The sequence below is a fragment of the Dreissena polymorpha genome, unplaced genomic scaffold (genome assembly GCF_020536995.1).
Source record: "Dreissena polymorpha isolate Duluth1 unplaced genomic scaffold, UMN_Dpol_1.0 chrUn005, whole genome shotgun sequence".
Classification (NCBI taxonomy): Eukaryota; Metazoa; Mollusca; class Bivalvia; order Myida; family Dreissenidae; genus Dreissena; species Dreissena polymorpha.
In genome coordinates this window covers 2,971-579,686 of record NW_026273319.1, presented here as the reverse complement: position 1 = coordinate 579,686, position 576,716 = coordinate 2,971, and the positions used below count along the sequence as shown (strand labels likewise).

The 576,716-nt window shown below is 35.0% G+C and overlaps 13 protein-coding genes, 1 long non-coding RNA gene and 1 pseudogene across 24 annotated transcripts; 4 read left to right on the top strand and 11 right to left on the bottom strand.

Annotated features, from left to right (window-relative positions):
• Nucleotides 1-17,353: 17,353 nt before the first annotated feature.
• LOC127863327 (probable G-protein coupled receptor CG31760) lies at nt 17,354-70,204 on the bottom strand (annotated as a pseudogene).
• A 1,824-nt stretch (nt 70,205-72,028) lies between these two features.
• On the bottom strand, nt 72,029-194,282 carry LOC127863326 (probable G-protein coupled receptor 158). Its single transcript, XM_052402745.1, has 13 exons — nt 193,697-194,282; nt 89,490-89,673; nt 88,411-88,531; nt 87,260-87,403; nt 85,563-85,757; nt 83,985-84,053; nt 78,867-78,976; nt 78,089-78,234; nt 76,448-76,516; nt 74,888-75,026; nt 74,293-74,404; nt 73,643-73,852; nt 72,029-73,079 (listed from the first exon to the last, which is right to left on the bottom strand). The coding sequence occupies exons 1-13, from the start codon at nt 194,280-194,282 to the stop codon at nt 72,867-72,869; spliced, it is 2,298 nt and encodes a 765-aa protein (XP_052258705.1). The 3' UTR covers nt 72,029-72,866.
• A 30,126-nt stretch (nt 194,283-224,408) lies between these two features.
• Nucleotides 224,409-226,978, bottom strand: LOC127863331 (uncharacterized). Its single transcript, XR_008041024.1, has 3 exons — nt 226,952-226,978; nt 226,744-226,795; nt 224,409-226,691 (listed from the first exon to the last, which is right to left on the bottom strand). It is a non-coding gene; the product is annotated as an uncharacterized LOC127863331 (long non-coding RNA).
• A 614-nt stretch (nt 226,979-227,592) lies between these two features.
• LOC127863329 (uncharacterized) lies at nt 227,593-244,020 on the bottom strand. 4 transcript variants are annotated; one of them, XM_052402750.1, is made up of 6 exons: nt 243,999-244,020; nt 235,853-236,154; nt 233,001-233,217; nt 230,647-230,766; nt 229,881-230,030; nt 227,593-228,623 (listed from the first exon to the last, which is right to left on the bottom strand). In XM_052402750.1, exons 2-6 carry the CDS (start codon nt 236,102-236,104, stop codon nt 228,316-228,318), a joined length of 1,047 nt encoding a protein of 348 aa, XP_052258710.1. In that variant the 5' UTR covers nt 236,105-236,154; nt 243,999-244,020; the 3' UTR covers nt 227,593-228,315. The 4 variants fall into 4 exon arrangements, with proteins under 4 accessions (XP_052258710.1, XP_052258707.1, XP_052258708.1 ...); XM_052402747.1 differs by lacking the exon at nt 243,999-244,020 and adding an exon at nt 236,297-236,451; XM_052402748.1 differs by lacking the exon at nt 243,999-244,020 and adding an exon at nt 236,297-236,436 and having other exon boundaries at nt 235,853-236,151.
• Nucleotides 244,021-244,874: 854 nt separating this feature from the next.
• On the bottom strand, nt 244,875-259,871 carry LOC127863342 (V-type proton ATPase subunit d-like). The gene is made up of 8 exons (XM_052402768.1): nt 259,634-259,871; nt 252,063-252,234; nt 251,631-251,809; nt 250,180-250,259; nt 248,941-249,018; nt 247,604-247,780; nt 247,150-247,227; nt 244,875-246,563 (listed from the first exon to the last, which is right to left on the bottom strand). Exons 1-8 carry the CDS (start codon nt 259,761-259,763, stop codon nt 246,402-246,404), a joined length of 1,056 nt encoding a protein of 351 aa, XP_052258728.1. The 5' UTR covers nt 259,764-259,871; the 3' UTR covers nt 244,875-246,401.
• Nucleotides 259,872-269,047: 9,176 nt separating this feature from the next.
• On the top strand, nt 269,048-289,393 carry LOC127863338 (adenosylhomocysteinase-like). The gene is made up of 10 exons (XM_052402764.1): nt 269,048-269,215; nt 269,526-269,716; nt 271,950-272,078; nt 274,602-274,701; nt 280,829-280,941; nt 282,075-282,282; nt 282,958-283,163; nt 286,812-286,934; nt 287,165-287,236; nt 288,551-289,393. The coding sequence occupies exons 1-10, from the start codon at nt 269,188-269,190 to the stop codon at nt 288,680-288,682; spliced, it is 1,302 nt and encodes a 433-aa protein (XP_052258724.1). The 5' UTR covers nt 269,048-269,187; the 3' UTR covers nt 288,683-289,393.
• A 2,664-nt stretch (nt 289,394-292,057) lies between these two features.
• LOC127863336 (uncharacterized) lies at nt 292,058-346,597 on the bottom strand. 4 transcript variants are annotated; one of them, XM_052402759.1, is made up of 10 exons: nt 346,525-346,597; nt 333,838-334,126; nt 313,573-313,667; nt 312,258-312,774; nt 306,202-306,489; nt 303,319-303,514; nt 301,886-302,005; nt 299,977-300,067; nt 298,813-298,975; nt 292,058-293,796 (listed from the first exon to the last, which is right to left on the bottom strand). In XM_052402759.1, exons 2-10 carry the CDS (start codon nt 334,040-334,042, stop codon nt 293,768-293,770), a joined length of 1,704 nt encoding a protein of 567 aa, XP_052258719.1. In that variant the 5' UTR covers nt 334,043-334,126; nt 346,525-346,597; the 3' UTR covers nt 292,058-293,767. The 4 variants fall into 4 exon arrangements, with proteins under 4 accessions (XP_052258719.1, XP_052258720.1, XP_052258717.1 ...); XM_052402760.1 differs by lacking the exon at nt 346,525-346,597 and adding an exon at nt 336,340-336,553 and having other exon boundaries at nt 333,838-334,046; XM_052402757.1 differs by lacking the exon at nt 346,525-346,597 and adding an exon at nt 336,335-336,552.
• An 8,147-nt stretch (nt 346,598-354,744) lies between these two features.
• LOC127863341 (uncharacterized) lies at nt 354,745-358,708 on the top strand. Its single transcript, XM_052402767.1, has 2 exons — nt 354,745-354,923; nt 355,114-358,708. The coding sequence occupies exon 2, from the start codon at nt 355,727-355,729 to the stop codon at nt 356,834-356,836; it is 1,110 nt and encodes a 369-aa protein (XP_052258727.1). The 5' UTR covers nt 354,745-354,923; nt 355,114-355,726; the 3' UTR covers nt 356,837-358,708.
• A 20-nt stretch (nt 358,709-358,728) lies between these two features.
• On the bottom strand, nt 358,729-376,418 carry LOC127863343 (twisted gastrulation protein homolog 1-B-like). Its single transcript, XM_052402770.1, has 5 exons — nt 376,260-376,418; nt 375,263-375,496; nt 373,682-373,879; nt 361,865-362,038; nt 358,729-361,241 (listed from the first exon to the last, which is right to left on the bottom strand). Exons 1-5 carry the CDS (start codon nt 376,267-376,269, stop codon nt 361,123-361,125), a joined length of 735 nt encoding a protein of 244 aa, XP_052258730.1. The 5' UTR covers nt 376,270-376,418; the 3' UTR covers nt 358,729-361,122.
• A 2,536-nt stretch (nt 376,419-378,954) lies between these two features.
• Nucleotides 378,955-381,604, top strand: LOC127863340 (testis-specific serine/threonine-protein kinase 4-like). Its single transcript, XM_052402766.1, has 2 exons — nt 378,955-379,750; nt 381,044-381,604. The coding sequence occupies exons 1-2, from the start codon at nt 379,067-379,069 to the stop codon at nt 381,509-381,511; spliced, it is 1,152 nt and encodes a 383-aa protein (XP_052258726.1). The 5' UTR covers nt 378,955-379,066; the 3' UTR covers nt 381,512-381,604.
• Nucleotides 381,599-396,778, bottom strand: LOC127863339 (homocysteine-responsive endoplasmic reticulum-resident ubiquitin-like domain member 2 protein). Its single transcript, XM_052402765.1, has 8 exons — nt 396,644-396,778; nt 396,118-396,253; nt 394,635-394,802; nt 391,971-392,116; nt 390,998-391,171; nt 389,864-390,130; nt 389,376-389,541; nt 381,599-384,796 (listed from the first exon to the last, which is right to left on the bottom strand). The coding sequence occupies exons 2-8, from the start codon at nt 396,247-396,249 to the stop codon at nt 384,671-384,673; spliced, it is 1,179 nt and encodes a 392-aa protein (XP_052258725.1). The 5' UTR covers nt 396,250-396,253; nt 396,644-396,778; the 3' UTR covers nt 381,599-384,670.
• A 3,915-nt stretch (nt 396,779-400,693) lies between these two features.
• On the top strand, nt 400,694-450,150 carry LOC127863333 (conserved oligomeric Golgi complex subunit 7-like). The gene is made up of 21 exons (XM_052402755.1): nt 400,694-400,816; nt 410,166-410,258; nt 410,955-410,999; nt 411,986-412,041; nt 412,644-412,728; nt 413,629-413,718; nt 422,814-422,882; nt 424,483-424,518; nt 425,423-425,543; nt 428,936-429,018; nt 429,667-429,777; nt 432,326-432,484; nt 433,763-433,817; nt 434,428-434,558; nt 438,352-438,492; nt 439,457-439,811; nt 443,024-443,154; nt 443,889-443,972; nt 445,461-445,575; nt 446,345-446,476; nt 448,230-450,150. The coding sequence occupies exons 1-21, from the start codon at nt 400,814-400,816 to the stop codon at nt 448,394-448,396; spliced, it is 2,262 nt and encodes a 753-aa protein (XP_052258715.1). The 5' UTR covers nt 400,694-400,813; the 3' UTR covers nt 448,397-450,150.
• A 3,426-nt stretch (nt 450,151-453,576) lies between these two features.
• On the bottom strand, nt 453,577-503,327 carry LOC127863334 (sodium- and chloride-dependent transporter XTRP3-like). The gene is made up of 10 exons (XM_052402756.1): nt 502,771-503,327; nt 494,799-495,031; nt 493,953-494,198; nt 481,246-481,356; nt 480,703-480,944; nt 478,216-478,354; nt 472,186-472,396; nt 457,976-458,135; nt 457,142-457,304; nt 453,577-455,761 (listed from the first exon to the last, which is right to left on the bottom strand). The coding sequence occupies exons 1-10, from the start codon at nt 502,979-502,981 to the stop codon at nt 455,438-455,440; spliced, it is 2,040 nt and encodes a 679-aa protein (XP_052258716.1). The 5' UTR covers nt 502,982-503,327; the 3' UTR covers nt 453,577-455,437.
• A 13,197-nt stretch (nt 503,328-516,524) lies between these two features.
• Nucleotides 516,525-534,918, bottom strand: LOC127863337 (coiled-coil domain-containing protein 113-like). 2 transcript variants are annotated; one of them, XM_052402762.1, is made up of 9 exons: nt 534,761-534,918; nt 525,913-526,213; nt 524,903-525,058; nt 524,589-524,669; nt 523,391-523,546; nt 522,643-522,750; nt 521,075-521,230; nt 517,487-517,586; nt 516,525-517,120 (listed from the first exon to the last, which is right to left on the bottom strand). In XM_052402762.1, exons 1-9 carry the CDS (start codon nt 534,868-534,870, stop codon nt 516,984-516,986), a joined length of 1,305 nt encoding a protein of 434 aa, XP_052258722.1. In that variant the 5' UTR covers nt 534,871-534,918; the 3' UTR covers nt 516,525-516,983. The 2 variants fall into 2 exon arrangements, with proteins under 2 accessions (XP_052258722.1, XP_052258723.1); XM_052402763.1 differs by lacking the exon at nt 517,487-517,586.
• A 1,364-nt stretch (nt 534,919-536,282) lies between these two features.
• Nucleotides 536,283-576,428, bottom strand: LOC127863332 (septin-7-like). Of its 4 annotated transcripts, none has more exons than XM_052402754.1 (13): nt 576,304-576,428; nt 561,802-562,090; nt 555,068-555,174; nt 551,614-551,714; nt 550,391-550,525; nt 549,136-549,253; nt 548,501-548,593; nt 547,540-547,688; nt 545,979-546,095; nt 544,220-544,355; nt 543,024-543,166; nt 541,067-541,084; nt 536,283-539,204 (listed from the first exon to the last, which is right to left on the bottom strand). In XM_052402754.1, the coding sequence occupies exons 2-13, from the start codon at nt 561,950-561,952 to the stop codon at nt 539,171-539,173; spliced, it is 1,302 nt and encodes a 433-aa protein (XP_052258714.1). In that variant the 5' UTR covers nt 561,953-562,090; nt 576,304-576,428; the 3' UTR covers nt 536,283-539,170. The 4 variants fall into 4 exon arrangements, with proteins under 4 accessions (XP_052258714.1, XP_052258711.1, XP_052258713.1 ...); XM_052402751.1 differs by lacking the exon at nt 576,304-576,428 and adding an exon at nt 569,642-569,806; XM_052402753.1 differs by lacking the exon at nt 576,304-576,428 and adding an exon at nt 565,253-565,412.
• Nucleotides 576,429-576,716: the final 288 nt, after the last annotated feature.

Genomic DNA, 576,716 nt, shown 5'->3' with positions numbered 1-576,716 from the left:
ACAACATATTTATGCGTGAAATGATTACAAATGAAAGGTCGATAATATATGTTATGTGTTATTTCAACCAAATTGATCGTCTGAGCTTCAATTTTAAAGAATTGACGGTCAAATGAAGCAATCGACAATATTAAATTTGCCTGGTTTGTTCAACTTAATTTCTATACAATCAGTGTCTTATGGATTTATAAACAGACTCAATGGCTAACAAATACAGATACGACCATTCTTATTTTGCGACATCCATGTCAGTGTGTACTTTGAGTATTATAATGTTAACCGCTGAGTCTCATTCTCATTATTATAAAGACGTTTTGAATATGTGGTAAAATTACTCTTTTGTCATCCTGCCAAATTTCGAATGCCTTCTTTTTAAATCCTTACATACATCAACTGTTCTCAAGGAATGTGTCTAAAATTAATATATATATATATATATATATATATATATATATATATATATATATATATATATATATATATATATATATATATATATATATATATATATATTTATTTAACTCAGTGGCTTTACTTTTTGATTTGTGTTAAAAGCAGTTCGACAATTTAACGCGATAGGTAAGTGTGAATCATTAACGATTTATGGACTTTTCCTTAGGATTATACAATAACGTGTAATGAGTGCCTCTGTTTTTACTTTGGTCGCGAATTTGAAAAAAAAAATAGGTTTGCAGCAATTAAACAAATGATAAATCATACACATTTAATTGCAATAGGAGAGAAACTGTTTGTTCACCATTAGCAGGTCACTCATTTTGACACCTGTTATGAAAGTCTATATCACGTTTACAATTGATTTTAAAAATAACGTTATTGTTTGAGACCATAATTACGCAATAATTAATCTGTAAGAAACAGAAGTGACCTGAAACGAGTGCGGTGTTATTTGCATTCCATGGCGGATTTAACTTCTCAAAATGCGATGGATGTCACACAAAAATTAAATATCAAGTTCGGTGTATGTGACATTTACATATATAGTATTTGTATAATAATACGTGAAGTAATGAGCATTTCTGCATCGATGTATTTAGAAATTAGCTGTCAAGTGGTGTCATTCCCCTAGAATATCATTGTTTGCAATTAAGTTATTTGAAAACGTAATTCTTCTTGATGTTGCACATTTAAAACTTAAAACGTTCCCTCAATATATGAAAGAAACATAACCTTGCCAAAGCATGCGACACAATCCACGAATATGAAATACAAATAAAAATTAGGTAAACTAACTTATACATGCCCATAAGTAAACAAAGTGTAAAAGGCACCTTAAACACAAAAAATGATCATAAATATGGGAAGAGTTTTAAGACGTTTGCTGTGTCCTCATTACACAATCAACTGACGTTTTGTAGCGGATCAAATTTTTATAGAAAGGCTATCTTTTTCTATGTTTGTTTATTTGTAAAATATTTAATGTAAGACAAGTCCGATTACCTTTACAAATTATGTTTTTAGCAAGTCCTTTAACAGACGATATACCATCAGAAGCAATTGCAATAATCAAAACGTGGAACCGTCATAGTTCATAAAAGGTAGTAAGCTGGTATCTGTCTACGGAACGAATGTCGTCTTTCTTTGAAACAAGAGTTATAGCACTCCTAGGAAAATTCTAGACAGGTAATTAAAATAGATAATTATGTAGTTCAATATATTTCGTAAGCAAATGGCGATAAAATCGAACTATAATTCTCTTGTATTGCTTTTAAATGTAAATAACGATGGCAAGATTATAATATGTATTTATTTTTGTTTGTTTTATGATCACTAAGGGCTACGTGTGGGGTTTGGGGTCTATTAAATCTGCTCAGCATTGGCCGTTGCTATATGGTGACCCCGTTTTAATCATGATTTAATGTCAAACGATGTTTTGTATATACTGCCTTGTTTTGTATAAGAAATCAGTCATGAGCCTAAAATTAAAGAGGAGCTTATAATAATAATCTTTTTATAATGTTTCAGACGTTTCCCTATTTATGTATATATGTTCTGTGACCTCATGTTCGCCTGACCAATAAATAATAAAATAACATAGTTCAAATGGATACATATGAATGGAAAGTGTGAGCTTATTTAATACTAGTCTTTCTATGTTGGCTTTGTTAGTTGGCGTCGGTTTTATGTTTTTCAATGAGGCGTTGTCAAGAACGTGTAGTATCGAAATAAAACATAGATAAATATATGTTAATACATAAGCATATAGAGAAATGAACATGATTACCGTAATTACTCTAAGTTTTCGTACACCCTCTTTTATGCCAAAATAATTATTTTTCGAGACTCTTTATTTTCGGACATGCGTGCTTTTGTCTATCATTAATGGCTCTAATTTTGTTTGGCCAGTATACTTTACATCCCTATTTGAACAGTTTTAGGCACTGTTTTCGCGTATCTTGTAACAGTTCGATCATGGATATTTACACACGGATTATTGTCATAAAACCTGGGAGACGCATGCCTGAGGGCAATGAACCATAACATTTTCGTTATTAGGTAAATAACAATGTAAACCGGTAGAAAACAATCGCCTCGCCCAACATTAAGGAAGTGGTATGTTTTATGTTTGTACGTGTTTGTTCTGTATCTTTTCATGCAAGAGTTATCAAATCTTCAGAGTTGTATTTATTTCAAAGTTCAAATAAGAAACACTATTGTTGGTGTCTTGCAAAACAAAATGAATACCGACGATAAATAACCAGCTATGGTATAACTATGTTCGTATTATATTCGTTTTATATTAATGATAATTAAATTTAAATAAATGGATGATTATTATTATCGGTATGTGCTGGACAAGATTAAAACACAAACACAATCATTACTTTCATTGTACTGATAAAGGAACACATAATTGATCATGTCTGCCGTACCGGCAAAATGCATGATTATACGTGAAGATTTAAAGTGAAAAAGATTGCGTTTTGAAAATACTTTGGAAAAAAAATGGGTCTATCAATCACATGGGCCGTGCGCTGTGGAAAGGGGGTTTAATACATGTGCGTAAAGTGTCATCCCAGGTTAGCCTGTGCATCCCGAACAGGCTGATCAGGGACGAACTTTCTTTAATCTAAAATATCATATATATATATATATATATATATATATATATATATATATATATATATATATATATATATATTCACACATATGGCCAGTTACGGGGTCTCTGATTTAGAAATAGGTTATGGGGTTCCCACTTTAAATACATGTATCTCCATACCCTTTTTTATCCGATATAAACACGAATTAAGGTATATAGGGGTACCTACTATTATTATTGTATATAAATACGTCATTTATTTAACGTCTTATACAAGGAAATGTATAGCGAACTTATTTGCGAGGTATATACAATTTCAATTTCAGACCTGATTGTGGTTTTCGATTTAAGACCTTATTGTGAGATTTGATTGCATTACCTCCCCTACACCCCCCTCATAGTAATTAAAGGAGCCTAGAATGCGGGGTTGTATATAGACCCCGTTTTTTATATTGACCTCGTAAGTACAGTCTGAAAACTACCGAGACCGCGTAACTGGCACTATATATTGGTATATATATATATATATATATATATATATATATATATATATATATATTTATATATATATATATATATATATATATATATATATATATAAACATATTGTTACAAATCCTTACGCCGCCAAGCAATAAGCTTTGACAAGAGAAATAATACAGCGATGGATATGATTGAGATTATAATCGCTATAATTCTTGTTATAGTCGGTTTAATCATTTTGCATCACCAATATAATGAATCATCATGGCAGCTCTGACCAGCTCTGATCATAGTTCAACACAACCTTTACGGAGGTCCTTGACTCAGCAGAAGTCAATATTTAATATAAATAGGTTTATAACATTCACAAGTCAGACCTGCCATGTCTATCTAACGCTACTTCCCTGTTCATGTTCACAAGAACTGTTTCTGTTAATGTCATCCACACACGCAATCGAAGTTGTGCCTTTAAATTCTACCTAGCATAAACAGTTTCTTGCGTGCAAGTTGGCGATTGTACCAATTCCATCGTCAGCTTCCGTGTTATTAAATTGTGATGGGGACACCACTGATCGCATGGACATTACAAAGTCCTTAGCGAATTGAAAGAGCTATGTGTAAACAATCGCCTTCTACGACTTGCTTGCCGTTTTACATTTATACGCACATTAAGTGTATACATGTTTTGAAATTTATCTTACGTTGCGTTTTAAATTACAAGTGTGCCTGCGCACTATTTTGTTCAAAATAAGTGTTATCAATTTATCTTCCCTATTAGAATATTTTCTTTTAAGTTGTAATTTGAACAGTTTCTCAAAATGATGAAATCTAAAGTTCATCTTTATTGGTTTATACTTATATAAGTGTGAGTTGTGTGTTCGAAAACACTTGTGCTAATATTTTTTAGTTAATGGTGATTATTTCGCCTTAAAATATCCTGACTCAAATATTTATCTCCGCGAACGAAATTACACTTGATTTGTGTAGAAAACAGCTGAAATTGTTCACGTTCTAATTGAGATCTTTCGTGAGACTCACGCGCCCGCATAATATTGAAAAAAACACTCATTTGAACTATTGAAAGAATACAGTTTTGGAAGAAACATCAGGGTTTTTTAAGATAAATGTTAATATGGTGAGCTTGTATATAAGGTTGCAAGAATAAATCATGCATAAACATAGACACACTAGCACCGGCACGTGCAGTCAAGTAGGTTTGCATTGTCGGGAATAACGCATATTCATCTATATCTCGCAGCTTTGTATTATATTGTCAAACGAATAATAAGGTTGAGTTATTTACTCGAATCCCAGATACGGCAAACATTTACATTCAATTTCTTTTCTAGCAGTTCACCTTATTTTATTTTATTAAGTATATGCAGCTTTCTTAGTTAATATATTGTACAACATTTATAAACAAATACGAACATCTATAAACAGCTCCTTTAAAAGGTATTGTCCCAGCGAGGCAATCAAATACATACTTAATACAAGATTTCATATGTACATATGCATATACAAAATACTAATATTTTATATAATTACAGTAAACAGTAATTTCTTAGTTTTAAAGTATAATGTGTACGTTTACATGACTACGTAAAAGTATCAAGACCTTAAATTAAAACAATGACAAAATGGACTAAACGTGTTGTTGTCTGTGTGCCGTATATACTGTTAGTTTACACAAATCAATAGCTTTTTGTGCTTAATTAACTTATAATAACGTTTAAAACGATAAGCATCCAATAACATTTGCATTCCCTTCATTATATGTCACAGATTAAATGTCGGACTCAGAGCAAATATACAACGATGACGCATAGTCTTAACCTCACCGACAATTCTACAGTGACCTGTACTGATTAAGAGTGCATCAACATATACGACAGCGTGTTTACCGTAAACTGGTTTAACAGTATATTGAATATCAACATGAACACTTTACATGAATAATTTAGCTCGTGTTTAGTATGTACCGTAAGTTAATTTTTTAATCAGCTTACCATATACAAGAGCCATGTATGCTATTTCAGAAAAGACAAACAATAGCGGATACTTTTAAATACAAATTCATAACAAGTATATTGTCTTTTTCATCAAAACCTCAAATAAATATAACAAGGCGGTTGTGAAATAATCTTATGTTTGAAAGTCAGTTCTACGAATATATACAGTCAAGTTACCATTACCGGATCAGTAGCGTAATAAAGTTGTTCTGGTGAAAAGCAATAACTGTTTTGAGACTTTTTTTACACCAGTTTGATTAAATATTACATTTGCTTACTGATTCAGCACAAAGTGTTATTTTTAAACGCAGGCAAAATGTATTTGTGATACTTTTTTATGCCGCAGAATTCATGCATTAACGGATCAGTTGTAGCCATAACGGATCACGTGATCGAAACCACTCAGGGGGGGCCTCTAACACGCTATTTAAACTGTCGAAACACGAACTGTGTTGTTTACAATGACCAAGTTACATTTTAAGTTATAAATTATATTAATTTTATGTTATTTATTGTTTCCTATATGTGATATTGTATGTACACTTTACGCATAGTGTTCTTGTGTAAATTATCTGTTGAAAATCCTAAAAAGATCGAAAAGATATGAGCATCTTATAAACCATGTAAATTGTTTGAATCGTATCTGATCATCGATATTGAACATGGAACATAAATAAAACATTAAAATTGAGATCATTTATTATAAGAATCAACAAGATTTGCATATATTTTAATAATATCTATTATCAATACGCATATTATCACGCTTGATCCGGTATTGCCCTAACCTTTCTTTTCATTTAAGGTGTTGCACAATCTTAAACACGAATCAAAACTGAAATGGACTTTTGCGGTCAAAAAGACTACTAAATGGCCTTTAAAGTAATGCGTAAACTTCTTACTTTCCAACAGCGTTATAGCATGTGGCTGCGAAAAATGTTCAACCTCGATTTGGAAACGAGACGGAAGTAAACGCAGTTGTATATACATGTCAGCAAAACATACCCAAATGTTTGAAAAAGAGTAGCTTCGATTACGACTCAATCAATGCGTTTTAAAGAACAGGCATTGAAGATGCTGTGTGCACAATATCATCTAAAAATGTCAACTATTTATAGCGATACGCAGTCTGAAACATCAAAGTGATCCGCTATGGGTAATGATCCGGTAATGGTAACTTGACTGTATCTGTTTCCTCGCTGTCCGTCTTGATAAGAATCAATGATTCTATTACCTTTATTACCGACTTGTTTACGCAATTTGTATTTTTTCGGTCCCTTAGCCGCAATTGCATAAGTCTTACAGACAGAAGTCACATTATAGATTCGTTCTTATCTTTGTTAGTATTCATTTTCAGTGAGTTACCCTAAATCCGGTTTAGCAATGTATTGCATTTAAAACATGTCAAAGTATAGAACAACATCACTACAATTGGTTTCCATGTACTTTTCACAAAACGTCTGCACTATAAACATACATTTAAGCTTGTATAAAGTTTTACCGGTCATTGAAGTACATTGACACAAATAGATGAGGATTATCATTAATTTACGTCTGAAACTCATTCGATTTTGTATGTATAACGTTCTGTTTAAACGCTTATAATGTAAGGACGAAGTATTTCAACACAAATAGAAAGGCGATTTGTATCATCAGTAACATTTGTTTATCTTGTTTTAAAAAGAACGACTCGAGATTATATACGTGCGTTTCTATATTTTAAACACTTCGTCACTCGTCTGAGTATATGTTCCTTTATGTCACCCTTGTTTGTTTCTTTGAACTAAGCGAAGGACAACAGCTTCAACTCCCAGGCTGATGGATTGAAGTGTTACTTGGTTATTCTTAATCCCTAGGTTCGTAAACGTGAGTGAGGAAGATGCATATAATTTGTTTCAGACGTTTTAGCTTCCACACGTCATATAATAACCGAAATAACAATTCGGTTAAGTTTTTATAAGACGATGACCCGTAATTTGAGCATGCATAACAATTGCCCTATATCAATGGCGTAGTCGCAATTTGAGATGCACGAAAGTTAATTGAAAGTGATGTTTTTAAAGCAATCGCAGTTATTTTGAAGGGATTTCATATTGTGTGACATGCGAGCAAATAATCGAATCATCTTATATAGATGAGGAATGATGGTCAATGGCAATAGTTATTAATATAAAGGCTACATGTTCTTACAGGTGATTAGATTGTGACTATAATATTAATTAGTTAAAACATCATTTGAATAAAAAAATGATCACATTTTAACGAAAATTCAACTTTTCTGAAACATAAATTCACTATCAAATATATAACATGTGCAGCGATTTCCATGCATATGGTCTTATTCCACACAGAAATTAATTTCCTTTTTGATAATGTATATATATTGTAATATTTCTACACTTACTGGATCAAATTTTAAGACAAAACACGATACATAACTCGCGTAACCTACTCGTCAACGATCAGACCCGATGCATGAATGAAATCTTCAGGTGTAAAGACATTCCTTCGCATTTGACCGCAGAAATTACTCGTGTGTTTACAATGTCGGCCAGTTGAAATGTATGCAAACAAAGGTTTCAAACGGCGCTGGACTGTTAGTTTTGATGCATAATGTAACGGTAAGAATGTATTTTCATACGCTTTATTGAATTATGGTACCGTTGTCCGTGCAGGAAACATTCCCTTTACTCCATGAAGATTTCAGTCTTAGATCGGGTCAGATCGGTGACGAGTAGGGCATTTTGAGTTGAATACCTTGTTATATATATATATATATATTCACACATATCGCCAGTTACGGGGTCTCTGATTTAGAAATAGGTCATGGGGTTTCGACTTTAAATACATGTATCTTTATACCATTTTTTATCGATATTAACACGAATTAATGTATATAGAGGTACCTAATATAGTATTATATATAAATGCGTCATTTATGTAACGTCTCATACAAGGAAATATATAGCAACATTAATTGTGAGGTATACAAAATTTCACTTTTCAGACGCGTTGTTGTTTTCGATATAAGACCTTATTATGCCATTTGATTGCATTACCTCCCCTACACCCCCCTCATAGTAATAAAAGTTGCCTAGAACGCTGGGTTGTATACAGACCCCGTTTTTAATATTGACCCCTTAAGTATAGTCTGAAAACTACCGAGACCGCGTAACAGGCACTATGTATAAGTAACTATATACATATATATATTTGACAGTAAAGTGCTGTTGTTGTTTTTTTGTCAGAAAAGTTGAGTTTTCGTAAACTATTGCAAACTACCATAATTCACCTTATAAATACTTATTGCGGTTAGGAATCCTGCGTTAAATTAGACAATTGCCATGTTAATTTAATTCCATGAAGGCTTTCAAAGCTTCTGAAAACACGATGTCCTGCTTGAACAATATCAATATCGGTTACAGTGTCCTCAAATGTCCGTAGTTGCCCCATCAGCTAGCTATTGTTGTGTATGTGTATTTAATGTATTTTTTTTACACAATAATATTTTGAAATCAGCAATGTGTGCGTGACAATCATCGCGTAATGTTGTTTTATTGAATAACACGACGACGAAAAAGATACGTTTTCTCTTGCATGATATACTTAAACATCTGAAGAAGAATTTTTTCAGTGTCAGATAACATTCGATTACATTACTGAACATAAAAATGATACAAATTAACACAGAATTAGTAATATAGAAGACATAATACAAGAACTGTAAACTTTACTTATAGCGCAAATAAATGTATATTAGGACTTAGTAAGTTTGCAGAAATCGCTATGATAAAATAAAAACTTAAAAAAGACGTTTTGAAATGTTTATAATTTATTCTATTTAATTCGCAGAGTATCAGGGAAATGTAAGGGAAACAGTATCCCATCGTGTATATATGCGTGTGTAATAAAATTTTCGTTAAAAAACTGCGATTATAGTGCACTTAAGAAATTACATGAGTTCTATGTTATTATTTTAAATCAAGTTAATAGACAATACTTTATTTGAAGCGATTACAGTCGACTACACACGAAATAGCCATAATTCAATCGCAGGAATCTGTAGGCTGACTATTGTGCAGACGACATTCAAATTGATATTGATATCCGGTGCACTCGTTATCAGCGTATACTAATTTTATCAATGTCATTTTGGCCTTATAGGGCGACTGGCTATTCGCCAAATCAATGATGAACTCAAAGAACTTATGCAATGAGCAAACGTTGAAATATACTGCAAACGTCAAAGCCTATTTACAAAAAATAGCTAAGTTAGTGCAAGTTTGGAGGCATGTCTTTGTCAGATAATGTTTACATAGCCAGAGTAGGGATTATAAATGTGGCGAGCTCTCAAATGGTTATTCCTCATGACGTAACGCTAGTGTGGTGACTTGTATAGCGGATATTGCTTAGGATCTCGCTCAAAAGTGGCGATCTGTATATTAACAATTGCTCACGACGATACAAGTGTTTACGCGGACTTGCACGACATAGTGGTAAACAATTATATACAACTGGATGTGGTAAAACCTTTTTCGTTACATGAGTATGTGAAACGCAATTGCCTATCTAATACAATCAGATAATAATTGATCAGTATTATTGGATTAAAACATGTTAGATTAAAAACATACCATTTCAGTGTTGCACTTTACAAACGATATTCTTCCCACGGCTCACACAATTAATTGATGTTTGGATATATTCATGTACCAAGAAATGCGTACAAATTTTGAACGTTAACGTTATGATAAGACTTAAGTAAACGTACTGGTCTATCTATCTAATTTACTCACAGTCTATATGGTAAATGTATGTATATCTGATTAACAATTAATAATAGTATACATGATAAAGTACATACATATGTTTAATTCGTTGCAGAATCGCATAAGTGTTGTTTGTAAAAAGAACGTTTTTATTTTGTCCGCTTACCATTGCTATAGTGCACACGTTTGACATGACCTATATTTTATGTATGTTTATACCGAAGTATGGCTTGTTTCAATGCTTGTATTGGCTTAAATCCGATTGACGAGTAGAGGACTATATTAGGGTGTCAGATATACTCGGTGCAATTCTTTTTACTGTCTGATTGAATGGTGGTAAGCTTGGACAAACGTTTTTTTTTTTTCATGAAACTGTAAAAAGCGTGTTCGGTTTCATAATTATGTTCACATAGCAATTATGATTTTATGATTTTGTCAATTATAACATTCTTTAAAACAAATGGTTACAGGTTTAATTCGTTTAAACGTACCGTCACTTGTCTGAGACGTTTCAATCTTTAAATCCTTGCCCCGGTAACATGAACGAAAGTCATACGCTTCCAGACAGAATTATTTAAAAGATATTTGGTAACTGTTAAACAAATATAGCTCTAAATAATCTGAACAATCCTTATTTAAATATGTAAAAAGTAAGTTACTGAAACAAATTCACGGGTACATGTGAATTTGAGGACACAAACTAATTCCATAAATAACTTCAAGTTATGAATACCAATACCATGTTGTTTATTGCCTGTAAGCTCAGTTCCAGGATTGTTTGAAAATAACAAATATTCTATATCATACCCTTGGTACGTAAATATTGATTATAAAACTATTCGACGTTCAACGCGACATGTCGTGACCACATTAATAATTTACATTACTTTTTACTAATGTGTACAACTAAGGTGACATGATAAAATGAAACAAGACAAATACTACGGACACATGTAGCACTAACATTGACGCAAACTGTTCAATTAACTAACCACATTCAATATTGTTACTCGAACTAAACAAGACAGAAGTACTAAAATTAATAATGATAATATACATCATCTCCGTCACTATTGTAAACATGTTATTATTGGAATCATATTCACCAGAAACAACAACATATTTTAGTACCGTAATCACTCTTCAAGCAACACGTGTTTTTGATCTCTATGCTTGGTCGATAAATACTCACTCAATAATTGAAGCACATCTGTATATTTCAACGAAGTGCTTTTCCTCTTGTATAAGCGATTGCATTCCGTTCCTTTTTCTAAACGGATTTATTTAAATGTTACGTTAGATATCGTTGCACCACGAACTCTTTTTTATATAAACAAACCGTCCTGCAACGTTTAAATACGTTGTTAGTTTTACTTACATTGTAGATGCCATATACAATAAACGTCACATACGTGAAAATGCAACGAAATCGAGAATGTATACAAAACAGTTATAAAAAGTTTAGCGCAGTATGAACTATATTTGAATACAGACAATATGCTGAATTAATCCACAGTTACATAATTATTATTTGGAAAGTAAGAAAACCAATATAAATTGTAACGCTAGATCTCATAATTGAAAATAATATTTAAGTACTTTTTATACAAAATGTCGCAAATAATCTTGAGCTATATAAAGATTGTATTATTAATGTACGTACAAATATTCAAGCCTCCAATGTACACAGTTAAGCCAGAGAATAGTAACTTGTTTAAAATCATTCCATTAAGCGCTTCTCAATCCAATACGTTATACCAACAGCCACTCTAGCTCAAAATACAGCATGAATATTTTTACACATCATAATATTGATAGTATTATGGTTACATATATAAAATCCACTTGTGTGTTGTTCTTATTTAACTTTTTATCAATAATAATAGCTTTGGAGTCAATTGTTTTATATTTTCTTTATCATTAATATTGATTACGATTGAACTTAGTGCAGAAATCATTTCAAGATAACTTTGTCATTTTTTAACTCATGATTGTATCCGTTGTTATTTTGTTATTTCGTTATAAGTTCCTAAACAAAAGTTTAAAAAATGCATTTGTCAACGCCACGGTTCTAATTTTCTGATCCACGCAAGTGAATTATACGAGATTTGTTTTAAGCTAAAGTTATTTTTCCGATAATTATTGCAGTATTGCGTGACAGCAACACGCATTAGAACATCAAGCACACACAATCTCAAACAAAATTTAAATGAATACAAATGAATGCACACAATAATCATTATAGAAGTTTACTCTGTCGAAGTAGCAAAATTGCATTTTCTAAACGTTTAGTGTATATGAGATGGCAACTCAAACAGATGAATTACACATGCCAAAAACTGAACCATTGTTAATTTCGACATTTGCACCTAATCAATGTACCGTTTTTAAAAGACAAAATGCCAACTGAAATTAAGTCTATTCAACTCTGATTAACGACTCTAAATACTTTACAAATTCACATCCAATAAATCATAATAATGCACGTTGCAAACATAATAGGCCAGATCATTTGTTATGCAGATTAACAATATCGTATCATCATGTATTGGTATTATATACGTTGTTTTTTTAATAAAAGTATTGTAAGTTTTCTTTTAGTCTGCATACAAGTTTGCGTAAGCATCAGTCTGGCCCACATCCGTTACATGTATGCATTGTCGTTAGGTGAACATCTATCTTGGTAGCTTTATTAACTAACATTTTAACCGGGAATACCAATACTAGTGTTGGTCATCATCGGTAATATCATTATAATAACAATAATCATCATCATAATCATCAATATAATCATAAATAGGGAAACATAATCACCTGCTACCGAAAATATCATTGTCTTTCCCATTATTGATAGCTTATTGTCTCGACAGGAACTGAAGCTATTTATGTCTTGTAAAAGCGACTTATAAGTGCTGAGTGTTGTCTTTCGGATTTGCAATTTTGATCACTTTCTTTCGTGCAGGACTGTCACTGTTATGATGCAATCAGCGGCGTCTCTGTTGTTACATTTTCATAAAGACGCCACCAATCATTTGGTCAAATTACATTGACGCCAGCGAGTTACCATCTTAATGTTATTAGAATCGCGTTCTATGCAATCCTGCTATCAAGTTATACATTTTCAATAGTATTGAATTCGGTGTAAATGAAATAAGTTTCTTTATATTTAAAGCCTTTGTATTATGCCGTCACTGTGCATGATCAGAAGAAGACATGATAAATGTTAATAGTATTCAATCCGTATTAATAGATCATTGTGGATAAAGTGTGATCCTCGCAAACACACGCTAATTTTAAACCTTGTCAAACACACGATATTTAGCACTTCATCACACAAAGACCCAGTGTTATAATAGGCTGTATGTTTAGTTCTCTTAGTAGGTGTAATTTCTTTACGTCATGTTCTTAATTTTAAGATCAATGAACGCGAATTACATGCGATTTCTTCTAAAATCAACCGTATTTATGAATAAGATCTGCTTAACTAACAACATGCGTTTTCCTAAATGTACAATAAATACTGAACTAATGCAGTAATGTAAAGTTAACTGAGTGCAATTTTGCAAAAAAGGTAAAAAAAACATAATATAAAGGAGCTGCACGATCGAACTATTATTTACGACATATATCAGTGATGGAATTATTTGAGGACTGCCGTTATGCAAAATAAGTCCCAAAGGCAAGTGCGTATTGATTGTTGGACAAAGAAATCAGTAACATACATATAACATTTATTACGACATATCATGACCGGAATAATAATTTAGGTAACTTTGTAAAAAAATGAAATTCTTCTTTTAAAGCTTTATGAATGCGTACAATAATGGTAAAGGTGTCAGTCAATTTTGTGCACATAAATAGTCAGTACGCCACCAGTACTTCACCTACCCTACAGGGTTAATCTAACAATAAAAGCTACGATATAAAAGATCTTATCGATACTAATCGTCATTGTCGGAAATATAAGAAATCATGGCCACAATTGGCATCATTGTCATTGTCATCATTTTAATTAACGACATCGTATAAGTTACATTTTTGTTCACTGAAATGTCTTTCTCAGTTGAAGCAGCAGAAGTCAACACTTAATATAAACATGTTTGTTTCATTTAGCCATCGGGAAGGTGTTGTGGCCCATTTCCGTTTGACAAAAAAATTAATATATGTAATCCTCAACTAATGCAAAAAGTGATATTATTTTAGTGCTGGTTTGTCATTTGAATGCTGAAATTATCCTACATATGTCGCTGATCGCTTCGGCAGTACAACGTCGCCAGAGTTGTGTCAGAGGAATTGCGTTCCATGTTTCGCTCGTATTTTGATAAGTTAGATGCGCCTTGTGTGTAAATAAGGGTTTGAGGCTGTAATCAAGAATTTATAACATGTATGCGAGGGTTTGATATATTATTATTTATAGAATGTAATATGTTATTAATCATGTAAATGTTGTGTTCGTAATTGTCCCGTCACATTGCTTTCAGTGATACATTTCTAGTTGAGAATAAATTGAATGTAAATATAGTAGGTAAAATAAGTAGAGACATGTGTTTCATTAGGTTGTTATAGAATCATGCTCTGACTTGAAATTATAAATCAAGGACATAAACATGACTGCATCACGATTGTAATGGTCAAGGTGTTAAAATTCCGTTACAAAGATGATGATGTTATAACAAAAATATCGTAAATATTTATTTGTTTTATTTTAATACAATCATTTACAGAAAAAATATCTACATCAATCGGAAAATCGTCAATTCAATAATTAATATGGGGTCACTTCAAAAAATATATGGTAAAACAATGATATTCAAATATACAATACAATTATACACAACACAACTTAATAATTGTTGAATGTGTACAATTTATACAAATATGTTAATCAATATTTTGCAAAGAAATATGCATTTATATTGCTTTATTTTGTGCTTCAATTGTGTGTTTGTGCCATCGGAGTGAATAGCATTAGGGCTGTGTCTGACATTTTTCGCCAATACACCTGTTTAAACAATCGATGATATATTGACACGACTTATATAAGTTGGTGTTTATGTTTTTGAGTGTTTGTTCACATTGTCCATTGTATATTAATGATTGTCTTCTTTTCAATTAATTGCATCGTAGGGTAAAATAATGATATTCAGTTTCCAATATCGTTCCACTGTGTTTATGTCTGAACATTTATTTTCAAAACTAAATAGGCATTCCCATTTAATTACTTACGCATGTTATAAAAAATATTTGTGTAAGTGAAACACTACATTGGCAATGACAACCAGTGTCGAGTTTTGCTCTATTTACGAGAACGTCCGTGTTTAGTGAGGAGTGTTTAGAACAGAGAATTAAAGGAAAATACATACTTCAGTCGACCTATGAGGATTGCAAACCTAAACCCTGATAGCAAGAAGTGTAAAAGCAGTGCTAATTTTTATGCGAATAGTGGTTAAGTATGTATTGTCAATAATCGAAAAATACTAGATAATTCACCGATCGTCGCCTTTATATATTGTTATAATCCATCAAAAGTAAACTTTTGTTATAATCCATCAAAAGTAAACTTCCGCATTCAAGAGCGAAACTGAAGCCTTAAGGCAAAGGTCTTACAGAGACATTCGCAAGTTGATTAGTAGCATGAAGGCATATAACATTCGTATTCAAATGTCAGACAGCAGTACCTAACCACTCAACAGTCATTAAATGTAATAACTTTAACAAAATACTAGAAAACTTTGTTATATCTTACAACCTTTAACACGCTAACATTCATTCCAAGATTACAATACCACACCATAGCCATCTCTCGAAAATAAAGCTATTTAAGGTGTTATATGTTGGTGTTAATAAGACAAGAAAGATTGTATTGCAAAAACATATGGCGATATCAACGTTAATGCGTTAACGTTATTAGTATATTGCACACATATGTGTATCTAGCAAGCAATTGAATTCAATATTGACCAATTTATGGTTTGTTTTTATATGTGGTATGCATAACGCATTCATAAAGACGTTTTCAAACAAAAAATACAATTCATATACATACGATTAGTTTTTAAAATGCTATTGGTTTGAATCTCAAAAGTTAAAAACTATAGGTGAAAAGCACGTTTTGGTATTACAACGCTTGTTGTTTTTTTTGTTCAATCCGGTGTCCATGGCATCCTTATTTAGTAAATAGCTGTATTCTTCTAACAAAGGTATTTATTGCAAAACGAAAACTTTGCAGTCAATATATTTGGTTAAAACAAACTAGTACAATCTTTCAAAGTTTAACTTAAAACGTGTTTATAAAGACAAGTTGAACATTGCAAACACTGTTTTTAATACATTGTTTTTCTTTAACCACCATTCTTTCTTCAACTGAATGACATTTTACCCACGGATGATCATTCTTGCAATATAAATATGTTTGAAATAAATATCTAGACTATTATAATGAACTTATTAAAATTTGTTGTAAATATTGTTATATGTATATAATTGTACAGTTAATCGTACGTTTATCGTCAAATGTGCAAGCCATTTTGTCACATCAAAACCAATGGTGTCACACTTATAAATTGCAATCGATACACTCATATAAATATTAGTAACATGGACACACTTATATTACTTTTAGTAACATCACACAGTTGCCTTGTAAATTTCTTTAGGTTACTAATTGCGTGAAATGAGTCGAGTCTACAGGTTTGCAGTGGGCAATGTCGACGTGCTTGTTTTGATTTCAATTTTGCTGCATTTTCTTCTTTCTTTCTAGGATTTTAAACATGTTCGGACCGCTTACCTAATCTCTTCTTTTTGTAATGTGTTGTTTCCAGTTAAACACGCCATATGTGAATTGAGAACAAACCCAAGTGCTCATTTATATAACAAAAACACTTGGTTCTTTCACATTACTTCATTGCACCAACAATCCTTCAGAAAACATCTAGTATCGGCATATGGATCATCGGCTCCGTTTAATTGTTTAGAACTTCCATCGCACTTTTAAATTTGCATATCACTGTCAATTGATTGTCGTCCAATTAAGCGTCACGACCCTTCCATCGGGTGGATTCCTTATAATCTTCCAGATTGATTATAACACGCTTTTCGTTCATGCTCGGAGTAAAATGTTTTGTTTTATCTGGACTGTCATCTTTCTGAGCAGCTTCCGCCATTGCCGACAATTTATGCTGCAAATGGCGGTTACCAAGTTTCATGTTTCTATGTTTAAGTGTCTCTAATTGCGTATATAGGCGACGGAATTCTTCCTGAAATTACAACAATGCAAAATTGGATAAAATGAAATCACATGAAGCCACTTGTAATTTAATTGATCTGAAAGCATACGTGATGAATGTTGATTGTGTCTGAGATCCGCACTCACAAAAGACACGTTATGATAATAATTAGTCATTATATTGAACAAAATTAGGTTTTAGTTTTTATTCATATCGTTCTAAAAACAGTATTACAACATAGTTCATCTGACCGACGAAATGCAATTTGCGCATGCATTTGTATATACTACAATTTGCACTCTCTGCTACCGGCGATAACCGGTGTATGTTGAGACAAAAATACAATTGATTTGAACCGTTTATTGCAAATAAACAAAAGATTACTCTTGCGTATATAAACGTCTAATGTCAATTATTTCTTGAAGTGTATATAGACACCAAAAAGGTAGCTTAATATCAATTACGTTATTAAACAAATTATGCCAATTCAAACACGTATAAATAGAGTTCAATGTGTGGCCTAAATTAGTCGATATATATTTAAATTATAAATTTATACAATCGAAACACACGTCGTACTCGTTTTGTTTGTTTACCTGAATATCTTTTTCCAAAGGGCTTTCTGACTCTCCATCTTTGATAGATTTATCGGAATATTTGTAAAAAATGGAGTTAGCATTGGAACAGTCTCAAAGCGCTTTGGTTCGATGCAGACGTATTATCAAATTAGTATGGTTATTTAACCAACGAGCTACGTTCACTAATATATTAATAAAGTTAACTTGCACATGAAAAGTCATATTATGAGGCACTTTCCATATGGTACAAAAATGAAGCTTTTCACATTTACATGTTTTTGAAGATTCATCCGTCTTAACGACTGTTGATAACGGACTTCGGATGAGCTTTAGTCCTTTGCTCAAAACATCAGCAGTGGTTGGTAGGCTTTAATTATTTAATATGAAACAAAAAGGACCTTGAGTGTTAGTCAAATTTGCTGTTAATTCTCAAATATAAATCGTCAGAACAAAGCACTTGTTCAACATAACTTAATCCTAAAAAGGAACGCTAAAGTGACTGTAGTGGTCAATTTAGAATGTATACAGATGACTAGATACAATAAATCTGGATTCGCTGGAAACGAATCCTGTAGAAATATCCTGTAAAAAAACGAAAAAAGTATGAAGCATACACATAAGGTAAAAACTTACAATAACATAATTCAGATTAATCAAACACAGAGAAAAGCCCTTTAAAACAGTCTAATTAAAAAATTGAAAGTCCCAGGTCGCAATTCTGCAACAATTAGTGTAATATACACAACTTCAACGAACTGTACTTGTACATAGTATAAAATAACAACAGCAGAGAAAATGGGATACTAGTTTGTGACTTATATGACACATGTACAATTATGATCAGTGTCCAAACTTTTCCTAAGTTCATGAGTGCATATATCTCCAAAGAATGTTGCGACTTGCTGGAAAATATTGTCACAATACAGGACCAATTATGAGATACTAAGCTATATGGAACTAGGAATATATTAAATTCTGGATAAGGATAAGTTTTCATTAAGAAAACTTTGAATTGTCATGAACTATCTAAATGACGTTCATTATACTTACATTGAAACATTTAGGAACAGGGAAAGAAGCGTTTCATTGTAAATTGCCCAACTGATAAAGCGACTCTCATTAAATTCAGATGACGCTTTCCGCACTACAATGCAGAGTCGTATACCCCACAGTAGAAACAATAAATCCGCTTAAACAAACAATACCGACAATGTAATGTAATTGACTTTAGGTTGTAATTAACGTAATACATTTACTTGTTTTTTCCGAAAACTAAGCAGTTAAATAATGCTCTTTTGAAGTCAGTGATTCCAGTGTGCTATAGTTTGACTTAACACAATGAGCTGACAAGCATGCTTTACATATAAGCATATTATCGGCTTGTGAATACATAATCAAAGTTTACATACATGTTATCATAATTGTAGATCTAATATCTCTATACAGACACATGTAAACTGGAGTTTATCTGAGAACCCCATGAAGTATCAAATTTATTTGATATAAGAAAGTTTCTACAACTGGCTATATAAAGCGCATTATTTCAAAAATGAAAAGTATCGTCCATTCAAATTTTCGAATATTTTGTGTAAACAAAAGTATTTTGCCTCCCGCATATGTATGAGACACGATGTTCTTCAAGTTTACCGTAACAATTGTGTAATCAATGAATATCCATTTTACTTAAAACAAGCATAGCAGCCATGCTCATCTAAAACACTTAGAAAAAATTCACAATAAAATATCATTGTGCATGTTCACAAGTAATTAATAGACTAGATGTGACAATTAGCTTTTTGTTTTTGATATTTGTGTGGTATTTTTTAATGCGACTCAAAGAACTCATCTAAACCCTCCTAATGGTCAACCAGTGAGGCACAAATTACTCACTTATAGCTGTAGAATGGTCCCATCATTCAGACTCAAAGTACTCAACTATAGTCGCAGAATGGTCCCACCAGTCAGACTCAAAGCACTCACCTATAGCCGTAGAATGATTCCACCAGTCAGACACAAATTACTCTCCTATAGTCGCAAAATGATCCCACCAGTCAGACAAAAAGTACTCACCTATAGTCGCAGAATGGTCCCACCAGTCACACTTAAAGCGCTCACCTATAGCCGCAGAAAATTGTCCCACCAGTAATATTCAAAGCACTCACATATAGCCGCAAAATGATCCCACCAGTCATATTCAAAGCGCTACCCTATAGCCGCAGAATGGTCACACCAGCCAAATTCAAAGCACTATCCAATAGCCGCAGAATGGTCCCACCAGCCAGACTCAAAGCACTCACCTATAGCCGCAAAATGGTCCCACCAGCAAGACATAAAGCACTTAACTCAATCGGCGGAATGGTACCATCAGTCAGATTTAAAGAACTTACATGTAGCTGTAGAATGGTCCCACCAGTCAGACTCAAAGCTGTCACCGATAGCCGCAGAATGGTCGCACCAGTTAGACTCATATCACTCACTTATAGCCGCAAAATGGTCTCACTAGTCAGACTCAAAGCACTCACATATAGCCGCAAATTGGTCCCACCAGTCAAACTCACAGCACTCACCAATAGCCACAGATTGGTCACACCAGTTAGACTCACAGCATTCACATGTAGCCGCAGAATGGTCCCACCAGTCAGACTCAATGCACGCACCTATAGCCGCAGAATGGTCGCACCAGTCAGACTCAAAGCACTAATCTATAGCCAAAGAATTGTTCCACCAGTCAGACTCAAAGCACTCACCTATAGCTGCAGATTGGTCCCATCAGTCAGACGCAAAGCACGATTATGAATTGTTGACTCCAGTTAGGACTTTTAAAACTTATACTAACTACTAATAATATGAAAATGTGCAAATACATTTGCTTAAAATGTATCATTTAATGACGGTTTTATATAGAGTTTCAATCTGGCATACTGTCCCTTTTTAATTCAATGTTCTGTTGTTTGTTCTCTCAAATGGAAATTATTTGAAATCAGTTTGTTAATCATTGTGTAGCGTTTCCAAACAGATAACTTGACTTTTTCTATTCATTTGAAGAAATCGTCGAACTAAAATAACTCATATATGCATTGGGCTGTATAATGAACCATAACACAAGTAAGTGATGTGTGTATATTCCATATTCTGAAACTCACATGGCAGATTTTAAGACACGTGCTCCTGAAATTTCATTTGATTATATTTAACAATATTCCACTTTCATCAACAGATAAATATTTGTAACCTCCGAAAAATCTTGACAACACTTGGTGAAAATATATATTATCGCGTATGAAATCGTATGTAACAAAATTAAACAATCTTTGAAAGAACTTTGCAATTGACAATAACAATTATTTATTAAAAAAAACACGATATCGTTTATAATGAAAACAACTTCTATATGGATGCATAGCATTATTCTTCCAAGACAATAAATTTTCCTTTTTACCTATCAAACTTTATGAATCCGGAGGGGAATTCAGCGCAGATATAAAAATGTTCATATGCTGATAAATGAATTGGCTATTTTTATTCAATATTAAAGATATAAACCAGTTTTTGCTCTACGATACTATGTATCTCTAAATAAATCTATATATTATTTATTTATTTATTTATGTATGTATGTATTTATTTATATAACACTACAATTATCTTAAAATGACATAAGTTAATTTGCAAACGAAAATGTGAATAGCTTGTGTAAGCTGTTAAATGCTCAACATTTACTTCCACACTATTTTTCTTCACGAAACTTAACACGACGAGTGAGATTAATCGAGAACAAAATCGTAAGACGGAACAAATTATCTGCCGGTGTTTAAGTTGCATATTATTATCCCCACGCATCATTCCTATTGGCGAATTAACAATATGTTTGCTTGAAATTATCAATTTATTTATATTTTCATGCCCAATCAGTCGTTGTTTAAAAGGGGCCTTTTCACAGATTTTTGAGGTTATCATAAACTGCTTTATAATGATAAATTTAAACATTTGACCAATCTCCAGTAAAGAAAAACACAAGAATACGATTTAAAAAAAAGAAAAAAAGTAATCCTCAACTGGGCTCGTACCACTGACCCCTGGAGTCCTAGAGTAAACGTCTTCCGCTTAGACCACTCGGCCATCCGCGCTCATGCTATACGAGGATGTATTTATCTTGTATTAGTAATCCTCGTAGTTTCACAAAAAATAACGACAACAACAGAACTTTCCAAAGTATTCAATCGTTTCTCAGGTTTTCAAATCGTCAAAAGATGCATATAATAGATTTTCAAGAGCATGGGCAATGTTTAGTATTACTGTTTGCTCACATATATCATTGCTAAAAGGAAGAAATGAGAATCTGAAACAACTGTTGTTAATTTTGTCAATTTACAAAAACGTAAAAAGGCCCTTTTCAGACAAGCGGGTAAATATTAATAACGGGCGAGCCATGACGACGCTTATATACATTTTTTGCTTACCTTTGTCTAAAATAGCTAAGTCAAATACAAGACATAAGCGCCTTGCACAACCCTGGGAAGACCTGCCACTGTTCTCGCCGTGGAATAGGCGCCAAACAGGAAGACGATGATGCATAATCTTTTCATCAGGTCTGTATCAGAGATCTTGATGCTTTGGGCAGACCTCACACGGAATACCACTGATATCCTGAAAGAAATAACATTCCGCCTTCGCACATTTTTACACGTGCGTTAGGTTTCATTTGAAGTCAGATCGCGTAGTCCGTAGCAATCATTGTACGTTCTGTATACAGAAGAATTTCTTTAATAAATCACTGCATAGAAATAGATAACAGAATTTAAGTGCGATGTCTGTCTGGATTAACATGTTCACTACAAAAGCATACCCGGAAACATAATTTATATAACTTTCGATCCGTTTTCCAACGAAACGCATTGCACGAATATCTAGTTTGCTAAATAGTGTATTTTAAATAACAAACATGTGTGTATTGTTTCTTCCATAAACACTTTCCAATATAGGCCTAAGGAGCTTTCACCGACCCACTGCAGTTAAATCTTGACTGATACGAATAAGATTGATGTAAATTCAAAACATGTTTTTCCAAAGGGCAAGCGTTTTATAACACAAAAGACCCAATCACTCGATTATTTAAGAACATGTTTGACAAAGTACGTTTCAAGAATCCATTATTCGGAGAAGTAGCAAAATACAAATGTCGAGAATGGATCTTTCTCCCGTGATAACGTATTGATGTATAGAAAGTATGTCCAAAAGACTTCCCGATTCATTATACCAGACGCATGTGTCATAATTATTTGATATAACAAGACCTATTGTCTGGTTTGTCTGCTAGAAGAAACTATTTCCTCCACGTTTTAAGTAAACGTGCTCCGTATTAAATCGAGAATCCAATAGCTCTGAACCAAAACCGTAAGCAGCATGTCACCACGCTTGCCTCAAAATAGCTGACAACAAGCTAAAATGCATAGATAATACATAAATGGTGAAATAATTATATAATCAGTATAAAGTTTCAACTGTATATAAACCGTATTTCAACTGTATTGTCCATTCGTAACATTATTATAACAAGCTGTCCGGTGGGGTAAGACGATAGAACCAGTCGTGTTCTGGCCCTACAGAAGTGGATTGGTGTTCACATATGCGTTTACTTTTCATCCTGACATTGCAAGTTTATCATTATTTCAATATACATGTACAATGTCGATCAACTAATTATTGCGCAAAAACAATTATTTTAAGTAAATTTTGCGATTCAGATTTTTTTCAATCAGGCAATGGTTTTTCAAAGTATACGTTGTAAATTTCCAATTGCATTAATGACTTTTATTTAAATAAAATTTGTTTACAAATACCAAACGGCCCATAAGAAATTGAAGCAGCGACATGCACATGTTTATGAGTAGGCATGTGCAAGTTCATAAAAAAGCAGTAGGTTATTACTTGAAACCTAAGACATGTCTACAGACTCATTAGGTTAGACCAGATAACAAGGGACATAATTCTAACATTTAGTGCATAAGAAAATACAGACTAAATGTGTCATTCCAGAGAAGCCAAGACAATTTATGATGATACTTAACGCACTTTTATCAAGCCCCATTCACCTAAATAACGTCTATTACTTTAAATGTTTGGGTGTTCATGTGCTAAATAATAGTTTTGATCCTACAAAAAGTCTTCATTAGATCTTATATTCTGAGCAATATCATTAATTAAAACTGAGTGGAAAGAGTAACATACTTTCAACACATGCACGAAAACTAAATGTTAATGCTTACATGACGGAGTTTTTATTTTGAAGAGTTTACGGGTCACAACGTCTTACATCATGTCAAGAACTCTTGTTCTTTTAGTTTATTGATTTAAGAGAAGCTCACAGTCGTGAGATTGCTAACGAGTTTGAAAACATAAATTAACTGTTTGATATAAAAGATTGCATTTTTGTTTCTAGTTATCCTATAGTATTGCTAATGCGTATAAAAGCAAACAAGTTGATTCTAATATAACACGCCGAGAACTACTTCTATGAAATGGAAACTTTTCAATGTCTTCTTCTACTTGAATATTGATATAGAGCTCATTAAACTTACAACAGTCTTTAATTGCGAACTGCAACTATGGTATGTTAAGAATGCAAACATGTTTTCCTTCCAATTGTGTTAACTTAATTCTCTTTTTTTCGATTGAATACTTTGAGCTAGATTTTTTACCGGTGTCATTTGTGCGAAATGAACATTTGTCTAAAGCAAGTATACGAGAACATAATTCCTCTGCAATAATGTTAGTTAGATGAATTGTATTGTTAAGGTGTATGCATTTACTTGAACCAGCCGTATATATACTTGTCATGGATGGAAACAGTTTTTGCGTATTTCCTTACTTAACTGGTTGATCCTTTTACACTGAGCATTTCTTTACTTATATGTGAGATATCAGTTACTTACTTAAAGGTTCAAAACGCATTCTGTCAATCTGAAAATATTTGAGAGAATAAACACGTCTAATAATTCCCCAGATTATGTGAAACACGTTTTATGCACAATATACCTCATTAATTATTTGGTCAGCAAAAAATGTGCGTTTTAAGAATCACAATTGTTCAGACAATAGTATGTATCTTTTCTTAAGAAACACCTGCTAACCATAAATAAACATTTATTATAAACGATAGAAAACGTGCTCTCGTGAGTCGATTACGCTGATAATCGTCGTTATTTATTTTAAGAAACACAAAATAGTGAGACATTATACAGTCAATTTATATGCATTTGCGTAGATAAGAACTAAATAATTGTGTTCTTAAACCTTAGTGTATTCTTATTGTGGTGCTACCAAACATACCAGGATATCGAGGTCTCTCCCCGATCATGAACAAAACGTAATTGAGTCATGTTCTGATAAAAATGGGCATAATGCATGTGCGTAAATTGTCGTCCCATATTATCCTGTGCAGTTCGCACAGGCTAATGATGGACGATACTTTCCGCTTTAAAATTTATGACATTTTTCGTTTAAATGAAGTATCTTCTTTGCAATAATCAAATTTAGGCGGAAAGTGTCGTCCCTGATCAGCCTGTGAGAACTGCACAGGCTAATCTGGGACGACACTTTATGCACATGCATTATGTCCAGTTTTCTCATTACAAGATTCACTTGATCAAAGTGTCGATTTTCTCCATTCAATTACATTCGATGGTGTGTGAACTCATATTTACAACACGTACATTTATTGTTTGTTGAAACTCCGGTCCTCCAAATCACGATGTGTTTGATATAACTATAAACACATCATCAATAACGCCTCTTGTGCTGCATATAAACAATCTTAGCTAACGCATTCACATTGTTTACATCGACCGGTAACATGATCTGTAAGAGCTTTTCGCATTTTTTGTGAACGGCAGCGGAAATTAAATTTAGGGAAACAAAGGTCAAACGTGTTTATGACAAAACTCGAAGCGTAGAGATTGCGGAAATTTCGTATAATAAGACCAAGACGTGGAGCACACATCTTTTAGACTTATTGATAATCAAATTTCATCTACGTATTGATCTTATACCGAATAACATGTCATTAAGCAATTCTTTTCAAGAACACCAATAGTTGAATGTCATACGCTGATTCAAGTGCATTAAAGTTTTTCTTTGGTGATGATGATCATGCATCATTTTGGCAAATAGTTAATATCAGTATTGATTGAGATGAACTGATATAATTTTTTATTTTGTCTTCAACACAAATAAAAAAAAATCAATTATGCGCATTATTGATATTTAAAGAAGTTGGTTATTTTTTTCGGGGATGCCAATTCGATGAATATTAAATTGTTAAGTCTGTTTGTTTAAATTCACATACATCCTTTATGTGTATAAACTACAAATTGCATGGATCATTGGTGAGTCGGCCTTGCTTATTTACATAGTAATATTTCTAAAAGCAAATAACATGTCTAGAAGACCAAACCTGGAAAACTATATTGTTAAATATTTGTTTGAAGTAAACATACAACTCCGAGAACAGCCAGAATTACCTAATAGTGTGCTAAATGAAAACTTATAATTAAGACACTTGAGTATTGTCATTTAAGCACTAGAAGGGCATGACGGCTTTCTTGGTACAAATTATGTTGGCATATGTTGGTTTCAACAAAAATAATTATTTGATATCAAATTTAAAAAAACATAAAACTACGTTTTGTTTCCTTCTGGAAACTATCTGAACTGCATTATCTTTGAAATAAACAGATTGATTTGCAGACATAAACACGCTCTGCTTTTAAGGAGTGCGTCACTTCATCTTGCTTATCTGTATTATTTTCTCTCTCGTATACTTACCGGACATAAGATAAGAAATGCACCAAGAAGAAGTATCCTAAAGAGGACAGGCGAGGCTGCTTTCAAAACCTAGAACAGACAAGCATCACATTTGATAGTGTGTCCCTTGTGTTTTAAATATACTTGTTTACTCATAACGCATATAGTTTGGGACCGATTCATCAAATCTTTAAACAGATGTAAGCATGCTTGAGATACCTTAACATTGATTCCACTAAAATATGGACATACGCAGTTTCCTTTAATCAAATAAGACATATACATGGAGAATGCCGATCTTGCAATACTTTCGGTGGACTGATATGTTCGTGGTAACGTTGCACTCCGTAGTTTTTCAAAGATAAATGTGTAAGCACATATATATCGACATGAACTAATAACACAATCGATACGCTGACATCACACTGAAAGTTCGATATGTAAGTCATGGTGTGTTCAATCTTTAAAATCATGCTTTATTGACCTTTATACATATCGTCTTTCTCTCATAATGTTTCTCTTATTCATTTATGAGATAGCGAAACGACGTAAATGTTTAACTCGCTAGAGGAATCACGATAGATTTAATTTCTCTGGACGATAATAAGTGCTGGGTTTTTTAGGCGCGAGCATAGATAAGACAAAGTTAAGTGCAGTGTCGAAATCATGGAGACCAAATAGTAATTGAACTCCCTAACACTATAATAGTACAAACCACCCTTTTTGGTTGTTTAATCTATTGTATTACATGCCATTACTTATTGTAAATACTTAACGTGTATGAAAAAAGAACATATTTGTATGATAAATAGGAAGTGGTGTCAAATTTGGTAAAAATACAACTTTTGCAAAGTCATCTGAAAGCACCATATTGCACGTATTAGATAGCTCTATAGGCACATAGCACGCAAGGTCATGACTATAATTAGACCATGGATTTACATCAAGGAGTATTTACAGATTTACAGTCACCCTCTTCGAAAAACTGTACATAGTAAAGAGGTCTTAACTTATTGGGGATAGGAACATGTATTCTCAGTTTCTAGGTAATTATAAAAGGATAAACACAGAAATGTGATTTTCGAATTTCAATGGTCGATTATTTACTAGGTTTTAATCAGAAATGGACGATGATAATTCATCTCGTGCTAAGTGTTTGATTTATGTTATTTTTTTTAAGAACGATCAAAAAACGCTACCATTAATAACATAAAAACCGTTTTCATAAATATTTTTTTTAATAAAACATTTATTTTACACATATATTGGCAAAGGGCTTTGATAAATTGTTTCATACTTTAAATCTTAAGTCATGAAGAGTGATTTGTTGTTTGGCTATTTGACATCTAGGCTATTGCAATTAGTTTCAAATCCGTTTGTGGCTACAATTGTTGAACAAGCTTTTTGGAACGTTTTGATCAACGATAGAATATAGTCTTTTTATGATAAATGCAAATCAAAATTGAGTTTTCAGAAACAAGTTGGCTAAGACGTGTTTTGAATGTCCAGAACGTATGGCAAAATTGTAGTGTCAAGTCTTGTATTGGAAACGGTGAAAAGCGGTGCAGTTGCATATAACCTCCTTTTGTCGATTCAATGAAATGAAGTTTGAAGGCAAAAAGTTGTAGACCTTCGGATAAAGGTTTGTACAGATAATATTTCTGGTCAAATATCGTTAATATCTACTCCTATACTCTACAGAATGCCTAGTTATTAAAAATTATAATTTTCAAAAATGGAAGACCGCATTGGGACGGTCAAATCAAAGCATTTTGGGTTTAAACCGGTTTGCTAGGTATCAATACATCACAACATTAATGGCAAACAAAATGCGTTTGCAATACACTAAACATTGACACGCGAATCCAATTTTACACATTTCATTATAGTATTGTAATATTGTAGCTTTCAAAAATCTCTTTAAAGTTTTAAGGGAAAGGTTTTACTAGTGCAAAGAAAAAGGGTCCATTTATAAAAGATATCAAACTTTCTTATAAGCAACGTAATAAACATAAATTAGCCAAACAAACTCGGTGAAAGAAAGATCGTAAATATGTTTCATGATGACTGAACTATGACGACATTGCAGATATTAACGAGGATAAGCTGTTCTGCATCCACACATCACAAATCAACCTGCTATCGTGTGTAACAACAATGAAACCCCAGATACTATATCGGAAGATAAGTTATTGTTTTGACAACTTTTTAAGATGTATAAAATGCATTGTATAAAAGTTACAAGATGACCATTGTTTGCAGTTTCTACCTACAGGAAACTGCTCATAAGTTTGAGAATACATTTCGTCAGTCTCTGATCCTACAAATAAGCTCGTCAAAAGATACCTAACTACCTAAGTAAACTGAAAAATTGAAAAATTGAAAATGTATCCGGGTCAACAATTTATTACCATATATTCCCTTTATAATTGCGTATCTTCGTGTACAAGCCCGCTGTCATCTATTCGGAAAATTATTTAATTATTTTAATTCCATATCTAAGCTAAAATATACACTGACTAAAAGACACATCAGATAAAACAACAACGTTAGGAATAACCTTTACAAACAATGAAAATGAAACAATTCTAAAAAACATATTGCCTAAATTACAAAAATTTAAAAATTGTTTAAAATAATGGCAGCATCGTAAACTTACACTTATCGGAAAAAACACAGTGTTGAAAACGTTTGCACTTCCTAAATTAATTTATACACGAACAGTTCTCCCAAACCCACCAAATGATATTATTGAAGATATAAGATCAGAAATATTTAATTTCATATGGGACGGTAAACCTGATAAAATTAAGCGAACTCAATAAGTTCAATCAGTAGAATATGGAGGTATCAGACTAACAGATATAGATTCATTTCTGAATGCAATCAAATGCAGTTGGGTAAAAAGATATTAAGATAACACCAATACGAGTAAATGGAAATTATTCTACCAGAAAATCCTTAAAACATATGGTGACTCCTTACTTTTTGAATCTAACAACGACATCAATATCTTAGACGAAATTTCAACCAAAAACATATTTCTATCGAATGTTCTATCGGCATGGTGTAAAGTTACTAAACATTTAGAAACGAAAATAAACAGTAAAATCATTTTATGGAACAATAAAGACATAACTACTAATAATTAAACGTTTTTCTATAAAAATTGGTTCGAACGAAACATAAAATATACAAATACATGTCACTTATATAGGGCAAAGATTATTATAAAAAATATTCTATTGCGCTTCACAAACACTGCACATTGGTTATCCGTGAAAAAGATTGAACAAATGAGTCTAAAGTCTTGATCTAAAATAGCCCTCATTGTCAATGATTTTTAAGTGGCTTGGTGGATTGTTCTACCACTTCGAGCCAACAACAGCTAAAGATCTATCCGCCATCTTAGTTCGCCTCCTGGGAATAACAAGATAACAGTCACTTTGTGATCGAAGTCTATACCGACTGATTGCTGGGACAAACATTTCTTGCAAGTAACCTGGAGCATAACTATGGACAACACGAAAGACCATAACCAGGACTTTGTACATGATTTTAGCTTGATATGTAGATCAATTACTAGTATACGACTACAGAATAAACGACTTCTATTCCTTTGATAACTTATGCTACATATTTGGAATACTCACAAGTAATTTCCTGATGTATTACACATTGATCAAAAGTATACCCAAACATATTAAAGCTGTTACTAATACAAATAACACACCATGAACTAAAAAACTTTCGTAGAAAACATAATTGCAAAACAAAACAAAACAAACAAAATATTTAACACACTTCAAACACTTAAAAACCCTGCCAAAATCTCTAAAACTCAAACTAAATGGCAAAACCTTCTTGGAAAAAATGAATTTAATTGGAAACAAATATTCGTCATGCCATATAAATCAACTACTGATAGCACACTAATAAATTTTCAATATAAATACATCTAGATAATTCATAGCTACAAATAAATATCTTTTTAAATGCAACCTAGCCAATACAAATCTAGGTGATATGTATAGTGAACATATTGAAACAATAGAACACCTTTTATGGGAGTGTAAACATATTCAATCTCTATGGAATCAATTGACAAGCTTTCTAGAGAAACAACAATTGAACGTTAAACTATCTTTCTTAAACATCATTTTAGGTGTAAATACCCTTAAAAATACAAGATGTTAATGATGCTGTGAATTACATAATTATATTAATGAAATATTTCATATTCAGTATGAAATACAGAAAAGTAACACCTACAATGAACTGTTTTATCAATTATTTAAAACTGAAAATTAAATTGAAAAAGAAATAGCCCTAAACAATGATACACTTCATATATTTGAACAAAAATGGAAACGAATTAAATTTTCATAACAAGTCCAGTATGCTTTCTACCCACGTCATACAACTCATCCTCCTTCATAATTATTCTGTTGTATTTCTATTTCTTTTCTTTTCTTTCTTTTCTTGTCACTCTTTTCATTTTTTAAAGTATATACTAGCATATCTTGTATTATTGTTGCTACATGGTATCAATTTGTTTTATGATCAAATACATGTATGCATTGTATGTCGTATATTGAATAAAACAACACAAATAACAAGCTTTCGTACATTACAAACAACGCCACCTACATCATAGTTACATTTAAGTTCATATTAATAGTTTTGCATTATGTCAGGAACAAAACATTTGTAGACGTGTATACCATATGTAATTTGATTTTAGTAATATATGTAATTGTAAATGTGAGACAAACAAATCGTTCTGATATAAACCTGATAACCATTAAATCATCTGCACTGCTCGTTCAAGCAATGTATTGCCAGGAAATTAATTTAATTAAAAACCAATTGTGTGTAAAGCTTACGTCGACTTTCTCCCTATATTTAATTTCTATGGTCGATCCATTGAAGTATTTATTCTAAGCTTTGGTGTCTGGGAAATAGAATCCATCTTTGCAAACGCATTTGACAAAGAGCCTCGTCTAAAGGGATCTTTTCACGCTTTGGTAAATTGACAAAATTGAAAAAAGTTGTTTCGGATTCGCGAATTTTCGTTTTAGTTATGATATTTGTGAGGAAACAGTAATACTGAACATTTACAATGCTCTAATATAGCCAGTATACGCATCTTTTGACGATTTTAAAACCTAAAAATTATAAAGCGTTGCAACGCGAAACGATTGAATAATTTGGAGAGTTCTGTTTTTGTCGTTAAATTTTGTGAAACTACGAAGATTGCTTATATAAGGTATAAAATACGTCAAGTATGTGTACTCGGCGGAATAGCTCAGTAGGCTAAAGCGTTTTTACTTCAGGACACTCGCAGGACTCCAGGGGTCACTGGTTCGAAACCTGCTCCGGGCAATGTTCTTTTCCTTTTTTAAATTTTATTCTTGATTTTTTACTAGAGCTTTTACGATCCAATGTTTACATTTATCAATATAAAGCATTTAATGAGTAAGTTTTAAAATGCCAAAATCTGTGAAAAGGCCCCTTAAAGCCCAGACTGCAAATTGGTACTCAATGAAACAAATTGTCAAAAAACATTAAAGTCAAAGCTTATTAACACGGTCTGTATTTTGCAAAGAAACACATATTTAGAAGAAAGTGCTTAGTCTGTTTAGTGAAAGACAGCTCACATAATAGGTGAAGCTGATTCTTTTTATTCACGATTTTATTTTATATTAAATAAGTACAAAACAAGCAGTGTGCTCACGTATTATGTTATATTACGGTACGGATTGTTTCAATTGATGCATTTCGTGTTTTTAATCATATAAAATTACCTATTTCCGTGTTATTCTCTGCTTCATAATATGTAGCTTTAAAACAAGAAAATACGTGTATGTTCTTTATTGATAACAATTTTAGCTCCAAATGATCTTAACTTTTGTTTAAGTCCATATAATAAAGTAAAGTACTTTTCAAAAGGTAAATGTATTATTTCTATGAAATCATACAGTTCATAATCAGAACATGACAGTATGGTACACAGATTACCATTCAAATGAAAAATGCAGCCCGACATTAGTAACGTAAAATGAATATGAATAGTCAAGCAAGACAAATATTGCATAGTGTAAAAGCTTTCCTATGAGCCTATGTGTTTGTCTACCATTGCTTATTATTAATTTTTAAAGAAGTTATGCACGCTGGCGCACGAAACGTTCACCGGATGCCGGAAGTTGCAAATGGACACATTATTAGTTTTAAGTCGTGAAATGAATCACCGTCTGTGTCCAGGGTGTTTAATAGGTTGTTAATTTTCCGGAGATACGGACAGTTTTAGCATTACGCAAAACGTGGGAGCAGTGGTCTAATGGTAGGACGATGGCGTAGGGATCGAGAGGTCCCGGGTTCGAATCCCGCCCCGACCACTGGAATTTCCTTGAGCAAGAAATTTATCCCACATCTGCTCCTCTCCACCAAGGTGTATAAATGGGTGCCTGTGAGGAAATAAGCCAATGTGCCGTGGCTGCATACTGCGCAAAGATGTTAACGGACCCAATGATCAGGAAAAAAACTGTAACGCCCCTTGAACGCACATCTCCAGTAGGAAAAGGGCGCTATATAAATGTGGTATAAAAAAATATATTTTTTTTTTTAGTACTTATATTCAACATATGAATACTCTGTTTCATTGTTTATAATGAATACTTTGTTCTACCTACCTGTGTTGTAGTGTTTTTACAGCGGGCCGAATGTGCAAACACGTTCAGCTCTTCACCAGGTTCGTTTGGACACGGGTCAATGTCCACCTTCTGAACATCAATATCAATTCCACTGGTGCCTCTGGAAATGTCACGGGTATTAAAACTCTGTTATTATATTGTCCTAATCATCATTATATATATGCTACATGGTAGCTTTCATTTTAATAAAAAATGCACAAATAAACTATGTGTCTGCTGTAACGTGATGATATAAAGGATTTAACGATTAAGAAAAAGTCAACTTTAAATATCAAATATCATGTCCTTAATCCCTCTTTGCATTTTAGATTCTGTTTGTTGTAGTATAAATCTCAAACTAAATACGTTACCCATGTTCAATGACGATCATTTATATACAAATGCATATGCGTGAATGTTAGTCTAAGCTCACTCAGATACTTATTTCAAACTAGCCCCTATCCAAATTATGTATAACAATTATAATTATTTAATGTGATAACGAGGCACGGTCTGAAAAATATTTATTGTCCCGAGGACAGAGCAGCCGCAGTTAATGTTTGAACAGAGTCTGTATGACTTTAATTGTTATGTGTTTCTTATTAGTATGCCGGCTAACACATAAGGTATACTATTGTTACATGTCATCACAAATGAGACTGTTATGTAATTGTCTTTAGGTCTCTTGGGAACAATATTTACTATATAAGTCCTTAAAATGTTCTAAGCCTTTGATGTAATGCTTTATATAATTGCAGTATTTGGAGTGTTCATCAATTAATATAAACTGTGTCGTCTAATATTGTACACAATACAAAATTTCATTCTAAATGGATGTATCGTATAATGCTGAAAATAACAATGGAAGAAGCAGTACTTGAAATGAAACATCAATCGTGCAAACGATTTTATTATAACTGACTCAACGGTCCGTACGGTGTAGTTCATTAATTACATTGTTGAACTATTTATATATATATATATATAATTAAACGTATAAAATATACAACATATATTGACTTCTGACTAGTGCTAGACCTGTAAGTAAGGAATAGTTACTTCAAGTGGATCACGCTATTCCGAAATGAGGCGTAAACCTACTTAAAATGAAACGTTCCGTTATCGTAACCAAAGAAGGGAACTGTGTACGTCATCATCCAGATAAAACCTCCGCCGCAATCAAAATACGGAAGCGTCCGATGGCCATCGTCGTAAGTTACAGTCAGAGAGAAATCAACTTCCGTGGCTTCGTGAAAAGTTTGATTATATCGCCACTGTGTCGTACCTAAAATTGATTATGACTTAAAATTAAAGCGCTCTTTAAGACACAAAAAAAAACGGGAACACAAACATGGCGGATAATATATGTAGGTCCACGCCTGAAATGAAAGTAGTTAATGTTCAAATTTACATAACTTTTTAACATAATAGTGATTATAGTATGGAGATAAAATGATGCACATCACAATTTAAATCAAATCAATGGAGGGTTGAACATTTCTTCTGTGAAGTTTCATGTCGTTTAAATGGACGAATGGGTTGCTTAATGCGCCTTTAATGTTTTATGCCGTTACAGATTTGCATAAAAGTTGAATATTTATAAGAAGACGAGAGTATAAGTACCATATAGCTATCTATATAAGTCCGTCCTGGTTTCATAACTAATCAGATATTCGTCGTATTGTGCAAGAAAATATAGCAATATTTAACAAGTAACATTGCTTAAAAAAGAGGACGTCCTAAATAACAGTGGTTATAAACAGGATGAATATTGAATAATTTGAAATAACCAAATAAAGAACCAAACAATTGTAAGGTGAAATACTTCCAATTGTTATTTAAGAACGTATTGAATGATGTAAAAGGAAATATGAAACAATAACAATAGTGCGTTCTCAATATCGATCAACGTCGTCCAAACATGAGTATTATATTTGATGACAATTTTGATGACAAAAAGATAAATATGTCAGCAACGTCGATTGAAAGATAAACGTGGCAGTTTTGATTTAAAAGCCATGCGGGCGATTGGAAACAATAGCAATACTATCAACATAATTGTAATTTTCCGTTATTTTCTGATTTTTTTTGTCTTTTTGTTTTATAGTCTTCAATATTATTTACTGTTAGGAGTTCGTCTAAGTAAATTGTAAATCATGCTGAGTGATGTTTTCATATGAATTTTTTCTGGATATTTTTTTATTTTCGAAACAAATACGTATTCCAATCGATTAGTTCGACCACCATGTAAGGTTTTATTTGCAAACGTATGATAAGATATAACTACTTACTAAACAGTTCAAACTACTGCCTCGGCAAAGCGTTGAATTTGGTTTTCGTTGCAGTAAACGTTGCACACAATGACTGTCAATTGTGATCATTCTTGTCACAACTAGATAGTAACTTTTTCCTATTTAGGTGCTCTCTTGGTCTTTTGATAATGTTAAGAAACACAAACGTACCTAATAGAATATATAAGTATTACTGTTGTTATTTTACTTAACTGCAATCAATATGTCAATAAGCAAAATTAAGACAAATACTAAACACACACGTGCATATTTTAATGAAGAAAAAAATACTTTAGGGACTCTTGAAACAACCACAACATATTTTCTATAAAGGAGTTCTACATTTAACAGTACCTTTGAACTTAAAGCACTAAATATTATATGCAAGTCTATAAACTGTGAGTGGAATATGCACCTGACCATCCCAACATAAAATCTTATCACGCGACAATCTCATTTTCATAGGATTGTTTACAGTATGTTCCGGTAACAACGAGCATTTCATAACGGCTTTAACGCGGAAGATTTGTAATCAGGAAGTCCTCGTGAAAAACATCTGATTTTCAAATGATGATTTAGACATGAAAGGACCAACTAATTGTTTTTAATAAAAATTCAATACTGCTCCAGCAGCTGGAGTTTCACTTCTTTATAATGAATCAGTTCGCTGGTTATATCTTGTCATTATAAACAAAATCAAATCTGATTCAAAAGATGTTCGCAAGAGTGGCGTGTATTGCACAAAAAAACCTAACTTCATTAAGCAAAGTACTTAAGCAAATTAACAAGGCATTAACCATTCATGATAATTGACGTACACTGCCGGGTTGTGCAAGGCAAGGCTTGTCTATGATTCGTTCAGGCAAGATGGGCTAAACTTTGTTTCGCAATGTCTTGAAAATATGTTTCTATTGTTGCTTCTTGGAAAAAAAATTAAAGGTTTCTTTTCACAGATTGTCGAATGTATTGAAGTTTGTCATGAAATGCTTTAGATTGATGAATGTAAAAATTTGATCTTAAAAAAAAACAGTTAAAAACAAGAAAACATGTTAAGAAAGAAGATCAGTAACCCTCTACTGGGCTCGAACCACTGACCCCTGGAGCAAACGTCTATCGCTAAAACCACTCGACCATTCGTGCTCATACAATGAATGATGTTTTTCTTACTATATATAAGCAATCCTCGTAGCATAACAAAATATAACGAGAACAACAGAACTCTCCAAATTATTCAATCGTTTCGCGTTGCAACGCTTTATAATTTTCAGGTTTTTAAATCGTCAAACGATGCAGATAACGGATATTTTAGAGCATGGAAAATGTTCATTATCACTGTTTCCTCATAGATAACATAACTACAACGAAATATTGCGAATCTGAAATATTTTTTTATTTTGTCAATTTACCAAAACGTGAAAAGGCCCATTTAAGCGAAATAAGAGGACGGATAGTTTTTAGATACCAGATAACGTATTCGTGCTTGCATTATTTTACCATATATCTCGAATTTCCTTGACAAATTAAGAAAAGTACATGATTTTTAACTTGTGAATCGTGAGAGTGATTTGCTTTATGTGAGGATTGTCAAACCATTAAACAGGTTAAAGCCACTAATGTATTTGTACCAAACGTTCCGACGTGGCGAATTATTCCTTGTATTAAGTTATTCTGTCGGGCTAAGTGTCAATTTTAAACTTGGTTGAAATAACCTTTACCATTCGAATACGTTTTTTTGAACTTTTCGTATTTTAATGTTCAATACTTTGTGTATGCCAAATTATAATGCATAATACCGACTATGGTTAACTTGTCTCAAACAACAGACTAGCTGGTTGTTACAAGATAACTACCGAAAATGATCCTGTCGTTAAATGCTTCTGTATTGACATTGTCAAAATAATGTTTCTTATGGTAAATACTTTCTAGATATCAAGCCATATAAAGGCGTTGACGAGGTTACTCAATACAACGAGTAATATGAAGGGTACATTATTAGTGGCATTACTTGATTTAATATACGACGGAGTCTTACACGCATAACGTGTTAAATTTGATAACCACAACAAAAAATATGTATAAATTTAACGTGTTAGCAGTGAAAGTAATTTATATAAAACTGTGGCATTTTCGAACAAAACATTTTATGGTATTTAGTTGTTACATTTTCTGAATTTCTCAAATATTCCTGTTTGCTCTGGCTTTCGGGTCCAAGTTCGTAATCGACTTAATAATATTTTTCATTTATAATATATTTGTTTAAATACAACCAAGATTCAAAATGTTTGCTATGACACTTTGAACAACACGCAATATTTGAATGTTTTAACATTTTAAAATGCCCACTTGTGTTGATGAATATTTGGCATTTAGACATGCATGGCAAATAATCAAGCAAATCCTAAGAACTGAATAACGGAGGAAATTTACTCAATCAATAAGACAAAATGCAAAATTAGAATCAATACTGCTTTGGTATATGCAGTTACATTAATTTCATTGTAATGTTAACAATAATAAGTGTACTAGTAACCTGAACGTAAGCAATTATTACTTTAGTTGTGTAATAAACAATACTGAAATAGTTGTTAGCAGTAATCATGTGTCGAAAACGTATGTGTCTTATTTAGTTTATTAAGCGAGGCTGGATATTTTTGTCAGAATACTCATTCTTTTTGTGTGCGTTGTACATTATTTAAAAAAAGGTTTTAAACTTCACGACCTACATTAAAAGTTCATGACATGACAAGACAGCAAAAGGTTAACATCGATTTATGTATTTCTGAAGTTCTCTATTTTGGCTTTCTACACGTATTGTTTCCATAAAATCATTGGGGAATTCTCATTCATTATGCGACGTAAATGTTTCAAAACTGTTTTGTAAATGTAAAATTGCCAGAGTCGGTTTTGAATTTTTGGAAATAGACTGTTACGAAAGTTTATAAAATAAATATAAAGAATAGTATAAATGTATTTAAAGTCTTATTTTAGGTAGTTTTTGATTGAGAGGTTCATCAGCAAAAGGTGTATTTATTCTTGCTAGATTAAAAAGTTATAATACGTATTCTTTTTGAAAAGTCAAATTGTTAAACCATAACGTTGAAGCAAGGATCACACAACAAACTGAATTTATTGAGGTCTTTCTTAGATAATTAACAAATCGTATTATTTGTAAATGAAGTGTGCGTCAATTTTCAAGAATCAGTAAGACCTTATTGTTTTCCTGGATCATGAGTTTGATAACGTTCATTCGTTTAGTGTTTCCGTCTTTTTTTATAGGATAATTTCTAAATACCGAATGTTCTTCCTCTTAGTTTATGCTAGAATTTGTCCATAATGACCCGGTTTTAGTTTCGAGCTGTGCATTGCCGTAATCCTCAATCGAGAAATCGTATTTGTCACACGAAGGTTTCGTAAATTGCTCTTGATAGCATACTCCCACTTTAAAAGACATGCTCCTTATTTCCGGGAAATTTACAGAGCAAAAATGCAATACTATAAGAGAGAAATCGGCGTTAGAATCTGTTCACAAGTTGTGCGGGACATGGTTTAAGTTAATGCATATCATGGAAAATAAAGCTGTAGCCAAGCTTTGTTGTAATATTATTTTAAGAGACGCATTAGGCATATAAGACATATAAGGCTATATAATGCGGTATTATTGGAATAATACATATAATACACTATCCAGGTGATTATAGTTATACATTAAAGACGAAAATCAAAAAATGCAGCAAAGACAAATTAGCGCCCGAGGCGATTGTGACGAACATATTGTGCACATTTTTTCTACAATAACCAAAGTTTTCGTCTTTTAATAGGATCGGAGTTAGTGTTCGTAAGTCGTATAGATAACGTTGCAGGAAATTAAAATGATCCGTAAAACACAAATGTGTATTTGTGTCGTATGCACAAATCTGCACTAATCTGCACTAAAACTAAATTTAGATTTACATCGTACATACATGATATACATGCTGGCGAATTCGTCTGTACAGACATTATCGATCTCAGAATTAAATATCTGTGTTAGTTTGTATTTTTTGACACATGTTCTTCTTAATTTTATTTTGATTAATATTGCAGTATATGTAGAATAAATGTTTTACACATTTTATATAAATTCATAAATATTTAACAAAACCGTATAATCTCGCTTTAAGGCTTGACAATCATCCCATTATTTTAGAATTTTAATTGTACCGTAAACGGTAGTATCCCATATACTATACATACAGGAATACGTTAAAAGCAACACCAACGTCTTGTTCAGTCTTTAACACATTAATACATATGTATATGTGTCGACCCAGTATTCCTATGACTTGACAGTGATATCTCTTCATTGATTTTCCATTAAAAGGTATTACGGTTTGTGAAGTCGTGCTTGTGATCCAGTGTCAATTGTATGTATACTGTAAAAAACAACTATAGTATCGAACTATTTTGAATAAAAACAAAGTTTTACTATTGAAATTTAGCCGATGTAAATACTTATTAAACAGTCAATACTATAGTTTTTTTTAAGATTTTACTGTTTAGATATTGGTCACAATATTACTCATTTGGTCGATTGTTTCCAATCACGACCGACGTGAAAACCATTCCACAAAAAAGATTCCCGCCGTGTGGGCTTTAGGTCTACCATTCTCAATTATATTATTTAAAATTATAACGCAAAATACGTAAATATTAATAGTACTACAATTGAAACCATGCCGTTCATAGCTGCATAATTAAGTTCGTTAAATATCGTTATGTTTAACCTTTAAGGTGTAACTGACTTATATATATTATTTCATTATAAGAATGTCATATATTTTAATGCAAAACTAAAGGTAATACTTACGACAACCCACTACAAATACGGTCTAAGATTAATATGACAAAGCAAATGATTAAACAAATCACGAAGGCAAAGGAATGTAAAGTTTAAGATATCGTACATCAGTTAAACTTATCATAGTAATGAAACGAACAGACATCAAATAACAACTAATTGACATAAGATCAAAAGAAACGTCTATGGATATCTGATCCATTTCCACAAATAGTTCGCGTGTCAACGACGTGCTCAGAAGCTAATTTTACATCCTCCAAAATAATAACTTTCAAAGGTGAAGGTGAACGATTTTTAGTTCTCAATTCAGTTGTGTATATATTTAATAATTATACAAGTCATTGTATATGGGCAACGAAATATTAAAATAAGCAAATTATGATGTTATATGTAGTCTTAATTGATTAATGCCATAAGGGAGTTTACAATATGATTTATTACAAATAAAAACATATTTAAACCTATCGAGCGATATTTACTATGTCATTTCAGTGAAAATTATTTCATAGTTCAAATGTATGGACGCAATGAACTGCCTTACAATAACCTCCTACGTTCTGATTTTAACGGTGTATGCACAACATCATACGTATGAAGTTGAAATGGACAAAGTACTTCTTGTATAATACCAAAAGCTTCTGTGTGTATCCTCATGTTCTGCATCAAAAAAACAAATCTATAAAAATGCGTATAACAATAAAAACATCAAACACATCCGTATCATTGCATAATAAAAAGGTTATTTATATTTGATAAATAACGTTTTCCTTACGAGTTTTATTTGAAAACAGCACAAAAATATATGGTGAAAAGAAGGCTGTGATAAATAAAACACCGGCGGTCTCCGGGACATGCAGTTAGTAGTTAAACTTCGAACGCGTTCTATATTAAAGTAAGCCATATAAATAAAGCTTATTGAATCAAATGCCTCCAGAATATCTGAACGTTCTAAACTTGCTCTGGTATTGCTCGGCATCACGCATTCGGGCTCGTATATCAATTGTATAATATTCATGAATTCTCAGAGATATTGTATAATACACTAAATATTTCAATACAACCGGAAATTAATAGGCTTATACCAGTATTTGACCAACGGAACGAATAAACAGCTCGGGTATTAAATCAGAATAAATATCCTCTCACATTTCCGCATGAAGTGATTTTTGACTCAACAATGATTACATTAAATAAGCATACCAATACCACCACTGAGTAATCTGAATGTTTTCGAACAGAAATGCTTTAACATATGAAACACAATTGACAATGAAATAAAATTCCGCTTTTGTAAAATAAATGTAAAATTAACTTAAATTATTTCATAGTAAAATAAACACCGTAAAATATATACATATATGAGAACTCATGAATATGGGTCGTTTCAAGAACATTTAAAAAGTAACTACGATTATTGTACACCCTCTTTGAAGCACGCATGATGAGTCAAGATGTCACGAATTGTTTGTATATTTTTTCCGTTCAATACATTTTATTTTCCTCGTAAATAGGTTTGTAGCAGTCGAGGGCATCTCACTCCATGACTTATTAAGTTCACAAGTTGCATTTTCATTTAAAAATAATTAGTATACAATCAATTATTAAAAGCCTTTACATTACAATAAACAATACCTTTTAAGAAACAGTTAACAATACAATACTCTTATGCCCCACATCACAACATATAACTACTGGAAAACAGGGAACACTAGTTCCCATTCTTTTCTTTTGCACGAGGCATTTCATTTAAAATATGACGGTGCAATGACAGGTGCACTTTTGCAGCTCTAAGAGTTTTATCTAGTTTTGTTCATTTTACAACTTAAATTAACATTTTTATCATAACAGATATTACATTTAACGACCCATTCCTGTTTCTATGCCTCAGTATATTTGAAGGAATATTTAGAAGTTTGAAAGATGAATACATCTAGAAAACATTGTTTAAGGATTTATTATTTCATTGCCAACATATCTGTTGAATAGTTGCACATTCGGTTTCAAAAAAGTACTTTGACATGTCCTTTATTCAATTAAAACATAGTTTGTACCTATAATTGAATGTTCATTTATAATTTGAAACCATTGAAATGTGTATCCCGTGTAATACGAAAGGGCAAATCTAAAATATATTGCTATCTTTGTTCCAATATAAGTAAAACGGTCAAACATTTATCTATAAACACAGGCGAACACGTATGGTTTGTACCTTTGAACCTGTCGGGCCTTTTGTGTTTACCAAGATGAGCAGTATGCTAATGGGGATAAACGGTTTCCTGAAGTTTCTGAGAAATTCTGAGCTTCTCCGACATTTTCACTGCGTTAATAGTTCATAGAAAACATAAGTAGTTTGGATGGAAGTTATATACTTTTAAAAACTACCAATTGTTATCTCTTGGTTATGAAATAGTGGATTTTGAAGCAAAAGTTGATGTGGAAATGGTTCTTTTTTACAAAGTTCAACAACTGATTTTAGTGTATCTTTCCAAAATTCTTGTATCTTGTTAATGAAGTTTGTTTAGGACAATGGCTGCCGAATGCCAGAATAAGAAAAAGTTCACATTTGTCTTCATCACCGTCAACTACAAGCCTGAAAATTGTGTTATTATGATTGTTTCACGGGTATCATAAAGCTTTTCACAAAAAGGAATCAACCAAAGACTACTGTTGGGATATCATAATTGACATAATATATATCCAACTTTACAATTGTCATCTTTGTTATATTCAGAATAATCGAAAAAATGGTATCAATAAATATAAGCAAACAAATATTATAAGAGTTTTTGAATCCCTGTCTCAATTGGCAATTAACACGCTTGTTGGTCGGTCAATGAACTGTGCAATGTAGTCTAGATTAGTTCACTGGGAAATGTATATGCGATATGGTTTGCTTTTCTATTATCCACCGAAAGACAGTTAACCTTTCCAAGTAGGTATTATGATCTTCCGGATATTTTTTTGTTGTTTTGAATGACTGATGACATGCTTTTGTTATCAAATACCGTTTTCTGAAGAATTCTGATTTATTTAGTCAAGAAGTCACATGATTATCCGTTATTTAGATATTTAACGAAATAACGATAACTATTTAATAAACATGGCTTTATGCGTATTCCAGTTACAACATTTGATTTATTGCCATAATTATCACAATTATGAAAATAAGACGTTTGAATTCCAATTTACCACCACTAAAGCAAGAGCGTTTGCTACCTTTTTCTCCTTTAAACTTAGATATGCAGAAATCGCTCGTACACCTTATAGAAACTTCAATACTAGATTGAATTGACTCAGAAATGTTTAGCACGTTTGCTTTTTTATTCAGGAAACAAATAGTTGTATTGATATTAATACAGTATAAAATATCGTGAAAAGTCTCTGTATCTCAATACAAGAAATGATTTACAGTCGTCAATAAGGAATACAAATGTTGGAACACGTCGCATTTTAACGACATTGATCTTTTTTTTGCAAAATAAACCAAAATGATTTAGAGAATGTAAGCTTGCCAAAACGCGTTTTTATACGGCGTGTCACTGGACGTTTATGGCTGCCATGTGCTTAAACGAGTAATATAAAGTCCATGTTCCAATAGCGCTTTGGTCGGGGAATCCTGATTATCTTACGATCTTGATGGACACTTCATTACGGCAAATATCACCTTTGTGCGGTATGGATTTTTTGTCTCACTAATGCCGATCAGTGGTCCAACAGATTCGCAAATATAAGCACCACACTAAAGACATTTAAAGCGGAGGTTCATTAATTGTATATCATCATCGAACTGAACACATTTATCGATTCAGTTATAGAAATTGTGTTTTGAACTTAGGATACAAAGCCGCACGTACACAGAAGAAACATATTTTTAAAAACTCAGAACAATGTCCAATAAAAAAGTAGGAAAATGTGTTGCATTTTCTTAAACTTGACTTTAAAATGGCAGTCATGTTCCCAGCTTGGGTCAAATCCATACGGACGTGTTCCAACGTATGTTTAAAGTAAGTTCTTCACAGTTTCTACTTATTTGAACTTTACAAATCACAAAGATTATTACATAAATAAAACAAAATCAAACATTGATCTTTACAAGAATAAAAACTTAACGCGTTTAAAATCGTCGCTTTCTACTAAGGGAAGGCGTTAAAGACACTGAATAGTGTTACCATATGATCGAAAAATTACTCATTATTTTCAGTACATTATAGCTTAGGACAGTAGATTGGCTGGCAAATGTCTGTTTACTCAAAAATTCTTAGACAGAGTCGATTAAAAAGGAAATGAATAACAATATAACTACCTAAGCGTTCAACACTCATTTAAGCTCCAATTGTTGTAATCTTATAGTGTGAAATGAAACTAGCGGTGGATGCATAAACTGCCTTGGCTTATTATTATCTTGCGTTACATTTACATGTATCGCAAAGTTTTGTGTGTGTGTAGATTTTTCAATTCAACATGTTGCTAGCTATGTTGTGAACTTTTTTGAAAATAGACACGTGACTTTTGGGTGCGTTTACACCCTCCTCGACCTCAGACAAGGTAAAATTTTACATTTTAAGGATAAAGTAAATAATATTCGGTAGTACTAATATATAGTTATTTTTCGTTTAGTACAAGCAGCTCATTAGTTGTTTTCATCATGTTGATTGTTTTATGGAATAAGATATTTGTACGTGCAGCATTATTTCTGAAACATTTCTGAATCTACACGTTTCACAGAAGTGATTCAATCGTCAAAACAATACACTTATTAACAGAAACGTTGCTATACATGTGCATACGTATGTGCATCAGAATAATTAATATAAAAAAGCAGCAGCAGAATATATGTTTCATTTGAGGATCATCGGTGAACTATAATTATCATAATACATTCATCATTCGAATATGCTATCATAGTAGGAAAATCGGTTGAATATAAAATCATAATAGAATTACAGTTATATGCATAATCATAACAAATCATTAGATGAGAATGTTTTGATAATAACTGGATCTGTGAAATTATAATTGTAAAAGACTCGTCAGAATATAATCGTACGAGGAGTATCAGCAGAATACATTAGAGTAATAAGAGCATCAGTGTCGTAATTGTGCATAGAATGAGCAACCGTGAATCGTAATACGACATCAGCGGAATTAATTGCAGTTATTGACCAATATTAAAATATATTATCGTAAAAGGCGCATAGGTGGACTGTGTTATCATAATTGAAGCATCAAAGGAATATTTTTTCATAATTTTATCAAACATTGAAAAAAGTATCACAAGAGGAGCATCTGTAAAATTTATCATCATAAAAGAGCATTAGTCGAATACATTTTCATAAAAGGACCATCCGTGGACTATATAATCATAACAGTAGTTAAGGTGAAATATATTATATTTTAGGAACATCCATATAATCTCTTCTCATTGTATAGAGAATATTGGAATATAATATAAATTATTGGAAAATCAATGTAGTATAATCTCATTTATGAGCATAAACGGAGTCTTATCGCGATGTACAAACATCAATTTCATATCATCATTATAGCTGTATTCATGGATTTCATTCGCATTGTATAAGACTCATTTGGATAAATTTTCTTTATGTTAAAACTCTGAACCACAGTCAGGTTTTCGCATACCTTGATGAACGATCCGCTGTCTTAAATTTGCCTTACGTACTAAACCTAACCATTACAATATACTAACATGAATTTAAATAAAATCATCTTTAACACAGATGTTTTATAAGGTTTGTGTTGCTTTTTGTCGTTGTTTTGTTTTTGTTTCTGCTTTTGGTTGTTGTATGTTCAACTATTCCATGTATCTGTCGAAGTGTTTACGTTCTGATATTTGTTCTGCAAGTGAAATCGATAGGTATAAAGATTGAAATAAAACTTTACTAATTCATATATATCGCATGAGACAAGCATGGTTGTTTCGTTCTAATAAAAGCATCATCACTGTCAGCGGATCTATTATAACAACATATATCTTCATAGCAACATTAAGAATTATTATTGATCACATTTAATTAGATGAAATGATTTAAACAGTGTTTTTCTGTTTAATGCTCATCATGTTCTAACCCGTAAAACCTCACGATGTGATAAGAAAGTTTGATTAAAGATCAAAAAAGTTTGTAGCGAACATTGTTGCAACGTTTGTTTTCTACTTCCATAAATACGATGATCTTAAATGATGGCTGCTCTGAATGTATACTTCCAAATACATAAAATTATGTTCTGTAACTGAACGTTAAAGCGTTTTAGTGTTGCTTCTACCAGAGAGCTTCCCATCAATTTTAGAATGACTTGAATGGTATGACGTGAAAGGCTTAGCCACAAATATGAACGAACGAATGACATCAATTTTCACAATCACGATTTTGGAAATTTTTGTTGGAACATTGTTTACACGAATTCACTGACAAATGCTTTAAGATTGTTTTCTTACTATTAAACTGACTCAATGAAAAGGAATTAAATTAAGTGCCAGATTCAATAAATTAATCGACTATTGATAATTAGATATTAACGGATAAAGTGGTATCATTCATTTAAATCACTGTCAAAATCTGCAAAAGGTTAACTTTTAAACTTTGAATAAATACATATAAATTGATTGCACAAGTAAGGTATGTGCTTAAATAACCACGTGAATTTGACCAGTTGAACAAATGTGGACAACTCACGAATATAAACTGCAATAGTCATTTCATTTAATCCATCATCACATGTATTTTTGAACAAAGGTTTTGGATCATTGAAAATTATCATTTACAACAAAATATGCATTAAAAATGTCTTATCACTTCTTCCAATTACAGGTTAATTGTTGGAATTGGCAAAGCATAAATAAAAACCTTTACTTCACTTATAAGAATTGCTTAAAAAAATCAAGTATCGGTGAAGTTTTCGGAAATCGTGCATATAGCCAGCATAAGTAAAATAACAAAGATCCCCCTGCAAAGGTCGCACCATGTGTTTCAAACATCGATAAATCACTGCACACTGTTTATGTGTGCTCTTATTTGCATTGCTTAGTTTGTGTCTCTACATTTTACCCCCGTTGTGCCCTAGGCCAAGTCGTGTGACAAGATCTTTTGTTATTTTATGCTTTTGACTATAATATCAAAGATGACGGATTCATATGAACATATTTTTGCAAGAACTGACCCATAATCGACTGTTTTATATGGAAAACAGGTTATCATACTGGCTTCACTAGAAGCCGATATTTATCAGTAATCATAATTGTAAGTGGGCCAATGAAAGCGATTTATCAAACAGTGAATAACAAAATATATGTGTGATTAATCAATAAGTCGATGTTTGAATAATTCTTGTCGGCAAAGACATAAAATGACGATGGTATTGTGTTTATGATTATTATCACGAATGTCGAACATTGAACTTTATAATTAAACAGTAAACAAAAGCATAAACAAAAATTAATAAACAAGTGGAAATTTAGGGAACATTTTATGTATAAATTTGTTTTAAAGTCAACATAAGCCAGCTGAAGATCTCGCCTTTTTGCAAAATAACAATCAATTAAAACTTAATAAATAAATTGCGCATATGGTTTATATTTCGGTTTTCTAGTGCTAAAAATACCACACGATTGCATGAATATTAGTGAGAGTTTAAGGCCTTCATTCGCAGCAATCATTGATTGAGATCGATTGAGCGAGTCTTACCTGGGTCACATGGTTACCCATAAGGTTACTCTGGCCTCTAACACTCTATGTCAGTGTCATACTGTAGCGCGATTAAAGATCATTAAACATGAAGAGGCCATGATTTCATGATAAGTATGTCCTGACAACATTTACCAAATACGTGTACAGTCTGTAAGAATAAACTATGAGCTTCGTTTAATTCCTTCATTTGTGCTCGGTTTCTTTCGTGCATTCGTTCCATAAGTTGAATGATGCTACAACATAATTAAGTTTATGAACAGAAGATATTCTTCCATACATGCTAGTATAAGAATAATAAACGGGAGCTATAAATACGTAAAATCGTATTCCGTTGTGTGTATAATATTTAAGCACGTTTTTTGACCCGATTTATTCGTTTATAGCTAATTTTACTTTCCCCAACCCGACAAACTCTGTATTTATAGCAATATAGGATAAACATTTATTAAAGTTATATTATAATCATATCTATATAACCTGTTTTTAAACGGGTATGATATTGTTGTCAATTCGCAACTATGATCATTGTTAAATAAAACCACTAATTAAAAATTAGTCCTTGTTAATCATGACCTTAACGTTGGACAATGATAACTTAATCATACGTACATCAAAAGTGTTTTTTCGACGAATGACGGTTACTCACCAGTTATGAAATATTCTTCTTGTATGTAAGCCATTTCAGTTATGAAATATTATTCCGCAACATAATGCCATTGTATTGCGACAACTGACAACCTAAATATTTTGTTAAAACGTACAATATCTTTTAAATTACATGTTTTGAATCATAGTTACCTTACATATGCAAAGTATAGACACACTATGAATGTTGTGACAGTGACCCAGAAATATGTGACAGTCGTATCATTATCGAATTGCATATCACGCTTTTAACTCGCTTATTTACATATTACAATAAAATATATTACGACGCCATAAGTCTGTATTGTATCAAGAGTCGTTACAGTTCACAAGATACTGGTCAGACATCAAAAGTAAATAAATTCAGACGGACGTTGTTCGTAAAATCGAAATTGTTAACACTTAAACCACAATTGAAACAACCCTGTAATAATATAGTTCATGTTGAATCTTGAAAGACAAATAATGTCTAGTACGTGGATGATTTAATTATAGGCACCTGATGTATTGTCATCCTAAATGTTGACTGACTGATGATGCTCCAACGCACTTGTCACATAAGTGATTATGTTGTGCCGATGCATGGGTAACATAAGAGCTGAATTAGTTTTTCGTTGGAAGTACACTCAGATTATATGCAAATGCACTTGATGTCAAATGCAGCACTCGCTAAAGGCCTCGATGCTTGATTAATCTCTTTAAACATTTCATCACTCGCAAAAGGCTTTTGAAATGTGATATGTATTTGCTAAATATAAGAGAATGGTTTATGCGTCTCTTTCTCGATTGATTGAACACATCTCAGTTACCTTTGCACAATTAAAGGTGAACCATCATGAGCTTGAACATTACGAGTTTTAAGTCAAATTAAAATTTAATTTCATGTTATATTTAGGTTTTCGTCAAATTTTATTTTAAGCGTGTGTTGCAATAAGTTGTTTGCATGACCAACGTTATTCAACATGGTTCAGTTAGTTTCTTTTAGGTACATAGAACGTCCGGACAAAACTTTAAAATACACACACTAGATTTCATAGCTAACATGTTTTTTTTATATTGTCTGAAATTGCGCGATAATATTCTAAATAAACACGGAAATGCATATTGTTATGCATTATTATAGATAACATATACAGATGATTCAACATGTCAAATGTTTATTAGCAAGTACGCCTCAAAGGTTTGGTAACACAACATGTTATTTCCACTCTTCGCTTAATATTAAGAATTAATGTATAAATTAGTAGAAAACCTTAAAAAGGACTTATACATTTCAACTTATAAATAACTCAAGTTATGGTCTGGGTAACCAAAAAATCGAATGTTAATAAAATAGTATGTGTGCTTATCAATTATATGAGTTATGACCTCACCATATAACAATAATGAGATTATCAAAAATAACTATGTAAACTTACTTATACTGATACTTTACCCAAATAATTTACTGTTTATTAAACAGAATAGTAGGATACAATTTGTATAATATGTATATGTATTGTATTATTTAAAGTAACGAAGAGAACGATTTATATGAATCTTAACTTTCGCAAATATCCAGCTAAAGAAGATTTCAAATTGGCACATGGTACCAGTGCAGTGTATTATTGCTTACCGATGGTCGCATGTAGTTAATTATTGTTGAAATGTGTCTTATCAGCGGTCAGCGGATATATCTCAAGATCATTATGGCATAAAGAGTGTAGTATAAGCTAATATATTATACCTCCCCAAATTAAATCAACTTTGTATCACATACATTGATCGCTACCAGACTATCGCAGCATCCAGTCGCACCAAATTTCCACCCTTTCCATTTTGACCTACACAAGCCCTTGTTTTGAATTCATCACATTTTTATAACGAAAATTGTATTTGAAGTTTCAATACATCCATTCATATTTCTTGCTAATATCCGTTCCATGACGATTATTATGAACCGTACAACATAGTCATATTCAACGTGATCGTAATGTAGAATTACTATCAACGATATCGAAATTAAAAGTGTGCTTCGTTTCCGGCATGTGCAGTAATAAAATTAATTTCTTTAAAAATTAATATATTCCTTGTCTGATGGTTTGATGATAATAATTCAAAACCAATGATCTTGCGAAAACAGTTTAATTTTATTTCTGTAAAGCGAGACAGAAAATACGGTTTGCGTGAAGCTTAAATACTGATAATAGGGGTGTGATTTCGATCGTGATAGGTCCGGACTTTCCGTAAGACAGTTTTCCACAAAAGTGCTAAATGGTATTAATCGGTTTTTCATTTTTTGGTAAGTTCATAGGTATATTTTTGTGTTGAATAAAGTGTCCAATTAACTGGTAATAATAGGTTTTTATAGTTGCACGGTACGGCGTATCGAGAAGTGACCTGCGATCAGTTTCGTACTGTTTTTCCACCCGAATGTATATCCTTGGAACTCGGGATATGTGTTTTGATGAACCGAATTCTCTTATAATTATTTTGTGTCTTTAACCTCAACCGAAATGTATGTTTTGTTTCGTTTCTTGTTAATAAGAATCTGCTTGCGAAGTTTTTTTTGCTGTAGGTAAAGACAGGTGTTAAAACATGTACTTATTTCTTTTGTTTTTGGTAACCATTAGCTAATCTAATATGATTATTATATATGATAATTATATCTAATATAAAATGAAAATTATATTTCATAAAAATAAAATTAACAATTAATGTAAATATATTAATTCATGAAGTCAGTGTTTTGTTTTTAAAGAGATAACACCATACTGATTTTCGCAAAAATTTTGCCAAAAATGCCAAAAGCATTAAAAAAATATGAAACCTAATCATGTACATAACGGAATCCTCCAGACTATTATTAACCGGTGACGTTTGCACGCTTTGGGTAACGTGAGCGCCGGTTTCACATGTTGTCCGGTTCCGCGCTTTTCAAACAAAGAATAACTACTAAATAGCACAATCAGTGCGTTTGTGTTTGGATCTGGATACATTAACGTTAATACTTTGTACGTTTAAAAACATATTTTAAGTTTTCTCCTGTACACTAGCAAGGTATCTACATTTCTAATATATACAATATCGGCACGAAATAAACGTGGCTACGTGTGTGAATAATGCATTACAACTGAAAATACACGACACACTATACACGTGCAAGTAAATTACATGTACAAATAACGATGGCTGCGCATATGAATTAAACCTTAACGGGCATTTTATATTGACAGGGAAAATATATCATAGCAGACGATAAAACGTGTATCGGTAGAGATTTAAAGCTGTAATCTAAACTATGTGAAAACAAACGGTCCATAGTAAATTTAACATGGGGCGGATTATACGAGTATTGAAAATGTTGTCATAAAGCAAACGGAATGTTTTTACGATTTAAATCGGCAATATGGGAAAACATAATGTGAACATGATTTAAACGAAATGTGCATGTGTAAGACAGCGTGTGTTTAGGCTTGTAATGACATTATTATTCATCATTCCTGCAAATGGCGTTTTAAACAATGATGCAATGGTCGCGTGGTTAGAGCGTTTTCGGAGAATGGACCCGTTTGAGAAACGGCAGCAACCCCAATGCCAGCTTATCTATTGAATGTATTTAATAAAGAGCTAACTAATTGGTACTCGCAGTAATTTCTATAAACACGCAATTAGCACATATTACGGCGATATGTTAATTTAATAAATTCAGGGAGTTGTATAGGTTAGCTGTAGTATGACCATCTCTTTATAGCCATGTTATTTGGTTGGCTACGAATTGTTTTGAGAAGCAAAATACTTCAGGGCGGTCACAGGAAAAATCCTGTCGTGGATAAAAAGGCCCCATATATTGATTTTTATGTTATGTTCGATTCTGCCTATGGTCGCTCATGAGAAGCTTGAATCTGTATTGGTCAAGAATATCTCTACGCTGGAATTTATTATCGTTTATTCAGAAAAAGCGAATAAGAATTTATTACATATGTTAAAAGCATTTGCGGCGAGCATAATAATATGAAAAAAACAGTTTTTTCAGAAATTAGGGCGTTCACATATTAGACGTCAAACTCGAAATATATTTAGATTCGTTGCGCAAGTGTTTATTAAAATCAGTTTTACACATGTCATTGAATTTGGGGGGAAATAAATATATTTATTTTTGTGGCGGAAACTCTATGTCTTGGAGGTGATCGGAATCATTAAAAGTATAAATAGGTTACTATATAATGATGTGCATACGTCCGGGGGAGGTAAACATAGCATTTTGTTGTCACCTATCACGTAGTGCTCGTATGTTTGAGGATGGCAGGAATGCTTTCAAAATTATTTTCGGAATAGCATGAGTGTTCTAGTACTCGCTCGATTGCACGGCGTGCTTAGGCGTACCTGGAGTAGCTCTTTTTGGCTTGAAAACCTACGGTACGGCGTACCGAGGATTTATTTGGCCGGTTGCGGTTGCCTTAGCGATTGCGCATGTATGTTATGATGCACTTGGCCGGTTGCGGTGGCCTTAGCGATTGCGGATGTATAAAATGTTGCACGGTACGGCGTACCGAGAATTTATTTGGCCGGTTGCGGTGGCCTTAGCGTTTGCGCTTGTATAATATCTATTTCCGAACCAGCAACGTGTTCGTTGAAATAGGAATTGCAGACATTTGATCTAGCATTGAATGGTGTGGATTGTCTGTTGGCGATTATTGCATACACGAGAAGCAAAATCAATAGTGCAACTGGGGTTGGGGCTATCTTAAGGGCAGTACTTCCGGTCGCCTCCTCAACATGGCTCAGTTATAGTGATAGTCTATAGCTGAGGTTTATTTACTCTAGTGCTATTCTTATGTAAATTATATTCCGCCATTTGGCCATTTAATTCCATTTATATTTGTGTATTGTTCTTCTCATATGTTTTTCTATTGTTCAAGTATAGAATATAAAATGTGTTTACGTGAGGTATCGCATTAAAACATTATAGTAAAAATGTAACTAACAAAGCTGGCGTCTCTTGTAATTATTCATCAGCCCTTGCTCTTGTTAATAGATTCGCGTAGAAAAGTGGATGTCGCCAAAAGATCGGGTATCAATTTGAAAAGTAGTCTACGGTAACCGAACGTGCATGACATAGACAAAAGGTAAAGGACGGTTACGCTTTGTAATCCGAATAACTCGAACCCTATGAATGAATCAAATCTTGGTTAACGAATGGGGTACTGAGCTGCTTTCTGAAATAATAAAAATTAATTTCTTAAAAAATTAATTTCTTTTATTTGAAGTCGCGAATACATGTCTCCGATAGATAGAGGTTTAAATCTCGTAAAAGTCATGAGTAACAAGCAGGCGACAATAAACCATGCGTGATATCGATTTCAGTAGTGACTGTTTTACGTCACTAATTCGGTATATAAGCTCGAGTTTCACGTATCTCGTGCCTTTTGCGAAATAGCTTTGACTGAGAAACCCCCTCCACCCGCCCAAAGAGATTGTTAGTACTTATGTTCAAACTTTTTGTATGTTCAAATGTACTGCTGAGATATTTATTACAGAATGGCTGTTGATCTGTAGCGGGAGACCACGAAAAACGTTCGGGTTACATTCACAAACTGTACACGACTCGTTGGTTAAATTGTCGGGCCTCAAACCGTGGATAGCGGCGGCGACATGACCTGGATACATCGCAATCGTCAAGAACTAGGTCCATATCCAGTATATTGCTGAGACGCAACATCAGTGAATGGAGATTACCGGAAACAAAGTGTCAACTAATGTGTTTGAGTGGTTCTGCTGCTTAACGAACCGTGTAAAAGTGCTGTGACGTGTGCCTTCTTGCAACGAAATGAATGTGTATTTTTAAAAGGGCTGCTAATCTGTTGCGGGCGACCACGGAAAATGTTCAGGTTACATTCACCAATTGTACGCGACTCGTCGGTAAGACGTCGGTTTAATCGTCGGGCCTCAAACCGTAGATAGCGGCTATTGCATGGATACATCGCTTTCGTCCAGAACTAGATCAATATCCAGGTTGTCGCTGAGACGCAACATCAGTGAATGAAATTTTTAGTTCTTGGCGTTACGGAGTTTTGCACAGAACGCAGGTCTAAAAATAACACACTACAGAAAACAGGTATATGTGCGGTTCGTTCATGCGTATGGTTGTCACGTGAGTTATGGTCACTCAGGCGGACATAGGCGGTAATGTGCACGGGGTTTTCATTATTTGGTCAGCTTTACGCTATACTTCGATAAAAAAAAAAACTTTTACTTTTTTTAATTGAACCGCATTAATAAGTTGGTTAAAATGACCCGTTATGTATGAGTTACACAATGTCCACAGTAACATGTTAATATTGGTTGTTTTCTGGTACAGTTTTCCAGAGTTATTTGACATTGAGCATCTGATGATTTCTGATGAAGTTTTATCTCTGGGTTTTAATCTGGCCGTGAGAACAACATTTAAGAGAAAATAATAGAATCGATGTATACAAATCATAGTTGTATTGTGTTACAAATTTTTAGATCAAATTTGTATTGTTATGTTATTATACGATTATACTTGCTTGTGATATATTACGAAAATGTAATATTCGTAGATGTATGAATCCAAATTAACTGACCGCAAGTCTTGCCCAATGCAAAACGAGTTATGGTTTGAGCTTAGTTGTGTGAAGCCATTATGGGAAACACAGTGTCACCCAGTGTGTTGGAGTGTTTCGGCTACAAAACGCGCCATGTAAAAGTTCTGTGACATGTGTCTTCTTGAAATTAAATGAAAGCGTATTATTAGGTAATTTTGTTGCTGCGAAATTGTGTGAGATATTGTTTTATTACGGCAGTTAATTGTTAAGATCTATGACTATCTGACACAACAGCTTATATGTCATTATCAACTCATTTTATTTGTTTCATACTTCATACTTCATTCAAATATGTCATTTAGGCGTAAATTATATGTCTTTGATGTAATCGGAATCATTAAAAGTATAAATAGGTTACTATATAATGATGTGCATACGTCCGGAGGAGGTAAACATAGCATTTTATTGTCACCTAGCACGTAGTGCTCGTATGTTTAAGGATGGCAGGAATGCTTTCAAAATTATTTTTGGGATAGTACGGGTGTTCTTTTACTCGCTCGATTGCACGGCGTGCTTAGGCGTACCTGGCATAGCTCTTTTTGGCTTAAAAACCTACGGTACGGCGTACCGAGGATTTATTTGGCCGGTTGCGGTGGCCTTAGCGATTGCGCATGTATGTTATGTTGCACTTGGCCGGTTGCGGTGGCCTTAGCGATTGCGGATGCATAAAATATTGCACGGTACGGCGTACCGAGAATATATTTGCCCGGTTGCGGTGGCCTTAGCGTTTGCGCGTGTATAATATCTATTTACGAACCAGCAACGTGTTCGTTGAAATGGGAATTGCATACATTTGCGAAAAAGCATAAAATGGTGTGGATTTTCTATTGGCGATTATTGCATACACGAGAAGCTAAATCAATAGTGCAACTGGGGTTGCTATCTTTAGGGCAGTACTTCCGGTCGCCTCCTCGACATGGCTCAGTTAAAGTGATAGTCTATAGCTGAGGTTTATTTACTCTAGTGCTAGTCTGGTGTGAATTATATTCCGCCTTTTGGTCATTTAATTCCATTTATATTTTTGTATTGTTCTTCTCATATGTTTTATTTTGTTCAAATATAGAATATAAAATGTGTTAACGTAAGGTATCACATTAAACATTATAGTAAAAATGTAACTAACAAAGCTGGCGTTTCTTGTAATTATTCATCAGCCCTTGCTCTTGTTAATAAATTTGCGTAGAAAAGTGGATGTCGCCAAAAGATCGGGTATCAATTTGAAAAGTAGTCTACGGTAACCGAACGTGCATGACATAGACCAAAGGTTAAGGACGATTACACTTTGTAATCCGAATAACTTGAACCCTATGAATGAATCAAATTTTGGTTAACGAATTGGGTACTGAGCTGCTTTCTGAAATAAAGGAAATAAGACATTTTAATTTTTACCAAGCCGTATTACCAACACGTTGGTCACCTTGAGCATCGGCGAAAGATTCCTCGCCGTCCGAATCAGATTAAAAAAAATAAGACTGACAATCTCTAAATGTTGACTCATACATGTACGGTATGCAATTAAATTTGCAATTGTCATCCTGCCAAATTGTGAACGCGTTCTTTTATAATCATTACGTACATCTAGCTGTCCTCAAGGAAAAATGAGTCGAAAATTAAATAAATATATATATATATATAACTCAGTGGCTTTACTTATTGATTTGTGTGTAACGCAGTTCAACAATTTAACACGATACATAAGTGTGGCTCATTAAAATTGCATTTTCAAACATTTACAATTTGTGGACTATGCCTTAGGATTATATATTAACGTTAAACTTTAATGAGTGCATCTGTTTTTATTTTCGTCGCGAATTTGAAAAAAGAAGTTTGAAGGAATAAAACAAATAATAAATCATACATATTTTATTGCACTTGTGATAAACTTTGTGTTCACCATTAGCAGGGTACTCGTTTTGACACCTGTTATGAAAGCTTTCAATACGTTTACAATTGATTTTAAAAATAACGTTATTGTTCGAGACCATAATTACGCAATAATTAATCTGTACGAATCAGAAGTGACCTGAAACGATTGTGGGGTTATTTGCATTCCACGGCGGATTAAACTTCTTAAAATACGATGGATGTCGCACACAAATAAAATATTAATATCTGTGTCGGCGACATTTACATATATAGTATATGTATTATTGTATGTGAAGTAATGGGTATTTCTGCATCGATGTATTTAGAAATTAACTATCAACTGGTGTCATTACCCTACAATTTCCACGTTTGCAATTAAGTCATTTGAAAACGTAATACTTCTTGATGTTACACATTTAAAACTAAAAATGTTCCCTCAATATATGAAAGAAACATAACCTTGCCTTAGTGCGACAAAATACACGAATATGATATACAAATGAACATTAAGTAAATGAAATTAAAAATACCCATAAGTAAACAAACTGTAAAAGGTGCCTTTAACACAAATATTCATCATAAACATGGGAAGATTTTAAAGACTTGTGCTGCGTTCTCGTTTCAAAATAACTAACGTTTTACAATTTTACTTTTTTATTTATAAAATATATAGTGTAAGACAAGAACAATTACCTTACAAATAATGTGTTTAGCAAGTCCTTTAACGGACACGTTTGCATCAAGAAGCAATGACAATAGTCAACACGGCACTCGTCATAGTTCGAATAAGGCAGTTATCTGGTATCCGTCTACGGAACGAAGGTCGTCTTTATTTGAAACGAGATGTATGGCACTCAAAAAATTCTAGTAGCCAGATAATTGAAATAAATTATTATGCAGGTCTGATATTTCGTCAGCTAATGGTGCATAAATCGAATTATAATTATATTGTATTGTTTTTAAATGTTAATAACGATGATGTGAGTTTAATATTCATTTACACGTGTATGATTTATGATCACTTAGGGCTAAGTGTGAGGTTTGGGGTCTATTAAATCTGCTCATCATAGACCGTTGCTATATGATGACCCCCGCTTTAATCATTATTTTATGTGAAACGATGTATTGTATATATTGTTTTGTTTTGTATAAGAAATCAGTCATGAACTTCAAATAAAAGAGTAGGGTATAATAAAATTCGCTTAAGAATGTTTAAGAAGTTTCACTATTTCTGTTTATTTGTTTCCGAGACCTTCTGTTCAACGGACCGATGATAAATACATTGACATAGTTCACAGACAAACGTATGTATAGAAAATGTGAGCTTATTTAATACTAGCCTTTCAATAAGTGCTATTTTAGTTGACGTCGATTATATGTTTTGCAATGAAACGTTGCCTAGCAAGTGCAGTATGGCAAAAATCGCAAATATATGTATATATATATATATATATATATATATATATATATATATATATAACACATATGCATCAGACATAGACAAATGGACAAAATTATCAGGTGGTGCTAGACGTCAAGCAATTTACAGAACTTCAGAAGTAAGCGACAAAGAAAGTCCTTTTGTATAGCAAATATACACAAAACAACCGCCAGCTAACTCTGCAAGACGAAAACGATGTGCTGTTAAGCAAGTAACGAAGTTATATGTTCAAACAGTCTACAGCACTTATCAGCACGCTATCTTGCAAAACAAAATGAAAAGCGATGATAGATAGCCAGATATGGCATAACTTGGTTCTTTATATGATTCGTTATATATATATGATACTTAAAATAAATTTATTATTATTATCGGTATGTGCAAGATAACCAAAAACATAATTTCCAATGTACTTAAAACTGCACAAATTACTAATCATGTCTGCTATACCGGCAAAATGCATCAAATCCAGGTGTGATTTTAAAGCGAAGAAGATTGTGTTATAAGACTTTGTATAAAAAAGTGGGGTTTAATAATCATAATAATATGAATTAATGACGCTCTGATCAATCGTATCAATTTAATATGCAAAACTCAAGAAAAGATTCTACTATATATCATGAAACATGATGGAAAATCTTTCGTTTACTGAGGCATTCAAAGGAAGAACGATTATTGTTAAACAACAAGACCATATATTAACGTTTGTCATATCTAAACGTGGGAATTTACATCTGCATAACGGTTTAAGTTTTAAATGATTTATTACATCCTGAACAAGAAGGACTGCACTTTTGCATCAATTCTGAAAATAACCAATTTCCACGGACAACATGATTAAAATTTAATGGAGTCGGATTTATTTGAAGACATACACTATGCAAATTCCGCCCAAAGGGAGGAACATAAGAGCTGATGGACAAAGGCATTTCTACATCGATATTTACTCAAATAGGACACCTCATAACGGAAATAATTGTATGATTATTTTCACACTAAACTGAATACTAATTATATGGTTAGATACACGCGTACATCTAAGGAGAAATAATACAAATTGTCTCACTGATTTTTTTCTGCACGTTAAAGTAGGTCGCAGGACAACGGATGACTACACATCCTTACATTGCCGCCTAGCAAAAAGCTTTGACCCAATCGAAGTTGTGTCTTTCAATTATACGTAGCATTAATAGAGTCTTGCGTGCAAGTTGGTCATTGTAACATCCATCGTTAGCGTCCTTGTTATGAAATTGGGATGGGGATACCACTGATCGCATGGACATTACAGAGTCCTTAGTGAATCGAAAGAACTATGTGTAAACAATCGTTTTCTACGACTCGCTTACCGGATTTCGGTTATGCGTGCATTAAGTGTGTATACAGGTTGTGAAATTCATTTTATGTTGTTCTTTGAATTACAAGGGTGCCTGCGTTTTTTTTTGTTCAAAATATCTATTTATTATTTTATATTATACAAAATTAAATACTGTTTTTTAACAATGTATCTTCCCTAGCGTGTTTTCTTTTAAGTTGTTATTTAAATAGTTTCACAAAATGTTGAGATTATTGTTTATCTATATTGATTTATACTGATATATCTATAAGTTTTTGTTTGAATCAAAAGAATGCACATGCATTGGTTTAGTTAATGGTTATTATTCCTCCTGACAATATCGTGACTCAACTCCGCACACGGGATTACACGGGATTTGTATAGAAAACAGCTGTAGTTGTTTACGTTCTGATTGAAATTTTCCGTGAGAATCATGTGCATGCATAAATAATAACAAATGACTCATTTGAAATATTGAAATATACAGTTGTTAAAAATGCATCAGTTGTTAAGATAAAGGTTAATATGGTGAGCGTGTCTATTAGGTTGCAAGAACGAATCAAACATCACCAAAGAAACACTAGCATCGACACTTGCAATCATTTAGGTATTACTTGTGGGGAAATAACGTATATCCATCTATTACTCGCAGTTTTGTATTAAATATAGACACACACACAATCAGTTTGAGTGATTTACTCGAATCCAGGAATGGGCAAACATTTACATTCAACTTGTTTTCTAGAAGTGCACCTTATTTTATCCGAATTAAAATATACAATTTTCTTAGTTAATATATTATATTTTTACATTTACTTTTAAAAAATGCAAACATCGGTAAAAAAAAGTCCTAAAAAGTAATAGCCTAAGCGAGACAATCAAATACATACGAAGTAAATGATAACATATATGCATATGTATATGCACAATGTTTAGTTTACATAAAATTGCGAGAAACGCTAATTTCTTATTTTATAAATATCACAAGTACGTTTGCCTTACCACGTAAACGTTTCAAGACCTTACATTTCAACAATTGCCAAGATGTCTAAACGTGTCAATGTCCAGGTGCCGTATTTACAGTAAGTTTACACAAATCAAAAGTTTCTTGTGCACTTTAGACTCACGTTAAAATCGTTTAGTATCCGATTACATGTGTATTCCATTTGTTATGTCACTGAGAAAATGTCCGGACAAAGATCAATTATAAAACGATGACATTATAGATTCGTTCCCATATTTGTTAGCGTTTATTTTCAGTGCGTTACCACAAATCCGGTGAAACACTGTACAGCATTTGAAAACATGTTAATGTAAAGAATTTCATTATTTCAATTTCTGTCTATGTCTATTCAAAAAACGTCTACTCAAGAAACATACATTTAAACTTGTTTAGAGTTTAACCGGATACTGAAGTGCATTAACAAAAAAAATGTTGATTATCAACAACTTACGTCCGAGTCGAATTAGATTGTTTCATTGTTAAGATCTGGTTAAACGCTGATAGTGTTAGGAAAAAAAGAGTTGATAACAAATATTTATGCGAAATGTATAATCAGTCACATTTGTTAATCTTGTTATCAAAAGCACGACTCAAGATATTTGCATGAGTTTCTATATTGTGAACACTTCGTCACTGATCTAAGTTTATGTTTCTTTATGTCACCCTTATTTGTTACTTTGAACTAAGCGAAGGACAACAGTTTCTACTCACAGGCTGATGGCTTGACGTGTTACTTGGTTATTCTTACTATTAAGTTCGTAGACGTGCGTGCGGAAGATACATACAATGTGTGGTCTAGCATACTTTTTAGCTTCCACGCGTCATATTATGACCGAAATAACAACTCGGTTAAGTTTTCATAAGACGATTACCCATAATTTGCGCATGCAGTAATGTTGGTTATTGAAGTTTTTATCATAACAGTACAGTTGCCCTTTATTAATGGCATAGTCGCAATTTAACATGCACGTACGTAAATTGAAAGGGATGTTTTTAAAGCCATCGCAATTTATTTTAAAGGGATTTCATATTGTGTGACATGCGAGGAAATAAAATCACTATCAAATATATATATATATAGCAAGGTTCCCAACTCAAAGTCACCCGAAAACAGGGTGCATCGCTCTGAACAACCATAACTTCATAACGTGTGCAGCGATTTCTATGCGCATGGTCTTATTCAACGCAGCAATGAATTTCCTTTTTAAAAATGTATATATCTTGTTATATTTCTACAAATGCTGGGTTACATTTTAAAAAACAACACGATACATAGCTTGCGTGACCTACTCGTCAACGATCAGACCCGATTCATGAATGAAATCTTCAGGTGTAAAGACACAGCTTCGATTACGACCAAAGAAATAACTCGTGTGTTTAAAATGTCAGCCAGTTGAAATGGATGTAAACATAGGTTACAAACGGCGCTGGACTGTAAGTTGTGATGCATAATGTAACGGCAAGAACGGTAAGAATGTTTTTTCATACGCTTTATTGAATTATGGTACCGAGGCCCGTGAACTTTGCAGGGAAAATGCCCTTTCCTCCATGAAGATTTCAGTCTTAGATTGGGTCAAATCGGTGACGATTAGGGCACGCGTCGGGTCATTTTTGGTTGAATACCTTGTTATATATATATATTTGATAGTAAAGTATTATTTCCTTTTCTCAAAGTTGAGGTTTCGTAAACTATTACAAACTACCATATTTTTTTCCTTATAAATACTTATTGCGGTTAGGAATCAGTCGTAAAATGAGACAATCGTCATTTTAATTTAGATCCCTGAAGTTTATTTAGTGGATAAAGCTTCTGAAAACATATGTCCTGATAGAACCATATCAATATCGGTTACAGTTTTCTCAAATTCCCGTGGTTACCCTATCAGCTAGTTAATTGTGTGTGTGTGTGCGTGCGTGCGTTCGTGCGTGCGTGCGTGCGTGTGTGTGTGTGTGTGTGTATTTTGTGCATTTTTTTCATAACAATTATATTTTGAAATAAGCCATGTTTTCGTTGCAATCATCACGTTATGTTGTTTTATTGAATACACGACGAAGAAAAGAAAACGATACGTGTTTACTTCCATGATATACAATATCTGAATATTGTCTTGTTTAAGAGTTGTTTTCAGTGTCAGATAACATTCGATTACATAAGTTGAATGAACATAAAAATGATACAAATGAACACAGAATTATTTATATAGAAGACGTAATACAATAACTGTAAATGTTACTAATAACGCAGAGGAATTTATATTAGGACTTAGTAAGTTTGCAGAAGTCGCTATAATAAAATAAAATCCAAACAGTCTGTATAATTTTCATATTGGGCAGTTGAGAACAAGTGCACTAAGCAATTGTTTTATAACGATAGAAGCCGTTACCGAAAATAGTAGCCGAATGTATAATAATCGCTAAACACAGGCGCTTGTCTCGAAAATAGCATAGATGCACTTAAATCAGTTTAAAATCAAAATCGAATTCAAAATCAACCAAAGAGCTTAAGAAAGGGATATATTATAAAAAGCTTATTAGACGTTTAAACTGTACAATACGTGATATATTTGGACTCATGGAAGTCATACTCGCCTAACTGCTCGTCCAAGATAACTTTAAACTGTGTGCTCGTCCAAATATATATCTGTATTTTATAGTAAAACGTCTAATAAATAACCTTTTAATAAGTTTTTAATTTGAAGAGTATTAGGGACACCAGTATCATGTCGTGTATATATTCGTTTGTACTATAATTTCTATATTCCCTAACCAAATATAATGTTTATTTATTCATTTTTTTGATTTACATTAAAACAAATACTGCGATGGTATTGCACTTATAGAAAATAATCAGAAAGTGTTGATTATAGATCAGGTGTATTATGCGAGGCTTAGAAAACAAAACGCACGAGCCATGGCGAGTGCTTTTTCAGTTTCGTGCCGATCATGATAAACCTGATTTACAATCAATACTTATCTATTATTGTGTTTATCCCACTTTTTATTCAGTTAATCTTTATATTTATACAAAATTAGTTTAGTTGGATAATTTTGCTGGATTTATGACGTCCTTTTGTCGAAAAAAATGACGTCAGTTTGTATCGTGGTTTGTAGCAGATATTTAATGAACGGGGCCGAATTTGATGTAAGTGGGATAAAATAAATTACAGTAAAATGTTATTTTATCAAATCACGTTAATAGACAATATGTCATTTAAAAGCGATTACAGTGGACTGCACACGAAATAGCCATAATTCAAAGACATTAATCTAGTGGCTGACTACTGTACAAACGACATTCAAATTGATAGTGAGATCCGGTGCACTCGTTATCAGCGCATAATAATATCTATGTCATTATGGTCTTGTTGGACGACTGGCTATTCGCAAAATCAATGATGAACTCAAAGAACTTATACAATGAGCAAACGTTGAAATGTATTTTTAAACATCAAAGTATATTTACCTAAAATAGCATTGTTAGTGCAAGTTTTGAGGCGGATATCGCTATGATGTCGCTTTAATGTAGTGACCTGTATATTACAAATTGCTCACGACGATCCACGTGTTTACGCGGATTTGCATGTCATAGTGGTAAACAATTGTATACAACTGGATGTGGTAGAACCTTGTTCGTTACATGAGTATTAAGAAAGCAATTGCCTATATAATAAAATCAAATAATAATTGATGTGCAGTATTGGATAAAACAAGGTTAGATTAAAAACAAACCATTTCAGGATTGCACTTTACCCACGATTTTCTGCCCACGACTCACACAATTAATTGATGTTTGGATATATTGATGCACAAAGAAATGCGTACACATTTCAAACGTTATGATAAGACTTTAGTAAACGTACTGGTCTATCTATCTTATTTACTCACAGTCTATATGGTAAATTTATGTATATCTGATTAACAATTAATAACTGTATTCATGATAAAGTAGACACATATGTTTAATTCATTGCAGGTCGCATATGTGTTGTTTGAAAAAAAATGAACGTTTTTATTTTTTTCCGCTTACCATTGCTAAAGTGCACACGCGACCTATATTGTATGTATGTTTATACCGAAGTATGGCTTGTTTCATTGCTTGTATTGGCTTAAATCCGATTGACGAGGAGAGGACTATATTCGGGTGTCAGATATACACGGTGCAATTCTTTTAATTGTCTGCTTAAATGGTAGTAAGGTTGGACAAACGGTTTTTTTATGAAACTGTAAAAGCATGTTCTGTGTCATGATTATATTTACATGACACTTATGATTTTATTATTTTGTCAATATAACATTCTTTAAAACAAATGGTGACAGGTCGATTTGTTTAAACGTACCGTCACTTGTCTGAGCGTGTTTCAATTTGTGCATCCTTTCCCCGGTAACATTAACGAAAGTCATACGCTTCCAGACAGAATTATTGAAAAGATATTTGGTAACTGTTAAACAAATATACTTCGAAATAATATGAACAAACCTTATTTAAATATGTAAAAAGTAAGTTATTTCAAAAACTTCACGAGTACATGTGAATTTGTGGACAGAAAGTAATTGCATAAATAACTTGAAGTTATGAATACCAATACCATGTTGTTTATTGACTTTAAGCTCAGTTCCAGGATTGTTTAAAAATAACAAATATTCTAAATCATACCTTTGGTACGTAAATATGGATTATAAAACTTTTCGACGTTCAACGCGACATGTCGTGACCAAATTTATAATTTACATTACTTTCTACTAATATGTACAACTAAGGTGACATGATACAATGAAACAAGACAAATACTACGGACACATGTAGCACTATCATTGACGCCAACTGTTCAATTAAATTACCCCAGCCAACATTGTAACTCGAACTAAACAAGACAACAATACTTAAATTCATCATGATAATATACATCATCTCTGTCACTATTGTTAATTTGTGATCATTGGAATAATTTTCATCAGAAACAACATTATAATCATCATTTTAGTACCTTAATCACTCTTCCTGCAACACGTGCTTTAAATCTCTATGCTTGGTCGATTAATACTCGCTCAATAGTTGAAGCACATCTGGATATGTCAACCAAGTGCTTTTCCTGTTGTATAAGCGATTGCATTCCGTTCCTCTTTCTAAATTGATTTATTTAAATGTTACGTTAGATATCGTTGCACTACGAACTCATTATTTTATATAAACGAACCGTCTTGAATCTATTCTTTGGAAAGTAAGTAAAACAATAAAAATTGTAACGCTAGATTTAATAATTGAAAACAATATTTAAGTACTTTTTATTCAAAATGTGGCAAATACTCTTGAGCTATATAAAGATTGTATTATTAAAGTACGTACAAATATTCAAGCCTCCATTGCACAGAATAGTAACTTGTTTAAAATCATTTCATTGAGCGCTTCTCAATCCAATACGTTATACCAACAGCCCATCTAGCTAAAAATAAAGCATGAATATTGTGACAAATCATTAAATATATAGTATTATGATTACATATTTAAAATCCACTCCTATTTTGTTCTTATTGAAGTATTTATCAATAATTACAGATTTCGAATTAATTGTTTTATATTTACTTAAACATTAATATTGGTTACGATTGAACTAAGTGTTGCAGTAATCGATTCAAGATAACTTTGTCAGTTTTTAACGCATGATTTTTTTCGTTGTTATTTTGTTATTTCATTACTAGTTCCTAAACAAAAGTAAGACAAAAATACATTTGTCAACGCCACGGTTCTTATTTTCTGATACACACAAGTGAATTATACGAGATTTGTTTTAAGCTAACGTTATTATTCCGATAATAATTGCAGTATTGCGTGACAGCCACACGCATGAGAACATGAAGCACACACAATCTCAAACACAATCTAAATGAATACAAATGAATGCACACAATAATCAATATAGAAGATTAACTTTGTCGAAGGGGCAAAATTGTATTTTCTGAACGTTCAATGTATATGAGATGGCAACTCAAACAGATGAATTACACATGCAAAAAGCTGAACCTTTGTTAATTTCGACATTTGCACCTAATCAGTGTACCGTTTTTAAAAGAAAAATTTCCAACTGAAATAAAACTATTCAACTCTGATTAACGACGCTTTATACTTATCAAATTCACATTCAATTAATCATACTAATCCACGTAAACCTTTCTGGACCAGATCAAGTTTTAACAGTAACATTTTTATGCAAATTAACAACATCGTGTTATCCTGTATAAGTATTGTACACGCAGTTTTTTTATACAATTATTGTAAGTTTCCCTTCAGTGTGCATATTAGTTTGCATAAGCATCAGTCTGACCCACATCCGACACATGTGTGCATTGACGTTAGGCGAAAAAGTGTCTTGGCAGCTTTGGCAATGATATAAACTAACATTTTACCCAGACCGAAAAGTATACTGTGAAAGTCGTTGGGACCCATCACAAACTTGAGAACCGGTGGCCTAGTGGTCTCTTGCTAATGTATATCCATGCTTTATTGCTTAGGCCCGGTTCAGTGTCATAAAAGGATGATTATCAAGTAATTTCAAATACATAATCGATGTGATAATAAGTTCGGCAGTACACACCATTAATTTAGAAACTATAAAACACGTATATTTCAGTCATATTACCATATGTTGAATTATTATCTTTTCCGATGTCAAACGATGGTTACCTTGAATCCATATCGATCTCGTTAAACTCTTTATCACTCGACTAAGCTCCATGAGGTGTGTAAAGTGCGTCTTTTATGTAGAATTTTCGAAGCCTGTGTCTTTTTCCAGGCTTATTAAGTGAACCTTTACCAAATATAACCAAATAAGCTCGTAAATATTTTTGTAAATATCCTCCATACGACATTGTATTACAATTTATTTATTACAAACACTTATTAAAACCTTAGAGAAAAAAATGTTTTGAAACAAAAGAACACATTTCGAAAAAATTACATAATATAAAATTCAATGCATCAATTTCACATCATCATCATCATCATCATCATCATCATCATCATCATCATCATCATCATCATCATCATCATCATCATCATCATCATCATCATCATCATCATCGTCATCGTCATCGTCATCATCACCATCATCATCATCATCATCATCATCATCAGCAGCAGCAGCAGCAGCAGCATCAGCATCAGCATCAGCATCATCATCATCATCATCATCATCATCATCATCATCATTATCATCATCATCATCATCATCATCATCATCAACAACACTAACATCACCATCATCATCATCATCGTTAATATAATCATAAATACCATAATCATCATCATAATCATCAACATAATCATAAATAGGAACACATAATCACCTGCCTCAGAAAATATCATTGTCTTACCCATAATCGATAGCTTATTGTCTGTACAGGAACTGAACTTATTTATATTCTGTAAAAGAGACTTTTAACTGCTGAGTGTTTTCTTTCGGCTTTGCCAATTTTAGATCACTTTTTTGCAAGCAGGTTTGTCACTGGTATGATGCAATCAGCAGCGTCCCTGTTATTACATTTTCATATAGACGCCGCCAATCATTTGGTCAAATTACAGTGTCGCCAGCGAGTTACCATCTTAATGTTAATAGATTCGCGTTCTATGCAATCCTGTTATCAAGTTTTACATTTTCAATCGTTTTGATTTCGATATAAGTGCATTATGTTGCTGTATATTTATAAAGCCTTTGTATAATGTCGTCACTGTGCATGATCAGAAGAAGACATGATTAATTTTATTAGTACTCAATCCGTATTAATAGATCATTGTGAATTAAGTGTGAGTCTCGCAAACACACACTAATTTTAAACCTTGTCAAACACACACGATATTCAGCACTTCATTACACAAAGACCTAGTGTTTAATTGGCTGTATGTTTAGTTCTCTTAGTAGGTGTTATTTCTGTACGCCATGCTTTAATTTTAAAATCAATGAACGCGAATTACATGCGATTTCTTCTAAAATCAACCGTTTTAATTTATAAGATCTGCTTAACGACAACATGTGTTTTCCTAAATGTCCACTAATTACTGAACTAATGCAGTGATGTATCGTGTACTGAGTGCACTTTTGCAAAAAAGGTAAAAAAGCATGATATAAAGGAGCACGATCGAACTATTATTTACGACATAGATCAGTGTTGGAATTATTTGAGGACTGACGTTATGCAAAATAAGTCCCAAAGGCAAGTGCGTATTGATTGTTAGACACAGACATCAATAAATTACATATTACATTTATTACGACATATCATGACCGGAATAATAATTTAGGCAACTCTGTACAAAAAAAAATGAAATTCTTCTTTTAACGCTTTATGAATGCGTACAATAATGGTAAAGGTGTCAGTCAATTGTGTGCAAATAAATAGTCAATACGCCACCAGTAATTCACCTCCCCTACAGGGTTAATCTAACAATAAAAGCTACGATATAAAAGATCTAATCGATACTGATCGTCATTGTCGCGGAAATATTAGAAATCATGGCCATAATTGGCATCATTGTCATTGTCATCATTTTAATTAACGACATCGCATAAGTTACATTTGGGTTCACTGAGATGTCTTTCTCAGTGGAAGCAGCAGAAGTCATCACTTAATAGAAACACGTCTTTTTTTTCATTTAACTATCGGGAATGTGTTGTGGTCCATTCACGTTTGACAAGAAATAAATATATGTAATCCTCAACAAATGCAAAAAGTGATATTATTTCAGTGCTGGTTTGTCATTTGAATACTGCAATTACATTTGCCTACAGACGTCGCTGATCACTTCGGCATTACAACGTCGCCAGCAAATCGCCAGAGTTGTGTCAGAGGAATTGCGTTCCATGTTTCGCTCGTAATTTGAAAAGTTAGATGCGTATTGTGTGTAAATAAGGGTTTGAGGCTGTAATCAATAATTTATAACATGTATGTTGTGTGCGAGGGTTTGATATATTATTATTTATAGAATGTAATATGTTATTATTCATGTAAATGTTGTGTTCGTAATTGTCCCGTCATATTTCTTTCAGTGATACATTTCTAGTTGAGAATAAATTGAATGTAAATATAGTAGGTAAAATAAGTAGAGACATCTGTTTAATTAGGTTGTTATAGAATCATGCTCTGACTTGAAATTATAAATCAAGGACATAAACATGACTGCATCACGATTGTAATGGTCAAGGTGTCAAAATTCCGTTACCAAGATGATGACGTTATAACAAAAAATATCGTAAATAGTTATTTGTTTTATTTTAATACAATTATTTACAGATAAACATATTTACATCAATGCACAAAATCGTCAGTTCAATAATTAATATGGGGTCACTTAAAAATATATGGTAAAACAATGATATTCAAATAAACAATACAATTATTAACAATTACTCGTATACATAATACAACTTAATAATTGTTGAATATGTACAATTTATACAAATCATCATTTCTTTGCAAAGACATATGCATTTATAATGCTTTATTTTGTGCTTCAATTGTGTGTTTGTGCCATCTGAGTGAATAGCAATAGGGCTGTGTCTGACATTTTTCGCCATAACACCTGTTTAAACAATCGATGATATATCGACCCGACTTATATAAATTGGTGTTTATGTTTTTTGAGTGTTTGTGCACATTGTCCAATTGTATATTAATGATTTTCTGCTTTTCAATGAATAGAATCGTAGGGTAAAATAGTGATATCGTTTCACTGTGTTAATATCTAAACATTTATTTTCAAATCTAAATAAGCATTCTCATTTAATTTCTTACACATGTTATTAAAAATTTTGTATAAGTGAAAAACTACATTAGCAGTGACTCCCAGTGTCGTGTTGCTCTATTTACGAGAACGTCCGTGTTTAGTGAGGAGTGTTTAGAACAGAGAATTAAAGGAAATACATACTACAATCGACCTATGAGGACTGCAAACCTTAACCCTGATAACAATAAGTGTAAAAGCAGTGCTAATTTGTATGCGAATAGTGGTTTAGTATGTATTGTCAATAATCGAATAAAACTACATAATTCCCCGATCGTCGCATTTATATATTGTTATAATCCATCAAAAGTAAACTTCCGCATTCAAGAGCGAAAATGAAGCCTAAAGGCACAGGTTATGCAGAGACATTCGTAAGTTGATTAGTAGCCTAAAGGCATATAACATTCTTATCCAAATGTCAGACAGCAGTACCTTACCAGTCAAAAGTCATTAAATGTATCACTTTAACAAAATACTAGAAAACTGTGTTATATCTTACAACCTTTAACACGCTAACATTCATTCAAAGATTAAAATACCACACCATAGCTATCTCTCGGAAATAAAGCTATTTTAGGTGTTATATGTTTAGCAGTAAGGAAAGTAAGATTGAACAAAAATATGGCGATATCAACGTTACTGCAGGTATATTGCACATATATTTGTATCTAGCAAGCAATTGAGTTTAATATTGACCAGTTTCTTGTTTGTTTGTATATGTGATATGCATAACGCATACATAGACACGGTATAAAACAAAGAATACAATGCACATATATATTCGTTTTAAAATTGATATTGGTTTGAATCTCAAAAGTTAAAAAATATGGTCAAAAGCACTATTGTCTTTTGTTTTCAATCCGGTATCCGTGGAATCCGTATTAAGTAAACAGCTATATTCTTCTTAGAAATGTATTTATTGCAAAACGAAAAACTTTGCAGTAGATATATTTTGTTAAAACAAACTAGTACAATGTTTCAAAATTTAACTTTAAACGTGTTTATAAAGACGAGTTGCACATTGCACACACTTTTTTCAATACGTTGTTTTTCTCTGACCACCATTCTTTCTTCAACTTAATGACATTTGACCCACTGATGATCATTCTTGCAATATCAATATTTATGAAATAAATTATCTAGACCAGAACTTATTAAAATTTGTTAAAAATATTGTTATATATATAATTGTACAGTTTATCGTACGTTTATCGTCAAAAATTCAAACACATTTTGTCACATCAAAACCAATGGTATCACACTTAAGAATTGCACTCGATACACTGATATAAATATTAGTAACATGGGCACGCTGATATAAATAGTAGTAACATCACACAGTTGCTAAGCAAACTACTTTAGGTTACTAATTGCGTAAAAAGACTCTACATGTTTGCAGTGGGCAATGTCGACGTGCTTGTTTTGATTTCAATTTAGCTGCATTTCCTTCTTTCCTTCTTGGATGTTACAAATGTTCGGACCGCTAACCTAATCTCTTCTTTTTGTAATGTGTTGTTTCCAGTTAAACACACCATATGTGACTTGAGAGCAAACCCAAGTGCTCATTTATATAACAAAAACACTTGGTTCTTTCACATTACTTCATTGCACCAACAATCCTTCAGAAAACATCAAGTATCGGCATATGGATCATCGGCTCCGTTTAATTGTTGAGAACTTCCATCGCACTTTTAAATTTGCATATCACTGTCAATTGATTGTCGTCCAATTAAGCGCAACGACCCTACAATCGGGTGGATTCCTTAAAATCATCCAGATTGATTATAACACGCTTTCCGTTCATGCTCGGAGTAAAATATTTTGTTTCATCTGGACTGTCATCTTTCTGAGCAGCTTCCGTCATTGCAGACAATTTATGCTGCAAATGGCGGTTACCAATTTTCATGTTTCTATGTTTAAGAGTCTCTAATTGCGTATATAGGCGACGGAATTCTTCCTGAAATAACAAAAAAACGCAAATTTGGATAAAAGAAAATCACATGAAGTCACATGTAATTTAATTGATCTATAAGGGTGCGTTCTTAATGTTGATTGCGTCTGAGATCCGCACTCACAAAAGACACGTTAGGATAGTAAGCATGATATTGAACATAATTGGTTTGGGTTTGTTATTCATATCTTTCTAAAAATGGTATTACAATATATTTCATCTGACCGACGAAATGCGCTTTGAGCATGAATTTGTATATACTATAATTTGTACTCTCTGCTACCGGCGATAACCGATGTATGTTGAGACAAAGATAAAGTTGAATTGAACCGTTTATTGAAAAAAGACAAAACATTACTCTTGCGTTTATATACGTCTAATGTCCGTTATTTCTTGGAGTGTATATTGAAACCAAACAATAACATAATATCAATTACATTATTTAAAAAGTAAAGCAAATACAAACACGTATAAATATAGTTCAATGTGTGACCTAAAATAGTCGATATATATTAACAATATGCATTTATACAATCGAAGCACACGCTGTTCTCGTTTTGTTTGTTTACCTGAATATCTTTTTCCAAAAGACTTTCTGACTCTCCATCATTGATAGATTTATCGGCATATCTGTCAAAAGTGGAGTTAGCATTGGAACAGTTCGTGTCCGTGTTAACGGGAGGCTTGCTGTATGCATTTCGCGAACCTCCGCCTTTGGACATCATTGTGGTATGTTGCACTTCGCTGCTCTTCCCGCTGTACTTGTACACCAAGTAGGCCTTGAAGAAATAATACATGGACACTCATCAAAACACTTACAAGCATTATACACATAAAGACAATTTTGAAGATATATGTGTCTAAAAGCGATTTGGTTCGATACAGGTGTATTATAAAATTAGTATGTTTATTTAGCCAACGAGCTACGTTCACTATTATATTAATAGAGTAAACATGCACATGAAAAGTCTTTTTATGAGGCATTTTCCATATGGTTCAAAAACGAAATTTATCACATTTACATGTTTTGGAGATATATCCAGATTTCTGACCTTTGATAACGGACACTTAGAGATGAACTTTAGTCCTTTGCTCAAAACATAAGCAGTGGTGGGTTGGATTTTAGTGTTAAATTTGAAACAAAAAGGACAATGAGTTTTAGTCAAGTTTCTTTATCCTCAAATATAAATCGTCAGAACAAAGCACGTGTTGAACATACCTTACTCCCAAAAAGGAACGCTAAAGTGACTGTAGTGGTCAGATTAGAATGTATAAAGATGACTAGATACAATAAATCTGGATTCGCTGGAAACGGATCCTGTAGAAATATCCTGAAAAAAGGAAAAAGTATGAAGCATACACATAAGGTAAAAACTTACAATAACATAATTCAGATTAATCAAACACAAAGAAAACCCTCATGCTAGTTTAATTAATCATTTGAAAGTTCAAGGTCGCAATTCTGCACCATATAGTGTAATATACACAAATTTAACAAACTGTACTTGTACATAGTATAAAATTACAGCTATAAAGATTTATTTTGATCCGCAGAGAAAATGGGATACTTGTTTGCTACTTATATTACACATGTACAATAGTGATCAGTGTCCAATCTTTTCCTAAGTTCTTGGGTGCATATATCTCCAAAGATTATTGCGACTTGCAGGGACATATTTTCACAATATAATACCAATTATGCGATACTGAGATATATGAAAAAGGAATATATTAAATTCTGGATAAGGGTAAGTTTTTCATTAGGAAGACTTTAAATTTTGCCTGAATTATCAAAATGACGTTATTATACTTACATAGAAACATTTAGGAACAGGGAAAGAAGCGTTTCATTGTAAATTGCCCAACTGATAAAGCGACTCTCATTAAATTCAGATGGCGCTTTCCGGACTACAATGCAGAGTCGGATACCCCACAGTAAAAACAATAACTCCGCTGAAACAAAAAATACCGAATATGTAACGTAATTGACTTTATAATTGTCATTAGCATAATAGATTGCCTTGTTTTGTCCGAAAACTAAGCAGTTAAATAATGCTTTTTTTAGCTCAGTGATTCCAGTGTCCTATAGTTTGACTTAATACAATGAGCTGACATGCATGCTTTACATATTAACATATTATCGGCATGTGAATACATGAATAAAAGTTTACATACAGTTTTTCATTATGTTAAACCCCCATAGTGTATCAAATATATTTTATATAAGTAGGTTTCTACAATTGGCTATATAAAGCGCATCAATTCAAAAATGAGAATTTTCTTCCATTCAAATTTTCGAATGTTTTGTGTAAAAAGAAATTTTCCTGCCGCATATGTATCTGACACGATTTTTTTCATGTTCAACCGTAACAGTTGTGTAATCATCAAATATTCACTTTACTTAAACAAGCATAGCAGCCATGCTCATCTGTAACACTTAGAAAAAATACACACTTAAATATTAGTGTGCATGTTCACAAGTAATTTATACACTAGTTTAGACAATTAGCTTTTTTGATTAGTAATATTTGTGTTGTTGTTTTTTTAATGCGACTCAAAGAACTAATCTTAAGCCGTCTAATGGTCCCTCCAGTCAGACTGAAAGGACTCACTTATAGCCGCCGAATGGTCCCACCAGTCAAACTCAAAGTACTCACCTATAGTCGCATAAATCCGATCAGTCAGACTCAAAGCACTCACCTATAGCCACATAATGGTCCCATCAGTCAGACTCAAAGCACTCATCTATAGTCGCAGAATGGTCCCACCAGTCAGACTTAAAGCACTCACCTATAGCCACAAAATGGTCCCACTAGTCAGACTCAAAGTACTCACCTATAGTCGCAAAATGGTCAAAGCAGTCATACTCAAAGTAAGTACGTTTAGTCGCAGAATGGTGCCCCCTGTAAGACCCAAAGTACTAACCTATAGCCGCAGGATGGTCCAACCTGTCAGACTCAAAGCACTCACCTATAGCTGCAGAATGGTTCCACCTGTCAGACTCAAAGTACTCACCTATAGTCGAAGAATGGTTTCACCAGTTAGACCCAAAGCACTCACTTATAGCTGCAGAATGGTCCCATCTGACAAACTCAAAGCACTCACCTATCGCAGCAGATTGGTCCTACCAGTCAGACTCACAGTTCTGTCGTATAGCCGACGAATGGTCCAACCAATCAGACTCAAAGCACTCACCTTTAGCTGCAGAATGTTTCCACCTGTTAGACTCAAAGTACTCACCTTTAGCCGCAGAATGGTCGCACCAATCAGACCCAAAGCACTTACTTATAGCCACAGAATGGTCCTACCAGTCAGACGCAAAGTACTGATCCATTTCCGCAGAATGTTCTCACTGGTCAGACTTAAACACTCACCTATAGCCGCAGAATGGTCCCACCAGTCAGACGAACACTGGAATGCCTTTAAACCACTCGCATGTTTGCCTGTCAAAGATAATAAAGAATTATAAATTTTTGACTCCAGTTAGGACTGTTAAAACAAACTGTTACGAACTACGAATAATATGAGAAGGAGCAAATACATTTGTTTTAAATTAATCATATCACGAAGGTATTATATAGCGTTTCAATCTGGCATACTTTCTTTTTTTAATTTCAATTTTATGTTGTTTGTTCTTTCAAAGGGGCATTGCTTGAAATCATTGTTTTTAATGAATGTGTAGCGTTTTCGAACATATTACTTGATTAATTTCTATTCATTTGAAGAAATCGTCGAACTACAATAATTCGTTTATGTATTGGTCTGTATAATGAACCTTAACACAAGTAAGTCTATGTATATATTCCATATTCTGAAACTCACACGGTAGATTTTAAGACGGAAAGAAGACAATTACAACGAGCGAGGCATGGTATAGGGCAGATAACCCTGGGTTATGGTAAGGTTAGGGTTAGTGTTATTCTTCCAGAACAATACACTTTCCTTCAAAGTCCTTTTACCGATCAAACTTTCTGATTCCCGAGGGGAATTCAGCGTAGATAAATAACTGTTCATAGGCTGATAGATGTATTGGCTATTTGTATTCAACCATAAAAGATATAAAGCAGTTTTTGCTTTCCGATACTATGCATTTGTAAATAAATCTATATAATTATTCATTTATGTATTTATTTATTTAAATAATACCACAATAACCTTAAAATGACATATATCAAACACACTTGTGAATAAATGTATACACTTAACACTAAATGTAGCTTGTAAAATGCTCGACATTTACTTCCATACTATTTTTCTTCACGAAACTTAACAAGACGAGTGAAATTAATCGAGGACGAAATCGTAAGACGGAACAAATTATCTGCCGGTGTTTAAGTTGCATGGTATTATCCTCACGCAACATTCCTATTGGCGCTTTAAAAACATGTTTGCTTGAAATTATCAATTTATTTATAGTTTCATATCGAAACAGTCGTTGTTGTAATGGGGACATTTCACAGATTTTGGCATGTATTAAACGTTTGAACAAAAATTATCCAGTAAAAATAATCAGTAATACGATTTTTTTTTATAAAAAGAAAAAAGTAACCCTCAACTGGGCTCGAACCACTGACCCCTGGAGTCCTAGAGTAAAAGTCTTCCGCTTACACCACTCGGCCATACGCGCTCATGCTATTAGAGGAGTATTGTTTATTTTATATAAGTGATCCTCGAGGTTTCACAAAATATAACGACAATAACAAAACTGTCCAAAGTATTCAATGGTTTCTCTTTATAATTTTCAGGTTTTCAAATCTTAAAAAAATGAATATAATGGATATTCAAGAGCATAGGAAAGGTTCAGTATTACTGTTTCCTCACAAATATCATTGCTTAAACGAAACTTTGCGAATCCTGAAACGACTTTTTTAATTTTGTCAATTTACAAAAACGTGAAAAGGCCCCTTTCAGACAAGCAGGTAAATATTTATAAGGGGCGAACCATGACGACGCTTATATACATTTGTGGCTGACCTTTGGCTAAAATAGCTCAGTCAAATACATGAAATAAGCACCTTGCACAACCCTGGGTAGGCCTGCCACTGTCCTCGCCGTGGAATAGGCGCCAAAGAGGAGGACGATGATGCATAACCTTTTCATCAGGTCTGTATCAGAGATCTTGATGCGTTGGGCTGACCTCACACGGAATACCACTGATATCCTGAAAGAAATACATTCCGGCTTAGCAGATATAACCTAACTCATTGCACGTGTTTCGTTGGGAGTCAGATCGCGTTGTCTGTAGTAAACATGGTACGTTCTGTTTACAGAAGAATTTCTTTAATGTTCACTGCATGGAAATAGATACCTGAATTAACGTTTTCAAACCAAATGCATTGCACGAATATCTATTTTGCTAAATAGTGTATTTTTAATTACAAACATGTTTCTTCCTTAAACGCTTCCAATATAAGGAGCTTTCACCGACCGACTGCAGTTAAATCTTGACTTAAACTAATAAGATTCATGAAAATTAAAAAAATGTTCTTCGAAAGGGCAAGCGTTTTATAACACAAAAGACCTTATCACTCGATTATTTGTATGGTCCTACTTGTAAATGTGGTAAAAAATCGACCAGAGAACATGTTTGACAACGTAGATTTCAAGAATCTATTATTCGGAGAAGTAGCAAAATACAAATGTCGAGAATGGATCGTTTTTCGGTGATAACGTTTTGATATATAGAAATTATGTCTAAAAGACTTCCCGATCCATTATAGCAGACGCATGTGTCATAATTATTTGATATAACAAGACCCATTGCCTGGTTTGTCTGCTAGAAGAAAATATTACCTCCACGTTTTAAGTAGAAGTGCTCCGTATGAAATCGAGAATCCAATAGCTCTGAACCAGAACCGTAAGCAGCATGTCACCACGCTAGCCTCAAAATAGCTGACAACGAGCTAAAATACATAGATAATACATAAATAGTGAAATAATTATATCATGAGTATTAAGTTTCAACTGTATATCAACATTATCGGAAATAACTGTTTTTAATATAAAAGTGTAACTTTCACATTTACTGTTTCACTAATATATTTTTAATGAAATTCGGGTATTCTTGACTTAATACATTACCATAGAAATATTAGTGATTTTTTTTCGTGTTATTGTCGTGGTTTCCATTTAATAAATCCATTACGAATATTGTTTTGGTACGACTTCAAACTGCATTAAGGATACATTTCAATAGTAAGCATATTATAAATTAATAATGTCAATCAAAATGCTTTGAAATTATATAACTTGCATCAGCGCACATTACTAAAATAGTCCGACGATGAGATTTTACTGTTTGACTGTAATCCAATGAGCATTCAAGTAAAATGTCGACGACTAAATTATAAATGTTTAAGAAGCAACGTTATTTGTGAAAAATGTAATTTAACACGAATACCTGTATAGTATGCCTAGAGTTTAAACCATATTTTTTTCATTGTCAGAGAAAAAACAGAATCCCTTCAAAGTACGGACTCGTAAACAGTATGAAGCACGCTTTTGAAATTTACAAAAATACAATTAAATCAGAAAAAGAAGAATTAAGAATCTGGTCTCTTGTTAAAATATTTACTGACATCTCATATAACGACATTACCAATAGTTAAATAACTGATATTATAAAAATATTTATCCTGCAAGTTTTGTACTAAATTCTGCATAATCAATATTCTTATATAATACAATTCAGCACTTACAAATAAATTTTCTAATGTGCAATACTTTTTATTATAAATAATATACATACATATAATCAACATTAAGTAATGTTGTATGTTACAAGCTTGTTTGTGTTGTGTGTGGTTTTTGCTGTTGTAAACTACTTCTAGTATAACACAACTAGATTTGTATATGAATGTATGTTGAATGTACGCCAGTAATATGTATGTACCCATCAAGTAGCTGTACAATACTATCTGAAAAGCTGTGTATGTATGTACTGTATTGCCTACATATGTATATAATATTCTACGGAAAAAAATAAAATTGTGCACACAAAAAAAACACAAAAACACGAATACCTGTACACTGTAAAATGTACCGTACAATTTGTCCGTTTAACAGGTGAAACATATTAGTAATATATTTGCATTGCACATTAGGTTAATTGTGTATCCTTATGAAAAAAAAGCAAAGGTATTCATACTGTGTCATAAAATAATCGTTCGTTTAGGTTTTTCTCAAAAAGGTACGTTTGTTGGTTTTTGCTTAACAACTTGATTATCAAAACCATCAGTGCCATGTGTTGCACCACCTCACAATCATATGGTATAATTAATTAAATTCCATTTAAAGTAATATTCCTATACCATGCAACTAACGTTCTTTAGGATACTATTCATGTTATTCATATTCATTCATTCTTATTATTTAAGTCACACAACTTGAAATGAAATACATGCTAATCAAAACATATAGATGCAATTTGAAAGTGTGCACAATTGTTATTAAATCTATAGCCTAGTAAGTAAGTAATTTATTATTCTTTAATTATTTTAAAACCGAAAGTAGGATTTCTAAACGTATATGTATATTTCGACAAACGCGATTATTTTTAAGTTTTAAAGCGCAAAATAGACGGTCTTCTGCCTTGTAACCACCAGATATATTCTAATTGGCATGGATATAATTAAATCTATAGCCAAGGTAGCAAGTAATTTATTATTTTTCAAACGGTACCGCTTTTAAAACCAAACGTAAGATTCCTAGACGTATACGTCCATTTCGGACAAACGCAATAATTTTAAGTTTTAAAGCGCAAAATACACGGATTTCTACATTGTAACCACCAGATATATTCTAATTGGCATATATAAAATATGTTTCTTATTTATTCATAAATTTACTATGCCATGTAGTTCATTTTAAGGTGTGTGGCTTTAAGCATGTGCAAGTTCATATAACCGCAGAAGGTTATTACTTGAAACCTAAGACATGTCTACAGGGTCATTCGATTAGACCAGATAACAAGGGACATAATTTTAACAATTAGTCAATAAGAAAATACAGTAATTCCAGAAAAGCCACGACAATGTATGACGATACTTACGCACTTTTATCAAGCCCCATGTTCCTAGACAACATCTATTACTTTTGACTGTACGGATGTTAATGTGCTAATTAATAGTTTTGTTCGTACAAGAAGTCTTCATTAGATCTTATATTCTGAGCATATATTATCATTTATTAAAACTGAGTGGAAAGAGGAACATACTTTCTTCACATGCATGAAAACTAATTACAACATTCTATGTCTGTGTCCATCCTACAACATAGCTGCATAATATAACCTTATCCAACTGAATAGTTAATGCTTACACGACGGAGATTTTAATTTGAGGAGTAACGGGTAACACCGTCTTACATCATGTAAAGAATTCGTGTTCTTTTAGCTTGATTTAAATGAAGCTAACAGTCGTGAGTTTGCTAACAAGTTTGAAAGCATTAATAAACTGTGTGAAACGAAAGATTGCATTTTTGTTTCCAGTTATCCCATAGTATTACTTATGTGTATAAAATGACACAACTTGATGCTAAGATAACACGCCGAAAACTATTTCTATGAAATTGAAAATTCTAAATGTCTTCTTCTACTTAAATATTGATATAGAACTGATTGCAATTGCAACATTATTTCAATTGCGAACTGCAATTATGATCTGCTAAGAATGCAAACATGTTTTCCTTCCAATTGTGTTACATTCATTTTATTCTTATCGATTGGCTACTTTGATTAGCTTGATTTTTTTACCTGTGTCGTTTGTGCGAAATGAACATTTGTCTACAGCAAGTATACGAGAACATATTTCTTCTGCAATAATGTTAGTCAGATGAATTTGTATTCTTAAGGTGTATGCATTACTTGAACCAACCGTATATATACTTGCCATGGATGGGAATAGTTCTTGCGTATTGCCTAACTGAACGGGTGATCCTTTTACACTAAGCATTTATTTTCTTATTTGTGAGATATCAGTTACCAACTTAAAGGTTCACAGAGCATTCTGTCTATCTAAAAATATTTAAGACAATAAACATGTCTTATAATTCCCCAGATGGTGTGAAACACTTTTTGTGCACAATATACCTCATTATTTGGTCAGTAAAAAAGTATACGTTTTAAGAATCACCATTATTCAGACAGGAATATGTATCTTTTCTAAAGAACACCTAACCTTAAGTAAAAATTTATTAGAAACGATTGAAACGCGCTCTCGTGAGTCGATTACGCTTATATATTGTCGGCTTTTATTTTAAAAAACACATAATAGTGAGATATTATATTGTCAATGTATATGCATTCGCGTAGATCAGAACTTTAGTATTGTATCCTTTAACGCTTACCGACTTGTGTTGCTACCAGGATATCGAGGTCTCTCCCCTATCATGAACAAAACATACTTGAGTCGTGTTTTGAGGGAACTGGGCATAATGCTTATCATGACTTATCAGGGACGATACTTTTCGCTTTTATGACATTTTTCGTTGAAATGAAGTATTTTCTTAGCTAAAATCCAATTTAGGCGAAACGTGTCGTCCCTGATTAGCCTGTGCGAACTACACAGGCTAATCTAGAAAGACACTTGACGCACATACATTATGCACAGTTTTCACAAAACAAGGCTCAATTGATCTAAGTGTTTATTTTCTCCGTTCAATAACATTCGTGGGTTTGTGAACTCATATTAACATTACGTACATATATTGTTGATTAAAACTCCGGTCCTCCAAATCACGATGTGTTTGATATAACTATAAACCCATCATCAATAACGCCTCTTGTGCTGCTTATAAATAATCTTAGCTAACGCATTCACATTGTTTACATCGACCGGTAACATGAAATGAACAGCATTTTGTTTTATTTTAGAACGGCAGCGGAAATTAAATTTAGGAAAACAGAGGTCGAACGTGTTTATGACAAAGAAGAAGCGTATAGATTGCGGAACTTTCGTATAGGAAGACCAAGACGTAGCGCAAACATCTTAAAGACTTATTGATAATCTAATTTCATCAACGTATTGATCTTATACCGAAATACATGTCATTAAGCAATTCTTTTCAAGAATACCAATAGTTGAAACTCATACGCTGATTCAAGTGCATTAAAGTTTTTCATTGGTGATGATGATCATGCATCATGTTGGAAAATAGTAATTATCAGCATTGATTGAAATGAACTCACATCATTATTGAATTTGTCTTCAACACAAATCATAATAAATCAAGTATGCGCATTATTAATTTTTTTAAGTTGGTTTTTTTTCGGGGATGCCAATTCAATGAATATTAAATTGTTAAGTCTGCTTGTTTAAATACACATACATCCTCTATGTGTACAAACTTGTGAACAAATAACATTATTGTCATGGTCTCCAACTCTTTTTGTTTTATTATTTGTGTACACAGCATACATATGTTTTCTCAGAAATTCCTATGGCCCACTAGAAATTACATGAGTCATTGGTGGGCTCGGACTTGCTTATTTTAATAGTGAATAACATGTCTAGAAGACCAAACTTGGAAAACTATATTGTGAAATATGTGTTTGAAGTAAACACATTACTCCGAGAACAGCTAGAAATTCTTACATAAATGATTTACCTAATAGTGTTCTAAATGAAAACCTATGATTAAGAAACTTGAGTATTGTTATTTAAGCACTTGAAGGGCATGGCGGCTTTCTTGGTGCAAATTATGTTGGTATATTTGTGTTTCAACAAAAAGGATTATTTGATATCAAATATAAAACAACATTATACTATGTTTTTTGTTCTTTCTGGAAACTATCTGAATTGCATTATCTTTGAAATAAAAATATTCATTTGCAGACATTAAAACGCTCTGCTTTTTAGGAGTGCGTCACTTGCAGCTTGCTTATCTGTTTTATGTTCTCTCTCGTATACTTACCGGACAATAGAGAAGAAATGCACCAAGAAGAACTATCCTAAGAAGGACAGGCGAGGCTGCTTTCAAAACCTAGAATAGACAAGCATCACATATTGATAGTATGTCCCTTGTGTTTTAAATATACTTGTTTTACTCATAACACATATATTGAGGGACCAATTCATAAAATATTTTAACAGATGTTAGCATGCTTGAGATGCATGATTTATTTCGTTTAATCCAAACAGAGACCTTAACATCGATTCCATTAAAATATGGACATACGCAGTTTCCTTTAATCAAATGAGATATATATACAAGGAGAATGCCGATTTTGCAAAGCTGTCGGTGGACTGATATGTTCATGGTAACGTTGCACTCCATCGTTTTTCAAAGATACATGTGTAAGCACATAAATAACGACATGAACCAATAACACAATCGATACGCTGACAACACACTGAGAGTTCGATATGTAAGGTGTGTTCAATCTATGAACTCTTGTTCATTGACCTTTATACATATCGTATTGCTATGTTAATGTTTCTCCTATTCATTTATGAGATAACGAGACGACGCAAATGTTTAACTCGCCAGAGGAATCACGATGGATTTAATTTCTCTGGACGACAATAAGTGCTGTGCTTTTTGGCGCGCGCATAGGGATTAAGACAAAGTTAAGTGCAGTGTCGAAATCATGGAGACCAAATAGTAATTGAACTCCCTAACACTATAATATTACAAACCACGCGTTTTGGGTTGTTTTATCAATTGTATTACTTGTCGTTACTTATTATAATACTAAACGTGAATGAAAAAAAAAACATGTTTGCATGATAAATAGAAAGTGGTGTCAAATTTGGTACAAATACAACTTTGGCAAAGTAATCTGAAAGCACCATATTGCACGTATGAGATAGCTCTATTGGCAAATAGCACACAAGGTCATTAGGATAATTAGACCGTGGATTTACATCAAGGAGTATTTACAGTCACCCTCTTCGTAAAACTGTACACAGTAAAGAGGTCTTAACGTATTGGGAATAGGAACATGTATTCTCAGTTTCTATGTAATGTTTAAAACGATCAACACAGAAAGGTGATTATCTAATTTGAATGGTCGATTATTTACTTGGTTTTAATCAGAAATTCACGTTTATAATTCATGTTGTGCTACGTGTTTGATTTCTGTGTGTTTGTGTTTGAAGAACAAACAAATAAAAAACGCAACAATAACATAAAAACCGTTTTCCATAAATATATTTTTTCTAAACATTTATTTTACACATATATTGGCACAGGGCTGTGAAAAATCGTTTCATACATGTAATCTAATGTCATGAAGAGTGATTTGTGGTTTGGCTATATGGCATCTAGGCTATTGCAATTAGTTTCAAATCCTTTTGTGGTTCAAATTTAAATATGTTAAACCGTTTTGTTGAAACGTAGATTATGTTTCGCTTAAGGCAGCAATTAGGTATGAACATCATTTAGCGAATTGTTCGATGAACGAAAGACTTACATCACTAACGACATTATCTTTTTACTATTATGGTACCTTAAAAAACATACAGAGGCCTTAAAATTAAATCATCCTACCTTAACATCCCTGTATCTGACTGTAAACCAAATAAGGGCTGGTATACAGCACATTATGACACAGGAAACTGCCAGAATAACGCCTCGCTGTATCCAATTCAACGTTAACACACATGGGCTTGAATCTTCGCACGTTTCACAACCCTCGGCGCATTGGAGGCAATCAAAGCTGTTGTCGTATTCGTAGTTAATACCCTACAATGGTTGAACAAGCATTGTGGAACGTTTTGATCAACGATAGTATATATTTTTTTCATGACAAAAGCAAATCAAAATTTGAGTTTTGAGAAACAAGATGGCTTAGACGTGTTTTTAATATCCAGAACGTATTGCAAAATTGTAGTGTCAAATCCATAGGTCTGTATTGGAAACGGTGAAAAGCGGTGCAGTTGCATATAACCTCCTTTTGCCGATTCAATGAAATAAAGTCTGAAGGCAAAACATTAACTCATTCGGATGAAGGTTTGTACATTGTAGAGATTATATTTCTGAGCAAATATTAATAATATCTACTCCTATTTTCTACAGAATACCAACTTAACAAAAAATATAATTTTCAAAACTGGAAGACCGCATTGGGACGGTCAAATCAAAGCATTTTTGGGTTAAACCGGATTGATAGGTATCCGTACATCACAACTTTAATGACAAACCAAATGCGTTTTCAATACTCTAAACATTGATGCTCGAATCCAATTTAAGACATATTATTATAGTATTGTAATATTGTACCTTTCATAAATCTTTTAAATTTTTTAGGGACAAGTTTAAAGCTACTATAGCATCTATACAAAGAAAAAATGGTGCGTGTATAAAAGATATTAAACTTTCGAATAAACTACATAGTAAACAGAAATTCGCCAAAAAAAACTCGGTGGAAGAAAGATCGATAATATGTGTCTTTCACATAAAAGAAATTCGATCTACTGGTTACAGCATCTGGAGACTGAACTATGACGACATTGCAGATATTAACGAGTTTAAGCTGTTCTGCATCCACACATCACAAATCAACCTGTTATCGTGTGTTACAACAATGAAACCCCAGACACTATATCAGAAGAGAAGTCATTGTTTTGCCAACTATTTAAGATTTATAATATGCATTGTATACTAGTTACAAAATGACAATTGTTTGCAGTTTCTACCTTCCAAAATACAGAAAACTGCTCATAAGTTTGATAATACATTTTAATAACATTTCGTCAGTCTGTGATCCTACACATAAGCTCGTCACAAGATAACAATACCTACGTAAATTAAAGAATTGGCCAATTGAAAATGTATCCGGAATCATCAATTTATTACCATATATTCCCTTTGTAATTGCGTATCTTCGTCTACAAGTCCGCTGTGATCGATTCGGATTTTAATTTTATATCTAAGATAGAATATACACTCACTTAAAGACGAATAACAAGCTTTCATACATTACCAACAACGCCACCTACATCATATTTACATTGAAGTTCATATTAAAAGTACTAGTAATTCATTATGTCACAAACAAAACATGTGTAGACTTGTATACCATATGTAATTTGAATTCAGTAGTGTATGTAATTGTTAATGTGAGACGAACAAATCGTGCTTATATAAACCTGTTAACCCTTACATCATCTGCACTGCTCATTCAAGCAATGTATTGCCCGGAAATTAACTAATTTAATTAAAAACCAATTGTGTGTAAAGCTTACGTCGACTTTCTCCCTGTATTTAATTTCTATGGTCGATCCATTGAAGTATTTATTCTGAGCTTTGGTATCTGGGAAATAGAATCCATCTTTGCAGACGCATTTGTAAGAGCCTCGTCTGAAGCCCAGACCGCTAATTGGCACACACTGAAACCAAATTGTCAACAAAGATTAATGTCAAAGCTTATTAACACGGACTGTATTTTGCAAAAAAACACACATTTAGAAGAAAGTGTTAGGTCTTTTATTTAACTAAGTGAAAGACTGTTCACATAATAGTTGAAGCCGATTCTTTTAATTAACGATTTATTGTATTTTAAATAAGTACAAAACAAGCAGTGTGCTCATTTATATTGTAATATTACGGTACTGATTGTTTCAATTGATGCATTTCGTGTTTTAATGAAATTGTCTTTATTTTGGGTTATTCTCTGCTGCATATTATGTAGCTTTAAAACAAGAAAATACGTGTATGTTCTTTATTGATAACAATTTTAGCTCCAAACAATTGGTATGATTATTTTAGTACATTCATTTGTCATACCAATTTACCGAGACAGAAAAAAATCAAATTAAGTTGTTTTTTAAATAATAGTGTGATTTAACAACAGTTGGTAATTCGAATTATGTTAAGCATGTATCTTTACTCAGCTTATAAATAGTGTCTTAACTTTTGTTTAAGTCCATATAATCATGTAAATTATTTTACAAAAGGTAAATATATGATTTCTAAGAAATCATACAGTTCATAACCAGAACGTGATAGTATGGTACACATATGATTACCATTTAAATGTAAAATGCAGTACGACCTTTATAACTTAAAATGAATTTAGTCAAGCAAGACAAATATTGCATACTGTATAAGCTTTCCTATGAGCCTATGTGTTTGTCTACCATTGCTTATTATAAACTTTTTAAAGAAGCTATGCACGCTGGCGCACGAAACGTTCACCGGATGCCGGAAATGGCAAATGGACACATTATTAGTTTTCAGTCGTGTAATGAACCACCGTCTGTGTCCATGACTATTAATAGGTTGTTTATTTTCCGGAGATACGGACATTTGCAAAATAACGCCCAAATGCCTATTTATACTCATATTCAACGTATACATACTTTTTTTAATTGTTCATAATGAATACTCAACCTACCTTTGTTGTAGCGGTTTTACAACGGGCCGAATTTGCAAACACGTTCAGCTCCCCACCAGGTTCGTTTGGACACTGGTCAATGTCCACCTTCTGAAGATCAATATCAATGCCACTGGTGCCTCTGAAAATTTCACGGGCATTGAAACTTTTAATACCAAATGTACAAATAAACTATGTATTCTGCTCTCGCGTGATGATATAAAGGAACTTAAGATTGAGAAAAAAGACAACTTTAAATATCAAACATCATGTCCTTAATCCCTCTTTTGATTTTTTTTGATTATGTTTGTTTCAGTATGAATCTCAAAATTAATACGTTCACCTTGTTCAATGACGATCATTTCTATATAAATGCATCTATGTAAACGTTAGCCTAAGCTTACTCAGATAATTATTCAAACTAGCCCCTATCCAAATAATGTATAACAACTTTAATTTAATGTGATAACGTGGCATTGACTGAAAAATATTTTTTGTTAAGAAAATTAAATCGAATCACAAATATATATCCCGAGGACAGAGCAGCCGCAGTTTTGATGACTTTTATTGCTATGTGTTTCTTAATAGTATGTCGACTAACACATAAGGTATAATATTGTTACATGTCATCACACATTAAACTGTTATGTAATTGTCCTTAAGGATCTTGGGAACAATACTAACTATAGGAGTGCTAACATATTATAAGCCCTTAGTTCGATGCTTTGTATAATTGCTTTGTTCGGTTTGTACATCAATTCATATCAACTGTGTCGTCTTATAAGTTGTTCACAAAATAAACTTTCATTTTAAATGGATTTATCTTATAATGCTGTAAATTACAACATGGAAGAAGCAGTACTTGAAATGAAACATCAATCGTGCAAACGATTTTATTTAAACTGATTCAACGGTTCGTACGGTGTAGTTTATTGTTTATATATATATATATATATATATATATATATATATATATTATTATTATATATATATATATATAATATTCAACATATATTGAATTCTGAATGATGCTTGACCTGTAAATAAGGAATAGTTACTTCAAGTGAATCACGCTATTCCGAAATGAGGCGTAAACCTACTTAAAATGGAACGTTCCGTTATCGTAACCAAAGAACGGAACTGTGTACGTCATCATCCAGATAAAGCCTCCGCCGCAATCAAAATACGGAAGCGTCCAATGGCCATCGTCGTAAGTTACAGTCAGAGAGAAATCAACTTCTGTGGCTTCATGAATAGTTTGATTATATCGCCACTGTGTCGTTCCTGAAATTGAAAATGAACAAACATAACACGATATTCTAGAAAACAAAAATGGGTAAACAAACTGGGTGGATGATAAATGTATGGTCACACCAGAAATGAAAGTAGTTACTATTTAAATTTACATAAATATTTAACATAATAGTGCATGAAATGATTACGACAAATACAAATATTGCAAAATTTGACTTCAGTCACTTCTTCGATCACAAATTAAACGGCATTCAGTTTAATAATTATAGTTTTTAGCAACAGGGACTAAATTAAATCAACACTAGTAAAAAAACACTAGTGATATTGCTCATTTAGCTTCTGTCTGAAATAATAAGTGCTAAAACAAGTACAAGTTTAAGTACAAGTTGAAACAAAGTGATGTTGGCTTTTTTTAATGTATTAACTAAATTGAAGAATTGAATCAAATTAACCTGCGGTTGATTCACAGCTCATTCCATATACCCAAAATGGAGTAAAAACATTTTGGCGAACAAAGTGTACCTTCTATTAATGTTTCTTTTTTGTATCTATATGAATAGTACATATCTGTGAAATACGTTAAAGGCAATCAAGGTAATACCGACCGTTTGTTATTGTTTTATATGGGCGCTCGTGCTAAATATCCAACAATGACCTAACCGTCATGGGTTTTACACGGCTTAGTTGCGCAGTGCGGTAGCACATAATTGATATTTGCTGCTCACGATTGTGGAAAAAACTAGTTCTTATTATTTGTATTTTATTTTTAAATGAAAGATAAAAAAGACGTCCAATATAATCTAGATTACCATCTTTCTTTGAGAGCTTTAAAATGTTTATCAATATGTGTGCTGTTAAAATCGTTGTTTATACAATGGTTATAAACATGATGAGAATGTTTGGTACAATATTAAATAAACCCGCCTCCGAACGTATAACATAATAGTGAACAACGAGGCAGCCCAAATCCCAAACGGTACATTGACATCTGATTTCGTTGCCGGTCCCTCATCTATTGGATACTGCGTGGTGTGTCACTTGTCAAAGTCAAAGAGCCCACATTTGGGGCTTGTTTACTTAAACACCGCGCTTTGCCGTTGAAGGATCGGACATATCGCGAAATTGAGATTGACGCATTTTCATGTTTTTGCAAGACAATTTGCACGTTAGCAAATCTTAAGTTCCATAGTGTCAAATGTAACGCTCTATCTGTCTTAAGCGACATTTAGAAGAGGTAATGTTCAAAAGATCACACTGTTAACGAGATAAAATGACGAACATCAAAATTTAAATCAAGTCAAGGGAGGGTTAAACATTTCTTCTGTGAAGTTTCATGTTGCTTACACGGACAAATGAGTTGACTTTATACACCTTTAATGTTTTGTGTCGTAACAGATTTGCTGAAAAATTGAATATTTTTAAGAAGACGAGAGTTCAAGGACGTTATAGCTATCTATATAAGTCCGTTTTGGCTTCATTACCAATAAGTTATTCGTCTTATTCTGGAAGAAAATAAAGCAATATTTGATAAGTAACGTTGCTCATGAGAAAGATGAATTCCTAAATAACAATGCTTATAAAAAGGATGAATAATGAATAATTTGAAATAACCCAAGAAACAACCAAACAGGTGGACGGAGAAATACTTCCAATTTCTATTTAAGCACTTTTTGAATGAAGTAAAAAATGAAATATGAAACAATGATAATAGTGCGTTCCCACTATCGATCGACTTCGTCCAAACACGAATATTATATTTGATGACAATTATGATGACAAAACGACAAATATGTCTGAAACTTCGATTGAAAGATAAACGTGGCAGTTTTGATCTAATAGTTATGCGGACGATTGTACATTTGTATTGTAATCTTCTATATTATTTACTGTTATGAGTTCGTCTAATTAAATTGTAAATCATACTGAATGATTTCCTCATATTATTTTTTTCTTGATTTTTTTTTATTTTCGAAAAGAAAGTATACTAATCGATAAGTTCGACCATCATGTAAGGTTTTATTTGAAAACGTATGATCAGATATAACTACTGACTAAACAGTTCAAACCTCGACAAAGCGTTTAATTAGGTATTCGTTGCAGTAAACGTTGTACATAATGACCGTAATTCGTGATCAATACATCATACTTGTCACAACTTGATAGCAACTTTTACTTATAGTTTAGGTGCTCTCTTGTTCTTTCGATAATGTTTAGAATACAAACGTACCTTATAGAATATATAAGTATAACTGTTGTACTTTTACTGCACCGCATTTAATATGTCAATAATCAAAATTAAGATAAAATCTAAACACACATATGCACATTTTAATGAAGAAAAATATACTGTAGGGACTTCTTAAACAACCACAACACATTTTTCTATAAAGGAGTTCTACATTTAACAGTACGTTTGAACTTAAAGCACTCAAGGTAATATGCACGCCTATAAACTGTGAGTGGATTATGCACCTGACTATCCCAACATTATATTTACTTCTCAATATATTCAAATGATAACATCATTAAGCAACAGTCAGGTGTGGGCTTTGTGTTTAAAGGCAAACACCGCTCGACAGATACTCATTGCAGTTCCTGACTAAATTTGAACCCATGTGTTGACATTTTAATAGCACAGTTTTTAAAGTAAAGTTTAAAATACGTCATGCATGTTTGGTCGTAGCTAACAGCAGTATACGTTTCATTACTTTTAATTTTCAAAGCGCGCGGAAGCAAACATTAGTGAGGAAAAACAATTAAAAAAAAGTAAATATAGGATCTGACACGAGTTGTCATATCATACCATATTTTATCAAACGAGTTCGGGAATTATGTTAGTAAGCGAGCCTTTGGCAAGCTTACTAACGAATTTCCTGGACGAGTTTAATAAAATATGGTATGATATGACAACGAGTGTAAGATCTTTTTTATCACATGCTTTTAAATGAGCAAATTAAATAAATATTTACGCACACATAATGATCAATCTCGCATATTGTTTACATTCCCTGCTGTCATTTGGAATGCCTCGGCTTTTACAAAGCAAAATAACAAAATGCGATTGGTCAATAAACGAAAACTAAGCCAATGAAAACGCTTAAACATGTTGTATTACACATGTGTAATATAACAAATATGTAACGGTTGTATTACAGTGGAAACAGGGTATAGCATGTGATAATATCGATTAGTACTTGAAAGTCATGTGTTGCGTTTTTTAGAAGTCATAGTTTAATGTATACATAAAGATGCATTATTGTCTTTATGAAAAGTATTAATGCTGCTATCGTCTTAACAACAATATTCATACGTCTGCGTTAATTACTGTGCATAGTGCACCTGGTTAAGAATTATTGATAAAATATCATAACATAACATAACATATGGTTTATTGTAATGCAAGGCCTCCGGCCCCTAAATACAATTGTTCAATATTCATCAAATGGTGGTGACAGAGATATGTTAATTAATTATTATATTATAAACGAGCAGAACATGTAAAACAAAGACATTAGCATGTCATATATATAACATTTCATATCTTTGACAAGTACGTAATTCAAGTGATATGTTTCATAATAAAAGTAATTATCTCGTCAAGAAACACTTTTATATTCAATTAAGTAACAAGCAAAAACGTCTTCCGAGTAGTAAACGCATCGTGCATATATTTTGCCATAGCAAGTACACCCTTTCTGTTATATTCCGACATCATTGTATACAACAGATTTAAAAATATATACTGGTTCCCAATAATGTCCATTAAATCTTTATGTCTTAACTCATCATATAATGGGCACACTAAAACGAAATGGAATTCGTCTTCGATTACATAAACATTGCGTTGTAAACAAAAGTAACAATATATTCTCTATCTATATTCATATGTCGGCCCTTTTCAATTTGTAGTTCGTGGCTTGAACAACGAACATTTGATAACGTCCTTTTTAAAATATACGGTAAATTCATGTTTAGTTATCGCTCTGTATTCAGGAGAAGTTTGAAGTATTTATTATGTAGTGCTTTTGGAGATGTATTTATAAAATCCTGCATCCTTTGAAGCGCGCAATCTTTAAGTCTTCTTTTATAGAGTTTCATAAAAGCACTGACATTTCCAATTTACCGGCTATCCAAGCAAACCCGAAGCCATTTTCAAACAGAAGTTGTTTAACTCCGGTGGCCCACGTTGCCTTGCCGTCGGTGTCTAATTTACGTAGCATCAGGTAACAGTTTTTCGGATACCTTTGGTCTTCCATTCGAGTCAGCTTTGTCCAATACTTCACACAACGCGACATATAAGTAACCTTTAATGGATGCCGTCCACATTCACTCAGAGCAAGGAAGTTTGATTTAAACACGCCACGTATTTGCAAATCTGGGAGTGTACACGCTCAATAGTTTCATTGTATCGAAATCCCCATATCTCGGAGGAGTAGCATAAAATTGGGGTCACCATTGCATCGAAAAGTTTAAAAGCATCCTTAGGTTGGAAGTATCCAAATCGTATTTTAAATCTGTATATGTTATCCACCGCCTTCGAAGCTTGTAGACTTAAAATTTCCTGGGTTTTGGTCCATGACAGGGTTGGCGTAAAAAAGGCTCCCAGGTATTTATAAATCTGCACAACTTCAATTTGTTCACCATTACAAAACCACTTTTCATAAGATCTTAGCGCGCCTCCGTTGCGAAATACCTTTTTTTCAAAATTTTTTTCATCCCGGTTAGGGAGCAGAATTGTTCAATACAGTTTATTTGTCTTTGTAGGTTTGGTTTTGTATCGGCCGTGCTGGCTATATCGTCAACGAAAAGGAAGGCATATATGTCATCAGTATTATCGTTAATAAAGACTCCATTTTTGCATTTCAGCTTCAAATAGTCTGCTAGATCATTGATAAACAGTGAAACAATCAAATGTGAGCTGACAAGGCCCTGTTTCGTTCCGATCCAGCAATTACAGAATCTCGTAAAGCCATCTTATCAGTCCATAATATTACCTTTAAAACACAGATATGAGATCAGCAAATGTTTTTGCCCGTAAATCCTCATATACAAAATCTTATCACGCGAAAATCTCATTTTCATAGGATTGTTTACGTTCCGGTCACAACGAGCATTAAATAACGGCTTTAACGGGGAAGAATTGTAATCATGAAGTCCTCGTGAAAACAATCTGATTTTCAAATGATGATTTAGACATGAATCAGTGTGCTGGTAATATCTTTGCCATTATTCAAAAAATCAAATCTGATTCAAAATATGTTCGCAAGAGTGGCACGTATTGCAACATTTATAAAAACCCTTACTTCATCAAGCAAAGTAGATCAGCAAATCAACAAGACATTACCATTTATGATAATTGACGTACAATTATGGGTCGTTCAAGGCAACCGTTGAAGAAGTTAATCGTATTCCAATAAAGAATTGCCTTTGATTTTTTCAGGCAAGACGGGCTAAACTTTGTTTCGCGATGTCTGGGCAATATGTTTTTATTGTTGCTTCTTGGGAACAGATTTAGAGGGTCCTTTTTACAGATTTTGGCATGTATTTAAGTTTATCATAAAACTTTGTATTGATAAATGTAAAAAAAAGCTCCTGTAAAAGAGAATACGATTTAAGAAAGAAAAAAGTAATCCTCGAATGGGCTCGAACCACTGACCCCTGGAGTAAAAGTCTATCGCTAAGACCACTAGGCCATACGTGCTCATACAATGCATGATGTATTTCATACTTTATATAAGCAATCCTCGTAGTATCACAAAATATAACAACAACAAAACTCTCAAAATTATTAAATCATTTCGCGTTGCAACGCTTTATAATTTTCAGGTTTTTAAATCGTCAAAATATGCATATAATGGATACTTAAGGGCATGGTCAATGTTTAGTATTACTGTTTCCTCACAAATATCATAACTACAACAAAATTTTGCGAATCTGAAACAATTTTGATTATTTTGTCAATTTACCACCACGTGAAAAGGCCCCTTTAAGCGATAAAAGAGAAAGGGTAGATTGTTTTAATATTATATACTGTACATGTATTTGTGCTTTCATTATTTTACCATATATCTCGAATTTCCTTTCATAAATAAGGAAAGTGCAAAATGATTTTTAATTTGTGTAACTTGAGAGTGATTTGCTTTGTGAGGTTCGTCAAACCATTAATCCTGTTAAAGCCGCGAATGTATTTGTACTTAACATTCCCACGTGGCGACGGTCTTTTTTTTTTGGTTGTGTTGTTCAATTTATGTGGTGTTAATTATGTATTAATACATTTTACTATGTGATTTTGTTGGGCTAAGTGTCAATGTTAAACTTGATTAAAATAACTTTGAATATTCGAATACTTCGTTGACTTAAACTTTTCTTATTAATACTCAAGACTTTGTGTCTGTCAAATTATGATGCATGATACCGAGTATGGGTAACTTGTCTCAAACAACAGACTAGCTCGTTGTTACAAGATAACTCTCCCGAAAATGATCTTGTCGTTAAATGCTTCCTGTATTTATAATTGTCAGAATAATGTTACTTATGGTAAATACTTACTAGATATTAAGCCATATAAAAAGCGTTGACGAGGTCAAGCAAGCTTTTGATAACTCAATACAACGAGTAATATGAAGGGTACATTATTAGTAGTATTACTTTATGTGTCATATTTGATAACCACAACACAAATTGGCAATTTGTTAGCAGTGCAAGTTAATCAGTTATATAATGGTTTCAGTCACGAACAAAACACATTGATGGTATTTTGTTGTAAAATTGCCTGAATTTCTCAAATATTCATGTTTGGTCTTGCTTTCGAGATCAAGTGCGTAATCGTCTTAATACTAGTTTTGATTTGTATTATATTTGTTATAATAGCACCAAGAAGGGAAATGTTTTCTCTGAAATTTTGAACAACACGCAACATTTAAATATCGATTAATGACCAATAACTTAGGCCACAAATTATAATCACTGTACATGACAAATATGCAGAAATCATAGCATTGCAGCATTAACCACGCACAGGGGCGTACCTAGGCATAGGGCAGAATGCCCGTGCGTTTAATTCAGTTTCAAACTTAAAAAAATGAAAACTCTTAAAATTAAAAAATGCAAAAAAGTGAGGGCTAAGGGGGTTAGGGGCATAATTATGTAACAAGCAAACAAGGCGTCCAGTTTAAGAAAATAACAGTGGGTTCAAAACACAACACATTCTTAACTCCAAACATACAAAGCATAGTCTTTTTTCACTGATGAGGGGTAGTAGTCGTGTAGACTTGACTCGTTTTACGACTGTTTTGTCGCCCTTCAATATGTTGGGAACCAATATTCGGACAAGGGTACCAGATTATGTTTACAAAGCGCAAATTCTCAAAATGTCGGCGAACGCTCCGTTTTATCCAGATGTTTTTAGAGATAGCGTCAACTAAACGTGTTCATTAGATGATACTCAGAAGCTAGCTCTAATGACAAGATAAGTGGAAAAATGTTCACAGCATTACATTTCCTTTAAGATAAGTCGATCTATAGATCTACGAGTTAAATAAAAGTTTAGTTTGCTCACTCAAGACGTAGCGTGCATGCTGTTGTTGTTGTTGTTTTTCAAAGAGTGTTTTTTTACAGTTTAATTTAAAACGAATTTAATTTTATGTTTACAAATACCCCAAAATAAATCAGATTCAGCAGAAAATGATGACAGGTTTAGTTTTTGGGGCCACGTCGCACCAGGTTTGACGACTCGTCTAAACAAATACACACGCCGTGGGCGTGGCACTACATTTTTACAGAGTCGCAACATATACACGGACAAAACGATCCTTCTGCAATGAAATCCAAAATTTTCTGGGGAGGAAGTAAGAGTCAAACATGTCCTAACATTTACATACCCAATGCCTTGCACTCAAATGCTTCTTGATTTAAAGCCTTGACACTAAAACTTAATAGATTATGGTCAATAGTTGGCAATGTTTGTTGAAAATATTTATTTTTCTAAAATATTTCAAGGTAAAATTCGAGGATAAAAACATTGCCGAAATGTGCCTGAAATGCAACACCAAATTTCACCTTTTGCAAAGAAGGATCCCATACTCCCGCCAGTAATAGAGTTGAACACTCTCGCACACCTATGCAACAACGAATCCATTCTCCCTTGCAATATGGCTTGTTGTTTTTTAACTTAGTATTGACACTTAAACTTAGCAAATAAATTATAGTCGAATATGTATCTGCTGTTGACAATGTTTAATAAAATATTTCCTTTAATCGGTCTTTTTCGAGCAAGAAATTGATGATTTAAATTGCCAAAACGTGGCTGAAAAATAACACCAAAACGCCCCATCTGCAATGAATTTTCCAACATTTTCTTGAAGGAGACCCCCAAAACCTCCCCAGAAGGGACCTCCTCCCGCACCTACCCCCCACTCGCAGCTTCGATGCTCGATCGTGCGTATAGCTGAAATAGCCTTAGGAACGCCCTTCACGCATAATTCCATTCATAATGCCATTAAGTCAATCACGACATGTTTAACATAAAACACTGGCATATTTAGATGGCCCCAAAGTATTACTCGACACGTGTGTATTACTCCGTGATTAAACTAATGACTTAAAACGAAATGGACTAGTCAAGTAGCAAGAGAAGTAAACTCTGATGGCGCGGGTAATCAACACTTTTGAAGAACTCATTCTAAAAGGCTCAGAATGACGAGCGATATTTATCGAAAAGTTAATACTGCTTGTCAGTTTTGATGACCTGATGAAAAAAACTCGGATCACTTAATAAAAACAATTAATACATAACAAGTAAGTACTTTATTTCATTTATACGAGGAGACTTTAAATATCTACTTAGAATTATGTATTTACAACTTTTAGAACTCAAGATGGTTATTACCTAAAATAAGTCGCTAAGGCACTTTCACAGAACTTTGAACAAGATTAAAAATGTAACACTTTAATGTGGGATAATAAACGTCTGAAAACGTAATTCTGAAGCCTATAAATCTGCAGGAAAAGCTGTAAGATAATCGAAAAAAATAATTAATAAATAAACAAACATAATAATATATGATTAATACCAAAACGTTAACAATAACTCTTAAGTGTCAGTCCTAATAGTATTTAACATGTGTTATTATAGAGACGAAGATATTTGCCATTACCTATTTTGTTTCGGTCAACTTATTAGGTATAAAGACAAGAATTATTACGATTAAAGTATGCCATTGGGCTCTGGGCTTATGGGTTTTGATTAATCAGGAAACAGGAAAACGCTGTCACGTGTATTTAATATTTAATACAACATAAAAAAGACCATACGTCTATAGTTCGGTTGGAATCAGATTTACAAATGTATATAAATATGTGCTGTTTAAATTAGAAATGTGTATCCTTTATTACTAATAAAATCATTTAATGAACAATTGATGATAGCTTATTAACCTATTTATGCCTAGCGTCTAGAAAAAAGGCATTGGCAAATAGCGTAGATCCAGATGAGACGCCGCATTATGCGGCGTCTTATCAGGGTCTGCGCAGTTTGCTTAAAGAAATAATCTAAATAAAGAAATAAATATACTAGACATCCCTAACTTTGGAAATAAATGATCCAGTGTAGAAAGATGGGAGAGACCACTAGGCATAAATGGTTTAAAGCACGATTTGTATGAATAACCACGCTGTTAAGAAAAATACTACCAACTCCACTGTAATGTTTTGCGTTTGGGAGGCATAGTATTTCATTACTGAGCTTTACCAATCGTAGACCATTTAAGTATTTAAAATCGCATCTTTTCATTTTACCAACGGTGTTATAAAAAGCAGACCAGTGGTGTTCTAGTTTGTTTTTTTTTTCTAATTAACTCATTTTACATCAGCTCGTTACATTGAAGCTATCAAGTTGGGAGAACAAATCAATTATGTACAACTTAAACAAGAATGACACGTTGTCTTGCTGCTGTATTGATATACATCTTAATTTGCGAGTAAGATGTTCACATTCATATATGTGTCTCAGGACAAAGTTGTTCTAAACGCGGTTATATTTATCCTTAAGGAAAGACGAACCACATGTTAAAATTATCCAATTTGGATAACCAACCAGAAAGGATCAAGCATGTGTTGATAAAATATATCCCAGGCTAGATTGCTGTATGGACAGATTTTATCAAAGAATTTGATTGAGTTGAATTTATCCATCTATATATTGTCCACCTTTTAAACCCATGGTAAAATTAAATCAACGTTTAAACAGGGGTTCAAACTCTCCCAGGCCTTTTATGTATGTATGTATTTCCTTTGACCTTGCAGTCAAGAATAACCCATGAAAGTGCAAGCACTTATTTCCAATGGGGTCTTTTGGTTTTGCTGAAGAAACAGCAAGCAGAATAGACAGTATTGGGATACATGGAATCCGGGTGCGATACCCTAGCTCTTTGCGAATAGGTACCTTGGTTCTTTTACGTACTAAGTGTATAGCACCGATACACGCGAGAATTTCCTGAGTTTCATATATCTAGTTGGGTGGGAAACACTTGAAGAATTTCTGAAATGTCCAGTGCCCCGGTGGGAACCGGAGTGTTACCACTCGACCATCGCACAACCCATAATAACAACCATGCAAAGCACAATAACCCAGAATCGAAATTAGAAAGGGTAAGCTGTTTTTCTGTTTATATTACAATAACATTGACCATTGCCAAAATGGTCTGAAATAGGATCAACAACTTAGTATGCATTCAACTACCTTCAAACTATATATCGGTATATATCGGTACAGACCTTCATCCACATTCAAATAATTTTGAAAAAAAAAAGTTTTGTTTTGTTAGTTACAGTGGCATTGATCTTTAGCTAACTTGCATTGTTTTACATTACCTTCATTGAAACTCAAATTCCAAATCATAAACTTGAGTTTCAAGAAATAGCCCGAAACATAATCCAAAGTAAGGTGTCTATGCAAGCCGGCTGTATACAACGTTTCATTAAAACAATGTCAAGGTAAACTTGCATGACAGATACATACCGATAAATTTGCATAGATATATCTGCACCAAACTGAAGTCATTAACTAGAAGCCATTTTGAAATTGGAAATAAACATAAATATATTAAGCAAGTGGCAAAACAAAAACAAGTTGCAGTTTTTATTTCCCTGTTGGAAAGCAGATAATAACATTGATGCTAACGAGAACCCAATAAAAAGGCAATACTTATTCACTTTGAGTGCACGAGTTCAGCAGTCATAATACGTTTTAATGGCAAATCAATGACGACATATCACTGTCAAGTCATACGACTACTGAGTCGAAAAACATATTTATAATAAAACGTATAAATATTTTAACGACTGAGATACACATTGGTGTTGCTTTGAAAGTATTCCTGTAACTACAGCTTATGGGATACTGTCGTTTATGGTACAATTAAAACGTTTCTAAATAATGGGATACTTGCCAAGCTTTAAGGGCTAACGTCTTACGCGCGTAAAGGGACTTGTGCAGCTTTAAAGCCTTTTTACGTGGTTTAAAACTGTATGTTGTAAAAGTATTTTCTTAAAGTCGCTACAAACGCCGTGTAGAAGTATATCAAATTAAAGAGTATCATCATCCGAAACGATATTTAAAATATTGTCGTACATTGTGTAATCTTTCTTGTTTGAGAGTAATGAACGCATTCTTTTTTAAATATTTCACAGTTTATTAGATGTCATCATAACAATCTATCTGGAAGCGTTCCCTTAAAACTTAACTCTAATATGCGTGAGAATTTATTGAATATTTCCAACTCATTCCCCATTATGTAGCCTTATAATGCTCATATGTCTAATGCGTCTTATATAATAATGTTACAACAAAGCTTGGCTACAGCTTTTTTTCCGTGATTTGCATTAACTTAAACAATGTCCCGCACAACTTGTGAATTGTTTCCAACGACGATTTCTCTATTATAGTATTGATATTTTGCTCTGTTCATTTTCCGGAAATAATGAGCATGTCTTTTAAAGTGGAAGAATGCTATCAAGAGCCATTCACGAAACCTTCGTGTGACAAATCCGATTTCTCGATTGAGGATTTCGGCAAGGCACAATTCGCAACTAAAACCGAGTGATTATGGACAAATTGTAGCATAAACTAAGAGAAAGAACATTCACTATTTCGACAATACCTATAACAAATAGACGGAAACACTATGCGAATGAACTTCGTCAAACTAACGATCCAGGATATCAATACGGTCTTAATGATTCTTAATAATAATATACGATTTGTTAAAAGGACCGTATTTTTTACAATTATTAGTTTATATTGATTAAAATATCACGACTGGTTTATTACATTACTTGAAAAAAAGTTGTTAAGTTTTCATATTTTCAGTATATTCGGTAATGCATTTTACTGGGTATGTCTACCAGGTAACTACCAGTTAACTATAAATAGCGCCAGTAGATTCATCATCATCGTCACGTGGTAAACCCAGGAATGCAAATTGTGCATGCGTAGTGAAATGTATATATTTTATATATAAAATGATCAATCTACTTGCGTTACTTATAGTGTGTATATCGTTATGTCACCTATTTTCGCGATGTGCTTTCGATTTCACATCGCAAAATTATATTACCGAATATACTGAAAATATGAACTTTTTTCAAGCAATGTAGTATACCAATCGTGATATTTTTATCAATATCAACAAATAATTGTAAAAAATACGGTATTTTATAACATTTCTTTTTTCGTGATTCGTGGTTGACAGTCCCTTTAATTATCTACGAAAACCCTCAATAAATTAAGATTTTATGTTTTACCTTGCTTTGCCTTTATGGTTTCAAAGTTTATACTTTACAAAGAATCGGTATTTTTACTTTTTTTATCTAGCAAGAATAAATACACGTTTTGTTGATGAACGAAACTCTCAATACAGAACTATTTAATATATAACTGAAGTTCTCTATTTTCGCTTTCTCCGCGTATTGTTTCCATAAATCGTTGGCTAATAAAAAGTATCATTCAATATGCAATTTAAATGTTAAAAAAAAACAAAAAAAAAAAACTGTTTTGTGAATGTAAAATTTAAAACCATTTAAATCGCATAATGAATGAGAATTCATTATCCAACGATTTATAGAAACAATCAATGAGAAAGCCAAAATAGAGAACTTCAGAAAAGCAAAGAACGATGTTCATTTTTTGCTGTCATGTCAAGTCATGGAGTTTTTATGTAGGTCGTGAAGTTTAAAACTGTGTTTTAATAATGTATTTTGCACAAAAAGGTTGAGTATGCTGAAAAAATATCAAGCTTCACGTAATGAACTAAATGAGACACATACGTATACGAAACATGATAACTGCTAACAAATAAATCAAGGGTTGTTAATTACACAACTACAGCAATTATTGCTTACGTTCTGGTAACTAGTACACTAATGATTGTTTAAATGTTAATGGAATTAATTCAACTGCATCTACCAAAGTAAAACCAAGAAAAAAATCCAGTATTTGTTCTAATATTGCATATTGCTGTATTGATGGAGTAAATGCTCTTACGTTATTCAATTGCATTCATTTCTTCCTTGATTATTTGCCATGCATGTCTAATTGCCAAATCTTCCTAAACATAAGTGGACCTTTTAAAGTGGCACCACAAACGGGAAATGTTCAATCCAAATGTTCAGACAAGTAATAATATTAATTAGTTATTACCAGGAATGATATTCAATGTATGTCATGAATGATATACAATAAACTAACAGTATATAAATCGAAGAGGGAGGTTTTATAATGACCTACATTAGTTAATACTACTATCATTTAATTCGAGATATGTCCACATATCTAGTTTATTCGGAATATCTGATGAACTCGCACGGAAATGACTAGTTTAGAAGAGAGAACTATTTATTTTTATGATAGAGGTGGCGTGTAGAATAAGCACGTTTAAGTTACCGTGTAAATATGCGTCTGTTTCTAAATATTCATACTGTAAATCAGTAAGATTAACCAAAAACTAGAACGACGGAGTATCATAAATAACTCACTTTTTTGTTTACTGCAGTTTAAATATTTTTGTTTCATTGTGGCCACAGTTAAAGAAACATATTTTTATCTTATCAACGTGTCAATTGTGTGTACAATCTTAAAACAACTATAGCGTATCGTACTGTTGGAATAATAAACCCAGGTTTACTATTAAATGTTAACCGATGTAACTGCTAATTAAACAACCAATAATAAAGTCTTTTAAAGCTTGTTCTGTTTAGATATGGGTCGCAATATAACTCATTTTCTCGATTGGTTCTAATCAAGACCAACGTGAAAACCATATCACAAAAGTTTCCCGCCTTGCGGGCTTTTGGTCTGCCATTCTGAATTACAATGTGAGTCAATATTTTAAAACAGTATAAGTAAATACTAATTGTACGACAATTTAAACCGAGCTGTACATAGCTGCATAATTAAGTTCTTTAAAATCGTTATGTTAAACTTTTAAGGCGTAGCTGACTTTATTTTAATTGTTTCATCATATGCGTTTTATTGTTACTAGATTTCTATGCACACCAACGACAACCCGCTACAAATACCGTCGAAGATTAATATGACAAAACAAATCATTCCAAAACTCACGAAGGCGAATGAATTTAAAGTAAAATATATTGTACTGCAATAACACTTATCAGGGTAATGAAACGAACAGACATCAAATTACAACTTATTGACAAAAGATCAAAGAAAACTCGATGAATATCTGATCTATTTCCACAAATAGTTCGAATTTCAACGATGTGCTTACATGCTTATTTTGCAACCTTCAAAACAATAACTTTCAAAGGTGAAGGTGATCGATATTTTAGTTTTTTATTTAGCTGTGAATATTTTGAATGATTATTACAAGCCCTTGTATATGGGAAACGAAATAAAACTGAAAAAAATAAGCAAATTATGAGGTTATATGTAGTCCAATTGATGAATGCCATTAGGGAGTTTTAAATATGGTTTATAACAAATAAAAACATATTTAAAGTTATCAAGCGATATTTACTAGGTTATGTCAGTAAAACTTGTTTAAGAATTCAAGTTTATGGGCGCAAAGAACTGCCTTACAATAACCACTTACGTTCTGATTTTAACGTTGTATGCATAACATCATACGTATGAAGTTGTAATGAAAAACATATAACTTTTATAATACCAAAAGCTTATGTGTGTACCTTAATGTTATCCATCTAAAACACAAATCTATAAAAATGCGCATGTACTCCCGTACAACAATTAAAACATCAAACACCATTTGCATAATCATCCGTAAAATTTCATAATTTAAAGGTTATTCATATTTGATATTTAACGTTTTCTTACGAGTTTTATTTGAGATCGGCACAATATTAATTCTGAAAAGAAAGCTATGATAAAACAAAACGACCGGCGGTCTCCGACATATGACGTTAGTAGTTAAACTTCGAACGCGTTCTACACTTAAAGTATGTCATATAAATAAAGTTTATTGAATCGAATACCTCCAGAAAATCTGAACGTTCAAAATTTGCTCTGGTATGTCTTGGCTCCACGCATTCGGGCTCGTAAGTCAAGTGTGAAATATTCATGAATTCTCAGAGATATTGTATAATCCACTAAATCTTTCAATACAACCGGAAATTAATAGGCTTATACCAGTATTTGACCAACGGAACGAATAAACAGCTGAGCATTCGTAATGTTTTCGAAATGAAATGCTTTAACATATAAAACACAATTGACAATGAAATAAAACTCCACTTTCGTAAAACAAATGTAAAATTAATTTGAATTATTTTATAGTTAAATAAACAACGTAAAGCATATACATATCTGAGGACTCAATAATATGCGTCGTTTCAAGAACATTTAGAAACTACGAGTATGGCACGCCATGTTTGAAGCACGCATGATGAGTCAAGATGTCACGAATTATTTTATAGTTTTTCAGTTCAATAATAGATGTCATTTTCGTCGTAAATAGGTTTGTTGCAGTTGAGGGCATCTCACTCCATAACTTTTATAGTTTACAAGTTACATTTTCATGAAAAAAAACTTAGTATACAATCAATTATACAAAGCCTTTACATTACAATATAAACAATACATTTTAAAAGAAACAGTTAGCAATACAATACTTCTTATGCCCCATATCAAAACAAATAACTACTAGAAAACAGGAAACAATAGTTCCCATTCTTTACTTTTGCACGAAACATTTCATTTAAAATATTAAGGTGCAATGACAGGTGCAATTATGCAGCTCTAAGAGTTTGTCTAGTTTTATTCATTTTACAATTGTAAATTAACATCTTCATCAAAACAAATATTACGTTTAACGACCCATTATTGTTTCTATGCCCCATCATAGTTGAAGGAATAATTAAAAGTTTGAAAGATGAATACATCTAGAAAACATGTTTTAATGATTTATTCTTACATTCCCAACATATCTGTTGAACAGTTTCACATTCGGTTTAACAAAAAAGGTACTGTGGCATGTCCTATATTCAATAAAACAATAGCTTGTACCTATAATGGTATGTACATTTCTAATTTGAAACCATGAAATGTGTATCCCGTGTAATACGAAAGGGCAAATCTAAAAAAAATCGCGACCTTTGTTCCAATATAATTTAAAACGGTCAAAAATGTATCTATAAACACAGGCGAACACATATATTTTGTACCTTTGAACCTGTCGGGCTTTTTGCGAGGATAATCGGTTTCATAAAGTTTTTGAGATATTCTGAGCTTCACATACATTTTAACTGCGTTAATGATTCTTAGAAAACATAAGTAGTTCGGATGGAAGTTATATACTTTGCAAAAATCATCATAACTGAAGAAGTTAATGGTTCAGTGCTTTTCATCAAATCCCCAACAAAATAAACGCTTTTGTCGAACAATGATAAAGATAAAAATTTGTTGGCTACAAATTGTTATCTCTTGGTTATGAAATAGTGGATTTTGAAGCAAAGGCTGGTGTGTAAATGGTTCTTTTCTATAAAGTTCAACAAATGATTTCAGTGTATCTTTCCAAAATTCATTTTGTATCTTGTTAATTAAGTTGTTTTGAGGACAATGGCTGCCGCAGTTGTATTTTTTAAAACAATGATGGTATTTTTCAATTTCCTTTACTATCGACTACTCTACGGATCTATTATAACTTCAAAGACGTTAAAAAGCAAGCGGATCAACAATCTTTAAACCACCTTCTGCATACTATTTTATTATAATATTTTTGCTTATGTTAGTCTTACCATTACAAATATCATTAATCTCTGTGAAAAAATATTTTGTGGATTTGGCAATTAAACAATGAGATGATGTATTTTGTGAATCTTCATATTATTTTGCGTACCATGAAACTATGAGAAACACCATCACTTTGCGTTATCACGAGAGATAAAATGCCAGAATGTGAAATGTTCATATTTGTCTTCATTGCCATCAACTAGAAGCATGATAATTGTGTTATTAGGATTGCTTCACGGGTATCATACAGCGTTTCACAAAAGGAATCAACCAAACACTACTGATGGGATATCAAAATTGACATAATCTATATCCAACTTTACAATTTTCATCTTTGTCATATTCAGAACCATCGAAAAAAAAGGTATCAATAAATATAACCAAGCAAATATAATTATAGTTTTTTTTATCCCTGTCTCAATTGGCAATTTACACGCTTGTTGGTTGGTCAATGAACTGTGCAATGTAGTCCAGTGATCACTGGGAAATGTATATGCGATTTGGTTTGCTTTTCCATTATCCACCAACAGACAGTTAACATTTCCAAGAAGGTATTATGATCTTCCGGATACTTTTTTGTTGTTTTGAATGACTGATGACATGCCTTTGTAATCAAATACCGTTTTCTGAATGATTTTGATTAATATTGTCCAGAAGTCACTTGTTTATCCGTTATTTAGATATTTCGCGAAATAAAAATAACTAGTAAATATGGTTGGCTTTATACGTACTTCAGTTACAACATTTAATGTATTACCATAATTATCACAATTATGAAAATAGGCCGTTTGAATTCCAATTTACCAACACAAAAACAAGCGCGTTTGCTACTTTTTTTTCTCCGTGAAACTTAGATATGCATAAATCGCTAGTACACCTAACCGAAACTTCAATACTCGATTAAATTGACTTAGAAATTGTTAGCACGTTTGCTTTTTTATTCAAGAAACAAATCGTTGTAGTGATCTTAATTGAGTACAAAATATCATAAAACGTCTCTGTATCTCAATACAAGCAATCATTTACAGTCGTCAATAAGTAATTCAAAGGTTGGAACACGTCGCATTTTAACGACATTGATCTTTTATTACAAAATAAACCAAAAGGATTAACATTATGTAAGTTTGCAAAAAACGCGTTTTTATGTGGCGTGTCACTGGGCGTTTATGGTTTTCTTGTGCTTAAAAGAGTAATATAAAGCCCATGTTCCAATAGCTCTTTGGTCGTGGAATCCTGATTATCTACAATCTTGATGGACACTTCATTACGCAAATATCACCTTTGTGTGGTATGGATTTTCTGTCTCTCTTATGGCGATCACTGGTCCAACAGAATCGCAAATATAAGCACCACACTAAAGACATTTAAAGCGGAGGTTCATCAATTGTTTATCATCAGCGAATTGTACACATTTATTGATTTTCAGTTATAGAAATTGTGTCTTTCATTTAGGATACAATGACGCACGAACACAGAAGAAACATATTTTAAAAAGTCAGCGAAATGTCCAATAAGAAAGTTGGAAAATGCGTTGCATTTTCTTAAACTTGACTTTAAAATGGCAATCATGTTCACAGCTTGGGTCAAATTCATACGGTCGTGTTCGACCGTATGTTTAAAGTAAGTTCTTCACAATTTCTGCTTATTTAAACTTTACACATCACACAGATTATTACATAAAGAAAACAAAATCAAACATTGATCTTTATAAGAATAAAAACTAAACGCTTTAAAAAATGGTCGCTTTCTACTAAGTGATCGCGTTAAAGACACTGAATAGTTTTACCATATGTACACTTAATGTGTGATCGAAAAATTACTCATTATTGTTAGTACATTATAGCTTAGGACAGTAGATTGGCTGGTAAATGTATGTTCACTCGAATATTTTTAAACAGAGTCGATTAAACAAGGAAATAATTAAAAATATAAATACCTAAGCGTGCAACACTCATTTAAGCTCCACTTTTTTAATCTTATAGTGTGTAATGAATCTAGCGGCGGATGCATAAACTGCCTTGGCTAATTATTATATTGTGTTACATTTACATGTATCGCAAAGTTGTGTGTGTGTGTTTATTTATTGTTCAATTCAACATGTCGCTAGCTATGTTGTGGACTATTTTTATAAAATTGACACGTGACTTTTGGGTGCGTATACACCCTCCTCGACCTCAAACAAGGTGATATACATTTTAAGGAGAGAGTAAAATAATATTTCGGTAGTAACAATATACAGTTATTTTTCGTTTAGTACAAACAAATCATTAATTGCTTTCATTATATTAATTGTTTAATGGAATAAGAATATTGTACGTGCAGCATTATTTCTGGAACATTTCTGAATCTACCAAACGTTTCACAAAAGTGATTCCAAACGTTTCACTGAAGTGATTCAATCGTCAAAACAATACACTTATAAACAGAAACGTTGCTATACATGTGCATACGTATGTGCATCAGTATAACAAGCATAAAAAAGCAGCAGCAGAATATATGTTTTATTAGCGGATCATCGGCAAAATATAATATCATACTACATCTATGATTCGAATATGCTATCATGGTAGAAGAATCGATTGGTAATAAAATCATAATAGAATAACAGTTGAATGCATAATCATAATAAATCATAAGTTGAATATGTTTTTATAAAAATTGGATCTGTATAATTATAATTATTGTAAGATACTCAGCAGAATATAATCGAGGAGTATCAGCGGAATACATTAACGTAATAAGAGCATCAGTGACATAAGTGTGTATAGAAGGATCATCCGTGAATCGTAATCCAAACATCAGCGGAATGAATTGCAGTAATTAACCAACATTAAAATATATTATCGTAAAAGGCGCATAGGTGGACTATGTTATCATAATTGAAGCATCAAAGGAATATTTTTCATAATTTTATCATACATGGAATAAAGTATCACAGTAGGAGCATCTGTAGAAAATAATCGAAATTATTGGAAAATTAATGTAGTATAATCTCATTTATGAGAATAAACGAAGTTTAATCGCTTTGTACAAACATCAATTTCATATCATCGGTATAGCTGTATTACAGGTTTGTATTGGCATTGTATAAGACTTATTTGAATACATGTTCTTCATGTTAAAACTCAAAATCATAGTCATGTTTTCGCATACGATCATGGACAATTCACTGTCTTAAATTTGCTTTACGTACTGAACCTAACCATTAAATAATACATGGATTTTTTAAAAATCTTCTTTAACACAGATGTGTTATAAAGATGCTGTTGTTTTTTTCGTTGTTTTGTTTTTGTTGCTGCTTTTGGTTGTTGTATTTTCAACTATTCCCTGTATCTGTCGAAGTGTTTACGTATTGATATTTTTTCTGCAAGTGAAATCGATAGGTATAAAGATTGATATAAAAATTTTCTAATTTATATATTTCGCATGATGCAAGCATGGTTGTTTCGTTCAAACAAAAGCATCATTACTGTAAGGCGATTTACTATAACAACATATATCTTCATAGCCATATTAAGATTTATTATTAATCACATTTAATTAGATGAAATTATTTAAACAGTGCTTTTCTGTTTAATGTTCATCATGTTTAAACCCGTAAAACATCACGATGTGATGAGAAAGTTTGATTAAAGATCAAGTTTGTAGCGAACATTGTTGCAACGTTTGTTTTCTACTACCATAAATACGATGATCTTAAATTATGGCTGCTCTGAATGTAGACTACCAAAAACATAAAATTATGTTCTGTAACTGAACGTTAAAACGTTTTAGTGTTGCTTCTTACAGAGAGCTTCTCATCAATTTAGCCATGCTTGAATGGTTTGACGTAAAAGGCTTAGCACAAACATGAATAAACGAATTAAATGAATTTTCACAATCACATTTTCGGAAATTTTTGTTGGAACATTGTTTACACGAATTCACTTACAAAGATTTTACAATTGTTTTTACTATTAAACTGACTCAATGAAAAGGAATTTTTAAAAATTCCAGAATCAATAAACTAATCGACTATGAATACTTAAAGCAACACAACTTATTTGGCATAGTAACTTTAAGTATAAATAAGAAACATATGTTATATATGCCAATTAAAATATATCTGGTGGTTACAAGGTAGAAATCCGTCTTTTTGCGCTCTAAAACTTAAAAATAATCGCGTTTATCGAAATGCACGTATACGTCTAGAAACCCTACGTTCAGTTTTAAAAGCGGTACCGTTTGAAAAATAATCAATTACTAGCTAACTAGGCTATATATTTATTTTTATCTATGCCAATTAGAATAAATTTGGTGGTTACAAGGTAGAAATCCGTCTTTTTGCGTTTTAAAACTTAAAAATAATCGCGTTTGTCGAAATAGTCGATATACGTATAGAAATCCAACTTTCGGTTTTAAAAGCGGTACCGTTTGACAATTAATAAATTACTTGCTAACTAGGCTATAGATTTAATTAAAATTGTGTGCACTTTCAAATTGCATCTATATGTATTGATCAACATGTATTTCATTTCAAGATCAGAGGCAAAGTGTGTGGCTTTAAATATTAACGGATAAAGTTGTATCATTCATTTAAATTACTGCCAAAATCGGCAAAATGTTAACTTTTAAACTTTGAATACATAAATATAAAGTGATTGCACAAGTTAGGTATGTGTTTAAATCACCACGTGAATTTGACCAGTTGAACAAATGTTAAAAACTCACGAATATAAACTGCCATAGTCATTTTATTTGATACATCGTAACATATATTTTGGAACAGAGGTTTTTGATGATTTAATATTATCATTTCAAACAAAATATGCATTAAAAATGTCGTATTACTTCTTCCAATTACAGAAGAATTGTTGGAATTGGCAAAGCATAAATAAAAAATAATAACTTCACTTATAAGACATGCTCAAAAGTTTCAAGCATCGGTGCAGTTTTGGAAATCGTGCATATATTCAGCATGAGTAAAATAACAAAACAAACCTCCTGCAAAGGTCGCACCATGTGTTTCAAACATCGATAAATCACTGCACGCTGTTTACGTGTGATCTTATTTGCATTGCTTGTTTGTGTCTCTACAATTAACACCCGTTGTTCCCTATGCCAAGTCGTGTGACAAGATCTTTTGTTGTTTTATGCTTTTGACTATGTCAAAGATGCCGGATTCATATGAACATATTTTCGCAAAAAATGACCCATAATCGGCTGTTTTACATGGAAAACACGGCTTCACTAGATGCCGATATTCATCAGTAATCATAATTGTAAGTGGGTCAATGAAAGCGATTTATCAAGACGTGAATAACAAAATATATGTGTGATTAAATCAATAAGTCGATGTTTGAATAATTTTTGTCGGCAAAGACATAAAAAAAACGATGATATTGTGTTTATGATTATTATCACGAATGTAGAACATGGAACTTTATTATACAAAAGTGAACAAAAAACATATACAAACATTAATAAACAAGTGGATAGTTAGAGAACATTATGTTCAACTTTGTTTTCAAGTAAAAATACGCAAGCTGAAGATCTCGGCTATTTGCAAAGTAACAATCAGTTAAAACTTAATAAATACATTGCTCATATGGTTGATATTACGGTGTTCTTGTGCTAAAAAACACACTATTGCATGACTATTAGTGAAAGTTTAAGGCCTTCATTCGCAGCAATCATTAATTGAGATCGATCGAGCGAGTCTAACCTGGGTCACATGGTTACCCACAAGGTTACTCTGGCCTCCACCACTCTATGTCTGTGTCATACTGTAGCGCTGTTACAGATCATCAAACATGAAGCGGCCTTGATTTATTGATTAGTATGTCCTAAAAACATTTACCAAATACGTGTACAGTCTGTTAGAATAAATTATGAGCTTCGTTTAATTCCTGCATTTGTGTTCGGTTTCGTTCGTGCATTCGTTCCATAAGTTGAATGATGCTACAACATCATTAAGTTTATGAATAAAAGGTATTCTTCCATACAGGCTAGTATACGAATAATAAACGACGAATGACGGTTACTCACCAGTTATTAAATATTCTTCTTTTATGTAAGCCATTTCAGTGATGAATATTATTCCGCAACAGAATGTCATTTTATTAAGACAAATGACAACCTAAACATTTTCTTTAAAAGTACAATATCTTTTAAATTACAAGTTCTGAACCATATCTACCTTGCATATGCAAAGTATAGATACATACTATAAGTTGTGTGACTGTGACCCAGAAATATGTGACAGACGTATCTAATCATTACTGAATTGCATATCACGCTTTACCCGCTTATTTACATATCACAATAAAATATATTACGACGCCATAAGTCCGTATTGTATCAAGAGTCACAAATACGTTATTGATCTAACGAAAAAACACCACCGCTAATTGAAAATCGATCATAGTTCAAACTGGACAGTAATCTGTTATCTGTCTACGGTACAAAAGTCGCAGTAATGGAATCTGTCTCTCTTGCTGCCGTTAAGGTTGCAGATCATGATGTGTTTGTTACGGTGAGTTGTACTATGTATAGGGTTAACTTAAATATTAACATATAAGAGAGTCTATAGTTGAAAATTATGAACATCCTCAATTAATACATATAACCACAATAAAACACATCTTCGCTAGAAGTAGAATTTTATTTATGACAACGACCAAATTCAAATTCAACACGAACTTATCCGCAAATGGCAAAGGTCCATTACTCAAGCACATACTAGAAACCAGATAGTTTTGTGTATAAGTCCCTATGTAACAAGTGATTTATCAGTGAAACGTTATATTATTTTGTCGAATTAGGAAATGATAAAATTAAAAACGTGTAAAATTAGAGAGTCGTATACGTTAACATATTTTTCCTTCACCACGGCTATGGTCGGTAAAGACATTGTGACAATTGACATTGTCGTAAAAGTTCACAAGATACTGGTCAAACGTAAAAAGTAAGTTAATTCAAACGGACGTTGTTCTTAAAATCAAAATCGTCAACACTTTAATCACAATTGAAACAACGCTGTATCCACCTTGTTAATGTTGAATATTGAAAAGCAAATAATGTCTAGTACGTGGATGATTTAATTATAGGCACCTGATGTATTGTCATCCTAAATGTTCCCTGACTGATGATGCTCCAACGCACTTGTCACATAAGTGATTATGTTGTGCCGATGCATGGGTAACATAAGAGCTGAATTAGTTTTCCGTTGGAAGTGAACTCAGATTATATGCAGATGCACTTGATGTCAAATGCAACACTTGATAAAGGCCTCGATGCTTGATCGATCTATTTAGACATTACATCACTCGCAAAAAGGCTTTTGATATGTGAAATGTATTTGCTAAAGAATGGTTTATGCGTCTCTTTCTCAAATTATTGATTGAACTGTTCTCAGTTAATTTTGAACAATTAAAGGTGAACCATCATGAGCTTGAACTTTTCGCGCTTTAAGTCAAATTCAAAATTCAATATCATGTTATTTGTTAGTTTTTCGTTTAATTTTATTTTAAGCGTGTGTTGCAATAAGTTGTTTGCATGACCAACGTTATTCGACATGGTTCAGTTAGTATCTTTTTGGTACATAGAACGTCTGGACAAAACTTAAGAATACACACACCTAATTTCATAGCTAACATGCTTTTTATATTTTCTGAAATTGCGCGACAATAAACTAAATAAACACGAAAACGCATTATTGTAATGCATTATTATAAATAACAGATACAGATGATTCAACATGTCAATTTTTTATTAGCAAGTACGCCTCAATGATTTGGTAACACAACATGTTATTTCAACCCTTCGCTTATTATTAAGAACTAATATATTAATAAGCAGAACAGCTAAAAAAGGAAAAATACATTTCAACTTATAAATAACTCAAGTTTTGGTCTAGGTCACCAAAAAATGTGTGCTTATCAATTATCACCTCAACATATAAACATAATGAGACAATCAAAAATAACTATGTAAAATTACTTATACTGATACTGGACCCAAATAATTAACAGTTTTCAACACAGAATAGTAGGAGACAATTTTTATAATATGTATCTGTATTAAATTTAAGGTCACAAAGATAACGATTGCTTAATATTAATCTTAACTTTCGCATATATCCAGCAAAAGAAGATCTCAAATTCACACAAGTTACCAAAGCAGTGTATTATTACTTACATATGGTCGCATGTAGTTTTTTATATATGGAATGTGTCTTATCAGCGGTCTGCGGATATATCTCAAGTTCATTATGGCATAAAGAGTGTGGTGTCAGCTAAGATATTAGACCTCCCCAAATTAAATCAACTTTGTATCACATACATTGATTGCTACCAGACTATTGCCACATTATGTCGCATCAAAGTTCCACCCTGTCCCCTTTCACCTACACAAGCCCTTGTTTTTAATTCATCACATTATTATAACGTAAGTCGTAATTGAAGTTTCAATAAAACCATTCAGATTTCCAGCAAGTATCCGTTCTATATCGATAATTATGAACCGTACAACGTAGTCATATTCAACGCGATCGTATTGTAGAAATACTATCAACGATATCGAAATTAGAAGTGTGTTTCGTTTGCGGCATGTGCATTAAAAAAAATAACACATTAATGTTTTTACCAATCCGCATTCCCAGCACGACGGTCACCTTGAGCATCGGCAAAAGATTCCTCGCTGTCCGAATCAGATTCAGAAAAATAAGACTGACAATCTCTAAATGTTGACTCATACACGTACGGTTCAACAGTAAATTCTTAATAAGCACTACCATAGTCCACATTCATCCATTTTTCTTACAAGTTGCGATAATTATAAAGTCCAAAGCCCTATCATGCCGGTTCGTTAACGCGAGTGAACACGGGCCAAAGAAACGTCACAACCAGTTTGAATAAAAGTGACGAGAAGATCGGATTGTGTGAAAATTCGCGACTTTGTCATACTCGTTCTATCTAATAACACCGTCGTTGAATTAAAGTGATGTGCGAAAACGTTATTATATGCACTATATTAAATACATAATGGGATTTTTAGGGTTTAAAAAAGTTTGGCATTTCTCCTTAAACTTATATACGTTGACACTTCTTTTATCACAATTTGAAAGCGTGGTATATTATATTGACATAACATTTGAATACCAGAAAAGGTTATATTAACGTAACGGTTCTCTTTCAGAAATATTTTAATAGATACAAAATCAGTCCCAATATAAACACGGGCTGATTTAATGAACAACGAGATTCGTAAAACAAAATTGAATTAGCTGTAAAAAAAATACCGCAATCATTGTTCAGTCTTCGTTTTGCACACAATACGATAATTAGTTTATTATTAATTGCTGTCCATTTTAAGGCGATTTAATAAAATTCTCTTCTCCCTATATTTGACACTCATATTAACCGATAAATCATCTTGTTCATTTTCAGGAGCAGCAATGTCATTATTAGCGACCCAAACATTGTGATCATAACAATAAACATGATAAGACTATTTAATAAAACAAGTGTAACCTTTGGAATAAATTATTCTAACAATAATAATAATAATAAAAGCTTTATTTTCAGAAGGTGACACATAAAGAAAATGACACATTATACATATTATGCAGATGAATCAATACTTTTTTACAATGTGGCCTTCTTAAAATAACATACACATATAGGTCTATAACAAGTAACACATTCAAACAATATTTTTACACCCATACATAACATACATTTTGCCTTTTAGACAGACACACATGAAATATCATTGATTAGAAAAAAATATGACATATCATTGATTAGAAAATAAGTGTGTTTTATATTGCCTTTAAAAAGCAGAGATAGAGCATGCCATTCTTATTCCAATTGGTATATTGTTCCAATTATCCATGCTATGGTAAGAAAAAGCTCGTTTCTTATAACCTGTATTCGCTTTGGTATTACCAATATCGTTAGGGTGGCAGATCTTGAATATATTCTTTGTGATTTCAAAAAAAAATAATATCATTTAAATATTCGGGAGTCTGATTGTTGACACATTTATATATCAAGATTGCCGTGTGGTAATTACATCTAATATTATACGAGAGACAATTCAGATGTAAAAACAATTCTTTGTATGGTGTTTTTTATTTGTCTTTTGTAGAATGACTTTCGCTACGCGTTTTTGTAAAACATTCATTCTTGTTAAATTGGTTTTATTAGCGTTGCCCCAGATCGTACAACAGTAGTCGAAAGTGGTTAGAATATATGAATTATAAAAAAATGTCATCATATCAAAAGTGAGATAATTTGATATCCTTTTTAGCAGAGTTATTTTACTGCTTATTTTAGAGCATGTTTTATCAATGTGTACTTTCCATTGCAGATGTCTGTCGATATAAAGTCCTAAGATATTATGGCTAGTGACAGGTGCAATAGCATTATTATCTTTTTTAAGATCAAGGTTGATATTTTTATTTTTTTGTTTTGAGCAAATAAGCATGCGTTTTGATTTATTAGGGTTTATAATTATCACTATGTTATTGAGGATGCACCATTTTTTATGGAATAAATATCATTTTGTAAGTTAGTCTGATTTTCTGAAGGATTGGCCCCTGCAGCATAAAGTGTTGAGTCATCAGCATACAAGTCTATGTCTGATTGGTTTAGTAAAAACCCAATATAATTTATATAAATTAGAAACAAGAGAGGGCCCAAAATAGAACCTTGAGGGACACCACTCTTAATAGGGGTAGAAAAACTATTTCCTTGTTAAACGTATTGTTGTCTTTGACTAAGATAAGAATGAACAAGATATGTTTTTGTCAGAAACACTATGTCCCCTTCTGCGCCGCTTTGAAGCTATATATTTGACATTTGACCTTGAAGATTGACCTTGACCTTTCACCACTCAAAATGTGCGGCTCCATGAGATACGCATGCATGCCAAATATCAAGTTGCTATCTTCAATATTGAAAAAGTTATGGCAAATGTTAAAGTTTGACACAAACAAACACACAAATTCACAAACCAACAGTCAGGGCAAAAACAATATGTCCCCCATTATAGTGGTGGGGGGGCATAAAAAGGGACAATGTACCATCCGAAAAGTGATGACGTTTTAGTTTGTATAACAGAATTTCATGATCTACTAAATCAAAAGCTTTTTTCATGTCAATAAAAACAGAACCAATACAATTATCGTTATATACATCTTTGAGCCAATCATCAATGAGTCGAATCAGTGCTGTTTGGCAAGAATGATTTTCTCTAAACCCTGACTGATGTTTATTCAAAACTTTTGTTTTACGAAAGAATTCTTTAATTCATTCGATAGATGTCTTTCGAATATTTTGGATATTGTTAGCAAAACTGAAATCGGACGATAGTTATTACAGTCATATCTGCCTGAGCCTTTATATATTGGTAGAACATATGCTTTTCTTACAAAATCGGGGAAAATTCCTGCACGAATACTATTATTTATGATCGATGTAATTGGTACAACAATAGGCTCTCCACAGTATTTTATAATATTTGCACCGACCCCGTCGATTCCCATAGCCTTTTTAACATTTAAATTGCCAATCATTTTACTTACTTCGAGAGGGGTCATGTAATTTATAGAAAATTCATGCTGTTTTAAGGATTTGTTAGGATATAACTTCAAATAAGCAAAGTTTTCTTCTTGAAATTTCAGCTTATCAACAATATTTGATGTTTCTAAAATGCTCATTTAGGATCCTACTTTTGTCTTTAACATGCACACCGTTCACTAAAAATGTATTTGGCAATTTCAATCCGCAGTTTTGATCATTGTCATTATTATATATCATTTTTTCCAGATATGTGCCGTACTAGTACAATTTTTAACAGCACTGTTGTAATATTCTTTCTAGCTTTTGCGAATTAATGCAGTAGTTTTATTTCGTAACAGTTTATAATTGTACCAGTCTTTAATTTTGCGGAAGTTATCACTATCGTGCATAATTTTAATAACTTCTATGTTTATCCATTTTGGCATATGTGTGCTTTTTAATCTCTTTTGTTTGTAAGGGGCGTGCTTTTCTTAAACGCTATTCAAAATTCTATATAATGCTTGAATGGACATTTTTGGATCGTGAACAGTTTCAATTAAATTTAGTTGCGAAACCGATAGATGAAATTGAAAGTCAGATATCACAAACTTTTTAAAGCATCTATATCTAATATTTGAGTGAGTGCCTTGTTTTGATATTTTATAGTTAATTTTTCTTGTCATGCATACAGGATAGTGGTCGCTTAAAGATATTTGTGGGACATAAGTAGTACTTACGCTGTCTGTTCGATTAGTATATATATGATCAATTACTGAAGACGATTTATCTGTAACTTTGGTTGGTGCATTTATAAGTTGCACGAGTCCATGCCTTAATACAGTTTTGACCACATTTTGCATTCATAGGACTTGCTGTTAGCAATGTATTTATAATTGAAATCAACTAATATGTGATACTCAATGTTTAAAACCTCAAAATTATCAAGTAATGCATCAATGTTTTATATCCATTTTTGCGTCTCATTAGGTGGACGATAAATACAATTTAACAGAAAAGGTTTTGTGTTTTTAAAGCATATCTCAATACAAACAGATTCAATCCCATCAGGCTCTAAGTCTGGCCTATGTCCTATGTTTAAATGGTACATGGTTACCTATATGTAGCAAGATTCCGCCACCCTTTTTCTTACTTCTGTCTTTACGAATGTATGTAAAATTCGGAATATTTAAATTTACATCAAACAAATTTTCGTTTAAAAATGTTTCACAAAAACCAATAACATCCACATTACATTTTTCGGACAACAAAACGTACTTAATTTCATCAAGTTTTGGCAAAAAGTGTTGAATATTTAAACTAACGATAAGAAGTCCCTTTTTGAAAATTCTAAGGTTAATAGGGTTAGTTAAAACAACATACAGTTTTCAAATTCCCCAAACCATCATACGTTTTTGAAAAGAGGGCTGTATTTCAAATTACTGTTTAAATTTCGATAGTCATTATTACAAGATAGAGAAAATGAGTATAATTTTACTTGGTTAAAGTGAACATGATTTTACTGTTTTGATATTTATAATAAATCTCAATAATGTTCATATTGAATTTAAGACATTTTACATGACGTTTCAAAATAACTTCAAATTTTTGTGAGGACCAGGATACAGAAAAATATGCATAATGGATTATAAGAGATGCTTATTGACCACACACAATTAGCCAAATTTCAAAGAGGACATCCTTCGTTTTGCTTGATACGGTTCTGAGCTTATTCTTATTGGAAATGAGGAACATTGCAAACGTCTCCTGCATGTATTCAGATCGGAACTGCTTTGTTAAGAAGAGCTACTGTACGTCTGACCTATTCTGAAATCAAAGGCCAAGTTCAACGTGAACAATTTAAAGAAAATTTTAATACTCAATTCTATTGTCTAAACTGGTTTTGGTTTTGCGGGGTTTTATAGGTCGTCAAAATAAGCTTTTATATAACAGTTTTAATATTCAAGAGTTACATAATCAGAGCAAAGTCAGCTGCAGTGACAGGCGTGATATATTTTAAAATGTGGCAATTTATAAAGTGTGAAAATTTCCGATGGAACAATAACCATCTAAGATGCTTAAGACCCGTTAATCAAAGCGAATTCTTGGTAACATAAAATGTCATGTATGTATCTGCACGTTAGAAAATTTAGTTATCGATCAGTATTACGTGATGGTATTTGGTCGCAGCTGATAAAGCTTCGAAATGTTCGTTGTGGAGACGTTTCGATTATCTTCTGGATTTAAAGTTCTGCTTTGTGTAGAAAAGTGGTTCCTTAGCACTGCAGTGACCATAAATCTGATATCCCTTATAACGCAAATCAGAAAACGTTACTTGTTATAAAAGCTGTTAGGATTATTAAAAGAAGAGAAAAGAAAACGCTGTCACAAGACTATTCTCCATTATTCTCGTATAATTTTAAAGGGTATACATTTCAAGTTTTTGTTATATTTATAAAAATAATGTTTTAAATAATTTCTTTACAAAAACGTCTTCTGTATTACACATGAGGGGATGTGACAATTATTTCAAACATTAGCGGTTATATTTTCCTACCTCACCTGCAGTTAATGAAACCCCATATAAAGACAGGGAACCTTTAAAAAATTATTTGAAACAAATGACAAAACGAGCATTATCATGTTACGACTAAGGCATTACATATTATAGGCAATATATGTGAAAACTCAGTCCAATAGCTCTTAAATGTTAAATGATGGAAATAGATATTAATAAAAAGCTATTCATTTCCACACGACGTCATATGAACGAAGTAGACATAATGATTAATTTCTTCGCAAAAGGTGATAATTATTTAAAGCTGGAGATACGCGTTAATAAAATTTCACAAATGTGTCACCAATTACACGTTACCAATTTTCCAATTATAACGTTTTTATAAATTTTAATCAAATCTTAATCGCCGAAATAACATGATATCTTTGCCTAATGAATGTGCCGTATCTTTGAATTGATTCGCAAAGGTGTCTTTTTGTAGTTGAAACATATTATCTTCATAAAAGACGTTAACAATCTGAATTAAGTACATCACAGAGAGTAAATAAGATGCTCGACTCAAGAATGTTTTCAAATGTTTTTGCAAAGATTTGACTTTGTGACCTATTGTTTGACATTCGACCTAAAGTGACCCAGATTAGAATTTGTCTGATTTTTGTCATTCTTAAGTTGCTGGCAAAGTGTCAGGAATATTAAGTCAAAACTGTGAAATCTTGAGTGGTCGCAACCACGATTGTAGTATTGCATAGGTCTGTTTTAATTAACATTTCGTCACAGTTTCTTATGGATTTTGCCAAAAATATGCCATTTGAGCGATTTTAACGTGTTTAAAATACGATAATCGTGTGTGTTGTTTATTTGAACCGTTGACTAAGTCAAAATCAAAAATCATGGGCATTATGGTGTCGCCAAATAGTTACAGAAATAATTATTTCTAAGGAAGCGCCTTCCGTGGCTTTCTTAAAGTTTTCTATATAGACGTGACTTACGTGTGTAGAAAGGTTTTGACATTTTCTTAACTTTTCAGCCTCATATTATAACGTTGAGTTATGCGTGTGTTTGTGGGGTACGTTCTCCCCAAATAAATTGTAAGAACATTTCAAAACAAGTATATACTAATTGTGTAATCAAACGAGTAGTAATTGAACCTGTGAAGGTATATTTTTAAGTATTATATTTTGTATCACAAGGCGATCATATTTAATCAAATGCATATGTTTATAAAACATAAGTTTATTTAGAAATTAGTGTGAATTTTTGGCGTTGGAAAGTAAAAGTATTCAAACTTGCTAAATGATCTCTCCAAAGAATGTGTTTGTCTTCCAGATTATGTTTGCTATATTAATGTTTAGTACTTCTCTGCAAAACGTCAATATCCTGCTTGTGTCTCTTGAAATCGCATGGCCCAATCTTCAACCGATTCTAAAAAAACGACACAACGCATAGTGCATGGAATTACATGCAGTTATGCATAAAGGCTTTCGTAATTATTCACATTATGATTGGGATATTGCGTGATGCATGCACGGCTTAAGCGAATAAACTAAAGTTTTATGATTTCAACTTATGGAAGATATTCATAAATATTTAAGATGCTTTTTTTTCAAGGAGAAAACTCATGGAGTTGCAAGTTTATATTACACATTAATATATAAGAACCACCCCCGGAAACCCGATATGCTGTGAGACGTCGGATGTGCTAGGAGAAATTGCCGATAGATTTCGATGAATTTCGGTAGGGTAAGTAAATCTAGTTCTATAAATGTTTTAAAGGCATTTTTGAATTAAAATATATTTTGGTGTATGCAAAGGAGGTATTACCATGTTTGTTAGAAAAATCATGGTTATTAATATTCAGGCTTTATTGAAATATGTCTATTTGAAGTCGATGATGGAGGGATTTGTCCCATATTTAGCACTTAATTTACAAATTTCTTTAAAGGTATGCCAGTGAAAAAGTTTTTGCTTTTCGGGTTTCCGGGGGTGAGGACTTGCTTGGATACATTACCTAGTTATTTGAAGAATAGATAATAAATCTCTAGATACCACTAAGAGAGAAACCCGCATAACCCTGCGACCGTAACTTTCTAAATGCAAGGCATGGTAATAAACACGGCACAAAACATAAAAATTAAAACAAATGTGGCATAATGTGGGCATCGCCGTTAAAAAAAACGCTCAACGATATGCACTCACTTTACCGAACTGCACACTTACCAGATTAAAAACAAAATACCACGGGAACTTCAAATTAAATTCAGAGCACTGAAATAAAGCAGTTATACCATTTTTTTACTTATTCGTTTGATTTTTTTCCAATAATTCGATTAGTTTTAATAAAGCAACATAATTGCAACTGTATCAGACAGTTGGAATAAAATGAATGTGAATGAATAAAGCATCATAAAGCATCGATTCGTAATCATCGTAATCTACATCAGCAAGATAAAGTAAAATAAAAGATAACTAAGCGTGCATTAAAATATCAAATGATATATTTCCCATAATTAACAGCAGTAGTTTTTTTGTGTGTCTATATCAAGATTACGTGTTCATGACAAAGAATACGTAGCGAACAAACGTATTGCACCATTTACATAATTAGTTAGTTTAAACGTCAATCAAATGCATATACACTAAATGAAAGAACATAATTGAACGAATCGCTTAGGTAATTGTAGTCCCCCTTCAGTAGTTAATGATCTATTCAAATGCCTGCGCTTATGTAATTCATGCTCTGTGAAAAGTTTAATGTATCTGCGTAAAGTATCGCCTCAGATTAGCCTGTGACGTCTGCACAGGCTAATTAGACTGCACATGCTAATCTTGAACGACACTTTCTTTCTTAACTTGATTTTAAAAAAGAAGAGACTTTATTCGAACGAAAAATAGCATAAATGCGTAAAGTATCGTCCCAGATTAGCCTGTGCGGACTGCACAGGCTAATCTAGGACGACACTTTATGCCAATGGATTAAACCCCTTTTTCACAGAGCACGTCCCATATATAATCGGAGTTCAGATTACCACAGTGCTAAGACACCGAAATTAACGCAACTTAGACGGATCATTAGAAAAAGAAATTGAAAGTGGTCCGGAATTACACTTTGATGACACAAATCAAAGTTTGAACTTTTATCATTCAGTGATTCCAAATGAAAAACCTGAGAAAAGATTTGATGCGTTATTTTAACCACTTCTATTCTAGAGGTGCGGTGTAGCACCCTTAAAAGTTGAAACTGTTCGTTACCAAGGAATTGTCTTAGAACAACGAACTTGTTTTTGTTGTAAAACTATGGTGGAAGACGAAACTCATGTTTACTCCAATGTCCATTGTACAAAACATTGAGAAATGAAATTGTATTAAAAGCGAATTCCATCAATAACGATTTCAATTCATTGTCAGTGCCTGATAAGATTTCATTTCTACTCTCCGATGAAAATATGGTAAAATATAGTGCCAAAACTTGTGATGAAATACTAAGATTAAGACGCAACTACATTTATAAATAATGAATATTGAATTTGTATTATAATGTTACTGTAAATGTTTTATATTTACATGTATATATAAGTGTGTATATGTTGCACATACAAAAGTAGATAAATATTCTATATAATAGTTTACCTATGCTTTTCTTGTTTAGTTATATCGTTTTACATGATGTAGGTTCATACATTTTACAGTCTCTCATAACTCTATTAGAGTGGTTTTATACACTGTCTGTCTGTCTGTCTGTCTGTCTGTCTGTCTGTCTGTCTGTCTGTCAGCCTGTCTGTCTGTCTGTCTGTCTGTCTGTTTGTCTGTCTGTCTGTCTGTCTGTCTGTCTGTCTGTCTGTCTGTCTGTCTGTCTGTCTGTCTGTCTGTCTGTCTGTCTGTCTGTCTGTCTGTCTGTCTGTCTGTCTGTCTGTCTGTCTGTCTGTCTGTCTGTCTGTCTGTCTGTCTGTCTGTCTGTCTGTCTGTCTGTCTGTCTGTCTGTCTGTCTGTCTGTCTGTCTGTCTGTTCTGTCTGTCTGTCTGTCTGTCTGTCTGTCTGTCTGTCTGTCTGTCTGTCTGTCTGTCTGTCTGTCTGTCTGTCTGTCTGTCTGTCTGTCTGTCTGTCTGTCTGTCTGTCTGTCTGTCTGTCTGTCTGTCTGTCTGTCTGTCTGTCTGTCTGTCTGTCTGTCTGTCTGTCTGTCTGTCTGTCTGTCTGTCTGTCTGTCTGTCTGTCTGTCTGTCTGTCTGTCTGTCTGTCTGTCTGTCTGTCTGTCTGTCTGTCTGTCTGTCTGTCTGTCTGTCGGTCGGTCGGTCTGTCTGTCGGTCTGTCGGTCTGTCGGTCTTCAAAATGTATTAACCAATTCAATGTCTACACAATACAGATTCGACATACCATTTTAATAACATGCATGCAACTTTGTGATATAAGTAACATTTGTTCACTTCAACGTGTTTCATTATATTTATTATTCTGAAGAAGTTTTGAATATGTGATAAAAAAACAACATTTAAATTGTTACCATGAACAACTATTCACACGTTCTGAAAACGTACAAATGACTATTGTCATAAGATTTGTCGCAAATAAAAAAATGAATATATAACTCAATGGCTTTACTTCTGGACTTTTGTGTAACGATGTTCAACCATTTAACACGATATTAAAGTGTGACTCATGTTAACTAACCTGCACATTTCCAAACATTTATGATTTGTGGACTTGTCCATGCCTTATGATTATACTTAAATGTGTGCTCTTGTTTCGACGTGTTCAACAATTTTGAAAAATAACTTGCGCGTGTATTACGGAGGTATTACAGAACATTTTATAAACCATACATATCGTATTGCCATACAGAGGAACCCGTCGTAAACCGTTATAATGTCAGTCGTGTTGATACCGGTTATATTAGCTGATATAATATTAACAATTTATTTGCTTAATATTACTTAAGCGTTCGACACCATAGTTACTCAAAAAGAACCAGAAATGTTAAGTAGTAGCATGAAACGATGGCGGTGAAAATTGCATTCCATGATGGCAAGCCAACGGATCGAACTTCGAAATATACGATATCGCACTGGAAAAAAAATAATATCAATTTCGGTGTCAGTGGCTTTCACATATATATTGTATGTATTGATGCATTTGTAGTCAAGGGAATTTCTGCCTCGATGTCTTGAGAAATTAACAGGTGCCATCGTCCGCAACTGCCCGGGGTTGCAATTAAGCTATTTATTTATACACATGTATAGACATAATGAAAATCACATTATATTCAACACTACCATACACGTATGTTTGTTGTATGGGAAAACGGACCACTTCTGGATGTTAAACATTTAAAACTGATGTGTTCCCCTACATGTATTAAAGAGTAATTACCGTGTCATAACATGCGATAAATAAATAAAAATATGATATACAAATAAATATTAAGTATATAAATGTATACGAGAGTTGCACAATTTCATAATGAACAAAACAAAAACATGAATAATTTATAATCTTAATACATTTTATTGCAACAAATGCTCAATATGAGATCCATGACAATTGTGAATTATCCTGCAACGCTTTGGCCACGATTGCAAAGTCTTGATGGTAGTTTGTTCTACTTTGCACCATTCGTCCTTCAGAGCTCTTTTGAGACCAGAAAGTGAGTTGACTTCTCGTTTCTGTAAGAGTCGTTTTAGTATTCCCTATATACCAAAATCCATGTGGGTCGCAGCTGGAGACTTTTGCATCCATTCTTCGGGCGTTATGAACTTAATGTTTTTATCTTTTAGAAAAGTCACTGTGTGTTTCGAAGTGTGGCTAGATGCACTGTCCTGGTGGGACGTCATGGTGAGTTTACACTCCGGAAAGAGTATCGGGACATTCTTTCGTATAAATGGTTTCAGAACTTTATTGATATAGAATTTTGAGTTTACCTTGGTTCATTTGGGAATTATTCTCATGTCTGATTTACTTTTGGGCGATACAGCAGCCCACGCCATGAAGCCACGGACAAACGCATCCCGTTTTACAAATTTATCGCCAACGTATTCTCCCATTCTGACTACACATAATATTTTTCTTCCATAACTTCCACTAAGATAAAACATAGTCTCGTCAGATGTAACAAAATCTCTTCACATTTAAGCTTTAGATATATCTTCCAAAACCTGGCCCTGCGCTTCTGAATCTGTGCCATGTTGAGCTGATGAACCTTGCTATTCTGCCTTAGTTTTGCTTTCAAAAAATTCATTATGGTGTTGTATACTGTAACCTTTGACATACTTTTGTCCAATGCCATTTTTCTCTGGGTCGGCGGATTGATTTTAGAGATCCAGCGACGAATTTTACATACGACGTCATGTGTGACCATATATGGACGTCTACTCGAAGTTGAATTTGTAGCACCACACGGCGTCGTACTGAGCTGTAAAGTAGCGTCATGAATACTTCCCAAATAAATAACATGGTCCATCTTTTTCAATTTATTAATAATGCTTCTGTTACTGCATTTGCATCTCAAAATACCTTAAAACAATGCCCTTCACTAATTTGTTTTTTCTAAGGCATGTTGAATATTATTGACAAATTGCATGTACATTGAAGTATAGTATAATACACAACTGCTTAAACAACAATGGTTCGATAAAAGCGTGCATTTAACACGAATTCCTTTTGTTAATTTTGAAATTGGGGAACTCTCGTGCACGCGCTTAGAAAGAAAGAGCTGTAAAAGGTTCCTTAAACACACAATTTAGCACAAATATTGTAATAGTTTACAGCTGAGAAAAAAGTTTTACATAATGTTTTTTCTATCTTTTATTTATTGCATACATAATATTGTTTGCGACAGGTTCGATACCTTCCCAAAAACGTGTTTAGTAAGTCCGCTAATAGACACTATTGATTCGGAAGCAATGACAATAGTCCACATGCAAAATCGTCATAGTTTACAACAGACAGTCAGTTTGATGGTTGTCTACGGAACGATGGTCAGCTTAATTGGAAACGAGATTCATTGCATTTTTCTCAGAAAATACCTTTGTGAACGCTAAGGACTACGTGTTAGATTTGGGGTCCATTCAATCTGCATAGCATTGACCCTTTCTATACGGTCTCTGGCTTTAGTCATGATTTAATTTTTAACGATGAGCAATTTTTCAAATAAAGACTATCGTATAACAATATTCTCTTTATACTATTTAAGGAGTTTCACTATTTCTGTACACCTTATACTGTAACCTCTTCTTTGCCTCGCAACAATTATAAACGCACAGACATAATGCAAATGGATTGTTTGAATATCATGTACTACTAGTTTTTCGAGTGTCGCTTTGTTTTGTATGTGTGTATTTCGTTTTACTAAATGTTTTGCGCTGAAATGTTGTATAGCAACTGTAAACGGTATCGCAAAACGGTGTGTCAGTTTGCCATGAAGCGCTGTGAAGACCTTTAAAACACACAAACAAATAGCAATATGTTTAATATAAGAATACACGCACAACAAATGCATTATGTCCTATGTACCACGGTACCGACATATTGGCTGAAATACTCTAATCGTTTTTAAAACGAAGAAGATTGTGTTTTGATAAGATTTTGGTAAGAGAGTGGGTCTATAAATAATATGTACTTATTTCACTCTGATCAATCTGGATGTCATATATGCAAAACAGAAGAAAAGACTCAATGCTATATCGATAAACCCAACATAATTATACATTTTATCACTTGTATGACCACTTACAGAGATTTCTATCCAGTTTATTCCTGCAGCATAATGGTAAGGCTTACGCTTCTTTTCCAGATTGGTACATAAACCTGTTATTTGGTTATTGTTGCACAATATGACCTTATGTTTACGGAACCTTGTGTCGTTTAACATGTTTGAAGGTGGTTATTTAAACGTGCAAAACAATTTTAAATTTAAAGGATAATTAAATAAAAGAACGACTGTACTTTGAAACGATTTCGAATATAATCAAAGCCAACGGACAACAAGAACATAATATAGAGTCGCATTAAAAAATACGCAACATCAACACAAATTGAGGAACATATTAGATTTTGGACAAAGGCATTCGTAAATCAATATTTACTCAACCACGACATTTTATAACCAAAAATATAATAAAACTACTGTTCACACTAAATTGACTACAAATTGTATTGTTATATACATGCGTACATTATAAGAGTAATAATACAAAGTGTGTCACTGAATTTTCTTCAGCATGGTAGAGATAACCATGACGACAAATCCTAATTTACTTTGGGATTTTTCGTGAAGTCCTATTTTCCTATTCTATTTTTTTTAATAATTGAGGACTAAGAAAATTGATGGGATAAATCGAATACTAGGTCGGTGCCAAATAAAGCGTAGTTTATTTTGCTCAGTCCGAAAATCTGAACCACTCGCCAAGGCTCGTGGTTAAGATTTTCTAAGCCTCTCAAACAAACTTCGCATTATTCGGCACCGACCTAGTATTCTCTATATATCAAATTATATTTAATCATAACATGAACAATTTTCAAAAATACTTGATCACATGTTAAAGTATATAACCATAATTAAAAGTTCTATAAGCTTACCATTTACAACAATGTATGCATGCTATTTCAGAAATAACAAAAGTAAATACTTCGAAATTCAAAAAACATAAACATAATATTGTCTTTTTCAGATTACGGAAAATAAGTACACACGACATGGACGACACTATATTACATGGTAAAGCAAGTTCTATGAATATACTCTTGTGCTATCTGTTTCATCGCTGTCAGTTTTTATATGAATCAACGATACCAGTTGGACTCAGATGAGCAACGCATAATGTTGTAGTATTATCCAATAACTTAATGGAGCTCCTGGCTTGATACGTGTGATTATCATTTCGGTCACTTAGACACGTTTATGCGCGGAAATATAAAGAGACAGTAATGGCATTATATAGCCCTATATTATTATCTTTATCTGCATTGAGGTCCAGTACGTCACTTAAAACCTGTTTAAGAAATCTCCAACATTCAAATCACATTTATGTCCAGAAAAAGTACTTCTATTGGTATCCTTGTTATTTTCACAATTCGTCTGCAGAAGAATCATACATGAAAAATGTAAACCTGTATCGAGTAGTTTCTATGTACCGGTTACTGAAATTCATCGACAAGGATGGATGTGGATAATTATCAACTCAGAACAGAAACATAATCCATAGGTGTAACTGTATGTTTTTACTCTGATATTTTAGGAAACAAATTTTGATTACAGATATAAATGCGTCTCGTTGTATTATTTAAACTCATTGAACTATCTTCACGAGTGTCACTCTTCTTTTCAAAAGCAATACTCGAGCATGAATAGATGCAGTGTATTTATCAACCTAGTTTGTTTCTTCGACATCAATAAAGGTGTTCTCCTTCTACCCCAGGCTGACGGATTGAAGTGTAAATTGGTTATTACTCATTAACTTAATTAACGTTTTACATGACGATAATTAAATAGGGTCGTTTGTTCCAACTTCTTCACTAAAATATACAAATTAGAAGGCAAATCCGTATACAAACGAAAACAAACAAAGAATGAAGGAACATGACATTCTTTAAGGCTTGTTTCTGTTTTGGAAATACTCGAATAATGTGCAAAATAAATCCCAGTGTTCGTAAATATTGATTGTCGGCAAACCAAGCGTTATACAAAATTAGACTCAACACGGCACGTTATGACAGAGCAGAAATTCGGTTAATTGGCCATAAGAGAATAATCCGTTTTTGTCATGTATGAAAGTTAGTTATTTGTTTAGACTCTTATCATACAAGAAGAATTGCCCTATATAAATGCCACGGCCCACAATTTCATGCGCATATACGTTAATTAAACGTGATTTGTGTCGAAAGCTGTCGTCATTATTCACAAAATGATAGTAACATTGCCTGACGCAAAAGCATTTACATACAAATAAGCAATTCATTTGAAATGTAAAACGGATAATTGTCAGTTTAAATAATAATCAATATGAAAGCTAAAGGCTGACCGTTTTCTCTCACTTGCATTTCTGCGCACTTATGTTTTTGGATGTCAAAATGGAAGCAAATACCAGCAAAAGCGCCGATACAATCACTCTAGTGGTGATAATTGGATTAGGTGTGTGATATTAAAATAATACAAGACATATATACCTCTCCTTTCCATTTCGCAAGACAGCTTCTTTATAAAAATTTTTAATTTATGTATACTACTAAATGATGAACAGATGCAATTTAAATACAGCGAAATGCTATTTTAGAAAAACAAGAGGGCCATGATGGTCCTGTATCGCTCCACTGTTTTTAATGCGAAAAAACGCGCAATGCGCATGGGTTGAAATGTACTCGAGCATGTGACTTTCTCTGTCTATCCCTCGTCCCATTGGGCGCTTAAAGTTGGAAGGGTGAGCATTTTTATATATGGAAAAAGTTACTACCGTGTTTACTAAACAGACTAAAAAGCCCGGGAATTGTTCCTTTGAAGCACAGTCCCATTGCTTATAACGTAAGTACATTCATCTCTCCAAAAGATATTGTCGTTCTTTCTATTTCACATATTTTTAGATGCTGAAGATCAAATATACGCATTTGATTTGAAACAGATTCACAAGACCCGTAGGAATCAAAATGCCTTAACCCTTTACCAAACGACACATTTTGGACTTTCCCAATTTGAAAAAGGTTGCAGACGACAATTAAATTGTAATGGAATATTAAGGAAATAATCAGGTAGGGTAGAAATAATTGTGAGAAAAGGAGAAATTGCTCATCTTGAGCAATTTCTCATTTTATCATAATATTTGATAAAGTCGTCAGCTATAAACCCGTAAAATACTGTTGGTGTTTGGTAAAGGGTTAATAATCTCTGGTTCCTTCTCAGAGCCTTTCACACATTTATAACAAATACAATAGTAGCATCTTTCTTTGTAAAGAATCATCTCAAACAAGGGCTGTTTGTAAAACATGCATGCCCCCCATATGGGCTGTCAGTTGTAGTGGCAGCCATTGAGTGAATACATATTTTGGCACTGTGACCTTGACCTTTGACCTAGTGACCTGAAAATCAATAGGGGTCATCTGCGAGTCATGATAAATGTACCTATCAAGTTTCATGATCCTAGGCGTAAGTGTTCTTGATTTATAATCCGGAAACCATTTTCTAAGTTGAGTCACCGTGACCTTTGACCTAGTGACCTGAAATTCAATTGGGGTAATCTGCGAGTCATGATCCATGTACCTATGAAGTTCCATGATCATAGGAATAAGCGTTCTTGAGTTATCATCCAGAAAACATTTTACTATTTCGGGTCACAGTGACCTTGACCTTTCACCTGAGAATCAATAGGGGTCATCTGCGAATCATGATCAATGCAACTATGAAGTTTCATGATCCTAGGCATAAAACGTTCTTGAGTTATCATCCGGAAACCATTTTACTATTTCCGGTCACCGTGACCTTGACCTTTGACCTAGTGACCTGAAAATCAATAGGGTTCATCTGCGAGTCATGATGAATGTACCTATCAAGTTTCATGATCATAAGCGTTTTTGAGTTATCATCCGGAAAACATTTTACTATTTCGGGTCACCGTGACCTTGACCTTTGACCTAGTGACTTCAAAATCAGCAGGGGTCATCTGCGAGTCATGATCAATGTACCTTTGAAGTCTCATGATCCTAGGCCTAAGCGTTCTTGAGTTATTATCCAGAAACCATCTGGTGGACGGACATACGGATGACGGACGGACCGACATGTGCAAAACAATAAACACCCTCTTCTTCAAAGAGGGGCATACATATAATTAACAACCCACACATCCCTTAGACCAACAGGCCTGAGAATATTATGATAATCTAAAGATTATTTCTTATATTTATAAATGTATTTAATTAAGTAATACATATGACTTCTAAGATAAATTCATAACTTATATTAAGAAAATTATAAAAATGATCAGAAATGTATATAGATCGTTGAGCAATTGACAATCATATCTCCACAATTCATGAGTCAAACTTCACAAATGGAACAATGAATCATTAGTTATTAAAAAGCAGCATATAGACAGTTAAGAACATTGCACTTCATTAATTCCAACACCTTCTCTTGGATACAAAGTTTGAGTTAACAATGCAGATTCATATATTGACTTTTATGGAAATAATTATGTTAATGGAAGTTGTGTTTTAAAATCAATAAGATATTATTAAACTGGTTTAAACACTACAAAAAAGACATTAAATAAACATGTCATCCGAATTGTTTTTATCCGGATATATGGTCACTTTCGACATATTTAAATAAATCCCGACTTTTTTCAGTTTATGAGAAAAACATTCAGAACACATGTTCTTACTTCAATTCCTTTGTAAGCAGTCACCATCTAATCTAAAATGGCACTAAATGGGTTTTATCTCATGTTTACAAGATGTTGTTGTTGTTGTTGGTCACAGCCACACGGCCGCAGTAATCTCCCCTGGTAAACGTCATGTGTTCAGTTTTGTGACCTCCCGGGACAGGGTCAAATTTGAGCCCTGGGGAATAATTTGAACAAATTTGGTAGAAAACTATTAGATATCACAACATACCAAATTTATTAGCCCTAGGCTCTATAATTAAGAACAAGAAGATGTTTGAAGTTATTTAAGCCTTATTTAAGCATATGTTCATTTTTTTGACCCCTGGGGCAAGGTCAAATTTGTTCCCAGGGGGCATAATTTGAAAAAAACTAAGTAGAGAACTATTAGATGTCACTACCTACCAAATTTGATAGAAATAGGCCCAATGGTTATGGACAAGAAGATTTTTATAGTTTGCACAAAATGGGCCCAATATAAGCATATGTTCAATTTTGTGACCCCTGGGGAACGGTCAAATTTGATCCCAGTGGCTTAATTTTAACAAACTTGGTGAGGACTATAAAATGTCATTACATACCAAATTTGGTAGCCCTATGCCATACGGTTATGGACTAGAAGATTTTTAAAGTTTGCACAAAATAGGACTTATATAAGCAAATTTTCGATTTTTTGACCCCCCAGGGCGGGGTCAAATTTGACCCCAGGGGCATAATTTGAACAAACTTGGTAGAGGACTATTAGGTGTAACTACATACAAAATTTGGTAGCCCTAGGCCCAATGGTTATGGACAAGAAGATTTTTAAAGTTTTCACAAAATAGGCCTTATATAAGCAAATTATCAATTTTTTGACCCCCCGGGGTAGGGTCGAATTTGATCCTAGGGGCTTAATTTGAATAAACTTGCTAGAGGACAATAAGATGTCACTACATACCAAATTTGGTAGCCCTTGGCCCAATGGTTATGGACAAGAATTTTTTTACAGTTTTCACAAAATAGGCAAATAAGCAAATGTTCAATTTTTTGACCCCCGGGGCAGGGTCAAATGTGACCCCAGGGGCATAATTTGAACAAACTTGGTAGAGGACTATAAGATGTCACTACATACCAAATTTGGTAGCCCTACGCCATACGGTTATGGACAAGAAGATTTATAAAGTTTGCACAAAATAGGCCTTATATAAGCAAATTTTCAATTTTTTGACCCCCAGGGGCAGGGTCAAATTTGACCCCAGGGGCATAATTTGAACAAACTTGGTAGAGGACTATAAAATATCACTACATACCAAGTTTGGTAGCCCAAGGGCCAATGTTTCTTGACGAGAAGATTTATAAAGTTTGCACAAAATAGGCCTTATATAAGCAAATTTTCAATTTTTTGACCCCCAGGGGCAAAGTCAAATTTGACCCCAGGGGCATCATTTGAACAAATTTGAAAGAGGTTCACCACAGGAACATTCCTGAGAAATTTCATCAGAATTGGACCAGTAGTTTAGGAGAAGAAGATGTTTTAAGAAAAAGTTAACGCACGCACGCACGGACGCACGCACGCACACACGACGGACACAGGACCATGACAAAAGCCCCGCTGGCCTTTGGCCAGTGGAGCTAAAAACTGGTATTTGCGCAATTGCTTATAATTCCTAAAAACATCCACTTGCTTAAATCGTTTTCGAGTTGTCGAGTATTAAAACAATATTACGGGCTTCACACGGATATATTTGTGTAAGTAGTTAAACCATTTAACGCGTGATACCTAAGTGTTACACCCATACAAGAATTGAAGTTTATCTTAATACATATTATGATTGACATTTGTGAAACTATCAGTTCATTAGATTAAGACACATGTTTTATGTTTACCTTTATATCTACCTCAGTCATAACTTTGAAGAGTTACTTGATTAGTTACTTTTATATCGACATGAAATACGTGATATTTTGTTGCACTACAGGGGAAACCACAATAATTTGTTCACCATTATTAAGTAAGTCATACATACATTATGCTGTCCTTTGCTTTTGCTAAAACATATCGATATTGGCAAACTACCATAATTCTTCCCTATAAATACTTATGATGGTTAGGAATCAGTCGTAAAATGAGACAATCGCTTTGTTAATTAAATTCCCTTAGGCTATCCAGTGAATAAAGCTTATGAGAATACAATGCCTTGCTGGAAGAACATTAATAACGGTGACAGTGTCCTCAAATGCTACTTCAGCTTGCTATTTTTTGTATTTGTATTTTATGTAATTGCGATTATTTTTGTATAAATATTCTGACAAAAATACGCATTACAATCAACACTGAATGTTTGTTGAATTGAAAACACCATAAAGAATACGATATATTTGCACTTGAAAGACATGCTTTAAAAAAAACTGTAGGTTTACGTTTATTCCTTAAGAAACACGACTTATCACATCGCATGAATTGTAAATAAGGAATACAAATATGATATAGATGAAAATAATATTAGTATATATAGATTAAAATAGATACAGGAACTGCATAAATCCTTGTAACACTAATAAATCTTGATTTTGATGTAAGTAAGTTAGTTTGGAGAACTGGTTATCATAAAATCACGTGTTTATGCTTATAAATTATCGCATTTGATTTAATATGGATACACAGTAGTGGATACATAGTATCGTGAACTGTGTAGCATTTGTTAATATGCAATTGTTTTTTTAAATAACTTCACTACAAAGCGGATAAACCTTTTGCATGAATGGTGATTTAATTTAAATAAAAAGCAATAGACACGTCGATGATGTTAAACTTAAAATATCCATGTATACAATCGCATTGTATCAAGTCCCGTACATAAAAAATATTGCTTCTAAAGCAATGCTAATGAACATGCACGAAACGTGCAATAGCCAGAAGAGGACATGAATCTTAAAACTGATGACTGAACAAATATCATCTTAATTGATATTGAGAGACAATGTACTCCTTGTCATGACATACTAGTATTATAGTGTCCAGATAATTATGCACTTTGTCTCAACACTGATTATTCCAAAGATCTAATGAATGGAGCCAACACTGAAGGAAAGTTCCAACCTCACCGACTATGTACCTAAAATCGATTTGTTTGTTGTTATCAAATTGTGCTATATGTATTTGCAGTAAATATTTGCCTAACGAGTGTAAGGAATTTAAACGTGGTAAAATGTATACTGTATATTGCTCATGAAGCAATACAAGTGTGGCTATCTGTACACTGGATATTGCTCATGACTTAACACATTTGTTCGCGGACTCGCATGACAATGTAGTTAAAATGATAGATATACTAAATGTGATATAACCTAGTTCGTTACATGATTATTTAAAAATCAATCAAAGATAATAAGATAAACATTGCTGATTATGATTGTCATGAACAAGGTTAGATTAAAAATACCAGTTTTCAGTCTTGCACTTTTCACAAAATAAACTGCTAAAGGCCCACCATATTAACTTATATCTTGGGAATATCAAAGTACAAAAATAATTCTTACTAATACTTCTTAAATTTTAAGACGAGTTTCGCTAAAATCTAAGAAAACGTTAAAGGCTTTCAATCGTATTTAATTGTTAAACTCAAACTTTAGAAGTTATATGGGTGAACGTATATAGTAAACAATCTACAGTCTTATAAATGGCATAGCATACCTATTACCTTATAATCAATGTACAATCTGCATTTGTTTTGGTTTTCTTATTTCTACTTGTGTCAGGATTTATGGTCTACTTATGTCTACTAACCATATGTTATCATGCATGCATCATATCATTTTAAATGTAACATTCTTGTAAAGTGTTAGTGCCAACTAATTTCTCAAAGCACTTCGTCTCTTGCCTAAGCTTGTTTCAAAAAATCAACCTGGTCCCGATAATATACGAAATATTGAAAAATGGTATAATAAAGTAAATAAAGCTCTTAATATTCGTAACTAACCTTAGTTTACAATTTTATGAGTTGGTAGTGGCATCTACTTTACCATCTTAAATTATATGTGCACTTTTTTGAAAAAACTATTCAAGAAAAACACGTGATTAACGGCTCTATGATCGGTCGAAAAGGACGCAATCAAGTTGAGACACTTACGTCAACATAGTTTGTTCCTGTTGGATAATCGATTTTATTCAGTTTCTCTCTCAAGAATTTTGGATTAAAATGTTACCTGGTTATTGCAACACTCCAAACTCGTTATTTCGTACTAAATTAACCTTCTTGCAATTTTAAAACACGTTTGAATTGCAACGTCAACCATAAATAAGAACATTTCCTCACGTTAAAGAAAAAAAAACATTCTAAAGGAAACGTTAAAACAGCTTAGCGAAGTTTGAAAAATATTTGAAAACAAACAACGCGTAAAATTAATCCCCAGGTTCATAACTATGTCTTGAGTACAAAGACATTCGTAAATATCCCCTCTAGAAATCATTTCCGAAAACATTATTTAAGTACTTAATACACACACAATATCTGAAAATGATATACAACTAAATAAATATACATTTTTAAAAGTACGCACAATCATATGAGTCACAGCATAAATAGCGTGTCCTCATATAGCAGTATATTGTATATGAGTCACAGCATAAACAGCGTGTCCTCATATAGCAGTATATTGTATATGAGTCACAGTATAAACAGTGTGTTCTCATATAGCAGTAAATTGTATATGAGTCACAGCATAAACAGCGTGTACTCATATAGCAGTATATTGTATATGAGTTACAGCATAAACCTAGTGTTCTCATATAGCAGTAAATTGTATATGAGTCACAGCATAATCAGCGTGTCCTCATATAGCAGTAAATTGTATATGAGTCACAGCATAATCAGCGTTACTCATATAGTAGTAAATTGTATATGAGTCACAGCATAATCAGCGTGTCCTCATATAGCAGTAAATTGTATATGAGTCACAGCATAAACTGCGTGTCCTCATATAGCAGTAAATTGTATATGAGTCACATCATAAACAGTATGTTCTCATTTAGCAGTAAATTGTATATGTGTCACAGCATAATCAGCGTGTCCTCATTTAGCAGTAAATTGTATATGAGTCACAGCATAAACAGTGTGTTCCTATTTAGCAGTAAATTGTATATGAGTCGCAGCATAATCGGCGTGTACTCATATAGCAGTAAATTGTATATGAGTCACAGCATAAACAGCGTGTCCTCATATAGCAGTAAATTGTATATGAGTCACAGCATAATCAGCGTGTCCTCATTTACCAGTAAATTGTATATGAGTCACAGCATAAACAGCGTGTCCTCATTTACCAGTAAATTGTATATGAGTCACAGCATAAACAGCGTGTACTCATATAGCAGTAAATTGTATATGAGTCACAGCATAAACAGTGTGTTCTTATATAGCAGTAAATTGTATATAAGATCAGCGTGTCCTTATATAGCAGTAAATTGTATAAAAGTCACAGCATAATCAGCGTGTCGTCATATAACAGTAAAGTGTATATAAGTCACAGCATAAACTGCGTGTCCTCATATAGCAGTAAATTGTATATGAGTCACAGCATAAACTGCGTGTCCTCATATAGCAGTAAATTGTATATGAGTCACAGCATAAACAGTATGTTCTCATTTAGCAGTAAATTGTATATGTGTCACAGCATAATCAGCGTGTTCTCATTTAGCAGTAAATTGTATATGAGTCACAGCATAAACAGTGTGTTCCTATTTAGCAGTAAATTGTATATGAGTCGCAGCATAATCGGCGTGTACTCATATAGCAGTAAATTGTATATGAGTCACAGCATAAACAGCGTGTCCTTATTTAGCAGTAAATTGTATATGAGTCACAGCATAATCAGCGTGTCCTCATATAGCAGTATATTGTAAATGACCCACAGCATAATCAGCGTGTCCTCATATAGCAGTAAATTGTATATGAGTCACAGCATAAACAGCGTGGCCTCATAAAGCAGTAAATTCTATATGAGTCACAGTATAAACAGTGTGTCCTCATATAGTATCAAATTGTATATGAGTCGCAGCATGAACAGCGTGTCCTCATTCAGCATTAAATTGTATATGAGTCACAGCATAAACAGTATGTTCTCATATAGCAGTAAATTGTATATGAGTCACAGAATAATCAGCCTGTTCTCATATAGCAGTATATTGTATATGAGGCACAGCATAAACAGCGTGTCCTCATATAGTATTAAATTGTATATGAGTCACAGCATAAACAGTATGTTCTCATTTAGCAGTAAATTGTATATGAGTCACAGCATAATCAGCGTGTCCTCATATAGCAGTAAATTGTATATGAGTCACAGCATAATGAGCATGTCTTCATTTAGAAGTAATGTGTATTTGAGTCACAGCATAAACAGAGTGTCCTCATTTACCAGTAAATTGTATATGAGTCACAGCATAAACAGCGTGTCCTCATATAGCAGTAAATTGTATATAAGTCACAGCATAAACAGTGTGTTCTTATATAGCAGTAAATTGTATATAAGATCAGCGTGTCCTTATATAGCAGTAAATTGTATAAAAGTCACAGCATAATCAGCGTGTCGTCATATAACAGTAAAGTGTATATAAGTCACAGCATAATCAGCGTGTCCTCATATAGAAGTAAATTGTATATGAGTCGCAGCATAATCAGCGTGTCCTCATATAACAGTAAAGTGTATATAAGTCACAGCATAATCAGCGTGTCCTCATATAGAAGTAAATTGTATATGAGTCACAGCATAAACAGTGTGTTCTTATATAGCAGTAAATTGTATATGAGTCACAGCATAATCAGCGTGTCCTTATATAGAAGTAAATTGTATATGAGTCACAGTATAAACAGTGTTTCCTCATACAGTAGTAAATTGTATATGAGTCACCGTATAAACATTGTGTACTCATATAGCAGTAAATTGTATATGACTCACAGCATAAACAGTGTGTCCTCATATAGCAGTAAATTGTATATGAGTCACAGTATAAACAGCGTGTCCTCATATAGCAGTATATTGTATATGAGTCACAGTATAAACAGCGTGTCTCATTTAGCAGAAAATTGTATATGAGTCACAGCATAAACAGCGTGTCCTCATATAGCAGTAAATTGTATATGAGTCACAGTATAAATAGCGTGTCCTCATTTAGCAGTTAATTGTATATGAGTCACAGCATAAACAGTGTGTCCTCATATAGCAGTAAATTGTATATGAGTCACAGCATAAACAGTGTGTTCTCATATAGTAGTAAATTGTATATGAGTCACAGTATAAACAGCGTGTCCTCATATAGCAGTAAATTGTATATGAGTCACAGCATAAACAGTGTGTTCTCATATAGCAGTAAATTGTATATGAGTCACAGCATAAACAGTGTGTTCTCATATAGCAGTAAATTGTATATGAGTCACAGTATAAACAGCGTGTCCTCATATAGCAGTAAATTGTATATGAGTCACAGCATAAACAGTGTGTTCTCATATAGCAGTAAATTGTATATGAGTCACATCATAATCAGCGCGTCCTCATGAGGCAGAAAATTGTATATGAGTCACAGTATAAACAGTGTGTCCTCATATAGTAGTAAATTGTATATGAGTCGCAGCATAAACAGTGTGTCATCATATAGTAGTAAATTGTATATGAGTCACAGCATAAACAGCGTGTTTTCATATAGTATTAAATTGTATATAAGTCACAGCATAAACAGCGTGTCCACATATAGTATTAAATTGTATATGAGTCACAGCATAAACAGCGTTACCTCTTAAATAATTATTATTATTATAACGTGCATAATATAATGTTAATCATAATTTCAAGACATTCGTATTTCGTTCTTATTTAACATTATAACAGTATAATATTTATGTTAATAGTTTTTTACTTACGTTTACATTTATATTGGTAATATTTGAGCTAAATTTTGAAATGAACGATTCATGACCACTTCAGCAGGTTTTTAAGGGGTTCATTTTTTTCTTTGTTTTTCTAGTTCTAATGATTCCAGTTTTTTATTTCTTATTAAAAAAAACTAGTGCAGTTTTTCAATGTCACGCTTCCAATTTCCTCATTCACGCACGTGAATTATACAAGATTTGCTTTGAACTCTACCGTGATTATTCCGATAATTAGTGTAGTCTTGCGTGACACCCACAAGCAGGAGAACAACTAGCATAAAAATATCTCAGATTACATAAAATAAAATCAATGTGAATGCAAATAATCATCACTATTACAGATGTATGGAACGCCATAACTGCCTTAACATGACAAAGTGTATAACAGTATATAAGTATATGATGTTGATTTTACATTATATGATGTTACTTTGGCATTATACGTCAATAATTAATTATATTATGATGATGATTTACTATGATATGATGCTGACGGTCCATTATATAATTCTCATTGTTCATTATATGATGCTCACTGTACATTAAATAATGATTAGTGTCCATTATATAATGCTCATTGTACATTATATGATGCTCATTCTCCATTATATGATGCTCACTCTCTATCATATGATGCTCACTCTACATTATATGATGCTCACTCTCAATTATATGATGCTCATTGTAAAGTATATGACGTTAACTCTCAATTATATGATGCTCACCCTCCATCATATGATGCTCACTCGCCATTATATGATGCTCACTCTCAATTATATGATGCTCACTCTCAATTATACGATGCTCACTTTCAATTATATGATTCTCATTGTACAGTATATGATGCTCATTGTTCAGTATATGATGCTCACTCCCCATTATCTGATCCTTGTTGTTCATTATATGATGTGCAAATTTCATTATATGATGGTCGAACGTAGAGCAAGTGTATTTCTCGGCAAAATGAAGCATTAACTGTACTAGTAGTGCGAGCAAGCACATGCTTTTTAAAGCGGGAATGTACGATTTTTTATATGTGTTTAATTGTAATATATTGATAAAATATGTTACAATAACACAAAATAGGCAAGAAAAATTGTACATTAAAGCCGAATTTCATAAAATGCAGCAAAGACAAATTAGCGCCCCGAGCCGATTGTGACGTACATATTTTCCTACAATAACCGAAGCATTCGCTTTTGTATTAGGATCGGAGTTAGTGTTCGTGTGTCGTATGAATAGATATCGTTGCAGGAATTCAAATGAACCGTTAAACTAAGTTTAGATTCACATCGTACATGTATGGTATACATGCTGGCGAATTCGGTTGTACAGCCGTTTTGAATTTCAGAATTAAATATCTGGCTTATTTCGCATTTTTCGACACATGTCCTTCTTAACTTTTATTTAAATTTATATTAAAATATATATATATAATAAGTTTTTACACATTTTATATACATTCGTTAATATTTGACAAAATCGTATACACCCGCTTTAACAAGCGTCTCAGTTCTCCAACATATATATAAGGGGAGGATTCTATGTAGAAAAGATGGTCAAAACGTATTTTTAAATATTTCTAAACACCAATATAATTGATGCATTGATCTAAGATTTAAATTCGCGGCATCATGTTTATATTAGCCGTCTAATGAACATGTGCATATCTGCACGGTTGCCTCCCTTTTTTGTTAGCTAACTTAAATGCATGGCCGTCCACAAAAAGGTCGAGAAAGTGTTGCATGAAATTGGCCTCAATGCAGTGTTAGCATTTTTTTGTTGGCCTGGGAATCGAGTTTGAATCGTTGACACATGCACTTGTCAGACAATGAACTCGGTCAGCCACATGTATCTATCCTATAGAACTTTCACATCACCATGAACAATTAAACCTTAACAATAACAATTCATCAACATGGATATTTAAATAGCCTCCAGTCCCCCAATCATTTTTTAATATTGGTCATCCTAAAATAGAATCTGAGCATTGCATAATTATAAATAATAAGCATAAAATAAAGAGATAGCACGAGAATATAGCAAACGGACCAGACATCATAATCAATCATACATTGAACAATGAGCATCATATTATGGACAGAGAGCAACATAAAATAGGCAGTGATATTCATATAATGGACAATGGGCATAATATAATGGACTGTGACCATCGTATAATAAACTGAATGAGCATCATATAATGGAGAGTGAGCATCATATAATGGACGATGAGCATCGTATAATTGAGAGTGAGCATCGTAAAATTGAGAGTGAGCATCATATAATTGAGAGTGAGCATCATATAATTGAAAGTGAGCATCATGTAATTGAGAGTGAGCATCATATAATTGAGAGCGAGCATCATATAATTGAGAGTGAGCAGCATATAATGGTAAGAGAGCATCATATAATGGTAAGAGAGCATCATATAATTGAGAGTGAGCAGAATATAATGGAGAGTGAGCATCATATAACGGAGAGTGAGCATCGTATCATGGCCAATGAGCATCATATTATGGAGAGTGAGCATCATATAATGGACTATTAGCATCATGTAATGAACAATGAGCCGCATACAATAGACAGTAAGAATCATATCATGGACCGTGAGCATCATATAATGGTAAAATATCCTCATAATACCGTTAATTAACAACGTTTAATGCCAAATAACCATCATATAATATATATTCAACATCATATAATTATATATATAGTCATGAAATATTCGTTTTCATGTTAAGGCATCTATGGCGTTCCATACAGATGAATGATATCGTGTGAGACAAATTGTATTTTCTGAACGCTCACAGTATTTCAGATGGCAATTTTAACATATGAATTATGTGTTACACCCATACAAATATTGCAGTTTATCTTAATACATATTATGATTAACAATTGTGAAACTATCAGTTCATTAGATTAAGACAAATGTTTTATGTTTACCTTTAAATCGACTTCAATCATAACTTTACAGAGTTACTTGCGAAGTTACTTTTAAAACGACATAAAATAAGATATATTTTGTTGCACTACAAGGTAAACCACCAATATTTGTTCACCATTATTAGGTAAGTACATTATGTTTTCCTTTGCTTTTGCTAAAACATATCGATATTGGCAAACTACCATAATTCATCCCTATAACTCCTTGCGATGGTAAGGAATCAGTCGTAAAATGAGACAATCGCTTTGTTAATTAAAGTCCCTTAGGCTATCCAGTGAATAAAGCTTCTCAAAATACAATTCCTTACCGGAACAAAATTAATATCGGTGACAGTGTCCTCAAATGCTACTTCAGCTTGCTATTTTTTGTATTTGTATTTTGTGTATTTGCGATAATTTTTGTATAAATATTCTGGGAAAATATGAACGCATTACAATCAAGACTAAATGTTTGTTAAATTGAAAACACGATTAAGAATACGCTATATTTGCACTTGCATGATATGCTTTAAAAACTGTAGATTTACTTTTATTTCTTAAAGAAACACAACCGTATCACATCGGATGAATTGTTTAACATGAATACAAATATTATATATATGAAAATATTTTTAGTGTATATATAGAGATAAAAAAAAAGTACTGGAACTGCAGAAATTACTTATAACACTAATAAATCTTGATTTGGCTGTAAGTTTATAGAACTAGTTAGCACAATATCAACACATGTTTATGCTTATAAACTATTGCATTTAATTTAAAATGGATACAAAGGAGTGGAAACAATATTTTGCACTGTGTAACATTTGTTTATATGCATTTTTATGTATCAAAAGGTTAACAAGATAAGAACTGCGGATTATCATTGTAACGAACCAGGTTAGATTAAAAATACCCTTTTTTCAGTTTCGCACTTTTCCCAGGACTTACTGCTCGAGGCTCACCTAATTAACTTATGTCTTGGATATATCAAGTACCAAAACATTTCGTTCTTATACGTGTTACAGTTTAAAACGAGATAGATCACGTTTTGATAAAACTTAAGTAAACGTATGAGGCTATCAATCCACTTGAATTGAGAAACTCGTTTCTGTGTAGAGGTTATATTTGTAAACGTCCAGAATCTTCTAGGAAAAATATATACAATCTTAACAATGAAAGAGCATATCTATTTCCGTATAATCATTGTAAAATTTGCATTTTGTTTGGTTTCCTTTAAATATTTGTGTCAAGATGTATGGTTTACTAATTTCTACTAACGATATGCCATCATACATGCATCAGTTTGACATAAGCTACATAGCATGTCAATTGTAACATTCTTGTGTTGGTGCCAACTGATTTCTTAAAGAACTTCGTCTAGTGTTTGAGATAGATTCAAATTATCAATCTGGTCGCTATAACTTAAGAAACATTGAACAATGGTATTATTATTAAACAAATAAAGCTCTTTATATTCGTAACTATTCTTAATTTTCAACTTTATGAGTTGATTATGGCAACTTCTTTACCATCTAAGAATACGTGTGCACTTTTGGGAAGAAACTGTTCAGGAAAAACGCAACAAGTCATTTAAAGCTCTATACTCGGTCGATAAGGACTCAATCTATTTGAGACACTTATGTCAACCTAGTTTGTTCCGATTTTATTCAGATTTTCTCTCAAGAATTATGGATTAAAATGTTACCTGGTTATTGTATTTATTTATTTAACTCGTTATTTTGTAATAAATGAACATTCTCACAACTTGCAAACACATTTGTATTACAACTTAAACCATATATATAAGAACATTTCCTCACGTTAAAGAAAATAAAGCATTGTCAAACAAGAGATGTGTTTGTCAGAAACACAATGCCCCCTACTGCGCCGCTTTGATTTTTTTATAATTGTTCGCCCTTTGACCTTGAAAGATGTCATTGACCTTGACATTTCACCACTCAAAATGTGCAGCTTTATGAGATACACATGCATATCAAATATCAAGTTGCTATCTTCAATATTGCAAAAGTTATTGCAAAAGTTTAACCAAGGTTAAAGTTTGTGACAGACAGACACATACAATGACAGACAGGCAGGCCAAAAACAATATACCCTCGATCATTCGATCCGGGGGCATAAAAAAGAGGTTAAAACAGCTTCGCGCAAATTGAAAAATATTTTAATATAAACAACGCCAAAAATTAATCCCCAGGTACATAAATATGTCAAATACATTCGTAAAACAACATAAATTTCACCACTACATCTAATAACGAAAAATATTTAAGTACTTTATGAACAAAAAATCGGAAATTAATATGCGACTGTGCACTTTTAAAAGTACGTCAAATCAAACGAGCCACAATATAACCAGCGTTTCCTCAAGTAGTAGTTAATTGTGTACAAACATTACATTAAGCACTGCTACATCCATCCACTTAATGCCAACAGCCGCACTAGAAAACAATTATATCATAACAAAAGTTATGTACATAATATAATGCTAACTATAATGTTAAGCCATTCGTATTTCGTTTTTATTTAATATTAAAACAATATTATATTGATGTGTATAGTTTTATATTTACGTTTACAGTTACGTTTGTTATATTTATTTGCAATGAACGATTCATGACAACTTATCAAGGTTTTTTAAAGCTCAATTTTGTTCTATGTATTTCTAGTCATTATCTTTTCAGTATTTTATTTTTTAGAGAAAGTCGAATTGCAGTTGTTCACTGTCACGCTTTCAATTTTCTAATGCACGCACGTGAATTATACGTGATATGCTTTGAACGCTACCGCGAGTATTCCGATAATTATTGTAGTATTGCGTGACAGCCGCATGCACTAGAATAGAAAGCATAAAATATCTAAAATGAAATATTGATAAAAAAGGAATGCAAATAATCAACTCTATTACTGATTAATGTTATCGTGGGAGACGAATTGTATTTTCTAAACGTTCACTGTCGATGAGATGGCATATCAAACAGATGAATTACACATGCACACAGCTGCACTTATGCATATTTCACCCCATATTTCAGTAAAGCGTACATGATAGTTATATTACCTCCATAGTATTCAAACTCATTTCGCATTTTACCTATTCAACGAAACTGAACGCTATTTTAATGCAAATTCTAAAAATGCGCATGTTACAACAAAATAGACCAGATCTCGTTTTGACATAACAGTTGCAATAATTCATCGTAATACGCAATATCCATGAGCAAATACTAAATACAATTACTTATTTACATATATGCATTCATTACATTGTTCGGAAATCGTTGCTACATGAATGCTCTATATTAAGTTTTGACAAAAACCATACGGTATACCCATGTAAAAAGTAGGATTCAGTTACGGTTTTACATACATGCATTCTTCACGTGTTTTGCTATCGTTGGTTTAAAAATATCTTTTCTATTAATATCTACCATCGTTTCGTCGACAATTTGTTTGCTAAGCAGTCACAGCGTTTTACTATATTTTCATTTGAGAAATTTAACTATTTTATTGCACTACAGAGAAATCATAACACTAGTATTATCGGGGCCGTCGTATCAAAATTAATTATGTTAGCACATAAAAAAGTCGTAAATGCTTTTTTAACTCATAACAATATCAGAACACGACAATAATGTGTCAGTAAAATCATCTTTTGCAAGTTGAATCAGTAGTAAAATGAAACAATGATGATATTTATGATATTCTCCACAGACTACCCAATGGAATCGCGAACAAAAAGACTTGCTATCCCCAAGCAGTTGTATCGTGAAAAACTATTTGAAAAAGTGTTTTCCAACACCCCTCGGGACCCTACCAAAATCAAGGTACGACAATAACTAATTATCTATACCTATTCTGAATAAAAGAGGAACACTTAAGACAATCTGAGCATTTATTTTGTCACCAACCATCTTTCAAAAGAACAATAAAAACATGCAATATTTGACTATATGCCTCTTCAAGCAAAAACCACTGGCGTATTTTTGTTATTTAGTATAATCCAAGGTGGTTTTTTTTCGATAAAATGCGTGTAAGCTTTCTATATTGTTTTCATGTACACTAATCAGTGCGGTCCAAGTTTCTGTCATTATGCATTCATTTAAACTCACACTTTGACTGGGATTTATTATACCAGTATTTGTATCCATTTTTAATAGACTCGTGATTCAAGACACAAGAAAGTCGAAAACATATTCGATATCATTATCAAAATCACATCAACATCATCATTATAGTATCATCATCACCATCATCATCTTCTTCTTCTTCTTCTTCCTCTTCCTCTTCTTCTTCATCATCATTATCATCATCATCATCATCATCATCGTCGTCGTCATCATCACCACCACTATATTATCATTTCTTCTTCTGCATTACCATCATTATCATCATGACCATGATCATCATCATCATCATATCATCATCATCATCATCATCATCATCATCATCATCTTTTCTATTGTTATCATCATCATCATCTTTTTCTTCTTCTCTTTCTTCTTTGTCTTCTTGTTCTTCTTCTTATTATTATTAGTAGTAGTAGTAGTTGCAGTAGTTGTAGTAGAAGTAGTAGCAGTAGTAGAAGCAGTAGTATTCCTCCTCAATATAATTATCATCATCATCATGAACACCGTCATCATCATCATAATCATCATAAGTATCAACATTAACAACATCAACAATCAGAAACATAAAGTCCACTTTATATTCCATAGCTAATTTACTCTACAGGAACTGAATCTATTTATGTCTTCCTCAGGCTCAATTAGAGTGTTGAGTGCTGTCGGTTTTGCGTGCAGGTTTGTCACTGGAACGATGCAATCAGCATAGTCCCTGTTATTACATTTTCATATGAACGCCACTGATCATATCGACATATTACAGTCATCAGTGAGTGACGCGCAATGTCAAAAGGATCGCCTTCTTTAAGATACTGTTATAGTCATTTATAGTTTTAATCTTATTGAGTTCAGTGCAAGTGTACTAAGTATATGTCAATATTCAAAGCCGTTGTATTGTGTCACCGTGTGATGTGTTGCGCTTTTGAAGTGATTAGTTTTAATCATTCAACCGAGTAACCGCCAATGGTATTATAAAATATATGATCAACTGAAGCAGACATGATGCATTTTAATAGCTCTGAATCCGATTTACTAATTAATTATTAATTAAGCGAACGCTTCGACAACTATCGATATTATTAAACCTTGGCACGCTCACGATATGCTGCATCTGATCACACGAGGAGAGTGACCCTGCCCAATAAACACTCACAATCAACGAATATTTCGTAGAATATTTCGTCAAAAAAAGTTAACCAATAAAGAATTATTCTTTCTTATTGCAATCACCAAAATTCTAAAGTTAGATGTGGTATGGTAACATAGATTTAACGAGATACAAAATGATTTTTATCCCATTTTCACCGCGACATTGACGGTATAACACGTTGTGGAATATACTTGCTTGTATTCAACACTGTGGAATATACCTGTCGCGTGCACGGACTACTTTTTAAATGACGTCATGCGATATGCGCTAAAATTAGGTCGATATTGTTTGGTTCATTGATCGAATTTTAAGGTCACCCATTAGAAGAAAATGTGCATATTTTGTAGAAAAATATTTATGACATATTCACCAAAAGAACTGTTGAAATAAAATATAAAATTACACGATTTTTGTTTTGTTATTTTTTTATTTATATTTACTTTACCACTGAATGATTTTTCATAAGAAACAAAGTCGACAAAACTTGAGCTTCAAAATTATACGACCTTCAACCTTTAAATCTAGTCAAATGACATCATTTTTCGCCATCCGTATAATAAATCAGCTGATTGATGGCGTCATAAAATGACATACTTATTGTGTCATTTTCCCCATTTTTTTGACGATTTATTATAAACGCGACTTATTTCACATGTTTTCTACATGTACTGTCTGTCGACATATCTGAATTGACAATTGATCGCATTTTCTTTATTTCGTGTAATGTGCATTGTTTATAACCAAAGCATATACTTTTGACATTTAACTTAAATATTAAGAATGTACAACAAGCCATACACATATCGCACAGTTCATGAATAATCTGCTATGTTTGCTTTCCTATTTAATTCACGTTAGGCATAGAGCTGTGTAAAGTATAAGATGGTAAAAATAGCACCACACTGGAATTGGGAACGTCCCTTTTTGTACACGGGTATTTTCTACTCATTTATATGTTGTGTACTGGAATGTTTTCCATTCTTTGTGTATTTATATATTAAATTATTTTCTCATACAATAAGGGCATTTACCATAGATAAATAAAACATTGTGCAAGTTTAAACATAATTATGTTTGTATGCAGAAATCTGCAAATGAAACCGAGTTTACCAACGGCTATTATTAGATAAACTGCTCCGGTTCATTTAAACAGCGGTAATGTAGAGTACAAGACTTAGTGTGTGACGAAGAAGAAAGTTTATCGCGTTCATAAACTCATTTGAATTAATTGATAGAATGGCATAAGGGTCTTTATTTAACTATGCTAAAATAATTAAGACCCTAGATGCAAAATCGTCAGTTATTGAGTAAAATGGATTATTAGATGGATTTTTAATTAAAGGTAAGATACTAGTTCTTACGTGTTTTGATTTTTGTTTGTACTTTTGAAGTTTTGTCGTTCCCTGTTCTCGGGGAAATTATTTTAACATGGGCGTCATTGATGCATCGGATCACACACGGCATACCCATAATATTATATAAAAAAAACACGTTCTGCGCGTCCTTAAATTCGTCGTCCGATGTCGGAAAACGTATTGCCCTGTATATTTTGTCAAATAAAGTGTCATTCGCTGCAAGTGTCTGTTTACTCGTCAAAATTGGCAAGGTCTTCGATAGCTAAAGAAACTTCAGCGTACAGTTTATTTAGTATTGACAGACCTGTACAAAGTCGCGCCAGTCAAAAATCATAAAAAGCGACATTTAAAGTTATGGTAGCCAGAACTAGGTCGTCGATGGTGTACATGTATGTTGACATCGACAGCATTTTGTCAGGAGCAATCGCCGCCATATTGGATTTTGATCATTTTCTTTCGAAAATAAAATGAATTATAGTAAAGTAAAATCTTCTTTTCGCGGTCGTAATGTGTTAAAATTCGCATACTGCGTAAAATTGAATGTAGGCATATGGTGATATTTTTTACTTGTTTTACAGTTTGTGTGTGAATTTTTTAAAGACTATTTTGCGTACCAGAACAAATACATGTATATCACTTCGCATAGTTACATTTGTTAGATTTTAAGCGCTTTTATGACTGAATTAAAATTATTGTTAAGGTTATTAGATCTATTTATGTTAAATGTCACGTTGAAAAAATAAAATGGGATAAATAGAATACTAGGATTAGCGTTAAATACAGAGAAGTTTATGTTGCTCGGCTCGAACACCGAAAGCGCTCGCCAAGGCTCGCGCTTCCGGCGTTCTAAGCCTCGCAACATAAACTGTTCTGTATTCAACACTAACCTAGTATTCTCTTTATTGACAATATATACCTTGTGTATTCCATGCTTTAAAATGTGCTTTAAAGCGATGCACGTTTTTTAAATGGTTAGCATTTCTAGGAAGAGGCAGTTCATTGCATTCTGTCTATGTCATGACCACAACTGTATTTACATGGGAATTGCACATCATTTGTTTGGAACTCCACCGTAATTATAAATAATGATTTGCGTAAGGACCATATTTACGCAAATAACAATACATCGGACGTATGTTTAATTAATGTCGATCCAGGAAAACGATCATCAGCATTAAAAACCTTTGTTAAACAGGTTGAAAATATGCCCAACAACCACCGTCACTATGGAGCAAACACAGATATTTTGTATTGACCCCAAATTGGATCAATTTATTTCCAAAATTAGGGATGCCTAGTATATTTATTTCTATATTTAGAATATTTCTTTTTCTTTTTTTTTCTTTTTTTTTATTCATATCATACATACAATGTTAACATGTATATGATCATACAACATAGTGATTGTACAAAGCAATATAGTTCAGACATGTTATACAAGATATGCTAATATATATTTATTTATTTTTTGAGAGAAAAGAAAAGAACAACAGAGGAATAGTTATGAAATATGATGAATTGTATAAAGTTGAAAGAAAAGATACTGGACTTGTGTGTTTTGTTGTATATTCACAATGATCTTGTCTGACTGAAAAAATAAGAATTAAAAAAAATAAACAAACTATTTTAGAGAGATAGACTAACATTAGAGTGAAATGTATATACGTGGACAAAAACATTATGAGAATTTAATCCGATTCCATTTTTGTTCATAGATGTGTAATGTGTCATACTGAGGGCTATTTCTTTCTCAATTTGTATTTTTAGTTTAAGACTGTGGACAAAACAATTACAATTTGGTACTTGTTTTTTTTGTACTTCATGTTTAAGATAAAATATTTCATTAATATAACCATAAAATTCACAATATTATTACAGTCTATTGATTTCAATGAGTTAATTCCGAAACTAACATTTAAGAGAGATAGTTTAACGTTTAGTTGATGTTGTTCAAGAAAAGATATTAATTGATTCCAAATAGGCTGGATGTGTTTGCACTCCCAAAAAAGATGTTCTATAGTTTCAATGTTTTCACTGCAGAAGTCACACAGATTTGAGTTAGATAATTTACATTTAAAGAGATATTTATTTGTAGCTAAAATTCTATGGAATGGATGTATTTATATTGAAAATTTCTCAGTGTGCTTTCAATAGTTGCTTTATATGGCATGGTAAATATGTGTTTCCAATTAATTTCATTTTCTCCAAAAAGAACTTGCCATTTATTTTGGATTTTGGAGTTTTCTGTAGGGTTTTTAGTTTGTAGTGTGTTAAATATTTTATTTGTTTTGTTTTTTCTTCCAAGTATGTTTTCTACAAATGTTGTTTGAGTACATGGTGTATTATTTTCTTACAGAAATTCCTTTAGGTCTACGCTGTTTGCCAAGGCCTTTTTTCTAGACGCTTAGCATAAATGGGTTAAAAATATATTCAGCTGCAATCGTGCTTGTTCCGACACATGTATGTTGTCAGAGTTTGAACATCGATTGAATAAATGCACGTATTATTTTAATACATACGTATATTAGCATTACTATGCTTTAAATATATTGTAAACTGTGTGTCGGAATGGTTTAAATAGGACGCAATTTGACTTTAAAGAACACGAGAATATTTGTGCATATAACTAATTATGTTTTTACAATTATGCATAAGTACCTATTCTACATCACGATTGACGTAAATGAATTGCCCATGCTTATTGATCTATTGATTGTATATTTCGACCATTCTACTACGTGCATATCATTATTTTCACGGTTTTTAATACTCAATACACGATGTACGTCATCAAGAAATTACTATATGTTGTCGAATAACAAAACACGCATTAAACCATCATGAAACAAGTCATGCTTTGATGGTTAAACAAAAGATTTAAACAAATATTAAAAAGAAAAAAACATTTTAAAAACATTATGTTTTATTCGCAATATCTTAACTGGTCATGGTAAATAACAATACTAAGTTTATTGCAATTCGAGAAATCAATGGTTATCAACAAATAGACTGGTCAGAAGACATACAGGGGTATAATAATCGTGTTCCATACACAATGATTTATAATGTGTTTGATACTTAATTATAGCTGACACGGCGACACATCGTATTAACAGCATAATGCCCTAACTATATAGCAAGATATTTGCCCAAAAGAAATCGCCAAAAAACAGATATTTATAATAACCACAATACACAGGAATGTGTTTAAACCGGGTAACTGCAGCCCAAATTGCCCAATATGTCCGTATGACTTGTAATAAAATATTGCATTACTTTATTATGATTCCTTCAAGATAAATAGCGTCGGTATTGATAAGCGTGAATAAAGTTTTTTTGTCGTTACTCCTAAGTGATACACAGTTGCATGGCAGTCAGACAGTGTGAAAATCGACACAAACTTGAACATCGAAAATAAGCTAATGCTCTGTGTGTACCGACCAGTTTACTATGCTGTAACGGCTAAAGTCGAGTTTTTTTTTAATAGGAAATGTGCATTAAACCGACCTGAACTATTATTTGGTTTCATTTAAGCAAAATACTGTTTGTTCTTCAAATTATTTTCATATTGTTTCGTTTACCTTATTTTTTGGCCTTGTTGTTTTTTAATTATTCCTTATAATTTAAATTATAAATTAACTCCCTGATAATGGAAGTGGTCTGTTTAACCTCATAATAATGAACACATCGATATAGTTTCTTACAAACGTACGAATCTCTCCTAGTATTCAATATAATTTTCACAAGGCATGCAGCGTAACCTTAACGATGCTTTCGCAATTACGCACGCTTCGTGGAAAGCAATAAGTGCTCTCGTCTCCGTATTACGTTTCCCGCAAAGAGTATGTATTACTCAAACAGAACATTTGTCCATAGCACAGATGCCTCCATTCTGCACTTTTCTCTCAAACCCTAAATAAACATTTTACGGGCTTTCACTTCTAAGTTTTACCTTCGAGGCAGGAAGACGGAAGTAACACGCCACACGTCATCTGATGATGGTCTACTTTTGTGCAAAGGTATTAAACAGTACATCCATATGTGGCACAGTTATCGTTGAAACAGAAATGGCAATGCTATTTACGCCAAAATTTGATCTTTTAACTTTAACTGTTACCTTGACTTTTTAGGTAGGCGACGAGCGTTTCACTCGACATACCTTTTTATGACAATGTTATATTGTATATCACAATCCATCAATATATGGGGAATTTATGGTCTAATCAGGAATATTAAAGCTTTGTATTTCAAGATTTTACCTTTACCTGTAAGTGTTAACATGGCCTTTGAGGTAAGAAAAAAGGTATTTCACGCATTTACTTGTCTAATGGTGGTATTCCAAGTTGTTACAAAGTCAATAAATATATGCCAAAGTTATAGCTGGGATAAAAAAATCAATCTTTGTTAACCCATTTATGCCTAGCGTCTAAAAAAAAAGGCATTGGCAAACAGCGTAGACCCAGATGAGACGCCGCTTGATGGTCTGCGCTGTTTGCTGAAAAGAATTTCTGTAAGAAATATTCTAGATATAGAAATAAATATACTAGACATCCCTATTTTGGAAATAAATTGATCCAATTTAGAAGGATGGGAGAGTCCACTAGGTATTAATGGGTTAATCTCTACGTGTTGCAGTGACCTTTGAGGAAGGATTTGATGCTACACGCGATTCGTCGTCATATGGTGGTTTAAATTTATGGCGAGTTATCCATCCATTTAGTTGTCGGTGTGACAGTAAGCTTCGCATAGACTTACAGACGGACAAACGTACAGACGGACAGTACACAGTGGGAACACAAATACAGGTTCTTCCAACTGAAGTAACGTAAGATATAAACTGCGTTTTTCTTTGTTGAAAGTATCAATCAAATATTTTGAACGCAAAATGGAATGAATTAATGAACAATACTACTCTTGTTAAGGTTTTTTTGGGAAACTTGTTTTTTTTGTGACGATGTAGTTGTTATTGATGTTGTTGTTATATGTTTGCATTTTACGAAATAATTTCATATTGGCCTATCATTCTTGTTAGTGTTCTTTTTTGTTAACTTGTAGTTGTTGTTGTTGCTGTTATTGTTGTTATATGTTTGCATTTTACCAAATGAGTCATGTTCTGACAAAACTGGGCATAATGCATGTGCGTAAAGTGTCATCCCAGATTAGCCTGTGCAGTCAGCACAGGCTAATCAGGGACGACACGTTCCGCCTAAACTTGATTTTCAGCAAGGAGGGACTACCTTGAAACTAAAAATACCATAAAAGCGGAAAGTGTTGTCCTTGATTAGCCTGTGCGGACTGCACAGGCTAATCTGGGACGAAACTTAACGCACATGCATTAAGCCCAATTTTCTCAGAACAAGACACAAATAATTAAATATTGGCATATCACTCTTTCCCAATGCCTTTTGGACCTGAAATACTTTTATTTAAGTTGGCTCTAATAGCATTACATTGCTAGAGTAGATGTACACCATGATATGTGCCTTGTTCTGTGAAAGCTGGTCATAATGCATGTGCGTAAAGAGTCGTCCCAGATTAGCCTATGCAGTCCGCACAGGCTAATTAGGGACGATACTTTCCGCTTAAATGGTACTTTCCGTTTAAAGGAAGTCCCTTTGTACCGAAAATCTAGTTTAGGCGGAAAGTGTCGTCCCTGATTAGCCTGTGCGGACTGCACAGGATAATCTGGAACGACACTTTACGCACATGCATAATGACCAGTTTTCTCAGAACAAGACACATATGCTCTGTGGAAAACATGTATTGCTTTTGTATATACAATTTTGGCGGATTTGTATTAATAAAAACTCCTTTAATTGATAGCTACATGTTCAGCGATACCGGTCTATGTCTGGTACGGGTCAGCTCTTTATTAAAGAAGACGAATAGCGTCTATGGCACATAAATCTGTGTTATTTGTTAATTTTTTTCAAGAAAAGGGATATCCACATCAAATATTAATAACACGTCCGTCCTAAAGTCCTAGACAGAAGACAATTGTTTTTCATTATAGTTTTTTTGGTAAGAAAAGAAGAACATAAACCAAATAAGATAGCTTTTCATAATAATAATGGTTGGTTGGTTGGTAAAAAATAGCAGAACATAAACTGAATTTCTGAGTATATTGTGTTTATATTTTTCTTCACAGATTTTCGTATGTTTTAAAAAATGGCATTAAATGAATTAACTAACAAAGTAGTATTATTTGTAATAGTTTTTAATGATTATAATATTACATGGAAAATGAGCTTTCCCTGGCGCTCAAACTCTAGACGCTACCACTACAACACACTGGCTTTTGAGCCTTGCTATGCGAAAAAAGGGTTTAATGCAAGTGCCTAAAGCGTCGTCCCTGACAGGCATGTGCAGTCCGCACAGGCTAATCAGGGACGACACTTTCCGCTTTAATGATATGTTTCGTTTCAAGAAAGTCTTTTCTAAGCAAAAATCAAGTTCAAGTGGCGTCCCTATTTAGTCAATGCGGACTGCACAGGCTAATCTGGGGCGATACTTTACGCACATGCATTAAACGCCCCTTTTCACAGAGCACGGCTTATTTGATTGTAGATATTAGTTTAAACGCTAATTGGGTTATACACGTTTTTGGTACATTATCGCAGAAAAGCGTTACACGCGCTTTATCATTTTCCGCTTACTATTAATAATAAGCAATCCACGAGCGTTTATTCTAAACATTTCTCTTCTTCAGGAGCGGAACTATACTTGTGTGCGTATAATATATACATTTTTTATCATTGTCATGTCGCTAAACTTTAAACAAGTACCTTTTAGTCTGCGATCATCGACCGCGTTTAACACTTTGAATGTAACTTTTAATAACATAACGTCTTGTTTTAAAAAATGTAAAAAATGTGTATTTATAGCATGTTATATAAATTAAATGATCGCTGACAGCCCATATCATACCATAGTAAGTCGTACGTGTGATTTTAAACAGGTTTATACTTTTTTTAAAGATAGCTTGCAAATATAGCTAATGATGTTGTTTTAATGACTGCATCTTCCCATTACAAGCTATAATAGCAAAAGTCATTAATAGTGGACATAAATCATATAGTGCCTTTATCGATTATAAAAAATGCTACGATAAAATCAATCTTCCATTCTTATGGCAAAAACTCACTTCACAAAATATAAGCACGAAAATTGTTAATGCTATTAAAGCGATGTATTCCACGGTCAGATCTGTAGTGAAAAACAATAATGAGCTATCGGATATCTTATACTCACACAAGGGGGTAAAACAAGGCGACTGCGGCTCATCGCTACTGTTTATGATGTTCGTGAACGATATTTTAAACAATATCAATTAGAATATCGACAATGTATTTTCCATCAATGAAATAAAGTTATTTCTAATACTCTATGCAGACGATCAAGTTTTATTTGCGACTTCACCCGCCGCGTTACAATCTATGCTAAAGGACATTGAGATATACTGCAATACATGGAAATTAAAGATAAACACCTTAAAAACAAAAGTCATGATATTTGAAAGAAGCACCAGATATACGAATATAGATTGTTTCTTAAACAACGAAAAGCTCGAAGTTGTCAATTCCTTTAAATACTTAGGGGTTAATTTCTTTAAAAACGGAAACTGGAACAGAACTCAAAAGAACATCTCATAACACGCATCCAAATCTATGCATACATTATTTTCCGTGTTCAATCAATATGAATTTAAATTAAAAGAGAAACTCAAATTATTTGATGTATTAATATCCCCAATTCTCAATTATTCTGCTGAAGTTTGGGGTAATCATATGGCAAAAGACATAGAACTAATACATTCAAAGTGTTTACGCAAATTATTGTGTGTAAAAACATCAACCAATCTTGTAGGATTATACGGAGAACTAGGTAGAATCCCAATGCATGAACACAGAAAAATTATGTTCCGATAATGGATAAAAATCTTAAATTTAAATGAAAACAGTATTCTAAAACAAATTTATCTCCTATTGAAAAACGACGCCGACAACGGAATCAATTATAAAAAAACAATCGGGCGTCACAAATAAAAGAAATGTTAGAAAAATTAGGGATTAATCAAGAACGTATTACTATATCATTATAGAGCATAAAAATTAGAACATAAGATCAATTTTAACAAAATTGGTTAAGTAACATAATCAATCTGGCAGACTTAGCACATATTGTATGTTTAAAACCAAATTTGAATTTGACCCGTATTTGCACATAATCAAACAAAATAAATATAGAATAGCACTAAGAATATTCAGGCTATCATCGCATAATCTAGAAATTGAACAGGGACGTTACTATAATATAGAGAGAGCAGAACGAAACTGCAGAATATGTTGTACAAATTTAATAGAAAACGAATATCATTTCATGTTAACATGCCCACTATACTCACATCTAAGAAGAAAATACTTCAAATCATATTACTGCAGATGACCAACATTAACCAAATTTAAAGCGCTCATGTCAACTTCAAATAAATATGAACTACTTCAAATTGCGAAATATATTTACGATGCAAGTAGACTAAGAGAAGAACTCGTAAGCATTTAACTTTCGGACAAAAATAATTATCATTGCTTCAAACGTCAAGGAAAATCGAATTGCTAATTGAATTAACTAATTGTCTGTATATATGTACATTATTCAACTTTTCTCATCGATAACATACATCATTTTATTTGTTGAGTGTGTATGTGAAATACTAGTTTTACTATGTTGATTGATATATATATATATATATATATATATATATATATATATATATATATATATATATATATATATATATATATATATATATTATTCAACCTCTTTCATCGATAACATGTACTATTTTATGCTATATTGGTTTTACTATGTTGATAGTAAAAATAGTTTTCTCATTATGCCAAAAGCATGCACTATTGTAATATTGTAATATTTATATATTCTAAATAGTTTTCTCATTATACCAAAAAGTGATTTCGGTATGTTAATATGTTTATGTAAACAAATAAATATTCAATGACCATCAAGCACTAACACTACATTCACGATCTTTGACCTGTAATACTAATATCTTTCTTCCTCTGTATTCAACTAACAATCACAGCAATCTTTACCTGAAGAATTACCATTTGCTTTATCAAATTGTAGTCTAGAAGCTTATTTGTAGCTTAATTACCGAAATAAATGTTGTTGTTGTTGTTGTTGTTTAATTTTATGTATATATTTTTTTCTAGACGATGTACACTGAACATTTCTTGATACAGATGTATCTTTTTTAGTCTTGTTTTAGTCTACATATAGCAACCAAGTATTATCAAATATTGAAAAACAATAGTTTCGCTTGATAAAAACAGCATTGTAAAACGCGTATAATAAATAAAAAATAGTTTTTCAGACGTCTGCAATACCCTCCCAAAAAATGGATATATACGTTTGAAATAAAGAAACGTATCATCAAAGTGGGTACTCGTACATTAATAACTCTGCGAGATTAAAAGCCCACTTACTATTTAAACACACATTAAGTCGAGAGAAATATCTTGATGTCATACGGGAACCAAAATTCCATTCATCTCTCGCCCAACTCCAAACAACTTCACATCAATTAGATATATGAACCGGAAGATTAAGAAAAACGTTAACAAATAAAATATGCATTACCTGCAAGAAATATTATAGACACTGAAGAGATTTTTATTAGTGTGTTGTGGTTACTGAAGACTGAGAAGAAATCTAAAACCATTCTTTTGTAAACGACTTTTGAATGTTAAATTCACAAATCGTTGAAAAACTACATCAAAAAGAGAAATGAGTATTCTGGCAAAATAAATTTATTTTCTAAACCAGCTTAGCAATTTGTATACATGATACATTTGTCCAATCACGAATATTAATTTTATTAATTATAATACTTTCCAACCGGAGGAAAACATATGACGTATTTGAATGTAATCAAATAGTGCTAAACAAATTACATAAATTCTCTTTTTGAAATAAATATAAATAAACTACCCTTATTACATAAACTAAATTCTGTCGAGTTATATGGGATATTATAATTGAATAAATGGTGAAAATTCTAAAGTTAGTTAATAGAAATGAAGTTATTCCAATATAAATTACAATAATTTAATTAAGTTACACAATATTACACATAATTACGTACACGTGCGAAGAAATGTTTTTTTATTACTATACGGAGAACATTGAAGTAACTTCAATAAAATACATTCAAGTCAAGTAATTGAGCAATCTAATATAAAGCACAACACGTTTCACATGTTGAGTAACGTAAACGTCAGTAGACCGACAAATGTAAGTCGAGTAAATAACAATTATCATGGCAATAATATATACTAATAATTGCATACGTCAAGCAACCAAATCTAACGAGTATTAACTACACATAATCAAACAAAATATAAATAGATACAGTTACTTAAAGGTATGTATTGAAGTAAATCTAGAAGCGTTCATAAGTTTAAAATAGTTAGGTAATTTGTACAACTAGTTGCATTAATCAAGTAACGTTTAACAAATTACAAAACATCAAACAAGCATAAGTACATTACTTTGACTAAGTATATATTATTTAATGTCAAAAGACAGTGAAATAAACATAAGTCATTTGCCATTAATACAGTAAATCGATTGAATTAAATCTAAAACTACTAACATATAATATATAGTTCAAGTATCCCGAAACCATGAACATCGAATGCATATAAGCATATAATTGATAGATTAATACAATGCATTCTTGGGATATTATCTTTACAATATCTATGTATCCACATATCTGAAAATATTAACACATATTTGTGCTACTAATCTGTTTTTATCACATGCTATACCCTGTTTCCCATGTTATACAACCATTACATTTTTTTTATTACACATGTGAAATACAACATTTTTAAGCGTTTTCATTGGCTTAGTTTGCGTTTATTGACCAATCGCATTTTGTTATTTTGCTGGAATGACGTTTCAACGTCAAATGACGTCACAATGTGTAAACATTGTTCGGGATTTGTCATTTTGTTTGATGAAATATGTATTTCGTTTGCTCATTTAAGCATGTGATAAATAAAGATATGACACTCGTTGTCATATCATACCATATTTTATTAAACTCGTCCAGGTAATTCGTTAGTAAGCTCGCACAAGGCTCGCTTACTAACAAAATTCCTGAACTCGTTTAATAAAATATGGTATGATTTGACAATTTGTGCCAAATCCGATATTAACGGTATGGAACAAGATGGCCTCGACCTTCACATACCTAAGGGCGAGGTAGGTAAAACAACAACATACTAAAAAAGAACATCTAATGAGGAATAGAGCAAAGTCGAGTACTAGTAACCTTATAGTACAATGTAACCTGCATGTATTTTGATTGAATTGTGTCAATCACGTATCGAAAAATGTGTTCTACTATAAACATGAAATAACGCACACGAAGTTGGAAAATTTTAGCTTTAGTTTTGTCCTGATGCAGGTTCAGCTGGCTTATTATGTGAATTGCATATTGCAAACTTGCTTTAACGTTAATCTGTGAGTAGTTCCCGTGAACAACAGCGAAGGGGCTGTTAGACAAAACGAATGAGCATTCGATGCATTGTTTGTTCAAGGCGTCCAACGTTAATTAAGAAACGAACATGGCTCTAGAAGATCTAATTTACACATTTCAATAGGCACGTGACCCGTGGAGCGGAAAATTAGAAGTAATCACACGCTTGATGACGGTGATAAACGTTGATGATCTGCAATTCCCCAAACATAAACACCATAATAGAATATCCATAAACTGCTAATGTCTTCACTGTTTGCAAAACAAATGACAGGGCGTCATGTAAATTTGAAGCGTATTTGGCATCTGTAAATGCTTCAACATTCCCATTTTGCCTAAAAATGCCAATGTCTGAAAAATGGACCAAAAAATGGAAGTGCGCAGGTTCGCAAGCTGGTTAATATGTAAGTAAAGCTTCAGCCATCTTCCAGCAATACTTTGTTGAGTCACGCATAACAGAAGTAAAAAGAAATCGCTCAAAAAGTGGCATTACACTCCGGATACTTCTTAATCACAAAACGGAGGAGTGCACCTTGTGGCCAATATTCTTGAACAATGTCAGCTCTCCAACATCAATACATTTAAGTTATAGGCGACATAATATTGAAAATGTTTTTTATATCTTATTTTGTTAAGTGTTAGTCCTCGAGCAGCAATATTTGAGTAACGCGCTATATTTGAGTAACGCGCGAAAGGAGCTAAAAGTTGTCTCCGAGTATGTCGAAACTATCAAAATGGCAATATGCTGGTGCGCAAGTTTACATGCTTTTTGATACGTTATCAAATACCCATCCCTATTGCACTAATCCCTGCTTGCGTGTGACACAAAACAAAAGGGGTGGACGGACTAGACCGCAGACGGAGATGGTTTGGCCACGTATCCATCAAACAATGCTTAGCCTTAAGTCTAAGAATAAACAATATTTTTTAAATTGATACATTCAAGAAATGCATGAATTTTGAGTCAAACGTGGCATTTAACTCCTCTATCTATGTCATTCTTCATGTAGAACATTTTGTAAATGACATAATCACCAGTGGATGCCTGTATATTCAAACACGGAACGCATTGTTCTTGGTTCCAAGTCTATTCTTTACTCTTAAGTCTAAGAATGGGTTGATGAATACGGGTCCTGATCTATACCTAGCACCTCTCACAAAGTTTATACATAATAAATGTGTGTTATTGTTTTCTTATCATGGTCATTCTGGCACATGCTTTGGATATTGACTCCAGATAGCCCCAACATCAATCCGCAACAAATGCGGTGACTCGGTATTCATTTCCAGATAAAAGCGTCAGAGACAATCCAATTTTAAATTGCTCAAGAGAAAATATGTAGCAATTGTTTCCAGTTAATTGTTCAAGCCTAGTAGCATCCAATATATCGCTATTGATTTCAATTCTGTTTTCTTCTAGTGTAATTTTACGCCTCGTAACTTGACAATCCATAAATACCAATTATCACTCTAGCCTAGTGTACAAGCAAAGGTATTCATGAGGACAACCAAATACCGATTCGTTGTTTGTCCACGTTTTGCTTATATCAATAACTTTACGTTAATTGGTAGAAAATCTATTGTTTCTATAAACCGAAAAATGGTCAATCCGGCCAGGTTATTCAATTATTTCCCACTACGTCTAACTTAGACTTTCACTGAATTGTGCTTAAAATGACAAAAGAAAGGGACGGAGCAATATTTACTTTAAAAGGAATTTTCAACTCCAAAGCACATTTTACGGAAATTTGTATTTATACCAACGATAGTACCTTTGCAGACAGTTTGAGGATCGTGATATGAAATAATACCATTATCCAGCAGTTATCGATGATTGTGATCATTTCAAGTTTTATATGAATTGTTCGTGGCCAGACATTGTATATCTTCGAAGTCTTTCGCACATTGTTTTCTTAAAACATACTGAATGCATTAGGGAGACCATAAATATTAAATATAGCGTTGAAGCTTGACAACCCGGGCACAATATTTGATGTATGAATATTGCTTAATTGTGAAGAATGTAATTTTTGGTCTTTGTTAAATGTATATGACGTGTCGAAAGGTGCATAAATTGTGGCCCGTTGTAACATAATTGCATTTATAACTAACATTACCGTTCCGTGCGGATACAAATTTAGATAACACAATTAATGGAGATGAGATTTTGTTTTGGAAAGAAACAAATTCACGTTGTCATTCCAGCCAAATGAACTGTCATAAACAACTGAGTATTATCGATATCAAATTCATTTATTACTATTGAGCGTCTTGTAGTCGTATTTATGTCAAACCAGAATACGCAATAAATATCTTTAAGACTTTTAAATGTCAACAGAGTCGAGTGTTTTTCGTGTATACGAGTTAAGTAACCAAATATAATTATAGACAAGTCCCTGAAAATAAATAAAAGTATAGATACGTCACTGGAAATAACAACAAAATCCAACCTGCAAAGAGCATCCATTTGCTAATTGATGATATACCATATTAACGTTCAGGAATCTGATATGTCGACGAAACATTTTTTAAAGGTTGTGAATGTGTCTACTGGTTAAATGTCAATTCAGTACCAGGAAGAGAGGTTTTCCAGATAATTTATTGCCGACGGCCTAAAATCTTGTCCTTATCAAAAAGCCACGAGTTGACGATTAACGACTCTGCTTAAAAGCTTTTGATACTTAAATTGTGGCCCATTCTTTTGGTCGATGCATTTATCTGGAAAGTTCGTGAAATCTTCCAAATAGATAATTGCTCTCATCCCGTTTGAGAATTGTATTTTAAACAGTATATAAAAATAGTTTGCAACCAATCAAAACATGTTACACTTCTTTACAAAACTGTGTAGGCATATTCCCACACCCAATTCCAAAGTAAAAGACGTCCACATGTTATTAAATGCTGTGCGAAAATGCGCATAAGACACCATTCATAAAGAGTTTTAAATACTTCAGTAGCCACTATATCAAATGGTTGCGGCGGTAAAACAGTTGTAATTTCACAAACCAGCTGTTGCTAAACTGCTGCTTCAACCATAAAAGTACGTAAACTTTCCTCTTCAAAGAAATCTTTTACCCGGACGACCCAAAGGCAAAAGAAAGTTGCAAAAACAAATTAATACTCTGAAAAGGCTTTGATTGAATAATCCTCGCCTGAAACATTTAAACCTGCATTACTTTGCAGCTGATTCGCAGAAATTGTATGGCGTCCGATGTGTGATTATTATTAGCCCACAGTAATCGTTAGGTAAAAGACTACCTTAAACGTTTAATATGCTGCACATATGTATGCTATGTGTGTTACGGGATTCATTTGTCATCCTCTTATTGCAGAGTTAAGCAATAAACGTGAACAGCAATCGCCTCTAGGGGACATTTAACCGAGTTTACCGATTTATTTATTGATAATAACATTTTGTAAACCTGTTACTTTGCTAACTTATATTCGTCAATTTTCTTAGTGCGATAGCCTTGTTTGCGAAGATCGAATGTATTCAATGCATTCCGTTAATTTAATCAATTTACAGATACATAACATGTTACGAGGTCAGCGAAGATGACTCCTACGGCGATAGCGTAATTATCCAGAAAACACAAGATTCAAAAGCTGCATTTGTTCTGACTTTCGATTTATCGTGCATGTCTATTAAATGCATCAGTATCGAAAACAAATACTAAAACCACAAATTCAATCTATTAATCACTTAACTGAAGTGAAATCCATACATTTTACTATTATATTTTACATCAATCATTAAAAAATATATCTAAATTGCAACTTGTGTAATATATCATAGATGCAGTAGTAACATAGCCAGATGTACGAAGGAATACAAATTATTTTGTCCGAACGTTTGTTTTAACAGTTACTTTGGTGTCTCGTAAGACACAACTTCTGAAAAGAGGCCACCCGTTTGGAATACATGTTTGTTTAACGGGATAGTTCTTCGTCGTTGAATATGAAATAGGTCGTAGGATAAAGTATTATACCGTTTAGGTGCGTATAAACAGGTATGCTACAGGCAGGCCCATGGTTTTCAAATGTCACATTTTCATTATATAAATAAAATGTAATATGCCTTAAATGCAAAATATAACGAGATAATTAGAATTTTGTTGGTTTAATATGATGTCAATAAATGCATTATTTCTCAGTTTGGGATAGTAGATCTATAGCTTGTTAATGTGTAAACCTTAGAACACATACACCGTATAGTGTTCTCATATTTTCCGACCTTTCGAATTAGTATATACGCAAAGCAATTTCAAGATTTTGTGTAAGCTAATGAAATCATACGCTCATAAATGACATTATCATTTAAATGTTTTCTGGTCAACAAAAATGCGGAACGGCAAGAACATTTGCAGGAATTAATCAAAGCTAATATTGCTCTTATTTTCACCTTGGAGACAACACTCTGGCATGCGTAAAAATGGCAAGTTATTTTGAAAAAAAGACGTATAATATTGTGTTTGTTTTGTTTGTGATTCGTGACGTATTTTTCCTTTTTTAGTAATTAAATATTTTACATTTGTATTGATTAAGTAATTCAAACCAAACCATTGAGCTTGTAGATGCCTTTTGCAAGCTAAACACACAGATTAAAATATAATAGTTGCATGTTTTTCAAAACTCATAGACTGTGACATATAAAAGCAAAGCACTTTTGAATTTAACATGCAACGAAAACTTGTTAATTATTATTACATCTTTCCTTTCTTTCACACGTTGTAGGCTATAACTGTCTTCACTTTCTGTACATAGTAATAGCGTTTGCACATTTTCGTCTAATGTTGTACCCACCAGTGACCATTTTGTATCAAATGAAACTGTTATTGCCCCTGTGGAATTGTCAAATTTCGTCAAAACAACGCCTTGAAAACTTTTACACTAAATTCCTTAAAGGCCACCAATAAATCAGTGTTTTGTGGCTTGAAAAATATTAGAGTCCCCAAATTATTTGCAATTGTATATTATTAATGAAAATACATATTAAATAAATATGAAAGACTTTCTTTACCTAAGAGTCGCCAACTTTATATTCTGAAGTTTGTACCAAATTAATTTAAAAAAAGTCAGAGCCAATTCGTTCCTTTTGTATCTCCCTTTCATTCAATATAGTTGTGAGAAATGCATAAACGCTAGTTGTTAAGAAACGGTGTTTGCTACTTGAACAGCTGTTGTAAAGCTGGGGTTTCAAAACATTAAGAGGTGTAAAATATGCACTGTAAAATACTCTTCTAACGATAAGAAAGAACAGAAATTCGATTGATGCTTATGTTTGTAATGGAATATGCCGCTACTGCATACATTAACCTGTTTAATTTGGCTGCTGTTTAAAACCATATAGTGCGGCTTCAGACATTTGATTACTTTGATAAAAGATATAAAGGTTACAAATTACTTCAAAGTTAAATACATTAATCCAAACAAACATATCCTTTGTGATTATTTGCAACACATAATATTATTATATATGATAAGAAGAAGAATGGTATAAGAGGCCTTTCCTCGATGTAACAAAATCGTTATTGTCTATTATCAAAGGGGTATAACTCTATTCTGATACCTCTAGAGTACACCCGCAAATACATTATTTAAAAATTTAGTTTTTAATAATCATCAGAGCATGTTTAATGAAAAGGTTATGATTGTATTGTAATTTTCATTCACAACATATTCATGTAATATGCGTAGCAACCAATGGTGTTGATTTAATAATACCTCCAATTGATAATATACCTAAGCTAGTGTAAATGACTAAGATAGATTAAACAGAACATGAACATAAAAGGTTGTGATTTTATGTTCAATTGAAAGATTAAACAAAACATAAACATGAAAGGTTGTGGTTTTGTGTTCAATTGAACGAGCACATTAATTCAATCCGAATTATAAATATACTTGAAATTTCAGCTGCCAGATTTTATAATGAACATTTGTGTTATTATTTTGTAATAATAAACAAAAATACGAATAACTGGCCATTTATTTGTCGGCAAGATAGTGTCTTTAAACAAACAATACAGTTAACATATCGGGTTTCAGTGTCTTCTTAAAGTGTTCCTTTCGTACAACAAAATCAAAACTCGGACATGTTTAATAAATATTTAAACGAGACGCCCTAAACAACATTTTCAACATCACGTCTCTCTCTCTTCTGCATCCTGCTCGCAATTATTTGTATGGAAATAAGTTATTTGTTCGACACACTTTTCAAATGACTTCTATCCATCAGATAGTGGATGGTTTATCATATGTGATCTTCCTTACAAGATATAACAAGATATTTGATACACTTTTAGATCATGATGAACATTTATTATAATTCTTTGATTTAATTAATTAAAGTCGGTACATCTATAACATAGCATTCACAATAAGATGTTTAGATGTGGTCAACATAAGCCAAATGACTGCATGTATTTCTATATGTATCGCTTCGCGAGCATTTGTGAATCGCGAATTTTGAATGACAGAGATAATTATTATTTACATGCTCAATGGGGCGTCAGCCTTTCTGTATTTTGGTGAGAGACACCACGACAGAATTCATTCAAGGAACCAGACACATTTCGTTTCATTTTCAATTGACCTGCAGCATAATAATTTTGTGAAAATATTTCATATTTATCATGACATGTTTTAAAGTTTTATTACTACGTCTAAGAAAAACATATTCCTCGACCTTTGTTTTTAGTTAGTGGGATGACCAATCTCTACAATTCGGACCGATCCAGATTTAAAAAGAAAGAAACATTGATAAGTTGACCCGGGGTATTTAGGAGGCATATCTTTCCAATAGAGAACACTCTGAATATTGTATTAATTGTGTGTACATATGCACTTATGCATCATAGAATATTTTACCGAGGAAAAGTCTGAACAAAAATTTAAACGAGATTGATAAATGTTTACTTGATTTTTATAAAATTTTATAAAGTGTGTTAAATGGTAGAGTAGGGATTGATAGTCAAATAGGAAATTGTATATATGTAACGAGTCGAGGATCGATTGTTATTGATATGGTTATGTGTGCGCCAGTGTTAGTTTCAGGTATTTATAGGTTTGAAGTACTTGAACCAATTTTACTATCTGACTGCTGTGTAATACAATGTCATTTGACTTCTGATCAGAATGATGGGACAACATGAATCTTTATATACAATCTTTAAATAACGCAGGAAATATTCAAACTTTAAATAAATTATATATGTAATGGCATCGATCTTACAAAGGGTTCGGCGTCATTAGATAATTGTTTACAAAATTTATGTTATGTAATTAATGATGTTTGTTCACCATTATGCAAGAGACCATTAACACTCAAGTTTGAGGTAAAAATTGCGGACATAAAATTATCGATTGTTTAATGACGAGTGTCAATGGGCAAAATCTGAAGTCTATAATAGCTTAAATATACATGTATATGTTTATTGAACGGAAAGGTCGGGTGAAACTAGAATTTCGATTGTTCAATCCCGGAGCAGCATTAAATGTTTATATGAAAAAAAAATATTTTGATTTAGAGCGGACAAACATTTAATAACATACTCAACTATTAGATGAACAAAAAATATTGAAATTTGTTTCAGGCATCGATAAAGCCATGCAAGACAGATAAATTAGAGAAAGATGATTTTAATTAAATTCTTTTTGTCCATTAATGATCCAGATAATATCCGCCAGAGGTCAACAGTCTGTATTTTAATTGTGTATTTTAATCAAATATATGTTTATGAGGAATTGCAGGAAATGTTTAATGATTTTAATAATGAAATATCAATATGTTACAAATGAAATCTATCTCAGGGTATTATATTCACTTTTTTAATGTTTGATAAAAGTTATTTTCCAGAGACTTGGAGAGAAGGATTTATTGTTCCGCTGCAAAAGAAGGGAATTCAGACGACCCGGGCAATTATAGAGAAATAGCACTGTAGGACTACTATAGGAAAATTATTAAGTAAAATAGTTAATACTCAATCGAATATATGGGGAAAATATAATGTGTACATAAAATCTCTAGCCGGATACCGAAAAGGTATGGGGTATGTTGATAATATTTTTATACTGCAGAGTATTAAAAGCTCGGCTGTTTTCGAAGAAAACCCGAGGTATTGTCATAGCCAGCTCGTCGTGTCCGTCGTCGTGTCCGCCGTCCGCGTCGTGCTAAAAACTTAACATTTTGTCAAGGTTTTTAACATTGGCTCTAAAATCAAAGTGCTTCGACCTACAACTTTGAAACTTCATATGTAGCTGCACCTTGGTGAGTTCTACATGCCACACCCAATTTTGGGTCACTAGGTCAAAGGTCAAGGTCACTGTAACTTTAAAAAACAAATCTGTCAAGTTTTCATTTATTCAAAACTGCACCCGCAGCCGAGTGTGGCAGCCGTTATGCGGTGCTCTTGTTTTGCATGTTGGTGTTGTTTTTTTTATCAAAATAAAAACATTTGTCGACATAAGGTAATCATTTGACTTTATATTTAGAGATGTCATACGGTATAATTTAATAAAATTAGGGGGAAAGCTTTATAATATGGTCTATCAATCTATCAAAAAAATATATGTATATTTCATCCGTCTTAGCCATAATAACAACTTCATTTGTGGTGTAAAGTTGTTCCGTTTTATTTGAAAATTATTGAAGGCCAATCAGTTCGTCAAGTGTCCTGGTAATATATCAATACATAATACTTAACAAGAAACACCGATAACTGTTTTATAAGGAGTCCTTAATAAATTTACTAGATTATCAATCATATATATACAACAATATATTATAATCCAAACGGTTACGCCCACAAACGGTAAAAGAATACTTTCGTTTCGCCCAGCAATATTTGATGGGAAAACATGATCTTTCAGAAATGGAACGCTGAAGAAAATGTCAATCTTTTTTTTTTTGGGGGGGGGGGTCAAATCTAGTTGATAAATGGATTGTTTGTGTCTGAGATGTGTATTAGGCCACCGATAAATAATGCACTGAACGCATAATTCCTGTCTAATGTAAGTTTATACTCGTAACAATAACGACATAAGTGCACTTCAAGAAAATTCGCTAAAAGCTAAAGATATTCAGTTTCAGTATTGATATTGCAGTGCTAATCGATGTGTATTACACATGAAAAAGCAAGAAGAAAATGGATTACTGTATACCCAAAAGTACACTACTAATGATTTGAAGATCGCCGTTAGTTATCATGTATAATAATATAATGTATATGTCAATAAACAATGCTTGTTGGCAAGAAAAAAAAATGTTGTAATAGCATTGTTTTGTAATTTATAAAACGTTATTTTTGGTAAATGTTGTCTTTTAGATTGTACACGTATCGTAAATAACTATAAATCAATAATGTTATCATTTTATTATTATGCATTCTCTATCATTACGAATATTCCAATAAGAGAAAGTGTACGCTTTCCACAAATGTTCTTGGACATTGTTCTTGTAGCCCTCTTTTCTTCTATTTGTTTATATTTGCCCAGTGCTGTCATAAAAATGTAATTTCTAATCGTTTCTTTTTTATCTCTCTGCGCATCCTGATACATTATATGAATATATGCCTGTAAGCAGAGGGTGTCCTTCACTGTATGTTATGAGAACAATATTTTTTCAGAAAAATAAACTAAATGCGCAAGAAAGATAATCGGCAAAGTCATGCTTAAATAATGATTGTTATTTCAAAAGCACACTCAATGTAATGTGTTCATCCTTTGATTACCCACCTGGCGCATTAATCTGCACATTAAGAGATTCTCGATGAAACCTTTCATACACTCCGTTAATACATTAAGGCTAGTACACCGTTACAGCAGTAATTATGTGACTCTAATTTATTGAAGGTATCTTACATTTGATGAGGAACAGATTAGAAAATAAATCGGCGATCTTGAAACTTAAATTAACAACCAATTCTTTTTAATTGCTTATACACTGTCAGTATTCATAATTATTAAATTTATAATATAAGAACTATATTACACCTTCATCTAAATGAATGGTCAACGTTTTTAAAAATGTGCAAGCCCTAAAATGCTATCCAGAGAACGCAGTTTTTAAGAAAGCAAGACTAATTATTCTACAAAATACTCATTTATGTATGAGCAATTGATTTTAAAACTATACTTATTCCACAAAACACTAACTATGTGCTAACATTATGGCATTTAGACAAACACACTATTATTTTACATTTAATAATCCAAATTAAATTGGGTCAAGTATAAGGTTTGATGTGAACATGCCAAACAAATACAAATTGTCACTTCTGCTTTTTGAGTTATTGATTAAAAAACTATTTATAATACTGTTTATAACAGTAACTGGCATATCGTACTTATACCTTAACTATGGTTATGTTATGAGTTTATGAAACCTTAGCAAAACTGTTTTAGTAATCTCCTGATAAAACATTTGTACTTCAATTATATATATTAATCCTTAATAGAAGTTGTCACTAATTTGTCAAGGCTCTGATCCATGGGTATGAAACTTGTGTGAATTTTTTCCATGTTTAATCTGAAAATACATGGAAAAAACTTTTTTGTTACCGTTTTAGATTGACAGCTCTTGTTGCCTACTTACTTGTACATAAATTAAACCAACAGTTGCACAACCACTGTTATTGATTTTTGGGTTATGCTACTATTACATGTATAAATTTGTAAATAGTCTATGGCAATTATACGTTATTGTTTTGTACTTGTATGTATTTTTCCATGTTTATTTTGAAAATACCTGGATACAAAACTTATTTGTTACCGCTTAAGATTGACAGCTCTTGTTGCCTGCCTTCTTGTACATAACTTAAACAAACAGTCGCATAACCACTGTTATTGATTTTTGCGTTATGCTACTATTACATGTATAAATTTGTAAATAGTCTATAGCAATTATACGTTATTGTTATGAAATTATGATCACATATAAATAACAATAATCGTTCATAAGAACTGTAAAAGTGGTACATTAAGTGTGCTTATTATATATGAATAAAACATAGTTATTCATTCCTTAATAACTTTATACTGGTATAGTTCAGCATTTAAAAATGCTTCGAATGAGAATATAATACATATTGTTTACTTTATAAATAAATAAACTTATTTAATTTTGATAACATTACATTGATTGATATCTGCTCTTAACTACGAAAAGTACTTTATCAAAACAAAACTTTTCAAAAGATAATTAAAAAATTAACTATATACTGATTGCATATGTTCTTTCATATTTGTAATGTTTAGCCAAGCTGCCATTACACTTATTGTCTTTTTCACATTTCATTTTTTTCTTTGCTTATTATGTTGTTTTTTTTTTGTGAGGACCAATCGTTTATTGAATTTTTTTCTAACTTTTGTGATTTTTTCCTTTCACCTCTTCAGTTCTATGGAATATTTATCTTTTTGTATCCCTAATTTATGTTTTTTACTTTTGTTTGTATGTATTGACATCTTATGTCTCACAATAGAAACAACTGGACTTGCTTTAAAATAGAAACTAACTGGAAGCACACACAAATTATCATTTACATCACCTTTCACCACTTTAAATGATTAAGATATGTACTTTAAATGTAAAAGGGTTACACAATAAAGACAAACGAATAAAAATCTTCAGATGGTTAGACGAAAAAAATAATAGTATATGCCTTTTACAAGAATGTCATTTGACACCTACTTTAGAACAAACCTTAAAAGATGAATGGGACGGAGAAATCTATCTCAGTGGAGAACATACTAATAAACAAGGCATTGCCTTTCTGATAAAAAATAATATAGGGGTCACAGTCGATAACTTTAAGGAAATAATAATTGGCAGACAAGCAAGTATAGATATCAAAATACACGAAACACAAATAAAATTAATCAACGTCTACGGACCTAACATAGACGATTCCACAAACACCTTATGGGAAGTAATTAAAGGAAATATACGTAACACAACAATTAGATACACATCATTTAAACAAAAAGAAACACACAAACTTGAAACTGAAACCATCAAAACCATTGAAACACTTGAAAAACAAATGCATCAAACAAACACAAATGATACCACCGACATTGAAAATGAAATAACATTAACAAAACAAATATTAGATGGAATCTATCATACACATCACAATGGAATAATACTAAGAGCGCGTGACAGCATGTTGAACACAATGAAAAAAATACAAAATATTTCGCAAACATTGAAAAACGTAGAAGTGAACAAAAAACTGTACACAAATTAGTAGTCAATGGCAAAGATATAACAAACAGAACTCAAATACTAGAAGAACAACGTTTATTTTTCGAAACCCTCTATAAACGAAAAAATGTTGAAAATAACACCCTTTTTAAAAATACACATCACGCTTTAAACCAGGAGGAAAAACAACTGTGCGACGGATTGCTTAATGAATATGAATGTGGATTAGCCCTTAAAGAAATGCAAAATAACAAAAGCCCAGGATCTGATGGCATCACAATCGAATTTTATAAAATATTCTGGAATGATATAAAAACACATCTAATTAATTCACTTAACTATTCATTTAACAACGAAAACTTAACTACGCTACAAAAACAAGGTATTATATCACTTATTCCAAAACCTGGAAAAAACTTAGACTCCTCAAACTGGCGCCCGATTAGTTTACTAAACAATGATTATAAAATTGCAACTAAAAGTATAGCAAACAGAATAAAAAAAATATAACAATCAATCATTTCAAAATCTCAATCTGGTTTCATAGAAGGACGTTACATTGGTGAAAACGTTCGTCTTATCCAAGAATGCATAAACTATTTCAACAATTAAATAGTCATGGTCTAATATTCTTTGCAAACTTTGAAAAGGCATTCGATTCGCTTGATCATTCATTTATGTTTTCTTGCTTAGAAAATATGAACTTTGGTGAAAGTCTCATCCAATGGGTCAAACTATTCTATACCGATATTAACAGTATAATCATTGACAATGGCTTCTTTTCAAACAGTTTTAACATCGAACGAGGGGTTCGACAAGGATGTCCACTCTCATCATCGCTATTTATTATTTGCATCGAGTATCTATCACATCACATCCAATCAAATAAACACATAAAAGGCATATCACTAGAACCTGACGAAGAAATCAAACAATCCCTATTTGCTGACGATGCAACTTATTTTTTAAATGACAATTACGATTCTTTCCATAACCTAATAGAGTCGCTAACCCTTTACGGAATGACATCGGGTCTTAAACTAAACAAAAGTAAATGTACTGTGCTACGAGTAGGTAAATTAAAACAAAGTAATGTTCAATATAAAAAAGAAATGAAATTTAATTGGACATCCGATGAAGCCACAACGTTAGGAATTACATTCACAAATCATGAAAAGGATACAGTTTTTAAAAACATACTACCTAAATAACAGAATTTTAAAAACTTCTTAAAATCATGGCATCATCGTAAACTTACACTTATCGGAAAAAACACAGTATTGAAAACGTTTGCACTTCCTAAATTAATATATGTATTAACAGCCCTCCCAAATCCACTAAATGATGTGATTAACGATATAAAATCATCAATATTTAATTTCATATGGGACGGTAAGCCTGATAAAATAAAAAGAACTCAGTTAATTCAATCTGTAGAAAATGGAGGTATCCAATTAACGAACATTGACTCATTCTTGAATGCAACCAACTGCAGCTGGGTTAAACGATACCTAGATAATACCAATACGAGTAAATGGAAATTATTCTACCAGAAAATCCTTAAAAAAATATGGTGACTCCTTACTCTTTGAATGTAACATCAGCAATACTATCTTACAGGAAATTGCAAACGAAAACATATTTCTGTCTGATGTTGTATCAGCGGGGAGTGATGTCACTCATAACTTAGAAACCCAAACCAGCAGTAAAACAATTTTATGGAACAATAAAGACATAACTTCAAACAATAAGACGTTTTTCTATAAAGACTGGTTTGAACGAAGCATTAAATATGTCGACCAATTATATGACTACAGAATTAAGGATTTCTACTCTTTTGATAATATATGCTACATATACGGAATACCTTCAAATAATTTTCTGAAGTACTACACACTAATCAAAAGCATACCCATACATATTAAATCTGAAATCAATACAAATAATACGCCATGTACTCAAAAAACATTTGTAGAAAACATACTTGGAAGAAAAAACAAAACAAATAAAATATTTTACACACTACAAATTAAAAACCCTACAGAAAACTCCAAAATCCAAAATAAATGGCAAGTCATTTTTGGAGAAAATGAACTTAATTGGAAACACATATTTACCATGCCATATAAAGCAACTATTGAAAGCACACTGAGAAATTTTCAATATAAATACATCCATAGAATTATAGCTACAAATAAATATCTCTTTAAATGCAAATTATCTAACTCAAATCTGTGTGACTTCTGCAGTGAAAACATTGAAACTATAGAACATCTTTTTCGGGAGTGCAAACACATCCAACTTATTTGGAATCAAATAATATCTTTTCTTGAACAACATCAACTAAACGTTAAACTATCTTTCTTAAATGTAAGTTTCGGAATTAATTCATTGAAATCAAAAGACTGTAATAATATTGTGAATTTTATGGTTATATTGATGAAATATTTTATCTTAAACATGAAGTACAAAAAACAAGTACCAAATTTTAATTGTTTTGTCCATAGTCTTAAACTAAAAATCCAGATTGAGAGAGAAATAGCCCTCAGTAATGACACATTACAAATCTTTGAACAAAAATGGAATCGGATTAAATTCTCATAATGTTTTGTCCACCTATATACATTTCACTCTAATGTAAGTTTATCTCTCTAAAATAGTTTTGTTTATATTTTTATTTGTATTTTATTTTTCAATCTGACCAGATCATTATGAATATACAACAAAACACACAAGTCCAGTATGCTTTCTTCCGACTTTATACAACTGATCATTTTTCATAACTATTCCTCTGTTGTTCTTTTCTTTTCTCTCTTAAAAAAAATAAATATATATATATAACATAGTGATTGTACAAAGCAATTAAGTTCAGACATGTTATACAAGATATGCTAATATATATATTAGCATATCTTGTATAACATGTCTGAACTTAATTGCTTTGTACAATCACTATGTTGTATGATCATATACATGTTTACATTGTATGTATGATATTGAATATAAAAAAAAGACTAATTCATGTTCGAAATGCGGCAGCATATTGTAATTTTACTTTTTAGGGGACCTGTTAACGTTGGAAAAGAAATATTTAAAAAATGTTCAGATGTGCAAACGTTCGTTGAAGTTATATTTTTGGCAAGAAAACAGTAAAACTGAACATTTACCGAGCTCTAAAATATCTATTATATGCATCTTGAACCGATTTAAAAACCTGAAAATTATAAAAATGTTACAAACGAGAAACGATTGTATAATTTAGAAAGCTATGTTGTTAACGTTATATTTTGTGACATTATGAGGATTGCTTATATATAGTATACAATACCCATTGACATATGTCAGTACGGATGGCCGAGTGGTTTAAGCACTGGTCTTTTACTCCAAGGGCCAGTGGTTCAAGCCCAGTTGTTGATTACTATTGTTCTTTATCTAATGTTATATTAGTTCTATACTAAAACTCTTTAGTTCCGATATTTACATTTATCAATTTTAAGCATCTAATGACCAACTTCAAAACAGGAAAAAAATATGTGAAAAGGTCCCTGATTTTAAAAGTAACCTTACTACTGGAACAGTAGCCTTTTTAACAAACTGCTACATATTTTGACCCGAGGAATACAGAACACATACCTTGTAAGCAAAGCAATAAAAGACTATTATTTTGATGCTGTCGGTATTTGAACAAATTTATCAAAGAAAGTCTGATTTTTGCTTACGGCAGCATTTGGAGAGAAAATAAGAGATCCATTTTTCTCCAGATCTTTCATATTTCAATTATCAAATGCGCGTTAAAGAGACAGAAAGTATATTTTGTAGATATTTCACACTTCGTCTCCCTACGCAAATATAAAAAGTTCATTCTGGTTGTCTAGTTTTTCCGGTTTGTATGAATATTATTGAAGCAAAGTAGACCTTTCTCGTCCAAAGGAGCTCTGATAATTTCTCAAAACGTCATTATTGACAAGAAACGTCAATATCGTTCATATAGGGTCATACAAACGTTTACTTGGTGATTTATCATATATAAAACACACTGCTTAACTGCAAAATGATATGTCGAAACACGTCTTATTAATATTTTCATTTCGCTGAGCAATCTTTGATGAGGCAAAATTAGTTTTCAGAAATACAGCGCTGCATGAATGATCGAGCCTTTTGGGTGATCACAGCAGTTACTTGATAAATGAGTTGATTAATATTGACCCACCGATAAATAATTCATTGAACGTGTAACCTTTTGCTTTCTTATGTTCGCTTATACTCGTAAAATGTACGATCAATGTTCACTTGAAGAAACTTCCCTGAAAGCGAATAATATTTCGTTTCAGATTTGCCTGTGTCTACATTAAAGCATTATGTATTTCACATACATGCATGCAGATGACCAAAACAAGAGAAGTGTATACCAGCCTTACCTTTTTAAGATCTTAAGATTACCATAAAATTACAATTTTATGCTGGGTCAATTAACGATTCTAATGGACTAGAAATTCATGTTTTATTGTGTCCGTTTTATTATCTCTAAAATGATATTTATGTAGATTTTTTCTTTGTTAACGTTTTGAATGCAACTATAAATTCATGAAGCCTATGTTTGTTCTATACGTTGCATCTTATTTATGTTCGATGACAAGTGCAGACTTGCAACAGGACCACTTGCAAATAGCAATTGTCAATTATGGTATTCAGTTTATTGATAAATATAATGGCGTTTTCGACTTTCAGCAAGCTTTCCCCCAAGCGGGTAAATTACGTTCTCTAATACAGCTATAATGAAAGCGTGTACGTTTTTTTTCACAAAAGGACGTCGGCTGTTGCCCTTTTATCCGTTTGTTTGTTATTGACCACGGTCTGTCAGTCAAAACCTGATCTTTCAGTCATTTCATCTTGTCAATATAAAGCGATCATTTCATATGCCGTAAGCGCTCGAGAGAATGAATGTATTCATCGCGTTAGAAATAGAGCACAATAGCCTTTGCTTCAAATTACTTTATGAAATGAAACAGGAAATGATAATATTATTAACTATACATTAACTCAATTAACAATTAGTTTTTACTGCATGATTTGTGTTTGAAAATGTGTGATTTTGAAATGCATTTCTTCCTTTTTGCGACGATAACTGCGTTATAAATTAGTTGTTTCAACAACCTAAATAAAATTATCAAATGAGTTATTACAAATAAACACGTGGCAACGTGCAAGATATGTACGTTTATACACCGTTTATAATACACGTGTGTTAACACTAAATTACTTCAATAGCCATTTTATATGTTTATCAAACAGTAAAGATATAGTTCATTTCAAAGTATATGTTTATCAAACAGAAATGATATAGCAAAATTCAAACTAGTGTACACAATATACTGAAGCGAAGTGTGCTTTATATACGATAAAGTAAAAAAAAGGAAGGAGATTGTTATATCATAGTAAACTCCAAATGAAAAGACAATAACGTTCCTTCTGTTCTATGGTTAACCCACAAATTTTCTTATATTGATATCTTTCGACGCCGAAACCTCCTTCTCCCTCCGTTATATATAAGAATGATGTTTGATTATGGCCACGTGTCAATGTACGATTAGGTTCTTCTTCATTGCAAGTGAAGAGATTTGCCAACACGTTTTAGAAAAACATAATTTCAAATCATTTCTTAATTAATTGATTTGGTCGCCAAAAGAGCAACGCTGATTTACATATGTTTATTCTTTGATTGCGCAACTTGTGCATTAAAGGGGCCTTTTCACGTTTTGGTGAAATTACAAAATTGAAAAACAAAATTGTTTCATATTAGCAAATTTTCGCTTTAGTTATGATATGTGTGAGGAAACCGTAATACTGAACATTTACCATGCTCTTAAATTACCTTTATATGCATCTTTTGACGATATAAAAACCTGAAAATTATAGAGCGTTGCAACGCGTAACGATTGAATAATTTGGACAGTTCTGTTGTTGTCGTTTTATTTTGTAAAACTACGACGATCGCTTATATGAAGTCTAAAATACATCTTTCATTCCATAAGGAAGGATGGCCGAGTGGTCTAATGCGCAGACATTTTACTCCAGGACTCCAGGGGTCAGTGGTTCGAGTCCTGATGAGGGTTACCTTTTTTTCTTTTTTAAATTGTATTCTTGATTTGTGACTGGACTTTTTTAGATCCAATGTTTACATTTATCAATATAAAGCATTTAATGACAAACTTCAAAACATGCCAAAAACTTTGAACAGGCCCCTTTAATCTCTTATTTAGTTGCTATGGACGAGAGTTTTCTTACAATCCATTGCGAAAGGCAATGTACAAGATTTAAAGGCCATTACAGAAGTCTGTTAAAAATGTCTTTTTTATTCATTGTATTTCTATTCCTAGAGAAGGGATTTATACTTATTTCGAATGATATTTGATAACAAAAAATATAACCTTTTTTGGTAAATTGTGATCTACATACATGAGTATAATAAAAGCAGTGAGTAATATTTACTTACGAGTTCCGTTGTCTGGTTTTATTAATGATATTTGTCTATGTGAACTTTTAATTTATATAGCTAAACATACTAAAAAGAACAGAACATATGCAGTAACATAAAAAATAAAGAAAACAATAGTTGTTCATTTAAATTTCCGCATACAATGGTGATCACTGTTAAAAAAATTGCATGTTAAGCTTAATACGGGCAAAAGCCCGGGAAGCGGGCGTTGACCGTTCATACATATGGAAATTAAGGCATAAAATGACATAAGAATACCACATAGGGATGCGTCTCAAAAAATTTGCCACTCGACATATATTTTCGCGATGCTATTTATGAACTTGAACAAATCAAAAACACTTTGACATATGCTTAATCACATTTAAATACATACCTAGGGAAAATTATTATCAATGACATCATAATTGTGAAGCGAATTGCACTAAATATTCTCGCATTATTTGTTTTTCTTCGCAACCGTTCCAGAATGAAGTCATTACTCAATTATCTCCCCTGAATACTCATCTTCAGTGGGTATAGGCCGAAGACTGGTTCACTACATATAGTGACAGTCTTTACCAAACACAATTTACGTGAATATAACCCGTTTTAAATATATTGCCGAATCTCAGATTTCTTTCGAATTTATTTGCTTTGATCTTTTCGATATCTTATTGTTATTATTATCCTGACAAATCACAAATGCTTGTTAAAAAAACTGTTTGTTTTAAACATTAAAGTTGGCATCTCTATTCTTCCAGTATTCTCGCGGTATTTCAATAACGACACCCTATTGTTAATTTGTCAGAATTCGTGACGCATTTCCCATTCGCTCTCAGAAAGAAGTTTTACGTGTGATCATGAGCAGTATTCTGGTAAGTTATCGTTGTTATCCACCAGAAACACATTTATTCACAAAATTTAAAGATATTCCGTTCTAACTTTTTAGTCTTTTAGCTTTAATTTTTAAAGTATTTACGCCTCGTCTGCTCGCACTTTACCGATATCCCGAAAGTTTAAATATCACTATAATAAGTTTAGGCCTAAAACCACAAAATCCAATACCGTTGGATTTTCGTACCACAATCTTTCGTAAAAAATCTTCCAGATTCGAAATCAACAAAAACAAGACATTTATAAATTGTCTGCATTATTGACCAAATTTTAAGATATTTGTTGGTTTTCCGTTTTTAGAAGCTGTTCTGCCGATGCAAGAGCTGGGCATCACACAAGCCATTCTATCCAGCAAAACTGACAGTTTTGGTTTACAGAAATCAACAAAGGAGGGATTACTGAACTATCAAAATTTCCAAGCTGTACACACAGTTATTATCTGTAGTGATCTTTATTTGTTCTGTTGGTTTACTTGGATGGAACATGTGTAAACTTTTATAGAACCTTGAAAAGTCTATATCTGTCTATCTATAAACAAAAATCAGCTATGGCATAATAAGATCAGATGTGTAAACAATGTCAAAGGGTTGTTAAATTAACAATTTGAAGGCAATTATGCTGAAAAAATATGAAAGTTCCCATGCAAATTTAGTCTTTATATAGACAAGTGTCTGCCAATAAATGTCAAACTAGTAATACAAAACTTACCACAAGTATGTAAAAGCACTAAGTATATGTTGTGATCATTTTTAGTAAGATAGTGTAATTCTAAACAGTAGCAAATAGATTGATAAGTAAATGCATAATGCAATTAATATGATTTCCTTTCTATTGTGTAATTAATCAATTGGTTGTTACTTGTTAATCCATGATAAATGTTTTATGGCTAGTACAAAACCAGCTGTGTTAATTTTGTAAATGGCAATAAAATAACATCACTTTGTAATTTCATATGCGTAAATATTCTTGTCCTGTAGGTTGATGACAGTGTTTTAGTATTACTAATTTTGTAACTATAATTTTATGTGCAATTAAATGATGTGAAGTGTTTTGTATTTCCAAACAATACCACATACCTTTTTATATATGTACTGTGTTATGTGTTATTTGAATGTTTAAATAAAAAAATATGGATGATATAACATGATGCATTCTAGTATTTGCATTCGAATTGTAACTATAGAGCTAAGTGTATGCAGTTTAGACTGTGATTTAAGAATTGCTACAACATGATGCATTCTAGTATTTGCATTCGAATTGTAACTATAGAGCTAAGTGTATGCAGTTTAGACTGTGATTTAAAAATTGCTACAAAATTGCTAGCTTTTTAGTGGCGACAAAATTTTAACTATTCAACAATAGTTTGCGAAAGAAAATTAGAAACCTGCAAAATACCTGTATTTATTAAATATTTTAATTGCAAAACAAGTATGTTGTTATGCTGTTACACATAATTATACATTGATAATAAATAAGAAGACAATTAGCGGTGTTAACGTTTCCCAACAGTAGAAATCATTCTGCTGATGAAGTCAGTGGTATACAGACGAAAGCTCCAGGTATGGCTTTCAATACGTAGTGTGTGTAATTTGACAGTCTAAAACTTATTGGATTAAAAAAAATCCTGTCAAATTTGTCAATCAAAATTGATTTGACACATCACATGATTTTGATTATGTTAAATCAGTGTACTGTATGCTAAATACAACTGCTTTAGCAAGCTGTTAAGTTGAATTAAGACATTTGATGAATAAACGGTTTCCTGGATAGAACCAGTATTTAGTGTCTATATGACGTACCATGACGTCGAAAGTCTACACGACCTTCTAGGTAGAACGAGAAATGTACTTCGACGTACAATTTTCACCGACCCTTGAGTGTTTGCCAATCAAGAGACACCTTACATCTGTTGCTATTAGGGATATTTGACATTGAACATTATTATTATTATTATTTAAACCAAATTATGCGACTATCGACCGCTTACTCATAAATATTGTGCGTATTTATTAAACATTATTATTATTATAATTTATACCAAAGTATGCGACTATCGACCGCTAACTCATAGATAGTGTGCGTATTTATTGACCTGGCGTGTCGGAATTAACCTCTGACTTATGCAAATTATGGTTATCACAAAATACGACCAACGGGGAGGTTATAATACAATATTTATCCCGTTATCGTTTGGTAACTGTTTGGTTACCGTTGGGAATTTCCTACACAGTAATGCGCTGGACGATCGTGATTCTCTGCCCCGCATGAACAATAAATACTCACAATATGCTTAATAATTTTAATTTCAAAAAAGGTAACAATTGAATCTTCTTCAAATTTGTATATAATCTATTTCAATGCATTAAATACTTGAAACTTCTATGTGTTTTGTTTTCCATTCTGATATTTTAATTCATTTTGTCCTCAATTAAAAAAGAGATTTTTAACATTTATTATGAATAAATCTGAAGAAAAAGCGGCTCAAGAGACAAGTGTTTTGATTGGCTGTTCAGAAAAGTTGTACGTCGAAGTACAAACATGTATGTCGAAGTACAAATTGTACTTCGACGTACACATATATACTTCGAAGTGAATTTTATATTTGTATGTCGACGTTCAATTATTGTACTTCGACGTACATTTATCTTTTTACCTTGTAGGTCTTCTTGACTTTCAACCCAAATAGTACGCCATAGTATGTATTTAGGGTTATCTTAAGGGATCAATACAGATACCTCCCTGTGACAAGGCCAGTTAGCAGACATCCCATCCACTATACCACAGCCACCGAACCAGCTTTAAATTCCAGCGGCTAGAAAACAAAAACTATAAGATGCTAGATCTTTAAGCTAGGAACATGTAATTCGTTTTATGATTTATTTATTTTTTTGATGCATTACATAATTATTGCAACAATCATAATATTTTGAACACAATCATGCCCATATATTTTTTTAAAAATACATGGTTATCAAAACAACTTGAAAAGCTTTTGCCCGTAAATCAGGTAGCACCTATAAATCATATTATATATAGGATCTTGCATGAGTGGTCGTTTTGTATTTAATTTATTTAACAAGTCATCTAAATAAAGATCAAAACGAGGTCTTTCGAGTTTTTATCTTTAATTAGATTACGAGTTTAATAAATTCAATACAAAATTACCACGAATCTTAGATTCTATTTATAACTTGACAAACAAATTTTCTTTTTATTTTATGCTCTTTTCACCATTTATTCGCATTGTAAAAGAGTTTAACTGAAGAAATTCACTGGAATAATGACGTCATTTCGGCAAAAAATGATGTCATTTCACAGTTATATAACTAGTACAATAACACCCGTGTAATAAACAAAATTGAGCATTACGTTATTTCACTCCTGGAGCGTAGGTCATGTTATAAAATAATTTATAGTAAAACAAAAACAAGCAACGTTCAATAGTTCCACAACAAAACAGATTATGTTAAAAGTTTATAATAAGGACTGCTTAATTAAGTTGATACATAAAAAACACTTGACCTAACAATTTTGACTTTTATAACGTATGTATTATATCAATACCTAAGGTCTTAATCTTTATTTTTGATAAAACGGTCAAAATAATTATGGAATGGTGTGTAGATGGTCCAGACAATTGTTTCAAAACCATGTTTAATGGCAGAAATATTGATAATATCACTAAAGCATTCATTCGTTAATATCGTTAGGTAAATTTGAATTAACTTCTGCAAATGTAAGCGCAAATATATGGCATTTCGCATGTGCACGTATGACATGATAGCAATACTAAACTATGTACGCGCGTTCACGTGTTATTCTAAATTCATACTGCATGTACATGCGATTTGAAACTGGTTCGATGTGTTACAGCGATAGCGTTGTAAAACGACTGAGTGGGTATGTAATGAAATAACGACGAACAGATTACACGGATGATGTTATAATAGTTAAGCTAACATCGTTCGGATAAATTGTAACACTTCTGAATGATTTTTTATTAACAAATAAACACGGTAATTTTAACATTTTATATTAAAGCATATCTTTCACGATTGTTGCTTACGAGGAGGTTGTGTAAATATTTATTAGGTCTGTTTTTACAAAAAAACGACGAAAAACTAAGAATTTCATTCCATCTAACTAGTATTATTGTTTCACCACTTATCGGAGAAATAACCTATAACTATATAGCAAAGGCTTTAGTCCCAAACTGGTGAAAATATGTGTGTTTTCTACTATCTGAAATGAATTGTCTCCCTTTGTTTAACAACAGTACGAGCACCAAGAGAACAACGGTGTCTGCATAATTAATGACAAGCATCATTAACGGAGGATAATTCTTAATAACTCAGCTCATAAAAAGTATAATCATTCCACGCAACGCTGATCCAAGTATGTTCAGGGTGTTAAACAAATGACCCCGCGGTTTCGTTTGAGAAATCACAGGTGTTTCAACTTGCAGTCAGTACAAAATGAATAAATAATCACAACACACGTACCTTATAAAACAGATATGTATTCGTAAATCTAAGTTTATGAATTTATACTGATTGAAGTTGCTTTATGAAACCAAATCGCTAATGGTTGGTGTATATGATCATGTTTACGTTATTTTTATTGAGCACATAACGCGTCATTTGAAATATTAAATTTGTAGATCGATGCATAACTTATAACTAGACTGAACACACTAACTTGACTTAAGCTGCATTAACAAAAATATCAGCCAAAGTAAAGGAATATCAAACAACCTCCATCGCTATTATCAATAAAGTTGAGTATTACGTAATGAACATTTTCAATTAGTGTTATGTTTTAAATATATGTTAAATACCATGTACCCGTTTATGTAGGTTTGTCTAGTGAATATGATTATGTTAAAACACTGACTTGTGACAAAAAGAAAAATGACAAAAGCAACTCTAGGCGCTAATAGCAGTGCTTGTCAGTTATCTGTTTATTATACAGTAAGATCTCTAACGCTACTCGTATTCCAATATTGTGTTTGCTATTGACCACGACATGGCAGTAAAACGTCATTTGCTTTTTGCGAGATTGAATACTAGTGCATTTTTATGTGTCCAAATTATGCAAATTAATAGGATGCTACATCCTGCATGTATTGGTTTGGTCATTTGTAAGGAATTTAATTCCCAATATATATATATATATATATATATATATATATATATATATATATATATATATATATATATATATATATATATCAAGTATATTACGCAGTAAGTATTCAATAAGACATTCATGGGAAATTAAAACTTGAAGTATAATAGAAACTTGCGATTGTTTGAGGGTTACTTTATTGTTCAGCATTGTTTAGCGTGTTAGCATGCTGATTCATCTAGGGACCTTTGTCTTGTTTTAGGATTCCCATTCTTTCTCAATAATGAATAAAACAAGTTTTGCAAATATTGTTCAACCTAATGCAAGAGATATAATGCGTATAATCATTTTCCTAATTCACAACGATAGCATGCATTTCATTACATTAAATATTCACGTGTTTTTGTATTTCAATCTAATTTGGCAATATGAAAACCGAATAAAACTGAATGCTAATGAATAATAAAAAGTAATCAATAGAAAGGCATGCGCAAGGGTAATAGTGTTCAATTTTGCTAATTAGAAAATTGTGTTTTGGAAACTCTAGTGTTATTAATTGTCTTCCTTACAAATGCGTTTCCAAAGCGCCTGCGATATGAATTGTGCTAACTAGACAATGGTGCTTACATAGAACCTGGTGGGTCAGGTTTTCTATCGAGGTTAAAACAATTGCATTTACTTTCCGGTTAAACCAGTACATCATTTGAAAATGTTAATACGTCGCTTTACCTCTTTTGCTTTGTTAGACAATATGTATTGACGGGTGAAATCAACACGGTATCGAAACATTTTCTGAAACAAAATACGTATGTGAGTCCACTGAAGGTAAACGAAACAAGAGATCAGATAAACGCTGAAGTTCGTATTTCTGTAGTAATTTATTCTGGTTCATTAATTCATTTTAAAACTATTGACACAATAAATAAGAAAAGATTGGGTTGTAAACAGTTACACCATAGTTAAAAATGATATTGGTTTATCCTTTAGTAAGGTAGCTGTTGATTCTTGTCAACGCCATGAAAAAAAACATATTAAATGAAATTGTATGTGCACGCCTGAATAATTATATACTTTAAATGTTTACAAATACATCTAATATAATTGAAAACCTATGCCATATGTTTGCTACTGAGGAGAGATTCCCCTTTAGGAGTGAGAAAAGCGACAAGATAGCCAGAGTCAAGAACAAGCTAAATAGCTCCTTTCTTTACGAACGTGCATACATTAAAACACCCAAACGCAGGGAGCGACTTCAGTTTATTAAACAACCACAAAATATTGACATATAACATTTCCTCCCAGTCAGTCACGGGTCATGTCATCTTTAAGACAACGTGAAGCTTTTAATCAATCATGGCATTGGCATCTTATTTGCTTTATCAAATATTACTTTCCATTGTGACTGATGTGATGTGCTCAGCTATGACTGGAATATTGAAATGTTTGCTGATTTGATTTAATAAATACAAAAAAATCGGAAATCTGACAATATCTCATATTCTCTACTGTCGTTTGATGTACGAAATAAGCAAACGTCTATTAAAATATACATTGAAATGGTAAAGGGGCATCGGGGATAAGAGTTGATTGTTTTGCTAGATGGCGTTTGCATTACTCCGTGAATTTGTTTAATATACATGTATGTATTCGTTTATCCTGTGTTCTAATGCATTATTTTTTGAATCAAGTAATGGGGACTTCGTTTTAATAACTTAGCATAGGTATTTCTGTATGTTTAGTAATAAGTTTTGCCATTCAAATGCTCTTTTTGTTTTGCTCATGTCTCTTGTAAATTTTAAACGAATATTTAAGCTGAATCTAAAAGAAAAAAAATTATATGATGTTCTTTATATATAGCTAGTGGTATACTGCCAAACATTATAACATCACAAAACACAAAGCAAGCACAAGCAAAAAGAGTTAATCTGGCGTCATCGCCTAGGAACGATGAATTCAAAGTATGGGTTGTAAACTTGTTTTGTGAAGCATACACATTCATCTTATTAAAAGGGCTATACAAACGATAACACGATGGTTTGAAAAATGCTTAAATTATTAATATTTAAGATGCACATACCAATCTGAGGCATTTCTTAAATTAACCCATTTATGCCTAGCGTCTAGAAAAAAAGCCTTGGCAAACAGCGTAGACCCAGATGAGACGCCGCATGATGCGGCGTCTCATCAAGGTATGCGCTGTTTGCTTAAAGAAATTTCTGTACGAAATATTCTAAATAAAGAAATAAATATACCAGATATCCCTAATTTTGGAAATAAATTGATCCAATTTAGAAGAATGGGAGAGTCCACTAGGCATAAATGGGCTAAATCACTAGGTATAAATGGGTTAAAGGGACCTAATGAACAGTACACATTATTATACACTATTCAGAGAACATAATAATGTGTGATTGCTTTGGCGGATATCATTTGCATTAACCCATTTATGCCTAGTGGACTCTCCCATCCTTCTAAGTTTGATCAATTTATTTCCAAAATTAGGGATGTCTGGTATATTTATTTCTATATTTAAAATATTTCTTACAGAAATTCCTTTTTTTTTAAACAGCGCAGACCCTGATGAGACGACGCATGATGCGGCGTCTCATCTGGGTCTACGCTGTTTGCCAAGGCCTTTTTCTAGACACTAGGCATAAAAGGGTTAAGTCTTATTCCATACAAATTTACCAAATCAACATCATTACCAAGTTTAAATAACAATACATAACTTCATATGCATTACAAGATGACATTATCACGTCTACAAAACTGTTTATGACATGGAAGACATTTTTCAATGTCTGTTTTTATTGGAAAATATTCCGTACAAATAAGTCGTGCGAAACGGTATGAGAAATTGCATATTGACTGTATTTCCTAAAAGGGTTGAAAGTATGTGTTTTTTTGTTTGCTTGAGATATATGCAAGTCGAAAAACAAATAATCAGTTGAAACAGTTCTACATTTTTATGTAAGATATAACTTGTATAGTATCTATCCTTCCGTGTTTGCTCTCCATTCGGCCCGTTTAAACATGATTTATTGGTGGTGGTATTGTGTAGTTGTCTGTTTTGTTGTTGTTGTAAATTGTTGTTGTTGTTGATGTCTTAAATATAATGCATATAAACTATTGTAAACAACATGTCAAATGATAAGGGTTGAGAACTCGCATCTATGTTTGTTTAAACGCATTGATTTGCAAAAAAAAGATTGATTCAAAAGAAACGCATACAAATCAAATATACCATTTCAGATAAATGTTTTCATGTTTCTCATCATTCCAATATTTTACATATTATGATAAAAGGCTGTGTCGAAAATGAATGACGTCTCGAAGAACAGCAATTCTCAGACAGCTTAGAAATAAACACAAAGTGTTAATGAATCAATAGACATTTGTCCTTAGAGTTTTAGCGCTGTCAAACTTCATTACACTTGTCCGTTATTTCGTTCATTTCATCCTATTTTCATGGTAGTTTGCATTAAAGATCAAAGTTTAAGATATACTGACCAAATAATTACGGATTATCAAACGTTCAAAGTTTCCTACCCTCGTACGTTTATTTACAAAATTTTACTCAAAAAAAATATTGAAAAAAAAACAGTATATGCTATGCATTATATATACATAATATGATGAATAAGATGTAACAAGTGGACTAAAGAAATTATATGCAAATTTGTGTTGATATATCCCGCAGGCAAATCAGAAAAAAAAAAACAATCTCTAGGCATTAGTCTGTTATTTAATAAAATTGACATACGCAAAGACAGCACTTTCAAAATAGAAACGTTCGATGATATATCCTTGGTTGAAAATTACAAATATAGTTAAGTGTCATCGTACACACGTAAAGCTCCAGCTTCATTTGCAAGTGTATGCACATTAGCAACAAAGAGATATGCCATAACCACGCTGCCGTGAAGAATGCTCGTTGATGCATGAACTTATACATATCTCTTATAAAACCATTTACCAGTATGAATAAAATGTTTTACATTTGTACAGGAAAGCATTTGGGCACGAAATCGTCTATATTTATTGGTTCATATTTCTTACATTATCATTGGCATTCAGAATACGGCAGTTTTCATAGAGAATAGTTAAATAACGCAAACATATGTTTAAATAGGTGAAACAAATAGATAGTTCATAATCAACTCATTGAGTTGCAAACAATATGTTTACATTGCGCTGATACATATCAAGAAGGAATTACTCGCATTAGCCTTGACATTCAAAATTCGTTTTCCATAATGCATATATGACATCGAAAATGTTGACAGGGTAAACAATTGACTTTTTCACACTATTTCGTTTTTTTTTTGTATAAATGTCATTTCATATATTTATGAATAAAATTGTATCATTTGGAATATTGTAAAATTTTAATAGTAACAAGGAAGAAGGTCAATTAAAAAACTCTTTCTTGCTGCGAACACCCTGTCATTACAATACTAAGGCTTAATATATCGCGGCTTTACTAAAGCCAATTCACCATTTATCACATGTTATAATATGTGCGTCCAATATCAAATGAAGCTTTAAAATCTTGTTATATACAGCCATGCGAGGAAATATCCTCCCATGTTGTTAAATGTAGGGAATATATTTAATCAACACAGTATACAACTCATTGCCGTTTAGTGCAAAAAAATCATATTTTGTAAAAGAGAATCATTAATTTGTAATAAATATCAAGATGGAACTACTCGCATTAGCCTTAACATTCAAAATTCGTTTTCCATAATGCATATGACATCGAAAATGTTGACAGCAAAAATTAATTATGTATACATGTATACATAATAGTACCGTAATTTTAACCGACTTGCATTTCGCGTTACAATTGGGTCTCGTAATTTACAAATATATGTTTAAAATACACGAACTTATGTTACAATGTATTTTTCGCTAAAACAGCGATCGTTTCAGTCTCTTTGGGATTGATTTAAAAGCCTCTAACTATTGTTTTCACAGCCCTGACAAATATATAAATGAATTACGGAACTAGAGGAATCTCATTTTTCTGCGTGAATGATAAAGGAACCGTACTTAATCAAAATTCATTAGAGAGGGTTGCACAGAGAGAAATCAAGAGGCACGATGAAAAACTACCGCTTTGAATATCGATACATTTTGCATTACACTTATTGCACGAAAGAAAAGCTGTCAAAAGTAATTGAAATAGACAAAGATTCTCCAGCAATTGCAACACTAGTGGGTGCGTGGGTATTTAAACACCAGGGATGCGGGTCAATCGTGCAGTATGAGGTCTGTGTTCGTTCATTTATTTGGTAAAAGGTTCGGGATGCACCTAATTGCAGGATTCCGATCCCAAGGACCGTTTTAACAAGGAACGCATAGAAATATTCTGACCACGGACATAAATAGATTTCCCGGCTATAAAAACACACTATTTTGGACAATAAAGGATATTTTCAATGGAAGAATATAAATGCTAGGGCCATTTAAGCTAATGGATGTCTCACAATGAATGCGAAAATGGTCTATAAATGAAAGCACAATGGATCTTTGACAATAAACGAGCTTTTATTAAAGCTGATATATTGTATGACAACCACGAAGAAATCATATTTTCTTACATGTCGACTACATCGTGAAATACTGTTCATATTTGCTGGTATAATACTGTATCACTGATATCAACCCAATAATGAAACAAATTCCCTAAAGAAACATAGCAGTATGTGTCCGGAAAAAACATGGATCGACGTTCTGTTTTATCTTGATTAATACGCCAGACACATTTTCACGACAAGAATAGTTTTCACAGATCGGAAAACGTTGCAAATCGGTTATCATCACCTCATGCGATTTGTTGTGATCTATTGTTTGTAAGAGTTGTAAAACATACTCGTACTAGAAACAATGTTGCTTTAAAACATGCCACTAATGTGTTATGTAACAATACACGTAACAACGGAGGAAGCAGGATTCCATACCACTGGGTAACTTTCCCAAAACTTCTATAGTTTACTGCTAAATAATATTATTGAATAGGTTAATACATTAAAAAACTACAGCTTGTTATTGGCGCATACGACTATCAGACACAATGTTGTTATTGTCACAATAACCGAGCTAATCTAATCGCATGGCTTGACAATGAAGTGTGGCTGGTGAAAGTATTTCTTCGGCCACGGATACACATATCTTGAAGGCAACGACATCGTAACATTTTCTCATAAAAAGACGACACATTGGTTTGATGGTAAACATTGATTTTGCATACCAGAATTGAAAAGTATTTTATATCAAATGTATTCTGAACACATACATTCTTACTTTAGTTTCAAAAAGTACATTAATTTTAAAGTTTATTAAATAACTAAACAACTCAAGGATACGTCAATGGCAGTTGTTTCATATAATAAACCAATTGTAGCGTCAATTAAACAATTCACAATAGAAGTCTATTCTTGGTATGTTCTTTGAAAATATATGTCATCGCCAAAAATCCAAATAATTGCAATATACTCTATCATTTCAATGCTTCAAATATCATTCCTTTGTGTGTTAATTTTAATCGCATTTATACATGGATTTACAAGTTCATTTTCAAAGTTTAAATAACTGTATTACACTACATAAACTTACCGTAGGTGTACGCGAATTTTGCTACATCCTTAGCATTCTGGCGAGCTTCGAAAAACCAGTCGGACCCGTTTCCAAGGTAATCATACTCGACGGACAGGTCTTTCACGTTTATGGAACCGTTTTCAGTTCTGTAGGCAAAGGGGCAAAACAGATACCTGCCCTTGTACTCTTTGTAGTCGTAACAATTTCCGGCCGCGAACACGTCCGGATCGCCTTCGACCATGTTTCGAACCTGTGAGTACAAAAAGTACTCGGAATCCAGCAAAGACCGAGACGCATTTTTCCATACTCTTGTCATTAGGTTGGCGCGATTCACAGCAAGCATGGCTTGTCGTTTGAATTTATTAATTCCATACTGTTGAATAACACCCTTGCCAAGATTGAACTCTGTTCCGGGTTTGCACGTGGATTTACCGCTGGCGTACCGCTCAATTGTTTCCAGAAAGTAGGCAATCGTGTCGTTTGCTTGAAATCTTTCCAAATCTGGTTCCGAGGTCGTCGTTAAATTCACCACAAATCCCCCTTCGGTTTGCGCCGGCGTAACCACTGTATAGTTGAAAATGCTACAAGCAGCATACGCCACCATCACGAAAACTAAAATATTCCCAAACAATTTGGAGACGATTTGTGTCATTATTACTTTTAATAATATAATAATTTCTATACTGCATAAATATACAGTTTTAACAGCACATTATCCGTGTTGTAGAAAAATATTCAATATAAAGCACGATTTCTATCTTGCATATTTAATGATCTCGTACAAAAAGGCTCGTATGCTTTTTATTTTAAAAAATGCACTTGTCCTATGTCCGGTTTTTAATGAAGTCGTTTACAGTATATTATGCGTGCCGTTTTAAATTATTTAATCAAAAGCGTTATTTCTATTTTGAATGTTTAATTTTCTGGAGTAACGTTCACTTTTTTTTCTAAAAAATGAATTTGTCCTGTTTTAACTTCTTAAGTCTATGAAAACAATGCTCGACAATTATAATATAAATATTCCATTCCGATTCAATCTGAGTTTTACGAGCTCCATTTAAATGCTGCCAAGATAGAGTAAAACTAATTAAATTTGGAAAACGAATATAGTGCTGCAAATTATATGACGTCGATCAATAGCGATTTTCAGTATTTTCATTTGTCACTGTAAACGATAAAATACTCATTAACATTCTCTTACACCAAGAACAAAATCCAATGATCATTGTTTCGAGTGTTGCTTTTTCTCCTTTGCCTCATTCCACGCGCTCTTACGGCATCCCATGTATTTCTGCCGTAATAGCAATCACTTCGAGTGAAGGAATCTGGCCGCAAAGATCATGCAGTCAAAGACCCATAATCAATACTATATCTCCGCCAGCCACATTGCGAACCCTCGTGGACCATTGGACAGCTCAGTCATCGCAATTAGTGAAATTCTTTGTCAATTATGAGTGCCATCGACAAACGTGTAAATGTATCATCACCATGACACAACGATCAAAGCTTGTGGAGACTTCCTCCGATTCAGAAAATGAAAAATGGAGAATTTATTCGGTATCGAATAATAATTGTAACCCATTTATGCATAGTGGACTCTCCCATCCTTCTAAATTGGATCAATTTATTTCCAAAATTAGGGATTTTTATTATATTTATTTCTTTATTTAGAATATTTCTTACAGAAATTCCTTTAAGCAAACAGCGCATCATGCGGCGTCTCATCTGGGTCTACGCTGTTTGCAAAGGCCTTTTTTCTAGACGCTAGGCATAAATGGGTTAACGTAAGGGAAGTTGTGAAATAATATATAACAATTTCAAAGTCATACATGCCTATACCCAAATGCGTCCATTAGTTTTTTACTTTTAATTCCACACTAGAGATATATTCCATCGACGATCATTTTGCTAAGAACCTTAAAGAAAAACGACTTTATTTAATGAATTTATACATGCATTTAGGCTTGACACCGACTGATCCGCGCCGTATGTCGAGAGCTAACAAGAAAACAACAAAGAACAATAAGTATTCTTTTGCACATTTTCAAGCGTAGCCTGAAAGCACGTTTTACTGATTGGAAAACAAAGGTACACCGTTTTATTGGGATTCTGGGCCGGTTTATTGGCAAAACGCTGCATGAATCAGTTTGAAGTCTTGTCTAATTTTGCCAAATGACACTGCGCTGGACTTATAATTGATTTTCTTGGTTGTATATTCAAACTGAAATTCTAATACAAAGTCGATTCCAAACGCGTTTTCGTGCTGAACGCGCGTTTCTAGTGCACGCAATAAGAAAATGAAATATGATTTCCTAGAGCAGAGAATTGTCAATTAAACACCGCGGTGTAAAGTAGTTGATTAACGTGTCAATGTGTTTAGTGTGTGTTATGCCTGCGTCGCTGTTTCAGTGCCACAAATCATGCTATAAGACAATAAAGAATTGTCAATTTCCGTTGTTAATGGGAATACTATTTTCATTGTGTAGCTTATTGAAGACCGCGTTCATTTTTAAGAAAGTTATGAAACGATTCGGAATCATACATCACTCCGAACATTTTCAGGAAATGTTCGTTTGAATGTAATGCAGGCAGACGCGTGATTCCAATTATGATTGCCGTTTATTGTACGTGCAGGAGGCAAGTTCCTTACTGAATACAACAACGTTTTCATGTATTTACAAAATAAAGCTCGGAAAAATACAGACCAAGTGGTAGATAAAAATGACAACAACAGCGGTGATTTGTGCGTGTGGTGTACGGACTTGTTTGCCAATCCCAACGGGATGGTAAACCGGTGACAGAATTTATAAAGTATATCCAGAATGTATGTTACAAATTACCAAAACAAGTCACACAATAATACAGGATATGCTTCTCAATATGTTTGCTTTCTTCAAAGATTTGATTTTTCGAGACGCTATTTGTTGTTGCCGGTTTAATCATTTTATCGTGTGCTTTTTTTACATTTCGTGTCGGATTTTCACCAATAAATACATGGAATCGACTATTCACATAATAATGCTTAATTATCCCTGTCAACATGTTTATTCACATTTCAATTTGTGAATAGATGTGTAAAAAAAACTTAAACATGCAATTTTACTTTCCGAAATGTCGATAATTAATTACTATTATTTCTATGGTCACAAAGGGAGACAAATCTATCTCAGGCTATGTGTTACGATGTTCCTCAAGACCCGATCTAAGTTATCTTTCCATGTCAATGCATACAAGCACTGCTTGACTGCTTCCCATTGAGTATATTTGCGACACAGCAGAATCGAAAAATGATGAATTTTGCGTGGAATGGCTTTGTATATCGAAAGAGGACCCTGAGTCCATAAGTACAATGTACTGATAGTATTCTTGCTAACTCTAGAAATAAGGCACACAACGATACAGTTGACTACTTTATATTTTCGATGTTTATCGCGACGGATTAATACACACACTTATAGGCAGGGACGTTTAAGCAATAGGCTAATAAGGTTGCAGCCCTGGGCTCCAAATGTTTAAGGGCCCCCAACAGCAGGCCAGTTTTCCAATGTATGATCTTTCATTGTTATGCCATTTAACGACTCTATCGGAAGTGCAGAAGACATTTTCTGGGTGATTTTACCAGTTGCCCCATGTATATCCAATTGAAACCGTTTAGTTCTCTTTAATCAACTATGCTATCAATTTTATGTTGATTATCCATTCAGAACCATTAGTTTCTCTGTTTATTTTAAGACTTGCCCGTATGGTCAAGACTTCGCTCTGATTTACTATGCTATCTGGATGCACCAGTGTGTGTGTGTGTGTGGGGGGGGGGGGGGGGGGGGGCTCTTAACATATTTGGCATAACATTGCTTCTGTGTATTATCGGGCCTCTGATGTATATCCAATTGTTGCGGAGCCAATCACTGGCTTACGTATGTTGTTAACACCGTGTCACAGTTTTCATGCTCAATTTACCTTAGGTTTATAACATGCACAATTTTGTTTACGCATCATTTATCGAATAAGTCTACGGACAGATAACCACATTAACCTATATACCCCGGGGAGGGCTGTATTTGAATTGTCATTGATATACGGTACGACGGGGACAGTTGTATTTGAATTGTCACTAATAACCGGTAGAGACGGGGACGGCTGTATTTGAATTGTCACCGATATACGGTACAGAAGGGGACGTCTGTATTTGAATTGTAACTGATATATTGTGCAGACGGGGACTGCATATTTTAAGTGTCACTGATCAACGGTACAAACGGGGATGGATGCATTTTAAATTGCCCCTGATATACAGTACAGACGATAACGGCTGTATTTGAATTGTCACTGATATACGGTACAGACGAGTATGTCTGTATTGGATTGTCACTTATAAACGGTACGGACGGGGACGGCTGTATTTGAATTGTCACTGATATACGGTACAGATGGGGACAGCTATATTTGATTTGTCACTGATAAACGATACAGACGGGGAGGGCTGTATTCGAATTGCCACTGATATACGATACAGACGGGAAGGGCTGTATTTGAATTTCCACTGATATACGGTACAGACGGAGAAAGCTGTATCTGAATTTTCACTGATAAACGGCACAGGCGGGAAGGGGTGTATTTGAATTGCCACTGATATACGGTACAGACGGTGAATTCTATATTTGAATTGCCACTGGTATACGGGACAGACGGGGACGGCTGTATTTGAATTGCCACTGCTATACGGTACCGACGAGGACCGCTGTATTTGAATTGCCACTGATATACGGTGCAGACGGGTACGGCTGAATTTATATTTCTACTGATATGCGGGACCGACGGTGACGGCTGTATTTGAATTGCCACTGATATACGGAACAGACGGGGAGGGCTGTATTTGAATTGTCACTGATATACGGTACAGACCGGGCAGCAGAATTTGAATTGTCACTGATATACGGTACAGATGGAGGGCTGTATTTGAAATGTCACTGATATACGGTACAGACGGGGACAGCTGTATTAGAATTGTATCTGATATACGGTACAGACGGGGACGGCTGTATTTGAAATGTCACTGATATTCGGTACAGACCTGGCCAGCTCTATAGGAATTTTCTCTGATATACGGTACAGACGGTGAGGGCTGTATTGAAATTGCCTCTGATGTACGGTACAGACGGGGACAGCTGTATTTGACTTTTCAATGAAATACGATACAGACGGGGACAGCTGTATTGGAAAATTGTCTCTGATATACGGTACAGACGGGAACATCTATATTTGAATTGCCACTTATAAACGGTACAGACGGGGACAGCTGTATTGGAATTGTCACTGATATACGGTACAGACGGGAACATCTATATTTGAATTGCCCCTTATAAACGGTACAGACGGGGACAGCTGTATTGGAATTGTCTCTGATATACGGAACAGACGGGGGGATGTATTTGAATTGTCACTGATATACGGTACAGACGGGGACAGCTGTATTCGAATTGTCACTGATATACGAAACAGACGGGGACGGCTGTATATGAATTGTCACCGATGCACGGTACAGATGGGGACGACTGTATTTGATTTATCATTGATATACGGAACAGACGGGGACTTCTGTATTTTAAGTGTCACTGATACACTGTACAAACGGGGACGGCTGTATTTTAATTGTCACTGATATCCAGTACAGACGAGTACGTATGTAATGGATTGTCACTTATGAACGGTACAGAAGGGGACGGCTGTATTTGAATTGTCACTGATTAACGGTACAGACGGGGAGGGCAGTATTTGAGTTGTCACTGATAAACGGGACAAACGAGTACGTTTGTTTTGGAATTGTCACTTTTAAACGCTACAGACGGGAACGGCTGTATTTTAAGTGTCACTGATGTACGGTACAGACGGGGACAGCTGTATGTGAATTGTCACTGATATACGGTACAGATGGGGAGGGCTGTACTTTAATTGTCACTGATATACAAAACAGACGGGGAGGGCAGTATTTTTATTGTCACTGATTAACTTTACAGACCGGGTCGGCTGGATTGGAATCGTCTTTAAAATACGGTACAGACTGGGGTTGACTGTATTTGAATTATCACTGATATACGGTACAGACGTGGAGGGCTGTAATTGCATTGTCACTGAGTCATGGTACAGACGAGTACGGCTGTATTGGAATTGTCTCTGATATAGGGTACAGACGGGGAGGTCTGTATTTGAATTGCCACTGATAAACTGTACAGACCGGGTCAGCTGTATTGGAATTGGCTCTGATAAACGGTACAGACAGGGTTGGTTGTATTTGAATTGTCACTGATATACGGTACAGACGTGGATGTCTGTATTTGAATTGTCACTTAAGTTCGGGACGGACGGGGACGGTTGTATTTGAATTGTCACAGATATGCGGGACAGACGGGGACGGTTGTATTTGAAGTGTCACTGAAATGCGTGACGGACGGGACGGTTGTATTTGAATTGTCACTGATATGCGGTGCATGCGAGGAAGGCTGTATTGGAATTGTCATTGATATACGGTTCATACGGGGGCGGCTGGAGTTTTAAGTTGGCGTTAAGGGACCATCGGAAAACTTCCCAGCAATACTGAGAGCGAACTTATTTCATTATTTAAATACATGTATAATTCAAACAGCTTACGCACATGTTACGTGTAAATAAAAACAAGGTGTAAGCTATTGTTTTTTATCCTGGTGATATGTTTGAAAGTTCATTTATTTTCATATGGTCGTGCGTTATTTATTCGCAGGAAATTAACGTGATGAATTGCAGGAAAAATCCCAAACCGAAGTCATTTTAAATTGCGTGTGTTTACTTTATGTAAGCGATCAGCGTTATTTGAACAAATAAAGCGGAAAAACTCATAAACATTACATCTATCAATCAATCGCTCGGAGTCTTTGCATTTATTTTTCATGTTGTGACAATATGTGACAAAACATCGGACGTGTGTAAATTAGTCAAAATGTTATCAGTCCCCTTATATCTGTTTTACACAAAATAATGTAACTGAGCTTAAAAGATTTTCATGAGAAATTGAATAACATCTTACTTCACGTGGCTAGTACAAACTGAATGTCCGCTATTCAAAAGGTGCCATCAGCAACGGTTCGTATTCGGTCTTTTCGTAACTAAGAATTTGTCTCCCATTCGGGTAGGTATCACGAGTATCCCCAATCTCCACGCAGAGTTGTCGTTCCTTGCTCTCACATACAACTCTGCGAAAGGCTCAGCCCTCCATTTTGTCTATAAAATAGATAAAACCGAACAAACGCATTCAACGTATATTTGATTGGATATTTAAGATCGCATGCATTAAATTAAGAAATATGAATTTTAAATGTACGATAAATCGTGCAAAAACTTGCGAGTTTTAATGCAACTCTTTGGAACTAATTTATTGCCCATTTACGCACATGGAATCATTCCACGCACTTCACAAATGTAAACAATTGATCATATTTTTTTTTGAGTGACGTTATGAATTGCTTCGACGTGTGTATGTATGTTGGTTTCTGAACATAAAAAAAAACATATCAATTTTATAATAATGAATAAAGACTGATATAAGATATCATGGTATGAGATGGTTTTCTTTAATGCAGTGAATGCAATTAAACCGTCGTGCACGAGATTGTTTAGTATTCTGTAACCTCAATGATGAACGCTTGGAATGATCATGACGTAAATGAGACGCTTTCATAACAATAGTCCGTTATGAGCCCAACACAGCAATCGTGATAAATCGGCTATCTCGGATTCCTCCGTAAGATAGGCCTCGTGGCTAACGGTCGCCATATTGCCTTGTATTACTACTTTACTACCCAAAAGGTTGTCAGTCTATTGTTATGAGGCTGTATACTATACGATGCGCGTTGAATTAGCGCCAAACTTTTTACCGAAACTTTGATATTAAGAGCAATATTAACGTTCATTTGTGTTGCATTTTGACCTATTATCCAAGTGATTTACTTTTCCATTATTATTTAATAACCCTATCATCCAATTTTTAAGATGAAATAACGGTGTATACAAAACCAAACAAACCGAAATTGAAACTGGATGCATTACGTTTCGCGATGTAAACATTAAATATTTGTTCAGTTTGAGGAAGCGAATCGATAATAGACGTTGGAATATGTATGCAATACAGACTATCATTGCCGATTGTAGTACTGGCTAAAAAATACCTTTTATGACAGGTCATGTATAGAACGTTAATCAAATAGTGACCATAAATCACTACAAATGTCTGCGTTGTTCATTAATATATAATTAATACACGTTTCTGATCTAATTGCCTGTATCTAGTTGTAATTACCATGATATTGATAAAAATAAACTTTTTTTTCATAAATTAACATTACATGTTTTATTTTTATCATTTAGGGAATAAATAATTGTATCATTATCATCATTAAATATTCTGAAAATAATCTAAATTATGATGATTACTTTAAAGTAGAATTTTTAAATTTTACTCATTATTTTTAATGAATTTCCACAGTTGCTTGATTCAAAATAAAATGTATTAATAAGGGTTTCAGTTGTTAGTTTTAACCCATTTTTAGTTTGATTAAATTTAAATTACTAAATACGTACATGTATGTGAAATGCTCTTGAGTTCGTTTCCTGGGCCTAGAACCAGTTCTTGGGTGTCTCTTGGAGATTTCTTAAAGGGGCCTTTTCACAGATTTTGGCATTTTTTAACGTATTCATTACATGCTTTATATCGATAAATGTAAACATTGGATCGTAAAAGCTCCAGTAAAAAATCAAGAATAAAATTAAAAAAAAGGAAAAGAACATTGCCCGGACCAGGTCTCGAACCAGTGACCCCTGGAGTCCTGCCAGAGTCCTGAAGTAAAAACGCTTTAGCCTACTGAGCTATTCCGCCGGATACACATACTTCATGTATTTTATACCTTATATAAGCAATCTTCGTAGTTTTTCAAAATTTAACGACAAAAACAGAACTCTCCAAATTATTCAATCGTTTCGCGTTGCAACGCTTTATAATTTTTAGGTTTTAAAATCGTCAAAAGATGCATATAATGGCTATATTAGACCATGGTAAATGTTCAGTATTACTGTTTCCTCACAAATATCATAACTAAAACGAAAATTTGCGAATCTGAAACAACTTTTTTCAATTTTGTCAATTTACCAAAGCGTGAAAAGATCCCTTTAAGAATGCTCCCACACTGGGGATCAAACCAGTGACCTCCAGATCATTAGGTGGACACCACATCCATTACACATCAGCGACCTTTAATAATTAATTTACTTTAGTATTGCAACATTATATAATATTATGTTGCTACATATTTTTGGAAAATGATTAATGTGCAGAACAAAATAAATCTAAATGCATACAATTTTAATTGTGTATATTGTGTGATTATTAGTTACAAATTCCCTTTTTACAGGTATACTGGATTATGAAAGACTGATAAACATAAAATTGACAACTCATCTCCCCAACGATACTAAGTGTGGCTTATTCTCAGAACAAACCCATAGTCAGTGAGAAAACTACAGTGTAAAAAGACCACTTGATTGTGACAATTATGGCTGACCAAGCAAATGTTATCATTTAAAATAAAGAAAACTTCCAGTTCAATATACATTTTATACCAATTATGACGTTGACCAACACAGAAAATAATTATAAGGTTGATTTTCCCAAAATTGACTGTTACAATTGGATACTGTTTTAAGCTTCACTCTACTCTGTCTGAAAATAAAAGTCCTAAATGATGTAATAGAAACATACATATTTAATTTTTAGTTTTAAAAGGATATATATATATATATATATATATATATATATATATATATATATATATATATATATATATATATATACATATATTATAATATCTTTTTATCGATGATTATTCAATTTAAGTTAAACTTATATATACATACACATTATATACATGTGTATGCTTTGATTTTTTTCTATTGAAGCCAAATTAATATCCCATTAGATAGATAGATAATATCACAGCAGTATTCCTAGTTTGTCTGCAAGTACTGCAGAAATCATGGATTATTATTTTACTGAGTCAGCCTTAATCTTTATATTATAATTGTTGAAACAGATTAAGATGTGCATAATACAATTGAGGATGCATCAAGATTTAACAAGAGCACCGCCTTGCGGGTGCAGACCGCTCATCTATTTTCTTTTTAAAGGTGAAGGGACTCTCATTTTCAATCACAAAGGAGGGAGGGGTGGAGTAAAGAGAGGTGTATAGTGTGGGGGTGTGGACATTTATTACATTATTTTCCAAAAATGCGAAAAAAATGCAAAAAAAACAAAAATTCTTGGGTGCGATGGTTGGGGGGGGAGGGGGAAGGTGGGTTGGGAATCTTGGGTGCGATGGTTGGTTTCAAACATAAAATAATAAAAATAAATATTTGTGTGTTTTAACCGTTTCAAAAAAAAATAATTGGGGGGTGAGGGGGGGGGGGGGTATAGTATGAGGGTGTGGTGGTCATTTGTGAGATGATCTTAAAAAAATAAAAATAAAAAATAGAGGGGGGGATTCGGGGGTGGGAGGAGAGGGGGTGGGTTGGGATTCTTGGGTGCGATGGTTGGACGGTATTTCAAACATAAAATAATAAAAATAAATATTTGTGATTTTTAACCGTTTAAAAAAAATAATTTGGGGGGGGGATGGGGTGGGGGGGGGGTATAGTGTGAGGGTGGGGTGGTCATTTGTGAGATGATGTTAAAAAAAATATATAGGGGGGGGGGATTCGGGGGGGGAGGGCACGGGGGATGGTTTGGGTGGAGTCTATTGTGGTATGTCAGGTAAGAGTAGTTTTGTCAAAGTATCAATCAAATCTAATCATAAATAAAGAAGTTATGGCAATTTTAGCAAAATTTAATAATTTGCCCTTGAGAGTCAAGGTCATTCAAAGGTCAAGGTAAAATTCAACTTGCCAGGTACAGTAACCTCATGATAGCATGAAAGTATTTGAAGTTTGAAAGCAATAGCCTTGATAGTTAAGAAGTAAAGTGGATCGAAACACAAAATTTAACCATATATTCAAAGTTATTAAGTCAAAAAAGGGCCATAATTCGGTAAAAATGACAACCAGAGTTATGCAAGTTGTCCTTTTACTGTACCCTTATGATAGTTTGCGAGTGTTCCAAGTATGAAAGCAATATCTATGATACTTTAGGGGTAAAGTGGACCAAAACACAAAACTTAACCAAATTTTCTAAGTATAAAGGGCCCATAATTCCGTCCAAATGCCAGTCAGAGTTACATCACTTTGCCTGCACAGTCCCCTTATGATAGTTAATAAGTGTTGCAAGTATGAAAGCAATAGCTTTGATACTGTAGGAATAAAGTGGACCTAAACACAAAACTTAACCAAATTTTCAATTTTCTAAGTATAAAAAGGGCCCATAATTCTGTCAAAATGCCAGTCAGAGTTACATTACTTTGCCTGCACAGTCCCCTTATGATAGTTAGTAAGTGTTGCAAGTATGAAAGCAATAGCTTTGATACTTACGGAATAAAATGGACCTAAACACAAAACTTAACCAAAATTTTCAATTTTCTAAGTATAAAAAGGGCAATTAATTCTGTAAAAATGCACGCCAGAGTTATCTAACTTTGCCTGCCCAGTCCCCTTATGATAGTTAGTAAGTGTACCAAGTTTGAATGCAATAGCATTGATACTTTCTGAGAAAAGTGGACCAAACGCAAAACTTAACCAAAATTTTCAATTTTCTAAGTATAAAAAGGGCACATAACTCTGTTAAATTGCACGCCAGAGTTATCTTACTTTGCCTGCCCAGTCCTCTCATGATAGTAAGTAAGTGTACCAAGTTTGAATGCAATAGCATTGATACTTTCTGAGAAAAGTGGACCTAAACGCAAAACTTAACCGGACGCCGACGCCGACGCAGACGCCGACGCCAAGGTGATGACAATAGCTCATAATTTTTTTTCAAAAAATAGATGAGCTAAAAATGGTACATGTATAAATTAATAAAGAATCAATAACAATCAGAAACTGTACATTTTTTTCAGTATTGTGTGAAAGGATTTGAAGTAATTATGTGTTTTTGAAATATGATTTATGTGAATTTGAATAAATTTATAAATTTAGTGATTTTCTCAGACAAAACTGTTAATTACATACTAAAGTATTCAGAATGTATTATTGTAATATTCATTCGAATTTTTTAGTACAAAAAGCACTTTCCCTGGCATTTGTATTTATAGTAATTGCATATTTTATAATTCTGACAGCATTTATAAACTGTGTTCATGCAAGCCATGATGGCCCTGTATCGCTCCACTGCTGAAAAAAAAAGGCTGAAACAAATTTCTCTGCATGTGCAAATACTTAAATATAGGCCCTATTTAAGAACATGTACACTTTTGTGACCTTCTGGGCTGGGTCAAATTTCACCCCAGGGGCATAATTTGAGCAAACTTTGTCGAGGACTACATGTACTATATCTCACTACATACAAAATGTGGTAGCCCTAGGTCCTAGAGTTAAGGACAATGATATTTTTAAAGTTTTCACAAAATAAGCAAGATATAAGCGTATATAATGTTCAATTTTGTGACCTGCGGGAAAGGATCAAATTTGACCCAAAGGGCATAATTTGAACAAACTTGGTAGAGGACTATGAGATGTTACTGCATACCAAATTTGGTAGCCATAGTCCAAATGGTTTTCGACCAGAAGATTTTTAAAGTTTGCACAAAATAGGCGCTTTATAAGCGTTTATTCAATTTTGTGACCCCCTGGGGCAGGGTCAAAGTTGACCCCAGAGGCATTATTTGAACAAATTTGGTAGAGGTTTATTAGATGTCAATACATACCAAATTTGGTAGCCCTAGGCCCAATGGTTATGGACAACAAGATTTTTAAAGTTTTCACAAAATAGGCCCAATATAAGCGTATGTTCAGTTTTGTGACCCCGGGCAGGGTCAAATTTGACCCAAGGGGCATAATTTGAACAAACTTGGTAGAGAACTATTACATGCCACTACATACCAAATTTGGTAGCCCTAGGCCCAATGGTTATGGACGAGAAGATTTGTAAAGTTTTCACAAAATATACCCAATAAAAGCATATGTTCAATTTTGTGACCCCCAGGGCAGGGTCAAATTTGACCCCAGGGGCATAATTTGAACAAATTTGGTAGGGGACTATTAGATGTCTCTACATACCAAATTTGATAGCCCTAGGCCCAATGGTTATGGACGGGAGATTTTGAAAGTTTTCACAAAATATGCCTTATATAAGCAAATTTTCAATTTTGTGACCCCCAGGACAGAGTCAAATTTTACCCCAGGGGCATATTTTGAACAAATTTGAAAGAGGTTCACCCCAGGAACATTCCTAAGAAATTTCATCAGAATTGGACCAGTAGTTTAGGAGAAGAAGATGTTTAAAGGAAAAGTTAATGCACGGACGCACGATGGACACAGGACCTATGGCCAGTGGAGCTAAAAATCAAATTAAACATTTAGTTTTTATGTTAAATCAGTTTTTATATGCAAGTGTCTATTTCACTTATAAATTAAAACAGCATATTATTCATTATTGAAAAGATTATTCCAAGCTTGATGTCATATTTCAACTTTGCATAGTGTAGTTAATTGAACCTTGTATTGAACTGTATGGGCAGCTATATTTTTTAATTTATGTATGTTGTATTATACAAAATGCATTATTTCTACCACAAGTAGACCATATAAGGCCTACTGCTACTAAATAGGCACTGGTATGAATTTGACACTGTTTTTGATGCTGAAACAAAACTTTAATTATTACTACATTTTAGTATGTTAAATATTTTCAAGCTTTTGTTCAACATTTTTTGCAAAAAAAAGAGTGTCTTAATGAATTTGAAAATATACTTAAAACAAACTAAAAATGCATTTTAACATACCTTTTTCCTGGTAAAGTGTATTTGGGATGATAAAAAATACACTTGAAGAGTATTAATGCTGGAAAAATGCAGAAAAAAAATACATTTGTTTCTGTTAGAAGTGTTTCTTGTCTGCATTTTTAAGTGTATTAAATGCACAATAAATGCAGATAAATACAATGCCAATACTGTTACATGTATTGTAATGGACATAAAATTCACTTGTTCTTGTAATTAAATGCTTTAGTGAATTGAAATAACCTTTTATAACATTTTAACAATTAATAATACCTTTTTATATAAATTTTCTTTGTGACACTTAAATGATTTTTGCACAACTAGTAAGAGATATAATTTGTGCTCATAATGCTTTATCATTACACTATATTATATCATTTGTTGTATGAAAATTACCCGTAAAATTCATGTGAAAGCTCAAGAGATCAATAGCAGCGTGCTATACCCTGCTCCTTTTTACATGACTTGATGGTATCTAGTCCCCAATTCTACATGGCTAAGGGAAAATTAATGTGAAGATTTTACAAATAAGTCTTAACTGGGATCCAATAGGCAGACTTTCATATTACTTGTATTTAATTTAAATCATGATCTGAATTGCTCTTTAGCAAATCTTCGTTGGTCACAGTATTCAACTGAATTTTGTTCACTTTGTAGTGATTATATTTTCTATACTTATCAGACAACATCTTTCTTCAAAAGTTTAACATGATTGCTTGGTTAATTTAGAAACAAGATCAATGCATCATAACAAAATGAAAAAATGTGTAATAGTAAAAATGGCAGCAAAAAAGCACCAGATTATCTGCCTTAAATCTGAGACGATATGTTGATGTATTGGAATTTCTCATAAATAATGTGTCTTATAGTTGTATAATTGTATAGTCGCATGCATGAGTGGTGTCAATGTCACAATACCAATTAAAGCCTATAATTTACTAAAACAATTTGAAGTTTGATGTGTGTGTTTTTTCAAGATCTGTTACATATATATATATATATATATATATATATATATATATATATATATATATATATATATATATATATATATATATATATATATATATATATTGTTGAAAAGTTAATATGCAATAAGTTTACTGTAATTAAGTGACAAATAATTTTACTGATTTGGTTGGATGCATATATGCAGATATATCATTGTTTGTGCAGAGGAAAGTAGCAAAAACAAGAGCTGTCTCCGTAGGATGACAAGCGCCCCCCAATAAACGATTACCGGAATAAACCCCCTTCGGAAGAAACCCCCTTCGCTAAAAACGGCAGGGCGGAAGAAACCCCCTTTCACATTTTGCATACGCGGAAGAAAACCCCTCGCTAGTTTTGCATAGGCGGAACAAACCCCCTTCGAGTTTTCAGACAGGCGGAATAAACCCCCTTCGTGTTTTCAGACAGGCGGAATAAACCCCTTCCTAAGTGTTAAGTCTTTCCCGCAGAGGTAGTAAAATCCCGACGATTCCCCAATACATCCGTTTCAACCCGAATCTATTACTGCATGCTTGCTACTTTTCAAGTTTATATTCATTTCCGGATAATCCCGTTTATAACATTTTTAAAGCACTTTCTGGTAAATATTAAGGATAAAAGCTCTCAATAATTTCTTTAACACAAACCTTGCCATTTTTTCTTTTGTATCAAATAAATTTCGGCATAAGTGACTATTTATAGACTTGATGAAATATTCCCTCCGAACATGCATCAATCCCCTGACTAGTTGTGTGCTTGTTACAGCGCTCAATACACCCACGCTTTATATGCTGCATAATTTTCGCGCCCTTTTTATTGAGAAAAAGAGTCAACACAAAATAGAACATTCGGAAGTGTGTTTTGTATTAAAAACGCGTTAACACCAACTTACGGGAGTATGTTTCGGATTTACAGTAAAGAAGTGTACCGGCCGTTTGTTCACAAGTTGTTAATGATGTTGTTAATGATACACACTAAATATTCAATCTGTGAAACTCAAACATCATTATCGTGATAACTGAATGAAGGTGCGAAAATCTGATTAAAGGAGTGTAACAGTCGTTTGTTCACAAGCTGTGAAGAATTAATCAAGATGGTAATAAAACGAATAATGTATGAATGGGGGAAAGAATTATTATTGAAAGTTAAAATAGACAAATAGAATGAAATATAATAACATTTATTTACAAAGATCAAGCAAGCATACACTAGAAAACATTAAACAAATTGTTGTTGCAAAAAAGGACACGCATTTAATGATAAAACAGGCATATATTTACATTTATTTACAAAGATCTCAAACAAGCATATATTAAAAAGCAACAAACAATTTGTTGTTGAAAAAAGACACGCATTTATTAACGATAAACAGGCATATATTTACATTTATTTACAAACTTATAATATCAAGTACTTATTCATTTGTCCGAGCCATTTTAAAAATGTTAATATGACTTATATCTCGGCCTTAAAAAGCGATACTCGGATGTGACGAATTGGAATTTTATGCAAAATGAATATTATATAAAAATAATCGCAATACATGGGTTTTGTAGAAAAAGACTCATTTATTTTTGAGTATAAGTACATGGTATAATATTACTTACCTCTAGATCAGTGGTAGCAATAGCACGGCATTTCTGTGAACCCCGTTGGTCACACTCCCAACGCTGGCTAACCGCTGACTTTGCTTTCTTCGTCTAGCAGTACCCCTGGTAACACAACTTCTGCCCACCCTTGTTGTTCTTGATGATCTCCATTATTGATATATTCGAGATACCAACGATGTGTATATATATATACATACCAATAAATCGAGCAAATGTAATTAAAAAAAAAACTGTACATAACTTCACACGAGCCGCAAAGGCGCCGATCATGACACAACTTCTCATCATTATCTACAATAGCCGGTACATTAAAGGACCTTTTATATAATTAAATGAAGGTGCGATTATCTATTTCCAAACTGTTATGTGCTGAGTAAAGAGGTGAACCGGCCGTTTGTTCACAAGTTGTTAATGATGAGGTGCTCGTGTGAATTTGTCTTGCACTCGTTTCAGTGAGATTATACCATTTTATATGCGTTAACTTGTACTAAATTGATAAAAATAACAAAAACAAAAAATTAGCGCCCAGAGCCGATAGTGACGAAGATATTTCGTACATATTTTCCTATAATAACCGAAGCATTCGTCTTAAAAAAAATTGAACTTTCTGAAAATGAAAGTGAATTTCTGTAAACAATTACCGTGCGTTTGAATGTAACTAAATCGTCTGGAAGGGGGTTTGTTCCGCTATGGAAGGGGGTTTATTCCGCCTGTCTGAAAACTCGAAGGGGGTTTGTTCCGCCTATGCAAAACTAGCGAGGGGGTTTCTTCCGCGTATGCAAACTATGAAAGGGGGTTTCTTCCGCCCTGCCGTTTTTAGCGAAGGGGTTTCTTCCGGAGGGGGTTTCTTCCGTACATCCAATAAACGCTTAAATAGAAGTTATGAGCATTTTTCAAAACCTAAACGCTGACCCTAAGTTCAAGGTCAAAGGGGTCAAAATTTGTGTGTGTATTGGAAGGCCTTGCCCATATACACATGCATATCAAATATGAATGTTACATCTGAAGCGACATAGAAGTTATGAGCATTTTTTCGAAACCTAAATGCAAAGTGTGACGGATAGACAGACGGACAGTGCGATCACTATATGCCCTCCTTTGGGGGCATAAAAATGTGTTTCACATTGTTTTGGTAAATTAGTAATGTACAAACATGCAGTTAAAAGAACAGAATCATCAATTATAAAGTTATTGATTATAAAGTGTTGCTGGCATATTTGATGCATTCATCTAGCTATAAGAAGGTCCCTGTTTTTTCCCACTGGCACCGAGTGAGGGTTCTCAAAATCTTTAAACAATATGAATAACTACATATAGGGTCGAGAGCCTTGTTGATATGGGGGCTAAACACCTGAAATCAAAGCGACCCAGGTTAAAGGCCAAGGCAAAATAAATAAACCAGAGGCCGCATGAGCCTGCTATACTCTGAACAAGTATTGTTTCTTCTCAGAAAACTGGCTTAAGTGTCTTACTAAGCTTTAGACTTTGAGTTTCAGTGCAATCTATCTAAAATAAATTGGTCAAATTAAATAAAATTTGTAAAAAATAAACATTCTGCACAAATTCAATTATTTACTTTACCTGTGTGCATGAATCATTTCAGTCTTGATGGTTAGTGAACTATGTCAAAAGCACCATAACTATGAAACACTTGTATTTTGAATATTGCAATGTTCCACAGAAATGATGCTGATGATAATTCCACACAATGATGAATTACTAGATATATTTCTAAATTCCATTTCCACCAACAATTCGGTTATTCCACTACCAGTTCAAATGCTTCGTACACAGTTGAAAATAACACTATTCCACTCAACAACCGTGACACATGTACTCAATTTTTGAACTTTTCGCAATTAAAATTGTCACTTACTGTTATTGTTGTTGTTGTACTTTTGAAAGTAGTTCGAAAGATGGCGACCATTAACCCAGAGATTGATTTATGAAATAAATCGTCTGCTGATCCAGAGTGCCCAACACAGAGGTTAATGTAATGTATTCGTCGTGCAAGAGATTGGAGTATCCCGGGTTAAAAGCGGTCCGTCTAAAATAAGTATATGACTTATATCCGCGGATATGACCGAAAAGTGTGGATATGGACGAATATAAGCAATATCGACACTTATTCTGCAATACTTAAAAGCAATAACTTTCCCGTTGTCATTTTTTACTTTTTTTAATTCAAGTAATTTAATTTTTGTTAAGAACCTGAACTTAAACACTTTTTTTTAAAATAAATAAAAAATGATACTACTTTTTATGATATAATACATAAACAAAATGTACGATCCTTTCAGATCTGGAAGGATTTTCTTCTGACGACAGAGATTGTTTGTGAGAGCTTGGAACGTCAACTCTTCGTGGAGATCGATTTGTTAAATTGAATTGATTAAAAATTGACGAAAGTCGTAAATTGTAAATCTTTCCATTATGACTGTGCAACCTAATATTAATCACATAAAAACAAAATACTTTGGAGTTTCTTCAAAGAATCAGTGAAGCTCAGACGTGTTCATACTTCCGTTTAAAAATGGCGCATTATGGGAACACCTGCGGCGGGCGACAGGAGGGACAGGAACTGGCGGGCGGGAAGCCAGCAAACTTGTTTATAATGTTTGTGGGAATACCATTTCGACTAAATTCGATAAGTATCAATTACTAATCATATACTTCAGAATGATGGTCCTTGATAATAAACTAACAAAATACACCTTTTCCGCGTTCAAACTCAAATTGCCTTAATCGTTTAGTATCCAAACTTGGTGACAATCTTTGTGCAGATAATACTTCGACGAATTTCGATAACCATCCAGATCGCCCGATGCATCTCTGAATTATGGCACTTCAACAGTTCCAAAATTGACAAAACTGGTGTCTGCTGTGTGATCAGTTATTTCCGTTCAATAACATTAATTTGCATCAACTTATCTTCAGAAGACTTTCGATAAAGTCAGTTTAACTCTTTACCACTTAGATACGTATTTTGACACATTTGTACTCCCTTACAAAGTTAATTTTTTTAAAGGCCTTTCTTACTATATTCAATTTTTAAGGCTTCATTTCACACATTTAGTTACGGTGATGAGCAGCAAACAGTATCAAACCTGAACAGACTGCGAGTTACTCTTATGCTGTTTGCACATAGCAATTTTTACTTTGCTTCTAAGTGGGAAAGGGTTAACAACGACCCAGCTTGGGATTGGATTGGATGCTTGTCAGGTCAAGATCATTGTCAATGTTACTAAAAATAGAATGTGTGATTCTGCTCAAATTTAGGCGGAGGTATTCCATGCAAATTGTGTATGTTGATAACTAAATTGAAGACCTTGCTTATAATTGAAGTTGGCGCCAGTCAGTTCATGGTCAAGGCACTGTTACTTAAACCAGAACAATAGGAATCTTTTTGTTCGATACGTTAGTTTAGTCCTATTAAGTTTACATTGACCTCATCCATTTCATATTCAACAAAAGCTTGGTCTGGACATGAAGTATTTACATATTTTCTTGCATTTGTGTTGTTGCCACAAGAAGTGAAATATAAATTGTGTTGATGATCCCCAACCGTATGATTTTTAGATTCATCATTTTGTTTTTGTCCTAGAATGCTGAATCCGTTAGGTTTACATCTCGCCACCATTAAATCAAATTCTTTTCTTAATAATCTAGTCCCTCGGGATATTTTTGTGCATTTTGTGTCCAGAGCATTTCTTGGTATCATTGTATACGGGAATGAATGAAGTTCAATTTTAGTCAGGGTGGACGGTTAATATCATGGTCGTTTCCATGGAAACTAAGATGGTAACCTTTAGAATGTCATTTTCAAGGGACAATACCTGTCCAAATCTTTAGTTTTATTAGTTTTATATGCCTTCATATTTTGAATTAAATTCCTCTGATGTTTCAAGAATTTATATTTGGGCTTCAGATTTACTGTTCATTGAGGTCAATAAAGATCATGATCAAGGTCATTGAAAGGTCAAAATGTAAAAAATGCTACAAAATTATGGTTTCTACGAAAAACCAATGTTTATTATATAAACAATTTAATCGATATATTATCAAATAGTGTATTTAAACAATGTGCAGTAAGTACTGAGAAGGACACAATTTATTTTATGGTCATAACTTTAATAGTCTTCAAATTAGAAGTCATAACGTGGTACCATTTAAATACGTAATTTTGTTCAGAAACTGATAATAAAGTTAAACTGGTTTTGCTTAATACAATGTCATATACTGCAAATGTGTGCATAATATACACATTCCTAACAGGCAAATTACCTGCAAATTATATATATATTTTAATGTAAGTACCTTTTCTTTTGATAGTATCATATAATTTAAAGGTCATTTAAGGTCAAGGTCACGTGGTTTAGAGGTCAAGGTACTGTGAGGTCCTCATGCATATAATAATTATCCTATAGACAATAAAATCAAACATCTAATCTTTAAAGCAATAGTTTTATATGCATACTAGAATTAACCCGTGTACTATAAGGCACAAAAATATATTCTTTAAACAGAAAATGACCTCGCCATTTGCAGCAAACTTGTGTCGTCTGCAACAGATGCTTTTTTCAAGCAGCAAAATGATATTTGAACCGTTCAGCGCCTTGTTGAATGTAAGTGTTATTTAAATTATTAATGTTTGATTGTATTTGTTTGTAAATTAAAATAAAAAGTAGAAGTAAGTAATAGGGAAAGTCCTGTTTATTTTTTTCTAAGTGTAATAGTCTTCGGATAAACGGATTTTCGGATATATTATTTTTATTTGCCCATTACAGCACATTTTGATTAAGTTTGAAATGTAAAGAACAAAATAAATATTCTAGGGAAAATCTTGGTTTTCACATTTTTAAAGTGTTAAATATTTCGGATAAGTATATTTCGGATAAATTAAATTTCGGTTTCTTTTATATATCTTTTCAGAAAACTTCGGGTGTATTGTAGCGGTGGAGTTTGTACACGCTATTGAGAAAACATGGCAGAAATAGTTGAAGAAAACAAAGAGTCAAGTTAGTATCATTATTATCCAAGTGAACAGTAGTAGAGTCTTCCCTTATTTAAACTCTAAGCACAATTATGTTTAAATTGAGGCAGGGCGATAATGCAAGGAATTGAAACATTTCTTTTCGTGATTTATTATTTCCTGTCATAATCATTGTCAGATTATGTTGAAATTGGTAACTATATATTAAACAAAAGAAGCTTTTTGTTGAATAACATATATTAGTTAATGCCTCTTTCTAAACATAAACTTCAAACTCATCTTAACCAATTCAAACTTACAGTATTTGCTTCCGCATATATCTGCTGCTCACGTATTTAACAACCATACATTTCATATCATTTCAGATGCCATTTATTGACACCATTGTATTCCTGTCTATTTCTGTGAAGATGTTGACTACAGGTAAATCTACAGGTACTGATGGTGTTCATGACACATTTCTAAATATTACTCATCAAATAAATGCCAAAGTATTGATACTCATTATATTAATTTAAAAACCTAAAATACCATAGTGAATTTTATAATCTAATTCATTTTGCGTAATTATATAGCTTTGGTGTTATAATTTATCATTCTTTTTCCAGATTCTGGTTTTGTATTGGCCACTTGATTGCGATGGTATTGCATACAGCACATTACTGGGAACTATTCCTTGTTGTGGTGGGATTTGTGCAGTTTAAAGATGTTGTGATTATGCTTGGAACTTTCCATTTGACCAAAATCTTCCTTGGGTGTATTGGGAAGTATCTCCGCAATAGCGGCACAGAAACCATATTTGTGGAAAATGCTGTATTCGGACCGAATGTTGTTCAGTCTGTCCTGACAGGTGGAAATTACGTCCGATCCGTCAAAGGTTTTATGCTCTTGGGAGAAGCACTAGAGAGACTACTGTGGGAAGTATTTTTCAACACCTCGGACTGTAAGAAGTACGATCAAGATTTGAAAGTTCTGCTGAAACTTCAAGATGCCGTTGCACTCAAGCAAAGGGACACAAGTAATATACCGCTTGTGGACTTCAAAACAAAGGCAACAGAGCTACTTCAAGACTTTCAAGCGTTTGTATCACAGAAAAGTAGCCAAAATGAAACATTCAAGTACTAGTATGGTTTTATCAAGCTTGTACACTTGCTAAGGAATATTATGAGAGCAGATCGAGAAGGAAATTGGCATCTGTCAACGGTTATAGATATCATGCCATATTTTGCAGCCTTTGACTGTGTGAATTATTTCCGATCGTGCTCTGTATATTTAGAAGATATGAAGCAACTACCAGATACTGCTCCGGAGATACACGATTCGTTTTTTAAAGGGAAGTTCGCTGTCAAAAGAACGCCAGGTAAATGTAAATCCGTTGCTGCAGATCTTTGTCTGGAACAAACTATAAACCGTTCCCAAAAAAGCAGTGGAGGGATAATAGGCAGTACAAGAAAGAAGAACTACGTGGCCAAATGGGAAATAATCTACCATGAAATGATGGCAGTCGACACACTTCACAGAGAGAAAAGTGGACCAAAGCCATTCTACCACGAACTGACTGTAAACCTTCAATTTAAAGCCTCTGAAACAAGTGCCAGGGAGGCAAATATCATTGATATGATAAAATACATTAAATTATACGAGAATCCGTTTGATACAGAACCCGAAGAAGTAACGCTGCACAATATCATAAATCAACAAATTATGACGGAAGAAATACGAAAAAATTTCCTTCAAGTTGAAATCAAAGGACGGGAACTATATCTAGAGTTTCGGATGGAAAGACTTATACAGAAGAACAAGAGTTTGTTTGACACGATGCACGGGCACACTATTAAAACATTCCAGTCAATCAATGACTCTCAGATAAAGCAAAGTATGCAGTCCAAACGGAAGTTGAACGATTCTGCAGCAGGCTATAGATTATAAGACATTTCTCAAGCAAGAGGGTATGACACTAAACAACTGTTTCAGTATGACCTAGTCACCACAAATTATTTATTTGATGAAAAAGGCTTGATGACAAAACCTGCCAAATATATGTTGGTGCATGAAATGGAAAAAGACGCTTGTGCCTGTTGAAAGAGAAGCATCGCCCGCATCATGGAAAGAAACACCAACTGCATACATAGTGGATGTAATGGCCAACATCAGGAAATTGAGGATTTCAGGGTTGAGAGCATTCAATGACATATGTGCCGCATTTGCCAGATAAATATCTGTTTTGAGCTGGACAGCCAAGAGACTAGACTTTGTATTTGATTCATACATTGAAGGTTCTATAAAAGACAACGAGAGATCCCGGCGGTCAAGATACAGGCCTATTGAAGTCAACATGTTCAATGAAGACACGCCATTGCCAGTAAATATTGAATCTTTCTGGGCATCTGGCTCCATAAAGTGAAACTTCAAATTCTCTTGAGCAAATGGGTTAGAAAAAATGCTAAGAATGTATGGCCTAATGTAGAACTAGTATTAAGCAGCACTGTAATAGACGGAATAGCAACTGATTGAATTGCTGTAAATAATGGCAATGAAAACTGTATCGAGTCATTGAAGCTGTTTGTAGAAGAAGCTGACATACGCATTGTGCCCCATGCAATCAATATCGCAAAACATGGCTATGAAAGAATTAAGCTGCTTTCCAATGACACAGACGTGACGGTTTTAGGACTTCATTTTTGGAGCAGATTGTCTACAAATGGCTAAGAAGGTCTGTGGATGAGGACTGGCATAGGAAATACACTTTGTTATATTCCTCTTCATCTGATGGCTGAGAAGAACAAGACTCTTTGTCAGGTACTACCCGTTGCACACATTCTAACTGGCTGTGACAATACTAGCAAAATAGTGACCAAACTTTCTGCACTAAAGGCGCATCCAGAAGAGTTTCTGCTGAACTTTGGTCAGACTTAAAACGACACTCCCGAAGATATTCTATTGAAAGCCAAGGAATACCTGGTTCAAGTAATTAAGCCAAACAGTCAATGTAAAACAATGGATAGTCTACGATATTATCTGCACCATACAGGAAAAGCAGCGGATATACAAAGTCTTCCACCAACAAGTTATTCAATTAAGGACCATATCTTAAGATGTCTGTATACTACATTCATTCAAGTACATTGTATGGACGAAACACAAACAAGTAACATTGATCCCCAAATGTACTGATATACAACTGATGACAATGGACATATTGTACCAACATGTGCGTATAAGAGTGTTCCAGACGAAATTGCAGTGACTTGCGCGTGCAAAGAATGTTCCACAGTGAGATGTCTTTGTAGAAAGTGTGGAGTTTTATGCTGCAAGTATTGTAAATGCAGTAGCAACTGCAAAGGCAATGTTTGTAAAAACCCGAATATTCAACTTTCTGTCCCTGTACAGATTGATAAATAAACAGGAAAAAAATGTTATAGAAGATTTCATAGAAATTTTTTAATGTAAGCATTAGCATAACTAAGAAGATCTGTGAGGAATAGAGAAGATAAAATTTTATGAGTCGCGTCTACTGCAGACTCAGATCAATATATTTTTGTTTCTTCAATTTAATTTTAGTGTAAATTGTCGGTAAAAAATAACAAATTTCACATTAATGATGTCATATTTGTGTTCATTATGCTACGTAATTTCTATACAGTTTAAAACATGTTAATTTCATGCATCGTAAGTTTGTGATAAATGTTAATTCTATTTTGTCTAAAGAATTTCTGTCGTTTTTAAATAAGATATGTTGCGCATGCGCAAAGCAGTTTTTGTTGCGAGCGCTTCCGAGAAGCAGGTAAAAAATTATGAGTGTAAAATTCGATCGTAGATCGAATAATACGTATTAAATACAAAAAACAATAGTGCAGACGAAATTTGCACATAATAATCTATATATTTACACCGATTACCGGATAAAACAGTGCATTTAGTGACAAATAAACTTTTAAAATCGTATCAACACGTTGTGTTGAAATTGCAAAATGGCCGACGCCAATGCAAAATCGGCTGTTGAGGCACAGCCTGGAGACAAATGTGATAAAAAGGGAAAAGGAAAGCAGCCTGCTAAAAAACCAGTGGACAAAACAAATAAGTCTAGTTCTTCCGAAGTTCAGGTTTTAGAACTTTGAATGGCGCTGCAAGGTTCTCTAGAAAAACAATCATTAAAGTTGACGGAGTTCAACTCGAGATTAAATAACATGGAACAGTACGAGGAATACTGTGATGAAATGGATTGTGATGATCCATCGTATATGATGGTAACAGAGGGTGATGGCCCTTCTGGATCGGCAAATGTAAGTACAAAAATATTAAGTTCAGACGATCCTGACCGTAACAATAACAATACCACTTCTGAGAGTTGGTTTCAGACAATGTCAAAACGATTCAAAGCGCATTAGGAATGCTCAGTCAATGTTGACGGAGTTTTTGCTCAAAACATAAATGAACTTTTCGTTGAGGGCATCGATGATTGCCGATACACAGAATTGACAACGGATGAGATAAATGCGCGTCCTGAAAATTGTGATGGTCTTGAGGTTAAGTTTAATCAAATGATATGGGATGCAATATCCCCCATGGCCAGAACACGAGACAAGAAGCTGCAAAACATTGAAACGTCCGTGATCAAATCAGCTGTGATCCTGACAAAAGTAGTCAACAAATTAGCAAGCATCGAAAAGGAAAGAAATGAAAAAATTGGCACAATAATTGATGAGTGTAATGACTCTCTGGCTTTACTTGGTCACGCTAACAGACAGATCAATTTGACTCGTAAAGATTTTTTGAGGCCGGAATTGAATGCCGAGTACAGTCACCTGTGTAAATACAGTAGACCTGTGACATCATATCTGTTTGGTGAGGATGTCTCTGAATCTGCCAGATAATTGGAAGATTCTGCAAAAATCACCAACAAAATGTTTACTTCTGGTAGATCATACAGAGATGGATTTATGCGCAGAAGAGCCAGACGTGTTCCACGTTACGGTACCGGTTTAAGAGGTGGCAGAGCACGTGCCTCCCGTGGAAGAGGTCATTATTACTTTGACACGCAGACAAGCGCAGAGTCAAAAAACTTCATTCCCAGTGGCTTTCCAGGGGGTCGTCCAGGGGAATATCCAGGCAATAATCAATGTAAGTACTTGTTGTTGCTGGTAGATTAAAAAATTATGTTTCAGAATGGCGCAAATTGACTAATGACCAACTGATTATTGATATTGTTGAAAATTACCATTTTGATATTAAAACAGATATGTTATCAGAATTGTTCCATCAGAACTATCAATACAAATTTAATGATAGAAAAAATATTGCTGTCAACAATGAAATAAATAAATTGCTCCATCTAGGGGTTTTGAAAAAAGTTGAGCCAGAAAATGGCCAAATTTTATCACCAATTTTTCTACGGCCAAAGAAAAATGACGAATATAGAATGATACTGAATTTAAAGAAATTAAATAAGCACATTCCATATAAACATATTAAAATGGATACCTTTGAAAAGGCTTTGACCTTGATAAATCCTGGTACTTTTATGACATCAGTTGATTTGCGTCATGTATGTTATTCAGTGACAATTGCTGAGGAACAGCAAAAATAAAATACTTTTGTTTTCAATGGAAGAACAATATATATCAATATACATGTCTTCCAAATGGCATATCGGAAGGCACTAGATTGTTCACAAAACTTCTTAAACCAGTTTATGCTAAATTACGAAACATGGGACATGTAAACTCAGGATACATTGACGATAGCTTACTATGTGGTGATACACAAGATGAGTGTAAGAAAAAAGTATCAGATACTGTTAATCTTATGTTAAAGGTGGGCTTCATAATAAATGAAGAAAAATCTGTGTTTGAGCCATCTACAAAGATTGTTTTCTTAGGTAATATCATTGATGCATTATCAATGACAGTTACATTGACAAAGGAAAGACACAATACTATTATAAAAGCATGTAAAGAATGGGTATGTCTTTAACAAACAACTATTAGACAATTTGCAAAGTCATTGGATTAATGGTTGCCAGTTTTTCAGCTGTTGAATATGGAAAATTGCATTATAGAAGCTTAGAAAATGCAAAATTACTATCACTGAAACAAAACCAGGGTAATTACCATGCTTTAATGTTCATATCAGACTGTATGAAACAGGATATAATGTGGTGGATACATGAATTATATAAACAAAAACGAACAATCTTTAGAGAAAATTCAGATATAAGGCTCTATACTGATGCATCTGTAGATGGCTGGGGTGCAGTTTGCGAAGGTATACATATTGGTGGTAGATGGTCAGACACAGAAATGCTGTTTCACATAAACAGCCTAGAGTAAAAAGCAATCCTGGTTGGTTTGAAGTCGTTTAAGATGAAATTTAAAGATAAAAGTGTTCACGTTTTTTCTGATAATTCCACAGCAGTAAGTTACATCACCAATATGGGTGGTATTAAATCTGAAGAATGCAATTTAATAGCTGTTTAAATTTGGAATTGGTGTATAGAAAACAACATGTGATTAGCATGTTCCCATGCTGCAGGGTCACTAAATTGTGAAGCAGACAAAGCTTCTAGACATTTTAATGATACATTGGAATGGAAATTACATTCCAAAATTTTTGCAAATATATGTAAAATATGGGGAAAACCAGACATTGACCTGTTCGCAACCAGGTTAAATGTTCAAATATCCTGTTACTGTTCCTGGAAATCTGACCCAGAAGCACAACTCATAGATGCATTTTCTTGTTATTGGAATACATGGAATTGTGTTTATTTATTCCCTCCTTTCAGTTTGTTGGGACGATGCATCCAGAAAGTCAGACGGGATCAGGCAACAGGCATTGTGATCGCACCAACGCAGACGTGGTTCCCACGGTTGATGGAAATTCTGGTGGATATACCAATTATAATCCTGAAACGGCACAAGCTACTTCAACTTCCATATCAAGACACGGAACATCCACAGTGGAAACAACTCAAGCTGATTGTATGCAAAGTGTCTGGGAAAGTTTTAGAAAACAAGGCATTTCAGAACAGTCTACCAATATACTTATGTGTTCCTGGAAAAGAGGAACAAAGAAACAGTACCAGGTATTCATATAAAGATGGTTTTGTTACTGTAGTGAATGGCAAATCAATATATTTTCTCCAAAAGTGGCACAAGTGATTGCAGTTTTAACTGATCAGTTTAACAATAGACTTGGTTATGACAGTTTAAACACAGCCAGAGGTGCATTGTTTTCTCTTGGTATTAATTATGAAGGATTCAGAATCGGATCACATCCTCTTATAATACGATACATGAAAGGAATTTTAACTTGAAGCCACCTAAACCAAAATATACAGCTATATGGGAGTTTTAACCTGTGCTTAAATATTTGAGTAAACTTTCACCAGTAAAACACTTAAAGAAGTGAAGAAACGAGTTAGTTGTTCAGTTCTCTAGTTCGTTGAAACAAAACAGGTCTAACTATAATGTTTCATTTATGACTTTAAAGGCCTAACCTCCAGATAGGAAACTATGTGTATTTACTGTTTTAAAAGAATATTTGTGTCGCACAAGTAGTGCAAGAAACGTCAATGGTTGTAAACAATTGTTTATTAGTTATGTTAAGCCTTACGAATCAGTCAGTAAGGACACCAAATCACGATGGATTCGAGTTATCATGACGGGAGCTGGAATAGATGTTCAGGAAATTCGAGCACATAGTGTAAGGAGTGCAGCAGTGTCTACAGCTCATGCAAATCATGTACCAGTATCAACAATTCTTGACAAGGCAGGGTGGTCAAATGAAAGAACTTTTGCAAAGTTCTATTGTAAGAAGATAAAAAGCACAGATACATTTCAAGATGGTGTCTTGGGATAGAGTGCTGATAAATAGGAAAAAGGTATGCCGTTGTTTATCAAATTATTGCTTTGAAATCTCATTTAAAAACGACAGAAATTCTTTAGACGAAATAGAATTTAAAAATTAAACGAGACTTACCTTGGTTAAGTTGACGTTTAATTTCAATTCTGTGAGTTATAGAAATGATTTTTAAAATCTACGTTCGTTTACACACAGCTAAAGTGAAACATATAGTTCAGATGACTGTATCAAACCACATTTTGACTAGATTAACATGTTGTAATATTCTTATGGTGTTTTTAATTGTGTCAGTATTGATGAAACTACAATGCACTCCTTTAAAGATGAACGAGTCAAAATAAAAATACTCTGTTATACGTATGATTTATCCCCAGATCTATATTGTTTTTGTTATTGGCAGGTTCTGTGATCCACTATTTCATATATACACATATTTTGTTTGTATAAACACATGCATAACATGTATGTACTTTTTTAGAGTTCTATCAATCTTCATGTTTACCTTTTAACATGTTGTACTATTGTTATGCAACGGATTATAATTTTAACAATTATATATCTAGTACTTAAATATTTTAACATATCAAATGAAATCAACATGATTATTGAAAGTTAATTTTGAAAATTGTGTGTGTTGGTATATTGGCAGAATATGTTTGAAACATAACATAATTCAATAAATAAATTGGAAATATTTTGAAAAACGTATTGTATTTTCTTCAAAGCATACACTTGTTATTGTCCCCTACCGGTTTCACCGGGGGACTTATGGTTTGCGCTCTGTGCGTCTGTCTGTCTGTGAGTCTGTGAGTCTGTCTGTCACTTTTCTGGATCCTGCGATAACTTCAAAAGTTCTTCATATTTTTTCATGAAACTTGAAACATGGATAGATGGCAATATGGAGATTATGCACGTCATTTCGTTTTTTTTTCCTACGTCAAAAATTCTGGTTGCTATGGCAACAAAAAGACTAGAAATACTGCTGCAAATGGTGGTTTTCTGGATCCTGCGATAACTTTAAGTTCTTTATATTTTTTCATGAAATTTGAAATATGGATAGATGGCAATATGGACATTATGCATGTCATTTTATTTTGTTCCTGCGTCAAAAATTCTGGTTGCTATGGCAACAAATATATGAAAAAGTTCTGACAATGGTGGAATTTCTGACAATGGTGGAGCCGTTAGGGGACATATATTGCTTGGTATTAGTCTTGTTGACCTTGACTAACTATTATCTTTGGAAAGGATCGCTGAATACACCAAAGTAGTACACTATGTATTGAACAAAAACTTTGGTGGCACTTAAAAATAAATTCCATCTGATTAAATCGTTCTGTTTCAAAATTTATTAATAAAACTGTATATTCAAAAATTTACAGTAAAATATACTTATACGGCATTAGCCTTTTAAACAAGAACATTAAACAAAGAAACTTTAAAAAGAAAATAAAGCACAAATATAATTATATCCGAATCGGTGTATCCGAAATATATAACACTTTCAAAACATTGAATGCGGTGACCTACAAATTGTTTTTTCTTTATTTTTAACTTATCATGATGAGCTATAATGAGCAAGAACAAATGATACAATTATCCGAATAGTTTTATCCGAAGACTATAACACTTCAAATAGTTATCGGTTATACATTTGAAAAATCAACTGGCAAGGCCCTATATCATAATGAACATCAGTTTTTTATTCAGTCCTTGAACTAAATAAAGGTAATTAGTTAAATAAGCATAATTACATCATTAAGTTAAACAAACAACTATTCCTACATTCAAGTTTCTAAGCAAAATTACGTAGTTGGTGGTGTCACATAATGCCTTTGTATTTAATGAGCATTTAAGTTATGGCCTTGAGATGAATTTTTTTCTCTTTAACACTGAAGGCACTATATTAAAAAACACTATTTGAGCATATATCGATTAAACAGGTAATACAATTAACATTTTTATGGGTAGAAACCATAATTTTGTAGCATTTATTTACATTATGACCTTTAAATAACATTGACCATGACCTTTATTGACCTCAATGAACAGTAAACCTGAAAGCCAAATAATAATGATTGAAACATCAGAGGAATTTAATTCCCCAGGGATTGTACTATAATTACGAACAACCAATCACCGGTCGATTGATCGAATTGGCCGGTTGCTAACGACCTGTTCGCCATTTTCCAAGAAAAGACGAATGTCTAAGAGTTTGGGGGTTTTTTCTTCGAAAAAAAGCATAAATGAAATTAGAGTTTAACAGTGTCAGTGGCGTTTATGTAACTCACGCAATGGTATCCTGATTATTGAGAGGCGTTGAATTCATACCACTTACAAAGCCAAAACATGATCTTGACAAGCGCGAGTGGCAGCTTCATGATGTAGGATAACCAAAAACTCCGTTATAGTACGTTAATTTATAACAGAAAATTACATTATTTGAAGTACTTTCCATTTTAAAGATTGATAAATAACATCAAGCAATGTGTAATATGAATGATATCATGTGTAAAACCGTGCATATGTGTAAAAACAGGGAGTATTTAAGAACCCGCTCTGCAAAAAGTATCGAAATCCTTTTTATAAATCGTTATATTGTGCCAAAAACAAAAAGCCATGTTTTGTAATATTTTCACAAATAGCATGATAAATACCATATGAGAAGTGTTATGCATTGCTTATATTACACGTGGTAACTTTGGGATGTCGGCATCCGCGCAAACGTCTGAGAGCATGTTTAACTTACCGAAATATACATTTAGATGGCTAATGTCATTTTAACCTATAAACATAGACGCCACTGTTCATGAATATTATCTAGAATGTCGCGTAACCTATAAACATAGACGCCACTGTTCATGAATATTATCTAGAATGTCGCATAACCTATAAGCATAGACGCCACTGTTCATGAATATTATCTAGAATGTCGCGTAACCTATAAGCATAGACGCCACTGTTCATGAATATTATCTAGAATGTCGCGTAACCCATAACCATAGACGCAACTGTTCATGAATATTATCCAGAATGTCGCGTAACCTATAAACATAGACGCCACTGTTCATGAATATTATCCAGAATGTCGCGTAACCTATAAGCATAGACGCCACTGTTCATGAATATTATCTAGAATGTCGCGTAACCTATAAGCATAAACGCCACTGTTCATGAATAGTATGTAGAATGTCGCGTAACCTATAAGCATAGCCGCCACTGTTCATGAATATTATCTAGAATGTCGCGTAACATATAAGCATAGCCGCCACTGTTCATGAATATTATCTAGAATCTCGCGTAACCTGTAAGCATAGACGCCACTGTTCATGAATATTATCTAGAATTTCGCGTAACCTGTAAGCATAGACGCCACTGTTCATGAATATTATCTAGAATGTCGCATAACCTATAAGCATAGACGCCACTGTTCATGAATATTATCTAGAATGTCGCGTAACCTAAAAGCATAGACGCCACTGTTCATGAATATTATCTAGAATGTCGCGTAACATATAAGCATAGACGCAACTGTTCATGAATATTATCCAGAATGTCGCGTAACCTATAAGCATAGACGCCACTGTTCATGAATATTATCTAGAATGTCGCGTAACCTATAAGCATAGACGTCACTGTTCATGAATATTATCTAGAATGTCGCGTAACCTATAAGCATAGCCGCCACTGTTCATGAATATTATCTAGAATGTCGCGTAACCTATAAGCATAGCCGCCACTGTTCATGAATATTATCTAGAATGTTGCGTAACCTATAAGCATAGACGCCACTGTTCATGATTATTATCTAGAATGTCGCGTAACCTACAAGCATAGACGCCACTGTTCGTGAATATTATCTAGAATGTCGCGTAACCTATAAGCATAGACGCCACTGTTCATGAATATTATCTAGAATGTCGCTTAACCTATAAGCATAGACGCCACTGTTCATGAATATTATCGAGAATGTCGCGTAACCTATAAGCATAGACGCCACTGTTCATGAATATTATCTAGATTGTCGCGTAACCTATAAGCATAACGCCAATGTTCATGAATATTATCGAGAATGTCGCGTAAACTATAAGCATAGACGCCACTGTTCGTGAATATTATCTAGAATTTCGCGTAACCTATAAACATAGTCGCCACTGTTCATGAATATTATCTAGAATGTCGCGTAACCTATAAGCATAGACGCTACTGTTCATGAATATTATCTAGAATGTCGCGTAACCTATAAGCATAGACGCCACTGTGGTGTTAAGGTTGTCTAAAAAGTCTGAGCGCTAAGTCACGTGATGAAGTCGGCGGATAGATAATCTTCCAGGCGAGATATTTATGACATTGGTTAGGCAATGATGAGTACGCAAATTAGAAAATGTATGGTTTTGCTTTTAGAATAGTATGAAATTTTGTCAATGATTACATCATACAATAAAAAATAAAAATCATAAGATTGATTTAAAATATGAACAATGCTATACAGATCTTTGAAGCACGACAACGCTCATGTCGAAGAATTTTTTATTAATAAAAGTGAAACAGTGTTAGTAACAGTATCATACAAAGTATACAAAATGCATTTACAAATTCAGTGATACAACTCAAATATTTTCAGAACAAGAAGGCATGATGCGCTAGCCTAAATTTACCACAAAATTTAATATTTGAATCATGTTGATATATATCTAGTAAAATAGAAGCGAATTTTAAAATACTTATAACTCCTTTCGCAGAGATTATTTAAAAATAAAAGAGACCTTTATTAGTATATTTAAACCGGTAAAATTACCCACAGATGTGCGTTCATTACAGATACAAAGTTGTGTGAAATAAACATATTTTACAACAATAAAAAAATACAAATCACAGTTTCGGATTTTTTTTCAAATAGCAAATTCAAATTTTAAAAATTGCAAATACTACATATTTTGAAGTAAAGCAATCAACAAAACACGAAAAACATATTATAAAACATGTGGAAATTGATCGTTTTTGCAATTTAACTCTTTAAGATAAGTATTACATACGTTTTTCGATCTCTAAACAAACTATACAACATTTAAAGAATTAAAACGTCCGACGTTCCTTCCCGTCATTTTTATCTCACAAAAGGATACAACATTTTAGAAAAAAATACTCCCAACGCTCGGTCCCTCTATCGTTGAAACTCCAAATAAAAAGGTTGTAACAAGAACAAAAAAAACCTGCTCGAAATTTCCCGCCATTTTCCATTTACGCAGTTACGTCCATGCCGGGTTTCGGCGGAAGTGGATCGTTCACGAAGACCAGCTTCGATTTCTTCTCCTCGTCCACAGGAAGTTCGAGCTCGTTGTTGAAGCGGTACCAGTTTCCGGGGCGCTTCTCCCGGAAGTTCTTCATTGTGCCTAGGAAGGCGACAAACGAGGCGATGACGGTGACGAACAAGCCACATCCGGCGATGATTACGGAGACGGGCGGCATGACGTAGACCGGAATCTGGGCGTTGTTCTTGTTGACGCTGTAGCGTGCGAAGCGGCTAATTGGCGCCATCGTCAGGAAAGCTGAAATAACGCAATGACATTTTGACTTTGGAAATATTGCATTCGTCTTATTAAAGTTTGAATTGTCCAAATTTGCGCTTTATATGGTTTAGTTCTGGTCCATTAATGAGTATTGACAGTATTCCGTATTTTAGATGTGATGCAATTTCGTTGAGTTATAACGGTTGGACACATTACAGTATACGGTATTGAAGATATCGTGCAATGTTTCTTCTATGATGCGTTCCTGATTGTTGTCGACCTATATTAGTATGTGTAAAATTGGCACATAAATTGGGCTTTTTGAACTTGAAACGACTCGTCATATTTGCGAGTAATTACTTCTTGAAATCTCTTACATTCCATTTTATTTTTCGTACAACTATGACAAGTAGTCAAGCATTCAATTAAATTTGGCGTTTAACTATAATAGAACCGAGTAACGTGCAGGTACTATTGACTAATATAAGGCATTTTATGTATGACGAACCGAATTAAATGCGACGTTGAAAGATGCCGAACCACCTTACCTTCGGCTTCGGAAATGATTCCATTAATTGAGGCATTTAATTACCGGTATGACGTCCAGAATTCCCTTATATATCGCGAATTACAATAAATTTGGCGTTGAACTATGACGAACCGCCTTATCTGCGGTGAATATTAGCTTTATTTAAGCTTTTAATTATTCCCTTTTAAACTCCCGTATTTACCGGGATGAAAGTCGCGCCGGATTATCAGAAGTATTCCCAAACTTAAAACTTTTTTCTAATTCAGTCCAGTTATAAGAGGCACCGGAGTTAAAGTTGCAGGGAGTTTAAGTTGCAGGCAACTTTTGTCTGGTGAAAACTTGAATCTTAAATTAAGAAAAATACGGTTCCATAAATACCCCTTCATTCGACGCTGAACTATTACGAGCCGCATTACCGGCGGGAATATTGCCTTAATTGACGATTTTATTTATGGCGATCAGAATTCCCAATTAAACTACCATAAATTCCCGTAAATTCGGCGTCCAACTCTTACTTTTGTTCACTTATTAAAACAATGGTAGAATTTAAAATGTATTTGTTTTAAATCTATTTAAAAGAAGAATGTGACGGCATGTGAAAAAAACGAAATTTCGTGACCTGTGGAAATTCATTTTAAATGGTTGGGCATTACCAAATCGCTGCCCCAACAAGATATATTGTATCTATCTTTATTTTTTTTACATTTGCAGAGGAAAGACATCAAAGCTTTGGTCTAACCCCTATGCATGGCATTGAGGAGCCTTACCTGCGAGCAGCAAGAAGAGCACGGTGGCTGTTGCCCCGCACCTGCAGCCCTTCCAGAAGCCTCCAATGGACGAGAGGAGAGCCAGCGCGTGGAACCCGAGCGCCAGGCACAGCTCCCATTGGTGTTCCTTCAGGCTGGCGTAGCCGAAATCTGGAAAGCGCGGAAAAATGAAAGGGAGGATGTCAAGATACAGTAAACTATAAAGAACAAAAAATATGCAAGACATTGTTCAACCAGAATTTATTTCTTACAAGGAAAATAAACACAATTAGATTTTATGTAGAGATGTTACCATTAAAATACCCATAACTGGTATATATTATGTAGGGAAGCAAATGTCTAAAAATGAGGGGACGGATGTCACGATACACTATAAAAACAAAGAGTTAAACAGCGTCGGCAACATAAATGTGTAATGCATGTTATATATATTTGCTTCATCAGAATGCACTTGTTTCATCAAATTCAAACAAGAAAACAATAAGATTTTATTTGTAGATGTTTTAGGCAAATTAAAAAATATTTGTAGGTCATGTATAAACTGTTATCGTTAATTTCATTTACTGATCAAATAATCTGTTTGAGGCTTTACATAGGTAACTCGTGATTTAATTACGTAAGTGACTAGATTTGTTATAGACGACATTCACCACAATTCTTCATAAGCCAGCTACGGTAGTGCAACAAAACGGCATACTCTTTTTGAAGAGCATTTCGCTACGCTTCTAGATTATGCAAAATACGGTAGGTCAACAAAATGGCTTACTCTCTTTGGAGAGGACCTCGTTACGTCTCAGGAGACCACCGTAGTTGATCGGGTCCTCGAACACGTAGGAGTTCAGCAGGGCGCACGCGGTAGAGATCTTCTTGCAGTTGCAGTGTTTCTCTGGAACACGTTGAGAACTACTGTAAAATCTTTTATATTCGTCGACATGAACTTTCGCGGGGGTGATTTTTTATTACACAAAAATTCGTTGATTTCTGATTTTGAAAAATATGAAGGATTTTCGTCGGTCAGTTTCCGTTGTGTTTGTTTTAAATTCGTAAATCGGTCAACCCATGAAACGAACATAAATTTCCCACGAAAAATAATTATGTTACTTGATGGAAATAAAACTACCTGGAAGGCTGTTCGTATGTAATAAAAAAAATCTTGTTGTCTAATAACTGTATATGATTTCCTTAGACTTCAAGAGTCAAAACATATGCGTAGGTTTTGTTGTTTTTTGTTTATTATCATGTTGACTTATATTTTGAGTACAAATGACGACTAGAGAAATCATATTACAACTTAAATCACTTAAATAGCTATATAAAGCGTAAAAGATTCCTGTCATTTCCTCGAAAAAGTGGCTGAAATGACATCATTTTAGGAACAAGATATGTGACAGGAAAACAAATGCCCCTGACCCCAAATAACTACCTCTGCCAAAAAGTGACTCTTGGCTGCGCCACTGTATCTATTTTACCAAACATTTGAGCCGAATTTCAGCTACCGGTATATCATGGTGGTCATTTAGCATATGGCACACCATCGTTTCCTGGGCAACTTGATCCGGGATCAAGGCGGTTTAATACTACTAAATTAACATAGCTAATCGAGAAACTACAAACCGGGGTATGGTCTATCTCGAATAATAGGTAGGTAGGGTCGGATGTCCGTTATAGATTATTCGAAGACAAAATACCATACACATTCAATATTATATGTGCTGAATGGTCGATTCGAAAAATGAATTTGGAACCGCTTATTGACAGTCCTGTTTCTATAACTCAAATGAGCGAGTCGGGCAAAGCCGCGGAAATTAATAAATACATGACTTCTATGCATATCATGTTCATTACACCTTCTTTCTGGCAATAATGGGGCGATTTGTGAGACATAATCAGTGAGGTTTCAGAAAAGTGCGAAAACGTGTAAATTTATATATTAAACTATTTTATTTGTTTGAAACTCTCTAAAATATTTATAAAACTAGTTTAACCTGATCATTGCCTTGTATTTTTAATAATGTGTTTAAATCTAGCCTAAACTGGTAATTCGAACGGGAAATAAACCGCTTTAATATATACAGCCGGGTTAAACGATTAAACTTGAGTACACCTTTAATCAAAACAAGATCACAATGCACTTCGTGTACATGAATAAAATGTTATTTATCTTCCCTGTAAAATGGCTATGCACAACTTTTCGGTCACAAAGGAAGGATACTCTACCGCTAAAACCAAGTGTAAGCTTTATATTTATAGACCGCACAGAAAGATTGAGGATAAATGTGGTCTCAACTGAATGCGTCATGCTTTTTTCCAATAATGTTGTGTTTCACATGTTCTGTCGCTCACATTACAGTGTGTCATATTCGTATAAAGCTTTCGATGCATTGGTAATGTTTGCTGAATGTAAATTTTGTTCTGGACCATCATTAATGTCCATTAAATCAACAAGTCGTTAAAGTAACAACATCTAGTATTTAACACTCGTCTGTTAGATTTACCCATTTCCACTTTTATATCAAACTTAGAAGATCGCTTAATTGCCATCTTATCAAACATTCAAATAAAATAATATTGTATATAGGCTATACCATATATATATATAGGACCTGGCACGAGTTGTCATATCATACCATATTTTATTAAACGCGTTCAGGAATTTCGTTAGTAAGGGAGCCTTTGGCGAGCTTACTTACGAATTTCCTGGACGAGTTTAATAAAATATGGTATGAAATGACGAGTGTCAGATCTTTTTTATCACTTGCTTTTAAATCAGCAAATTAAATAAATATTTACGCAAACATAATGATAAATCCCGAACGTTGTTTACATTTCGAGACGTCATTTGACGTTGCAACGTCATTTCAGCAAAATAACAAAATGCGATTGGTCAATCGAACGAAAATAAGCAAATGAAAACGCTTTAAAAGTATATTACACATATGTAAGATAAATATATTCTTAATGGTTATATTACATGGGAAACAGGGTATGACATGTGATAAATAGTTCTTCAGTGACAACTACCGGTAAGTGCTCCATTGAAATACTTTGCAATGGCCAATAGTAAAAATTTCAAAAAGCGTTGTTATAAGGCCAACAATCTTCAGGAACACAACGCCTTACCGTGCTTGCGGTGTTCGAACTTCTTCTCGATTTTCGGAACACTTTGGACGATCTCCTCGTCGGTTTCTTCCGTGACCTTCGGAGCGACGTTACTCTCATCCGTCTCGACATCGGTTATTTCCGTGATGCGAAGGGTCGACGTCTCTTTCTCACGGACACACATACGGGCATTCCAAAGACCAAAATGGAGCCCGAACTCAATGCGATTCAGGTCAATCTGATTTTACAAAAATGGCGGATAATTTGTTCAAATATCGAGTTTTATACTTTGGCGAGAAAAAATTATCCGAGAACCTTTTTTGTAAATACTTCTATTATAAATTATATATTTCCCATTCAATTCCATTGATAACGCATATCAAAACTGTATTCAATACGTAAAGACACGGAGAAACGGTAGTGCTCTTAATGTAGTGGGAGCCTAATGGGTACTTTTCCAGAAACACTCTTTGTTATTATGTCCACATAGTAGATTGTATATCACAACTAATTGCACAATTTAAAAAAAAAATTACCCGCCTGATTGACTTTTTATACTTTGTTGAATACACCTACCCCTTGGCTCGCTTGGGCGTTTTCTATGGATTTACCCTATATCCAAAATATATAGTTTTTTGTAATGGTATATATATATTTATTGACAATTAACTAAATAAACGCACTGGACTGGATTGTGTTAGTAGATACAGAATAAAAAAGAGTCATATAAAGCGAATTGTGCCTTTGATCTCCAATAATATATGCACTTATATGGATAAAATGGCAAAAAAACGACAACAAATGGTTCAGTGACAAGACACTTTAATTACGTTTTATGTCACTTGTAGTGTGATGAAATGCTCATATTGTACATATTTATTTAACACAACATATTTTCTACACACTGAATGAATTTCATGAAGTTTTACCGTTCCTATCTCAATAAATTACACTTTGAATATGCCTACCCCCATTCAATTTCACGCAATGAATTTAAGTAAAAATTTGTATATCAGTTCTTTTAGGGGGTTTTCTTGTTGCTTATTAAAAGTTACAGTTATAAACCACGACATATAAACAAATTAAGCTAACTTTGAATTAATATTGTTATAATAATAAATTTTATGCAAATGGGGGCCATTGGGTAAAATACGAAACAATTGCACGACAAGTTTTATTAATACGGCCATTATTTCACCTTTCGCACCATTGTGTGTATTTCGAAGTAAATAAATTCCTTTAATGCACACGGTGCATTATGTTAAGACCGGTAGCGCAGTGGTTAGTACACGCGCTTGTCACCTAGGCAACCCAGGGTAAATCCCCGCTGCCGGAGGCAGACTCGTTTGGTGTGGTATCATCATACCGCACAGCGGGGTACTTCCTCACACAACACGATACCACACAAAAATTGAAAATCTTTCATTAACAACTAGAAATAGCTGGACATGGCATCTATAATTTAAAATTCTCCCAAACTTTCGTGAGTCTAGACGAGTAGGTTAATTAGGTAGAAGTACTGGGCACACTACGGGTCAACACATAATGCAGCGTCAGGCGCGGAAGAACCTCATAAACTTCTAAACACACGTCTTCGGCTTGGTACCTAGAGTACCCAGATGCACCTCCGCATGTGGGAATTGAACCACGATATTCTGACGGCCGTACATTCAGGCGTTAGATAATTGAGCTTTTACAATCAGTAAATGTATGACAATCGTAAACAAAAAAAATGTGGTAACGGTCAAGATTTATAAGAAAAAACAAGAACATCCGTTGAATTGATATCGGCAAAAAATATCTAGTTTGTGACAGACGGAAGGACTTACAGACGGGCGGACGGACAACGCCAATTCTTTATCGATATATTCTATACCCCCTCCGCCTTTGGCGGGGAATAAAAGAAACGTTTACAAGAAAATTTGGTGGTTTGCACCATAGATCATTGGTTTGCACGTCGTAAAGCTGCGGTGCAAATTTCTGCATAATTCTGGCTTTTTTTTAATTCGCCAAGCGATGGTCACATGAGTCTGTATGTCATGTGCGAATGCTCCTCAATTTGCTGATTTACGAGTACTGTATCCAACGGCGTACATATCGTAAACTTAAATGTAAATTGTAAACACCGTGTGCTCACTCAAGCGCTGAGAAGAGTTATATATAAAGGATTAAATAAAGTAAACACCGTGTGCTCACGCAAGCGCTGAGAAGAGTTATATAAAGTAAAGGATTATATAAAGTTCAGTCATGTGAAAATTACACATCGAATTTACTTTATATACAAAATTACCAGGCGTTCGCTGCATGGCCCTTTATCCCTCTATTTGTAATGTTCTAATTTATGTCTTTGTTTACGGGTTATGTTTCCTTACAACAGTCATAAATGTGTTTTAACGAGAGTTTCAAAGGAAAAAATACCCGTTAAATTCTTAACCTTGAAGGCGAGTGCGCTTTTCTGTAAATGTATACTAAAAAAGTAAATAACGTCATCACGATGAGACATAATTATGCCAGTCACTGGGGAAAACGAAATAATTCATTGTTTCTATATATACTATGCTAATTATAACATTCGGACACATAGTTTTCAGTATCGCTTGCGTATACGGACTTCAAATACAATGATTATGATAAGAAGGAGTGTAGCTTCTCAATGTAATTACATAATGCGCCTAATCAGATAACGGAAGACATACACAACATGCGGGTGCAACAGTATCTAAAGTAAACAATTACCATTTCCTGCTTACATGTATTACGAAAGCGTCCATGTACACTGTTAAAGAAAACGGAGTTGTTTCGCGTCTGATGTCGATTAAAATAAGCATTATATAAGATACAACACATTAATTTTTTTTTCGAATAATACTTACGGTGGATTCTTTAATCCATTCATTTATATCTTTTTCCTCCTCAACAACTGAGGCATCAGGCTTAAACATGAGGTCATCTTCTTTCACTTCTAAATGCTCGGCAAATCCCCCCGTCCTGACAATTTCCGTGAGGTCTCGCTTCATCATTATCCATCCTGGATGGAACAGCGCAAATATGTGCAGCCCCAGCGCAATTGTGCACAAGCCCGCAACAGGTAAGAACCATGGACGACTCTTACAGCAAGACGCCATTTTGAGAATATGTTGTTCGATGTTTTGACTCGTTAATGGTTGTATTCCTACTGAAAAATAACAGGTAACTAATATACCTTAACACTCGACGACTAATAAGTTATATACATCAACACTCGCCAATTCACCTTTTACCTGTATCAATAAGTACATATGATTAACCAAATCATACTGCAAAATTCCCGAGCTTACCTGTTCAGCGAAAATCGATTTGTGTGTTTACCTGCCACAATCTCTCTGCTATATAACCACCAATACGTCACTTGTAACCATGTACGCGTGAATGTCACATGATGTCACGCTCTGTGTATTCGCTGCTTATTTTCCCTTAACAATGCAGACCAATTAGAATAAGCCAAATCATAAAAGTAATATTGTCGAATGATACTGTTTTTGTCGGATTTTCTATATAATTTAATAAAGCAATGACACTCACAGACATGTGTTAATGAGACACGCATAAATGATACAATTCCTACGGTTTAATTAAAATACTGGCAGTGTGCATGCGGTTTAATGATCGGAATGATAAAAATAGCTTCGTTTCACTTATTACAGGGACCTTAACAAATGTTTATATAGGTCCCTGCTTATAATATGCACGTACGTGTCCGCTTGAGAAGACCAAGCAAAGTTGTTTTATTCCGTTGACATCCTCAATCAAAGCGCTGAGGGCACTGACGTGGTTCGCTATTGCATAACCTTCGACGCAACTCGGTTTTGAAAATTATGTTATTGCTTTTTATATCGCAAGTTTGAAATGAACACAACCCATTTAAATTTATAAACAGTGTGTCTTAAAGCACATGTCGAGATATGTGTGCACTTTTTATCATCATATTTATGTTATAGAGATAACTTAGACAAAAAAACAACAATATGTCTCTTTTTTTCGCAATTGTTTGCTGCACAGGCAACCATCTTTAGAAATGTGGTTGCCTTGCTAAAGAATGACAAGTCTAGAATCATGTACATGTTGTGTTATGTGTATCTAATACTTCATCTATTTTCTTTAAATTATTGAGCAACAATTTTGCCGACATGACAGACTTTGAATGCAACATGTCTTGTTGTGAGCTAGAATTGAATCATTTCCTTGGCCTAATTGATCCACAGTCGCCAATTTGTAATATATGTTTAATTAGATTGAGTTGTTCAAGCTTTGAAAAAGCTAGTTGCCCTGTTTTAGCCAAGCTCTTACCAACTTTTGAAATTGAGTTTCCTAGGCTTAATTCAAATGGCTCCAGGCTAACAGGCAACCACTAAACCTGTAAGTTATTAATGATGTAATATCTGACAGTGTATTGAACTCATTCAATTTGCAAGTCTGAAGACATTAAAGGGACCATTTCACGTTTTGGTATATCTACAAAATTAAACGATTAAATAATTTGGAGAGTTCTGTTGTTGTCGTTATATTTGTCATACTACGATGATTGCTTATACATATAAAGTCTAAAAAACATCTCTCATAGTATGACCAATGATGGCCGAGTGGTCTAAACGCTAGTCTTTTATTCCAGGGTCAGTGGTTCGAGCCCAGTTAAGGGTAACCTTTTGTTTCTTTATTGTTATTCTTTTTTTTAATGGAGCTTTTAAAATCCAATGTTTACATTTATCAATATTAAGCATTTAATGACAAACTGTGACAATGTCCCTTTTAGATGTTTACTAAAAATGCCACAAGGTAAAAATTTAGAACTCATTGAACTCATTGGTTGTTTATCTGATTTAAAAGTGATATTGTTTAGTTGCCTTGTCAGCAAGTTACTATGTAGTTATTATCATGTTTATCTTCTTTTTTTCAAATCATTCATAAAAAAAGATTATTTAAGCCTCGTTTTGGGAAAAAAGGGCTTAATGCATATTCATTAATTGTCATCCCAGTACCAGAGATTCTTTTTAAACGAAAACCACCATAAAATCAGAAAGTGTCGTCCTTGATTAGTTAGTGCGCATTGCACAGACTAATCAGTGTGCACAGGCCAGTCTTATTTGGCATGCACTAAGCCCCGTTTTCCCGGAAAGAAGCCAATATGTACAGATTCCAATGATAAACTGGCTAATGTCGTCGCACAAGCTGTTAAACACTAGACTGGCCAATGTCGTCGCACAAGCTGTTAAACACCATTGATAACATACACACACTCGCTGTCTGCTGTCTGCAGTGTACCCGTGGTGAAGTATAAACAGGCACATGCGGTGGTTATCGTTCCTAGCGTAGTTAAGAGCAGACTGATTGCAAAACTTGCTCTCATAATCAAAGCGCTGAAGGCATTGAATTTGTTCGCTGTTGAACATTTTTAGACGCAACTAAGTTTTCAAAACTATGTTATAGCTTTTTGTATCGCAAGTTTGAAATGACCACAACCCATTCACATTTATTAAAGAGAGTGTCTTAAAGCAGAGGTCGAGATGTGTTGTGTTTTTTCCAAATAATTGATACAGCTAATCAGTGTGCACAGGCTAATCTTATTTGACATGCATAAAGTCCCGTTTTCCCTGAAAGCAGCCAATATGCACAGATTTCAATGATACACACCAGACTGGCCAATGTTGTCTTACAAGCTGTTAAATACTTTTTAATACATACACACTATGTAGTGTACCAGTGGGAACTATAAACAGGCAGATGCGGTGTTAGAGCAGACGCTTTTAGCATTCGTCGTCTGCTTAATTTTACTGCAATTATCCACACAGACAGTCACGGGTTACGGTTCCTATCGTACTTAACTGACTGACTTGCAAAATTGCCTCTGCATTATTTGTGCGTTAACGCTCATAAATAAAAATGAGTTGTCCGCTAACGCGAACAACTAAAAATAGAGCAGAAGGTCGGCAAAACTGTTTTTGATTAACAATATTATATTACATCAATTATTTCCCACGCAAATATGGATATTTAATGACAGAAAAAATCCAAATCTAAATTTGCAACATTATTAACTTAATGAGGTTAATTAAGCGAACATGATGGTGAAGTAAGCAGGTTCGAACACTAAATTTAGAATAAAACTATAGAGTCGTCACAAATTTATTATCGGCTGCGTTAGTGGAAGCAAGAAAAGGGATAATTAATACGTTTTGAATCGAAAATAACATAACGAACTACAACACTGATAGCTTACATGATGAAATTATATAAGTTGTTTTTTTTTACCTGTAACTTTTCCATCCTCGCACATGTTTTCGGTTAAAACTGATTTTAAATGAAATTGGTAAAATGTAAAGTTGTTATGTTAAACAATATTTGACCACAATATTTCTGAGCTACAAGAACAGTGTAGAAGGCGTGGTTGGAGTGCCTGGCTGTTCCCCGTGGAAATAGGGTGCAGAGGAATCCCAGCCCAATCTGTATGTCACTTGATGAAGGTGTGAGCGGTCGCAGGTTTTTGGCGGGTTAAAAAAGTGTAATTTTTCCAAAATAATAGCGTTTTAAATTACTGTTTTGATTGGAAACTAATAGGATTGTAGTTGCAAATGTGTTTTCAATCGGACTATTATGAATTAAAATGACGAAATCAAAAAGCGGTAAAAGAAAAGAGCGAAACAGCAGTGACAATGACCCGAATGCAAGCAAGGTGCATAAACAAAGAGACCCGTCCGCGGACACTGATACCGGTAACGTACCTATAAGTGAGATTATAAATAAAGTGAACTCAGTGCTATTTAATGTAGAACATTTAGAGAACAGTTTATGTTTACAAAGTCCGAGTTGTAGTGGGCGTGGAAGCCTTATAAGCGAATCCGGAAGTGTTGGAGATTATAGCATAATGGCGAACAAAAGCGACGAACCCACTATTCGTGATGTTATGGCGCTATTGACTACCGTCAGTGGTCGCTTGCAGTGTTTTGGAAGTGAAAATGAACATTATTGAGTCGATTGAAAAACGAATGGAAAACTTCGAAAAGGACATTAAAAGGCTGTGGGTGGTGCATGAAGACAGGTCCAAGAAGGTAGAAGCGCGGGTATCACGAGTGGAAGACAATGTGGAAGGGGCAGACATCCATGCGGCGGAGCTAGCGGAGAGGGTACAGGAACTGGAGAAGGAATACACTCCGGAATAACGTAAGCTACCTACAATCGCAATCTATGCGCAATAAATTGGTGTTTACGTCCGTTCCGGAGTCAAATGGAAACGGTAACGAGACGCCGGAAACAACAGAAATGAAGCTGCGCCAATATTTGGTGAGTGCATTTAAACTTACAGAAGAAGTAGCAACCTCTATCAAGTTTGAAAGAGTGCATCGATCCCCAGGAATGCCGATACATGGCAAAGTAAGAAACATTGTCGCCAAATTCACTATTTTTTATAGACCGGGAAATGGTGCGGAAAAGGTGGAAGGAGCTTGACGGTACAGCGTACCGCGTCTTTGAACAATTTCAACCTGAAGTAATGTCGAAACGGCGTCAGTTGGTGGTGAAAATGAAGGAGGCTAGGCGGCTAGGTAAACGGGCATACCTAGCGTACGATACGCTTTACGTATACGGCACTCCTGTGCGCACGTAGGATCACGGCGGTGGTGAAGTATCAATCCTGTCGTGGAACGTCAACGGTCTCACGAATATTAAAAAAATATCTTCCAATTTTGTAAATACTTTGAGTTCTTATGATGTATGTTTTTTTGTTTGAATCCTGGACGAGTAGTTCTAGTAATAACGATTTGAGTGGATATTTGTCTTTTAACTTTTTTAGAAAATTTCAACATCGAAAAGCTCGAAGAAATAATGGTGGTTTTGTTGTCTATATTAAAGAAGAATTAGCTGGTGGCATTACAATTGTAAAAAATCATTATGATACAATACTTTGGTTAAAATTTGATTGCACATTTTTTAATATCCCAGATGATTTTTATATCTGTGCTACTTATATATGGGGACATGATTCCCCAGTTTATAATACAATTAATGTAAATCTCTTTGAAATTGAAGAAAACGATATAACTTATTATTCTAAATTTGGTAAAATATTTGTTACTGGCGACCTAAATAGCAGAATTGGTAATAAGTTTGATTATATTATACATGATAGAATTAATACTGAATATGATGACGCTGATTACTGTCCAGATAACACCTCTGTGAGGACCTCAGTAGATTGTACATTAAATAGCCACGGTGTAAAATGATTGGACCTTTGCAAATCCACATGTTTACGCATTGTTAATGGTAAAGTTGGAAATAGCTGTAAACATACTTTTTATTCTAATAATGGTCCGTCTGTAATTGATTATTTGCTAGCAAACGAATACAGCTTTTCAAGTATATCTGATTTTATTGTGCATGATTTTAACGAATTTAGCGATCACGCCCGTTACATTTTTCAATATTATGTAATAATGTCCCGTCCGATTACCAGTCATTCACCGATGTCAAGTATAAATGGGACGATGCATTACGTGAGCAATTTCGCTCACAAATTATTTCGATGTAACCTGTATTTAATACCATTGTACAAAATGTAGATTATTCATGTAGAACGTCAATTAATAACGTGTTGAATGGATTTACTGAAACCATTCGCAGTATTGCTGATCCGTTATTTTCCAAAACATGCTTTTATAAAAACAAATCCGAGTTTCAATGTAGATAGTTGTACAAAGAATGCAGAATGGTTTGACAACGAGTGCACTACTGCACGAAATTTATATCACGAAGCTCTACGTACTTTTAACTCTTGTAAAACAGATCTAAATAGAGAACGCCTATGTACAAGTAAAAGGCATTATAAGGATTCAATTCGTAAGAAGAAAGCCTGTTGTTATAGAAAAAAATGTTGGAGATTGACAATTTAAAAAAACACAAGCCAAGGGAATTCTGGCGATTTTTCAAATCGAAAACTAACGTAATTAAAAATAAAATATCTTTAGAAGAATTTACAAAGTTTTTTGAAAACCTTAGTAACAATATGTCTGATTTTTGCAATACTGAAGCAGAAGATTTCTGTTAAAATAATGATTTTGGCTTAGAAAATTCTGCATTTCCAGAACTTGACCTACCTATATCTATTGAGGAAGTTAACAATGCAATTAAACATTTAAAACGTTATAAATCATCGGGAAGTGATTGTATTTTGAACGAATATTTTATTGATTGCAGTGATATTTTATCAACCCATTTGTGTGATTTGTTTAACGGTATTTTTGTATCGGGATTTTCCCCTGATAAGTGGACAGAAGGGTTAATAATCCCTTTGCATAAAAAATGTGCTGTTAATGATGTTAATAATTATAGAGGGATTACATTAGTTAGTTGCTTTTCTAAATTATTTACCACGATTTTAAACAAGCGCATTGAAACGTTTTGCAATGAAAACACTGTTATTTCGGATGCGCAGTTCGGATTTAGGAAAGGTTATTCAACTGTTGATGCTATTCATATATTGATGTCGATTGTACAAAATTATTTAAATGAAAATAAACGTGTGTATGTTATATACGTCGATATGTTAAAATGTTTTGATAGTATATACCGCAATGGATTATATTTGAAAATGTTTAAATCTGGTATAAAAGGTAAATTGCTTAGGATAGTGAAGGATATGTATGCAAATGTTAAGTCACGTGTTAATTCATGTTCATCTTATTCAGATTATTTTAGTTATGCGGTTGGACTGAGGCAAGGGGAGGTAATGTCCCCGATTGTGTTTTCTTTATCCGTTGAGGATCTTGAACTTTACCTTCAAGACAACATTAACTCTGGTTTGAATATAGATGACATTATGTTAATTTTATTACTATTTGCTGATTACATGGCTATTTTAGGCAAGTCACCTGCCGAAGTTCAAACACACTTAGACAACATATATTTATATTGCAATTATTGGGGGCTAAATGTTAACACTGCGAAAACGAAGATTATGGTATTTCGGAAGAGGGGAGGATTAAAACAAAACGAAAAACTGACATACAATGGTAATGATATTGAAGTGGTTAATAACTTTAACTATTTAGGAACGGTTTTGAATTATACGGAAAAAATTAATTAAACCTGGAACATTTGGTTGATAAGGCCCTTAAGGCAATGAATACATTATTGTTTAAATGCAATGATTTTGACATAAAGCCAAAAATATTTTGTCAGTTGTACGACTCTTTTGTTGGCTCCATATTGAGTTATGCTTCATAAGTATGGGAATTCACAAAGTTACGCATACATTAAAGATTTTGTAAACGATTGTTACAGGTTAAAATAAATTCATGTAATGTAGCTGTTTACGGATACCGGTAATTAGGTAGATATCCATTGTATGTAAACAGGTACGTTAAAATTATAAAATACTGGTTTAAAATTATTAACAATGAAAATATCATAATGAAAGTTGTTTACAATCAAGCTTTAAACGACTGCAATAGAAGTTATACAAATTGGATCTCAAATGTTAAAAACATGTTAAATAACTTTGGATTTGGTTATGTATTTGAAGGTCGAGGTACATCGGTAGATTTAATACGTCTAATTATTTGGACTACAAGCGCGCACTGTCTAAAAGCAAAAGCGAAAGCAGAAAAGCTCATTCGGTATTTCTCCGAGCTACGATGGAACGATTTGTGTTCGACATTTCAAACAGCAACTATTGAAATCAGACGATATTAAATTGTTCCATCAAGCAAATAGTTTATACATCTACAATCACGCAATTAGTTTAAATTTATTTTGGCTCGATTTCATAGAAAGCATAAGGCTTATTTGAAACGCTCTCGAGTCCGGTTTCCTGTAACTAAAACCAGTACTTGGTTTCTATAGGGGAAATTTTAAGCACGCTTTCACAGTGGCGATCGAACCCGTGACCGCTAGGCGGACACCATATCCACTAAACCAGTGCGACCTAATCAGGCCATTCCGCTAAGTATAAGAAAACAAACCCTTTTCACACGCGGGTAATGTACTCACGTGTTTCATTTGTACTAGTCTTTTTACCGGAAAATGGGCAAGTCCAACACAAATCAGACGTAAACTCGCTTGTAGGTTGCCATTTACCTCCAATGATTTAAAACTTAAGAAAATGACGTCGACACAAGGCGTGCAGCTTATTTTTCGCGCCAAACAACGTCCGTCAACTTTGGCGTTAAAACAAAAAGATGTATTGTTCTTTCACGCGACGTGCTTAAAAGTCGATTACATTTAGCTTATTTAAAATAGCATATTGCTCTAATATGGATAAAACTGTAAAACTTGTCCGTGTGATTTATGTTTAATGCAAATTAAAATGACGATACCGATATGAGAAGGGAATTGCTCGAATTTATTAAACAACATGTGTGGATTTCTTTCCAGAGTTACGTAGCGGATATTAAAATTGACACCGACATATCACCATTTGAAATGTTAACGTGTAAATGGTTCATACTTTTGTCAACGATCAAGCAACACAAAATTGAACTAAAGCCTTTTTAAATATAGGGATCAAGTGTTTAATGTTTCAATGAAACCCCTTCAGCCATTCATTCTTGGGAAATAAGTTCATCGAAAAACTTAAACCAGCCCGCATAATTTAAAAAAAAAGTTTAAGGTTTATAAAGTTCACTCATTTCAAACTTGAGTTACCAGACTTGGCCAATAGGTTCACTCTAATAACGGGAAATATGCAAATGTTTTATGAATTCCCGAATTGCATGTCCATGAAACTAGCTTACTGAAAAACTTCATATTTCAACATTAGCTTTATGTAAATTGTAAACGTTTGCTTATTTGAGAACTAATGAATACCGGTACTTATTAGAAATACATGTAACAACTGTGAAACACTATTAAAATAATAAGCACGTGTATGAATATTTCATTTTATTTATCAATGAATAATATACACATGTTCAACATAAATTTATACCATATCGTCTATATTCCAACAAATGCGTTTATGATTCAACTTTAGTCTGTATCAATACATTTTAATAATTGAATAACAGCTATTATTAGAAAACAAATAAAAAAACATCTCAACATATTTTCTAGATTAAAACAACAAATCTTGAATAAATAATATAATTTACACATTCCCTTTCAAAGCTAATGAAAAATGAGCTTTACAATCCAAACATTAATACAAGTATGACCAATCTTGTCAGCCGTCATGGTTGAAAAACATTCAATGGTGGATTACTTCCAAGAAACACACAATACATAAAGTTAAGAAAGTAACAACATAGGAACCGAACAGTTCCATTTGTAGATAAATCTTGAATGGTAATAATTCATTTTTAGGTAATATTATTTATGTAATCTTATTGCTTAAAACGCTTGCCAGTACATAAAAAATCATTTTAGTTGATGACATTAAACAATCCTCAGCTTTTGCTAATTTCTGTCACTAAATTTGAAGAATACCTTTTTATGTTCACATTGGATTGCTTTTACCTGAAGTTCATATTGTACATTCGGAAAATGTCCATATCCTCACTAAAACAATGTTGACTGGATCATGGATTTTATGAAGTTTAAAGAAATTCTGTTCAAATTCTAATTAATCGACTAGATATAGATAAACATTTAAACAAAGAGGGTCTTCTCTACAACACTCTTATCAAAGTGTCATACACACATAAAATAAACATGAGGTAAAACAGGACAGCTTTTTAATAAATTTTGTTTAAATATTTTTATTTTGTTTTTATATGATTTCTGAGGGATCAAGGACTTGACCATAATGAACAAAATAAAAATGCGTCATGTTATTAATACAATTTAATTTTGTAACAAAACAAACATGAACATCAATGACTGCCTTATATATTTTCTTTAAAGATTCACCATATAATCATAAATGTTGTGTTTTGCTCAAGACATGTGAAACAGAATTTTCACAAATGCGCAATAAAGACAACTACTGTAAAAAAAATCAAAGAAAGAATAATAATATTTATATGTTTAATATCTCACAACTTTAATTGCTAAACAAATAATGCAACACCAACATTTCACACAAGCCTGATGCTTTTACATAAACTATGATGTGTTTGATGGTTTCAAGTAGCAGTTTATTTTTTGTTGAGGTTAAACAACACCAACTGTTACACTAGAGTCTCTCTTACATGAACACTTACCCTGGGAAAACCAGGCTCAATTCATCTGCCTAAAGTTTAGTCTTAGATTAGCCTGTGCAGTCAGCACAGGATAATCAGGGACGGCACTTGCCACCTAGACTGAATTTTTATTTAGAAGAAATTATGTTTCACCAAAACATTCTATCAAAGCAGAAAGTATTTTGCCAGACAAAACTTCACGCACATGTCTTAAAATTATAGTGTATAACAACTAATATACATAGTCTCTTGCCACTTGGAAAACTGGAATGTATTAGAAGATTTCAATGTAACTGTCGATTTTCGCTCGGTGCCTCTGCGCAACGCACTCTGCGATCCAGACGATGTTGCGATTCTCTTGCTCTTTGAGCTTCACGTAGGCATAGAACACGCCGAACTGGAACTGCATCATGAACGAGTTCTTCATCAGCTTCACCTAAAAACACAGACAAAGACATATGAGTCCTGTTCTGAGATAACTGGGCATAATGCATGTGCGTAAAGTGTCGTCCCATTTTAGCCTGTGCCATCTACACAGGCTAATCAGGGACGACAATTTCCACTTTAATGGAATTTTTCGTTTAAATGAAGTCTCTTCTTAGCAAAAATCCAATTTAGGTGATGTGGTCCCTGACAGATTAGCCTGTGCGGACTGCACAGGCTAATCTGGGATGACACTTAACGCACATGCATTATGTCCAGAACATAGAGTATATGAGCAACACTCTTGGAAAACTGGGCTGAATGCATGTGTATAAAGTGTCATCCCAGATTAGCCTGTGCAGTCTGCATCTCCCTGTATGTTTTGGGGACCTAGATATTACCCTATTGTTCAAAGCTGAAAGTATACATTGTGAAATATGGTAATTCAAACAGCAATATCACTTTCAGTAAATACGTCGTGTATCTTTTTCCAGGCATACCTTTATTATCGTTATTATTATAATTATTTCCATTATTTTTATTATTATTATTTAGGTACTTTAACGTCATACATTTATTGCATAACACGATTAGACTACCTCATGCTCAAAGAACTTGTCCTCTAGTGTCTTGTCTCCTGCATTATTTCCTGCTCCATCAAACAGCGCCTTGTATTGCTAGAAAATACAGAAAATGTATGGTCAGTATCATATTTTTTTATAACTAACATTCATAAAGAAAAAGAGAAGTCTGTAATGAAGATAATTCATAAATCTGAAATCAGAATTAAGACATACAGAAACATAAAACTACAAAGGGACAATTATATCTTTTGAACTGAAAATATCCACTCATTATAGCACGCATGAGTTCACTGGAATTTTTTAACAGACAAGCAGAAATTCCTTAATCTGGGCCTTTTTACCTCAGGTTGTCATCTGAAATTAATGTAAAACAGATCTTTGCATTTTCTGATTAAATCAAATGTACATTCCATACATTTTTGCAACACATCAGATTTTTAAGGGGCCAATCAAGTATTACTGTACTTACCCCGTAACTTTCTGCCACGCCCCTGACTTGATCATAGTCATCTGCCTTTCCCAACAGAGACAAACCGTCCGGGTAAAGCTTCCCGCAGCGTGGGTACAGCTTGGCACGATCTTCCTTTGACAGTTCGGTCCCGAACGAGTTTATCGTGATGATGAACGCTCTTCTGTCGGCTTCAAACTGTGCACAAATGATTTGGGTAAACGATAGATAGTGATGGAGAAATTCTGAATATGTTATCAATACATAAGACATAACGCTTCCATAACATTTTATAAACTTCAGGAGTTAAACTGCTGAATCATGTTTGAAACAAGGGACAAAATTGTCACAAAATCAGGTTTTCATTGTGAAAAAAAAATCTGATAAAGGGAGAAAACTCAAACTGAACTTTTGAAATGAACAAACAAAATTAAGCCCCTTTGTAAGTTTTTTTTTTTTTTAAATCTATTTTTAGTCGTGGCGACCTTGACATTGGAGATATTGACGTGATTCTTTCGTGCGACACACCGTCCCATGATGGTGAACAAATGTGCCAAATGATTTTAAAATCTCACAATGAATGACATAGTTATGGCCAGGACAAGCTCATTTATGGCCATTTTTGACCTTTGAACTCAAAGTGTGACCTTGACCTTGGAGATATCAACGTAATTATTTCGCACGACACACCGTCCAATGATGGTGAACAAATGTGCCAAATGATTTTAAAATCTGACAATGAACGACATAGTTATGGCCCGGACAAGCTTGTTCCGCCCGCCCGCCCGCCAGCCAGCCAGCCAGCCAGCCAGCCCGCCCGCATTCGCTAATCTAATAACCAGTTTTTTCCTTCGGAAAACCTGGTTAAAAAAGCAAATAATTATAATAATACAGGAAGCCCCTTCTTGTCGGCTGAAACCCCCTTCAAATACTAACATGTGCATTTTGACTTACATCTGTATGATTGAAATCCCATGCATTCTCATTTAACCCTTTCCCCTATAAGAAACAAAGTGAAAATGGCTTTAGCAAACAGCATAAAACCAGAACAGCCTGCGAGTAACTCACGGTCTGTTCAAGTCATATACTGTTTGCTGCTCATCGGTATCTACAAGTTGCAACATAGAACCAAATAATCACACCCAGTTTCATGATCATATCTTATGTAGTTTTTGAGTAATTATCTTATTAAGCGTAGTTTTATCGTTACCAACCGTGACCTGACATTTGATCACTGATACAAACGGTATTGAAAAATCCAACATGGCCCTTTAAAAGCATACCAAGTTTTATTCATGAAAATTCTGTACTATCTGAGAGTTGCAGAATCAAGTTATATAAATGTAATATGTACTTACAGCAAGTGCTTCACACATGGACTCCATCGTAGACCCGCCCAAACTTGCGCAGAATTGATAGAAATCCTCCAAATAAGCCTGTAACATACAAACCAAGATAGAGCTCTCACTAGTAAGTTGTAACCAGAGTTGCATAAAGACCAAGAAAGAGCTGTCACTGGTCAATTGTAACCAGTGTTGTATACAGACCAAGTTTAAGCTGTCACTAGTCAGTTATAACCACTGTTGTATACAGACCAAGATAGAGCTGTCACTAGTCAGTTATAACCAGTGTTGTATACAGGTCAATATAGAGCTTTCACTAGTCAGTTATAACAAGTGTTGTATACAGACCAAGATAGAGCTGTCACTAGTCAGTTATAACCAGAGTTTGATACAGACCAAGATAGAGCTGTCACTAGTCAGTTATAACCAGTGTTGTATACAGGCAAAGATAGAGCTGTCACTAGTCAGTTATAACCAGTGTTGTATACAGGCAAAGATAGAGCTGTCACTAGTCAGTTATAACCAGTGTTGTATACAGGCCAATATAGAGCTTTCACTAGTCACTTATAACCAGTGTTGTATACAGGCCAAGATAGAGCTGTCACTAGTCAGTTATAACCAGTGTTGTATACAGGCCAAGATAGAGCTGTCACTAGTCAGTTATAACCAGTGTTGTATACAGGCCAAGATAGAGCTGTCACTAGTCAGTTATAACCAGTGTTGTATACAGGCCAAAATAGAGCTGTCACTAGTCAGCAGTTGTAACCAGCGTTATATACAGGCCAAGATAGAGCTGTCACTAATCAGTTATAACCAGTGCTGTATACAGGCCAAGATAAAGCTGTCACTAGTCAGTTATTACCAGTGTTGTATACATGCCAAAAAAAAGCTGTCACTAGCCAATAATTCTATAATGAAATATGTGCTGTATACAGGCCAATTTCCTTCCACATGTTAATGCACACATAAAACGAGCCCCATGGTAAATTTGGTCGAGGAAAAAGGCTGTTGACTTAATAGCAGGTCTCATGACCCTAGATGCTAGACACAAGAGATAAAATTCTGCACCTATAACAATAATTATTCGCACACAAAGATTTTAACTTACAATATACAAACATCACTTGGTCATCAGGGAATATCTGTTCAAATTTATTTGTAACTCTTTCCTGGTATATACAATAAATAAGATTTTTTTGTAAACAACCTGAATCTTACCAAAAAAACATAAAGTATCGAATGTACATTGCTTACCTTGTACAGAGTGTTTCTGATGATTTCTATGTTCATTTCATCCAGATCTTGCTCCGATATGCAGTCCATGAAGTATGGTGCTGAAATTTCCCATAATTCTTCTATGAAACTTGAAAACATTAGCTATACATTTTTAATACAATAGATTGTAATGTGTTTATTTTGTCTGCAGAAAATGATTTTTTATAAGTTCACACAGAAAAAGGGGTAAATGTAACTAAAACTATGGCATAAACAAGACCGCCAATCTTAACCCATTTATGCCTAGCGTCTAGAAAAAAGGCCTTGGCAAAGCGTAGACCCAAATGAGACGCCGCATGATGTGGCGTCTCATCTGGGTCTGTGCTGTTTGCTTTAAGGAATTTCTGTAAGAAATATTCTAAATATAGACATAAATATACTAGACACCCCTAATTTTGGAAATAAATTGATCCAATTTAGAATGATGGGAGAGTCCACTAAGCATAAATGGGTTAATGCTGAATACATGTGTAATATTTGATATCTCTGAATAAAGATGATACATAAAATCTCAAAATATCTATTGACAGATAAAACTTGATTGTGATTGTGGACATTCCTCTGGTTTGAAGAGTTCAACATTTAACCCTACGTATTTTTAAACATTCGTAGTCCCTTAGAAAGTTATATTTAATTAAAGACCATTCTTATTAAATTCAAGTTTCAAAGGCTTGATTTCCAAACCGTAGATACTAATGAGCAGCAAACAGCATAAAATCTGGACATATTGCAAGTTACTCGCAGGCTGTTCAGGTTTTATGCTGTTTGCATATAGCCATTTTCACTTTGCTTCCGAGTGGGAAATGGTTAATGATTGAGCATACTGCTTATTTTATTGAACAGCATGGGTTAGTCTAATACCAAAAATAGAATGAGTCAACATTTGTGAATTTAAAAGTTCATGAGGTTCATGTGCGTGAAGACCAGGAAAGTGTCCCTGAACTGCTAATTAAGTAACTTACTAGTTACCAGAAACTTGGGGCAAATATTCAATTATAGTTACTATTTCCAGCTATTTAGTTCTTATTGAAAATCGTTGTATCTTGGTATAGTCTTGTATTGTGGAGGAAAACCCAGGTACCCAAAATATGGTCATGTAAGATGACCACTAACCAAACAGAGAGAGGGCATGGAGACATGGTCGCCTAAGTAATCATCATGTGGAAAAACCTTTGCGCTCACTAGACAGCCATAATTCATTCAACAAATGAGTCGCGTTCTTGAAAAACTGGGCTCCATGCATGTGCTTGAAAAGTCATCCCAAATTAGCTTATGGTCTTCACACAGGCTAATCAGGGATGACACTTTCCACTTTTAGGTATTTCAAAGGAAGTTTCTTATAACCAAAAATCCTGTTTAAGTGGAAAGTGTCATCCCTGACACAATCTGCATTAAGCCCAATTTTCTCAGAAGACAGCTCAAACACTAACCTAATGGGGTGTCAACCAGAACTGCGTTGTACAACTCAGCAGGAGTGGACGCAATGTGAATCGCTTCCATCTGTTCAAAGCTTCCCAACGGATGACACTTTGGAATGAGCTCGCTGATTGGTCGCTGGCGAAGGGTGCCAGTGATGAGCAGAATTATGTTGTCAATCATGTAGCTGTACCTGTGAGAAATAAGACTAGGACTACAATAGGTACAAAGTGTTGCTAAATTGGGTAGAAAGCCTGAGTAAGATGACATTTTATAATGAGTTTCTTAACCTATCAATGAAGAGTAACTTAAAAAGATAATTTTTCTTATTTGTGTAAGCTTCTTTCGGCAAAACATGAACCAATCCTTTGAAAACGTTTAAATGTAAGACCCTGATTGTTCTTATTTAATGTTGTTCAGAGAAACAATCAATATTGAGTCCATACGTGACATAATCCAGGAATGTTGCCAACGGTTCCAGACAGTGGTTCCGCAGATGGTTGAACTCAATCACCAACTTTTCCTTCAGTTTGTCATCTATAGTGGAGACGGACAAGGGACTTGGTTCATTGGCAAGGAAGTTGCCATAGTCTGTACTTTGAAGATGCAGCTTCAGATCTGAAACAAGTATAACGCCATGTGATGACATTCTTGATATAATTTAAGGCAAAGGCACCAGGCCCGTACCCAGGCACTGGGCCCAGGGGCCCGGGCCCCCCCAGCTGGCTGTCGAGTTATGATTTTTTAATTATGGGCCTACTGCAAATTTTCTCACATGAAAGGGCCCAAAGTACACTTCCCTGCAATACAAATGTGCAGATGTGTTTTATTGCCCCTGATACACAAGGGGATTAGCGCTAATTTACTCGCCAGTGGAGATAAGCCCTTAGGCATTGTTTTCTTATCACCTTATACAAACATCCCCGATCTGTCAATTACCCATTGTGCTCAATGCTCATCTTTTGATGGTGGGTGTAACACATCTTTTGATTGGACAAGGAAAGAGAAACAGCGAATGGATGGAACTGATACAGAAGGTTGTAGGTCTGAACGATAATAGTGTTTTCTCTTTTGAATTCAAACCTCGTCTAGAGTCATAGCTTATTAAACATTTCTGTGAAAACTGTCTTGTAGATGATAAACATTCTATAATGAATTTACTTTGAAAATTTATATAGAGGAGGTTTGATTTCAAAGAGAAAATACTAGTAGGTTATATGTCAGTTTCTTCCATATAACCAGGGCTCGCGCTGTCGTTCGCCACTTGAGCCATTTGCGAAAATATTGAGAATTTGGCTCAAGAAAAATCCGATTTGCGAAAATGCTAAAATCTCGTAAAATTTCATTGAAAACAGCCGCCATTTTAACCCGAAACTGGTTTTCTATATTTTTCTCTTTGTTTCAATGAAAGTATTCGCAATTTGAACCGTGAACGAAAACCGGTCTGCACCTGTATCGAGACATCGCTTGACCTTATTGTTATTGAAGTGCACATGGTAGCTGGCCAATCAAAACTGAGCTGGCTTACACATGAAATGACGTTGTTGAATGAAACGTAAAAATGGGTGGAGCTATGAATACACAGTTAATATTGTCGTCTGCAAACAAAATAGCGGATGGTCGCAAATGTCGTATTATAAGATTAAAAATGAAAATAAGCGTGACAATAAATTAATTGTTTCCAAGCTGACTATCGATCCAAATTAAAGAGTGATAATTAAATAATTAGTTCTATGTCGTTGATGTTACAACTTTCTGCCGATTTCCGATTGAAATGAAAAGGTGTTCATTAATAATTTGATCGTTTTACTCACACACTATGATAACTAACAGCGGCGTATTTTAATCAAAGGAAAACGTGAAAAACACGCGCGGTTTAATTGCAATTAAAATTTAATTAAAGTTACGAATTTGTAACGCATAGGAAGACTAATTCATGTCGTCTACTATATAAATGGAAGATACCAATTTGTCTGTACAGTCGTTAACATGACTTCTTTAACCTTAAAGCGTCCTTTGGACGAAAATGAGTCTGAACAAACAAACAAAATAATTAAAACACAAAAACTAGAGCATTCCAAGAGTCATGGAAAGTTGATAATAATTGGCTTCGCTTTGAGAATGAATCAAAATCAATGTACTGTGACCTATGCATTAAGGTGCAGAATTCCAACACGTTCACTGTAGGTTGCAATATCCTGAAAAAAAGACTCGGTGACGAAACATGCAAAGTCTAAAGGTAAGATTTTGAAGATGAGAGGAATTTTAATTTGAAATTACTTTGAAATGCTATAGTCTAACTATATGTATATATGCAGATTGACTATGTATTTTTTTTCAGATCACACTCATGCCGTCGATGCCAGCAAGCAGTAAAGCAGCAAAACAATGTATTTTGTGAATGAAATGTATGCTTGTATTTTACATGCCATTCATCATGTTGTTAAAAATGCGCTGTATTAAAATATCTTTATTACTATGACAATTGTGATTTGATGTATATTATAATATGTGACATGTGCTTGTTGTCATTAAAAGAAATATGAAAAATCTATAGTATAAATTGTTATTTGAAACAAACGAAAACTGGTTGGCAATAGGCCCAAGACGCACCACAGACAATCTAGGATCCAAAAAATCTCCGGGGGGGGGGGGCATGCCGGACACCCCTACATCTGGGTGGCTCAAACATTTTTTGGGCCAGCGCTAGCCCTGTATAACCATAGTAGTATTTTCTCTTTGAAATCAAACCTCCTCTACAGTCATACTTTACGTTAAATTTCATAATAAAGGTTTTTTTAGTTTCAAAGGTTGCTTTAACTTCTTTATAAAGTGTAATACATTTCTGAAATCTAAAGCTTTAAACATGTGTGTGAATTTCACACCAAGGGGCCTTGATAAAGCATGTCACGCTTTTTTTACCATTTTTACCTCGGCATGTCACAAACTGTTACAAAATCTTGGACCCCCTTCCCTAAAGTACGTCACAAACTCACACTATCGAACATTTAAAAAAAAATAATACTTAATTTAAATTTAATCTAAAACTCAATTCACTATGAAACCGTATTAAATTTCACTTACCGGTAAAAGAACTTTCACATTACAGGCTTTTATAACTGTAGGGTTGTTACGATGAGCAGTATGAATATTTATCCACGTGTTAACCTCTAATAAAAACGAAATTATAATTTAGATTTTCTTTCAACCCTTTACTAACTAAAAATGGAACAGTCCAATTATTTCGTCATTGAAATCTGTGTAGAGGTTGTGACTATTGAATAAGCCGGCCCAGCCAAGTTGCCTATTGAATATTCAAACAACAGAATCAGGAGATACGCAATTTTTCTTATTTTGACATAAAACTAATTCAAATGTTTCACAATTTTTTGAAAATTATTTTTAAATTCTACTAAAGAAATAATAAATAAATTATACATTTTTTTAAAATAAATGTGTGAAATCACACATGGCCTGACTTCCCTCCCCCATGTCACAAACTGTCACTTTCTTACTCATCCTTCCCCCACCTGGAGCGTGACAAACTTCATGGACGGCCCGTAATGGTTAAAGCTTTAGACTTCAGAAAGGTGCTGATTAACTTGTTATATATCCATAAATTTATAACACAACATATGTTTCTATATGCATTAAAATTCACCTTGAACAGTGCCTAATATAAAAAATCTATTCGGGAGGGGAATCGCCTCCCGCACCCTCCCCGTTTGGGCCCCCCCAGTCAACATTTCTTGGGAACGGCCCTGAGGCACTAATATTTATTACATGTGCAACATGTTTATGGTCAATGTTGCTTTTTTGCCTTCTAAAATTGGAAGTTGTGATAATATCTTTATGTTGATCGGGTAATAAATTTCAATGCACGTCAATGTGATTAAGGTATGTAGAAATAAAGCTTATGAGACAACAAGGAATGGTGGCCCAGACGTGCATTAAAGACAAAAATCCTGCTTTTATTACATACAATTATTTTTGAGGATGTTTCTTTAGGAAGTATATTGGTTCCATGGCTCAACATTAACCTAAAAACCAACTTTCTCTGCTGGGCAAGTACTTAGAAAATCTACTTGCCCTGAACGTAAAGCCACTTGCCCAAACATGAAATATCACATTAACTGTAAACCATTAACTGTAAACCTCATACTTTTTAATAAAGATCAAAATGATACACCACAAAACCTTTTTTTATTTTTGCACATTTAACAAAATTATTACAGTAACAAGGGCTGTTTGTAAAACATGCATGCCCCCCATATGGGCTCTCCGTTGTAGTGACAGCCATTGTGTGAATGTTTTTTGTCACATTGACCTTGACTTTGACCTAGTGACCTGAAATCAATAGGGGTCATCTGCCAGTCATGATCAATGTACCTATGAAGTTTCATGATCGTAGCCATTAGCGTTCTTGAGTTATCATCCGGAAACCATTTTAATATTTCAGGTCACCGTGAGCTTGACCTTTGATATAGTGACCTGAAAATCAGTAGGGGTCAACTGCGAGTCATGATCAATCTAACTATCAAGTTTCATGATCCTAGGCAAAAGCGTTGTTGAGTTATCATCCGGAAATTATTTTACTATTTCGGGTCACCGTGACCTTGACCTTTGACCTAGTGACCTGAAAATCAATAGGGGTCATCTGCCAGTCATGATCAATGTACCAATGAAGTTTCATGATCCTAGCCATAAGCGTTCTCGAGTTATCATCCGGAAACCATTTTACTATTTCGGGTCACAGTGACCTTGACCTTTCACCTAGTGACCTGAAAATCAATAGGGTCATCTGCGAGTCATAATCTACCTATCAAGTTTCATGATCCTAGGCCTAAGTGTTCTTGAGTTATCATCTGGAAACCATTTTACTATTTCGGGTCACTGTGACCTTGACCATTGACCTAGTGACCTGAAAATCATTAGGGGTCATCTGCGAGTCATGATCAATCTACCTATCAAGTTTCATGATCCTAGGCCTAAGCGTTCTTGAGTTATCACCGGAAACCATTTTACTATTTCGGGTCACCGTGACCTTGACCTTTGACCTAGTGACCTCAACATCAATAGGGGTCATCTGCGAGTCATGATCAGTGTACCTTTGAAGTTTCATGATCCTAGGCCCAAGCGTTCTTGAGTTATCATCCGGAAACCACCTGGGGGATGGACCGACAGACCGACCGACCGACATGTGCAAAGCAATATACCCCCCTTCTTCGAAGGAGGGCATAAAAAAGATGACGCGCGTCAATGATTTTTACCACTTAAAAAGACAAAGATTTTTTTCCTGTCTGACTTTTTTCAAAACGTGGCAAACCAATCATGATACTTTGTGTATTATGAACGCATACATCTCATAAATGGAAATTGGGTCTTAGATTTAAACACAAGGGCTGTTTGTAAAACATGCATGCCCCCCCCCCCCCATATGGGCTGTCAGTTGTAGTGGCAGCCATTGTGTGAATGTTTTTTGTCACTGTGACCTTGACCTTTGACCTAATGTAAGTTATCATGACATCCGAAAACCATTGTACTATTTCGAGTCACTGTGACCTTGACCTTTGACCTAGTGACCTGAAAATCAATAGGGGTCATCTGCCAGTCATGATCAAGGGGGGAGTGAGAGGGGGGTATAATGTGGGGTGGGGTAATTTATTAGATGTTTAAAAAAATACAAAAATTTGGGGGGGGTAGGGGGGGTGGGGGTGAGAGGGGGGTATAATGTGGGGTGTGTGGTAATTTATTAGATGTTTAAAAAAAAAATGGGGGGGTGGGGGGGGTAGGTGGTGGGGGTGAGAGGGGGGTATAATGTGGGTTGTGGTAATTTATTAGATGTTTAAAAAAAAATTGGATGGGGAGTTGGGGTGAGAGGGGGTATAATGTGGGGTGTGGTAATTTATTAGATGCTTAAAAAAAAATTGGGGGGTGGGGGTAGGGGGGAGTGAGAGGGGGGTATAATGTGGTGTGTGGTAATTTATTAGATGTTTAAAAAAATATTATTTTTTTTGCAGGGGGGGGTGGGGGGTAGGGGGGGGGTATAATGTTGGGTGTGGTAATTTATAAGATGTTTAAAAAAATATTATTTTTTTTTAGGGGGTGGGGGGGTAGGGGGTGGGGGTGAGAGGGGGGTATAATGTGGGGTGTGGTTAATTATTAGATGTTTAAAAAAAAAAAAAATTTGGGGGGGGATGGGGGTGGGGGGGGGGGTAGTGGTAGTGGGGAGTGAGAGGGGGGTATAATGTGGGGTGTGGTCATTTATAAGATGTTTAAAAAAAATTGGGGGGGGGGGGTAGTGGGGAGTGAGAGGGGGTATAATGTGGGGTGTGGGAATTTATAAGATGTTTAAAAAAAATGAGAGGGGTGGGGGGGGTGGGGGTGAGAGGGGGGTATAATGTGGGGTGTGGTAATTTATTTGTAACTGAATAGTAATGAAAAAGATAAATACAATAGCATTTGAAAGCGGACAGAGATCAGGATATTTCTTTCTCTGATGGGATTACTGCCCCGTATATGAACAAAACAATGAGCACTTACAAAGTTGAATTGACACTTAGCAAAAATGAATGGGCACTTCTCAAGATTTATTTCTGGTAAAAAGTACAGACAATAGGAAAATCAGCGCCAGTAAAATTGCGACCCCATCAAATTTATTTCCGAGTCTGTGACACAACTATTTTGTTAAACATGTTAATTAAATTAGACAAACCCGATATTATAGTAGATCAAAATAGTTTTACCTTGCAATATGATAATTAGTATGAATAATCCAATAAAACACTACCATTATTTACGATATATGCGTTTATGAATTTCTAATCGGTATATCTCGGAAAATCATTGATAAATGTATTTGTCGTTTCAATGCTTAGGGACGAGTAATTTCGGCAAATTGGAACTCAACTTGCGTAAAACACTCGCTCCATTAACCGTTCGAAGGTGGATCTATGCATTGAGGAACAAACACACAATTGGTTCGGCATGTTGATAGCTAGACAAAGGAAGCCAATTTTGTCAGCGAGAAATGTGTCGCTTTATTGCTTCAGACAGGAAGCGGCTTTCCTTTGAAGACGTCAAACTGTAAACTCACACAGTGCAAATTTTCGGAAGACTTTAAATGACTCTTTGTTTACAATTCTAGTAAAAAAAAGCACTTGCTTACATAAAACTTTGGATTAAATTATCAAAATAAAGCAAAAGTGAAGTTGAAAAATATGATTTAATTAATTCGCGCCAGTTCAAATAAAAGGTTTTGCATTGTAAATTAACGAGTTTTCATGACAACAACAACTTAACAAACATTACCTCAACGATGCGATGATCGATCTACCTCGTTTTTTTCACAACAATCTCATAAGTCAAGTAAGAGCACGCAAATAATTTGTGTAAGAGTAATTTATCTTATATAAGATTTATGCAACGGGCATATCATTGCGTAATGGTGCGCATCGCATTATGGAAATGATGCGCAGTTTTTGGTTTCAATGGGAAAAGAACGAACTGCGCACCTTTATCCCAGTCCCTGGGCGGACAACAAGATTATGAAATAACTTGCCGGAACCCAACTTTTACTTGCCAGGGGCAATCAGAAAACCGTTAATGTTGAGCCATGGGTTCATTTCTGACACTGGTTTGGTGAGGAAACTACTATATTAACAATTACCAAAATAATTAATGTTTTAGTATAGTTTACCAGTTTTTTAGTCTTCTATTATTAAAAATGAAAATACAAATTTAATAGCGGAAATTTGTGTGAAAAATGGGCCCATTTTCCCCAGAAACACATTGAAAAGGGCAAGAAAAAAGGAAAATATTATGCTAATTTATTCATCAAATTAAATAGAACATATTGAAATAATTAACTTAGTTTAACAGAAACTTAAGTCTTCAATCGTTTTACAACACGGCTTGATACAATTATCGCATTATGCTGTTTTCATCATATACAAGAAAAACTTAAAGTCGTCAAAATAAAATATGAAAAAAACATTATCTAAATTCTTATATCTACCTTCCAATGTTTCACACTGTACAAGGTTCAGGTAATCGCCCTTTTTAAGAATTCCCGACTTAAATCCACGAACAAGACCTTCCAGATAACCATGGTCGATGTTAAAGAACATGTCCTGATACTGCATCATCTTGAAAAATCTAATATTTAACGGTGAAAATCCGAAACGTGAATGTTAAATCTTCGTTTCCTGTTTTCTGTCACATGACACAAACTGTACTTCTTTGTCTACTTCCGGAAGAGATTTCAAAGGGAAATAACTCTTACATATGGTGTACATATGGTGTACCACTCTGGATCCAACCGGCTTTTTATTGCATAAGGAAGCCTCAATCGGGACTCCTCGGACAATTCCGCCATAAAGGCGATCGTCTGTGTGGTGTAGCCCACTGTCCGATGCGTTCAGATTGAAGGAAGCCTCTGGTATAACGTAGGCGCCATTTTGTTTTCGGACTTCTTTCAAGCAAAATGGCCGCGCCCATCGACAGTTGTCAATTGAAGGAAAACAAAGTGCAAATCATGCCCAATACTTAGGAACGCGATACATATCGTATGCAGTGCAGTTAGGCTATAGATTGCCTCGATTTAAGACCAAAATTATGAACGCCTTGTCCTGGGAATTGGAGAAGAACAAGGAACATTTGGATATCAAAGTTCTGTAGTAGCGGCACCCTGTAATAGCTATAAGCCTATAACTTTGTTTTTTAACTTCTACCCATGGTTCGAGTTGTCGTCAGCAGTATTTCTATGAAACTAACAATAAAGATTTGTGTTTCATAGCTATAGTGCTTAAGACATAAAACACAATCATCTTCGAAGTCAAGTTTCTTGGAGCAAGTTTGTGGTAAGCATTTATCCAATATTGTTTATACTATATGTGTTTCTTTTTTTTTTAAGTATTCATTACATTTTCTTAAAGCAAAAATATCAAACACACACATTTTAAAATTGTGTAGGCAATTAATTATGTTTTGTAAGCTTCTTAAACAACCCTATGGCCGAGCTGGACGACACAAGAGCTGAAATTTAATGTCCCTGTCCAGCCAGATTGGTTTAACCTGGAAGTTAATTAGTTAAGGTACTGTAATTCAGTGCATCTCAATTATTTTTATGAAAAAAAGCAAAGAATTTAGGTTATTTTTACAGGACTGTCTTCTTTGGAACCAAATATTGCCCATTTAAAAAATCAGCTCAATATTAGTGGAGTGTCAAAAAGTTGGTTTATCCAATAATACAACCGCAACCCCTACTATGATATTGTTTAATCAAATTTAATATTAAAATAGCGTACTGTGTACATGTACATTTAGCTACAATGACATAACATTTTCATATTACTGAGTACTACTCAGAACAAAATTTGTCAAAGATTTTGTAGCAGCACAAATGAAAATAAAAAACACACTTGATTACATGTACTTTCTTTTGATACAAATGCATTCTTACTAGTACGTTAAACTGACATGTGATATTTGCACTGATACGAGAATTAAAATGTGAACACGTGTAAAATAATATGAGTTAACTTAGAAAAAATAGTTGCTATTGTTCATTTAGTTTTTCCTTTAAATCTTTGATTTAATAGATGTTGCACCGAGTTACTTATTTAGTTTTAAAGGTATTTAGAAATTATCTAAGTAAAATTATTAATGCAATATTTTGTGAACTATGCATAAACTTTTTAAGAAAGCCGCCCATGCAATGTAAAAGCAATACTATGGAAGAAAACAGCTTATTTTTAGTATAAATATATAATATTTTCTAAACTCTAAGAGAAAATTTACAAAGGGTATTTAAATTACTGATTTTGTTATGACATTTGGGTTTCTAATAACAAATTAATCAGCCCTCTGTCCACTATTGTTTATTGGAAAATCCAGACAGAACCCCAGAATGAAACTCAAAGCATGTAACAAGTCCATTTACCCGAATAGACTACATTAGTATTGTTAAACTTGGTTGTGAGAGTATTACATAAAAAATATAAGAGAATAATAGAATAAATTAACCAATAAATATTTGTAAAATAACAACAACTGCATTTTAATTAAATAAACAGTCATTTCTTAGTTCTTTACAAAATTAATATCACCCTCTTGTAAATTTTAGTTTAAATTGATTGCAATTTGAAGTAATGTAACATTAACTTTTTAAAAGTGATATACATTTTTGATTTAAAAGGTGACTTACATGTAGGTGTTTCCCTGTATCAATATAATCTTACTGTGACTCAATAAAAAAAATTTTGGCAAAAAACTAAAGTAATAAAAGCCTTTCAATATAGGTAAGTGGCAAGGTAACACAATCATGTTTGACGGTTATTATTTACTTTACTTTATTCACACTTTTTTTTAAATATATAATTATAATATATAATTATGTTGGTTGGTAAAGCAGATTCTTGATTTTCCAGCACTGAGCAGGATTTCTTAATAAATATAGGTCTCACAAGACTAGTACAAAAACAATGTGTTATTAAGGCTGAATCTGTACAAATGTAAGAAAAGAACAAAATATATAAGTAATATTTTTATTACTTTAAATAACAATAATAAGAAATAAGTGTATGCTCCATAGAAAATTTCATACATTAAACTTAAATTAAAAATATAACAAACATGTAATTTATTTCAATTATAATGCTTATCAAGCCTTAACACACTGTGTATGTACAGCTCGTTGTCCGGCTTGCTTAAACCTTAACATTGGCTCTAAAATCTCAGTGCTTCCACCTACAACATTGAAACTTCATATGAAGCTGCACCTTGATGAGTTCTACATGCCAAACCCATTTTTGGGTCACTAGGTCAAAGGTCAGGGTCACTGTGACCTCTAATATTCTTCTGAAAAGCTTTCATTTATTCAAAACTTCACCCGCAGCCCAGCATTGGCATCCGCTATGCGGTGCTCTTGTTTGCCACTGTCCTCAGCACAAAACATGATATATCTGCATGTGCATACAACCAAATCAGTTATACTGTTACTTAATTATAGTAAATTTTAGTATATTATAAGCTTTAAATTGTATTATGACACCACTCATGATGTGGCTATACAATTATACAATTATGGGACACATCTATAAGAGAAATTCCAATACATCACCATATCATCTCAGATTTAAGGCAGATAATCTTTTGTTTTTTAACTGCCATTTTTACTATTACATATTTTTATTATTTTATGTTATGATGCATTGATCTTGTTTCTGAATTCACCAAGCAATCTATTTTCATGTTAAACTTTTGAAGAGAGATGTTATCTGATATTAAAATTATAAAAATTATAACTACAAAGTGAAAAAACTTCAGTTGAATACTGTGACCAACTAAAATTTGCCAAACAGCAAAATTTTAATCAGATCTTAAATTAAATTAAATACAAATATAAGGAAAGACTCTGCCTCTGGGATCCCAGTTCAGACTTGTCTACTCTTTACGGAGAATCCGGAGATGGACGAAGTGTTACGATTGATGGTGTACAATCGTAACACTTCGTCCATCTCCGGAGTCTCCGTAAAGAGTCCACTCTTTACTGAGACTCCGGAGATCATGGAAGAAAAGTTACGATTGATGGTGTATTATCGTAGTAATGGTCCTCTTTACGAATACATCTTAATATTTGACGTGAAAAGATTTTTAAAAAAAACTTGATTTAAATATGTTAATTCAAAGTTCAATGTGTATTCTTGGACATAGTGCACAACAAAAACTGCATTTAAATCGGCCAGGTAATATGTATCATGTAAAAGTATTCTCATAATACCGGCCCTTCTGGTTGGTTGCTAAGGTTTGCGACTATGCTTGTGCTATAAATAGATTCTCAATGGGAAAAAATGAAACTCTTGCTCATGTTTTTCCTTCAATATTTATGCCCCCCTTCTAAGAAGAGGGGGTATATTGTTTTGCTCATGTCGGTCTGTCGGTCGGTCGGTCGGTCTCTCGGTCCGTCCACCAGGTGGTTGTCAGATGATAACTCAAGAACGCTTGGGCCTAGGATCATGAAACTTCATAGGTACATTGATCATGACTCGCAGATGACCCCTATTGATTTTGAGGTCACTAGATCAAGGTCAAGGTCACAGTGACCAGAAATAGTAAAATGGTTTTTGAATGATAACTCAATAACGCTTTACGCCTAGGATTATGAAACTTCATGGGTAGATTGATCATGACTTGCAGATGACCCCTATTGATTTTGAGGTCACTAGGTCAAAGGTCAAGGTCACGGTGACCCGGAATAGTAAATAGTTTCCGGATGATAACTCAAGAACGCATAGGCCTAGGATCATGAAACTTCATGGGTAGATTGATCATGACTTGCAGATGACCCCGATTGATTTTGAGATCACTAGGTCAAAGGTCAAGGTCACGGTGACCCCAAATAGCAAAATGGTTTTCGGATGATAACTCAAGAACGCATACGCCTAGGATCATGAAACGTCAAAGGATTTTCAGGTCACTAGGTCAAAGGTCAAGGTCACAGTGACAAAAATCGTATTTACACAATGGCTACCACTACAACGGACAGCCCATATGGGGGGCATGCATGTTTTACAAACAGCCCTTGTTGTAAATGTTTTTCACAAATAAGCGGTTTATAAAACATTTGATAAACCAATTAACGAATAATAAACAAACTAATACAATTATGTGTTACAAAATTTCAAAATCATAGCATCAACCTGGAATACACATGACATACTTTCCAACGAAAACAGGAAATCATGAAAATGATCTTCGTTATTTTCAAAAATAAACAGTAAATGAATTAAAACTTCTTAAAATTGAAAAACACGAACTGCTCAGAACTTCTTGCGGGTTTATCGTATAATTCACGATACAATGAGGAGGGCAGATATTCCAGAAGATCGTAAAACACGTGTTGCATTACAAAACGTGTGAAGACTACGCCCCGAAATAATATAACAAAAAGGTTCAAGTCGGGAGCAGGACCTGTCGAACATTACACGTACGCTCGATTGCTCATTGTCGGTTCGGGTACCCCGGATAATATTAAGTATACTTAAATGTATCCCGGGTACAGAAGATTTCCAGTCGTTACACCCCCTGGACGTTACACCCCTAGTCATTACACCCTCTAAGCCTGGACATTACACCCACCAAGATGTAAACATAATTATTGTATTTATCATTATTTTATTTTGTTTTCAAAGTTTTTTCTGTCGTTATTATTTATGATTTAGATGCATATTATTACATTATGGTGAAATAAAAATAAATGTATATGAATTAAGATTGTGTTTTGTTTATTCTAAATATTTATTTTATTTATCTTTATTTTTATTTCTGTCTGTATATTCTTGAAAAAAAAGTATTTATTATTTAGATGCATATTGTTACAGTCATTCTGGTGAAATAAAAATTAATGTTTTAAATGATGGCTGCTCAATTAAATAATTTGAGCAACCATTAATCTCATCAGTGTCATCTTACATGACAAATCCAATTAGTGGTTCATAAGTTGATTACACCTTTCTAATCTAATCAATATCTTGGTGGGTGTAATGTCCAGGCTTAGAGGGTGTAATGACCAGGGGTGTAACGTCCAGGGGGTGTAATGACTGGACACCGTACAGAAAATATATTAAATCGTACCCGGGAATTTTAACGCTAATTGGTTGTTGTCGGCTTATTTTCTTTCAAATTAATTATGTTCATATACGTACGTATGTCTTTATTCTGTAAATGACATCTGTATTATCGAAACTCATACTCAAAAAGCATGTTTAGCCTTTTTTTATTGTTTCGTATCCCTTAGCGCGTTGTACGACATCGGATTTTGAGCAGGAATAAAACGAATTCCAGACGTTTCGCACCCAAGTATTTTCGCCCCCTAGTTATTTCGCCCCCAAGACGTTTCGCACCTGGTCGTTTCGCCCCCAATTTTAATTTGAATAAGAAGATATTAATCAGGTCACTAATTTAACGCAGTATAAAGAAGTAACGAAAAAAAAACAAAAAAATTTTTTTTTCTATTTTATTAATTTATTTATCTGACATAAAATAACAGTGTAAAACAACATGATGGACACATACGATAATTCAGTACAAAGACCTATACTGTAGATAACATCTGTTATCTATAGGTCTTTGTTCAGTAGTAAACGACATCTTTATTGTTAGAAGCAAGCAATAATTTGCGCAAACGTTTTGTTGACAAAGAAATTTGTATATGAAAATTAACATCTTTAAATCATATATTTGTCAATACACTTAAGTTACCCTTTAACGTTTCGGGTTTTATAATACAGTTGCGCCTCGCTCTGGGAAAACGGGGTGTACTACATATCCGTAAGTTATTATTTAACGTTGAACGAGTTTGCGAATTTGACTTCTATAGTTTGTTCTTTTTCAATTTATATTTAATTTTCAGGAATTATCAGATTTGTATTGAATTATTCATTATCCACATTTCAACACAAGCCGGTCAAAAATAAGGGTGATATATCGATATGATTAAGTGATGAGTAAGGAAAGTCCCCAAGTGTAGATATAGCAATTAACACTCCATGACGATCCTTATCTATTTAACATCGGATTAGCGGCAATGTTCTAAAAGATAAGATGCCCGCATTGAGTGGCATGTTTATTACACTTGCTCAGACTGTTAATCAAATACCCATTTAGGGAGCACTTTAATTGATTGTTGTTCAAGCACCACTTGTGCGTTAGATGTCAAGTAAATCAAAGGAATTAAACGCAGTTTATGTTTAATAATGTCCAACGACTTAAATTAAATTGTATTTTTTATTTAATTTTATATTTGTTATTTAATATGAAATTGTACTACATAAATATATTGTAGTTTTTTTCATGGGTAAATAAATAAAACACAAAATTGTTGCATTTCACTGATATTGTTCTAAATCTTCTCACTTCATTAACTTTTTACAATTACCCTTTTAAACATAACAGATCACTTCGAGTATACATAATACACAATAATTAAGGATATACAGCAAATTACAATTACAAACTTAATGAGTCGTAATTATTATACATTACAATAAAGCAACACTATTGTTTGTAACTCAGGATCGCCAAATGTTTTAAATTAACGGTCAATTGCCTCAAATATATATGTTTATACCGGCTTTATGACGCGCTTTGGAATAAACTTGTATCGAATTTATTGGATTGTGATTATCAAGTCAATAAAAGAAAATCATCATCAATTTTTCATAAGTAACTAACCATTATTCATCTGACTCACCTGTTTTGCACGTTCGATGCTGCCAACGCGAACATGAATCACATTGGACCGCGTGTTGCCGAGAACGCACTTCAGTACTGCATCTTATGCATGGAAAATCCATGTTGCACACAACTCCCTTTCAAAGCTATTAAACTATCACACTATTATGTTACACTTTATAAAACAATGTTGAATGTCATAAAATAAAATCGCCGTTAAAAGTCCTGTTTTATTGATCTTACACTAGGTCTATGCACTGGTCTAACTCTCCATTAATTTTGTTTGACTGCATGCATTTTACATTAATATATATACTTATTGTGGCTCATTGTTTTTATCACCTACCCTTTGTCGGATGATGCGTGATATACTTACATTATTGATTCGGGATACTTTCTTTGATGGTTATATAATTACCACCAATTAAACTGTTCGTGTAAACAATTAATATATTTATACGTAAGCATTAAAGCGTACACAATACTATATTTATTACACGTAATTTTCAATAGTGTTACCTTTAATTACAATATTTTCAAACCACATCGAACAACAAAGGACAAACATCAATTGTAGTGCATTTGAATTTCACATTTTATTCAAACCCCAGCAATGAACAAACTACACAATAATGATATGTGACAAAACATTGTACATTTAAACATTCCGCTAATTGGGGGGCGAAACGACCAGGGGCGAAACGACCAGGGGCGAAACGACCAGGGGCGAAACGACGAGGGCGAAAACGTCTTAGGGCGAAATATCCGAGGACCAATAAAACTCGGGTTTAGTTTTACGTATATTTTCCTAACTCGAGGTACATTTAAGTAAACTTCAAAGTACTTTACTCTGTAATGAGAAAATTTGTGTTCATATTCATATCCACTACGTTATGTGTAACAGATAGCCGACTATAAACATAAAACGATTAAAACTGTGAAAATCACCTTGATTGTATAGTATTTACATGTCTCGACACTTGTAGCGACGCTTACAATGTAAAAAAAAACGAGCTTTAAAAAAGCTGACATTACTTTATTGACTCTCCCGTTACCGGTACTTAAGTTACGTTAATGTACACCTATATATAGTTTGATCCGGGTGTATATAAAACGCGGTTTGATCCTACCATTATAACTGCATCGAAATGGGGTTTCCATATTTAGTTCTACCGCCAACTGGTGTATGTAATACGTATTTGTGTCGTGCCAGATAGTATGAATGAATAAAGTTTAAAAAACGGTATTCGACAAGACTTAACTTGGTAAGTTGAAAAGCTTAAAGTATGTTTCAAACTGTAAAGAACACTTATAGTGCATGTGTTTAGAATGTACGTGTGTTTTGAACTGCAGAGAACACTAATAATGCATTCTGAATGTATACACTGCATATGTATCTTATGTAAAAAAACGATAGTGAAACAAATACACGTTTATACAACAGTCGAAAAGTAAATCTGGTATACGGTTCTCATTAAAGGGACTCAATTTGTTAAACATTTGTCAAAATAACTATTTTCACAATATCTGTCATACATTAAAAAAACGACACTATTGACAAAGATAAATTTGGAAAATAATGGTTGATCAATTCAAAATATTTTCAACAATTGTAAGTTAACGTTTTAAATGGCATTTTTTCAAAAATACAAAAATCTCTGAACAAGTCCTTTAAATATTTGTACAATGCTGCAGTTATGGTTCTGTTTCTCATATTTGCAACATAAAAAACACTTATGCATTTTCAACATTAGACAAATATCATCATTGCCGATATTGATATCTTCCTCGATTTTACAGAGCAGAATACCTCTTGGACGGGCGTGGCATTTAACAAACTATAACATTAGAGTGATACAGCATTTGCTCAACAAATATTTGTTTTGCTAAAGATATTGATGCACATCAATACATGCAATTTATATGCTAAACAATTAAATAAAGAATATATTTTAAAAGAAATGCATAATTTACATAAAATATTATTTATATCATTCATTGTCAAACAAACTATCCGAATTTATTTTAATATAAATCTTTATTTCAAACTCCTCTCAACTCTTATTTTCAACCTCCTCTCATAGTTTCCATCGTGTAAACAAACTAAATCCTATATAAGAGATATATTATTTGATTTTTTTAATTTAAGCCATACTTCGGTTTTGAAACCGGGAACCAGTCTTTTTATACCGTATAGGCTATCGAACACATTCAATGCAAACCACGTGGTATTTATGCAAATTAACCGTAGTGGATAAATACGACCGTGGTACTGGATTTCGTCCTCTCACAAGTTAGACCTCAGTGGCGAAACATCGTGCCGACTCCCAAAACAAAATGACAACCAAACCACCATACAAAGTTGGTATGTCATCTATTTTTCTTGTGGATTGTAGAGGTTAAACGCAATTTATCCAAAGCAAACGTTTATTTTCACAGAACTACTGATTTAACTGTGGAAAATAAATGGATTTAACCGGCATCCGAATGATATGTTGTCCGAAATAACAATCCTGTACATTGTTTTCCTTATTTTAATTAAGACGTATTGCTGCAAATACAGTGTCAGGTGTTGTTTTTTATAACAAAAAATATATATATTTAAATGTATGTTAAGAACTTCTTGCTGAATTTCAAGGTACGAAACACAGTAGATTTCCAAACAATTATTTCAGCCGACATCAGTCTGGCCGATTGGGGCAGAAAGTGTATCGAGATTGCAGAGAACGAGATGCCAGGACTGATGGACATGCGTCGCCGATACGGTCCATCGAAGCCACTGCAGGGAGCACGCATTACTGGCTGTCTGCACATGACCACCCAGACAGCTGTGCTCATCGAAACACTGACATGTCTTGGAGCTCAGGTTTGTCATAGGAACAGTCTCCACATTAATGAGTGTTCAACATTTTGGGCATGGGGCCGGGTCCCTTTGGATTGGGAAAAATCAGGTTGTTTTGACTAAAATTGGGAAATTCATGTTCTGTTCTTTTTTGCTAAAAATACATTAAATTATGTATAAAAGTGTTTTTACTATTATATTTATTAAGGTTCAACGTATGAAGCTGGATGGGAGATAAAAAAATGTTAAGATGTATTAAAGCAAAACAAAAATCTTAAACCTTTAATAATTACTGGAAATTTTTAGGTCAATTTGGGAAATAATAATTTCCATGGTGCAGCAAAACTACCCAAATTCGAAGGAAAAAAAAACACATTGTTAATGTTGTTTGGCAAAATTATTTGTATAGTCATTGTTGAAAAGTAAACATTCCACCAGCCTGACTGTGTACTGCTGAATTTTCATAGCCCAAAATACATTTCACCAGCCCTGGTCTGGTGAGCTAATGGTAAGCTTCAACACAGTTTTAAGCAGTAAAGTGCTAATGTTATAGTTCAAATCTGTGTCACCTTTGTCCAAAAACTATTTCACCAGGTAAAGTTTTGACAACTTGTTTACCTCAAACTATGGCGTTTCTATGCCATCAGGTACTATTGTTAACCTTTATACATGCCGTTTTTAATTAATATTAACATAATGCTTTAAAGAATTAATATTGTAAAAATATAACTTCTGACTGGTTAAGTTCACAATGCGATAACCGTAATAAAAACGCTTCTTTTCAAGAATCATGATTGAAAGTTTCAAGTAAAATGGATATTGTAACTTAAAAACTTGTTATTTCTAGACAATTTATCTTTTACTAAAAATTAAAAAATTAAACATTAATGTGGGGAATTATAGGACTGGATTTGGGGGAAAAAAGTCATTTTTGCCTTTGGGAATACACTGGAACTCCAATATAATGCGGATGATGGGGTCCAAGCCATGGAACAGCGTTATAAACGGATCCACATAATAAGTTTTGAGCTCATTTATTGCAGGGGGCTATAAAAACATGTATAGTATAGCCTATAATATAGGTTCCGTAGGCTGTGTTGTCATCCGAAAATACATGCATATAAAGCAAATAGTATCGATAACATTATACATACCGCTTTTATAATGTGCACATTCATCCGATAATCCAATATTGTTACAAAATCACTTAAACAAATAATAATCTTTAACATTTATGACGATAAATATGTTTATGAATTTCGTAAACACAACTATATGGCTGCGCCATTTTTCAGAAGTGTAAAGAGAACAGTGCATTATCGGGCAGAGCTTTCATTGGACAAGCGAATTTAAATTTAGATTGAATGCAATACGATACATCTACAAATTGCGTCATACACCGTCATGCAAAAAAAAAGATTTTCGGGGACTTTCTGATACCGGGCAAAAGTAAATCTCTGTTAACAATTACACTGCATTAGCATGTAAATAAATCGTCTGGATTATTTAATTAATTTCTCGTACACAAACTGAATTAAATTACTAAATACTAGAATGATTATGAAATGACCGAACAACTTATTTTATACTGTGTGCAGTATATTTCAAAGCAGCTCCTTTAATATAGAGTCAAACTGCAATCATATCAAAGTAAAAATGTTTTTATCGTTTTGAATAACTTTAATTTGATAATTATCCCGCTTGCACTTACCTTACTGAAATTAGCGCACCGAACCGCCCTGATACATGTAATAAACACTGACTCACAAGTTTTCACACCTTTATTAACATTACACAACAGATTAACATCAATTAGCTGTCGAGTGGCGTTTTACCTCTAATCGATTAAAATCAGTTACAGGGACGTTTAAAGCAATCAAGCTGTGATCGCCGCTGTCTTTGAATTTTCTGAACAACATGAATTGCATAGCATAAATTTGAATCAGAAATGGAAGGTTGGAGAAAAAACGGGATCCAAGCACCCCCCGCGTTATATTGGACACAGCGTTATAACGGACCGCACTATATTGGAGTTACAGTGTATATCACAATAACAGCTATAAAATAAGCTAAAGTCCTAAATAACGACTCTTCAGTGCATCACCAGTTCTTTCTTTTTATGATTATTCCCAGTCACCCAAAGCAAAATCGTCCATCTAGAACCAAATGGTATGTACACTGTTATACAAAACTATTAAGGAGTAAGCACGGATCTAAAACATGAGTAACTATCACAAATGTTTTTAAAACGTAACAGGTCCAGTGGTCGAGCTGTAACATATTTTCCACACAAGACTTCGCAGCTGCGGCCATTGCCAAGACTGGGGTGCCTGTGTATGCATGGAAGGGAGAGACGGATGAGGAATACATCTGGTGCATTGAACAGGTCTTGTCTTGGTGTTATACTCTGTAGAATTATTTTTGCCTCGCTATGTGCTAATCCAAGACTAGAAATGGCGCGGCAGAGGCCGACGCGTATCCCCACGCCGAATGTTTGACCTAGGTGTGCCCCAGGGTTGGTAATGGGGCCATGCATAGCTGAGATTGACCATATTGTCATAAGAGAAGTTCAGTATCAATTTGAAGTGAATCGGTGTAGAAAAGAAAAAATTATAGTAAAAGGCAATTTTGGGTGGGTGTGGTCTATGTGGGCGGGGCCCCAGGGTTGGTAATGGGGCCATGCATAGTTGAGATTGACCGTATTGTCATAAGAGAGGTTCAGTATCAATTTGAAGTGAATCGGTGTAGAAATGAAGAAATTATAGTAAAAGGCAATTTTGGGTGGGTGTGGTCTATGTGGGCGGGGCGCCCCAGGGTTGGTAATGGGGCCATGCATAGTTGAGATTGACTGTATTGTCATAAGAGAAGTTCAATATCAATTTGAAGTGAATCGGTGTAGAAATGAAGAAATTATAGTAAAGGCAATTTTGGGTGGGTGTGGTCTATGTGGGCGGGGCCCCAGGGTTGGTTATGGGGCCATGCATAGTTGAGATTGACCCTAATGTCATAAGAGAAGTTCAGTATCAATTTGAAGTGAATCGGTGTAGAAATGAAAAAATTATAGTAAATGGAATTTTTTGGTGGGTGTGGCCTATGTGGGCGGGCGCCCCAGGGTTGGGATTGGGGCCATGCATAGTTGAGATTGACCCTAATGTCATAACAAAAGTTCAGTATCAATTTGAAGTGAATCCGTGTAGAAATGAAAAAATTATAGTAAATGGAAATTTTTGGTGGGTGTGGCCTATGTGGGCGGGGCGCCCCAGGGTTGGGAATGGGGCCATGCATGGTTGAGATTGACCGTATTGTCATAAGAGAGGTCCAGTATCAATTTGAAGTGAATCGGTGTAGAAATAAAGAAGTAAATGTAAAATAACCTAAAAAAATGAGTGATAATTTCTGACGCGGCCCCACCCCAACCGCTATAACTTTTGACCCAGGGGTCAGATCAAAATTCCAAATAGTGCAGGGTCGCACATATGCTCATAGCTACCATGTGTGTAAGTTTCAAGGTTCTAGTGCTTTTAGTGTAGGAGGAGATAGTGGCCAGGACGGACGGACAGACAGACGGACGGACGGCGGAGATAACCACAATATCCCCACCTTTTTTTCAAAAAGCGTGGGGATAAAGATACTTTCCGCCTAGGGGAGGAACTGTTTTTTTTATAAGAAGAGACTTCCTTGAAATGGATATTACCATAAATATAGAAATCTGTATAGGACTAATCTGGGATTACACTTAACACGCATGCTTTAACCCTTTGCATGCTGAGAAATTTGTCATCTGCTAAAATGTCTTCTGCTGAATTTCTAAAATTAGCATTTTCTTTGATTTTTTTCAAAGAACACTATCAGAAAAGCAAACAGTTTGGATCCTGATGAGACGCCACCTTCTGTGGCGTCTCATCTGGATCCAAACTGTTTGCAAAGGCTTTCAAAATCCGGTTCCCGCACTGAAAGGGTTAAGCCTTTTACCCCTTAGATATGTATTTTGACGTGTTTGTAGTCTCCGAGGAAGATACATTTAATTAAAGACCTTTCTTACTAGATTCAAGTTTTAAAGGCTTCATTTCCAACCCGTTGATACCAATAAGCAGCAATCAGCATAAAACCGGAACAGACTCAGAGTTACTCGCAGGCTGTTCTCGTTTTATGCTGTTTGCACATAGCCATTTTCTCTTTGCCTCTGAGTTGGAAAGGGAAAGCCCCCTTTTGTAGAGTGGGGCTATTTTGTTTTTGCTTATTTTTAATTTAATAGACTCATTAAACTGGTATTTTTGCTTGATGTTGATTTTGTAAATTATTCTTTCAAATGTCTTATATAATACTTTTGACTTCAACCCTCCTTTGACATTTGATGTAGAGGTTTAAAAGACTCAGTCAATCAAAGGAAATTTATGTTTGACTTGTATTGGTTTCAAAGTGATTGCAAACTTTGAATCAAAATTAAACATCTGCACCAGGTTTAATTTTACCAAATGTGCATCTGTTTGTTATTCCCTTGTTCGTAGAACAGAGGGTATATTGTTTTGCTGTCTGTCGTCTGTCTGTCTGTAGACCAGTTTGTTTCAGATTGAAATTGGGGTCACCAGGTCAAAGGTCACTGTCACAATAAGTCTGAAAATTGTTTCCAATCAATAACTCGTCAACGAATTGACCATTTGGCCTGATACTTCACATGTGAATTGGCCTTGGAAAGTATTTGATCCCTATTGAAATTGGGGTCACTAGTTCAAAGCCTGGTTGGGGGGCATATGTCTCCAACCGGGGAACTCTTGTTTCAATGGGCAATGTGTTTTTCACTTGAAAAAACTTGTACAGATGCAGTGGTAAATCATCCTTTTCCAGTTTAAAGTCATTGAAAGCGTGACAAACGAGCGTGTAATAAAGGTAAGATTCTTGTCTCTTCCAGACCCTGGTGTTCCCAGACGGCCAGCCACTGAACATGATCCTGGATGATGGAGGGGATCTCACCAATCTGGTCCATGAAAAGTACCAGCAATACTTGCCTGGTAGGTTGGTTCAGTGATTTTCTCCCAAAATTACAGCCTCTTACAGGCTGTTTCCCAATGGCAAAAAGTACTTTTTTTCCCCAACATTTTTACCAAAATTTCCTCCAAAAAAGATGCCAAACTTTTCCAATAAACATAAAAATTGGTATACAGTCGAAACTGACCTAACGGCCACCTGAATTTACCGGTCACCTGCAGACAACGGTCATTCTGGAATCCCCCCGACGAAAAACACTTTATATTACACTTGAATTCAACGGCCACCTGTCCATAACGGCCAACGGCCACTACATTCCACTCCGAAATTCATGTTTGACCTGAAATCAACGGTCACGCGTCAGTCGTCTCGAGTCGCGAAAATTAAAAACCCAGCACATCATGTGTCCGTCTATTTTGCGGTCAAAGCGTCTGATAGCGGTAATTGTCTTTGATATTAAAAAAGCGGCCCGCTGCGAGTAAACAAACAATAAGGTGTTGAGAAGGTTTCTTTTCCGGGGATAATTGTGGGAATATCTTCAAAAGCAAATATGTCAGAGTTTGTAACATGTTTACAGTAATTATCGCTTATTAAATGACCGCTAATTAGTACATTGTACTTACAACATTGAGTATCGATTTAAAAATAACATTTTCGGATCATTCTTTAAAAGAGCTTTCTGCGCCGTTTGTGCATCCATGACCGGTAAGTAAAATTGTTTCACCATTATTATTGAATTTTCATTTTGATTGCATTAAAAGACCAATTATCTGCAACTCATTTTGCTACCAGTTGTTTATTAAAAATATATTTTATATTCGTTATTTTACATGACTAAACCACTCCTCTAAGCCGAAATGATCCGTAAAACAAAATTGTGTCTTTGTGTCGTATGAACGAATCTGCACTAAAACTAAATTAAGGTTCACATCGTACATGCATGATCAGTTGGTTAACGAAAAGACGGTTGATTTTCAAATGTTTTTTTTTCTCTCTCCGGGATATTGTTTTAGTATGTTGATGCTGAATTAACAAATATAAGTGTACATTGTATATGAAGTGAAAATACCAAAAATAAACAACAGTTGCGATAGCCAGCTATAAACTGTTAGATGCCCATAATATCACTTTAAACAGGTGACATTAACAATAACAATGTGTATTAATAGCAATTATCGTCTGCATGCATAACGCATTAGCGCGTGACAAAGTCAATTGATCTGTATCGCTGATTAAGTGTTAAAAACAACATTAAGCTGGCGAGTGTTTTGATAAGAAGGCAATAAGAGATTTAGTGATCAGCTTTAATGGCAAAACATGGACTGATTTGCAACATTTATAACAAGCTTAAGGCATTTATGAAAGACTATTTGTTCATGTAAAAAAAGCTGAAATTGAAAACGTTTTTTTTTAAATTTTCAGGTGAAAAGCTCACGCCACTTGTTATCGGAAAGTCCCGGAAACTGCGGTGTTTTGGGTCGATAAGCACAGATAAGCTACCTGTGCGTTACGAGGCGAACAGGATTTTGTGCATGATGTGCTATGTTTTTTTGGATGAGGAATGAATGAATGTTTGTATTTTATATGAGGTTGTTGAATAAAAATGCTTTTGTGTGATGTTTGCGTACGAATAAATTTTAACAAACTTTTTGCGTCTTTTTAGAACGGTACAATTACACCGTACTATCGGTTTATGACAGCGAATCCGCTTTTTAAACTTGTACGGACGTGACGTCAACGGCACGTGACAAGCATTATTAACTAAATGAGCGAGATGCATGAGTGAATTATTTACTCGAGGGTTGAAAACAACATTGCTTTAATTTAACAATATGAAATTAAATCAATATATAAGATATTATTCTGTAAATTCAATATACACACTTAAGTAAATTCTTTTATTATGCTTAGTTAACGGCAATGAGCCTTTGTTTAACACTGTATGCAAACGACTGGGTGGGGTAACGACGTAGCAAAACTAACAACTGACAAACCATCTTAAAATTGTGATCCGAATTCAACGGTCACCTGTTGACAACGGTCACTTTGATCATTTCCCTTGAATGACCGCTGAATTCAGGTTTGACTGTATTGAGTTTATTTTATGCAGCGATTTAATTCCGTAGCACTTTATAATATAAATTTAAGCAGTTAAACATGCACTTATAAACAATTGGTATACTGTTATTTATAATCATATAAATAATGTTTCATTTTTAGCTCGACTATTATATATAAAATATATATAGTGGAGCTATCCTACTCACGTTGGCGTTAGCATTTGCGTTAGCGTCTGCGTTTGCGTTAGCGTGCAAATGTTAGTTTTCGTACTACCCCAAATAATTTCTTTGTCCCTTGACCTATTGCTTTCATATTTTGCATACCTGTTTACCAACATGACCCCAACCTATAAACAAGAGCAGACAACTCTATCAAGCATTTTGTCATAATTATGGCCCCTTTTCCACTTAGAATATGCAGCAAATGTTAAAGTTTGCTTACTACCCCAACTATTTTCAATGTCCCTCAACATATTGCTTTCATATTTTGCATACTTGTTAACCATCATGACCTTAACCTTTAAACAAGAGCAGACCACTGTATCAAGCATTTTGACATTATTATGGCCCCTTTTACACTTAGATAATTGAACATTTTGCTTAAATTGCCATAACTTCTTTATTTATGATCACATTTTATTAGGGATGTCAACGAATATCCGAATATTCGGTCCCGGACCGAATATTCGGATACTGTTTTCCGAATCGAATATTCAGAAGAAAAAATAAAAAATCGAGTAATTTCAAAGACTTTGTATTCGTAAAATTTGCTTCAAACATTGTCAAAAAAGTTGTTCCTCGTGTCATAATGTTTATTCCGGTAGGCGCGATAATGCGTCGCTATGGTGATGACAGTATACCGGTCATAAATCCCGCTTAAAGCCAGACACTTTGTGTCAAAATTATGATAGGTGCAAATCGCGTCGGCAATCAATACACCAACCTGCACTTGATCCAATGACTCGAATTTCATTTAAAATTATCAAAGATTAAATGAGTAAAGGAAAAGCCAACTTTGTGTAAAAAACAAATAAGACCGTATGGCAATTAAAACACCGACCCGTCTTGAACTAATAACTCGAATTACATTTAAAATGATCAAAGATTAAATGAGTAAAGAAAGAGCCGACTTGGTGTGAAAAACAAAAACAGATCGTATGGTTATAATCACGTTGTCCAATCAAAAAAGCTTTTAGAAAATAATTTACTCAACCTCTAATGAGTATTTGCGTATCGTATGGTCCAAACATTAATTAATTACTCAATATTCAATCAGGTATTATACTTAAAGAAATGTTTTTGGTATTTCACCCTCATTTAATTGAAAATATTATAATTGCTACACGCAAAAAATAAATATATGTCCAAGCAAAATGCTACCTACGCCTTACGCTGCTTGGAAGTATTTCACGACATCATCCGATAAGAAGTCTCCGATCTAAGTGTCTTTTAAACGTGGCAACTTTAAAAGACTGACTGTTTAGTCTGTTAAACAGGTTCAAAGTGTGTTGTGGCTATGTACATAATTCGTTTAAGTTCAGCTTTAATTATATGTAGATCTAACTGTTTTGTCATGTAATTATTTTGTCGTCATGTAATATTATGTTTCTCGTTCTATTGTTGATGTACGAAATTAATAGTTTAAAAACAGTTTTTGTCATTCAATTTTAACAATAAAAAGTAATCAACAAAATCAGCTTCGAATTAGCGACGGCAACGCTGTGTCAATATTTAGTCACTTTGGGTGAACTTCCGGTAAAAACGAAAGTAGAAATCATGGAGTAATGGTACGGTAAACAAAGTTGACTTTTTTCCAACAGATGTTGACCGAATATCCGAATATTCGTTCGGAAGGGTGACCGAATATTCGAATACCGAAATCGGTATTCGTTGCCATCCCTACATTTTATTATTACTTTGACAAAACAAAACTTACCTGAATACCACAATGGATTCCACCCAGACAATACCCCACACCCCTACCCAGAATCCCTCCCCCCAGCAATTTTTAGCTCATCTATTTTTTGAAAAAAAATTATGAGCTATTGTCATCACCTTGGCGTCGGCGTTGGCGTCGGCGTCCGGTTAAGTTTTGCGTTTAGGTCCACTTTTCTCAGAAAGTATCAATGCTATTGCATTCAAACTTGGTACACTTACTTTCTATCATGAGGGGACTGGGCAGGCAAAGTTAGATAACTCTGGCGTGCATTTTGACAGAATTATGTGCCCTTTTTATACTTAAAAAATTGAAAATTTTGGTTAAGTTTTGCGTTTAGTTCCACTTTTCTCAGTAAGTATCAATGCTATTGCATTCAAACTTGGTACACTTACTTACTATCATGAGGGGACTGGGCAGGCAAATTTAGATAACTCTGGCATGCATTTTGACAGAATTATGTGCCCTTTTTATACTTAGAAAATTGACAATTTTGGTTAAGTTTTGTGTTTAGGTCCATTTTATTCCTTAAGCATTAAAGCTATTGCTTTCATACTTGCAACACTTACTAACTATCATAAGGGGACTGTGCAGGCAAAGTAATGTAACTCTGACTGGCATTTTGACAGAATTATGTGCCCTTTTTATACTTAGAAAATTGAAAATTTGATTAAGTTTTGTGTTTAGGTCCACTTTATTCCTACAGTATCAAAGCTATTGCTTTCATACTTGCAAGATTTATGAACTATCATAAGGGGACCGTGCAGGCAAAGTTATGTAACTCTGACTGGCATTTGAACGGAATTATGGGCCCTTTATACTTAGAAAATTGAAAATTTGGTTAAGATTTATGTTTTGGTCCACTTTACCCCTAAAGTATCATAGATATTGCTTTCATACTTGGAACACTCACAAACTATCATAAGGGTACAGTAAAAGGACAAGTTGCATAACTCTGGTTGTCATTGTTACGGAATTATGGCCCTTTTTTGACTTAGTAACTTTTAATATATGGTTAAATTTTGTGTTTCGATCCACTTTACTTCTTAAGTATCAAGGCTATTGCTTTCAAACTTCAAATACTTACATGCTATCATGAGGTTACTGTACCTGGCAACTTTAATTTTACTTTGACCTTTGAATGACCTTGACTCTCAAGGTCAAATTATTAAATTTTGCTAAAATTGCCATAACTTCTTTATTTATGATTAGATTTGATTGATACTTTGATGAAACTACTCTTACCTGACATACCACAATAGACTCCACCCAAACCATCCCCCGTGCCCTCCCCTCCCCCCCTCCCCCCTCCCCCCCCTCCCCCCCCTATTTTTTTTTTTTTTTTTTTTTTTGTTTTTTTTAAGATCATCTAACAAATGACCACCACACCCTCACACTATACCCCCCCACCCCACCCCCTCCCCCCCTAATTTTTTTTTTTTTTTTTTTTTTTTTTTTTAAGATCATCTCACAAATTACCACCACACACCCTCACACTATACCCCCCCCATTTTTTTTTAAAAAATGGTTATGTTTGAAATACCGTCCAACCATCGCACCCAAACCCCCCCCCACCCCCCCCCCCCCATCGCCCCCCCAACCCCCCCCCCCCCCCCCCCCCCCCCCCCCCCCCCCCCCCCGGATTTTTTTTTTTTTTTTTTTTTTTTTTTCGCTTTTTTGGAAGATAATGTAATAAATGTCCACAACCCCACACTATACACCCCTCTTCACTCCACTCCTCCCTCCTTTGTGATTGAAAATGAGAGTCCCTTCACCTTTAAAAAGAAAATAGATGAGCGGTCTGCACCCGCAAGGCGGTGCTCTTGTTTTTTATGTCCTCCATCCACTATAGTGGGGGACATATTGTTTTTTCCCTGTCTGTTGGTCTGTTTGCTCCAACATTAACATTTGCAATAACTTTTTCAATATTCAAGATAGCAACTTGATATTTGGCATGCATGTGTATCTCATGGAGCTGCACATTTTGAGTGGTTAAAGGTCAAGGTCATCCTTCAAGGTCAAAGGTCAAACATATAGCTTCAAAGCAGCGCAAAAGGGGACATAGTGTTTCTGACAAACACATCTCTTGTTAGTTCTGTTCTGAATAAGGCTTATACTTGTCCTTTATAATCATTTTATGCTTGCTTATTTTAGGAATCAAAGGCCTTTCTGAGGAGACCACGACTGGAGTCCACAATCTCTACAGAATGATGAAAGAAGGCAGACTGAAGGTGCCAGCAATCAATGTTAACGACTCTGTTACCAAGGTCAGTACACTGTCAGTGATTGTTTTCCTTCTTTAGAAAGGACCCTTAAAGGGCACTTTCCCAATCAAGAGAAATTACAAAATGTCCAATGGCAGTTGAAAATTTTCCCTAAAATAAGGGAAAAGACACGTAATTCCCACTCTGATGATTTCACAGTTTGAATTTTTATAATTTCAGGGGTTTTATCCGTAATTTTTGGCTCGGCTGTTTTCAGAGAAAACTTGAGGCATTATTGTCATAGCCAGCTCGTTGTGTAGTGTCGTGTCCGTTGTCGTGTCCGCCGTCCGCTTTGTGCTAAAACCTCAACATTTTGTCAAGGTTTTGAACATTGACATTGGCTCTAAAATCAAAGTGCTTCAATCTACATATTTGAAACTTCATATGTAGCTGCACTTTGATGAGTTCTACATGCCACACCCTATTTTGGGTCACTAGGTCAAAGGTCAAGGTCACTGTGACCCAAAAAAAAAATAATTATGTGAAGCTTTCATTTATTCAAAACTGCACAGGCAGCCGAGCGTGGCACCCGCGGTGCTCTTGTTTGCAGTTGGTGTGTTGCCGGTACTTTTCCTAATTGGGGAAAAAATTATTGCTGACCGTCTTAGGTATTTAATGTAGCAAACAGATAAAACATGGAGTTGATCCAAAGTTCGTTAAACCCTTCAATTTACTTTCCACAAGTGTTCACCATTTGTAACTATATGTTGTGTGAATTGCCCCTTTTCAACGGCTCTAAGGTCAAGGTCATACTGACAGATCAGTGTTCATAATATTGGAATGATCCAGCTTTTGTATACTGTACAGTGTGATTTTTTCGTTCAAAATCTGGCCATATTCCCAATGGAAAAAGTATATATTTTTCCCCTAAAAAACCCCTCAACATTTAGTTCATCTCACATCCAGCTCTACAAGTTCCATCTTAATAATTTTAAATGAAAACACTTATTCTTAATTTTGAAGCATTTATGAGCAAAACACCAACAACACTAATATCCCAATTTAGGTCAAAACGCCACATTTTTTCCAAATTTAAAGGGACCTTGCTCCATTCCCAAATTTTTTCACACATTTTCATACAAAGGCATATTCACGAATTGCTGTAGAATGTAAAAACTCGCTGGATTGATTTTCAGAGTAAGTTTGACAACCTCTACGGAGTGAGGGAGTCCTTGGTGGATGGGATCAAGAGAGCCACCGACGTCATGCTGGCTGGTAAAGTGGCTGTTGTCGCGGGATACGGGGATGTGGGCAAGGGTTCTGCTCATGCACTGAGAGCGTTCGGCGCCCGTGTCATCATCACAGAGATAGATCCCATCAACGCACTGCAGGCAGCCATGGAGGGTAGAATTCGCTTCTTTTTTCTTTTTTTTTCTTTTTTAAGGTGAAAATGGCTGTGGATCAACTTGGGTTACTTTTGTCTGTTACAGATTTGCTGAGTTTGTTTAGTCTAAGATTTTTAAGTTAATTTTTTCGAGCTATGAAAATTAGGGAATTCTTTTTAATAAGCCAATAAATTCTAATCAACTAATTTTAGTCAGTGCTGGATAGACAAGATCATGCTTGTCAAGATAGGTTGGGAAAAGACCTGGTCTTATGATAGTGTACCCATAGTTCAGTATACAGGGCCTTTTTCCTGATTTTGTGAAGCGGCCATGGCCCACTCTTTTCCTGAATAAATGGGTTGCAAACTTGTAAAAATTTGAAAAAATGAGTTGCAAACTTCTGTAAGTTGTGAAAAAAAAAATCAAGGCTCGTACTTGTGAAAAATGTGAAATTCAGTTTGTTAAGAATTAATATAATAAAAGCACGTTTGAAACTTGCATCATATTTAAATGTCTTTAAAAAATGCATTAAAATATTCCTTTCATTCTTTTGACATTTTCTTTCAACAAATAACCACTTACAACAATATTCTGCCTGGTAAACGCTATCTAACGTAAACTTAATTCAGGGCTAACCTAGTATTCACTTTCCTAATAGAAAACTTGCCTAATACTCTTATCTTTACCCTTGCAGGTTTTGAGGTCACAACAATAGATGAAGTCATCAGCAAGGCACGTATCTTTGTGACTGCCAGTGGCTGCAAAGACATCATCTTGGGTCCCCAGTTTGAACAGATGCCGGAGGACGCCATAGTGTGCAACATCGGTCACTTTGATTGCGAGCTCGACATCAAGTATCTCGATGAGAACTGTGTAAAGAAGGAGCAGGTTAAACCACAGGTTGGTTTAAAACTAGTTATTTTCGCTTGATTGCATTGAAAGCTTAAAACTTATTAAAATGCTTTCGAGTCCATTTTCTGGTTAGAACCAGTGCTTTGTGTCATTTGGGAGACTAAGAGAACACATTGGGGATTGGACCCGTGACTTTTAAATGGCTAGGTGGACACCATATCTACAACATTACAGGGACATATACCACAGGTTGGTGGGGACAGGTTGATATTATATTTGTATGCTCCCCCAAAATTTATTTGGGGGGAGGGGAGCATATAGTCGCCGCTTCGTCTGTCCGTCCGTGTACAATTTTTGTCCGGGCTATTTCTCAGCAACTAATGACCGGAATTCAATGAAACTTTATTGGAAGCTTCACTACCAAGAGGAGATGTGCATATTATCAGCGGGTTCTGGTCGGATGATTTTTCACAAGAGTTATGGCCCTTTGAAATATTCTATAAAAAAATTATTGTCCCCCCAACTACTGTGCCCTCAAGACGTTTCCTTTTATCTGAATTTATAATGCAATATTGTGACCAAAAAAACCTTTGGGGAGCATCACCCGTCTCCTACGGTTTCTTGTTAGCGAGACTGTTTTCGGAGAACACCCGAGCTATTGTCATAGCCAGCTCGTCGTCCACCGTAGGCATCGTGCTAAAACCGTATATTGGCCATAACTTTTTAAACATTGAAGATAGCACCTTGATATTTGGCATGCATGTGTATCTCATGGAGCTGCACATTTTGAGTGGTAAAATTTCAAGGTGAACATCATCCTTCAAGGTCGAGGGTTGAAAAAACAAAGTCAAGGGAAGTAATAAGCTTTAAATGGACATAGTTATCTGACCTGCCCACGTATATATTTTTAACCAGGTTTTCCGAAGGAAAAAACTGGTTATTAGATTGGCGAATGCGGGCGGGCTGGCTGGCGGGCGGGTGGAACAAGCTTGTCCGGGCCATAACTATGTCGTTCATTGTCAGATTTTAAAATCATTTGGCACATTTGTTCACCATCATTGGATGGTGTGTCGCGCGAAATAATTACGTCGATATCTCCAAGGTCAAGGTAACACTTTGAGTTCAAAGGTCAAAAATGGCCATAAATGAGCTTGTCCTGGCCATAACTATGTCATTCATTGTGAGATTTTAAAATCATTTGGCACATTTGTTCACCATCATGGGACGGTGTGTTGCACGAAAGAATCATGTCAATATCTCCAATGTCAAGGTCGCCACGACTAAAAATAGATTTTTTTTTAAAACAAACTTACAAAGGGGGTTAATTTTGTTTGTTCATTTCAAAAGTTCAGTTTGAGTTTTCTCCCTTTATCAGATTTTTTTTCACAATGAAAACCTGGTTTTGTGACAATTTCGTCCCTTGTTGTTAAATAAATCAAAGCGGGGCAGTAGGCGGCATTGTGTTTCTGACAAACACATTGTGGTAAAAAGTCAAGATCATCCTTTACGGTCTATGGTAAAAAATACAGATTTTAGGGAAGTAATAAGCTTTAGAAAGGGAGAAAATTATTCAATATTGAACATAGCCACTTTATATATTTGGCATGAATATGTATCTCATGGAGCTTCAAATTTTGAGTGGTGAATCTACAGTCACGGTAGTGGCTTTTAATTATTTGCTACTAAAAATAGAGATTTGTTACAGACAATTATTTTCAAGGGAAGTAATTTATATAATTATAGATCACATATTATATTTTTCCTTACCAAGAATTTAAGTTCTTTTCACAGTTACTGTACAGATTTATTATTTTGATTATTTATAACCCAAATGATTGATTTGTCAAATTTTTTTTTTAATGATATAAGTATAATTTCTTTGATGTTCTTTACATATCGTGTACTTATGTCCATATATACATGATCAACTCTGGCTATGATCTATTTTAAACCACAGGCCTTGGTTGTCAGTGATGTCTGACATGGCCATAATTGACTGTGAGACCCCCCCCCCCCCCCCCCCCGCGGTTGGAGTTGACAAAATTCAAGGGAAGTAATTAGCTTTAAAGGAAGATGATTTCTATACCTGCCAAATGATAAATATAAATGTTATTTCAATGCGGCGCAGTAGGGGGCATTGTGTTTCTGACAAACACATCTCTTGTTGGGTCACTTGGTCAAAGGTCACTGTGACCTCTAAAAAAATAATTCTTACAAGCTTTCGCAGCCGAGCATGGCACCCGTTATGCTGTGCTCTTGTTTTTATGCCCCCCTTCGAAGAAGAGGGGGTATATTGCTTTGCTCTTGTCGGTCGGTCTGTCGGTCCACCAGGTGGTTGTCAGACGATAGCTCAAGAACGCTTGGGCCTAGGATCATGAAACTTGATAGGTAGAATGATCATGACTCGCAGATGACCCCTATTGATTTTAGGTCACTAGGTCAAAGGTCAAGGTCACAGTGACCCGAAATAGTAAAATGGTTTCCGGATGATAACTCAAGAACGCTTAGGCCTAGAATCATGAAACTTGATAGGTAGATTGATCAGGACTCGAAGATGACCCCTAAAGATTTTGAGGTCACTAGGTCAAAGGTCAAGGTCACGATGACCAGAAATAGTAAAATGGTTTCCGGATGATAACTGAAGAACGCTTATTCCTAGGATCATGAAACTTGATAGGTAGAATGATCATGACTCGCAGATGACCCCTATTGATTTTCAGGTCACTAGGTCAAAGGTCAAGGTCACGGTGACCCGAAATAGTAAAATGGTTTCCGGATGATAACTCAAGAATGCTTATGGCTAGGATCATGAAACTTCATAGGTACATTGATCATGACTGGCAGATGACCCCTATTGATTTTCAGGTCACAATGTCAAAGGTCAAGGTCACAGTGACAAAAAACATATTCACACAATGGCTCTCACTACAACGGAGAGCCCATATGGTGGGCATGGATGTTTTACAAACAGCCCTTGTTAATAATTGTGATAAGCCTTAAGTTCGATTTCTGTGCACATCAAAACAAGAATGAACTCCCTTCTTCAATGCATACAAAACTAGCTTACCAAAAAACTATCCTTACCACATTCATGATTGGCTTTGTCCATGGTGAATTTAGCAGTGAAGTTAATCTAATGTTAAAATTGCAAAATTTAACAAGAACATTATTAATAGTTTGTCTAATTTAATAATCGAAGTCAATTTTTTTTTACCTGTTAATTGTTTTAATATTACATAATGATATTACATAATTGGATGCCATTGGCTCATTTTCACAAAAGGTTTTTGGTAAAATTGAGAAAAATTCTTTGATCTCTGGCTTTGGAATGTCTGGTTAATAAGTGAATATTGCTAATAAAAATTTCCTTGATTTGAGTCTTGTCCTGCGAAAAATAGGCATAATGCATATGCGTAAAGTATTATTCCAGATTAGCATGTACAGTCCGAACAGGCTAATTTGGGACGACACTTTGAGGCCTAGACCTAGAGTTTTCTATAAAAGCTGAAAAATGTCATCCCTGATATGCCTGTGCAGACTTACTGTACAATTGAATTAAGCTGGTTTTACCATGTTCTCTCAAAAGTAGACCACTGCATATGAAAGAGCGGCCACCACATCTGTATGAATATGTTCGGATCATCAGTGAATATTGTTTTTAAATATTTCCTTAATCAGAGATTTGTTCTCCCACAGGTGGATCGCTACACATTGAAGAGTGGCCGCCACATTATTGTACTTGCAGAGGGCCGTCTTGTGAACCTGGGATGTGCACACGGCCACCCCAGTTTTGTGATGAGCAACTCCTTCACCAACCAGGTTAGCTTTAAAAAACGCTTGCATAATGATTACACATACTTCCTATGTCTGGCATTAACAAGATATTTTTTTCTTAAAACACTGTCAATTATGTGTAAATATTGCCCAAAGGAGAGAAAATCTATAAATGTTATTACTTTCATTTCAATCTTTTCTCTAATTCCTTATATATTGTGTATTTTGATGTATAATGTACTTTCCAAAACAATAATAATGTTCAAACTTACCAGGTCTTGGCCCAGATGGAACTGTGGCAGAAGGCAGACCAGTACAAACTGGGCGTACACGTCCTTCCAAAGAAGGTATGAAATGTTGACTCAAAGGGTTAACTCCATTGATTGTGCAATAGTAAAATAGCGACCGTTTTTTGGTCAGATTGTCTAGTTATCTTGGCTTAAAGCCGTTTGTCTCCACTTAGGCATTAAAATAATTGGGTGCGCATTTTACATCGTGTCCTATGTAACACTCTGTAATCAGCATGTGATGTCTCCTTTTATTAGCTGATCTTTGTTTTAGTAAGCCGAACTACAATATATTTTTTTATTTAACTCTAAAAAGTAGACAAATTCATTGCTTTTGGTATAATATTTTGTTCTATTATGTAACCCATAACCCATGTTCTTTTTATGCCCCCGAAGGAGGGCATATAGTGATCGCACTGTCTGTTCGTCCGTCTGTCCGTCCCACTTTACGTTTAGTTTTCAAAAGTGCTCATAACTTCTATGTCCCTTCAGATTTAACATTCATATTTGGTATGCATGTGTATATGGACAAGGCCTTTTCATAAGCACCTTAAATTTTGACCTCCTTGAACTTAAGGTCTGCGATTAGGTTTCTTAAAGCGCTTTTCGGGGGCCTGTGTCTTCTGATGGAGACAGCTCTTGTTTATTATGCCCCCCTTCGAAGAAGAGGGGGTATATTGTTTTGCACATGTCAGTCGGTCCGTCCGTATGTCCGTCCGTCCACCAGATGGTTTCCAGATGATAACTCAAGAACGCTTAGGCCGAGGATCATGAAACTTCATAGGTACATTGATCACGACTTGCAGATGACCCCTATTGATTTTGAGGTCACTATGTCAAAGGTCACGGTGACCAGAAATAGTAAAATAGTTTCCGGATGATAGCTCAAGAACGCTTACACCTAGGATCATGAAACTTCATAGGTACATTGATCATGACTCGCAGATGACCCCTATTGATTTTCCGGTCACTATGTCAAAGGTCAAGGTCACAGTAACTCAACTTAGAAAAATGGTTTTCAGATGATAACTCAAGAACGCTTACGCCTAGGATCATGAAACTTCATAGGTACATTGATCATGACTCGCAGATGACCCCTATTGACTTTCAGGTCACTAGGTCGAGGTCAGTGCCAAAAAACGTATTAACACAATGGCTGCCACTACAACTGACAGCCCATATTGGGGGCATGCATGTTTTACAAAAAGCTCTTGTTTAAAGGAAGTCTCTCCCAGTCTAGTCTAGTCTAGGCGGAAATTGTTGTCCCCGATTAGCCGGTGTGGACTGCACAGGCTAATCTGGGAAGACTATGCAAATGCATTAAGCCCAGTATTCCCATAAGATGCTCTAACACATCTTTTCATGCGTATTCAGCTGGACGAGGAAGTGGCTGCCGCCCATCTGGACCACCTTGGGGTCAAGCTGACCAAACTGACCGATGGTCAGGCCAGTTATCTGGGCATTCCCAAGGACGGGCCGTACAAGCCGGACATATACAGATACTGAACACGTGCTATTAAGTGACTGACATACTGAATGATTTACAATGTTATGCAGGAAAAATGATTTTGTTAACTTGTTGTATCTTGTGAAAAACAACTGTGGAATAACATGTTCAGTGGAAAATATGCTGTTAACTTGTAAGACCTATTAATAACAACTCTTGAACATCATCCACATCCAGGATCTTGCTTACCTTATAATTGTTAAACGTTATTTGGGGAAACTCTTGTTAAACCTAGTGAATTACGACCTTCAAAATAAACATTTTAAATATTGTGATGGGGAAGATTGTGGTGACATATATTACTAGTGAATAGCCTTTATATGATGTTATAATGTTTTGTGGGAAAAAGATGTGTGGACCATAATAATTATATGTTACATATGAGTTTTTCAACCATTTATAGTTAATATGTGGGAGACAGTGGTATACTTTGCAATCTAATATTTGAAAGATCATTTTTGTTTTTCTTGCATTAATAAAGTGACTCGCACATCAACTTACTATATGCGCCCCTTCGTGCAATGAATAAGAAAAGTTATACATATTGGCATATATTCAAATATGTGGGATATCATCTTCATGACTTGTCATGTATTGTTACGTGTTTGAGTGCATCCTTGTATTTTAAGCATTCAGACTTTTATCTTCATGTACACTATTTGGCACATGTATGATATTGAATGTTTAAAAATAAATTCATGAAATCCTTATCTTCAAAGTTTTTAACTCTATACTGTATAAGGAACATATAAGCATTATTTATGCAAACATAAGCATGAATATACAATGTTGAAAAATACAGAGTAACTCGCAGTAACTCGCAGTATGTTCAGGCTTTATGCTGCTTGCTGCTCATCAGTATCAAAGGGTTAAAAATGAAGCCTTTAAAACTTTAATCTAGTAAGAAAGGCCTTAGATTAAATATAACTTTCTAAGGGACTACAAATGCATGAAAATACGTATCAAAGTGGTGAAGAGTTAAGATTATTCATAATACATTGAATACTTTAGGCTCAGACCAGCTCTATTTGAAAATGAAGCACTGTATTCTGACTTCAAGCCATGATATTGGCCTATGTTTTTCACCAGAAGTTACATGTGAAGAAAGCCATATTTGGGCAGAAACATGTATTGCACATTGAATTGTGAACTTCCTCTTTGATTGACTGGCACATCACAACCAGACAGTCACATCACAGCCAGACTGTCACATCACAACCAGAATGTCACATCACAGCCAGAATGTCACATCACAGCCAGACTGTCATCACAACTAGACTGTCACAACACAACCAGAATGTCACATCACAGCAAGACTGTCACATCACAACCAGCATGTCACATCACAACCAGAATGTCACATCACAACCAGACTGCCACATCACAACCAGACTATCACATCCAGACTGTCATATCACAACCAGACTGCCACATCACAACCAGACTATCACATCCAGACTGTCATATCACAACCAGAATGTCACATCACAACCAGAATGTCACATCAAAACCGAAATGTCACATCAAAACCAGACTGTCACATCAAAACCAGACTGTCACATCACAACCAGACTGTCAAATCACAGCCACACTGTCACATCACAGCCACACTGTCACATCACAACCAGACTGTCACATCACAACCAGACTGTCAAATCACAGCCACACTGTCACATCACAGCCACACTGTCACATCACAACCAGACTGTCACATCACAACCAGACTGTCTCATCACAACCAGAATGTCACATCACATTCAGAATATCTCATCCAGACTGTCACATCACAACCAGACTGTCACATCACAACCAGAATGTCACATCAAAACCCGAATGTCACAGCACAGCCAGAATATCAAATCACAACCAGACTGTCACATCACAGCCACACTGTCACATCACAACCAGACTGTCACATCACAACCAGACTGTCAAATCACAGCCACACTGTCACATCACAGCCACACTGTCACATCACAACCAGACTGCCACATCACAACCAGACTGTTGCATCACAACCAGAATGTCACATCACATTCAGAATATCTCATCCAGACTGTCACATCACAACCAGACTGTCACATCACAACCACAATGTCACATCAAAACCCGAATGTCACAGCACAGCCAGAATATCAAATCACAACCAGACTGTCACATCACAGCCAGGCTGTCACATCACAGCAAGACTGTCACATCACAGCCAGAATATTATCTCATTCAGAATGTCATATCACAACCAGAATGGCACATCACAACCAGACTGTCATATCACAGCCATACTGTCACATTACAACCAGACTGTCACATCAAAACCAGACTTTCACATCACAACCAGACTTTCACATCACAACCAGACTGTCACATCACAACCAGAATGTCACATCACAGCAAGACTATCACATCACAACCACACTGTCACATCACACACAGAATATGACATCACAGCCAGAATGTCATATCACAACCAGACTGTCACATCACAACCAGACTATCACATCACAATCAGACTGTCACATCACAATCAGACTGTCACATCACAGCCAGAATGTCATATCACAACCAGAATTTCACATCACAACCAGACTGTAACATCACAATCAGACTGTCACATCACAACCAGAATGTCACATCTCAGCCAGAATGTCATATCACAACCAGAATTTCACATCACAACCAGACTGTCACATCGCAACCAGACTATAACATCACAACCAGACTATTACATCACAACCAGACTGTCACATAACAACCAGAATGTTCCATCACAGCCAGAATGTCATATCACAACCAGACTGTCACATCACAACCAGACTGTCACATTACAACCAGACTGTCACATCACAACCAGAATGTGATATCACATCCAGAATTTGATATCACAACCAGACTGTCACATCAGAACCAGACTGTCACATCACAACAAGAATGTCACATCACAACCAGACTGTCACATCACAGCCAGTCTGTCACATCACAACCAGAATGCCACATCACAGCCAGAATGTCAAATCACAACCAGACTGTCACATCGCAACCAGAATGTCACATCACAATCAGACTGTCACATCACAACCAGACTGTCACATTACAACCAGACTGTCACATCAAAACCAGACTGTCATATTACAACCAGACTGTCACATCACAACCAGAATATCACATCACAACCAGAAAATCATATCACAAACTAGTGTTGTTGGAAATTAAGTGGTTGAGACAAATACGATTCTGAGATTGATAGGAACCAGGTTGTTAATTTCTTTGCTGATAAACCATCTGCAGTCTATTTACATTTGTTTTCACTTGTATTTTGGTGACTATGAAAAAAGATCATCATAGTATGTCATAGCATCAAGTAAAAGAGAAGACTGTTTTATATATAAATGTATATTGCACATCAGTTTGACAAACCATAAAATTCCAAGTAGCACCTTATTCGTTAAAACAGCAAACACATCTGAAAGGCAACTAGTAAGGGAACACAAGTTTGACATAAAAGTACAGAATAAATACATCATTGTATTCATAATGCCATTAACAAACAACACAGTTCATGTGGGCATAGCAGAATTTACCATGTTCACAAAGCCCCTTAGACCACAACAAACTCATCAGTTGTTCAAAGGGCCCACACCCATTGAAGAACAAAATATTTATAAAGTATATATATAAAAAAATTTATCAGAGACAAGTTTCGACCACAGAAAAAAAACTCGCATATTTGTTGAAGATTTCTGCCAAACTCATTCATTTTAATGAAAGCTGTAATCTTGTTCTATTAACTGTTTAAGAAAAAATAAACAGTCTCTGCCATGACAAATGTAGACTTAACAAAATCAATAGAAAAAAACAACAGCTTTATTTTTTATTTTTTTTACACAATTTAGATGCGGCAAATCTGACAATCAATTTGTTGTGAACTAAGAGTCAACTTTAAGAAATTTCTTAGGTAAGTGCTCATTTTTGCTGATGTCAACAAGTAAACATTGCAGAAATAATTAATAGTTTATCAGTTTGTAAGCTGAAAACATAGGCTTTCTCACAGGTGGTAAGTGTGTGGCTATGATATTAATTATATAGTAAAAACATCATTTTGAATGGAAAAAAAATCACTATCAAATATATATATATATATTTAATAGTGAAATTTTTTTTTTCAGGGAAGTTGATTTTTCGTTATAATTTTATTATTTTTCACTAAAAATGATGTTTTACTAATTAAAACCATAGCCACACACTAAACACCTGTGAGCTTTCTAATGGAATATTTAATCTTAGGTTTTCACATATGTACACTTTAAGTTATACTTTCCTGTGAACACTGAGTTTAAAAAAAAATTGTGTCTATATTCAAATTAATGATATATTGATATTCAAATTACCCATTTATAGAACGGATCTACGCACAGATTGATTCTTACACCGTCTCTAACTACTAGCAGTACTTGCATAGAAACCAATAATAATAAGGCTCTTGTGTAATCCAAAATTAGATTAACATGTCGGCATATATTGATATATCATATCATTATATAAAAAATCTTTTGAATTCTTCCAATACATTTTGAGTTATCTGTGCAAAAAAATTACTCAATGTCAATGTGCTCTGCACAAAGCAATACCAAGCATAATAGCTCCAAAATAATGAGGAGCTGTAGTCCTTCCCCTCAATTGTTTCTGTAGATCTAGAAAGCTTATTCAAGCCTCATCATATTTTCAATTGAAATGAAATTACAAAAGTGCACAAGAGCATTGACAAATTATTATTTATTGTAAACCTAAATAATTTGCCAAATCTTATTTACATATAGGACCTGTCAAACTGTCAAACACATCTTTCAACCATTACTTCTTTCACTCTTTCAGTGCTGGAACCAAATTTTCAAGACCTTTGCAAACAGTTTGGATCCATATGAGACACCACAGAACATGGCGTCTCATCAGGATCCAAACTGTTTGCTATTCTGATAAAGAATAAAATGCTAATTTAAGAAATTCAGCAGACTACATTTTAGCAGACAACACATTTCCCAGCATGCAAAGGGTTCAACTAGATTGGAATGAGACCCAATTCACACTCGTTACTGTTCCTGTTGATTGAGACCACTACCTGCAACATAAAAGAAAGATCATTTATTTGTGTTATAGACACATAAATCAACTAAAACCATAATATTTAATCTCTTAATTCTCTCTTAACTCCAAACAACTTCAAACTAGATATTTCACACTGACACTAAAACCCTCATTTCTCATGTTTGGTCACAGACATATCTAAAATACAGTATACAGGAGAACAAATACAAAGGGCCATAATTAGATAAAAACCGGTTGAGGCCAAAATTGCGCTTTATGTATTGTCATGTACACATTAAGGACATTCAAGGTTTGATCAAGATACAACCAGCCTGTAAACAGAAGTTGAAAGCACTAAATTTTAGACTATATATTTCATAGTTGGCAAAAAAAGACAAGAGACATATTCAAAAACTTATCATAGCAAAAAATTCTTTCTTTATTAATACTCTTCACATTAAAGGGGCCTTTTCACAGATTTTGGCATTAAATGCTTCATATTGAACAATTAAACATTGGATCTAAAAATCACCAGTTAAAAATCAAGAATAAAATTAAAGGAAGAACAAGAGGGCCTAAAAGGCCCAAAGTTGATCACCTGAGATAACAAGATACTATTGGGACAAATCTTCTGACCAAGTTTCATGAAGATCAGAAAATAAATGTGGCCTCTACAGAGTGTTAACAAGGTTTTACTATAGCCATATAAGGAAAAATGCCCCGCCCCCTGGTGGCCATGTTTTTAAAGCAACCATTACCATTTTCAAACTCATCCAAGATATCATTAGGGCAAATCTTCTGACCAAGTTTCATGATGATCGGAAAATAAATGTGACCTCTAGAGTGTTAACAAGGTTTTACTATAGCCATATAAGGAAAAATGCCCTGCCCTCGTGGTGGCCCTGTTATTCAACCAACTGGCATCATTTTTTAACTCCTCCAAGATATTATTGGGATGAATCTTCTGACCGAGTTTCATGAAGATCGGACTATAAATGTTTCCTCTAGAGTGTTAACAAGATTTTACTATAGCCATATATAGCCATATAAGGAAAAATGCCCCGCCCCTTGGCAGCCATGTTTTTCAAGCAAACATAACCATTTTCAAACTCATCCAAGATATCAATAAGACAAATCTTCTGACCAAATTTCATGAAGATCGGAAAATAAATGTGGCCTCTAGAGTGTTACCAAGGTTTTACTATAGCCATATAAGCAAATATAGAGAAAACTGCCCCGCCCCCTGGCGGCCATGTTTTTTCACCGATCTGGACCATTTTCGAACTCGTTATCAATGAAACCAATATTTTGACCAAGTTTCATGATGATTGGGCAAAAATTGTGACCTCTAGAGTGTTCACAAGGTTTTTCTATAGACATATAAGGAATACTGCCACGCCCCCTGGTGGCCATGTTTTTCAACGGACCGGAACCATTTTTAAACTCAACCAACATATAATTTAGACAAAATATTTTGACAAAGTTACATGAAGAGTGGACATCAAATGTGACTTCTACAGTGTTCACAAGGATTTTCTTTTTTTTGACCTAGTGACCTAGTTTTTGACCCAGCATGACCCAGTTTCGAACTCAGTCGAGGTATCAATGGGACAAATGTTCTGACCCAGTTTCATGAAGATCGGAAAATAAATGTGGCCTCTAGAGTGTTCACAAGGCAAAATGTTGACACCGCACGACAGACAACTGACGACGGACAAAAGGCGATCACAAAAGCTCACCATGAGCACGTTGTGCTCAGGTGACCTAAAAACAAGGGACAAAATTGTCACGAAACCAGGTTTTTAATTTTTTAAAAAGTCTGATAAAGGGAGACAATTTAAAATGTGCATTGTTATCCCCCTTGTTCCAAATTCAATGTATTTTTACTCATGGCGACCTTGATTTCAATTTGGAAAAAAAAAGTATGATAAAGGGAGACACTCAAATGTTACTGATTGTTCATAGTTGCCCCCCTTGTTTCAAAATCAATCTTTTTTTAGTTGTGGTGACCTTGACCTTGGAGATATAAATGTTATTATTTTGCGCGACACACCGTCCAATGATGGTGAACAAATGTGCCCAATGATTTTAAAATCTCACAATGAACGACATAGTTATGGCCCGGACAAGCTCATTTATGGCCATTTTTGACCTTTGAACTCAAAGTGTGACCTTGGAGATATTGACGTAATTCTTTCGCGCTACACACCGCCCAATGATGGTGAACAAATGTGCCAAATGAATTTAAAATCTCACAATGAACGACAAAGTTATGGCCCGGACAAGCTTGTTCCACTGCCCGCCAGCCGGCCCCCACGCCCGCCTGCAGACATTCACCAATCTAATAACCAGTTTTTTCCTTCAGAAAACCTGGTTAAAAAGTAACCCTATACTGGACTCAAACCACTGACCCCTGGAGTAAAAGTCTATCACTTAGACCACTCAGCCATCTGTGCTCATACAATTAGTGATGTATTTCATACTTTATATAAGCAATCCTCGTAGTATCACAAAATATAACAAGGGACAAAATTGTCACAAAACCAGGTTTTCAATAATAATTTAAAAAAATCTGATAAAGGGAGACAATTCAACTCAAAATGTGCATTGTTACTGATTGTTCATCATAGTTTCCCCCCTTGTTTCAAAATCAATATTTTTTTAAGTCGTGACTTTGACCTTGGAGATATTGTGCGACACACCATCCAATGATGGTGAACAAATGTGCCAAATGATTTTAAAATCTGACAATGAATGACACTAGTTATGGCCCGGACAAGCTCATTTATGGCCATTTTTTACCTTTGAACTCAAAGTGTGACCTTGGAGATATCAACGTAATTCTTTCGCGCAACACACCGTCCAATGATGATGAACAAATATGCCAAATGATTTTAAAATTAATGACTGACAAGCTTGTTCCGCCAGCCCACCCGCATTCGCCAATCTTATAACCAGTTTTTTCCTTCGGAAAACCTGGTTAACAACAACTCTCCAAATTATTCAATCGTTTTATAATTTTCAGGTTTTTAAATCATCAAAAGATGCATATAATGGATACTTCAGAGCATTGTAAATGTTAAGTATTACTGTTTCCTCACAAATATCATAACTACAACACAAATTTGCAAATCTGAATTAAGTTTTTTTTATTTTGTCAATTTACCAAAACGTAAAAAAAGACCCCTTTAAAGTCATTTAACTGTGAAAGTTTGAGCAAGATTCTCTCAGTAAGAAAAGAGGAATTTAAAACATGCTTTGGTAGGTGAAAAACTAATAAATGGCCATAATTCTGCCACAATTTGCCAAAGCAAAAATTCCTCTTCTTTATGATCATCTAAAAATGTAGGTAATTAAACTGTTAGTTTAAGCTCAATTCACACAGTAATTAAAGAGGACTTTAAAACACATTTTTCAGCACATATGGGCAGACAATTAAAATACTGATTTCCTTCCTTTTTTGGGAGGCATCCAAATACAAACAATAGGAAGCTCACTACAAGAAGACAAAAGTTCACTGTATTGTCTCTCGTAATTAATGACTGTATATTTATACATATATAACAAGTTTTCATTGTTTTCATGTTTATCTATTTTTAATTTAATGTGTTTAACTCAACTTGCAAGACACACTCAAACAACCAAAACAATTATTTTCAATTTCCTTTGATTTCAAACTCTTTTACAAACTTAAACAACAACATGGACCTCTGTACATGTAGCAAAAAACTCATAATACCTAAATCTACTAACACTAAACAACTTACAACCAACAAGAAAACAAATTTATAATACCAAAATTGTTCAAACACTTCCAACAACAAGCAAAAGTTCTATATACTCATTAACAACTTTGAAGCAACATGCAAACAAGTTCACCAAATCCCAGTTAGTCGTCCTTACCAAAGATCTGCAACTACTCAAAAAACTTGCTAACAACAAGATATCAAGTTCACCATTCAAAAGTTGTGTAAGTCCATTCTACTAATATTCCGCTTACAAGAAACCAACTTGCAACAAAAAAGCAAAATTTGTATATACTCATTAACAACTTTGAACCAACAATCAGAAAAAGTTAACTATTCCAAAGTTCTACATACACTATCTAGCATCACAAAGTCCTGTAAGTCCACTGTTCTGCATTTAAAAAATATTAAGAATATTGTGTGACCAGAGGGACACACACCTGGGACCCCTTGTGATTGCTCTTTGGCTAAAAGTCATTTCCCCCTTTTGACCAAGTTCTTGCCATTAAACAAATTGCAAATGACAAGCAACCAAGATCAGCATACCAAAGTTCAGTAGTGGTGTAGTGGATATGTTGTCCAAATAGGAGGCCACAGGTTTGATTCCCACAGTGGGAGCATTCTTTAGATCTTCCACAAAGACGGCAAGTACTGATTCTATCAGGAAAACGGACTCGGGAGTGTTTCAATAAAGTTTTTGATGCAATAATAGGATTAAACCAAAGTTCAGTAATTTCACTGTACCAAAGTTCATTAATTTAATTGTACCAATGTTCAGTAATTTCCCAGAACCAAAGTTCAGTCATTTCACAGTACCAAAGTTCAGTAATTTCCCCCGACCAAAGTGCAGTAATTGCAGTGTACCAAAGGTCAATAATTTCACTGCACCAAAGTTCAGTTATTTCATTGCCCCAATTAAAGTGCAACAATTTCACCATACCAATGTTCAGTCATTCAACTTTACCAAAGTTCAGTTATTTCAACATACCCAGTAAAGTTAAGTAATTTAACTAAAACAAAGTTCAGTAATTTCACCATACCCAATTTCAGTAATTTCACCATACCAGAGTCCAGTTATTCCTTCATACCAAAGATCAGTAATTTCCCCGTACCCAAGTACAGTAATTTCACCGTACCAAAGTTCTATAATTTCCCTGTACCAAAGTTTAATAATTTCCCCATACCCAAGTACAGTAATTTAACCATACCAAAGTTTAGTAATTTAACTGTACCAAAGTTCAGTAATTAAACCGTACCAGTGTTCAGTTATTTCACAGTGCCAAATTTCAGTAATTTCACCGTACCAAAGTTCTGCCAGAGGTTCCTGCTGGACATTGGATCGCTCATCTGCACGCTGACAGGCCGGTGCCCAGGTGGTGAGTATTCCTGCGTGGCTAGCAGATCTATATTCATGGAAGCGTGGGACCAGGGATGTAAGTTCTGGGGCCACGTGTTGGATCGAGAGTCCTACCAACCAAGTTTATTATTGGTTTATTTTGCTTTTCTAAATAAGTATTTCAAGCCATCTAAATAAAATAAGTCTTAATTATATTTATTTTACTTGTTCACAAGTACCACTCAAATCTTGATGGTTAGTGAACTATGTCATAAGCACCATAATTATGAAACACTTGTATTTTGCATATTGCGATGAGAATTCAGCACTATGATGAATGATAAGATATTTTAAATTTCAAATTTGATTTTCACAAACAATACCTCTTAAAGTTCAATGCTTTCTAACAAAGTTGTCAATAACAATGCTCACCCATATAATTCACTGGACCCTATTCTTCAATAATTCAGCTCACACTGACATCAGTTTTTATGAAGGAAAATTAGATTTAACCCTTTCCCACTCAAAGTGAAAATGGCTAATATGTGCAAACAACATAAAACCAGAACAGACTGCGAATTACTTGCAGGTTTTATGCTGTTTGCTGCTCATCTAAATATTAGGCTTGGACATGAAGCATATAAAACTTGAATCTAGAAAGAAAGGTTTTTAATGAAATTTAACTTTCTGAGGGACTTCAAAGGCGTGAAAATACGTATCTAAGTAGTAAAGTGCTAAATATGTATCTAAGTGGAAAAGTGTTAAATATGTATCTAAGTGGAAAAGTGTTAAATATGTATCTAAGTGGAAAAGTTTTAAGTCACTTAAAACTATTCTGTTTGTTAAAAGAATACACTGAAATATGTTGCAGCGAAAAGAATGCAAACTTGGACAGAAATCTTGGTACTAAACATTGTGAACTTGATCAATGTCAGCCAGAGGCTCACAAACTATCTCATGTATTGAACCATTAAGACATATGCACATCAAATAGTTATCATTAGTCCAATATAAGTTAGGTTTTTTAATAATGTTTTGAAAAAAGTCCTTAAGAATGATTTTCTGCATATTAAAATATTCCATATAGTTAGTTTACATGATTGGTTAGTTTACAACAGATTTATCCAATTACCAGCAAATCCTCGTAACTATGTTGATTCATGAGTCCAAGGTGGTTGTTACAACTGTATTGCAAACTATCTGCCCTTTCAGTCTTGCTGGACCTGAAACGAAAAACTAATTATTTAAACGAACTTGCTCAAATATTTTCTTATTTTTGAAAAAGTTCATCAAATGTATTAACTTACATAACTATAATATTTGATTAAGTTTAGTTATTATAATGAAAAACATTTTTTTGTAAATAGCAAAAATTTGCCTTACCATGGATTAAGCCTGGGACACATTAGAGCCAATTTAACACACTACCACGGCACCACACAGACAGGCTTTATGCATTCACAGCAAACGTTTAAAGCTATAGTGTTACAAATATGCATTTCTTTCAACTTCTGAATGAAAAGCGTTACACATTCTAAATTATTTTACTGATATTTATTGATGACTTCTAAATTCTATTTCGCCTCTTTATATATAGCGTCCTCTTGTTTACATAGAGTGATGTCATTTAAAGTTACTGACCAAATATGAAAAGCTCTGCACATAATATGGAAAAAAACACTTGCAACATGTGGCCTGACTGAACCAACGAAAAACGAGTATTCTGCACAAGTTAAGATAACAAAATATCCAAGTTTTGATGCATTGGAAATCAACCTTGCCTGTTAGTACAAGTGGTACAATGAACATGCATCCAAACGACATTAAGGTGTTCTGTGGCCAATTAGTAATTATCATGTGCATATTCTTTGGGCTGCGCTCTGTGAAAAGGGGGTTTAATGCATGTTCGTAAAGTGTCCTCCCAGATTAGCCTGTCGACTGCACAGACACATTCCGCTTTTATTGTATTTTTCATTTAATAGAGACAGTTCTCGACAAAAATCCAGTTTAGGCGGAAAGTGTCATCCCTGATTAGCCTGTGGAGACTGCTGAGGCTAATCTGGGACGACACTTTACGCACATGCATTAAACCCTCAGATTTTGTCACCAACATGACTTCTACCCATGCTGTGTTTTGTCATTTATGGTCAGAGGCAAACAATTTAGAAATGTGAGGATCACTGTGGATGAATAGTGACAAGATCATCATCATCATCATCATCATCATCATCAGCAGCAGCAGCAGCAGCAGCATCAGCATCAGCATCATCAGCATCATCATCATCATCATCATCAGCAGCATCAGCATCAGCATCATCAGCATCATCATCATCATCATCAGCAGCAGCATCAGCATCAGCATCATCAGCATCATCAGCATCATCATCATCATCAGCAGCAGCAGCAGCAGCATCAGCATCATCAGCATCATCAGCATCATCATCATCATCATCATCATCATCATCATCATCATCATCATCATCATCATCATCATCATCATCATCATCATCATTTTCTTCTTCTTCATAATTATCATAATCATCAAAAACTCCACCGTCGTAAATATTTATGGTCCCCATTGCAGGGGTTTCACTGGCCTAAAACAAGTTGTTACCACTTTTTTTCATCCTGAATCCATCTGTTATTCTGACTTTATTTTTAATAACAATCATTAAACAAAAACTTACAACTAAAGAAAGGTCATTGACTATGTTATTACTTTTATTAATACAATTTCCTATAATTACAACAAGTAACTTAATAAGTCTTAATACACTTTATTTTTATATAAAAAAACATAAATAATAATTTTAAAGGCTGCAAAAATATTTCATATTAATTTACTAAAATATAAAACCATAGAAAAAAAAATGATTCTATTTGTTCTCATTTGTTTCAGGCTCTAAAATAAAAATTATTGTCACCATAAAGTAGCTTAAACTTCATTATCTATTTTATAACACTTTATTTCAACTCATGAGCCCATATAAGGATTGTTAACAGTTTCATTAGGTCGCAAACATTTGTACTTGAAACCTTACCTGAGGTCTTGGAGGTAATTTCTCTGCTGTAAGTGATCCCCACCGACAGAGGAATCGTCACTGGCCTCGTCAGAGTCATGTCCCCCTGACCAACTGCCTGATATCGTGTTCATCACAGACCTAGCACATGATCAACTTACAATTAAATAAAAAGAAAGATTTGAGTCTGGCTCTGGTAAAACTGGGCTAAATGCATGTGCGTAAATTGTTGTCCCAGATTAGCCTGTGCAGTTCACACAGGCTTAGTAGGGACCACACTTTTCACCTAAACTGGATAATCGCTATGAAGAGTTGAAACAAAAAATACCATAAAAGCAGAAAGTGTGGTGCATGATTAGCCTGTGCGGAATTCACAGGCTAAGCTATGACGACACTTTACACACATGCATCAAGCCCTGTTTGTCCCCAGAGCAAGGCTAAATTGTAAGTTAATAATTATCTTTATTATCTGCACTTTATGCACATGCATTAAACGCGATTTTACGAGACCAATGTTCGATTTAAAAGAGGCACTTTTCTGTGATATCGCCAGTGTTAGTTTTATAACACCAAAAACAAACATAATTATATTTGATTTAATAATACTGATGTTTTAATATGAAAAAATGAAAAAAAGCACAAAGAGTGACATAAGTATTCATCTCACAGTTAGTTTTGAATATTTAAAAAGGGTGTCAAACAAAACATATAATATACATTTCATATCCCATTGAGAATGATAAAATGTATTTTTAAATAGAGGCTATAGCATGTAGGAGAACCTGTCTTATATAATTTCAATTGGAGATATTGTTAAGCGTGAAGTATATGATATGCATGCATAGAAATGTACCAACAGGAAATAACATTATATAGATTTTTTTTTTTTAAAGTTTATTTTTAAGAAGAAGTAAATTTTTTATCAGTATCCCCACTTACATTTGCTGAAGTGTACTTATAGCCATCTTCCCTCCCCTATTTACATATACACCTCTTATCTGGAGCTATGGACTAAGAACATTCGAAAAAAGAAATGAGTTGACGTAATAATACAGAACGATTGCAGCAAAAATCACTCGCAAAAAAAAAAAGGTTTCTCTAAGACTCATCAGTAAATTGTCAGCCTCACCCATAATGTAAACATAACTTACAAAGACAATAGAGAAATATTTTCTTTTTCAGCAAGGCTGTATTTAACCCATTCCCACTCAGAAGCAAGTTGAAAATGGCTATATGATACCAACATAAAATCCAGAACAGCCTGCAAGTACCAAGTAACTTGCAGTCTGTTCCAGTTTTATGCTGTTTGCTGCTCATCAGTATCTCAAGGTTTAAAATTAAACACTCCAAATTTAAGTCTATTAAGAAAGGTATTAAATTTAAATTGATTTTCTAAGGGACTGCAAATGTACAAATCTGAGTGGTAAAGGTTTAAAGAGAACATAACCCCTTACCCGGACACAGCGAGGTTATTAATGGGCCACGCCCGATTGAGACTTGGATCCGGAAAACCCATGCTGTAGGCTCCCTGAAAATGGCCAGCGCCCCCTGGTGGCAGAGTGTTCGGTCTATACTGGTTGCCAGAGAAGTATGGGGGCGGTGGCGTAGTGTAATCACACGACAAGTGTGGAGTATTGTAAGTGTGTCTTACTGTGAACAAATGTTGAACCATTTAATTTTAAAATATTGATCCTGCACCAGTCATCAAGTTGGTAATGATTTTTAAAACGTCAAATACATACTTTTATAATGAAAATTATGTTTTCAGTTAAAAAAAAGAAACTAACCATTGTTAGATATTTGTTTCCCTTATCTATTCTTGAACAACTTAATAGTGTGACAGATTAACAACCTTTGATTTAATTTCAAATTGCAAAACATTGTAAAGTGGGTAAATAATGCACATTTCTATGGTGGTAATGAGGGCTTTCTCATTCAACTTTTTTTGGCCATATTAAGAACTTAGTTACTTTTCATTACTTTTCATAACAGGGGAATATAACTTATTGGGGTAAGATTACTTTTAGGGAATAGAGCATGATTGTAAGGATTTAATCATTTTTGCATGAGCAGAAAAAGCTTTATAACTGTCTTGTATATAGCTTTATCAACAGTTTCATTTTCTGTGGTAAGAACAATACAAAAATTGGCATAATATGCCAAGCACGTAATTTTAGGAGAAGTAGCAAATAGGTTTTTTAGATATTGGACAAGTCAGTCAATATGAGATTTTGCCATCTCTGGGTAACCCATTTGATTAATGTAAAACCCAATTACAAATAAATTTCTTGTTACCCACATTACAGTAAAACATCCCCTACCTGGCAAAGTTGCTCCATTTCCGTGCCAATCAGTACGGTGGCATAGAGGTGACATTCACTCAGCTTTTATAAAATTGCACTCCTCTTTTTTCTATCTCGTGGCCACGACTTAGTAACTCGTGGTCACAAGTTAGCTATGTTGTGGCCACGAGATAGAAAAAAGAGGAGTGCAAAACTTAATAAAAGAGGAGTGCAATTAAAAAATGAGCACTGCATTAAATAAAGGAATGGTGCATTAAACAAAAGAGGGGAGAATTTCGAGATCTCGAGATCCCGAGTGAGTCAGTCAATCAAATTGTTCCATATAGTCATCCTTGGTGATCTTTATACAAAGGGAAGTAATCATCACATTAAAAACCCGCTTTGGCCAGCTATATACATGCTTACAGAATATTTACACATGTTACACACAATTTGATTGGCTGACTAAAATCGGGATCTCGATATCTCCAAATTCTCCCCTCTTTTGATTAATGCACCCCTCCTTTATTAACTGCACCGCTCGTTTTTTAATTGCACTTCTCTTTTATTTAGTTTTGCACTGCTCTTTTTCTATCTCGTGGCCATGACATAGCTAACTCGTGGCCACGAGTTACTAAGTCGTGGCCACGAGGTAGAAAAAAGAGGAGTGCAATTTAAAACAAGAAACCGTCGGAGACTGGTGATGCTCCCCAAAGTTTTTTTTTGTCACAATATTGCACTATATATTCAGATAAAAGGAAACGTCTTGAGGGGCATAACTTTGGACAAAATAATGCGATGGATGGTTTAGCAACTTAAAAATTTCAAAGGGCCATAATTCTCTAAATAAATCATCTAACCAGAACCCACAAATAACATGCACATCTCCTCTTGGTAGTGAAGCTTCCCATAAAGTTTCATTGAATTCCAGTCATTAGTTGCTGAGAAATAGCCCGGACAAGAATTGCACTATATGTACAGTTTATAGAAAATTTCAAAGGGCCATAACTCTGTAAAAAATCATCCGACCATAACCGGCTTATAATATGCACATCTCCTGTTGGTAGTGAAGCTTCCCATAAAGTTTCATTGAATTCCCATAATAAGTTGCTGAGAAGTAACTCGCACAAGAATTGCACTATATGTACCATGGAAAATTTCAAAGAGCCATAACTCTGTGAAAAATCATCGGACGAGAACCGGCTGATAAAATGCACATCTCCTCTTGGTAGTGATGCTTCCCATAAAGATTCATTGAATTCCAGTCATTAGTTGCTGAGAAATAGCCCCGGCAAGAATTGCACCATATACGTACAATTGAAAATTTCAAAGGGCCATAGCTCTGTGAAAAATCATCCGGCGAGAACAGGCTGATAATATGCACATCTCCTCTTGGTAGTGAAGCTTCCCATAAAGTTTCATTGAATTCCAGTCATTAGTTGCTGAGAAATAGCCCGGACAAGAATTGCACTATATGTACAGTTAATGGAAAATTTCAAAGGGCCATAACTCTGTGAAAAATCATCCAACCAGAACCCGATGATTATATGCACATCTCCTCTTGGTAGTAAAGCTTTCCATTAAGTTTCATTGAATTCCGGTCATCAGTTGCTGAAAAATAGCCTGGACAAGAATTGCACTATATGTACAGTTAAAGGAAAATTTCAAAGGGCCATAACTGTGTGAAAAATAATCCGACCATAACCCGCTGATAATATGCACATCTCCTCTTGGTAGTAAAGCTTCCCATAAAGTTTCATTGAATTCCGGTTATTAGTTTCTGAGAAATAGCCCGGACAAAAATTGTGCATGGAGAGACACACAGAAACATGGACGGACAGACAAAGCGGCAACTATATGCTCCCCCCAAAATAAATTTTGGGGGAGCATAAAAAGAGGAGTGAATTTTACCTCTATGCCAAGGTATAGGTTTTTTAGATATTGGACAAGTAAGCCAATATGAGATTTTGCCATCTCTGGGTAACCCATTTGAATGTAAAACCCAATTACAAATACATTTCTTGTTACCCACATTACAGTAAAAACATCCCCTACCTGGCAATGTTGCTCCATTCCCGTGCCAATCAGCCATGAAACCCCCTGTGTTTATCGACCCCTCTGACCTGGGCTGACCTCCCTCCATCTTGGATTTTGATGATTTGTCCATATCGCAAAGGTCCCCATGACTCTTCCCATACGAGTTTGAGTTGAGATGAGTACTCGACATGGAGTCGACAAGTACCGTGTCACCATAGGGACTCTCGCTACCACCGGACAGGAACCGAATGACACTGTCAAGCTCTTCCCGAGATGCAACATGTCCATCTTCCCTCGTTGTTAACGCTGAAAATCGCACAATAAATTGAAGTCTGTTACTGCCAACAATCAGTGTTCTCCATAAAAATTTAGTACCCAGTTAGATTTTCAATGTAGCCAGCAACTAAGCACTAAAATAGGCATTTTTTGCGCTGTTTCAAATTAATATTTTTGGGAAAAGTAGATTATAAGTAACAGGTGAAATCACCCGACACAAGTGCTTAAAAAAAAACACTGCAACAATATATTGATTCTAACCATAAATGGAGCATTTTTTCCCATAAATATGGAAAAAACATTTATTTTCTATTGGTATGTTTGAATTGGGCATGCCACAGCTGTTGTTTGACACTATTCATTGATGCGAATTGAAAATGATATTACTTTCCTTGAGAAAAAAACCATGAAAATATGATAAAATATTAGATAAATGTTTAGCTGTGACAATTTCTTTTTATCTTCAAAATCTTTATTTACATACAATGTACATTGTTCAGATGTCTCTTTAATACACGAGTCACTCTTTTTATATCATCAATACTTACTTTAAGATCCTCTCACATAAAACATACAGTACAGTCCACGCGTTTTCCCCAATTTCCCTAACACTCGCGGGCATTTTTATGGAGGGAGATGGAGGGAGATTAAGAACATCCCGCGATATGCGGAGTTTGCATGATTGGGGTCACCGAGGTTAACGATTGGCAAATTGATAAGCCGACGCGGCGGCCCTCTGCGTTGGGAAACGTGGAGGAAAGAGGAAACTCCGTTTTTGACAAGATAACGATCAATTAATGTTTGTTTGACTTGCTGATTTTCAAATAAAATAACATTTACTGTATAACAAGTACATAGATATAATATTATATATATATATATATATATATATATATATATATATATATATATATATACACAATTTTAAGACATGCACAACATGTGTATTGTACACAAAAATTATTAAACATATTGTTAATATCTATACAGGGCTTTTCACCCTTATATAACAGAGGCCGAAATTCGGCCCCTTCCCAATTGAAAATAAGGTTTTCCCATTTTTTTATTATTTTTTTTACTTAGATATATTGGGCATCTGCCAAATTGAAAGCAATGAGCTCGATTATGTATAAGAATGCACAACAATGTGTCTTTTAATACTTCTGCACAATGAAATGAAAAGACCCTGTTTCAAAAACTTTTAAAAACACGGTCTTCCCCAAATGAGCAGTTATCACGCATGAAATTCCAAATTTGAAAGGCTAGGGCCTCTTCCCAATTTCGTGATCAAACGCCCTGTTATATAATGGCAGAACGTGATACTCATTTTAATAATTTAAGACATTTAAACCAAAGTTTAGCTATAAAAAATTCTTGCTGATAAATAAGTTTCCTACATAATGATGTGTCGGTCTAATGGCAACTTTGAATCATGTTCTTATTTAGCATATGTTTTGGTCAACTAAATTTGAACTACTTACTCAAGTAAAAACGTTCAACTAATGCATAAGGAATGGCTTTAATTGTCAGAACAAAGCCAGTTCTCTGCTCACTAATGCATTTATTTTCTTTTTGTAGGTAGGTAATTCCATTGATTGCTGAAAGAAGGTGGTAACTATTTATGAGTTGCTTTATTAAATACATTGAGGATTGAAAATGCATTGTGTGCCCATGTAAGCTACATGTAACCAATAATTGTATCAACAAGAGAAAAAAAACAACATCCATTTTGAATGTTTCTTCTCAGAGAACGTGACGGCTGCCCTAAAAAGGAATTAGTACTAAGGAATTAATGTACTAAGTGCAACGTATCTTGCTAGACATTATTAAAAGCCATGTCAGTTGTATATGTTAAAGAAATTTAACTACTTACTTAAACTAAACGTATGCAATTCCCATTAATACAATTGATATAATTTAATATGTTATAATTATTATTTAATTTACGCTCAACACAAGGTACATTGTGTATCATACGTACATGCATGCGTAACTAAAACACATAGAAAACAAACAGAACATCATAGATTAACACAAACAAGAGGGCCAAGATGGCCCTAGTTCGCTTACCAGAGAGGAGTCGGTTCATTCAATCTTTACCAAATGTCAAACTTGACCTAGATATTGTCCAGACAAACATCCTGGTCAAGTTTCATCATTATTTCATCTGCAAGTCATGATCAATGTACCTATGAAGTTTCATGATCATAGGCGTAAGCATTCTTGAGTTATCATCCGGAAACCATTTTACTAAGTTGAGTCACCGTGACCTTGACAGCCATTGTGAGAATATGTTTTTTGGCACTGTGACCTTGACCTTTGACCTAGTGACCTGATAATCAATAGGGGTCATCTGCGAGTCATGATCAAAATACCTATCAAGTTTCATGAACCTAGGCATAAGCGTTTTTGAGTTATCATCCAGAAACCATTTTACTATTTCAGGTCAACGTGACCTTGACCTTTGACCTAGTGACCTGAAAATCAATAGGGGTCATCTGTGAGTCATGATCATTGTACCTATGAAGTTTCATGATCCTAGGCATAAGCGATCTTGAGTTATCATCCAGAAACCATTTTACTATTTCAGGTCACCGTGACCTTGACCTTTGACCTAAAAATCAATAGGGGTCATCTTCAAGTCATGATCAATGTACCTATAAAGTTTCATGATCCTAGGCCTAAGCATTCTTGAGTTATCATCTGGAAACCATTTTACTATTTCTGGTTACCGTGACCTTGACCTTTGACCTAGTGACCTGAAAATCATTAGGGGTCATCTACGAGTCATGATCAATGTACCTATAAAGTTTCATGATCCTAGGCCTACGCGTTCTTGAGTTATCATCCGAAAACCATTTTACTATTTAGGGTCATCGAAACCTTGACCTTTGACCTAGTGACCTGAAAATCAAAAGGGGTTATCTGCGAGTCATGATCAATGTATGTATGATGTTTCATGATCCTAGGCATAAGCGTTTTTGAGTTATCATCCGGAATCCATTTTACTGCTTTGGGTCACCTTGACCTTGACCTTTGACCTAGTGACCTGAAAATCAATAGGGGTCATCTGTACGTCATGATCAATGTATCTATGAATTTTCATGATCCTAGGCATAAGAGTTCTTGAGTTATTATCCGGAAACCTATTACTATTTTGGGTTATCGTGACCTTGACCTTTGACCTAGTGACCTGAAAATCAATAGGGGTTATCTGCGAGTCATGATCAATGTACCTATGAATTTTCATGATCCTTGGCATAAGCGCTCTTGAGTAATCATCCTGAAACCATCTGGTGGACGGACGGACCGACATGAGCAAAACAATATACCCCCTCTTCTTCGAAAGGATGGGGGGGGGGGCATAATGAGAAAACTGCCCCGCCTCCCAGCAGCCATGTTATTCAACTGACTGGAACCATTTTTTAACTCAACTCTCGTATCAAGAAAACAAATGTTCTGAGCAAATTTCATGAAAATTGGGCCAAAAATGTGACTTCTACTGTGTTCACATGTTTTCACTATAATACATATAGAGAAAAATGCCCCGCCCACTGGCGGCCATGTTTTTTCACCGATCCCGACCATTTTCAAACTCGTCCGAGATATCAATAAAACCAATGTTTTGATCAACTTTCATGATGATTGGGCAAAAATTGTGACTTCTAGAGTGTTATAAGGTTTCTCTATAGCCAAATAGGGAAAAATGCCACTATATACAAATAGAGAAAAATGCCCCGCCCACTAGTCGCCATGTTTTTTCACCAATCTCGACCGTTTTCAAACTCGTCCGAGACATCAATTGAACCAATGTTTTGACCAACTTTCATGATGATTGGGCAAAAATTGTGACTTCTAGAGTGTTTACAAGGTTTCTCAAAGGAAAACTGATCCACCCACTGGCGACAATGTTTTTCAATGGACCGGAACCACTTTTGAACTCGACCAACATATCATTAACACAGACATATAGACAAGTTACATGAAGATTGGGCATTAAATGTGACTTCTACAGTGTTTACAAGGTTTCTCTATAGTCATATAAGGAAAACTGCCCCACCCACTGGCGGCCATGTTTTTTTACGGATCGGAACCACTTTTAAACTCAACCAAGATATCATTTAGACAAACATTTTGACAAAGTCACATGAAGATTGGGCATGAAATGTGAATTCTACAGTGTTTACAAGGTTTTTCTTTTTTTTGACCTAGTTTTTGACCCGGCACAATACAGTTTCGAACTTGGCCGAGATTTCATTGGGACAAAGCTTCTGACCAAGTTTCATGAAGATGGGACAAGAAATTTGGCCTCTAGAGTGTTTACGAGCAAATGTTAACTGACGGACGGACATACGACGGATAAAGACTGGTAACAAAAGCTCACCTGAGCAATCAGGTGAGCTAAAAAGCTTTTAAACAACTGTTGAAACTGTAACATATAACAAAACGAAACTTTAAACAATCACCCGACATTCATTCATATTGTAGATGTACCTGTGAGTTAAAAAATATATTAATTTTCTTTACAATAATCTTTACTTTTATTAGCCATAGTATTTAAACAAAGTTTAATTACAATGTTTCTATTTTTTGGCATGCACAGTAGCACAGTGCTACCGCGGTGTCACGCGGCGGTGTCCAGATAAGAACTGAAATAGTCTGCATTTACCGACTAGGCTAAAGTTATACACGCCCTTGGTATTTGCTAACTCGGCGGATCGCCGAACGTTTAAGCGAGTAAACCTCGCCTTCCCCGCTGCTGAAGCACTCGCTAGCAGACAAAAGCCCCACGGATGGAGCCCGTTTTTGGGGAAAAAGCGTGGACTGTACTGTAAGACTTGATAAGACCTGATAGAAACTCGAAGTCTAATAGATTTTGGGCTTTTTACAAATATTTTCATATTGATATGAACTATTTCATTGTTATAATGTTATATAATAATTACCAACAAGCTGCAAGCCAAACAAGATGTGTTTGTGAAACACAATGTCCCCCTATATGATGTTTGACCTTGAAGGATGACCTTGTGAAGGATGACCTTGACTTTGACCTTTCACCACTCAAAATGTGCAGCTCCATGAGATACACATGCATGCCAAATATCAAGTTGCTATCTTCAATATTGCAAAAGTATTCATAAAATAAGCGATTTGGGCCACATATATTAGACCTCTGACCTTGAAGGATGACCTTGACCTTGACCTTTCACCACTGAAAATGTGCAGCTCCATGAGATGCACATGCATGCCAAATATCAAGTTGCTATCTTCAATATTGCAAAAGTATTCATAAAATGAGCGATTTTGGCCACATATATTTGACCTCTGACCTTGAAGGATGACCTTGACCTTGACCTTTCACCACTCAAATTGTGCAGCTCCATGAGATACACATGCATGCCAAATATGAAGTTGCTATCTTCAATATAGCAAAAGTTATTGCAAAATGTTAAAGTTGGCGCAAACAGACCATCAGACCAACAGACAGACAGGGCAAAAACAATATGTCCCCCACTACTATAGTGGGGGACATAAAAATGTAGCAAATTGTACTAATCTTGTTGTAAATATATTATTGTAAGTTTTTTAAAGGGCAAAGCTATAGCAATTTTACTAAGGATAGGACAAATTGCCCATGCACAACTTCTTATCTCTGAGAAACAAGGAATACATATTTGAATATCCAACATTGTCAAGTTTCAGACAAATTGGCAAACAGACATCCAAGGTGTATTGACTATAGTATAGATTATAGACCCCTTCACTCAGTAGCGGGATTTTAACAGCTCCTAACTGACCTGTTAAGACACTGCCATCTGATTTCTGACAAAGTTCAGAATCTTCTTTCAGATCAGGCCCTGGCTCCGTGCCAAAGTCAATCAGCATTTCAGGTTTGCTTTGCTCAACAACAAACCTCTCGCCAGAAGTTGCGTATGAGTCTTTTTCCTCCAAAACATCCGTATCACAGTTTGTTCCACCATCATTCAGATCTGTGACATCGTCAATATCAACGTAGAACGAACTGTTTCCGCCTTCCTCTGCCACATTTTTACGTTCAAAAAATGAGAAAATGGACGCCTTCAGACCAGGCTTAGTCGTTCGAGGGGAACTCCTTCCTGATGTCGAAGGCTTTTTCGCTTTTGCATAATTAGCTGCACTCAGGTCGAGCGTCTTCAACTGATTGGCTAGTTCAAGATTTGTTTCTTCGCGACACATAGAGTGCAGGTGTTCTATGGCGGTGGAAAGCAGCGTGGAACACATCTGATGGTAGTCCGTCTGCAGCTTAATGAACAACAACAGACAATGGAGACCTTCCTGAAATAATGGCAACAGAAGTTTTGTTGCGGTTTTTATATTTCTGGGGGCGTTTTTAACAGTATATCCCTGTAATAACAGTAACATAAAAGTTGTGTTGCCCTTTATTGTGTCATCCCAGGTGCAGACTGCACAGGCTTATCTGAGATGACACTTTCTTCTTTTATGGTATTGTTCTTCTAAAGTAAGGCTCTTCATAGAAAATATTCAGTTTAGGCTCATTTTAATTTATTTTAACTTGTAACAGTATGTCCTTTTGTAACCAATGAGCTTTTATTTACCTCCTTAATGGTTTCTTTATAGAAAAGAAAAGTTTTTTGGGTTTTATTTTTGACAGTATTGTCTTCTAGTAATGAATGACCGTTTATCTCTTATTGCTTTGCTTTGTTAATAGCAACAGAAAAGTGTGTGTGTGTTGGGGGGTTGTTTTGATAGTTTTTCGCTATCAGTTACAGAATTTCTATTATGTATTGGAGGTAAGTTACCTCTCTCATTGATTCCCCAGGAACTGTAATGTTTTTAAAAAAAACTTGTCTTTGTGCAAAAAAGTTGTGGACACTTAACTGTTTACTTACTTTCAAAATTAAGTGCACTTTAGGCAAAACACAAAGTTGTGGACACTAAACTTTTTACTGACTTTCAAATGGACTTCGTGCAAAAGAAAGTGTGGACACTTAACTGTTTACTGACTAGCAAAATTAAATGGACTTTGTGCAAAAAAAAGTTGTGGACACTTAACTCTTCACTGACTTTCACCATTTAATGGACTTCGTGCAAAAATGGTTCTGGACACTTAACTGTTTGCTGGGTGGCGCTCTTCTCTGACTGCCTTATACGTTTCTCGATTTCTCGCAATCTGCCCAGTACTTGCTCTGACTCTGCAAACTGGAACACTGCAATAAAAAAAAATTGTTTCATAACAAGGCTTTGACATAATAGCAAGCAATACAGGATATATGTTTCTTAATTGTTCAATATAGGTCTCCTTTAAATCAACAGCATTTGTATCTCCATGCGCCTCATTCAGAAAAAAATGTGTTTCAACATTTACCACTTAGGTACATATTTAACCGTTTACCACTTAGCTCCCTATTTAACCTTTTACCACTTAGATCAATTTAACCCTTTACCACTTAGATACGTATTTAACCCTTAACCACTTAGATACGTATTTAACCCTTTACCACTTAGATACGTATTTAACCCTTTACCACTTAGCTACCTTTTTAACCCTCTACCACTTAGATATGTATTTAACCCTTTACCACTTAGATACTTATTTAACCCTTTACTACTTAGAGACATATTTAACCCTTTACCACTTAGCTACCTATTTAACCCTTTACCTCTTAGATATGTTTTTAACCCTTTACCACTTAGATACCTATTTAACCCTTTACCTCTTTGATACATATTTAACCCTTTACCACTTCGATACTTATTTAACCCTTTACCACTTAGATACGCATTTAAAGGGGCCTTTTCACAGATTTTGTCATAATTTAAAGTTTGTCATAAAATGCTTTATATCGATAAATGTAAACATTGGATCTAAAAAGCTCCATTAAAAAACAAAAGAATAAACTTTAAAAAAGAAAAAAAAGTAACCCTGGGCAGGGCTCAGACAACTGACCCATGGAGTCCTGGAGTAAAAAACATCGTCAAAAGATTCATATAATGGCTATTTTAGAGCATGGTAAATGTTCAGTATTACTGTTTCCTCACAAATATCATAACTAAAACGAAAATTTGCGAATCTCAAACAACTTTTTTTAATTTTGTCAATTTACCAACAAGAGGGCCTAAAAGGCCCAAAGTCGCTCACCTGCGCTAACAAGATATTATTGGGACAAATCTTCTGACAAAGTTTCACGAAGATCGGAAAATAAATGTGGCCTCTAGAGTGTTAACAAGGTTTTACTATAGCCAAATAAGGAAAAATGCCCCGCCCCCTGGAGGCCATGTTTTTCAACCAAATGGCATCATTTTTGAACTCTTCAAAGATATTATTAGGATCAATCTTCTGACCAAGTTTCATGAAGATCGGACAGTAAATGTGGCCTCTAAAGTGTTAACAAGATTTTACTATCGCCATATTTAGCCAAATAAGGAAAAATGCCCCGCCCCTTGAAAGCCATGTTTTTCAAGCAAAGGTTACTATTTTCCAACTCATCCAAGATATCATTAGGACAATTCTTCTGACCAAGTTTTATGAAGATCGGAAAATAAAGGTGGCCAAATTAGAGTGTTAACAAGGTTTTATTATATAAGGAACAAGATGTGTTTGTGAAACACAATGTCCCCCTATATGATGTTTGACCTTGTAGGATGACCTTGACCTTGTGAAGGATGACCTTGACCTTGACATTTCACCACTCAAAATGTGCAGCTCCATGAGATACACATGCATGCCAAATATCAAGTTGCTATCTTCAATATTGCAAAAGTATTCATAAAATAAGCGATTTGGGCCACATATATTTGACCTCTGACCTTGAAGGATGACCTTGACCTTGACCTTTCACCACTCAAAATGTGCAGCTCCATGAGATGCACATGCATGCCAAATATCAAAATGCTATCTTCAATATTGCAAAAGTATTTATAAAATAAGCGATTTGGGCCACATATATTTGACCTCTGACCTTGAAGGATGACCTTGACCTTGACCTTTCACCACTCAAAATGTGCAGCTCCATGAGAAACACATGCATGCCAAATATCAAGTTGCTATCTTCAATATTGCAAAAGTATTCATAAAATGAGCGATTTTGGCCACATATATTTGACCTCTGACCTTGAAGGATGACCTTGACCTTGACCTTTCACCACTCAAAATGTGCAGCTTCATGAGATACACATGCATGCCAAATATGAAGTTGCTATCTTCAATATAGCAAAAGTTATTGCAAAATGTTAAAGTTGGCGCAAACAGACAGACCAACAGACCAACAGACAGACAGGGCAAAAACAATATGTCCCCCCCTACTATAGTGGGGGACATAAAAATGCCCCACCCCCTGGAGGCCATGATTTTTTAACCAACCAGCATCATTTTCGAACTCTTCCAAGATATTATTGGGATGAATCTTCTGACCGAGTTTCATGAAGAATGAACAATAAATGTGGCCTCTAGAGTTTTAACAAGATTTTACTATAGCCATAAATAGCCATATAAGGCAAAATGCCCCGCCCCTTGGCAGCCATGTTTTTTCAAGCAAAGGTTACCATTTTTTGAACTCATCCAATATATCATTGGGAAAAATCTTCTGACAGAGCAAGTTTCATGAAGATTGGAAAATAAATGTGGACTCTAGAGTCTTAACAAGGTTTTACTATAGCCATATAAGGAAAAATGCCCCGCCCCCTGGCAGCCATGATTTTCAACCAACCGGCATCATTTTCGAACTTGTCCAAGATATTATTAAGATGAATCTTCTGACCAAGTTTCATGAAGATTAGACAATAAATGTGGCCTCTATAGTGTGAACAAGATTTTACTATAGCCATATATAGCCATATGAGGAAAAATGCCCCACCCCTTGGCAGCCATGTTTTTAAGCAAACGTAACCATTTTTTAACTCAACCCTCATATCCAGAAAGCACATGTTCTGACCAAAGTTCATGAAGATTGGACCAAAAAGAGTCTTCTAGAGTGTTAACAAGTTTTCACTATATACATATAGAGAAAAATGCCCCGCCCACTGGTGGCCACGTTTTCCACCGATCTGGACCATTTTCGAACTCATCCGAGATATCAATGAAACCAATGTTTCCACCAAGTTTCATGATGATTGGGCAAAAATTGTGACTTCTAGAGTGTTCACAAGGTTTCTCTATAGCCATTTATGGAATACTGCCCCGCCCCCTGGCGGCCATGTTTTTCAACGGACTGGAACCATTTTTGAACTCAACCAAGATATCATTTAAACAAACATTTTGACAAAGTAACATAGAGATTTGGCATCAAATGTGACTTCTACAGTGTTCACAAGGTTTTTCTTTTTCTTGGCCTAGTGACCTAGTTTTTGACCAAGCATGACCCAGTTTCGAACTCAGTCAAGGTATCAATAGGACAAATGTTCTGACCAAGTTTATAAAGATCGGACAATAAATGTGGCCTCTAGAGTGTTCACAAGGCAAAATGTTGACGATGGACGACAGACGACTGACGACGAACAAAAGGCAATCACAAAAGCTCACCATAAGCACGTTAAGCTCAGGTGAGCTTAAAAGTAAAAAAGCCCCTTTAACCCCTAACCACTAAGATACGTATTTAACCCTTTACCACTTAGATACATATTAAGCGCTTTACCTCTTAGGTAAGTATTTAACCCTTTACCACTTAGATACTTATTTTGAAAATGTGTAGTCCCTTTGAAAGTTAAATTAAATTAAAGACGTTTCTTACCAGATTCAAGTTTTAAAGACTTAATATCCAACACTTAGATACTGATTAGCAGCAAACAGCATAAAACCTGAAGAGACTGCGAGTTACTCGGCAAATCAGGGACAAAACTTTCCACTTTAATGTTATTTTTTTATTTTAAGGAAGTCTCTTTTCATGAAATTACAGTGTTTGACGAAAGTTTTGTCCCTGATTTGCCTGTGAAGACTGTACAGGCTGGGAAGACACTATAAGCACATGTTTGTTTTTTTAGTATTTCTTCACTTTATCTAAAAGATCATATGTAAAACATTTAATATACTTTTAGACCCTTTGATTTCACAATTTTAACGAAGAGGTTTATACAATTAAATGAAAATTCCAAGATATTGCTCAATTGCGCCAGATAATGTATGGTGATTTCATAATTGATTTTAATGCCTTACAAAAAACAACTAAATACAAACAGGAACACAACCAAAACAGAAACACAGAAAAAGTAAAAATTCTAATATTGATCTTTCCATACACAAAATGATAACACTATGACATTTTTTTAAAGGTCTAAGTATATTTGCTTCCATAATACTCCTACATTCTGTCATAAATATATGATGATATAAATAGATTCTTATCCAGAAATAAGTTTCACTTATGCAGAAATCTTTACTAGATGTTTTAATTTTGTTTCTTTAATAAACCTGTAGCTCTTAAAAAACAAATCGTACTTTGGTCTTTTATAATTGGTAAAAGAAGAAGAAAATTCAATGGAGCGTTTTGAAATTATTCTAAATTTAAGAAGAAGTTTGAAGGACAAAAGTTGATTAAATGCTTAAACAAATCAACCAAACAACCAATCAACCGACAGACCAACCCAACAATCCAACCATATATGATGAAAACAGAATAACCCCCTTCATACTTAATATATGTGAGTATAATAATGACGGTGTCACAAAAATATCCTTAGTTTGCAAGTGACAGATCAATATGGCCAATGTGTACCAGAAATACACTTAACCGGTATAGAGGACTTATTGGTTTTGACCAGAAACATACATACAAAAGCAGACATATTTCCCCACAAATCCATATACATCCACCTACATACCAGCTGTTGGTGATCATGATTGCTAACAAACTACTGTCAACAGCTTTTTTGTCTCCAATACTAAATATAGATACTCCACTGTTCAACTGATCAAAGTAATAGATCAATTTTCGTTTTCTCTACACATCCGACTGTTACAGCTCAAATTAACCCTTTGCATGCTGGGAAATTTGTAGTCTGCTAAAATGTTGTCTGCTGAATTTCTAAAATTAGCATTTTTTTAGATTTTTTTCAAAGAACACTATCAGAATAGCAAACAGTTTGGATCCTGATGAGACGCCATGTTCTGTGGTGTCTCATCTGGATCCAAACTGTTTGCAAAGGCCTTTAAAAATCGGTTCACGCGCTGAAAGGGTATAATGCAATGAAAATAATACTGTCTCCCGATATATTTTTCCATATATAACAGCTTTGAAATGTGTTGATAATTAAGTTTTGGAAACAATTTATTTATTACATATTATGAGAGAAGAAAGGTCCGGCAATTATCATTTATCAGTCCTCCAGCTATGTCTAAACAAGAGCACCGCCTTGCGGGTGCAGACCGCTCATCTATTTTTCTTTTTAAAGGTGTAGGGACCATCTCAATTTCAATCACAAAGGAGGGAGGGGTGGAGTGGAGAGGGGTGTATAGTGTGGGGGTGTGGTCATTTATAACATTATCTTCCAAAAATGCAAAAAAAAATATAAAAAAATATTATTTTGGGGGGGGGGATTCTTGGGTGGGATGGTTGGACGGTATTTAAAAAATAAAATAATAAAAATAAATATTTGTGTTTTTTAACCATGTTTGAAAAAAACAAGAAATGTGTTTGTCAGAAACACAATGCCCCCTATTGCGCCGCTTTGAAATTTTTTTTTGTTGTTTTTTTTACCTTTGACCTTGAAGGATGACCCTTGAGCTTCCACCACTCAAAATGTGCAGCTTTATGAGAACGCCGCTTTGAAATATTATTTTTTTACCTTTGACCTTGAAGGATGACCTTGACCTTGAAGGATGACCTTGACCTTGAACTTCCACCACTCAAAATGTGCAGCTTCATGATAACCCTGCTTTGAATATTTGTTTTTTACCTTTGACCTTGAAGGATGTCCTTGACCTTGAAGAATGACCTTGACCTTAAACTTCCACCACTCAAAATGTGCAGCTTCATGATTACGCCGCTTTGAAATTATTTAAAAAAATTACCTTGAAGGATGACCTTGACCTTGAAGATTGACCTTGACCTTGAACTTCCACCACTCAAAATGTGCAGCTTCATGAGAACGCCGCTTTGAATTATTATTATTTTTGACCTTTGAACTTGAAGGATGACCTTGACCTTGAAGGATGACCTTGACCTTGAACTTCCACCACTCAAAGTGTGCAGCTTCATGAGAATACCGCTTTGATTTTTTTTTTTTTTTTTTTACCTTGAAGGATGACCTTGACCTTGAACTTCCACCATTCAAAATGTGCAGCTTCATGATAACGCCGCGTTGAATTCTTATATATTTTTTTTACCTTTGACCTTGAAGGATGACCTTTACCTTGAACTTCCACCACTCAAAATGTGCAGCTTCATGAGAACGCCGCTTTGAAATTATTATTTTTTACCTTTGACCTTGAAGGATGACCTTGACCTTAAACTTCCACCACTCAAAATGTGCAGCTTCATGTGAAAGCCGCTTTGATTTTTTTTTTTAACCTTTAACCTTGAAGGATGACCTTGACCTTGAAGGATACCCTTGACCTTGACTTCCACCACTCAAAATGTGCAGCTTCATGAGAACGCCGCTTTGAATTTATTTTTATTTTTTTGACCTTGAAGGATGACCTTGACCTTGAAGTTCCACTACTCAGAATGTGCAGCTTCATGAGATACACATGCATGCCAAATATCAATCTGCTATCTTCAATATAAAACAAGAGCGCCGCATGACGGAGCAATATACGCCCGATTCGTGTGCCATTGGAGATGATACACTGATGATTGATGTATTTGTTTTGGAAATAAGCAAAAAAAACAACAACAACTTATAAAACTGATATATTCATATATATGCATTGATATCAACTTGAACTAGAGCTTTGTCACTGAATGTGACTTATACCCCCATACCACTTTGACGCAGGATAAAAAGTTGTTTAAAAGTTTCGGATGAATACAATTTGAATTAGAGTCCGGACAAAGTGGCGCCGTTGAAAATGCACTAATTGACCCTATGACCTAGTTCTTGACCCGACATGACCCATATTCGAACTTGACCTAGATATCAACTAGATGCAACTACTGACCAAGTTTGGTAAAGATCGGATGAATACAATTTGAATAAGAGTCCGGACAAAGTGGCGCTGTTGAAAATGGACTAATTGACCCTATGACCTAGTTTTTTACCTGGCATGACCCATATTCGAACTTGGCCTAGATATCAACTAGATGCAACTACTGACCAAGTTTGGTGAAGATAAGATTTATACAATTTGAATTAGAGTCCGGACAAAGTAAAATGCACTAATTGACCCTTTGACCTAGTTTTTGACCCAGCATGACCCATATTCGGACTTGACCTAGATATCAACTAGATGCAACTACTGGCCAAGTTTGGTGAAGATCGGATGAATACAATTTGAATTAGAGTCCGGACAAAGTGGCGCCGTTGAAAATGCACTAATTGACCCTATGACCTAGTTTTTGACCCGGCATGACCCATATTCGAACTTGGCCTATATATCAACTAGATGCAACTGCTGACCAAGTTTGGTGAAGATCGGATGAATACAATTTGAAATAGAGTCCGGACAAAGTGGCCCCTTTGAAAATGCACTTATTGACCCTATGACCTAGTTTTTGACCCGGCATGACCCATATTCGAACTTGGCCTAGATATCAACTAGATGCAACTGCTGACCAAGTTTGGTGAAGATCGGATGAATACAATTTGAATTAGAGTCCGGACAAAGTGATGCCTTCCGCCCGCCGCCCGCCGCCCGCCCGCCCGCCAAGGGGTTTCACATAATACGTCCCGTATTTTATACGGGCGTATAAAAAGTTATGGCCAATGTTAAAGTTTCCCGACGGACAGACGCCATATATTTGACATGTGACCTTGAAGGATGACCTTGACCTTCACCTAACACCACTCAAAATGTTCAGCTCCATGAGATACACATTTATGCCAAATATCAAGTTGCTATCTTCAATATTGAAAAAGTTATGGCCAATGTTAAAGTTTTTGGACGGACAGACACCATAAATTTGACATTTGACCTTGAAGGATGACCTTGACCTTGACCTTTCACCATTCAAAATGTGCAACTCCATGAGATACACATGCATGCCAAATATCAAGTTGCTATCTTCAAAAGTGAAAAAGTTATGGCCAATGTTAAAGTTTTTTTCGGACAGACAGACAGACTGACTGAGATACTGACATACTGACGGACAGTTCAATATTCCGGGGGCATAAACATTATTTTTGGGGGGTGGGGGTGGGGGGGGGGGTATAGTATGAGGGTGTGGTGGTCATTTATTAGATGATCTTTAATAATATTGTAACGGTTTCGTTCCGTCGGTAAATACTGTGTCCTGTCTATCAACCAGATAGTTATTAGTTTATTAAAATGTTATTAGTCTGTGAATAGATGTCTTCAAGAATAAAGAAATGAAAACAGTGAGACTTAATTTATTTATACTTCTCAAAATATACCAACATGAAACAACAAATGTATAAGAATATAATATAGTTACATTTTGTCCGACATCCCAGTTCTTTCTTGTTATTATTATTATTAAAGGTTTTAAAAGTTTAAATAATTTTAGATCTTGTGTGGCCGAAAAGTTGAATGTCCTAAGTCGTCTGCGGCGCGTCTTTTATATGGATGCCCCTTGATACAATTCCTCAGACTCCGTAAACGGTTATGCGACAGCTCCGACCAATCAGAATGCTTGAATCGCCGATTTGAACCACTGTCATCCAATCAAATATGCGCGCCAAATGAACTCTTCAAAACGCTTCCGCACATCAGGAAATAGTTCCAAATGTTATATCTATGCTTATCAATCAAATGACAATAACTTGATATAAAACAGTAGCAAATCGTTAACATTAATACAATAAGACATAGTTTACTGTAACCATAAACTATATGGCGCAGTCTTTTGCTAAAATCACAAATATCTTTTTATGACGTCACAAGCATGGTCGACACTGTTTATGAGTGACAAGGGAGTGTTATTCTTTATGGAATTACAATCATAGGAACGAGGATTAATAACTAAAGTTGTGAGTAACATTTAAGGATTATAAGGATTAAGATGTAGATAAAATGATATATGCATGAAACCTCAGTAAACTGTTCAACATGCATATGTCATGTAATTCAACGAACTGTCAGAATCTGTCAACATTCGGTGAGTAGGTCTTTGCCCATATCCTAGATATTGAAACATGTTATGAAACCTTATTATTAGTTTTGCTTAGGATTACTTGTAGTCCATTATATTACACTTCCCCCACTTTATTAAAATAATCCTCCTGGATTATGTCCAATAAAATAACAAATGAGCACTTTAAACATTTATGCAACGAGATCATACAGATTGCATAGCAACATGAACAATTGAAAAACAATGTAACTATTCTCAGTCTGCAAATAACACACATCAGACAAATTGCATAGCAACATGAACAATTGAAAAACAATGTAACTATTCTCAGTCTGCAAATAACACACATCAGACAACTCTTATGCACCCACACGTATTTTAATGTTTGCCTCATCCAGTTTTTCAGTTTTAATATCTGTGTCCTTCCACCTATCAGCAAGTTCAAGTCCCCGAACAATACCCTCTGCCACGCGACTCTCCTCCACTTCCCCATTTACGATGGCCTTGAGGTAATTAAAGTTATAATACCTAATTTTTGAGTCCATCTTCTCTGCCTCTCCTTCTTCCACTGTCGGCTTACCCTCAGCTTCGAGGGACATGAAGTTGTACTTGTCCAAGAGGGCTCTCCTGGACAAGGTTGGGAAGTTGGTGCTCTCCACACGCTCAAGAAAGATGGCGACATACTCATGGGCCATGAGTTTCTGATCAGGGGTCATCTTCTTCCAATTTGCTGGCGGCCATACAATCTGTTGGTTGTTCGCTTCCATGGAGAATTCATTGACCAATGACCAATCCCTTTTTGCAGGCGGACACATGGGCATACAGCCCTTCTTTAGAATCCGGAAGGCTCTGTCCTTTAAGCTGCTGCTTGAACCCAGCACGGATGAGCTACAGGACGATGCTGAAGAGGAAGATGAGGAGGAGGAGGAGGAGGAAGATATCTCACCACTTGGAGAAACAACCCTGTCTCGATCTGGGCCCATATTTCTCTCCGAAACCGCTTCTTCACCCAACTCTATGTTGTCCCTGTGATCAAAGTCTTGATCCCCTTCCGACTCTTGCCTCCTACATTTTAGTCCCTTTTCAGTTTCTTTTGGCCTGTCTTCTTCAGCTGCTACTTTCGAGCTTGTGCCTTGTTCCAACTGAGCAACCGAACTTCTATCTTCCCGTTCCACTTGTCTTTCAGTTCTTGCCGATTTCTCAACCACAGTCCTCTTGTCTCGCGACACGCTTCGCTCCCTGGATTCCCTCTTCTTTGCCATACCTCTTAAAATCTCCAATCCTTTCCTCCAACCGGCCGTCCATTGATCTCCCCTAGCTTGCTTGTCCGAAAATGTATCGCTCCAACTTCTCATGGCTTTTCTCGCTTCATAGGCCGCCTTGGAGTCGTAAGGGTTGATGTTGTCAACTACTTTAGCGTAGTCCTCAGGATACTTGGCGAAGTAAAACCCATTCGCCCTGGTGAACTGGTCCTTGCTTATTGTTACCTCTCGGTGGACTTTTTTTCACATGTGATTCCAGATCCGCTATACGGGTGTAAACGTTCTCTTTCCCCTCACACCAAGCGCACATCACAGAAAGTCGTCGATGGGCTGAAGAGATCAGGTGGACATTTAGTGACTTCCTGTCGGGAAAGTAGGCTTCACACAACCAGCATTTTTCCCTGAAATACCGACTTGAACAATAGACACATGGTAACCAACAATCCAATGTAACAATATTTAAAATGTTAAATTTGTCTTTGACAATCCATGCACAGACTTTTTTTTTTGTATACAACATATTAATTTGTAAATAGTTTGATAGACAGGCACATATCGATACCAGACGCACAGGGTCTCCACCATAGTTAAAAGTTTAACACATTTTTTTTTTAAAGTTTATTCATACATTTACAGTATAAACAGTTCAGGTCAGTTGTGTTAACAATGTTAATTATTTTCAATTAAATTTTGCAGCTGGACCTTCTTTATCCAACTTGGAATGCAAGTCCCTGTATAAGGATATAATCTGTCAACATGATATGCTTTTGGAGCCTTTCTTGACGACTGCTTTACTTTGCAAATGAGATCGTCTATCATCCTTGTGACAAGAAATGGTCCTTTCCATTTCACGGCTAGTTTAGTGCTTATACCAACTTTTCTTGATGGATCATGCAACCACACAACCTGTCCTGGGAAAAACTTCTTCTTCTTTACATTGCTGTCATAGTGCTTCTTTTGATATAGAGCTGCAACCTTCAGGTGACTTCTTGCAATTTCATGACAACCTTTAATTTTCTTTTTCAGCAGACTAACATAGTCATCTACACTTGTTTCCGGTGTGTCCTCTTCTGGTACACCTACTACTGCTTGCAACGGAAGACGAATATCCTTGCCAAATACCATCTTGTTAGGGGTGACGGATGTGCTACTTTGAGGGGAAGAGCGATATGCCATACATACTTGTTAGAGATAGGCGTCCCAACAGGCTGGTTCGTCTTGACAATATGACCGCAGCATAGCAAGAAGTGTTCTGTTAAATCTTTCAACCAGTCCATTTGCCTGAGGTCGTCTAGACGTGGAGTGCGTCTTTTGAATCCCAAGGAAATCACAAAGATCTTCAAGAAGTTTAGATTCAAAACTACGGCCTTGATCTGTGTACACCTGTAGGGAAATTCCAAATCGACATACAAAATTATCCAAAAACGCTTTTGCAACAGTTCTCGACTCTAAATCAGATATAGCGACACATTCTGTCCATTTGGTGAACCAATCGATGATAACAAGTATGTAGCGATTGCCATTATCTGTAACTGGAAGTGGTCCGAGTATGTCCATTTGCACACGCTCCATTGGTTCGCCAACTAAATAACAACCAAGTGGTGCTTTGTTTGACTGTCGTGAAAGCTTGTTAATTGCACACACATCACATGTTGAACAATACTCTTTCACATTATCTGCCATACCAGGCCAATAGAATGCTTTTCTGATTTTGTACAGAGTCTTTTCCACCCCAAGATGACCGCCACTAGCAACATCATGATGTAATTTCAAAACAACACCACGTCGATCAGCCGGCGTTACCAGCTGGTGTAAAATGTCACAATTGTTTTCCTCGTACTTCCGAAACAGCAACCCTCCAACAATTACTAGGCGATCCCACTGTCTCCACAAAGTTTTTATTTCAGCTTTTGAATCTGAAATGTCTTTCCATTCCGGTCTGGTTTCATTTCCCTCTTTTGCAAGCTTAATTACACCTATTGCACTGTCACTCAGTTGACTGTAAGCGATGTCTGCATGTGTCCAACCATCAATGAGATATGCTGCTCTCTTAAGTTCTGTTGACTGTGCAGCCACGTTACTTCTTGTAACAGCTCTAATTATTTCATCAGTCGATTCAATTTTATCTATCATCGCTTCTTGATTATCTTGTTGGTGCTTGCATGACTTGCATGGTCTTCTGGACAAAGCATCGGCATTGTTGTGGCTTGTTCCGGCTCTATGTTCTACTGTTAAGTCATATGTATTGAGTTCTTGAAGCCATCGTGTGACTTGTCCAGTTGGTGATTTTAACGATCTTAACCAGCTCACGGCAGCGTTGTCAGTCCTGACAAGTATTTTCTGTCCATATAAGTAGCTGTGAAAATGTTTCAGAGCGGTTACAACTGCCAGAAGTTCCTTCCTTGTTACGCAATAAGACCGCTCATGCACATTCATTGTTTTGCTCATGTAAGCAATAACTCTTTCATGCTCGTCTTGAACTTGAGACAAAACGGCTCCAACACCTACATCTGAAGCATCTGTGTCTAGAATGAACTGAGAACCCAGTTGAGGGTACGCTAGCACCGGTGCTGATGTAAGCATCTCTTTGAGGAAATCAAAAGCTTCTTGGCACATCTGATTCCAAATAAATTTCGCATTTTTCTCACACAATTTGTGAAGTGGCTTGGCAATGTCAGCAAATCCCTTTACGAATCTTCTGTAATACGATGCTAGGCCAAGAAAGCTCCGAACCTCCTTACTTGACTCTGGAACTGGCCATTCTTTAATTGTTCTGACCTTTTCTGGGTCTGTTTCAACACCTTCTTCGGATACAATATGACCCAGAAAAGACACTGATTTTCGAAAGAATTTGCATTTGGAAGGATTCAGTTTGAGATGAGCCTTTCTTAACCGTTCGAAAACGTTTTCAAGCCGTGTCAAGCTTTCATCGACTGTTTTACCAGGGGTTATGATGTCATCCATATACAGCAATGACTCTATCCACTGTAGACCCCGCAAAACATCCTCCATAACACGTTCGAAAGTAGAGGGAGCATTTACAAGTCCAAACGGCATAACTTTGAAGTGGTACAGGCCATGACTCGTTGAAAAAGCTGTCTTAAGTTTGTCCTTCTCATCCATCTTCACTTGCCAAAACCCTGAACAAAGATCCATTGAGCTAAACCATTTTGATCCAGAGAGTGCATCTAAGCAGTCATCTACCCTGGGAATAGGGTAGGCGTCCTTGACTGTCACATCGTTCAGTTTTCGATAATCCACGCAAAACCTTGTGGAGCCATCCTTTTTGGACACCAGGACTATTGGCGAAGACCATGGACTGTTTGACGGTTCTATAATACCCTTTTGAAGCATCTTTTCAACTTCAGCCCGTTCCACTTCTCTTTTTCCATATGGCTGTCGTCTAGGTTGCTGCCTGATGGGGTTAGCACTTCCAGTGTTTATCTTGTGTTTCACGACGTTTGTGCACCCGAGATCGTCGGACGACTTTGCAAACACATCTTGGTACTTATACAACAATTTTGCAAACTTGTTTTTCTGTTCGGGATCCAAATATTCAACACCATCGTCAAACATCTTTTTCACATGTTCTGGCAAAATGACCTCTTCAGACTGCAAACCCGTGTCACTTTTGATTGTGGCACACGTATCTGTTTGAATTTCTTTAGAAATTATGAGGTCCTCAACTGGGAAACATTCGCCAACAAGATATCCTGCTTCCAAACTTACTGTTTCATCAAAATCGTTCACAACACACACGGACACATCTCCCTGAGTTTCAACAATGCCTGCCACAACTCGACAACTTATGTCCTGCAAGCCTTGAATCCCATCAACAAACACTACCTCTGGCACAAAGCCTTTTACTTCTACAGGTAACATCTGAAAGCTCCTAGGTGGTATTTCAACCTTCTCTTTCACGAGCACCCTGCATACACTCAGCCCAGTCCCTTCTGTAACACAATCAATTGTATTACCATCCAGTGTGTGAAGTTTATGATTTTGAATGTCCCAGGATTGAATGTGGTTTGCCATAAAATCTTGTCCCAGAATTCCTTGAATATTTGGTATATCGCAAACGGTGGCGTCAATTGCAGTCGTGAAACTCCCGACCTTCAACTTTAACTCTACAGAACCTTGAACGTTTAAAGGTGTGCCGTCTACGGAACAAACTGTACGATTATGCTCACGCAAATCATCTGTCTTCTTTCCTATAGCCTCGAGGGTGTCTTTAGATATTAAAGTGGTTGTTGCTCCACTATCTAATAGCAAGGTTACCGCAGTTCCGTCTATTAATGCTTCAATATAGACACCATTGTCTTTCGTTTTCATCAGATCGCTGCAGTGACCAACCCGCAATGCCTTTTCATCTGGTCTGCATGGCACCTCTATTTGTTTAGGTCCATTTTTCACTTGAACCGTCGCATCACGACCTATTGACGTGACGGTCTGAAGTTTTCCTGCTGCAGTCCTCGTCTGTTGTCTTTTATCGAACAATCTCTGATGAAATGATTTGTAGAACCACATCTGTAGCACGATCTTCCAGAGATTCTGCCTCCCATGGTAGATTCAAGTTTGTCCAATCGTTGCTCAATACGCTTAATGGCACTGGTAAACTGATCATAAGTTCCCTCATGCACCGGGTTGGTTTCAAAAGATCTCTCTCTGCTGCTTGTGTTTGTAACACCCCTAATCTGCGCTCCTACACCTTGCCCCGGACGTCCCAACACCTCTTCATAACGCTCAACCACCTCCACAGCTTCACTAATTGTCTGGCAATTTTTATCCATTAAACGGCATCTCATCTCGGCTGAAACATTCTTATTAAAATGTTGTAATGCAAGCATTTCTTGGGCCTCTTGATCAAGTGTTGAATAGGCTTTCTGAGACAGTAGTCGAATTTCATCGCCAAAAGCAGCAATTGTTTCTGTTTTTCCCCTCATTCTGTTTTGCATCTTTGAAAGCCATCGGTTCTGTTGTCTTTTACTTCCAAACCTCTGTTCTAATCTGTTTGTCAGGAGTTTGTAAGACCGTTTCTCTGCAACAGGTAACGAACTGTAATGCATGCGAGCCTGCTGCTTAAGAGATGTAGCAAGGTAAAGTAACTTCTCCTTTTCGTTCCATTGTGCAAGCTCTGCACAATCTTCGAAGTATGCGATGTACTGGTCCCAATCTTCATCTCCGGAATAAGGGTCTGGTTTAATGTTTGGACGCGGTCCACGTCTGTAAAAGCCACCATATGCCTCGTCAAATTGGCCCTCTTGGTACTCTTGACCTTCCCCTCTTCCGTTCTCGTTGACATTGAAGTCAACCTCGGAGTCGGACTGGTCATTGTTGTCCGCCATTGTACGACTAATGTGATGGTAATGGCACAAAGAAAAAGAACTTGAAAATTTGCACTTTATTATTCACAATAAAACATAAATCATATAAATTTACACAACAAGCAGTTAGGAAACGATCATCTACTTCTGTTTCTGTCTTTTAACGTCCCTGCCGTTCCGTTCTGGTGCCGACGTTCCGTTCTAGTGCAGCCGTTCCCGTTCTATTGCAGCCGTTCCCGTTCTAGTGCAGCCGTTTCCGTTCTATTGCAGCCGTTCCCGTTCTTATGCAGCCGTTCCGTTCTGGTGCAGCCGTTACCGTTCTATTGCAGCCGTTCCCGCTCTATTGCAGCCGTTTCCGTTCTTGTGCAGCCGTTCCGTTCTGGTAAAGCAGTTCCCGTTTTCGTCAGGCCGTTCCCGTTTTCGTCAGGCCGTTCCCGTTCCCGTCAGGACGTTCCCGTTTTCGTCAGGCCGTTCCCGTTCTCGTAAGGCCGTTCCCGTTTTCTTCAGGCCGTTCCCGTTTTCGTCAGGCCGTTCCCGTTTTCTTCAGGCCGTTCCCGTTTTCGTCAGCTCGTTCCCGTTCTCGTCAGGCCGTTCCCGTTTTCGTCAGGCCGTTCCCGTTTTCGTCAGGCCGTTCCCGTTTTTGTCAGGCCGTTCCCGTTCTCGTCAGGCCGTTCCCGTTTCTGTCCCTTGCTGTTTTCCCCGTGGTGACGAAAAATAAAAGTTCTGAGATGCTAAAAGTATATTAGCATCCCACTTCTGACACCAATGTAACGGTTTCGTTCCGTCGGTAAATACTGTGTCCTGTCTATCAACCAGATAGTTATTAGTTTATTAAAATGTTATTAGTCTGTGAATAGATGTCTTCAAGAATAAAGAAATGAAAACAGTGAGACTTAATTTATTTATACTTCTCAAAATATACCAACATGAAACAACAAATGTATAAGAATATAATATAGTTACATTTTGTCCGACATCCCAGTTCTTTCTTGTTATTATTATTATTAAAGGTTTTAAAAGTTTAAATAATTTTAGATCTTGTGTGGCCGAAAAGTTGAATGTCCTAAGTCGTCTGCGGCGCGTCTTTTATATGGATGCCCCTTGATACAATTCCTCAGACTCCGTAAACGGTTATGCGACAGCTCCGACCAATCAGAATGCTTGAATCGCCGATTTGAACCACTGTCATCCAATCAAATATGCGCGCCAAATGAACTCTTCAAAACGCTTCCGCACATCAGGAAATAGTTCCAAATGTTATATCTATGCTTATCAATCAAATGACAATAACTTGATATAAAACAGTAGCAAATCGTTAACATTAATACAATAAGACATAGTTTACTGTAACCATAAACTATATGGCGCAGTCTTTTGCTAAAATCACAAATATCTTTTTATGACGTCACAAGCATGGTCGACACTGTTTATGAGTGACAAGGGAGTGTTATTCTTTATGGAATTACAATCATAGGAACGAGGATTAATAACTAAAGTTGTGAGTAACATTTAAGGATTATAAGGATTAAGATGTAGATAAAATGATATATGCATGAAACCTCAGTAAACTGTTCAACATGCATATGTCATGTAATTCAACGAACTGTCAGAATCTGTCAACATTCGGTGAGTAGGTCTTTGCCCATATCCTAGATATTGAAACATGTTATGAAACCTTATTATTAGTTTTGCTTAGGATTACTTGTAGTCCATTATATTACAATATAAAAAAATAATGGGAGGGGTTGAGGGGGGATTCGGGGGGGTGGGGGGGTGGGGGGGATTCGGGGGGCGTGGGGGATGGTTTGTCGAAGTATCAATCGAATATAATCATAAATAAAGAAGTTATTGCAATTTTAGCAAAATTTAATAATTTGACCTTGAGAGTCAAGGTCATTCAAAGGTCAAGGTAAAATTCAACTTGCCAGGTACAGTACCCTCATGATAGCATGAAAGTATTTGAAGTTTAAAAGCAATAGCCTTCATACTTTAGAAGTAAAGTGGATCTAAACACAAAATGTAACCATATATTCAAAGTTACTAAGTCAAAAAAGGGCCATAATTCCATAAAAATGACAATCAGAGTTATGCAATTTGTCTTTTACTGTCCCCTTATGATAGTTTGCGAGTGTTCCAAGTATGAAAGCTAATCTATGAAACTTTAGGGGAAAAGTGGACCAAAACACAAAACTTAACCAAATTTTCAAGTATAAAGGGCCCATAATTCCGTTAAAATGCCAGTCAGAGTAACATAACTTTGCCTGCACAGTCCCCTTATGATAGTTAGTAAGTGTTGCAAGTATGAAAGCAATAGCTTTGATACTTTAGGAAAAAAATGGACCTAAACACAAAACTTAACCAAATTTTCAATTTTCTAAGTATAAAAAGGGCACATAAATCTGTCAAAATGCCAGTCTGAGTTACATAACTTTGCCTGCACAGTCCCCTTATGATAGTTAGTAAGTGTTGCAAGTATGAAAGCAATAGCTTTGATACTTTAGGAAAAAAGTGGACCTAAACACAAAACTTAACCAAATTTTCAATTTTCTAAGTATAAAAAGGGCACATAAATCTGTCAAAATGCCAGTCTGAGTTACATAACTTTGCCTGCACAGTCCCCTTATGATAGTTAGTAAGTGTTGCAAGTATGAAAGCAATAGCTTTGATTCTTAAGGAATAAAATGGACCTAAACACAAAACTTAACCAAAATTTTCAATTTTCTAAGTATAAAAAGGGCACATAATTCTGTCAAAATGCAAGCCAGAGTTATCTAACTTTGCCTGCCCAGTCCCCTCATGATAGTAAGTAAGTGTACCAAGTTTGAATGCAATAGCATTGATACTTTATGAGAAAAGTGGACCTAAACGCAACACTAAAACGCGAGTTACTCGCAGGCTGTTCTGGTTAAATGCTGTTTGCACATAGCCATTGCTTCTGAGTGGGAAGGGTTATACAGCAAATTTTGCATGAAATTTGAATAAATTCACTTTCCTCAGTTAAACTAGTTTTTTTTAAATATATATGCAATGTTTCACATTCAAAGACATGCAATAAGACATATGAGCCTTGCTTTGTGAAAAGGGGGTTTAATGCATGTGCATAAAGTGTAATGAAGATTAGCCTGTAAAGTCTGCACAGGCTAATCAGGGATGACACTTTTTGCTTGTATTGTATTTTTCATTTAAAGGAAGAACCTTCTTTACAAAAATCCAGTGTAGGCAGGAAGTGTGGTCCCTGATTAGCTGTGCAGACTGCACAGGCTAATCTGTGACAACACTTAATGCACATGCATTAAACCACCTTTTCACAGAGTGGAGCACATATACTAGTGTATCTTATATGCCACATGCTTTTTGAAAAATACATCACATGGTTTATAATAATAGTAATATTACCATGGATGCTAAAAACCCTTTTTGACAAAATGGCACCCTGTCCTTTCCAGATCAGATTGGAGCTATTATGCAATGAACAATAGATGCAATTTTAACATGGAAAGTTCAAAGTCATGCCTAGCTATTGTAACAGGATTAATTTCCGTTCTTTTCAACTCACAAGCATTTGTGCATGCTGTTTTAAATACATGTATCACAAACATTGTTCCACTTGATCTTTTGTATTACATAGTTAAATCACTTAATTCATGGTTCCAAAGTGTGATGATTTCATATGATTAATTTAAATTAGATTGATAGTAAATGGATGCTCTAACTTCAGAAATGTAAACAAGATTGAGTCCATTAGCCAATGTCCCCTAATGTTTGTGTTGGACCCTAAGATGGCCCCTAATGTTTGTGCTAGATGCCATAATTTTGCTAAAAAATAAACTCCTATGTTCTACCAAAAAATACTAATATAACTTGTGTACGCAACTGTGGTCAGAATTTTCCATGAGTTAATATCCCTAAGACAAGCAAAACAAATTATGAGCCCAGGGGTTTTTATCTGATTTTGGGGAAAGGGCTAGGCCTTTTTTGTGGGATTTTGGGGAAAATAAGGAAAGTCTTAAATAATCAATATAACATATTTTACTGTTTTTAAAACAAGTTCAAGGCAACAGATAATTTAATTAAGCAAAATTTATATATTTTCTACACTGGATCAGGTTAACTTATATTTTTAAAGGTTAAAAAAAACAAAAAAAAACATGTTTTTTTGGTGTTTTTTTTTTGGGGGGGGGGGGGAAGAATATTAAATCTAGGGGAAAATTTACCTGCTGAGGGGAAAAAAAACTCCGAGGGGAAAGGCCCTTTTTTCCACGGGTCACAAAGAAGGAAAAAAAAACCTGGAGCCTTGTTCTGGAAGTGTTGTCCCAGATAAGCATGTGCAGTCCACAGAGGCTAACCAGGCTGGAAGTGTTGTCCCAGATAAGCATGTGCAGTCCACAGAGGCTAACCAGGGGCAACACTTTCTGCCTTGACCTGATTTTTGTTTATAAGAGGCCTTCATGAAAAAATCCATAAAAGCGGAATGTTTCATTCCTAATTAGCCTGTGCTAACTGCAAAAGATTAACTGAGACAACACTTTACACACATGCATTAGGCCTCATTTTTACAGAGGAAGTTTTATATAGTATACTATAGCTGACTTTATACTAAAACAATACCTGGTCCAAGAAGTCCTATGACATCTTTGGCCACTTTCTCAAACTTGTTCCCGGTCAGCTGCTTGCAAGTCTGCTCGAGGAAATTCAAACCAGCCCCGTCAAACTTCTTCCAGCACAGCTTGATTTCCTCAACACTGGTAGGCAGATCACCAGCCACAGACTTTGCAGTTTGCTGATGCCTGGGCAATATTCTAGGACTTTCCATTCGCCTGCAAGGTTCGCAAGATCCTCTGTCAAAAGCAGGTAAAATATGGCAATGAGAGGTTGATGTCCCCAGCTGCAATCATAACTGAAACAAGACGATAGCATTCAAATAACAAAATAACAGGACTGAAGTTAGACTAGAATTTACATGATGTTATGTTTGATCATTACTGAATCTAGGCAAACTGGCAACTAACATTTCATTGTTTTTCAGTCAAAAATCAATTGAGACAAGCCTTTAATTAACTTATTATTGTTTTAATCATAAACAAGGGCTGTTTGTAAAACATGCATGCCCCCCATATGGCCTGTCCGTTGTAGTGGCAGCCATTGTGTGAATACGATTTTTGTCACTGTGACCTTGACCTTTGACCTAGTGACCTGAAAATCAATAGGGGTCATCTGTGGGTCACGATCAATGTACCTATGAAGTGTCATGATCCTAGGCAAAAGCGTTCTTGAGTTATCATCCGAAAATGATTTTACTATTTCGGGTCACCGTGACCTTGACGTTTGACCTTGTGACCTCAAAATCAATAGGGGTCATCTGCAAGTCATGATCAATCTACCTATGAAGTTTCATGATCCTAGGTGTATGCATTCTTGAGTTATCATCCGAAAACCATTTTACTATTTCGGGTCACCGTGACCTTGACATTTGACCTAGTGGCCTCAAAATCAATAGGGGTCATCTGCGAGTCATGGTTAATCTACCCATGAAGTTTCATGATCCTAGGCGTATGCCTTCTTGAGTTATCATCCTGAAACCATTTTACTATTTCGGGTCACGGTGACCTTGACCTTTGACCTAGTGACCTCAAAATCAATAGGGGTCATCTGCAAGTCATGATCAATCTACCCATGAAGTTTCATGATCCTAGGCGTATGCGTTCTTAAGTTATCATTCAAAAACCATTTTACTATTCCTGTTCACCGTGACCTTGACCTTTGACCTAGTGACTTCAAAATCAATAGGGGTCATCTGTGAGTCATGATCAATGTACCTATGAAGTTTCATGATCCTAGGCCCAAGCGTTCATGAGTTATCGTCTGACAACCACCTGGTGGACGGACCGACAGACCGACCGACAGACCGACCGACCGACATGAGCAAAGCAATATACCCCCCTGCTGTTGTAGTGGCAGCCATTGTGTGAATACGATTTTTGTCACTGTGACCTTGACCTTTGACCTAGTGACCTGAAAATCAATAGGGGTCATCTGTGGGTCACAATCAATGTACCTATGAAGTGTCATGGTCCTAGGCAAAAGCGTTCTTGAGTTATCATCCGAAAATCATTTTACTATTTCGGGTCACCGTGACCTTGACCTTTGACCTTGTGACCTCAAAATCGATAAGAGTTCATCTGCAAGTCATGATCAATCTACCTATGAAGTTTCATGATCATAGGCGTATGCGTTCTTGAGTTATCATCCTGAAACCATTTTACTATTTCGGGTCACCGTGACCTTGACCTTTGACCTAATGACCTCAAAATCAATAGGGGTCATCTGCAAGTCATGATCAATCTACCCATGAAGTTTCATGATCCTAGGCGTATGCCTTCTTGAGTTATCATCCTGAAACCATTTTACTATTTCAGGTCACAGTGACCTTGACCTTTGACCTAGTGACCTCAAAATCAATAGGGGTCATCTGCAAGTCATGATCAATCTACCCATGAAGTTTCGTGATCCTAGGCGTATGCGTTCTTACGTTATCATTCAAAAACCATTTTACTATTTCTGGTCACTGTGACCTTGACCTTTGACCTAGTGACCTCAAAATCAATTGGGGTCATCTGCGAGTCATGATCAATGTACCTATGAAGTTTCATGATCCTAGGCCCAAGCGTTCTTGAGTTATCGTCTGACAACCACCTGGTGGACGGACCGACAGACCGACCGACCGACAGACAGACATGAGCAAAGCAATATACCCCCTCTTCTTCAAAGGGGGGCATAATGAAATCAGACCAGCAAAAAATATTATTCTTAATAAATACTGAAATAAATTAAGCAGTCAATAAAAAATAAATGTTTTTAATCAATACTGAGATTCTGCAACAATGTTATTTACATGTAATTGTTTTTAATCATTACTGAAATAAGACTAGCATTCAATTAATGTCTATTTGTTTTTTCATCATTTGTGAACGTTAAGGCAAGCATGAAAAGCCATGCATTGGTTTTAATTTATTAACTGTATAACTATGTTTCAAAATACGTTTTACAAGATAACATGCAATATGATATAGCTTTACAATACATAAAATACAAAAAAAATATGTACCTTACAGCAATATGATAATAAAATGTCCTCCTTTAATTCTAAAATCAAAACAATGATCTGGAACCGTCTACAATCTAAAGTCCATTGAATTAATGTTCCATTCCAGCATTCAATTAACCAACAGAGGCTTATGACAGGATGTGTGATTAAACACACTTGAATGACATTCATCATATCTATGTATACATTTATCTGATTTGTTTGTCCGCTGGATGAAGCTTCAGATACTCTTGATGAGAGAAACACTTATAAACAATCAGCTTGAATAATAACTGTGTCACCATTGCTGATATTATTCTTATTTAAAGGGGCAGATTTACTTGAACACTCAGTGTGACAGCATTGCTGATATTATTCTTATTTAAAGGGGCAGATTCACTTGAACACTCACTGTGACAGCATTGCTTATATTGTTTATATTTAAAGGGGCAGATTCACTTGAACACTTACTGTGTCATGATTGCTCATATTATTCTTATTTAAAGGGGCAGATTCACTTAAACACTCAATGTGTAACCATTGCTGATATTATTCTTATTTAAATGGACAGATTCACTTGAACACTTACTATGTCACCATTGCTGATATTATTCTTATTTAAAGGGGAAGATTCACTTGAACACTTACTGTGTCACCATCGCTTATATTATTTTTATTTAAATGAGTGGATTCACTTAAACACCTACTGTGTCATGATTGCTCATATTATTCTTATTTAAAGGGGCAGATTAACTTTAACACTCACTGTGTCACCATTGCTGATATTATTCTTATTTATAGGGGCAGATTCACTTAAACACTCACTGTGCCACCATTGCTGATATTATTCTTATTTAAAGGGGCAGATTCACTTGAACACTCACTGTGCCACCATTGCTTATATTATTTTTATTTAAAGGGGCAGATTCACTTAAACACCTAGTGTGTCATGATTGCTTATATTATTCTTATTTAAAGGAGCAGATTCACTTAAACACCTAGTGTGTCATGATTGCTTATATTATTCTTATTTAAAGGAGCAGATTCACTTAAACAAATACTGTGTCATGATTGCTCCTATTATTCTTATTTAAAGAGGCCTATTCACTTAAACACCTACTGTGTCACCATTGCTCCTATTATTCTTATTTAAAGGGGCAGATTCACTTAAACACTCACTGTGCCAGCATTGCTTATATTACTTTTATTTAAAAGAACAGATTCACTTGAACACTCACTGTGCCAGCATTGCTTATATTATTTTTATTTTAAGTGGTAAATTCACTTGAACACTTATTGTACCAGCATTGCTTATATTATTTTTATATAAAGGAGCAGATTCACTTAAACACCTACTGTGTCACCATTGCTGATATTATTCTTATTTAAAGGGGCAGATTCACTTGAACACTCACTGTGCCAGCATTGCTTATATTACTTTTATTTAAAAGAACAGATTGACTTGAACACTCACTGTGCCAGCATTGCTTATATTATTTTTATTTTAAGGGGTAAATTCACTTGAACACTTATTGTACAGCATTGCTTATATTATTTTTATTTAAAGGAGCAGATTCACTTAAACACCTACTGTGTCACCATTGCTGATATTATTCTTATTTAAAGAGGCGGATTCACTTTAACACCCACTGTGTCAGCATTTCTGATATAATTCTTATTTAAAGGGGCAGATTCACTTTAACACCCACTGTGTCAGCATTGCTCATATTATTTTTATTTAAAGGGGTAGATTCACTTTTACGCCCACTGTGTCAGCATTGCTCATATTATTCTTATTTAAAGGGGCAGATTCACTTTAACACCCACTGTACCAGCATTGCTTATATTATTGTTATTTAAAGGGGCAGATTCACTTGAACACCTTCTGTGCCAGCATTGCTGATATTATTCTCATTTAACTTGAACTTGAACACTTAATGTGCCAGCATAGCTGAAAATATTCTCATTTAAAAGGGCAGATTAACTTGAACACTTACTGTGCCCCTATTGCTTATATAATTCTTCTTTAAAGGGGCAGACGAACTTAAGCTCTTACAACATCACAGGTTTTAATATTATTCTTAATTAAAGTGGAAAATAAAATTGAACACTTACTTTGTCACCATTAGTCATATTAATGATATTATTTTTACTTAAAGTTGCAGATAAACTTTAATACCTACTTTGTCAGCATAGCCTATTTAATTTTTAAAGGGGCAGATAAACCTAAACCCTTACTACCGTAATTACTCTATGTTTTCGGACACTTACAATTATTAATATTTTTCGTGTCCGAAAACTTAGATAATAAAAATATTCACAAATTACAGGTGTCTAAAAACTTAAGAGTAGAAAATTGAAGTGTCCAAAAATAGCGTCAGTTGTATCAACGACTACCGGTAATAGCAAGCGCTTGTAAAATACCATGCCTTATATTATAAATTACAGTTATATATGTTTGCACTGCATTTTAAATAATTTAAATGCTAAATTTATTTGATAGAAAGTTACTACAAGGTTGTACTTTGCCCAACGAGTTCAAAGATGATCATGTGATGTACCGATACTTGCTAGAATGAACCTGTTATAAACGCAAAAAAAAGCAAACTATGAATTATTTGTTTGTTCATTTCCGATAGTTGTTGTCTAACACCTTCCATTGTTTGTAAAACTTGCAATAGGGTGCATCACAATTTGAAGCGTTTAGTATTTGTCACAGTTATTTTACTGAGAAGGGGTAGTACCATTGCGGTAGATAATTGAACTGTTAATTGGCACTACCCCTGGTAATTGTCTTATTCGCTTATTCTATCAGGCAAAACCATTGTTTAATACCGGTTTACAAGGTTATTTACCCAATAACGCAAATTAAATGGTCCGTTGCCCTCAGGCATGCACATGCCATGTTTTATGATTTTAATCTGGTTGTAAAACCCCATGATCAAAGTGTCATTAGATATCGAAAACAGGACCGAAATTTGGTAAAATAGCGCTGTAAAATATACAGTCCGAAAACTTAGAGACATTAATTATGGAAGAAAACTTGTGTGTTCAAAAATTAAGAGTTTTTGGTAAAAAAAGGAGGTGTCCGAAAACATAGAGTAATTATGGTATGTCACTTTTGATCAAATTATTTTTATTTAAAGGGGCAGATACACTTGATTTCTTACTGTGTCACTATTGCTCATATCCTAACTCAAAGGGACAAATACACTTGAACACTTTATGTACCACTTTTGCTCATATGATTCTTTTTATAGTGGCATATAAACTTGAACTCTTACTATGTCACAATTGCTCAAATTCTTACTCAAAGGGACAGATACACTTGAACACTTTCTGTATCACTTTTGCTCATATTATTCTTATTTATAGTGACAGATACACTTGAACACGTACAATGTCAAAACTGATCATATTATTTTTATTTAAAGGGACAGATACTCTTGAATTCTAACTATGTCACAATTCCGCATATTATTCTCGTTTAAAGGGGCAGATAAATTAGAATTCTTTCTGTGTTATCATTACTCTAATTTTTCTTATTTAAAGGGGCAGATTAACTTTACCACTTACTCAGCTTACACACATGACTCTTGGAATAATGGGCATATCAATGACTCAAATTCCTCATTGCTCACACTTACCTTTGTTCAAAGTCATGTTAATGATAATATGTATGGCACGCCTGAACCACAAAAAAGAGAAAAACTAAGTTTAAGTAACTTAAACTTAGTTTTTCACTACTTAAACTCAATTTAAGTAACTTAATTCGAATTAACGCTACTAAATGCATTAAGTAGTTAAGAAGAGTTATTTTCTATTTATGTGAGAAAAATGAATTAAGCAGAGAAAAACTTAGTTTAACTCGTTAAGTGCGCCCGAACAACAAAAATTGATTTTTATTACCGTTAAGTTACTTAAATTGCATTTAACGCTGCTTAAAATTAATTTAAGTGCTTTCGCATCGTTAATTGTATTTAATTATTACTTAAGTAATAAAATTTTTACTTAAGTTGAATTATTAATTATCGTTAAGTCAAAACTCGCGTCCGAAAATAAGCATATGAAACAAGCGTTTTGATTGGTTGTCAGGTTTGTTAATAAATTCATGCCCGAGGTCGGAAGAAAAAGATTGCCATGTAGTACGAGCAAAAAATACAGATATTATAAATTTGGATTAGAATCTTAAGTCAGCTAAAATTTGTTTTAGTCTGGAATAACATTCAAAACACCCTTTCATCATCAAATTTTGCTGACAGTCAGTAACTATGCAATAAACATCAAAAACGATCCGCCCGTCTATATATTTCCGGGTCATATCGCATTTACCTGTAGTAATAACTTGTCTTGTATACGAGTAGTCATACCAGCTTGTATGTAGAAACTGGGACTATATTATATGTCCCAGGTAGAAATTAAAGATTATATCGTGTCACCGAATCCAACTTAATTATATTCTATACATGTAAATTTTGGCTTTGATTTTAGTATTTAAATGGAAAAAAAACAGTCTCCAGTATCCAGGATCATTAACTGACCAATCAAAACAATTCGACTTTACAACTTAAGTAAAATTCCTTACTAAAGTTGAATTCGTGTAACTAAAAACATATTTTAAGTAGAAAAACCTATTTTAACGCAACTTAATTGAAAATAGTACAATTGATAGAGAAAATCCTTGTTAAGTTGAATTAATTCAACTTAAGTAAGAAAATTACCATTAAGCACCGTTAATGCATTTTCGGTGTTTTAATTAGCGTTAACGCCGCGGGAACCACAAAAACTACTTAAATTCATTTTAAGCAGCGTTAATTCGAATTAAGTAACTTAAATTGAATTTAAGTAGAGAAAAACCTAGTTTAAGTAACTTAAACTTAGTTTTTCTCATTTTTGTGGTTCAGGCGTGCCATAAATATGATTTATTAAAATAAATAAGATTAAAATTAAAGAAGTATTTATTAAATGATTCTTGAACGCAGTTATGTCTAGTTTACATAAACAATGAGAAAAATGTTTCTTCCATGATAGGCTGTACAATTAAGCAACTACTGTACTCATCTTAGAGTCTGATCTCCAAATTAAATGGGCATAATATACTGCATGTGGATCACTTAAATAATTACTCTAACAGTACACCATCATTATTTAATTTTTAACTCCAAATTACTTAAAAGGGTACATAAATAGAGAATTATTGTTTGAACACTAAATGACCTCTAGTTCTGATACTCTCCTGTTCTTATTTAACCCTTTCACACTCAAAAGCAAGTTGAAACTGGCTATGTGCAAACAGCATAAAACCAGAACAGCCTGCGAGTAACTCAGTATCCAAGCCTTCAAAACACTAATGAGAAAGGTCTTTAATAAAATTTTACATTCTAAGGAACTACAAATTTTTCAAAAAACATATCTAAGGGGAAAAGGGTTAAAAGCCTTTTTTAATTTCTTCAGCAATTTCTTCTCCTTTGTCACTGTTACTTTTTTATGTTTGAAAGATAAACTAACAACAGTACTTTAATCACATGAACTCTGATACACCCTTGCACACACTTCTTTGAATGTAAGGGGCAAACAAATCGTAGGCTGAACAAGTGAGCTGTTACGAAGCAGTCTTTGGTACAATGGGCGTCCGCAGGAATGATCCTAGGGGGGGTCAAGGGGGGTTTCTCCCCCTTTGCCGCCGGAGGCGTACAAAATTTTGAGAATAAGGTCAGATTGTGGTGCATAATTAAGTATATCTGGAAGGTTAGGAGTTAGGATTTGTGGAATTGATAAATTGACTGTATTGGAGTTGGTTATACCTATTTTTCTCTCCTTTTATTATTGTGACTTTTCTCATATATATAGAATCAAAATACTGTTTAAGACGTATGAAATACCATAGGAACTGTGAAGCAATCATTAAGTATTTCAGAGAGAGCCCTCAAGAGAAGACGACAAGTTCCGAACACACCATTGTAAAGCGAAACAAGGTGGACTGCAAAGTAAACAAGAGGCCCATGAGGGCCTGAATCGCTCTACTGCTTTAAACACTGTCACTGTGACCTTGACCTTTGACCCAGTGACCAGAAAATCAATAGGGTTCGAGTCCTCATTAATATAAAGACTGTGAACAAGTTTGAAAAGAATCGGATGAAAATCAAAAGGGGTCATCAGCCAGTCATGATCAATGTACCTATGAAGTTTCATGATCCTAGGCCTAAGCATTCTTGAGTTAACATCTGGAAACCATTTTACTATTTCGAGTCACTGTGACCTTGACCTTAAACCCAGTGACCTGAAAATCAATAGGGTTTGAATCCTCATTAATATCAAGACACTGAACAAGTTTGAAAAGAATCGGATGAAAACTGTGGACTTCATCGGATAAACAAGTTTTTACTATTTCGAGTCACTGTGACCTTGAACTTTGACCCAGTGACCTGAAAATCAATAGGGTTCGAGTCCTCATTAATATGAAGACACTGAGCAAGTTTAAAAAGAACGGATGAAAACTGTGGACTTTATCGAATAAACAAGTTTTTACTGTTTCGAGTCACTGTGATCTTGACCTTTGACCCAGTGACCTGAAAATCAGTAGGGTTTGAGTCCTCATTAATATAAAGACACTGAGTAAGTTTGAAAAGAATCGGATGAAAACTGTGGACTTAATCGGATAAACAAGTTTTTACTATTTCGAGTCACTGTGACCTTGACCTTTGACCCAGTGACCTGAAAATCAATAGGGTTCGAGTCCTCATTAATATAAAGTCACTGAGTAAGTTTGAAAAGAATCGGATGAAAACTGTGGACTTTATCGGATAAACAAGACAACGTCTAACACACACACACACACTCAGACACCATGCCATCCCATAAGCTCTTCTGCCTTTGGCAGTAGAACTAAAAAGCATACAAATCTTCCATAACCATTTCATCGAAATACCCCGTCAGAATATTTAGCTCAAAACGAACAGAATACGAAAGGACAACAGACCGCACCTCAGCTGGACGGCAAGTGGAACGGCGACATCTGTGATAATGCTCCACATAATAGCCAAATATTCGTTCATTTTAGAGCCCATCACGCAAGCACTTCAGGCTGTTCAATTTGACATGATCCGTGTCAAAACACAGGTCGATAATCTGACATCGGTGTTCACTGATCATCTAGAAAATGAGGATTTGATTTTTGCCGACGATATATTCGGTCCGGCATTAAAAATAGCCGAAGATATTGGTGCTACAATGACAATACCACGGCAATGTGGCCAACAAGTACACCGAGCAAATGTTGGTGGAACCAGTGAAGAATACTATCAACGCACGATTTATATTCCGTGCATGGACTGACCGATCCAGTCTCTAGGAAGCCGATTTTCAGAACTTAATATGCCTGCGTTCATGTTATATCAACTCCATCCAAACCACATCAACAATTTCGATCGATCAGACTATGAAGATACAGTCCGAACCATCGACAAATTTTATCAAATTGATAATTTTGAACAAGACGCAATGTCATGGTACGACATGAACAAGAAGGAAATTCAAGGAATCCATCAAACAGAATGAGTAAGATTTTGTTGACTTGGTCAAAAAACGGATTTGTTGCCAGCTGTGCGTGAGGCGATGATCATATTCATTATGATCATATGATGATCCCTGCCAAACACCACGTGTATGGTGGAACAATCATTTAGCACGCTGAGACGAGTCAAGACATGGCTAAGATCCACCATGTCCAACGACAGCATCTCAGGATTATGCATGATGAGCGTTCACAGGGATTGGATCAACACCGACAAGAATATGTTTATTAAAAAAATCATCGAGAAATTCGGCAGAGACCAGGGCTCAACATTAACCTAGAAACCAACTTGCCCTGCCAGGCAAGTACTTAGAAAATCTACTTGCCCTCAGAACGTAAAGCCACTTGCCCAAACATGAAATATCATTTTAACTGTGAACCTCATATTTTTTAATAAAGATCAAAATGATACACCACAAAACCTTTTTTATTTTTGCACATTTAACAAAATTATTACAGCAATTAAAGTCTAATTAAAGTTTAAATAAACACTCTTTGTTCTTTATGCACTTGCCCGGGAGGACAACTAGATGATAAAATAACTTGCCCGGACCCAACTTTTACTTGCCAGGGGCAATAGGACAACTGTTAATGTTGAGCCCTGGAGACCCACGTCGCCTTCACTTCCTATTCAGACACTGAATAAATGTTAATTGATTGATTTCGCACAAATGAATCATGTTTAAAACAATGTTTTAAGAGTTAATAAATAACCGCATCCATGACTTGTTTACATGTAAATGGGAGTTGATGTTCGTGTGAAACTAACTGGGGTCATTCTGACCCAAATTCAGGAATCATAATTGTACACGTATAGATTTTTGGTACGATTGCATTGAAGCTGGTAAGCACAAATAAAATAGGATATTTTATTTCATTTTCATTTTGCTTGACACATACAAACAAAGTTCCTGTTTTCATAAATGCTTGGTAAAATACATATTATTATATTTAAAACAAGAGTGAAATTTCCTCAAAAATATTATTTAAAAAAAGTGTCTTTGTAGGTAAAGATAAGAAAAAGTCTCATCAATTTGTTGTTATTTACCTTAATTGATCTTAAAGGGATCTTTTCACGCTTTGGTAAATTGACAAAATTGAAAAAAGTTGTTTCAGATTCGCAAATTTTCGTTTTAGTTATGATATTTGTGAGGAAACAGTAATACTGAACATTAACCATGCTCTAATATAGCCATTATATGCATCTTTTGACGATTTTAAAACCTAAAAATTATAAAGCGTTGCAACGCGAAACGATTGAATAATTTGGAGAGTTCTGTTTTTGTCGTGAAATTTTGTGAAACTACGAAGATTGCTTATATAAGGTATAAAATACGTCATGAATGTGTACTCGGCGGAATAGCTCAGTAGGCTAAAGCGTTTTTACTTCAAGACTCTGGCAGGACTCCAGGGGTCACTGGTTCGAAACCTGGTCCGGGCAATGTTCTTTTCCTTTTTTTAATTGTATTCTTGACTTTTTACTGGAGCTTTTACGATCCAATGTTTACATTTATCGATATAAAGCATTTAATGAATAAGTTAAAAAAATGCCAAAATCTGTGAAAAGGCCCCTTTAAATTATAACCTTGAACTTATACCATGGGTCCTGCCTTTTGTAATTTACACTATGTCATGTTGATCACTTTTAGTAATTTATTTGAAAATGCCTATTTTAACATTTGACCTTGAAGCTGAATTTCAACCTTGATTTTGCACATAGGACCTGATACTTGAAATTGACATCATCACTTATCATTCCCAGTTAACACATCTTCCAAGTTATTTAAAAATCGATGCATGATAGACAAATGCATGCTTATGGCAAAATGGTTTGAATGGTTTGCTAGTATTGAATGCTTAACTTTGAATTATTACCTAATTGACCTTGGATGGCCTCGGGGCTTGGGGCTTAATCTGAAATCTTAATCTGAATTGATACATTGCAGACCCTTGTTTGCCATACTTGACCGACTAATTATACTTGTTTATTCAGCCAATTTATTTTAAAATCCTTTTAGATGGCTAAGATCAGTTAGTTTTAGTAGTAAAATTGTCGAAATTGTAAAATTCTCATGCAATTAGGCCTACTGTGAATTTATAAATTTTTGGGAGGCTTGAGTCCTTTATCCATTGGAACCTGTGGATTGAAAAATATTTCATTGGGGCAATTAATTTTTTAATGACAACTTCATCCAAATATAGTTGTATTGTGGAAAATCCTGAGCTCCAACATGGGATTGAACTCGCGACCTCTAGTTCTTCTTGAATGCTCTACTATCATGACCTCCAGAGTGGTAGTAAGACACTATAATCACGTCGCTAAAGAGCTAGCCCAAGCTTGCAAATTTAAATAAATTGTGTCATTTTAAACAAAAAATAAAAATCAGATCGGAGTGGAGACATTAAAATTGAAGACGTTTAAAGGGATCAACTAGCTGTTAGAGCTATTGAAAGTCCCTAGAAGACACAAGGTAGGTAAGGTAGAATGTTAGAGCATTCATTAGGTTCGAAACGACTAGGGTACGTAACGTCCAGAATTAACTTTTAAGCGCTTTAAAAAAAAGCCAAGTTTCCCACAGTCATGTACATTGACCCACTTTGGTCTCTAAATACAATTTTTTTTAATTTAATTCTTTACCTGAAGGTTCATTGTTGTGCTAGACAAAAAACGCACAGTGACATTTCTTGAGTGTCCGAATTACTTATCCGATAACAATTAAACTAAATTGTCAATTCGTACCACGGGAAGTCGACCAAATTGTATTCGTTCATAGATACTTCGTACCGGTTTATTTCACCAAAACATGTGTGTTTCTTTAACATAAATAATTGGTTATCCTACATTAGGCATGTGTCTTATCAACGAATATTTCTTTATCATATATGACACTGAACAACTTACAATACAAAATGAAGGTACACAAGTGACATTATATTACAAGAGCAATTTCAAAATCACACAGAGAACATTATATCTTAATGGGCTTTAGAAATGGCATTACTGGCACATGTTTATGGGAAATACAGTGACAGAATCATGTACACTAAATAACAAAGCTTGTGAAACTTGTTTGTCATTACTTTGGAAACATTTGTTACTTAGCACTTTCACAGCTTCCATTAAGCTGAGGGTTCTATACTACATTTGGGCCATAGGCTCTGAAAAAGGGGTTTAATGCATGTGCGAAAAGTGTCATCCCAGATTAACCTGTGCAGTCAACACAGGCTTATAGGGGAAGAAACTTTCCGCTTTTGTGATATTTTTCGTTTAAAGAAAGTCTCATCTTAGAAAAAATAAAGTTTTGGCGGAAAGTGTCGTCCCTGATTAGCCTGTGCAGACTGCAAAGGCTAATCTGGGACAACTCTTTACGCATATGCATAAAAAAACCTTTTCACAAAGCTCGGCTCATTTGTATTATTTGCTATTAACAGCAACCAAAGGTTAGAATGTTATTCCAACTACTAGTGAATTGTTGCAGTTATACTAATTCAGAGTCCCACTCTCATTTTTGGCTTCAATATCTGTCAGATGTATCAGGTAATGATTAAAACACACAGCATAACTTCCATAAATGTGTCAAAGTTTGACATATATATGTCAGTTTTTAGCTATATTGAATTTGCAAGCACTGTTCCATAGTTAAAAGTACACGCGAACGTATAATTGTAATCGCGCATGCGCCGACTTATCCATTTTTTTCTCGTATGTCTTCGCCATTGGTGGTTTGTCCTTGTGTCGTCTGCTGTTGTTAGGTGAATCGGATTACTTCAGATTTATACATTAAACAATGTATATCTACAAAGTCAACTGAGGCTATCCATTGCTGTCGCACGTGCTTTGGTGTGAGCACTGTTAAACATTTCCGTCCAATTCTTTAGGTTTTATGTATGAATGAAAGAAAGATTGAGAGAAAGATTCCTATTGGGTTGTTCGTTCACCCTTAATTTCTTCCTTCTCCTTCGTTCCACAGAACCCTTGAAAACTTTCACAAGTTAACCCTTTGCATGCTGGGAAATTTGTTGTCTGCTAAAATGTTGTCTGCTGAATTTATAAAATTAGCATTTTCTTCGATTTTTTTTCAAAGAATACTATCAGAATAACAACCAGTTTGGATCCTGATGAGACGCCACGTTCTGTGGCGTCTCATCTGGATTAAAACTGTTTGCAAAGGCCTTCAAAATTCGATTCCAGCACTGAAAGAGTCAAGATGGTTAGAAATCTAGTGCTCTTTATAATTACTTAAAAGGAAAGTTATATTTATTAATTAATCAGACACTGTGGTAAGCAATGTTATATAATAATTATTCTTTATATTATTAATTTATATGTATTGTTTACTGCAGAGCGTCCCATTAAGTTTAATTGTGATATTGATATGTGTAATTTTTGTATTGTGTTAATGTTAGATTGTTTTTATATATTTCTAAATAGATGTAATATCTTTTTAGGCCTGTTTTATACCGTACAAACAATATTATTCAATATAATTACGAACCTACGCCAGGACTTTGTTGCCCTTATAATGCACCTATGACAAATGATAATTCAATTATTTATAATAGTAAAACCATTTAATATGTCAACTTCAAAATCTTGATAACTTTGATAAGTTCCTCACATGAAAGGGAGAAAAAGCAATTGTATGTTCATCAGGTGTCACTTTTAACAAAGAAGACATATTGAACTTAATTGTTTTGATTTTATTTCTATTTCTATAAATTGGGCATTGTAAAGTACAGATTATAATTTAATGGTTCATGGACAAACATGAAAAGCGAACCAAGATTACAGAAAGCATTTTTGACAAAATGCAATATAAATTACCAATATTTCCAAACTTGAAAAAAAATTCAATAACATAAATAAATAATTTTATTTATTTGTAAAAATGAGAGCATGAGCAAATGACATTAAAGTAAAATAGGCAATATCTTAATGACTTCATGGTTCATATTTGGATTTACCCAAAATTAAAATGTTTTTATGATATCAAATATAACTTTGTTCTTTAACTAAGGAAAACAAGAGATGTGTTTGTCAGATACACAATGCACCCTGTTGCGTCTCTTCAAAGCCATATATTTGACCTTTGACCTTGAAGGATGACCTTGACCTTTAACCACTCAAAATGTGCAGCTCCATGAGATACACATGCATGCCAAATATCAAGTTGCCATCTTCAATATTGCAAAAGTTATTGCGAAATTTTAACCAAGGTTAAAGTTTGGAGACAGAATGACAGACAGGCCAAAAACAATATACCCCCGAGAAATAAACAGTTCAATATGAATATACTGTTTATTCTCTAATAAACATCCCAGAGACTAAACATTTTCCTATAATTTGTGGGTTGGGGGCATTATTTTATTTATTCCAATATAAGACAATTATACTTTAACTGTAAAGCTGATTATTTAAACATTTCAGAAAAAAAAGATTTACCTCACGAATGTTTCTATTTTCATTGACTGTTTAAGCAAAAGCATTTATCTGTAATTTAATTTTTATGGTTGTTTTTGTTCTTTTTTAAGTGGTGGGGATGTTTAATAAGGTAGGGGTATTTATTAGACAATATACGTTATTATCTTTCCATGTAAAACTTAATGTAATAATAAGAAGAAATATCTTTTTTTTTAATATACGGTGTGATTGTGGTTGTGGTTGATGAAAGATAAAGAGTTATATCAATGAGACAGTAAATGCCTTTTTTTGAACAGTTCTTAGCAGAATCACATGCAAATCAATTACGTAGCGCCAGATTTCGTGGTTTATTTCGCATTATTAGATATTATTAACCATATATCTATAGATATAGAACAGAAATAGACAAGAAGAATGGAAATTAAATGAAAATATACGAGTCAATGGCCACACACGCATCAACCATACATATTTGAAATATTAATAAGCGTGCTCTTCGAACAGACATGTTGTGGTGGTTTTTCGGACATACCGGTAGTTATTTGATTCAATTGTTTATAGTATCGTGAATCATCGTGCTCATGTTTAATTAATTGGTCGCTATGGTGGAATAATTCTTAATAATCAAAACTAGTACTTGTCATGGAATTATTGAAAACAAGAAGTATCTTTTTTTAAATATACTGCGTTGATTGTGGTTGGAGTTGATGAAAAGTAACGAGTTCAATGAATTAGATCAAAGATAGCGAATGCCTTTTTCTGTGCAGTTCTTAGCTGCATCACATGCAGTACGGGATGTTACGCGGAGTTTTCGCGGCATTATTTTACATTATTACATATTGCTGGTCATAAACTTATAGATACAAAACAGAAAACCAAAAGAACAAGAAACTGTCAGAGACGGGGGATGCTCCCCAAAGGTTTTTTTTGTCACAATATTGCACTTTATATTCAGATAAAAGGAAACGTCTTGAGGGCACAGTAGTTGGGGGGACAATAATTTTTTTTCATAAAATTTCAAAGGGTCATAACTCTGTGAAAAATCATCCGACCAGAACATGCTGATAATATGCACATCTCCTCTTGGTAGTGAAGCTTCCCATAAAGTTTCATTGAATTCCGGTCATTAGTTGCTGAGAAATAGCCCGGACACAAATTGTGCACAGACGGACAGACGAAGCGGCGACTGTATGCTCCCCCCAAAATAAATTTTGGGGGAGCATAAAAATGGAAGTGAAATTAAAACATATGAGTCAACCAGCCACACCCGAAGTATCCGTACATATTTTAAACATTTATACGCGCATTTTTCGAACAAACCTGTTTTAGTGGTTTGTCGGGCATTGCTATTTGATTCGATTAATAACAGTATCGAGAATCATCGCACTCATAATGCTTAATACATTAGTCAATATGATGGAATAATTCTTGTTAAATTATTCAAAAATAATATTTATCATGGTATTGTTGAAACACATAAGAATCTATTATTAACATACCATAATTATATCGCTGAATATCTTCATTTAACATACTTCTGGTCTAAAGAAAATTCCAGTTCACCTAGTTCACGCAATAGGGTCTATATTATATAACGGTAATTTTCCTGGCCGCGAACTGACCCGATACCTTGCCGGTTGGAATGCACTATTAAAGTGAGGCCAGGCTTCCACTGCTAGAATGACGGCTTGTTTAAAACTTAATACTTTTACATGTTAAATGTTCAATTTCGAAAACAATTTAAAATGGTTTGGACAAAACGAATATCAGGATTGGGAAAAACTTTTTTTTTAACTTAAATATTTTTTTTAATTTAAATATACTAGTACACAGACAGGCATATGGAAGTAATTACTTACAAGGGCTGTTTGTAAAACATGCATGCCCCCCATATGGGCTGTCAATTGTAGTGGCAGCCATTGTGTGAATACGTTTTTTGGCACTGTGACCTTGACCTTTGACCTAGTGGCCTGAAAATCAATAGGGGTCATCTGCGAGTCATGATCTATGTACCTATGACGTTTCTTGATCCTAGACATAAGCTTTCTTGAGTTATCATCCGGAAACCATTTTACTGTGTCAAGTCACCGTGACCTTGACCTTTGACCTAGTGACCTGAAAGTCAATAGGGATCATCTGCGAGTCATGATCAATGTACCTATGAAGTTTCATGATCCTAGGCATAAGCGTTCTTGAGTTATCATCCATAAACCATTTTACTATTTCGGTTCACCGTGACCTTTGACCTAGTGACCTGAAAATCAATAGGGGTCATCTGCGAGTCATGATCAATGTACCTATGAAGTTTCATGATCCTAGGCCTAAGCGTTCTTGAGTTATCATCCGGAAACCATCTGGTGGACAGACGGACATACGGACCGACATGTGCAAAACAATATACCCCCTCTTCTTCGAAGGGGGGCATAAATATGAGAACATAGCCTTTAAGTACAAATGCTCTGGCGCAAGCAATCCTCAGAAAAAGGTGCATGCACAAACTGTATTGATGTCAAGAGTTGAGAGTAAAACTGTTCTATCTATCAAGCCTTTTAATTAGAGATAAAAGTGTTTCATGCTGAACACGCAGTAAAACAGTGTTACAAAGACGCGTTCATGTTTCCAATGTTCTGGTGGTATGCTAAAATCAGCCAATAGAATAGATGAAGTGTATTCATTCGTGGTTAGCCGCTAAAAGGTCAGGTAAGGTCAAAAGTGACGTTAAACAGCTACGCCGAAAAACACGCTCGCTGTATATATATGGTTATGAACTAAAGCTAACAGTCAAGCTCACTTTTAAAAGAGGCATCATTGTAACTAAACATAATTTGAGAAAATATTCACATTGACACGTTCACTCAAAATGAACATTTACTTTTGGTCTGATAGTATAACCAGGACAAACATGACAAACAAATCTGGTTCAGCATCAAGGATAACTAAATAATAAATATTACCATGCAAAACCTAATTTAATCATATTAACACACTAGCTGTATACATGAAAATGAACAAAAAATAACAGGAAAATAAACCTTTCACAACATGGGATTTTTCTCACATCACAACTGATATCTCTAATAAAGGTTCTATCATAGAACGGTTCAAATGCATGTACATTTTAAACCTCTTAAAATGAATACAGTCAGGTAAAACTCCAACACATAAATAAAAAGTTATTCGTTTATAAAGGTGAAAAAAATACATTAACAGGTATGATGAACTAACAAAAAAAAAACAACAACATGTCAGCAAGTCAATAATAAAACAGAGTAATACGACAAACAAAATAATGTAGCACAACAGCTAAAAGTGATCAGCACCTTAAGATAGTTCCACAAGTATCCTTACACGGCTAATGTATTTGTCCGAAAAAGAAAGCATGTATGTATTCAAACATTAAAGCACCAACCGTTTGGCTTAGTGTTATTCTGGGTACTACTGATCCAAGGAACTGACCATATAAGCACACGCAATAAACATAAATAGAGGCAAGACATTACTAAAATTATAATTGTTTCCCAATAGCGTAAAATATGTAATATGTTCATATGATATAAATAAATAATAGTTGAAACATATTAGTATCTCACAGTGTAAGGGCAAATTATACTTTTTTTAATTTAACGTTAATTTTGCAAGTTAATATATATGTACTGATACTGTTAAACTGTGGTCAAATAAGAAGAATCTACACACAACCAGAAATGTTTTAAGGCACTGATGCCCCCTTGAAACATGTAAGGACACAGTAAAATCCACGATATATTCAACAAAGAGACAAAGGGCCATAATTCAGCCTAAATTGGTCGCACTCACTATCCCTTTCTTTACGATTAATCTACAAATAAGGTCATTCTAATTAAAGCAAGATTAAACCAGTAGTTAAAGAGGAGTTTTAACAAGAGCACCGCCTTGCGGGTGCAGACCGCTCATCTATTTTCTTTTTAAAGGTGAAGGGACTCTCATTTTCAATCACAAAGGAGGGAGGAGTGGAGTGAAGGGGGGGGGGGGTTTGGGTGCGATGGTTGGACGGTATTTCAAACATAACCGTTTTAAAAAAAAATGGGGGGGTATAGTGTGAGGATGTGGTGATAATTTGTGAGATGATCTTAAAAAAAAAAAAAAAAAATTGGGGGGGGGGGGGGTGGGGTGGGGTGGGGGGGGTGGGGGTATAGTGTGAGGGTGTGGTGGTCATTTGTGAGATGATCTTAAAAAAAAAAAAAAAAAAAAAAAAAAAAATTAGGGGGGGGAGGGGGGGAGGGGGGGAGGGGGGGGAGGGCACGGGGGATGGTTTGGGTGAAGTCTATTGTGGTATGTCAGGTAAGAGTGGTTTCATCAAAGTATCAATCAAATCTAATCATAAATAAAGAAGTTATGGCAATTTTAGCAAAATTTAATAATTTGACCTTGAGAGTCAAGGTCATTCAAAGGTCAAAGTAAAATTCAAGTTGCCAGGTACAGTAACCTCATGATAGCATGTAAGTATTTGAAGTTTGAAAGCAATAGCCTTGATACTTCGAGTGGATCGAAACACAAAATTTAACCATATATTAAAAGTTACTAAGTCAAAAAAGGGCCATAATTCCGTAACAATGACAACCAGAGTTATGCAACTTGTCCTTTTACTGTACCCTTATGATAGTTTGTGAGTGTTCCAAGTATGAAAGCAATATCTATGATACTTTAGGGGTAAAGTGGACCAAAACATAAATCTTAACCAAATTTTCAATTTTCTAAGTATAAAGGGCCCATAATTCCGTCCAAATGCCAGTCAGAGTTACATAACTTTGCCTGCACCGTCCCCTTATGATAGTTCATAAATCTTGCAAGTATGAAAGCAATAGCTTTGATCCTGTAGGAATAAAGTGGACATAAACACAAAACTTAATCAAATTTTCAATTTTCTAAGTATAAAAAGGGCACATAATTCTGTCAAAATGCCAGTCAGAGTTACATTACTTTGCCTGCACAGTCCCCTTATGATAGTTAGTAAGTGTTGCAAGTATGAAAGCAATAGCTTTGATGCTTAAGGAATAAAATCGAGGGGTAAGGGCCAGAACGTGATAAGTGCAGTTTTGAAGGAAAATCGGGTTTTGCAAATGAAATATGTAATATTTACTGCCGCATCTTTTGCACTCAAAACCAGGCATATATTCAGTCATTTAACAAAATTATTGTATAGAACCCCCTTGCACTAAGTGTTATGGAGTATTTTTGTATTATGCCAGAACGTTATATATCCATTCCTGATAGAACCAGACTGTAGTAAATGCACTTGATACAATCTGGCTGGAAAAAAATTAATGAAAACGAGACGGAAAGTAGGAACCAAAATGATATAAGTGCACTTGTATATAAATAGAAAAGAAACATACAAGGATTTTTCAGAGGCATAATTTAATAAGTACACTTAAACCTGTTTAGATTAATATGTAAGGCAACACTTGCAGTGTGATAATGTTTCAAGTGCCTATACCTAATTAACTGATAACACCTTAGTATCAAGTTTAACAATTAAACAAGATAGCAGATGTTTTGTCTGGTACCTGGAATGGAATGTGAACATAAAAGCTTCTGTTTTCATCAAGTAAGGAAGGCAATGTATTAAATAATAGGTAAGAATTGATTTAGTTCTTCAATTATTTAGTAGTTTTTACTTCATTATTTTGTATAGTAAATGTAAATTAAGTAAATCATGTTATTAGAGCCTATCATTTTCTTCGAAATGAATATAGTTTGTTATTACAGATTGATATTAAAATATTCATAATTTACGATTACATAATTATTAAAATATATTTGCAGAATGGAGCCTACAGAGGACGGGGAATCAATATCCAAAATGTTAGAAGAAGATTTTAGCGATGAAAATAAAGATACTGATGAAAACATTGTTTTCATAGCAACAAAACTGCAAGATGAACTGGACAATAATTTAAATGATATATAAGAATCAGCAAATATTTTAGGAAAAGATGATAATACTGAAAAATCTGCAGAGAAAAACACTTATTCTGATGACAACGACATTGATAATATTCCCTTAGCGGATTAAGTCAGACAAAGGCAGAGGAAATCTAAACAGTCTTTATTTAAAGGAGACAGTAGCTGTAGTGAAAGCGAATTAGACACAGATGATGATGTTGCTGATCCGACATATAGAATCACTAAAAAAGACATGCATTCTTCTGACTCTGAAATGAATGAAGTTCAAAAACGTTAGAAGAAAAAATAATTAAAAAAAGAAATCTAATCAGAAGCAAGAAGAAAGATGCATGCTGAAAAATCTTACCACTTACCTAGTGGAAAGAATGTACAACCTTCACCTCCAGGTTCAAAGGAAAAAATAAGAAACAAAGCATAGAAACGAATACCAACCAAACTTTCACGAACAAAACGCAATACGCCAGGTCGCCCAATGGCTTTCAGGCATATGCACCAAGCTATTGAAAAAGCAAAGCAAGAAAGTTCCAACCAGCACAAAGCAAGACAACTTATAAGCGATATGCACAAGCGAAATATAGATGCCTTGTTAGCAAGCAATGGATTGGAAAGAGTAAGAATAGAGGGCGATGGAAATTGCCTGTTTAAAGCTGTTTGTGTTTCAACTTGTGACTTTGAATCACCAGAAGTTCTTCGACAGAAACTATGTGATCATCTATCAGCAAAGTTAGATACATACATAGATTTTTTACCAAACAATACTTGTGCCAATAAAAGGGATAAGTACATATCAAAAGTAAATTGCCTGCGAGAAGAAGGGCACTGGGACAACGACCTTGCAGATGCTTTGCCCCTAGCAATGGCGAATGTTTCTGGAAGAGTATTGAAAATTTACTGTAGCAGGCGCGCTAATCCTATGTATGAGATAAGACCAACATTGCATGCAGACACTGATGCGAATGACTGCATAAATCTGGCATTCATACAAGTGCCAGGCCTCGAACATTATGATGCTTGCACCAATGCAATTACACCCAAGAATGCTAACTATGACTTCACTGACACTGGAATACCAACGAACGAACACACAGAAACTGTTGATGTACAGACTATCACGCCAAGAAAGAAGGCAAAGTATAACAGTCCTGCAAAATTTACAGGGAAAAGAAAACAGCCAGAAAAGTGGAAGAAAAATATTAGAAAGAAACAACGCATGCTTGGACTACAGTACACAAATACAAAAGGGAAGACTGTTGAAGCAAAGCGGCTATTAGATGCTCGTTGCAACTGCAGATATAAATGTAGAAAAATCTTCACACATGAGCAAAGAGATGCAGTCTTTCAAAACTACTGTAATATTGGATCCTACGAACGCCAAAAGGACTTTTTATGTTCCAATGTAAAGGACAACACTCCTGAGAGAGTTCGTTCAAGTGCAAAGAAGAGAAGTGTGTGTTCAAGAAGCTTCTACCTTGACAATAAGCGAGTCTGTAAAGATTTTTTTCTTAGAATGTTACATATTGACAATAGGGTGGTAGAAACGGCTTTGAAGTCCTCATCCACTGCAAATATTTGCTGCATTTGACAAAAGAGGGAAACATACACCACACAATCAGACCCCAGAAGCAGTGATTAACCAGGTTAGACAGCATATTGAATCTTTCCCTACGGTTGAGGCCCACTATACAAAGCAAGACACAAGGAGAAAATTTCTTGGAAGTGATCTTAATATCACACAGATGTATAGGTTACATAAAGAGAAGTGTGTAGCAGATAAAAAGAAAGCTGTCAGTGCCTCAAAGTACAGAACAGTATTCTGTGAGGAATATACTTATTCATTTCATGTTCCTAAAAAAGATCAATGTCAAACATATGTGTCGTATACCACCAGAAAGAGACAGATGGTGAATTAACAGAAACCATCAAACAGGACTACGAAGAGCACATTAAAAGAAAGTTAAAAGCAAGAGCTGAGAAAGAAAACGACAAAACTAAAGCCAAAGAAGATAAATCATACTGTGTTGCTACTTTTGACTTGGAAGCCGTGTTGCCAGTACCGTGTTCACTTGTCAGTCAAGTCTACTACAAGCAGAAACTAAGTTGTTTCAATTTGTCGTTCTATTGTTTGGCAGATGCAAATGTGACTTGCTACCTGTGGAATGAAACCGAAGGCAACAGGGGATCGTGTGAGATAGGAACTTGCATACAAACTTACATACAGTCATTGCCAGTGACAACAAAACATCTGTGCCTTTACTCAGATTGTTGTTCAGGACAGAATCGAAACAGGTTCATTGCATCAGCTTTGCTACAAGCCATCAGTAAAAGTCCTAGTTTAGAAACAATCGATCAAAAATTTCTAGAAACAGGACACACTCAGATGGAGAGTGATTCGGTGCATGCAGCAGTAGAAAATGCTAAGAGGCGTACTTCAGTCTTTGTTCCAAGCGTCAATAGGACACAATCGGTAGATTGGCTCGGAAGAAAAAATGTATACAGTTGTGCCTATGAAACACTATGACTTCCATGATTTAAAGTGTCTGGCAAAGTCTTTATTTCCACAAAATATCATTGATCTTGAAGGAAGAAGAATTCAATGGATGAAAGTTAAGTGGCTCCAGTTTCGAAAAGCAGACATAAGCAATATTTATGTCAAGCATGACTTTGACGAGGAATTCCAGTGCATAACAATCAAACAGTCAAGAATGGGTATTTCTCTCAGTTCAAAGCTACCACGACTGTATACTGAGAAACTGCCAATAGCAACTGCTAAAAAGAAAGATTTAATTTCTTTGTGTAGAAATGGAACAATACTCTCGGAGTATCACAAATACTACGAAGACATACCAGATGACAAAAATGTGAGAGACTGCTTACCCGATCCTGACGCACTGGAAAGTGATAAAGACTCCGACCCAGAGTAAGGATCAGCTTGATTGAGTTTTGTTACAATACATGTATAGGTGTTGTATTCAGTGGACAGTTGAAATCAGTAAACAGTTAAATTGGTACAAAAGACACAGTAAAATGTATAGTGACAGAGGTCTCTTCATAAACAATATTTACAGAGAGGACTATATGAAAGTTTTGTTTGACAAAAAATGTTACTTGTGACATTTTTAGTGTTTACCCAGTATACAATTCAGTGAAATTCTTATTCTTAGTACACTTAAACCATTTTCTATAGCATGCACATGTGCAAAGTGTTTTCTGCTAGTTTTCAGTAAGTGCACTTAAAACTATATAAACACAGATAATCAGTCATAAGTTCAGGTACATTTGTAAACAAGTGCACTTAGTGCCTTTATACACTAAATGGCTCAACAGACTAGTTTCATGCCAATAAGATATGAGTACATTTTTCTTTAAAACACCATTTTGTATTTAACCCTGCTTATTCTAAATTTTAGTGTATTATCTTATGAGTATTTGCTAGTATATAATCAATTTATCATATACCTATCTTATTTCAAATAAAATATATTATTACTCAAAACCTTATTTTTGATTTTTCCAAAAGTGTGAAAAGTGCACTTATCACGTTCTGGCCCTTACCCCTCGAAATGGACCTAAACACAAAACTTAACCAAAATTGTCAATTTTCTAAGTATAAAAAGGGCACATAATTCTGTCAAAATGCATGCCAGAGTTATCTAACTTTGCCTGCCCAGTCCCCTCATGATAGTAAGTAAGTGTACCAAGTTTGAATGCAATAGCATCGATACTTACTTAGAAAAGTGGAACTAAACGCAAAACTTAACCAAAATTTTCAATTTTTTAAGTATAAAAAGGGCACATAATTCTGTCAAAATGCACGCCAGAGTTATCTAACTTTGCCTGCCCAGTCCCCTCATGATAGTAAGTAAGTGTACCAAGTTTGAATGCAATAGCATTGATACTTTCTGAGAAAAGTGGACCTAAACGCAAAACTTAACCGGACGCCGACGCCAACGCCAACGCAGACGCCAAGGTGATGACAATAGCTCATAATTTTTTTTCAAAAAATAGATGAGCTAAAAAATTGTGTAATTATAATATTTTATAGTGGAAAAACAGACAAAGGGACATAGGATACTTTGTCCAAAATTCGTCTCAGCTAAACTGCCTTTCTTAATAAGAATCAACCAATAATGGTCATTCAACTGTAAGTTTTATTGAAAACCACCCTGCATTTAAAAAGTATTTGAAAATATACATTTTTGGGACAATAAATTATATTGTAAACAAACACACAAAGGGTGATCATTCTACTGAAAATGTTCACACACAATTTATATTCTCTACATATTTAAGCCAATCAACTGTGAAAGTTTGAACATAATCCATAATAGTTAAAAGGAGTTCAACTCACATGCTTTAGAACATACTGGTAAGACTGTTAACCCTTTGCATGCTGGGAAATTTGTCGTCTGCTAAAATGTTGTCTGCTGAATTTCTAAAATTAGCATTTCCTTTGATTTTTTTCAAAGAATACTATCAGAATAGCAAACAGTTTGGATCCTGATGAGACGCCACGTTCTGTGGTGTCTCATCTGGATCCAAACTGTTTGCATAGGCCTTCAAAATTCTGTCGGCACTGAAAGAGTTAACATACAGGCGGACGCAAAGTGCAATACTCAATTCCTCCCACACTATTATGGGAATAAAAATATCAAACATTTGGTGCATGTAATACTACAGCTAAATGTTACTGTTTTCTGTTGGGAACAAAAATATAAAAGTTGTCATGAAGTTTGTCAAATCTAAAAGCAATGCATAATACAATTTATGAGAAATAAACATGATAAATGCATTAAATAAATACAAAATTACATAGCACTCATATACTTAAAATGTTTTGTCCTTCATAAGTGTATTATTATATATGTATTATTTCAAAATTGCTTAGTGATGAAGACATTTTTTAAAAATATATATGATTATACAAGTAAAATCAAAATATGCATAAATGAATCAAAACAATTTACATATAACAAAATTTTCTTTCAACAACAATACTGGTGTAAAATGTAAAGTGGTTCTTCTTCATGCAAAAAAGATCATAACATAAATGAAAACAGATCTACACACATATGTATAAGGACAGCACCCTGAATAAAAAATTAAGGGAAGTAACACTTTTTAACAAACATTTAAAAACCTGGCAGATATTTAAGCACATAAAAGAAACATGTTCTTTTAACTTCTCAGCAATGGTTCATAATTCTTCATTGACAAAAAAACACATTTTTAGTGCCAATGCTGAAAACAATTTTATCTTAAATACTTCAAATCCCATAACTAAGATACTCATCATTGTTTACAGGAAACTGATGTTATTTTTTATTCTTAGTATGCTTGAAAGTTCATTATTTGAAACACTTACACACTGCATTGTCATGAACCATATTTTCTTAATTTATGAAGAATCAACTGATATTTTTATCAATTCTACAATGCAAAATCTGCTCTTATGCAAAACATAATGCTGACACAACTGATGCTCGAATGGTCATTGTCAGCTCAGGTACTACTTAAAGTAACCAGGTGTACTCTTAAATATACTACAATGTACCCAGAGTAAGAAAATATGCTAAAACGTATCCGGACAACATAAGAATGTAACCTGGGTACTTTTAAGTAGTACCCAATACGACAATGACCAATCAACACAACTGACCAGTCTAAGTTTTCTCAATTGAAAAACTGATCATCCGTTTTACACAGCACAGTGCTTTTTCCACTCTCAGTCCTTAAAGATCATCAACAGTTTGTTTTTCGCTGTTAAATAACTAATAATGATGAGGGTCAAGGGCAAAACTGTTGTATCTGATACATGTAGTAAATATCAATTAGATACAACACTTTAGCGGTAAACCCTATTTTTTCCGTCTACTTCCCATCCATCGTATGGTCTATCGTCTGTTCGTTGTTCGACCCGTCCAGTTCCGTTTCAAGCATTTTGTCTTTCTCATCGCCCTTACACTGCAGACACAGGGGCTTGTTGTAACCTGTAGAGTAATTCAATGTTAAGATGCAAATTAAGACAACGCAACAAAGATATAATGCATATTAACAACAATTCACTCAATAGGTTAAGTTCTCTTTAAAAAAAAAATCAACAAGAGCTGTCTCCATAGGATGACATATGCCCCCAATAAACGCTTTGATAGAAGTTATTGAAATGCACTAAGTGACCCCGTGACCTAGTTTTTGACCCGGCATGACCCATATTCGAACTTGACCTAATTATTGTCTAGATACAACTTCTGACCAAGTTTGGTAAAGATCGGATGAAAACTATTTGAATTAGAGAGCGGACACGAAAAATGTGACAGACAGACTGACAGACTTACAGTGCGAAAACTATATACCCCCTTTTCTTCGAAAGGGGGCATAAAAAAAAATCATTAAGTTCAATACCAATAATTAAACTTCAAACTTTATTGAATTTAGCATTTAGCCTAAAATGTTTTTATCTAAAATCAGAAATTTTCATATACAAAATTAACATGCTCATAGGTATTGAAAAATACTTCACAAAATTATGTAAAAATGAGAGAGTCACCGGCCACTTTTAACACATGAATGATGTGTGAATATTTGATTTAAATTGGGCAATTGCTTTACATACCGTAGTCAATGCATGTGTGCCCAATGCATTGGCAGCATCCCTCGTGGTGGGTCCAGCGGTACCTTGACGCACCCATCGAGCGGCATGACATCTTGCACATGTGCGCCGACATGCACTTAGACATAAATGCCACCGTGCAGTTGACGCGCGAGTGATGCTTATCGTGAATTGAGTCTGAAATGACATATAAATCTAATTGAGCTCCGCTATTTTAAAGTTGTAAGGACCGTCAGAAACTGGACAAACTTTGTACAGAACCTCTATCTGATGTTTCATACACAATATCTAATCTCTGTGACTAGAGGTTTTAAGCATTTCTGTTATTTTAATTTACTACCCAAATATATTTAAATCAGGTTACCCATGGGGCCTAGCTAGTTGTGCCCCCAAAGGCATGATTTTAACAATCTTTGTAGAGGAATACCAGACAATCTAACAAATCTGTGAGCATTAATGTCCCACAAAATATAAAGTGGGTTTTAAAGTGTGTTATCCATCATTTGCTATACATTTACTTGCCTCAATTTTCAAGGTTTTTAGTTATTTGCAAATCTAAATGTCTCAAGATTATAACACTCAAATGGTATTTAAATTTGAAAGTTGTTTCACTGCGTAGTGTGTTTTTGTTACCATTATGGGACCCCGGGCAGAGTCACTTTGGATTGGGAAAAATTGTAGCGTTTTGACCAATATTTGGAAATTTGTGTTGTAGGCATTTCACTAATAAATGCTTTAAAATTGAGAATAAAAGTATTTTCAATATTACATTTACTAAGGTGAAACTTCTTGAGCTGGATTAGAGATGAACCAAATGTTGAGATCTAAAAAAAATAAAATAAACAAGAGCACTGCCTTGCGATGCAGACCGCTCATCTTTTTTTTTAAGGTGTAGGGACCAATCTCAATTTCAATCACAAAGGAGGGAGGGGTGGAGGGGAGAGGGGTGTTTAGTGTGGGGGTGTGGTCATTTATTACATTATCTTCCAAAAATGCCAAAAAATAATTATATATTTTTTTTAGTGGGGGGGGGGGTGATTCTTCGTTGGGATGGTTGGACGGTATTTCAAAAATAAAATAATAAAAATATTTGTGTTTTTTAACCATATTTGAAAAAAACAAGAGATGTGTTTGTCAGAAACACGATGCCCCCTATTGCGCCGCTTTTAAAAATTGTATTGTTTGTTTTTTTCACCTTTGACCTTGAGCATGACCTTGACCTTGAACTACCACCACTCAAAATGTGCAGCTTTATGAGAAGGCCGCTTTGAAATATTATTTTTTTGACCTTTAACCTTGAAGGATGACCTTGAACTTCCACCACAATGTCCCCCTATATGACGTTTGACCTTGTAAGATGACCTTGACATTGACCCTTCACCACTCAAATTGTGCAGCTCATAGAGATACACATGCATTTCAAATATAAAATTGCTAGCTTCAATATTGCAGAAGTGACATTACATGAGCAATTTTGACCCATATATTTGACCTTGAAGGATGAACTTGACCTTTTACCACTAAAAATGTGCAGCTCCATGAGATACACATGCATGCCAAATATCAAGTTGCTATCTTCAATATTACAAAAGTATTCATAAAATTAGCGATTTGGGCCACATATTTTTGACCTCTGACCTTGAAGGATGACCTTGACCTTTCACCACTCAAAATGTGCAGCTCCATGAGATACACATGCATGCCAAATATCAAGTTGCTATCTTCAATATTGCAAAAGTACTCATAAAATGAGCGATTTTGGCCACATATATTTGACATCTGACCTTGAGGATGACCTTGACCTTGACCTTTCACCACTCAAATTGTGCGGCTCCATGAGATACACATGCATGTCAAATATCAAGTTGCTATCTTGAATATTGAAATACTGCAAAAGTGTACATTAAATGAGCGATTTTGACCCATATATTTGACCTTTGACCTTGAAGGATGACCTTGACCTTTCACCACTCAAAATGTGCAGCTCCATGAGATACATATGCATGCCAAATATCAAGTTCCTATCTTCAACATTGCAAAAGTTATTGCAAATGTTAAAGTTGGCGCAAACCAACCAACCAAACAACAGACCAACCAACCAACAGACCAACCAACAGACCAACAGACAGGGCAAAAACAATATGTCCCCCACTACTATAGTGGGGGACATAAAAAGGGCACATAATTCTGTCAAAATGCCAGTCAGAGTTACATAACTTTGCCTGCACAGTCCCCTTATGATAGTTAGTAAGTGTTGCAAGTATGAAAGCAATAGCTTTGATACTTAAGAAATAAAATGGACCTAAACACAAAACTTAACCAAAATTTTCAATTTTCTAAGTATAAAAAGGGCACATAATTCTGTCAAAATGCAAGCCAGAATTATCTTACTTTGTCCGCCCAGTCCCCTCATGATAGTAAGTAAGTGTACCAAGTTTGAATGCAATAGCATTGATACTTTATGAGAAAAGTGTACCTAAACGCAAAACTTAACCTGACGCCGACGCCGATGCCAAGGTAATGACCATAGCTCTTTTTTTTTTTTTCAAATCCGCAATTGGTCATTTCCGAATGTCATTTGTGACATTTTCTTTTGTTGTCGGTTATCCAAGATATTTGTGCCAATTTAAGTTTAAAGAGACATAATGGTTTTCACACTTGTATTTTGGGGACCTTATAATTCAATTGTTACTATTAGGAGACCGATTGCGTTGTGAATTGCAAATATTGTCAAACAACATTGATGGGAATTAGCGAGCGGGAACCCACAAGTGCGCCCCTGTATCATTCTTATCGACATTTATCTGTAACACTTTTATGCTCCAGTGCACATTAACCTCAAGTCTTGCTATCAACACATATAAGCAGATTATGCTTCGTTATTACTCTGGTTGTTTTAATAAAAGTTTTATTATAATGACGGTCAGTTTTCCCCCAAAATTTGAAATCCACGAAATTACGTGTCAATTAATTAGTTGTTTTTTATTAAACCACAAAATTTCATACCGACGAATTTCTATTCATTTACAGTATGTATTTCTTTTGACCTTGCAGTCAAGGATAACCCATGAAAGTGCAAGCACTTATTTCCAATGGGGTCCTTTGGTTTTGCTGAAGAGACAGCAAGCAGAAGAGGCAGTATTGAGACACAAGGAATCCGGGTGCAATACCCTAGCTCTTTGCGAATAGATCCCTTGGTTCTTTTACGTGCTCAGTGTATGGCACCGATACACGTGAGAATTACCTGGGTTTCGTACCAGTACATCTCAAGTTGGGTGGGAAACACTTAAAGCATTTCTGAAATTTCCAGTGCCCCGGCCAGGAATGTAACCGGTGACCTCTGGAATGGTAGACCAGTGTGTTACCACTTGACTACCGCACCACCCAGCGTGTTTTTTTTACCATTTTGGGAATGGGGCAGGGTGCCTATGGATTGGGAAAAATCGCGTTGTTTTGGCCAAAATTTGGAAATTTTTGTAGGTGTTTTGCTAATAAATGCTTCAAAATTGAGAATAAAAGTATTTCTTGTGGGTCTGTCTGTCCTTCCGTCCGTCCGTCTGTCTGTCTGTCTGTCCATCCGTCCGTCCTGGCCACTTTCTCCTCCTACACTATTAGCACTAGAACCTTGAAACTTACACACATGGTAGCTATGAGCATATGTGCCACTCTGCACGATTTGGAATTTTGATCTAACTCCTGGGTCAAAAGTTATGGGGGTTGGGGTGGGGCTGGGTCAGAGATTTTCACTTTTTTTTAGGTTATTTTACATAAACTTCTTCATTTCTACACCGATTTACTTCAAATTGATACTGAACCTCTCTTATGACAATTCAGTCAATCTCAACTATGCATGGCCCCATTACCAACCTTGGGGCGCCCCGCACACATAGACCACACCCACCCAAAATTGACTTTTACTATAATTTCTTCATTTCTACACTGATTCACTTCAAAATGATACTGAACCTCTCTTATGACAATACGGTCAATCTCAACTATGCATGGCCCCATTACCAACCCTGGGGCGCCCCGCCCACATAGACTACACCCACCCAAAATTGCCTTTTACTATAATGTCTTCATTTCTACACCGATTTACTTCAAATTGAAACTGAAGTTCTCTAATGACAATAGGGTCAATCTCAACTATATATGGCCCCATTACCAACCCTGGGGCGCCCCACCCGCATAGGCCACACCCACCCGAAATTCACTTCAAATTGATACTGAACTTCTCTAATGACAATACAGTCAATCTCAACTATGCATGGCCCCATTACCAACCCTGGGGCACCCCGACCACATAGGCCACACCCACCCAAAATTGCCTATTACTATAACTTCTTCATTTCTACAACGATTCACTTATAATTGATACTGAACTTCTCTTGTGACAATACGGTCAATCTCAACTATGCATGGCCCCATTACCAACCCTGGGTCGCCCCTGGGTCTAACATGCGGCATGGGTATACGCGTTGGCCTCTGCCATGCCATTTCTAGTCAATATTACATTTACTGGTGTAACTTGTTGAGCTGGATTGGAGATGGAGATCTAAAAAAAAACAATTTAAAAAAAAAAATCGGAGAGAGAGGGGGGCACCTTAAATTGTGATTTTTTAATGTCCCATTTGGGGCTCAAGAGCAGTTTATACACTAGACGGTAAAGACAACTTAAGATTTTTTGAAGAAATTTCACTACTTTATATTCCCTTAACACTGTCATCCCCAATTTTTTATTACGCCAAAACTATATAGCATAATCAATGCATTTTGGTTTACACAGTCAATACAAATACAGTTATTATTTGCTTTATAATGAAAACATGAACAACAGGACCCCAACTTAGTGGACTAATAACATGTTGCTCACTTGGAACCATGAATTGATTTTAAAAGATATTCACAGTTTTTGTGTTGGGGGTAAAATAATAATATAAAGGGAAAAAATTTAAAACAAAAGAACAAGGCGCAAAACAAAAGAATCATGTTTCAGATCTTTCCCAGCCCTGGGAAAATGTACAGAACATGTAGGAGGCAATTATTACTTAAAATACAGTAAAGTATTTCTCTTTGCCGATGTAAAAATGTAATTGGCACTAAATTTTGTTCATGATTAATTTAAATACGCAATCTGTCATAAATAATGGAATATCTCTTTTGTTCCATCTTGCAAGCCCAATTTGCCAATTCAAACCCTGCTAAACCACATAAACAGATTGCATCTGGCCGACAGACCATAAAATACAGGTTGAAAGATTTCTGTAACTTCACACTGGGAACACCTGTTCAGATTGTCTTTGATGATGTAAATTTCAACTCATAAACACTGCCGTTCAACTCATTTAAACCAATAGTTTACAGCAGACACAAGACAGTACACCTTTACAAACAGCCTGATGCAATCCAGAGAAACAATTCCCAATTTTATTACATTCTTCTCATAAATGAAACCTCCTACTGTAATCTGTTGTAGAAAAGATTATTCAGAGACAAAACAAGTTTGTTTATTTCAACCCAGCCTGATAATGCAACTAATTTCAGTGGGGATTTTTTCATTTAAAATCGGGTCATAAAATATGCCCCATTCCAAATGGAAAAAGTATATATTTTTCCCAAATGGGACCTAAAATTTTCGATTGGAAGGTTTTCAAAAAAAAAAACATTAATTTTTTTTTAGATCTCAATATTTATTTTGTTCCTCTCCCATCAATATAAGTTCAACCTTAGTAAATATATGAAAACACATGTATGCTCAATTTTGAAGCAATTGTTTATAGCAAACAACAGCATCACTAATTTCCCAATTTTAGTAAAAATGCCGCAAATTTTCCCAATCCAAAGGGACCAGGCCCCATTCCCAAAATGGTGAAAAAACAACACTGGATTCTTCTGAAGCAAAACAACCAAATGTTAAAAAAATCCTAACCCGTAGAATAACTATTGATGGAAACATTTTCATATTAAAATCTAAATAAACTTTGATTTGGGAAAATGGGGCTTAATGCATGTGATTAAAGTGTGGTCCCAGATTAGCCTGTGCAGTCTGATATTTTTGCCTAAGGCCACAACAAATTGATTAAATGTTCGATTGATTCGCCGCACCTAAAAATCTTAAAACTAAATAAAAATATTTGTATTTGTATTTTGCGCTAGTAGCAAAAAATTGGCTGCGCATCTATTTATTAAATGAATTAGTTTTATTTAGCCTACGTATTTTACGACATAGAGTGTTATAACGCTTTGCGTTATTAGATTGGTTTATGGTAAAAACAAATGGCAGCGTTCGTCTGTCTTGTCATGTCAGCAAAAGACACAAATGGAAATGATAATTTTCAACCGGAGCAATTAGTCATTGCATCACAGATGATTTGAGTTATTTTATCATTTCAACCGTATCTACATCAGGATGTGAAATGTCGCCGGTATGTGTTCGATTGGTAAAAATCTGCAATAAACTTGTTGGTATTGATTAAGTTAAAATATTAAAAATTAACATGCAAAGGAGTGTTGCCGTTGAACTGGACAAACACATGTCGAGTATAATATAAATTGTACGAGCCACCTATCTCAGTGCTCAGGCTGCTGCCAGACATTATCGCCATTGGCAATTATTTAATTCAACTGGCTATTATTTCTTAAAATTGTCTAGAAAAAATGGTGATTATTTTATCCGCCTATATCAAAAATAAATTTGCCTCTACAAGTTTTCCGGCAAATGCAAAACGCCTGTAAATCGGGCCTTCAAGCAGGAAAAGTTGATAACGTGATTACCTGTGTACACACTGGACCCTGTGTAGTCATACACGCGCCAATTAACTTCTGCGACTTCGTGGCCTAAAGCGTTTTTCTGAATCAGTGTCCGACAGAAGTGATGTATTTCGGGAAAAAACGTCTTTAATCTCCCATTGCTTTACCAATTATCGGTAACTGTTAGATTTTCGTTATTTTCTAGCCCATTATTATTTAAGCGTCATTATTGAAAATCGCCGCGAATATTGTCGGCTGGTTTAGTCCGGAGGTTTAGTTTTTCACGCCTTTTTTTCTGCAATTAGATTACGTTGAGCATTTCTTGATTAAATAATTATTAAATCGCCATCAACTAATAATTCCCTTCGTTACTGCTATCTGTCGTCTGCTTCAACATTTCTTGAGGTGTGATACTGATTTCATTTTTTTTGTAATTACTTACGTTGCTCAAATGATACTGTTTAATTGCTTTAAAGTCAGCGGGCGCTAATTGTCGTCTGTTTTAATGTAAAGAAGCCTTTTTTGTTATTTTTCTTTAATTATTATATCATTAAAAACATTCGACTCTTCTCAATGATTAATAGTATAAAATATTGAGTTTTAAAATGTTGCAATTATTCACGTTTTTGCTACTTTCTGAAAACCATACCATTCTACGCATGTTGCAAATGCCCGCCATCTCGCAATTTTGAAGTATGTATTTTTATATCTTTGAGTAAAGTAAATCACTGCAATATCACATTTTAAAACAATATTTCAACATATATTGATTGTGTATTCGCAAGGTTACTGGTTTTTATTTTTTGCAGTCAAACGATATGCATATTTTATTTTATGTGCAAAATAGTTATCTTGACGTGTTTTCGGACAGTCGTTTTCGAATACGGTTACGGTTTGTCGATTTTAATTTACTTTCGGCATTCTTTATAACACTTTTATAGAATGATGAATACATTATGCTGTGTTACGGATGGTCTGGTTGACAATATTTCGTATTGTACTTACCAGAACTTGCACCTTGACAGACTTAAAAAATTGAACAATTTGAAAGGGCAGTTTTCTTATTTTATTAATAGTACTTTTGTTTTAAAGTATATGTGTATGTAACTGTAGCTGATGTTTGGTTTGTTAAAGGGATCTTTTCACGGTTTGGTAAGTTGACAAAATTGAAAAAAGTTGTTTCAGATTCGCAAATTTTCGGTTTAGTCATGATATTTGTGAGGAAATAGTATTACTGAACATTTACCATGGTCTAATATAGCCATTTTATGCATATTTTGACGATTAAAAAACCTAAAAATAATAAAGCGTTGTAACGCTAAACCATTGACTAATTTGGAGAGTTCTGTTGATGACGTTTAAATTTGTGAAACTGCAAAGATTGCTTACATAACGTATAAATTACGCATCTCATGTATACTTGGCATGATAGCTCAGTTGGCTAATGCGTTTTTACTTCAGGCTTCCGGGGGTCACTGGTTCGAGCCCTGCTGCAGGCTACTTTTTTTTCTTTTATAAATTTTCATTTTGGTTTTTTACTGGAGTTTTTAAAATGTAGTGTTTACATTAAGCAATATAAATCATTTAATGACAAACTTCAAAACATGCCAAAATCTGTGAAAAGGCCCCTTTAAGTCACACCCACAACCTTGATTGTATTCTTTATTGTAAAGTCATGATAATATTTTATAAGAAAATGACACATTGACACTGATATTATGATTTTTTTTTGTTGTTACTATAACTTAAATCCAATAGATATACATTTGATAAAACATTGATAACGTTGTTTTTTCTTTTTGTCTTCAGTACCATTTTGCGGAAAAGTCCGCAGCAGTTTTGGCTATTATTTTCTAAACGAAAAAAAAATGGCTATTATTTTCTGAAGGCCAGAGTGAGCACTGCTATCTACTAGTTCAAATTGTTGATGGCTAAGTGCAAGGTGTACATTATGCCCCTAAAACATGAATTAAACATAAGTAAGAAAGTGAAGAAACTTTCTGGAACTTAACAACTTTACTGGCATTTGATTGACTTTTTTTATATTAAAATACAAAACTTTAACTACCCATTTCTTATTTTTCTTTCATTAGGATGTTTTTTTTTTACTTTACAAAACTTAAACTTCTCATTTCTAATTTTAACAGTGCTAAAATAACAAAAGTAATGCATTGAGTATTGTATAATACCATAACCTATGATATTTAGAACTAATACAAATTCGAGATATTTCGTATCAGTGTTCCTATAGTCCAAATTGAAAATTGTAAAAAAAGCTGTTTCCCAAAAATTAACTATTTTTTCTTTTAAAGGTCTCGCCAAGATTTCCAAAAAATAAGTCAAATTTTTTAAATAAACTCAATTGGTTTATTGAGTTTATCATACAGCAGTTTAATGCCCTAGCACTTTATAATATACATTTTAGAAAGCAGTTAAACATGCACTTATTAACAATTGGTATTCTGTTATCTATAATAATAATAATAATGATTCAATATTCCCAATTTCATGATTTATCGCACACTATCCCCAATCAAAAGGGCACAGGCTGTAAAAGATGACACGAAGAAAAATCATTGCTTATGCTTGATATTTATTGTATTATTTATTGTGTCATGTTATTAAACCATCATTGACAGACAACTGAGCTTCTTATATAACTTTGATAATGAAAACTACATGTACCATGTTAAATTTAAGTAATCACTACCTGGTGTGAGTAAGCAGAACAGCTATTAGAGACATTTTTTATTTATTTTTACAAACATTTGATATGGGCTTAAACTCAATTATTACTTCTAAATGATCTTGTACTGGTATTTTGCAGATATCATGCATTTATTTGGCAAAATATATCAATTTACATAGACAATATATGTATTTTTTAATTTTTGCTTTTCGCTCACCTGTGTTTTAACAAAAAAATACCCGGTAGAATAAAAATAAATTTATTTTTATTTCGCTCGCTAGCTCCATTTTTGGGAAGCAAAAATCCGTAGAACAAATCATCAATTTTTTTGTGGCCTTATAGGGAGAAGTACCAGTACTGCACAAAATGACAAAAATTAGGGCAAAACCCCTGAAATTGGACAAATAAACGTTGTGAAATCTTCAGATTGAGAATTATGGGTCCCTTTAAATTGCAATTGCATAAACCCACCTACAAATTCTTGTACATGCCTTTCTGCTGAAATGCTCAGTTTCAGTGCTTGTTTTATTCGTTCACTTTGAGATAATGCACTTGTGTAACAAATTTTACAGTACTTTCCTTACTTTTGGTTTGTTATTGAGATGAAAATTTTGTAATTTTTCATAAATCAGTTAAGTGTTTTTTACAGGTACTTTAAACCAAGGAAAAGCTATAGTTTATTGACTAATAAACCATTACAAATAAAATACTTTTAAAAAATATATACAAGGTTCAATTATTAGTCAATGAGGCGAGTGTGTAATAAACACTGATGATGGAAGAGAATGGACTATGGGTTGTTGATTGTGACGACCAGGATTTGCATTTAGGGAATTTCTGGAATAATTTTAGGGTAAGGTGGCACAGTCTTTTCAAAAGCAAAATTTAATGAAAAAATGGGAATTTTTTAGGGCATTTGTACTTATTATAACCTTATATATTATAATATTTAAAATAAGTATTACTAAGTTCATTTAAAACATCCAAGCACGTTTCTTGAGAATTTGACATTTTTCACTTGAATTCTTCTATCTTTGCCATTTTTTGGTAGGAATCACATTTTACATAACCACCTTTTCACTAGGTAAAAAGGGCTGAATTTCAAGCAATGGCTTAAAAAATGCATGCAGTAACGCTTTGACAATCAGGTAATGATCATTCAATAACATTATATAACGGGTTCAATTCTCTCAAGACCCCAAGTACTAGTTCTTCCCAGAAAAAATTCATATCAAAGCATTTTAGGCTCAAATAAATATTTTTATTAAACGCATGTCCCTGACAGGACTTGATTAATCATGCTATTCTGCGTGTATATAGTATGGAACACCTCGTCTGTCACCTGTTGACTAGTGATATATCAGCTGTTTCATTAAAATGATGTGGGTTTAAATCATATGATATGTGCTTATAATAGTATGCTGTATGTTTGCCATGGTATGCTGTGTGTTTGCTATGGTATGCTGTGTGTTTGCTATGGTATGCTGTGTGTTTGTGATGGTATGTTGTGTGTTTGTTATGGTATGCTGTGTGTTTGTTATGGTATGCTGTGCATTTGTGATGATATGCTGTGTGTTTGTGATGATATGCTGTGCGTGTGTGATGATATGCTGTGCATTTGTGATGATATGCTGTGTGTTTGTGATATGCTGTGCATTTGTGATGATATGCTGTGTGTTTGTGATGATATGCTGTTTGTTTGTGATGACATGCTGTGCGTTTGTGATGATATTATGTGTGTTTGTGATGATATGCTGTGTGTTTGTGATAATATTCTGTGCGTTTGTGATGATATGCTGTGTGTTTGTGATAATATGCTGTGTGCTTGATATGCTGTGTGTTTGTGATGATATGCTGTGTGTTTGTGATGATATGCTGTGTGTTTGTGATGGTATGCTGTGTGTTTGTGATGATATGCTGCATGTTTGTGATGGTATGATGTGTGTTTGTGATGGTATGCTGTGTGTTTGTGATGGTATGCTGTGTGTTTGTGATGATATGCTGCGTGTTTGTGATGGTATGATGTGTGTTTGTGATGGTATGCTGTGTGTTTCTGATGGTATGCCATGTGTTTGTCATGGTTTGCTGTGTGTTTGTCATGGTATTCTGTGTGTTTGTCATGGTATGCTGTGTGTTTGTTATACTATCCTGCGGGTTTATCTAACATGTACAGCAAACATACCATCACAAACACGCAGCATACTATGAAAAGCACACAGCATACTTTAATGAGCACCTATCATATGATTTAAACCCACATCATTTCAATGAAACAGCCGATATATCAAAAGATCAGGAGATTGATGAGGCGTTCCACAACAAAGACCTTCATTGTGACCTTCTGAATCTTTAATAATTAAACCTGAAAAATAACAACTTGCCTTCTTTAATGTTTTCCTTGTTTGCATGTCTTGTGTAAAGCGACTCAAAATAGACTGGGTAACTGTGAACAGTCCAGCGCAACTGTGAGTCTTCTTCCTCTGTCAAAAGACTAAACAGTTCGGGCAGGGGTTCAGTCAACTCCTCGATAGTGTTGGTGTTGCCAATAGTATCCTCAGGCTTGGGTGTTGGGCACATTTCTGAAAGTAACAGTTATGGTATCATTGTGAGGACCACGTGAATTCGGATCCTATAAAGTTTTGACCATTGTTACTGGTAACTGAAAAGTATATCAGCCCGTTTTTAAAAGATTTTATGGGAAGATGACCAGTCCTTTCAAGACCGAATTCAACAGCAAACAGGTAAAATGTTGTTAGATCATTATAGTAAAATATACTTTTGGAACATGTAATACTATATAAAATAAACAACAAGGAACAAAATTGTCACAAAACCAGGTTTTCATTGTGAAAAAAAATCTGATAAAGGGAGACAACTCAAACTGAACTTTTGAAATGAACAAACAAAATTAACCCCCTTTGTAAGTTTGTTTTAAAATAAATCTATTTTTAGTTGTGGCGACCTTGACATTGGAGATATTGACGTGATTCTTTCGTGCGACACACCGTCCCATGATGGTGAACAAATGTGCCAAATGATTTTAAAATCTCATAATGAATGACATAGTTATAGCCCAGACAAGCTCATTTATGGCTATTTTTTACCTTTGAACTCAAAGTGTGACCTTGACCTTGGAGATATTGACGTAATTTTTTCGCGCGACACACCGTCTAATGATGGTTAACAAATGTGCCAAATGATTTTAAAATCTCACAATGAACGACAAAGTTATGGCCCGGACAAGCTTGTTCCGCCCGCCTGCCAGCCAGCCAGCCCGCCCGCATTCGCCAATCTAATAACCAGTTTTTTCCTTCGGAAAACCTGGTTAAAAACTCAATTTTTGTAATGTATTTATTAAATGCATCTAAAAAGGTAACATATTCAAAAAATGTTTTATGAGAATATCAACTATCTTTGCTATTTTTTGTGTCCAATTTTGGTCTTCTTTAAAAAGAAAATCCAAAAGGATTAATATGGTTTTAATTGTGTGAAGATATACACATATTTCATATTAAAATCTAAATAAAGTTTGATTTGGGAAAATGCGGCTTAATTCCTTAATGCCTGTGATTAAAGTGTGGTCCCAGATTAGCCTTTGCAGTCTGATTATTTTGCCTAATTGGGAGAAGTATCAGTACTGCACAAAATGACAAAAATAAGGGCAAAACCCCTGAAATTGGACAAATAAACGTTGTGAAATCTTCAGATTGAGAATAATGGGTCTCTTAAATTGCTTGTTACTGAATTGCATAAACCCATCTACAAATTCTTGTTACATGGCTTTATGCTGAAATGTTCAGTTTCAGTGCTTATTTTTTTGTTCAGTTTAAGATAATGCACTTTTGGAACAAATTTTACGCTACTTTTCTTCCTTGAAGGAAGGGTGTTGCACCTTTAGGCACATGCATTAAGCCCAGATTTTTCAAAGCGAGCGTCAATTATTGTTAAAACTTAACACTTACCCACACAAGAACAGCACTCGGAGTAGAGTTGCGCGAGACAGAGCTGACAGTTATGGCAGCAAGAGCAGTTCTTCTTATCACTCATGTCACAGTCGCAGGCCTGGATCAGCTGGCAGCGGCTCACTGGACTAGCGCAGATTTGCTCATTGCAGGCCTCCACCATGACATACAGACAGGCAACACTCAATACCAAAGTGATCAGTGTGTATGGTATCCTCATCTTTACTTCTTGTACTGAAAATAAATCCATAGTGACATACAAATATGCAACACTCTATACCAAAGTGACGAGTTCATGTAATATTCTTATCTTCAGTTTTTGTACTGAAAATAAATCCACTACTATCCATAGTAAATTTAGAGTGTTTTTTTAACTACTTTAGGAAAAGATCAAAAATGGATATAGAAATAGTCTGGTTCATCGAAAATAAGCAAATTATTCTGACTACCTGTTCGCTTTGTGTACCCCTATCTAGACTCCCATCTGTGTTTTCACATGGAATGTAATGCTAAGGAATAATATATTTCTCAAGAATTGTCGTTCATTGGGTACCATCTTGCAATGTAATCCCAAACACGCCATACTTTTGCCATGTTACTTTAAATTTCCAGATTGAGACTTTACCATAACTTTTGTAAAACACATTCAAGAATAGTTTGGTAAAATTCTTTCTTTTCAGCTCCTCATCACAAATTCAAGCTACAGAAAAGATAATATGATTGAAATTAGTCGGAAACACTTCATTTATTATATATTGTTTATATGTTAATATTAAAATCATTATTTTTGTACATAATGTATTGTTTAATATAATGTTATTTAGTGTAATGCAACCTTACGTGTTTAATTCCAATTAAAACAATAATAAACGCTAAAAGAATAAAAAATAATTGACAAAATATCACATTACAAAGCGGAATGTGTCGTTTTCTTGTTTGATATCTATTAATTCAACCAAACTAGACATACAAAAATCTTTAATTCATATAAACATACCTTTAATCATACTCGCTGACTTTCTATTGTTGTTGTTTTACAAGTTCACTAAGTTCATACAGCGCTACCTGCAGGGATTAACAGGTAAATCTTATCAAAGGACTGACTGCAACATTTCCCAACCACTCGTGTTGCAGTAGTCTCCCATGATACTAGTAACCGCTATCGGCACTCTGGATCAGCAGACGATTTATTTCATAATCAAGCCTATCTTACGGAGGAATCCGAGATAGCCGATGTATCACGATTGGCGCTATCGGTATAATAATAAATATGAGATATATCTTGTTGTATAGATCTATGTTTCGTGAACTACCCGTGCAATGACTGTTCGTATATAAAGTGTTGGAATTTGTTTGAATACAGATCAATGTCTAACAATTACAATATAGTGAACAAACCATGTTGCACAATATCGTTTATTCTTCCTAATAACGTACATGTAAGTATGTTAATTTTAGCATGTTTTAAAAAATGATCAACGGCTATCTAGCTATCTATCGATCTATCTATATATACCGCTAGTCGCCAACAATTAGCACTACAAGCAGGCGCGTGTCAGTGCTAGAAAATTAATTGAGCCGGGTCGGAGGAATGACGTAAGGAGGCATTGGTACAGCAACCAGTCCGTGGACAATTTTGTAGAACATCAGCAGCCGAGAGTCATACCTTCTGTTCTCAAGGGAACGCCACCCTTTTTTTCTATCATGTGTGTGACGCTGTTGTGGTATGAGTAGTCATTGGTGACCCATCGAGCGGCCCTGCGTTGGACTAGACGGCTGTGTAAACACGCACTGGCTAAAGTCGGTTATGCTAAAACTTCCTGCGACTCCTAAATTTACCATAAACATATATGACTATCAAATATATATGAATCTGTAATAACTCACCGACATTGTCAATTGAATTCAAAAGAGTAATCCTCAACATATATTTTTTAGACAACACACAATAAAATAAATCGTACATAAAGACGGAATGTCAGAGACCTCTGGTAACAGATACATTTTGAATGGATACCTGGCAGTGGTTGTATAACACTGACCTCTTACAGATGCACGTTGGAAGAAAATAGCCCCAAAGCGAAAACCTTGCACTTCAACTCGTACTATGTGCTTAATGCATATTTCATTTCTCAACTGCAATAATCTATAGGTTTACGTATTAATTGTTTCGTTGTTGAATAAATTGTCTCGTTTTACCACGGAGCGTAACTATATTGTCCGTGGTTTTACTACTTGTCATGCCTGTTTAGATTCTGTTTAAAGTTAATGATCCTAAAACTTCCCACGACCCATTGTCCATAAACATTAATGAATATGGCCGTGCTCTATGAAAAGGGGGTTTAATGCAGTCCGCACAGGCTACTCGGGTACGACACTTCCCGCCTAAACTTGATTTTTTTCTAAGAAGAGACTTTCTTTAAACGAAACATATATCATACAAGCGGAAAGTGTCGTCCCAAAGCATGTGCGGTCTGCACAGGCTAATCGGGGACGACATTTTACGCATATGCTTTTAACCCCCTTTTCACAGAGCACGGCCCATATGAAATATGTAATAGAATCTGAAGTAACTCACAGACATACCGGTAGTGTATTGCATTTAAAAGACTAATAATAGACTTATACCAGACATCTGACTATAAATTAATCGTATCTAAAAACGCGAAATAGGTAAATATACCTGGCGAAAATCTTGCACTTGAACTCGTTTTATATGCTGCATGCATATCTCTCTTTCTCTCTCAACTAAAATAATCGAGATTCACGTATTGCTGTTATACAAAACAGCAATGTCTGTTCAGATTCGTTAAAGGTACCTTAATTGTCATAAACTGACGATTTGACAAGTTTCAAATCATTGTCATTGGCCAAATAAATCAAATTTAAAATATCGATTTATTAAAATAATAATACAACAGTTTGTTTAAACAAATGTACTTAATATACGAGGAATCATTTTTGTGAAACAAAATACATGGCTGAAGAGCATGCAATGCTTAGACATGGACTAATGGAAAATCTGCTGTTATCGTTGAAATTGTCACCCTAAAAAAATATGATGACATAGCAGTATTGATCGTCACAAAGCAAAGAACCGACTTATCTGTAAAACACAGATTGACAAGAACGACGCCTTAAAGGGATCTTTTCACGCTTTGGTAAATTGACAAAATTGAAAAAAGTTGTTTCAGATTCGCAAATTTTCGTTTTAGTTATGATATTTGTGAGGACACAGTAATACTGAACATTTACCATGATCTAATATAGCCATTATATGCATCTTTTGACGATTTTAAAACCTAAAAATTATAAAGCGTTGCAACGCGAAACGATTGAATAATTTGGGGAGTTCTGTTTCTGTCGTTAAATTTTGTGAAACTACGAAGATTGCTTATATAAGGTATAAAATACCTCGCGTATGTGTACTCGGCGGAATAGCTCAGTAGGCTAAAGCGTTTTGACTTTAGGACTCTGGCAGGACTCCAGGGGTCACTGGTTTGAAACCTGCTCCGGGCAATGTTCTTTTCCATTTTTTTATTTTATTCTTGATTTTTTACTGGAGCTTTTACGATCCAATGTTTACATTTATCAATATAAAGCATTTAATGAATAAGTTAAAAAATGCCAAAATCTGTGAAAAGGCCCCTTTAATTTGTAATGACGTCACAATTTATTTGACGTTTACTTACGTTGTACACATGACAACAACCATTTTGATCAAACCCAAACGTCTGCCTTGTTAGGCAGACGTTGTTCATAACGTAGATGTTAAATAATTGAAATAATGAATGGCGTTAAACTATGGGTAGTGATGGTACCAGTAAAGAAGATCGTCCCGAAAGTGTCAGCAAAGGTGCAAACAAGGCTTATCGGATATTAGAATCGCAGGGGTTTATCGTGGGACGTACGCTCGGCAGCGGATCATACGCCCGCGTCAAATGTGCGTATGACATGAATCGTAAGCACAAAGTGGCCGTAAAAATCATCAATAAACAGAAATCTTTCGACGAATATCTGAACAAGTTTTTGCCGCGCGAGGTGGAAGCTATGCGAATATTGACGAATCATTACTCTATAGTGAAATTTTATCAAATTATCGAAACAACCAGTAGATACTTCTTCATAATGGAATACGCTGAAAAAGGCGATCTTTTAAACGAAGTTAAAGCAAGAGGGACCATTCCGGAGAATCAGGCTGGACGCTGGTTCATCAACATGTTCGACGGTGTGAAATACATGCACGGCAAAGGCGTTGTGCACAGAGACATCAAGTGCGAGAATTTGGTCATAGACGCTCATTATACACTCAAGTTGACCGATCTTGGGTTCGCTAAAAAAATTGGCAAGAATAAATCGGGAGACTCGCTGCTCAGCGAAACGTACTGCGGAAGTTATGCATATGCACCGCCGGAAATTCTTAAAGGGATACCGTACAACCCGGAGCTCTCAGATGTTTGGAGCATGGGTGTCGTATTGTATACCATGGTAGGCAATTATTATGCTATTGTTTGATTTCTCTTTGGTAAAAATAAACATATTGCCTTGCATAATTGATAAAAGGGTCAGTCGCTCAGAAAGAAAGCAATTTCATGTGGAACCTTGAGGGATAACAGAAGTCATTCGTACAAAAACAATCTTCTAGTACGATAACGACGTTTTACCCAAAAGTTCATTCATGTATGCCTTCGCATACTAGAGATATAGAAAAAGGCCGGATCTATGAACCTTTTTTTAACAAAACGGGGCGGACTGCCCGTATTATCATTTGTTTTTTACGATGTTTAGACAAGACATGAACATACCTATAATGTATTATATAATTGGGAATGTTTTTAACATTGTTAAAGTTTTATATTATAATCACGAATAACTCACAAGAAGGGACAGCAGATTTCTTTTTGAATATTTTATGTAAATCCTAGTACGTTCTGCAGTGTAACGAGTGTCTGTAATAATTACCTATCGGCAAATGTTAACATTAAATCCTTGAGATTTTTGTCATATTTTCGGATTTATCATTTGTGTATATGTTTTGATCAATCCTTGTATATAGCGTATTATTGAAAACTCCTTACCAGGTTATCATCAGATGTTGCCATCATCTTCGATTTAGGTGTAACATGAAGCCGATTAGCATTTGCAGACGCGCAACAAACTAGAAATAAATTAGTCGGGCAGATGACATGTCTTAATAGCTACGAAATCCAGTTAGGGCAACGTCGAATGTCGCCATTTGGGGTCGACACACGACAATCAAAGCGACGTGCGATACCAACTGCGACACTGAACAACTCCACGCGACATTTGAACATTTGAATGTACCATTATCGCCTTTAAAGAAAAGTTGCATCAAAATCGAGAATCGTTCGAAAAAATGTCGTTTTTCATTGTTGAATTGTATCGTTCGCCTCGTTGGCATGTGTCGATCTCAAAGAGCGACAGGCAACATGCAAAGCCAAGAATCAGCAAAAATTCAAACAACTTGCGGAATTATATCACGCAAATATCGTGCAATCGTTTACGTAAACCCATTGGGGCACGACTCTCGATATTTACGCACGAGATTGTGTCGAGCAAATGTCAGCGTTCATTGTCGAGTGTCGTTGTTGATTGTCGAGGGAGTGTTAAAGTGATTGCCTTTTGTTGACCCTCTAGGTCGACAGGCGACTTTGAATGTTTCATAAAAAGATGCCGTAAATTACGTTCAACTTTGTCGATATTTTACTTAGATATTATGTGTTGTTCTCATATATTCATACAATGTATTTCTCTTTTCAGCTGTACGGAAGGTTGCCTTTTGACGACGGCGACCACAAAAAGTTACTCAAGCAAGTACAGAGCAGAATCGTTTTCCCCAACAAGCCCGTCGTGTCCAGTGACTGCAAACTCTTCATTTTAAAGATATTTTTAAAGGTTCCCGAGCGCGTACTTTTAAAACACATGAAACTCGACGCCTGGTTTAAGTTCCAGCAGATTGTTTGTAAGCAAGGGAAGGAGGAAAAGGCTAATGCGGCAAATGAAGTAACGGCGACTTCGGATGAAGATGTTACCAGACCTGCTGGGACAGACAATAGCGGCGAAACTACACATCATCGATTATCGATGAAACTAGTTAAAGAAAAAGACGATGGAAATGATGAAATTGAGACGACCCCGACCGTTCATGATATAGCTAAAGAGACGATGGAAATAAATGTTCCAATTTTGACGTCCGAACAGCCGACTGTTCACCCTGTATCTGGATGAATGAACTATTAATTACTAAAGAATGTCTGTATTGAATGGAAAACACACTATTTAATCCATTTTTTGAAGTAAAAAAGTAACAACAAATCAAAAGGCGTATGTTTATTTTAATTTTAAAATTGTGCATCAGTTAACAATTGGATTTCAACAGAATGGCTGATATAACTAAAATGAATATGAATAAAAAAACAATAGTGTTAATCATGATAAAAGACAAACCAACAAATACCCATAAATACACTTCCAATACACTGCGTAATTAATTGTGCCGTTCTATGTAAAAAGGAGGTTAAAACATGTGTGTTTAATGCATGTTAAGTCCGCACAGGCTAATCAGGCACAACACTTTCTGCTTAAATGGATTTTTGCTAAGATACTTTCTTTAAAAAGAAAATATAAAAGCGGAAAGCGTCGTCCCTGATAAGCCTGTGTGGACTTTACATGCATTAAACACTCTTTTTACAGAGCACAGCTATATTATTTATTGAAGCATCTAACTATTTAGCACTTGCCTACATATGAAGTTGATGTTCTTATTGAAATTTATGGTGGCTACATTTGTGATCATATTTGAAACCCTTAAGCACAGCATGTATACATAATCAGTTTGTGCTAACAGTTCTAATATTGGCACTTGCTAAAAGCATTAAGCATTATTCTTTCTACCTTACTGATACACTTATTACTATTTGAAAAGATGTAATCAATATTATGAGGAACTTTCTGCCTAATATATGTGACAAGTAACAGAAGTACCTGTTTATGTTGCATTTACTTCTTACATTTAATTGTTCAAATAATTTTGTAATCATAGTTATTTTGTTCATTACAGGGAATTCAATTTAAAGCTCTGAATGACCAGAAACTAACTTAAAAACAAATGTTTCCCACTTTGCAGATTATGGACACATTAGCTATACAAATGATATGAAAATGTTCATGGATAACTTGCCGTAGTTGGTTATGATTTTCACACCCAATAACACGGTCTAAACAACATAGCATGCAAAGCTATGCCCCATAGGACAGAACAGATCATTACACACAAAAAACTTAACAACAACAACAACTATCAAAACAATTATCACAAATTCACCAGAAGTGATTTCAAACATTGCAAACTGCAAATGTTTGCCAATGACCATTAGTTTTGTATTAAGACCTATTGAATGATAAGATTGACCCATATGTTTAAAGATGGGGCCCCTCAGCATTAGAACCGATAACTGATATTAACTGATAAAATGTTAAATCAGATACGATTGTGCAATTTCAAGCCTATATTTGAGTGGTTGTACACATTGGAAATGTTGCAACACGTAAAAAATTACATTAATGTTGTTCTGTGACTTGATTCTGCATCAAAATACCTGGTCACATTTTCGATTTTGTAACCAAACTTCCTAAACAGTGAGTTTTCTATTAATCACAAACATTCACAACGAAACCACCATTCAGTTAGTAAATGTTCGCCTTTTCTGAACACAATAGACAACTCTTCACATATGATATGTTAATCTCCCAAAGATAAACCGGAGAAAAGTGGGATCTGATATATGAAGTTGCTTTACCAGTAATTGTAAGGCTTCTTTTGGAAAATATTTCAACCTGTTCGCAGCTACATCTATCTTTGAAATTCCATCTGAAATATAGCTTTGTATGTTTGTTTTTTTTAAATTCTCAACAATCAAAAAAAAAATTACTAAGATATAGGCATTTTTGGTAAACCAAAAAGGAATTTTTTTTATCAAACCAAGTTTTAGTATAATATAAAATATAGTTTGAAGCAAACAAATTGATTGATTCACTATTACATAATATAGTTGAATATAAACACACAGTCATAACTTTCTGCACTTATTCTCTTTTTGGCATATAACTTCCATCTTGAGGGCAAACTTTCTCCAAAAGGCGCAACACCACTTAGTTAAACTTTCATGATTTCTGTAGAAGATACAAAAATTGCACATTCAATCATGGAAATTAAATGATTAATACTTAATACCATACCAATTTACCGAAAATCAAGGGATAAGGGTGTAAGTGCTCTATCCATGGACAATAACATCAGATATAATTGTGTCACACCTAAACCTTGACGTTTACACTGCTTTATGATTGAATAAACAAGGCAAATAACTTTCACCCCTCTTCTTAACCCACCAGATTACAAGTCCAGTTATGTATGTGTCTGACAAATGAAATTCCACAAAGCAACATATGTGACTGATAAACATCTGAAAAACATTAATCTTTAACAAAAAGTGCAATAAATGTCAAAGGTACAACTACATGTATTCATTGTTTACAGCTGAACCTAAAGATTTGTACAACCCACAATCTCAAAGTGCCTGTTTAGTTTATGATAATGTTCACAGTTACCATTCTAGTTCACTATGACACCTTGTCCGGGAGATAAATTCATATTTCGCTTCAATCTTTAAAATTCGCATTGACAACTGGTAATGTCAGGGCTTCCCCTGGCTCAAAAATGTCTTTAGCCAAATTCGCCTTGCAATGGCAAAATTCTTCTTATTTTGGCAATTTGTAAGTTTTAATGAAGAAAAACATGTAGCAAAATAGAATTTTCTTTAGCCAAATAGGTCCATTTGTAGCCATTGGCAAAATTGGCGAATGGCAGAGTAAGCCCTGAATGTTCCTCTAGTTCACATAAACCATTTCATGTTGACAGCGCCTGCGGTTCACGCCGACATCTTATGATGGCTATTTAAGTTCACATTGACAGTTAGAGGTACATCTCAGTTCCAAAAACAGCAGGAATGTCACACCAAACTCTAGGTTACAGTGAAAACTGGTGATGACTAATCAATCACATTGACAGAGGTAAATTTCAGTGCACAGAGACAGTACAGTTCACATCTGGGGAAGGCTTTGGAATTCACATTCACAGCAGTTGGTAAGTATTCAGTATACAATCACTGTTGGTGGGTGAAATGCATTCTCTAGCTCACATTGACACTTAGAGACATACCAAATACTTTCCAGCGAAAGTTGGAGACGCCAATTAGTTTACAATGACAGATTGTTTTCCATAAATCACATTGGCAGTTGGGGACAGCTCAGTAGTTCACATTGACTGTGATAGTCCATTTCACAACGACAGCGGTAAACACATCCCCAATTCACATAACAATCCATTTAGTTCACATTGACTGCAGGTGGAGGGGCAGGAAAGAGAGATGTGAACAAGGATGCAATGAAGGTGAAGGCCACTTGTAGCTTTCCTGGCACCAGGGGCTGAGGTTCGATAACTGTACTGGGGTCCTAAAACAATAAAAAAAACATACATTTCATCTTATCTTGGAACATACATTTCATCTTATCTTGGAACATACATTTCGTCCAATCTTGGAACATACATTTCATCTTATCTTTTTTAGCAAAAATTTCTTCCCTAAGAACCACAAATCACAAATTCACAATCAATAGTCTTGTTGAGGGAAAACTAGACTTAATGCATGTGTGTAAAGAGCCATCCTAGATTAGCCAGGGCACTTTCCACTTTTATGGAGTTTTTTGTTACAAGGTCTCCATTTAAGGCGAAGTGTCCTCTCTGAATACCCAGTGCTGACTGCACAGTTTAATCTGTGATCACACTTGATGAACTTATATTATGTCCAGTTGGCCCAAAACTAGGCTTCATAAATATTGTCTTATAATAAATACTTAAAGGGGCCTTTTCACGTTTTGGTAAATTGACAAAATAAAAAAATTTGTTTCAAATTCGCAAATTTTCGTTTCAGTTATGATATTTGTGAGAAAACAGTAATACTGAACATTTACCTTGCTCTAAAATAGCCATTATATGCATCTTTTGACGATTTAAAAACCTAAAAATTATACAGCGTTGCAACTGGAAACGATTGAATAATTTGTAGAGTTCTGTTTTTGTCGTTATATTTTGTGAAACTACACCCTTTATTGTATGAGAACGGATGGCCGAGTGGTCTAAATGGGTAGACTTTTTTCTCCAGGACTCCAGTGGTCAGTGCCCTGTTGAGGGTTTTTTCTTTTTTCTTTTTTTTATTGTATTTTTGATTTTTTACTGGAGCTTTTTAGATCCAATGTTTACATTTATCAATATAAAGCTTTTAAACCCAAACTTCAATACATGCTTAAATCTGTGAAAAGGCCACTTTTTCCAATAAATGAATAAGCTTGTCACAATAGTTTCAAGTTTTGCTGATATTAATCTTACATATATGAGAATGTCTAAGCTTCAGGCAACAGATGTTTAACATATTTTATTGCTAAAACATTTGTTTTGACTACCATATACCCAGGGTTGGCACCAATCGACCGCCCCCGGTTTTAACCGGCGGTTTTTACCGGTTAAAACCGCCCCGGTCAATACTCCCGAAGTGGTCATTACTGGTCAATACTGGTCGATTGAACTTTACCCCCAATTTTAATTTATATTCCATGCCTAATTAAACAATATTGATAATATAAATTAAACAGACATGTTGCCAATAATGTCTTAAGCTATTAATACCCACTATTTTATACCTGTTCATGCAATTTGTAGGCCAATCTCTCAAAATTTTGCAAATAAGTCAAAGTTGGTCAATTGGATTTTTCTGGTCGATTGAACTTTTTTTCAATTCTAATGAATTATGATGCACAGATAATTCTGTGCTTGATTCAACAAGAACCTGTAAATTACTGTGTATGCGTTGTTCCTCATACCCCACTGTCCCCACAGTCTTCTAACAGTCTTCTCACCTATACAGGTTGGGGCACCCAAAACTGATAATAGGGCCTTAAATGGCATCTTTTTGACACAATCCTTACTTGTCATGTATTCTTGCATTGATTTCTTTAAATACTTTTTAAACAAAATAGTGTAAACAACTTTTTTTTATTGATATAAGAATATAAAAACATAATAAGAAATAATTATTAAAAGAAAAAATACTTGAAAAGAAGAGTAGACCCACAATTGGAAAACATTATTTGTTGGCAAAATCAAGAACTTTGATTGTTTATTCATTTGAATACCAATTGAACTTTTTAATATGAAAGGGAAAAAACCCTCTTAATACAGAAAGGAAACAAGTTAGAAGTAACTATTAAATTAATAGTAAGTACAATGTAATCTTCTTTTGTGTGAGTGATATGAAATAGCCGAAGGGCAGATTTGCTTAATTGTCAATATCAGAGACATAACACTGCATGCATTTTATTACCAACTAAGAGGCCAGATTTATAACCCTAGCATACACAAGAGTTCTGTTTGTCCATCTGCTTATCAAATAGATATATCAATAGATAAGTGAAATGCAATGGTACCTACAATAGTACTTTAGTAACAGATGTGATACACTGAGATAAAGATATTGCCTTAGTCCTTATGTATTTGAGGCTGTTTCCATAAATAATAAAGAAGTAACTTTTTACAGCTTTAAAGATTTTTTTTACAAAAAATAACTCAGCAAAAAGTTTATCAATTACAGAATAATTATTGATTTAATATAAAATGGCTCCTTTGTAATGTTTAAATGCTACAATTTTCAATCGACCAGTATTGACCAGTAAAGACCAGTAATGACCAGTATTGACCGGTTTTAACCGGGTATTGACCGCCGGCCCGGTCAATACTCAATTGACCGGTCAATATGCCAACCCTGCATATACCAGCTGGGAGCAAATAAGTAAAAAGACAAAACAAGTATGACCGCCATAACGGATTAGAAGGAAAAACAACTTAAGACTAGTCTGTAACAAGATATTGTATTTTTAATTAAAAATAAAGATTACAAAATCTTTTGACATAAACCAACAAGTGAACTTCTGTACACCTTATTTCTATTCTCTATGATTCGCAATGGCAGAAGAAAAATCCGCAATACTCTATACCATTAAGTTGATTCAGCTGGTGGTAGGGAAAAACCATGTCAGAACAAGCCTGTGCAAGAATTGAACCTTAAAACTTAATCTGGTCTTCTGGCAAACATTCAAACCACTAGGCCACTTTGAAGCACTAACATTTAGCTCCTATCTATTAACCCTTTCCCACTCAGAAGTAAAGTGAAAATGGCTATGTGCAAACAGCATAAAACCTGAACAGCCTGCGAGTAACTCACAGTCTGTTCAGGTTTTATACTGTTTGCTGCTCATCAGTATCTAAGGGTTGGAAACCAAGCATAAAAAACTTGAATCTAAAAAGAAAGGTCTTTAATTAAATGTAACTTTTAAAGGAACTACAAATGTGTCAAAATATGTATCTAAGTGGTAAAGGGTTACACAAAGTGGCTACGATGGTCCTGCAGCACTCGACTGAGTCTATAGTACACCAATGGTTGAAGACCTGGTGACCTAGTTTTTGAAGCATATTGACCTAGATGCATACATACCTAGCCTTTCATATTGTCAAGATTTCATCCTGACCATGTTTCAAGATATTCATAATTGTTGCTAATATTTTACCTCGTTTTTGGACGCATGTGACCCAGATTTAACCTCTGCCTAGACATTGTCAAGATAAACATTCTGACCAAGCTTCATCTTAAATTTAACTAGAAATGGCGCGGCAGAGGCCGACGCGTATCCCCACGCCGAATGTTTGACCTAGGTGTGCCCCAGGGTTGGTAATGGGGCCATGCATAGCTGAGATTGACCGTATTGTCATAAGAGAAGTTCATCATCAATTAGAAGTGAATTGGTGTAGAAATGAAGAAGTTATAGTAAAAGGCAATTTTGGGTGGGTGTGACATATGTGGGCAGGGCGCCCCAGGGTTGGTAATGGGGCCATGCATAGTTGAGATTGACCGTATTGTCATAAGAGAGGTTCAGTATCAATTTGAAGTGAATCGGTGTAGAAATGAAGAAATTATAGTAAAAGGCAATTTTGGGTGGGTGTGGTCTATGTGGGCGGGGCGCCCCAGGGTTGGTAATGGGGCCATGCATAGTTGAGATTGACTGTATTGTCATAAGAGAAGTTCAATATCAATTTGAAGTGAATCGGTGTAGAAATGAAGAAATTATAGTAAAGGCAATTTTGGGTGGGTGTGGTCTATGTGGGCGGGGCCCCAGGGTTGGTTATGGGGCCATGCATAGTTGAGATTGACCCTAATGTCATAAGAGAAGTTCAGTATCAATTTGAAGTGAATCCGTGTAGAAATGAAAAAATTATAGTAAATGGAATTTTTTGGTGGGTGTGGCCTATGTGGGCGGGCGCCCCAGGGTTGGGATTGGGGCCATGCATAGTTGAGATTGACCCTAATGTCATAACAAAAGTTCAGTATCAATTTGAAGTGAATTCGTGTAGAAATGAAAAAATTATAGTAAATGGAAATTTTTGGTGGGTGTGGCCTATGTGGGCGGGGCGCCCCAGGGTTGGGAATGGGGCCATGCATGGTTGAGATTGACCGTATTGTCATAGGTGAGGTCCAGTATCAATTTGAAGTGAATCGGTGTAGAAATAAAGAAGTAAATGTAAAATAACCTAAAAAAATGAGTGATAATTTCTGACGCGGCCCCACCCCAACCCCTATAACTTTTGACCCAGGGGTCAGATCAAAATTCCAAATAGTGCAGGGTCGCACATATGCTCATAGCTACCATGTGTGTAAATTTCAAGGTTCTAGTGCTTTTAGTGTAGGAGGAGATAGTGGCCAGGACGGACGGACAGACGGACGGACGGACAGACGGACGGCGGAGATCACCACAATATCCCCACCTTTTTTTCAAAAAGCGTGGGGATAATCAACAATTTTTGCCACTAGAGTGGTTAAAAAATTACAGATGACACCACATGACGCCAAACAAAGGGTGACCACACTTCTTGTTCAGTTAAGCTTACAATGTTCAAATCAGATAATTCAAATCAAACTTTTCTTACTTGCACATTTTCTTCCTGGGTTTGATTTGGATTATTTTCTGACTGGTTATTCTCTTGTTGGTTATTATCTTGTGGCTCATTTAAATTTTCCTGTTGTTGATGGATGTGTACCTGTTGTGGCCTTCTTGCTCTTCGTTGTCCAAAATTGAACCAACCCATTTGAAACCTGCCATCAAAGATATGCCATTGTATGATAATCTCATACTCAGGTTTGACATTCAAATATGTGCATTTTGTTGTTAAAATCGTGACCAGAAAACATGCATTGATGCCATGTGAATTTATTGATTATATAGAAATAAAGGGTTTTGCATATGATAAGCAGCAACTAATGTATTTATCCAATACATATGTCTTGCATTCAAATTTATCTTCACTGACAAATAAATTACAATAGATAAGAAAGCAAATGCTAGTGTAGTATCAACAAAATATACCATGCATGAATATTTCATAAGTGTATATAAATGTAACTTAAAGCAACTCACCCGTAGACAACCACAAAAAATCCAGCAACCATGAAGAAACGAGTGAAGTTTGAGTAGAAGTAGACAATCCCAATGAGAACCAAGAGACGGCTGAACATGTACAAGTAGTCGAGCCAGTCCCTGTTTCTAACCTCATCCTCCTCAGCATCATTGACAACATTCTGGTTTTCCGGCTGGTTGGGACGGTTGTGTTCCTCTGCAGCCACATTGGGTTGGGCTTCCGGTTGACTGAGCAGAGGTTGTTGTATGTATGTGCCTTGTTGGTAGCTAGAACAGGTAAAAACAGTACCTTAAAGTACATTGTGCAAGCTGTGAGAATACTGATACATGTCCTAAAAAAATAAACAGGTCAAAACACCTTTACAGGAATATTTCTTAGATTATATCAATGCTCTAGATAAGGATTTAGTCTAAAGGGTATTTCACCCCGATATTATTGTTAAAGCGTATTTTACTCATTTGTTTCAGCCATAAAGGGTATTTAGGAATATTTAGGGGTATTTTTCATTTCCATAGAAAACTGACACAGTAAATGGCGTGTTTCATCTAGAAATACATAATGTATTATTATTTGTTATTTATATTACGGTATTAAATGCAAAAAGAATGAATTTGAAATGACGATATGAACAGACTTTCTTTAAAAATGTTCCCGCAAGAGCCGCTGGCTGCTTAAAACGTCCCTTTTTTAATCCATAAACATGATGGGTCGCCATTTTAATTAGATGCTTATGTTGGTTGCCTTACTTTTGATTCAATGGTTAATTTACACTAAAAACTCAACTGGATTATTGGTTAAACTGGTTACGCACTTTAATCTATTTAATATACGTAAAAAGATTTGTATTGCGTTTTTTTACGTACTGGGCCGATTTTTAATGCATTTTTTTTTAATTGCGTAAACATGCAGATACGCCTCTTATCTGGAGCTCTGTTATATGTTAAAGGTTGTGTAAATGATAAATTGTTATATAAGAAAATGTATGAGTAATTTGTGTATTTCTTCTTGAACCCTGTCTGATTAAACTTCTTTCACTTTTAAATGATCTATTTAAGTCACTAAACATTTTAGATGTAAACTTGGTCTTTAACTGTGTATTTTCTGAGATTCTAAAATTAGCTTTTACTACTTACTACTGCATGTATTGCGCCATATACTGGGCATACATTTGCTGCATCCACATGTACTGCTCTGGGCTATACCCAGTAGGAGGTACAGCCCCAAACACGGTTGCATCTGGGGCCATCATTCCAGCAAATTGGCTGTAATCTGTTGGCATGGGATTTGATGCTTGGTTCATATATGCACTGAAATAAATATACAAGTGTGATACAGTTGCACAAACGTCATGGTAATAAGTATAACACAATGATAGTAAAGTTTCACCGTACAACTGACAGTGCTTTTTTTGTTCAAAATTGGGTTCGTTATTTGGCCCAATTCCCAATGGAAAAAGGATATATTTTTCATAATGGGACCTACAAATTTCGAAGTGAAGGTTTAAAAAAAAAACATTTTGTTCATCTCCCATCCAGTTATATAAGTTCAACCTTAGTAAATGTAATACTGAAAGCATTGTTTTCTCAGTTTTGAAGCATTTTTTTAAATCAAAACAGCAACAACACTAATTTCCCAATTTTAGTCAAAACGCAGCGAATTCGTCCAATCAAAAAGCACCTGGTCCCATTCCCACAATTGTTAACAAAACAGCACCGCACATCGGGTGTCAACCCTCGGCTGCGAGTGCAGTTTTTGATAAATAAAAGCTTATCAGAATAATATATTAGTGACCTTGACCTTTGACTTAGTAACCCAAAAATGGGTGTGGCGTGAAGAACTCATCAAGGTGCATCTACATATGAAGTTACAATGTTGTAGGTGGAAGCACTTTGATTTTAGAGCCAATATTAAGGTTTTAGCACGGCAGAGGACGAGCTGGCTATGACTATACCTCAGGTTTTCTCCGAAAACAGTGGAGCTATAACAGCACTGAGACACAGAAATCAAGTATATAAAAACATCAAGAATGTTATTCATTAACACTTAACAGCAAATTTACATATTTCAACTTAGGATAAATTTTGATTCATGAAGGCTAATACCAACCTATAGTAACTGTAAGCATTTGGTATTTGGGCAGATTGAGCAGTTGGTTGCCCTCTGTGTCGTAAACCACTGGTATCGGTTGGGGCAGAGTATGGTAAATTTGTAGAGGAGGAGCTACTTGACAGAGAACTTTGAGACAGAGATTCCTGAAATGCATACACAGAAATATGTTTACCAATACAGTGACTGAGTCTTTGTATGGTCATTTTTTTCCTTACAACAAGACAATCTGCTAACGAGTTTTCCCTTGAAATAAGACAAAATCTTGAACATAAAGTTATTACAATTTTTTTTTAAATCTTTAAACATGCAGACAACAGTTTCTAATGTGGTCATTTTATCGAAGGGGAAAAAACGTTCCATAACAAATCCTGTGTTTGTGAAACAACTGCACTTTGAAGCAGCACAGCAGCTATTTTAGAGAAACAACTGCACTTTGAAGCAGCACAGCAGCTATTTAAAACAACTGCACTTTGAAGCAGCACAGCAGCTATTTTAGAGAAACAACTGCACTTTGAAGCAGCACAGCAGCTATTTTAGAAAAACTTGTTAAATCCAAGATCAATGGACCCGGTTAAAACTCACTCTTCATCTGAAAGTCATGAGGGTAGACTCAAACACTAAACAAGAGCACCGCCTTGCGGGTGCAGACCGCTCATCTATTTTCTTTTTAAAGGTGAAGGGACTCTCATTTTCAATCACAAAGGAGGGAGGGTCGGAGTGAAGAGGGGTGTATAGTGTGGGTGTGTGGACATTTATTACATTATTTCCAAAAATGCGAAAAAAATTATATATACATAAAAAAAAAATAGGGGAGGGGGGGTGGGGGTATGGTGTGAGGGTGTGGTGGTCATTTGTGAGATGATCTTAAAAAAAAAAAAAAAAAAAATAGGGGGGGGGATTCGGGTGGGGGGAGGGGGGATTCTTGGGTGCGATGGTTGGACGGTATTTCAAACATAAAATAATAAAAAAAATATTTGTGTTTTTTAACCGTATAAAAAAAATAATTGGGGGGTGGGGTGGGGGAGTATAGTGTGAGGGTGTGGTGGTAATTTGTGAGATGATCAAAAAAAAAATATTTAGGGGGGGATTCGGGGGGGGGGGGGGGGGGGGGGGAGGGGGGAGGGCACGGGGATGGTTTGGGTGGAGTCTATTGTGGTATGTCAGGTAAGAGTAGTTTTGTCAAAGTATCAATCAAATCTAATCATAAATAAAGAAGTTATGGCAATTTTAGCAAAATTTAATAATTTGACCTTGAGAGTCAAGGTCATTTAAAGGTCAAGGTAAAATTCAACTTGCCATGTACAGTAACCTCATGATAGCATGAAAGTATTTGAAGTTTGAAAGCAATAGCCTTGATACTTAAGAAGTAAAGTGGATCGAAACACAAAATTTAACCATATATTCAAAGTTACTAAGTCAAAAAAGGGCCATAATTCCGTAAAAATGACAACCAGAGTTATGCAACTAGTCCTTTTACTGTACCCTTATGATAGTTTGCGAGTGTTCCAAGTATGAAAGCAATATCTATGATACTTTAGGGGTAAAGTGGACCAAAACACAAAACTTAACCAAATTTTCAATTTTCTAAGTATAAAGGGCCCATAATTCCGTCCAAATGCCAGTCAGAGTTACATAACTTTGCCTGCACAGTCCCCTTATGATAGTTAATAAGTGTTGCAAGTATGAAAGCAATAGCTTTGATACTGTAGGAATAAAGTGGACGTAAACACAAAACTTAAACAAATTTTCAATTTTCTAAGTATAAAAAGGGCACATAATTCTGTCAAAATGGCAGTCAGAGTTACATTACTTTGCCTGCACAGTCCCCTTATGATAGTTAGTAAGTGTGGCAAGTATCAAAGCAATAGCTTTGATACTTACGGAATAAAATGGACCTAAACACACAACTTAACCAAAATTTTCAATTTTTTAACTATAAAAAGGGCACATAATTCTGTCAAAATGCACGCCAGAGTTATCTAACTTTGCCTGCCCAGTCCCCTCATGATAGTAAGTGAGTGTACCAAGTTTGAATGCAATAGCATTGATACTTTTTGAGAAAAGTAGACCTAAACGCAAAACTTAACCAAAATTTTCAATTTTTTAAGTATAAAAAGGGCACATAATTCTGTCAAAATGCAAGCCAGAGTTATCTAACTTTGCCTGCCCAGTCCTCTCATGATAGTAAGTAAGTGTACCAAGTTTGAATGCAATAGCATTGATACTTTCTGAGAAAAGTGGACCTAAACGCAAAACTTAACCGGACGCCAACGCCGACGCTAAGGTGATGACAATAGCTCTTTTTTTTTCAAAAAATAGATGAGCTAAAAATCATCTGAATATTTTACAACTGTCTGTAAAAAAAACACTCTGGAAAAGGTGTTTCAAAAAAATTGTAGTGTCTTCGACCCATAACAACCCTTAAATTCACTGGATTGGAACAAAACTCACACTTCATCTGCATGTTATGAATGTAGTCACATTCTAAAAATCAGATCTATATCTGAAAGGGTTGCGTAAAAAAAAATCTGAAAAATGTAATGCCGGACGGATAGTCCCACTGCTATATACCACCCACCAGTGGGGCATGCAAAAAAGTATTGCAATAATTTCATATAAGAATAAATTCATCAAAATGTTTGGTAGTCAAAGCACTCTAACCATTGTACTTTGTGATGCCATAGTCTCCATGTGTGTCGGTGAATTCGAACAAACCAGATGAACAGTGTGTCTGGTGCTTCCGTCATCAAACTGACGAAGGACTTCTTTCAGGGTGAGATGATCTTGCAGAAGCTTTCCAGAATATATCAACCTTTGATGTTTTTCATTCTGAAAATTATAGTAAAGTTAAATATTATAAATACATAGTGATCAATCCATTGAAATTGTAGACAGTACAGGTTTATCTGACACTAAATTGAGGAAAAAGTTTATGTATGACAAGTCTATACTATAACAATGATTTGTTCCTATGTCACTTAACATTACTTTAATGTACATATCATACAATTCCCTTATTTAGAGCATGACCTAATTTCGATCACTTTGTTTACATTAAGTACGCGGCTCTCGTGATGACGTCACACGCATGCGCTCCAAGTATTTTAATTTAGCAAAATTATTACGCTTGAAAATAATTATAAACATGACTCAAATAAGGATAACAACATTTAAATTGCATTTAAAAATCTTACTTCAACTGAAATAATCCAAATGTTTGCCCATTCTGTGCTTTTTGGGGTACTCAACATTAAACTTGCACATAAATTGCAGACCACTACGCTAGTGTCAACTCATAATTTCATGTATTTGATTTATTTTAAAGATTTTTTTTTTACCCTTTCACGATTCCCAGAAAATATTGCATGGAACAATCTGTGCCCGCACATCGCAAAAATAGGTGACATGCCGATATTCACATGTTCAGTGGGTTTACCCTGCCCTGATTGGGTGATTATTTTATCAAATCTTTTAATAGTAACATATATGCCAAAATTTTATTTGAACAAATTGCGAACTTTGTTATTTTTTCAATTCTTTAGCACTTTTGCGTGTCAATGTTGTTCAAAAGAAGATTGACCGATAAAACAGAAACTTGTTAAACGGTGAATAGAAGTTATAATAAAAGGCAAATTAATCTTTCAGTTTCTCTAAATGTGTTCAGCGACTCAATTTTTAGAGTTTTGTTGACCTCATGCCTATTGCAATCGAGTACTCTCGCTTTTCGGATGTGACCTCTCGACTCAAGGTAAACAATGCACGTAGTGTATTTCATTTGCGGGTGTGTATGGAACTATTCGCCTTTGTGTGATAAAGCTGCTGTAAATAAACAATTTTGACATGGATTTAATGGGAATGAAATAAATCTTTTTAGGTACATCCTTTATTGTGGCATTGTTTGAATTAATTCAGAAATGATTTCAGTTGTTTCCTTAACCGCTCGACTCAAGGTAATTGGAGGATACTGTATATATATTTTTAACACATGACTTTTAACATTTCGCTGTCCCCAGACAATCGCCTTCCTGTCATAGTCAGCAACTGATTGTAGGAAGTATGAAGTAGAAGTAATCAGCCAATTAAAAAAGATTTGCAAATCATTAAAAATTGGTAATATTTAGGAACAATTCTATGGCATACTTACTGGTTGTGTTGGGTATACATCTTTTAAATGCTGTTTTAGTTTTCGGACTGTCCAATCAAGCATACAGTCAACTGTGTGGTCTTCAAACCGTTGATTTGGAGCTTTTATCACAAGTGTGACTGATGGATCCATGTCTCTGGGAACAATAACAATTGTAAATCATCAATGACATTTGTTTTATTTTTTTTAAGAAATGTAAAGTTTAACTGTTACCATAAGCATAGCATGATGTTGCATCAGCCCATGTTAACGAACAGGTAAAAGAGTAAATCAATATCAACAGTCATTAGTCATTAGATTCCTACAAAGTTTATCAACAGTGACCCTCAGATAGAGGAAAACCATACACGAAAACACAGATTAACAAGAACTTAATCTTGTTTTCAAGTTCAAGTTGAACATTTTGCTTTTTACCACTTTCTATTGAGTGTCTTTTGCAATTCCATAGTATCTTTAACAAGTTGTTCCTGTTCATATCAATCTTTTGTTTCTATGTATGGAAGTTTCAATAAACAATAGCACTTACGATTATTTGTGTCAATCTTCCTACAAATGGTTTTATTCGTGCTGAATTGTCAATAAATACTTTCATAAGAACATAAACAACAAGGCGGAAGCTGACGTTTAATGGTCACATGATCAAAACAGATTTGGCGTTATTTCATTGGCCGGAAATGTCGACCGTAAACATTCGGCTTATTCCGTTGTTTGACACGGAAAAGGGGAAAATCAAAGCACCGAGAATATATTTCCATTTTATCCCTTTTTAACGCAAATGTTTAAGCCAGCTTTTCACCTTAGCTTATATTTGTAAGCGTCCAGTGAATGTGAAACTTTTCGAAATAAAAAACGTGCAAACTACAAACAGTTATCACATTTACATAAATTAATAAATCAATCGACTTCCTATGTTTGTGAAGGGCGGCCCTTTGTGAAGTATATGTTATGAAAAGGGATACTTAGGTGCGTTTAGCAACGATCTCTAAAGAATTTTATCGCTTTTGAAAAGGCTTGAGGGATAGAACAGTTTCACACTGAACACTCGATATCAATACAGTGTTTGTGTTGCCCTTTGTTTTCAGAAGATTGTCAACGCCAGCGTTTTTAATTAAATTCTATAGGTTCTCACCCGGGGGTAACTTCCCAAATTTTAGGGTAGGGTGTCCCGCCGAGACTTCCGAAATGAGACCCATTTTTATACCGGAACTCTGATAAAGTCGACCCATTTTGATACAAGATTTTTTTAAAAAGCAGATCCATTTATATACGATAACATTGAGAAAGTGGACCCATTTCAATACAAGAATTTTGAATGTAACGATTTCGTCACTTAATATACGACGTATGTTAATATATGACGTCACAGTATCATCTTGGTCGATCAAGCAACAGATAAAAACAGTCAAGTAACTGCCCGGAGTTACTGCATCTTTCTCGCTAGTGAAATTTACTTTTTTGATACCCATTTATATACAAGAATGACAATTATCCTATCCATTTTGATACTGATACGTTCAAATCTATATGCATTTATATACAAGCAAATTTCTGATTTCAATACCCATATCGATACTTAGATGCTCAAAACCATACCCATATCGATAATTTTAGTCGAAAAACACACCCCATAAAATCAGCACACCCCTATACACCTGTATATAGGAAGTTACCCCCCCCCCCGGGTGTTCTCATTTAGTAATTACTATAGGGTACCGTATTGCATAATGTGCACCAGTTTATGTTAGACCATGCCGGGGCCTATACAAACAAGGTATAGGTCCCTGGATCATGTAAGTATTTCTGTTATCTAACGTGATATTAGTTTCGACCAAAATATTTTGAAACACACATTTATACAAAATGCAATGACTCTTTTAAAATAATGCTATAGTTAAACCTTGAGAATATAGAACTTGAACATAAATTATTCTGTAAAAGTTGGACGAACATCGCACGAAACATTATAGATGAGGTTGTGAACGTGCACATTTGTATGTAATTTTCAACTAAGGTCAATAACTGAATTACAATAAGTCAATTACTAAGCAACGCAAAATGAAGGAGGCTTGAAGCACAGAATAATATTACGGATAGACACACGCACGCACGCACACATGGAATGACGTCTACCATTTATTTGAATAGCCATTTTGCTTTTGATATTGTTGTAGAAAAGGAGCAATACAAGTTTGAGATTGTACTCATTGCACACATAAAAGTTTATATGTAACCAACGGCAATAAAAAAAACGCACTTTAGAATCTATAACGATATAATATATAATTTTTGAGTCATAATACCCATTTCCCTAGCCACTGCCACTTTATATGTGCTGTTATTCATGGATATCATTATTTTGTTAACGAAAATCACAAGAAAAATTTAGTTGGAGCTGCACATAGAAGAGAAGTTAGAACGGAAACATACTCACACTGGCGGAATGAGGGCTAGACATTTTTCATGCATATGCCTTTCGACGGGTTATAAATACACGTGAGTTACTTAAAATAAATATAATTCATGAAAACGTTGTTGTATTTATGATGCTGAAAGTCATCAAATCAAATAAATTTCAAATAAATTTTATTTTGAGTCGGCAAGACAATAACAAATAACATAAGCTGTGAAGCTTTTGAACCGACTATACAACAAATGTAAACAGTAAAACAAGAGTAAAAAAGCTAGTTAATAGAAAGACAATTACTTGGGTATTAAAATACAAATACATAATCAGAAGAAATACAAATACACAAACAATTCGATACAATTTAAGGCATACAACACAAATTAGACTACGGTAGACATATTCCTTACTTTCCTGCTGGTATTGCACTAGGAGGGGCAATTTAAGGCATGATATTATCATCATCGTGGCACGCATGGGGTTAAATATGTTTAAAACAAACAAATCAATGTAAGGATGTACATTAGCTGGACCAGCAGCAGAGTCAGTGCAAGAAGTTATTTATAATGACCAGGGAGTAATAAAGCATCGATGGAAACCAAAAGCAATATAAAGCAAAAATAAACGTACATTTGCAACCACAAATAAAACAATATGAGAGTTTAAAAGCTGTGTAGGAAGCTGCTGATCTATTCCTGTGGATAGGACTAAAAACTGCAATAAGAGAAAAGGAAGTAAAAACTGAACACAAAAAGAAACACAAAAGTGCGACCCGATAAAACTTATCTAAGAACGAATATCATCTCAAATCAGATTTGGGGTGAACTGATCAGCAGCTTTCTCACAATAAAACAAGTAACATAGCGAAAAGCAACACAACTATGAGCAACACAACTATGAGCAGGCACAGGCAAACTAATATATTAAAGCAAAATAAAATACAAAAGCAAAAATAAAATACAAAAGCAGAAATAAGGACAGCACAAGCAGCCGAAGAACAAAACAAAGGAAGCAGTGGGGCATGCCGCTCTAGATCTGTGTGCCAGCTATGCGAGCCTATGTGACATTGCATGCTGAGCATTTACATTCTTTACCATTCCAGTGCACAATAAAGCTCTTAAATTGATTAAAATTGCTCGCTTTTCTGAAACTTTCTGGATAGGAATTCCACAGAACTGGAGCAGCATGCCGGAAACTGCTACTACCGTACTTTGATGACTTAACCTGGGGAATCTCTCATAAGTTGGTGTACCTGAAATGGTAACAAGAGTCACGTTTAAACACTAGGTCATTTAAAACAGGTGGTGCCATGTTATTCATAATTTTGAAAGTTTCAAGTGCCATGGATCTGATTCTTCTGATATACAGGCTAGGTAGATTTGCTTTACTAAGTAATTGATCATAGGAACTACAATAATCATCATATACAAAACGGAGCGCTCTTTCCTGTATTTTTTTCAATTTTATTTGTATTACTTTTACCGCAGAAATGCCAAGTTAAAGGGCAAAAACTGAAATTTGATAAAATAAATGAATGAAAAATGGTCAGTCTACTTAAGCGACAGAGGTTTTTTCCTATTCTCTTCAAGATATTAAGTTGCTGAGCTGCCTTACTACATATACTACTAATATGACTATTAAAATTTAAGTTGGAGTCTTAGTTTACACCAAGGAGTTTGACTACATCATCACATTTTATATTAGCATTTCTTATATCAAAAGAGGGGTTTCTTGAAAAAGTTCTTTTTTTCCTACAGAGATTGCTGGAAACTTGTCGGGATGAGCTTGCATACAATTAAAAGTAAACCGGTCTATTAGAATATTGCTCTCTTCTTGTAGAACATTTACTAAATCATCAAAATTTGAGGTACAGTACGATAATGTGTTGTCGTCAGCATAGTTATAGAGTGAATGAAGTAAAATATATCATTTATAAATACATTAAATAGGAGAGGACCAAGTATAGAGCCCTTGCTTTCTCACTTGTCATATTTTTTTAAAACTACTGTAATGATGGTAATGTTGGATGTAGAGATATACTTCAATGAAAACTATATTCTTAGTTCCACTAATCGCTCGTACTTGTAAAAATGTTTTCCGACGTAGACCTCGTCGATATTGCCCATGATGGAGAAAATTTGTTTGATACAGTGACCGTAATGACATAAGCTACCGTACGAAACATAGAATCTAAGGAGTTTTTTCCCCTTCAAAATGTCAGCGCCCATGACGTGGAAACATTTTATTGTCGTCTAAACTCAATACTAGTCTCATTTAACACAGATTGTGACAATGGTGAATATCAAAGATTTATTTTGTAAAAGATGCACAGCCCCTTGATAACTTCTGTTAAAGTTGCACATGTGTTAAATGTTTTAAGATTTACAGACGATGGAGAAGTGATCTCTTTATGTCGCAGTTTGTACTTTGTAGCAGGCGACACAACAATAGGGATCACGTGGGTTGAAAGAACGTTCTTTGTGATTTTTTTCCCCGAAATTCCGTATTTGAAATTTGTTGGTTGGTTTGGAGTAGACATATTGAAATGATATCGATATAAAAGAGACCAATCAATGAGCAACATAATTGACACGTACCAGGGACCTATACAAACAAAGGGATAAGCAACCTGGCGATATCCCGTTACAGCACCCAAAATAAACCGAGATTTGATAATCTCGATCGATTGGTCCCTGTGTAGCGATAATAAACCGGTGCGCTAGATTTGATAATCTCGATTGATTGGTCCCTGTGTAGCGATAATGCGGCTACACGATATCGATTGCGAGGGATTTCGCTTATTGAGCAGGTTACGTTTTTTTCAGACTCAAATTATATTATGTTAAATAAACAAGTACCTATTCGTTCAATTGTTGCATTGTTGATCTCAAAATCAATCATTATTTAGTCTAATTATTACGCAGTTTGTCGAACGGGGACCCAATTATCGGACCCTTTGATGAATATTAATTGCTGGTTGTTTCGCCTGGGTTAAATTGCCGTTGTTTATCGCACGTATGTGCATGTACAAAAGACTGGTCTTTTAATAGAATTAAAATGTTACCATGTTTTGTTTTAAATAGCAACATAATCAAGACATGTTAAGTGCAAACAACTCAAAATGTATAACTGTTCTTTTAACCTCCGACGCAGCAAAGTTTCGCATGCCATTTTAATATTCACCAACAGAGTCGCTCAGAACCTGTGCAGCCAGACTGACCTTCATCTAGCTGAAGGAAAGCAGATTCATTCGATTGCGAGCGATTTCGCTCATTGATGGTGATAGTTGTTTCGCAATATTCGACTTTCGTTGTGTAATAAACAAATATATATTCGTTCAATTTTGCCTTGTTTGTCTTGAAAATAAATATTAAGTAATATTAACACGCAGTATGCTACACGGAACCCAATTACCGGATGCGTTGACGAGTTACAATACCATTTGTTTCACAGGGTTTCAATTGCCATTGTATATCGCACATATGTGCATGTAGCAAAGACCGGTCTTTTAATTAATTAAAAATGTTACTCTGCTGTGTGAAAAATATCAACATTATTAACGCCTGCCAATTGCTTACAATTTAAAATGTATAATTGTTTTTTATCATCCGAGACAATGAAGGTTCGCATGCCATTATATTATTCTGTTGGACTCCTTTTGAACATGATATCCATAGTAGTACTGAAAGTCTTTTCGTGATTTCGTGTTCAAGTATTGAACAAAAATCAGCAGAATTTGAAAGCAAGGCAATTCATAAAAGTCGTTTATGTTTTATTTTCTCAGTATAAATCAGTTAATCACTGAAACATACACATTAGTTCATGCATGATAGGTAATCTTGGTATTATTTAAGTTTAAGAGTATGTGTAACAATACATTCATGTTACTAAGTGTAATGAGCATTCAGTTAAAGAAAATATTTTAAAAACTCAATAGCATGTAAAAAAAATCACATGTTTGTAAAAGATTTTGCACAAGTAACCATTTGCAATGTGAAATAGAACAACAAAAATTTGATAATAATACTAACAATTTTCTATTTATTGTTTCAACAACAAAATATTGAGATTCCTCTTGACATGGTAATGCCGAAGATTTATTCGAAGCCTACAGCAATACAAAAAGCTTACTAAAATTAAATACCAAATTATCCTGTTTAAACAAGTTTGAAAATTTTATATTTATAATGAGTTTTGGGAACACATTTTTTATTAACATGATCAAAGATCTAACTGTCACTTTTGTGTTAAGCAGAGATATTCACTGCTGCAATGTGTTCATTTATGAAAAAATGCAACAGTTTAATTTAATCAATTGAATATTTAAAACTAATTCATACTGAATTTTCTTTTGTCTTCGGCAAGTCTGAAGGTTTGTGAAGTTTGTTGTTGCCACTGCTTTATATAGTAGACATGAATATAGTAACATCATCTTTAGTGCTGGGGTGGTCAAGGTACATCTCAGGAAAAGAAAGGAATTCAATTTCCGTATTGAATCAGACAGTATCAGTATGCTTGGCATAGCTGTGAACACACATGTATATCAGCACTATTCAAAGTCCGCAATGTTTTTCAACCATTAAAAGTTCTTAATGTGGAAACGACCTGGGTTTGTACGCCCAAGTTTCGCTGGCGTCATGACATTTTCCTTTGCGGGGTCAAACCCTCTTTTGCTTCTTTTCAGCACACTGAAAATATAAAACAATATGAATTTAAACCAACAAGATCAATAAAGGGCTAGTATTGACTGCGCCTTTCCAAAAATGCTGCGACATATGTTGATCAAATTAATAGTGGTTATAAAAAAAAATTACTAAAATTGTATTGTTTTTGAGCTTATACAAAATTAGGATTTTCAAATAATGCAAATGAAATTTGCACCACACAATAGATTGAAATGCAACGTTTGTAAAGATACCATCATGATTATTATAGGGCTAGTATTGACTGAGTCTTTCTTAAAATGCTGCGACATATTTGATTAAATTGATAGTGATTACAAAATTAAAAAAATGACTTAATTTGTATAATCTTTGAGCTAATACAAAATTATGATTTTGCAAATAATGCAAATAAAATTTGCACCACACAATGCATTGAAATGTAACGTTTGTGAAGATACAAACATGATAACTATAGGGCTAGTATTGACTGAGCCTTTAGAAAAGAGCCGGGCCATATGTTGATCAAACTGAAATTGTAAAAAAAATAAAAAAAAATGACTAAAATTGTATTGCTTTTGTGCTCATTCAAAATCATGAATTTGCAAATAATACAAATAAAATTAGCATCACACAATGCGTTGAAATGTAATGTTTGTAAAGATACCCATAAGATTAATATAGGGCTAGTATTGACTGAGCATTTCGAAAAGAGCCACGACATATGTTGATCAAACTGATAGTGATTATAAAATAAAAAAATGACTAAAATTGTATAATCTTTGAGCTAATACAAAATTATGTCTTTGCAAATAATGCAAATTAAATTTGCACCACACAATGCATTGAAATGCAACGTTTGTAAAGATACCAACATGATATATATAGGGCTAGTATTGACTGAGCCTTTCAAAAAGAGCCACAACATATGTTGATGAAACTGATAGTGGTAAGAAAATAAAAAAAATGACTAAAATTGTATTGCTTTTGTGCTCATTCAGAATCATGACTTTGCAAATAATACAAATAAAATTAGCATCACACAATGCGTTGAAATGTAATGTTTGTAAATATACCCGTAAGAATAATATAGGGCTAGTATTGACTGAGCCTTTCGAAAAGAGCCACGACATATGTTGATCAAACTGACAGTGATTACACAATAAAAAAATGACTGAAATTGTATAATCTTTGAGCTAATACAAAATTATACCTTTGCAAATCTTGCAAATTAAATGTGCACCATACAATGCATTGAAATGTAACGTTTGTAAAGATACCAACATGATATATATAGGGCTAGTATTGACCGGGCCTTTCAAAAAGAGCCACGGCATATGTTGATGAAACTGAAAGTGGTAAAATATAAAAAAAATTGACTAAATTGTATTGCCTTTGTGCTTATTCAAAATCATGAATTTGCTAATAATACAAATAAAATTAGCATCACACAATGCGTTAAAATGTAACGTTTGTAAGAATACCAACATGAATAGTATAGAGCTTTATTTGACCAAGCCTTTTGAAAAAAGCCACCACACACGTTTCTCAGATTATGGAAGTGTAAACAATGATACGCATGATTTGGTGAAAATACCCACCGTTATTTTATAAGTAAATACAAAGCATAGTCGAAAACAAATGAAACAATAAGATGTATCAAACTCAACAAACCTTTGCAATAAACAATTCTGTGTTGGCAACACTTGGTTAATTTGTTATCTTATTCTGTCTCGATTGCTTTGTCACGTTCTCGCTTTGTCAAAATGGCGGCTGTGAAAATTTGCCTCGTCGCGCGAAGTCTCGTTGGGTCGCAAGTCTCGTTTCCCTTTTGCGTAACAACGCGTTAGCTTGTTCTTCGGTTCAGTGAGTGTCTCATCCCTTTGTTTGTATAGGTCCCTGCACGTACATAACCAAGGGCAGGTGATGACAATCAACAATACACGTGTCATAACCTCGAAAGCGTGAGAACCTTGCTTCGTGGTAAAGATATTTTCAAATATACGTGTATTGAAATAAAAAAAAATATAAAAAAGGGTATTTGCCGAAATTTCATTTTTGCTGAAAATATTGGGGCGGCAGCTGCTGCCCCTGCCTTCCCAGCTCCAACGCCTCTGTCATTATTGGAAATGGAAGTGTTTCCAATGTTACATTTTTATGCCCCCCTTCGAAGAAGAGGGGGTATATTGTTTTGCTCATGTCGGTCTGTCCGTAGGTCGGTCTGTCTGTCGGTCCGTCCACCAGGTGGTTGTCAGACGATAACTCAAGAACGCTTAGGCCTAGGATCATGAAACTTCATAGGTACATTGATCATGACTCACAGATGACCCCTATTGATTTTGAGGTCACTAGGTCAAAGGTCAAGGTCACTGTGACCCGAAATAGTAAAATGGTTTCCGGATGATAATTCAAGAACGCTTATGCCTAGGATCATGCAACTTCATAGGTAGATTGATCATGACTAGCAGATGACCCCTATTGATTTTCAGGTCACTAGGTCAAAGGTCAAGGTCACGGTGACCCAATATAGTAAAATGGTTTCCGGATGATAATTCAAGAACCCTTATGCCTAGGATCATGAAACTTGATAGGTAGATTGATCATGACTAGCAGATGACCCCTATTGATTTTCAGGGCACTAGGTCAAAGGTCAAGGTCACGGTGACCCGAAATAGTAAAATGGTTTCCGGATGATAACTCAAGAACGCTTATGCCTAGGATCATGAAACTTGATAGGTACATTGATCATGACTGGCAGATGACCCCTATTGATTTTCAGGTCACAAGGTCAAGGTCACAGTGACCCGAAATAGTAAAATGGTTTCCTGATGATAACTCAGGAAAGCTTATGGCTAGGATCATGAAACTTCATAGGTACATTGATCATGACTCGCAGATGACCCCTATTGATTTTCAGGTCACTAGGTCAAAGGTCAAGGTCACAGTGACAAAAAACATATTTACAAAATGGCTGTCACTACAACTTAGAGCCCATATTTTAAGGTTTGATGTATAGACCTAAAAAGGGATATGAACTAAACGTTGTATTTTGAAACCATTTAATTTGAAATTTTAGGCAGCCTATGCTAAATATTTTTATTTTTTAGCTCATCTATTTTTTGAAAAAAAGTTATGAGCTATTGTCATCACCTTGGCGTCGGCGTTGGCGTCCGGTTAAGTTTTGCGTTTAGGTCCACTTTTCTCAGAAAGTATCAATGCTATTGCATTCAAACTTGGTACACTTACTTACTATCATGAGGGGACTGGGCAGGCAAAGTTAGATAACTCTGGCGTGCATTTTGACTGAATTATGTGCCCTTTTTATACTTAGAAAATTGAAAATTTTGGTTAAGTTTTGCGTTTAGGTCCACTTTTCTCAGAAAGTATCAATGCTATTGCATTCAAACTTGGTACACTTACTTACTATCATGAGGGGACTGGGCAGGCAAAGTTAGATAACTCTGGCGTGCATTTTGACAGAATTATGTGCTCTTTTTATACTTAGAAAATTGAAAATTTTGGTTAAGTTTTGTGTTTAGGTCCATTTTATTCCTTAAGTATCAAAGCTATTGCTTTCAAAGCTATTGCTTTCATACTTGAAACACTTACTAACTATCATAAGGGGACTGTGCAGGCAAAGTAATGTAACTCTGACTGGCATTTTGACAGAATTATGTGCCCTTTTTATACTTAGAAAATTGAAAATTTGGTTATGTTTTGTGTTTAGGTCCACTTTATTCCTACAGTATCAAAGCTATTGCTTTCATACTTGCAACACTTATTAACTATCGTAAGGGGACTGTGCAGGCAAAGTTATGTAACTCTGACTGGCATTTGGACGGAATTATGGGCCCTTTATACTTAGAAAATTGAAAGTTTGGTTAAGTTTTGTGTTTTGGTCCACTTTACCCCTAAAGTATCATAGATATTGCTTTCATACTTGGAACACTCGCAAACTGTCATAAGGGTACAGTAAAAGGACAAGTTGCATAACTCTGGATGTCATTTTTACGGAATTATGGCCCTTTTTTGACTTAGTAACTTTGAATATATGGTTAAATTTTGTGTTTCGATCCACTTTACTTCTTAAGTATCAAGGCTATTGCTTTCAAACTTCAAATACTTTCATGCTATCATGAGGTTACTGTACCTGGCAAGTTGAATTTTACCTTGACCTTTGAATGACCTTGACTCTCAAGGTCAAATTATTAAATTTTGCTAAAATTGCCATAACTTCTTTATTTATGATTAGATTTGATTGATACTTTGACAAAACTACTCTTACCTGACATACCACAATAGACTCCACCCAAACCATTGCCCGTGCCCCCCCCCCCTCCCCCACCCCCCCGAATCCCCCCCCCCCCCCTATTTGTTTTTTTTTTTTTTTTTTTTTAAGATCATCTCACAAATGACCACCACACCCTCACACTATACCCCCCCCCCCACCCCACCCCCTCCCCAATTTTTTTTTTTTTGAAACGGTTAAAAAACAAAACTATTTATTTTGATTATTTTATGTTTGAAATACCGTCCAACCATCGCACCCAAGAATCCCCCCACCCCCCCTCCCCCCACCCCCCACCCGAATCCCCACCCCCCTAAATTTTTTTGTTTTTGTTTTGTTTAACATCATCTCACAAATTACCACCACACCCTCACACTATACCCCCCCACCTCACCCCCCCCCAATTTTTTTTTTTGAAACGGTTAAAAAACACAAATATTTATTTTTATTATTTTATGTTTGAAATACCCTCCAACCATCGCACCCAAGAATCCCCACCCCCACCCCCCACCCCCCCCACCACCCCCCCCCCACCCCCCGATTTTTTTTTTTCCTTTTTTTTGCATTTTTGGAACAAAATGTAATAAATGTCCACACCCCCACACAATGCACCCCTCTTCACTCCACCCCTCCCTCCTTTGTGGTTGAAAATGAGAGTCCCTTCACCTTTGAAAAGAAAATAGATGAGCGGTCTGCACCCGCAAGGCGGTGCTCTTGTTTTATTTTATTTTGGCTCCAAGGCCATAATTCAGCTCCAAATTTGACCAAAAATCCACATCAGTAATTATGTTCTAGTATCTAGACATCTTATGCTGGTTAAGACAAAAACCACATAGGTTTTTATCAAGCACATATTTTGCCATTCAACTTTGTACATGTACCTGAGGGGAAGGCCATATCAGAAGTTGTAAAAGTTCCCTTCAGAGTACAATTATGCTTATTATTCACTGAGCTAATCACTCATTTAATACTGCTATTTTTATGTCCCCCACTATAGTAGTGGGGGACATATTGTTTTTGCCCTGTCTGTCTGTTGGTCTGTCTGTTGGTCTGTTGGTCTGTTTGCGCCAACTTTAACATTTTGCAATAACTTTTGCTATATTGAAGATAACAACTTCATATTTGGCATGCATGTGTATCTCATGAAGCTGCACATTTTAAGTGGTGAAAGGTCAAGGTCAAGGTCATCCTTCAAGGTCAGAGGTCAAATATATGTGGCCAAAATCGCTCATTTTATGAATACTTTTGCAATATTTAAGATAGCAACTTGATATTTGGCATGCATGTGTATCTCATGAAGCTGCATATTTTGAGTGGTGAAAGGTCAAGGTCATCCTTCAAGGTCAGAGGTCAAATATAGGTGGCCCAAATCGCTTATTTTATAAATACTTTTGCAATATTGAAGATAGCAACTTGATATTTGGCATGCATGTGCATCTCATGGAGCTGCACATTTTGAGTGGTGAAAGGTCAAGGTCAAGGTCATCCTTCAAGGTCAGAGGTCAAATATATGTGGCCCAAATCGCTTATTTTATGAATACTTTTGCAATATTGAATATAGCAACTTGATATTTGGCATGCATGTGTATCTCATGGAGCTGCACATTTTGAATGGTGAAAGGTCAAGGTCATCCTTCACAAGGTCAAGGTCATCCTACAAGGTCAAACATAATATAGGGGGACATTGTGTTTCACAAACACATCATGTTGAAAGATTCATTACTGGAATCATTAAATTATGCCCTAACGCACCACAGCAAAAAACTCCCTTATTTGCACAAGACATCAGTCTTTCCGAAGCGTCATCAGACAATCGGACATGTCTGGTAAAATGCTCGCCGGTCCGACAGATCTTCTGTCTTTGCCGGACCGAATGCCCGGTGAATATTTGATCCACATAGAGGTTAATATTTCACCTGATTACACGATCAAAATAGTTAACATATTCTCCTACAAAACATTTTGCCTTCGACACAAAAAATTGGAAAAACATCGATCTTAAAATAGCGCAGCGAACTTATGAATATTCATACAGTCGTGTACTTTCATAGTCTCGCGAGATCATTATGCAAATAGTGAGCCAATCAACTGCGTGTTCTTTTGTCTGATAAGAAAATCATATCTGGTTCTCTACATTTGTTATATTTGGTTGCCAAAGCGGGAAAACGGAGGTCACGCAGTGTTTTGACCTCTTTTTTTGAATGATCTTTGCTGAAGCTAATGTCTCTATGTTACTGGAAATAAATGTGAATACTGACAGTATCTGTTAGTCCAATTGTCTTACCTTTTAGAATTAACAAATTTGCCCAATATGCCTTGTCTGGTTAAATGTTTTTTGGTCTTGTAATTTTTTTTTCGGTCTGGTAAAATGTCAAAGTTTACCAGATGGAATGTCTTGTAAAACGTGGGCAACTTTCCGAAAGACTAAGACATGTGCTCTAACTCCCAGATTAATAGTCTTGTTTTATCTGTTATAAGTTATATCTAGACTTATATAAACTGTTATGTATTTGAATACAAAATTGACGCTTCATTTATTTAAAAACATCATATGTAAGCAAAGCTCAACCCATTAATAATGTTTACACATTTTATGAACATGTTGCTATAAAAGTATGTCTCTATGCATCACCAACAATTCTTCAGCTTGACCTATTTTAACTGTTTCACCTAGTTTAATTTGTTTATTTTTCAGGATTACACCAAGTTTTTAGACGATGAATTTAATGTTAAAGATTGGGTTAACAATGCCTTTGCTACAAACAAGGAACAAGGTGTGGCTAAAGATGTAAGTATAACCCTTTCCCCAATTAGAGGCAAAGTGAAAATGGCTATGTGCAAACAGCATAAAACCAGAACAGTCTGGGAGTAACTCGCAGTCTGTTCAGGTTTTATTCTGTTTGCTGCCCATCAGTATCTATTGAAAATATAAAGCCTTTAAAACTTGAATCTAGAAAGGAAGGTTTTTAATTAAATTACAATTTACAAATGCGTAAAAATACGTATCTAAGTGGTAAAGGTTGATGTCATGTGACAATCTGTTCATGCCAACCTGCTTCAAATTGATGTTGTGACAAATCTTAATTGGTAATTTGTTAATCTAGAATAAACATTTATTTATAATTTTTTTGTACAATGTTAAGGAAGACATATTTTGTTTGCTATTATAATATTCAACACCAATGATACAACGTCTCAGAAACATGATACAACGTGTTTGTTTTTAACCCTTTCCCACTCAGAAGCAAACTGAAAATGGCAAACAGCATACAAACAGAACAGCCTGGGAGTAACTTGCAGACTGTTAAGGTTTTATGCTGTTTGCTGCTCATCAGTATCAAAGGGTTACGAATAAAGCCTTTGAAACTTGAATCTATTAAGAAAAGTCTTTAATTAAATCTAACTTTCTAAGGGACTACATATGCGTCAAAATACGTTTTTAAGTGGGAAAGGGTTAAACAATCTTGATTATGTTTTATTTCAGCAATACGCAACTACTCTTGTGATGAAACTGCAAGTGTTTATACAGGTTTGTGAACATTTTACTTATATTTGTGAATGTCAAAGATGGATGGTTCTGTTGCTATTAATTAATTGATCTTACAAACTAAAACTTCCCATTTATTTGATCTTTATTGTATGCCATCAATAACTAAGTGCTAAACATTTGGAAGTGCAGCACTGAGATCAAATGAGTCGCGTTCTGAGAAAATTGGGCTTAATGCATGTGCGTAAAGTGTCGTGCCAGATTAGCCTATGCAGTCCGCTTTAATGGTATTTTTAGTTTCAAGGAAGTCCCTCCTTACTGAAAATCAAGTTTAGGCGGAAAGTGTCATCCCTGATTAGCCTGTGCAGATGTGGGATGACACTTTACGCACATGCATAATGCCCATTTTCCTCAGTACACGACTCAAATATTTGGAAGATGATGTTATGATATTTCGGAACTTAATTATGCTTATTTGTTTAGGTAATGAAAAAGGCAAATAGAATGAAATTCTCATTTTTTGACATGAAAGCAATAAAAAATAAATCCTGGATTTAACCTTTAGAGTTGATTTAATGAGTTTGTTCTATTATCATCCAGAAATACCTGAGCAGAAACATTTTATGTGTAATATAAAGTGGTGTTTCTAAAATGTGACATGAAATTATGATGTGCCAAAAATATTAGAAAAATATGGGAAAATGTGGCTTAATTCAGGTGGATTATGTAATTTCCCACATAAGCCTGTGCAGTCCACACATTCTTATCAGGGACAACATTTTCCACCATGACTGGATTTAACATTAATAGAGACTAACTTTAAAACGAAAATTCCATAAAAGCGAAAAATAACATCTCTGTTGTGTGGACTAACCGTTTTTCACACAGCAATGCCAATCTAAGTCAACTTCTGGTGATGAACTGTAGAGTTTGCTGTAACTAAATATTTGTATACAAATAATTTCCAATGGAAAAAAATGTGTGAATGCATTTAATAACTTATATTTATAATATATTATATTTTTCAGGAAGTGAACAATGTGATTGAAGAGGCTAGTCAACAGGCTATACAGAATCTACCAAGGTGTTTACGTTACATAAGTTGATAATGAACTACCAAGGTGTTTACACAGTTACATAAGTTGATAATGAACTACCAAGGTGTTTACACAGTTACATAAGTTGATAATGAACTACCAAGGTGTTTACACAGTTACATAAGTTGATAATGAACTACCAAGGTGTTTACACAGTTACATAAGTTGATAATGAACGTTTGCCCAATACTTTTCTAATTTGTCTTAGACTATCAGTACATTTTAAAATCAAAATCAACAAGGTTTCCTTCATGCTTACCTAGGCAAATCTTGATTTTATGAACAGTCATAAAGCAAAATTTATGTAGCATTTAAAATCTTTTGGAGAATGTTTTTGCAATTTATATAAGCATCAAATTTAATAAAGATGTTGTGGACTTATTGTTGGGTTGTAAATAGGCAGATTAAGTATGATAATTTTGTCCTTGGTTTTCAGAAAATTCAACATTTAATATCTTGTTAGATTACAAAATGTTAAACAATACTTCAACAAAAAAATATCCAAAGATTAATTGCATAAAACATTCAAAACATAGCTCACTTTGTAAAAATGTACAAAGTCCAATGCAGACAGTTGTTTCCTCTCCAGAGTGATGCGAGAAATTGAGGCAGTGAAACAAGAAGCTGCCCTATTGCAGGATCAGATGGCGTCTGTCAAACATGACATACAGAAGGTATTCTAATTTTACCTGGGTCATGCAAAAATAGGTCTTATGCCATATTCAGACAACGTTATGTATCTCCAGATCAGGAGCTCCATTCTCACAGTCTGCTCTGGAGCTACACCTTCCACTGTAAAGTCACACAAGGTTTGGTCGTATCATAAGCAGACAGGGTGGCTCCTAGAGCTACACTGGCAGCATATGTCATAAGATCTGTTTTCACATAACTTGGCTCATATTTCAGTGTCTAAGATACCCGTGTATGTGAATGGGAATTTAGTTTGTCAGTGTACTGGGGTATATAATTATCACCCTAAAGTTAATAACAGAAAGTGTTAGACAACAGTAACTTTTTAAATATTATTGTAATAAATGGATTTAATAAAAATATCCAGTTGAAAGGTTTAACAAAATTTATGCACACATAGTTATCAAGCCAGATTTCAATATATATAGGATCTGGAACTCGACAATTTTCCAAAAAGTTTTAGATATGTAATGAGGTCAGAGATAAATTATCAGTAATACAAATTTTAAAATTGATGATGCTTTTACTACACCCGTTGGTTACTGGAAGATACAGTTTGTGTAGAAAAACATTTGTTTTGAGAACACAAACATTGTTATTAAAAAAGCCTCATTCTGGAAAGAACTGGGCTAAATGCATGTGCGTGAAAGGTCGTCCCTTCCCTGATTAGCCTGTGCACTGATCACATGCTAATCAGGGACTTCTAGTCTAAACTGGATTTTGGTTTGAAAAGCCTTCACTTAAATGAAAAATTCCATAAAAGCAGAAAGTGTTGTCCCCGATTAGCCTCTGTGGATTGCACAGGCTGATCTGGGATGACACTTGACACCCATGCATTAAGCCCATTTTTCCCAGATTGTGGCTCAAATACATCTCATGTGCAGGTGGAGCAGGACACATCTCAGTCAATGCAGACGCTTCTAAAGCTCGATGCCATCAAATCTCGAATGACCCTCGCTGCGGATGCCCTCAAAGTAGGTCTTATCCCATACTTCTGCAAATATCTTGAAACAGTATGACTCTGTCTGTTTGGAAACTGAATTTCATAATCCTTTACCCCTTAGATACATATTTTGACACATTTGTAGTCACTTTGAAAGTTAAATTGATTAAAGAGTTTTCTTACTAAATTCAAGTTTTAAGGCTTCATTTCCAACCCTAAGATATTGATGAGCAGCAAACAGCATAAAACCTGAACAGACTGCGAGTTACTCGCAGGCTGTTGTTGTTTTATGCTGGTTGCAAAAGCCATTTTCACTTTGCTTCTGATGTAGAAAGGGTTAATATGTGTAGTCTCTATGTTTGCATTAAATATTCAAGCTTCTTATCCTATTGTTTTTAGCTCACCTGAGCACAACGTGCTCATGGTGAGCTTTTGTGATCGCCTTTTGTCCGTCGTGCATCGTGCGCGGTCAACATATTGCCTTGTGAACACTCCAAAGGCTACATTTATTGTCCGATCTTTATGAAACTTGGTCAGAACATTTGTCCCATTAATACCTCGACTGAATTCGAAACTGGGTCATGCTGGGTCAAAAACTAGGTCACTAGGTCAAAAAAAAGAAAAACCTTGTGAACATTTGATGCCCAATCTTCATGTAACTTTGTCAAAATGTTTGTCTAAATGATATGTTGGTTGAGTACAAAAATGGTTCTGGTCCGTTGAAAAACATGGCTGCCAGGTGGCGGGCAGTATTCTTTATATGGCTATAGAGAAACCTTGTGAACACTCTAGAAGTCACAATTTTTGCCCAATCATCATGAAACTTGGTCAAAACATTCGTTTCATTGATATCTCGGACGAGTTCGAAAATGGTTTAGATCGGTGAAAAAACATGGCCGCCAGGGGGCAAGGCAGTTTTCTCTATATGTATCAGGGGTGTGATTTTTTCGCAGATCCGCGGATTTCCGCGGATTGGGTTGTCCTGGAGGTCACTTCTGAGATACGCGTAAATTCGTTTTATTGAAATGTGGGGGAGAGGGGCTACCACCGATTCGGCGGACGTATTTCATAAGCGGCCCGAAATATCCGCGGCCTGTGAAATCTCTCTGCATTTTACACTGGTAGATTCTGCCTAAGCATTTTTAAAACGAGCGATATAATTGGCTGTCGTTTCCCAATCTTCCAATTAAAATCGTTTTCTTAAAATGCGCTCAGCTGATTTGTTTGCAAATGGCGCCGTTGTGAAGAGAAAATTAAGATTATTGAAATGACAAATAGCAATCGAATAAACGACTGACATCACCTAGTCTGATAGGAATAATGAAATGTGTTTGTCAAAAAAAAGACTACGTTTTAGATACAAGCAACACATATTTTGTTAAGAAATGTGCCCACTGAATTTGTGTCACGGAAACCAGTGTTTGCAAATTGGAGTTTAGTCTACTCGCGAAGTAAAACAATTTAAAAGAGTATCATTTGAACATGGAAATAGACAAACATGATTTGATTTATATGTCTGTGGGTCTGTGTATAATCAGATTCATATGCATATTCTGCTTTATTATGTTTGTCACGCTGTTCAGTTAACTGAAATAGCGTTGAGCTGATTGAAGATGTGAAATGCAAGATATTGAAAGGTAAACAAATTAAATATATTAATTAAACTCAGTTAATACATCATTAACACAAGAAGAACACTCAAGTGCGTTTGTTTATATTAAGTCCATTAACTGTAATTCAATACATTGAAAAACTGCTGCTATTGATCACAATAAATACTTACTTAACTGTTTACTTTGCATCATCAGTATGTTAAATGTGAAGTTTAACAGGTTTTTATAAAGAAATATTGTTATGAAGTTCAAGAAGTTGTTTATTTTAATGTCTGTTTTCAGGTTTGTCATTGCGTTATGCGCGCCATTTGTGTAGTCAAAATCAGTCGACAGAACTTTCCTCCCCTCTGACTTTGCCTCAATCACACCCCTGATGTATATAGTAAAAACATGTGAACACTCTAGAAGTCACATTTTTGGTCCAATCTTCATGAAATTTGGTCAGAACGTGTTTTCTGAATATGACAGTTGAGTATGAAAATGGTTAGGATCGGTAAAAAAAACATTGCCAGCAGGGGGGGGGGGGGGTCATTTTCCTTATATTTAATAGTAAAAAAAGCTTTTGAACACTCTAGAAGTCAAATTTTTATGCCCCCATTCGAAGAAGAGGGGGTATATTGTTTTGCACATGTCGGTCGGTTTGTTGGTCGGTCGGTCGGTCCGTCCACCAGATGGTTTCCGGATGATAACTCAAGCATGCTCTCGCCTAGGATCATGAAACTTCATAGGTACATTGATCATGACTGGCAGATGACCCCTATTGATTTTGAGGTCACTAGGTCAAAGGTCAAGGTCACAGTGACTCGAAACAGTAAAATGGTTTCAGGATGATAACTCTAGAATGCTTACGCCTAGGATCATGAAACTTCATAGGTACATTGATCATGACTGGCAGATGACCCCTATTGATTTTCAGGTCACTAGGTCAAAGGACAAGGTCACAGTGACTCAAAACAGTAAAATTGTTTCCGGATGATAACTCAAGAATGCTTACGCCTAGGATCATGAAACTTTTAGGAACATTGATCATGACTGGCAGATGACCCCTATTGATTTTCAGGTCACTAGGTCAAAGGTCAAGGTCACAGTGACTCGAAACAGTAAAATGGTTTCAGGATGATAACTCAAGAATGCTTACGCCTAGGATCATGAAACTTCATAGGTACATTGATCATGACTGGCAGATGACCCCTATTGATTTTCAGGTCACTAGGTCAAAGGTCAAGGTCACAGTAACTCGAAACAGTAAAATGGTTTCCTGATGATAACTCAATAATTATTTGGCCTTGGATCATGAAACTATACAGGTACATTGATCATGACTGGCAGATGACCCCTATTGATTTTCAGGTCACTAGGTCAAAGGACAAGGTCACAGTGACAAAAACGTATTCACACAATGGCTGCCACTACAACTGACAGCCCACATGGGGGGCATGCATGTTACAAACAGCCCTTGTTTGCCTAATCATCTTTCTTTTTTTTCAAAATACGATTTTATAGATATCTTGGACGAGTTCGAGTATGGTCATGATGGGTGGAAAAACATGGCCGCCAGGGGGTGGGGCAGTTTTCTCTATATGTATATAGTAGGGATGGCAACGAATACCGATTTCGGTATTCGAATATTCGGTCACCCTTCCGAACGAATATTCGGATATTCGGTCAACATCTGTTGGAAAAAAGTCAACTTTGTTTACCGTACCATTAGTCCATGAATTCTACTTTCGTTTTTACCGGAAGTTCACCAGAAGTGACTAATTATTGACACAGCGTTGCCGTCGCTAATTCGAAGCTGATTTTGTTGATTACTTTTTATTGTTAAAATTGAATGACAAAGACTTTTTTTAAACTATTAATATCGTACATCAACAATAGAACGAGAAACATTATATTACAAGACGACAAAATAATTACATGACAAAAAAGTTAGATCTACATATAATTAAAGCTGAACTTAAACGAATTATGTACATAGCCACAACACACTTTGAACATGTTTAACAGACTAAACAGTCAGTCTTTTAAAGTTGCCACGTTGAAAAGACACTTGGATCGGCGACTTCTTATCGGATGATGTCGTGAAATACTTCCAAGCAGCGGAAGGCGTAGGTGGCATTTAGCTTGGACGGATGTTTACTTTATGCGTGTAGCAATTATAATATTTTCAATTAAATGAGGGTGCAATTCCAAAAACATTTCTTTTAGTATAATATCTGATTGAATATTGAGTAATTAATTAATGTTTGGACCATACGATACGCAAATACTCATTAGAGGTTGAGTAAATTATTTTCTAAAAGCTTTTTTGATTGGACAACGTGTTTATAACCATACGATCTGTTTTGTTTTTCACACCAAGTCGGCTCTTTCTTTACTCATTTAATCTTTGATCATTTTAAATGTAATTCGAGTTATTAGATCATGACGGGTCGGTGTTTTAATTGCCATACGGTCTTATTTGTTTTTTTACACAAACTTGGCTTTTCCTTTACTCATTTAATCTTTGATAATTTTAAATGTAATTCGAGTCATTGGACCAAGTGCAGGGTGTGTTTTGATTGCCGACGCAATTTGCACCTATCATAATTTTGACACAAAGTGTCTGGCTTTGTTAGCGGGATTTATGACCGGTATACTGTCATCACCATAGCGACGCATTATCGCGCCAACCGGAATAAACATTATGACACGAGGAACAACTTTTTTGACAATGTGTGAACGATTTTTACGAATACAAATTCTTTGAAATAACTCGATTTTTTTTTCTTCCGAATATTCGATTCGGAAAACAGTATCCAAATATTCGGTCCGGGACCGAATATTCGGATATTCGTTGACATCCCTAGTATATAGTGAAAAAATGTGAACAGTCTAGAAGACACATTTTTTGCCCAATCTTCATGAAATTTGGTCAAAACATTTGTTTCCTCGATAGGACAATTGAGTTCAAAAATGGTTTGGATCTGTAAAAAAAATATGGCCGCTAGGGGAGGGGGTCTTTTTCCTTATATTTACATAGTAAAAAAGCTTGTGAACACTCTAGTTTCCTGATTTTCTGGCAGTTTTGTCTGAGTTTTCCTCTTCCTTCCTGCTGGTTTCCCTCTTCCAGACATTTTGTGATGCTTTTGTTATATAACTAAGAAATATCTCTGCAGATTAATAAATATTTTTTTATTTTGATTTTTTCTGTAGGTTTAAGCCGTGTAATCCAATGCCAGATAGGAAGTGATCTCAGAATTTCTATTTACCGGTATAGAATGGGCAGTAACTCTTACACAGGAATTTGAGAGAACTCTTTATTCATCAACATGTATGCTCAAGATACTCTCCCTTGAAACATGGCTGCCAGGTGGCGGGGCAGTATTGTTTATATGGCTATAGAGAAACCTTGTGAACACTCTAGACGTCACAATTTTTGCCCAATCATCATGAAACTTGGTCAAAACATTTGTTTTATTGATATCTCGGACGAGTTCGAAAATGGTTTAGATCGGTGAAAAAACATGGCCGCCAGGGGGCAAGGCAGTTTTCTCTATATGTATATAGTGGAAACATGTGAACACTCTAGAAGTAACATTTTTGGTCCAATCTTCATGAAATTTGGTAAGAACATGTGTTTTCTGAAATATGACGGTTGAGTTTGAAAATGGTTAGGATCGGTAAAAAAACATGGCCGGCAGGGGGGGGGGGGGGTCATTTTCCTTATATTTAATAGTAAAAAAAGCTTTTGAACACTCTAGAAGTCACATTTTTATGCCCCCATTAGAAGAAGAGGGGGTATATTGTTTTGCACATGTCAGTCAGTCCGTAGGTAGGTCCGTCGGTCGGTCCGTCCACCAGATGGTTTCCGGATGATAACTCAAGCATGCTTACGCCTAGGATCATGAAACTTCATAGGTACATTGATCATGACTGGCAAATGACCCCTATTGATTTTCAGGTCACTAGGTCAAAGGTCAAGGTCACAGTGACTCGAAACAGTAAAATGGTTTCCGTATGATAACTCAAGAATGCTTACGCCTAGGATCATGAAACTTCATATGTACATTGATCATGACTGGCAGATGACCCCTATTGATTTTCAGGTCACTAGGTCAAAGGTCAAGGTCACAGTGACTCAAAACAGTAAAATGGTTTCCGGATGATAACTCAAGCATGCTTACGCCTAGGATCATAAAACTTGATAGGTACATTGATCATGACTGGCAAATGACCCCTATTGATTTTCAGGTCACTAGGTCAAAGGTCAAGGTCACAGTGACTCGAAACAGTAAAATGGTTTCCGTATGATAACTCAAGAATGCTTACGCCTAGGATCATGAAACTTCATAGGTACATTGATCATGACTGGCAGATGACCCCTATTGATTTTCAGGTCACTAGGTCAAAGGTCAAGGTCACAGTGACTCAAAACAGTAAAATGGTTTCTGGATGATGACTCAAGAATGCTTACGCCTAGGATCATGAAACTTCATAGGAACATTGATCATGACTGGCAGATGACCCCTATTGATTTTCAGGTCACTAGGTCAAAGGTCAAGGTCACAGTGACTCGAAACAGTAAAATGGTTTCAGGATGATAACTCAAGAATGCTTAAGCCTAGGATCATGAAACTTCATAGGTACATTGATCATGACTGGCAGATGACCCCTATTGATTTTCAGGTCACTAGGTCAAAGGCCAAGGTCACAGTGACTCGAAATAGTAAAATGGTTTCCGGATGATGACTCAAGAATGCTTACGCCTAGGATCATGAAACTTCATAGGTACATTGATCATGGCTAGCAGATGACCCCTCTTAATTTTCAGGTCACTAGGTCAAAGGTCAAGGTCACAGTAATTCGAAACAGTAAAATGGTTTCCTGATGATAACTCAAGAATAATAAGGCCTTGGAAACTTCACAGGTACATTGATCATGACTGGCAGATGACCCCTATTGATTTTCAGGTCACTAGGTCAAAGGTCAATGTCACAGTGACAAAAAACGTATTCACACAATGGCTGCCACTACAACTGACAGCCCACATGGGGGGCATGCATATTACAAAAAGCCCTTGTTTGCCTTATCATCTTTCTTTTTTTCAAAATATCGATTTTATAGATTTCTTGGACAAGTTCGAGTATGGTCATGATGGGTGGAAAAACATGGCCGCCAAGGGGGTGGGGAAGTTTTCTCTATATGTATAAAGTGAAAAAATGTGAACAGTCTAGAAGACACATTTTTTGCCCAATCTTCATGAAATTTGGTCAGAACATTTGTTTTCTGGATAGGACAGTTGAGTTCAAAAATGGTTTGGATCTGTAAAAAAATATGGCCGCCAGGGGAGGGGGTCTTTTTCCTTATATTTACATAGTAAAAAAGCTTGTGAACACTCTAGTTTCCTGATTTTCTGGCAGTTTTGTCTGAGTTTTCCTCTTCCTTCCTGCTGGTTTACCTCTTCCAGACATTTTGTGATGCTTTTGTTATATAACTAAGAAATATCTCTGCAGATTAATAAATATTTTTTTTATTTTGATTTTTATGCCCCCCTTCGAAGAAGAGGGGGTATATTGCTATGCTCATGTCAGTCGGTCGGTCTGTCGGTCCGTCCACCAAGTGGTTGTCAGACGATAACTCAAGAAGGCTTGGGCCAAGGATCATGAAACTTCATAGGTACATTGATCATGACTCGCAGATGACCCCTATTGATTTTGAGGTCACTAGGTCAAAGGTCAAGGTCACGGTGACCTGAAATAGTAAAATGGTTTTTGAATGATTACTCAAGAACGCATACGCCTAGGATCATGAAACTTCATGGGTAGATTGATCATGACTCGCAGATGACCCCTATTGATTTTGAGGTCACTAGGTCAAAGGTCAAGGTCACGGTGACCCGAAATAGTAAAATGGTTTTCGGATGATAACTCAAGAACACATACGCCTAGGATCATAAAACTTCATAGGTAGATTGATCATGACTTGCAGATGACCCCTATTGATTTTGAGGTCACAAGGTCAAAGGTCAAGGTCACGGTGACCCGAAATAGTAAAATGATTTTTGGATGATAACTCAAGAACGCTTTTGCCTAGGATCATGACACTTTATAGGTACATTGATCATGACCCGCAGATGACCCCTATTGATTTTCAGGTCACTAGGTCAAATGTCAAGGTCACAGTGACAAAAATTGTATTCACACAATGGCTGCCACTACAACGGACAGCCCATATGGGGGGCATGCATGTTTTACAAACAGCCATTGTTTCTGTAGGTTTAAGCCTTGGAATTCAATGCCAGATAGGAAGTGATCTCAGAATTTCTATTTACTGGTATAGAATGGGCAGTAACTCTTACACAAGAATTTGAGAGAACTCTTTATTCATCAACATACTAATATGCTCAAGATACTCTCCGTTGAAGGGTCCACATTTCTGCTAAAATAAACTGGGTTTTATTGTTTAATACAATAACCCACATTATCAAAGATTTGTGTTTTTAAACGGATTTATTGATTTTTTAATTGGAAACATAATTGCAAGGTGAGTCTGAAAATAGTTCATGTTTGTTTATAAACAAGGCTCTCGGGGTGGTGGTATTTTTTTTTTGGTGTCTACAGTTGTTTATAGTGAAACATTGTGAATACTTTTAATCACATTTTTAGTTCAATCTGAATGAGACTTGCTGAGTGCAAATGTTGTTATCATGTCTTGACTCAATCAGTTTTAATAATATCATCTTCAAACATGGTGACAATCTTTATGAGCATAATATTTTTTGCTCAGAGTGAACTCTTGTGATCACCTTTTGTCAATTGTCTGTCTTCGGTTGTGCGTCATGAATATTTGCCTTGTTAACACTGTAGCGGCCACATTTATTGTCGGATCTTCATGAAACTTTCTCAGAAGATTTGTCCCAATGATATCTTGGACGAGTTCAAAAATGGTTCAGGTCTGTTGAAAAACATGGCCACCAGGGGGCCATTTGTTGTTCATTCTTCATGAAACTTGGTTAGAACATTTGTTCCATTGATATCTTGAGCTGCAAAAACAGGTCATTTCTTTTTATCTCAGGTGAGCGACTTTGGGCCTTTCAAGCCCTCTTGTTTTATTTGTGTTACCTATCATATATGGTATTTTGTTTTGCTTGTTGGTGTAATTTTATGTGTAATTTTGAAAGGTAAGTAATTGTTAAATTGGTTGTTTATTGGAATATATATAAATAAAAATCCTTGATATGCTATTGACAAAATAAAATGAAGACCTATATAACAAGTAGAAATCTGTAACAAAATTCTAATTCCACATTTTTGCAAAGATGGAGGATAAATCTAAAATATTATCTTATTTAATGGAAAAATGGTAGAAGTAATTTTAGTAAAGAGCTTTGTTTACAGATATAAAAAATATTGATACATAAAAAAAGGAATAAAATAATAACCTCAATACCAGTACTTCTTGTTCAACTCACACATAACCTATAACCTTCATTGTAACTTGTGCAAACTCTGTTGTTTTTGTATGTATGAAGGAGGCTGATAACTGGACGACTCTTAGTGCTGATCTCGAAGATGTGTTCCAGTCACAAGATATACAAGCGGTATGAATGCTTTATTTTCTTGTGCTGCGCTCTCTGAAAAGGGGGCTTAACCCTTTCAGTGCGGGAACCGAATTTTAAAGGCCTTTGCAAACAGTTTGGATCCAGATGAGACGCCACAGAACATGGCGTCTCATCAGGATCCAAACTGTTTGCTATTCTGATAGTATTCTTTGGAAAATTTTTTGAAGAAAATGCTATTTTTAGAAATTCTGCAGACGACATTTTAGCAGACGACAAATTTCCCAGCATGCAAAGGGCTTAATGCACGTGGGTAAAGTGTTGTCCCAGACTAGTCTGTGCAGTCCGCCGAAACTGGATTTTTGTCAAGAAGAGTCTTCCTTAAAAAAACACCAATAAAAGCTGAAAGTGGCGTCCCTGGTTAGATTGTGAGAACTGCACAGGCTGATCTGGGACAACACTCTATGCACATGCATTAAATCCACTTTTTTACAGAGCGGATTCATTTGTAATCTGAACGTTTTACAAAGCGTTTGCTCGACGTGAAGTTGTATGCAATTCACATTTCCATAATTTATCAAAGGAAATAGATTCACAACCAACCTTCATTTAAATATAAAAAATGTGCCAGTGTCACACTAGAAGTATTTAAGCTTTTAAATTTAGAATGGATACTTTAAATGGGGACTTTAAGCACTGTACCAAAGGAGAAATGTTCTTCATACATGAACCAGTATTTTGTGACTAAAAGATAATCAATATCAATACGGTATAAAAGTGAATGTTTTTACTTGTGACAAATAAATTTTACATCACAAGCATACAATTTATCTCCCCACTCAGGTCATTTTTTAATGTGACATTTAGCTGTGGCATCAAACTAGCAGTGTACTCCATACATGTGTACATATATAAATATGGGCTGTGCTCTGTGAAACAGGGGTTAAATGCATGTGCATAAAGCGTCGTTCCAGATTAGCCTGTGCAGTCCGCACAGGCTTATCAGGGACAACATTTTTCGCTTAAACTGGATTTTTCCTAAGAAGAGACTTTCTTTAAACAAAAACTACAATAAAAGTGGAAAGTGTTGTTCTTGATTAGCCTGTGTGGACTGCAATGGCTAATCTGGGATGACACTTTAAGCACATGCATTAAACCCCCTTTTCACAGAACACAGCCACATATGTAAGCCCCTGAGGTTGCAGTTGTGTAGTAGTAATGATGACAGGAGGTCTGGGATTTGATCGTGACTCTGTGAGCATTCGCAAGATTTCTGTACTGACACCAACTACTGGTTCTACCCAGGAATCGGAATAGAGAATGTCACAATAAGCCCATTGCTTTTTATGCAACCATCCTTTAATTCATAGGTTTCAACACAACTTTCATATGTAATAACCCTTTTTCACTCAGAAGCAAAGTGAAAATGCAAACAGCATAAAACCAGAACAGACTGCGAGTTACTTGCAGTCTGTTCAGGTTTTATACTGTTTGCTGCTCATCAGTATCTAAGGTTTGGAAATGAAACCTTTAAAACTTGAATCTAGTAAGAAAGGTCTTTAATTATATATAACTTTCTAAGGGACTACAAATGCGTGAAAATGTGTATATAAGTGGTAAAAGGTTAAATTTTGTTTTGTAGATTACAGCCAAGTTATCGGGCATGCAGCAGAGCCTGGTGAGTGTTATAGTTTTCTTTATCTCGACTTTTCAAAGAACAAGCAACCTATCCTACTTGCTCTGGAGTCTGCATAAGTGTATGCGTCCGAGCTATGTGAAATTTTTATGGTAAGCTGGTTTCTTCAATCAAGAGAGCTTTCAATCAAACTTAAAAGAACCTGTTTTCCAGATTTTGGCATGTATTGAAGTTTGTCATTAAATGCTTTATTGATAAATTTAAACATTGGATCTAAAAAGCTTAAGTAAAAAAACAAGAATAAAATTAAAGAAGGAACAAAAAGTAACCCTCAACTGGGCTCGAAACACTGACCCTGGAGTAAAAGTCTATCGCTTAGACCACTCGGCCATCCGCGCTCATACAATGAGTGATGTATTTCCTACTTTATATAAGCAATCCACATAGTATCACAAAATATAAAGACAACAACAGAACTCTCCAAATTATTTAATCGTTTTGCGTTGCAACGCTTTATAATTTTCAGGTTTTTAAATCGTCAAAAGATGATGGATATTTTAGAGCATGGTAAATGTTCAGCATTACTTTTTCCTCACAAATATCATAACTACAACGAAAATCTGCGAATCTGAAACAATTTGTTTTTTTGTTTGGTCAATTGACCCACACGTGAAAAGGCCCCTTTAACCATTGCACATATGAACATAAAGTCTGGTTTCTATTTCGTCTACTTTTAGGGTTCTTATTTTATTGTGGAGACATGTCAATCGAAATGACATCATGGAACACAGAAGACTGAAGCAAATTATTTTTGACTGGCGCATGTTTGGCCCCGAAAACAACACTGCCAACAATGTTTGCAGTTAAGGTTATCTTAACATGCTAAAGTTGTTTTCAACATTAACTCAATATTCTCTATGCCCACCATTATGTTTGATGTTTACAGCAAATGTTGGTGGACACGCCGGACTATAAAGAGAGGTGTGATCACTTGGAGAAGCTGAAAAACAGACTTGAGGCCATCCTCAGTCCGCAGTTAATGGCCGCCTTCAACTCACAGTCTGTTGGTGAGGAAATATTTGTGCAGTGTTCTAGGAAAACTGGGCTTAATTTACGTGCTTTAAGTGTCGTCACAGATTAGCCAATGCAGTCCACACAGGCTCATCAGGGACGATACTTTCTGCTTGTATGGAATTTTCTGTTTCAAGTCGCTTCTAAATGAGAATCCAGTCAGATGAAGTCTGACAAGCTAATCAGTCAGGATACTCTCCGCCTTTTTTATGTCCCCCACCACTATAGTGGGGGATATATTGTTTTTGCCCTGTCGGTTGGTTGGTTGGTTTGTGTGTTTGTTCGCTCCAACTTAAACATTTTGCCATAACTTTTGCAATATTGAAGATAGCAACTTCATATTTGGCATGCATGTGTACCTCATGAAGCTGCACATTTTGAGTGGTGAAAGGTCAAGTTCATTCTTCAAGGTCAAACGTCCAACATATAGCTTCAAAGCGGCACAGAAGGGGAGATAGTGTTTCTGACAAACACATATCTTGTTTAATTGTTTGTTTGAAATAAGTCTCTTCTAAATTAAAATCTGGTTTAGGCAGTAAGTGTTGTCCCTGATTAGCGTGTTCAGACTGCATAGGCTAATTTGGGACAGCACTTGAAGCAAATGCATAAAGCCCAGTTTTTCCAGACCAACACTTTTTGTTGTTTTGATTAAAAATTTAATCATTTTTCCTTGGAAAAAAAAATCCTCAGTCATATCAAAGTAGACACTAATCTTTTAATATTTTTCCATTTGCAGTCGTTTGTTTCTAAATAGTTCACGGATACTTCCTTTCAATTTCACATAACAGGCCATTAATTCCGGGTAACCACACATAACCCAGCCGGTAATTCTAGGTAACCTCACATAACCTGGCCAGTAATTCTAGGTAACCACACATAACCTGGCCAGTAATTCTAGGTAACCACACATAACCTGGCCAGTAATTCTGGGTAACTACACATAACCTGGCCAGTAATTCTGGGTAACTACACATAACCCAGCCAGTAATTCTGGGTAACTACACATAATCTGGCCAGTAATTCTAGGTAACCACACATAACCTGGCCAGTAATTCTAGGTAACCACACATAACCTGGCCAGTAATTCTAGGTAACCACACATAACCTGGCCAGTAATTCTAGGTAACCACACATAACCTGGCCAGTAATTCTGGGTAACTACACATAACCCGGCCAGTAATTCCGGGTAACCACACATAACTTCGCCAGTAATTCTGGGTAACCACACATAACCCCGCCAGTAATTCTGGGTAATCACACATAAGCTTGCCAGTAATTCCGGGTAACCACACATAACCCAGCCAGTAATTCCGGGTAACCACACATAACCCCGCCAGTAATTCCGGGTAACCACACATAACCTCGCCAGTAATTCCGGGTAACCACACATAACCCCGCCAGTAATTCGGGGTAACCACACATAACCTAGCCAGTAATTCTGGGTAACTACACATAACCCAGCCAGTAATTCTGGGTAACCACACATAACCTGGCCAGTAATTCTGGGTAACTACACATAACCTGGCCAGTAATTCCAGGTAACTACACAAAACCCAGCCAGTAATTCCGGGTAACCGCACATAACCCAGCCAGTAATTCCGGGTAACCACACATAACCTAGCCAGTAATTCTAGGTAACTACACATAACCCAGCCAGTAACTCTAGGTAACCACACATAACCTCGCCAGTAATTCTGGGTAACCACACATAACCCCGCCAGTAATTCTGGGTAACTACACATAACCCCGCCAGTAATTCTGGGTAACCACACATAACCTCGCCAGTAATTCTGGGTAACCACACATAACCTCGCCAGTAATTCTGGGTAACCACACATAACCTCGCCAGTAATTCTGGGTAACTACACATAACCCCGCCAGTAATTCTGGGTAACTACACATAACCCCGCCAGTAATTCTGGGTAACCACACATAACCTCGCCAGTAATTCTGGGTAACCACACATAACCTCGCCAGTAATTCTGGGTAACCACACATAACCTCGCCAGTAATTCTGGGTAACTACACATAACCCCGCCAGTAATTCTGGGTAACCACACATAACCCCGCCAGTAATTCTGGGTAACCACACATAACCTCGCCAGTAATTCTGGGTAACTACACATAACCCCGCCAGTAATTCTGGGTAACTACACATAACCCCGCCAGTAATTCTGGGTAACCACACATAACCTCGCCAGTAATTCTGGGTAACCACACATAACCTCGCCAGTAATTCTGGGTAACCACACATAACCTCGCCAGTAATTCTGGGTAACTACACATAACCCCGCCAGTAATTCTGGGTAACCACACATAACCTCGCCAGTAATTCTGGGTAACCACACATAACCTCGCCAGTAATTCTGGGTAACTACACATAACCCCGCCAGTAATTCTGGGTAACCACACATAACCTCGCCAGTAATTCTGGGTAACCACACATAACCTCGCCAGTAATTCTGGGTAACCACACATAACCTCGCCAGTAATTCTGGGTAACCACACATAACCTCGCCAGTAATTCTGGGTAACTACACATAACCCCGCCAGTAATTCTGGGTAACCACACATAACCCCGCCAGTAATTCTGGGTAACCACACATAACCTCGCCAGTAATTCTGGGTAACCACACATAACCTCGCCAGTAATTCTGGGTAACTACACATAACCCCGCCAGTAATTCTGGGTAACTACACATAACCCCGCCAGTAATTCTGGGTAACCACACATAACCTCGCCAGTAATTCTGGGTAACCACACATAACCTCGCCAGTAATTCTGGGTAACCACACATAACCTCGCCAGTAATTCTGGGTAACTACACATAACCCCGCCAGTAATTCTGGGTAACCACACATAACCTCGCCAGTAATTCTGGGTAACTACACATAACCCCGCCAGTAATTCTGGGTAACCACACATAACCTCGCCAGTAATTCTGGGTAACCACACATAACCTCGCCAGTAATTCTGGGTAACTACACATAACCCCGCCAGTAATTCTGGGTAACTACACATTACCCCGCCAGTAATTCTGGGTAACCACACATAACATCGCCAGTTATTCTGGGTAACCACACATAACCTCGCCAGTAATTCTGGGTAACTACACATAACCCCGCCAGTAATTCTGGGTAACTACACATTACCCCGCCAGTAATTCTGGGTAACTACACATAACCTCGCCAGTAATTCTGGGTAACCACACATAACCTCGCCAGTAATTCTGGGTAACTACACATAACCCCGCCAGTAATTCTGGGTAACTACACATAACCCCGCCAGTAATTCCAGGTGCACAGGCTTATCTGGGAGGACACTTCTCACATGCATTAAGCCCAGTTATCCCAGAACGAATCTCATATGGTGGTTTCCCCATTTCAGAGGCTGCCCAGAAGTACACAGCCATCTTCAGGTCAATAGAGAGGCTTCCTCAGCTGTACAAGTTTTACAACATGTGCCACAAGGTGAGCAGGCAGGCCATTCCATTCTCAGATGCTTTTCATTTTTAGGAGTACGATTTCTACATGGCATGTAAATATAAATGCTTAAAGTTTAAACCTATTTATTTAAGCTCCATTCCATGGAAAGCGTGATGTTTATTGACACACTATTGAGTCATTTTCCTGAGTAGGACCAGTATTTCATGGGATGTCTAAAGAACGCTTTCACAGTGTTTATTGAATCTGGGATCTCCTTGTCGCTAGGTGGATGCCATATCCACTACGCCAAAGCAACTTTTTGAGGCTTATAGGCATTTAAAGTATTTAAATGGCACTCTTTAACAATTGAATGCAATTTTATAGAAGATTTATTGGTACTCATTGCACAGTCAAGGCATTAAATGTTATTTTAAAGGAACATATAGGTTATTAGATTATCTCTAAAAGCACAGTTAAACTATATACCACGGTTGTGAATTAAAAGTTACTTTTACAGGTACATTTCCGGATGTTATTATATTTTTAAGGGCACATTCAATGCATGGCATGTAAATTAAATGTCACTATTACATCAATTAATGCATTTGAGAGCAAAATATGCTTTTTAAATTATTTATTTTCAAGGCAGATAATTAGTGTATGTTCTAAGGGCAGCAACTCTTTGTATTATAGAGTGTTCTACTGAAGCAGTGGAAGTGCATTGTTGAGGATAACTCGGAGGAGACTCTCATAGAGTGGATCAATCAGCTGTATGACCACCTGCTGTCTACATGGCATTCACAGGTGGGGTGGAATCACCATTTCATCAATCTATTTTCTGACAAAAGAATGGTTGTCGTTTTAAAAAAATAATATTTTTTTTTGTTAATTTAGAAGCAGGTTTTTATGTTCCCCACCACTATAGTAGTTGCAATAACTTTTGCAATATTCAAGATAGCAACTTGATATTTGGCATGCATGTGTATCTTATGGAGCTGCACATTTTGAGTGGTGAAAGGTCAAGGTCATCCTTCAAGGTCAAAGGTCAAATATATGGGTCAAAATCACTTATTTAGTGAATACTTTTGCAATATTAAAGATAGCAACTTGATATTTGGCATGCATGTGCATCTCACGGAGCTGCACATTTTAAGTGGTGAAAGGTCAAGGTCATCATTCAAGGTCAAAGGTCAAATATGTAGCTTCAAAGCGGCGCAAAAGGGGACATAGTGGTTCTGGCAAACACATATCTTGTTTGAAATTATTAAAAGTTTGAAGCAAACACTAGTTCAAGTTGCAACTATAATGCTTATTCAAAGTTTGAAATGAACAAGAACATTTTATTTTTTTCACTTAATTTGCGAAAACATTTTAAGAATAAAGATACTGTTATTCTCAGTTCTCAACAGTAGGAATTAAACAACAAGGTTGTTAGCATGTGGTGTGGGTTAATAGATTGTATTTTGTTGGCAGATGAAGTTGTCAGATATTTCCAGACCTACTGTCTTTTGTATTATCAACTACTCTTGTTTAGTTAAGTGAAACCTTAAAATGTTAGTCTTGATTGCATCAAAAGCCAAAAGCTTTTTGAGACTCTCGAGTCTGTTTCCTTGGTAGAACCAGTACTCTGGGTCTTTGGGGAGGGATCTCGAAGTCCACAGTCTTGATTGAACCCTCTGCTATCTCTATTTCAATTATTACATAGCCACATTTAGTCTATTAAAAATGGAGGCTCAAAGTGTATGATTTAAAGCTTTTTTATGCCCCCTTTTCGAAGAAAAGGTGGCATATAGTGATCGGACTGTCCGTCTTTCCGTCACACTTTGTGTTTGGGTTTCGAAAAATGCTCATAACTTCTAGGTCCCTTGAGATATAACCTTCATATTTGGATGGATGCATGTGTATATGGACAAGGCCTTTCCATACTCACAAACATTTTTACCCCTGTGACCTTTACCTTGAACTTAGGGTCCGCGTTTAGGTTTCGAAATCTGCGTTTAGGTTTCGAAAAATGCTCATAACTTCTATGTCCCTTGAGATATAACCTTCACATTTGGTATGCATGTGTATACGGACAAGACCTTTCCATACGCACACAAATTTTGACCCCTGTGACCTTGACCTTGAATTTAGGGTCCGCGTTCAGGTTTCGAAATCTGTGTTTAGGTTTTGAAAAAAGCTCATAACTTCGATCAAGCGTTTATAGGGGGCATAAGTCATCCTATGGTGACAGCTCTTGTTTAAATATTGTTATAAATTGTATTTGGTTAATGAAAAAAAAAACATGCTTTTTATTTCACCCAGTCTATACTGGGGGACATATTGTTTTTGCCCTGTCTGTTTGTTGGTTTGTTGGTTTGTTTGCGTCAAACGTTTACATTGGCCATAACTTTTGCAATATTGAAGATAGCAACTTGATATTTTGCATGTATGTGTATCTCATTGAGCTGCACATTTTGAGTGGATAAATGTCAAGGTTATCCTTCAATGTCAAAGGTTATATATATGGGGGGGGGGGGGGGTAGGGTGACATAGTGTTTCACAAACGTCTTGTTTAAACCAATTTTGTTATGTCACCCAGTTTATACTGGGGGACATTTTGTTTTTCCCTGTTTGTTTGTTGGTTTGTTGATTTGTTTGCGTCAAACTTTAACATTGGCCATAACGTTTGCAATATTGAAGATAGCAACTTGATATTTGGCATGCATGTGTATCTCATGGAGCTGCACATTTTTAGTGGTGAAAAGTCAAGGTCATCCTTCAAGGTCAAAGGTCAAATATATTGGGGGTGGATAGTATTTCACAAACAGATTTTGTTTAAACCAAATTTTAGCTCGGCGTTTTCGGAGAAAACCCGAGGTATTGTCATAGCCAGCTGGTCGTGTCGTCTGCCGTCCGCGTCGTGCTAAAACCTTAACATTTTGTTAAGGTTTTGAGCATTGGCTCTAAAATCAAATTGCTTCCACCTACAACTTTGAAACTTCATATGTAGATGCACCTTGATGAGTTCTACATGCCACACCCATTTTTTGGGTCACTAGGTCAAAGGTCAAGGTCACTGTGACCTTTAATAAAAATATAAAAATAAAAATAAATTCTGACAAGCTTTTATTTATTCAAAACTGCATCGGTAGCCGAGCGTGGCACCTGTTATGAGGTGCTCTTATTCATGTATTCAATCATTGTTTTCTTTTATGTATTATATTTTGCCCAAAAACGTATTGATGTTATATTAATGTTTGTTATCAATTGCTAAAATTAAAAAGCTAACTGAAATTGTTTATCCTCATATAAAGTTGTGTGGTCAGATATTCCCCAACCTCCTGCTTTACTCTTGTTGTTTTGTCCTCAGATGAAGTGGTGTGGGCAGATATTCCCCGACCCCCTGCCCGTGGTGTGTCAGCTGCTCACAGACAGCCTGGGTGGGCTGGACCCTCCCCTCACCGACTGCTTCACGACCTTCCTGGGGCAGAAGAAAGAGCCCCTACTGGGGCTTATAGAGCTGAAACAGGTAGGGGCACTTTAAACCCTTTCCTGCTCACAAGCCCAATTTGGTCTGTTTGCAGTCCCTTAGAAAATCTAATTAAAGTAAAGCCTTTTCTTTCTAGAGTCAAATATAGAAGGCTTTTTTGCAACCCTTAGATATTGATGAGCAGCAAACAGCATACAATCTGAACAGACTGTGAGTTACTCACAGGCTGTTCGGTTTCATGCTGGTTGCTTATAACCCTTTTCACTTTGCTTCTTAGTGGGAAAGGGTTAATGTTGCATAAAATGGCAAAACATAAGGGTTACAGTTTACACAACTGTCAGAAACTTTTTAGCTTCTGTTATTGCAATAAGATAAAAATATAAAATAGTATCTAGGATATCATAAAATTGTGAGAACATGAAATAACTTATCAAGGTTTCATAAAATTGTAAACAAACATCATATATGGTATCAGGGCATTACAAGAATTTCAAAGTGGTCATATTTTTCACCAAAAGTAGGAGAGGAATATAAATTTTATATTACTTAAGTTAAGGAACCACATTTTGTTACATATTTAAACCAAAATAGCAGGGGGATTTACCTGCCACTAAGGTCTGTATGAGGCTGAATGAAGTATGATAATATGAGTAGCGTTCTGAGAAAACTGGGCCTAATGCATGTGCGTAAAGTGTCGTCCCAGATTAGCCTGTGCAGTCTGAACAGGCTAATCAGGGACGACACGTTCCCCTTTTATGACATTTTTTGTTTAAATGAAGTCTCTTCTTGGCGAAAATTCAATTCAGGTGGAATGTGTCATTCTTGATTAGCCTGTGCGGACTGCACAGGCTAATCTGGGACGACACTGTACGCACATGCATTATACCCAGTTTTCTCAGAATGCGACTCATATTCGTTCATGATTAACAATTCAATACATCAATTAAATCTTTCCACAACGTTATTATTCTCCAGCCATAGGCGGAGGGATATTGTCATTGGCATTGTCCGTCAGTCTGTCTTTCCGTCCGTCCGTCTGTCCATCCAGCACTTTTGTGTCCGGAGTCATATCTTGGAAGCGCTTTGGAGGATTTCATTGAAACTTGGTATGAGTATATATATGGATAAGAGGATGATGCACGCCAAATGGCACTGTACACCATCTGTTAATAACGGAGTTATGGCCCTTTGTATCTTGAAAAAATGCTTTTTTAAGTGTCAAATGTAACACTTTTGTGTCCAGAAGCATATTGGTTGGGGATATTAATTCAACGAATTTGCTTGTTAGTACTGAGAGCATGTTTGAATCATTTTCAGATTTCAGAGCGATTTGCTAAAAGCATTGAAAAGGCTGCTGAAAATCACATGAAAGGTTAGTTGATCATGATTTTTTTATTAATGAAAGTGGTACCATCGCTTCAATGCCAATGAATACAAAGTGTTTGTGGTTAGCTTTTCCGATCCCCTGTTTTCCAATATCTTTGGTTGTATCATCAATTTTCCATACATCATCTTTTAATCTACTAGGTGTATTTTATTATCCAGTATAGGTCCTTGTGTGCCCCTTTTTTAAATTATCTCATTGTTCTGGTCTTATACATATTAAAGAAGAGTTAAAAATAGTGTAGACTTTATAATGTTTTCATTACACTGCACAATTTGGATCTGTCATGCCTTAATTCTTAACACTTAGATACGTATTTTGACGCATTTTTAGTCCCTTAGAAAGTTAAATTTTATTAAAGACCTTTCATACTAGATTCAAGTTTTAAAGGCTTAATTTTTTATTTTTAATCCTTAGATGCTGATGAGCAGCAAACAGCATAAAACCTTAACAGACTGCAAGTTACTCGCAGGCTTTTCTGGTTTTATGCTGTTTGCACATAGCTGATTTCTCTTTGCTTCTCAGCTGGAAAGGGCTAAAAATTAAGTATTGTCCCCGGATTTTCACACCTCCCATATCCCCGATGATTGTGTTTCAGACAACGTAGAGTATGTACGCAGCATGGAGTGTCTACTGGTGATGGTGTACAGCCCCTACACTCCATACCTACTCAAGTATAGAGGATACGAGGAGGCTCAGCTGAACCGAGAACTGGAGAACATCAAACTGGTAGGATTGTCAGATTAGGATAAGCAATAACCCTTTCAGCGCTAGAACCAAATTTTATAGGCCTTTGCAAACAGTTTGGATCCACATGAGACGCCACAAAACGTGGCGTCTCATCAGGATACAAACTGTTGGCTATTCTGATAGTATTCTTTGGAAAAAAATCGGAGAAAATGCTAATTTTATACATTTAGCAGACAACATTTTAGCAGACGACAAATTTCCCAGCATGCAAAGGGTTAACTGTCTTACCAGTATGTAAACCGAGAACTTGAGAAAATCAAATTAATAGGGTTGTCAGATTATGATAAGAATTAACAGTCATATCTGAACCGAGAACTGGAGAACATCAAATTGGTAGGCCTGTCAGATTAGGATAAGAATGGTGTTCTTTAACAGTCATTCAATTCTTGAACATTCTTTAATCTTTTATCTCTTAGATATGCATTTTTGAATGCTTTTGTAGTCCCTTAGAAAAATTAATAAAATAAGAGACCTTTATAAAAAGATTTAAGTGTTTTAAGCTTCATATTTAATCCTAAGATACTGATGAACAGCAAACAGCATACAACCTGTACAGACTGCGAGTTTCTCACATTTGGTTGCATACATGTATAGCCATTTTTCACTTTGCTTCTCTGACAGCAGGGAAGGGTTAGCAGTCATACAATTATTGGACTTTCCTTGAATGCCTTGAGCGTTAGTTTGGTTTATTTATAAGTCATTCAAAATTATTTTGTTGTGATGTTTACTCTTGTTATAACAGAGTTGCACACTTGCAAAACTTGTTTCTGAAATTTTCATTTAAACCCAAGTAAATTGTATAAAAGGAAGTAGGAGGAGTGCATTTTTTAAATGGTGGCTTTCTTGCATCATTTTTAACTCAACTATCCCAAGTTTGAGCTGCACTTCTCACCTACTTGTTGGCATCGGTAATGGCAGCAAAAGAAACCATGCAACATCTCCATATTGCTGTTTGTACTATAGATATTCAACTGAAATATCACACATGTTTTCATGGTCATTGTTTGAGGTCATTGACCAAGTTTCATAACTCTGACATTCAATTTAGCAGAATAATTTTCCCTTTTTATACTGAGAAAATTCAAGTTAGCAAACTACAACATAATCTCTTTATCTTCTACAGATATTGAAGTAAAACTTAAGATGTGTGTTCAGGGCTTTTATGAACATTCACTGACCAAGACGTATAACTGTGATTAGCTTTTTGGAAGGATTATGCCCCCATTTTTGTTCTTAATAAAATCAAGGTGATGGTTTGGATGCAATATGTACATATCTTTTTAACCACAACAGATATTCTGTTGAAACTTCATTCATGTGTTGGGGATGATCATTTGAGTTCACAGACCTGCATTTCAGCAGAATTTTGCCCCTTTTTGTTCTTAGGAAATTAGTGTCAACATTTAAATGTACAATTCAATATTTCGATATTTACTACCGATATTCAATATTCAATTATGCATCAATTTTTAGGCATATTGTTTTTGGCCTGTCTGTTTGGCATTCATTCATTGTGTGTGTCCCAAAACTTTAACCTTGGTTAAAGTTTGGTCATAACTTTTTAAATATTAAAGATAGCAACTTGATATTTGGCATGCATGTGTATTTCATGAAGCTGCACATTTTAAGTGGTAAAAGGTCAAGGTCATTTTTCAAGGTCAAAAGTAAAAAAATACAATCCAAGGGAAGTAATAAGCTTTAAAATGGAGATAATTTCTAAACCTGCCAAATGATATATTGAAATTTTATTTCAAAGCGGCGCAAAAGGGGGCATTGTGTTTCTGACAAACACATCTCTTTTTGTCTTAGTTGTCACTATATATGGGCCATAACTCATGAGTTGCAATTTAGCAGAATTATGTACCTTTTGTACTCTTAAAATAAAGTTAAAGTTTGTGTTTGCTAAAAATAAATAACTGGGGTTTGCATAGACCAACAACGAGACAGTGTTTGTATTCAGAAACATATATAAAAAATAAATAAAATCATAAAATGAGTCGTGTTCTGAGAAAACTGGGCATAATGCATGTGCGTAAAGTGTCGGCCAAGATCAGCCTGTGCAGTCTGCACAGTCTTATCAGGGATGACACTTTTCGCTTTTATGGTATTTTTAGTTTCAAGGAAGTCCCTATTTACCGAAAATCAAGGTAAGGCGGAAAGTGTCGTCTCTGATTAGCCTGTGCGGACTGCACCGGCTAATCTGGGACGACACTTTACGCACATGCATTATGCCCAGTTTTCTCAGAGCGCGACTCAAGTTTATAACAAGTGCAGTAGCCAGAAGGTAGAGCACTGTCAAGTACTTTAACACGGTTATTGAAATTTTCATACTAAGTCCTTAATTAAGTAACTAGAATTATGTATAATATAAAAGATCAAAGCAATCTGGAAATAACATTTAAATGTGAAATTACTGACGAATTTGGTCTTGTAATTTGAGCCTCTTGTATTGGGCCCATATACACAAACCTCTTCTTTGATGTAAACCTGTACAACTTCGATTCGTATTTTGACGTGTTTGAAGTCCTTTAGGAAGTTAAATTTAATTAAATATCTTTCTGACTAGATTCAAGTTATAAAGGCTTCATTTCGATCCCTAAGATACTGATGAGCAGCAAACAGCATACAACAAGAACATACTGCGAGTTATTCTCAGGCTGTTCTGGTTTTATGTTGTTTGCACATAACAATTTTCACTTTTCTTCTGAGAGTGAAAGGGTTAAGGGTTAAGAATAGACTGAGACCCAAGACATTAGCATAGATGAAGGCTAAAAAAGGTGCTTGTATTGAATGCACGCTGTATGAAGAATAATCTAATTTGAGGTGTCAAATGTCAAGTTAGACTCAACAATACAGAATATTTAGAACAGTTGAAGGATTATTCTTTATTCTTAGACTTAAATCTTTGCATTGATTGGTGAATACCGGCCCATGAGTGTTTCAACGCAAGGTTTAAAATCTTTCTCACAGTTTCCCTATGCTTGTGTAGTATTTAGGCCATGCTATGTGAAAGGGAGGTTTAATACATGGGTAAATCATGGACAACACTTTCGGCTTTATGGTATTTTTAGTTAAAAAAAAGTCTCTTCGTAGCAAAAATCCAGTTAAGGTGGAAAGTGTTGTCCCTCATAAGCATGTGCGGACTGCAACCTTTAAAACTTCAATCTAGTAAAAAGTCTTTAATTAAATTAAACGTTCTAAGCGACTCCAAATATGTCAAAATACATTATCTAAGTGGTCAAGGGTTAAATGGCACTCTCAGTCTGATGTAAAACTTTCTTTTACTAAGCCCATTTATGCATAGCGTTTAGAAAAAAGGCCTTGGCAAACAGCGTTCACCCAGATGGGACGCCGCATAATGCGACATCTCATCTGGGTCTGCACTGTTTGCTTAAAGGAATTTCGGTAAGAAATATTCTTAATATAGAAATAAATATTCTAGACATCCCTAATTTTGAAAATAAATTGATCCAATTTAAAATGATAGGAGAGTCCACTAGGCATAAATGGGTTAAGTTTCCCAATGAGCCTTGTGATTACTGGTTCTGGTGAATTAATCATACATTGCAGTTGTCACTTTATCATAAGTTTTCTCAGTGAAATTTTATTTTGCAAGAGTATAGGGCATTTAAGAACTATAACATGGTTATAGAATTGTTTATTTAAATCACTTGAATCAAGTGAAGTATGAAACTTTAAATCAAATTGGAGATAAAAGTTGAATTTGAAATGTGAATTCTGGTTCAGGTGAATTCTTCATGCCATATTTCAGGACCATGCTGAGGTTTTTGAGACGGTACAGCTGCTAGGTCAATCTGTCAGCAAGTTGCTCAGTGTTGCCAATCACGCGGTGGACAGATGTGTCCGACTGACCAATGGCTGCTGCTTTGTGCAACTTCTACATGCTTTGAAGGTAGACGTTTTTTATGTTGTTTTTTTCCCATGGAGAGGGAGGCATTAAAAATTGCATCCATCCAAATGCCCAAATGTACCAAGGCTTGTCGTTTTAAATCCTCTTTAAGTACTGGATGAATCTTACTAGAATGCTCACATTTAGAAGACCTTAATGTGTATAAAGGAATTTAGGCTGCGATGGGTTTTTTGCAAAATTGTGGCTTTGTCTGTTTAAAATTATATATTTTCAGTTTTTCTTGAACTGTTTGGTAGATCTGACTCAAACTTGCACAGTTAAATGACCTTAATCTGTAGATGATTGTAAAGACATAAGTTTCAGCAGCAACGTGATTTTTCAGGATGACGGTCTTTTGTCTGTTATTTTCCGTTGTAAAATGGATGGACCTTAACCCATTTATGCCTAGCGTCTAGAAAAAGGCCTTGGCAAACAGCGTAGACACAGATGAGATGCCGTATGATGCTGCGTCTAATCAGGGTCTGCACTGTTTGCTTAAATGAATTTCTGTAAGAAATATTCTAAATATAGAAATAAATTTACTATACATCCCTAATTTTGGAAATAAATTGATCCAATTTAGAAGGATGGGAGAGTCCACTAGGCTTAAATGGGTTAAATGTGTGTTTTGATCTCCTCATTACCATCAGGTAGATCTTGCTGACACTGCCACTCCCACCTTTTATGTGTTGATGATCGTAAAGAAAATAGTTTGGGCTGCCAGTCTTGGCAGAAATAGGAGTGGGGTTATAAGTGATTTTTGTGAGAGAGCTCTTGTTCAAGTTATTTCTTGCAATTATGTCCTGAGTCTTTTCACATGCTTGAGTTTCTACTAAAGATATTCAAAGGAAACTTCACATGTGAGTTTTTAGTTTCATTGCTTGAGGTTACAGACCAAGTTCCATAACTCAGCCGGGCAATAAAGAAGAATTATGCCCCTTTTTGTACTTATAATAAATATTTTCAGACCTACTTTAACAACTACTGCAAGGAGTTTTACAGAGTGCTGACAAACGTGAAAGAGAAGTGCAAAGTGGCACACGGTGACCTGGAATCAGAGGACTGGTCCAACTTCCAACACTCCCTGAGAATGATCCAGACGGTCGGGGACCTAATCATGCACATAGAGGAGTTTGACGGACTGGTTATCAGCAACATCATGCACAGTGTGGGCCACCTGCATGTGACCAGTCTGCCCAGGGAAGGGGGACAACTCTGGTACACCACAAAGAAGTCGGAGTTGCACGCCTTGGCGTCGTTGTTTCTCAGCAGCAAGGCGGACGTGGATTCTCTGGTTGTCCTGGTTACAGATTTACAGGAAGGTGATAACTTGACTGAAGATTGATCATTTGAATCTTGTTCCCCTGATCAATTCTGATAGGAATAGGACCAGTATAAAATTCAATACTTTCTAGCACAATGGCTTAAGTGCTAATACAAGTGTAACTAAGTGTTCAATTACATCCTTTTGTTTTTAAGTGAGCCTTGTTCTGGGAAAATTGGATTTAAAAAATGTGCATAAATTTGCATCTCAGATTAGCCTGTACGGACATCACAGGCTCATCTTGGATGACAATGTCTGCTGTAATAAAAAAATTGTTTGAAGGAAGTCTCTTAAACAAAACTCAAGTCTAGGCGGAGAGTGTTGTCCCTAATTAGCCTGTGCAGTCTGCACAGTCTAATCTGTGATGACATTTTACACACATGCATTAAGTTTTTCCAGAACGAAGCTCATTTAATAACAAAAGTTACATTTGAGTTGTGCTTTGTGAAAAAGGGGTGTAATGCATTTGCGTAAAGTGTCGTCCCAGATTAGCCAGTGCAGTCTGCACAAGCTAATAAGGTGTGACACTTTTCACTTTTACTAGATTTTTGCTTAGAAGAAACTTTTTTTAAACGAAAAATATCAAAAAGCAGAAAGTGTCGTCCCTGATTAGCCTGTGCGGACTGCACAGGCTAATCTGGGACGACACTTTAAGTACATGCATGAAACTCCTTTTTCACAAAGCACGTTTTTGTTTTAACACGTAAGTCAGTGTGCTTATCAATATTTAATTTTATACTGGACATATTCCTATCAGAATGAAAAGTTATGGTTTACAAACAAAATGATATTTTGATGTCCCCCACCACTATAGTTGGGGACATATTGTTTTTGCCCTGTCTGTTGGTTTCTTGGTTTGTTGCTTTGTGTGTTTGTTTGCCCCAACTTTAACATATGCTATATTTAATATAGCAGCTTCATATTTGGCATGCATGTGTATCTCATGGAGCTGCACATTTTGAGTTGTGAAAGGTCAAGGTCATCCTTCAAGGTCAAAGGTCAAATATATGGGTCAAAATCGCTCATTTAATGTTCACTTTTGCAATATTGAAGATAGCAACTTGATATTTAGCATGCATGTGTATCTCATTGAGCTGCGAATTTTGAGTGGTGAAAGGTCAATGTCATCCTTCAAGGTCAAAGGTCAAATATATGGGGACATAGTGTTTCATAAACACATTGCTTGTTGAACATTAAATTACACTTGAATTAACACTTGGTCAATGTGCTAGTCAATATTAAAATTTATACTGGTCTTATTCCAATCAGAATTGATCTTGTGACAAACAAATGATATCAACTTATATATGTCGGGTCAAAAACTAGGTCACGGGGTCACTTAGTGTGTTTTACACCTCACCATGTTGTCTGCTCTCTAATTCAAGTAGTTTTTATCCAATCTTCACCAAAATTGGTCAGAAGTTGTATCTTGATAATGTCGAGGGCAAGTTTGAATATGGGTCATGCCGGGTCAAAAAAAAGGTCACGGGGTCACTTATTGCGTTTTTTGAACATCACAATGTTGTCCGCTCTCTAATTCAAGTAGTTTTCATGCAATCTTCACTAAACTTGGTCAGAAGTTGTATCTAGATGATGTCTAGGTCAAGTTGCAATATGGGTCATGCCGGGTCAAAAACTAAGTCACGGGGTATCTTAGTGCGTTTTAAACCTCACCATGTTGTCTGCTCTCTAATTCAAGTAGTTTTCATCCAATCCTCACCAAACTTGGTCACAAGTTTTATCTTGGTCAGAAGCTTTGTCCCAATGAAATCTCGGTTGAGTTCGAAACTGGGTCGTGGCGGGTCAAAAACTAGGTCACTAGGTCAAAAAAAGAAAGAACTTGTCAACACTGTAGAAGTCACATTTCATGCCCAATCTTCATGTGACTTTGTCAAAATGTTTGTCTTAATGATCTTTTGGTTTAGTTCAAAAGTGGTTCCGGTCCATTGAAAAACATGGCCGCCAGTGGGCGTGGCAGTTTTCCTTATTTGGTTATATAGAAACCTTGTTAACACTCTAAAAGTCACCATTTTTGTCCAATCATCATGATCAAGCTGGTCAAAACATTGGTTTTAACCATATCTGGGACAAGTTCGAAAATGGTCCAGATCTGTGAAAAAACATGGCCGCCAGTGGGCGGGGCATTTTTCTCTATATGTATATAGTGAAAACATGTGAACACTCTAGAAGTCACATTTTTTGCCCAATTTACATGAAATTTGGTCAGAACATATGTTTCCTTGATACGAGAGTTGAGTTGGAAAATGGTTTCGGTCAATTGAATAACATAGCTGCCGTGGGGGGGGGGGGAGAGTTTTCTTATATTTATATAGTAAAAAAAGCTTGTGAACACTCTAGAAGTCACATTTTTTGCCCAATCATCATGAAACTTGGTGAAAAGATTGGTTTTATATATATCTCAGATGAGTTTGCAAATGGTCCCCATGGGTCAATAAACATGGCTGCCAGGGGGGGTGGGGAAGTTTTCTTTATGTGACTATATAGAGAGAAACCTTGTGATCGAACACTATGGAAGTCACATATTTTGCCTAATCATCGTAAAACTTAGTCAATACATTGGTTTTATTGATTTCTTGGACAAGTTGGAAAATGGCTCAGATCGGTGAAACACACTTTTTAGCTCACCTGATTGCTCAGGTGAGGTTTTAGGATTGGTCTTTGTCCGCTGTCTGTCCGTCCACATTTGGTTTGTAAACACTCAAGCATTCACATTTCTCAAGCATTCTTTATCAAAGTTGCTGAAAAATCTCAGTCCAGTTTGATGATGAGCAAAATCACATAATTAATGCCATAATTATTGCCCTTAGATTGTCCGAATTTTCATTATATTATAAAAAATCCTTGTAAGCAAAGTTTGATGTTTGGTTAGGGGGGTCAACTCAAAATATAGGTCACCATTTCAAATCTTACAAAAATAAAAAAACTCCCTACACCAGAGTATTGGTTCAATAATAATGAAACTTGACCAGGATGTTTGTCAGGTGAGGGAACTAGGGCCATCTTGGCCCTCTTGTTGCTAAGAAAAGACTTCATTTAAATAAAAAATGTCATAAAAGCGGAAAGAGTCGTCCCTGATTAGCCTATGCATTCTGCACAGGCTAATCTGGGACGACACTTTACGCTCATGCATTATGCCCAGCTTTCTCAGAACGGGACTCATTTAATAAAATGTTTTGTTGTGTGTTTAAGGCAACACACCTGCAGTACTAAAAGACACTCAGAGCGACATTCATAAACTGAGCGAGGCGGTTCACACGTTTGCCTTCGAGATCGTATTTGGGCAGATCAAGGGTCATCTTACCAGTGTGGCGGGTATGGAGGTAATGGTGCACTGCGCAGGCTAATTAGGGACGACACTATCCCCCTAAATTGGATTTTTGAAGAAAAATACAATAAAAAGGGAAAGTGTGGACCCTTATCAGGCTGTGCACAGGCTAATCTGAGATAACACTTCATGGGCTTGCATCAAGTACAGTTTTCCCAAAACAAGGGTTATATTCAAAAAGCTCTCTTAGGGAAGTAATAATTTAAATTGTGCTTAAGTACAAATTTCAGATTATTTTTGTTGTGATTAAGCTTTTTATGCCCCAGAAGGTGAGCATATAGTGATCACATGTCCGTCCATCTGTCTGTTCGTCTGTCTGTCTGTCTGTCCGTCACACTTTGCGTTAAGGTTTTGAAAAATGCTCATAACTTCTATGTCACTTCATATGTAACCTTCATATTTGGTATGCTTGTGTATATGGACAAGGCCAGTCAATTAACGCACACACATTATCACCCCTTTTGAACTTGGCCTTGAACTTAGGGTTGGCGTTTAGGTTTTGAAATCTGCGTTTAGGTTTCGATGAAGCGTTTTTTTGGGCATATGTCATCCTATGGTGACAGCTCTTGTTACAAAATGATAAAATAATAATCATTTGATTCAAATGCATTAAGCCTGCTTTTTGCTAGATGGAGTTTTCATATTTTAGAGCATCCTTCTATTTTGGCTACATGCACTGATAGCGTAGCGACATTGGCACATTACATATCTGCTGTTACATTGTTTTAGATATGGCAGTCCCGGAGTGCTGGTGGAGCTCTAACATCCAACCTGCCGACATTCAGCCTCTCACCTCAGGAGTATATTACCAAGGTGACCACCCTTTACCTCTCAGAAACGCACTTTGATGAGTTTGTAGTCCCTTATAAAATAGAGTTTAATTTAAGACCTTTCTTTCTAGCATTAAGTTTTAAACACTTCATTTTTGGCCTTATGGTTCTAATGAGCAGCAAACAGCCTAATACTTAAACAGACTTTGAGTTGCTCGCAGGCTGTTCTGTTTTTTTGCTTGGTGCATATAGCCATTGTCACTGTGCTTCTGAGCGCGAAAGGATTTAACTAGTTACGCTTTACATTTTGATTTTTCATACCTCGCATACAATATTTTTGATGGGGCTAAATCTAAGTAGGTCCGTCTGCATTAAATGTTATGAGTTTGTGGAAGGAATGTGTAAATTTCTAAAAGGAATAATTGAATCTTCAAATTCGTGTAAACCATGAACTGTAGATGTGCAAGACAAATGTTCAATTTCAATTGATCCCCACGTTTAAGGGTTATTTGTCTCTTTTAAACAATGTAGTGAGTGCTAAAGTCATATTTGTGAAAAAGCTCTCATTTGGTTTGTTTCCTTTTTATATAAGTATTAAATATAGTTTTGATACTTAAAACTTTACTTTGGTGAATTTGCAGGAAATTCAGGACAAAATTTTATGGCAAAAGTGAGAATCTTTGTAGTTATATCTGTTGTATGGAAGTTCACAGTTTTGACAGTTTGTAAATGTTTTTACAACACACTGCCTTGTAAACAATTTATTTCTAGCTTTCTTATTTACTAAACAGTCATTATCATTAATCAAGTATACGTTATGGAAAGGTGATGGGACATCAATATTTCATAGATTTGTTATACAAATGAACGTTTTATAAATATTTTCTAACTGGAAGATGAAGAAGAGGGCAACATATTCTTTTAGGCTTGACAAAAGGCTATATGGTATTAAACACTTTTCCCACCCAGAAGCCAATTAAAAATGGCTATGTGCAAACAGCATAAAACCAGAACAGCCTGCAAGTAACTCACAGTCTGTTCAGGTTTTATGCTGTTTGCTGCTCATCAGCATCTAAGGGTTGGAAATGAAGCTTTTAAAACTTGAATCTAGTTAGAAATGTGTTAAATTAAATTTAACTTTCTATGGTACTACAAATGCGTCAAAATAGTATCTAAGTGGTAAGTTGTTAAGACACAGGCAATAAACCCAGTGTTCACACAGCGAGGCACATTTAAATAATCCTTCAACTCTAGGGTTCCTGACCTCACTCATCAAAGGACTGCTAAATTTGTGTTGGTCAGTTTCACAGAGTCAGCCTTAAATACTTGTCTCATTAATGCATGTGTGTAAAGTGTCCTCCCAGATTAGACTGTGCAAGGAGCACAGGCTAATCAGGGACAATACTTTCTGCCTAAACTTGATTTTTGCTAAAAAGAGACGTCCTGGAGACAAAAAAATATCATAATAGCCGACTGCACAGGCTGATCAGTGACGAGACTTTACGCACATGCATTAAACCTCCGTTTGCAGATTGGTCAGTTCTTGATGACCTTGCCTCAGCATCTTGAGCCATTCACGCTAGAGGACGACCCGGCTGTACAGGTGGCTGTGAAATACGGGAAGCTGCCTTTCACTGACGAAACAGGTGAGAGGTTGCTGTGGGGTAGTGGATATGGTGTCCGCCTAACAACTGAGAGGTCACAGGTTTCGATCTCCACTGCGAGAGCAATAGTTTAATATGCCCAAAAGATACCAAGTAGTGGTTCAACTCTGGAAACTGACCCGAGAACATTGAAATCAGCCTAAGACATTCAATGTAATCAAGCAAAAATAGATAGGTTTAAGCTAGACAGTCAAGTGTTTTAGGGGCCATACTGGGGCACATATAGGGCCTAATTCCCTTGTGTAAAAATATATATAATACTCCTCTATATTAATCTGACATTTCCTTTGGTATATGGAATTAATTTGGAATAAGACATCATTTTTGTCATAAACTCAACACTGCATTATATTCAATTTCCTGTTTCATTTATTCATTTTTACCACTTATGAGTAAAATAAACTTTTGCATATGTAATAGAATCAGTTAAATTTAATTTATCACTTACCCGCATATTTGTATAGATAAAAAGTCCCTAAAAAATGAAACCTTGTCCATGCATTCATTAACACCGTTTGAAAATACAGGGAAAATAAATTAAATAAATAACTTTTAAGGGAAAGTCATTTGAAAGTGGTTAATACTTTAAAAGTATACACAAAATATAATAAACATCTTTAAACTACATCAAATTCACATTTAAAAGTTAGAAAATCACCAATCAATAAGTTTTATTTTTTATTTCAAATTCTCATAATAAAGTGTTGTACATATTTGTTTATTGAAAAGAGTCATTTAAACTGATTTGCAGAATTGCCAGAACATATTGCCAACCTCTGGTTAGAGTCCATTGCACGAGGCACCATGCATGTGCTCTCAGAGGAAATCCTGAAAATACGAGACCTGTCACCACATGGCACCAAGCAGTTAGTGACAGACATTGGTGAGCAAACAGTGTTTTATTTAATTCTTTAAATAGGAAAAGAGAGTAACAAACTCCCAGAAGGAATTTTACTTCTTATTTCAGTGACCAATTTTTTTTGTATGTTATCATTTTTCTGTTGCCAAAACATTTGGTGTTCAATTTTTGTTTAATATTTAATAACCTAAAAAGAAACAAAAGAAAAATAACCTTTAAGGAGCCACATTCCAGGAAAACTTGGCTTAATGCATGTGCATAAAGTGTCATCCCAGATTAGCCTGTGCAGTCTGCAGAGGTGAAGTGTCATCCCAGATTAGCCTGTGCAGTCTGCAGAGGCTTATCAGGGACAACACTTTCCACCTTAACCATTTGCATGCTGGGAAATTTGTCATCTGTTAAAATGTCGTCTGCAGAATTTCTAAAATTAGCATTTTCTTCGATTGTTTTCAAAGAATACTATCAGAATAGCAAACAGTTTGGATCCTGATGAGACGCCACGTTTTGTGGCGTCTCATCTGGATCCAAACTGTTTGCAAAGGCCTTCAAAATTCGGTTCCAGCACTGAAAGTGTTAAATAGATTTTTGTTTGCAAGAGGCTTATTATTAACAATAAATTCCATAAAAGCAGAAAATGTCCTATATGATTAGTCTGTGCAGACTGCAATGCCTAGTCTGGCACAGTACTGTAGGCACATGCATTATGCCCAGTTTTCCAAGAACAAAGGTCAAACTATGCACGATTTTACCTATTATTTAAGTTCAAATATTCAATATTTATACCCCCATAACCATTGGTAATGGGTGCTATATAGGAGTCACTTTGTTGGTCGGTCTGTCTGTCCCAAACATTTCATCCGATCTTCACCAAACTTGGTCAGAAGTTGTATCTAGATGATGTCTAGGTCAAGTTTGAATATGGGTCATGTGTGTTATGGGAAAGAAGAACGTCAATATCTTCAAGGTCAAGGTCACACTAGGAGTTGCCCATAAATGAGCTTGTCTGGGCCATAACTTTGTCATTTATTGTGAGACTTTAAAATCATTTGGCACATTTGTTCACCAGCATTGGACGGTTTGTCATGCGAAAGAATTACTTTGATATCTGCAATGTCAAGGTCACACTTTTAGTTCAAATGTCAAAAATGGCCATAAATGAGCTTGTCTGGGCCATAACTATGTCATTCATTGTGAGATTTTAAAAATTACTTGGTACATTTGTTCACAATCATTCAACAGTGTGTCATGCAAAAGAATAACGTCCATATTGTCAAGGTTAAGGTCACACTTTGAGTTCAAAGGTAAAAAATGGCCATAAATGATCTTGTCTGGGCCATAACTATAACATTCATTGTGAGATTTTAAAATTACGCGTTACGTTTGTTCACAATACTTGGACGGTGTGTCATGCAAAAAAATTATGTCAATATCTGTAAGGTCAAGGTCACACTTGGAGTTCAAAAGTAAAAAATGGCCATAAATGAGCTTATCCAGGCCATAACTTTGTCATTCATTGTGAGATTTTAAAATGACTATGTACATTTATTTTTTTCACAGTCATTGGACTGTGTGTCAAGTGAAAGAATTCAAGAGTTCAAAGGTCAAAATGGCCATCAATGATAATGGCATAATAATTCTTAAAAATTGCCATAAATAAGCTTCTCTTGTTTTGTGAAGACAGCATGCAAAATATTCTGTGTCAATGCAGCATGTGGGGGTATACGTCATGTCTGTGACAAAGCTCTAGTTTACATTGCTCGTAACTTTTTGCGTTCAGACTACCTGTGCAACGTGTTAGAAGACCTGGGTCTTCAAGCAACGGACACATTGAAGAACATAGACCAGCTACTGAGGGCCAGTTCGGACACTTACCATGATGTGGCCGACAATCTTCCCCAGCGATTGGCCCATGCCATCGGTAACATGCGACACATCAGCTTGTAATCATATCGGTACATGAGAGTCAACACCAAGATTGGTCAAAGCCATCGCTAACATGGGACATATCATCTTGTAATCACATCGTGCTGTGGCTATGGGATCTGTCTTGAGTCTCGGAGGTCACAGGTTCATTCTCCACTGTGAGATTCTTTAGATCTCCTGAAATAACACCAAGTACTGGATCTACCCAGAAAACGTCTTGAGAGTGTTTCAATTAGCCTTAGGCTTTTGATGCAATCTTATTAAAATAAAAAGGTTTAAATCTGTAAAAAAAATCCAATGGGTTCAAGGGATTGAACACTTTTGATACCAGTCAGAATTTATCAATCTGTCAGACAAAACCTATACATTTACAATGTCGGACACACATTTGGGTTCTGTAATAAACTGTTTATGACAAGAAATTAAAAACAACTACAGAATCTGTGAAACTTGTCATAGGGTAAGACAAACTGACAACATTACAATATCTGATAAGCATTTGGGCTGTGTCATACAAATTGTGAGACAACTTCAAATGTAACCTGCATGCTTGTTTGACATTGATCAAGATGCAAGACCAGATTGCAACTAAATATGACATTGTTTGTGACCTTGTGGATGTTTTGCACAGTTTTCCCAAATATACATGAGCTATGCTCTGTGAAAAGGGGTTTAATGCATGTGCGTAATGTGTCATCCCAGATTAGCCTGTGAAGACAGGGACAACATTTTCCATCTAAACTTCATTTTTTTGTAAGAAGAGACTTTCTGGAAACAAAAACTATCATAAGAGCGGAAAGTGTCGTCCCTGATAAGCCTGTGCAGACAACACAGGCTAATCTTGGACAACACTTTATGCACTTTCATAAATACCCCTTTTCACACAGTACGGCCCAAATCTTTAACCATATTTTATTGTTAACTAGTGTTGAAAGGCTTGCAAACTAACAAAATTCCTTGACCAGCTGGATTAAACCCTGGCATGAAATGACAATTATCTGATCTGATCTTTCTGTTATCACATGCTTTTGTTGGAGAAACACACAGACTTATTTTACATGTGAATGTTGAATATTGTATAGTTAAATGGTTTAAGGACTATTAAGGGAACGTTTGTATATGTACTATTTATTTTGTATTTATTTTTATCATATCTGTATTTCTGCAATCCTAATCAGTGGAAATTGTTTGAAACTTCTTAAACAAATAATGCATGGAATCTGTTATATATGACAATAACACTACATATATTTAGAGTATAATTGTTATCCATGAAATAATTTATAAATAGTTTATGTAAAACTGTGGTGAATATTTCTTCTAATGTGTGAAATCAGTGTGAAATCCAATGTTAAACAATGAACCATCAAGTGCATCATGAAACACATCTGTGAGAGTGCGTACGACTAATGTATCTTATGTATGGGTGTGCAGGCAGATGCAATATACTTACACTCAATCTAAGACACGCTTTATTAAAATATTTTCAATATTTTAATGTAAAAGAATGATACATACGTCCACAAACTTAAGGAACCTTTTGAAGGATGTAAATTTACTTCTTATTTTTCCTATGCTAAGTTTGTTATAGTTGCCACATACTGACTCTGTAAACTGATGCTATTACAGGTTGTAACAAGATTTATTTTAAGTCATTGACAAATTAATATGATGGACTGGGTTTTTGTAAAGGTATACAACATAGAATACAATTATTGTTGTTTATGAAATGTTATTTTATTTTGAAGGGTGCAAATACATTTGTAAGAAATCTTTGTTGAAGTTGTCTTTACTGAAAGGTTGATGGTGGATTATTGGAATAGGTGGATTATTGGAATATGTAATCAATTATTATTCGAATAGCATTCAGCCTAGCTCAGGAAAAAAAATGGGCTTAATGCATATGCGTAATTTGCAGTCCCATATTAGCCTGTGGAGTCTGCACAGGCTAATCAGGGGAGACACTTTCTGTCTAAACATTTCGCTAAGAAGAGAAATCTTTCTAACGAAGAATACATTAACAGCAAAAAGTACATTAAACGCGTAAAGTTTCATGCCTGATTAGTCTGTGCAGACTACACGGGCTTATCTGGGACAACACTTGACGCAAATGCATTTAGCCCAGTTTTTCTAGCGCGAGGTTCATTGCACGAATATATATTTGGTTTATTTATTTATTGTTTACTACAAAAAGACGCAGGCTAACTGTCAGAAGAAAATACATTTGTATATTAAATTACCGTGATAACTGCCAATACAATTCCAGTTTTAAGATATTGAAAACCTCTCCCCCAACCGTTAAAATGCCCATTTATCGTTTTATGGCCTTTGAATTGACGGAAAATTACTACGGAGAATATAAAATGTTTATGTTTGTAAAGAGATGGACGAACGAGACAATGCAGGCAACATCTTGCAAACAAACTGCGAAGGTGGATAGTTCGTGAACCTAATTGTCGATCGTTCGGTCATTGTCGTCTCGGGCACTACTATTTAAATGTACTCGAAAAAGACTTCAACGTACCCGGCAAATTTAGACTATACCCGAGTTTTATTCACTCCTAAAATCCGATGTAAAACGCGCTACGGAAATACGAAACACAATTCTTTTTTAACAAAACCTGCCTCAACACGCTTTCTTTGAGTATGAGTTTCGATAATATAGAGGCTATTTTACAAAATATTGACTTAAATTTGAACATACTTAATATTAAAAAAAGCTGACAACGACCGATTTTGCGTTAGAATTCCCGAGTACGTTTTAGCAAAAAAATATATATACAGGTATTCTCTAGGTATTTGGTTTTAGTATTTTGTCCATACCCGGGGTACGTTTAAGTATACTTAAAAGTACTCGTGTTACATTTAACTAGTACCAGAGCCGACAATGACCAATCGAGCCTTATTGTCTTTACATGTAAAGTTACAACGCAACAATTACCGTATGTTACGTAATTTGCTGCCTGCCGCAGTGTCAACTTACTCTTCCGACAGTTTTCTCTCCGAGCCTTGATTCAAGCATTGTCGGCAAAATCAACATCATTTTAGCTAACCATTGTCTTTCAGCTCTCAGGCTTTTTCCGCTCCATTTTGGGAATACGCCACACTGGAATTTTGGGAATTTCGCGTCGTGAAAACCCCCATTTTGGGAAAAAAAATATTCGCAAAATTGGCTCAATTGGGAAAATTTATCGCATGTAAATAGTGTTTCTAATATTTCAAAGAAGCCTTTAACTGGTAAATAATGACTATTTTGATAACTTATTATTAAAATTTTACAAAGTATTATGAACATGTGAGATAAGTGCAGGTTTTTTAATCTGAATTTGGGAAAAAGCCTGGCCTTTTTTGAGGTGAAAATATCGTGCGAAGCGCCGGATTTTGAGGAAAATAAGGAAAGTCTTAAATAATCATTAACATATTTTACAATTTTTAAACAAATTCAAGGCAACAGATAATTTAATTATGCATCACTTTATATTTTCTACACCGGATCAGGTTAACTTATATATTTTAAGGTAAAAAAAAATAAAAAAAATAAATCTTTTTTTTTTGGAATTGGGAATTTTTTTTTTAATTGGAAAAAAAACAACCAGATTTGCATTGGGAATGGGGCATAGGGCGGAAAAAGCCTGGCTCTATATACGTACAAATGTATTTAAGGTTTAAAGAAAAAAAGAAATCAAACTAAGAACTTTTAATGAACAAAATTGGCGTTTTTGTTTCATTTTGGTCATACGATGTGTTATTTGAGTGAAAACCTATCCATATGAAGATTTTAGTGTCGTAAACAAAACGTTATATGCGTTAAGTAATAAGATGTCGAGTTGCATTAACCCGACCGGTCCGATTGTTGATGACGATCCTATACAGTAAAGTATTAGAGGTTGAAATTTCGATCTATTTTACAAAAATCGATTACATTTACAATAAAGCTTGGGGGAATGTTTTCTATGTTCGATAATATTCAATGATTTAATTTAAATTCAGAAACAATTACTAAAAAATAATAGATATTGGGAATGGTTCTACATGGGAATGCACATTCTAATTCAAGTGGGAAATAAAAAAACAGCACAGTTTTAAGCCTGATTTTAAACATCCAGGATGAGGGTCAACCTAAAGCTGGAATCTCTGCTTAACTCTTTGTATGCTGGGAAATTTGCCGTCTGCTTAAGTGTCGTCTGCTGAATTTGTAAAATTATCATTTTCTTCGATTTTTTTTCAAAGAATACTATCAGAATAGCAAACAGTTTGGATCCTGATGAGACGCCACGTTTCGTGGCGTCTCATCTGGATCCAAACTGTTTGCAAAGGCCTTTAAAATTCGGTTCCATCACTGAAAGGGCTAACTTGTTTTGTTAACACTTTTATGACCTCGATAGCACCGAGACTTCATCATATCACCGCCGATATTTGTGGTTATTTGTTCTAATTTCGCCTTTTTAAATAAATTTTTATACATGTATTTCAGAAATCTTCTAACACTTTTCCTAGTAAAACTTAACCGATCTAGGGCCCATGACTAGTACTAAGTCAGTCTAAGTGCACATACGTATGCTAGTAACTGACAACTATACAATATGAATAAAACATAACTGAACATTCGTAAGTGAAGACTTTTGTATTAAATATACTGTGTTCATGCATGTACAATTACAATTAGTGAATTATCTCATGTGAGTCTAATTTTGTTTCCATTGATTCTCCATGAATAGCCCACAGCTAAGTGCCAATAACGTATACGTCCAAATGACTTACTAAAACCCGTTACTGGGAAGGGTTCTTGTGTACGCTGTACTGTGCGATGTATCTCGGCCATGAACACAGCAGAGCATGCTATTTTGTGTATTTTTCGTTTTTTTTACCCATGTATGCCTAGTGGACTCTCCCGTTCTTCTATATTAGATCAATTTATTTCCAAAAATAGGGATGTCTAGTATATTTATTTCTATATTTAGAATATTTCTTACAGAAATTCCTTTCAGCAAACAGCGCAGACCCTGATGAGACGCCGCATCATGCGGTGTCTCATCTGGGTCTGCGCTGTTTGCCAAGGCCGTTTTTCTAGACGCCAGGCATAAATGGGTTAAGAATACAGTCTGTTGATCTCAAATCTGAACCTGTTTTTCACATTTATTTAAGAGGTAAATGGTGCGAATATAAAATTCTACCAAATAAAAGTAATAACTAACCCAACAAATGTAAAATACCTTTTAATGTGTATTTACATGTCAAACGTAAACATTATCTCTTTGGTAACACGTACTAATTGAGCAGATTATCACAACTGGAGCATTGAATGTCAAATATATAAAATTTCACATCAAAATGAAATATATACATCAACAATACTGTATGTCAAATTTGTATTGAGATTCTTATTTCAATATACACAATATCTACAAACATAAGCAGATATTTCAATCCAATAGCACTTACATGTCATCTATGTACATTGAGAAGAGGGACTTTCTTACAATGTACCTCTCAAGTATGTTATCATGACAATTTGACTTTATAGTTCGCATGTTTTCATTATTTACGGTCCGTACACAGGAGAGTAAATTAAATGCAAATATTCATCAACAGGGGAACCTGTACATCTATTTCGCGAACCTCATTCAAGCTTTATTTCTTTTCATGTCGATTGCATCTTTCCCAAGTTGTGTTTTTAGGAAAATATTCTTCATAAATGTCTGTTTGTTTTGAACAAAAGACAACCACAGTTCTAACTCAAGTAAGATGTGAAATCTTTGACAAGACAAGGCCCACTACTTCACACTTTGATCCTCGCTCTTACTCGGGATAACCAGACCATTTATTGCCTAAATGCGGAGTATTCCGGAGATAGACGATGTATCAAGATGGTCTCGCTCTGTGAAAACATGGATTAATGCCTCTCCGTAGAGTTTCGTCCCACAGAAGCCTAAAGTGGGCGCGTTCGCTAATACAAAAACGTCTTTTAAACGAAAAATACGATACAGCGGAAAGAGTCTTCCTTGATTAGCCTGTGCGGCGTGCACAGGCTGACCTTGGTCAACAGTGAACGCACATGCATTAAGCCCTGTTTTCTCAGAGCACAACTTAAATTTATTATTTTTTTCTCTACAGTACATACAATTGAACACCCAGCTATGAAACATAATGCTCAGCCAGACGGAAATATTGAACTCATAAACAAACGTATGCATAGAAGTCTTTGTCCGCGCATAGTTGCATTTCCTGAGATAACCATAAATGCATCCAGTTTTTGAATATGCCCGGTACATGGCTGTACCAGATTCTTACAATAGTTCTCCCCACCGATTGTTTTGCATGTCGCCAAATATACTCGAGGCCGCATGCGCAAATTCGCGAAGGCATTCACGTGACCACAATTTCACTATAGAATACATGTGAAAATCAGCGTTGTATATATTGCGTGCCAACAGGCCAACAGATTCACTTGACTTAACTATACGTCTACCATGTTGAATATACCGGGATACATACCTTTAATTGTCGCTCTGTTCTCAAAAGGCAGTTTGCGTTTCAATTGCTAAAAATTCAAAGGAGGCACTCTTTATTGAATTGACGTTAAGTCGTCTAAAAGGAAGGCTGGATTCTTTGTTTCATATTATCATTTCTTTAATTTCTGTATTCTATATTAATTAAGAACTTATTAATTAAATCCGTGGCTTGATGTCGCATTTGAGTGGCTGCCGCTAAATAATTCAAACATATATACGAAACTTAAGATGATATGATAAATTTGTTGACAGAACGCGTCAACTCTGCGCTACAGTTGACTAATCAATGTATTTTCTTGCGTACATGTTTAACAAAGATCTTGAATATACCATTATTTAAATAGCCCCATTTAGAAACGAACAACGAACAATAATTTTAAACAATATGATACTCAAAATTCAATCTTCTCTGTAAATGATCCCGATCAAACTCGACTAATGCTAGCGACTTTAAGCAATCTGGTTCGAAAATGAAGGTAATGAACAAATTTTTCAAACAGTCCAACCATAACACTGAATTTCACAAGCATCGCCGCTGAGCCCTATTTCCTCATTCCTTAAAGGTAAACGTTACCGCTCCATCCTGCGTGGAATGCTTCCTCACATCCGGATTGTCCGTGTACGGCCGTACAATTGCCTCCTCTCCGCTTCTGCCGTCGTTGTCGTCATCCACGCTCGTGGCGGACCTAAGAAACTTCGCGGTGCTCTGCGTGTAGCCTTTCTCCTCGGCCTGGATCTGCTTGGCGTAGTTCCAGTTGAGGATCTTGAGGCGGCGCAGGATGGCGATTACTGGTATGCAGCCGACCGACGATAAAACGAGGATGAACGCTATGACGACGCCGTACCACGGATAGTCACGCGGTATCATGGTCGCCTAGAAAAAGTAGATATGAAATATACTGTGGGGGCTGATTTTTTTACTTTTGCAAAATACATGTACAGTAAAGCGGTGTGAACTTTCAAACACATCATTAAACCATCATCAGTAATATCGCACAAAACCAAATGTAGCATTATGAATGACTTACAGCTGTCAGTCTCAAGCTACATCCATTGACACCAGTTCACTAATGGTACTTACCGTACATATAACCAGCGAATGGCGCGCTCTAATACTCCAACTCACACAAATAAAACATTTGATTAAATTGCAGCAAACAATGGAAAACACTGAGAAAAACTCCCACTAAAAGCAAACCTCTACCACTTATATTATCACCGCCCACTAACAGCAAACCTCTACCACTTATATTATCACCCGTCATCAAATAACTCACCCTCAAGCACAACAACACCAAAGCTTGCAATCCTTCACTCCATTTACTCATATACTTGTTTCACTCACTCGTTCACACACTCGACACAACACTTTCCATCCACTCAACGTGACAGCCTCGTACACCTCATCAAGGCGTTGTTTGATTAAGAGGGAGACGATAGTGTAAATCACCTACCCGCTCCCTCGTTCACCCGCTCCATCGGCACTCAACCACACATTTAGCAACACAACACATTCAACCCACCCTTTCAATCATTCAATCAATCTTCTTTCCGTTCGCTTACACGCTTTACCCACTCACTCACCCAACCAATCATCAACCAACCTATCACCGATATAACAGGTTCCGCTTCTCAATAATGAACTCAGCCGTTCACACATTTAAAGCGTTAAATCCACTAACTCACCCGCATACTCGAACTTCCATCAAACAACACGTATAACCAACCATCGTGCGAGCTTCGTATGCGTCGTAATACAGGGGAATTATCAAGACGACAAAAGCCATCAATAGCCCAATAACTCGCTGTCGCTTTAACCCATTTATGCCTAGCGTCTAGAAAAAAGGCCTTGGCAAACAGCGTAGACCCAGATGAGACGCCACATGATGCAGCGTCTCATCGGGGTCTGCGCTGTTTGCTTGAAAGGATTTTTGTAATAAATATTTTAAATATAGAAATAAATATACAAGACATCCCTAATTTTGGAAATAGATTGATCCAATTTAGAAGGAGGGGAGAGTCCACAAGGCATAAATGGGTTCAATAACTCAATCATCCAACCACTCGTTCACGCATTTAACAAGATCCACCCACTCACTCACTCACTCGTCCTGGGCCCATTAAACTCTACCAATTACCTTGTTCACATGACTCAATCACCTAATAAGACACCCGCTCGTTCACGCACTCAACACTTTCCAGCTACCCACACACTCACTCGTCTTCCGGTAACCCACACGTTCCGTTAACTCACCGTGAGGGCGTCGTACGCCTCGTATTTGAGCGGCTCGATGAAGTAGGAGATCAAAGTGGCCACGAGCAGACCAGCTACCATGATTGGAGCCACGAATTTCCATATGATCTTCCAGTAGATGTTCGGCTGGGAACCAATCATGAACTCGATGTCGTCACCAAACCTAGGTGAAATAAGAACTCACGTTCAGCGACAGAGAAAGACATATTTAACTGTTGGCAGAAGATATCAGTCGTTAACCCATTTATGCCTAGCGTCTAGAAAAAAGGCCTTGGAAAACAGCGTAGACCCAGATGAGACGCCGCATGATGCGGCGTCTCAGCTGGGTCTGCTCTGTTTGCTTAAAGGAATTTCTGTAAGAAATATACTAAATATAGAAATAAACATACTAGACATCCCTAATTTTGGAAATAAATTGATCCAATTTAGCTCGATCGGAGAGTCCACTAGGCATACATGGGTTAATGTATTTTAAACCAATTACTTTTTGCTCGATTGCATCAAAATCCCAAGGCTTATTGAAAAACTCTCGTGTCAGTTTCCTTGGTAGAATCAGTGCTTGGTGTCTTTTTTATTTTATTTTTATTTGGGGGGAGGGGGGTAGTAAAAGAACGCTCCAGCAGTGAGGATCGAGCCCTCGACAGCCCAGTCACAAGGTGGACACAATACGCGACGGCGTAAGATTACCAGTTATGGAATGGCGATCTACTTCTTTAACTTTGTAGGTTACACAACACAAACAACAATTTTTTCTCATTTGATTTGGGGTTGTTTCCTTGTTTGTCCTTGTTTGTCAAAACATTATTTCTCCGCCATCAGCGTTTTCAGACGTACTTGTTGACGCCATAAATCCAGCCGATCGTCACGCACTCCATCATGGCGATCAAGAGCAGCGGGAAGGAGGCGGAAAATTGGTCAAACAGCGCCACCCAGTAGGAGCCACTACCCAGCACGAACAGCAGACCGATGAGGAAAGACGACCCGCAGATTATTGCTGAAACACAAAAGATACAGTTACCGCAATCGGGACAACTCGGCCTTTCCCGGCGAGCCGCGTTACTTTCGGAATTAGTTAACGTCAACAGAGAGATAAGCGGTTGATATATCGAATGTGGTGACATTGTGTTCTAATGGTGACAGTATATTGAATAATGAAGTTGTGTAATGCGATACTCTCTGAAACAAATTATCGTGATTTAGTGGACGACATGTTTTAACTTAACGATACTCGTTTTGTTATTTTTGTTTTCGTCCTGCGTGCTTTGGAAAGCATTGGTATTCAACAAGGAAAAACTATTTTATTTAACGATTCTATTCTACAGCTGGAAACTTGCGATAACATAGGTTACGGTGAACTTAAAATCAGCCGTAAAAACGCGGAAAAAAACACAGTGAACTTTGATTCATGTAAGTTTCTCTCTAACATATTGTGTGATATACCCTTATTGTTACTTCAATGCACTCAGCTTAGAATGCTTTGTAAGCAAATGTATGCTTATAAAAGTCCATATTTGCACAGTGTTGACCTTATTTGTTACTAAGGATGAAGAGTTTATATTAAATTACATAAGTATTTGAATTAGTATAGTGACCTTAAAAAACGTGAGCGCTACCCAATCAACCTCCGCGCAAAGATTTGACTGGTTCCGAGCATGGCTAACATCAAATCGCTGTCGCATTTACACACCACGTGATAGTGGTCGATTCAGATATTATTTTTTCAAGCCAAATATAACATGAAATATCTTTTTAAAAATTATTTAGGATGTCGGTTTGATCAGGTGACAGTGTTGTATACGCTTGGTATTTTTATTAGAGTAAAATATCTCCACGCTCCGAACACTCAGAGTACATGGTCGCAAAACGACATGCTGCATTTCTATATTTTTCAAATTATTCCATTCAGAAAAAAATGTCAGTGAATTCATCTATAAATGTATTAAAAGGAGTCAACTAACTGTATAACAAATACGAAAATTCGATTTGTCAATTCGCGCCTACTGGCGGATAATTTGCTTAAGATTGTATAGGACAAATGCAACGGTCGAAAATGTCCTACATCTGGATGTGACAGCTATGCAGAAAAGTTAAATTATGTAGAAATGAGCACTTTCCGACAATTTCCGCTTTTATGGAATGTTTCGTTTTAATGAATTCTCTTCTAAACGAAAATACATTTCAAGCGGAAAGTTTAGTCCCTTATGCGTGTGCGGACTGCACAGGATAATGTGGCAAGATACTTTACGCACATGCATTAAGCCCCGTTTTCCCAGAAAGCGACCAAAATCATGTATGATTAATGATTGTTCTTGTTAATAGATTGGCTACCGTTAACCCATACAGGATGGTATCCACTACGGGAGGTCTGAGCTGGAGGTATCAAATACTTATAGAGGAGGTAACCATTGCGATGACATTGAGAAACAACCTCATGATGGCCTCCCTTGTTATGATGTGGGGCGGTTTAGAGCAAACACCTTCTGATATATTTATTAAAGGGCCCTTTTCACGTTTTGGTAAATTGACAAAAAAAAAAAGTTGTTTCAGATTCGCAACTTTTCGTTTTAGTTCTGATATTTTTGAGGAAACAGTGGTACTGAACATTTTTGCTCTAAATTAGCCATTGTGTGCATCTTTTGACGATTTGAAAACATGAAAATTATAAAGCGTTGCAATGCGAAACGATTGAATAATTTGAAAAGTTCTGTTGTTGTCGTTATATTTTTTGGAACAAAGAGTTTTGCTTATATTAAGTAATGAATACATCCTTTATTGTATGAGCACGGATGGGCGAGTGGTCTAAGTGTATACTTTAACTCCAGGACTCCAGGGGTCAGTGGTTCGAGCCCTGTTGAGGGTTACTTTGCTCTCTTTTTTATTATATTCTTGATTTTTTTTTACTGGAGCTTTTTAGATCCAATGTTTACATTTATCAATATAAAGCATTTAATGACAAACTTCTATACATGCCAAAATCTGTGAAAAGGCCCCTTAAACCCTTTCAGTGCGGGAACCGAATTTTAAAGGCCTTTGCAAACAGTTTGGATCCAGATGAGACGCCACAGAACGTGGCGTCTCATCTGGATCCAAACTGTTTGCTATTCTGATAGTATTCTTTGAAAAAAATAGAAGAAAATGCTAATTTTAGACATTCTGCAGACGACATTTTAGCAGACGACAAATTTCCCAGCATGCAAAGGGTTAATATGCGGAAAATTGCAGATTTGAACATCAGATACCTTTCTGACAGAATAAACCATGCTTTAATCGAAATAAGGGGATATGGGAACATAACTTGTAGGAACTGTCTTATGTTCCTCTTTTATAAAGATAATATTTTATGTATTTAATAATATTTCTACCAAGAGATTTGTCATGACGACATTAAAAGGGAAAATAATTAATATTATCAACTTATGCTCCATAGGAATTTTTTATTCGGTGCGTTTTTTACAAAAACTGTGTGGTGACAAACAGTACATTCTGATATATTGTAAATGTAATGTTATTGTCATCAGGTTATAAACAGTAAGCGATATCCACAAACACTTAAACTTCAATTAAATGTCAAACTGAGACGCAGACAGGGACGTACTTGCGCGTTCGAGCGAAAATTAACTTTGCCAAAGGTACAAGGAACCATTCGGTCAAGCTAGAACATTCACTGAACACTGGATTTCTACCGCCGCATAAACACTAATATGGAATATCAAGAGCAAAAAACAATGGTAAAACATATATCAACAGATAAGTCATTTCCGGAAATTTTGAACTCTTTTTTCAATACTTCTGAGGTTCACTTTCTCGCCAGAAGTCTTTCTACGATATACGCGTTTCGAAATCTTTAAAATTGTAAATTACCATTAACAAACGTTTTTGATCAATAAAACCGCGACATGTCAACACATTTCACTAGCTGTGATTCCGTTGACATTCTGCTTTCCACACCCAGAAAATAACATACGTCTGCTACTGGGAGGCGTGTCACATCGAATGAAAGAATATCCTAAAAAATAAGTATTGAAAACACACATTTCATACATAGAGATAATTATGCTGGTACTTATGTACGGTCTAAAATCGCGACTGGTTAAACATGGAATTAAATGCAAATACAAACGTCTTGTACAATATAATTAGTTAAAGTGTCGAGTGTTTAAAATAATTGTGAAAATGCCCTTTTTGGTAAATTTTGCATATGTGCATCAATATGAACTAACGTAATGAATACACTGAAATATACAGTTGCAATGAATCATTTGCACAATCACTACACAATGTGTATAGTACTTTAACAATTGAAATAAAATAATAATTTTGTTTATATTATATTATTGCGGCTCATTTGTTTTCTGTGATAATCGTTGTATTTCAAGTTTGTTTTCCTAAATGTGTATGTGCAATACATTTCACAGCAATTTATTTGTTATCGTACAGACCTATTACGATGTGAATTTAGATTACACTCGTAGAAAGGCGCTTATAAATTTAGGATGCTCGTATTGAAACTTTTCATTAAACCATATTTATTTATCTTTAGCAGAAGCTATTAACACTTGCATTGTCCAGTTTTATAATATGCTTAAACTGTTTTTCTCCTTTTGAATTTAAATTGTTTGAAAATTGCCCTCCCCCTCCCCCCTCCCCCCCCCTCCCCCCTCCTATTTAATATCATTGTCACAGTGTGAATGGATTTGCAACAATAGCGTTTGTTCTGGATTGTAGACACCGCACCATAAATCGGTGTACCAGTTTGACTGTCCCATTAAGACGACAATAGCGTATGGGCATGTGCATTGAATACACAAACAACAACTTGCTTGGAGTAAGACAAAAACAAGCCATAAATATGGTATTTTAAACCGGACTAAACTGGTTATCAACAGCTATGAGGCATTATAACCAGTTAGTTTTCTATGAAACGTAAAACAATTTTTTAAAGAAAATTTTAAAAACTTTGCAGAGAAGGTTTGGTTTTGAATAAAAATCATAATTTTATTATTATCTGGCAAATAGCATTATCTGGCAAATAGCATTTAAAAGTGAAGTCATTGCCTAGAACATACGGAATATTACGCTAGTCAATTGTTCCACCATGATTGTGTTTGTATCAGTCGAGTGGCTTGTTGATGACGTATCTCACGACATAGCGCATTCAACGAGACTGATACAAACACTAGTAACAATTGACTTGCGTGATATTCCTTTTATTATATCAAACTTTTAATCATTTAACTTAAAAAATGAGTTAATTAAAAGTAGTCCGGCTATAGTAAGGTAATAATACGGGAATTAATTCTGTGCAGTTGTATTTTACCGAATGATACAACTTGTATTTTTTGGGAACATAAAGCAGGTAAATAATAATGTGCTAAATGTGTGGCCTTGACCTGACATTCCAGTATAATTATGGTGCACAAATAAAGTCGCGAACACATTATACCTCTACACCGACCAGCTAACATATTAATTGCAGGTTTATTAATTATTAATTCACCAGAATGAATAATATGTTACAACGCCAGCATCATATTTCACGCTTATATGTCGTGATGACATATATATAGTTGCATCATTTCGATAAAAAATATTACCCTTCAAACAATGTCCTTGAAATATAAATGTTTACTGCGCACTGTCCTTGTTGAATGACCTATTTACTATCGGTAAATTGTTAGACAGCGATTTACATGCCGCATAATACATTTATAAAGCGCAGTCGAGCAAACACAATCAGACATTCATGAAAGAGGGATCAAGTGTACTCAAACAAAACATTGATCAGGTAAACTTTGATATTTGATATCAGAAGTGCACCTGCACATGAAAACATTACATACAACATTTAGTTTCGGAGACCTGTTGATAGTTTGTGAAACAAATTGTGATAATGTCCGCAAACTGCACCTTTTTTATGGCGCAAAACATCACGCGACATGACCACTCTGGATCAGCAGACGATTTATTTCATAAATCAATCTCTGGGTTAATGGTCGCCATCTTTCGAACTACTTTCAAAAGAACAACAACAACAACGGTGTGTAGAAATACCGAAATCCCCGTAATTACCGAAATCCCCCGAAATCCCCCGAAATCCCCAATAATATTTATTATTTATCAAAATACTGCGAATATTAAGATAGAATATTGCAAAATACAATCAATTCACTGATGAAAAATTGTTATTATCCATGTTTGGAAGTGAAAAACTAAAATATATACATAATTATTGGGATTCCAAGCCAGATATCCCCAGAAATCCCCAATACTATGTATTAATTATCAAAATACTGCGGATATTAAGATAGAATATTGCAAAATACTATTAATTCACTGATAAAAAATTGTTTTTATCCATGTTTGGTAGTGAAAAAAACTAAAATATACACATAATTATTGGGATTCCGAGCCCGAAATCCCCAGAAATCCCCAGAAATCCCCTAGAAATCCCCAATAATATTTATTATTTATCAAAATACTGCGGATATTAAGATAGAATATTGCAAAATACAAGCAATTCACTGATGAAAAATTGTTTTTATCCATGTTTGGTAGTGAAAAACTAAAATATATACATAATTATTGGGATTCCGAGCCCGAAATCCCCAGAAATCCCCAGAAATCCCCAATAATATTTATTATTTATCAAAATACTGCGGATATTAAGATCCGATTTTGCAAAATACAATCAATTCACTGATGAAAAATTGTTTTTATCCATGTTTGGTAGTGAAAAACTAAAATATATACAAAATTATTGGGATTCCGAGCCCGAAATCCCCAGAAATCCCCCAGAAATCCCCAATAATATTTATTATTTATCAAAATACTGCGGATATTAAGATAGAATATTGCAAAATACATTCAATTCACTGATGAAAAATTGTTTTTATCCATGTTTGGTAGTGAAAAACTAAAATATATACATAATTATTTGGATTCCGAGCCCGAAATCCCCAGAAATCCCCCAGAAATCCCCAGAAATCCCCAATAATATTTATTATTTATCAAAAAACTGCGGATATTAAGATAGAATATTGCAAAATACTATCAATTCACTGATGAAAAATTGTTTTTGTTCCATTTTTGGTAGTGAAAAACTAAAATATATACATAGTTATTGGGATTCCGCGTATGAATCCATAGTGCATGTTTTCACAAGCACGATCAGGAACAGAAATCCCCGCTGTAAAGCTCTTCAAGTGTCAAAAAATCATCTGGGTGGCTTTTGATATTAGAAAGAAGAGGTAAAGACAAAAACAGACAACAATATCTCACTTCTTTTGAAAAATATGGACTTGTAGCGGGGATTTCGGTAATTCTACATTCGCCCACAGAGTACCGAAATCCCCCATGTTTACATCTGAAAGTGTCAAAAATATCATTTGTATTCTTGGTTTTTGGCTTTGCTTGAATGTTAACGTGCAAAAAATAATATTAATGTTAATTATTAAGCACACTTGACAGCATAAGTTGCCGCTTAGGGGGGATTTCGGTAATTCTACATTCGCCCGCCGAGTACCGAAATCCCCCATATTCACGCCTTACAGGGTCAATATGTCATCGGTATGATTGTTTCTTGCCATCGCATAACTGTTAATGTACAATTAATGATATTAATATGAATTTTTAAGCACTCTTGACACCGCACGCTGCCTCTTAGCGGGGATTTCGGTAATTCTACACAAGAGCATAGACACGCGCCGGTACCGAAATCCCCGCTGTACAAACCTGCAAGAGTCGAAGAATCATTATATTGCTTACTCATTGTAGAAATCAGTCAGAAAGACAAAAAACTATCAACAATATCCCCTTTGGTGACCTAGGTTGAAAAATTATCACTTAGGCCAGGGATTTCGTTAATTCTACACAAGAGCATAGACACGCGCCGTTACCGAAATCCCCGCTGTACTAACCTGCAAGAGTCAAAAGAATCATTATATTGCTTACTCATTGTAGAAATCAGTCAGAAAGACAACCAAATCAGTAAAACTATTTGTCACTTAATTACAGTAAACTTATTGCATGTTAATTTTTCAACAATATATATATACATGTATATATTATTATATATAACAGATCTTGAAAAAAACATACATCAAACTTCAAATTGATTTAGTAAATTATAGGCTTTACTTGGTATTGTGACATTGACACCACTCATGCATGCGACTATACAATTATACAACTATAGAACACATTATTTATGAGAAATTCCAATACATCAACATAATTATCGTCCCAGATTTAAGGCAGATAATCTAGTGCTTTTTTGCTGCCATTTTTACTATTACACATATTTTCATTTTATGTTATGATGCATTGATCTTGTTTCTAAATTAACCAAGCAATCATGTTAAACTTTTGAAGAAAGATGTTGTCTGATAAATATAGAAAATATAATCACTACAAAGTGAACAAAATTAAGTTGACTACTGTGACCAACAAAGATTTGCCAAACAGCAATTCAGATCATGATTTTAATTAAATACAAGTAATATGAAAGTCTGCCTATTGGATCCCAGTTAAGACTTATTTGTCAAATCTGAACATTAATTTTTTCCTTAGCCATGTAGAATTGGGGACTAAATACCATCAAGTCATGTTTAAAGGAGCAGGGTATAGCACGCTGCTATTGATCTCTTGAGCTTTCACATGAATTTTACGGGCAATTTTCATACAACAAATGATATTACAGGCCCGTACCCAGGCCATGGGCCCAGGGGCCCGGGCCCCCCAGCTGGCTGTCGAACTATGATTTTTTTTTTTAATAATCGGCCCACTGCAATTTTTTTTCTCGTGCAAGGGCCCACAGTATACTTTCCCTCAAAACAAAAGAGCAGCTATGTTTTATTGTCCCTGATAAACAAGGGGATTAACGCTCGCCAATCGAAATAAGCCTCTAGGCAATGTTTTCTTATCGCCTTGTACACACATCCCCGATCAGTCCCCCATTGTGATCATTAATGCTTCACCTATCGATGGTTGATGTAACATGTATTTTGATACGTGCAGCGAATGGAAGCAACTGCTACAGGAGTTCGTAAACTATGGTCTGATAATTGCCGTCGCAAGTTTTTTTCTTCGTTGAGAAGGCCATAGACGTATTTTTCCCTACTAAAAGTTATTTTTTTTAAACCTTTTATTGGAAATTTTTAGGTCCCAATATATACTTTTTGCATTGAGAATAGGGCCCTGAATTTGAACCGGAACAAATAAACTGACAAAGGTATTAAAACTGAGTATTTTTAATTTTTGAAAGGAAATCACTGAACAAGACTACGATGAGATAGTTAACATGTTTGTTTAAAAGAAAAACAGTTCATAAATTTGCCGAGCAACAGATAAGAATTTGGCAGAATTCAGTATTTAAAATAATTGAGTACCGAGAATTGAGTAATATCAACCTATTAATGGCCCATTGGTAAAAAAATGAAAATTGAAACAACAAATTGATCTCATTATATAAGTTAACCTGATCCAGTGTAGAAAAATATTGTATAATTAAATCATCTCTTTCCTTGAATTTGTTTGAAAACAGTCAAATATGTTAAATTGATTATTTAAGACTTTCATTATTTCCCCCAAATATAAGACGTTTCGCGCATTTTTTTCCTCAAAAATGACAAGGTCTTTCCCAAAGAATCAGATTTAAAAAAAAACCTGTGACGTTATTGATTTGTGAAAAAAAATGATGGAAGCAATACGAGAGTTGATGTGGATAATTGTCAGTTTAAACCTGTAAGTTTCGGAAATCTAAAGCTTTTAATATTGTTGTGAATTCACACCAATGTTTTAAGTTTAAGACTTCCGAAATGTACTGATTTACTTGTTATATTCCATTTATTCATATCACAAAATACGTTTTTTATAAGCATTAAAATTCACTTTGCAAAGTGCCAAATTAAAAAAAAGTATATATATATAGGGAGGGGGGACCCCTCCCAAACCCTCCCCGGTTGGGCCCCCCCAGTAAAAAAATCCTGGGTACGGCCCTGTATTATATAGTGTAATGATAAAGCATTATGAGCACAAATTATATCTCTTACTAGTGGTGCAAAAATCTATTAAGTGTCATATTTCAAAAGAAAATTTATATAAAAAGGTATTATTAATTGTTAAAACGTTATAAAAGGTTATTTCAATTCACTAAAGCATTTAATTACAAGAACAAGTGCATTTTATGTCCATTACAATACATGTAACAGTATTGGCATTGTATTTATCTGCATTTGATGTATTTAATACACTTTAAAATGCAGACAAGACACACTTCTAACAGAAACAAATGTATTTTTTTCTGCATTTTTCCAGCATTAATACTCTTCAAGTGTATTTTTTATCATCCCAAATACACTTTACCAGGAAAAAGGTATGTTAAAATGCATTTTTAGTTTGTTTTAAGTATATTTTCAAATGCATTAAGACACTCTTTTCTTTTGCAAAAAATGTTGAACAAAAACTTGAAAATATTTAATATACTAAAGTGTTGTAATAATTAAAGTTTTGTATGAGCATCAAAAACAGTGTCAAATTCATACCAGTGCCTATTTAGTAGCAGTAGGCCTTATATGGTCTACTTGTGGTAGAAATAATGCATTTTGTATAAAACAACATACATAAATTAAAAAATATAGCTGCCCATACAGTTCAATACAATGTTCAATTAACTACACTATGCAAAGTTGAAATATGACATCAAGCTTGGAATAATCTTTTCAATAATGAATAATATGCTGTTTTAATTTATAAGTGAAATAGACACTTGCATATAAAAACTGATTTAACATCAAAACTAAATGTTTAATTTGATTTTTAGCTCCACTGGCCAAAGGTCATGTGTCCATCGTGCATCCATGCATAAACTTTTCCTTTAAACATCTTCTCCTAAACTACTGGTCCAATTCTGATGAAATTTCTTAGGAATGTTCCTGGGGTGAACCTCTTTCAAATTTGTTCAAATTATGCCCCTGGGGTCAAATTTGACTCTGCCCTGGGGGTCACAAAATTGAAAATTTGCTTAAATAAGGTCCATAACAATCCGGCCTAGGGCTATCAAATTTGGTATATAGTGACATCTAATAGTCCTCTACCAAATTTGTTCAAAATTAATCCCTAGGGTCAAATTTTACCCTGCCCCGGGGGTCACAAAATTGAACATATGCTTATATAATACCTATTTTGTGATAACTTAAAAAAAATCTTGTCCATAACCATTAGGCCTAGGGATACACAATTTGGTATGTAGAGACATTGTATACTCCTCTACTTAGTTTGTTCAAATTATGCCCCAGGGGTCAAATTTGACCCTGCCCCGGGGGCCACAAAATCAATTATATGCTTATATAGTGCCTATTTTGTGAACATTTTAAAACTCTTCTTGTCCTTAACCATAAGGCATAGGGCTACCAAATTTGGTATGTAGTGACATGTTATAGTTCTCTACCAAGTTTGTTCAAATTATGCCCCTTGGGTCCAATTTGACCCTGCCCGGGGTCACATAACTGAACATACACTTATATGGGGCCTATTTTGTGAAAACTTTAAAAATCTTGTTGTCCATAACCATTGGGCCTAGGGCTACCAAATTTGTTCAAATAATGCCTCTGGGGTCAACTTTGACCCTGCCCCGGGGGGGGGGGGGGGTCACAAAATTGAATAAACGCTTTTAAAGTGCCTATTTTGTGAAATCTTTAAAATCTTCTTGTCGAAAACCATTTGGACTATGGCTACCAAATTTGGTATGCAGTAACATCTTATAGTCCTCTACCAAGTTTGTTCAAATTATGACTTTTGGGTCAAATTTGATCCTGAACCGCATGTCACAAAATTGAACATTATATACGCTTATATCTTGCTTATTTTGTGAAAACTTAAAAAATATTCTTGTCCTTAACTCTATGACCTAGGGCTACCACATTTTGTATGTTGTGAGATATAGTAGTCCTCTACAAAGTTTTCTCAAATTGTGCCCCTGGGGTTAAATTTGACCCAGCCCAGAAGGTCACAAAAGTGTACATGTGCTTAAATAGGGCCTATATTTAAGTATTTGCACATGCAGAGAAATTTGTTTCAACCTTTTTTCAGCAGTGGAGCGATACAGGGCCATCATGGCCCTCTTGTTTAAATACTCAAAAAATGAAACCAGTTTCATGCTTGCATGAACACAGTTTATAAATGCTGTCAGAATTATAAAATATGTAAGTACTATAAATACAAATGCCAGGGAAAAGTGCTTTTTTTACTAAAAAATTTGAATGAATATTACAATAATACATTCTGAATACTTTAGTATGTAATAAACAGTTTTGTCTGAGAAAATCACTAAATTTTATATATTTATTCAAATTCACATAAATCATATTTCAAAAAAACATAATTACTTCAAATCCTTTCACACAATACTGAAAAAAATGCACAGTTTCTGATTGTTATTGATTCTTTATTAATTTATACATGTACCATTTTTAATCTTGATGCATCCTCAATTGTATAATGCTCTGGAGGTCACTGGTGTGATCCCCAGTGTGGGAGCATTCTTAAGAAATCTCCAAGAGACACCTAAGTACTGGCTCTAGGCCCAGGAAACGAACTCAAGAGCATTTTACATACATGTACGTAGTTAGTACTTTAAATTTAATCGAACTAAAAATGGGTTAAAACTAACAACTGAAACCCTTATTAATACATTTTATTTTGAATCAAGCAAATGTGCAAATTCATTAAAAATAATGAGTAAAATTTAAAAATTCTACTTTAAAGTAATCATGATAATTTAGATCTTCAGAATATTTAATGATGATAATGATACAATTATATATATTCCCTAAATGATAAAAATAAAACATGTAATGTTAATTTATGAAAAAAACGTTTTAATTTTATCAATATCATGGTAATTACAACTAGATACAGGCAATTAGATCAGAAACGTGCATTTATTATATTAATGAACAACCCAGACATTTGTAGTGATTTATGGTCACTATTTGATTAACGTTCTATACATGACCTGTCATAAAAGGTATTTTTTAGCCAGTATTACAATCGGCAATGATAGTCTGTATTGCATACATATTCCAACGTCTATTATCGATTCGCTTCCTCAAACTGAACAAATATTTAATGTTTACATCGCGAACGTTATGCATCCAGTTTCACTTTCGGTTTGGTTGGTTTTGTAAACACCGTAATTTCATCTTAAAAATTGGATGATAGGGTGATTAAATAATAATGGAAAAGTAAATCGCTTGGGTAATAGGTCAAAATGCAACACAAATGAACGTTAATAGTGCTATTAATATCAAAGTTTCGGTAAAACGTTTGGCGCTAGTTCAACGCGCATCGTATACAGCCTCATAACAATAGACTGACAACCTTTTGGGTAGTAAAGTAGTAATACAAGGCAATATGGCGACCGTTAGCCACGAGGCCTATCTTACGGAGGAATCCGAGATAGCCGATGTATCACGATTGGCGACATGACGTTTTCAGTTATACTACAATGGAAAAGCGCCCACGAAAAATGAACTTGTGAGCGGGTGTTCTAAAATAAAAGACAAACTTCCGGGTTAAGCAGATTGGTGAATTTCGCTGAAACTTTAAGTTTTAGCTTAAAAATAAATTGTACATCCTGTTTCTATTCTTAAGTCTTAGCACGTATCAACGCCGGTCATTTTATAAGAAGATATTTGTTCGTTGCGATAATATACAGAAACCAATAGAGGTGCTTTTTCATATGCGTTGCCGTGATGTGTTAACATTTTAGGACTTTACTCTCAATTTTAACGAGAATCAAAGCGTCATGTCAATAATATAAGTCGTGTTCGGAGAAAATGGGCATAATGCATGTGCGTAAAGTGTTGTCCCAGATTAGCCTGTGCAGTCCACACCGGCTAATCAGGGACAACACTTTCCGCTTTTATGACATTTCTCGTTTAAATGAAGTCTCTTTTTAACAAAAATCCAATTAAGGCGGAGAGTGTCGTCCCTGATTAGCCTGTGCGGACTGCACAGGCTAATCTGGGACGACACTTTACGCACATGCATTATGCCCAGTTTTCTCAGAACACGACTCATAATAAAATTACGTTTACTATACAGGTATTTATTCGAAAACTAGAAATTGTTTCCCTGTCGACAATGTTCACACTAATATTTTGCTGTTTTGAACATTTAATTCACAGTTATAAATCACATTCAATTACCTAAAATCACGCGAAATCATTAAATAACAAGCAATTCTTTGACAGACAATATGTTGCGGTTGTTCTATATTATATTTGCGGAGACCTTTTTAAAATCAAACCGCGTGTATTGATGACGCCCTGACCTAACACCAGTCATTGACATCATTTGGCGTAGAATGAACAGGAAGTTCAGTTTATTTATTGAGTGCACCGGGATTCCTCAATATGGCCGTCGCCCCTAGAAGACGTGTTAGTTTGGTTATAGGGATAGTACGAGGTGCATGAAACGCCCCGTTTCACAGACAATCCAGAGTCACAAAGAAATTTTTGAAAAGCCCCTAGTACACCACACCTCGGTCTCATGCGGTAGAGGCTATGTATTGGTTCAGTGTGGGATCGAACCTGCGACCCGAGAGTTCTGGCGGACAAGTTAGCAGTTACGACTCAAGCATATATATGGCGGAAAGGTTTCACTTGTTTTCAATGTAGGGCTGAATATTTGTGGTTGCGAATTTTACAGCAAACGAAAATTCAGACCGCATATTAAGCTCATATCCAGACGCTCTTTTGATGCCTTACCTTACACACACCGAATTCCGGGTTTTAATTTTAGATCTTTAACAAAGTTGCACATTTAAGTTTTTTGACTTTAATTCTTGTTTAGAGGACATATTAGTTTTCTCATGCAAATATAGGGACCCACTTCAAATTTCTGGGGCCACGGGCTTATGGGATCTTATTTATCTACATCCCAGTATTTCCGGCGACAGATCAACGATAGCGACTCGAGGATGCATTTATATTGACATATGAATGCAGTTAATTCAACGAAGGCCTCACTTTTGGCGTCCTTACCTGAAACGAGCCACTTCCGGCGAGTGATAAACGGCAGGGGCTCCAGGTCATAAATGGAGGCAGTGAACCCCTCAATAGTGCCGAACTCCGAACCCATACCGAGGGAAAGCAACATCATGAAGAAGATGATCGACCAGAACGGGGCCGAGGGGCCAAACTCCACGATCGCCTGAGTGAAGATGATGAACGCCAGCCCGGTACCGGAAGCTGCCTAAATAGGCGAATCACAGCGTCATTTTTAAAGACGTATTACGGGTGAACAAATATTTTTGAAATGCCAAATGAAATGCCCGACTAGACAATCATAGCGTCATTTTAAAGGGAACTTTCGTATGACTCATTATATGAGGGCCGATGGGCGAGTGGTCTAAGCGATAGACTTTTACTTCAGGGGTTGGTGGTTCGAGCCCAGTTGAGGTTTGCTTTTCTTTCTTTAATTTTATTGTTTTTTAATGAAGCATTTTAGGTCCGATGTTTACATTTATTAATATAAAGATGTTAACATTTATCAAGCATTTAATGACTAACTTCAATTCATGCCAAAATCTGTGAAAAGGCCCCTTTAAGAAGCATAGCGTAACTGAGGGAAAAGTGGTTTTGACGATGGGGCGAAACGGTAAAAACTTATTCCCACATTTCAATTCAGGTCAACAACTGAAAAAACTTTTGTGTTTAATTGTAATATAGGCCAGTGTGGACGGTAATAGTCACATCAAGGTGGTCAGCTCAGTTGTTTAACCGTTTCTAATCGGATTGTAAGTACCAGCAGAACAATTAATTGTACTTACGTTACGGCAGTGACTAACACTTGCTCTGTTCAACAATTATCAATCCGAGACTTGTGCCCAACTGGGCTTATACTCTAAACTTTTCACCCATGCATTAATTTTGAAAATAAACTATAATCCCAACTTGAGCTGGCCTCGTTTTCCTCATTTATTTCGGAAAGATCTAGAATTAGAAAAAATGACATGTGTTTGTCAGCAAGAGAGGACGACTTTCAGCCTAATTTGTAAATAAAGGTGTTATCAAAATATTGATGAAAACATTGGTCGGTTATATCGACCCAGATAATTATTTAATTTTGCGTCAATGGTTAAAAATTCTCACAACGCACAAGAGTTAAAGGAAATGGGAATAAGAAAGCAGAAGTCCTAGAAGTTCGGCAATATATTTGTAAATAAGACGGAAAGAAAGACGCGGCGTAATTATTGTCAGAGTACCACATACATTTTACTGTGTCGCGACTCAACTAACCTGTAGTATGCTAACCTGTATGCGTATGCGCATGCGCGTTGTATGATGTGACATATGATATACACTTTTTATATTGCACCAGCATTTGCATGATACGCTTCCACTAAACATTTGCACAAATCTCCATACTGTATATTGGTTGAACGTTATTATGTTCATAAAATAACTCTGCGCACTATTTAAACACGCATTTTAATGTACAAAACCCTGTTTCTGGCATATGATATTCGTATAATATTGAATATAATCACGCTCAAACAAGCCTTTTTATAAAAAAAATTCTAGAAAGTACACTTTATTAGAAAGAATGTCATTCTTTCGCGGACTATATCCAAGTGTATGTACATTCGGGAATTGTTCTTACGCATCTGTATACATATGTCGGTAACGTAGTGATGTCATGCTACTGTAAATGCAGCTGTACCTAGTCAACATGGCATTGCGGCATTGAAACAGACTATATTTGGTTTGGCAAAAAAGACATTGACATTTATTACACATATGAGCCTCGTCCCGGGAAAACCAGGCTTAAAAGCATATGCGTAAAGTGTCATCCCTGATAAGCCTGTGCGGACTGCAAGGGCTAATCAGGTACGACACTTTCCGCTTTTATAATATTTTTAAGGAGGTGTCTTTTAAACGAAAATCCACTCTAGGAGGAAAGTGTCGTCCCTGATAAGGAACACATGCTTATCTGGGATGAAACTTCACACACGTGCATTAAGTCCAGTTTTCCCATAACGCGGCTTAAATTAGTTTTACTTGCTGCTCGAATGAATTGTCCATCATCCCGGTGGTATCCGACATTTAGAAAACAAGCTACAGGGCTGTATATATGTATAAAATATTGTCTCTGTCCTCCGAGACCCATATAAAAGATCTTGGGTGGAGATGTCGGTAAACAAGTTTATTCATTTCATATACTACCTTGTTATGTATGAAGTATGCTATTATGATGGACTTTTCGTGTATGTTTTTATTCGAAATTATCATATTTTGTAAATAATCAGTTGAAAACTGTATGTTTATAAACGCTGATGCTAGAGTTCACGTAGAAATATGTGAGAAACGGTGTAAAAAATATGACATTTTACCGTACGCCTTGTGTATGATATCAGGTTTCACTCTTGAGACATATTAATTATTACAGCATCTGATATGAGTTTTGTCAGTTACCTTGAACCAGTTGTTGGAGACTGTGCCAAGTTGTTTAACCTTAAGAAAGAGTAGTAAAAACATATGAAGAACATTGCACAATGCCTCCATCTTAACTTACATCCATCCCCTTGCGAGTACTTTATGATTTTCATTTGAAACACAATCTAAGTGTTCCAATTATGGGCCCATATACTTGAATTTAGTTCCTATACTCAAACATCATAAGAAAAAAGGAGCAGTTCACATTAGTATTGCCCCAAACGCAACTCCGCAACGAAAAAGATGTTATTGCCTATTTTAAAATGGACGTTTGTCCCTCCGACCGTCCGTCTGTCTGACAAATTATTGTTGCGCTTGGTAAATGCAATACACCGTCTTTATAACGCCTCATGAGCGTTGGTGATCTGGTATTTAATTCATAGCAGAAAATGTAAAAGAAATCTTTATAAATATATTAGAATCTTAACTTCTTTATTGTATTACTGCATGGGTATCAGTGAGGTCGTAGAGTACTTGATGACCACTTCGTAATAGAGATAGTCCTGGGTCCGGTTTAATAAAAAACTACAAAACACGACTGTAGTCGCGCGACTGTGCGGTCGACCGACGGTTGTCGGCCGCCAACTGACAAATTGTCGCGTTCACGGAGAAATTTGCGGCGACTGTGGTCGCATGACTGTGTGGTCAGTCGACTGCGGTGGTTGTAGTCGCTATTTTTAGAAAATTATCACTTCCGCCATCAACATTTTTTTATTTATTGTGCGAAAACTCATATCACGAAAAGTAAATCTTAAATTTGTTAAAATAATATGAAATTATTTGTTTAAATAGAATTCGCTTGCGGATTCTTCGTCAAAGGTGTGTTGGTAATAATATTCATTAAGTGTTCAAAGTTCAAATACAAAATCTGACGAATGAAATAAAATCTACTACTATGGTTCACGCGTCTCTGGACAATGTCCTTTCGCGTGTCAAAATTGCAGAACCTCAAACATACTTGCCGACGCAGTTTCAAGATGTTGGTACTAAAGACCGTACATTTATATGAATATTCACCGTATACCAATATGAATTAGTGCGCTCGACAAATCGGACGGAAGGAAGGATCGAATGAATAATGCTCGTAGATCGAGGAAAACGCGTGCAAAAACTGCATTGTGGAGTCTGGATGTCTACGGATGTCTTTAAAACCAAATAGCGGGTTTGCAATCAGCTCTAGAATTCACTTATGATTATGGACATACTGCTGAGACATTTTTGTTAAAATGTTCTTTTACATCTGGCTTCTAAATCTGCCCAATAATTATTGCACTTAAAGGTTTGATACATTGCATTATCGTCTGCAAAATTCATATTAATGAGAATCTATCTAAATAAGGTTGATATTTCTATTTTATAGGATTGAACTTATGACACTTTATCTGGGCAATGATCGTTTTGTTAATTATTCATATTCCATTGTAAATTTCACTTCAACTTGATAACATACTCGAATAATATGTATGGGACTCTTCTAAATAAATCTAGGTACATGGTGCTGAGAAAATTGTATTTTGGGGAGTTCGTTCCTGCATATTTTATAATACTGTCAACATATCTGAGATTTGCTTTATTGATACCATGCTGTTTTGTCTAAAGTAAACGGTATTTTTATACGAGATATATTTCACATCTGATCTGAAAAAAACGTCATGAATTCGTACTGTCGGTACTAGAAGATTAATGAAATGAATATTTGAAGCATCTGTCAGTATTACAAAAAAGTTTACTTACACTTGTCTGTATTTAAAATATTAGTCTGGTTATTGATGGCTCAAAACTGATCTAGTAATCCGAGTGTTTTTTAGCATTATTTTTGTGATTTAATTTTATTATTGATGTCTTTATCAATATATCATTTTATTTCTCAACCTACAAAAATGACGTAATGATTCATGAGGGAAAATACTAATCCTTTATTTGTTGATATTTGTTTCTGTTTTTCCCTTCATTCGTTGTAACCACAAATTCTTTCTTCTAAAAGCCATTATTCATTATTAATATTGATGTAGGTTATATGACTCATTCAATATTGTTATTACAAAATTACATTGGTACTGTTTCTTTTATATAAACACGAAGTGATGAAGCTATTATTGGAGTAACATTAAAGTTGTGCACATGTAACTAAGTATCAACACCATTTTACTTTACACTTTACTGCATGTATAAATCATGTGTGCGTATGGTATAAGTATTGCCGTTTTTTATACCATGGTGTATTTTTACAATTTTAAAAGAATGCTATCAATATACATATATGTTGTCATTCCATATAGTTCAGCATATATATGAGCCGTACTCTGTCAAAAGTGGGTTAAATGCATGTGCGTAAAGTGTCGTCCCAGATTAGCCTAGGCAGTCCGCACAGGCTAATTAGGGACGATATTTTCCGATTTTATGATATTGTTCGTTTAAAGAAAGTGCCTCCTTAACAAAAGTCTATTTTAGGCACACAGTGTCGTCCCTGATTAGCCTGTGCGGACTAAACAGGCTAATAGTGGAAGCTACTTTACGCACATGGATTAAACCCCCTTTTTACAGAGCACGGACCATATGTATAGTAATGCGTCAACGGGACACGTTGAATGTAAAATCAGTGCCTTCAACTGAATTCATCTCAACGTACGTGTACAATTTGCGAATTATAGGCCAAGATAAGTTCAAAAGAAAGTTGCCCTTAATGAGCAGTTTATTGAATGATATTGGTGCACATAAACCCGGGATTATTTGCGCATTGCCTTCCTGTGGGACTAACCTTTAACTTTCAGTGAACAGTTTGCACTCCTCTCTTGTATTAATACTACTCTTTATAAGCCGGGAGAAAAATAAATGACGCGACGTTTAGCATCATAAAACATATTTATCCCATTGTTATTAAGGTAAATCAATTAAGTGCATTTCTTCTAAACTACTGATATGTATTACTTTCCCTTGCTCGAGACATCCGTGTATTGGATGGGAAATACGCATATTGATGATACAATATTGTATACATTTCGGAAACGTATTCTAGATCTAAAGCAAAGGTGTCTATGAGCTCCAATAGCTCTCTCCTTGGTAAGCGAAATCGACAGAAAAGTTCATCATCATTGTACATGTCTAATGGATTCAACCTATCTCTAAAAACTCGCTCTCTTCGAAAATGTCTTCGCATTCGATGAATGAGGCCGCCATGATTAAGCTCGAAACTATCCGCGTTCATTTTGCACGGGTTTTCAATGCCGACAAAGAGTCAAGCGACGAGCAGTCGTGGTGTGAGAGGTAGACTGCGGTCGCTCGACAATATGTCGAACAACGCGCGGTCGATTGACGACCGTCGCTCTCCATTAAACACGGCTGTCGTCGCAAGACGATTATTCGCTGGTACAACCATAGTCGCCCGACCATGGTCGCTCTCATTAAACCGGACCCAGGTTCTATACTACTTTAGCGACTTCCCCAAAGACACTAACCCAATCCCTGTTCTACCCCGAGAAAAGACTGGAAAGTGCGTCAATAAGCAGTATTTGTTTGATGCAATCGGGCTCAAAATATAAATAAAAATTGACAAATGAAAAATGGAAACACATTTACTTCATCTAAGAACTTTGCCAGACTGCAGTTCCACACGTTCTGTACTTCCGCTGTCAAATTGACGGCATATGTCGTCTGCCACACTTCCTGAGATATGTTGGCCATCGTAGGAAACGTCTCTTGCCACATGAGAAAGTTACTTCAAAGAAAATAAAACGTTTCCTTCAAATAGTTGAATGTTTTTACAATGCGTTCGTTCGTGTTAATGTTCTTTTTAGAACAACTTGTAAAGGCACCATTGCAAAACAAATGTTTTTCGAGCTACTGTTGATTTTGTTTTAATGATATTTTTATTTAAAGCACCTACAATCTCCCATATGGTCATCGCCGAATGTAAATTTTCCGTTATGATACGGGGGATATTGCGAGGTACAGGAGATGCCCCGTTCCATGAAAACCCAGGGTCTTTTAGTGCCCATTTTGAAACAAATCGTACACAGCAACTCATGTTCACGTCTCATGCGCAATACGATTATCCCATGTATGCATAGTGCACTTTCCTATCCTTCAATATTTGATCAATTCAGTTCCAAAATTAGGGATGTATGGTATATTTATTTCTATATTTAGAATATTTCTTACATAAATTCCTTTAAGCAAACAGCGTAGACCCTGATGAGATGCCGCATCATGCGGCGTCTCATCAGGGTCTACGCTGTTTGCCAACGCATTTTTTCTAGACTCTATGCATAAATGGGTTAAGTAAGTTAGGGTTGAACGAGGGATTGAACATTCGACCCCGAGATCTTGAAACAGAGTGATGCCACTAGATCTGCCCATCTGGTCATATTATTGATTAAGCGACATTTCTATGCAACGGTCAATATCTGAATGTCCAGCCCTTGTTATTGTAAGGCTATCTTTTATGTAAACAAGTTTTGCCATTTAAGTGGTTTGATTCGTATTCTCGAGGAAAGCCTTTTTCTGAAAAGACAACTAAAACATTACTGGTCTAAATAAAAGCCCTTTTTAAATGAATACTGTATGAATTTAACATAAAAGCATTTTAGGATGTTGCGGAAAAGATGGCAATAACCACCTGCACAATAGGGCTAAAATACCGACCACGCCTTACTGATTTATATTTTGCAGGTATATGTATCTTAAATCCGATTTTTACTGTTGGCAACCTGCGCCTAAGATAGGATTACGTCGTCAAGTTTTCAGTACTTGTATACGTCCAACTTCAATCGACTTGGCATGATCTAAATTCATTGCTTATGTGCAGTCGTTCCTTATCAAACATCGCATTGAAATGATCGTAATGACTGAAACAATGTGGTCATGATTTTGTACACATTCCATTTACCTATCTATTTGTACTGCTCCTATGAATTGCCTTTCATCAAGGTATCCACGACGCCTTGAAAATATCAATTCAAACTGCAGCAATCAGTTTTTCAATACCAAGCAGGCATCGAGGCATTGAAATCATCTATACTTACTGCTCTATACAGTCGTCCATCCTCAACTTGGCATGGAGGCCTTGAAATTATCTATACCTACAGCTCCAAGGCAATGTCCATCATCCAAGTGGCCTTGAAATAGTTTATTCTTAATGCCGACGCAGTTGTTCATCATACAGGTTACTTAAAGGCATTGAAAGTATCTATACTAACAAGGCATTGAAAGTATCTATACTAACAAGGCATTGAAAGTATCTATACTAACAGCTTCAAGCAGTTGTCCATCATCAAGTCTGCCTTGACATTATATATACTTACTGCTATAAGCAATTGTCCATCATCCTGTTTGACATTTAGGCATTGGCATTATCAAGTCTTACTTCTTAAACCATTTATGCCTAGCGTCTAGAAAAAGGCCTTGGCAAACAGCGCAGACCCAGATGAGACGCCGCATGATGCGGCGTCTCATCAGTGTCTGCGCTGTTTGGTTAAAGGAATTTCTGTAAGAAATATTCTAAATATAGAAATTAATATACTAGACACCCCTAATTTGGAAATAAATTGATCCAATTTAGAGGGATGGGAGAGTGCACTAGGCTTAAATGGGTTTATGCAGCTGTACCTAGTCAGCATGACAATGCGGCCTTGAAACATACTATATTTGACCAAGAAGACCTTTACAACGAAAATCCATTCTAGGCGGAAAGTGTCGTCCCTGATTAGCCTGTGCGGACTGCACAGGTTATCAGGAATGGCATTTACGCACGTGCATTAAGTTCACTTTTCCCAGAACGCGGCTTAAATTATCCATTCTTACAGCTCGAAGGCATTTTCAATCATCAAGGTGGCATTAAAATAACTTATGCTCATCATCAAGGTGGCCATAAGGCCTTGAAAGTATCTATACTTACTGCGCTAAGCAGCTATCTACCATCAAATTTGTATTTGGGCATTGTCATTATCAATTCTTACTGCTCCATGCAAATAAACCTAATTGACTAGACTTTATTCATCGCTCCACAGATTTCTACATAATAATAATGGCAAAGACAACCTTGACATAGACTACATATGTACTTACTGCTCGACGCAGTTTTCCATCATCAACGTGGCCTTGAAGCCGAGCACGGCGAATACGACAGAGGAGGCGAAGATGGCGGTGAACCAGTTGGTGAGGGAGATAAGGATGGTGTCCCTCTGGCAGTTGTTGTGGATGTTGTTATAGCTGGAGAAGGATATCAGGCCGCCGAAGCCGAGCCCGAACGAGAAGAAGATCTGCGTGGCCGCGTCCAGCCACACGCGCGGTTCGAGAAGGCGCTCCAACTGCGAAATTAGTACGAGGTCATTAATGACCGATGCTCCATCTTAAATGGGCTTTATTCTGATATTGTCATTATAGGTATTTCGGTAATTGCGACTGATGAGAAGTCATTGGCTTTGCAGTAGATGCAATAGATTCAAGAATTCAAGAGAACAAAAACAGTGAACGATAAGCATTAAACTGTTTAATAAAACAAATCAGAAACAAAAATCTATATCATAGACATCGCCATGGGCTCGAACTAACACACGCTAATACGAGTCATGTTGGATATGCGGACTCAGACCTCGAGATTCGCCTCACCTTTGGTGTGTACATGTGTGCCAGACCGTCGACCGCCCCCCGCAGTGTGACTCCTCGCACGAAGAAGATTATCAGCACAATATACGGAAACGTGGCCGTAAAGTACACAACCTGTAAGCAGACGAGAACTGGTCACTTGACTATAACGTCAAAAGTTAATATTTCAATAAAATCGGAACACAAACTACCGATCCCAATCTAACTCTGACCAGCGCCACGTGCATGCATTCTATACATAGATGGTCGCGTCACTACGTTATTGTCAGTAAGACCGGTGTGTCGGTAAGACCGGTGTGTACACAATGCACGTGCATGGTGTGCAATAGCGACAGTGTTTTGGCACGAACTGTCAGGGGCGTAGTTGGGCTGATTTTCAGTTTACGCAAATGGCATGCTAGTGGGGTCCGGCATGCTCCCCCGGGATTTTTTTAATCTCTACAAGCCGTACGTGCATTCTAGACAGGTTTCAGACAATAATATAGTGCAAAAAATGGCGTGATACACTCGCATATGATACCAGTTATCTTTGATTTTACTACTTGTGATTTTCTTTTAAGATTACATTCTAGAATTATGTCGGGGTATATCATTTAATGTATGTCTAAATAAAACCATGATATGGTATGGTATAAAACAGGACAAAACACTTTTGGATAAAAGTAACTAAATCTTAATTTGCATTGTTATAACACAAATAAAAGAGACACAATAAAGCAAAATCTCCATCTTTTAGATAGCAACTATGTCTCTCATATTTACTCGATAACTCTAGTCACTTACATCTCGTCTTGTAAACTCTACTTATAGCAAAATAAAAACAATACACGTAAACTGTAAACATTCTAGTTTATGCACGGTCTCCTGTATAACATGCATTACACTACACACGTAATAAAAGGGCCAAACGGCGCCCTTTCGTCTTGCAAATACGTCAACGACCTCTGCTAGATCGATCTCTCGCTATCGGTGTATATTCAACAGGACAAGACCGGACATGCGCTCCGTTCCCATGGTACTACGGAGGTATGTCTTCACCCGTCTCATTGTAGAAAAGGACCTCTCCGCTGTTGCTGTCGATACTTGCATGCAGAGCAAAACGAGAAGACATCTTCGAACATTGGGGTAGGAATTTTCCGTTGCGGGTTAAGCGCCGACTCGAGGGTTTTGAATGGCTCAGGAGATGAAATCTGCCACTTCGCCTTCCACCTTCTACACTCCCTGGCAAATGTAACATCGTAAACCTCAAGGTCTGACTGGAACTCGGTGGAAATCTCTTGAACAAGATCGTCTGTTAATTCGCTCACCTTCAATATAAAAAACGTGTCGCGTCATTGAATCGGGATATACATACGACATATTGCATAAAACTATAACAAAAGCGTTTGTATTATCTGTGACTCCTGATTGGGAAGAACACTTGATGTTCGGATTTATATTTTGACTAATGGCTTCGCAGTATTTTTCAAATTTGTCCCACGGTTTAGTTTATTAAACCATATCACTGTATCGTCAAAACATAAACCTGAACCTTAAATAGATTAATGTTTGTTTATCGCTGATTTACATATACTTAATTTGTATACAATCATAGACCGTTTAAAACATGTGTATTATTATTATTATTATTATTATTATTAATAATAATATTATTATTATTAACATTCATTAATAATTTATTTGACAAACGTAGATCTATCCCTGAATGTCCGTAAATTTCTGATTATGCAAGTTACAGTAGATCTATAACTGCAATTCCATATCATGTTATTTTCAGCAGTCAATAGGTACAGACATAGATGAATAAATGCCTTTTCAGACGAAATATCTTAGATATGTACGCACCTTGGTTGGTATGAGATATTGAACATTGAATCGTGCGTGCCCTTGAAGTAGCCGTGAGTCTAATTCCTGAAGCAAATGATCCATGAAGGGAAGGGTCGACACCAAACTCCTTGGCGAGCGCCACAGATTTTTCATACAGTGCATCCAACACCATTTCATCTGCTCGTTCAATCTATAAAATACCCGCTTTTATTATATACATGTTTAATACTTTTAACAAAATACAGGTTGTATCACTCGTTGAAATAAAAAATCCCGTATTACGCTACTCGCTGTTTCCAATTCCGTATTACCATACTAGCCGGACTACTTTGACCCATTTAATGACGTCACATTACACGCATCGAAAATAGAGATATTTTATATTACGAAATCTATTACGTAGTACATCGTGTGACGTCATTTCTGTGACGAAACACAATAGTTTTATCTTAACTCTATGGAATTTAAGGACATGTTGGACGTGGTGTTTTTTAACAGTTCTAACGTTCAGATATATAAAAGATTATAATCATACATTCAATGAATATGCGGGTTCGGGCGGGGGCGGACCCGGTGTACAAAAGGGCGATTTTGATCCGCGCATGACCCATTTCAAATGTGTGCAAATAAAATATAGTAACGCGTTTCTGATGTTTTAAACCTTTACCGGAACATAGCAATTATAGTTGAAACTGTCATACCTCAGTGTTGTATAAAATTATGATATTTTGGAAAATATTTTAAAGTTCACGAATTTGCATGCACAGAGGACACTAAGGTTTAACCTACCTAACAGGGAACTTATACAAATGAACATTGCTCCAGTCAGCAGTCAACAATTGTATTTTATCTGTGCTGGATGTTGTCTGGTCTGATTTTCCATCGAAAACATCTCTGTACGAGGGCGACATCAAATTAGCAGCCATTCTAAAAATTGCCTGCTTCGTAAACAATCCATTCGGATACATAGTAAAAATCAACGATCAAGCGCAGTCGATAATAATGATATGTATAGTCACCACCAAAAGAAACGTGACCTCGCAAATGGTAAATCATGCGTATTCTATGAAGTCGAACAAAACAACATTAAGACTGTTTAAGGGTGTTCGATATGAAAACACATCTCTTGCATAGCAAATATGACTATCCCGGGTTAGGCATCACATTTTATTGTATTTTTCGATCACTTTAATTTTGTATTTTTTCCAAACAGCGTACACACGTGCGTATTTGCATTTGCCCAGCTACGCCCCTGACTGTCAAGCCAGTGTTTTTTTTTATCCGTTTATACCTTTTAAGACTTTAAATTATTGTTTAAATGCCGCTCACTTACAATCCAAGGCTGCAAGAAAGTGATTAGCGTTTATTTCGTATTAATAATCGCCCTATATCTCGACTTTACCCAGTACGAATTTTCTAAGCGAGAGCTGTATTTTGTGATATCGTTAAGAAATTTCTCAGCGGGTAAAGTTTGTCACGTGATTACGCCCTATGACAAATGGTATCAGGTATTACCTTGACGTTGTACGAAGATTTCTTTTCCATACCATGACGTGATAAGGCAAAAAACGTTAAACTGATATTAAACCTGCAGTGAATATTGTTTACAGCATTTTAAAATAAAGACATCTTAAAGGATATCTTGATGATCCAACTCGGAAATACGACTCCACAATGAAAATGAGCTTACCAGTTAAAATACAAAAATGAAAGACATTCAGCGTCACAGGTATTTCATCATATCTCTCACATGACCATACAATGTGCGAGTTACATTGACACTGATGAAACTGACACGACTTGTGCTTGTGAATAAAATACATATCGATGGTCCCAATTCAAAATGCCGAACTTACAAAAACACAAGTTTTCAAGAGACGTATTTTTGTTAAACATTTCTTGCACAAAATCAAATAAATATTATTTTTAACATTTTTAAAAGTGTCTCGTGATAGAGCATGTTCGTATGGAATTAATTTGACGTTAAGTTAATAAATCTGCTGTAAAATGTATCTTCGTCATTTAGACTTGCATTTATGTGATGTTTCGGCAAATTGGACAGCTAATTGTAATAGATATCGTTTCAATAGAATAAATTATTCCACTGTTTTCCATTAGATTTAGCAAAGCAATGCGTGTTTTTCTGTTTTACACGGTGGCACAGAGGTGACAACCGCAATTCTTTATTTATATTGTGGCCTCAGCTTAGTAACTTGTGGGAACAACTTATAAAGTTGAGGGAACAACTTCATAAGTTGTGGCTTCAACTTAATAACTTGTGGAAACAACTTTTAAAATAACTTGTGGAAACAACTAAGTACGTTGTCCCCACAACTTATTAAGTTGAGACCTCAGCTTAGTAACTTGTGGCCACAACTTCCTTACTTGTTCCCAAAACTTATTAAGTTGAAGCCTCAACTTTGTAATTTGTTCATTTAACTTACTAAGTTATTCCTTCAACTTAATAACTTGCGGGAACAACTTTGCAAGTTGAGGCCTCAACTTAGAAACTTGTGGAGACAACTTCATAACTTGTTCCCACAACTTATTAGTTGTTGCCTCAACTAAATAACTTGTGGGACCTACTAAGTTGAGGCCACTACTTTAAGTTTAACCAATCAGATCGGCGTTTCATCTTTACCGTTTTATCACAATTAGTACCCCTTATACAACTAGGTGCTCGGGTTCGAGCGCCGGTCTGAGCACTATCCCTGTAAGCTATAGATCCCCGATTCGAACCCTGTCTGAGCACATGCCATGTAAGCCATGGATCCCAGATTTGAGACCCTATCTGAGCAATCGCCAAGTTAGCGACTGGGCTCAGGGTTCGAACGCTGGTGTGAAAACTAGCCACATAAGCGACGGATTCCGGTTTCGAATCCAGGCCTGATAGCTCCCTTTTTGAACGATGGGTCTTTGGGTTTTAGCCCCAGTCCAAGGACTTTCCCTGTAAGCGACTGGGACCCCAGTCTGAGCATTCGCACTCTACGTAACGGGTCCCGGTTTGGAGGCCCTGCCCGAGCACTCATCCTGTATGCTATGGGCCCCGGGCTAAAATCCCGGCTAAGTACTTACCATTTAAGCGAACGGACCCTGATCCAAGTCATAGTCTAAGCGCCGGACCCGAAAATGCGGGATTTATAGTTACAGGGCTAGTGCTCAGACCGGCGCTCGAACCCGAACACCCATCGCTTGCAAGGCGAGCTCTTATTCCGGGACTCGAAACCAGGAAATGTTGCTTACGGAGCTAGTGCTCATTTCGGCAACCGGTCGCTTAGACGGCGAGTGCTCAGTATGGTATGTTAGCGACGGCTGTTTGGTTCGAGTCCCTGTGTGAACCCGTAGCTTTCGGTGCGAGTGCTCAGACTGAGGTTCGCAAACGGGATCCTTCCCTTACTGGGCAAGTGGTAAGACACAGGCTTGAACCCGGGATCCATAGCTTTCAGGGCTAGTACTCAGACTGGGGCTCGAAGCCGGGACCTGTCACTGTTGGTGCACCGAGGCTCGATCTAGAGACCCAAAGCTTTCAGGGCTAATGCTCCACCGTGATTCAAACCCAGGGACCGCCGAAAACTTAGGCATCTAGCTCTCCCCACGTAAACGATGGTTCCCGGGATCGAGCCCCGGTCAGAGCAATCGCCCTTTACAAGAAGGGTCCCGGGTTCGAATCCAAAATCCATGGACCATTCTCTTATGAAGCGAGTGCTTCGGGACTCGAAACCGGGATCCGACGCTTACGTTGCTAGTTCTCAGACCAGGGATGGAATCCTAAACCCAGTCGCTAACAAGGCAAGTGCTCAAACAGGGGCTCAATCCTGGGATCCATAGCTTCGTCAATTTACCTTAAACATACATGGCTATATTGATACTTAAATAATATAATTAGCGCGCAAAATGCCGAAGTTACAATTTTTTGCAGCTTCGTCATTTTGACTTCATTCAATTGCGGTTCGTCATTACATCACATGACTTTTTTGAGCTGTTGCGATTGGTTAACTAGTTCGTTATTTTGGGGGTATATGCGCATTGATTTCCCGCTTTGCACAGTATCAAAATCGCGAAATGCCAAAAATGTAGGTTCGGCATTTTGAATTGGGACCATCGATATGGAATGAGTGATATATTGACGTCATCATTTGATGACGTTCTATTGAACGAATGATAATGGCGACTAAAATTCGTTAAGCTCCAGCGTATAGCAGCGATTTGATCCTCTAGGAAACTGGCTCAACACGTTTACTGAAATTTGACATGTACATGGACCAGAACGCGATCTACTCGATGGCATGTTCGTCATTTCTGGAAAAAAAAATGTGTTTGATAAAATGACGAAAAAGTGGTGTTTTTATTGCGCAATCGCTATAAACACGTGGCTTGGTCGAAAGTACATGTAGCATTAATAGCAACCCCAAGACAATTCACCCCCAGGAGACAATTCACACGCTACACAATTCAAATTGGTTTTTTTTTCGTACCCAAAATATTTCGTACCCATATTTTGTTCGTACCCATATTTTGTTCGTATCCATTTTATTCGTACCTAAATGTTTTTCCTACCCAAATTTGTTCGTACCCAATCTTTTTTCGTATCCATTTTTTTCGTACCCAAATGTTTTTCGTTCCCAAATTTTATCGTACCCAATTTTTTTTTCGTACCCATTTTTGTCGTACCGAAAGTTTTTTCGTACCCATTTTTTTCCTACCCAATTTTTTTTCGTACCCAATTATTTTCTTACACAATTTTTTTTCGTATCCATTTTTTTTCGTACCCCAATTTTTTTTCGTACCCAAATTTGTTCGTACCCATTTTTTCGTACCCATTTTTTGTTCGTACCCAAATTTGTTCGTACCCATTTTTTTCGTACCCAAATTTTCTCGTACCCAAATTTTTTCGTACCCAAATTTTTTTTCGTACCCATTGTTTTCGTACCCAAATGTTTTTCGTACCCAAATTTATTCGTACCCAATTTTTTTTTTCGTACTATTTTTTTCATACCCAAATGTTATCGTACCCAAATTTGTTCGTACCCAATCTTTTTTTCGTAACCATTTTTTTCGTACCCAAATTGTGTTCGTACCCAAATTTTTTCTTACCCATATTTTTATTCGTACCGATTTTTTTCGTACCCAAATAGTTTTTCGTATCCTATTTTTTTTCGTACACTATTTTTTTTTTACTTAAATTTGTTTTCGTACCCAATTTTTTTTTCCTACCCACATTTTTTTCGTACCCATTTTTTTTCAAAATAATCTGTTTTCAATTTTATTTGATCCTCCTACTCATTCCATTCCGCGAAACCCTTAAGGTGTCGCAACTCTAGTATATTTAAATGTATGAACATGATTCTCTCTGCACTTGAAATTTCAATATCAAATTGCAGTGAACAAACAGCAAATTGACAACTACGCCGACATAATACCCGTGTGACGTCAATGACCTGGACGGGTTATTATATGAAAAGATGATATGAACGTCAGCATCATTTGATGTATCAAAACAAATCGTAAACAGTAAACACGATGCACGCAATAAGCATTCGCAGAACACTGCAGGTATTTGTTGTTAATGTGACACAATGAGCGTGTTTGTTGTTTTGTGAATTGCTTTGTTATATGTGCGTGTTTGGGTGGTATGATATGGCAAGCGGTTCGACGTATAATCACAAGAAACTAGGGTTCTTATGAGAACCTAGGTTTTCATGAGAACCTATGTTTTCATTTGCCTAGGTTCTCAGAATGAGAACCTAGGTTTTCATGAGAAACCTAGTTTCTTGCGGTTCGACGCATAATCCCAAAAACTAGGGTTCTCATGAGAACCTTGGTTCTCAGAATGAGAACCTAGGTTCTTGCTTAAAGATTGCACATGGCTTCAAGAACCCAAGTTTTCAAATGAGAACCAAGGTTTTCATGAGAACCTAGATTTTCATTTGAAAACCTAGGTTTTCATTTGAAAACTTAGGTTCTCAAAATGAGAACCTAGGTTCTCATGAGAAACCTAGTTTCTTGGGATTATGCGTCGAACCGCTTGCCATAGTATGACTTATAATGAATGGCGTGTGTGTCTGTATTGGTGCAGATGAGGAGGAGGTGGAAGAGGAGGATGGTGGCGGTGATGATTATGATGATGATGATGATGATGATGATGATGATGATGATGATGATGATGATGATGATGATGATGATGATGATGATGATGATGATGATGATGATGATGATGATGATGAGCATGATTATGATGATGAGTATGATTATGATGATGACGATGTTGATGATGATTATTATAATGGTGATTACTATGATGATTACTATCATTATTATGATATACACGTTGTTTTCAATATTTTCAATATTGACGTTTAGTTGCAAAAACTGCATCCATTAAGTCGTTATGAGAAAATACCTGATTCTTAAAACATACAATATGTGTCAATTCAATATTCCGGGTTGTTTTGCTATAAAACCTATCAAATAACTGATAAACATAATCTGCATTCAGTCAATTTCAGATGTCAATATTACAAATAAAACGGCTTTTACCTGTCTGTATCTGTGCAACCTATTTGAGGGGCAGTTTTGTTTTGAACAAAGTAGTAGTTCTGTTTTGCTTATCAATTATTGAAATTGGTTTGGTTTTATAGGTAATGAACCTTAAAATCACGATTACTATTTAAGTATGGTTGGATCTTGATGCTTATGTTCATCGTATTCGTTCTTTAAATGTTATAGGGTCACATATCAGACCAAATAAAATCCCTTTTGTGAGGGAATAAAGTATTAAAAAAGATAAACTATTATGAAAGAGAAAACAATTACGAATATCAGTTGTTGAAGCAGAAAATATTAAATACGCCAGTAATCCTAATTAAGTGCACGCACTTCTGTTGTACGACTTTTCTACCGTTGTGGTTTGCTAACGATCCCCAAATCACACGACTATTTCTTAATCTTCGAATAGAACGACGTCAAAGTTCACACAAAATGTTGTTGCATTTGCAAACAATTCATATTTTAAGTCCTATATTACCGCAGTGCTTAATAGGTTTTTGGTAAAAACATAATGTGGGGCTCATTTACCAGTAAAGATTATCAGATTATCAGATTACATTGATATGAATAGTACCCACAGATTAACGTCTGAAAACTAAAACATGTTTAACCAATATACCACAGCACGCCAAGATCCTCGGATAATTAGACAGGTCTAATTGACTTGGTTGGCATTATATTTGTCTTCTTTGCTTTGCTTTGTAAACCTATGCATAGGGCCTACAACACTTATAAATACAACAGCTTGTTTGTTTGTTTGTTGTTTATTTTTCATCATCATCATCATCATCATCATCATCATCATCATCATCATCATCATCATCATCATCATCATCATCATCATCATCATTATCTTCATCATCATCATCAGCAGCAGCAGCAGCGCCAAAAGGAACATCATCTAATTAAGTTATGTACGACATACTTGATGAAATTATTACTGAAAATATAAGGTTATGAAAATGTTAAATGTTTACAGAGGACAGTTCGTATAGGTGCATTCTATGACAGAAACCATCACAATAATGTGTGAACCAAGTCAGCAGTGTAAATGTCATCAAATGCCGATAAACCGATCTGCACACGTGCAGTAACAAATTTGTCGCATCCTACGGCGGGATGACTATTCATTGCCAAAGGTATACCATTGCAAAAAAAAGGCATTTACACGTGGTTCATTCTGCAAGTGCATATAGTTAATATTCAATAATATGTTCCATTAAATCTAAATTGTCGAGAACGTTAAGTACAAATATATAATACATGTATTTGGAAAACGTTGAATGGCATTTTAAGCATTCAATATGCTTACCTTAATTTTTTGTAGTAAGTTTGAAACAATTTAATTCTGTAGAGCTCCAATTTTAAGTAACGAATTCATAAATGGGCCGTGCTCTGTGAAAAGGGGATTTAATACATGAGCGTAAAGTGTGGTCCTTGATTAGCATGTGCACATTGTGCAGTCCGCACAGGCTTATCAGTTACGTTACTTTCCGCTTGTATGATATGTTTCGTTTCAAGAAAGTCCCTTAGCAAAAATCTTGTTGAGGCGGAAAGTGTCGTTTCTGATTAGCCTGTGCGGACTGCACAGGCTAATCTGAGACGACACTTGACGCAAATGCATTAACGTACTTTAACGGAGTGCCAATTCACGTGAAGAAGTTACCCTTTATAAAATCTTATTTGCATGTTTTTGCATGTGCGTAAATTATGTAAATTGGCATAATTTCTTTACATGGTTTAGTTGGTATGAGAAAGAAGGTCATTCAAACTATTGCATGAGATTGCATCATACGTGGGCGAGTTTATTTTGTACGTTATACGCGTCTCGTATTTCGTATCATAGCGCTCTCATTAATATTAAGAACACGTGTAGAAACAGTCTTACAGATAATTAAACAATAACAATACTATGTTATAGGTTCTATTTATGTATGGTTAAACATTACCTGCCAAAATTAATATCACACATCTAACATACCCGTCAATTTAGGTCTTGTTAGTAAATGTTATCCTGCCATACCAATTTGATCAAATAATTGATCGGATTTGCCGCACATTAAATTCGTAAAATGAAATAAAACTATTTATCCCCACGCTTTTTGAAAAAAAGGTGGGGATATTGTGGTGATCTCCGCCGTCCGTCCGTCCGTCTGTCCGTCCGTCTGTCCGTCCGTCCGTCCTGGCCACTATCTCCTCCTACACTAAAAGCACTAGAACCTTGAAATTTACACACATGGTAGCTATGAGCATATGTGCGACGGTGCACTATTTGGAATTTTGATCTGACCCCTGGGTCAAAAGTTATAGGGGTTGGGGTGGGGCCGCGTCAGAAATTATCACTCATTTTTTTAGGTTATTTTACATTTACTTCTTTATTTCTACACCGATTCACTTCAAATTGATACTGGACCTCACCTATGACAATACGGTCAATCTCAACCATGCATGGCCCCATTCCCAACCCTGGGGCGCCCCGCCCACATAGGCCACACCCACCAAAAATTTCCATTTACTATAATTTTTTCATTTCTACACGGATTCACTTCAAATTGATACTGAACTTTTGTTATGACATTAGGGTCAATCTCAACTATGCATGGCCCCAATCCCAACCCTGGGGCGCCCGCCCACATAGGCCACACCCACCAAAAAAATCCATTTACTATAAAAAAAATTTAGGTTATTTTACATTAACTTCTTCATTTCTACACTGATTCACTTCAAATTGATACTGAACCTCTCTTATGACAAAACGGTCAAACTCAACTATGCATGGCCCCGTTGCCAACCCTGGGGCGCCACGCCCACATAGACCACACCCGCCCAAAATTGCCTTTTACTATAATTTCTTCATTAATACACTGATTCACTTCAAATTGATACTGAACCTCTCTTATGACAATACGGTCAATCTCAACTATGCATGGCCCCATTACCAACCCTGGGACACCCCGCCCACATAGGCCACACCCTCCCAAAATTGCCTTTTACTATAACTTCTTTATTTTTACACCCATTCACTTCTAATTGATACTGAACTTCTCTTATGACAATACAGTCAATCTCAACTATGCATGGCCCCATGATCAACCCTGGGGCGCCCTTGGGTCAAACATGCGGCGTGGGGATACGCGTCGGCCTCTGCCGCGCCATTTCTAGTTTCATATTTGTATTGCGCCCGTTAAGTAAATTTCGGTTAGGCCAAATTTAACGAAAATTATAGACTCTTTATGCGTCGTCAAAAAGTTTATAGTGGAAATTGACGGTATGTTTATTGCGATCGGTTACTCCAAAGTCTGGCGGGATATTCAATTGAACTAATGATCAATTTGTTGTGACCTTAGGGCTGATTTAGGGAAATAAATACATATCAACTATGCTAATATGCGCACTACTTGTGAACGAAAATTGAAGTTGCATGGCTGTTTTTATAACAAGACTTGTATTATGTTCCTATCAATCTGTCGGGCACCACTGAATTGAGTTCATATTCATGCAATTCATATTCATCTAAACATGAACCTTTTTCTGGGAAAAACTAGGCTTAATGAATGCGCGTGAAGTGTCATCCCAGATGTGCCTGTGCGGTCCACACGGGCTAACCTGGGACAACAATGTTTGCATTCACTGGATATTCGTTTAGAAGAGACCTACTTACAACGAAAATTTCCTAAAAGCGTTAAGTGGCGCCCCTGTTAAGCCTGTGTGGACTGCACATGCTTATATGGAACGAAAATGTACAAACATGAATTAAGCATAGTTTTTTAGAACGATACTAATAATATTTTAAGAATGACATACATATATATAGATATATTATTCTTACACAAGAAGGCAAACACGCCTGTGTACCCGCAAATATCCCGTAAATAAAATTGCCCTACTATTTGAGCTCAAGAGAATCGAAGGTATCAGATTGTATGCATCGATTCAATGCAGAACGTTGTTGTTGATTTATAATTTGTGTGTGGGTTTGCGTATTATTTACAACAGTCTGAAACAAAAGTCTTTTTAATGAATCATACAGTATACAACACATTTTGCTTCGACTGCCTATTCAAGTGTTTGTGTATAAAGGCAATAAGTAGAAGCCAACAAGCCAATTGTCCCAAGATTGTGAGGTGGGGTTTTCTCAGAAAACTTAAATGTTTTCTGAAAAATATTTTGTATAAAACGAGAGCCGGCACAACGATGGCCAATATGTAAGTTTCAAACCCTGTAAAAGTTACATATTCATACTTGTACAAACAATCCAATTGTGCAAGTGCTTGATTGCAGCATTCAAATATTACACGTAATATATTTTTTACAATTATTCCCTTGCCGGCACCTACCTTCCCCGAGGACTTGATGCCCTTCCAGATGCACGCGTACACGATGATCCAGGCGAACAGCAGACATAGCAGCATCTTCCACTTTATCCCCTCGGGCGAGTCGATCCCGGGGGACACGTCCAGAGCTCTCCGGTACCAGAAATACGACGTGGCCCCGCCCTTAGCACACTCCTCTATGTCTACCTCCTTCGACGTGTTGCCGATCAGGACTGTCTCCGTCGGGCAGGTTGCCCATGGCAGCGGGTACTATAATGCGCATTTTTGTACCTGATAGTTTTGATAGATCATTTTCATAACTTCCGTTAGTTTTACGACCCACAAGAAGAATTGTTTTTACAAAGGCATAAATTCATAGGTTTCATTATTCAAAAGACACGCGAGGAAAACGTATTGAACATGCGTTCATAAGATCTATTCGACGCAAATGAATATGTAATGAAGATGTTAACACAAATATTTTCAAAGTTCCATTAAAATCAAAGACCTACAAAAGAAATAATTCATAAAAAATATTTTCATAATTGCCCATGAGGGTAAAATATTTACCATACGCAACCGACAGGATAGAATCAAACTTAACACAACTAAGCCTTTTTAATACATGGTACATTAGCATAGGTATCGCTCATATCAATTTTAATAAGAGGCTGATCAAACAATACACCTGACAGAAAGGGCGGTTAACCAGAATTACAAATACCTGCAAACTACTAGTATGTTAGAGAATACTACGGAATATATTGTTGATTACATGAAAGAGGACGGTGATTACCTGAAAACTATATAAGAGAACACTACGGAAGATGACGTTGATTACATGAAGCTACGTAAGAGGGCGGTGATTACCTGAAAGCTATGGAAGAGATAGAAAAAGCACCACGTGATAACACCGTTGTAGTAGATAGCGAGATTAAAGGAAGTGACGGCACTAGCGATACCGATGCCTCCGAGGAGCGGGTTGATCTCGTTCCAGACGATCACGGTGCCCTTCTGCAGGCGCTGGCCGATGGCGAACTCGAGGTAGAGGAGGGGCATGCCCTCAATGAACAGCATGATCAGGTAGGGGATGAGGAAGGCACCTGGAAATTAGAACACGGTGGAAGTTTTGGACGTCTTGAAAATACTGTAAAATCATTATTATTCGTGGGGAATTAATTTTCGTGGATTTCAAAGGCTGACCGATACACGAATTAAACCAACACACAACGGAAAATTACTGACGCAAATTCATGCTCGTGTTTCCCCGCCAAAAAACAACAACAACAGTAGAAATCAACGAATCATCGTGTCCACGAAAGTCTCTTTTTTAAACCACGAAATTTCATGCCGCGACTAAATGATTTTAAAGTAAGTGTTTTCTTAAGTGTGTTTTTATTTAGGGAAGAATATTTTTGTCTTGAGCATTTATTCGGTAGTGTGATGTTCTAAACGTGTTGTTTATTTATTAAAAAAGAATGGCAGTTTTGTTGTGAGGTTTTGTTCGTGTAATTAGATCTTTTGTGTAAATGAGAGAAATGTAATGGCATTGGTTTTATCCGTATCAGCATACATTCAATTTTGGAATGGACTAGCGCAAGCATTCTCACATAGGTCGGGAATGAGAAATGATAAAAGAACTGAATTCATCATTAAACATATACTTTTTTGCTGCTTAATCAGATCAGTAAAAACCTCTGCTATTTTACATTTTGTTAAATTATCCGATTTGTGTCGTTGAATGTCGAAGTCTTCGGAACTTTTCATGTGAGCGGAAATACGTCCACGGAAATATATTTCCGTAGATAAAAGTCAAATCGTCGGCTTTAAAATATAAACAAGATGGCCGTGGGCTCTAACTCTTTCTGAGCTGGAACTGAATTTTCAAGGCCTTTGCAATCAGTTTGGATCCAGATGAGACGCCAAAGAACGTGGCGTCTCATCCGGATCCAAACTGTTTGCTATTCTGAAAGTATTCTTTGAAAAAAATCGAAGAAAATGCTAATTTTAGAAATTCAGCAGACGACATTTTAGCAGACGACAAATTTCCCAGCATTCAAAGGGTTAAGGCGCTCATCTGGGAAACAAAGGAACTAAACTATCCTTACTTGCAATGTGACTTCTAGGTATTAAAAAGCTTTTGTCTTAATTTGACCCAGTGACCTAGCTTGTAATATCTCAAATAATACCGGCTTCACAATAACCATAAAATGAAAACTACACTGTCCCCTGTAGACCTTTTTTTCAAAGGACCAAAACCATTTTCTAAATTCGCCAAAATGTCATAAGAACGAAATATTCTGACCTCTCATGAAGATTGAGAAATAAATTTGACCTCTTGAGTATTAGCAAGGTAAATGTTGACGACGCACGACGGACGGCGCACAAAAGCTCACAATGAGCATGTTGTGCTTAGGTGAGCTAAAAGCAAGAACTGGCTGGTAGCTTGGTTTTTTTTTCAAAGGAATGTTTCGCAAAAAAAACTTGTCAATGTTTTCAATTTGAATTTATTCAAACTTTGTCAAATGTGAAACAGAGCCAAAATTATTATTAAAACGAGTGATATCAACACGTTTCTGACAAGATAGCGATTAAGCCTTCTTTCAATGAGCCTTGTTCTGAAAATATGGGCGTAATGTATGTGCGTTAAGTGTCATTCCAGATTAGCCTGTGCACTCCGAAGCTATATTGAGCATTCTGAGATAATGGGATTGGAACATATTTGCATTCCATGATATAGCAGGATTGTAAAATATATATATTTTGTACTGTACCCGCCCCGCCACCAAATCCTGGCCCCACACCTGGTATCTGCATGTGGTAAAGCAAGATAAACAAGAATACAATGTGCCTAAGTCATTGCTAAATTTAGCTTTTCTGCGAACCTATGAAAAAAAATCTTCCGAGTTTCTTGGAATTGTAATGCATAACATCTCGTGCTAGGCGGGTCAAACAGCACTGGAAGTATGACGACCGGTTTTTATATGTGCTTCTTGAGATATTATCGCCCGTTGTTGTCTACGTTCTCATAGACTCTATTGCGTAAACAACTTATCCATGATTTTGTTGCATGGGAACTATTGACAGTGTGCTGTTATACACCATATTTTGATCTCTGACGTTATGATGGGTTTGACGGTTGTTAGCGTGCGGTAAATCTACATGTGTTTGTACACGCAAATACGTCTTTAAAGGTACATGTTTCCAGATTTGTGGCATTTTATGTGTAATCACGAAACTGCAGAGCTCCAAAATATTGACGAAAATAGAATTTAAGCAAAAAAGAAGAAGAAAGTTTCTCACCATCGTCGTTCCAACCAGTGTCTTCTATATCTTATGGCAAATGTCTAAACAACTTGGTCATTCTGTTCCATTGTTAAAGTCATTTTATACTTGATATCTAGATTAAACGAAAATTACAGACACAGTCAACCTTATTTACAGTAATCTGTGTAACGCTTTGTAATTTTATCATTTCAAATGAAGACAATTAATAAACATATCTGTTTGTTTGTATGAGCCGACGTCAATAGTGGTGTTCGGTCCCTGATTAATATTATTATTTTATTATTTGAATCCGTTACAAAAAATGGAAAATCGTCATTTCGATAATCGTTGAAAAAGTCTTTGAAAATAAAGGTACAAAAACTACACAATCTCAAATCAATCGATGAAAACGTCTCTTAAAACAAGGGCTGTTTGTAAAACATGCATGCCCCCATATGGGCTGTCCGTTGTATTGGCAGCCATTGTGTGTATACGATTTTTGTCACTGTGACCTTGACCTTTGACATAGTGACCTGAAAATCAATAGGGGTCATCTGCGGGTCACGATCAATGTACCTATGAAGTGTCATGATCCTAGGCAAAAGCGTTCTTGAGTTATCATCCGAAAATCATTTTACTATTTCGAGTCACCGTGACCTTGACCTTTGACCTTGTGACCTCGAAATCAATAGGGGATAATCTGCAAGTCATGATCAATCTACCTATGAAGTTTCATGATCCTAGGCGTATGCGTTCTTGAGTTATCATCCGAAAACCATTTTACTATTTCGGGTCACCTTGACCTTTGACCTAGTGACCTCAAAATCAATAGGGGTCATCTGCGAGTCATGATCAATTTACCCATGAAGTTTCATGATCCTAGGCGTATGCGTTCTTGAGTTATCACCCGGAAACCATTTTACTATTTCGGGTCACCGTGACCTTGACATTTGACCTAGTGACTTCAAAATCAATAGGGGTCATCTGCAAGTCATGATCAATCTACCCATGAAGTTTCATGATCCTAGGCGTATGCGTTCTTGAGTTATCATTCAAAAACCATTTTACTATTTCTGGTCACCGTGACCTTGACCTTTGACCTAGTGACCTCAAAATCAATAGGGGTCATCTGCGAGTCATGATCAATGTACCTATGAAGTTTCATGATCCTAGGCCCAAGCGTTCTTGAGTTATCGTCTGACAACCACCTGGTGGACGGACCGACCGACAGACCGACCGACAGACCGACATGAGCAAAGCAATATACCCCCTCTTCTTCGAAGGGGGCATAATAAAGCTTAAAAAACTCTTTAAAAACAGAAAAAAAAATTACAAATAAAATGATTAAAACCTTGATAACCGCATTGGAAAGGTCTATACAGAGCATAGGGGTTTTATGGGCTTGGATGGGTAGCCGAAAATCACACGTAGCCCAGAATTTATCACAAATCTAGCACATGTCTAAAATGATCGTAATAAAATGTACCTATGCGGTATTTAATATAAAATGCTCCGTAACTTCAGTATCTCAATACATATAAAAAGTCACCAGAATTCAGGATTTTACGTTTCATATTCAAAATTGTCTAGGGGGAGGACCTACAAAACCCCCGAGGGACACCCCATCCCGCACCTACCCCCTTCGTCACTTCGCTGCTCAATAACATTCGTTGATGGGAAAATTCGCACCCTTCTTTTCAAATACCTGGTTACGGGCCTGAATGAACATATGAGTGCCAAAAAGTTGAGCTTGAATCAGATACAGCACACACAAGTTAAGTCTTCAAGTGTCGCAACAATCGGGATTCTATTTAAACGACACTGGGGTAAGGTTTAAGTTGATAATATACGAACCAATATATTCTGTCTTTAAAAGATATCAAACAGTCCAGTGAGCAATTATTTATAGAAAACTGTAACACAAACTAGGATAAAGGAAAGATCGTTGATATTGTTGAAATTTTGGAATCGACCTGACCGTGTTGTGTTACGATTACAGCATTAAAGGGGCCTTTTCACAGATTTCGGCATGTATTGAAGTTTTTTCATAAAAGGCTTAATATTGATAAATGTAAACATTTGATCTAAAAAGCTCCAGTAAAAAAAACAAGCTTAAAATTAAAGAAAGAAAAAAAAGTAACCCTCAATAGGGACCGAACCACTGACCCCTGGAGTATCTATCGCTTAGACCAGTCGTCTATACGTGCTCATACAATGTACCATGTATTTTATACTTTATATAAGCAATGCTCGTAGTATTCCAAAATATGACGACAACAACAAAACTCTCCCAGTTATGCAAGCGTTTCGCGTATCAACGCTTAATAAATTTCAGGTTTTTAAATCGTAAAAAGATGCATATAGCGGATATTTTAGAGCATGGTAAATGTTCAGTATTACTGTTTCCTCACAATTATCGTCACTACAACAAAAATGTGGGAATCTGAATTTAAAAATTTATTATTTTTGTCCATTTACGAAAACGTGAAAAGGCCCCTTTGAGGCATGGATAGGAAAACACATTCCATAAACCATTATATTTTCTCCGAATTAGGTGACGACGTGTCAGCAGTGTACACTAATAAACGGTGAATCGTATATACGTACTGTTAAAAGATGATAATAACATGTTTTGACATACTAAGCGAGAAAAGTGTTAGTAGTGTTAATCACGTACTACGCACACCTGTTAAGTGTTCCGTAATATGAGGTGTAAGTCGTTAAAGACCGTTGAAGTGGCATGTGTATAAAGTACTTAGGCGGATTATCATTTCATCAAGAATAAAGAGAAAAGGATATAATGGAAATTGGAATGTACTTGAACCGCGTTCTGGAAAAACCGGGCTTAATGAACGTGCGTACAGTTTCGTCCCAGATTAGCCCGTGCAGTCCGAACAAGCTTATCTGGAACGACACTTTCCGCCTTAACTTGATTATCGTTTAGCACAAACTTTATTTAAACGAAAAATGCAATAAATGTGGATGCTGCGCTCCAGATTATACAGCACTGACTACTAAGGCTAATCTGGGACGACACTTTACGCACATATATTTACGCTTTGCATGCTGGGAAATTTGTCGTCTGTTAAAATGTCGTCTGCTGAATTTCTAAAAAAGCATTATCTTCGAGTTTTTTTCAAAGAATACTATCAGAAAAGCAAACAGTTTGGATCCTGATGAGACGCCACATTCTGGATCCAAACTGTTTGCAAAGGCCTTCAAAATTTGGTTCCAGCACTGAAAGAGTTAAGCATAGTTTTGAAAGAGGGCTGCTCACTTATAAATCACTTCCCTATTCTCAAGGCAGTATATTTTCTGTTCAAATTTGGGTCCGGTTAGGGGACCCATTCCTTATGGAAAAAAGTACACATTTTTTCCCAAATAAGTCTCATCATCATCTCAAATAAACCTTTTAAAGTTGAACCTTATTAAATATAATGTTTAAATGATTGTATTTGTAAGCAAACAAATCAAAAACACTATTTTCCCAATTTGGGTCAAAAAGACGAGATATTTCCAACGAAAAGGGACCCAGCCCATTTTCAAATTGATGAAAAAACAACAACTGAAGGTACACCTAACTTATGTGACCAATCCGTTTGAAACGTTGGTAACTCACAGAACCGTTTTGGTTTTGGTAAAGCAAGAGCATTATGTCCACATTTGTCTGTCTGTTTTTGAAGTTTAAGTTTGCGCAAATCAGGTGTATACAAGTAGTAAGGTTTGCATTTATACAAGAGCCAATTGTATAAATCAGGATAACTTAAGCCAATCCATTTTTCGGTCAAATACATTGGCTAAATCTTATCCAAAACTTAACCAAAACGTGTAACTGTTCAGATATATATTCTTATACAATCGCTAACCAAAATAGATATCCTAAAATGAAGATAACCAAAAGTTATCCACTGGATAAGAGAATTAAATCCAGATTTATACCATAGGCTGCCGGTTGTATAAATGCAAACATATACTTCCTGTATACAACTGGTCCGCTTAATACACAGGTAAATTAATTTTAGATTTTCAGACGTCGAAAGCAGTAGAACAATAAAAAAAAGTCGGCTACACGTTTAAAAACCTTAATGTCAATGGTTTGAGGTATAATTAAATTACACGAGTTGATTCCAGGAATCAATGTAACTTTAACTTGTGTTTGTACTCCCCAATTAAAACATTAAAAAACTATGTTAAAAGTCGCTAGCTTAATACAGCTTATTTCGAAATTGTATTAATTAAAAGCAACTTTCGGTAGTTTGGTATCGATTATTAACGCTCATTGGGTTATTGTCGACCTGAAAAGGCTTGAAGTCACCTTGGGGCGACTAGAAGCCGATTCATGTTACCCTGGGGTGACTTCAAGCCGATGCATGTCACCCTCGTGTGACTTGAATAGGCTTTTTTTGTTTTTTGTTGGAAAGTATATTTAACACATGTTCATGTACCATGTTAGTGTTCGTGTGTCGTATGAATAGATATCGTTGCGGGAAATTAAAATGGATTATATTATGCCAGAAGAAAATAAAACGAGCATTTCGTATCTTGTTAAATCTATGTTACTATACCACATCTATCGTTGAAATTTCGGCTATTACTATAAGGAACATTGATTTTTTATGTGTTGACTTTATTTGTTGAAAAATTGTACGGAATATTCGTTGATTTTGAGCGTGTATTTGCTTTTAAACGTACGGTACGTGCAATGTTGCATCATCATTGTCATACAATGTAAAATTTGGTATTCCAAGTTGGCAATTGAATGACAATGTAAAATACTCTCCCTGTATTTTACTACTATTTTACTACGTGCTTTGTTTCCGCTTAAAGGCTACGGTGAATATTGTATTATTGTAACCCATGAATCTATGAAAGGCGCGGCGATTAGGTTACCATTGTGAAAGAAATCGTTAATTAATGCAAACAACGAACTTTGCCCAAAACAAAACTCAATTGCTTCCTGTGTGTGTTTTTTTCATTATGCATTCAGGTAACAGGGTCAGTCCATCATTAATACGTGTTGTACGCTAACCTAGATTCCAATGTTCAACGTTGAAGGAAGAGAGACTCTTGTTGAAAGCGTTTTCAATGAAATTCCTTGACTGTTTGTGGCAATTACACATGCATTCGAGCAACACAAGCATGAAAAATGTATGATTTTTACGAAATATGAATAATTTAAAACTTATTAGTGGAAAAGTCATTCATGGAAATCTACCTGCACTTATATTGTATACAGTGCTATATGGGTACGCGTACATGTTCTGCTCCTATGAAGGAGTTTGATAATTATTTCGAGGAATTGCACGTTTAACGTTTTGGGAAAACTGGGCTTAATGATTACGTGTCGTCACAGAACAGTCTGTGCAGCCCGCACAGGCTTATCAAGCACGTCACTTTCCGCACAAAAAAGATTTTCTCGACAAAGAGACTTCTTTAAACGAAAAATGACATAAAAGCGGTAAGTGGCGTCCCCGATTAGCCTGTGCAGACTTCACAGGCTTATCTGGGATGACACTTTACTCACGTTCCTTTAGCCCAGTTTTCCCAGAACAAGCCTTATTTAACTCGAGTTTACCTCCGCCGTTCTGCTGCACCAGGTACGGAAACCTCCAGACGTTTCCCAGCCCCACGGCATAGCTGATCACCATGAAGATGTACTGCCATTTCGAGTCCCAGCCCTGCCGCTTTTTTACCGCTTTTTTGCCAGTCGAATCCACACCACCATCTTCGTTCAATGGGGATAATTGTTCTTCGGTATCCACAGGCATAAACTCGGTCTTCGTCATGGTTTTCAATTATTTATCGATTTTTTGGAATTTATTTCATATTCACTTTCAGCAGCGTATGATTTTTAAAAACACTTTTTTTAAGGAAAATGTGCAACGATAACGTTGTCAAGAAACACAATTCGTTTATTTATCCTGATCTTTTTTCACAGCGTATTACACGGGCATTACCTGTATTAACACTTCGCTAGTCAATTACTGAATGAAACTATTACACTTCACAACATATCGTATTTCGGTAAAGGGTAATACTGTATACTCCTCTTAGAGCGAGTTATACAATCACACGCATACAGAGCATTTATATATGCTTGCTTGTTGAGCTTCGGGATTTGTTGTAACAGCCCATTGCTTTATACATGTTCCATATAATAGTTAACATAATATAACAAAGCCAACTAACCGCCACAAAGCCCCTAAAATTATTGATTGATAGTGACATGGGGTTATTTACGCACAACTGATTCACAGTCGTTCCCATCCTCATTGGCTTGGGACTGTTAAACGTGCACAATTACGGGTATTGTGATGCTGTTTATAGTGATTAGAGACTGTTCAATGAAAGCTAGTTTTACAATCGAAAATATCTTAGTAAAAAAACGACCAAGATTGGGTTGATTCAGTGTTCAAGAGTATGAAAAAACGACCAAGATTGGGTTGATTCAGTGTTCAAGAGTATAAAAAAACGACCAAGATTGGGTTGATTCAGTGTTCAAGAGTTGCTCTTATTGCTTCTCGTAAGCACTTCGACAAGGAACCAAAAAACATACTTTCGGATTTTTTTGTTTTGTCAATGTGTTTAAGCAGATCGATAAGTGGCTTTTTTATCGGATGTTAAAAGGTGCGAACATTCTGATCTCGCGATACCGGATTTTTTCCATATTTCACAGATGATTCCGTTGTTGTTAGTGTTGAACCCAGGCACATGATTTGAGAAAACTTATTCGAAGAAAAGAGGATTTTTTTTCAGTTGCACACCAAATATCAAACCCCTGACCCTTGCGGTCTGAAAGAAATTGTTTGAAGTTATGGATATTTACTATACAAGTTTTTATAAATAATTAGTTAAAAAGACGTTACATGCAAAATAACAAGCCTCTGGGCCCTGCTGCTTCAGAAAAGATTTTCAAAGTGTTCACTAATGAATATAATTAAACAAGTAACCCATAGGGCTGGGTGAATATTAACCCAAGAGGGATGATTTTAACAAAGTTGTTACAGGACCAGTATACGATGTTAAACAAAAAATAAATCACTGCCCTAACGTTTTGAGGATTTTTTTTATATGTTTGTAAATATGCCTTCATCATATGGCGTGGCCAGTTTTTACCAGAGGGACGATATTTAAAAAAAACATTGTAAAGGACCACAATACAAGTATACCTGCTAAAACCAAACTTCTTGGCCTGGCGGTGTCAGAGAAGACATTGTTTAAGTGTATGCTTCATACAAATCAAGCAAGTAACCCTAAAAGAGAGGGCACATTTTCGCCCTATGGTATTATCAAAAACACATTTAAACACTTCGTACGAACCGAACGATTAACAAGAGTTACTTCTAAATAATGCCTCCATAAACTACGTTCGAAGCAAGTTCCAGGATTTGGTAAACATGTTACTTCGTGAATGTTAAGACATTTATCATTTAATTTGATTTGACATGGTAACCAAGTTTTTGAATGCAGTTTTGTAATTTTCCCAATTGTCATTTAGACCAATCTTCTAACAAAGTTTCTTATAAATTGGAAACAAATATCATCTTTAGTGTTAACAATGTATATTTTGATAACGGACCATGTAGGAACGATGATTAAAAATGTGCAAAATGTAATCACTAAAACTCACTGTAAGTAAGTTGTGCTCAATAGATCTAATAAGGACGTTTGCTAGGTACAGCTGTGTAAGATATGACAGAGCACTGTGAACAGGGTTTTTATTTAAAAAAAATTGTGAACAGACTGGGGTCCTTTGCGTTCCAAGTTGTTTCACTAGAACTGGTAAATGGAATTGCATTTTTTTGCTTACATAAACTAAACAATTGACCATGAAAGTTGTTGCATCATTATAATACAAGTATAAACAATGCATCTTCTGAAAACAAACGTGTAGACCAGACAGGCGTTTTCATGGAATAAAAGAAAAATATTTTTCAAATGCATAGTCACAATGATGGTATTGTTCTAGTTTTGTATATGCTTCCGATATCACTTAGTTTTAATTGAACTCTTCTCACTATCAATATACCAGCTGTCTATAATCTTCCTTGTTAGGAGGAACTCTTACAGTTCTCAAGCACTGGTTGAATTGTGCGGTTATGACTTGGTATTAAAAACATCCTGCTGCAGTATGTAGAGGGTGAATATTAAATTATTACAATTTTAATATGACAATAAAAAATGCAACTTAAGGTTATTAAACTTTTAAAGTTTTTAGTTATATCATGATTAAGGGTGGGGAGTGCTGACAATGTGTACATACTTTTTGGTAGGGCAAATGTTTTAACCACTGTGACTTTTCCGAGAAGATTTAATTTTCTGTGATGCCACTGTTTTTAACAATTTTTGAACGCTTGCTCTTTTGGTTTTAAGTTTTTGTCTATATCGAAATTTTCATTATTTGTGAAGTCAAAGCCAAATGTTTTGGCTTTTTCAGGGGTCCAAGAAAAATATTTGTATTAATTTAATTAAATTTGTGTATTTTTTAGTGAACCGATGTGCATTACTATGGATTTTTGCCTATTTAGTTTGAGCTCAGATATTTTACTGAAATCTTGAATAGTATGTATCAGTGCTGAGAACGCATAGAGTGTTCCATCTGTCAGATAAGTTGTATCATCAGCGAAAAGTGTTTGCTGATTTCTTTTTGTTTAATTTTTATTCCATTAATATCGGCATTTTTTATAAAGCCGGAAAATATTTCTATGCTTATATAAAAAGTGTTGTTGACCATTGACAGCCTTGATTTACTCTTTTTCGAACAGATATTGGTTCAGATAAATTGTCCGTTATTTATAGTTATGGTACTTATGTCCGTGTAAAATAATTTAAATTCGTTGTATGAGTTTATTTAAAAAATCAAAATGTTTAAGGCATTTTAACATGAGATCATTATCTATACTGTCGAATGTCGTTTCATAATATGCAAAGAAGAGTCAGCCTGCCTTGTTATTGTTATTACGAAAATGAATAGTTCCAACAATTGTTCGGACGCATTCTCCGATAAATTTGCCATTTATGTACATGTATCCAGTTTGTCTTCATTCAATAACAGATGAAATATCTGGTTTTATTCTATTTGCTATTGTTTTTGTCGCAATTATATAATCAACGTTTACTAAACTGAAGGGTCTCCAATAATCGAGTGAATCAAGATTCTTTCCTGGTTGTGGAATCAGTGTAAGAAGACTTTTTTAAGTTGAGTTAATTGTCCATTAACAATTTATCACTTATTGGCGTCGCACTGAAGTGCGGCGACTAGTATGTAATACGGTTTTTTAGCTTATGGGAGAAGTTATTTTACGGATCAATGTATATGTTTTTGTGTGAGAGGGTGGGGGGGGGGGGGGGTTCGTAAACACATTAAAACGTTTACAGTGTTTTCATATCAATTAGTACTCAACCCCTATCGTAAATGAGCAACGTAAGAATAAGTTCAGAATCATCTCCCCTTGAAGTTGAGAAAAATATGAAATTACGCTTACAAGATGAAGTAGATTTTTTAAAATCCTACACAGTTCTGTCCATTAATGAAAACTGCACACGGATGCCAGTAAAAAAAGGAAACCAATGTAAATAAAATACTATGAAATATTTGGGGGTTACAACACAAAATCATAGATAATGGTTATTTGGGGGTTATAAAACAACATCATAGATAATAATTATTTGGGGGTTATAACACAAAATCATAGATAATGGTATTACCAGTATCTTTTTCTATTTTGTTTAAATTAATCGGCCAATATATTAATATTTACATTAGAAAAAAATCGTTTCATGTAACTTCATTGAATGCCTTTTACACTGAAATTCCCGACGCCCTTTGATGCTTTACATCAATACTTATCTTGTAGAATTAATGTAACGTGTTTTGATTATCTCCTAAAATACTTAGTACAATTTTGCTGACAAACTGTCTGAACGAGGACTTTTATTGTTATCCCTCTCTTTTAAAGTGTTTAGACATTCATATTCTGTGAGAATGCCTTCGCATGATTGTTTCTCATTTTCTCTTTATATTTAAATTAAAGAAATGCGAATTATTTAGAGTATTTAAATCAATATCGTTTTTCTTGCTGTAAAGGCTTACGTTCAAGATTTTTTTCAATAAAGCTGTGTGTGTGTGACTTCTATGTTGTTTATTGTTAATGGTTTTACGTTCGTAAGTATTTTTTCAAGATTTGCAAAGTATTTGGTATTTTCTCATTATGTAACGTGTTTAGCTCCTGCTCTTACTAACATGCTATTAATTTCTTCATCTTTAATTGTTACTATTTTTGTTTCTTTACTTAGTTTTAGTGTTGTTGCCTCAATATGAATATTTGTATTTTATATTTTCGCTGGTGAATCTAATTTGTAAATATGATTGTGTTATTTTTCCTGGTTTTGATTTTTGGTCGTCGTAGAAAAATGAATACCTATGTTTCTTACAGCTCCTTAGATATGATCCCACAACAAGAGTTTTATAGATGTTATGTAGCACAGACAAACTTATATATTTGTTCAACCATGAATAAAACTTCTCCTACTTTATTGTGAATGTTAGGAAAGAGCTCATGAATGTTTGCTTTAAATTAATTGATTCGATAAACATTTAAAAATTTCGTTAAAGAATGCGTAAGTAATCACATTTGGGCACATTTAAAACTTATCATGTCCGATAGTTCATGGCACGATGTTATTCTGTTATTTAATTTCCCATCTTGTGCAGTACCAGACAACGCAAAGCATTTTTTTATAAATGTAAGCATCTGGCATTTACCTGTAAGTAACTGGTTACTTGTATCTTTACTATGATCAGCTAACGCATTATATCCAACCTTCGAATGTATTGTTGCTTTTGACAATGACCAGTCCATGGGTAAAAAGAAGAACTTTTTTACAATGGGGGAATAGTATGGACATGAAAATGTTTCGCAAAATTGCAATTACTCAGAAATACACAAGGCGATGCGTATGACATAGTGTAAGAATGCAAATACCAACATTTTTATACAACAGTAAATCCAGTTGTTAAGGACCTGGTTGGTAAACCGAACAAATCTTGAGTTAAAGGTGTTGGTTCAATGATAACATTGATTTAACAATTCAATTTGAAACAGCGTCTCAACACGGGATTGTATGTGAAGCGTGTGGGACAGGTAGCAAACGATCTAAAATTAAGTGTGACACATGTGGCGTTAAGGCTCCAGTCCCATATGGATGCCGGATCATCACGGATTATATCCGCGATGATCCGGCATGTGAACCGTGTAGCTCCGTGTCGATCCGAAAATTTCCTGGAACGTCCTGGAAATGTCCTTGTCGCTCCGGGAGGCCAACGCGGCAGTTTTGGGAAGCTCAAAATTACCGTGTTGATCCTTTCCGGTACGGGAAGATGACAGCATTCGGGATGGTCCGTGTAGCTGCCGTTCGGGAACAACCGCATTTATGCCTTGGTTGTCCTTGTGCGTTCTTGACAGTCCGGAAATCATATTTCAGACCCCAGTCCATCAAGGACCATGATGGCAGTTGTAAGGTTGTTTCATGCGCTATCGATGGTGCAACATGGGAGATGAGATGACGTCTAAGGAAAATATGATGCTGACGAGATGCAAGCTTCTACTGCAAGCAGGTCAGGTTGAAAATAGTATCCTAATTCCTTAAAGGAAGATACGACAGAGCAATACAAACAATCGCGAAAAAGATTTATCTACACCAGTGAATAGAATGCCAAGTAGAATCGTCTGGGTCAGAGAATAGCTCGCTAAAAATAAGGCATTGGTCAATATGCACAGCCGATGAGCGAACTCAAGAACAAAGAAGCCAAATGCTTTTTTAATGTCATGTGCATGGGCTTTCAGATATATTAAGCGATCCCTACACGCTCATAGCAAAGAAACCAGCCGAAGAATTTAAACTACAATAAGCATCTGACAACTGATATTAAGTTGGTCAAAACATTGCGGTACATATTATCGGGGAAAGTTACCAGTCTCTGATGAATGGCCATCGGATCACTCATAGCACCATATCCAATATCATTCCTCGTGTCCGCAATGCGATACTTGTAGTATTTTCTTAGGTACATATACCCTGTCCTGACATGCTAGAGCGCCAGCGTGAAAGAGCATCGCCAAGAAGTACGGTGAACGAATTCAGTTGCACAACTGTGTCGATGCCTTGTTCGGGAATCATATCACCGTGCAATGTTCTCGATGGGGTACTCCTTGTACCAAAGCTAAAACCATTCCTTAATATTCATTGCCCTGGTCGACGCCGACTACAATCTCACTTTGGCGGAAGTAGGCAGCAATTCTCTTCGTTATCAACAAATGGTTCTCCTTGAGTCAATCGGCCATGATGAACGCCACATTCTATGAATTCACGAGATACGTTTCAGTATACGTCGCATATTGACTCACATTGGTTCATTTCTTTCCCTAAAAATCGTGCTATTTGATATTTTGAAAACAATAATAGTTTATCAACATTTGGCATTTGTTGATAGTACATTCCGTCTTCCCGTGTCTATTTAATGACCCAGCCCTGACCTTAAAAGTCATGGGAGTGGAATTTACTGGTTATGCGTAATTGTACATGTTACTTTGCCAAAATATTTGTCTATGATTCTTATGAAACATGCTGAGAGCAGTCCGCATTTCCCTTCCCTTATCTGTGTTACATTCTATACTACAATGACGCTCTGACGTTGCCAATATTTCGGGTGATTATGCTCAGATCAGCAAATGAAATATTGCAAATGCATTCATGCGGGTCTGCCGGCGTTATGAAAAGGTCATTTAATGTCAAAAGCTGGGTTAAACATTTACGCCGAACAAATGTTTCTCTTGCCATATACGACCACTTTCGACCAAGGTTGCTCCAGACCAGCCTACGCATGGGCACAGTCTGGGAAGGAGCTAACCCACCCGATATAGGGTAACGCAAGGTTTCAGGGTCTCATTAGCGGACAGGGTAGCTCCTGTTCAGACGCCGGTAATGCGCTGGCTGGTATGGAGCTGCACTGGCCGAATAAGGCATAAGACCCATTTTCGCATGACGCGGCTTAAATAAGGCAATAATCACGACAATACTGTGGATGATATTGGATTCAGGAGGAAGTTAAATAGTTAGTACATGTATATTGCGGAGATTTTTTTTAACTGAATGCATATTATTACGTTGCTTTTAGTAACATTCACCGGTATGTTATAACCGTAATGTGAATTAACATTAATAATAATAATTAATATTAATGATACCTTTTACAGTTTTTTCCTTGTATGAATGGTCCGTCCACACGCCAAATATCGTGGCTTTTCCAATTTTATTGGGAAAACAATCCACAATTAATAGGGGCAAAATCTTGATTACTTCTTAAAATGGTTTCCCACATTTTTTACATGCAATTACCGATTCGATGTTTACATAATTCCCACTTAAATATGTACCTGAACCCTTTCCAAAACCTTGCAAAAATCCCTGAAAAACAGAATAAACATAAACATGCACAAAAAAATGGATATGGTTTTTAGTTTGAGTAAGACTTCAACATTGACTGAATACCGTTCTCTTCAAAGAAAAGTTACTCGACGTACTATACCGATTTCTGTCATGGAGCGATTGTCTTCCATTATTTGCATTACCGGTATTTTTTAATAAATACTCATAACCATAAGAGGTCAATCCTTCATTTTTTGGACATCGCATTAGTTTATGTGTTCACCAATATTGCTGTGCGGTACATAATTAAATGACATCCAAAAATGGTGTGCCTCCAGATTACCTTATGCCTAAATGGAAAGGTAAAAACTGTCACCTCGGGACTCAAGCGAGTCATTAATGGGTCAGTCTTGAAAAGGGGGTTAATTACATGTCTTCCAGGATTAGCTTGTGCAGTCCGCACAAATAAGCTAAAAAAATACAAGCGGAAAGTTTCCTTCCTGATAAGCCTGTGTGGACTGAACAGGCTAATCTAAACTGATCACCGCTCCGTGATACGACTGCAATATTGATAAGAAAACGCAACAACAAAAAATAAACGAAAGATAGACAAACTTGCGTCCGCGCTTAGACGTAATTCTGAATTCCTATTTGTGTAGATATTATAGTATGCGTTTAGTCTAAATAAATATATCAACTCGTCTGACACGGATGCCTTCACATTTCGCATTTTCTAAAAAAGCTCTAAATTAAAAATAATCTGAATTCTATATAGGTGCGTAAGTTCCAAAATTCTTTATACAATACATGTAACGTACTAAAGAACTTGAAAAGTTAAAAAATGACATTTTGCCAAAAAAAGAGCCGTAACTGTGGTAAAGTCGAAAAAACAACAACACCAAAATACGGAGACGCGCACGTTCTCTAGTAATCAATATGTTTCGAAAGTGCTAGCTTTTTATCACCAATATTTTAAAGCTACGCGAGACAGAAGTTAAATATCACGCTTGTATATTAGGGGCCATAACTTCACTTATGTCACTAAAACAACGAGGTTAGTGCAAAGATGCGAAAGTAAATATACGCCGATTAATGTATGTGCCAAAATGTTCAGTCCTACGACAGCAATACTTTTTTGTTTCGCGAGAGCTACTGATTTTAGTATTCATTTCTCTACGAAAAATGTCATTATATTATTTTTAACTTTGAACAGCTTGATTAAAAACAACAACAACAACATTTCTTATGAAATAATAGTATTCATATAAAAACACCCAAATCCATATGTCTTGTGCCTACAACGTTTAGCACCTCCGGAAGTCAATACACTGTTCACAGTTTCCTCGAGGAGACCGCAAACAGAAGCGTGCCGTCAAAATGTCAATCAATATTGTCGTTCAAAAAGATGTTAATGTAAGATGGTCGTTCGTTGTCAATATTAACACGTATGGCCATCCCGTATTAGCGCAGAAAGAAACTGTGGAACCGAACAAGTATTTAAACCCCCAGAAATTGCTGGAAGATCATCTGGTGTGCAAAGCGTTATCATTTTCAGTAGGAACTTCTTATGGTTTGCGTATTCAAGATCTATGTCAAACCAAATAGTATTATTTAAATATAAAACGCACATCATTGAAGTAAATTGATTGGACGTGATGGCAATGGAAAATCTAACCAAAATCGTTGCAAGGAACTGGGGATTTGAAATCACCGTTTATCAGCGGGCGCATTGGTTTTGTAAAATGGTCAATGTGGCACTCTGAAACATTGTCATCTTGCACAACCCTTGGGTCAGTTGTTTGACCACCGAATAACCGAGAGCGAATATCAGGACAAGGATTAGCGGGCGCATTGGTTTCGTAAAATGGTCAATGTTGAAATCTAACACATTATCATCTTGCAATACTCGTGGGTCTGTTGTTAAATCAACGATTTACAAAACGCGGATAAGAAAAAACGGATGTGGGGGCTAGTATGTCAGCAGGAGCTCAGGAACATTTCATTGAAGTTTGCAAAGCGTTTTTAAGAGTTAAACTAGACTATAGGATATGGCTCTGATTAAAAATTCTTGAATCTTGTGTTGAAGCGATGCGGATGCAGGTGTTGTAGAAAAGCAACAAAGTTGACGCACAAGTAATATCTGAGGAGTCGGTCACTAATTGGTACACGTGCGGGTTTCAGGCTGTATGGACTTCATGGAAGATTTACAACAAACAAGGTTTTCGGGACACTATGGTGTCGCCAAAATGTTGACATAGCTGTGCTGGTTTTGTAAAATGGTCAATGTAACAATACCACAATTTTCATTGATATTATACAAACCCGTTTCGTCTATGTCTTCTCATCCAGACACGTCCACCACTTAAAGTTGTTTTATAATGCCAAACGATAACGTTCGTTTTTAATCAAGTATATACACGTACTGCCTCTGAATTCTAAGCCAAAGCAAGTTCACGTTTCGCGTTCGTCCGTTAAACAAATGACACCATTAATGCGATCTACTTACGGAGAAGAAAACCCCCATCTCAAGACACTCTCCGTTCAGGATGTATGAAAAAATAAACGGCTCATCAATTGTAGGAAACAAAGGTTCACGTTTCTGATTGGTGTAATTTTGAAGCTCAGTCCAAAATCTACACTGGGGCTCATTTACACCAGTCTGAAAATGATCCAGTCCTTCGTTGCTGCGAGGTGTACCAGTCTGATAATGATCCAGTCCGTCGTTGCTGTGCGGTGTACCAGTCTGATTATGATCCACTCCGTCGTTGTTGCGCGGTGTACCAGTTTGAATGATCCAGTCGGTCGTTGTTGCGCGGTGCATCAGTCTGAAAATGATCCAGTGTGTCGTTGTTGCGCGGTGTACCAGTCTGAAAATGATTCAGTCCGTCGTTGTTGTGCGGTGCACCAGTGTGAAAATGATCCAGTCCGTCATTGTTTCGCGGTGTACTAGTCTGAATATAATCCAGTCTGTCGTTGTAGCGCGGTATCCTAGTCTGAATGATCCAGTCCGTCGTTGTAGCGCGGTGCACCAGTCTGAAAATGATCCAGTCCGTCGTTGTTGCGCGGTGTACTAGTCTGAATATAATCCAGTCCGTCGTTGAAGCGCGGTATCCTAGTCTGAATGATCCAGTCGGTCGTTGAAGCGCGGTGCACCAGTCCGAAAATGATCCAGTCCGTCATTGATGCGCGGTGTACCAGTCTTAATATGATCCAGTCCGTCGTTGCAACGCGGTGTACTAGTCTGAATATGATCCAGTCCGTCATTGTTGCGCGGTGCACCAGTCTGAAAATGATCCAGTCCGTTGTTGCTGCGCGGTGTTCTAGTCTGAATATGATCCAGTCCGTCATTGTAGCGCGGTGTTCTAGTTTGAAAATGATCCAGTGTGTCGTTGTAGCGTGGTGTACCAGTCTGAAAATGATTTGTATGGCTGGGTTACATCAGGGCCCAACGGAAAAACCCACCATCAGTCAGACAGCCCGCAGATGTCGATGCAGTAGGAAATTTGTGGAAGAAATTCTCCATTTGAGGGGATGTGTTAAGTTGGGCTGGTGTAAGTATAAACATCGAATTATTGCCACCAATAAATATCTTTTTAAATGCAAATAAGCTAACTCTAATTTATGTGACTTCTGCGGTGAAAATATCGATACTATAGATCATATATTTTGGGAGTGCAAATACATCCAACCTATCTGGAATCAGTTGACATCCTTTCTTTGCCAACAGCAACTAAACATTAAACTATCCCTCTTAAATGTTAGTTTTGGAATTAACTCATTAAAATCCATAGACGGTAATAATATTGTGAATTTTATTATCATATTGATGAAACTTTTTATCTTTAACATGAAATACAAGAAACAATTACCAAATTTTAATTGTTTTATACATAGCCTGAAATTAAAAATCCAGATTGAGAAAGAAATAGCCTTCAGTAATGATACATTGCATATTTTTGAACAAAAATGGAATCAAATTAAATTTACATAATGCTTGTCCACTTAAATATACTACTATCTTAATGCTAGTTTATCATTTCATATATTCATTTTAGTTGTTTTTTTTTCTTCTTTTTTTAATCTTATAACATTATTGATTATTATATATATTAGAACACATCCCGTTTCTCAATGATTGTAATATTACAAACCAAGGTCTAAAAAAACATTATAAGGCATATTTCTGTATAATTTGTTAAAAAAACCCATTGATTGCAAATGAAAGACATGTATGTATAAAATATATGCTTTAAAATGAATAAAAAAAAAAGTATAAACTGCCTTGCCATATCAGCTAGCATTTATAGCGACGCAGTAGAGTGTATGCCTGATTTGGAACCCGAAGGTCGCGGGTTCGATTCCCATTGTGGTCGGGGATTTTTCTATCGAGGTTACAGTGGCACGGTGAATCCAAATGAGGAGTACATTTTAAGAATTACTGGTTTAAAAAGACATAAAATACGCAATTAATACAACGTATAAGACGTCACTTATGATGTCCATCATAGACTTGAGCACGATCTGGTTCAAACCGTTTAATTGTCAGTTCACTTGGTATCTACAATCTATGAAGCTGAAAATCAATCGAGAACGCCTCGACTCGTAAGAATTGCGCAGATTGAAATTTTCCGTTGCAAATTAAATCGTTTATCACAAATAACGTTTAAGTTTATAGATGCTAGGATATGTTTCAAGAATCTGATTATGCACAAAGAATGTTTCAAATAAGTGATAATTTGCCCACGTCTTTTGTCTCATTAAACAGTCAAAGAATACACGATTCGACAGTAATTAATTAATTAAGCAAACATTACAAAATTAGTAAAATCAGTAAAAGTAGATAACAAGCTTTTTTCGCGGTTCTTATTGTATATACGGTAAGTTATCCCAAAGCTGAAAATAGCCAAGATTACATGCAGTGAAACAATGAAGGTAACTGTGATACGCCCAAAATAACATACCACGAAATGAACATTATTGTTTTAGTTTTAATGACTTGGATTTAAAAGATGAATACCAGTTTATATGTATATGCCGTTGTTACACTGAGAAAAACATATATAAGCAGTATATTTTATATTAACCCATCTGTATATAAATTCTGAACGTTATTAGTTTCCTGTGAAAAATCAGTTATTTATAATGTATGTAAATATATCAAAGAAGCTTTTTTTTATTAGAAATGCGATTCTAAATAATACTGTTTAATATTTTTTATTACCGTTTTGACAGTTAATTAATAGTATTTGTACTCGTAAATGTGTATTATATGTCATTTAATGTCATGTTGCTATATCTAGTTACGTGACAGTAAATAATGTGTATACTTTAGTATGTAGATGATGTACTTGTGTATAAGTCTGAATAAACTGTCTGTCTGTGAAATTGCCATCCCATTTTTTCCATTTCCATTTACTAACGCTGCTATCTAAAAATCAATGCAACGTGCTAACGAATCGTATGTATCTAGCGATATTTTATTGATCCGGCCTCCTGGACAGTTGAGGCGAGCTCTGGGAAAACTGGGCTTAATGCATGTGCGTAACTAATCATCCTCAATCAGTCTGTGCAGTCCGCACAATCTAATCAGGTAAAACACTTTCCGCCATTATGGATATTTTTGGTTTAAAAAAGGTCGCCTCTATACAAAAATCCACTTTAGTAGGAAAGCTTAAATTATGGATCATTTGGAACCATAGTAACAGGATATGAACTACCGGTAATCCAAAATATTACTAGTTCTGCATGGGTAGCTGGGTTCTTATGATATTCATAACCATAAACGCATCAATCTGATTTTTCCTCAGTTAAACGACAGTTTATTTATTATTAACCCAGCTATACATGCACACATGTACCCCGTTTATCTTTATTTCATACAAGCAAATGAAGGATACTAAATGGTGTTCAGGTGTGTTTATTCATATTGAATATATTCAACAAATGCAGAAATACTGACTGATAAAAACAATTAACTGAAGATTAAAACAATTTACAAATCTATAAGTACAGTTTGGTCTGGGCCATTTCGCACACTCATGTTAAAAATGTTACACATTTTTGTGCATACAAATATTAAGCAATCCTTGCCAACAAACTTCATCATTTTTGACTCTGTATGTACATTTTTATTTCGCATAGAATGATAAAAAACTATTGGTGAATGGCTTTTAACAATTAATTAAATTTAAATAACAGAAATTCATAAATATTTCAAAGACTCTTTTATTTAAAAATTCAATACAATTCCAAAGGAAAACATGAAATATACAAATAAACAACTATTTACAAACATAAAATACCTCCTGAAAAGTGAGAGGATTTTTTTATTGACACTGTTTCTACGGTGACACACAACAGTTACTGGGCACGACTCCTTAGAAACCGTCTCTTAGGGAAATCCCTCAGTGGGCTTCCATCAAATGGAACTGGTTGGCCATTTGGTGGCTGCTTATTTTCATTTGCTGCCACGTTTTTCTGTGCGTTCTTAATGCCATCTGAAAATATAGCACTTTGTCTGAGGCTGGTTGATTACTAGACTGTATAGTTTTCTTTGATCTCACATTGTGAATAATTTGTTGTATAATAAAATAATTTGGTGAATAATAAAATGTCTTGGAAGAAAATTTCGTATTTTATGGCTATTACATTGACATTTTTGGGGTCATAAAAACATGTAAAAATATGTAACCTTGATGTTCAATAAATGAACATGTGCTGCAAATAGCCAAGGGATAAAGGTAAAAGGTATACCACAGGTTGTTATCCAATCCAATTGATTGTCGAAATGGTACAATTATGCTCACTAATAAACCTGATCTCTCCGGAGAATATCTTTTCCTTAATGTACTATCCAGGCTTACCCGTTCTGATGTATCTGCAATCCCCCTTTTTTAAAATCAGTGCTCCAAACAAACCCCTGGCCATCTTGTGCCATTTTCCTTTCAGTTGCGTACTAATTAACTTGTTTTACAAAAAAAAAAAAAAAAAAAAGTTGATAAATATAAAAACTAAAAAGGTGTAACATACACTGATGCCATCAAACCACATGTTAAGACACAGAAAAGTCAACTAAATATTCTACAGAAGACAAAAAGAAACAAGAGGGCCAAGATGGCCCTAGTTCGCTCACCTGAGAGGAGTCAGTTCATTCAATCTTTACCAAATGTCAAACTTGACCTAGATATTGTCCAGACAAACATCCTGGTCAAGTTTCATCATTATTTCATCTGCCAGTCATGATCAATATACCTGTGAAGTTTCATGATCCTAGGCATAAGCATTCTTGAGTTATCATTCAGAAACCATTTTTCTAAGTTGAGTCACAGTAACCTTGACAGCCATTGTGTGAAAACGTTATTTGGCACTGTGAAATTGACCTTTGACCTAGTGACCTGATTATCAATAGGGGTCATCTGCGAGTCATGATCAATATACCTATGAAGTTTCATGAACCTAGGCATAAGCGTTCATGAGTTATCAGCCAGAAACCATTTTACTATTTCAGGTCACCGTGACCTTGACCTTTGACCTAGTGACCTGAGAATCAATAGGGGTCATCTGCAAGTCATGATCATTGTACCTATGAAGTTTCATGATCCTAGGCATAAGCGTTCTTGAGTTATCATCCAGATACCATTTTACTATTTTAGGTCACCGTCACTGTGACCTTTGACCTAGTGACCTGAAAATCAATAGGGGTCATCTTCGAGTCATGATCAATGTACCTATAAAGTTTCATGATCCTAGGCCTAAGCTTTCTAGAGTTATCATCTGGAAACCATTTTACTATTTTGGATCACCGTGACCTTGACCTTTGACCTAGTAACCTGAAAATCAATAGGGGTCATCTAAAAGTCATGACCAATGTACCTATGAAGTTTCATGATCCTAGGCCTAAGCGTTCTTGAGTTATCATCAGGAAACTATTTTACAATTTTGGGTCATCGTGACCTTGACCTTTGACCTATTGACCTGAAAATCAATAGGGGTCATCTAAGAGTTATGATCAATGTACCTATGAAGTTTCATGATCCTAGGCCTAAGCATTCTTAAGTTTTCATCCGGAAACCATTTTACTATTTCGGGTCATTGTGACCTTGACCTTTGACCTAGTGACCTGAAAATCAATAGGGGTTATCTGTGAGTCATGATCAATGTAGCTATGAAGTTTCATGATCCTAGGCCTAAGCGTTCTTGAGTTATCATCCGGAAACCATTTTACTGCTTTGTGTCACTGTGACCTTTGACCTAGTGACCTGAAAATCAATAGGGTCATCTGCGAGTCATGATCAATGTATCTATGAAGTTTCATGAACCTAGGCATAAGTGTTCTTGAGTTATCTTCCGGAAACCATTTTACTATTTCGGGCCATCATGACCTTGACCTTTGACCTAGTGACCTTAAAATCAATAGGAGTCATCTGCGAGTCATGATCAATGTACCTATGATGTTTCATGATCCTTGGCATAAGCACTCTTGAGTTATCATCCGGAAACCATCTGGTGGACGGACAGACTGACATGAGCAAAACAATATAACCCCTCTTCTTCAAAAGGGGGGGGGGGGGCATAATGAGAAAACTGCCCCCCTCCCAGCACCCATGTTATTCAACTGACCGGAACCATTTTTGACTCAACTCTCGTATCGAGGAAACAAATCTTCTGCGCAAATTTCATGAAAATTGGGCCAAAAATTTGACTTCTATTGTGTTCACATGTTTTCACTATATACATATAGAGAAAAATGCCCTGCCCACTGGCGGCCATGTTTTTTCACCAATCCCGACCATTTTCAAACTCGTCTGAGATATCAATAAAACCAATGTTTTGACCAACTTTCATGATGATTGGACAAAAATTGTGACTTCTAGAGTGTTTACAAGGTTTCTCTATAGCCAAATAAGGAAAACTGCCCCGCCCACTGGAGGCCATGTTTTTCAACGGATCGGAACTTCTTTTTAACTCAACCAAGATATCATAAAGACAAATATTTTGACAAAGTTACATGAAGATTGGGCATGATATGTGACTTCTACAGTCTTAACAAGGTTTTTCTTTTTTTTTACCTAGTGACCTAGTTTTTGACCCGGCACAACCCAGTTTTGAACTTGGTGGAGATTTCATTGGGACAAAGCTTCTGACCAAGTTTCATGAAGATGGGACAAGAAATGTGGCCTCTAGAGTGTTTATGAGCAAATGTTAACGGATGGACGGACGTACGACGTACAAAGACCGGTCACAAAAGCTCACCTGAGCAATCAGGTGAGCTAAAAACACTTTAAATCTGGTTGCAGCCCAAAAGTTTTTTTTACAATCTTCTACAGGTCATTCAGCTCTTAGAGATATAACAAAATCAATCAAGCATTAAAAAGGAGATGTCACAAGTTTGGGGGACAAAGTATATATTCTATAGTGTAAAAACTGGCAAAGGGTCATAACTCAGCTACATTTGAAGCAGCAAAAATTCCTTCCTTAACGACTGATTCCACACGAGGGTCAATCAGCTGTGACAGTTATAGCAAAATTGCAGGACTATAGACAGACTGTAATGTGAAAACAGACAAAGGGCTATACTGTAGCGAAATTCAGCAAAAATTCAATTCTTTACTATCATGTACACAGAAAGGTAATTCAGATGTGACAGTTTTAGAGAAATGTTGGAACATAATTAATGAAAAAAAGATAAAGGGCCATAATTCTGCAAACACTCATCACAGCCAAACTTCCTTTTTTGTACCATCGTCAACACATTAAGGTCATACAACTGTAAAAGATTGTAGAAGATCAACCCAGTAGGTAAAGAGGAGTTGAACAACTATAAATTTGGGTAGCATATAATTTTTTTTTTGTAAATTCCCAAAATATTTTTTTTACAATAAGTTTTCTGTGAATTTTCTGTACTGTAGAATTTTAGCTCATTGTTACATGAATCAAGAATTTCTCTTGATCAAGTTTCTTAATAATTATTATTCCAGTATTCCCTTTAATGCCATTTAAATGATTGCCCAAGTTTCAAAGACTTATCAAATATATAGATGGAAGTTTTTATTAATTGTTAGAAAGGACTTGTGTATCATTTTTTGCTTTGAATTTTTGTATAAAATATATTTAAGTATGTCAATGCAGGCCTCGACACTAACAGTGTCCCGGGACCCGAGACCCCCAAATTTTGTTGAGGGACACCAGTTTTTCCCAGGATTTTGCTCTAATTTTAATAGGCAGGGTGTCCTATGGACACCAATCTGTAGAAGTTAGTGTCAAGCCCTGCAATGAGGACCTAGGCCTTCTGGATTCAGTGCAAATAAAATCCTACATCATTAAAGCATGTATTGATCCCATCTATAAAAGTCATAACTTAATCAGCAATCTCTTAAATTAAGTGTCAATAAAATCCTTCATTTAAGCATATACCAAGCCCCATCTCCCACTTGTTTTAAAAATCCACTTACATCCGCAATCTCCACTTTCCTTTCCCAGCTTTTCACCTTCTTCTGTAGTTCGTAGAGGTCAGCCTTTTCCCCAACGTATTCCATCACTTCCGGCACCCTATAGTCTGCCAGCTGCTGACGAAGCTTCCGGTTCCTCTTCTCTGCTTTTGCACGCTCCTACGACGGGCATAAATATGTATACTCAAAAGCCCGCTATAACAAAACCCGACTTAATGCATGTGCATAAAGTGTCGTCTGCACAGGCTAATCAGGGATGACTTTTTCCGGCTTAACTGGAATTTCACTAAAATACATAGAAGCTGAAAGTGTCGTCCCTTATTAGTCTGTGCGGACTTCACAGGCTAATCTGGGACGACACTTTACGCACATGCATGAAACCCTGATATCCCAGAGCATGACTCATATATGCGTCTTGTTCTGAGAAAACTGGGCTTAATTCATATGCATAAAGTGTCGTCCCAGATTAGCCTGTGCAGTCCACACAGGCTTATCAGGGACGACACTTTCCGCTTAAATGGTATTTTAAGTTTCAAGGAAAACCCTCCTTACCGAAAATTAAGTTAAGGCGGAAAGTGTCGTCCCTGATTAGCCTGTGCGTACTGTACAGGCTAATCTGGGACGACACTTTACGCACATGAATTAAGCCCAATTTTCTCAGAACAAGACACATATAGTCCAAAGAATTTGTGACAATTGTCAATAAGAATTGCTTTTTCATCCACCTGTCAAGTAGTGCCCTTAGAAACCAAACTTATATGCACCAAGTGGGAATCAAACCCCTGTTGCATCACACGATGAGTAAGAAGAGTGAATAGTTTAAATTACTAGGCTACCCAGAAAGCATGGTTATGAGATTAACAAGAGCACCGCATAACGGGTGCCAAGCTCGGCTGCTAAAGTTTGTCAGAATTTTTTATTTTTTAATTTTTTTTTTAGAGGTCACAGTGACCTTGACCTTTGACCTAGTGACCCAAAATGGGTGTAGCGTGTAGAGCTCATCAAGGTGCATCTACATATGAAGTTTTAAAGTTGTAGGTGGAAGCACTTTGATTTTAGAGGCAATGTCAAGGTTTTTGTTCAAGTTTTATATTAGAGGTCACAGTGACCTTGACCTTTAACCTAGTGACCCAAAAATGGGTGTGGCATGTAGAATTCATCAAGGTGCAACTACATATGAAGTTTCAAAGTTGTAGGTGGGAGCAGTTTGATTTTAGAGCCTATGTTAAAGTTTGATATTAGAGGTCACAGTGACCTTGACCTTTGACCTTGTGACCCAAAAATGGGTGTGGCATGTAGAACTCATCAAGGTGCATCTATATATGAAGTTTGATTTTAGAGCCTATTGTTAAGGTTTAAGCGTGACGCCTACGGCGGACGAGCTGGCTATGACAAAAGCTGGGGTTTTCCCCGAAAACAGCCTCACTAAAAATAGAGCTTTCATTGAGAAAGCAAGTTTAATAAAATACACTTTAATAATTTATGCGCATTTGTTCATTATTTGACATTATTTCATGTAAAAAACAAAATAAACGAATCTACTTATGAATATGAAATAGACAACCACTTACATCTTCGACCACTTTAGTTTCAGCATCTATCCTCTGCAATAGGTCATTTCTGGAGGTGATCTCTGACTTTAGACGCTCAGATTCAAGTGTCAGGGTGGACAACTTTTTCTGGAATTAAACATATACTGGATATGAAATTGTTCATGTACAATTTATTCAAGACATTCATTAAGTATTTTTCCCACGATTTTGGACATGGGGCAGGGGCTGTTTGAATAGAGAAAAATTGTTTCGTTTTGACACAAATTGGGTAACTGGTGTATTATACTTGTTGCAAAAATTCTTTAAATTGAGAATAAGTCCTTTCAATATAATATTTATTAAGAGCTAACCCACACAGCTGTTAAAGTAACAAAATGTTGCTTTTTTTAAACCTTCAATTTGCAAAGACAGTCATTTGGGAAAAAATATTGACATTGGGAATGGAGCCAAGTAACAGCCCACAGTTTGACCAAAAAGCACTGCACATACATGTAAAATTTACAATACTAAATGCAGTTTTTTATTTGTCAATTTCCTTCCTTTTCATATATTTATTCATTAAGAAGTCCAGTACTTACAGATAAACATGCTAAATAATAAAGAGTAACCTTGTATGTGTTAAAATAAAATCCTATACCTTGCACATGTTAAAATAATATCTCGTTACCTTGTACATGTTCAGGCCTCGTGTTTGCATTACCTTGTACGTGTTTAGGACCCGTGTTTGTATAACCTCGTACATGTTTAGGACCCTTGTTTGAATTACCTTGTATGTGTTTAGGACCTGAGTGGTACTGCCCGCCATCTGTTTGAGGTTGAGCAGGTCTTTGTTACGCTCGTCAATCTTCTCCAGGTACTGCTGGTTCTCGATACGCAGCTGGTTAAAGTCCACCTCGTGTAGCACTTCACCCATCTCCTCTTTCTGAACACACGAAAACAGGGCTTAATGTATGCGCTTAAAGTGTCATCCCAGATTAGCCTGTGCAGTTTGCACAGGCTTATCAGGGATGACATTGTACACTTTTATGTTGTTTTTCTTAAAAAAAGACGCTTCTGTAAAAAAATCCAGTGCAGATGGAAAGAGTTGTCCCTTATTCCCCTGCACAGGCTTATCTGGGACAACACTTAACGCACTTGCATTAAGCCCTGTTTGCCAAGGGCAAGGCTCGTGTCGAGTCAAATTTTTTTCAGGACACATTTTCACTCTTCAAGGAATAAGGTCAAGGTCCTTCTTATGAGGAAGTTTATATTAAATACCTAATCAGGGGGAATTTAAGATTGATTTGAATAATGAATGCCCAGATACTGTGCTTCGAATATATATCAATATTGACAACAAACTCGGAGAATGTTTTAATAATGTTTCGACACTTAAAATTGGGTTAAAATATGTGACAGGACGCCATAATTTTGATGTCCTGACATTGCTGTCAACATTTTCAAACAAGCCATTTTAAATATGAACAAAATGAAAGGCACACTATAATAACACATATCAACTCGTTTAATATAAATGGTAGCATTTATGATTAATCCAATTATGGTCATAGAAAATATTTTCATTGATTACTTACAAACTAAAAGTGATATTCTACCAAATCAAAGAAATATCATGAAATACATTTAACCCTTTCAGTGCGGGAACCGAATTTTGAAGGCCTTTGCAAACAGTTTGGATCCAGATGAGACGCCACAGAACGTGGTGTCTCATCAGGATCCAAACTGTTTGCTATTCTGATAATATTCTTTGAAAAAAATTGAAGAAAATGCTAATTTTAGAAATTCAGCAGACGATATTTTAGCAGACGACAAATTTCTTAGCATGTAAAGGGTTAAACCTTTTAGCATGAACTAATTTTTCTTTCCAACACTGTTATAATTCTATATCTGATACAAAAAGTTTATTGCCTGATGTTCAATTTCAATCAGTAGGATGTGAGTGAAAAAACAACACAATATCAAACCTGTTTCAGTTGTAAGTGTAATTTCTTCTTCTGTACTTTCAAAGTAGCATTTTTCAGTCGCAACTTCTCAATTAAAGTGTCCTGAAAAAAATATTGAAGTGAAATGCCTATTATTAATACAAGGAAAATGTGGACATGAGTTTTAATGTTATTATTTATTAAATTCAGTAATTATTTATGTTCTGCTTAATACATTACCAGTTAAATTCTCGTTTTCCGAAATGCTGAAAATGAGTTAAAAAGAATCACTGCTTATAACCTCAGATGAAATTTAAGTACTTCAAATGACTTAGATTATTTAACGAGTATCATACTCTTGATTTAATCCGGTCTTCAAAATAGCGGACAACTTTCTCAGCCACAACTTTGGCTTGTTGAGACCCACCGGCCCCTTTCATGATGTCACGATCAAATTCATATCGTTCTTTCTTTGTTTCTGTAAGTCGTAAATCTGCCTCTTCCATTAGAGCCTGTAAAACAAAAAGCTTTCATTAATTATGTTTAATGAGAAATACTTTTAGACTTTATAATTGTTAAACAGTATTTAAAGAAAATAATCTGGAGTTTGTATTCATTAAAAGCCTGACAATATAGTTTATGCACAGAAAAAGGTGTATCAATATTTAATGTATTGTCGACAGGGCACGTTTATTAACAAACTAAAATTCTCTTCTGAAAAGGTATGTTAATGGGACTTAACATATTATCGAAATCTTGATTTTCCTACTTTTTATCATAGATTGAACAAATAAAGAATACTTTATCAGTGACCAAAATAACTTATCATGCAGACTCATACTAACAAAACATTTTTGTTTGTGAGTGTTTATCATTGAACAATTCATAACACTATAAAGATTTACAAATTCAAAATGTTAAAATGCTTAACATTTTGAAACAGTCCAGATGGCCAAGTGGTTAAGGATATAATTTTTTTAATCCAAATATCATTGGATTGAGCCCCAGTGAGGTTAACATTCTTTCTTTCTTACATTCTATTATTCTTTCTTTTAGATTCATCAAGTTAAAGCATTCACTGAAAACTGTAAATAGATTCCATTAAGTATGTGATTTAATCCTTTGAAGTTTTCTGTATTGTTCTATTTTTTGTAGCCGATAAGTAATTTTTTTTTAGCAAAAGCATTGTATTTCAATTTAAACTTGATCTGACAACATATATTCTGCCAATAAACTTTTTTTTTAAGTTATGTTTTCAATTTCTTTCTTGAAGATGTATATATTTGACTTCCTTTCAAAATAAACTTTTTAGTAGCCATCACAATGTCTTCAAAGTGCAACTTCATGTAAAGCTTATAAAAAAAACCTTATATGTATCCAGAATGTTTTCTGAAGCATCTTTTAGCTTATCAATATCTTCTCGGAGTTCTTCAATTTCCTTTTGAGCAATGTCACATTTCTGCTCAGCAGTGAGTCGAAGGGATTTATCAATATTACTGCTTCTGGATTTTGATCTTTTTCGGTCGACACGGCGGACCAAGTCTTGAGATGATTGAGATGGTGTTGCACCTGTACCAGCAGAAATGCCTGCCAAGTCTTTTGGCTCCACACGTTCAAGATATTTTTCGAACATGAGTGTTTCTGTGCCAAGGACTTCATTTGCACGACTGAAAAAACATATATTATAAATCAAACCATTTCGAGTACTTAAGAAATAAATGATTTACACCTTAAATAATAGTTGATGTAATATACATATTAATAACAAGAATATCAGTGAAACTGATGGATGCTCCCCGATGATGTGCTTTGTCAATGTATGTGTTAATAAACACCTAAAAAAATCTATTATTAGCCTCAGTGACCTTGACCCCAGTGACCTCAGACCTCATCAAAAGGTAGAGGTCCATGCAAGGTACCTACATGCCAAATATGAACGCTATTGGTAAAGTCTTGAAGGCGCTATGAGAAACAGTAGCAAAAGTGTGATAGAAGGAAGTCTTTTATTAGCCATGGTGACCTTGACCCCAGTGACCTCAAACCTCATCAAAAGGTAGAAGTCCATGCAAGGTACCTACATGCCGATTATGAAAGCGATTAGTAAAGTATTGAAGGTGCTATAAGCAGTCTTCACGCTAAATATTTTAGCCAAATAGTCCTTCAGGCTAATCAGATGGAATTTTGAATAGCCCGAAGACATGTTCAATGGCCCGAAGTGGACCCTTTTGGCCAGGAACACCAAAATAGTTATTAACAATCAGAAAATCTACTTCCATTGGTAAAAACAAATGCATGTGATTACGATAATAAAGGGTATCTGTTTCCTTTTGAAATGCATTTTATACAAAATGCACCAGATAAAAATGCTGTTTATTGTAACTTTATAATTACACATGTTCTCATTCATGCAATGAATCCATTTATCAGTTTGACCGGTGTTTAGTTTTATTTTAAAGCAAATTGAAATATTATCATGTTTAAAAAATATCCGAAGAACTTGAAAAATACATCAGCCTATTAAAATAACAGATTATTATCGTATTATTACTAGGACAATCGCCGGTGAATTTCTGAATTGTCGGCATGTGGCTTCAGAATAAAAGGCCACTGGGTGTGTTAATTGCCCAAGTGACAATGTCTGCTTCTTTAATTTACTCCCGATGTTTTGATAAGCATGTTTCAACCGTGAAAAGTATTGTATATTTGTAAACAGATTATAAGTAGCAAAGTAGGTCAGGTAGCAGAACGAGATAACAGAATAAACAAAAGTACTACAATTATTAATAATTAGTTAAAAAACATCTTCTAAGACGCAAGAATAATCAATTAAAACACATGGAAATCTAACTGTTATAAGGACCAATTTGTTTTTAACCCAATGCGTACAATATCCCTTAAAAACTCTTTTTATTTTTATTGAAAATTTACTTCGTCCATTTTTCATGAATTATAAATACATTTTCAGAAAACGCTTCCAAAATTAAAAAGGCTTCTAGATTGGTCATTATTTTAAAACATTACAAAGTGCCCGATGTGCGAACATCCCGAAACTTGATCTACGCATGTTCAGTTTGAATAACCTCACCTTGATTTGGCGTCAATTGCATCATTACTTTAAAGAGCAACATACCCGCATGTTTACACGACAGTTTAGAACAAGAGGGCCATGATGGCCCTGTATCGCTCCACTGTTTTTTTATGCGAAAAAAACGTGCAATGCGCATGGGTTGAAATGTGCTCAAGCATGTGACTTTCTCTTTCTATCCCTCGTCCCACTGGGCGCTTAAAGTTGGAAGGGAAGGGTGAGCATTTTTATTTATGGAAAAAGTTACTACCGTGTTAACTAAACAGACTAAAAAGCCTGGGAATTGTTGCACAGGTCCTTTGCTTATAACGTAGGTACATTTATCTCTCCAAAAGATATTGTTGTTCTTTCTATTTCACATACTTTTAGATGCTGATGATCAAATCTACGCATTTGATTTGAAACAGATTCACAAGACCCATATGAATCAAAATGCCTTCACTCTTTACCAAACAACACATTTTGGACATTCCCAATTTGAAAGAGGTTGCAGACGACAATTAAATTGTAATGGAATCTGAAGGAAATGATCAGGTAGGGTAGAAATAATTGTGATAATAGGAGAAATTGCTCATCTTGAGCAATTTCTCCTTTTATCACAATTATTTATAAAGTTGTCAGCTACAAACCTGTAAAATCCTGTTAGTGTTTCGTAAAGGGTTAATAATCTCTGGTTCCTGCTTAAAAGCCTTTCACACATTTATAACAAATACAATAGTAGCATCTTTCTTTTTATAGAATCATCTCAAAATATAACAAGGGCTGTTTGTAAAACATGCATGCCCCCCATATGGGCTGTCAGTTGTAGTGGCAGCCATTGTGTGAATACATTATTTGGCACTGTGACCTTTGACCAAGTGACCTAAAAATAAATAGGGGTCATCTGCAAGTCATGATCAATGAACCTATGAAGTTTCATGATCATAGGCATATAAGCTTTCTTGAGTTATCATCCGGAAACCATTTTACTGTGTAAAGTCACCATGACCTTGACCTTTGACCTAGTGACATGAACATCAATAGGGGTCATTTGCGAGTCATGATCAATGTACCTATTTAGTTTCATGATCCTAGGTGTAAGCCTTCTTGAGTTATCATCTGGAAACCATTTTTCTAAGTTGAGTCACTGTGACCTTTGACCTAGTGACCTGAAAATCAATAGGGGTCATCTGCGAGTCATGATCAATGAACCTATGAAGTTTCATGATCCTAGGCATAAGCATTCTTGAGTTATCATCCAGAAACCATTTTACTATTTCGGGTAACAGTGACCTTGATTTTTGACCTAGTTACCTAAAAATCAATAGGGGTCATCCGCGAGTCATGATCAATGTACCTATGAAGTTTCATGATCCTAGGCATAAGCGTTCTTGAGTTAATATCCTGAAACCATTTTACAATTTGGGTCACCGTGACCTTGACCTTTAACCTAGTGACCTGAAAATCAATAGGGGTCATCTGCGAGTCATGATCAATGTACCTATGAAGTTTCATGATCAAGCGTTCTTGAGTTATCATCCGGAAACCATTTTACTATTTCGGGTCTCAGTGACCTTGACCTTTGACCTAGTGACCTGAAAATCAATAGGGGGTCATCTGCAAGTCATGAACAAATTTGGTAGAGGATTATTAGATATCACCACATACCAAGTTTAGTAGCCCTAGGCTCTATAATTATGAACAAGAAGATTTTAAAGTTTGCACAAAATAGGCCATATTTTAGCATATGTTCATTTTTGTGACCCCCGGGGCAGGGTCAAATTTGTCCCCAGAAGCATAATTTGAACAAACTAAGTAGAGACCTATTAGATGTCACTACATACCGAATTTGGTAGAAATAGGCCCAATAGTTATGGACAAGAAGATTTTTAAAGTTTGCACAAAATGGGTCCAATTTAAGCATATGTTCAATTTTGTGACCCCTGGGAACGGTCAAATTTGATCCCAGGGGCTTAATTTGAACAAACTTGGTAGAGGACTATTAGATGTCATTACATACCAAATTTGGTAGCCCTATGCCATACAGTTATGGACAGGAAGATTTTTAAAGTTTGCACAAAACAGGTCTTATATAAGCAAATTTTCAATTTTTTGACACCCCAGGGCAGGGTCAAATTTGAACCCAGGGGCATAATTTGAAGAAACTTGGTAGAGGACTATAAGATGTCACTACATACCAAAATTGGTAGTCCTAGGCCCAATGGTTATGGACGAGAAGATTTTTTAAAGTTTTCACAAAATAGGCCTTATATAAGCAAATTTTCAAATTTGACCCCCCAGGGCAGGGTCAAATTTGACCCCAGGAGCATAATTTGAACAAATTTGAAAGAGTTTCACCCCAGGAACATTCCTGAGAAATTTCATCAGAATTGGACCAGTAGTTTAGGAGAAGAAGATGTTTAAAGAACAAGATGCGTTTGTGAAACACAATGTCCCCCTATATGACGTTTGAGCTTGAAGGATGGCCTTGACCTTGTGAAGGATGACCTTGACCTTTCACCACTCAAAATGTGCAGCTCCATGAGATACACATGCATGCCAAATATCAAGTTGCTATCTTCAATATTGCAAAAGTATTCATAAAATAAGCGATTTGGGCCACATATATTTGACCTCTGACCTTGAAGGATGACCTTGACCTTTCACCACTCAAAATGTGCAGCTTCATGAGATGCACATGCATGCCAAATATCAAGTTGCTATCTTCAATATTGCAAAAGTATTTATAAAATAAGTGATTTGGGCCACATATATTTGACCTCTGACCTTGAAGGATGACCTTGACCTTTCACCACTCATAATGTGCAGCTCCATGAGATACAAATGCATGCCAAATATCAAGTTGCTATCTTCAATATTGCAAAAGTATTCATAAAACTAGAAATGGCGCGGCAGAGGCCGACGCGTATCCCCACGCCGAATGTTTGACCTAGGTGTGCCCCAGGGTTGGTAATGGGGCCATGCATAGCTGAGATTGACCGTATTGTCATAAGAGAAGTTCATCATCAATTAGAAGTGAATTGGTGTAGAAATGAAGAAGTTATAGTAAAAGGCAATTTTGGGTGGGTGTGACATGTGGGCAGGGCGCCCCAGGGTTGGTAATTGTGCCATGCATAGTTGAGATTGACCGTATTGTCATAAGAGAGGTTCAGTATCAATTTGAAGTGAATCGGTGTAGAAATGAAGAAATTATAGTAAAAGGCAATTTTGTGTGGGTGTGGTCTATGTGGGCGGGGCGCCCCAGGGTTGGTAATGGGGCCATGCATAGTTGAGATTGACAGTATTGTCATAAGAGAAGTTCAATATCAATTTGAAGTGAATCGGTGTAGAAATGAAGAAATTATAGTAAAGGCAATTTTGGGTGGGTGTGGTCTATGTGGGCGGGGCCCCAGGGTTGGTTATGGGGCCATGCATAGTTGAGATTGACCCTAATGTCATAAGAGAAGTTCAGTATCAATTTGAAGTGAATCCGTGTAGAAATGAAAAAATTATAGTAAATGGAATTTTTTGGTGGGTGTGGCCTATGTGGGCGGGCGCCCCAGGGTTGGGATTGGGGCCATGCATAGTTGAGATTGACCCTAATGTCATAACAAAAGTTCAGTATCAATTTGAAGTGAATCCGTGTAGAAATGAAAAAATTATAGTAAATGGAAATTTTTGGTGGGTGTGGCCTATGTGGGCGGGGCGCCCCAGGGTTGGGAATGGGGCCATGCATGGTTGAGATTGACCGTATTGTCATAGGTGAGGTCCAGTATCAATTTGAAGTGAATCGGTGTAGAAATAAAGAAGTAAATGTAAAATAACCTAAAAAAATGAGTGATAATTTCTGACGCGGCCCCACCCCAACCCCTATAACTTTTTACCCAGGGGTCAGATCAAAATTCCAAATAGTGCAGGGTCGCACATATGCTCATAGCTACCATGTGTGTAAATTTCAAGGTTCTAGTGCTTTTAGTGTAGGAGGAGATAGTGGCCAGGACGGACGGACAGACGGACGGACAGACGGACGGACGGCGGAGATCACCACAATATCCCCACCTTTTTTTCAAAAAGCGTGGGGATAATGAGCATTTTTGGCCACATATATTTGACCTCTGACCTTGAAGGATGACCTTGACCTTTCACCACTCAAAATGTGCAGCTCCATGAGATACACATGCATGCCAAATATCAAGTTGCTATATTCAATATAGCAAAAGTTATTGCAAATTGTTAAAGTTGGCGCAAACAGACCAACCAACAGACCAACAGACCAACCAACGGACAGGGCAAAAACAATATGTCCCCCACTACTATAGTGGGGGACATAAAAAGTTAACACACAGACGGACGCACGGACGCACGCACGACGGACACAGGACCATGACATAAGCCCCGCTGGCTTGTGGCCAGTGGAGCTAAAAAAATGGCGGCTGCATGTGTTCATGAAATTTTTTAACACGTATAACATCATTTAAGGCATTTAAATAGCGAATTTAATTGTGCCTCTTAAAAAATGCGTATAAATCAGGTTATTGATATGATAGTTGTTTCAGTTTGTTTACAATTTTACGCTCTTATTTTTAATTGACCGGTCGGGCTATTTTAAAAGCATTTAGGATCGACCGACCGGCCCAAGAATCGACTTGGCTTCGGGCTTATAGGCTAATTTGAAGACTGGCTATAAGAAACGCTAGCAAAAGTGTGACGGATGGAAGTATCTTGGGCACCCGTATTACCAGTGACGTAAGCATGCATTTGTAAATAAATAATATTAAATGCAACTTCCGTAAAAAAAATTCATATAATTATCAGAATCATTCATTTTTCCTCAAGTTAACATGAAACCTACCATATATATTAACGAAAACTCATTTTAATCCATCATAGAAGTAGGTCACTGTCTGCCATTTTGGTTTCTACTGTCATCACCGGTAATAGAAGTATATTACCGGTGATGAAATAGTTTTCACTCAGACAATTTTTTTTTTCCAGAAAATCACAGTTTACTAAACTAAACTTCCGTACTGTCGAATATATACAACCAAACAACAAAGTTTAAAACATGTTGTGATCAATTTTCAAACAATAAATGAATTAAATATGAATGATGTAACAGGGTTTTAACATTCATTTCAAGTATTCTGTTCAATTGTTCTGTTTTAATGTTAATATTTCCCTTAGTCTCATTTATAAGACGCGCAAAGAATTTAGAGATACTTTTTATATGGGCTAAATTCTTTGGAACGTCTCATCGTTGAAGGACCTTTTTTGTGGTGGAAACCAGAAAGTTTAAATTTTCATCAATTTGCGTAAAATTGCAAAATAACATTACCAACTCATTCAGTTTAAATTCAGAAGTTCATTTTTACATCAAATATCGTCGATTCGAAGTTAGAAAGGCATAAATTCATCAGTTAAACTTCTGCTTAAATCGCAAAACAATCACTGACCTGTAGCCATGTCATGAAACTGATTTAAATATGAACCAATCAGAAGAAGGCATTACGGTGTAACGTGTACGCGTAATTTTATTTAACATGAGCTTTTAACACCGACTTTTACCTAACTAGATCTAGTATGCTAATCTTTGTCGATTTAATAAGCATATGTTCAAAACAGATATGGTGCAGTTTCTATTCACTGTTCTAAGTTTCAGGAAGTGTTTATGCATGTCTTTTTCGCACCTCTGTCTGTGTTGTTTTATGTACTTACATTCTACGTTACAAAGGACGGTATACTGTACGATCTGTATCAATATTATTTATGTACAGTATAAAAATAAAAGATGTACTTTATTTCAGAACTTTTTAATTGTCAATTTAGAAAAAAAACAATGCTAAATTAATCCAGAAAAGTATAACATCGGTTTACTATGTAACGCGCTGCACCACAACAGACGAACGCAAACTGTATTTTACGCTGTTTATTCTTCCACTTTAAACCAGATGCTTTACATCGAGGTTGTGTTATCGATTTATATCTACACAGCGAGCGAATCGAGAGATATTGAAAAATTGAATAGTGGTTGGATTTAAATTGCTCAGGCGTGCAAAATTCAAAGTGTCATTACATAATTTTTACGGAACATTATCGAGAAATGAATTATCTACACAGGTATGTAAATATTATTGCAATCCGTTGTTATTAAGTGTCTTATATCGGGGCTTGAATGTTGCGCACAAAATCCTTGCGCAACAATATAGACAAAGAACAAAAAATTCCCACCACATAATTGGTCTTTCACCCTTTGTACGCTCCAAATATTACCCATATAAAAAGTAGCTTAATATTTAAGAGCGTCAAAAATTTGGACTAATATTTCCCTTTAACTCATGGTGTTTAAATGGTTTACTTATTAAGCAGTGATCCTGTGGCCAGTCTAAGAGTTGAAGTCAGTCAAGCATGATTATCATAGGTCCACTTTATGTAATTGTTCAGTTAGACTTGACCAGTGATTTTCCTTCCCTTTCCTTTGTCTACATGACACTTGAGAAGTTTCGCTCAGTAATGCAAAGAGGAGATATGTACATCAGGGTTATGGAAACGCGCACCTGTTGTCTACTATGTAAACATTTGCAGACAGACTTTTCAAAACGATAGTTTTCATTAGAAAACTGAATGATCAACCAGATTGTGCTTGCTGTGTAGTAGTAGCGTATTTACAAACATCACCAGTAATTCGGGTACACCGGTAATAGGATTATGGAGGATAAGTAAGGAAGGACAAACTGGCAACTATATGCTCCGCCAAAATTTTATTTCGGGGAGCATAAAAAGTAATACAAGCACTTTCAATTCAAATCATTAACATAACTAATCAAGTGGTTGAACGTAATAGTCAGAAACTGAAACTTTTGAAAGATCAATTATTCATAATGGTAAGTTTGTTGTTGCATGCTGTGTTTTATAAGAGTTAAACATTTCACTTGCTTTGAGTCTCAAACTTTAAGGTAATATTTTGGATATACATATATCTTAAATGATAACATTCCATGCCCTTTATTTTAGAGTTAAGTTGAATGAACAAAATGAAGCCTGAAGAGATCAATAAAATTGCCATTCGCGCACCTGCATTGTCAAAGTAGACAATCCATTTTGTAATTTAATAGTGCCGTCTAATATAATGATTTCATGTTTAACATCTTACATTGTGTCTTCAACTAATTGGTACAATTCTTCATCACTTAAATCCTGTAAAGGATCTTCGTTGGCATCATTACTCGTATCGTGAGTATCAACACTCTCCGTGTCCGCCATCTTGTTGTCTTGTTGCTATTGGTGTCATCCGGGCACTTGCGGTTACAATAAACTTTAAAAGTAGGTTACAAACCATAATTCACTAATTATTAGTTAGTCGCCTGTCGATTTAAGCGGAGGGTTCGTTCGTCTGTCTGTCCTAATATTGTGATGACTCATAAAGTACTTTCTTTAACCTAGGTTAACTTATAATAATCCTATACTTAATCCGACCACATTAACCTGTGATGGGTGTATAGTTTTGTCAGTGATTGATCATTTGTTCAAACGAATTTTTATGTAAAGGTCCATGAATATGTCATTGATTGTTATTTCAACTGAGCATCATACTTTTTGCTCCAGCCACACATATTTCCTTTCAATGATAACAAAGCAAATGTCGACATTGGCCTGAACTCTTCTCTTTTATAATTATGTATTTGGTTGCATTATTTGTGAAATTTCGCATTTACTTTGCACATTATATATTTATGACCCACAGCAACCAAGTTGAAATGGTCAATTGTGGATGACTGTCTGGTAAGAAGTTTTAAATTTGAATTTATATGTGGTCAGACAGTAATTATTCTTTAAGACAATTTGCCAAAATCCACAAACAACAGTACCGAAGGACAATGAAACATGGCATTTATTTATTTAAACAATTCTGCAATCCAAATCTGCAGCTAGGTTGCATGCAAGCTATCTTCTCATAGAATCACAGTGCAATGCCTCAATAAAAAAATCTCAAATTATGGAGCGGGAACTGTTTTCTATTTTAATTTTCAGTGACCTTGACCTTCAACCTACTGTTCTCCAAATGGAATCCCAAGCTAGATATAAATGTAAGCTACGTAGTACAAAATGAAAGTACAATATCTCCATTCACCTTAAATTAATGAGCATAAACTGTATACATGTATATTCATTACGGTACTCCAACCTCTTAACCCTTCACCACTAAGATATGTATTTTGACTCATTTGTAGTCTCTCAGAAAGTTAAATTTAGTTAAGGACCTTTCTTACTGGATTCAAATTTTAAAGGCTCCATTTCCATCCCTTCCTTACTGATATGTAGCAAACAGCATAAAACCTGAACAGACTGAGTGTCCCCATAACCTTTTCCCACTCAGAAGCAAAGTGAAAATGGCTATGTGCAAACAGCATAAAACCAGAACAGCCTGCGAGTAACTCAGTCCGTTCAGGTTTTATGCTGTTTGCTGCTCATTAGCAGAGTTGGAAATGAAGCCGTTAAAACTAGAATCTAGTAAGAAAGGTCTTTAATTGAATTAACTTTTCTAAGGGACTACAAATACGTAAAAATACGTATGCAAGTGGTAAAGGGTTAATAAATACGTATCTAAGTGGTAAACGGTTAAACTGCCCAGGCCTTTTCTGGGTAAGCTTTATTAAGAAATGACAAACAAAGTATATGGAAGCATATTCATTTTTATTTAAATGTATAAAAGTTATCCATGAAAATATTGAGATGATAGAAATAAAATGTTACAGCTGATACAATGAATTGATATACAGTAATACAACATTAATGCATGTGACCTCTATGAAAAATAGCAGAATGACAAAAAATTACCACAATACCACTACTACATGTACAACATAGTTACAGACAAAACAAATTAAGCTACATAAATAATTATCTTCAAGAACCCAAGATTAATTCGTCTTTAAAAAGAGAAAAGATCAATTTTTTTTTCCAGAATGGATGAGAAAAATTATCTGTTTGTACTTAGTTCCCTAAAACTTAAACTAAAAGATGTTTTCAGATACAGAAACATTATTAACAGAAAATGATCTTATAAAGCTTTAAATTTTTTACAGACAATGGAAATTTTGTTAGGACAAAGTATCAAAATTATATTTCAAGAACATGGCAGTGCTTGAAACCACTGATAAAGAAGTGTTTTCTTTGTGTAAGAAAATACTTAGAACCAAGTTTTGGTATATGGTATAGGAAAAAAATTCCTTAACAAATAATTTCATTCCAGTCTTTTATATAACACTATTAAAACTAATGTTGGTAAATACATGATGTTTAAATTATAAAATTGTCTATCTTTATAGGGTATATTTTTTTTTATATCCAATTCAATATTCCAACAGTTTATACGTAAACTATTTGAAAGTAGGACCACGCATATCTGGAGTTTACAGCACAATACATAACAAATTATCTACTTAAAAATAAAACCACAAAGGGCGTAAAGATGTATAGATTTTGTTGTTAACTGAGTGTATAACTAGATGTGTTCCTTATTGCACTTGCTTCAAAAAATTGACAAGATTACAGCAACTTATCTATAAAATACATTTAATATTATACACGAGGTCTACTACAGTATGTCATGATTACTTATATTGCGCATTAATAAAATATGATGAATACATATTCTTGAACATCATTTTATAAATATAGAAAAATGAATACTGAAGTAAACGCACAATGAATGTTAAACAACACCCCAACCAACATTTTAGCCTCCCTTCACTAAAACGGTGCTAAATGCACATGCACAAAGTGTTGTGTCAGATGCAGTCAGCACAGGTTAACCCTTATAAATGCACTTTGATGCATTTATAGTCCCTTTGTAAATCTAATTAAATTAAAAACTTTTTCACTAGAATCAAGTTTTAAAGGCTTCATTTCCAACCTTAAGATACGAATGAGCAGCAAACAGCATAAAGCCTGAACAGACTGCGAGTGACTCACAGGCTGTTCTGGTATAAGGCTGGTTGCAAAGTCATTTTTACTTTGTTTCTGATTGGGAAAGGGTTAATCAGGGACAATACTTTGCCCTTTTACAGAATTATTTGTTTAATCAGGGATGACACTTTACACACATGTATTTAGCGCTGTTTTCTCAGGGTGCAGCTCATTACCAGAAATGATTTTAAAAATATAGCACAAGACCTAGTCTTCGAATTTCAACAAAATGCCACATTAATTGGTTATCCTGTTGATAGATTTTCTAGCATAGAAAGACAAATATTTCTGTCAACTAAAGATTTGAGGTTAAAGGGCGTTTGTGAATTTATCAATTCTGTTGTATCCAGATGTGAACAAAACAAAACATATTGCTGTTTCTAGCTAACATAATACAGGGTTACAAATTGCTTTATTATATAGTATTGTGGCCAATACAAGAGCTTTAGCATAATATATAATGATATTACATTGTACCGTTAAACAATATATTAAAATGTGGATTATTTAAAATTGCATGTAATTAAATTGACATACAATTTGACGAAAACAACATACAATAATAATATTGTTTAAATGAACGACCTTAATAAAAAATAGCCAGCTATGTACATCTAACATTTGAACATGAGATTTGTTGTCTACCAAGACAAGACTGAACCATGAGTTCATATAGTTTTTGACAAACATACGAAATATGAAAAAGATTTCATTGTTTTTGAAGAACCAAGTAGATTGGTTTCATAAACATGCTTAAAACATGTAACTGCTTTATAAACATGTACATTAAATCATAAAGATCATGATAATGTACTTGTATTAACTGGCACAAGGAACAGTATGCACATTAAAAATGATTGGCGATTTGTCTCTTTAGCCTAGCTTGAAAGCAAATGCTTGCCAAACAGCTTGCCTTTTCTTTGAAAAGTTGTTCGAAAAATGTTAAAAAAAGCCCTGCCAAATTAACCCGTGGCTTCCACTTGTTTAAACATTGTCCTTTTTTGGCACTGTTGTTCATGTGAATTGACACACGCATAACCAGTTTATAAATACATATGGAACACTTAACTTTTGTTTCAGATTGTCTGAAAAAATGGGGCAAATGACTTATAAATATTTAAGAATAATATATTGATTTATAAAAATAGCTTATGCAAGCAATTTTAATTTCTTGGCATTTGAAAAATATCTTCAACTTTCTCATACAAAATTTTTCCTCTTGTTAATGAGATACAAGCTTTTCTAATGCTTTGCTACTTTTGAATTAACACAAAAGCAATTTTATTATTTAAACATATCAAGATACTACCATTAAAACAACACACATACAGCATACCACAATTTGAACAAATAATAATCAAGCTAAAAGAAGCGTAGTTTCGCTAAAATACGGCCCATACCAACAGACAGGGACATGGTGATGCAGCCTCTCATGAACAAATATTATTATTTCTTTTCATTTTAACAGCTGCCCGATAGTGTCTGTTGTTTTCCAACAATACAATATTTCCCTTTATGTCGAAAGGCACAGCATTGCCAAGGGTAACCAGTAAGTCAAGGTTGAAATTGTTGTTTATATGTGCTTTCTTTCTCTTCAAAATAAACCCTTCTTCTGCTTTTTGCCAGCACTGAAAAAAAAAGAAGAAACACCGGCATGAAACTTGCGACACTGAGACCATGCTTAAAAAGACAATATTTTGAAGATCAAAAAGTATAAACAGGCCTTGGTCTGGGAAAACAGGGCTTAATGCATGTGGGAGTGTTGTCCCAGATTTGCCTGTTCAGTCTGCACAGGCTAATCAGGAACATCACTTTTCACCTAGACTGGATTTTCATTTTGAAGAGACTTCCTTTTAACGATAAATATAACAAGACTATTGCCAAGCAACATATGTCCCCTACCGGCTCCACCATTGTCAGAAATTTCACCATTGTCAACTTTTTTTAATAGGTTTTTAAATATTTGTTTCCATAGCAACCAGAATTTTCGATGTAGGAACAAAATGAAATGACGTGCATAATGTCCATATTGCCATCAATCCATGCTTCAAGTTTCATGAAAAAATATGAAGAACTTTTAAAGTTATTGCAGGATCCAGAAAACTACCATTTTCAGCAGTATTTCTAGTCTATTTGTTGCCATAGCAACCAGAATTTTTGACGTAGGAACAAAATGAAATGACGTGCATAATGTCCATATTGCCATCTATCCATGTATTAAGTTTCATAAAAAAAAGAAGAACTTTTAAAGTTATTGCAGGATCCAGAAAAGTGCGACAGACAGACAGACAGACTCACAGAGAAAAAACCATAAAGCAGGAGGTGTCATCCCTAATTAGCTTGTGTGAAATTCACAGGACAATCTGGGACAACACTTTACTCACATGCATTACGCCCCATTTTCCCACAGCATGGCTCAAATATTGACAGCAAAAATTAAGATCTTTAAGCCCTATGCAAGCAGTGGTCAATGTCTAATAAAATATGCGCAGCTTTTTTAAAAGAACATTTCCGATCAGCTTTTGCAATGGTTGTGGAATTATTTTAAAACATGGCCGACATATTATTAAATTAATTGTCTGAGAAAGATTCATGATTATTGGGCGAAATATGTGACTTCTAGTGTTCAAAAGCTTTCTCTTTAATTTGATGTAGTGACTTTGTTTTTGATCAAAGTGACCCAGTTTTGAACAAGATATTATTGGTAGGAATGTCCTGAGCACGTTTCATTTCAAGATTGAAAAATAAATGTGGAATCTAGTGTTAACAAGGTAAATTTTAATGACACAAATTATCACCGACAAAAGGGGATCACAAAAGCTAACTCAAGAGGAAAGACATTTCAAAAGGAAGATTTAGACACCAGAAATTGGTGGTACATTAACTACACTTTAGAAACTACAGTGGTAACCGCAAAGTGCTTAAACAGAGTGTGAATTTGTTTCGAGTGATTTTACTACTAGCTTATTGGTGAGTGGAGAGTAAGGTGTTACATAATCAAGGGATTGCGTGTGCTAGTATGGGCCTACGCTGGTTGTATCAGACATTTGACATATTTTCGCATGATTATGGTCCTAAGAAGTCTCAATATTAGGTTTTTTTAGTTATCGATTCAGGGATATATCCTTGCATGCCATGAAAGTTACCTTATATTTAATACAACTGTCTTTTCAACTTAACTTACTCAGAATTAAAAATTATGACTGAACACAAGCCAATTACTATTAATTAAAGAGACAAACAAGATAGTTTTACTGAATATATAATTTTGCTGTACAATCCAAAACACAAGTAGCTTTTATTATTTACAACTGAAATTTATTTTTTAGAGATCAATTAAACACAACGCCAAAACTTACTGGCTTAAAAATCCAACCATATATTCATTAGTTAAATAATGTTTGTGCTTCAGACTCTTTCATGGCATTTACCTACGAACATTTTACTTGAGATGTGGTGCAAGAATATATAATTACTAATAGAAAAGTACCCTTTCTCTTTTGATTTTCTAAAATAAAAATAAATAAAAATGTTATTTCAATAATGTAAGCTTTTTTAATGATATGTTTGGGCCATAATGTCAGAACAAATGCGATTACTCTGAAATCAATGATATGGTTTAATGACTTTTTAAAAAGGTAAAATGACCTCATTTATTGGCAGCCATGTCTTTTTGAAATATTTTTTTTTTTTGTGTGTGGAGTATTTTGGGTATAGGACCACCAAAGGAACACAGTGTTTTTTTAACAATTTTTCGAATGGGGCCAGGTCCCTTTGAATTGGGAAATATTGTGTTCTTTGGAATAAATTTGGTCAATTAATGTTGTTGATTTTATGCTTACAAATACTTTGAAATTGATAATAAAAGTGAATCCAATATGATATTTTCTAAGGTTCAACTTACAGAGCTGGACTTGGAGATAATTTACATGTTAAGACTTATTAAAAAAATTAATCTTTTTTTGGAGACTTTCAACTGGGAATTTTTTAGGTCCCATTTGGGAAAATTATATACTTTTTTTCCATTGGGAATCGATCTCATTACCAGACCCAAATTTCAACGAAACAAATCACTGGAACATTTATTAAAAATTGTGTCAATTTTTCCAGCTAATTAGCAAAACAACATGCCAAACACAGCGCTCAACCTTCCTCTAGCCAATATAACCAAAGTTGAAAACAAATAAACCAAATGTTTGAAAGCTAATATTTATATCTTAAATCCAATGAAAAAGAACATTTCAAACAGATAAAACATTAAACGCAAAATACACTGCAACTCCAATATATCACGGTCCGTTATATCGCGTTGTCCAATATATCGCGAATCGGCTATGGCTCCCAAAAATCTGATGAGCATAATCCTTAAATAAAATGTTTTTATCTGAGAATTTGATGCATTAAAATCCGTTTCAAGCAAGTATTTTTCCCTTTTTTTCACCAACTTTAATCCAACAGTCATAATCCAGTTTTGACCGGATTGTTTGCTTACATTGTACATCACATTAACACCTGTGTACTGCGATAAACAAAAGACCCATTTGTCAAACATGACAGGTCATTTCGGGTGTTACAATTCTCTATTGAATTTGCTTTGAACTGCCGAAACGCACCAGTGCACACATGAAGGTGTACACAATTATAACAGTAAATGTCACAAGTCAATACTGACCTATCTCAACAATCTGTGTGCGTTAGATACAGTATACAATATAGATCAGTTAGTCACAATGCTCTACTATTAAACCCCATGCTGTGCATGCTTTTTTATGAGAAATGAATGACGTCATTTTGTACATGGGTCTAATTTGTGCATGCTTTCTTGAACAATAAAACTCGGCAATGTTTTTCGGATTAAAAATTTAATTATACGCATTTGAAAATACTCACATGGAATAATGTTTTGTGTTATACCAATTAATGACATATGGATATAACACAAACTTGAATAAGGTTGGTAAATAGCGTGTTTTGAGATTGCATAATGATGCTATTGTATACAGATACATGCATACATAAACTGACAATTTATATCGCGCGCCGGATAAATCACGGTCGCGATCTTTGGACCCCTTCAACCGCGATATATTGGAGTTGCAGTGTAAATAAATGTTTTTTTTCTTGTTTAAAAAAATTCAAAGATTTTCCTGAGCAGTTTTATAAAAAACCACTTGCCTTCTACCCAATATATGTAAAAGATTTCATAAAAAGACAACACTAAACTATATCTCACTGAAAATACAATCTGTGACAGACCATCTTTGTAAAGAGACGTAAAAACCTCTGAAATTGTAGCAAAACTTTCAAAATAACATAGATACACCAACAAAGAGTTTTATAGTATTTTCAATGAGCTGTTTGAAAATCCTCTTGGGTCCTTTCATTTTTTCCTTCCACACTATACCTACTCTTTCACATTTTTGGGGAGTTGGAGCATCAATACTTACTCTTTGACATTCTCGAGGGAGTTTGAGTACCCGGTCATCTCCTCCCACTGCTTCTTCTCCAGCTCGAAGGTCTTCCACTTGTCATCCATCTCCTGCTGCTGCTGCTCCAGAGCCTTCTTCATCTGCTCTGAGCGCTTCTGGAGCTGTGATCACAAGGGAAACAATTGTAACAAAAGGGAGTAACTCATGCCTGCATCAGAGTCCTTAAACATTGAAAAGTGGGGAATGTTACATCCATCTTATTTTATGCTTTCGGGTTGTTTATACAGAAATATAAGTGAAATAAAACTATCAATTTTAATTCACTCATTCTACCAACTCCAACAAATATCCCCTATTTAATAGTAAACAACGTGGATTAACTTGCTCTTCTGAAGCTGTGATCAGGATGGAAACACTCCTATGGAGGCATTCAAAATAGAAAAGACACATATATATGATGATGTCTTCATCTGCTCTCAGCGCTTCTGAAGCTGTGATCCCAAGGGAAACACTTTTATCCCTTTCCAGTTTCATTAGCAAAGTGAAAATGGCTATCTGCAAACAGCATCCAACCTGAACAGCCTGCCAGTCACTCACAGCCTCTTTAGGTTTTATGCCGTTTGCTGCTCATTTAAACTTGAAATTAGTAAGGAAGGTCGTAAATTTAATTAGATATTCTAAGGGCCTACAAATGCATCAAAGGGTGCATCTGAGTGGTAAAGAGTTATGATGGCATTCAAGATAGAACTGATATGTAGAATATTACGCTATTATGGTGTTAGTGACAATTTGCTTCAAGTGCTTTTAGAGCTGAGATTACAAATGAAATGCTAATTGTACAGATTTTAAAGATAGAACAAATAAAGACTCACAATGGGAAAACAGGGCTTAACCCTTTACCACTTAGATATGTTTTTTGACGCATTTGTAGTCACTTAGAAAGTTAAATTTAATTAAAGACCTTTCTTACTAGATTTAAGTTTTAAAGGCTCATTTCCAATCCTTAGATACTGATGAGCAGCAAACAGCATAAAACCTGAACAGACTGCAAGTTACTCGCATGCTGTTTTGGTTTTATGCTGTCTGCACATAGCCATTTTCACTTTGCTTTTGATTGGGAGAGGGCTTAATATCACCCATAATTTAATACTACCCAAACAAAGATTTGTTTTTCTATTTTTCTTTATTTTCAAGAAAAAAGTGCAGAAACTCACGTCTGCCTCCGAGTCCTTGAGTTTCTGCTTCTTCTCCTTGACCTTCATCTCAAACACCTGCTCCATCTCGGCCTCCATCTTCTTCATGCGCTGGTCGTGGTCCCGTTTCTCCTCCGCCATCTGGGACAGCGGGTCCCTGCAAAAGAGATGTCAAGTGCACATGCATGACGCTCTAAATACTACATGCGAGCCACGCTCTGACAAAAATGGGGCTTAATGAAGTTACAGTTTTTTAACCCTTTGCCTGTTGGGAAATTTGTCGTCTGCTAAAATGTCGTCTGCTGAATTTCTAAAATTAGCATTTTCTTCGATTTTTTTCAAAGAATATTATCAGAATAGCAAACAGTTTGGATCCTGATGAGACACCACGTTCTGTGCAAAGGCCTTCAAAATTCGGTTCCCGCACTGAAAGGGTAAAGAAAAGACTTTTCCCTTGTCTTGATATACACTTAGCCTTAGTCTATATTATAAATACATTTGAGCATCTCTCTAGTTAAATGGGGCTTAATGCAAAGTGTGCTTCAAGATTTTGCACAGGTTAATAAGGGACAACACTTTCCACATATAGCTGGACTTTCAAAAGGCTTCATTTAAACGATAAAATCCATAAAAGTGTTGTCCCTGACAAGCCTGAGCAGAGTTCGCTTGCTAATTGGGATAACACTTTATTTACATGCATTAAACCCCATTTATCCAGACCGCGGCTCGTATGGAAAACCATGTGGAACACAATGCATGGATAAATTGTTATTTTTTTCATACATTTCAAAACGCGATCTGCGACAGGCAATCTCTGTGAGGAGAAGAGAATGTGCATTGTGCTCCTATAATAAATATGGACCTCTATGCATAAGTGTATCCCAAAGTATCACAAAATATTGAGTGACATATGCAATCTTGAATCACTGCAAGCAAACAAAGAAGTTTATATTTGGAACAAATGTATTAATGTAATGATTTGGATGCATTACATATGTATTCATTTTTATAAGTTGTTCAAGTTTTAATTAAATCACGAATTTAACATATTTGAATTTCAAACAAGAAACCGTCATAGACGGGTGATGCTTCACAAAGTTTTTTTTGTCACAATATTGCGCTATATACCGTCATTCAGATAAAAGGAAACGTCTTGAGGGGCATAACTTTGGACAAAATAATACGATGGATGGTTAAGCAACTTAAAAATTTCAAAGGGCCATCACTCTCTAAATAAATCATCTAACCAGAAACCACAAATAACATGCGCCATCTCCTCAAGGTAGTTAAGCTTCCCATAAAGCTTCATTGTATTCCAGTCAGTAGTTGGGGAGAAATGGCCTGGACAAGAATTGCACTATATGTACAGTTTATAGAAAATTTCAAAGGGCCATAACTCTGTGAAAAATCATCTGACCATAACCGGCTGATAATATGCACATCTCCAGTTGGTAGTGAAGCTTCCCATAAAGTTTCATTGAATTCCCGTAATAAGTTGCTGAGAAATAGCTCGGACAAGAATTGATCTATTTGTACAATGGAAAATTTCAAAGGGCCATAACTCTGTGAAAAATCATCCGACCAGAACCGGCTGATCTCCTCTTGGTAGTGAAGCTTCCCATAAAATTTAATTGAATTCCAGTCATTAATTGCTGAGAAATAGCCCGGACAAAACTGATGCACGGACGGACGGACACACGCATGGACAGACAAAGCGGCGACTATATGCTCCCCCCAAAAATTTTGGGAAGCATAAAAAGCATCACTACAGAATACGCACTTTGTGAGGGATCCAGGCTTGATTTTGCCGTCTGTGTTTGCTGGCGCCAGCTTGTTGTAGCGGTAGTTCTCGTAGTGTACGTTGTTTGTTACGTCCTTCAGGTCTTGCATGTGGGTCCTATGAGAGAAAATATTGTGAGCAGCCTTTCAGGAAAATTGGTCTTACTGCGCTCTGTGAAAAGGGGGTTTAATGCATGTGCGTAAAGTGTTGTCCCAGATTGGCCTGCGCAGTCCTCACAGGCTAATCAGGGACAACACTTTTTACCTCAATTGGTTTTTGCTACGAAGAGACTTTCTTCATACAAAAAATATCAAAAAAGTGGAAAGTGTTGTCCCCAATTGTGCACACTGCACAGGCTAATCGGGGATGACAATTTATGTTCATGCATCAAAGCCCCTTTTCACAGAGCAAGACCCATTTATTTTATTTCATCATTTATTCCTTTTATATAAACTGTGAAATGCAGCGAACACATTTGAATAAAGGGGATTAACATGCATCCATCTTAATGAATAACCAACTGAATTAACTTGCATCATTCTTCATGGTAAATAAAGGGCTTCAATCTGCATCCATCTTTACGGTAAACAAAGGGGTTTAACTTGCATTCATTTGATTTTAAACAAAGGGGAGCAACTCACGTCTGCCTTGGATTCCTAAAATTTCAGCAAAATAAACAAGTAGAGAACTATTTGAAGAAACAGCAGTAGGTTCAGAGAGTTTCTTTTTGGTTGAATCTGAAATCTGTAGCCAGGTGGTAAAAAACATATCAACCAATAGAGTTATCACTGGCTTCCAATGAAAATTATGACCAGGGCATATATTCATGAAAAATTTACATAACCCTTCTTTACCAAAATATGGGCCATGCTCCATGAAAAAGGGGTTTAATGCATGTGCTCCCCTGATTAGCCTAAACTTGATTTTTGCTAAGAAGAGACTTTCATGAAACAAAAAATATCATAAAAGCTGAAAATGTCCCCCCTGATAGGCCTGTGCAGGCTAGTCTGGGATGACACTTTACACACATGCATTTAACCCTGTTTTTCACAGAGCACAGCTCATATGTTTGTCTTCAAACTCTTGACATATGCCACGTATTAAAGTTAGACACTTGACAAAAGCCCACTCTTAAAGTTAGACACTTAACATAAGCCCCCTCTTTTAGTTAGACACTTGACATAAGCCCCCTCTTAAAGTTAGACACTTGACATAAGCCCCCTCTTTAAGTTAGACACTTGACATAAGCCCCCTCTTAAAGTTAGACACTTGACATAAGTCACCTCTTAAAGTTAGACACTTGACATAAGCCCCCTCTTAAAGTTAGACACTTGACATAAGCCCCCTCTTAAAGTTAGACACTTGACATAAGCCCCCTCTTAAAGTTAGACACTTGACATAAGCCCCCTCTTTAAGTAAGACACTTGACATAAGCCCCCTCTTTAAGTTAGACAACCAGGACAAATGCCTATTTTTAATTAAAATAACCAGCTGGCTAATGCCAACATAGACAGAAACAATGAGTGGCCTTGTATCTGAGAGTGTTTGCATTATTCCGTACCTAATAAGCATGTTCCTGAGCGCAAGGAAGTCATTATGTTCCAGGTTCTCCACCTCAACAATGCCCCATGGGTACTGTCGGCCCCGAACTTTTTTCCCGTTTACTTCAGTTGTCATATTGCTACCGACTACGGCAAATGGAACACGATCCTAGAAACGGAGAAAGTGTATCAGACAATATAATTATAGTACAGAGAAAGCTGTCTATACTTCAGCATCAGAAAACTGAATAATGTCTAAACTTCACAGCATTCTCAGTTTCAAAGTAAATAATGGGAATTTAATGTTGGTGATTTTAAGGTTATTTTTATTAATATTTTTGTCACAGTAGCAGGGTGTTTTACCTTTCTCCATGCCCTTTGTGGCACCACTGCTTTTTCGGTAACATTTTGTCTTTTTTCTCATTTTATACATAACAAAGAACTTAAATAAATCAAACAATGTCAAAATCAAATCATTCTTTTAGAAGTTTGATCTCTTTCTGTCTTTAACACAAGATGGTGTATCTGGGTCAAGGGGTGATCATGCATTGGCATGAGATGTATATTTTGACAGAGATAGATGAGGGCCATGCACCACGCACTCCATCTGAAAGGCTTCTAGCATCCCAAGGATAATTTAAAATTCTAAAGTACTAAAGAGATTTATGATCTGCACACAAACACTAAATAATGGGCCGTAACTCTGTGAATATTGAAGAAGTTATTTTCCCTTGTGAGCAAAAATAGGGCTTATTGTTCAGATCTTAGAATGTAAACAGTGAAACTTCACATTTTTTTACTAGACTCAGAAAAAAGACTTAAGATCAAAGAAACATGATCCTTTTAACAGAATAAATAAATATATCATCTTCATTCTGATTTACCATCTAATGGAACAGGGAATATTAACTTTGCAATATGCAATTCCGTTCAATATTTTAAAGTCTATGAAAATATAACATATGAAACAAATGTTCCTACCCTAAGTTTCTTCTGTATCTTGTTTTCCTCTTCATCATCACATTCTGGGAATTCATAGATTCTTATTTTGTGCTGCGCTATTTCATTTAATATCTGCAAGAAGAAACACTGTTATGAGTACCGCAAAAAGAGACCAGTTTCTATGTTCCTTGCAGGAATGAAAGTTAATTGACAAAGCAAAAGGACATGTTAAAGTCACACATTTGAAATAAAGTTCAATGAAAGAGTAAGAATACCGGTCAAAGACTGGCCCTTGTTTTCTGGATAAAACATTTCAAATGACTATCATTTTAATGGAATCACTTTGCTGTGCATACAAATTACGAAGATGTTTTATATATCCCACTCTAAAACCGAGAGAATATAAGTAAAGTATATCTAAAATTAAATGCATCATTTATCCTAGTTGAAGCATATGAAAAACTGTCCTCATCTAGGCTTCTTGCCTTTTACAAAAGAAATAAACACAAAACAATTATAGAAGCGTATGGAAAGCTGTACTATCTAGACTTTTTACCATTAACAAAAAAATAAACACAGGACGAATTTCTTTCATAAACACTATCATAAACATAATCTGCATTGCTTATTATGAACAAGACTATTCCAATATTAAATTTACGGTTGCCACCTACAGTCTTCTTGAACTCTCTACATTCGTCTGGTGTCTGTGTGTCGGCCTTGGCTATCAATGGAATAATGTTGACCTTGTCATGTAGCCGCCTCATGAACTCAACGTCGAGAGGCTTGAGCCTGAAAGCAGACATATAATGAGCCTCATTCTTGTTAATCTGGGCTTAATGAACGTGAGTTAAGTGTCATCTGAGATAAGCATACTGCACAGGCTAATCAGAAACGAAACTTTCCCCTTAAACTAGATATTTATTTAGAAGTGCCTTCCTTTCGAATAAAAATACCATAAAAGCAGAAAGTGTAGTCCATGACTAACATGTTCAGGCTACACAAGTTAGTCTTGAAACACTTTATGCACATGAATTAAGCTCTGTTTTTCCAAAATTAGGCACATAATGTTAAAAACATGCTCAAAGTTTCAGTCCCCCCCCAAGAGAATTACGATTGAGGGATACCACTGATAAGTGACTAATGCCCCTGGAGGTATGCTTTCACAAAAAAAAAGAGTTACAGCCATGTTTTGTAATTGGCTCTTCCTCTAAAATGTCCGGATCGCCACCTGAAACCTTTCAAAATTAGAAAGTTATGCTCCGCACAAGAAATTACACAAAGGGCAATAACTCCAGAGTCATTATCTGTACTCCCACTAATTGTCCTCCTATCATCCTATGAACATTAATTTGCATCCCTTCATAGCACTCAAACAGCATTTACAGTGAAGTCTCAACTTGACATCTCCGAGACTCAAAACAAATTACAAGAATCCCGTTCAAATGGGAAGTATCTTATCTGAATGAATAATGAGTCACTGTGTAGTCATCAATATCACACTCTTTAGTAAAACAATTTACAAATACAAACCTACAGAATAAGCAATATTTAAGGACTAAACTGTACCAGACGCAAACAAATCTCTTTATAAGTCATAATTGAACATGTACGTCAATATTTAATTTTGTCCATGCCTTGCAAAATCAAACTATATTTAAAGGATGATTAAACCTATAACCACTAAGATTTGCATTTTGACGCATGTGTTGCTCCTTGAAAAATCAAATAAAATTAAAATTAAAGAATTTTCTTAATAAAAGAACATTTTTAAGGCTTCATTTGCAAGCCTAACATACTGATAAGCAGCAATCAGCATAAAACCTGAACAGACTGCGATTAACTAGCAAGCTGTTCTGATTTTATGCTGGTTGCCATTTTCACTTTGCTTCTGAGAGGGAAAGGGTTATAAAGTGCCTGAATACCTACCCATGGCCAGTGGGTGAGATGAAATAGAGACAACAATGGACCCTGGTGTCTGGTGTACTGCTGCGCACTACCTTGGACTCATTGGTGAGATATTCCTCGTATTTACTGTCGATGAAATCAATCACTGGCTGCCAGCTGCAAAACAAAGGGAAGGAAAGTTGACCATATGATGAGATTTAATTATTGATGCGAAAAGTCGACCTCATTATGAGATTTTATTGGCGTTGAGGTTAGCCAATCTGATAGCTAATGCTTGTTGGACATTTAAAACGTGTTAAAGGTGTTTTATCCTAGGTATATGTGGTAATAGATCCAATAGCAAATGGTCAAATAAACCTAGTGTACAACTATTTTGGATTGATTTATCCATTAAATTGTTTTATTTTTGGTAAGATTTTTGTTAACAGATTTAAAGATTAATTACTGAAGTAGAACTACTAAGTAATGAATTGACCATCTGACGAATCACCATCCTGGTTATTCATGTGAAGACAAAAGTATTTTAAAACACAAAGTCACGAAGCAGCATAATAGGAATATCAACCATCAAACAATAGGTGCCTCCACACATTTGGGACATGTTTAAATAAGCTTGCTATAATATCCATATTATCCAGTCATTCCACTTAGACATCATGTGTAAAGTGTTTTTACTATTTCCTAACATATGAGCATGTACATTTTCTCAGTGATTTTTCCATGCCCACATGGTAATGTCTGTGATTATCGAAGATTGGAAATATAATCAATGGACGGGGAGGAGTTTACATTTTTTTGGTAAATTCCGGACCAGTGTACTTGAGAACCTGCAGCTAGGGCAACAGCTCAAGACGCTTTGTCTTGGGCAAGGCTAAATGCTAATGGAAAATGCATGCATTTATAGTCTGATTGTGAAACTAGAATTATCTTCAATCAACATTTACCTCCCACTAGGATATAAGTCATCCGTTATTATTCTGCGCAGTATGCATCCACGGACCACTGGGTTATTTCCTTCACAGGTACCCATTTATACTCCTGTTTGGAGATGAGCAAATGTGGGATTAATTTTTTTCTCAGGAAAAAACTGTGGTCTGAGCAGGATTCGAACCAGGGACCTTCCGATTCCTAGACAAGTATCCTACCACTAGACCAAAGCCCCACATACAGTACTTTCTTAGGTTGAGAAAATACCTTTTTTACACCCTCTATGAACAATTGAAGTTTTTATATTACATACTCACCAATTACTGTTATCTACTGCGTCACCGAAGCCTGGTGTGTCCACAACTGTGAGGCGTAGCTGTACTCCATTCTCTTTCAATGCAACGTTCGTCCTATCAACCTGAAAAAGAGTAAAATTTAAGTTTTCTGTACGAGTATGATTGTAATAGTCATTTAACCTTGAAGATTTTGTCTTTTAAATGAAGATAAGAGACTTTCATGATACAAGGATTGCAGGACTTTACTATTATTAAGAAGTATCCTAAAATAGGCTACATCCCATTTGAAAATTTCTTGAAATTCATGGAGTTTTTCTCCGAATATCAAAATTACCCCTCGAAATGTCATACCCCTATCAGTTCCAATACATGACAGGTATTATCAAAGTTGGTTTTCACATGACCAGGGGTGTGATTGAGGCAAAGTCAGAGGGGAGGAAAATTATGTTGACTGATTTTGACTACGCGAATGGCGCGCATAACGCAATGACAAACATAAAAACAGACATTAAAATTAACAACTTTTTGAACTTCATAACAATATTTCTTTATAAAAACCTGTTAAACTTCACATTAAACATACTGAGGATGCAAAGTAAACAGTTATGTATTTATTGTGATCAATAGCAGCAGTTTTTCAATGTATTGAATGACAGTTAATAGACTAAATATAAACAATCACACTTGAGTGTTCTTCTGGTGTTAATGATGTATTAACTGGGTTAAATTAATATATTTAATTTGTTTACCTTTCAATATCTTGCATTTCACATCTTCACTCAGTTCAAAGCTATTTCTGTTAACTTAACAGCGTGACAAACATAATAAAGCAGAATATGCATATGAATCTGATTATACACAGACCCACTGACATATAAAAATCAAATCATGTTTGTCTATTTCCATGTTCGAAGGATACTCTCTAAACTTCGCGAGTAGACTACACTCCAATTTGCAAACACCGGTTTCCGTGACACAAATTCAGTGGGCACATTTCTTAACAAAATATGTGTTGCTTGTATCTAAAACGTAGTCTTTTTTTTGACAAACACATTTCATTATTCCTATCAGACAAGGTGATGCCAGTCGTTTATTCGATTGCTATTTGTTATTTCAATAATCTTGATTTTCTCTTCACAACGGCGCCATCTGCAAACAAATCACAGAGCGCATTTTAAGAACACGATTTTAATTGGAAGATTGGGAAACGACAGCCAATTATATGGCTCGTTTTAAAAATGCTTAGGCAGAATCTTCCAGTGTAAAATGCGGAGAGATTTCGCGGGCCGCGGATATTTCGGGCCGCTTATGAAATACATCCGCGGAATCGGTGGTAGCCCCTCTCCCCCACATTTTTTAAAACGAATTTACGCAAATCTCTGAAGTGACATCCGGGACAACCCAATCCGCGGAAATCCGCAGATCCGCGGAAAAATCACACCCCTGATGACATTTTTCGCAAATTAAACGTCCATCAGGACTTTCTCTTGAGCTTTATGAAAATACATGCTTGCAAATACTAAGCAAAGTTTAATTTTGGGACAGATGGGTACAAAAACTTAAAAGAACATTATAAACATTCTTAAACATTGCCTGCTCACATGCAAAGTGGAAATGAGTATTTGCAACAAGGAAGATACCAGAACAGCTTGCAAATAACTCGCAGTCTGTTCAGGTTTTATGCTGTTTGCTGCTCATCAATATCTTAGGGTCTAAAATGAAGCCTTTAAAACTTTAAACTAGTAGGAAACTTCTTATTTGTCATTTGATTTTCTAAGGCACTAAAAAGCGTCAAAATGTGTATGTGAGTGGTAAAGGGTTAATGCAAATGTAATTAATTTCGATTTTCTAAAGGACTACAAAAGCTTCAAAATTGGTGACTGAGCGGTAAGGGAATTCTACCTTGACTCTATTCCCTGGTGACTGAGCATCTTGTGAAAAAGTGAGCTTAATTCATGTGCATCAAGTGTCGTCCCACATTAACTTGTGCAGTCTGCACAGGCTAATCAGGGACAACACTTTCTGCCTAGGATGGATTTTCGCTTAGAAGACAATTCCTTTAAGCAATAATACCATAACAGCTGAAAGTATTGTCCCGAACAAGCCCGTGCAGACTGCGACACTTTACGCACATGCATTAAGCACAGTTTTCCCAGAGCCCTGCTCTCTTGCACAGGTGGTAAGCGTGTGGCTATGATATTAATTAGTGAAAACATCATTTTGAATGATAAATAATCATATTATAACGAAAAATTAACTTTTATGAAAAAAAATATTTCAATATCAAATATATATATAACAAGGTATGCAACTCAAAATCAGCCCAAAACGGGGTGCATCGCTTTGAACAGCCATATCTTCATCAATTGTGCAGCAATTTTCACAATCTCGGTCTTATTCAACGCAGAAATGAATTTCCTTTCTGGAAATGTATATGTCTTGCAATATTTTTATAAATGCTGGGTCAACTTTTAAGAAATAACACGATACACAACTCTCATGACCCAGTTGACAGTGATCATGCTGTCTTTAAGACTGAAATCTTCACGGAGTAAAGGGCAACTTCCCTACAATGTTCATGTAGTTCGATACCATAATTCAATAAAACGTATGAAAAAACATTATTACCGTTCTTGTCGTTACATTCTGCATCAAGACTAACTGTCCAGCGCCGTTTGAAACCTTTGTTTACATACATTTCAACTAACTGACATTTTAAACATACGAGTAATTTCATTGGTCCAATGCGGAGGTGTGTCTTTACAACTGGAGATTTCATTCATAAAGAATGCATGATCACTGTCAACTGGGTCATGCGTGTTGTGTATCGTGTTATTTCTTAAAAGTTGACCCAGCATTTGTAAAAATATTGCAAGACATATACATTTCTAGAAAGGAAATTCATTTCTGCGTTGAATAAGACCGAGATCGTGAAAATCGCTGCACAATTGATGAAGAAATGGCTGTTCAAAGCAATGCACCCCGTTTTGGGCTGATTTTGAGTTGCATACCTTGTTATATATATATTTGATAGTGAAATTTTTTTTTCAGAAAAGTTAACTTTTCGTTATAATATGATTATTTATCATTCAAAATGATGTTTTCATTAATTAATATCATAGCCACACGCATACCACCTGTGCTCTCTTGATGCACATATGGAGTCTTACCTGGACTGTTTTCTGTATCCTGTTGAAAGGGCCTGGGTATTCTGCACATATGGAGTCTTACCTTGACTGTTTTCTGTATCCTGTTGAAAGGGCCTGGGTATTCTGCACATATGGAGTCTTACCTTGACTGTTTTTTGTATCCTGTTGAAAGGGCCTGGGTATTCTGCACATATGGAGTCTTACCTTGACTGTTTTCTGTATCCTGTTGGAAGGGCCTGGGTATTCGGCACATATTGAGTCTTACCTTGACTGTTTTATGTATCCTGTTGGAAGGGCCTTGGTATTCTGCACAAATGGAGTCTTACCTTGACTGTTTTCTGTATCCTGTTGGAAGGGCCTGGGTATTCTGCAGCGTAAAGGTCTGTGAGGAACAGGGAGTTGATCAAAGTAGATTTACCTAAACCAGATTCACCTGAAATACATTGGAGAACAAAATTGATAGATGGTTTCTGACACAATGAGTTGATCAGTGTTGATTTACCTAAACCAGATTCACCTGAAATACATGGGAGGAAATAGGTTATTGATGGTTTCAACAGAAAGTATAAGACACAATGAGTTGATCAGAGTGGATTTTCCCTAACCAGATTCAAATGTGATCATTAAGTGATCAAAAAGAGGGCATACAGACGAAATATAGAGAACTGGAGTTGAATAACCTTCATGTTAACCAGAATTATCTTAAACTCTTAATCTGGTAGACACATTCAAAACCTAACAACTACAAAGAACAGTCAATTTACAAGTGTTCATTGAAGCTTCAGGAAATCTCATTAAGAAATTAATGCATGAAAAAGCCTTTGATTCAGTAAAGACTCAATCTGAAGAACATCTTAACTTTATCAGAGTGAGTTTGTCTAAATCAGAATCACCTGAAACATTTAGTGATTAAATCATTATAAAATGGAGATAACCGATTTGCCATATAAACCAGATGCACATGTAACATCATAATTGAGGAATCATTCAAAGGCCATTTGTTAAGAACAACATTAATTTATGTAATGTTTAAGAGTTAATTAGGGTTGATTTGTTGGAATCTTAAGTTGGAGGCACAAATGAATGTCAGCCATGCTCTGGGAAAACAGGGCTTAATGCACATGCTTAGTGTTGTCCCATATTAGTCTGTGCAGTTTACATAGTCTTATAAGTGACAACACTTTCTTCATAAACTGGATTTTGGCTAAGAAGAGATTTTATTTTAATGAAAAATTCAATAAAGGCCAAAAGTGTCGTCCCTTATAAGCCTGTGGTCCCTTATTAGCCTGTGGTCCCTTTTTAGCCTGTGGTCCCTGATTAGACTGCGCAGGCTTATTTAGGCCGACACTTAAAGCACACACATTAAGCCTAGTCTTTCCAGAGTGTTGCTCATGACGTTTTAACAATACAACAGATCTGTAGAAAAATAAATTGGGCACAGTGGCAGAAGATGTACTCAGCTTTTTTCCAAAAATTAGCTGTTTAGGCTCTAAAACTAATAACAAATGACTGTACTATAAGTTTAATCAGGGCCCTCCCATTTTTTATAGGAAAATCCTTAAAGGGATTAGTAACAACCCTCCAATCCCAACATTTTTTTTTGTACAAGGTACTTGCCAAATGATGTGCTTTTGATTTATTGCAGCTAAGAACTAACAGTAAGTTGTTAAAAAATGTTGCGATGGCGTGAGTGTTACCGCTTCTCCACCTAAAAAGGCCCTTGTGACGTAATACACAAGCTTTGGCAGCAATATTTTCATCTGTTATAGTAGCTTAATTGATAAAATTATGCCTGCACAAAGCAGTGTTCAGAAGTGCAATATAAGTGAAAAAGTATTCCTGGGGACTCAAAATATGTTAAAAGTCAGTATTCAAGCCCCAGAGACCAAGCGCTAAAATGGTTTAGGGAAGGTTTTGGTTGCATAGCACAGAATTGACATACAATATGGCATTACAAAAGGTGAACAAATCTCAGGAATAAATTGCACACAAATTTAGACAAGAACTTAAATTCCATATTCTGAATATATTCTTAAATGCAGACAACAATTCAACCATTATCACAAATGAATGAACAATTTCATTTGTTCTATTTTCGTTTTATCAAATTCTTTTATCAAATTCCACACTCCATTTTCTATAAAGAACTCAATTGTCTGACAATTACAATTTAGAATTTCAGACCTATATCAAGGAAATAAAACTTGATATCCACATCTGTCCCAGCCAACACCCTTTGTTAGAGGGAAAGATAAGCACAGCCTCATGGAAGGAAACACTTGGCATCATTATACTTGAAAATTGCTCCATAAAGATAATGCTTTGTATAAACAAAGGCCAGATAACAAAAGTCAAATTTCATTTACATCACATTAATAACTCAGTCGAAAAAAAAAACACCAGCAAAAATGAGATTTTAGAATGGTTTCCAAAAACAACAACAGTCATGCAGATAATAAAAGGGAATGACTCAACAAATTAGCAAAATTCAATTAAGTTATACATGTTATATTGTTAAATTATGCAGTTCTTGTAAACATCACTACCTTAATATAGCATTAAAACCATATCTTTAAAATATTTATTTTGCCTGTGTCATTTTTATGTTGAAAACGGGTTGGTAGAAATTATAGGCCATATTAAATCACACCATTATTTTTCTGTTCCTACAGCTAGGCAGAATTTGAGATGGCTACATTTCACATTAAAAAAAAAAAAGCAGACGGGAACAGAAATGTTATATATAGCACATAGATTCCGAATGGTATAAATCTTTCCCTTCCAACAACTGGTTTATTTCAATTAAAACCTTTACATCAGCAGATGTATTTCAAGACTGTATCTGTTCAGAAAAAACAGAGAAAGAACAAAGCCGCCATAACTAAAACAATGATTACTTTATATTTAAACAAGGCAGGGATCTTTAAAGGAAGATTTCACTCACTTAAGACAATGTTTTAAATTGTTCATTTATGTTTTTGAGGCATTTGACATATGATAAGGTTCTTATTTTCTTTTAAGTTAATAAGACTTTAGCTGAATGATTCTTATGCGATTTCGACGTTTACCATATGGCCATTGACAGAATGTTTTATTATATTATCATAAAGAACTCATGTTCGGGAAAAGTCAAACTGAGGAGCAGCTTAAAAGTGCAGTTTTTGAAAGCTTTTACTGGGTAAATTATTATTAAATTTAGAAGTATGTTTTGAGAAACACTCAAGGGACCAGATAAAAAACCATATGCCTCTCTGATTTTCAGAAAAAAGCTGGCATTGAGAATGCACTATTAAAACAATTATTCTGAATGAACAGTAAGCATGAACAGATCATCATACCTAATGGCCAACAGATTTACAACTGGCAGCAGAGGTTGAGTATTTTTCCCAATGTCCAACAGTAGTTCAGTTATATCAAGGAAATCAGTTAACCCTTTGCATGCTGGGAAATTTGTCGTCTGCTAAAATGCCGTCTGCTAAATTTCTAAAATTAGCATTTTCTTCGTTTTTTTCTTCAAAGAATACTATCAGAATAGCAAACAGTTTCGATCCTGATGAGACGCCACGTTCTCATCTGGATCCAAACTGTTTGCAAATGCCTTTAAAATTCAGTTCCAGCGCAGAAAGGGTTAACCAATAAAAGGACTTTTGCCTCACAGTTTAACCCTTTCCCACTTAGATACGTATTTTGATGCATTTGTAGTCCCTAAAAAAATTAAATTTAATTTAAGACCTTTCTTACTTGATGAAGGTTTAAAATGCTTCATTTCCGACCATTAGATACTGATGAGCAGCAAACAACATAAATCCTGAGCAGGCTGCGAGTTACTCGCAGGCTGTTCTGGTTTTATGCTGTTTGCACATTGCCATTTTCACTTTGCTTCTGAGTGGGAGGGGGTTAAATCCTTAAAGTATGGAATTCCAATCCTTGGGTTATTACCCCAAAAACATGCACATGGAATTTTTTTTTTCAAATCATAAAATGATATAAATGTGCAAGTACACAGTGTTTTTGTTTCACCATTTTGGGAATGGGGCCGGGTTGCTTGGGATTGGGAAAATTTACTAAAATTTGGACATTAATCTTGTTGTAGTTTTGCTAAAAAAAGCTTCAAAATTGAGAATAAGCGTTTTTAGTATTATATTTACAAAGGTTTAACTTATATGGCTGAATGGGAGATGAACAGAATGTTCAATTGGGAATTTTTAGGTCCCATTTGGGAAAAATATACACTTTTTTCCATTGGGAAAGGGGCCAAATAACGGACACCATTTTGAATGAAACAAGAGATGTGTTTGTCAGAAAAATTATGGAAAATAGAAACCCAGACAGCTTTCAAATGTCAAAAACTATATGTGACGGACTAAATTTGATACAGGGAAAAAAAAAACAAAACATTTTTGCAGAGTCAGCTTGGTTTAAAAGGAATTCGAACTGGGGAAATGGCCATAGATTATGCAAATTCATTTATGCACAAAAATATATATTTGCTAAATAATTCAGATGTCAAATAATTCAAAAAGTGACAAGTGGTGTCAATCAATTCAGACAAAAAAATTGCTATTGTTACAAATTTCTCAATGTCCAATATCTACTGTGGAATATTGATCTTCATGTATACAGGATGATATTACTATTGGGTTTATCAAATTTGCAACCAGACATATGCATTATTCAAGAAGTATGTACCGTTATAATACTCTTTTATTATAAGAAGAATTTCTGGCTTTGACTGCACGCTAACAATTACAAAATATTGTTTCGGGACAGCTTGACAGAATATTTAACAGATTTCTACATGGATTTGGGTCGTTCTCTGTGAAAAAGGAGTTTAATGCATGTGCTTTAAGTGTCGTCCCAGATTAGCCTGTGCAGTCTTCATTGGCTATTCAGGGACGACACTTTCCGCCTAAACTTTTTTTGCTAACAAGAGACTTCTTTTAAATGATAAATATCATAAAAGCAGAAAGTGTCATCCCTGATTAGCCTGTGTAGACTGCTAATATGGGAGATCACTTGAGGCACATGCATTAAACGAGTCCTTTCCACAGAGCAAGGCCAAAATCTAGTCTAACACTTGTAAATTAGGTTTTTAAGCAATGCCAATTTATAAGCTACCATTGAGTATTATATATATACATATATATAAATCATCTATTAAGCTTGACACAATTCGGCAGACTTGGGACGGGAAAGGAGGGGGAGGGGGCACAAAAAGCTTCAGTACCAAATATTTCACTTCAGATCTTTCCCTATTACATGTTGTAGATTGTATGTCAACATAAAGTTACCTCTACACAAGCAGTATTGAAATATCAAGGGTTGTAAACTGTGATCAAAATATTATTTTTTCACAACTGTAAGATTCATATTTTGCTTGTATTTACAATTGCTACAAAAAAGTAAAACTGCTTTTATGAAGAAACTAGAGCTTTGTCACAGACGTGACGTATACCCCCACGTGCAGCATTGACACAGACTATTTTGCATGCTGTCTTCACAAAACAAGAGAATCTAATTTATGGGAATTTTAAAGAACTATTAAGCCATTATCATTTATAGCCTTTTGACCTTTGAACTCTTGAATTCTTTCATAATACACGCCGTCAAATGACTGCGAACAAAATTAATGTACAGAGTCATTTTAAAATCTCACAATTAATGACATAGTTATGGCCCAGACAAGATCATTTATTGCCATTTTTGACCTTGAACTAAAAGTGTGACCTTGACCTTGGAGATATCGATGTAATTCTTTTGCGCGACACACTGTCCAATGATGGTGAACAAAAGAGCCAAATGATTTTAAAATCTCACAATAAACGACACAGTTATGGCCCGGACAAGCTCATTTATGGCCCTTTTTGACCTTTGAACTCAAAGTGTGACCTTGACCTTGGAGATATCGACCTAATTCTTTCACGTGACACACCGGCCAAAGATGGTGAACAAATGTGCCAAATGATTTTAAAATCTCACAATGAACGAAATAGTTATGGCTTGTAAAAGCTCATTTATGGCCATTTTTGACGTTTGAACTCAAAGTATGACCTTGACCTTGGAGATATCGACGTAATTCTTTCGCGCGACACACTGTCCAATGATGGTAAACATATATGCCAAATGATTTTTAAATCTCACAATGAACGACATAGTTATGGCCCGGACAAGCTCATTTATGGCCATTTTTGACCTTTGAACTCAAAGTGTGACCTTGACCTTGGAGATATCGATGTAATTCTTTCGCGCGACACACCGTCCAATGATGGTTAACTAATGTGCCAAATAATTTTAAATTCTCACAATGAACAACATAGTTATGGCCCGAACAAGCTCATTTATGGCCGTTTTTGACCTTTGAACTTTAAGTGTATCCTTGACCTTGGAGATATCGATGTAATTCTTTCGGACAACAAATATGCCATATGACTTTAAAATCTTACAATGAATGACATAGTTATGGCCCAGTCAAGCTCATTTATGATTGTTGAACTCAGAGTGTGACCTTGACCTTGGAGATATTGACGTAATTCTTTCGCGCGACACACTGTCCAATGATGGTGAACAAATTTGCTAAATGATTTTAAAATCTCACAATAAATGACAAAGTTATGGCCCGGACATTTGACCTTTGAACTCCAAGTGTGACCTTGACCTTTGAGATATCGACGTACTTTTTTCACACGACACACCATCCCATGATGGTGAACAAATGTACCAAGTCATTTTAAAATCTAACGATAAATGACATGGTTATGGTCCGGACAAACTTTCAGTTTTAAACACACTAAGTGACCCCGTGACCTAGTTTTTGACCTGGCATGACCCATATTCAAACTTGACCCAGACATCATCTAGATACAACTTCTGACCAAGTTTGGTGAAGATTGGATGAAATTTCGGGACAGACTGACAGACCGACCGACCGACAAAGTGACTCCTATATAGCCCCCATTACCAATGGTAATGGGGGTATAATAAAGTCCAAGTGCAAAACTACAGGACTTCAAACACAAAATCAACAATTAGCAGCAGACACAACTTCCCCACCATAACTTACCTACAACCATTAGCGTAAAATCAAATCCTCGTTTGACACTTTTTCTGTAGACCTGATTTGGAAGGTTCGCAAATCCAACGTAGCCCTCTAATTCCTTGGTAGTGTCCCCATATTTGCGGTCCCGTTCCTTTTCTTTGTCGACAGGTTCCATGTTTCGTACTGGATCTTTAACAGGTTCTCGTGTCCGTTCAGGGCGGTCACTTGTGAAGCGAGCATTAGGGTCAAACTTAGGGGTAGGGGCTGGTAACTCAGCTGCTTTGAAGAACGCTTCTCTCTTTGCGGAACTTATCTGCAATTCACAGATTAATATCTGTCAACATTATAGGAAAATGTATATAATAGCAGCTAACATTATTCAATGGTCTACTCTCCATATGTTAAACCAAACAATATAGATATTAACCTTTTAAAGGGACCAGCTTACTTTTTGATAAATTGAAAAACAAAAACAATTGCTTCAGATTTGCAAACCTTTGTTGAAGTCATGTTTTTTGCAATGAAACATTAATACAGAACATTTAACATGCTCTAAAATATCCATTATAAATATGCATCTTTTGACGATTTAACAACCTGAAAATTATAAAGCGTTTGGAACCTCAGTGTGGATAACTTTTTTCTTTCTTTAATTATAATTTTGTTTAATACTGGGGCTGACTTAAGTTCCGATGTTAACATTTATCAATTTAATGAATCTAATGGCAAACTTCAAAACATGCCAAAATCTGTGAACAAGAGTACCTTTAAAACCTAAATTTGCTGTTTCCACTGATATTGAAATGAAGCAGCTGAAACATTTTGAAAAAAAATCACATTCCGTCGCTTCATAAACCCAACAGCTCACTGTTTCTGCTATACAAAAAATTAGCCAAAAATGAACACAATATAAATAATTGGCTAAACAATATATGCAATTAATTATGAATCCTTCTTCATATAAATCCCAACAAAATAATTGCAAGGGTCAGCTCTTCACAAAATTAACTGCATAATTTACCTCATTTAGCTAAATATTCATGTCACTTACATGTGCACTCCACACATGATACACAGAATGCAAAGTATAATCCCAATTTCAACTTATTTTCTTTTTGTCCTCAACAAAGACAGGTCCGTGTCTTATAATCCTATTGTCACATTAAGTACTTCACCATTAATAGTTTTCCACCTATCTCATTTAACTAATAGACACACTGTAGGTGTTTTGCTACATCAGCATATTGTCCACTCTCTCACCCACTTACGATATTTATTTACATTAACTATGGAGAAAAAATCTTATATTATCCTATGCACAATATATCTACAGCTTAAACTCACAACCCCCCTATTGGCTCACACCACTTTCTAGCCTCTGTTACATCTACTGGGTCTGGCCTCAGAAACTGCCATGCTTATTCCAGAAATCAATTTTTCCCAGACATTTTTCTCAACATATCCCAGTCTGATATACAAAGTTCAAGAGGGATTTTTTGTGAAAAATATATCTTAATGGGTGTACTATATGTGAATAGACAATTAAATTTAATTGCAATCACCAACCACTGTGGCTCTCTGTCAGTCTGTGTACATAACACAAATGGTAAATACCAGTAAATAACTGTCAAAAGTTGATGTATTTAACATTTTTATACTAAATTCAGACCTACTTTTATGCAGCCACTAAGCAATTTACTTTATGTTACAATATATAATAGCATAATACTTGTTTTTATATAAAACTGAGCTACACTAAACAATTTAACAACAAAATGTATCTATATAAAACTGAACCAATTCATTTAACTTATTTCCTAATAAAGTCACCAGTACTTATTCATCAGAGGTTTCTTAAAATTCCCTTTTTGGGCAAAAGAGGACAGGCTAGAACACAGTAATTGTCAAGAAATATTGTTATAACATGAGCAGTGTGTGGGCAAAGTGTGAAAGTGATACACCAGCAGGCTCCACACCACTGATTTACAGCTGACAGATCATGACAGATGGGTTACTATAATACTGTAATAAGATACAATGTTATTTTATTACTAATGTCTGAGCCATTTATCCACGAGCAGTCACCCTCAAGTATGTATATACTGTCGGGGTTATTGCAACAGTTAAGGCAAAACAATATCATTGCTCCATGTTTCCTTTTGTCATTTTACACAAGAGTTTTTAACAAGTAAATTAGTGAACCATATGAGGCAACTAATTCTTTAAGTCCTATGCATATATTTGTTAATTTGTAAAAAACACTCAAGATTGTTAAATTTATAAGGTAAAAACAAACAATACATTAAACTGTTTCAGTTAAGGGGTATAAGAATTAAACTGTAAAGTGGTAAAATAACAAAAGTTTCAGTTAAGAGGTCAAACACAAACAATCATATTAAACAGTTATATTTATGGGGTAAAAGAACACCTGAACACAACAGTTTCAGTTAAGGAGTAAAAGAACACCGACACAAAAGTAACTGTTACAATAACACCAGCACAAACGTTTAAAATTAAGGGGTAAAATAACACAAGCAAGACAGTTTCAGTTTTTTTAAGTCTGAAAATTGTAAAAGGGGCCTTTACTCTGACACCCTTCAAAGGTTCAGACTCATTTCTGACGTATGTGAGTTTTGTTGGTGGTCAACAAGCCCTACAGGTGGGATTTTCTACAGGTATATTGGTTTGCTCCAACAGCACACGACCAAACAAAAAATGACTTATTTTAGTAAACCGTAAGTCACTGGGAGATGCAGCTTTTATAAACAAGAGCACTACATAACGGTTTCAACACTCGGCTGCGAAAGCTTGTCAGATTTTGTTTGTTTGTTAGAGGTCACAGTGACCTTGACCTTTGACCTAGTGACCCAAAAATGGGTGTGGCGTGTAGAACTCATCAAGGTGCATCTACATAAGAAGTTTCAAAGTTGTAGGTGGAAGCACTTTGATTTTGAGTAACTCGCAGTCTGTTCGGGTTTATGCTGTTCGCTGCTCATTAGTATATAAGGATTGGAAATGAAGAATTACAAACTTGAATCTAGTAAGAACTGTCTTTAATTAAATTTCATTTCTAAGAGACTAAAATAAAAGTGTAAAAATACGTATCTAAGTATCTAAAAATGCACTTTTAATATACAGGTATTAAGCCAGCCACAGAAAAATTATATTACAGACTGAATTAATTTTGCATATTTTTAAATATTTTTATTTACAGTTTTATAATGAAACCATTTCTCTGGTCTGCTATAACATCATTTCTACTATCCTTTGGTATATGACCACATTCTAATAAACTAAGCAACAGATAAGACATATTTTTATACATGTGCAAAGGATAAAGATAAAATGTGAGCAAGCACACATACATTAATAAATGTCAATCTTATATTGGTTAATGCAAAGAATCCTTAACATACCAATTTATTAAATATAAATTTAACAAAACTGACCAAAATGAAAGTTGTTGCAATATTACCTGCAGAAATTCCATGTCAATGTTTCCTCTGAGCGACATCACAACAGATTTACTAATGACAGACTGACTGTGATTAGGAATGATGATAGCTATAATTTAATAGCCAATCGACCTGATAGCTCTTTTCAAATAACCAGCTCTAAAGCTCTTAAAGCCTGAGATAATTGAAAACTCTTAAAACTACTTAGATTATCAAATATCTTTTCCTAGTCTTGTGCCCTTTGCTCACATTTATGAATCAGTTATTCCTCCCAGGTCTGTCTAGAGCTTGTTACTCATTCAGAGCTTGAATATATGCTTTTCAAAGCACTGTTTGGATTAATCCCTATGGCAACTTAAGTATTGTTTAGAACCTTGCAATGTGCAATTTATACCTGCTTTGCACAAATATCAAAGAGTCTGGGCTCTACCAATAACCTATTAGAAAGATCACAACAAATATTCTCAATAAAATTGATCAAATACTTATGTTCCTATAGTTTTCCAACTAAAATAACTTGTTTCTTGTTATCAATTCACTACCCCACATAACTTCACATACATACCCACATTTAAGTGGTAATAAAATACAAGAGGATACATTTTCATCATAAAATCATTATGGTTTACATTGCCCAGGTATTTGGGTATGGGTTACTATATAAATATAATGAGATATCAAAATCTTTTGTTAGGCCACGTGGGAATACAATGTTAGTTTTTCCTCAAGCTAAAGAATCATATATGATTCCGTTGCACATCATGTGTTATGTTCTAACAGAATACAAGCCTTGTGTTTGATAAAGATAAGCGCATCAGTAAATAGCTAAGAAGTTCTGAGGTACATGTATACAAGTTGTTTTTTAACCATTTTATTCGGAGGAGGCCGGATGTTCAATATCCAGATAAGTGAGGAAATCATTTACAGCAAAATTTCAAAGTGATGCTCCCTGCTTGCTTTTTACATGATCCCAATCTATTATTTAATTCAATTGAGTCATTAGTAAAGGCAATTTTATTGGCAAATACATTAGTACATAGCCAAACAACATACATAAGACATGTAATGGCGGTATAAAAAATTATTATTTAACATGGTGATGAAAAGTATGATATAATATAATGGGAATGCAATAATAATTAATTAATGGTTGTGTAAATGTTGACCACAATAACATAAGGAAAGTGAAACCAGCTCATAGACAACACAAACCAGATCAATTTTGGTGACATTGGTTTCTGTATAACTACAAAACAAGGGACAAAATTGTCACAAAACCAGGTTTTCAACTCAAATTGTGACCTTGAACTTGGAGATATTGACGTAATTCTTTCGCTGGACACACCGTCCAATGATGGTGAACAAACGTGCCAAATGATTATAAAATCTCACAATGATTGACATAGTTATGGCCCCGACAAGCTCATGTATGGCCATTTTTGACCTCTGAACTCAAAGTGAGACCTTGACCTTGGAGATATTGACGTGATTCTTTCGCGCGACACACCGTCCAATGATGGTGAACAAATGTGCCAAATGATTTTAAAATCTCACAATGAATGACATAGTTATGGCCTGGACAAGCTTGTTCCGCCCGTCCGCCGACATTCGCCAATCTAATAACCAGTTTTTTCCTTCGGAAAACCTGGTTAACAACAACAACAAACAATATATACATATATACTTAATTAATACTTGTTGTGACTTGATCTTAGATCGAAGGCAATTCTAGTAAATTTAGCTAGGTTAATTAATATCTTCCAATTCTTAGTAGACATAAGTTGCTTAAATTGTGTAATATCAGGGTTACAAATAAAACATAAATGGATGTAAACATGGATGTAAACACACCCGTAAGTGGTGCTTTTAAAAAATATTCTTTTAAAACCATTTTTCTAAAGAATTTCCACAAGTGCATAAAATATTATAGTTTTTGATACTGCTTATGGACAGTTAAATACCAGTTAAATACATCAGAATCACTTAATATAATAATCATGTGTTCTTGGCCAAATATTCCATGAGTACAGCACTCATGTACATGGTTATGCTGCACACAACGTGAAATTTTGGCACCTTTTTCAGAAGTAGTCAAGGATTCATTCGTAAATCTTAAGATATCAGCACAGACTGCAAGCAAAATTGTTTTTTATGCACTAAAGATCTTTGCAAATGTATATTAATTATTTTCAATAAAATGAGATATTTGCAAAAACAAATTCTGTACAGCCCATAAAGCAAAAACCCATTCAGAATGACCTTTTAGATATGTTTTAATGCATTTCTAATAACTGATGTGTTTTTTTATTTCATCATCACACTTTTATATGGCACATTTATAAATACCGACTTAAAAATAAGAGCTTTATCAAGAAACATCAAACAGTCAAGAAAAAAGACGTAATGCTTACAGAATGTTCAGTCAACTGACATAACAAAACGATGAGTTAAGAATGAACAGCTCAACAACACCATCCCAAGTAAAAATGTTGCCAATTTATGTCCATATAATGATCAACCAACTAATAAAAGTCTCAGATACAACTGTCAAGTATGAACTACTGTGTTATGGTATACTAGCTCATTAAACCTAACCGCTGACACCTAATATGGAGGGCCAAAAATGACTGACATTTGCAAATAGAAAGTGTCAGCTGTTCAAACTAGTTCAAGTTTAAAGCTCACTTACCCAACAACAATTAAAGGTTTAATACACTTTTAATGGCCACCAGTAAACTTCTAACATTTCAAATACATTATCTGTCACATCATGTAAACACACATTTTTCATCAGATACATGTAGTAACAAATTTCTGATGACCTGTTTCAGACTCTTGACAATAAATATGACAGTAAAATCACATTTTCCGGACCATTTTCTCCATTACAGTAAAATATTGTTTCATCAACAGTCTGGTACAATGTCAGGGGATTATTTGCTAGCTTAATAAATGTTAAATGACAAATACTCACAGGTGTTCATCTGAAGAGTTATGTCTTGTAACAATATCCGCATTAGAGTCCAGCATTCAACAGCGAGTGGTCAAACAAGACAACTTAAGGAGAGAAGAACTTTAACCTACAAAAGTTAACTGACCCCAAGATTTCAATTTTGATGACAAGATATCTCTTAACACATTTGGCTTGTCAGGCGATTATACATTTTTGTATACTTATGAAGTTATGATATATTATATATTTTATATGTATTGTTTTATCCCCATAATTATTGTTTATTTTGCAATAAAGTGTCTATAAAAACGACGTCATAGGGCTGAGATTCATTATAGCTTGACAGCCATTTAACAGCCCAGCCTCATAAAACCTTGGCAGGTCATATAGGGCCCAGCCTCATTAATCCTTGGCAGGTCATATAGGGCCCAGACTCACTAATCCTTGGCAGATCGTATAGGGCCCAGACTCATTAATCCTTAGCAGGTCATATAGGGCCCAGACTCATTAATCCTTGGCAGTTCATATAGTGCCCAGACTCATTAATCCTTGGCAGGTCATATAGGGCCCAGACTCATTAATCCTTGGCAGGTCATATAGGGCCCAGACTTATTAATCCTTGGCAGGTCATAAAGGGGCCCAGCATCAGACGACCTTGGGAGGTCACATAGGACCCAGCGACATACAATCTTGGCAGGTCACAATCACATACATGTAGCAACCAGTCTCATTGGCAGGTCATACGGGAACAAGCGTCATAAACATTGGCAGGTTATACAGGAACAAGTCTCATAAACATTGGCAGGTCATACGGGAAGAAGCGTCATAAACATTGGCAGGTCATACGGGAACAAGCCTCATAAACATTGGCAGGTCAATTTACGTGAACAAGCCCCATAAACATTGGCAGGTCACACAGGAACAAGCCTCATAAACATTGGCAGGTCATATGGGAACAAGCCTCATAAACATTGGCAGGTCAATAAGGACTCAGCTAATACAATATTGAAGGCAATTTTTGGTCCCAAAACCTCGAAGGCAAGTCCCAATCTGCGAAACCTTCAAGCTTATTTAAGTACCAGCCCAGTCCAAAAAACATTCAAGGCCATAAAAGTCCCCAACCCATAAATCTTGAAGGTCAGTTTGTTCCCTGGCCCAGAAACCTTGAATTATGGGTCCCTGGCTCAAAAACCTCAAGACCAAGTTCCAGTCCAAACCTCTTTGAGTCCAAGTCCACAAACCTAGGCCATTTAGGCCACTTGCCCAAAACCTTTAAGGCCATTTACTTGTCAATCGCAGTTCACAAACATTGAAGGCCAATAAGGACTCTATAATGAGCCATATAAACAATCTTCTAAAAAACCGCAACCTTCATTGAGGCAATATTATATTAATTTAACACATTATAAGTTAAGCTATTTCAAACTAAATAAATCTGAAAGCTGTTTTTGATTACCTCCTGATTTATTCCTTCCTGGGGATGAAATGTAGACGTTGACATTCGGTTGTCAATCACCTCCATATTGAATTTTTACGTTTACAAAATAATGTATCTTTTCTTGTTGACGCTGTTTTTAGCTTCTACTAATCAGTTTTAATTAGCTGGTTAGTTACAGGTAACAGCCCCACTTATTTGGAGTAGCTCTTTTATATAATGCTGTAAGACAATTATAGTCTTTTATGAATTTTCTATAACAATGTTTTTCAATGCATTTGTATTTATTTATCTTTTGTTTACATATGAATATTACTAAATTGCGATAAACAAATGCAGCAGAATAATATTAATGCCATGCAGTTTCAGACTCACTGAAAGCACAAGAAAATTGATCCTTGTAGAGCCCAAATCCCTCAATATTTTATCAGAAATGCATACGAAAGTTTGTAACTGTTGTCAAACAGAAAGTAGTAAATAAAGCTGCTTTAGACAACCTAATGCTTAGAGCTATTCCAATATTTAAGCAAGTCAAAATTCAAGCAAATTATAATGCTCACTATGATACAGAAAGCTAAGATGATAGAGAATAAGGTATTTCCAGACTGCAGTTATATAAATGTCCAATTTAGGTCCACAACACACAGAACAAACTAAAGAAATTGTACCATCATGAAGTTTCCCCAATATAAATTAACACTGAGAAATCTGTTTTCTAGATTTATGCTGAATACAGTTCAACATTTAAGAGAAAATACATTAAAAATTGCACTAGAAAGAAATGAAACCCCGATCTTCACCAATCACAAGCACCCATTTTCAGATTTTCATCTATTTTTTTTTGCAATTTTTTGCCAACATCCTCAGTGCTGCTCCTGTTACAAGATATCTACTACTGACTCATGAAGAAGTTTTGAAATATTTTTGTATATTTCCCCAAAACTGTCGGCTATCCATTACCAGCATCTTGACAGCCCCCCTATCATAGCACATGTGCTCAGCTGCATGTATCTTATCTATATAAGATAGTTTTCAAGAAGAATTTTCTCACAATTTTGTTGAATGAAGTTAAGACTGTGAGTACTGTGTATGTCGGCAGGTGCAAACAAACTGCAATTCATAATTACATGAAATCAACTTGACAGCAATATTGTAACAAATTCAACAGATCTTACTGTTAAAAGCAGTAGAAGCCAACATAATACCCAAGTTCTTGTCAATCCATACAAATTATAGCGAGTAAAATCCAATAAATGTGTATTTAATGAAAATCAAACACACAAGAAATTCCAACAACTGTATATTAGTAATTATATTATTACATCAAAATTTAATTACAAAAGAACGTTATCAACAAAACCACTTCAACACCAGTCACTAAGTGCGTTTAATTGTTAACAAATGACGTTACAGTTATTCTTTATCGACACATTATTGCCCCAGGACCCTGGCATGGCCAAGCTATGGACAGGCCTGAACCCTCAGGGTCAACATTCCTGAGAAATGACTATTTACTTTGGTTATTGCCAAACTATAGCGCATATTGGGAAAACCTGTAAAGATTATTATCATAATGTGTTAAGTAAATTATAACCAACCATGTTACAGTGATCTTTTTTGCTTTTTATTTTACAGCCTATGCCTTTTTTATTGGAACAAAAGCGCAATAGACCATGAAATTGGGAAGAATTAATAATTATTAATTGATATGATAATAAATAAAAGTTTAGCAATTGTTTATAAGTGCATGTTTAACTGCTTTCTAAAATTGATATTATTAAGTGCTAAGGAATTAAAATGCTGAATAATTAACTCAATAAACCAATTATTGTCAGTTTATTGGAAAAGTTCAGTATATTTTTGGGGAAGATTTTGGAGAAAAAATGTTACATTTTGCCATTAGGAAACAGCCTTTTTTATTTTTATGCCCCCAGATCGAATGATCGGGGGTATAATGTTTTTGGCCTGTCTGTCTGTCTGTCTGTCTGTCATTCTGTCCCAACACTTAAACCTTTGTTAAAATTTTGTGATAACTTTTGCAATATTTATGATAGCGACTTGATATTTGGCATGCATGTGTATCTCATCCCCTGCGAAAATTTGTTCTAGAAATCGGAACGGTTCTGGAACTGTTCTAGAACATCAAGAACAGTTCTAGAACGTTCCATATTCACATTCTAAAACTTATGTTCTGGAATTGTTCCAGAACAGTTTTCTAGAGTAATTCTAGAACATTTGTAGAGCAAGGCTCAGTTCTGAAACTGTCCCAATAATATACAAGATCATTTTTAGAACATTTCAAGGACAAAATAAGTTCAAGAAATTTCTAAAAAATGTTCTAAAATGTAGTTCTAGAACACATTTAGAACTCTTTTAGAACCAGTGAGTTCTACAAACGTTCTAATGGGGAATAAGAGCACTTATAGAACAGGTCTAGAACCAATGTCTACAATTGTTCTACATATTTAAATAAACTAATTCAGACAATGATAATTTGACTTCTTTCAAATTAGATTTCAAAACAATTTTCACATTGAAACTTTGCTTGCTGTGGTGTCTGCAAGATATTGCTGTCATATCATGAGATATATATATCATACACAGAGGACTAATGTTAAGGAGGAGTGTTTGTTGATAGGTCTGGGATACTTTGTCTTATTTCTAATCCTAAAACATTATGTGGGTACTCACTAGAAACGACATAACGAGGCACTTCTTATAAGTATCTAAACATAAACTTTTATGGAGAACTGGAGAAAATTATCCCTGAAATACCATAAAGTACTTATCCTTTAAGTCCTTACAAAGTCTTCTGGTACACACATACATATACATGTATATAACTGACAATAATTTGTCACCAAATTCACATTATTTAAAAAAGAATTACTTAGAAAAATTGTTCTAAAACAGTTCTGGAAATATATACAAGAACAATTCTGGAATAGTTCTAGAACAATGGTTCGAGAATTGTTTTGGAACAAACCTTCAGAACTGTTTTAGAACTATTTGTTCTACAAATTATTCTCATTTAACATTCAACAACTGTTCTTGAATCGTTCTAGACAATTTTAAGGATGATTCTAGACCACTTCTAGTCATTTGTTCCAGTACAATTCTAGAAATTTTATAGAACAGTTCTAAAACGTTTCCCAGGGGATGGAGCTGCCATTTGGAGGTAAGAGGATGTAATTTTGGGCAAAGAAAATCACTGTTTATCACATACAAAGAGATGCTCAGAGGGTGAGAGAGGAGAACAATACAAACAATAACACAAACTCACCATAATTAATATTATATTATTTAATTGTTAAGTTATTACTGTATTTACCATATTGTATACCTTTATAAACACAAACTGTAGGCAATGTTGATTTGCTGTTATATTTTGCTTTACTTACTTAATACCTTATTATTAGTAATAATGTTTGAACACCCTCTGCAAAACACATTCTCAAAATTGTGTAACAACTTTGGTTGAATAATTATGGTACCAAAGTATTTCATTACTTATTGGCCAAGGTTCATACTGATACAGAATTTTGCTTTCAAAACTTCTGGTCCGTTAAATTCTTTCATTTAATCTTCAAGAAGCCTACATGAACCAGCTGCAACTCAGAATGTCTGCCAGAGCAGGGCAAAGTTCTCAGATTTAGAAAAAAACATGAAATTCAAGATCAGTAATCTTTTTACTGGTAAAAAAAGAAATGATACTGCAAAATCATTGCATAACTGAGAGTATTCTCAAGTGCTTCCTGTTGGCACATGTACAGTACTAGTTCTTCTTAAATGCTCTTAGCTTTTATGAGTAAAACGCACTGATCAGAGTTCTTTTTATAAAACCAAATTTCATGTAAACAGATGTGTTGGTGAAACACTGTCCCCCATATATTTGACCTTTGACCTTGAAGGACTCAGAATGTGCAGCTCCATGAGATACACATGCATGCAAAATATAAAGTTGTTATCTTCAATATTGCAAATGTGTATATTAATGAGCGATTTTGACCCATATATTTGACCTTTGACCTTGAAGGATGACCTTGGCCTTTACCTTTCACCACTCAGAATATGCAGCTCCATGAGATACACAATGTATGCAAAATATAAAGTTGCTATCTTCAATATTGCAAATGTGTACTATTAATTTAAATGAGCGATTTTGACCCATATATTTGACCTTGAAGGATGACCTTGGCCTTTACCTTTCACCACTCAAAATGTGCAGCTCCAAGAGATACACAAGCATGCCAAATATGAAGTTGCTATACCAACAAAAAAAACCAACAGACAGGCAAAAACAATATGTCCCCCACTATAGTGGTGGGGGACATAAAAATTCAGTATAAATGTGTCTATAAAATCGATTTCAATCCACCTTATACATTGTAACAAACACAATATCTATTCACATCAACATTGCGTGTTTTTGTGGATAAATGCTAAACACAAAAGTTGATAAAAACCGTAATCAAACCGAAAACGGAAGTTTTGTAGTGAAGATTCAATCTATCTTATGGAGATTCCGGAGATTATAAGTCTGTGCTAAGCACCATTGATTGATTAGACATGAGATCTATCTTGACGTGGATTCCGGAGATAGTTGATGAACACATTTGCATATTTTCAAATTCTGAATACTCAGTGTTTTCAATTTCAAAAACTTACTCATTTTCGTGAACAGTTGAAGTGTTTTAGACTTAATATCATTATTCTGCAAGCGCACCGCATCAAGACTAGTAAGTTGTTTTAATTTAAGCATTAAGGATAAATTTATTATCGTTTGTGTTCATTTATGACAGAAAATATTTAATGTTGCTCATTTTACCAGTCAAACTGCAGCCTGGATCCAGGCGGCAGAGTTTCCATGAAAAACATGTTGCCAGTTTGCAAATCCCAGCGACCCGGAGGGTCAATAGCTGGGAGTTTGATTAGTGCAATTAGTACAGTGCATGATGCATGGCAAGAGTTTCCAGTTTAAATATCACCGACTTATATTTAAGGTCCTTGTCATAATTCACTGTAAAATTGTCATGTGAAAGTGCTTATGCCAGTAAGTGGTTTTACAGAAACAATGTAACTTTGACACATACAGTGAGCAATCAATTCAATCTAGTTGCCGAACATTTTTTTTTGCATTTGAAGATGTTAAAGCGGAATAGGAACTATTGGAGACGGGCCGGAAGCAGTCTTTTATTGACGAGTTGCCAATAAAAACAAACTGAAACAATTGTTTCCTCTATTATTATAAGCAAATACACCCCGTTTTCAGTCATACCTAGAGTTATGAAATATTATCAGGGCAACCCATTGTTGTCATTTTGAGTGCTTGCAATAAAATTCTCAAATTTGTGGTCTATTTTTGTGTGCAGCTGGTGTAGTAAATTAGTATCATATGCATTCATCTTTTTAAAAACATTGGCAGATGACAACACATCCATTAACACATTTGGTGTCTAAACCTTGCTGAGTCCTGAGCTTGGAAATTTAGAACTTAAATATAGACTAAAACCATTAGCATACAATTGTGATTCAAGTGGCGAGCGTAAAACTGTAATCCCACAATATTTTGAAGATAAAATAGTTTCATAACAAGGGACAAAATTGTCACAAAACCAGGTTTTCATTGTGAAAAAAAAATCTGATAAAGGGAGAAAACTCAAACTGAACTTTTGAAATGACCAAAAATTAACCCCCTTTGTAATTTTTTTTTTTTTTAAATCTATTTTAGTCGTGGCGACCTTGACATTGGAGATATTGACGTGATTCTTTCGTGGGACACACCGTCCCATGATGGTGAACAAATGTGCCAAATGATTTTAAAATCTCACAATGAATGACATAGTTATGGCCAGGACAAGCTCATTTATGGCCATTTTTGACCTTTGAACTCAAAGTGTGACCTTGACCTTGGAGATATCGACGTAATTATTTCGCGCGACACACCGTCCATGATGGTGAACAAATGTGCCAAATGATTTTAAATCTGACGATGAACAACATAGTTATGGCTCGGACAAGCTCATTTATGGCCATTTTGACCTTTGAACTCAAAGTGTGACCTTGACCTTGGAGATATCGACGTAATTATTTCGCGCGACACACCGTCCAATGATGGTGAACAAATGTGCCAAATGATTTTAAAATCTGACAATGAACGACATAGTTATGGCCCGGACAAGCTTATTCCGCCAGCCCGCCAGCCAGCCAGCCATCCAGCCCGCCAGCCAGCCAGCCCGCCCGCATTCGCCAATCTAATAACCAGTTTTTTCCTTCGGAAAACCTGGTTAATAAACCCTCTTAAATGTGTACTTTTACAATAAGGCTAATTCCTTCCACTTGATATTAGATAAAAAAACTGGCCCTTGGATGATATGCTTATTAATTAATATATAATATAATGAGCTGTGCTCCGTGAAAAGGGTGTTTAATGCATGTGCATAAATTTTGTCCCAGATTAGCCTGTGCAGTCCACACAGGCTAATCAAGGACGACAATTTTCGATTTTATGATTTTTTTTTTCGTTTAAAGTAAGTCTCTTTGCAGCAAAAATCCAGTAAAGGCAGATATAATCATAATAGCTTATTTAACATGAACTACTTTTGTAACAAAATTGAAATAATTTACATTTCAAAAAGGTAAAATTCAAATAATGAACGCAAAAACAACAAAACAAAAATTACCTTTAACTTTTAGGTCCTGAATCTAACGATTTTAAAACATCCAAAACTTCAACACTGTAAAATACTGCATGCACAATATTCTTCCTTGATTTGCTGTTAATAATCTTTTACTCCAACATGTTATGTCTACTTTCACTTACACAATACTCGCGTGACACAAATATTCATTGCAACCTACTTGAATGTTGACACTTCATTTATACGCTCTCAACTCATTATTACGTTTTTACACTACAGTCAATAATTTCTGTGGCTGACAACTAAGCATTTTGTACAAATCATAAAAATTTCATCTGGAGTAGAATAGGATGCACTTGTAAGTACGCCTTCCCGCAAACAATTATACGGCCTAGCGACATTCCTTACATTAATAAGCGGACTGCCCTTTTATTACAGTAGAAAACTTAACTACA

Coding starts and splice junctions, on each gene's coding strand:
- LOC127863338 (XM_052402764.1), top strand. CDS start 269,188: ATGACAACCAAACCACCATACAAAGTTG. Junction 272,079..274,601: donor ACATCTGGTGCATTGAACAG/GTCTTGTCTTGG, acceptor TGTCTCTTCCAG/ACCCTGGTGTTCCCAGACGG. Junction 286,935..287,164: donor GCAACTCCTTCACCAACCAG/GTTAGCTTTAAA, acceptor CAAACTTACCAG/GTCTTGGCCCAGATGGAACT.
- LOC127863336 (XM_052402759.1), bottom strand. CDS start 334,042: ATGGAAAGTCCTAGAATATTGCCCAGGCATCAGCAAACTGCAAAGTCT. Junction 313,668..333,837: donor CATAGGACTTCTTGGACCAG/GTATTGTTTTAG, acceptor TTTTTATTGCAG/TGTTCCAGTTTGCAGAGTCA. Junction 302,006..303,318: donor AATAACCTCGCTGTGTCCGG/GTAAGGGGTTAT, acceptor ATCATGTGCTAG/GTCTGTGATGAACACGATAT.
- LOC127863332 (XM_052402751.1), bottom strand. CDS start 569,707: ATGGAGGTGATTGACAACCGAATGTCAACGTCTACATTTCATCCCCAG. Junction 548,594..549,135: donor GTAGAGAGTTCAAGAAGACT/GTAGGTGGCAAC, acceptor TTCTTCTTGCAG/ATATTAAATGAAATAGCGCA. Junction 546,096..547,539: donor CTCAGGAACATGCTTATTAG/GTACGGAATAAT, acceptor TTTCTCTCATAG/GACCCACATGCAAGACCTGA.
- LOC127863340 (XM_052402766.1), top strand. CDS start 379,067: ATGGGTAGTGATGGTACCAGTAAAGAAGATCGTCCCGAAAGTGTCAGC. Junction 379,751..381,043: donor GTGTCGTATTGTATACCATG/GTAGGCAATTAT, acceptor TTCTCTTTTCAG/CTGTACGGAAGGTTGCCTTT.
- LOC127863326 (XM_052402745.1), bottom strand. CDS start 194,282: ATGGTGGCGTATGCTGCTTGTAGCATTTTCAACTATACAGTGGTTACG. Junction 87,404..88,410: donor GTAAAACCGCTACAACAAAG/GTAGGTTGAGTA, acceptor ATTTGGTTTCAG/TGTGTGCCAATTAGCGGTCT. Junction 84,054..85,562: donor TCAGATACAGGGATGTTAAG/GTAGGATGATTT, acceptor TGTCTATTCTAG/GTTTTGAAAGCAGCCTCGCC.
- LOC127863333 (XM_052402755.1), top strand. Junction 424,519..425,422: donor CGGGCATGCAGCAGAGCCTG/GTGAGTGTTATA, acceptor TGATGTTTACAG/CAAATGTTGGTGGACACGCC. Junction 434,559..438,351: donor AACTGGAGAACATCAAACTG/GTAGGATTGTCA, acceptor GCCATATTTCAG/GACCATGCTGAGGTTTTTGA.
- LOC127863334 (XM_052402756.1), bottom strand. CDS start 502,981: ATGACGAAGACCGAGTTTATGCCTGTGGATACCGAAGAACAATTATCC. Junction 457,305..457,975: donor TGGATTTATGGCGTCAACAA/GTACGTCTGAAA, acceptor TATTTCACCTAG/GTTTGGTGACGACATCGAGT. Junction 455,762..457,141: donor AGGCGTACGACGCCCTCACG/GTGAGTTAACGG, acceptor TACTTTTTCTAG/GCGACCATGATACCGCGTGA.
- LOC127863337 (XM_052402762.1), bottom strand. CDS start 534,870: ATGGCGGACACGGAGAGTGTTGATACTCACGATACGAGTAATGATGCC. Junction 526,214..534,760: donor CAATTAGTTGAAGACACAAT/GTAAGATGTTAA, acceptor ATGTTTTTTCAG/TCGTGCAAATGAAGTCCTTG. Junction 525,059..525,912: donor ACATTCTGGATACATATAAG/GTTTTTTTTATA, acceptor TTTGTTTTACAG/GCTCTAATGGAAGAGGCAGA.
- LOC127863341 (XM_052402767.1), top strand. CDS start 355,727: ATGGCTTTCAGGCATATGCACCAAGCTATTGAAAAAGCAAAGCAAGAA.
- LOC127863342 (XM_052402768.1), bottom strand. CDS start 259,763: ATGATGCAGTATCAGGACATGTTCTTTAACATCGACCATGGTTATCTG. Junction 251,810..252,062: donor ACATTCCTGGATTATGTCAC/GTATGGACTCAA, acceptor TATTTCTCACAG/GTACAGCTACATGATTGACA. Junction 247,228..247,603: donor GCGTGGCAGAAAGTTACGGG/GTAAGTACAGTA, acceptor TGTATTTTCTAG/CAATACAAGGCGCTGTTTGA.
- LOC127863343 (XM_052402770.1), bottom strand. Junction 373,880..375,262: donor CGAGTGCTGTTCTTGTGTGG/GTAAGTGTTAAG, acceptor TGTTACTTTCAG/AAATGTGCCCAACACCCAAG. Junction 362,039..373,681: donor CAAGGAAAACATTAAAGAAG/GCAAGTTGTTAT, acceptor ATGTCATTTCAG/ACTCAATTCACGATAAGCAT.
- LOC127863329 (XM_052402750.1), bottom strand. CDS start 236,104: ATGGCGTCTTGCTGTAAGAGTCGTCCATGGTTCTTACCTGTTGCGGGC. Junction 230,031..230,646: donor CGAGGTCCTCTCCAAAGAGA/GTAAGCCATTTT, acceptor CGCGCTTTCCAG/ATTTCGGCTACGCCAGCCTG. Junction 228,624..229,880: donor GCTCTTCTTGCTGCTCGCAG/GTAAGGCTCCTC, acceptor GCGTTATTTCAG/CTTTCCTGACGATGGCGCCA.
- LOC127863339 (XM_052402765.1), bottom strand. CDS start 396,249: ATGGATCCATCAGTCACACTTGTGATAAAAGCTCCAAATCAACGGTTT. Junction 390,131..390,997: donor ATGGCGCAATACATGCAGTA/GTAAGTAGTAAA, acceptor TACCTGTTCTAG/CTACCAACAAGGCACATACA. Junction 384,797..389,375: donor CCCAGGAAGAAAATGTGCAA/GTAAGAAAAGTT, acceptor TTATTGTTTTAG/GACCCCAGTACAGTTATCGA.